The 486,973-nt window shown below is 37.6% G+C and overlaps 6 protein-coding genes and 2 long non-coding RNA genes across 19 annotated transcripts in view; 3 read left to right on the forward strand and 5 right to left on the reverse strand.

Moving 5' to 3' along the window:
• LOC127881865 (protein SCO2 homolog, mitochondrial-like) overlaps nt 1-35,885 on the forward strand; it is a 51,957-nt gene extending 16,072 nt beyond the window's left edge. Inside the window, exons 2-7 of one of the 3 annotated variants that reach the window (XM_052430036.1) lie at nt 274-420; nt 9,394-9,487; nt 32,877-33,074; nt 33,359-33,451; nt 34,058-34,173; nt 35,323-35,885. In XM_052430036.1, coding sequence (XP_052285996.1) covers nt 9,436-9,487; nt 32,877-33,074; nt 33,359-33,451; nt 34,058-34,173; nt 35,323-35,466 — 603 coding nt within the window. In that variant the 5' untranslated portion in view covers nt 274-420; nt 9,394-9,435 and the 3' untranslated portion in view covers nt 35,467-35,885. The remainder of the gene's footprint in view (nt 1-273; nt 421-9,393; nt 9,488-32,876; nt 33,075-33,358; nt 33,452-34,057; nt 34,174-35,322) is intronic. The other 2 variants (XM_052430038.1, XM_052430037.1) reach the window with 2 other exon arrangements.
• A 7,738-nt stretch (nt 35,886-43,623) lies between these two features.
• On the reverse strand, nt 43,624-74,067 carry LOC127881866 (hepatic lectin-like). The gene is made up of 5 exons (XM_052430039.1): nt 73,911-74,067; nt 46,282-46,481; nt 44,231-44,312; nt 43,876-44,037; nt 43,624-43,764 (listed from the first exon to the last, which is right to left on the reverse strand). The coding sequence occupies exons 1-5, from the start codon at nt 73,957-73,959 to the stop codon at nt 43,742-43,744; spliced, it is 516 nt and encodes a 171-aa protein (XP_052285999.1). The 5' UTR covers nt 73,960-74,067; the 3' UTR covers nt 43,624-43,741.
• A 1,102-nt stretch (nt 74,068-75,169) lies between these two features.
• LOC127881861 (uncharacterized) lies at nt 75,170-85,706 on the reverse strand. Its single transcript, XM_052430032.1, has 4 exons — nt 85,540-85,706; nt 82,242-82,789; nt 79,688-79,792; nt 75,170-76,430 (listed from the first exon to the last, which is right to left on the reverse strand). The coding sequence occupies exons 2-4, from the start codon at nt 82,776-82,778 to the stop codon at nt 75,804-75,806; spliced, it is 1,269 nt and encodes a 422-aa protein (XP_052285992.1). The 5' UTR covers nt 82,779-82,789; nt 85,540-85,706; the 3' UTR covers nt 75,170-75,803.
• Nucleotides 85,707-104,692: 18,986 nt separating this feature from the next.
• On the forward strand, nt 104,693-106,445 carry LOC127881867 (uncharacterized). The gene is made up of 3 exons (XR_008050319.1): nt 104,693-104,840; nt 105,551-105,666; nt 105,927-106,445. It is a non-coding gene; the product is annotated as an uncharacterized LOC127881867 (long non-coding RNA).
• Nucleotides 106,446-111,065: 4,620 nt separating this feature from the next.
• On the reverse strand, nt 111,066-309,272 carry LOC127881858 (basement membrane-specific heparan sulfate proteoglycan core protein-like). Of its 5 annotated transcripts, none has more exons than XM_052430023.1 (89): nt 308,702-309,272; nt 279,124-279,289; nt 275,837-276,014; nt 260,367-260,521; nt 259,654-260,163; nt 258,136-258,270; nt 251,687-251,824; nt 249,394-249,515; nt 248,501-248,711; nt 241,762-241,875; nt 241,089-241,175; nt 229,284-229,394; nt 228,974-229,090; nt 228,557-228,676; nt 227,127-227,234; nt 226,711-226,977; nt 226,252-226,359; nt 224,855-224,989; nt 224,543-224,656; nt 222,527-222,634; nt 222,267-222,374; nt 220,689-220,808; nt 212,323-212,439; nt 207,768-207,881; nt 207,528-207,658; nt 207,247-207,388; nt 206,189-206,335; nt 205,704-205,820; nt 205,399-205,530; nt 201,414-201,701; nt 192,943-193,067; nt 192,313-192,498; nt 192,082-192,177; nt 191,797-191,880; nt 191,438-191,589; nt 189,791-189,902; nt 188,401-188,514; nt 188,040-188,167; nt 187,654-187,802; nt 185,208-185,278; nt 184,830-184,970; nt 184,386-184,640; nt 184,020-184,103; nt 178,888-179,006; nt 178,373-178,598; nt 177,741-177,868; nt 176,811-176,915; nt 176,478-176,613; nt 176,186-176,326; nt 174,292-174,576; nt 174,005-174,094; nt 173,686-173,851; nt 173,307-173,491; nt 170,866-170,993; nt 170,625-170,711; nt 170,277-170,412; nt 168,733-168,934; nt 167,702-167,805; nt 167,103-167,277; nt 166,663-166,938; nt 165,367-165,654; nt 163,819-163,964; nt 160,620-160,737; nt 158,965-159,088; nt 158,043-158,197; nt 157,599-157,892; nt 157,377-157,469; nt 157,059-157,238; nt 155,282-155,542; nt 154,985-155,147; nt 154,614-154,711; nt 149,166-149,255; nt 148,877-149,056; nt 140,464-140,478; nt 138,237-138,369; nt 136,786-137,027; nt 136,400-136,582; nt 135,935-136,084; nt 134,401-134,619; nt 134,152-134,250; nt 133,660-133,881; nt 133,016-133,132; nt 127,945-127,959; nt 123,343-123,470; nt 121,803-121,948; nt 119,223-119,383; nt 118,194-118,419; nt 113,011-113,198; nt 111,066-112,818 (listed from the first exon to the last, which is right to left on the reverse strand). In XM_052430023.1, the coding sequence occupies exons 1-89, from the start codon at nt 308,774-308,776 to the stop codon at nt 112,670-112,672; spliced, it is 13,464 nt and encodes a 4,487-aa protein (XP_052285983.1). In that variant the 5' UTR covers nt 308,777-309,272; the 3' UTR covers nt 111,066-112,669. The 5 variants fall into 5 exon arrangements, with proteins under 5 accessions (XP_052285983.1, XP_052285981.1, XP_052285982.1 ...); XM_052430021.1 differs by lacking the exon at nt 127,945-127,959 and adding an exon at nt 132,443-132,553; XM_052430022.1 differs by lacking the exons at nt 127,945-127,959; nt 140,464-140,478 and adding an exon at nt 132,443-132,553.
• Nucleotides 309,273-313,433: 4,161 nt separating this feature from the next.
• Nucleotides 313,434-426,877, reverse strand: LOC127881860 (kinesin-like protein KIF20B). Of its 6 annotated transcripts, none has more exons than XM_052430029.1 (38): nt 426,747-426,877; nt 423,482-423,605; nt 417,036-417,148; nt 411,225-411,483; nt 409,248-409,435; nt 400,625-400,733; nt 398,426-398,659; nt 389,621-389,732; nt 389,124-389,195; nt 388,627-388,773; nt 381,449-381,614; nt 380,301-380,403; nt 379,281-379,390; nt 378,431-378,570; nt 377,635-377,803; nt 377,292-377,429; nt 376,927-377,019; nt 374,368-374,460; nt 369,800-369,892; nt 365,489-365,614; nt 364,998-365,127; nt 353,648-357,389; nt 352,080-352,206; nt 342,798-342,950; nt 339,366-339,546; nt 339,111-339,236; nt 333,308-333,430; nt 332,892-332,993; nt 331,120-331,206; nt 330,685-330,794; nt 327,319-327,423; nt 324,503-324,631; nt 323,286-323,399; nt 320,862-321,149; nt 318,465-318,632; nt 318,124-318,226; nt 315,684-315,913; nt 313,434-315,407 (listed from the first exon to the last, which is right to left on the reverse strand). In XM_052430029.1, exons 2-38 carry the CDS (start codon nt 423,597-423,599, stop codon nt 315,348-315,350), a joined length of 8,661 nt encoding a protein of 2,886 aa, XP_052285989.1. In that variant the 5' UTR covers nt 423,600-423,605; nt 426,747-426,877; the 3' UTR covers nt 313,434-315,347. The 6 variants fall into 6 exon arrangements, with proteins under 6 accessions (XP_052285989.1, XP_052285986.1, XP_052285987.1 ...); XM_052430026.1 differs by having other exon boundaries at nt 330,673-330,794; XM_052430027.1 differs by lacking the exon at nt 426,747-426,877 and adding an exon at nt 426,484-426,698 and having other exon boundaries at nt 330,673-330,794.
• A 4,269-nt stretch (nt 426,878-431,146) lies between these two features.
• Nucleotides 431,147-432,038, reverse strand: LOC127881868 (uncharacterized). The gene is made up of 3 exons (XR_008050321.1): nt 431,938-432,038; nt 431,710-431,809; nt 431,147-431,301 (listed from the first exon to the last, which is right to left on the reverse strand). It is a non-coding gene; the product is annotated as an uncharacterized LOC127881868 (long non-coding RNA).
• Nucleotides 432,039-435,718: 3,680 nt separating this feature from the next.
• On the forward strand, nt 435,719-452,767 carry LOC127881862 (zinc finger HIT domain-containing protein 2-like). Its single transcript, XM_052430033.1, has 3 exons — nt 435,719-435,969; nt 440,059-440,240; nt 451,807-452,767. The coding sequence occupies exons 1-3, from the start codon at nt 435,768-435,770 to the stop codon at nt 452,614-452,616; spliced, it is 1,194 nt and encodes a 397-aa protein (XP_052285993.1). The 5' UTR covers nt 435,719-435,767; the 3' UTR covers nt 452,617-452,767.
• The last annotated feature ends 34,206 nt before the right edge of the window (nt 452,768-486,973 follow it).

Consider the following 486,973-nt stretch of genomic DNA (forward strand, 5'->3'; position numbering starts at 1 on the left):
TAAGCCACATTCAGGTTTTCAGTGTCATTAACAAATAATGGTGACAAATCAACCTTGTTGAACTCAGGTCAGCAATAATTTATTGTTAATACACAAAATCTTAATTACAATTTATTTTTACTTGAAAATTTAAGTACATGTATTGTAGTTGTATGATGAGAGAAACTGATCAAAAAGTAATATACCATTGAGTATTTGATGCTTAGTGCTGCCGATAATAATGTTGGTGTTATGAAAGCCTTCTTGCCCGCTGAACAGATGCCTATGTTGCAGGATGGCTTAGATGGGGGAAAAGAGCCCCCATTTCTTATCAAACTACGAAAAGGGAATAATACTCCACCACAAACTGACAGCCAGTATCAGAAATATCAGACAGGGAAAAAGAAAAGAGGATTTAAAGTACCAAACATTATTCAACAGGTTAGTTATTAACCTTTAAGATTTGTGGTATTTAGATATGCATTGTTTTACACTTTTCTGTAGAATTATCAAACACACATGAAGTGAGATGGCTTTGAATTAGCATGACACAAAGTTGGAGGGCTTATTAGCCTATTGGCTGATAAAAAAAACGAATACACTTCTGCGATTTTCCTTGTCCAATTGGGAAAAGTACCCGTACCGGTCCAATTGGGAAAAATTGAGTCGTGAAAACCTCAAAATTGGGAAAAAATCGAGTCGTGAAATCCTTAAATTGGGAAAATCGCGTCGTGAAGTTTGGGTCTTATTGAATACATCATGCAGTTCATACTTAATTGAACATACCCATTAAAAGAATCATTTGCAGGCATGCCTTAATGACCATTAAGTAATTAAGTTGAAATAAATAACAAAATATTATAAAGAACACACAAAATCAATTACAAGTTGTTTTAATCCCTTGTTAAGCAATGTCTCTGTCTTTCATTTTTTTGAAAATTTCAACAATCTTTGATGTTTGATCATCTATCAGTTGCTGGCATACCTCTCTGCACAGCATCATTAGTGCTGTCAATGTGTCGTGTGATAGACGGTCCCGATTGTTTGTGCAAAGATTGTTCATTAGACTGAACACCCTTTCCACAGAGGCAAGGTTACAAACCGACATAAAACAGTACGCTGGCTGCCTGACAAAAGAACCGGAAACAGTAACGACACTATTGATTGCACGCGCTGAATAATAAAACCCCAAATTAATCGAGCGCGTGGTTACACACAACTATACGATTTTCTTTGTTCGCTCGCCGAAAGTTGGGTTTTTTTACGAAAAATTCGGTCGTTTTGAGAAAAAATTCGGACGTTGATTGGGATTTTTTCAGATGCCGATTTGGGAATTTGGGAATTTTTGCTTGATTGGGAAAGTACCGTTTACCGGTACTTTATAAAGAAGGAGGAAAATCGCTGCACTTCCACCACATCTATGAATTCCGAGTGGCTGGCGAAAAACGCTGGAGTATAGAGAATAACAAGTTACTGCCCATTTATTGTGTAATATATTAGGTGAGGCTTAGAATAAAAGAACGGCGAGGACTGCTGTTAATCATACCTATAAGGCCACAGCAAATTGAAGATTTGTTCTAATGGAGGGAGCGAGCGAAATAAAAATAAATAATTTTTATTCTACTTTTTAAAAAATCACAGGCGAGCAAAAGCGAAAAATACTAGAAATGGCGCAACAGAGGCCGACTCGTATCTCCCACGCCGCATGTTTGACCCAGGGGGCGCCCCAGGGTTGGTAATGAGGCCATGTATAGTTGAGATTTACCGTATTGTCATAAGAGATGTTCAGTATCAATTGGAAGTAAATCGGAGTAGAAATGAAGAAGTTAATGTAAAATAACATAAAACAAGAGATGTGTTTGTCAGAAACACAATGCCCCCTACTTGCCAACCTCAAAATATTAATTGATAAAACAACACCTGTTTTTAGCTCACCTGAGCGATGGCTCGGGGTGAGCTATTGTGATCACTCACCGTCCGTCGTCCGTTCGTCCGTCTTTCTGTCTGTCTGTAAATAATTTGTAAACATCTTCTTCTACTAAACCATTGAGCCAATTTCAACTAAATTTCATGTGGAGTATCCCCTAGGTCATGGGACAAAAGATTTTTTATTTTTTTTTTGATCACATGACCAAGATGGCCGCCATGACCATATATGGTAAAAACCTTAAAAAATCTTCTTGTCAGAAACCGCTCATCAGATTTTCAAAAAATTTCACAGGGATGACCTTTGAAGGCACCCCTGAAAAAGTTGTTCAAAGAAATTTGATTCGTAAAAAAACATGGCCGCAGGAGCTTGTTGAACTTTGCATGTTTATTCATTTTTGCCTATTTTGTGAAAACTTTCAAAAATCTTCCACATTTTTTGTCCGATCCTTTCCAAATTTGCACAGTGTCTTTATATCAATGAGGACACGAACCCTACAAAAAATGAGCATTATTGGTCCATGAAGTACAGAATTACCTCCCCTTGAATTGAGAAAATGGTGTTTATGCAATAAAGTCCAAATTTTTCATCCAATTCTTTCCAAACTTGTAAGGATTTAGCATGGTTCAAACAAGGGAACAACTACGGTTTATGCATGTTCTTTTTATTACAGATTTGCCTCCCTTTAATTCATTCAAAATCTCATTTTACAGCAGAGATTCCAAATCTGACCTGTAAATGAGCCCCATATTTACTGCCAGTGCTAGGTTACCTTTTCCCATTTGATCATTCTTAAGTATTGGTCTTGTAATGCTGCTACTGCTTCTGCTACTGCTACTGCTACTACTACTACTACTACTACTACTACTACTACTGCTACTACTACTACTACTACTACTACTACTACTACTACTACTGCTACTACTACTACTTCTTCTACTACTACTACTAGTACTACTACTACTAGTACCACTACTACCACCACCACCACCACCACCACCACCATTACTACTTCTACTACTACTGCCACTACTACTACTACTTTTACCACTACTACTACTACTACTACTACTACCACCACTACTACTACTACTACTACTACTACTACTAGTACTACTTCTACTACTACTACTACTACTACTACTACTTCTACTACTACTACTTCTACTACTACTACTACTACTACTTCTACTACTACTACTACTACTACTACTACTACTACTACTACTACAACTACTATTACTACTACTACTACTACTACTACTACTACTACTACTACTACTACTACTACTACTACTACTTCTACACCACCACCACCACCACCATTCACAGTGACAAAAAAAGTATTCACACAATGGCTGCTACTACAACTTATAGCCCATATAGGGGGGCATGCATGTTTTACAAACAGCCCTTGTTTCTATGGGATTTTAACCACAACTGTTCATGTTTATCTCCGACACATATTTTTAGGTCACCTGTCATGAAGTGACACGGTGAGCTTATGTGATCGTGTGATGTCCGGCGTCCGTTGTGCGTGCCTGCGTGTATCCGTGCGTCCGTCCGTCAACAATTTGTTTGTGTAGACAGTAGGGGTCACAGTTTGCATCCAATCTTGATGAAATTTGGTCAAAATGTTTATCTTGATGAAATCCGGTTTGGGATTGTATTTGGGTCATCTGGGGTCAAAAACAAGGTCACTAGGTCAAATAATAGAACAACCTTCTGTAGACAATAGAGGTCACAGTTTTCATCCAATCTTTATGAAATTTGGTCAGAATGTTTATCTTGATGAAATCTGGGTTGGAATTTTATTTGGGTCATCTGGGATCAAAAACTAGGTCACTAAGTCAAATAATAGAAAAACCTTGTGTAGACATTAGAGATCACAGTTTTCATCCAACCTTTATGAAATTTGGTCAGAATTCTTGATGAAATCTGGGTGGGATTGTATTTGGGTCATCTGGGGTAAAAATCTACATGTAGGTCAAATAAATAGAAAAACCTTGTGTTGACAATAGAGGTCACAGTTTTCATCCAATATTTATGAACTGTGGTCAGAATGTTTATCTTGATGAAATCTGGATTGGGATTGTATTTGGGTTATCTAGAGTCAGGAACTAGGTCACTAGGTCAAATCATAGAAAAACATTGTGTAGACAATAGAGGTCATAGTTTTCATCTGATCTTAATGAGTCAGGTGAGCGATTCAGGGCCATCATGGCCCTCTTGTAAAAAGTTAGCAGCCTGAGGTAGGTAGATATCAATGTATTGGCATGATCAATGATTGTTTGGTCTAATACAAATATAGTGATTATCAGAATATTGTGTCCAATACTGATTTTGAACCTTCATGGTTGATGATTATTAATTATTGAATCAAAATAATAAGAACATTAAATTGATTGGTTTTAATTCTAACAAAATTAATGTCTGAATTATCTGCATTTTCTCAAACACTATTTTAGAGTATTTAATTGGATGAGTGATTTGACTTTATTGCATTTTTGCTTAAATAGTATTCTTCTAGTATGCAGGGTTGTCATTATTAACCGATTGCCGATCAAATTCATCGGTTAAAATCTCCAGAAAATCGGTTCTTTTTCTCGAATCTTTAAATTGTGATCGGAAGTTTTGATCTCGAAAACCGACAATAATTGACGAGGAATAACCGTAGAGCAACACCGCGATAGCTTGCCGTGTTTTGTAAAACGGCTTTTGATTGGTTTATCGCGTCGGCCAATCATGTGGTGCGGTAGAAATTGGTCAACATTTCTCAAAATGGCTGAACCAAAGAATAAGAAAATTAAAAGTCTTAAAGACTTCGGTTTTATGCATTAACCAAAACCTGGGGAGATTGATTTGGATTTGCACAACCGTAAATTATTGTTCCCTTTTTGTTTAGATGCATGCATATACATACGGCACGATAATTCAGCCGCAGATCCAAAACTGCAAAAGTGTCGCGCCTCGTGGAATAATTGTGCATTCTCAACCGATATATGATGTTTCAGTGATAAACAAAATAAAACATGAAAAAATATCATGCGGTGTTAAGTTTATACTTGTTTCGAGAGTTTGGTTTGTTGAACAAAGTGTTTATTTCAAGTTGTGTTTTTGCATCGATTTTTGCTTCGTTCTGTTGTTACAATATTCAAGATAATACAAACAATTTGTGTTCTATTTCTATTTGATACTTTTGCAATTAAACAGTACTATTGATTCAATCAGCAGGGTTTTCCCTTGCGCACAAATTCAGTTAATTGTTTTGTTCGGAGCTAGATGCATATTGTTTCTATTATTCTGATGGAAAACCAACAAACTTTGTAATTTTGACTCCTTATCGTTACAGTTGACCCCCTAATGCAAATTTGTAGGGGACTTTTTGACTATTTTTCTCGTCCAAGGGAAAACCCTGAATTGGAGACAAAAGAGAAGAAGCTTTAAAATGCACATATTTACCCTTTCTGGCTTCAAGTAAAACTTTGTTTACACAATAATTATTTTGAGATTTGGTTTTATTTCTTGAAATTGAAATTTAAGCTGTGATGAAAACACTTCTTTTAGAGAAAGAGGCTGGGGTGTCTGAACCCCGGCCTAATCGGTTACTATTCCAAAATAACCCCTTGTTTGAAATCATAATGACAACCCTGAGTATTTCCATGTTTAATGTCTTTAGCATTTTAATTCTTGGAAAATTTCGACAACTGTTTATGAGCAATCAAAACTAGGTCAGTACTTTAAAGACCATAGTTTGTACTGCAAGATGGTCCTTAATCAATGTCTACAAGTTAAGATCACTAATGAGTTGCATGGTGTTCAAGTCAGCTCACTGTGGCAATATTCTTTTAACCTGGAAACCTGGTGAAGCTTGAATCAGTGATTTCAAAATCAGGTTTTATAAGTGGTCTTGTGTAGTTTAAATAATGTCAGATTTTGCAAATTCAGATAAAGGCTATTTACATATTTGATCAAAACCTTTCACATATGGGAAGTTGGTGTAGTTTGTAAATAAGCTAAAGTGGGCACAATATGCTCATGGCTAGCAATATTAACCTTCTGAACACTTTATATGCCTCATGCCATTTTACATAAAACTTGGTCAGAACGTTTTTCTCAATGATATGTTGATCTAGTTAAAAACTGTGTCACATGGTGTGGTCACTATGTCAACTTAAAAAACTCTGAAAAGTGACATGAATAAAATGATTTTTTTTTATCCCCCCAAAGAAGAGGGGGAATATTGTTTTGGTGGATGTCTGTCTGTCGCTCGGTCGGTCTGTCTGTAGACAAGTTCATTTCTGATCAATAACTTGTAAACAATTTGACTAATTGGCTTGATACTTCACATGTGCGTTGGCCTTGGACATTAGATGTGTAAGATGACCCCTATTGAAATTATGGTCACTAGGTCAAAGGTCAAGGTAACTGTCACAATAAGTGTGAACTAATTTTCCCATCAATAACTAGTCAATTAATTGATGAATTGGCTTGAAACTTCACATGTGCATTGGCCTTGGACAGTAGATGACCCCTAGATATAATACTATAATATTCTTAAACAGTTACTGTAATGATGATTTAACATTAGTGCAGAATTCTTTGTCAACTAAAAACTTGTATAAGTTGCCAAGTCACACAAATATGATAAGATTAACTCTTATGGTCAGTTTTGTTGCAAAAAATACTGTGTCAAAGCCCTGTTGGGGGGGGGGGGGGGGCACTTGTCTCTGACAGTGGAGCTCTTGTCCATCTTGTTTTCACAAGTGTTGTCTTGCACAAAGATTATTTATATTTTGCCAGGTAGACCAATGTGCAAAACACAGGGGTCCTATGGTTAATTATAAATTGTTTAAGCAAATGAGTATACATTCTTTTTGTCCCTCAACCCACATTAAAATTAATGCTCAGATGAGAAATGATGAGAAATATAGGACATTTTTCCTCTTTTTTATGAATAATTTTGCCTTTAAGATTAAGACACTTAAGTTGATGTGTTTCAATCCATTATGCATCTGAATTAAATTCACTGTAGGTCACAATATACTAAATAGTTTCCCTATATAATTCAATGTAAAAGCGACATCTTTAGGCGAAAATAAATGCAACATTTTGCACATAGAGACCCCCATACCCATACCTTTTCTTAAAGGCCATTCTAAGCAGAGTTGATTTGTGCAATAAAAAAGATATGTCATGTACAAACCAAGAAAGAACTTGTCAAAAGTCAAAATTGACTGTTTTTGCAACTTTTTTTCCGGCCGTTGTATAGTGGAATGTAGCCTTTTTTAATGCAATGTTTTACTTAATTCTCTAAGTTTATCACATTTCAGGGATATAGTAGTGAGCACATATTCATGCCCTACTACTTTCTCCAAAAGATAAAGCCAGAACAATAGTTTAAATTGTACAACATGCCTTCGAATCAACTATGATATTTTTTAGAGAGTACAGCACTACATGAAACGGTTATTTAGTACATTGTAACCTTAAAAAAACGTTTATTGTTAACATCGCCAAAAATTAGCACTTCTTGAGAATTATAAACCTATTTTTAATATGCGTGCCAAATTTCAGATCGATATTTCACGTAGAAATGCTTGAAAATGCATTTTATAATAACGCCTGGTAAGCCATCTGGCTTTCGCGGTCGGAGCTTTGATTTATAAAAGGCGATCAGGAGTAAAAAGACTGCCCTAAATAATAACACTCAGTAAAAATACTGGAATATTGTTACAAGCTACTCCATAAAGAGTAAACAACTATAAAAACGTGTTTTGAGGTGCTTTCAGCAAAAATTGTTGCGATTTGAGATGCTCAAGACGAGTTTTTGTACGATTTTTTATTATTTTCCTCTAAAAAGCATTTTTTTCGTAAAAACTCACAATGCTCCTTAAATTCATAAAACAAACGCATTTATTCCGTATAAATTGCCAAAACGCATAATACCCCACCAAAAAAATGGTTATTTTATGTAAATACAGCTCCTTCGTGACGGGGCCTGGTTTGCGTTTAGGTCACAATATACTAAATAGTTTCCCTATATAATTCAATGTAAAAGCGACATCTTTAGGCGAAAATAAATGCAACATTTTGCACATAGAGACCCCCATACCCATACCTTTTCTTAAAGGCCATTCTAAGCGGAGTCGATTTGTGCAATAAAAAAGATATGTCATGTACGAACCAAAAAAGAACTTGTCAAAAGTCAAAATCGACTGTTTTTGCAACTTTTTTTCCGGCCTTTGTATAGTGGAATGTAACCTTTTTTAATGCAATGTTTTACTTAAGTCTCTAAGTTTATCACATTTCAGGGATTTAGTAGTGAGAACATATTCATGCCCTACTACTTTCTCCAAAAGATAAAGCCAGAACAATAGTTTAAATTGTACAACATGCCTTCAAATCAACTATGATATTTTTTAGAGAGTACAGCACTACATGAATCGGTTATTTAGTACATTGTAACCTTAAAAAAACGTTTATTGTTAACATCGCCAAAAATTAGCACTTCTTGAGAATTATAAACCTATAATTTTCAATATGCGTGCCAAATTTCAGATCGATATTTCATGTAGAAATGCTTGAAAATGCATTTTATAATAACGCCTGGTAAGCCATCTGGCTTTCGCGGTCGGAGCTTTGATTTATAAAAGGCGATCAGGAGTAAAAAGACTGCCCTAAATAATCACACTCAGTCAAAATACTGGAATATTGTTACAAGCTACCTCCATAAAGAGTAAACAACTATAAAAACGTGTTTTGAGGTGCTTTCAGCAAAAATTGTTGCGATTTGAGATGCTCAAGACGAGTTTTTGTACGATTTTTTTATTATTTTCCTCTAAAAAGCATTTTTTTCGTAAAAACTCACAATGCTCCATAAATTCATAAAACAAACGCATTTATTCCGTAAAAATTGCCAAAACGCGTAATACCCAACCAAAAAAATGGTGATTTTATGAAAATACAGCTCCTTCGTGACGGGGCCTGGTTTGTGTTTAGGTCACAATATACTAAATAGTTTCCCTATATAATTTAATGTAAAAGCGACATCTTTAGGCGAAAATAAATGCAACATTTTGCACATAGAGACCCCCATACCCATACCTTTTCTTAAAGGCCATTCTAAGCGGAGTCGATTTGTGCAATAAAAAAGATATGTCATGTACGAACCAAGAAAGAACTTGTAAAAAGTCAAAATCGACTGTTTTTGCAACTTTTTTTCCGGCCATTGTATAGTGGAATGTAACCTTTTTTAATGCAATGTTTTACTTAAGTCTCTAAGTTTATCACATTTCAGGATTTAGTAGTGAGCACATATTCATGCCCTACTACTTTCTCAAAAAGATAAAGCCAGAACAATAGTTTAAATTGTACAACATGCCTTCAAATCAACTATGATATTTTTTTAAGAGAGTACAGCACTACATGAACCGGTTATTTAGTACATTGTAACCTGTAAGTGGAATGAATTGGTTTCATTTCAGAACCCAACTGCTGTGTTTGTTCTGGGTCTGGGCTCCCTTCTGATGGGCTACTCCTACTACTTCCTGCAGCAGCAACTTAGGGAACAGGAGTTAGGTAGTATATGTAGTACAGATGAGTTAGGTAGTATACATGTATGTAGTACACAGGAGTTAGGTAGTATATGTAGTACACAGGAGTTCGGTAGTATATGTAGTACGGATGAGTTAGGTAGTATATGTAGGTAGTCATAGGTAGTACTTAGGAGTTTAGGTAGTATTGTATACTCGAGGAGTTAGGTAGTATATGTATATCTCAGGAGGAAGGTCCAGTACAGGCTCACGCAAACCACAAAATCCGCGGCTACGCCGCGGACACACTCTTTTTTCGAATTACTCTGAATCTACAACAGTATCCTTCTCATCATGCGAGGCCCCGCTATGATTCGCGAGTTACGCTGCGTCTGTTCCTTGCCTCGCAGTCGATCCGCGGCATCACGCCGCGTCTTTAACAACGCTGCAGTTGTTCGCCGAAAAAAATACAAAGATTTATTATATACGATAACACATGTTAATTTTTTTTAAATAAACGATTATTAAAAACAGATACAAAATACGTGTGATTATGGTTTACTTCTGCGTGATTGTGTGAAAACTTGGGCAGCTGCTTCTGCATACGGAACGTCAGACAGAATGCGTTGGTATGTCCATCAGAACCATAAGCAATGAAGCCTTACACAGTGTAAGAATCCCGAACATGAATCTCGGAAACAAGATAGTTTGCTTTAAACATCGAAAATAACATATTGAGTATCATAAGAATTTGCGAAAAGACATATGAGAACCAACAACGCATACACATGAGAAACAAAATATAAATAATGTTGACAATTTTAATAAAACTTATATTCGTTTATATTTAAAAATGAGTAATTTCACTTCGTCCCGATTTGCAAAAATGGTCATGTACATGTTGCATCTAAATATCAATTTAATAAACGAAATTATCGGGCAATATATTGAAACATTAAACTCGGCATAAATGTGACTACCAAAATAATATTGCGACGCAAAACAGTATCATTATTGTGACAATTAAATACAATTGTAAATCTGCTGTTCTCTTAGAAATTGCTCGAAAATAAAGATGACTCAGTGTAATATCACGTTATCTGCCTGGAAAGCGTGAGCATTTTCGTTGTAATTTTAATAAATCTGTGCAAATAATACGAGGATATAACAAGTAATACAAGCGTATGCGAATGCAAAAGGATATGCAGTGAGAACCCCGCCTTAAAATATCGAATTTTATACTGAAACATTAGGCGGTTAATCTTTTGATTTGTCGGCATTTTGTTTCATTTCAGACTCCATGCAGTTTTCAGATCATAATCTCATTGCTTTATTTCCCGAACTCGTTAGTTTCTGGACACATGTGCTACTGAAAATAACCACCGGTTATGGCCCAAACAAGCACAAAGTGTCTAGTCTTCTGTGTGTTTTATCCCTAAATGTTAGATTAGCACGTGCACTATTTATTATTATTTTGGTCAGTACAAAAGGCCTTCCGTCTTTGTTTTATTGCTCAATCAAGCACCGATAATCCAATATCCCGTGTATTACAAAAACACACACTTTACATAAGCACATGTCGTCTGTCAAAACCATATTTTATCAGTAAACATATCGAAGTAAATCTTGTATATGATCTTGGAAACGGGACATTTACCATTACGATATTTTTTTCATAAGATTTGCTTCAAAAACAAATGAGAACCAATCAAACATACACAGACAAAACAAAATATAAATAATTATGACAAATTAAATGGAAAAAAACGTTGGTTTATTTTCGAAAAAATCGCTTTTCCTTTCTCCCAATTTTCAGAAAATGACTTATACATGTGGCATAAAATTTAAATATAGATGACGCTGTTTATTGGTGTTGTAAAAGAAAATTAACTTTACACGACACTTTGTGTGCAATCAGATACAATACAGTAATTGTTGCAATATTGAACGAACTAAAATATGAAAATGATACAGCGTTTTTTACTTTTATTTTATTCAGGAAAATGTCAAAATCATTTGCGAGATACCCCGGTACTCAAATGGAAATTCACTACGAAGTTTTACAATGTTGTCTGCGCTACATTGTTTTGTGTATCAATAAATTCACCCACGCCTATTTTCGTGCGCTTTTTGTTTTAGACAAACACTGGACATGAAAATATCATGGGCATATACATGTATTTATTTGTGTTACCCTTGTCCCGATTGGACACCTATTTCATCAAATCTTTATTAGAAACATATGCCGAAATTCATTTGATATGTTAGAAAAATGTTGGATGTCTGTGTTAATGAGTTTTCTTGAGCACTTTTCTCGTCATTATTAATCAGAATTTGCATTTGAAAATGGAATACACGGGATTAGCGTGTAATGGATAGAGACGGGAAAATTCACATGTATGTGGTAATCGATAATGACAGTCATAAACGCATGTATCGCGGAAACGATAGACTCGGGATTATACACATCTATCAGGGAAAGGGTTAAGAAACAGTTATATGATGCAAAACCTTATTGTCAATGTATTATGTAGTGAATTGTTTCGCAACGTAGTAACGCTCCATGTAATAAATTTTATGATGCGAAACTCGGAGTCCATTTCTATCCGAGGAACATGTACATTGTAAATTATAATTAATACGATTGTCCACCGAATGACTCGACATCTTCAATAAATTACTCGGCATCATGCCGAGGCGAGTCGCGGAGACGAGATGCGGAGTGCCTTGGCGGACAGACGCGGCTACTCGGCGACCAGATAGTCGATTCCGAGTCGACTCCGCAAACACAAGATGGCGTCTGACTCCGCGAATCGCGGAATATGTTTGTTTTGCGTGAGCTGTTCTGTTCGTACACAGGAGTTAGGTAGTATATGTAGTACACAGGAGTTAGGTAGTATATGTAGTACACAGGAGTTAGGTAGTATATGTAGTACACATGAGTTAGGTAGTATATGTAGTACACAGGAGTAAGGTAGTATATGTAGTACATAGGAGTTATGTAGTATATGTAGTACTCATGAGTTAGGTAGTATATGTAGTACACATGAGTTAGGTAGTGTATGTAGTACACAGGAGTTAGGTAGTATATGTAGTACAGATGAGTTAGGTAGTATTTGTAGTACACAGGAGTTAGGTAGTATATGTAGTACTCAGGAGTTAGGTAGTATATGTAGTACACAGGAGTTAGGTAGTATATGTACTACAGATGAGTTAGGTAGTATTTGTAGTACACAGGAGTTAGGTAGTATATGTAGTACACAGGAGTTATGTAGTATATGTAGTACACAGGAGTTAGGTAGTATATGTAGTACACAGGAGTTAGGTAGTATATGTAGTGCACAGGAGTTAGGTAGTTTATGTAGTACAGATGAGTTAGGTAGTATTTGTAGTACACAGGAGTTAGGTAGTATATGTAGTACACAGGAGTTAGGTAGTGTATGTAGTACAGATGAGTTAGGTAGTATTTGTAGTACACATGAGTTAGGTAGTATATGTAGTACAGATAAGTTAGGTAGTATTTGTAGTACACATGAGTTAGGTAGTATATGTAGTACACATGAGTTAGGTAGTATTTGTAGTACACAGGAGTTAGGTAGTATACGTAGTACACAGGAGTTAGGTAGTATATGTAGTACATAGGAGTAAGGTAGTATATGTAGTACACAGGAGTTAGGTAGTATATGTAGTACACAGGAGTTAGGTAGTATATGTAGTGCACAGGAGTTAGGTAGTATATGTAGTACAGATGAGTTAGGTAGTATGTGTAGTACACAGGTGTTAGGTAGTATATGAAGTACACATAAGATAGGATGTTTATGTAGTGCACATCAGATAGGTAGTATATGAAGTACACAGGAGTTAGGAAGTATATGTAGTACACAAGAGCTAGGTAGTATATGTAGTGCACTGGAGTTATGTAGTATATGAAGTTCACAAGAATTAGGTGGTATATATAGTGCACTGGAGTTACATAGTATATGTATTACACAGGAGTTAGGTAGTATATGTAGTGCACTGGAGTTATGTAGTGCTCTGGAGTTAGGTAGTATATGTAGTACACTGAAGTTAGGTAGTATATGTATTACACAGGAGTTAGGTAGTATGTGTAGTACACTGAAGTTAGGTAGTATATGTAGTACACAGGTGGTATGTTGTATCTGTAGTACACAGGAGTTAGGTTCTATATGTAGTACACAGGAGTTAGATTGTATATGTAGTACACAGGTGTTAGATTGTATATGTAGTACACAGGTGTTAGGTTGTATATGTAGTACACAGGAGTTAGGTAGTATATGCAGTACACAGGAGTAAGGAAGAATATGTAGTACTCAGGAGTTAGGTAGTATATGTAGTACACAGGAGTTAGGTAGTATATGTAGTACAGATGAGTTAGGTAGTATATGCAGTACATAGGAGTTAGGTAGTATATGTAGTACAGATGAGTAAGGTAGTTTGTGTAGTACACAGGTGTTAGGTAGTATATGTAGTACTCAGGAGTTAGGTAGTATATGTAGTACACAGGAGTTAGGTAGTGTATGTAGTACAGATGAGTTAGGTAGTATTTGTAGTACTCATGAGTTAGGTAGTATATGTAGTACAGATAAGTTAGGTAGTATTTGTAGTACACAGGAGTTAGGTAGTATATGTAGTACACATGAGTTAGGTAGTATTTGTAGTACACAGGAGTTAGGTAGTATACATAGTACACAGGAGTTAGGTAGTATATGTAGTACATAGGAGTAAGGTAGTATATGTAGTACACAGGAGTAAGGTAGTATATGTAGTACACAGGAGTTAGGTAGTATATGTAGTGCACAGGAGTTAGGTAGTATATGTAGTACAGATGAGTTAGGTAGTATGTGTAGTACACAGGTGTTAGGTAGTATATGAAGTACACATAAGATAGGAAGTTTATGTAGTGCACATCAGATAGGTAGTATATGTAGTACACAGGAGTTAGGAAGTATATGTAGTACACTGAAGTTAGGTAGTATATGTATTACACAGGAGTTAGGTAGTATGTGTAGTACACTGAAGTTAGGTAGTATATGTAGTACACAGGTGGTATGTAGTATTTGTAGTACACAGGAGTTAGGTTCTATATGTAGTACACAGGAGTTAGATTGTATATGTAGTACACAGGTGTTAGATTGTATATGTAGTACACAGGTGTTAGGTTGTATATGTAGTACACAGGAGTTAGGTAGTATATGCAGTACACAGGAGTAAGGAAGAAAATGTAGTACTCAGGAGTTAGGTAGTATATGTAGTACACAGGAGTTAGGTAGTATATGTAGTACAGATGAGTTAGGTAGTATATGCAGTACATAGGAGTTAGGTAGTATATGTAGTACAGATGAGTTAGGTAGTTTGTGTAGTACACAGGTGTTAGGTAGTATATGTAGTACTCAGGAGTTAGGTAGTATATGTAGTACACAGGAGTTATGTAGTATATGTAGTACAAAGGAGTTAGGTAGTATATGTAGTACAGATGAGTTAGGTAGTATATGTAGTACACAGGTGTTAGGTAGTATATGTAGTACACAGGTGTTAGGCAGTATACGTAGTACAGATGAGTTAGGTAGTATGTTTAGTTAACAGGTGTTTGGTAGTATAAGTAGTACACATAAGAAAGGAAGTTTATGTAGTGCACATCAGATAGGTAGTATATGTAGTACACAGGAGTAAGGTAGTTTAAATAGTACACAAGAGCTAGGTAGTATATGTAGTGCACTGGAGTTATGTAGTATATGAAGTTTACAAGAATAAGGTGGTATATCAGTGTTTTTTATGGCAATTTCGGGGCCGATATTCGGCCCCAATTCCCCTAAAAAAAGATTATATATTTTTCCCCAATTTTGTAGAAAAAATCCCCTCCAGAAGTAAAAAAAAAAAAAAAAATGTTTTTTTTTTTAGCAAGAACTGTCTACTGATAAAATTTATATATCTCAATTTATTTCATAAACAACCAACAAAGTATATAACTATAATTTATAATAATTTTTATTATTATAAAGAGTTAAATTAAATTAGTTTTTCCCAAATCAGTGGACTTTTCACATGAATTGCATTTTTTTCCCAAAATGGCCAGGAACAGGCCTGATGTATCTATATGGTGTCAATATTTGTTGATAAAAACATTCCAATTTGGTCCATTTTATTGATAAAAAAATGTTCAAATTTGCCATTTTATCTATTAAAAAAATCCCAATTATACTCAAATTTGCTAGGGAAAACTGAGACTGTGAATGACGGCTGAACTGTCTGAAACAAATGTTGAAAAAATCATTGATATATATTTAAGAAAAAGGACAGAAACATTCAGCTGTGAATATTACATTCATACATACACGTGTATACATATAATAAATATCATTACATATAAAAGAGTGAATTTTTAATTTTCCCCTTTTCCTAAAAAACGACGCATTTTTCCCCTTTGGACGGGCCCCGCCACCCTTCCCCTGTAGGTGAAAAAAAAACACTGTATATAATGTGCACTGGAGTTACATAGTATATGTATTACACAGGAGTTAGGTAGTATATGTAGTGTGCTGGAGTTATGTAGTATATGTAGTACACAGGAGTTAGGTAGTATATGTAGTATACAGGTGTTATGTTGTATTTGTAGTACACAGGAGTTAGGTTGTAAATATAGTACACAGGAGTAAAATTGTATATGTAGAACACAGGTGTAAGATTGTATATGTAGTACACAGGTGTTAGGTTGTATATGTAGAAACAGGAGTTAGGTACTATATGTAGTACACAGGTGTTAAATTGTATATATAGTACACAGGTGTTAGGTTGTATATGTATTGCACATGAGTAAGGTTGTTCATGTAGTTCACAGGAGTTTGGTAGTATATGTAGTAAACAGGCGTAAGGTAATATCAAGAAGCATTTCGAGAACATTTGTCTCTAAATATATCTTTGTTGAGTTCAGAACTGTTTCACATGGTATCAAAAACAAGGTCATTGGGTTCAATAAATTTAATGAATAAGAACACTCTTGAGGCCACAATGTCTCTGAATATTTGTTCTAATTCTAATGATATATTTTACGAGACCTTTAAAGGTGTTGTATTTTATGTCCCCCACCACTATAGTGGGGGACATATTATTTTTGCCCTGTCTGTTGGTTTGTTGCTTTGTTTCTTTGCGCCAACTTAAACATTTGCCATAACTTTTGGAATATTGAAGATAGCAACTTCATATTTGGCATGCATGTGTATCTCATGGAGCTGCACATTTTGAGTGGTGAAAGGTCAAGGTCATCCTTCAAGGTCAAAGGTCAAATATATGGGTCAAAATTGCTTATTTAATGTACAATTTTGCAATATTGAAGATAGCAATTTGATATTTGGCATTCACGTGTATCTCATGGAGCTGCACATTTTGAATGGTGAAAGGTCAAGGTCATCCTTCAAGGTCAAAGGTCAAATATATGGGGACATAGTGTTTCACAAACACATCTTGTTTAAGCTTAGATTCCAGGGCGTTTGGTCCACTTGTTATAATATTCAGTGGTTTTGTAGTCAAAAAGCACTACAGATGTAGCTGGTTTTGGTCCTCATGCAATCTCTGGCTGAATACAATATTAGCTTTTGTTCAGGTTGCTTCCATATCAGTGTTGACACGGAGCATAATTATCGTATCATGGTTATTCAGCGCTCGAAACTGTCATTTGCAAGGTATATGTTCAATCTTGGCATTTTGTTAAGGACCAATCAAAACATTAAGGTCGTAATCAGCTGTTTGCATGTAGACAGGCGCGCTCTTGTTTTGTGCCTGTTTGTATATCACATTGACGCTTATGTAGTGTGACAAATATTGCCCATGCAACCCATGAAAACATCCTCTCTCTGAATTTTACATGATTCTAGCTGTCAATCTATTCCATAATTGTATTCAAAATCATAATCAGTGCTCAGAAGACGAATACACACTTTCAACATGGAGTATTTAATAACTGTAATCTTGTTACAGATCTGATCAATACTAACCTATCTCAACAATTTTAGTGCAGTACATGTTAATACAAGGTAAACAATTTGTGTTAATTTAGAGAAAACATTTGCAATATTATGTAAAAATGCATTAGAAATTATTTAACAAATTGTCAAGTTCTCAATGTTTTCTGCTCTTCAAAGTTTTTATGCAACAAACATATACTTCAACATATTATATGATGTATAATTTTTGCACGCTTTTAATCAGGACAAAGGATTAACATGAAATACATGATAACTGTTTATTTGTAGGTAGAATTTGTTAACTTCATGTAAAAATTGCCCAGTAGGTTTCAAATACATGCAATAATGTTTCATTTCAATAATATCTAATATATGGATGTAAGACTTGATGCAACATAAAAATGGTAGATAAATAACAAGTTTGAATGATATCGCCAAGCTATGCTTATGCATATTTATCTAGATGAGTAACCAGACACATAATATTGTGATCGTGATCCATGGATCCCGCGAACAGCGACATAACGCATCTGTGGATATGAATTTTAGGAAATAAATATAAGAAATGAAGGTAAACAAAGAAAAGTAGTGCACACTTAGATTTAGAGCATGTAGAACGTTTCTTTTAAATCAACATGCAAAGTGGTGCATACCCCTTCTGCACCAACCCTTTCCGTTCTGCCTTGCCGCTGTGCCTGGAAATAATCTTGGGGAAAAACCTGAGTTATATAATTGCTTTTACGACTTATTCCTCTTCAAACTTATGAACTAGAGTGTTATATTGTGGTACTGGTTTAAATTGAACAGCCTTACACTTCAACAAACGATATGGAAGAAAATTATGTCACCTACTATATGCTCCTTTGTCTGTCGTCCATCTGTCAGTGCATGCATGCTATTGGGATACTGTCTGTTGTCCATAGTGTGTTTCCCAGGAGGGCAAAGGGGCATGGCGCATTACTTTCAAAAAGGGCATTTTAGCGCGCAGTTTAGGCAAAAAAAGGGCAAAAACGTTCCCTGAATACCTGAATTACGGGGAAACATGTAATCGCATCAGAAGCAGTTGTGGAAAAAAAAATTTAAACAAGCACATTTAATGGTAATAGATGTATTTAACTTACTATGATTTATATTAATATATTTACCTTGCAATGTACATTTAAGTTCCAGGCTGTTTCAATAAACTGTACAGCACGACAAACATAATAAAGCAATATATGCATATGAATCTGATTATACACAGATCCACTAACATATAAATGAAACCATGTTTGTCTTATCCCATTTTCTAACAATAATCTCGACATATGTTTAAAATAACATTGCGAGTAAATTAATCGCTAACAATATGCAAACACTCGTTTCTGTGACATGCATCCACGAGGTAGATTACAAATAAATAAATAATATTGTTGCTATCTAAAACATTTTTATGCATCGTTGATTATCACAGACATTTTATTAATTCCTTCTTAATGTATAATCTCCATCGTTAATTCGATCGTTTACGACGTTATTTGCCATTTTTGCCGAGTCACAATTTAATTCTGTATAGTCCGCCATGTTCTGTTCTGTTCTGTGTTCTTCTTGAACCCCCTTTGTAGAGGAACCAAACAATCGTTTGTAGACAGTGAATAATCCTCCACCAAATATAAACACTATATTACACGTTCACACTATTCACTCCTTAAATCACACACCTTTCACTAGAATATAAGTCTATCCACTAATCGCGAATATATGCGACTTAGAACTGTACGCGCGATTTTTCATTAGTTGTTAAAATATTAAATGAGATAAAAATAAAAATAAATCATTAAATGAATTTACGGAAGGCCGGAGAGTGCTTCTGTACATACATTAGAATTGTATTGCCTTGAATAAAAATACCCAATAAACACTATTGCCAGTTTAATTAAGAATTATGCCCTTCTTTAGTTTGTTTTTTGTGTGTGTTTGGTACGGGGTGGTCGCTGGCTTGCATTGGTCACCAAGAGCAACTGACGTGTCCTGTCCAGACCGTACAACAACCGTCCACAATGCTTCTCAAACTCGTGAAATTCTGAAGACAAATGGGTTTTCAGGAAAGTCTTTAAAGTTGGCCAACTGTTGATGAGTATGTAGAGCTGTTCGTCTACGGGTAAAGTATTAAATGAAGTCTCTGTTATCGCCCCCCACTGTCGTTCTATGTCTACCATAATTGACTGTCTAACACTATGTAGGGCACTACACTTGAGCACAAAATGTTCTGCGGTTTCGTTCTCTTCACCACACATCTGACATGTTGGGTTTATGTCATACTGGTTAAAGTTCTTACGTTTTGTTTGGAGCATGTAAGTCCCTGTGAGTAACCGTACCTTTGTTTTTAACCGTTCTGACTCTCTGGCCGTATATTCCAATGAGAGCAAAGGGAGAATCTTACCAGGCACATACTTATCTTGTCTCAGGAAAAACAATGTAGAATATAAGGGTGTTAAACTGTCTATTTGATCACTCCAGTAGCTATGAACCGCCTTGAGTACACGTGTCTTCCATTTTCCCTTCTTGGGTGTGTTGTCAGCTAAGTCAGCAACAGTCCCCAACTCGTACTTCCACATTATATGCTGAACTTGTATGAACCAGGATGAGCTGTCAACTGATTTAAAGCTAATCTGACGTTCGAGTAGCGCCCACTCAATACTGTTTCTATCTTGCGAGCATATAGTATGTAAGAAGGTCAGTGCCTGTATGTGAATTTGTGCTTCGATCGGTAAAAGTCCGGATAGAAGATATACTGCCGCATTGGCTGTGTTGTCTGGTAGTCTAAGAATTTCTTTAACAAACTTTCTTTGGAATGCTTCGAGACAGTTTATAATGCGTTCAGGAGGTAATAACAGTTCCAATCCGTATAAAAGCACGGGAAGAACATAAGATTTGTAAAGATGAATTATGGACAGTACATTTAGTCCCGCTTGCCCTTTGTAACCACTACCGAATATACTATATGCTTTCCTTCTTGCTTTTTTAAAATTTTCATCCACATTAACTTTTTGGTTGTTCAGCATAGAGTCAGTTCGTATAATACCGAGATGTATAGCTCTTTGCACAGATGGAATTTCGTCATTGTTCATGAAGAGGGGAGTAGACACGCCCTTTTTACGTTGGTGACTAACATGGATATGCACGCTCTTGGTAGGCTGTAACAGGTATCGCTCCATATTGGCGAATTCTGCTGAAATGTTTAACAGTTCCTGCGCTTCATTGGCCGTTTCGGCACATAAGCATATATCGTCCGCACAAGCACTGGCCGAACAGTTGACGTCACCAATAGTGGATCCCACCCTGGCTTCTTGTAGGCGATCAAGCAGCGGGTTAACGTAGACCTTGTATAGGTCGGTGCTCAGTACTCCACCCTGCCTAACGCCCTGCTGAACACTGAACTCAGCCGAGACACGCCCCTTCCACTTAACTGCACTAGTGGAGTCCCTATGGAAGCTATCGATTAGGCACCAATGTTTGTCGTATACTCCAATGTGACCCAGTCGTCGCATAAGGTGTTTGTGGTCTACTACATCAAACGCAGATCTCGCGTCCAGAAAGATCAAGTGCATTTCGGATCTATTGTCATGACATTCACGATACAGTTCTTCTACTATAAAAGCTGAATTTAGTGGTGAAGAGTTCTTAGTAAAGCCCCGTTGGAATATATTCTGGCTGCTCTTTATGTTTGGTGCTATCCTATCGCGCAGTATTGCTTCAATGACCTTGCCAATCACCGGTAGAATTGTTATGCCTCTATAGTTCCCTGAAACATTGGGTTCACCTTTGTTTTTGAAAATGGGAGTCACCACACCTCTCTTCAAAGCCGCAGGAAACAGTCCACTAGCAAATACATGGGATACAACCTTTAAAAGATACTCAAAGGTGCTGTCTTCACAGTTCAATAAATGTTCGACTGACATGTTGTAAACATCAGGCGCTTTACCAGTATTCAGACTTTTAACTGCTTTTTCAAGTTCAATTTTAGTTACAGGTTGGACGTATTGATTGCGGTTCATATTCACAGTCAGTTCGTATTCGATATTGACGATTTCATCATATACATTGTCGAAAAGTTCATTGGCAGCCTGTTGCCCAAGAGCTTCAAAATGATCATGAAAACCACATAAAATTTTATCTTCTTGGTACCGTTGGTTACCTACGTATAAATCAGTAATAAACCTGCCCTGCTTGTTACGTTGGCTATTCACTAGCTTATGAAATGTTCTAGAGTCATATTTCCTGCTTTCAATTATCTTCTGTTTTAGTTCATAGTCTTTTTTCGCAATTGCCTGCCTAACACTGGATCGTAGTGCCCTCTTAGCCAAGTTCTTTTCAGTTAATAAACTACTCTCTCCACGCGGTCTACCCGCCCGCTTCCAAGCTTTGTATGCATTTTTCATGTTCATGACATTGTCTCTAATTTCTGGGTTCCACACCTTTAACTTAGGTTTAGAATTAAACGGTTTCCTTCTACTGGCAAGATTTGACGCAGATTCACTCATAAGCTCACAGAAATCTTTAACAACCTCCTCGACATTATCATCATCAATTTCAGTTTCTAGGGTTGCGAGACCGTCCTTGACCCTAATGGAATATACGTGTTTATCAATAGTTCTCCAGTTCACCCTAGTGCTTATTACGCTCTCTTCTGGCTTTATATTTAAAGTAAAATTACACAAAAGTTCAACCTTTATAGGATAGTGATCCGATGTATTTGTCCGCAGGTCATTAAGTACGACCTTTCTTGAAGTGATTAGCACTGATGGCACGTTGTACAGAAAAAAGTCTATCTCGGTGCACTCATTGCCTCGAGGGTCAAGGTATGTTTCCCCAGAATTCTCAAATTTAAGATCAAAGTCATTTACCAGTTCTTTCAAGTAATTAAGTCTTCTAGATCCATGAGCCCCTCCAAGATTTTCGTTAAAGTCGCCGCCCAAAAGGATATAATTGTCAGTGTTATATTTTAAAATGATTTCCCTTAACTGGTCCACACAATCGCAAAACTCGGTCACATTACCGCTCAACCCTCGACAGGGCATGTATACAGACACTATGACTAATCCCTTATTGTCCTTGAAGTTAGAAAGTTGCAAACATTGAATTCTGTTTCCTCCGTCGTCAAGCACGGTCACTTTTGGATCAAGTTCTTTCTTCCATAAAACACCTACCCCGCCAAAACCTCGCGGAAGCTGTGTAGGCAATAATGGGTCATTGTAATCTGTACCTTTTCCAACAGAGTTTATGTTTTCGTGAACTTCACTTAAGAGATCAGTTTGAGACTGAAATAGCCAATGTTCTTGCACAAGTATAATATCGTTACACTTAAAAATGTCCGCTATGGCGAGTGTACTAGTCACAATGTTCTTACAATTAAAAGAAGCTATCCCTAACGTTTTTGGAGACTCGCTACTAGGTTCAAAACTAACACTCGATTCCGACTGTTGCGCTATCTGGGAATGTTCCGATGTTTGACGTGGTACAAAAAAGGATGCTGATCAGGAAAGCTCCTTACACTAGTGCCCGCCGGTAGATACATCAACGGTTGACCATGGACATGTCCAGGCACTACTGACACACGTTCGCTATCACTGTCTATACTGTTGCGGTTCGGTACACTCTCTACTCTGTCGCTGTAGTGCATTGCTGTAGAAACCACACTTGTCGTTGACAACGTAACAGGGGGACAGCTGTTAATGTTCGTAAGGACCGGCGCAGCGCAAACACTGGCGGCGGCTGTCGAAACCACCCTAGTCGTTGACCGTGTTACAGGGGGAACGCTGGTAATGTTCGTTATGTCTGGCATATCACAAACACTGGCGGCTGTCGAAACCACACTAGTCGTTGACCGAGTTACAGGGGGAACGCTGCTAATGATCATAAGGTCCGGCGTAGCACAAACACTGGCGGCGGCTGTCGAAACCACACTAGTCGATGACCTTGTTACAGGGGGAACGCTGTTAATGTTCGTTAGGTCCAGCATATCACAAACGCTGGCGGCTGTCGAAACCACACTAGTCGTTGACCGAGTTACAGGGGGAACGCTGCTAATGATCGTAAGGTCCGGCGTAGCACAAACTCTGGCGGCGGCTGTCGAGACCACACTAGTCGTTGACAGGGTTACAGGGGGAACGCTGTGAATGTTCGTAAGGACCGGCTTAGCACAAACACTGACGCCGGCTGTATGCACACCTATATCACTCGCGGCTTCTAGTACACGATTGCTTGAAACAATATGGCTCTTATTGTGCCGAACAGGGATATTCTCGCACTCAGTATCATGCAAAAAATTGTCTTTAAATATAAACTGCTCAAGTTCATTTTCTATTTTGTCAAAAACAAAGTTAGTTAGTCTGTCTTGTAATTTAGTCAATCTAGCCTGTATCGTGCTATTAAAGCCAGTCTGCACTTTTTCTCGCGAAGACTCGTTAGGAATTGGATCGGCATCATGCCGCTTATCATTAACACATTCTCCCGCCTCAAGACGTTCAAGTCTCTTAGCAACCGTTTGCAGTGTAATTTGTAATTCTTCATTACGGGCTTCTAAACGTTTACAATAGGATTCTAATTTATTAAGGTCTTTAAGTTTTTCTTGGTTTTTAAGCTGGAGTATCTTAACCTCTTCTTCCTTTTTCTTTACTTTCAATTCACGTTCTCGTATATCACTCAACTTAGTTAAACAAGAACATTCTGCGCTGCTAACTTCAACACTCTGCACTAGCTTCTGCCTGGAGGTATCGTTACTACTTTTGCGCGACTCGACACTTGCAGCACTAACAGTAGTGATTATCTCTGACTCTTGTAACTGACCACTGTCCATTTCATCGTGTAAGATATCGAGAGCCACCGTGCTCTCTGTTGCCTTGGTTACCTTTGGAATTTGTAAGCGCAAATTAGAGTCTGATTTAGATTTTGACATAAGTTTAGGTTGGTTCTTTTTGTCAATATGCGATGCAACACAGTATGTTTTTAAAGACGTTTGCTCATCAAGGCTAACACCAGTTTGTTCGCATTCATTTAACGTTTTAGACGGTGTACTTGTGTCAGAAGTTTTACAAAATCTACAGCAAAACGACTCGTCGTGAGACGAAGCCAATTGTTCAATTTCATCTTTTTTAAGCTTTTGGCAATGATAATGGATCCAATGAGAACCTTTGGTACACAGCACACTATTTGTTTTGCATGCACGGTTACAACCTGGGCATTTATCAGAGTCTTCTCTACAGTTATTGATGGTTATCGCTGCACCAGCTGCAGACAGAGCATTTGTACTTTGTTTTGAAAGAAATTCGGTCAACTTTTCAACCAGCAGGTCATTAAACACTTTCAAATCTATATTGTTGCTTACGCACAGAAAGTCTACAATAGCATTTATATTTGGCATATCTTCTTCCAGAAATTCCATACAGTTTTTACCATTAAGGAGAAATCTACTTGTGGTTACATAAATGTTGAGCGTATACCTGACACCATCGGCTTTAATGACTCTATAGACCCTTTTGGTTCGATTGACTCCAGTATTATCAAATGTGTCTGTGACTTTCACGTTACAATTTTGCTCAGACAGTTTATTAAAATACTGAGAGAGTGCAATATCAATTAATTCAAACAGCACTGCGTCGGTTGAGAAGACTATATTGCCTTCACTGAGTTCGTATGATACGACATGAGCTCTTTGAGCGGCCTCAAGTTTGTTCCTTAGCAATTTGTCGATGTTCAGGGCATAGTTTTCAAACTTCTGTGTTTCTGCTTTCGGCAGAGGTTTCCTATTTCGAACTTCCAAGGCCATGCTTACCATACGACCACCCCTCACGTACCAATAATATGAATTAATCAAAGGATAAACAGTGATATTTTCAAGCTGGCTCTCACGACCTGCTATCAAGTGCAACAATGTTGCAATTAGAAAAAGATACACAATCATTAAGATAGCTTAAGAAGGGACAACAACAGTTTGCCTACAATAACCCATAGGGACGACAGTAAAGCTACTTGAAAAATATAAAAGTGTCTAAATTTGAGGACACTAAACAGTGTTATTTCCACACCAGCACTCACGGCCTGTGACCACGTGCAATCGGTAAAAGTTACAAAATCATAAAAGCAGTTTAAAAAACAACAAATTGTCTACAATAAAACATTGGGGCAGCGATAAAGCATCTTAGAATGTCATAATAGGGTCTGATTTGAGAACCCTAGGCAGTTTTCTTTTTTACACTGGCACTCACAATGCTGCAATCAGTTAAAGTTACAAGACCATTAGGATAGCTTGAAAAAAGAAAACAACAACAATGAATTGCCTTCAATAAAACATAGGGATGATAATGAGGCTTCTAAAATGTCATAAAAGGACTAAATTTAGACCCCTAGAAAATTTTCTTTTCACACCGGCACTCGCTACCTGCACCACGTGCAACAAAGTTATTCACAATAAAAGTTTCAAAGACATAGAATAGCTTGGAAACTACGAACTATATACTAAAATGTCATAAGAGGGACTAGATTTAAGGACCATAGACAGTTTTCCTTTTCACAACGGCACTCGCGAACTGCACCACGTGCAACAAAGTTATTCACAATAAAAGTTGCAAAGTCATTAAAAGCTTAAAAACTACGAATTATCTACAATAAAACATAAGCACGGCACTAAGACTACTAAAATTGTCATAACAGTGTCTATATTTAGGGTAAAAACAGTTTTAGAATGTCCAAAATAAAAAAAAATCCAAGATGGCGGCCAATATCGATTTCCTTTGTCCACGTACACACGCAGTTATTTATCTACACCGAGCACACAAAAATTGGGAATTTGGGCAAATAACAAAAGTCCTGTCTTTCTCTTATAGCTGTTCCTAGTATTGCCGCATCTCCTCCACCCGAATAATAAGTTAAAAATCAGTTAAAAATTTAAAAATCTAAGAGCATAAAAAGTACGTCCTTCCACCACAACACCGCCACCGCTATTTTGTTGAAAAATGTCAAATGATGTAAGCGACAGGGGGCCGTTTCATCAAGAATTACGTATTTTTATACGATTGTAAATTATGTATCGAGATTAATGTAGTCGTTTACGATTTTACATAAACTCCGTTTCATCAACGAAATCGTAAATGCAACATACATAAAATACGACTACTTAAATATACGTATTTTGTAACCGAAAAAAATAGTGACACAGTCTGAAAAATTGCATGACGTAATTTTCGCGCGTTCTGTCAGCTAAGGAAAATATCGCACAAAACATTACTCCTATAAATATGAGGTCGATTAACGTCTAATTATTTGGACTAACAAAAACAATGCTAGTTGTGAATCGAAACAAAAACAAACACTGGAAAACAACGTGTAGACCGGTGTGGAAGGCTACCGATTGCTGTTTGGCCGACAGTATACTCTCCTTCCGTTACTAAACGCAAAAAGAAGTTATTTCGGATGGAGACGGTTGAAATGTGAGTTGAGAACAATTGCAACGAGAATAGCATCGAGTTTTTCATCAAAAGTCTCCGAAGTTATGATTTTATCGTAAAGGAGTACACATTGCCGAGCGAAAAGTGCGCTTGGTATAACATAGCCTCCGGCATTATTGATTAAAACTGACACGGGGTTATTCACGCATGACTAATTCACAGCGTTGGAGCAGTCAAAAAGACCTACCTATTAATTGAGAACTGTTATAGATTAAATCTGCTCAATTAATATAGTCGATTAGACGTGACGTCTCTCGAGTAAATCAAGCACAGTCGGAGCGTCACAGACAATCAAGGAAGCTGATTTTGCGGACCAAGTTAGATCGTAAGGCAATAAAGATGTTATCGATAAGGGCGCGTGGCGAAATTTGCCTTTGAAAAAAGGGCACGTGGCGAAATTTGCCTTTGAAAAGGGCAGCGTGGCGATCCGAGAGGGCGGCGTGGCTTTTCGCCACGCTAAAATGGCCTGGGAAAAACACTAGTCCATCCAACAGTGGATGCATGCTATTGATGAACTGTCTGTCATCCATCTGTCAGTGCATGCATGCAAATCGGATACTGTCTGTTGTCCATCCGTCAGTGCATGCATGCTATTGGTATGTTGTCCGTTGTCAATCCGTCAGTGCATGCATGCTATTGGAATACTATCTGTTGTCAATCTGTCAGTGCATGCATGCTATTGGGATAGTGTCAATTATCAATCCATCAGTGAATGCATGCTATTGGGAGTCTTTCTGTTGTGCATCAGCACATGCATGGATTGGGATACTGTCTGTCATCAATCCGTCAGTGTATGTATGCTATTGGGATTCTTTCTGTCATCAATCTGTCAGTGTATGTTTGCTATTTGGATGCTTTCTGTCTCTCATCAACAAATGTGTGCATGATTTCTGTGTCTGTCTGTGGTCAATGTGTCAATGCTTGCATATTATTGCGATAATGTCTGTCCTCAATCCGTCAGTGTATATATGTTATTAGGATTCTTTCTGTCGCCCAGCGGCAAATGCATGCATGCTATTGGGATACTGTCAGTTGTTAATCCATCATTGCATGTATGCTATTGGGATACTGTCTGTTGTCAATCCATCAATCTGTCCGTGAATGTATACTATTGGGATACTGTCCACAGTTATTTCATCAGCTCATGCATGCTTTTGGTGTACTGTCTGTGGTCAATCTGTCAGTGTGTGCATGCTATTGGGATTCTGTCTGTCATCCATCCATCAGTGTATGCATGCTATTGGTGTACTGTCTGTCATTCATCAATCAGTGTATGCATGCTTTTGGGATACTGTCTGTTATCCATCCATCAGTGTATGCATGCTATTGGTGTACTGTCTGTCATTCATCAATCAGTGTATGCATGCTTTTGGGATACTGTCTGTTATCTATCCATCAGTGTATGCATGCTATTGGGATACTGTCTTTCATCAATCTGTCAGTGTATATATGCTATATATATTTGGATTCTTTCTGTCACTCATCAACAAATATGTGCATGCTATTTGTGTACTGTCTGTGGTCAATCTGTCAGTGCTTGCATGCTATTGGGATAATGTCTGTCGTCAATCCATCAGTGTATATATGCTATTAGGATTCTTTCTGTCACCCATTAGCAAATGCATGCATGCTATTGGGATCCTATCAATTGTTAATCCGTCATTGCATGCATGCTATTGGGATACTGTCTGTTGTCAATCCATCAGTGCTTGCATTCCATTGGGACACTGTCTGTTGTCATTCTGTCAGTGCATGCATGCTTTTGGTGTACTGTCTGTCATTTATTCGTCAGTGCATGGATGCTATTGATGTACTGTCTGTCATCCATCCATCAGTGCATGCATGCTATCGGGATACTGTTCATTGTTAATCTGTAAGTGCATGCATGCTATTGGGATACTGTCCATTGTCAATCTTTCATTGCATGCATGCTATTAGGATACTGTCTGTTGTCCATCTGTCAGTGCATGCATGCTTTTGGGAAACTGTCTGTTGTCCATCAGTCAGTGCATTGGGATACTGTCCGTCATCCATCCGATACAGTCTGTTGTCAATCGGTTAGTGCATGCATACTATTGGAATACTGTCAATGTGTCATTGCATGCCTGCTATTGGTGTACTCTGTTGTCCATCCGTCAGTGCATTAGAGCTGCAACGATTCACCAACAGCTCGATTTGATTCGATTTCAATTTCAGACACTCGGATACCGATTTTTTCAATTGAATTCATCTTTAAACCTAGTTTTATTATAAATTCACTCTTCTGCCTCAAAATAAACATTGCTGTTCAAAAGTGTCGCATATCTTTGGCATTTGTCAAATTGTGTGTTTGTTTGATATAGTTTGGTTGGTTCAACATTGTTTTAAAAACTGTTGAAAGTGTGTTAAAATAAAAATTTGTAAGAAATATTTTGCAAGAAACTGTCAATTGTCTTTCAAACTATGTCAATATTTCAATGAAACACATAAAAAAGAAAAGCAAATTAGGACTCAATTTTATTATAAAAAACTTCTGACTAGAAGATTGTGTTGAATACACAATAATATATAATTAAATTAATAATAATAAGAACATCTAGAATCAGTGGAGTGATAGTATTATTACTATTATACTTATATCCAAATCCGCTGAAAGCACGTCTACTATTGTGCCGTGACAGCGTCACCTGTTACCTGTAGGACAAAGCACATTCTCTAATAAACTTAACAAATTCCCAACAGAAACAGAACTACTTTTCTGGCTGGCGACTTGAGTAGTTGCACTTGTGCTACCTCTTAGTCTTGCTAAATCAACGTTATGTTTGCATCCGTGAAGCACAGTTTACACTTTGCTTTATCGGGAGCGCTACCATCCTGAAACCCAAAATACTGCCACACTTTTGAGTTTAGCTTCTTAGGCGCATCTGATAATTTCAATTTGTCGGCCACAACTTGTTCAGCTATTTTGACGCTATTTCCGAAGGTAGACCGTAACGCGCTTATTGATTTGGTGACTAAAGTAATAAGCAGCCAATCGCGCGCATCGTAATTACAGGTAAAGATAAAACCTACACCTTCCCGTATCAAATAGTCAGAATACAGCGAGCTTTACGTATCTATGTATATATATGTCTATATGTTAAAGAATTGAATCGATTTTGGTAGGTTTGGTATCTTAATCGAATCGACGCATTTCGAACCGATTTTCGATGCATCGGATCGAATCGTTGCAGCTCTACAGTGCATACATGCTATTGAGATACTCTCTTTCGTCCATCTGTCAGTGCATGCATGCTATGGGGATGCTGTCTGTTGTCAATTCATCAGTGCATGCATGCTATGGGGATGCTGTCTGTTGTCAATTCATCAGTGCATGCATCCTATGGGGATGCTGTCTGTTGTCAATTCATCAGTGCATGTATGCTATGGAGATGCTGTCTGTTGTGAATTCATCAGTGCATGTATGCTATGGGGATGTTGTCTGTTGTCAATTCATCAGTGCATGGATGCTATGGGGATGCTGTCTGTTGTCAATTCATCAGTGCATGCATGCTATTGAGCTACTGTCTTTCGTCAATCCGTCAGTGAATGCATGCTATGGAGATGCTGCTGTTGTCAATCCGTCAGTGAATGCATGCTATGGAGATGCTGTCTGTTGTCAATTCATCAGTGCATGCATCCTATGGGGATGCTGTCTGTTTTCAATCCGTCAGTGAATGCATGCTATGGAGATGCTGTCTGTTGTCAATCTGTCAGTACATGCATGCTATGGGGATGCTGTCTGTTGTCAATTCATCAGTGCATGCATTCTATTGGTGTTCTGTATGTTGTCCATCCGTAAGCGCATGCATGCTATTGGGATACTGTCCGTTGTTCATCTTTCAGTGCATGCATTAGTGTCAATGTTGGTGTGTCTCTCTACTTATCCATCAAATGACATTTTATGCACCACAGGGTAGTTTTGTCAAAACATGAATATTCCTTAGGTGGAATTGTAAAAAAAGTGTTCCAATTAGGGCTGTCACGATACGCCGTGAGCGTACCGCGGTATATCGTGGTACGACAACACTGTATCGCGGTACGTACCGCGATATTTTACAGAATATGTATCTGTGAAGAAAACAGCAGAAGAACAAGTTTCACAAACTTTATTAAGCTCAATAATCAGAAAATACTGGTATCATAGTATGACTAGAAACTGTAAAAGAAACTGTAATAAACTTGATAGAAGTAGTCATTGTTATTGTTATTCGCGTCTTTTTCTAAAATGTCCGCCATGTTGTTTACAATAGCTGTGACTATAATCTGTGTAAATCGAACGCTTCAAGGGCATGTTTAAAATGCGGAGTCAGCAGGCCCAGTATTGAAAATCCGTAGCGTTCTGACTCTTCCTCAACTTATTCAGAATCTTAAGATAACATGATTCGGAAGTGCCATGCTTTGAACAATCGATATACTAAAGAAAGAAAATAAGAAATAGAATAAACATCTTTTGGATAATTATGAACTTATTTGCAAAGGAAATCTGTCCCTAATTCCAAAAAAGGTACGGACCCATACATCGCCGTATTTTAAACGTAAAAGTTAAGCATCTACCAGTGGAAGTGCTTGCTTGACCTGGATATTAACGGATTATTTATTTAGCCCTTTTGAATCGCTTCTACAGTTTTCAAAACGATATCTATATCAAAATAATTATGTTATGTATTTATATCTTTGCTAATAGAATAATATTAAAAAAACGGTGCGGCAACACCGTACCGCGGTGCGATTTTTTTCACGACATGCACCACGATATACCGATACACCGGTTAATCGTGACAGCCCTTGTTCCAATATTTGTCTGTCTGTTAATTGTTTATTGTCACTGTGATGGCTGAAGAAGGATTTTAATATTTAAACTTTATCTTCTCTTGTTATATTGTATTGTTTCCCCTAAAAAGTTTCTGCAAATTATGTTCTTGTGATCAGTATTTGCTTCAGCATGTGAAACATTGGCTTTCAATAAACTCATATAGGAAAATCTTGCACACTCTTCAAGAAACCATTTAATGCCCTCAAAGCACCCAGGGGTCATGATCACAACAATTTTTGTAGATGACCGCCTTGTAATGTGCTCTAACAAATATAACATCACTAGGCTTCATAAAAAATTAAGAATTTTATTTTGCTATACATGTTATTACTTCAACCCACCTTCTGTATAGGAGCCAGTATTAATCCCCAGGGGCATGATTTGAACAAACTTTATTACAGTAACTGTTGAACAATATGATGCTTCATACCAAATATTTAACCTGTAGCTAATGGTTTCAGAGGAAAAGATTGTTAAGGTGTTTTATAATATGTAAGTCAAAGTTATCAATTTGATCCACTGTACATGTACAGTTTTAAACTCAGGGTAATTAATAGAGTGCCACTATACAATGCTTCCCAACAGATATTACGCAGTTGGACAATTATTGCCATTGCAGGTATTTTTTTAAAGTCTATATTAAATATGTCACTCATGGATTTTTGCCAATGTTGATAAATATGGGCATAATTTAAGCACACTCACGAGAACTACTATGACATATGATGCTACATACAAAATATCAAACTGGATGTTTTGGTGCCATGTTGGGCTATTTGCTAAACAAAATGCTGTTTGATTAGCTACTAAAATACGAATCGCAAAACTAAAGCAGTTTTGTATAGAACTAATAAACATTTATATTATTTCACAGGAGATAATAACTTGTTATAGATAGTAATCAGATAAATGTCTGCATAAAAATTGATTTCCCGAGGGGTGACCAATTTGACAATCACAGCAATTTAACCTGGCATCGAAAAGCAAGCGTCTTTTTAAGTAAACCCCTGATTTCTCATACTGTTATCGTGCATCTGTTAAACACATTTCTAGTATGTAATATTTTATTAAGGAGCAGTAAGACATTTTGCAGCATGTCATCTAGAATTGTACATGTGATATTGTACTGTTGTTCAGAGTTGGTGAAGATGAGCACAGCCGAGCAGCAACAGGCCGCCATAGGTGGAGACTGGGAGCTGGTGAACACAGATGGCAAGACAGTCACCAATAAGGACTATGAGGGACACTGGTGTATTGTCTACTTTGGGTTTACCCACTGCCCTGACATCTGTCCTGATGAAATAGAAAAGATAGTTGAGGTCACAAATATATTAGGTACACACTTCATAAATATCAGTACTTATTTCATATATTTATGTGATACTGTATGTGTAAGTGTTATAATTCTTTATAACTTGCTTTTCGAAAGCAGTGTCTTATTCTAATTATATTGCATACCCGTAAGTTTATTCATGTATGATATTTCAATATCTCTTGAGTGTTTGTAATATTTTAAAAACTATTTTGGTGAAGATTTAATTATGTTTTTTCTAGCTGCTTATGCAATTATTTATATATATTGTGAATGTTTTAAAATCTCTACATCCTCATTTTTCCAGAGCGAGATAACAGTTTACCAAAAATTGTTCCAATTTTTGTCACAATCGATCCAGACCGAGACACACCAGCAATCATCAAAGACTATCTGGCAGGTACAGCTCGCTCTATGACGATCAATATTCACCACTAGCATTTAAGAACATATTTTCTTTACAATTTTTTAACCCAACTACAGGATGGTAAAGAGAGGTCTATATTTATGTAATTTTGTCCCTTCTGTCTGTCTGTCCTGAACTTGTTGGACTGTAATTTCTCCATGAATTGAAGGACTTGAAAAGAACTTGTAACAAATGTTTGTCTGCATGAGTCATTGTGTTGGACACAAAAGGGTACAAATGTTCACCAAAGTGATTATTCTCCCAAACTGATAGGTCTTACAGTTTGTTGCTTTTTAGACTGTTGTCCCAGACTCATGTGGTCCCAGACTCACAAGTCTGACTGTATGTTCTTGTTCTGGCAGACCTTTGTCTTACCTGATAAGTCGTTTTACTAAAAGGTAAGAATATTGTTTCAGAAACCTCATAAGTTTTATGGTATGTGTGTTGTTGTTTCAGACTTTTTTCTCAACCTGATAGGTCTGAAAGTATTTTTGCTGTTAAATACTTTGGGCCCCAATCATAATGGTCAGTTGCGTGTTGTTGTTTTACACTTTGGGTCCTATCCTCATAAGTCTGACATATTGATTGTTTTTGTTTCAGACTTTGGTCCCAATCTGGTAGGTCTTAGTGGCAGCTGGGAGCAACTGCGTGTGATTCTCAAGGAGTTTAAGGTGTACTACTCCAAGGGACCTGTAGACGAGGACGGGGACTATATTGTGAGTAGCCCAGTATAAATACTACTGTACTGCTTACAAATAAGGGCTCACATGCATACATTGTACAAATTAATACATATTTGGCCTTTATTCATAATCAGCTACACTAATGAAATAATGTTAGTTTTTCCCTTGATGCTACAACAGTGGCTTTTCTGGTAGTGAGATGTACACAGAAAAAATATTTAATTGTTGCCCTGTTGATATTTTCTTGGACTCGATAGTAGATGGTCTAACTAAGAAGATGTAATAAGTTAATAAAAATAAATGAAAGATAAGTGGATTAATAATAAGCTAAACTTTTAAGAATTTAATATTATTGGTTTAGGTTTAAATTAATATTTCCAATATCAAGATAAATGAACAGCAGAGTCAAACAAAGTCTGTAAAATTTAAGATTTCAAATAATTATCACAACCCAACAAAGTAGAGGACGTACCATATTAACTCAAATTTTTCAGACACTTACAAACAAAACAATTTTTCCAAACACTGTCTCTCTCACTTCTTTTCTGGAATATACATGGAACTCACAAAAGTTGTTTTTGCTCTTTGGTTTATTTTGTTGTGCAGAGAATAACTCTATTGGTATTGACTTGATCACAAATAAAACCGTTTATATTGGTACAGGATGTTGAGAAGAAATGTAGAGTAAAACAACCATGTTTCTCTTCAATACGCTTGGAGTTATTGTCCATGGATTATTTACTCTGCAGATCATAAATACCTAGTGAAATTTTCTTGCACATGCATGACTGGAAAAGCATTGACTAGATTCACATTTGACTGAACATCATAATAAAGGGCTTTAAGAGGAAGCACAGAGTACATTGACCATACTTCTGTATTTAATATTGACAATTCTTATTAACCTTTTGTTTCTTAAATGCCTTTTATGGGTATTATGTGTGCAGAGCATAAATCCATAAATATTGAAGTTCTTTGACATAAAATCAACAAATATTAATAGAGCATATTGAGAGATTTTTTGAAGGAATTCCTAAATTCCTCAAAGGCAGATATAGTCGGCAAAAGGGCATATGTTAGGTCAAAACACAACATCAACTTTCTGACAGCAGTTAACTTGGCATTTAGTTTTGCATTAGGATTGATAGTATTGATTGACAGTAACGTTTATTCCTGTTGCAGGTAGATCACTCAATCATCACATTTCTCATGAATCCAGAGGGCAAGATGGCGGCCTACTTCCCTCGCAGTAAAACCAACATTGAGATAGCCACACATATCAGAAAACTCATGAAATCATATAAACAGATTTACAAAACCTCCTAATGGGACACATTTTCAGACAGTGATAATGATTCCTGCTGTTTATAATGTTGATCTTCATTACATACACGGTGTTCAAGGACATGTCACCCTGCATACATTAGTGCTTGTAATGCGTCTGTTGACTGATCTTTATGTATGTATCATGTAAATTGCTTATCAAGCCACAATATGGGAACGCTTTTTTTACTATTTTGATTATTTTCTAAAATCATGCCTATTTCTCGTGTGCAAAGATGCCTGCCTTTTGCTCAGAAAAGGTACCTCAACAGAATATGATGTTCTGAAACTGGTAAAAAATGTTTTACTAAACTCTTTAAGTTAATAAGATTTGTGATGTGTGTTATAAATTGTTATTGTAACTCAATTTGTTAAACTATTGGGAAAAAAATATTTTTCAATTAAATTGTGTAGTATGTTCAGTATGTGTTGTGCGCATATTTGTTACAAAATGAGGTGTCCATTAAACCCACCAGTATAAGGAATCAGATATTCTGCTCACTGTGAGCTTTTTTGATTGCCTTTTGTCCATTACTCTAGAGGCTAAATTAGGTCCAATATTCATGAAACTTGGTAAGAACAGCTTTTGTAATTGCGTTTTGGGTCACGGGAGTTCAGATACAAGGTCACTAGATCAAATAAAAGAAAAAGCTTCTTAAGTCTCCAGAAATCACTTTAATATTCCATTCTTAATATAAAAAATCAAAGCGCCCATGGCGTTGAAAGTCTATTGGCAAGATACAGGGAAGTTTCTGCTGCCATGGCGTTGAAAGTCTATTGGCAAGATACAGGGAAGTTTCTGCTGAAGTAAATGTTAAAGGAACAGTTGGCTGAATGAAAATCCAAAACGCTACAATAAAAAAGAAAATATTTTTTAAGAATGAGTACAAATACATGAAACAGAACGTTACAGAAGTGATTAAATATTGCATGAATTCTATATCAATCAGAAAATCAGAAACACATATCAAGGGAGCTTTTTCTTATTTGCTGGACGTTTATTTATGCTCTTGTTTTAATTTGGAGCAAAATAGTTCCCTTCAGAACTGTCCGTTGTTTTTTATTGGAACAAATTTTCACATAACTATTACAGGCTCCTTTGACATATTTGTATTAGGGGATAATTAATGTTGTCATAACATCAATATTATTTGCGAGACTGAACGACTTTTTCATTCCGTAGCTACGGTCAAAGTCGACGAATATTTTCTTGTTTTGTTTGTTACTTCTCATTATACTGTTACAATCGCCTTATTTTGATTTAAGCAGAAAGGAACAATTCGCTGTTGGTATTGTGTTGATGTTGTTTTATTTACCGACCACATTACTAACTCAAAATATTGCTTGCACACTGTATATAGCAGCACACGTTCTTAAGTTTTTATCCTTATTTCACCGGAGGGGACTTATGGTTTGCGCTCTGCGTGTCCGTGAGTCCGTCAGTCTGTCACACTTTTCTGGATCCTGCAATAACTTTTAAAGTTCTTCATATTTTTTCATGAAACATGGACAGATGGCAATATGGATATTATGCACGTCATTTCATTTTCTTCCTACGTCGAGAATTCTGGTTGCTATGGCAACAAATATATATATATATATAAAATAGGACAATGGTGGAGCCGGTAGGGGGACATATATTGCTTGGCAATAGTCTTGTTAAAATTATTTAAAGATTTAAAATTTTATTTGAAACGTATTTTGCTGATTAACATCAAACTCGCCAATCTTCTGCAAGAAACAAGACAATTATTTATCCGTTAAAATTAGTTAAAGTTAGGTACCCCACTAATTAATTCATTGAAAAAAATATGTTATCGCAACATCAAATACGACGAGATTCAATATGTTAAAGAACATAACTAAACGTACAAAAAGTAAGCTAAAATGTTGGGAACAATATCGTACGGTTCGCTCATATCTAGCGTCTCCTGGTATTGATAATTTTGTTTATATTAAAAAGCTCTGGTGATTACGTCACATGCATGTGCTCCGAGTATTTTGTTTTACTTAAATTACTACGCTTGAAAAAAAATGCAAATACCGGTACAACCAAAATATGGAAAAGAACACAGATATAATTGCGTTTCAAAATCTTGTTTCAACTAAAATAATCAAAACGTATTTACACATTCTATTGTTTCTCTTCATTAAATTTCCACATCAATTGCAAAGTGAATCAGACGACTGCGATAGTGTAAACACAACAATTTAATGTAAAAAAACAAACTAACTTTCTCCCGATTCTCAGAAAATGTTGCATGAAAAATTCTACAGCTGTGCGGGCACATCGCTTCAGGTGATGTACACATTTTCATTGGACTTTTATTTCAGGAAATCTTCTAAAAGTAACAAATATGCCGACATTTATTTGAACAAATTTCGAACGATTGTGTTCAGAAATTCTTGAGCACTTTTATCTGCCCATATGTTGCTCGAAAGAAGAGTGACCAATAGAACAGACACTTGTTAAATTGTAAATAGAAGCTATAGAAAACTTAATACTTTTTAGTTGATATAAAATATGTTAAGTGAATTAAAACAGTTTAGTTGGCCTAATGCCTATTGCAGTCGAGTGCTCTCCGATATGACGTCTCCGGTCTCTAACCATGCGCGTAGTGAATGCTAATGCGGGTGTGTACGGAACTATCGGCTTTGCGTGGTTTAACACGCTGTAAATAAACAATTTTGACTTGGATTTAATGGGTTTTAAATTAATCTTTGAAGGTAAATCGTTTATTTGTATTGTTAATTTTGAAATTATGTTACTCGTTCCTTAACCGATCAATACGCGGTAACCGGAGGATATTTATTGGAATAATGGCATCTATAAAACGAGTTATTGTCTACCAGTGCACATTAGGGTCTCATTTGCCACCGTGCATCGGTCTATTTGGATCAAAATCATTTCTTTGGCGAATACCCGAGCAGCCGAGGTAGATTGGACCGTGTGTGTTGTTGTAGTTTATTTACAGGTCTTTTCCGCGTCTTCTCGACTACATTAGGTATCGACCTGCCCCTGTGATGTTTCAGGGGAGACAATCTCCAGATAAATTCTTGTCTGGACGCAGCTCCGCCGAGGGAGTGCAGCAAGCAGCTCTGCCTTTATGGCCACTCTCGTCACCGGCCGTCGTCTTCAACCCCGAGACGGTTTCCCCAATGCGTTGAGCGCACTGAGTACCGCCGCCCCGGGTCCAATCTCTAGGGCCACACCCTCGATGTTTCTGGTACCAACACCAGGTCCACCCCGTACGTCCTCCACACTGGTAAGCTCCCTGTCCCGCTCTCTCCAGTCCCTCTCTTGGAAAGTATAGTGTAAAAGCCACACTACCTCATTGACCCTTGCATACAGAGTGGCACGGGCCCCCGGTCTTCAAGATCCTGGAGACAGCGAACCCCGTCGATTAACCAGTCCCTCTCTTGGAAAGTATAGTGTGAAAGCCACACTACCTCCTTGACCCTTGCATACAGAGTGGCTCGGGCCCCCGGTCTTCAAGGTCCTGTATCAGCGGTTGACGAGACCGCTGTATCTTCGGGGAGACAGCGAACATAGCAGTGTAGAAGACGTCCGGCTCGAGGGTGGCGGACTCAGCTGGATTAGCAGAGCCGCCCGCAGAATTTCCCTCTATAAGGAAATATGTACATGTGAGAAGATCTTCTGCGGGTGACTCTCGCCTCGGTCGCGACGCGCACGCTCCAGCTGCTGACCGAGGTAGATTGGACCTACTTTGGTTCAAAATTAAATATTTTCGCCTATTTTCGGTCACAGGGGCAAGTCTGAACATTACGTAGTGATAAAGACTCATTGAGAACCTGTAAATAAACTCAAAGACCTATATATAGAGTATTATAGGTCTTTGATAAACTTCTGAGACCAGTTTAACAATTCCAACCCTTTTACTATTTTAAGATATCATGCGACGCTTCGATTCATAACGAGGCTGAACGTGATAAATTTCTTTTCCTATGTTATGCCAAAGATATATAAATAAAACAGTGTTTATTTATAGATCTTCGGTTATGCCAGGTTCCTGGTTATGCAAATGGTCAAAAATATTGATGATTGTAAAACAGTTGCATAATTGTTATTGTTTATATGAGGGACGATTGTTACATTATACAGAGACGTAGATAACATGTTATCTACGTCTCTGCATTATAAAATTATAAGTTTGAGTCCATAAATTGCTAAGTTATTCTAAAAAACAGTATAACACCTATATATTATAATAATTCAACGATATAATATTAGTGGATATTTATATATTTTATTTCATCTTTATAAAAAAAATGCGAAATAAAAAATAATATCAGCTTTAATGTGGTATGGAGACTAAACATCGATAATTGCTCAAAACTAAATTTAATTGGCCATCAAATAAAATTCATAGTATTATATAACTATAATTTTGAAAGGTATAGGTGTTTTGGTGTGTGGTATTTTGCACGAATTATCGAACGTGTAAGAGGTGCGTTGAATCAACCATGAAACAAAACACTTAAAAAAGTTAAGTTCATGACACTATTTAAATGATATGTTAATTTTATTTGTACGTAGATTTTTTTTACAATGAATGACAATATTAAAGAATTATTATATACATGTGCAAAAATGGACTATAAGTGATTACGATTGATAAATATGTAGCAATTTATGTTATATATCTTTTTTATTTGTATTTTCTTTAAACATTATTTAATCCCGCTTTGGTCAAATGGTCGTTGCCTACACTACCATATACTATTTATAGGACTACGTAATGACTGGGTTTTAGTTACCACCGTAAACGCCAAAATCCGTTAAATTTTTAGCATTAAATTTTCAAAATATTTAAAAAGTATAGGTATTAAGCACTTTATTATTATGGTTGAGCTGGCGAAACATCTATACAGTATTTAATTTCTGTCAATCTGTATGGACAGATGACTTTCAATTTTTTACAAAACTATATCTCTAATGTAAGCAACAGTTTAGTATTTGGCGTTAAATTACTCCAAAAAAGAGACTTCTACTACTACCACGAGAAGAACATTAATTTAAGGTAAAATAAATTGTGTTTGATGACCAGACATCTGCCACGTGTGGTTTATGTTACAATGTTGTTATTTAGCTTTTATCAGCACAGTATCTGATCATAACGAAATAAGTTTGTGCTGAACCACATGTCTATCAATAAACACGATTACTAATATATCTTTGATTACCGTAAACACCGCGATACAAATTCTCTCTAAAGCGAGACACTGTAAAAAAATCAAACAATTGAATAAAAACAAGACCTGTAATCAAGAACATGTATTCATCTATTGACCTTAACATGGGAAGCACATATTTACTACTTATTCTGACGATGACATCTTGTGTTTACAATATTGTTACGTCGCCGAATGTTCAAAAGCGTGAAGGGATGAAATCAGATGCGGCGTTGCGTGGCACTATTAGAAACGGCATCACGTTCAGCCTCGTTCTGGGATTGTGTGAGTCACGTGACTTCGCGCTCTTATCCGTGTTGGCTTAGGATTCCCTTTTGTGAAACACAATACACACACGCGCACGCACACACACACACGCGCGCGCGCACCCGCACACGCACGTACGCACACACTTTAAAGGAGCACTATGTACATTCGTCTACGTGTAATCGCCATGAACGCCATAAACGACCCATGGGATAATAGATAATCCACTTATGAGAGACAGCATGACTAGATCTACTTCTCGAATATTTAAGCCACATAACAGCCATGTGTGCTGACACAGATGCGTCACGAGAAATTCTCAGGTTACTGTGATTTTCGCCGTCCAATCGGTTACGAGAATGCTTACGAGGGCGGGGTTAACTGGCGCTCGATTGGTCATAATTGTTGGCTCGGGTACTACTTACATGTACCCCGGGTACTCTTAAGTATACTTACATGTACCCCGGGTACGGTAAATATACTTAAAACGTACCCGGTCGATATTAGACTGTACCCGAGACTGTACCCGGGATACATGTAAGTAGTACCCAAGTCGACAATGACCGATCGAGCTTAACTGGCGACTATTATTTTTATTGACTTCGGTCAATAAGGTAAGCGTTTACCGCAGAAAGATTAACAAATTATTACAGTTTTACAATTTACGTAATATAAACGGTAGTTAATACAGTACATCGAAGACAGTGTCAGGCATCTTCACCACACCTCAGGGTGCAGGATCAACAGAGTTCACAGAGGTTTGCAAACGGTATGGACAGAATGTAAATACACCGTTAAGAACAGTATTTTTGCCAATATATATTATTTTAAGTTATTAAAATACATTTGCAAAAATGTTAAGCGCATAAAAGACCGTTTTTCTTGTATTCTGTGCCGATATCTTAAGATTTAAGAATAAATCATTGAATACGTCTGAAATCTGTGCCAAATATTTCAAGTTTCGTGCAGCATGACCGAGAACATAGATGCGTTACACATCGAATTTTTGGCCACGGACACAGGCTTATAAAATAAAGTAATTCTGACGTATTTCACATTGTCATGAGCAGCATAAAATGTTTTAAAGTTATTTGAAGAAAATCACCACCTACCGATATGTTTACATCCATTAACGTTCAACTGTGAACCGCTCAAAGTCACGTGATCCTAAACACTGACATTTTTACTGTAAACAATAGTTACTTATGAAAGCAAATGGCGAGCAATTGAATCCTTATGGCGAGTAAGTTGTAAAAATGTGAAAACAATAACCTTTAAACAATTTAAATCCATAACATGTTTATTATGCTCGCCGCTTTGTCTGTCCGTGTGTGCGTCTGTCTGTCTGTCCGTCCGTGCACAATTTTTGTCCGGGCTATTTCTCAGCAACTAATTACCGGAATTCAATGAAACTTTATGGGAAGCTTCACTACCAAGAGGAGATGTGCATATTATCAGCGGGTTCTGGTCGGATGATTTTTCACAGAGTTATGGCCCTTTGAAATTTTCTATAAAAAAATCTTGTCCCCCAACTACTGTGCCCTCAAGACGTTTCATTTTATCTGAATATATAGTGCAATATTGTGACAAAAACAACTTTGGGGAAGCATCACCCGTCTCCGACGGTTTCTTGTTTCATTTTATTTTAAGTGTTAATATTTGCTGCCTGAAGTCCCTTCGTACACCATTCACTATACATGTACGCCATGTAAAACCCGTGTTTTAATAAGGGCGCGAAATTGTTGCTGTCGCCTGTCAAATTCCACGCATGAAAAGCGTGCCTAGGGCAAGGTGCTGTAACTCAATATAGACGCGCAACTCAGTAGATGTAGTATTTTATGCTATAAAATACATTGTATAAATCAATGCACACGATGAGAAAGTATTGACCAATTGAAACTAAAGGAAAAATATGTCGATGCACGACTTATACATTGCAGTAGAAATGGTACGTTCGTAAAACATATTCTTGACGGAGATATGGGGGGGGGGGGGGGTAGACTTACCCGTTACTGTCAGTACATGAAAATGGAAATGGAAATACATTAAATGAAGCATTTAATTTCAGCCGAAAATATTTAAAAAATGTTTAATGTGGTTTGCTTGATAATTTAATACAATGCTCGTTAATGTTATTACCAATACATTTATTAGTATAATTATGTTGTGATACATTCTTAGTTAGACTCACGCACAGCGAGAGGTACATTGTCTACTGCTTTTTCCTTAGCGCCACGTGTGTAATCATAAAAGGAGTTTGTGTGAATCCTGTATAAAATTATGAGAGATAGTTAATCAATATCATTTACCTCATTGATGTTTTTGCAAAATCTCACCACTGTAGACAAATTAAAAACTATTTACATTGGTGTTTGCATTATTCGTGGCTGTTCGATGGGCCTTCGTTAAAAAGCCTAGTGAGTGTAAGTAATATTAAATACATTCAAAGAGCGTACAACTGCTATGCCTTCAGCGCTTTGTAATTGAGCTAAGGTTACCATGTAAAAGTATGAGTAAGGAAACGGACTGACGAGTTACCGGTCAATCTCCACGCAGAGTTGTCGTTCCTTGCTCTCACATACACGTGAATGTAATGTAACCGTCGTGGTCGTGCAAGAGATTGGTTACCGGTATGTCTCAGATGCTTTTGCAAATGGTGACAAATCCAACACACAGACAAACAACTTTGTACCAGTGGTGTTAAATTGTCGAATACTAAATTTATTACCATATATGCACTGTTATTTAAAACTGTCCGCTGTATTTGAATATTGAACACGGACGAAAAGAACTTTTGCGATATGAGTTGGCCCAGTATCTACTTTCCAAGCGATGGTAATTCTGAAACAGATAACAATCAACATTTTTGTTGAAATGCCATGTAGCGCAAGTCTATATATACGACTCGAGATCCTATTATAAATTATAAATAGAAGGTGAGTTAGTATCTACCGTATTCGCATATCCAGCCGTGCTTCTGTGAGAAGAAAAAGAAGCCCTCGCACGGGTAGTCGTGCCACGTGCCGTCCTTGAACTCTAGCATGGCGCAGTCCTCATTGCTGGAAAGCATCCCCGGCTGACCTGGGGCCCAGTTCGTGAACACCGGCTTCGTGTCTATAACACACAAACACAATTTCACACAAATAAACCTTCTGTACATACAAGGGTCATGTTTAACACAAACAACAATATTGATTCAATTGTACAAAAAGTGACCCGCACTATCCAAGTTTGTCAACTAAATGAGCGTGTTATAGTGAAAGTCTAGTATATCATATATGGTATATTGTTGTCTAACTGAACGTACTGTCTGCCCAATGCCAATTGCCCTCGCCATCGTGGTCTGTCAGCCCGATCCACACGCCATGGTCGTCATGGTAACCAAGGATCTGCAATCAAACAGGCACTATTTATTACACAACCCCTACATAACATCCAATGTGTCACCTCTGTAACTAAGAAATTACAAGTAATCGACTCTAATAAATCAAAATTATAAGCTAATCAATGTAAGGGCATTAATTTCACACAATTTATGTGAAAAAGTATAGGTTATTTCCTCAAATGGAAATAATATTTAACCTATGAATTTCAACCTGTGCGGTGTTTGGATGGAATATTTAACATGTGAATGCTAGCCTGTGAGGTGTTTAGATGGAAGGTTTAACATGCGAATGTCAACCTGTGCGGTGTTTAGATCGAAGGGTTAACATGTGAATGATAAATAGCCTGTATGGTGTATGATAGAATATTAACATGTAAATGCAAACCTATACAGTGTTTAGATGGAAGGTTTAACATGTGAATGTTAGCCTGTGCGGTGTTTAAATCGAAAGTTTAACATGTGAATGTTAGTCTGTGCGATGTTAGATGGAATATTAACATGTGAATGTCAACCTGTGCGGTGTTTAGATACAAGGTTTAACATGCGAATGTTAGTCTGTGCGGTGTTTAGATGGAAGGTTTAACATGTGAATGTTAGCCTGTATGGTGTTTAGATGGAATATTAACATGTGAATGAATATCAACCTGTGCAGTGTTTTGATTGAATATTAACAGTGTGAATGTCAACCTGTGCGGTGTGTAGATGGAAGGTTTATCATGTGAATGTTAGCCTGTATAGTTTATGCTAGAATATTAACATGTGAATGTCAGCATGTGTGCTGGTTATACAGAAGGTTTAACCTGTGAATGTCAACCTGTGCGGTGTTTAGATGGAATATTAACATGTGAATATCAGCCTGTGTGCTGGTTATACAGAAGATTTAACCTGTGAATGTCAACCTGTGCGGTGTTTAGATGGAATATTAACATGTGAATATTAGCCTGTGTGGTTGTTAGATAGGTTTTGTAATTTGGCATTTTACAACCTAATTGCGGATTTATAATGCTATGTCTCTTGTGTGTTTGTAAAGATGAGATGTATTCGATGCTCATTTTGGTTTAATTTCGTCTTGCCGCAGAGAAGTTAAAGTTCTTTTGTTCTGGTCTGTATAGGAACATTGAGTAGTTAAATATCAAGTAAATTGACATGTATCCTATTGCATTGCTTTTTAAATTTGAATTATGATGGCATTGGATTAATTTCTATGTAATCTTCATGAACAAATCTGGACCAAGAGTGAGATTTGGCGCTCTTTAAAACCGCTTTAACCCCCAGGTTGTTGTTTTTTGCCTTGAGTTCAGCCCTGACCGTTCCAAGACCACCGCGCCAGATTTGTCACTGTATGAGCGTGTCTTACATACGAGTGTGTCTTTTCTATAGTAATGTTAACTTGCGAGTGCAACAGGTATTCACATTTGCTTTTTTGTAGATTACGTAGTCATTATGTTGAGTATGAAGTAATCTTCTTATATAGGTCATGTTAGCTGTGGGAAACGTATCCACATAAGGATAAGAATGCGATTTCAAAGTCCATTTGTGTTAAGTTCGCACAAAATGTACATCGTGTTGCTGTTTTTCTGAAAAAAAGGAAGCGAGAGAGCAAATAAAAGCTGTTGAAAAGTGGTTTTGTATTGTGGTCTTTATCGGTTCGAATGAACCCGATGCATCAGACTTTTGGTGTGGTCTCGGTTTGTATAGAATAACTAGATGTTTATCTTAGGAATACTCACCATTACGTTAACCGTAACAGTATAATGAATGAAAGCCCTGCTCCATAATGTTAGCATACAATTTAATCTGGGAAATCTTACCTGCATCTTGCTGTGTAGGTAGGTTTAACATGTCATTTTTTGCAAAGCGTTCACTTATGAAGGTTAGCCTGAGATATCCCTTTGTGTAGTTTTAATAAACGTTACACCTGAGAATCCCACATGCACATGTTAAGTTGTTAAGCTTAACCTGAGAATTCCAACCTGCATTGTGTTTAGTATGAAGGTTTGCTCAGGGAAGGAGTTCAGCGATACTAGGTGGCCACGCCTGGACTTGCAGTCGGCATCCGCCTTGTACCAGGATTCAAAGTGAGAAAGCACGAACTCGTAACAGCTACTGCCGTACTCTCGCAGGTTGTCATTCTTTACGAGATGTGGCGGGCAGTTAACGTTCACTCCTCCCACTGATTTGAAATGGTAAATTATATAGCACGCATTTATTTAATGGACGCACAATTAAACGAACAGTATACACACAGATATACTTCAAGATATAAACTTTGTGTACTCTACTGATATATTGTACTGGACTAAGGACAGTTTTCCATCAAGATATTCTGTAATCTGTTCAAAAAAGGTACGAATACACAAACAAGTGCAAAAGAGAATAACAATTATCCATAAGATATTTTTTTCTTGTAAACAATCGGTGATAACCGAACAGACGCGCGATGACTTATCATGTAACGTACAACAATGACAAAAATAACGGGGTTTGCACGATTACAAGAGTGCCTGAAAGTCGCTCACCTGAGATTCAAAGGAACTGTCTTGTTCTGTGCAGCCCAAGTGTCATTAGAACAAAATGTTCCTACCAACTTTCATGACTAGTGAAACACCCTGGCAGCCATGTTTTTTAACAGATCAGAACCATTTTCATACACATCCAATATACATGTATCATTTATAACAAATATTCTGACAAAGTTTCATGAAGATTCATGAAGCCATATAAGGAAAAATGCCCCGACCCCTGGTGACCATGTTTTTTCAAGCAACTGGAACCATTTTCGAACTTGTCCAAGATATCATTGGGACAAATCTTCTTACAAAGTTTCATGATGATTGGACAATAAATATGGCTTCTAGAGTTTGAACAAGGTTTTACTATAGCTATATATGGAAAAATGCCACGCCCCCTTGGCGGCCATGTTTTTCCACCAACCGGAACCATTTTCGAACTCATCCAAGATATCATTGGTACAAATCTTGTGACCAAATTTCATTATGATCGGACAATTAATGTGGCCTCTAGAGTGTTAATAAGGTTTTACTCAAGAAATATATAGCTATATTAGGAAAAATGCCCCGTCCCCTAGAGGCCATGTTTTTAAAGCCACCGAAACCATTTTCGAACTCATCCAAGATATCATTGGGACAAATCTTCTGACTACGTTTCATGAAGATCTGAAAATAAATGTGGCCTCTATAGTGTTAACAAGGTTTTACTATAGCAATATAAGGAAAAATACCCCGCCCCCTGGCGGCCATGTTTTTCAACCAACCGGCATCATTTTTGAACTCGTCCGAGATATTATTGAGATGAATCTTTTGACCAAGTTTCATGAAGATCGGACAATAGAGTGTTAACAAGATTTTACTAAAGCCATACAATTATGTAGCCATATAAGGAAAAATGCCCCGCCCCTTGGCAGCCATGTTTTTCAAGCAAACGTTACCATTTTCGAACTCATCGAAGATATCATAGAGACCAATCTTCTGATTAAATGTCATTAAGATTGGAAATAAATGTTGCCCTTAGAGTGTTAACAGGGCAAATGTTGACGCCGCATAACGCACGACGCACGACGCACGACGGACAAAAGGCGATCAAAAAAGCTCAACATGACGACGTTGTGCTCAGGTGAGCTAAAAATGGTATAAAATGTGAGTTCCTTTTTATAAAATACTTTAGTTTCATAACAGAGAAAAACAAAAGCCACGCGCGAATGGTAAGTTCCTCATATTTTAGTTATATCCTAAACATCAGTTTTTTAGACGAGAAACATGGTCGAGTTAATAAATGGTGTATCATTTTCTATTGGGAAGAAAAAAAAACACAGAAGGATAATAGATTTTTGCCCAAAACATAGAAAATTCGGTCGGAAAACAGCATGAACTGGATGAATAGTACACATTTCAACAAAATAAAACTACTTAGAAATATTGCAAGAAATTGTTTGATATTTCAGCATGTAGCATATTCACTGTGCTTCAAATACTGAAATTTTGATAGTATTCAATGAAATATAAACAAAGATCAAGCATGTTTTAATAGGTGGTATTCGTGAAGTTGCAGACTCTTAGATTCATAATAAAGGACAAAGAGACTTTCAACAATGTGGGCACTCTGATAACCGAGGTTTTTTTTCGGCATAGCTGTATACGTCAGCTTTTCACCTTAGCCTGACCTTTGTAAGCGACAAATCAATTTAAATAGAAAATTGCCCGCCGGTAGTTCTACAGTTCGTTTAGAAACGATGTTAACTGCGAATTCAGCATGAAACAATTGTATCTATAATGATAAGGTTTGAGAAATAGAGCAGTTTCACACTTATTCTCGAAATCAATACAGAGTGTTTGCCTCTTTTTATTTAGATGATTGTCAGCACCAGAGCGTTTGTACTTAAAGGCTGTGTTCTCGTATTTGGTAATTACTACGATATTGCATATTGTGCACTCATAAATTTAAATCATATACTTCTTTTTGTTCATTAACCTGAAACATATATACGCTTTGCCGAAAATAGTTCAAATTGTTTTCGAAATTGACAGTTAAACACGTAAATGTTTAAATCTTTAAACAAGCCGTCATTCCTGCGGTGGAATTGTTACATCACCTTAATGCATTGCATTCCAAACCGCAAGGTATCAAGGTCAGTTTGCGGTCAGTTACAGAAATCGTTATATAAACGTTATCGCGTTAACTATGTGCACTTGAAGTTTATTTTGACCAGAAAGATACTAAAAAAAGATATTCGGCGATATTATTATGGTTTGTCAATCATAGATTTTAATGTGTTTTCAACAATTGCATGATAAGAATTTTTTTTGATTAATTTACATAGAAATATTTATCCATTTAGACCAATTTATTAAGCATGAGCACGATGATTCGCGATACTATTAATAATGGAATCCAATAAGATTGGAGTGTTGACGGCTGACCTATATGTTTTTATTTATTTTCATGCTTCTTGTGTTTTTCTATTCTGTAAATATAGATATCTGAGTAATAATATCGAATACAGCGAAATTAGCCACGAAATCTGGCGCAACACCCCGTAATTGATTTGCGTGCGATGAAGCTTAGAACTGCGCAGAAAAAAAGGCATTCGCTATTGTTGATCTCATAGATATAACTTTTGATCGTTCATAAACACCGACCACAATCATCGCATAATCATTTTGAATTACGAATTAATGTGCATAGTCAAGCGCGAGACATTGGGAATCTATGCATAACTTAATTACAAACTCACGTGAAATATAACCAATGTCGTTGTTCGTTTTCAAAAATCACATTACTTTTAATTAATACTATATATATTATAACTGCAATTTTTTAAATAATATTAAAATGCTTATTTCTGAAGAAATATATTTCTAGTGATGAACGGAAATAATTATCTACATGATAAACTTGTTTTTAGAGGTTACATGAGATTCAAAGAGATACAAATACAACGAATAATGTGGATCAGCACGATCGTGATTAATTTTACTTAAAGCAGGGCTCTAAATAACGGGAGCGAAGGAGTCTTAAAGGGAACATACACCTTTGTTCTTCATAAAAGCCTATGTCGTTGGCGCTTGTTAGAATCGCATCATCAAGACGATACTAATGCGTAGCCACACAATTGATCTTGACGTGTGTAAAGTTAGCCTATTTAGCCTATTTAGTACATAGGTTGAAACATACATCCTATTTAGCCTATTTAACAGCCTTTTCAGCCTATTTAGCCTATTTAGTACATAGGTTGAAACATACATCCTATCTAGCCTATTTAACAGCCTTTTCAGTCTATTTAGCCTATTTAGAAAGTTTAGTACAAATTTAAATAACTACATAATATTTAGCCTATTTAACCTAATTAACATCTTATTTAGCCTATTTAGCAAGTGAAGTACATACGTAGAAAAATGCAACCTATTAAGCCTATTTAGCCTATTTAACATCCTAGTTAGCCTATTTAACAGTCTTTGCAGCCTATTTAGCCTATTTAGAAAGTTAAGTACAAATGTTAAAACATTCATCCTATTCATCCTATTTAACAGCCTATTTAGCAAGTTTAGTACATACGTAGACATATACATCCTATTTAGCCTATTTAACAGCATATTTAGCCTATTTAGCAAGTTTTGTACACGTTACATACATAAACACATACATGCTATTTAGCCTCTTTAACAGCCTATTTAGCAAGTGTAGTACATAGGTTCAAGCCTACATCATATTTAGCCTATTTAACAGCCTATTTAGCCTATTTAGCAAGTTTAGTACATACGTAAACACATACATCATATTTAGCCTTTTTAACAGCCTATTTAGCAAGATTAGTACATACGTAGACAAATACTCCCTATTAAGGCTATTTATCAGCCTATTCATCAAGTTTAGTACATATGTAGACCGTACATCCTATCTAGCATATTTAGCCTAGATAACAGCGTATTTTGCCTATTTAGCAAGTTTAGTACATTCGTAGACACATATATCCTATTAGGCCTATTTAGCCTAATTAACAGCCTATTCAGCAAGTTTAGTACATAAGTAGAAACATACATCCTTTTTAGCCTTTTTAACAGCCTATTAAGCCTATTCAGCAAATTTAGTACATACATATACATATTTATCCTATTCAGCATATTTAGCCTATTTAACATTCTATTTAGCTTCTTTAGCAAGTAAAGTACACATTTATAGTCACATGCATGCTTTTTAGCCTATTTAACAGCCTAGTTATCATATTTAGCAAAGTAAGTACACATGTACACACACATATCCTATTTAGCCTATTTTACAGCCTATTTAGCAAGTTAAGTACATATGTAGACACATACATCCTATTTAGCTTATTTAACAGCCAATTTAGCAAGTTTCGTACATGCGTAGACACATACATCCTATTAAGCCTATATAGCCTAATTAACAGCCTATTCAGCAAGTTTAGTACATACGTAGACAAATACATCCTATTTAGCATATTTAGCCTTTTTAACAGCCTATTTGGCAAGTTTAGTACAGACGTAGAAACATTCATCCTATTTGGCATATTTATCCAATTTAACAGCCTATTTAGCCTCTTTAGCAAGTTAAGTACATACGTAGACACATGCATCCTTTTAAGCCTTTTTACCAGCCTTTTTATTATATTTAACAAATTTAGTTCATACGTAGATATATACATCCTATTTAGCATATTTAACAGCCTGTTTAGCCTATTTAGCATGTTAAGTACAAACGTAGACTCATACATCCTATTAAGCATATTAAGCCTATTCAACAGCCTAGTTAGCAAGGTTCGTGCATACGTAAACACATACATCCTATTTAGCCAATTTAACAGCCATTTTAGCCTATTTAGCAAGTTTCGTACATACGAAGACACATACATCCTATTTAGCCTATTAAGGCTATTTAACAGCCTATTTAGCATATTTAGCAAGTTTAGTACATACGTAGAGACATACATACTTTTTAGCCTATTTAGCCTATTTCACAGCCTATATAGCTTACAGAGCAAGTTTAGTACATACGTAGACACATACATCCTATTTACCATATATAGCCTATATAACAGCCTATTTAGCAAGTTTAGTACATACGTAAACACATACATCCTATTTAGCCTATTTAACAGCCTATTTAGTCTATTTAGCAAGTTAAGTATATACGTAGACATATTTATCCTATTTAGCCTACTTAACAGCCTATTTAACAAGTTAAGTACATATGTAGACACATGCATTCTTTTTAGCCTATTAAGCCTATTTAACAGCATTTTTATCATATTTAGCAAAGTAAGTACATACGTAGACATATACATCCTATTTAGCCTATTTAACAGCCTATTTAGCAAGTTGAGTACATACGTAGACTCATACATTCTATTTAGCATATTCAGCCTATTTAACAGCCAATTTAGCATGTTTATTATACATGTAGACACATACATCCTGTTTGGCCCATTTAACAGCCTATTTAGCCTATTTAGCAAGTTTCGGACATACGTAGACATTTACATCCTATTTAGCCTATTTAATAGCGTATTTAGCAAGTTTAGTACATACATAGACACATTCATCCTATTTAGCCTATTTTGCCTATTTAACAGCCTATTTAGCGTCTTTAGCAAGTTTAGTACATATGTTAAAACATACATCCAATTGAGCCTATTTAGCTTATTTAACAGCCTTCTCAGCCTAATTATCCTATTCAGCAAGTTTAGTACATAGCTTTATACATACATCCGATTTAGGCTATTTATGACCCTTTTCAAGCCGTTTAGCCTATTTAGCAAGTTAAGTACAATGGTTAATGCGCAGCAGGCATCCTATTAAGTTTATTTAATGACCTTTTCAAGCTTTTTAGACTATGTAGCAAGTTAGGTAGATAGGTTTACTCATACAACATGAGTAGCCTATATATTAATCGATTTTAAGCATATTTAGTAGGTTTAGTAAATAGATTCAAACATACATCCCATCTGACTTATTTAACAGTCATTTCAGCCTATTTACTACGTTTAGTACATAGGTTGAAACATTCAACCTTTTAAGCCTATTAAACAGCCTTTTCAGCCTATTTATCATGTTTAGTACATAGGTTCAAACATATATCCTATTTAGCCTATTTAAATGCTTATTATCAGTCTTTTCAGCTTATTTAGAAAGCTTAGTACATATGTTTAAAAATACATCCTAATAAGTCTATTTAACAGCCTTTTCAGCCTATTTAGCAAGTGTAGTACATAAGTGCAAACATACAACTTCTTAAGCCTATTTACACGGCTTTTAAGCCTACATTGTATTTAACATTTAAATATCTTCAATTAAAGCTTAAGTACTTAGGAATTGACACTGTATTACAAAATTTGTCCAAACATTGGCAGTCTAGTAAGTTTATTATTTAGGAGTGCATGGACACAATCTTGGTACTCACATTATGCGACTGCAGGCCGGGAAAGTCTTTGAACACGCGCATGTGAATGAAACGAAGTCAATACAAAAGACCTTTAGTTTTGAAGTAACATTTTTTTAAATGTATTATTGATTGTTATTCACGTAAAATAATATGGTAGTTGCGGCTAGAATATCAGCAGAAGTTGGAGCAATAAATGCGATCATGGTGATAGTGTAATATTATAGTTGTTTGTGGTGGTCTTGGTGTTTATGCTGTTAAAGAGTTTTTTATTAAATTGTTTGATATTGCTTTTCGTGTGTTTGGGTATATAATAAAATTGTTGATGTTGATGTGTTTAAAAACAACATCAACCATTTGATGAAAACAATTAAAATACATGTATGTACGGGAAGGATACACAAACAACAAATCCCATATGCTTGACAATTGTATACACCTTTTAATTGAACTAAATTTAACTTCGATACTAATTAATAGTCATCATTATACATTTCACTTTCACAACATCACACATATATATTTAACAAAACAGCACATATATATTATACAACATCAAAGATCTATTTAAACGTTAAACTGACTAGATTTGTATGCCTTTTCAATAATTATCTATCTGAGTAGTATATGCACTTATTTGTTAAGTACCAAACATTATTTTTGAGCAAAAATTATTTTAAAAAATCCATTCAAATAGTAAACAAGAGCTGTGTTTGTCAAACACAATGCCCCCTACTGCGCAGCTTTGAAGCCATACATTTGACCCCTGACCTTGAAGGATGACCTTGATCTTTCACCACTCAAAATGCCAAATATCAAGTTGCTATCTTCAATATTGTAAAAGTTATGACGAAGGTTAAAGTTTTGGGACAGACACACACATACAATGATAGACAGACAGACAGGCCAAAAACAATATACCCCCGATCATTCGATCCGGGGGCATAAAAAATCTCCCTGTTGCGAACAATGTCTTTAAATGACTACCAAATAATAAAGGTCTCACAACAGAAGGTTGCATCACATGTCACTAGATGTTGTGGCATGCATAGTCTTTCTTATCCGTATTTTATGTCGGTCTTGTTTTTTGACGATGCTGGAACAGCATCGTCCAAGGTTTGATAACCATCTAAAAAAAATCACAATGGCGACCTATGTAAAAGACCGAGCCAGTCCGATTGAGATAACTCGATTGTTTAGGTTACTTCCCTTTTGCATTCGCCACTGCGTAGGAGATTGCTCGTCATTAATAACATTCTCCTAGCAGAGTTGTCGTTAGTGTTTCAACATTCAACAATGGCCGCCCCCATGAGAGTCTCGATTCAAAACTTTCTTACTGCATAAATTGGCTTGTTTCGCTATTTAGAAGCTGTCATTTAGGATATATGAATTATTTATTCACTAAATCTCCGCTTATGACAACAATAGTTGGAATTCGAAGGATATATACTTGATGTGAATGAAGGACTTTCTGGATCGTAACAGCTTGACACGGCAAAACTGGCATACTGGTATTTTTAGTTATCAATATAAGTCACATTGTGCTTTATAAATTGTATTCGAGCATTTTGCGACTTATTGAATGACTATGATACCCGATATCAACATTTCATCGGGGATTTGCAGATCACCAAGCTGTCCTGAAATTCAACATTGATTTCAAACTCTTTACTGGTTTGTATACTCTTTCTTAGTGTTACTACTTTTTATCATTTTAAAGTTAAATGAACTGTGTCACAGTAAAAGAGACATTAAGGCGATTGTGGCCAGTTTGGATCTAGATCAGCCTGCAGTCGCTTGAAAGCTGTTTGCTTAAAAGCGTTTTTCTGACAATAACAAATAATTTAATTGGATACTGATTTGACTGCGCTTTTCCTGTGACCTGGCTAAAATAATAGAATTGTCATTAATCAAATTATTTATTTCGAACATTAATCAATTGTTTTTCTTGTCCCTCGGGATCAATACGTACATGTACCCCGGATACTCTTTAGTATACTTACACGTATCCCGGGTACGGTAAATATACTAAAATGTACCCGGGAAATTTAACCCTAAATCAGTCGTTGTCGACTATTTTTTTGTAATAATTATGTATACACATCAGGGCTTAACACTATTTTTTTTTCAACTAGCCCGTTCGGGCTAGTAAATGCAGAACCTACTAGCCCTGACCAATCTTTCATGTGCCCTGACCCAAGTATTATAAAAACCTTTATATTTATCATTCAACTTGTATTTTCTTGTGCTTGGAGATGCGCAATTATGATTAAATCATTCTTATTAGCTTACCTTACTAATGCTGTACAATTCATTATTCATCTATTTAAGACAACTATTTGTAATCTTCACACCATTTCTGGAGAAATGTTCTTGTCTTTTTATTTCCTCATACTTTCTCTTACTTTCCTCCTTCCCTTTTCTTTTCGTATCCGAGGAACCCCCATGCCCACCCGTAAAGCCAAACTTAAACAACGACATGAACGTTAAAACCTGTTTTACATAGATTGCCGGGTTACCGTCTTACAAGAAATGGTAAGTGAATCTAAGCAAAATAACGTGTTACGGTACTTGTAACAATTGTACAGGGTTAACTCTCTACTAAAAGCCGGGATCGACCATTAATATTAGTTTTGCTAATTGAATTGCGTAAAAAATATTGTCAAAACACTTCTAATCTAAATAAAGTCTCTTTCTTCCTCTAAATGGATTTATTAATCGTCAAAGGATGGAATAACTTTTCCATAATGACAACAAATTAAAATTATTTAAAATTGATAAATAACTATTAATTTTATAGTTACTTTGTGTTAATGTCGAGTTTTATACCTTCATCATTCCGGACGATCCTGGGCTATCCCGGCTTTTAGTTTCCAACGTATTTTCATTGAGAAAACACGTCACTTCGAGGAAACCAATCAAAAACTGTGTCTAGCGGCATTCCGTTTAAAAATAGGTACTGACTTGTTTTACCAGGAAAACCGCCGGCGATTTTCTGAATTGTCGGCCTCATTTTGATTGCAATCAGGGGGGTCCGAATCTATTTCGAGATACGATCCGTTTGTTGTCTCCGAACTCACTCTGGGATTTAATTGCCATCTGATCGTACTGTATTAAGAATTTTGCATCTTTGAAAAGCTTATTTAAAACGCAGTTTATTGATATAGAACATATAATCCCGCCAAAAATACACACGACCGGTCGGGCATGTTCCTGGGACATTTGCTAGCCCAGGCCAAGGTACAGGCAGTGAATGTCGTTCGGCCGTGCCTTAGTGTTAAGCCCTGCACATTTATGTCAATTTTCTGTAGAATGGCCTCTATATTATCGGAACACATACTCAAAAAGCATGTTGATGCAGTGTTTTTTGAAGAGAAGTGTGTTTAAGATAATCGGTTGCGCGTTTTACGACATCGGATTTTGGGCGCGAATACAACTTGGGTACAGTCTAATAGGGACCGAGTACAATGACGTTTATTTACCGTACCTGGGGTACATGTAAGTATACTTAGAGTTCCCAGGGTACATGTAAGTATACTTAAGAGTACCCGGGGTACATGTAAGTAGTACCAGAGCCGACAATGACCAATCGAGCTCCATTATCCCTCTTGAACCGACTCAAAAAACCGAGTCGGCAATATTTGACTTAATTTTTGGTTTGGTTGCTCTAGAGAGATCGAAAATTTCAGAATCTTCCTAAAAGCCCTACGGGTTTGATCCCCAGAAGCAACATTGAAAACTAGCATACTTTGTTATCTAAAAGGCTGCTAAACCTGATATACAATGATAATGTGAATTTTCTCTCACATGATGTTCATCAGTCATATTATATAAAAACTTACAGCAGTAGTAAACAACTGGACAATAATTAATGAACGCATCTTTCATTTGTCTTTGACACTTTGATTTTGACATGGCCTAGATTTAAATATGTAACTGGACTTTACCAGCACTCTTGTAACAGAGCTAAAGTTTAAATGTACCATTGAAGATCACCTAAATCCAGATTTGCTATTATAGACGTGTGGAAAGTTTTTAAGTTTTATGGGTGTGACAAATAAGCAAAAATTGGTCATTACATAGAGGCTACAACTGATCTATGACTGTATTAAAACAAGAAAAATTAGTGCCTGATTTAGATTTCCTTAGATAGTTCAATAAAAAACTAATTTCATAAGCCTGGTAACAGTTTAACGGTAATGCTACCAATGTGTCACACCAGGGCCGTGAATTTGAAATCTAGGACATGCATGGTCATTTCTCCATGAAATCAGGACACAAAATTGTATTTTAAGTCCTTAATTGACCTGGCTATAGTTCTCAGATTATTATAAGCTCAATCAGTATATTTATATCATTATTTATGCTTTGTGTTTTGTTAACATATACACAATCATGCAGTTACATGATAGCAATAAATAATATCAAAGCTACCCATACTGTAAAGGTCATTGACAAAGCCTATGGTCAAAATGTGAACACATTGAGTGTAATCGCCCTCTCGTGCCAGCAAAAACAACACGTTGACAGGTTGTCATTTTTGACAGTTCTACTTTCACTTTCATTTTGTGATATCAAACTATTAACAATTATGTGGCTGAGAAAAATATCGCCATTGCTTTTTATGCCCCCAGTAGGATGGCCTATATCAGTTGAACTGTCAGTCAGTCAGTCAGTGTGTCAGTCTGTCCGTCCGTCCGAAAACTTTAATGGCCATAACTTTTTTAATATTGAACATAGCAACTTGATATTTGGCATACATGTGCATCTCGTGGAGCTGCACATTTTCAGTTGTGAAAGGTGAAGGTGAAGGTCATCCTTCAAGGTCAAATGTCAAATATAAAGCGTATGTCTGTCTGTCCGAAAACTTTAACATTGGCCATAACTTTTCCAATATTGGCGTGCATGCGTATCTCATAGAGCTGCACATATTGATTGGTGAAATGTCAAGGTCATCCTTCAAGGTCAAGGTCAAAGGTCAAATTTTGCAATATTGAAGATAGCAACTCCATATTCGGCATGCATGTGTATGTCATGGAGCTGCACATTTTTAGAGGTGAAAGGTCAAGGTCATCCTTCAAGGTCAAAGGTAAAATATATGGCTTCAAAGCTGCGCAGCAGGGGGCATTGTGTTTCACAAACACAGCTCTTGTTTAATATATTTTCTGCACATTTCTTCAAAAAACTTACATCAATACACGATTTTCTTCGTTAATTCAATCATTCCTGACAGATTTGTGTACATATTTCGCTTACATTTTGACGTGCGTAGGTAGGACCGCATTACCGCTTCCGAAATGTGTATTCATACTATTGCCTTCGAGGAACTTATCTGATGTTTGACGGAAAGGGCCGAAAATGTGCGAGTGTGGGTCAAGTTCCCCACAGGTACTACTTTCCCATTCCCCCAATTTTTTTTCCGTACCTAAAATTTTTGTACCCAATTTTTTGTTCGTACCCAATTTTTTTTTCATCCCCAATTTTTTGTTCGTACCCAAAAAAAATTCGGTCCCAATTTTTTTGTTATCAAATATTTTGTCGTACCCAAATTTGTTTTCATACCCAATTTTTTTTTCGCAAAATGTTTGTACCAAATTTTTTTTTCGTACCAACATACACAATTGTGGTGATTATGGTAATGTAGATAAACTTAACTTGATGCTTTTATATCCATCCTCTCAAAAGCATCGTCACACCAGTACTGTCAGTACTTTGATTTATGTAAATGTCACACTTGATTTAATGTTAAATACTAGATTTATGAAAACTATTATGCACACACATGGTTGTAATGTAAATAAATGTTAATCAGAACAAACAGTACTCAAAATAATAATAAGTAGGGATGGCAACGAATACCGATTTGGGTATTCGAATATTCGGTCATCCTTCCGAACGAATATTCGGATATTCGGTCAACATCTGTTGGAAAAAAAAACAACTTTGTTTACCGTACCATTACTACATGAATTCTACTTTCGTTTTTACCGGAAGTTCACCTGAAGTGAATAAATATTGACACAGCATTGCCGTCGCTTATTGTTAAAATTGAATGACGAAAACTGTTTTTAAACTGTTATATTTACATGACGACAAAACAATTACATGACAAAACAGTTAGATCTATAAATAATTTAAGCCGAACTTACACGTAGTATTTACATAGTGAACACTAGCTTTAATATGGTACATCAACAATAGAACGAAACATAATATTTACATGAGTACAAAACAGATCTATAAATAATTAAATCTGAACTTAAACGTATTATTTACATAGCGAACACGTGCAAACAAAACACCGTTGCCACATTTAAAAGTCACACGGATCGGCGTCACTGGGCACATGAACATTGTTCTTATTTAAAAACACGATTGCGTCGACAAAATCACTGGCGAGTCTATTTCTTAGTTTATTGATGAGCAATCCAGTGGTTGAGAATATGCGCTCAGATGGCACAGAAGTTGCAGGTACAGAAAGAACACTTCTTAAAACATAAGCGACTTTCGGAAATTCGCTCTCGTAACGTTTCCACCAGTCAAGAGGTTTAGCGTTTGGCTCCATTTTCATAAGCAAATGATATAAGGGCGAAATACCAAGCACATTTCTTTAAGTATAATACCTGATTGAATATTGAGTAATTAATTAAAGTTTGGACCATACGATACGCAAATACTCATAAGAGGTTGAGTAAATTATTTTCAAAAAGCGTTTTTTATTTTACAATGTGATTATAACCATACAATCTTTTTTTTTGTTTTTTACACCAGTCGGCACTTCCTTTACTCATTTAATATTTGATCATTTAAATGTAATTTGAGTCATTGGATCAAGTGCAGGTCGGTGTTTTGATTGCCGATGCGATTCGCACCTATCATAATTTTGACACAAAGTGACTGTCTTTGTTAGGCAATTAGCGGGATTTATGATGTATACTGTCATCACCATAGCGACGCATTATCGCGCCTACCGGACTAAACATTATGACACGAGGAACAACTTTTTTTACAATGTTTGAAGCAAATTTCACGAATACAAAGTCTTTGAAATTACTCGATTTTTTTCTTTTTTTCTTCCGAATATTCGACTCGGAAAATAGTATCCGAATATTCGGTCCGGGACCGAATATTCGGATATTCGTTGACATCCCTAATAATAAGTTAAAAAAACAACACAAAGGTTGATTATCGCAATGTTGAGAAAACATTTTACATGCATTAAGATATAACAATAAACATAAAACAAGTGTTGTCCAAAGGCAAAATTCGTTAACAATACTTTCGCTTTGATAGTATAATGTAGAGTTTCTCTCATTAAACTAAAATATCAACTGCAAAGACAAATGTGTTAATTTAATAAATAAATAAAAAAACAAACAAGACTATTGCCAAGCAATATATGTCCCCTACCGGCTCCACCATTGTCAGTTTTTTTGTTGCCATAGCAACCAGAATTTTTGACGTAGGAACAAAATGAAATGATGTGCATAATTTCCATCTATCCATGTTTCAAGTTTCATGAAAAAATATGAAGAACTTTACAAGTTATCGCAGGATCCAGAAAACCACCATTTTCAGCAGTATTTCTAGTCTATTTGTTGCCATAGCAACCAGAATTTTTAACGTAGGAACAAAATAAAATGACGTGCATAATGTCCATATTGCCATCTTTCCATGTTTCAAGTTTCATGAAAAATTTTCAAGAACTTTTAAAGTTATCGCAGGATCCAGAAAAGTGTGACAGACCGACAGTCAGACAGACTAACAGAGCGCAAACCATAAGTCCCCTCTGGTGAAACCGGTAGGGGACAAAAACAAGACTATTGCCAGGCAATATATGTTCCCTACCGGCTCCACCATTGTCAGATTTTTTATATTTGTTTCCATATCAACCAGAATTTTTGACGTAAAAATTTTTTAAATGACGTGCATAATGTCCATATTGCCATATATCCATGTTTCAAGTTTCATGAAAAAATCTGAAGAACTTTTTAAGTTATCGCAGGATCCAGAAAAGTGTGACAGACAGACAGACAGACGCACAAAGCGCAAACCATAATTCCCCTCCGGTGAAACCGGTAGGGGACAGTAATTCTACGATAATGTAAATACAAACTCCAAATGGTCTGTTTAGTTGTCTGTAACGTGATGCATTATGTTTTTGCAATAAATTATAGCCCGAGATTTAAATGAAAAGTAACTAGACTTTGTCGGATATAATATGTTTTGCAGGATGCGTGAAGAACTGATATTTTGCAAGTTAATTAATATTTCTCGAGGCTTTTTTTTTAAACAAGTCAAATCATAACATTTACAACTAAAATGCAGTACGTGTTTTTTGTTTCTTATAACAATACCATATTTATATGCTACTGTTAGCGCCTTATTAAAGACTTCCTATTTAAAACAAGAGGGCCACGATGGCCCTGAATCGCTCACCTTGCTACATCAACTTAAACTCTATCAGACCCATATACAATCCCAAGCCAAATTTCATTAATTAATAAATACTGACAAAACTTCATTAAGACGTGATGAAAAGTGTGACCTCTTTCATTTACACAATGTTTTACTAGAATTGGCCAGGTGACCTAATTTTTGACCCCAGATGACCCATATACGATAAAAAATCTGATATTATCAAGATAAACATTCTTACCATATTTCATTAAGATCAGATGAAAACTATGTCTACCTTATTGTCTACACAAGGTTTTTCTATTATTTGACCTAGTGACCTAGTTTTTGACCCCAGATGACCCAAATACAATCCCAACCCAGATTTTATCAAGATAAACATTCTGGCCAAATTTTATAAAGTTTGGATGAAAAATGTGACCTCTACTGTCTACAAAAGTTTTTTTTAAACTTTGACCTAGTGACCTTGTTTTTTACCCTAGATGACCCAAATTCAATCCCAACCCAGATTTTAACAAGACAAACATTCTGACCATATTTCATTAAGATCTGATGAAAACTGTGACCTCTATTATCTACACAAGGTTTTTCTAATATTTGACCTAGTGACCTAGTTTTTTACCCCAGATGACACAAATACAATCCCAACCTAGATTTCATCAAGATAAACATTCTGACCAAATTCATAAAGATTGGATGAAAACTGTGACCTCTATAGTCTACAAAAGGTTTTTTTATTATTTGACATTTGTGACCTAGTTTTTGACCCCTGATGACCCAAATACAATCCCAACCCAGATTTCATCAAGATAAACATTCTGACCAAATTTCATAAAGATTGGATGAAAACTGTGACCTCTACTGTCTACACAAACAAATTGTTGATGGACGCACACACACACGCACGACGGACGCCGGACATCACACGGTCACATAGGCTCACCATGTCACTTCGTGACAGGTGAGCTAACAAAAAAGTATTAAGGCAAAAACTTAAAATTATATACAACACAGAAATTTATATAAACCATTCAAAATATAGTTTATTAACCCCATGTTCTAAACTATCTATCCAAAACAAAAAATAGACTGTACGTGACGCCTACCCAAATTAAAGCCCCGGGCCAAAACTAGATCAGCCCGACAGGCAGCCGACGGGAGTTCAGCGTGCACTAGGTCGCTTCCGGGGGATAACTCTTGTTTGTCCGAAATGGGCCCTTAAAGGTGCATACCCACTCTATATGACAATAGAGCATAATGCGCTAAATAGGCTGTACGTGACGCCTACCCAAATTAAAACCCCGGACCGAAACTAGATCAGTCCGACAGGCAGCCGACGGGAGTTCAGCGTGCACTAGGTCGCTTCCGGGGGATAATTCTTGTTTGTCCGAAATGGACCCTTAAAGGTGCATACCCACTCTATATGACAATAGAGTATAATACGCTAAATAGGTTGTACGTGACGCCTACCCAAATTAAAACCCCGGGCCGAAACTAGATCAGCCCGACAAGCAGCCGACGGGAGTTCAGCGTGCACTAGGTCGCTTCCGGGGGATAACTCTTGTTTGTCCGAAATGGGCCCTTAAAGGTGCATACCCACTCGCCATGGGAATAATGCACAATCATATTCATTTTGTGTAATATATTCTGAAAGTATGTACCAAACCTGCTAAATAGGCTTAATAAACTTAATATTTCAGCTTAATAGGCTAAATTGTCCAAAAATGATGTATGTATCAACCTATGTACTTTACCGGCTAAATAGGCTAAAAAGGCTTAATTGGCTAACTTCACACGCGTTTAATCTTGAACTTTTGTTATAAGGAGCACTTACTTTTACACAATGATAACGAAAGCTCGAAGTGCGATTCACCTGACCCGAAATCACTTAAATTGGTTGAGTTAAAAGAATTTCGGACCTGCATCGCTGCTGATATTTATCTGTAAGGAGCAGTTTTAGCAGAGTGAAGTTTCATGACATGCTATCTTATATAAATCAATGGCCTTAGTACCTTTATAAGGACACATGCGAAGATCCGGCGATTGGATGACTCGAAAACTGGATAATATATGGTCATATAGACCGTACTCATCAGACTGCCGAATTAGTTTCACAATTATCTTTCACATTTATACAAAATCATAATCATATTCCAACGGGATAAGAAAATCTTTTATTTCGAAAAGTAAGTACGCTCTTGGTTTAATTCCAATGTTTTTTATTTTGTTGAAATATGTACGGATCATCAAATTTATGCTGATTAGCGATGGATTTTATCGTGAGTGTTTTATAAAATCCACCGTTTTTCCGTGAATTTCTTTCTTCGCAATACGAAAGGCTATACCATTAGTCAACCAACTAATGTCCCGTGTGTGAAAACCAAATGAACAGAACATAAATGCAAATCAAAGTACTGACAGTACTGGTGTGACGATGCTTTTGAGAGGATAGATATAAAAGCATCAAGTTAAGTTTATCTACATCACCACTATCACCACAATTCTGTATGTTGGTACGAAAAAAAAATTTGGTACAAACATTTTGCGAAAAACATTTGGGTATAAAAACAAATTAGGGTACGAAAAAATATTTGGGAACAAAAAAATTGGGACCGAAAAAATTTGGGTACGAACAAAAAATTAGGGATGAAAAAAAAATTGGGTTCGAAAAAAAAAATGGGTACGAAAAATTTTAGGTACGGAAAAAAATTGGGGGAACGTGAAAGTAGTACCTGTGGGGAACTTGACCCACACTCGCACATTTTCGGCCCTTTCCGTCAAACATCAGATAAGTTCCTCGAAGGCAATAGTATGAATACACATTTCGGAAGCGGTAATGCGGTCCTACCTACGCACGTCAAAATGTAAGCGAAATATGTACACAAATCTGTCAGGAATGATTGAATTAACGAAGAAAATCGTGTATTGATGTAAGTTGTTTGAAGAAATGTGCAGAAAATATATTAAACAAGAGCTGTGTTTGTGAAACACAATGCCCCCTGCTGCGCAGCTTTGAAGCCATATATTTTACCTTTGACCTTGAAGGATGACCTTGACCTTTCACCACTAAAAATGTGCAGCTCCATGACATACACATGCATGCCGAATATGGAGTTGCTATCTTCAATATAGCAAAATTTGACCTTTGACCTTGACCTTAAAGGATGACCTTGACCTTTCACCAATCAATATGTGCAGCTCTATGAGATACGCATGCACGCCAATATTGAAAAGGTTATGGCCAATGTTAAAGTTTTCGGACAGACAGACAGACGCTTTATATTTGACGTTTGACCTTGAAGGATGACCTTCACCTTCACCTTTCACAACTGAAAATGTGCAGCTCCATGAGATGCATATGTATGCCAAATATCAAGTTGCTATGTTGAATATTAAACAAGTTATGGCCATTAAAGTTTTCGGACGGACGGACAGACTGACACACTGACTGACTGACTGACTGACTGACAGTTCAACTGATATAGGCCATCCTACCGGGGGCATAAAAAGCAATGGCGATATTTTTCTCAGCCACATAATTGTTAATAGTTTGATATCACAAAATGAAAGTGAAAGTAGAACTGTCAAAAATGAGAACCTGTCAACGTGTTGTTTTTGCTAGCACGAGAGGGCGATTACACTCATCGTGTTCACATTTTGACCATAGGCTTTGTCAATGACCTTTATAGTAGCTTTGATATTATTTATTGATATAATGTAACTGCATGATTGTGTATATGTTTACAAAACACAAAGCATAAATAATGATATAAATATACTGATTGAGCTTATAATAATCTGAGAACTATAGCCAGGTCAATTAAGGACTTAAAATACAATTTTGTGGCCTGGTTTCATGAAGAAATGACCATGCGTGTCCTAGATTTGGTGTGACACATTGGTAGCATTACCGTTAAACTGTTACCAGGCTTATGAAATTAGTTTTTTATTGAACTATCTAAGGAAATCTAAATCAGGCACTGATTTTTCTTGTTTTAATACAGTCATAGATCAGTTGTGGCCTCTAAGTAATGACCAATTTTTGCTTACTTGTCACACCCTTAAAACTTTCCACACGTCTATTATAGCAAATCTGGATTTAGGTGATCTTCAATGGTACATTTAAACTTTAGCTCTGTTACAAGAGTGCTGGTTAAGTCCAGTCACATATTTAAATCTAGGCCATGTCAAAATCAAAGTGTCAAAGACAAATGAAAGATGCGTTCATTAATTATTGTCCAGTTGTTTACTACTGCTGTAAGTTTTAATATAATATGACTGATGAACATCATGTGAGAGAAAATTCACATTATCATTGTATATCAGGTTTAGCAGCCTTTTAGATAACAAAGTATGCTAGTTTTCAATGTCGCTTCTGGGGATCAAACCCGTAGGGCTATTAGGAAGATTCTGAAATTTTCGATCCCTCTAGAGCAACCAAACCAAAAATTAAGTCAAATATTGCCGACTCGGTTTTTTGAGTCGGTTCAAGAGGGATAATGGAGCTCGATTGGTCATTGTCGGCTCTGGTACTACTTACATGTACCCCGGGTACTCTTAAGTATACTTACATGTACCCTGGGTACTCTAAGTATACTTACATGTACCCCAGGTACGGTAAATAAACGTCATTGTACTCGGTCCATATTAGACTGTACCCGAGTTGTATTCGCGCCAAAAATCCGATGTCGTAAAACGCGCAACCGATTATCTTAAACACACTTCTCTTCAAAAAACACTGCATCAACATGCTTTTTGAGTATGTGTTCCGATAATATAGAGGCCATTCTACAGAAAATTGACATAAATGTGCAGGGCTTAACACTAAGGCACGGCCGAACGACATTCACTGCCTGTACCTTGGTCTGGGCTAGCCAATGTCCCAGGAACATGCCCGACCGGTCGTGTGTATTTTGGGCGGGATTATATGTTCTATATCAATAAACTGCGTTTTAAATAAGCTTTTCAAAGATGCAAAAATCTTAATACAGTACGATAAAATGACAATTAAATCCCAGAGTGAGTTCGGAGACTACAAACGGATCGTATCTCGAAATAGATTCGGAACCCCCTGATTGCAATCAAAATGAGGCCGACAATTCAGAAAATCGCCGGCGGTTTTCCTGGTAAAACAAGTCAGTACCTATTTTTAAACGGAATGCCGCTAGACACAGTTTTTGATTGGTTTCCTCGAAGTGACGTGTTTTCTCAATGAAAATACGTTGGAAACTAAAAGCCGGGATAGCCCATGATCGTCCGGAATGATGAAGGTATAAAACTCGACATTAACACAAAGTAACTATAAAATTTATAGTTATTTATCAATTTTAAATAATTTTAATTTGTTGTCATTATGGAAAAGTTATTCCATCCTTTAGACGATTAATAAATCCATTTAGAGGAAGATAGAAACTTTATTTAGATTAGAAGTGTTTTGACAATATTTTTTACGCAATTCAATTAGCAAAACTAATATTAATGGTCGATCCCGGCTTTTAGTAGAGAGTTAACCCTGTACAATTGTTACAACTGCCGTAACACGTTATTTTGCTAAGATTCACTTACCATTTCTTTTAAGACGGTAACCCGGCAATCTATGTAAAAAAGGTTTTAACGTTCATGTCGTTGTTTAAGTTTGGCTAAACGGATGGGCATGGGGGTTCCTCGGATACGAAAAGAAAAGGGAAGGAGGAAAGTAAGAGAAAGTATGAGGAAATAAAAAAAACAAGAACATTTCTCCAGAAATGGCGTGAACAGTTGTCTTAATTAGGTGAATATTGAATTCAATAGCATTAGTAAGGCAAGCTAATAAGAATGATTTAATCATAATTGCGCATCTCCAAGCACAAGAAAATACAAGGTGAATGATAAATATAAAGGTTTTTATAATACTTGGGTCAGGGCACATGAAAGATTGGTCAGGGCTAGTAGGTTCTGCATTTACTAGCCCGAACGGGCTAGTTGAAAAAAATAGTGTTAAGCCCTGATGTGTATATATAATTATTACAAAAAAATAGTCGACAACGACTGATTTAGGGTTAAATTTCCCGGTACGTTTTAGTATGTTTACCGTACCCGGGATACATGTAAGTATACTTAAGAGTATCCGGGGTACATGTACGTATTGATCCCGAGGGACAAGAAAAACAATTGATTAATGTTCGAAATAAATAATTTGATTAATGACAATTCTATTATTTGAGCCAGGTCACAGGAAAAGCGCAGTCAAATCAGTATCCAATTAAATTATTTGTTATTGTCAGAAAAACGCTTTTAAGCAAACAGCTTTCAAGCGACTGCAGGCTGATCTAGATCCAAACTGGCCACAATCGCCTAAATGACTCTTTTACTGTGACACAGTTCATTTAACTTTAAAATGATAAAAAGTAGTAACACTAAGAAAGAGTATACAAACCAGTAAAGAGTTTGAAATCAATGTTGAATTTCAGGACAGCTTGGTGATCTTCAAATCCCCGATGAAATGTTGATATCGATATCATAGTCATTCAATAAGTCGCAAAATGCTCGAATACAATTTATAAAGCACAATGTGACTTATATTGATAACTAAAAATACCAGTATGCCAGTTTTGCCTTGTCAAGCTGTTACGATCCAGAAAGTCCTTCATTCACATCGAGTATATATCCTTCGAATTCCAACTATTGTTGTCATAAGCGGAGATTTAGTGAATAAATAATTTATATATCCTAAATGACAGCTTCTAAATAGCGAAACAAGCCAATTTATGCAGTAAGAAAGTTTTGAATCGAGACTCTCATGGGGGCGGCCATTGTTGAATGTTGAAACACGAACGACAACTCTGCTAGGAGAATGTTATCAATGACGAGCAATCTCCTACGCAGTGGCGAATGCAAAAGGGAAGTAACCTAAAAAATCGAGTTATCTCAATCGGACTGGCGCGGTCTATTACATAGGTCGCCATCGTGAATTTTTTTTAGATGGTTATCAAACCTTGGACGATGCTGTTCCATCATCGTCAAAAAGCGGAAGAAATATTCTCTCGCGGGTTTGTTTTGTTGTTCTCTGTTATCGAAGTGCCATATGTAATCAAAGTATCCGCATACCCGGCGCGATGATACTAGAAGTTAAATGACGTGTCCCGCGTAATCAAAATGGTTCACTTCGCTTGATTATATTTACTAGGTTTCAATCCACGTACGAACAATCAATACCAAATAGCCGCGATATCAATTTGATATCGAGTTTTACTTGCATGTAATGTGTTGCTCATCCCAGTTATTTGATCTGGTTCCGCATGCCTAGTCGTATTATTGTAAAATATTCCCGTTTTCCTAATAACAGCACATAGACATGAACTACCAAACAAATGACAACACCATTTTATTTCGTTTGAATGCTCATTCCAGTTAACATTATAAAAAGTTGTGGAAAAATATAACGCGGTTTCACACGATCGAAATGCTAATTCATTTAATTTAATTTTGGTATGCGTATAGAAAGTGTTAAATACACCTTATTTGGTCAATCTCAAAAAAAGGCTTTCAGTGTTTCACTATATATGGTACTGGTCATCGAAAAATAATCAACAGATAAACGTCGGGAAGGTTGCTGATCCTCAGAAAGGAAGAAGAAAGCGCATGTATACACACCGGTACGCCGAAATAACACCGGAAAATGAGTTTTAACATTATGATAAATAAGAATATTGTTAAACAAGAGGACCCGAAATTCACAAAGTAGCTCACCTACACAGTACGCGGACATGTTCTGTGCAGCCCAATACTAGTATATCATTAAAACAAATGACATGACCATGTTTACAAAAGATTGTACTATATACACGCCGGGTTGCGAATACTTCGTTGACGGATGGCACTTCACTAACAGAGAACAACAAAAGCCACGCGCGAGAGTTGAGTTCTTCAGCTTTTTTGTATTTATGTTCTGTTTATTTGGTTTTTAGACACAGAACATTGTTTGTGTGATTAATGGTATAGCACTTTGTATTGCGAAGAAAGAAATTCGCGGAAAAACGGTGAATTATTAAAAAAAACACGATAAAATTCCATCGATAATCAGCATGAATTGAATTATCAGTACATATTTTAACAAAATAAACATACTTGGAAATAAATCAAGAACGTGCTTACTATTCGAAATAAAAGATCAATATATCCAGTAATGTTACAACATGTTACATTTTAGTTTACTAATGTATTTGAGAAAATTCAGATTTTTTAAGAGTCGCATGCACATTTTTCATCTGCACTTTGTTTACCGATCATCTAAAAAAACAATGGCACTTCGTTTCCCGACATCTAGACACTTTTTTCCAGATATAACACTCGTTTTTTGTGAATCAAAAATGCAGAATTCGCTGTGGAATACTGTTAAAGTAAGCAGGCAATAAATAAAAATGTATGTACTTAGTACGCAAATAAAAAACGAATTACCGAAGCATGTTCTTATCCCTTTGAAATATGATTATGGTTTGGTATAAATGAGAAAGAGAAATGTTAAACAAATTGGACATGTCTAATGAGTATAATCTATATGACCATATATTTTAAATTACGTTCTAAACGGTTGATCTAAAGCATTTATAGTTTAATAGCACCAATAGTTTTCCCCTCATTCTCCAATCTTATGGGAATTATCCCTTCGTGGGACTTCGACTGGTACTTAAACAATCCAGTTTCGCTTTGAAGAATAAGCTCTCTGTATTTTTAAGTCTGGCACTTGTGGCCTTTTACACAAAGCTCCACAATTTCCGAATATTCATCTGTTTTGTATGAAGGTGATGTACAATAGAAGCACCTATACTTCGAAAGAGTCTTCTTATCCATGGGCTCAGATCCTGTGAAAAGACAAAATAAGAATACATTTGAAAGAACAGACGTGACGAATACCCCCACATGCCGCATTGACACAGAATATTTTACGTGTTGTCTTCACACAAAAACAGCGGACACCATGATCAATGTTTAAAACGCACTAAGTGACCCGTGACTTAGTTTTGACCCCGCATGGCCCATGTTTGAACTTTGCCTATACATCATCAAGATACAACTTCTGACCAAGTTTGGAGAATATCTGATGAATACTACTTGAATTAGAGAGCGGACACCATGCTGAATGTTAAAAAACGTTCCAAGTGACCCCGTGACCTAGTTTTTGGCCCGACATGGCCCATGTTCAAACTTGGCCTAGACATCATATTAATACAACTTCTGACCAAATTTGGCAAATATTGGATGAACACTACTTGAATTAGAGAGCGGACACCATGCTGAATGTTTAAAACGCACTAAGTGACCCCGTGACCTAGTTTTTGACCCGTCATGACCAATATTCAAACTTGACATAGACATCATCTAGATACCACTTCTGACCAAGTTTGGTGAAGATCGAATGAAAACCGAGAGAGCGGACACTTAATACGGACCGACCGACCGACAGACCGACAGACAGACAAGTTCTATCCTATATAGCACCCTAAACTTCGTTTGTGGGGGTATACTAAGTACTGACTCCATAATATGACATTTGAACATTTTATGTACGCATTCCTTTTTTCCAGAATCAGTTGTTTTTACGATTTAACTTTACCCGTGTTTCTTTAAACTCAACCAATACAGTGATTTAGGGTCAGGTGACTTCGAGCAAACGTTAGCGTTGCGTAAAGGGAAGTGATCTTATTTGAAAAGTGCAATTATAATAAACATAGTATAAATTAATAGTAATGTGATTTTTGAAAAATATATTTTCAAAATGTTTCGTATTAATAGCCATAATATAAATAAATGCATTTAAGGTAGAAGATAAAACTCAGTTATTAGAGTGCCCGCTTTGTTGAAAGTCTTCGTAATCTGAAGTGCCCTTTATCTGTAAACAAAGTGCCTGCAACTTTATGTATGCCACCTATTACAACATGCACTATCTTTGTTTATATTTCATTGAATACTATCAAAATTTCAGTATTTGAAGCACAGTGATTACTCTACATGCTGGAATAGCAAACAATTTCTTGCAATAATTCTAAGTAGTTTTATTTTGTTAAAATGTTTACTGTTCATCCAGTTTATGCTGTTTTCCGATCGAATTTTCTATTTTTTGGGCAAAACTGTACCATTCTTCCGTGAAATAATGTATTCCCAATACAAAAGGATACACCATTTATCAACTCGACCATGTGTCTTGTCTTAAAAACTAATCTTTAGGATATAACTTTAAATAAAACAGAGGAACGTACCTCTCGCGCGTGGCGTTTGTTGTTCTCTGTTAGTGAAGTGCCATCCGTCAACGAAGTATTCGCATACCCGGCGTGATATATGTGACGCTTAGAGTGTGAACATGGTTTCCTACAGCCATAGGAGGAAAAATGCCCTGCACCTTCGCGGCCATGCTTTTAACCAGACCAGAAACATTTTCGAACTTATCCAAGATATCTTTACAAAAAAATATTCTGACCAAGTTCAATAAAGACTTGACAATAAATGTGACTTTTAGAGTTGACAATGAATGCAATTTCTATAGTGTTAGCAAGGTTTTACTATAGCCATATAAAGAAAAATGCCCCGCCCCCTGGCGGCCATGTTTTTCAACCAACCGAAACAATTTTAAATTCATCCGAGTTATCATTGAGACAAATATTCTGACACAAGTTTTATGAAGAACGGACAATACATGTGGTCTCTAGAGTGTTAACAAGGTTTCACAATAGCCATATGAGGCAAATACCCCGCCCTATGGCGGCCATGTTTTCCAACCAACGCGAGCCATTGTTGAACTCGTCAAAGATATCATTAGGACAAATCTTGTGACTAAGTTTCATGAATATCGGACAGTAAATGTTGCCTCTAGAGTGTTAACAAGATTTTAATATAGTTATACGAGGGAAAATGCCCCGCCCCTTACGGCCATGTTTTTCAACCAATCGGAACCATTGTCGAACTCGCCCAAGATATGATTGGGACAAATATTCAATTCAAGTTTCGTGAAGATCGGACAACAAGTGTGGCCGCTAGTGTGTTAACAATGTTTTACTAAAGCCACATAAGGAAATATGCCCCTGGCGGCCATGGTTTTTTTTCAAGTCAGACAAATCATCTGACCATTAAGTTTCATGAAGATCTGACAATATATGTGGCCTCTAGAGTGCTAACAACGCAAATGTTGACGCCGCACGACGTTTTGGCCATCATAATAGCTCATAATGAGCACATTGTGCTCAGCTAAGCGTAAACACCCGAGTAATAGGTTATGTCGCATAATTGATGTTTAGATCTTGTTCGCTATAATGCATGCCCTGTGTTTACGTCAGAGTGGCCGGAGACCAATAAGTTTGTTGACAGTAGATGCACGCTTTCAACTGGAGTCAGTCCGTTTTCATTATAGATCATGACAAGATTACATGGTTAATAGTTTGTTTTCGTGTCGGTGCAATTACCAGATAATACATACGCCCGTATATGCATTTCAACAAATTAGTTTGACCCATCAAGTTGACATGTTTATGTAACGATACATGTATATAAGCAATGCTTCTTTGGACACTAAGAAAGGAAGGATTTAACCCATATGAGAGGCGCTAGAGGTTATCTTTAGGGTCCCAGGTGGGGTGGGGTCATGTCTGGGTGATTTATACGGATTTTGTCATGTCTCGGAAACGTTATTAGTTACTTGGAGAATTACATTGACTTGGAAATAATGCATCAACAACTAATTTAAAGAATTATATGGACCTGGAAACATTATGTTAAAAACTGAATAAAAATGCAAAGAACCGTTCATCGAGTTTATATGTGTATGTGTTGTTATGGTACAGTTACTTAGTTGCATTACTTTATTATTCCATTTTATTGTAAAAAAACGTTTACATAATATTTTGTCATGTTACAACGTTTGTTATCGTTTGAGATTGTTTAAAACTGTACCGATGAAATACCGTGCAAATATTTATATCGGGTAATGTCATACTATGCATCACTTTTTTCACATTGCTTTACGTTGACGTCGCGAAACAAAAATTGACATGACCACCGTTCAACATCTGTTATATTCCAAACGATTCAACGGTATATACTTTATACTACAAAACACCAATGATTTATTTGTTTGTGTGTTTAATCTCTCTAAAAGAGTAAACTACAAATATACATGTATTAAATAATAAATATGTGTCAGGCTGATTTTCAGAATGTTTTCAAAAGGTTTCGTATCGTACGAAATAAGTTGTTTGAAATTCCTACAAACGTATCTGACCAAGCCCGCCCCAACTGGACCTACCTGCGACGTACGTCGTTAGAGCCAAAACAGAGAGCAAAAGAGTCGCCATGCTGATCTGTACTGGAGAACACTTGTCCACATACACGTCTTATCAGTGCAAGTGTCGGTAGGGAACAGCTGGCATACACATTTAGATTGGGTTATGACTTCACGTCATGCCCTTTATTCCAAATATAAAGGTGTATACCGGTAAACTAAAACCAAGTGTATTGAGAAAAACGAAACGATACACAGGGTCGTATAACCACGACCGTTACTGATGGCGAACGTGTTAAAGCCATCTTATGACGTGTTTGAAAACAATCACATTGAATTCCGTTCAGAAATACTTTTTGAAAGTTCACGTCATCCATATGATAGACATTCGACCAATTATTGCCGCAATCATCCTAAGACGCGTAGTGCTATGACATGCCAAGTCTAGGTTTTAAACAACAAAAACAAATGGTATTTTAATGTATGAACAATATTGACAAGTGTAAATAAAACCACAAAGTCTTAGCTACAATAACTTATTTTAATAGAAGTAAGTTTTAACGATGTGGAATTCATTTGTTAGTCAATAATTGTTAATGTATATATGTATGTAATTATATAGTCTCTTATAAATCATATTATGATTGGTCGCATACATGTAACTGTGCTTTTATATGTATTTTAATTGTATATGTATTGCGAATGAGACTCTAATAAAACATTGAATTGAAAACATTGAATTGAATTGAATTGAAAATTGCCAACTGACCATGCTGTTTTATATTACGACCAGGAGTGCCAGGTACTCAAGGACTTAACGGCGTTGAAAGCACAAACGTAACACGCGCTAACGTCTGATACAATAGGTATTATTACTTGCAACCTAAACAGCAAAGTTGGTATTGCAATAATATGCGTGACATCGATTGAAGAGAGTTCCTAATTGTAATGAGTATTTGGGTGTTTTGATATTACACGAACCACTCGATCCACATTTAGACCGCCTCTCCCCAGAGACCCACATTTTTGCTACACGTTTGTCTCTCTTTCTCTTTCTTGTCAAATTCATTTAAACAATAACGAAGAATATTGAGTACACTTATAATTGCTAACTACCCGGTAAGCGTACAGGTATGATCCAATATAAGAATTGAATTAATGTCAGACAAACAAAGATACCGTAGTCTTCATATAATTATACAGTATGTTATTTCAACGAGCGAAGTCCGGGTCATCTGATTCTCAGCAAGCTTAGGTCCAGAATTCAGAAATAACTAGCTGTCTTTCGTCCGCGAGGAGTTTTTATTTGTATTACACAATAAACAAGAGAAGTGTTTGTCAAAAACACAATGCCCCCTATTGCGCCGCTTTGAAATAAAATTTCAATATATCATTTGGTTTAGATATTATCTCCCTTTTAAAGCTTATTACTTCTCTTGGATTGTATTTTTTGACTTTTTACCTTGAAGGATGACCGTGGCATTGACCTTTCACCACTAAAATGTGCAGCTTCATGAGATACACATGTATGTCAAATATCAAGTTGCTATCTTCAATATTGCAAAAGTTATGGCAAAACTTTAACCAAGGTTAAAGTTTTGGGACAGAATGACAGACAGACAGGCCAAAAACAATATGCCCTGATCATTCCATCCGGGGGCATAAAAATGAGACCCAGAATAGACATAAATACAAATATTGGTAGTCACAAAATTTTAGTATGATTATTATGTATAATTATTGCTGAAAATTGAGCAAAATAAAAATATTAAATGAGATTTTTTTGCTTTAGATGAGTCAATATACTCTCCCTGGTTCAACATACAATATAAATATAGATATGAATATCACAAAATGACAAATGGACATAAATCACAACAGCAATTAACATGCACCAATGTCATTTCAGTGAGCAAGTTACCGCTTTCTGAAATTTGCTTTTGCTCTAGCTGTTTGCTTTCTTCGTCTGAACATGAACACAAGCCCTCCTAGACAGGTGAGTGGCAGGGCAGATAGCATGAACATCTCGGTGTAGGTCCAGGGCTGCTCAGGGAAGTACTGAAGGTACTGGTCCTGTGTCCGAGAGAGCCGCCCAACCACGTACTGGTCAGACTTGGAAGAGAACTGAAACATGCGCTCTAACACAATACTGAGGGCAGACTGGTCGTAACGGTGGCAGCCTGTGGTCCGAGGGGCCCGCAGCTCAAAGCAGCCGCTGTAGCGCGCTGTGGGAGGGGCTATGCAGGAGGCACTGAGCGCACACATCAGCCACGGTTTCAAGACGTCACCCCATGACGTGTTAGTCCTATAGAAGACCATGGTAGAGACATCCACAAGTCCAGAGTCGGAAAAACAGCAGCGGGACTCCTTCATGTACGTGAACATGGCTGGGTCTGTGTACGCCAGAGTATTCACATAGTCCGGCTGGGTCCACACGAAAAAGTCACGCTTTCCACGGTACTTCAGCTGGTTGAGGTCAGAGGCTCGAGTCAATAACATGTTCGGGTTCAGCCACAGAATAGACCCAAACTCCTCAATGATAGACTAAAATAGTACATAATACATTATCAAATTTTTTAGCAATAAGAGAATCACTTCAAAAGAAAATTGTGTCTTGCCTTTGTCGACTACATGGTGATGAAATTATTACATAATTCAAGTTGAATCGCTTATTAAGAAATGGGGAAGTACTTTGCTCCACACATTTTATGCTTTTGTCATAAACAAGAGGGCCTAAAAGGCCCAAAGTCGCTCACCTGAGATAACAAGATATTATTGGGACAAATCTTCTGACCAAGTTTCATTAAGATCGGAAAATAAATTGGCCTCTAGAGTGTTAACAAGGTTTTACTATAGCCATATGAGGAAAAATGCCCCGCCCCCTGGCAGCCATGTTTTTCAACCAACCGGCATCATTTTTGAACTCGTCCAATATATTATCAGGATGAATCTTCTGACCAAGTTTCATGAAGATCAGAAAGTAAATGTGGCCATGGAAGCCATGTTTTTCAAGCAAAAATAATAACTTTCGAACTCATCCAAGATATCATTGAGACCAATCTTCTGACCAAATTTCATGAAGATTGGGCAATAAATGTGGCCTCTAGAGTGTTTTACTATAGCCATATATAGCCATATAAGGAAAAATGCCCCGCCCCCGTGGTGGCCATGTTTTTCAACAAACCGGCATCATTTTTGAAATCGTCCAAGATATTGTAAGAATGAATTTTCTGACCAAGTTTCATGAAGATCAGACTATAAATGTGGCCTCTAGAGTGTTCACAAGATTTTACTATAGCCATATATAGCCATATAAGGAAAAATGTCCCGCCCCTTGGCAGCCATGTTTTTCAAGCAAACGTAACCATTTTCAAACTCATCCAAGATATCAATAAGACAAATCTTCTGACCATATTTCATGAAGATTGGACAATAAATGTGGCCTCTAGAGTGTTAACATGGTTATACAAAAGCCATATATAGCCTTATAAGGAAAAATGCCCCGCCCCCTGAAGGCCATGTTTTTAAAGAAACCAAAACCATTTTCAAACTCATCCATGATATAATTGGGACAAATCTTCTGATCAAGTTTCATGAAGATCGGAAAATAAATCTGGCCTCTAGAGTGTTAACAAGGTTTTACCATAGCCATATAAGGACAAATGACCCGCCCCCTGGCGGCCATGTTTTACAACCAAAAGGCATCATTTTTGAACTCGTCCAAGATATAATTGGGATGAATCTTCTAAGTTTCATGAAGATTGGACAATAAATGTGGCCTCTAGAGTGTTAACGAGATTTTACTTTAGCCAAATATAGCCATATAAGGAAAAATGCCCCGCCCCTTGGCAGCCATGTTTTTCAAGCAAAGTTTACCATTTTCAAACTCATCCAAGATATCATTGGGAAAAATCTTCAGACCAAGTTTCATGAAGATCGGAAAATAAATGTGGCCTCTAGAGTATTAACAAGGTTTTACTATAGCCATATAAGGAACAAGACTATTGTCAAACAATATGGTCCCCTTCCGGTGAAACTCCACCATTGTCAGATTTTTTTTTTATTTGTTGCCATAGGAACAAAATGAAATGACATGTATAATCTCCATATTGCCATCTATCCATGTTTCATGACAAAAATATTAAGAAATTTTAAAGTTATCGCAGGATCCAAAAAAGTGTGACAGACTGACTGACTGACTGACGGACACACAGAGCGCAAACCATAAGTCCCCTCCGGTTTCACTGGTAGGGGACAAAAATGCTCCTCCCCCTGGCGGCAATGTTTTTCAACCAACAGGCATCATTTTTCGAACTCGTCCAAGATATTATTGGGATGAATCTTCTGACCAAGTTTCATGAGAGTTAACAAGGCAAATGTTGACGCCGCACAACGGACGACGGACAAAAGGCGATCACAAAAGCTCACCATAAGCATGTTGTGCTCAGGTGAGCTAAAAAGGGATGAATTCAAATAAATCAATAATGAAAAGGTGTCTTGCACATAAACAATACACTGTGATGACGTATTTTATGTTTAAAATAAACAAGCAAAGTCGTTGAATTGATATCCCCCGCCGAATATGCTTCTGGACACAAAAGTGTTCTGGATGGAAGAACAGATAGACAACGCCAAAAAAACATTTTTTCAAGATACAAAGGGCCATAACTCCGTTATTAACAGATGGTGTACAATGCCATTTGGGGTGCATCATCCTCTTATCCATATATATACTCATGATACCAAGTTTCAATGAAATCCGCCAAAGCACTTCCAAGATACGCCTCCGGACACAAAAGTAGCATTTTTTCAAGATACAAGGGCCATAACTCCGTTATTAACAGATGGTGTACAATGCCATTTGGAGTGCATCATCCTCTTATCCATATATATACTCATACCAACCAAGTTTCAATGAAATCCGCCAAAGCACTTCCAAGATAATGAAATCAGTCAAAGCACTTCCAAGATACGCCTCCGGACACAAAAGTAGCATTTTTTCAAGATACAAAGGGCCATAACTCCGTTATTAACAGATGGTGTATAATGCCATTTGGCGTGCATCATCCTCTTATCTATATATATACTCATACCAAGTTTCAATGAAATCCGCCAAAGCACTTCCAAGATATGGCTCCGGACACAAAGGTGCCGGACGGACGGACGGAAAGACTGACTGACGGACGGACAACACCAAAACAATATCCCTCCACCTATGGCGGGGGAAAATAACCTAATAAAGGAGGAAGAAGTTTGCTCCAATAACATTTTATCACATGCCATACCCTGTTTCCCATGTAATATAACCATTAGGAATATTTTTATCTCACACGTGTGTAATATACTTTTTAAGCGTTTTCATTGGCTTAGTTTTCGTATTACCAATCGCATTTTGTTATTTTGCTGAAATGACGTTCCAACATCAAATGACGTCACGAAATGTAAACAACATTTAGGATTTATCATTATGTTTGCGTAAATATTTATTTAATTTGCTCATTTAAAAGTATGTGATAAAAAAGATCTGACACTCGTCGTTTCATACCATATTTTATTAAATCATTCCAGGAAATTTGTTACTAAGCTCCCCAAAGGCTCGCTTATTAACAAAATTCCTTAACTCGTTTAATAAAATATGGTTTGATATGACAACTCGTGCCAGATCCTATATGTATGTGACCTAACACAATTACTTCGCTTCGATTATGTCGGTAAAACTTGTGATGCTTTTGTGACAGTTTGGATTTTGTGTATATAATCCCAAATTTGAATAATCAAACCCTGATCTGGCTTGGACGAACCTGTATAATGATTGGACGGTATGCAAAGTTGCGGATGTCTGCCACATGGTTGGGGAAGATTTTTGCATCAAAATGTCGAACGTCACACTCACAATGGGCTTTGATCTACAAAAAGATGGATGTATTAAGTGCAGCATAAATGTTCAACAACTTTCTGTAATCAGTGCTGTCCAGATAGGCACATACATTACCCAAAACAGAAGAAACTCACTGAGTGCACTCAACATGTTACATTCCAGTCAAAGAGTTGCTTTTTTTCACCTCCTTAAAGCTATGTTGTGTAATATAGCAGGTACGTAGTTAAACATTAACCGAAAATGAGAAATTTAAACAAAAAATACTTATAACAAGGGCTGTTTGTAAAACATGCATGCCCCCCATATGGGCTGTCAGTTGTAGTGGCAGCCATTGTGTGAATACGTTTTTTGTCACTGTGACCTTGACCTTTGACCTAGTGACCTGAAAAATCAATAGGGTTCATCTGCCAGTCATGATCAATGTACCTATGAAGTTTCATGATCCTAGGCCTTATTATTCTTGAGTTATCATCAGGAAAACATTTTACTGTTTCAAGTCGCTGTGACCTTGACCTTTGACCTAGTGACCTGAAAATTAATAGGGGTCATCTGCCAGTCATGATCAATATTCCTATGAAGTTTTATGATCATAGGCCTAAGCATTCTTGAGTTATCATCCGGAAACCATTTTACTATTTCGAGCCACTGTGACCTTGACCTTTGACCTACTGACCTGAAAATCAATAGGGGTCATCTGACAGTCATGATCAATGTACCTATGAAATTTCATGATCCTAGGTGTAAGCGTTCTTGAGTCATCATTTGGAAACCATTTTACTATTTCGAGTCACTGTGACCTTGACCTTTGACCTAGTGACCTCAAAATCAATAGGGGTCATCTGCCAGTTATGATCAATGTACATATGAAGTTTCATGATCCTAGGCCAAAGTGTTCTTGAGTTATCATCCGGAAACCATCTGGTGGACGGACGGACGGACCGACTGACCTACCGACATGTGCAAAACAATATACCCCCTCTTCTGCCAGTCATGATCAATGTACCTATGAAGTTTGATGATCCTAGGCGTAAGCATTCTTGAGTTATCATCCGGAAACCATTTTACTGTTTCGAGTCACAGTGACCTTGACCTTTGACCTAGTGACCTGAAAATCAATAGGGGTCATTTGCCAGTCATGATCAATGTACCTATGAAGTTTCATGATCCTAGGCGTAAGCGTTCTTGAGATATCATCTGGAAACCATTTTTCTGTTTCGAGTCACCGTGACCTTGACCTTTGACCTAGTGACCTGAAAATCAATAGGGGTCATCTGCGAGTCATGATCAATGTACCTATGAAGTTTCATGATCCTAGGCTTAAGCGTTTTTGAGTTATCATCCGGAAACCATTTTACTATTTCGAGTCACTGTGACCTTGACCTTTGACCTAGTGACCTCAAAATCAATAGGGGTCATCTGCCAGTCATGATCAATGTACCTATGAAGTTCTTGAGTTATCATCCAGAAACCATCTGGTGGACGGACGGACGGACCGACCGACCTACCGACATGTGCAAAACAATATACCCCCTCTTCTTCCAAGGGGGGCATAAATATACTTATGTAGTCACGGCACAATATATAGCATTTGAATTTGCATTACACAACCCAACTAGAACTTGACAAGTGCTGTTTGTTATTGTAACGTTATGGTGGCCTGCGTTATTTGCCATGACTTTACAACAATACCCTCAGCATCACTCTCAGTATTGTTGCGCTGGGCTGAGAAATGTTAGTACAATGCAGCGTTCTAGTCAAGGAAATATTGCAACGAGGTGTTGAATTGCAATTACACAGTACATTGATGCGCAGAATTATAGAAAATGATGGCACAACATGAGTCAAAAACATAACCCGGTTATCATGGTATGTAAAACAAGCAAATTCGTTGAATTGATATCCCCCGCCAATATACTTCTGGACACAAAAAATTTCTGCCTTGACTGATGGACAACGCCAACGTGCATCATCCTCTGATCCATATACATACTCATACCAAGTTTCAATGAAATCCGTCAAAGCACTTCCAAGATATGGCTCCGGAAACAAAAAAAAAAACATTTTTCAAAGATACAAAGGGCCATAGCTCTGTTATTATGCAATGGTGTACAATGCCATTTGGCGTGCATCATCCTCTTATCCATATATATACTCCTACCAAGTTTCAATGAAATCCGCCAAAGCACTTTCAAGATATGGCTTCTGACACAAAAGTGCCGGAAGGACGGACAATGCCAAAACAATATCCCTCCGCCTATGGCGGGGGATAAAAACTGCAGTATTTACAATAATTGTAGATAAACCGACATACATTTATGAACGGCTATTGAAAAGCCTCAGTTCTCATAATTTAATTGAGATTTAATTTGTTAACATATTTACAGGTTTAGAGGGTGTATTTTTATTTTAGGTATATGTCTCATTGGTGTCATGTGTATTCTCTTTCAGACACTTTTGGACTACATTCACAAACTCACCAGATTTAGTTCGCTTTCATAAAGGCCAATATCATAGATTATAAACTTAGTTGTTGGATGTGACTTCTTTATTTCCTCCCTCCACTGTCGTATGAGTGATTGCACATGATAGAAGTCATCAGAAGACACTGCTGTGACTATTGGAGGTATCTCTGTAAGCTCTGTAGGAGATGGTGTTCCTTTAAAGTTTGATTTTAATGACTCTGGACCAAGCCTCATTAAATAGGGAACAGTTTCACCTTTTGGATAGGATTCAATGGTTTTTCTGTTGATTTCAATGTCTCCACCAAAGTTATTACAGCAAGCAATTTTGTCCAGGTCTGAATCGTCTATGGCCGAGTATAGGAGTGCGTACTGGGCCCCGCGGACTGCGAGGAGCAGCATGCACAGCCAAAACACACAGGACGCAACTACCATGTAGGGGGAAATTTGCATGTGTTTGCTCAGACCCAGTCCCAAGGTGCCTGCCTTGGGATTCCCTGCTGGTCCACTGGCCTGGTAAAGGGGAAGTGCCCCGCCTTTACCATAGCGATCCATGTCAGTTCAATCTTGAAAACAAACAATAGCATTGCGACAGTAATAATAGAGACAGACTGACAATATACCTAATACACTGCATGTACCTATATAGGTATGCATATCTATTTACCCAAATAAGGCAAATGGAAATACAGTCAGTCAACCAGTTTAGAATAACCTGGCAAAAAACGTTAATTCTTTTGACCACAATAATTTCTTTCAGGATTTAGTGTCAATGTGAGAAGATGTAAAAATAAAGGGTAAAATTTATTTTGTATGATAACAGGTTAGGCCAGACGGCATATGCATTTTTTTGTCAAAAAGTAGCCAAAAGTTCACTCTTCGGAAAATTATTAAAAATCATTCAACTTACAATATAAGTATTTCAAAACATTGTCATTGAATTTGTTTTCAATCAGCAAAAAGTTTATTTGAAAATAATAAAGCCTTCTATATCCATATGCACATTTCAAAACATAACTCATTTCAGGTTAACTTTTTGCTGCATTTATCTCCCCTGTAAGCATAATACAAAAGCTTTCTTGCTAAAACTTTGTTAATTTATTCCTTTACCTAATGCATACCCAGTGATAATTTTAGAAATCAAAAGTATGAGTCACAGGGACTCATAGGTTTTTAATCTATGGGTCCCAGAGAAAAAGTATGGGTCCCATCCATGAGCAGAAGAAAAACATAGTGGATCAGGGTATTTCAACATTTTAATGACATCACATGGCTATCTAGTCGCAATTAAACAGGAAACTTTAAAACAGATTTTAACAAAAAAATAAAATGTTTGAATAAAATATGCAAAACTGTCTCTGTCTTTGTTTGTGTTTGTGCACTTGTACATTGAAAGCTTACGTTGGGCTGTTGACAACATACAGATAGCTGGTAAAGGAAGGTGTCAACGAGGTTTTTCGCTGGTAACGGTAGGTGTGAACAGGGACTTCTGGTTGTTTTCCAGTTTGGTCTAGATTTTTAGCACCTCCATTATACATCACATTCACGCGTGTGTAGTGCGACAAACAATAACCCCACTTGACCATTATAATAGATGAGCAGATTTACGTCAATACTGACATAGCTCAACGACTGTAGCAATAAAGATGCAGCGTAATTAACATAAAAAGTTTCCACTTTAAAACAAAGCACTCGAGTTTTTATTCATCATTCAAATCAAAAGCCAAGGCTTTCCCCGAGGAAGAATTAGATGATTTCTTATTTTACATGAAATGCGCGAGGACTGTTAATTTGTTGCTAGATAATTAAAAATTTGTCAGAAAAATATAGCGCTAAGCAACCCATGCTCCGTATCATAATGACATTTCCTATTGTTGAATACAAAATTAAGCTTTCCAATGACCCGGTTTTTTGATTGCGCAATAGTAAAATGGCGGCCATTTTCGGTCGATTTGCAAGTTTTTAGGTCTTAAATTCTTTTTTTCTCTTTTCGCGAAATATTTTTCAGTATCATAATTTATACACTTTAAGGATTGTGCCTCCGTGGGACGCATATATAGCAAATGTTTGCGTCCCCTGCGATTTCTATGCGTCCAGGACGCAGGACGCAGACCTAAAATTATCCCTGCATACCTTAGACACTTATCATTTTGTTTTTATTGGCGGGACATTATGGAAAATTCAATACAAATTAATCGGAACTGCTGATTATCCGGAACTGGTTGACAAACTGTAGTACTTCTCACATTAATCTGCCAAGTTTTATTATCACATTAGTCATTACACAGTTGTACAAATAATAATCGGTAATTAAAGCGTGATTATACAATTTTGTATATGTGTTAAATAGTAATGTATTGATAAAATATGTTACAATAACACTCACAAAATAGGCAAGAAAAATTATACATTGAAGACGAATTTCATAAAATGCAGCAAAGACAAATTAGCACCCCAAGCCGACTGTGACGAAGATATTTCGTACATATTTTTCTACAATAACCAAAGCATTCGTCTTTTTAGTTAGTGTTCGTGTGTCGTATGAATAGATATCCTTGCAGGAATTTAAAATGAACCGTTAACGGGGCCGTCCAACAGATAAAGCGTCGTATCGACGCGAAACGATATTTTGGGAAACTACGAGGATTGCTTATATAGCTATAAAATACATCCGCTCAAAACATGAGCGTGGATGGTCGAGTGGTCTAGGCGGGAGGCTTTTTACTCCAGGAGTCAGTGGTTCGAGCCCTGTTCAGGTTTACTTTTTTTAATTGTATTCTTGTTGTTTTTTTACAGGAGATTTTAGTTCAAATGTTTAAATTTATCAATACACAAGCTTCAATACATGCCAAAATCTGTTGGACGGCCCCTTTAAACTAAATTTAGATTCACATCATACATGCATGATTTACATGCTGGCGAATTCGACTGTACAGCCTTTTTCGATTTCAGAATTATATATCTGGCTTATTTGGCTTATTTGGCATTTTTCGACACATGTTCTTCTTAACTTTTGATTTTAATAAGTTTTTTACACATTTTATATAAATTAATAAATATTTGAAAAAATCCTATTATCTCGCTTTAATTGGATTAACAAAAATATGTTTCTGATAAAAATGCAATTTAAATAGAGTAAATAATGAATGAGAAAAATCTGGATGTCCGAAAAATTGGAGTCGCAATAAATTATATTTTGCTTATAAAGAGTGTGTCCGAAAACTGAGTGTGTCCGAAAATTTACATTATCCACTAATACGGTGCATGTGCACAGTAAGACATGAACTTGCAACAAAGTATACATAAATGTACAAACCTGATTACAAGTTAAATGTCGTCCAAAACAACCGCTCGTGTCTATCTAAGCGCGTGTACCCAATTAAGAGAGTACATAAATCCGCATGTGTAAACATGATCTTTGTTAACCCATCCGTGAAACGCATGGACTAGCCGACACAGGATTGTTGTCATGGTGCTATAAACAAACGCGGATTAAATCAAAGCGCTGAAGGCACTGAAGTTGTTCGCTATTGCATAATTTAAGACGCAACTCATTTTTTCAAAATAAATCGCAAGTTTAAAGAACACACGCCATTCAAATGAATGAAGAGTGTGTCATAACGCACGGGAGAGATTTGTGTGCACTTGTAATCATCCTATTTATTTCATAGAGATAACTTAGTTAGACAAACTATAACAACAACATATGGCCATTTTTGGACGTTCTGAAAGCATATAAAGTATGATGAAAATGGTAATGAAAACTGAAAATGAAGACAATATGCAATCACCATCATATTAAATGAATAATGTTGGAATATCAAATACCTATCTCACTAAGAATATTAAGAGACGTAGATAACTACGTCTCTGGAATATTATTTCATGATGAAAATTCCCTGTTCAAAACTTCTGATTTTTGACACCATATACAAATTAAAAATGTAAAATAAGATAATTGATAAAAATAAATAAAAAATAAATCTGCGAGCAATGTTTTTACTCACGAATAAGGTAGTCATAAAGACAGCCCCAATAACTCTGACCTATGCATAAGTATAGAGCACTAAAGCTCTTTATCGGCAGAGCTGTTTTACCTAGCTTTTCACCTTAAATGACTTAAGCAGACATGCATGAATTTTTTCGAATATTTCATAGGCTGATTCGAGATAAACCTCTGAACTTTGGCTACATCACTGTTTCTGTGCTCAGCGCAAAGGATGTAGCACTGTTCAGTGTAAGGAATTCCGGACTACTCTCTGTATGTTCAAACGACACAAATTGTGGCCCAGTTACAAGTACGCGTTAAAATCCATCTCGCAGAATTTTAGGGTCAGTACTCGTTCACTAAATCGTCCGTTTTATTGACTATTGATAAACACAGTTTTGCTTCCAAGATGAGAAAACAAACATTACCGAAATAGCATAGTGTCACGACAAGAGGATAATCGTTTAATTATCCAACCACAAATGTTTTCCGTACTCTGTCAGCACGTCTGGAAATCGTTTCTGAACGCCTTGATATACTGCCCTTATTTACAAGTTTGCTATTTTGAATTCAATTTTTGTATCTAAACGCATTGTGCTAAAATGTGCCATTAACAATTCGCAATGACATTTTTAATGACCCTCGTCATGCGAAAATGGGTCTTATTCCATTTGCACCCATCATATATATAGCCCATTCAGCCTGCGCGTCAGTCTGGTCAGGAGATACATAATTAGACCATAACACATTGAGTGATTTTATAACGAACAGCATCGCCTCTGACCAAACTGCGCAAATGCACATGTTGGGTTTAAGATACGCTGGCCGAAACGCATAAGACCCATTTTCGCATGACGCGGCTATGAATGTATGATTTAAATGTTTCGAAAGAAAACTGCGTTTAAATCGAATGTAAACATATGATATATTTCGATAGTGAAGAAATATACTCATAATAAGGCATGTGAGGACACATATGATGTGCACTCCCTTAGTATAATTTTATCTACATGTATTTACACTAATGTGTGGTTTGACAATGATATCACACATTTCATGCGGTGAATATGCGACTTACAAGTGAAAAAACACAATAGTTAAACTTTTGTTTTCAGTTTATTTATTTAGAAACGTAAATTGCAAACTTTATTTCAAAGTCAGCATTTATGCCGACTACCTTTTTAAAAGATATCTATTGTTATATTTATGTGTTTTTTAATATCCGGTTTTAGCGATTATAAAGCATTTTTGAAGTTGTCTGTAGTATACCTGTAGTAATTGGTGAACTCATGTTCATCGTTATATAAATTGAGAACTGTGAATATAAACAAGCTTAACCTTCTACTATTGCGTTGTTAGCACCCGTAAATACTTACGATTGACGCTATCTGTTGAGAACAAAAGAACGTTTCCCAGAAATATCAGATTTAACCCCGCTGTAGAAGCATGAACGAGATTACGAAACAGATAATTCTTGTTATATACAATAGTTTTTTATATTTGGTTTTAGCGATTATGAAGCATTTTTGTTGTTGTCTATCGTGTCCCTGAAGTTATTGTTGAACTCAATGTTCAACGTTTTATAAATTGAGAATATAAACAATCGTAACCTTATACTATTGCGTTGTTTTCCCGAATCTATTAATAGCCTCGGATTATGAATGACGTCATTAAGACGCAGCAGATAGTGGACTATTTTAATCATTCAAAAATAATTTCTTCCTCGACACGTATAATACAAACATTGTTTATTGATTCTTTTCTATATAAGGTCCGTTCAAAACTATTCCATTTAACACGATATTCACATAATGTTTCCATTTGTGAATGAATATATTTGGAGAATTCAAACCTCTTGCATAAATTATACAACTCTTTCTCGCGCGGATACGGCCGTTGTGGCGGGTAGTAGGCTTTCCGTAGATAAGCCGAACTGACTTGAAAATTTTAGAACAACATTAGCTGTTCGCTACGCGAACAACTAAAAATAGAACGCAAAAAACTGTAGACTTCTTTTGTCGAAAATTTAAATCAATACTGTTTTAGTTGAAAGTAAGCAATGCTTTCTCGCATCATCTGTCAAAGTGAGATTTGTCTAATTAAGATTTTTATTACAAGTAAAGCAATTTTTTTTAAATAAATGCAGTTCTCATGGAAAGCCCGCTGCCGTGATTTTTTAGTTGTTTGTTAGACTCAAACTCAAACAATTTTATTTAAGTAAATACATTCCGCCGGCCTAAAAGACACAATATTCACAAATTATATACAATCAAATAGTTGTCTTGTAACTACTTCTATCATTATTTATTTTACATTTTGGTACATTCAAGTTGATGTTATTTTAGAGGTAGATATGTACATAGATCTATAAATACAATCAATGAATAACAGCCGATTCCAGACGGACAGGCAGACAGACAGACGGACGGACGGACAGGACGGACGGACGGACGGACGGACGGACAGACATACAGACAGACAGACAGACAGACAGACAGACAGACAGACAGACAGACAGACAGACAGACAGACAGACAGACAGACAGACAGTTTATTAAAGTCTTATTTCTGTACATACAATTGTATATATGATTAAAACATGTGTCATTTAATAAAATATAATAAAAAATAGTTTAGTTAAAATATACTTTAGTACATAAAATGTACAAAACCACTCAATTTGCATCGCTTTGAACAGCCATATCTTCATCAATTGTACATCGATTTTCACGATCTCGGTCTTATTCAACGCAGAAATGAATGTCCTTTCTTGAAATATTTTTACACATGCTGGGTCAACTTTAAAGAAATAACACGATACACAACTCGCATGACCCAGTTGACACTGATCAGGCAGTATTTATGAATGAAATCTCCAGTTGTAAAGACACACCTCCGCATTGGACCAATGAGATCACTCGTGTGTTTAAAATGTCAGTTAGTTGAAATGTATGTAAACAAAGGTTTCAAACGGCGCTGGACAGTTAGTTTTGATGCATAATTTAACGGCAAGCACGGTAATAATGTTTTTTCATACGTTTTATTGAATTATGGCATCGATGTTCGTGAACTTTACAGGGAAAATGCCCTTTACTCCGTGAAGATTTCAGTCTTAAATACTGCCTGATCAGTGTCAACTGGGTCATGCGAGTTGTGTATGGTTTTATTTTTTAAAAGTTGACCCAGCATTTGTAAAAATATTGCAAGACATATATATATCCAGAAAGGAAATTCATTTCTGCGTTGAATAAGACCAAGATCGTGAAAATCGCTGCACAATTGATGAAGATATGGCTGTTCAATGCGATTTTGAGTTGCATACCTTGTTATATATATATTTGATAGTGATTTTTTTTTCAGAAAAGATAATTTTTCGTTATAATATGATTATTTATCATTCAAAATGATGTTTTCACTATCATAGCTACACGCTAACCACCTGCGGTGTATTTAACAAGGACTCATTAAACATTAAGGTTCATGTAGAGGCTTCAATTTGAAAAACGTGGGACCCCTAGCATTGAACTTAAATTTGACTAAAGGAAGAGTGCCACATTGAAAATGTATACATATACGCTTTAAAGGATGTTTTTCCTTCAAACTGCTACCGATTTTTTACATCAACGTATCATAACATCCACAAAATCAATCAAAATACAAAGCGATTTTTACAATAAAATATACATTATTTTCAAAAATCTGAATCATGTTTATTCCACGTATTTCGGCGGAAAATTATATAACTAGTGATTAATATCGACATTGACGAGGGCAAGTTACGCTTAAATAGTAAAAAAAGTTTACATATCTAGAAATATCAAAACTCGAACACATGTCATTTCATCACCATGGGGGCAGCCATTTTAAATTAATAAAATAGAAAGAAACATGCTAAAAACTCACTCATCGCCTAATTGACATTCCAAACGGTTGACGATGACAAATGCATTGGATTGTAATCTTTCCGTTGATGTTTGCAAACTGCACGATCAGACCTTATAAACACTCAAAAAGAATAACTATGTAAGAAGCATTTCACCAATGTTTACAATCGTTGTCGAATCACATTACTCATATTATTGCGCATAAAATAGTACGCTTACAGACTGACAGAAAGATCGATACGTAACTCCGTTCAATTCATCACGGTATACTATTATAATGATCATATATAATAATGCATCGCTTAACAATCTAAAAGTAGAAATAATTCTTTTAAACGGAGTTTTTAATAACGGAAGTGAAAACAACGGAAGTTGGATGGATATTCTGTGAGATGCACTTCGACTCCAGAAAAACAATACAAATAAACTAAAAAAGACGTGTGGGGGACAATTTTCAGCTGGAAAATATTTGAAATATGGTAAGTGATGATATCTCTACGTGGTCATTTCTGTTATTTAGTGCGATCTCTTGCTGATTAATGTTAATAGTTGTTTTACTAGTTGCCACCCAACTGTACACATACCCGGTTTTCTCACCACTGCACGTGGTTTCGACCGATTTGTTTTGCACGTTTTTCTACGGAGCACAGCGATGCCACGCTTTCAAAATGGGTAGAAGGAATCGAACTATAAAATCAATCGGTTTGCCAATTTCTTTATATTCCTTTACAATTTTATATGTCGTCTGCAATCTATTTCAATTTGAGATGGTTTAAAATTTGCAATTTGGTTAAGGGTTAAATACTTATTACAATTGTAACTAGTAAAACAACTATTAACATTAACAAGTGTTCGTCTGCAATCTATTTCAATTTGAGATGGTTTAAAATTTGCAATTTGGTTGAGAGGTAAATAACAAAATTGTTAAGCCTTTGAAATAGAATTGTGACTCCACCATACCTGGATTTTTAAAAAGTAGTTACGTTTTAGTTATTTTTAGAACTTTGTGTAGGAAATTTATCCAAAAAAGGCAGTTGAATAAAAACTCATTTGTTGTGATATGACAATAATTTTCTGTGAAATGTTGCTAACTTGACCTTGTATATGTATATAGCTTTGTATTTATTCAACTGAAGGTAGTGCATATCCTTCCTAACTTTAGATTGAGATTTTGTAAATAAGTGTAAAAATGTATTGGTTTTAAACCAAAATATGAATAAAGCACACAAAAATTGAATGTCAAAAATGTGTTTATGTTATTCTATCCGTCTTAAGCTTAAAAATGATATATAGTTTGACCATATTGTACCACATTGAATGAAGAAAAACCAAAGCGAAGTTTTAATGAATTTTATCCCCCCCCCCCCCCCCCCATGAACCTTAACTGACAAAATTGTTCTTAAGTATCTAACGATATATCAGGCTCGATATTCATAACGTTTTTAAGCATATCTTGACGAATTCTGTCACACAAGTTGTTCTTAGCTTATTTCGTCCGCCTCTTGCTTTCTAGTTGTTTTTATAGTTTTCAAACATAATATTATATAGTCACTACTTAATCGGTTATCCGTTTGCATTACATAGAGGTTGGTATTACATGCATTGTTAGTATATATTCCCTTGATGTTGTTTGATGACAATGTATCACATATCATATCAACGGGAGAAAAACGGAAAACCCCAATAGGTCTAATATTTTACTAAGTGAGCAAAAGAACCATTATTTCATTATGTAAAGCAAATTAAAAGAAAACAGTTGAATAATAATGCACTCATAATTGCATATAAATCACATTTTATTATTGTTTCATAACAATAAGTTAAACGCCTTTAATTGAGAAAAATCGTGACAATCGAAAATAATTAATCAAAATTCGCTAAAACTCACAAGAAACAACAGCAAGGTTCGTTTTGATTATTTTCGATATTATTGTGTTTGATACATGTTGAAATAATACAAATAATCGCATGTCGATTCGGTAACATCCGGGAAGACATTTAGGACTATCGATAAACGTTGATAACACAGTATTGCTTTCAAGAGGAGGAAACAAACAAAGAAATAATATACAAATGTATGACAAAACGGAATTGGTTTCATTATCTATTTACAAATGTTTGCCTTACTCGTTCAGTCTATATGAAAATCGTTCTAATAAGACTGAATGGGCTACCGAAATTTGCCAGTTTGCTATAAACTAGAGCTTTGTCACTGACGTGACGAATACCCCCGCAAGAAGAGCGGATGAAAAGTACTTGAAATAGGGAACACCATGCTGAATGTGTAAAACGCATTAAGTGACCCCGTGACCTAGTTTTTGGCCCGGCATGACCCATGTTCGAGATCATCTGTATAAAACTTCTGACCAAGTTTGGTGAAGATTTTAGATTTTTATTAAAGTACCGCACCAACAATGCAAAGTACCCTATTTTATACATGGTTCAGCCCAGTAAAATCGGTCTGACTACATGTATGTGGCCGTATACGACCTTTTTACCGCAGAGTTTTTATGTTAAGCGCAGTGTGCTCGGGCAATGGTTTTAAACCGAAGTCGCGAGGGAAACAGCCCCATTAGTCGAGTCGGTGAAGATCGGAAGTAAACTACTTGAATTAGAGAGCGGACACCATGCTCAATGTTTAAAACGCACTTAGTGACCCCGTGACCTAGTTTTTGACCCGGCAAGGCCCAAGTTCGAACTTGGCCTTAAGATCATCTAGATAAAACTTCTGACCAAGTTTGGTGAAGATAGGATGAAAACTACTTGAATTAGAGAGCGGACACCATGCTGAATGTTAAAAAACGCATTAAGTGACCCCGTGACCTAGTTTTTGGCCCGGCATGGCCCATGTTCCAACTTAGCCTAGAGAGCATCTAGAAAAAACCTTTGATCAAATTGGTGAAGATTTTATGAAAACTACTTGAATTATAGAGCGGACAACATGCTGAATGTTTAAAACGCACTAAGTAACCCCATGACCTAGTTTTTGACCCGGCATGACCCATATTCAAACTTGATCTAGACATCATCTTGATGCAACTTCTGACCAAGTTTAATGAAGATCGAATGAAAACAACTTGAATTAGAGAGCGGACACTTAATACGGACCGACCGACAGACAGACCGACAGACAAGTTCACTCCTATATACCCCCCCCCCCCCCTAAACTTCGTTTGTGGGGGTATAATAACAAAAATTGACTTTTTTATCGATCAGTATTGTGCTAAGATGTCCCATTTATAAGAAACAAATATAATTTGAACGACCCGCGTCATGCGAAAATGGGTCTTATGTCACATGCGGCCAGTGTAGCTATGGTCCAGCCTGCACATCTTGCAATCTTGTCAGTGGATACATAAGGAGACCACGAAACCTTTCACGATTTATAGTGAACAGTGCAGCTCCTGGCCAGCCTGCGCAATTTCGTAGACAGGGCTTGAGCTACGCTAGCCGAAGCGCCATAAGACCCATTTTCGCATGATGCGGCTCTGAAAGTATGATTTGAATAAGTCGGAGGAAAACTGCGCCTTAATCAAATATTGAATAACCATGTATTTCTATGGTGAAAAAAATCAACTCATAATGAGTCTTTTGAGGACACACATGATGTGATCTTCCGTAGTATAATTTGTATTTCAGAACATTACGTGTAGTTTGAATATGCGTTCAATTTATAACACACATTTCATGCTGTGAATATGAGACTAACAAGGGACAATTTTAAAATTTGATTATCTAACACGTATTTTGCTCTTACTTTTTTTAAGGAAAGGAAAATTTCTTTTTGCTTTTTCGATAGTAAAAAAAAGTTTTCTCATTAAAGGCTTAAATGTATCTGTATTCCCTACTTTAAAAAAGCTCAGTCGATCAGCAGCTGGAGCGTGCACGTCGCGACCGGGTGAGAGTCACCCGTAGAAGATGTTAATGAACTTCTCCGGAGAATCGCCAAGCAAAATGGAAATTGTCCGTAGGTGGATAGTGGTTTCACTACATCGTCTGAGGAGGATCGGATATTAGGGGTATTCCACTACGACCCGATTCCCCACGATTTGTCCCGATTTCCAATATTTTGAGGTCGGGGACATTCGTAACTCAATCGGCGAAGGTCCTAACTCATTCGTAGCTAGTCGCGGGCGAGTCGTGAGCTCCCAAAAAATCGCGGCCAGTTTTTAAACGTGTTTAAAATTTGACCAAGACCTCCAAGACTAAATTTCATCGCAGATGACTCGTAACAGTGTCGTAGTGCGTTCTTGGGCGTCGTAATGGAATCTTAGGTAATTCGTGACTCAATCGGGGAATCGGTGATCACGTGATCTGTGTACGAATCATTTACGACTTTGTCAAGACTCTCAAGAGAGTTGCGAGCCCGCTAAGATTCTCGCGATTTAGTTACGAAACAGTTACGATTTTGCAAAGAATGATAAAGAAATAATATTTTTCCATCATGTTTTGTAGTCGAATAACCCACAGTAAGGAGTATAGATGCGTAGGAATTAAATCACGAATGCGGAGCACGAGTGCTTTGATAACACGAATCTATACTCCTTACTGTGGGTTATTCGACAACAAGCCATCATAGAAAAATATTATTTCTAGTCTTACACGATTCTGATTGATTTGCTTCAAGCTTTTGGACGTGAACTATATTTTTCAATACTCCGCCCTTCTTAGTACAAAGTTCACTATTTAGTGACGTCATTGAATTGTACAAACATTTGACGTCATTTTCATTCATAAATATTTTGCAAATTACGTCACTTTCATTGAGAACAACACTCATAGAAACTAAATGACGTCACATGTGTTAATTCTTCTGAAAAGCTGACATGCTATAAATGTTTTCTTAATTTCGTTTCTTAACAAACAAATTCTTAGCAGGCGTGGTCATGCCACTTATCACCAAATATACAATTTGTTGTTTCATTACATTTATATAGTCTACGTGCTACATTTTTTACATTTCTTTAAGAGCGGGATTTAAGCACGTGCATTTTACTGCAATATTTTCTTTATTTATTCGGAACTATTTTCGAAACATTAAGCTCCGCCCATAATTTATTGCAGAATAACCCACACTTTATTTCCTTCTTTGTCTATAGAAAACAAGTCGCGTGCCGTGTTAGAATCAATATCAGTAGATATTGGCGCCAAATGCATGGGTGCGTTCGGTGAGGTCCTAGCTTAGTCGTGACCGATCTGCATCGTTCGTAGTACAGTCGCAGTAGATTCTTACACATCGTAGTGAAGTCCCGACCCTATTCGCAAGACTTTAACCGAACCCCACGATTCGTCGTAACTCAATCGTACCACTGTCGTAACTGAATCGCAGACTGTCACGAGTCTTCCCGATTCAATAAATGTGAGAAATCGTAGCGAATCGTGGGCTTGTTTTCGTAGTGGAATAGGGCCATATGGGAACTTCTGCGGGCGGCTATGTTAATCAAGCGAGCACCGTCATCCCTCGAACCGGTCGCCCTCCCCTGCTTACTTCACTGACTGCTATGACTTGGAAGGATCACCAAGCGGAATGGAAATTGTCTGTAGGTGAATAGTGGTTTCACTATGTACATCGCCGGAAGAGGGACGGAAGCAGCGGATGTGGCAGCGTTGAGGACCGACGTGAAGATAATGAAAGTGTCCCAGGACGTCGGTACTCAGTACGCTCAACGTGCTAGGGAAGCCGTTCTGGGGTTCGGGTCGACGGTTTGTGAAGTCTAAAGGGGCCATAAAGGCCGCGCAGCGCGCGAGGAACGGAAAGTTTTTTTTTAATTGTTAACACTCCCTTGGCGCGAGGTTGGCGGAGTAACCTTGTCCTTTTAAGAGCAACCATAAATGAATAATCTTTAAATTGTCAACCAGTACACATTTAGTCTCATTGGCCACCGTGCACTCGTCTATTTAGATCATAGTTATTTCGTTGCAAATACCCGGAAAGCCGAGGTAAATTTGACATATTTTTCAAAATTAAATATTTTTCCCTGAAAGATCATCGGTCTGCACAAAATGTAGCCGTGAAGAGTAGCGATGACCTGTACAAAAAAACTTTTGAATTACAATTACACGGAGAACTATGTACATTCTTGTACGTGATATCGCCATAAACGCCAATGGAGTAACAGATAATGCAATGATAGAGATAGCATAACGTCCTAATCAAAATTTTAAGCCACATTACAGAGTCATGTGTGCTGACAAAGATGCGGCACGAGAAATTCTCAGGTAACTTTAAATTCTAGTCGCCAAACTATGATTTCCGCCGTCAGTTAATGAAAATAAATAAAAATGAAACGGAAATACATTAAATGTAGGATTCAATTTCAGGCGAAAAATATTTATCTATTGTTTAATATGGTATGAGTGAGAATGTAATACAATGCTCGTTGATACTCGTTAATAATTACATACGTACTGCTCCCAACGACCCGGAGGGTTGGAATCTGGGAGTTGGATAATTGTATTTAAAATCACATTTATAACTAAGTAAAATACACTGTAAGATTTGTCGGCGGAACATGTGCAGTTATCTAAATACATATACCAATAATCGTTCAGGCAAATATCTTTGTAAAGCAATTAAAAAGGATATGAGGCTACCACGCGTCTTGTCGGATACAGACCCAAACAAACGGACGAACCGGCACTTGACAAAACTAACCAATATTATAAAATAAGCTTATGAATAATTGTATCCGATAATTAACACCTCAGCAGGCTTATAGTAATATGCGCGTATATGCGCTATTAACGCTCGATTGGTCATTGTCGGCTCGGGTACAACTTAAATGTACCCCGTGTACTCTTAAGCATATTTTAATAATTCGAACGCTAAATTGGTCGTTGTCGGCTAATTTTTTCGAATTAATTATGTTCATAAGTATGTCAATATTTTGTTAAATGAACTATTTATTATCGAAAGCCCACTCAAAAAACATGGTGAGGCAGGTTTTGTTCAAAGAGAGTTTTGTTTCGTTTTCCGTAGCGCGTTTTACCACATCGGATTTTGGGCGGGAATAACCTCGGGTACAGTGTAAATTAGTAGGTTCGTGTTCGTATATATTCCCCCGCCGGGATACATTTAAGAATACTTAAGAGTACCCTGGGTACATTTAAGCAGTACCCGAACCGACAATGACCAATCGAGCGCTATTAATAACCGTTTGAAAATGTCACCTCTATTGCGTAGTGGTAAACATTATCGCCTGACACGGTGAGACCGCGGTTCGATTCCACATCTACGTGTGTGTTTCAATGCTCTGTACTTTTTGCACCATTGACATTTGTGTCGGGTTGCGTTATCGATATACTTCTATTTAAAAAAAAATGCAATACAGCGATTATCATTTTGATGTGTATTGGCTTTGATTAGTTGAACACGATCGTCACTAAAATTAATAAAATCAAAGAGTTATGGCTAATGTCGGGAATGTTTTTGTTCTGAACAATTCTTAGACGCACCGTTTCCAAATGCATTTAAAAGCCCATAAACTCTTAAAATCAACGAATATTTCGAACAATATTTCGAAATATAGAGTTAACACATGAAAAGTCAATGTTCCTTATAGCAATAGCCAAATTTACAACGCTAGATGTGGAGACATAGATTTAACAAGAAACGATTTTTAAAACACCGCTTTTAACCAGAATTTCCACTTGCGACCACGTCCACCAGATTTTTTAAACGTTGTGTACGTGATTAAGCCGTAATGCGCCGTGTGACTGGGCCTTTAGTCAAAAAGTTATATATTTTCTAAGTTTTTTTAACAAATATGAAAAATCCAGCTATTTAATTTAGCCTACTGGCGGGAAATGTCTACATCTTGTAAAGGTATATTAAGATGGTTAGAAAGTTACGCCGCAAAAATGCGTTTAAATCGTTTAGATCACGATAGACTCGATATTATGTTACCAGTATCGTTGTTTATTGGCCAATACTCCTTTTGTTCTGACTCTTGGCTTGTAATTCTGACTCATGGTCATACAATCACATGCGAACGATGATAAAACCATTTCTTTAATATCTTACACAATTGGTGTTTAATGTTTATCTGCAACTGTACTTAGGTTTCCTTCAATCAGCTGATAACCGACCTTTATAAAGTTGCGACCATATACAAGTTGTACATTTTTTATACGATTGCGAAATAAAATGTCGCATATGGGTCGATATACATATCACAGGTGGTTAGCGTGTGGCTATGATATTAATTAGTGAAAACATCATTTTGAATGATAAATAATCATATTATAACGAAAAATTAACTTTTCTGAAAAAAAATATTTCACTATCAAATATATATATAACAAGGTATGCAACTCAAAATCACCCCAAAACGGGGTGCATCGCTTTGAACAGCCATATCTTCATCAATTGTGCAGCGATTTTCACGATCTCGGTCTTATTCAACGCAGAAATGAATTTCCTTTCTGGAAATGTATATGTCTTGCAATATTTTTACAAATGCTGGGTCAACCTTTAAGAAATAACACAATACACAACACGCATGACCCAGTTGACAGTGATCATGCTGTCTTTAAGACTGAAATCTTCACGGAGTAAAGGGCAACTTCCCTACAAAGTTCATGTAGTTCGATACCATAATTCAATAAAACGTATGAAAAAACATTATTACCGTTCTTGTCGTTACATTCTGCATCAAGACTAACTGTCCAGCGCCGTTTGAAACCTTTGTTTACATACATTTCAACTAACTGACATTTTAAACATACGAGTGATTTCATTGGTCCAATGCGGAGGTGTGTCTTTACAACTGGAGATTTCATTCATAAAGAATACATGATCACTGTCAACTGGGTCATGCGTGTTGTGTATCGTGTTATTTCTTAAAATTTGACCCAGCATTTGTAAAAATATTGCAAGACATATACATTTCCAGAAAGGAAATTCATTTCTGCGTTGAATAAGACCGAGATCGTGAAAATCGCTGCACAATTGATGAAGATATGGCTGTTCAAAGCGATGCACCCCGTTTTGGGGTGATTTTGAGTTGCATACCTTGTTATATATATATTTGATAGTGAAATATTTTTTTTCAGAAAAGTTAATTTTTCGTTATAATATGATTATTTATCATTCAAAATGATGTTTTCACTAATTAATATCATAGCCACACGCTAACCACCTGTGATACATATATGTATATGATAACAAATGTGTCAACGTGATTACTGCCACGTAGTCCTTTCCACGTGTTACAGTTGGATGTGAGGCCTGACTATACCTATGCGGTTTCAGTATGGTCTGTTATTTGGATTAAAGTTCGCAAAAATACTATGTAATTGTTGGCATATAGTAGAAATAACTCGCTTCAACTGATCTCGATCTGCATAGAACTTCTTTTCGGAGCGCACTCTAGTAAGTTCTGGGTACGGCTGCTCACACGTATTGCAGTATAGCTGGAAAACATAAGTGTGATACACTGAAATCCTATGGAAGGGTATTTAGGTAAAAATTACATCATTCGTGGTGAATATTTACATTATGACTGATGCTTATTCTAATATGCTTTATGACAATTCGAACATGCGTGTTGTCTATTCGTTTATACTTGATGATTGCTGCAACATTACATCATTCATGATGAATATTTGCATTATGCGTGATGTTTATTCTAACATGCTTCATGACAGTTCCAACATGCTTGTTCTCTATCGGTTATACTTGATGATTGTTGCAACATGCTTGGTGACTATCCAATGTTTGTGTGTTCATTATTCCTGAAACCAGTCATAATCGGTTTTGCCACTAAGCGTCATAAACAACGGCAGTTAGCAACAGGCAGTAAGCAGAATGCAACTAAGCAGAATGCAAGTTACTAAATTATGACAGGTGGCGCGCGTTTATTTTCCGTATGTTGAATAAATTACTTTTCGGAAAAAAGCGAAAACATCCGAATCATTTTGACTAGTAAACTGAATAAGCTGAATTAGTTCCCTTTGTTAAATAATCTCCATTAAACTGAATACGTTTATATTGCCATGAAGACCAGTAGGCCTATACAATGAATTGACTGCCGTGAATGTTTTTGATATTTGTAAGATGCAATTGGCACTCAAGAAATTATACATGTATTTAATTCAAGACATATATTTGACTCTTATGAATCTTGGCAAATACCTAGTGTTTTATTTTGCTTAATCTAAATTGTGTCATGCATCTATATGTACTTAAAGCAGCATGACCAACAGCTCTTTCATATGTGAAAGAGATTGACACGAAATACCTACCCCTCTATAATAAAGTTTATATGTGCACTTCAATATTATAGTTTTATAGCATTTTATGTGGTAAAAATATAAAAGTACTCTAGTAAATTTGAAATTATGTAATGGATTTCCTCTCAACATACATGCAGAGTTCCAGATAACTTTTTCAGCAAAATCTTGGTTTACACTCTATAAAAAAATCCAGCGTTTAAGTCTATTATTTATTCCTTTTTTCAGGTAAATATAATTTTTGGCATATCCGCATTTAGTAGTTGCAATAATTCAACTCTCAGCTTTATAACCCAATGGTTAGCTGATAGTTGCAATGCGCCGGCTCTTGCCCATGGGTGCAAAATTTAATCAACAATGCAATGGTTAAGGAACACTGAAACTGAAAGATCTTATCAACGTTTACCTGTCTAAACCACAAACTCATACGAATGGTACCATTAAAACAATAAATAATTGCTTTTTATTGACTTAGTTTTGCTTTCGTACGCTGTATCCGCCATATTGGAAAATTGACCCAATATAGGTTAGGTCGCAGTACACCAATATTTTGCACGTCGGGTTATGTGTTGGAGCCTACAAAGTCGATAACGATGTGTTATTCGATACATAATACACTGTTTCAAATTTAAACATAAAACATGTCAGCGAGGAAAGTGTGTTGAAACATCGTCGTGTTTTTATAGGGTGCATGCAAAGGATAACATCCGTAGGTTGCCATCCAGGTAAATTTAACATGTTTATGAAGTTTATTCATTATTTTCCTCAATTTGTCTCGAACGACGTCTGTTTAGTGAAGCGCACGGATTCTCTGCGCTGAACTGCACCCATGTTTATGAAGGGGTGCATATGGACTGCCAGAGCCGCCATAGCAAAAATTATCAAAGGCTCTGGCAGTCCGTTTATATGGACTACCGCATTTAGGTTTATAGTCTAAGAAGAGCTCATGACAATTTCCGGGTTACAGCAGACTTTTTGCGATAAAAGGACCAGATAATGTAAAACGTTCGGCTTTTCGACTGTTTTAAAGATGTTCTGTTATTCATAATAACGTTAAAGTGCTGTTGATTTCATAATTGTAATGAGGGCCTAGACGAGTGGGAACTCGTTGATAAAATGTTTACAGTATATGCATTGATATTGAGTTTTACGCATGATCACACATTTTGAATTCTTATTTTATTTTTCCAATGTGTAACCGTACGCAAAGGATTTAAGTCTACTTTTTTACTAAATTGAAATAATTTTTTTACGACTTTAAGCGTCTTATCTGGAGCTCTGCATACATGCATTAGTAGCATATATTGAAATATATCCATAGAATTACTTTGGTTATTGAAGGTAAATTACTGTACAAAAATTATGGTTAGTCATTAACCAAATAAAAAGTTACGTCTACAAACACGCGCTTAATTTCGGTTCGGTAGCAAATATCTTACAAAGGGGCGCACTTTTCCTATAACATAACATTTCCGTTATACGCCGTACATTTCCGTAGTCGTCCGTAGCATTTCGGAACGACTGTCAATTGACATCATTGTATCATGCATGATTGTATGTTGCTTTGTGCTTGAGTGAAACTCACGTCTTGCCATCGCGTTAATTTATTCAATGCATCAATATTTGATTCCGGTATGCACTGCGCCTATTGTACAAGTCTCTCTGCACAAACCAACATACACATTTGCAGCATGCAATTAACGAACAAGATTGTTGCATCTACAGTACACATGCATGATACCATTAAGCAGAATGGAAATAGACATTGGCCATCAGGCAAGATGTAAGTGTCATCGAGCATGAAAAGGTGTCTACATACAAATTGAAAGTATCATCAAGAATCATGACACAGTCATGATGTAATTTTTACCTAAATACCCTTCCATAAAATCCACTAGCATCAATTATATGCTTGAATTGAGTCCTATAGTTACATTCGGTTGTCGTTATCAATGGTCACCGGAAACAATTTGGGAAATCGAATTTTCGCAAACTAAAGTACCCATTTTCTTTAAAAGTTGCCTCTTTGAGATCAAAGTATGCGATAAAAAAAATCTTCGATTAATAATCAATTATTTTTGCTTTAAAATGCGTTTATTTTTACAATGAAATTTGTGAGCGAAATTGGTCTTTCCATGTGATTTTTGCATTTTCCCATTGGATTTTTCATTTGCCAAGGGGATTGTTCATGTTTTCACATCGGATTTTTTTCACTTTTTCTGCATGGGATTTTCGAATTTTTTATACGATTGTTTATTCTAAGTTATCGATTTTAAGCATTCTACCAGTGTATGTGCAGATTTTCGTTCAATTTTCTTTGAAATAAAAACATTTCGATTTTTATGTTGGAAAAAATTCCACGGGAAAGGATATTTCAAACAAAAAAAGTTGGTAAAAGAAATTTAAATATTATATAAAGAAAACATCAATAAATGATCACATAGAAGCATTTTTGCAAACTTTAAAATATGAATACCGTAAAGGAAAAATGTACTTGAGATTGCGAAATTTCGGTTTTGCAAAGTTATTCGGTTACACAAGTTTAATGAAACAGTATACATGTACGCAGTTCGTCTGTTCGATTTGATTTAATTCCAGGACTAAAACTTTACACGTTAGTGATAATTTTTTCATGTATTAATGAGTCAGCGTCAGAAAATAATAATTATTCGCAGGGGGGGGGGGGGGGGGGGGGGGGCTCAGTAACTACCAACTTATAATAATTTCAGTTGGTCTTTTGGTTAAATATAGACATGACATTGAACATTGAGCTATCAATCATATTTAGACGTATCTGGTATTTAGTTGAGTATAAACATGGATTTTACACTCGATTCAATACTTCCTATCGGATAGGAAACCGTCAAGGTAGGCGCTTTTTCTTTATTTGTTTTTATACCATGGCTTGAACCTATCAATACCAAAACAGTATCCGATACTCTAAAACTTTAAGGAATTAACTGTCACGAGCTTACTTGTATTCACGATTGGTCAGTAATGTTTTTCATTCTTATCATCCGAATTCGACGATTTACAATCCATAATGATCAGGGATGCTAAATCGTCGAATTCGGATGATAAGAATACCGAATACTTAAGGAAAAAGGAACTAGGAAAAAGGAACCAACTTACTTCACAGGTCATTCGTTGCAACTCGCGTTCGCTAAGTTGTGGTTTTTGGTCGCCCGTGGATTGGCAATAAGCTATCAAACATCTTAGTCATAAAATATGTATGAGATAACTAATTGGTTCCGCGAGCACTTCTGTTCGGAAATTCAACCAATGGATTGACGTAATATTAAAGACTTGGTCGTAAAATGCAACGGTGGATAAAGAGTTGTCTCCTTTACAAGACCGCATACCATTTGAATTCAATATACACATTTGTCAAGGACATTGAAGAACTCGCTTCCGCCCTTGTTTTGCTCGCAGAATTGCCTTACGTCGTTGATGCATGTGGTCACACGTTGATTGGATATCATGTTCGTTCTTGCGTGTCAGCCACGTCGTCGTCGTTTTGACGACATTATAAAATTAACATGCTACGCGCAGACGACAAAGATGTAATTATCGGCTTTTGACCGGCCACGCGCAGACGACAAAGGTGTGAACTTACGCTCAGTGTTTCGCAGTTTTGACTTCGGATTAAAGATTGATAATTAGGTGCGAATTATAGTGTTGGGACCGACAGAATCACTTCGAATTAACGATTTCTTCGGTTTAACGAAGTTCGGATTAACAATGAAATTGTACATTAAACAAAGAAGAACCAATATCGGGACCCGAAAAATACTTCGAAATAACGGTGACTTCGGATTATCGGTGTTCGAAATAACGGTGTTGAAGTGTAGCGTGCGATTTCATAAGCGATAAAGGCTCTTAAATATTCATGATAACGAACTTTTGTTTTACAGCCGATTCTGCGAACCACTTTTTTTCGCTTCAAGCGTCTCATTTGACGCGAATTAAGTGAAATAAAAACTTAAATTATACTAATTAAAATACTTGGTTTCCAATTATTACTGATTATTAAGACCGATTGCCCCATTTAAAAATTAAACACTTATATTTTGTGTAATTTCACAACTTAATGCGCTATTTTTGTTCTTCAAATAAAATGGACAGACTAGGCCGTCTTCTCAATGTTGGCTTAAAAATCGAATGTATATGAATTTGCTGACTTGTCACGACTTACAGTCACTTAAAAACTTCGATTTGTTCAGGGACCTATACAAACAAATTTGTTTGTATAGGTCCCTGATTTGTTACATTCAAAAACATGAACTTTTACTGATAGCAAATTTGGGTTCACCATTAGGGCCTGATACCTTGTATATTCACATGTACACATATGTACTCTTGTGCCTCGCAGCACTTTGCTAGACTAATGGGTCATACAATATATAATCACACATTTATAATTGCAAGGTAAGCTTATAGACACGGTGCCTATACCACGTGACTTTTTAAGATCTGTGTGGGGAGTAAAATATCAACAAAAGCGCGACGAAGGTAAGATTTTTAAGGATAACTTTTTTAATATGTCACCATTTTTAATGGGATAAAGTGGAGAGCCCGCTCATTCATGAGAGTTTTCTATAGGCATCATGATTTTATAAAACAAATAAGTATTTGAACGGTAAGAAAAGGGTAGGATCAGTGTGGGGACATTATTTTTTGTTTACACAAAAACATCACCTCTGGTGCAATTAAGAAATAAATTTTATGGGCGGAGCTTACACTATATCATTTTGCATCCATTTTCAGGTTTCTGTTATTTATTTACGAAACACAATTCAAGAAAACTATTCTTACAGTAATATGATCTGTGTGGTATACGTTTTTCAACGGATCTGTGTGGTATACTGTTTTTAAGTTTTTCAGTTCTATTTAGTTGTTTAAAAAAATGCTTGTCAACAATGTATTTGAAACGGGATTTTTAAATGCGCTAGCATGTAAAACACATAATGGCTATACACTACGCTTGCACCGCTTGTTGAACTAATACATAATTATGATATACAGGCATGCTATACAATCCCCATTATAATATTAAAATCTTACGTTTGAGCATCTTAAATCGATGACAAGTCCATGCTTACCTTAAATAAGTGTACACTTTATGTTATTGTATCAAATTCCATTTTTATTTTGGCGCCAAACACTACTGTCAGGTGAAGTAATGTATCGTATATTATTTTTGATATTATATTTGCTTTAAGGTATGGCTCAATGCTCCGAATGCGGAAAAATGTCGAAGACCAGAGCTGGATTATTGCGCCACATTAGGGGACACGCTAACTCTGGAAACTATAACTGCTGTGGGAAAGCATTTCAGGTAAGATTAAATACCTTAAAAATAGTTACATTTTTATACAGTTATGCTAACAAACAGATGAACGAATTTTCTTGAAACAACACCAATATACAATATATCTCATCTCTCAGGTTATCATATATTTTGAAATAACTAAAAAATCGTCGAATCTTTTGTAATTTAAAACTAACGAGCGCGTGTCCTCAGATACTAACATTTTTGAAATAGCGTGTTTACGCATTGAAATGTCACGTGAATAAAATATGTTGTTTTTTTCTCAGGATGCCTACAATCTTAGAAGGCTTTAACGAACAAAGGACCCCAAAGTCACGTGTGTGTTCAGTGCGGCAGGAGCTTTGCGGACAAGTACCTACTCGTGGCTAGAGAGAAAAGTGCAAAAAAGAGGGATTGGTGAAATGTTACCAGTGTGGGTTGGCAGTTAGGAGTGAGAATGACCTCAGAGAGCACGTCAATACCCACATGCATGACAAGTGTTACAGTAGTGAGGAGTGTTTCAAAACGTACAAACGCAGAACAAACCTTTCTCGATACGATAGGACTTCACATAAATCCGTGAATACTGATTAAAAATAATTATGGTTTACTGTATGTCTGTGTAACTTCATTATCATTTTACGTTATTTTATTCGTTGTTTTACTTTTACTTTACTTTTCAAAATGATTCTAAAGTTATCCGAATTTGATTAATTTTTAGGTTTCGTTTAGTTCGTTTGTGTGTTTGAAATCATTCCCAAATAATTGTGCAATAATTTGGATTTACGTTATTCATTGGTATATCGCATCTGTGATTTGTATTATCGAATCTGTGATTCTTTTTTAATTATAACTTAATTAAAGTTTTGCGATGTTTTTTCGTTGGTTTCAATTTTAAATACCGCTTCACGAGCTAGTTCGATAATCATAAGCAGCCAGGGTTTCTAATACTAGGGATTTTCACGATTGCTTTACATAATTAACTGCCTGCTTATAATTACTCTAGGCCGTAGTAATTGACAGTAAACAATGTATGCAATGTGGTTGTGTATACATTACAATACTCCTTAATTCGAAATACGTCTTGACATTCTTCAGAGCTGCATCCATCCACAACACAAGAGGAGAATCGTACATATATAATCATATACTAGTAATATAATATTTATTCATTTACTTTTTATATTCTCTTCAAAATAATTAACGCTAAAGATAAGCATACACTTGTGACACTGAATACAACGACATAATTTATAACATGACATTATCACCAACACATGGCGAATGATTTTCAATATCTATACTTTGTAATTAACTAATGCAATAATATAAATTCCATATATGAAATAAAACACACAAACACACACATATATATATGTTTCTACTATGACCAGTATTTTGTTTTTAATAAACATACCGTTTACCTTAAACTTTAAATAACAACAAAATGACAAGCCAATATGTCTGGTGGATTCTGTTTTATCAGTTTGTATTCCAAATTTGATTTTAAAACATACGTATTACTCAGGAAAGAACATGCCTTTGCTTTTTTTCAACCTGTGTAATATTTGACACAATTTCTATTGCAGAATTTGTGTCAGAATTAAAATGTCCATTGTGTTCGTCTATCCGCATTCTTATTGTTGGCAACAGTTTGCTATCGTTTCGTCTCGCCCGCTCACACCTTACTCCTAGTGTCCCTTTCTGTATAGCATTCCTGTCTCGTGAAACTGTTTTCTCTATTTTTTCTTCCCTTAACCCTTGTCCGCTCACTAGTGCCAAATAGGTGATTACTGAAATGAATGAATTTTTAAATAATAATAATAGATATACTACTACTACTACTATTACTACTACTACTACTACTAGTAGTAGTAGTAGTAGTAGTAGTAGTAGTAGTAGTAGTAGTAGTAGTAGTAGTAGTAGTAGTAGCAGTATTAGTAGTAGTAGTAGAAGCAGAAGTAGTAGTATTAGTAGTAGTAGTAGTAGTAATTGTTGTATTGGAATAATTGAAATTAATTAAAAAATATATATATTGTCGTTATTATCTCAATTTATCCGTAAATTGTAGAAACACGTATACCACACAGATCCTTCATAACACGTATACCACACAGATCATATTACTGTTAGCATATTTTTCTTGATTTTGTTTTCATAAATATATGAAAGAAACCTGAAAAAAGAATGCAAAATGACATAGTGTAAGCTCCGCCCATAAAGTTTATTGCTTTATTTCACGAGAGGTGATGTTTCTGTGTCATAATAAAATAATATCCCCACACTGATCCTACCTTTTTCTAACCGTTCAAACGCGCGGTTGCACTTTACTGAATAAATATTCATTTGTTTTACAAAATCATGATACCTATAGAAAACTCTCATGAATGAGCGGGCTCTCCACTTTATCCCATTGAAAATGATGACATTTAAAAAAAGTTATCCTTAGAAATGTTACCTTTGTCGTGCTTTTGTTGACATTTAACTCCCCACACAGATCTTAAAAAGTCACGTGGTATAGGCACCGTGATAGAAGTGCGTACGGTTTCCTTCAGGCCGATGCTAAGCCCATTTTGATGAGCTGAGTAGGCAGGGGTTCACTGTGGTGGAGGATGTGCTCAATGCCGGGGAGTGCGATGCTGCGATTGGTCAGTACAGAGCCTGGCTGTCGCAGTTTCGGACGGGCGAATGGCCGCACAGCACACACTCGCTTATTCAGCGCTACAACACGGGGCATATGCAGCCAACATAGTACGTCCGAATAAAATCCAAGAAAATTTTTGCTCAGTTATGGAACACGGATAAATTACTGTCAAGTTTCGATGCGATCGCCATTGGACGTCCGCCAGAAGATGGCGTCGAAGAATTTCACGTGCCGGGGACTCACTGGCTGCACGTTGATCAGAGTTCAGCACGTGTCGGTCTCCATGCCTACCAGGGAGCCGTGTACCTTGAGGAGGCGGCGGAGGACGACTTGACACTCTTAGTGCTGCAGGGATCGCACCTGCTCCTAGAAGACTTCTACAATAACAACCCTCGCGCACGAATACGCTCGATAACTAACCATTTTTATTCGTTTCTAAAGGAGGAGATAGTTGCTATGAAACAAAAGGGATGTATTGAAAAACGCGTCCCAGTTCCAAAAGGCGGTATGGAATTCAAGACTTATACATGCAAACACTCGCCCAGTGCAGGGTCGCAAACACACAGGTAGGTGGCGTTTCTGTGTCTTTGTTTCCATGACGCCTGCTATATGGGCCACTAGAAACGATTTGCGAGATAAACAAGAAGCCTATGAAAGTATTTCAATGACCACGCATTGGTCTTCCCAAGGAATTCGCTTCTTCAACACACATATCCCTTCATACACCAAACAGGATGTAGAGTACCCTAAAGAACTGCCGGATATAGCAAAAACCAGAGAAGCTAAACTAATTTCTGGTGTAATTCGCTTTGACTTTACGGATGGGAAACCCAACGGCAATGAGTTCCGACCACAGTGGTTCAAGCCCCGTGCTCGGTTCACCTTTGATGGAGCAGCGAAGATTGTGGGCTGTACGGCAGCCGTTCTTGCATCGACACTCGTGGCTCTACTGGTTTACTGGGGCAGAAGACAATGAGCTCAGCGACTGGCGCCTCTCTCGCATAGCACACGCCACACGACGACGAAAGTGTTGTTTACATTATAGTTATGATTCACCTTCCTATAAAGTGAGCGCATCCGTATTGGTAACTTCGTTATGGTTGTGTGTGTCGTTAAGTTTCTTTTGTTGATGTGTTAATTTTAATACATGAATTCAATGTTATGTTGTGTGCTAACATAAAAATGTATATGCAGTGGATACTTATTTCATTAAGGGATCTATTAGAAGTACCGCTAGCGTATCAAGGCGACCCAACCCATTAGTTAACTTCTCCGAAATGGATACATGTGAACATTTGTGTTCGCATAATATCAATAGCATGTAGGTAAAAAAAACACCAAAACTAGATTGAAAAATATGCTTTTCCTACACTCGCTTCGTTCTCGAAGACACAATACAAGTAATAGGTTAAATGATATAGGTATTAAAGTCACCTGACCTTATCTAGCAAAGTCTCACCCCTACTATGTACGGTTTTACGAATTTGTGCATTTATAAAACCCGTCAGCAGGAATGCATACGCTTCTTATAAAAGCACATGTATTCAGTAAGACACATATATTTATTTTGTACTAACGGAGCAGACTCTTACGTATAAAAGGAATTCGCTTCTTCAACACACATATCCCTTCATACACCAAACAGGATGTAGAGTACCCTAAAGAACTGCCGGATATAGCAAAAACCAGAGAAGCTAAACTAATTTCTGGTGTAATTCGCTTTGACTTTACGGATGGGAAACCCAACGGCAATGAGTTCCGACCACAGTGGTTCAAGCCCCGTGCTCGGTTCACCTTTGATGGAGCAGCGAAGATTGTGGGCTGTACGGCAGCCGTTCTTGCATCGACACTCGTGGCTCTACTGGTTTACTGGGGCAGAAGACAATGAGCTCAGCGACTGGCGCCTCTCTCGCATAGCACACGCCACACGACGACGAAAGTGTTGTTTACATTATAGTTATGATTCACCTTCCTATAAAGTGAGCGCATCCGTATTGGTAACTTCGTTATGGTTGTGTGTGTCGTTAAGTTTCTTTTGTTGATGTGTTAATTTTAATACATGAATTCAATGTTATGTTGTGTGCTAACATAAAAATGTATATGCAGTGGATACTTATTTCATTAAGGGATCTATTAGAAGTACCGCTAGCGTATCAAGGCGACCCAACCCATTAGTTAACTTCTCCGAAATGGATACATGTGAACATTTGTGTTCGCATAATATCAATAGCATGTAGGTAAAAAAAACACCAAAACTAGATTGAAAAATATGCTTTTCCTACACTCGCTTCGTTCTCGAAGACACAATACAAGTAATAGGTTAAATGATATAGGTATTAAAGTCACCTGACCTTATCTAGCAAAGTCTCACCCCTACTATGTACGGTTTTACGAATTTGTGCATTTATAAAACTCGTCAGCAGGAATGCATACGCTTCTTATAAAAGCACATGTATTCAGTAAGACACATATATTTATTTTGTACTAACGGAGCAGACTCTTACGTATAAAAGGGTCTAAACTGGATGTACAGGTATATATACAGTTGTCCGCGCATTTGGGTATCACACATAAAGATAAATGTATCTTCAATCACCCCATCGAGTCCGTCCCTTTCTATTTATTGCATTTCCCACAGCAGCAATATAGAAAATTTATCCTTGATACAGATCTGTCGGTCCATAACTGATCACTGAAGAAAGGGGTTGTGAGGGATTGTTCCTTATACTGCTCTTTGTCAAAGCACAGTTGGATTGTTTGAAACAACAAACACACAAAGAAATTAATGTTATTACAAAATTGTATTCATGAGTAATAACATAAATCATTAAATTAAAAATACAAAACACTATAAGCAGTAAATAGAACGTTGCTTCTATTCAAATCTTTTTTGGTTATCATATATATTAAAACATTTGTAAGGCATAATGCTTTTGTTAAAATAAGCTGAGTGTACGGGTGTCATTGGTATGTATATTCACATCAATCTAGATATGTGCTTAACAATTTTCAACATAAAAGCTTGACAAATGTGCACAGTTATTTGCTTTTTTGATCCTATTATCTGATACATTCCGTAGACATTAAGCATCTTGAACTGGTAAAATGCAGAGATATGTGGAACATCTCAAGGACTGAACTAAATGATTAAACTGCACTGGCCAAATAGTTTCAATATAGGAGCAACAAGGTGACATTGGTAGGCAAAAAGCATAAGGTTTCATGCAGAAACTGTCTGTACATACTGGCCGTGAAGTGGAAGCATATATTCCCATTTAAACCACTGACATTGAAACACATCCAGTTTAAAACAGATGTATAAAATACTAATTAATTGATCATTTAAGTTTGATTAACTTATCTACCTCCATAACACAAGTAATGTTGAAAATATCTATCCGTAAAACAAACAGCATTGTTGGTTCTGTGTCGTTTCTTTTTAATTAACTTTCATATAATTCAATAATTCTTTGATTAGTTTTTGGCAAATACACAAAATGTAAGTAGGATTTCAATGTAGGATTGACACAACTAACAAAACATACATAATTATCATGACAGTCAGTTTGACAGTATAGTAAGCGATACACATTGGTATAGAAAGTATACATAGATAGCAAACATTAACACACACACTTCAATCTCAGAATAACTACCGGTACATTACATTTCATTGTTAATGGGTGTTCTTTGTTAGGACTGTACACATGAATAAATCACTTGCAACCTGTTTAACATTTTGTTAGTTTGTGCGTTGGGATTACTGTAAAAATGTATTGAATTTATTCAAAAGTGTACTATGATCTTAAATACATTAGTGAATGCTTAACATAACATAATATGACAATATTTATATAGAATAATTTGTACTTGCACACCTTGTTTCTTACATTAAATGATCTTCAGATCCAATACAGACACAATACAATCTAATATTTATAACATGTTAAGTTTTTACAGATTTAAAAAGACTATGTAAATAAGCAATACATCAGACTTCCACACCCACTGTCACGCAAGCTATGACAACATTGCTAGCTGTCTACCGAAGCACACCACCCACCCATGGTTACCACAGCAACATGCAGCACTGGTGCTGACAGCAAACATCTCTGAATACAATCTCAAATGGCCATATTAAAAGTTCAACAGTTTTACAATTTTCCAATTAAAACAAAAGCCAGACTTCTAACTATGTTTACGTTTTCTGCATGATATTTACTTCACTGTAGCTTTGTGACGACCCATTTCAGGTGGTCTTCACCGTCTTGAAGAGCAACCTAATTATGCATTAACAATCTTATTGAGTTCACTATTTCTATTTGCGCAAATGTACACAATGTAACTGTAAATTGTTGTACACTATGAACCTATGACTTGCATGTCCTACGGTGAACATGCCTCCAAATTATATGCTCCTACTGCGTCCTCTTTCAAGAGGATTCTCCTCCCAGTGATACTTATGTTCCCTATACAGCCCTCAAAGTTCTTACTGTGAGCATTGTCTGTCATAAAGGCCAGGTTTGAAAGTCCTCCTGAAAAAGTAAATTTGCGATGGAAAGTTTGTTTCGATGATCTAGGGTTTGTAAAAGTCAAATGAGTAAGCAGTTATTATATATATGTACTGATAAATAACACAAAAACCAACAAATAATTCATTTACAAAAGAAAAATATTTTCTTCACTAAAATACCACTGCTTTTTTTGTGGACTTTATAAGCACCTACCAAAGTAGATGTCTCCATTAACGTTGAGCATCTGCAAGGGTCCCTGTGATGTGCCATGCACAGTCTCGTCCCTATCCACGCTTATGGAGCCAGCCCGTCCCAGTCTGTCCACCACCACCCGGTGCTGAGAGCCATCATTGACCCGAGAACGGGACTTCAGTACAGCCGGACCGGTACCCATGTCAAACCTGAACCATACAAAACACAGCCATGTCAAACCTGAACCATACATAACACATCCATGTCCAACCTGAACCATACAAAACACACCCGTGTCAAACCTGAACCATACATAACACATCCTTGTCAAACCTGAACCATACATAACACATCCGTGTCAAGCCTGAACCATAAATAACACACCTATGTCAAACCTGAACCATACATTACACACCTGTGTCAAACCTGAAACATACATAACACACCAATGTCAAACCTGAACCATACATAATACATCCATGTCAAACCTGAACCATACATAACACATCACATTGTAGACTGGTAACCCTGTCCAACCTGAACCATACATAATGCAACACATTGTAGAGTACACTTAGCCAGTACAAATTTCAAACCTGAACCATAAATAACACACCACATTGTAGACTGGTACCCAGGTCAAACCTCAACTATACATAACACATGACATTGTAGACTGGTACCCATGTCAAACCTGAACGCACCACATTGTAGAGTCCACTTACTGACCAGTACAAATGTCAAATCTAAACCATACATAACGCACCACATTGTAGAGTACAGACCAGTACCAATGTCTAGCTAAACTATTAATTTCACACCATCTTGTAGAGGAAAGGCCTATTCTAATAGAATTTTGGTGCCAATTGTAACCAATTAGGCCAGGAGTTTGCATCCACAATGGATGTTAAGTCCATAATAGGAAGCACTCTAGACAGCATTCCTTTCAAATAATACACTGGCACATGGGTACTGATTATGCACTGATAACCATTCTTAAAACAGTTTGCTAATGAATTCAAAAGCTACCTAAATAACTGTTCTGTCAATTTAATCATGTTTCAAGACCAGAAAAAAATAATAACAAGAGGGCCAAGATGGCCCTAGTTCACTCACCTGTGAGGAGTCGGTTCATTCAATCTTAACCAAACGTCAAACTTGACCTAGATATTGTCCAGACAAACATACAGGTCAAGTTTCATCATTATTGAACCAAAACTTTGGCGTATGGAGTGTTTTTGTTTTTGTTAGATTTGACCTGGTGACCTATATTTTGAGTTGACCCCCTTACCAAACATCAAACTTTGCTTACAAAAATAAATATTATGACCAAGATTCATAAAATCTGAAACAAAATTGTGACCTTTAGAGTGTTTACAAGGATTTTGTATAATATAATGAAAATTTGGACAATCTAAGGCCAATAATTATGGCATTAATTATGTGATTTTGCTCATTATCAAACTTGACTGAGATCTTTCAGCAACTTTGATAAAGAATGCTTGAGAAATGTGAATGCTAGAGTGTTTACAAACCAAATGTGGACGGGCAGACGAGGGACAAAGACCAATCCTAAAACCTCACCTGAGCAAACAGGTGAGCTAACAAGTGTGTTTCACCGATCTGAGTCATTTTCCAACTTGTCCAAGAAATCAATAAAACCAATGTATTGACTATGTTTCACGATGATTAGGCAAAAAATGTGACTTCTATAGTGTTCGATCACAAGGTTTCTCTCTAGTCACATAAGGAAAACTGCCCCACCCCCCCTGGCAGCCATGTTTTTTGACTGATCTGACCAAATTTCATGTAAAAATTGGACCAAAAATGTGACTTCTAGAGTTCACATGTTTTCACTATATACATATAGAGAAAAATGCCCCGCCCACTGGCGGCCATGTTTTTTCACCGATCTGGACCATTTTCGAACTCGTCCGAGATATCAATAAAACCAATGTTTTAACCAACTTTCATGATGATTGGGCAAAAATTGTGACTTATAGAGTGTTTACAAGGTTTCTCTATAGCCAAATAAGGAAAACTGCCCCGCCCACTGGCGGCCATGTTTTTCAACGGACCGGAACCACTCTTGAACTCAACCAACATATCATTCAGACAAACATTTCGACAAAGTTACATGAAGATTGGGCATGAAATGTGACTTCTACAGTGTTTACAAGTTTCTTCTTTTTTATGACCTAGTGACCTAGTTTTTGACCCGGCACGACCCAGTTTCGAACTCGACCGAGATTTCATTGGGACAAAGTTTCTGACCAAGTTTCATGAAGATCGGACAATAAATGTGGCCTCTATAGTGTTTACGAACAAATGTGAACGGACGGACGGACGATGGACAAAGACCGGTCACAAAAGCTCATCTGAGCAATCAGGTGAGCTAAAAAGACAAGAGGGCCTAAAGGCCCAATGTTTCTTGCAATATGATAGTATTGTTGGACATACTAAACATTAAGTACTAACAAGAAGGCCCTGAAGCGCTGGTGTAGGTTCAAGGTCAACAGATTAAAGCTGTTAACCTAGTGTTAGACCCAACTTGACCAAGATTTAAACATGGGTTGATATTGTCAAGATATACATTCTGACCATTTTTATCAAGTTAATGTGGCTTATGGAGTGGAAATATTGTTTTTCTAAGATTTGAATTGGTAACCAAATATTTTGACACATGTGACCAAGATTCTGACCAAGTTCCATGAATGTGTGGCTTTTACAGTGGCAACAATCTAAAGTTGACAATGCATGTCATGCTCAAGTGAGCTCAACAGGAACATTTTAAATGAATTAAAAGTCATAACCTTGTAGTTTCTAGCCTTATGTCTACAAAAAATGCAAATGAGTGCCCATTTTTTGGTGACAATCCAATAAAAACTGTTGGGACATGGAGAGAGAAAAACAGCTGAAACAGCTAATGTTATATAATTTAAAGGTCGCAACTGAATTATGCCTCATGTGATAAGTCATATTTGGCTTATATTGCGTCCACAAACACCTTCATAAATTTTCAGTAAAAACTGTCGGATTAAGAAATGGAAATCTACTAAAAAGACCTATGTTAGATAATCAATTACCAAATCCAGATATGAAAGTGTATCTCTACTTTATTTACCTGTACTCAAGGTATATATCCTGAAGAGCTATGGACATGTGGTCTATCTACCTGTACTCAAGGTATCTGTCCTGAAGGGCTATGGACATGTAGTCTATCTACCTTTACTCAAGGTATCAGTCCTGAAGGGCTATGGACATTTAGGCTATCTACCTGTACTCAAGGTATCAGTCCTGAAGGGCTATGGACATGTAGTCTATCTACCTGTACTCCAGGTATCCTTCCAGGAAGGCTATGAACATGTAGTCTATCTACCTGTACTCAAGGTATCCATCCTGAAGGGCTATGGACATGTAGTCTATCTACCTGTACTCAAGGTATCAGTCCTGAAGAGCTATGGACATGTGGTCTATCTACCTGTACTCAAGGTATCTGTCCTGAAGGGCTATGGACATGTAGTCTATCTACCTGTATTCAAGGTATCAGTCCTGAAGAGCTATGGACATGTTGTCTATCTACCTGTACTCAAGGTATCTGTCCTGAAGGGCTATGGACATGTAGTCTATCTACCTGTACTCAAGGTATCAGTCCTGAATGGCTATGGACATGTGGTCTATCTACCTGTACTCAAGGTATCAGTCATGAATGGCTATGGACATGTAGTCTATCTACTTGTACTCAAGGTATCCATCCTGAAAGGCTATGGATATGTAGTCTATCTATAGTGGAACCCCTCTAAATTGGACACCCCCGGGACCGAGAGGAAATTCCGGTTTAGAGAGGATTCCGGTTTAGAGGGGACATTGACTTTTTTACTTTCAGAAGGTCAATTACATAGCCTAATGTGGAAAAAAACACTTTCAGCATATTTTCATAGTTTATTTATATCCAACATTCATTCATATTGTATCACATAAGAAAAAGATGTCGCTTAATCTGTTGATTCGAAAGCAATATCAGTCACAAAATAGATCAAACAGTGCACCCTGGAAAACCAAAAATTTTTATACATGCATGCATGTGTTAGGTGAATTTAGTTCCTTTTCACACTGAAAAACATGTACGCTGACTGTTTTTGCAAGATATCCCCGATCGTCGACTTTCCTACCCGATATTTCGCTGAAAGCATCTCGAGTGTAGGTTTTGGCAATATCTCTGACTCTTTAGTCAGTTTGATTTTGTATTATAGAGAAAATTCCATGCGCCATCGCTTAGAAGGATTTTTGGACATTTTTAGTCTTAGTTATCTGAATTACCAATTTGAAAGTCTAAATGAATATATAAATGCAACTGCTTAAAGAACTCTGCAAATCACCATTTTATATGACACTCAATTAGAAATTGTAATAAACAACACAAAATAAAATAGCATTAAGATTATTAAAATTTTGCACGGCGTCCTTTATCAAAAACAAAACACACTAAAGAACTCTATGTTTGTTATCAGTTATTATAATCAGTATTATCACATCTATTTAGCAATATGTACATCACAGGACAAGTATCTTTTATTGTTTTGCGATGTTTACAGTTTGCAAATTTTTCGACCACCTCTATTAATTTCACGCATCTTTAATCCGCTATTCACAACTTTTTGACACTAGGTCTGAGGTGCAATAAACAGGCCCTAAGCGGTTTAGAGAGGTACAATTACGTATGGAATTACCCAATTTTGATTCAAAGAATGACCGGTATTCGGAATTGAGGGGATTCTGGTCTTGAGGAGATATTTTACGGATGGTTTTATAGGGGAAAAAATGGGACCGGACAATTTGTCCGGTTTAGAGAGGATTCCGGTATAGAGAGGATCCGGTTTAGAGGGTTTCCACTGTACTTGTAGTCAAGGTATCTGTCCTGAATGGCTATGGACATGTAGTCTATCTACCTGTACTCAAGGTATCTGTCCTTAAGGGCTATGGACATGTAGTCTATCTACCTGTACTCAAGGTATCTGTCCTGAAGAGCTATGGACATGTAGTCTATCTACCCGTACTCAAGGTATCTATCCTGAAGAGCTATGGACATGTGGTCTATCTACCTGTACTCAAGGTATCAGTCCTGAAGGGCTATGGACATTTAGTCTATCTACCTGTACTCAAGGTATCAGTCCTGAAGGGCTATGGACATGTAGTCTATCTACCTGTACTCAAGGTATCCGTCCTGGAGGGCTACGGACATGTAGTCTTTTCCCATGAGCTTCTGGTCGAGTGCCCCGCCCTGCCAGAACACCAGGCCATCCCTCTGTGTAGTTGTCATGGTGAAGGAGATGTTCTGGCGTTCCTGTGTGCGTGAGTGGGCCAACAGGGACTTGGAGAGACCCAGATAGGATCTGCCTCCAAACATGTAATTGTCTAGCAACTTTATCTCTGTAACAAACATCATTATACATTTCACCCATTTCACACATTTGGTACTTAGTAACTATTTTTATATCAGTGTGAAGTCATAGTGAATCAGTCATCAGTGAAAAGTAGGAACAGCAATTAATATAAGAAGATATTTAAATACTTTTTATCTATTTCGATACCTGTTCGAAAATTTTATTTATTTAATATTAATAAGCATAATAATTAATACAGTTTGTGTCATTATTAACCCATAGATAACCACCATTCGCTGCCATATACAGTCGCAAATACACAGGCTAGGTGACTAATTCAACATCATATTATTGTGTTGACAGTTTGCTATTTTGTTTATTCCACATTGTAAACCACGGTCTATTATCAAGGGTATAATTCATTCTAGACTTGGGGTGAACTACACAACAGTATTTCATATGAAATGGTTGACAAAATTATATTCATGATTAACAATCCATTCTTGGGTCATGTGATAACAGTGATTTTAGTTCTATTAGTGTTGCACAATGGGTCTGTATGTATGTTAATTTTAGAACAAAAAATATGTCCATATATTTTATGTTTATTAACAAAATAAATGGTTTATACCTGGCGCATGTTTTTATCATATTGAATATTTTTGTATCAGCTATGTTCCATACATAAGGTATAATTTTAAAATTGATGTTTTGATCTTGTTTACATTTATTTCCCTCCCCACAATGGAATAAGCTAAAACTTTGATAACCAAATACTTGAATACCAGTTTTACCATACATGGTCATTTTAAGTGAAAAGTGGCACTTCTACAAGTAGCAATTGCCTACCAAACTGACAGTCCTTGCCAGAGTATCCCTGGGGGCAGTCACACTGGTAGGTGTCGTCACGGTAACTGCAGGGGGCACCATTCTGGCATGGAGAGTTGGTAAGGCACATGTTCAACTCAAATTCACAGTTTCTGCCAGTGTGGGTAGCAGGGCATAAGCACCTGAAAATGCATTATTAATTCATATCATTTGTTTATTTTGGGCCATGTATAACATAGATCAATTTGCCCAGATTTTGGTGAAGAAAAAATATGTTGTAATTTAACCTGATTGAATTATAATAACGACTGATTTATTTGTACTGCAGATAATAAAATTCCATATTGATTTATTTCTGCAGTTTAGGATCTTGATTTGTATTGCACACAAATTGCGTTGTATTGCAAACTTATTAATTGATTTGTTTGATGAAGTTGATTGATTTGTATTGGAGCCTGATTGATCTGTATTGGAGTCTGATTGATATGTATTCAAGACTGATCCGTTTATAAATCAAAACCAATTGCTGTGTATGTAGACTGATGGATGTGTATTGTAGACTCATTGTTGTGTATTGTAGACTGATTTGTATGTATTGCAAACTGACTGACATGTATTGTAGACTGATTTGTGTGTATGGCAGACTTACTCCTGTGTATTGTAGACTGACTTATGTGTATTGTTGACCGGCAACTGTGAATTGTAGTTTGATTGATATCTTCTGTTGACTTATTTCGGTGTAGTGTAAACTAATTGCTGTGTATTTGAGACTGACTGCTGCATATTGCAGACATACAGCTGTGTATTGTAGACTGACTGCTGAGTATTGTAGACTGACTTATGTGTATTGTAGACTGGCAACTGTGAATTGTAGTTTGATTGATATGTTCTGTTGACTTATTTCGGTGTAGTGTATACTAATTGCTTTGTATTTTAGACTGACTGCTGCATATTGCAGACTTACAGCTGTATATTGTAGACTGACAGCTGAGTATTGCAGACTTACAGCTGTGTATTGTAGACTGACTGCTGAGTATTGCAGACTTACAGCTGTGTATTGTAGACTGACTGCTGAGTATTGCAGACTTACAGCGGTGTATTGTAGACTGACTGCTGAGTATTGCAGACTTACAGCTGTGTATTGTATGCTGACTGCTAAGTATTGTAGACTGACAGCTGTGTATAATATGCTGACTGCTGAGTATTGTAGACTGACAGCTGAGTATTGTATGCTGACTGCTGAGTATTGTAGACTGACAGCTGAGTATTGTTTGCTGACTGCTGTGTATTGTACACTGGTGATGTGTATTGTGGCTAGCTGCTGTGTAATGCAGACTTACAGCTGTGTATAGTAGACTGACTGCTGTGTATTGTAGACTGCATACTGTGTTTTGCAATCTGACTGCTGTGCATTGCACACTGACAATGAATATTGTAAACTGACTTCTGTGTATTTTAAAATAACTGATGTGTAATTTACACTGACTGCTGTGTATTGTACACTGACTGCTGTGTATTGTTGACTGACTGCTGTTTATTGTAGACTAGCTGCTGTGTATTTAAGACTGCCTGCTGTGTATTGCGGACCGCCAGATGTGTATTGCAGACTGACTGTTGTGTTTTGCAGACTGAAAGATGTGTATTGCAAAGTGACTGCTGTGTATTGTTGACTGGTGCTGTTTATTGTAGACAAACTGCTCTTTATATTGTAGAATGATTGCTGTGTATTGTAGACTGATGTATGTGTATTGCAAACCAACTGTCATGTTTTACAGACTGCTGTGTATTGCAGACTGACTGCTGTGTATTGCAGCCTGACTATTGTGTATTGTAGACTGACGGCTGTATATTGTAGACTTATATTGTGTATTGAAGACTGACTGCTGTGTTTTGTAGAATGACTGTTGTTTATTGCAGACTGACTGCTGTGTATTGTAAATGGATTGCTCTTTATGTGGATTGACTACTGTGTATTGCATACTGATTGTTGTGTATTGCAGACTGACTGCTGTGTATTGAAATCTGATTGTTGTAAATTTTATACTGACTTGTGTGTATTGTAGACTGAGTGCTGTGCATTGTAAACTGACTGCTGAGTATTGTAGGCTGTATGTTATGTATTGCAGACTGCCTGCTGAGTATTGTAAACGGTTTGCTCTGCAATGTAGACTGACTGCTGTGTACTGTAGGCTAACTGCTGTGTATTGCAGCTTGACTGCTGAGTATGCTTGCTGTGTATTGTAGACAGATTTTTGTATTGTAGAATGATTGCTGCGTATTGTAGAATGCTGTGTATTGTACACTGACCACTGTGTATTGTAGCCTGAATTCTGTGTATTGGTATTGTAGACCGACTGCTGTGTATTGTAGAATGATTGCTGTGTATTGTATACTGACTGATGTGCATTGCAGACTTATAGCTGTGTATTGCAGACTGCTGGATGAGTATTTTAAACTTCCTGCTGTCTAATGCAGAATAAGTGTTTCGTTTTGCAGACTGATTATTTTTTTATTGAAGATTGATTGCTGTTTAATGCAGATTTACTGTTGTGTATTGCAGATTGACTTCCATATATTGGAGCCTCATAAGGTGTGACCTACTTGTAAGTTGGTCCAGGCAGGTCTTCACAGGTGGCACCGTTCTTGCAGGGCTTCCTCTCACACAGCCGTCTCTCTCCACAGTCCACTACATTAAGACTTTCAACTGCATTCCTGAGCAGGTCAATACGCTGGTCATTGATGGAGAGCTACAACAATGCAAATTTCACACTTAAAGAAACTTACACCAGACGATGGAAACCAAATAATACCTCTATTAAATGAGGGCAACATGAACATGTAAAGTATCAAAGCATTAGCCAAATACCACATTAATTTAAATATATAAAATGTCTCTTAATTGATAAATAAAAGAAAATAAGTCACAATACATGGTAAAACATGCAATAAAATATAAAGTCAAGGCTTATGTGTGTTTGTTTGCATCTTTTGTGGTATCATTTCTTTCAGGCTTTGAAAGATTGTGTACACCAAAGTACTGCTCAGGCATTGTAAAAAATATTGGGCATGTTTTTCATCAGAATAATAAGTAAAGTGAAACATATTTTGCATATTTTTGTTGGATTAATAGGTATTGTGAAACATATTCTGCGTGTTTTTGTTGGATAAATGGTATCAAAAACTAATTTTGTATGATTGTGTTGGATTTATAGGTCTTGAGAAACATATTTTGGATGTATTTGTTCGATTTATAGGTATACATGTAGTAGTAAAACCTATACAATCTATTTTGCATGTTTTTGTGAGATTGATAGAGTAAGTGTTAATCTAACATTTAAATAGGCTCGTTGATTATTAGCAATTTAAGATACTGTCAAACAAATAAGTCAGGGTTTTGTATGTTGTTTTTTTTTACCGTTTTCTACTGCATATCAGCCATATCACAGCAGTCATTTTACAAACCCATACTTTCCTGCAAATTAAAGCCCTTTATCCAGTACTAAATGCTATCACTTATTCCACTAATTGGACAATGCCATACTTATATCAGAGGTAGGGAGTGACAGGTTGAGAAAACATTTCATGACTTATGCTACAAAATTTATGTGGCTGGGTTTTGATTCTAACGCAAAATCCTCAGATTGTAGTCTCACAAAGCAAGAAAGGCAAGTTGAATTAGGTCACCTGTGAATATCTTCTAGAGAGGGTGTTAAAAGTCATGGCTACAAATTTAATCAATAATATCACAACAGATTTAAATTGTTTATTTAAAAAAGGGACCAAAACAATAAATTTCTGAAATGGCATTTTTGTTCTATCATGGTTTTATTTAATCCCGTCATTTTTAGTTAACTCTAATGGGAAATATGACGGGATTGGCGACCTTTTTGGTTGTTTCTCATGATTTTGGTTTATTGCAATTAGTTAAGCTGTGTGTTGAGAAACAAAAAGTGTGTGATATTGAACAAAAATACCTTTAAAGAAGTAACGTATGCACCAATACAGCCATACTAGCACTGTTTGCACTGGGGACACTGTGATGGTAGTGTCCACAGCAACCCACTTACCTTGACTGTAAATCCAAGAGAGAACAAGGCACAAGGGGACTATATTATGGTAGGGTCCAGACATACCCACTTACCTCTGCCACACATCCCACAAAGCCTCGTGTGACGCCAGCACTAGGGGACACTATGATGGTAGGGTCCACACCACCAAGGTAGAGGGGCAGCTTTAGGTTGAGCCCTATTGTGCTGCCGGGGGAGGTCCCTGCAAATGAAACATAAACACAGCTCATACAGGGATCTGGCAAAAGTTGGGCAGTCAAGCAATGAGGCTCATGAGGCAATGATAGTTAGTCCTGCATGAGATACCGCTAGTTATACTAAGGCAACTTAGAAAAGAACTCTATAATTGTAAACTTGTCAGCAAATTTTGATTGCTATAGTATTTAAAATACTACAGTGATAACAAATTACCCTTATATTGTGCAATTACATTTCTTTGTAGGCCCTATAAGTTACAAACAGTTTAAAATGTGACTTGACTATTCTGTTTGTTAAGTCATTAATAAATATGAGCTTTAAATATTTATGGAAACTCAACAAAAAATAGTAAGAGAAATTATAACAAGAGCTGTCTCCATCGGTGACATTTGCCCCCAAAAAACGTTTTTTCGAAACCTAAATGCAGATTTCGAAACCTAAACGCGGACCCTAAGTTCAAAGGTCAAAGGGGTCAAAATTTGTGTGCGTATGGAAAGGCCTTGTTCATATACACATGCATACCAAATATGTAGGTTACATCTGAAGCGACATAGAAGTTATGAGCATTTTTTAAAACCTAAACGCAAGCGTGCGACAGACAGACAGATGGATGGACAGACAGACAGACGGATGGACAGTGCGACTGCTATATGTCACCCTACCGGAGGCATAAAATAAGTAACATTTTGATATAGGACAATAACAATCCAACATGCACAACTTCGTAACATAAGGAATTTTTTTTCGATAATGCAAGGGCCGTAACTCAGGAGTGTCTCAGTCAATTTGGCTGATTATCAAACTTGACCTAGATCTTATGACATTACACATTTTCATGAAGTGTGGCGGTTCTCCTATGACATTTGCTCGAGTTATTGAGCTGAAACGAGCAAAAATGCAAATTTTGATGATTCAAAGCCCGTAACTCAGGAGTGTCTGGGTCAATTTGGCCGATTATCAAACTTGACCTAGGTGTTATTGCCTTACACATTTTTATGAAGTGTGGCGAAGATCCTATGACATTTGCTCGAGTTATTGAGCGGAAACGAGCAAAAATGCAAATGTTTGATGATTCAAGGGCCATAACTCGATGTGTCTGGGTCAATTTGGTCGATTATTGAACTTGACCTAGGTGTTATTGCCTTACACATTACACATTTTTATGAAGTGTGGCGAAGATCCTATGACATTTGCTCGAGTTATTGAGCGGAAACGAGAAAAAAAACAATTTTACGATGATTCAAGGGCCTTAACTCAGGAGTGTCTGGGTCAAATTGGCCGATTATCGAACTTGACCTAGATAATATTGCCTTACACATTTTCATGTAGTTTGGTGAAGATCTGGTGACAATTGCTTGAGTTATTGAGCGGAAACAAGAAAAAACACAATTTTTCAATGATTCAAGGGTTGTAACTCAGGAGTGTCTGTGTCAATTTGGCCAATTATCGAACTCGACCTAGATGTTATTGCCTTACACATTTTCATGAAGTTTGGTGAAGATCTGATGATAAATTGCTCGAGTTATTGAGCGGAAACAAGAAAAAAAAACAATTTTACGATGTTTCAAGGGCCGTAACTCAATAGTGTCTCGGTCAATTTGGCCAATTATCGAACTTGACTTAGATATTATTTCCTTACACATTCTCATAAAGTTTGGTGAAGATATGATGACAATTGCTTGACTTATTGAGCGGAAACTAATCCAGACAGACACACTTACTGACTAACGGACAGTGCGATTTTTATATGCCTCCAGAACCTATGTTCTGGAGGCATAAAAACAAGAGGGCCTGAGAGGCTTAAGTCGCGTACCTGAGATACACAGGAACTGACCTGTTCAATGCAGCCCAAGAACTAATTTTCTATGTTTCATGAAGATTGAAATGTAAATGTGACTTTTAGAGCGTTAACAAGGTTTTACTATACAGTTATATCAGGAAAAATGCCTTGCCCCCTGGCAGCCATGCTTTTAAACAGACTGAAACCATTTTCAAATTAATCCAAGATATAATTATACAAAATGTTCTGACCAAATTAAATAAATACTGGACTGTAAATGTTACTTTAAGAGTGTTAACAAGGTTTTACCATAGTCATATAAGGAAAAATGCTCCAGCCCCTAGCAGCTGGACCAATTTTCGAACTCGTCCAAAATATAATTGGGGAAAATCTTCTGACCAAGTTTAATGAAGATTGGACAATAAATGTGACCTCTAGAGTGTTAACAAAGTTTAACTATAGCCAAATTAGGAAAAATGCCCAACCCCCAGGCTGCCATGTTTTTTGACCAACTGGAACCATTTTCAAACTCATCTATGATATCAATGGGATAAATGTTCTAATCAAGTTCCATGAAGATGGGACAATAAATGTGGGCTCTAGAGTGTTAACAAGGTTTTACTATAGCCATATAAGGTAAAATGCCCCGCCCCCTGCGAGCCATGTTTTTCAACCAACCGGAGCCAATTAAGAAATCTATCAAAATATTATTGGGGAAAATCTTCTGACCAAGTTTCATGAAGATTGGACAATGAATGTGGCCTCTAGTGTGTTAACAAGACAGATGTTGACACTACACACCGCAAGATGCACGACGGACAAAAGGCGATCACAAAAGCTCACCATGAGCACATTGTTCTCAGGTGAGATAAAAACAATAGCTTTCCATAAAACACTAGCCTTGTTTCAAACAAAACAGCAGTCACCTACTGATTTAATATTGCCAGAGTAAAAACATGATCTTTATCAGTTTAAGTACTTTTTAGTTATGGCAGGATGCATTCTTTAAGATATAATGAATATTTGTACCAATTACTCTAATCCTACAAAGCAAGACGAAATTAACGGCAATATAAGTAATATGCACCAACTCCAAGTGGCCACTGTTACATTAACCTTAAAGCAAGATGGTTGCTGCACACAACTTGTCATGTTGATATGATGATCATTATTTCAACATGACATCATGCACAACAAAGTACTGGACACATACATTTAAATCCTACTCATGTATCAATAAAGATTAAAATATTAACGTTTAGTGCACTCAATTGCATGGGACATCAAGGTTAGCTAGCACACTCAAGCTGCAACCAAAGCCTGACATCTACTGCTTACTTACATTCATAACATACACAGTATCCACACACTTCAGTAGTATGTGCAACAAACTCTGCCTCGCAGGCACTAATGTAAGCAATGCAATAGCCAATTTTCTTAATAATACAACATATCAATACATGAACAAAAAGGCAAACAAACAGCATTGCCAAAGCCAATCTGTGATTATTTTTTTTCCAAGTGTCACTACAATCACATTTAATTTCCATAAGATCAGAGAATAGTCATGTCTAAAACAAAGACCCTCAGATATTCAAGAACTTATCAGTATTTATCTATAAAAATGGTCCCCCAATTGTTCATGTTAAATCAAGGTTTGCTTACATGACTATTCTCTAGTATTAAAGTATCAGGTGCATTTCCAGATATACTTCAAGTTGAATATCAATAGGATTTATATAGTATATGTAAAATTAAAGCTGACATTATATTTTTTTTAAAGACATGCTACCATGCCAAGAAACTAGATTTTCCAACTTTTAAACACATTGATTTAGTTGAATTTAATTAAATAGCAAGAATGGTCTGCATATAAGAAACAGCAACACAAAATAGCAGCACATGACCTCCAGCCAAAATAAAGTTATAGAACACACACAATAGTTATAGTTTTAGTAAATTTCATCTTACACGGACACCTTAATCGTACCTTTATAAGAACAAATGAGGGCATAGACCCATAGTTATTCTTAAAATCTGATAAGTTATAGGTCTTGGTCAATGACTGTTGAACACAAGTATCAAGTTTCAATAATTGATAGATATACAGATATGAAATTGTTCAATGCAAATATGCACAAAAACGGGCATAATTCTGCTTCATTGCAGGTCAGATCTCTGGAACTTTGTCAATTCCTCACACAATGATCCAAAACACATGTGAGAAGTTTCAAGTGAATACCTGTTGTAGAGACAGTGACAGTAAGGTGATGCCCTTTTACCTTAACCAGAGCATTACACAAACTCTGACACTGACTCCAACAAAGGCGAGTAGAACAGATGAAACTATTTGGTGAATAGTCAAGCTAAATATTACTTTTGCAACACATGCAAATAAACAGCAATTACACAAAGTCTTGGATATTTGGTATGTATTTTCTCTGAGGTAAGACAACTTCTTTTTCTAAAATAATTTATCAAATGTTATTGTCTAAAAGACAATGAAATGACAAAACTGTTATACTTGAGAGTTTCATTTAACAACAGGAATTACATGCATCTGTTTGGCAATAAAAGGACTAGTAACAAACTGCTTGTCCAAACACACCCATGCACAATGTGACCACATTGTCCAGGTTGCATATCAAGTCTATCGTGCAGCACAAGAGCAGCAAGAACTATAGTTAGCATTTCATACCTGACCAATCTAAGCCTTCATTGAAATAACAAATGAGAACAATTGTAAGGAATATGTATATATAATCAACAAAAATTTAAAAAAAATCATGTAACAATGAAAGGTTGCTAAGCTAATTACATATCCATTAATAAGGGTTCAAAATAGCCCCGTATGGTGTAGATGTGATAGAGCAGGTGCATTAAGTCAGTTCACATCACCAACAACTAAAAGATACCAGATACAGATATGTAGGAAGTACAACTCAAATACCAATACTACTGAATGACTACAAAAGAAACACTTTTGACTTGTCATACAGAGGAGATAAGAATTATGAATAATTATTATAGAATCATTGTGAACATGATGTTTTGTAATTTATTTTACGACTGCAACGATAACGATTAAACAACACATTAGTTCAGTTGACTAGTTTAATGACCTTATTGCAATATATTTTGCCTCCCAATAAACATCACACAAATGAAATCGAATGAACATGTATTAAGTATTCACTAACAGATCTAAATAATATATTATGCAAGTAAGAGAGTGGGATATAATGGCCGCAGCGTTATTCAGAAACAGCCGCTGGTAACCACGAGCCTCGAAAGATTGGATGATTCACTTGTGGAAGCAGGCTGCATGAAAAATTATGCCTACCGGAGGTGGAAGAGCACACGTTGATTTACCGTTGTGAAGTAACGACGCTATAGTAGCAACACCGCCTACCCAAATAAAAATGCTCTAGCTCATCAAGTGACCGGGCCAGGAAAAACCATTCACTTGATTGGGCTAGACCTAGCTCACCAGTCGCTTGACCTATTAATATCAATGATCGCTACACTTAAGATCATACTTTACTTGATCGCTACACTTGCGATCACACTTTACTATCACACTTTACTTGGTCACTACACTTGCGATCACACTTTACTTGATCGCTACACTTGCGATCATACTTTACTTGATCGCCACACTTGCGATCACACTTTACTTGATCGCTACACTTGCGATCACACTTTACTTCATCGCTATACTTGCAAAGCGATACCGCATTACACACTTTTTAACTCGGACATTTAATACCAATGGTCACTTGACCTTTATGCACTTTTAAACTCGGACATTTAATACCTATGGCCATTTGACCATTACACACTTTTTAACTCGGACATTTAATACCAATGGTCACTTGACCATTACACACTTTTTAGCTCGGACTTTTAATACCAATGGTCACTTGACCATTACACACTTTTTAACTCGGACATTTATTACGACACATACAAGTTTTTCCCAGTGGCATTGCTACTATTTTTAAAGCTTAACCTTTAAATTTGATTGATATACTACGCCTGAATCCCAGAGTCCATTCGAGCCAATGTGTTGAGTCATTGTTGCTAAGGTTAGCTTGTAGAGATAATTGTTGTAGAATCAGTACGCATGCCCCTCCAATCCCCCGGCAAACAGAATTTTCCGCCACAATAAATTTCACAAATTTATCCCCCACAAATTTTGGTGCAGTATTGTACGAAAACCACGAATTGACTGACAAACTATTGGTAACCTGTGACGTGGCTTATTAACTCGCTCAACCAGCGATGTCACACTTTTGAAACACGGCCATTTAAGCACCATAAACGCTCAACCGGCCATTACACACTATTGAACTCGGACCTTTAATACCAATAATCGTACAACCAGCGATTAGACACATACAAGTTTTTCTCTCAAGGTATCGCCTCTGCGTTTCAACATTGTATAACAGTTTTTGTGCGTTTCAACATAGTATAACAGTTTTGGGGAAATCTATGCAATGACATGTGAATTAGTTTACGCCCGTGTGAAAACAGACCCACACTTATCAACATTCACAACATAAACAGCCGAAAATGGCATCTTGCTAGCAACAGAGCACATTTAATCTTAAACCAACAAACTCTCTCGAACAATATCAGATATCAGATCCAGCATCCACACCCAAGGTATTATTAATCGCAGTTCGCGACAAGTGTGTATCATACTTGAAAAGGTATTCTACTCATAATTCTAATCTACCAACCTCCCCAAGCGCCATCATAAAGTTTAAAATACTCTTGAATGTCAAATATCCAGAAAAGCCTTGGTTACTTGTATAGCATTAAAAGATTTTTTCAGCTGGCATTGCCGACTTAGCTTTACTCTAGAACCAACTTAATTTAGGAATAAAAAGGAAATCCATTTATGTGTACTCTGACGTAACGTTTACACGAGTTCCCTTGTAGAAACCAACTTACATTTGACCGCAATAAATTGTCATGGAAAAATCTACACTCCATTGTCATAGCGTAAAAATGTTAACCACATTTCAAGGTCTCGCCCAACAGCTCGCGTTATATGAATGCGGTGAAGGGCATTTAGTGTGCCGCATGATGTGTTAATTAATAACCTACGAAAACGGGCGGCCGGCTGGAATCTCCCTGCAAACAAAGTAATGAACCCTATAAGCGATTGCCACTGTGTAATAAATGAATTTTCTGTTTGTTCACGATGCACTTTATAGTTTTCTTTATCTGCACAATTTTTAATTAGGGAGGCGTACCAGGAAATAGAATAACATAACCTGTCATAACACATTTTATACTTCTCTTTTCGTAAAATCATATTGAGAAATTTTTTTTACGTAAAACTGTGAGTTTAACTTGTTATTGAATATAGGAAATTCTATTTGACAAATATTAATTTAATCAATGCCGAATTTCTGTCAAATGAAATGGTGACATAGATAAAATCAAGGTAACAATTTTAACAACACGTAAGACAAAATCGTTCCCTCAAAATACATGTTCGCTTATTTTCCACAAAATTGTCGCTGTTATCTCCGGTTAAGGCTTTGTGTAGGACAAATGTTTTTCTAACAAATGCCAGATACACTAAACGTCGTGTATTAGCTAGGGAATGATAACAGACGGTGCTCACACTGAAAGCAAGTCATTAATAAGGTAGACACAATTAAGTATTGGATAACCGTGATAAGAGAATTTTAGAAACTATTGATGTGAGGAGAAAAAGAATTGTCTTAAGAATGAAATAAAAATGCAACAACAACATTAAACGATTAATTACTTTGGTAGAACATGATATATTGCCAAAAACAATGTTAAATATTATGATATATGAAATACATAATATTGACGAAGTAGAAAATAGACTTGCTACAATTCTATAATTAGAATAGCTTATTGTCACACACTTATTACATGATTTTGCGTGTTCAACTAAGATAATTTGTTGAAAATACTGAGTCCATTTGTAACAGGAATGATATGAATATTTATTTGAAAATTAAATGTGATGTACTAATCGCACTCGCATTATCAGCCCTCGCAATGAGTTGTTTCAGCGAAACTGGCGCGTGCGCGGCCAAGTCATTGCATGTGTGTTTAACGCCGTAATTCGCGTGACTGACCCGTATTCAGGGATCGCCCACGAATGATTGATTATTTGCTAAATCAAGACATAATGTATTAACAGATTCCCCACTAACGCCACACCCGCTTAGTTGTCTGTATAAAAGGAACATTTTATGATGCACGAAACATATACCCCAAAATCAAGAAAAAACACTACCTGGATCAGGTTCCAGTAATCGGGTTAAGTCGTACAAATGATTCCACTTGCTTCCGTTTTCTGCCTCGAGGAATTACCGCAGATTGCTCGAGATATAATTGTAAACGGTTTTGACGATTAAAAATACCAGCACAGGCCGTTAACAAAAAGGCGGAATGACGTCATATCACGTGGTACAGAAATCGCGTAATTCTATTGTACTAACGATCTCCACCAAGGAAATCCGTACATAACGAAACAGACAAAGTATTCCGTAATCGTATCTATAGAAACCAGTAAACAACAATCGTTTCCGCGAAAATAAATGTTATTAATTTATATTCAGAAATTAATAAGTCTTATTACATAGCTATGTGTTTAGATTCTAACCAAATAAAGCTTTATCAACCAGAGAAATACAAGTTGACAGACAAGAAGGCATTATTGCTTGCTGGTTTTCCCCTGATTTATAACCATACCAACTGTAGTACTTTTGGGAAAGGGGGGGGGCATATAATGTCAAAATTCTACAGCAAATAGGAAAGCTCATGGGATATCATTAGAATCAATACTGCAACACAATTCATAATTCTTAATATCAGATTGTCAGAATATACAAATGTGCTATATAATATCTAATATATATATATCGTGCACACTGAGTATGACACCATGAAGGAAACACATGTTCACATATTAGTATCATTGTAAGAGCACACTCTGGCTAAGATGCATTTTATTAAAATAAAATAAAATAAAAATGACATAATGACATTAATAGAAAAGAAATAAAGGAGTATTATTTGAATGAAGCAGTGAGACATGAAGAATAACACAATGTTTCTGTCTACAGTGCGTACGATTCTGCTATAGAGAGGCACAAGTCACAACTACAGACTGCCATCGCCCAGTTGGAAAATTTTACCTCGTCTTACTCGTCTAGACATATGTTTGTAGGAGTTGTAGTAACGAGAGATATAGTTGTCATAACGTGACAGAGAGGATTGGTCACTCTGGATGTCTGACCAACCTCTTACTGCATGCACAGAGGGAAAATGCAAACATTAACATCACATATTGCAGCACCCAAACGAAAAGAAAAAATGAGCATATATATTATGTATAAATATAAACCATTTATTTAGTAACAATACATTTACATAATGAATACTATTAACTTATTGCACATCAAACAATTATTTTCTTAAAACTAAAGAACAACTGCTTCTCACTGCTAAATTGTTTAGGCTATGCATTACGAAACAAACATTTGCAAACTTCTGTAAAAAGTAGAATACACTGTGTATATATAGAATGCAGGTTATGGTTATTGTATCAGTAATTATATATTAAGATAATATCATTCCAACTTAGAACATTAAAGTAACATACATATGCATTTAATTACACACCTCTAGAACTCTTAAAAATATGCTAAATGTGGATATTACTGTTTACTGCAGATGTGTAATTGGTAATGCATGGATGGACAGCGTACCTGTGACTGGTTGCTCATCATTGATGGTAAGACTGCCCTCCCGATGATTGCGACTGGCACGAACTCTCGTCCACTCATTCACACGCAGTGGATTGCGGCTACGCACCACAGCTGGACCTAGAAATGGAAAGTACCCTCAAATGTTTTAACACATGGTCTAAGAGATTGCCAAGCAATATGGTCCCCTACCGGTGAAACTCCACCATTGTCAGTAAAAAAAATAAAAATAAAAATTTAATATATATTTGTTGCCATAGCAACCAGAGTTTTTGACGTAGGAACAAAATGAAATGACGTGCATTATCTCCATATTGACATCTATCCATGTTTTAAGTTTCATGAAAAAATATGAAGAACTTTTAAAGTTATCGCAGGATCCAGAAAAGTGTGACGGACTGACAGAAAGACTGACGGACGGAGTGCAAACCATAAGTCCCCTCCGGTTTCACCGGTAGGGGACAATAAAGACTCTGAAAGATATCACACACAATTTGTTGCCTACTTCAATTTTCATAGCAGATGATCACAAAAACTGATGAATTACAACAAAGACTACTGAACTTAGTTAAATCCAAGTTTCAAAGAATGGTTTCTTGAGCAGAAATCGATAGAATGAATTTCCATGACAGAAGTGCTGGTTTAACCTGATCCGGTGTCAAATCTGAACTCGAGGTATCCGTCCTTCTGCACAAGTGCTAGTGAGTCTCCAGTGCCGTCCTCATTGTCCCCCTCGTACAGGATGATGCCGTCCTGCAGGGACTGGGGCTTGAACTCTACTCCAATATTGATGGCAAACGGAGCGTTGTTCATAGGGGGGTATGAGATGAACGAGGTGGAGTTGAAGAATGGATTGGTAACACTCACATCTGTATGTACAATCAGTTGACAGTATTTACAGCTTATCCACAACCACATCATATATATAAATACTACTTGAATTTCTTTACATTTTAAAATTTGGATTTATGCATATCATGTTGAATTTAAACATAAATCTATATATTTCCTACTATATAACTTTTTTACTGCTGAAAGAAGAAATTATTAAATCTGAAAATATTTCCTGAAAAACATTAATCCTATGTATGTGTATGGTGTAGAATTCAGTGTCCATGTTTGTAGCGCACACCCCATACCTGTGAGACACCCAGTGCCGGTCTTGCCGAGGGGACAGATGCACCTGAAGCCACCCCTTCCTGGCAGGTTGTAGCACCGCCCTTGTACCCCACAAACACCTGCATACACACAAGCAACTATATAGAACAAGTATCTAACAGAGCATATGGGCACCAAATTATATATGCATACAAAAGAGATGTTGCCATGAACCAAACACAAGGGAGTTTTATACTTGTCACATGTCAAGTTGTTCTGAGACTGGTTACCTGGGTAGCACTGTTCCCCGGTCTCTTCACACCTGGCCCCCGTGTATCCCTGGGCACACAGACACTTGAAGCCATACTGTAGATTGGCAGGCAGACAACGTCCCCCGTTGGCACAGGGGCTGTCCTTGCAGGCGCTGTACTGCCCCACCCCAACCAGCTCCACCGCCTCTCCCCCCAGGTCCAGAGACACCCCCTTGATCTTCACCTCACTGATGCTGCCTGAAACACAACAGTAAACATCACAGCTCTCATGTGTGCTTAAAGAGATTAAAAAAACAGAACATTATAACATATTTAACCCATGATTCGATAATCTACACCTAATATAATTGAAGTACAGGTCTCAGAGAATTTATTCTTTTCTTTATATGAAAAGGTTCACCTTTAACTTGATCATTTCAAACTTCAATGTTGTGTTTATATGACTTCAATATTGTGTTTGTGTGACTTCAATGTTGTGTTTGTGTGACTTCAATATTGTGTTTGTGTGACTTCAATGTTGTGTTTATGTGACTTCAATATTGTGTTTGTGTGACTTCAATGTTGTGTCTGTGTGACTTCAATGTTGTGTTTGTGTGAATTTAATGTTGTGTTTGTGTGACTTCAATGTTGTGTTTGTGTGACTTCAATGTTGTGTTTGTGTGACTTCAATGTTGTGTTTATGTGACTTCAATATTGTGTTTGTGTGACTTCAATGTTGTGTTTGTGTGACTTCAATGTTGTGTTTGTGTGACTTCAATGTTGTGTTTGTGTGACTTCAATGTTGTGTTTGTGTGACTGAAATGTTGTGTTTGTCTGACTGCAATGTTGTGTTTGTGTGTCTTCAATGTCGTGTTTGTGTTATTTCAATTTTGTGTTTGTGTGACTTCAATGTTGTGTTTGTGTGACTTCAATGTTGTGTTTGTGTGACTTCAATGTTGTGTTTGTGTGACTTCAATGTTGTGTCTGTGTGACTTCAATGTTGTGTTTATGTGACTTCAATGTTGTGTTTGTGTGACTTCAATGTTGTGTTTGTGTGACTTCAATGTTGTATTTGTGTGACTTCAATGTTGTGTTTGTGTGACTTCAATGTTGTGTTTGTGTGACTTCAATGTTGTGTTTGTGTGACTTCAATGTTGTGTTTGTGTGACTTCAATGTTGTGATTGTGTGACTTCAATGTTGTGTTTATGTGACTTCAATGTTGTGTTGTGTGACTTCAATGTTGTGTTTGTCTAACTTCAATGTTATGTTTGTGCGACTTCAATGTTGTGTTTATGTGAATTCAATGATGTGTTTATGTGACTTCAATGTTGTGTTTGTATGACTTCAATGTTGTGTTAATGTGACTTCAATGTTGTGTGACTTCAATGTTGTGTTTGTGTGACTTCAATGTTGTGTTTGTGTGACTTCAATGTTGTGTTTGTGTGACTTCAATGTTGTGTATGTCCGACTTCAATGTTGTGTTTGTCCGTCTTCCACAGAGTTGTGAGCTGAATCAGTTGTTGTTAGTTTAGTTGACAATGTACATGTAGCACTGTTTCTGGGTGCACCTACCCACAAATCCCTCCCTGTATCCTACGACCTTGGGTATGTTGTTGTAGTTAGGTACAGAGCCCAGGTACATGTTGCCTGCAAGGTCCAAGCCTGTGAAGTAGCCTGGGGACTCCCCTGTGTACGCAGGCTCACTGTCCACCACCATCGAACCTACAAAACAATTTAAGCACCCTTTTGTAAGCAAGTTCAACACACCAATTGCTTCTATTGTTTACATTTGATAATAATAAAACTATGGTATTTAAAAAAATATATTTTGTCTTATACAAACTGTGTAAGTAAAGTTAAGATTGAATTAATAAGATGGCAAGAAGGCCCTTAAGCACTCAAATATGACCCAAGAAACTAAACTGTTCTGTACTTGTAATTGTTCTCAAGGTTTTATATTCAAATGATTTAACTATAGCCACAAAAAAAGAAAACTGCCCTGACAAATGCCGGCCATGTTTTGCAATGGACTGATACCTTTCTTCCTGTTGCGGGTGAGTTTAATTGTGTGCCACTCATTGAGTCCCAGTGTGTTGTTGCCACGGATGATTGCTGGACCAGACCCCACGTCAAACTTGAACTCTGGGTAGCCTTCATTCAGTCCAAAGCACACAAAGTCTCCACCACCATCTTCAAACTGACCGTTGTACAACACCATACCTGCACAGTCGCAAAATCAAGACATATCAACAGCTCAAGGACAAGGCAAGCATGATTGATAAATAGAATAATATTTACGTTCATCAAGAATTATTACAGCAAATTATCAAACTGAATCAAAGTGATTATTATGAAGTATTTTTTTTTCTCCCAAGAAATATTTAGAAAACAAGACCACATATTGTAAAGTGCTGTGTTGTTACCTTCAGTTGACTCGGGCCTCAATGAGAGGAGGATATCGAAGTCTAGGTAGACATCGTTCAGTGGCTGGTAGGCGATGTAGGACTGTGGGTTCTGTGAGAAGTGGGGAACCAGTGCCCCAACATCCAGGCTCACAGGACGGTCTGACCCGCCGTGCTCATTCTCTGCGTGACACACATACGTACCAGCATCCTCTGGTCTCACACGATTGATACGTAAGTCTCCATCAACAATAGTGTAGTCTCTGAAGTAATCAAACCTATATTCATTTTCAAGAGTTCCATAGTAACAAACATACACTCTAGTCTTTTTGAGGAAACATCATAACTTATTTCTTATAATATAATTGATCTTTGAATTTTAACTTGACCTTTAACCTAGGGAATGGGTTTTGCACATGATACTACATCAAACAATCCTGGCAATTCCGCTTAGTTATTTGAAAACCTATCCATGTTATATATGCTGGACAAAATTATGCACTGTGCAATGTGTGATTTCTTGCACTTGACCTCGATCTTGAACTGTAACTGTAAGCCTAGTGACCTGATTTTTAATGTGACACTGAGACTCACTATATTTGACAATTCAATCATGCTTGTTAAAGTTATGCTCTGAACAAAGTGTTGATCTTTGATTTTGAACTGTTACCTTAACATCTGACTTAAGTATCTGAACCTGTAGTCACCAACCCACTCTTAGACTTAAGTAGAAAAAATGCTCTTAGAACCATGAAAAATACATCCTGTGTTTGACAAGATACAGGCTACCACTGGTAATTATGTTATTAAAAAAATAATCTACATGAAGGATGATGTTCATAGAGGACCTTAATGCCAAGTTGGAATCAAAAAGAAATTCTTGAAAACTCACATTAAAAGAACATTCTTTATTCTTAGACTTAAACCTAAGAACTGTTTGGTAAACATGAGCCCAGGTCCTTAATGTATGACATACCGTTAAATAAAAACGTCTAAACAATTGCTTTCTACACAATCATTTCATGTTGCAGAGCAGTAAGTTATAATAATGTAGCTGATGATGACAAGAGAGTTCCTTTTATCCGTCCATGTATACATTTCATAAGAATTTGGTCACATGAGAGCCCCTTAAGCATGTTTCCAATGTACTAACCAAACCCAAATAGTCGACATTGGACATTTTTGTACAGTTTACATATTTAATTCAGTTAAAATTCAAGTGTCTTACAGATTGTAAGATATTTTAATAACTGTGAGATTTTTTTGCAAAATTGAGCTATTGATGGACAACCTTAAAAAAACTATATGATAGTGTATCATAACTGACATAGAGAAATGCAAAATATATATAAATTAGTTAATAATTTGTATGCCTATGACCATAAAATATTGCACATTGTATCAAAGAATGATGAGCAGAAAATCTTCAGGTTCTAAGAGTGTAGCCTGTAGGGGATGAGGAGGGATCTTACGTTGGCATCTCTTTGCCATCCTTGCGGAACCAGGTGATGTCAGGTGAGGGGAAGCCCTGGGCATCACACACAAGTGACACGCTGTCGCCCAAGGCAGCCCGGGCACTGGCGGGCGCAGTCACTTCAGGGCGGGCTGTAATACATTGTAATCAAGCTTATAGTGAAACACACAGTCAGAAATATATACAGTATACACATGAAATATATTATTCTGGGTATAACGAAAATCTCGTTTTTTGGAGATGTAATAGTAAACAAGTGTAAATATACACACAGCTGGGTATTTAATTACTTGGCTATGTTTAAGTGGAACAGTCTCCAGTGTACACATTAAAAGTATATATCACTCATTTGTAAACCAATGTTCAAATGTTAATTGTGTAAATGTACCTGTAATTATGTTCATTATGTCAAAGCCATAACTTAAAGTCACCAGCAATATTCATCATTTAAGTAGAACAAACGTAAATACATGTATGTAAACTGAAACCTCTGTTTATTGGTACACAAGAAGTTGATAGCTCTTATATATAAGCTTAGGTAAAGTGAATATGAATATACATTTTTATCTGCATACAGATTAATATAACCAATAATAATAATAATACAACTCATAACTGTAACCAACTTGAAAAAATAATACAGTGGAAACCCTCTAAACCGGATCCTCTATATACCGGAATCCTCTCTAAACCGGACAATTTGTCCGGTCCCAATTTTTTCCCTATAAAACCATGCGTAAAATATCTCCGCAAGACCAGAATCCCCTCAATTATGAAAAACGGTCATTCTTTGGATCAAACTTGGGTCATTCCATACGTAATTGTACCTGTCTAAACCGGTCAGGATCGGTTTATTGCACCTCAGACCTAGAGTCAAAAACTGGTGAATAGCCGATTAAAGAGGCGTGAAATTAATAAAGGTGGTCGAAAATTTTGCAAACTGTAAAAATCGCAAAACAATTTAACGAGACTTGGCATGTGAAGTACATATCGGTCAATAGAAGTGATAAGACTGATTATAATTACTGATAACACAATAGGGTTCTTTAGTGTGTTTTGTTTTCGATGTAAGAAGCCATCCTAAATTTTTACAATTGCTAATTAAGTGTCATATAAAATGGTGATTTGCAGAGTTCTTGAAGCAGTTTCATTTAGATATTCATTTATATTTTCTACTTGGCAATTAATATAAGGAAGACTAAATATGTCCAAACCTCCTCCTAAGCAAAGGCGCGATAAAATGTCTCTAGAAGACAAAACCAAACTGATCAAAGAGTCAGAGATGTTGCCTAAACTACACTCAAGATGCTGCACAATTAATGCATGTTATATATAAATAAACTATTGAAATTAGCTGCAAGTATGTGTTTTTCCACATTAGCCTATGTAATTGACCCTCTGAAAGTAAAACAGTCAACTTCCCCTATAAACCGGAATCCTCTGAAAACCGGAATTTCCTCCCGGTCCCGGGGTCGTCCGGTTTAGAGGGGTTCCACTGTACACTGATTTGTTTCATTATAATTACAACTTGTTTACTTTTCATGTAAACACTGAATTTGGATTGGATTAAAGGTGTATATGTTACATGAACCCTGAATCTACAAAAATTAAAATGTGAATATTTAATATACTAATTTTTTATAAGCAAGTTACAAAGTGACTCGTTTAACGCGCATCTTAACAACCTTCAACAGCTTTTTATTAGTCAATAAACAAATGAGATTAAAGTTTGGTGCTAAAAAGACAGATGTGACCTAAATTAAAATGAGATTCATATGCAAGTGGTTAGAAGTCCATTGTGACTATTTAAGTGTTAAAGTTACAGCTAATATCACCATCGTGTTGTAATAATAAGAATCGAGAAGTCTTTCCTGCCATTTATCGATTAAGGAACTGTCTATGATACAACACTTAATTTATGCAAATGCGCCAGTGTGTGAGGGGACCCTTTCCACAGTCATGTGACTCTACAAACTACACAACACATCTCCTACTTACTAGCCTGCTTCCACCTGCCAGCGTGTCGTACAGCTACTTAGCCACATGGATAAACAAACCAGACTTGTTGGTCTGTATTAGTCATGAAGTTTATTTGTACTCTTACATATCATGTATATTGACATATAAAAGATGTAGGGCTCTGTTTCCGCTGGTAGGTGAAGACAGGATTGCCAGATCCCACCACCTCTATGTGGTCACCCAACTACACCTACAGATATACTTACAGAACTCGCCGGCCACTAGGGAAACCATACACAATACACATTCGAGTTTGTCAATATCAGTCATATACATGCAATTACATCCAATACTTTCAAAGCAAATGCTACATATAGCTAAGATAAGCATGCAACTTTGTATTGTTCATCATAATTTTATCTATTTTGATGAATGAAAGTCAACAATACATTAAGTATCATAAAAACAACAATTTTGAGTTTGCAATTACATGATTTCAACAATGAAGACATAAGCATCAGCTGAGAAATAGCAAAGCATCAGAAAGTAAAAGAGTTGTTTTTATTGACTGATAAAGGTAAATGTTAACTTAAGTTTTTAATGCTTTGCTTATGTAGGTTTGAGACTCAAAATAATAATATAAACATTCATGAAATTTAACATGCTAAGTACATGTACTACTATGATCTTCTCTACAGAATCATTAAACAAGAGGGCCTGAAAGGCCCAAAGTCGCTCACCTGAGATTCAAAGGAACTGACCTGTTCTGTGCTGCCCAAGATGTCATTAGAACAAAATGTTCTTACCAACTTTCATGACTAGTGAACACCCTGGCAGCCACATTTTTCAACAGACCAGAACCATTTTCATACACATCCAAGATATCATTTAAACAAATATACTGAAACGTTTTATGAAGATTCATAAGTCCATATAAGGAAAACTGCTCCACCCACTGGTTGCCATGTTTTTCAAGCAACTGAAACAATTTTCGAACTTGTCCAAGATATCATTATGACAAATCTTCTGACAAAGTTTCATGATGATCGTACAATAAATATGGCTTCTAGAGTGTTAACAGTGTTTTACTATAGCTATACATGTATAAGGAAAAATGCCACGCCCCCTTGGCGGCCATATTTTTCCACCAACTGAAACCATTTTCGAACTCATCCAAGAAATCATTGGGACAAATCGTCTGATCAAGTTGCATGATGATCGGACAATAAATGTGGCCTCTAGAGTGTTAATAAGGTTTTACTAAAGCAATATATAGCCATATTAGGAAAAATGCCCCGCCCCCCTGGTGGCCATGTTTTTAAAGCAACCGAAACCATTTTCGAACTCATCCAAGATATCATTGTGACAAATCTTCTGACCAAGTTTCATGAAGATCGGAAAATAAATGTGGCCTCTACAGTGTTAACAAGGTTTTACTATAGCCATATAAGGAAAAATGCCCCGCCCCCTGGCAGTCATGTTTTTCAAGCAACCGGCATCATTTTTGAGCTCGTCCAAGATATTATTGGGATGAATCTTCTGACCAAGTTTCATAAAGATCGGACAATAAATGTGGTCTCTAGAGTGTTAACAAGTTTTTACTATAGCCATATAAAGCCATATAAGAAAAAATGCCCCGCCCCTTGGCAGCCATGTTTTTCAAGCAAACGTAACCATTTTCGAACTCATCCAAGATATCATTGAGACCAATCTTCTGACCAAATTTCATGAAGATTGGACAATAAATGTGGCCACTAGAGTGTTAACAAGGTTTTACTATAGCCATATATAGCCATAAAAGGAAAAATGCCCCATCCCTTGGCAGCCATGTTATTCAAGCAAATGTAACCATTTTCAAACTTATCCAAGATATCATTGAGATCAATCTTCTGACAAAATTTCATGAAGATTGGACAATAAATGTGGCCTCTAGAGTGTTAACAAGGTTTTAACAAGGGAGTTAGAAAGAATTAGAAAGTACGTACAGGTTATCTTTCTTAAACATTAGACTGTTCACATGTTTTCACTATATACATATAGAGAAAACTTCCTCGCCCCCTTGGCAGCCATGTTTTTTCACCAATCTGGACCATTTTCAAACTTGTCCGAGATATCAATGAAACCAATGTTTTGACCAAGTTTCATTATGATAGGGCAAAAATTGTGACTTCTAGAGTGTTCACACGGTTTCTCTATAGCCATATAAGGAATACTGCCCCGCCCCCTGGCAGCCATGTATTTCAATGGGCCGGAACCATTTTTGAACTCAACCAACATATCATTTAGACAAATATTTTGACAAAGTTACATGAAGATTTGGCATCAAATGTGACTTCTACAGTGTTCACAAGGTTTTTCTTTTTTTTGACCTAGTGACCTAGTTTTTGACCCAGCATGACCCAGTTTCGAACTGAGTCGAGGTACAAATGTTCTGACCAAGTTTCATGAAGATCGGACAATAAATGTGGCCTCTGGAGTGTTCACAAGGCAAAATGTTGACGACGCACGACGGACGACGGACAAAAGGCGATCACAAAAGCTCACCATGAGCACGTTGTGCTCAGGTGAGCTAAAAAAACATGCTTGCTAGGGACAAATGAAAAGGTCTTGATGATAAGCGTACATATAAAATACACACTTGGTTATTAATTGAAAGTCTTCGTTATTTATTGACAGTCATTTTTGTGGTATGCCTGATGACAATATCATATTTGAAACAATCATTCTGAGTACAATAATAACTGACATATGATATAGTTTTATTTGAGTTTAATTCATCTTGGCCTTGTTATAGGGCTGAAGAAAGCAGTATAAGGCAGATTTACTACTGTCTGAAGTGCAATAATAAGGCCAATATAAATTTAACTAGTTACTGAGATTTTTATTAATGACTTACTAATATTATGTGGCTATTTCAGAGTACAACGTATGAAACAATTATTTATGTATGAATATAGACATTTTTTTCTATGGGGATAAGTCTGAACAGGGTGCAGCTAAAATAGTCAAGTAAGCTGCTGCATATCCCTACAGTGATTTTTTTTGCTCAAATTTACAGCCGAATTTCGGCTGCTTCCCAATCGCAAAAATACACGTTTTTTCCCAAAATTCTGACAAAAATTTCCCCAAAAAAGCCCAACTTCCAAAAAAAAAAAAAAAAATATATTTTTTTTTTTTTAGAAAGAAGTCTCATATAACTTAATTATGATTTCTTAAATCTAGGTCTCAACTTTATTTTTAGCTCACCTGAGCGATAGCTCGGGGTGAGCTATTGTGATCACTCAGCGTCCGTCCGTCCGTCTGTCTGTAAACAATTTGTAAACATCTTCTTCTACTAAACCATTGAGCCAATTTCAACTAAATTTCATGTGGAGCATCCCTAGGTCATGGGACAAAAGAATTGTTAAAAAAAAATTGATCACATAACCAAGATGGCTGCCATGACCATATATGGTAAAAACCTTAAAAAATCTTCTTGTCAGAAACCGCTCATTAGATTTTCAAAAAATTTCACAGGGATGACCTTTGACGGCTCCCCTGAAAAAGTTGTTCAAAGAAATTTGATTCGTCAAAAAACATGGCCACAGGAGCTCGTTGAACTTTGCATGTTTATTCGTTTTTGCCTATTTTGTGAAAACTTTCAAAAATCTTCCACATTTTTTGTCCGATCCTTTCCAAATTTGCACAGTGTCTTTATATCAATGAGGACACGAACCCACAAAAAAATGAGCATTATTGGTCCATGAAGTACAGAATTACCTCCCCTTGAATTGAGAAAATGGTGTTTATGCAATAAAGTCCAAATTTTTCATCCAATTCTTGCCAAACTTGTAAGGATTTAGCATGGTTCAAACAAGGGAAACAACTACGGTTTATGCATGTTCTTTTTATTACAGATTTGCCTCCCTTTAATTCATTCAAAATCTCATTTTACAGCAGAGATTCCAAATCTGACCTGTAAATGAGCCCCATATTTACTGCCAGTGCTAGGTTACATTTTCCCATTTGATCATTCTTAAGTATTGGTCTTGTAATGCTGCTACTGCTTCTGCTACTGCTACTACTACTACTACTACTACTACTACTACTACTACTACTACTACTACTACTTCTACTACTACTACCACTACTACTACCACTACTACTACTTAGTGCTGCAACAATACGCCAAAAACCGTATTGCAATATATTGTCAGTTCAAAAACCCGTATTGCAATATATCGCAATATATTGCTAACTTGTACAGGGGACAAAAATTCCACTCGTCCGCTCGTATTGACGAGTGAAATCTTGAAAGGACGAGTGAATTTCCCTAAAGCTCTCGTCCTACAGGACGAGTGAAAAAAAACTGATGTTAAAATATGTATTTTCTGACCAGTAAGACTCTTTTTCATTAAATAAAATCATTTCTTAAAGCATATCTATTCCGAAAGTAGAATGCGAATGAACCGGAAATCGTTATTGTAAATTTCATACAGCAGGTGCGCGTTGTTATGCGAGACTATGTCCCGAGTAAATATTGGCTTTTTGGTGTAAACTTTGCGCGTCCATGTTGACAGGGAACCATCTGACTTCATTCACTGTAAGTATAGATTTTTTTAAAGAATTATTTTACTGCGAAGTACGGTTTTAAACCAGTCTGAATTTCATCTGAAAAATGTCTGACATACGAGCGTTCTTTAAAGGAGGCAGGAGCGATGTTCAACCATCCGAAATGGAAAGCACGCAAGCATTAGAAAAAGGAAAAAACAAATTTGTCTTCATTTATTTATTTTGTGTTCCTCATAAATAAAGTAAGTTAACATTTCTTCTGACTGTGATCAGCTGGCATGAATAACTAAGTAAGCAGCATTTTAGCAGTGATATAGGAAACATTGTTAGTCATATCAGTCCTTTGCAATCTTTCTTTCACACATATTTGAACGACAAGTGCATGTGTTTGCAGGACGAGTGAAAATTTTAATGCACTTGTCCTGCAGGACGAGTGCAATTTATAAATATTTTTGTCCCCTGTTGTACCAAAATTATAACTTGCCAATTACCCGATAATCCCATAAATTCCAATTTTAAAGCAAATTCTGGTAAATATTTACTATAAATGTGCTCAAGAATAATAAGAAACACAAACATTCGCAAATTTTCTTAAGTATCAAATACATTTTTGAAATTGTTACTATTTAAAGATGTGATGAAATAACGTCCAACCGGGGCGTTTTTCCCACTGAACACACCTAATTCAGCTGATGTGATGTTCCCGTTTTTATACAACACAAAATACACCCATACTTTCCATGCGACGTTCTACATGTCTGTATAATGTTCGCGCGCTTTTTTTTGAGACAAAGGATAAAGCACTTTGTATTTGACGCTATAATTTTTTATTGTCGCGTTAGCATTCAAATTTGGAAGCGTGTTTCCGAAATTCGGATTACAAATAATGCTCAAATCAGAATAGAACGAAACATTTACAGCTGTGCGCAATTAATTCAACGATAATCTGTTCAAAAGCATCGAATGAATGCTCCCATGGATGTAACAAAGCTTCTCCGTATAATACACTTTTTAGAATGCTATTTTTACGTAAAAAATAATTTACACTGCTTTGTTTTGTTTACCTTTTTATCATTATTTCGGATGGCTTTTCTGGACGAAATGTGAGTGAATTTTTGTAAAATTTTCGTACCGGTATGATGAAAATCATATCGCAATACAATATGCGGATTGCGTATTGCGATATATACCGATATACCGGTATATTGTTGCAGCCCTACTACTACTACTACTACTACTACTACTACTACTACTACTACTACTACTACTACTACTACTACTACTTCTACTACTACTACTAGTACTACTACTACTAGTACCGCCACCATCACCACCACCACCACCAACAACACTACTTCTACTACTACTGCCACTACTACTACTACTTTTACCACTACTATTACTACTACTACTACTACTACTACTACTACTACTACTACTACTACTACTACTACTACTACTACTACTACTATTACTACACCACCACCACCACCACCACCATTCACAGTGACAAAAAACGTATTCACACAATGGCTGCTACTACAACTTATAGCCCATATAGGGGGGCATGCATGTTTTACAAACAGCCCTTGTTTCTATGGGATTTTAACCACAACTGTTCATGTTTATCTCCGACACATATTTTTAGGTCACCTGTCATGAAGTGACACGGTGAGCTTATGTGATCGTGTGATGTCCGGCGTCCGTTGTGCGTGCCTGCGTGTGTCCGTGCGTCCGTCCGTCAACAATTTGTTTGTGTAGACAGTAGAGGTCACAGTTTGCATCCAATCTCGATGAAATTTGGTCAAAATGTTTATCTTGATAAAATCCGGTTTGGGATTGTATTTGGGTCATCTGGGGTCAAAAACAAGGTCACTAGGTCAAATAATAGAACAACCTTCTGTAGACAATAGAGGTCACAGTTTTCATCCAATCTTTATGAAATTTGGTCAGAATGTTTATCTTGATAAAATCTGGGTTGGGATTTTATTTGGGTCATCTGGGGTCAAAAACTAGGTCACTAGGTCAAAAAATAGAAAAACCTTGTGTAGACATTAGAGATAACAGTTTTCATCCAACCTTTATGAAATTTGGTCAGAATTCTTGATGAAATCTGGTTGGGATTGTATTTGGGTCATCTGGGGTAAAAATCTAGGTCAAATAAATAGAAAAACCTTGTGTTGACAATAGAGGTCACAGTTTTCATCCAATATTTATGAACTGTGGTCAGAATGTTTATCTTGATGAAATCTGGATTGGGATTGTATTTGGGTCATGTAGAGTCAGGAACTAGGTCACTAGGTCAAATCATAGAAAAACATTGTGTAGACAATAGAGGTCATAGTTTTCATCTGATCTTAATGAGTCAGGTGAGCGATTCAGGGCCATCATGGCCCTCTTGTTTAAACATCTTACACAATATATAACTTGAATTTTGTCATTTTTGTCCATAAATCATTACTAAACTTGCCACTTTTATTGATTAAAAAAAACAACAATTTGACCAGACTCCTTTTCTAGAAAACTCACTGAACATGCACTTAAAAACAATATCACTTCTGTTACTTATAATCCTATTTATAATGCTTAATTTTTCCCAATTTCATGGTTTATCGCGCTATTTTTCCCAATTTCACGGTTTATCGCGCTAATTTTCCCAATTCAAATGGCACAGGCTGTAACAAATTAAAGCAAAAAAAATCACTGCCCTATAACATTCCTTGAAAGATGACAATGACTTACTAGAGTCACTTTCACTTAAAGTTTTCAACTAAACCCTGTCCTTGTCAATTTGACATGCAGACATGGTCTCAGCAAGTTGACTCATCTAACTTTCTGATTAATTTTGCTTTCTAAAGTGCATTCCAATCCAATCATAATTAATGTCAAAGAATAACTTTAATACATTAATGTATACAAGAGGGCCATTATGGCCTTAGTTCGCTCACCTTTTTTTACACGGCCTTTTTAATTGCTTACCGGTAGTTGAAAATTCAGTACTCTAGAGCATATTAGATTGGTTCTCTTCTGTTTACTTTTGCAGTGTGAGCATATGGTTAATTCTGATTGAGTACTGTCCATTTGCAATGCAAACATTTGCAAGTAATGCTAATTATACATGAGTTTACAATGTTTTTGTAAGATTTGGACCTAGAAATGTAGCCTCTAGAGTGTTTACAAGGTTTCACTATAGCAAAATAAGGAAAACTGCCCCGCCCACTGGCAGCCATGTTTTTCAATGGACTGAAACCACTTTTGAACTCAACGAACATATCATTAAGACAAACATTTTGACAAAGTTACATGAAGATTGGGCATGAAATGTGACTTCTACAGTGTTAGCAAGGTTTTCTTTTTTTTTACCTAGTGACCTAGTTTTTGACCCAGCATGACCCAGTTTCGAACTCAATCGAGATATCATTGGGACAAATCTCCTGACCAAGTTTTATGAAGATCTGACAAGAAATGTGGCCTCTAGAGTGTTTACAAACCAAATGTGGACAACGGACAGACGGACGGACAGACGACGTACAAAGACCGATCACAAAAGCTCACCTGAGCAATCAGGTGAGCTAAAAAGGCATAAACAGACTGCTATCTAAAGATAAATCATGTGGATCAAATCTGTCATTCTATATTAACTAGGTCTTATTGTCCGGACTTTGCAAGGCCTTTTCATTGCTGGAAGACTATCACCAAAATATGAAAACTTTATTTGTGTTGTTAAAGTGCAGCATTTTAATGAAAGTAACAAAGTATTGACATTTTTCAAATTGTCGCCTGAAAAAACTACACCCATTTTAGCCAAGCTAATCATGAATTTTGATTGGTTGATCCTTAAATTGACAAAACTTAATTTGAACTCTGATTGATAATATCTTGAAGAATTTTTCCCATATTGACAGTTTTTAGATGTATTTGAAGCTTCATGCTCTATTGGGTTAGCAAACCAAATAGATTCTCGCCAATATAAAGTCAATTAATAATTAGCCATCAAATCAGTTCTACAAGGGCTAAAGCATAATTGAATGCAAGCATAATCAAGTAAATATTTAGACAGTTCAGAATGTCATTTCTACAGTCTACCCATGCCCCTGTACATACACATATGTCATCATGGGTACATACCTCTGACATAGAGCACAACGTGTTGGGAGACTGAGCCTGCCTGGTTCTCGGCCTTACAGGTGTAAGTACCCGCGTCCTCGATACGTGCTGATGGGATGATCAGAATGCCGTCTCCCAGGATGGCGTCTGCTGGCAGGCGTCTGTCTGGCCGAGACCATGTTATCACTGGCAGGGGCGTACCTTGAACAACAGCAAACAACATTTACATAATATTGGCAAGGGACAAAAACACCTATTTAAACTTTGATTACAAGAACTGTATAATGAATGGATAGTTGCTCCTGCTTACCTGTTACAATGCACTCAAGGGAGACGCGGTCGCCCACATTCACCACCTGAACATTGGATTTATCCCTTCCATGGTCAATAGAGCTGCCCCCTGTGGACATAGCACATGTGGTATTAACTTATACATCTATTCAAAAACTCACATTATAATACCAATACAAGCACACATGTGAAATCCAATTACATGTAATTATGGCTGTAATATTGGTCAATAAAAAGACATACCATAGTTTGTTAGATTTTTTAAGCACATTTTAAAAGCATTTCAGTCACATTCTTAGGGTCAGCTTACCAACTAATCCTATTTTTGGGCAGCTTTAGGCGACCTTAGCATTTAACCTGCCCTTACAGCTCGTATTTTACTAGCTTCTGGTAACTGCCCTTATTGAATCAAAAGTAAGGTCAAATGGTAGGAGATATAACGTCTAAAGTAATACCAAAACAAAATGTGTTTTTGAAACACAATGTCCCCCTATATGACGTTTGACCTTGAAGGATGACCTTGACCTTGACCCTTCACCACTCAAAATGTGCAGCTCCATGAGATACACATGCATTTAAAATATAAAATTGCTAGCTTCAATATTGCAGAAGTGACATTACATGAGCAATTTTGACCCATATATTTGACCTTGAAGGATGACCTTGACCTTGACCTTTCACCACTCAAAATGTGCAGCTCCATGAGATACACATGCATTCCAAATATCAAGTTGCTATCTTCAATATTGCAAAAGTATTCATAAAATAAGCGATTTGGGCCACATATATTTGACCTCTGACCTTGAAGGATGACCTTGGCCTTGACCTTTCACCACTCAAAATGTGAAGCTCCATGAGATACACATGCATGCCAAATATCAAGTTGCTTCTTCAATATTGCATAAGTATTCATAAAATAAGCTATTTGGGCCACATATATTTGACCTCTGACCTTGAAGGATGACCTTGACCTTGACCTTTCACCACTCAAAATGTGCAGCTCCATGAGATACACATGCATGCCAAATATCAAGTTGCTATCTTCAATATTGCAAAAGTATTCATAAAATGAGCAATTTTGGCCACATATATTTGACCTCTGACCTTGAAGGATGACCTTGACCTTGACCTTTCACCACTCAAAATGTGCAGCTTCATGAGATACACATGCATGCCAAATATCAAGTTGCTATATTCAATATAGCAATAGTTATTGAAAAATGTTAAAGTTTGCGCAAACAGACCAACCAACCAACAGACCAACCAACCAACCAACAGACAGGGCAAAAACAATATGTCCCCCACTACTATAGTGGGGGACATAAAAAGTTGTGTGGCTGACATCATCAGACATGGGATTTAAACTTATAATCCCCAAACTGACAGTACAGGGCACCATAAAACTGATTAAATTAAACAACACCTAAATGCACAACTATTTGACTCATTTTAAAAAAACTTTATTCAGTGTTTACAGAGTGCCTGCTGGTTGCTACCAGAGACATGGCGACTATCTAGCCTTTACAAACTGCCTGCTGGGTGCTACCAGAGACATGGCGACTATCCAGCCTTTACAAACTGCCTGCTGGGTGCTACCTGAGACATGGCGACTATCTAGCCTTTACAAACTGCCTGCTGGGTGCTACCAGAGACATAGCGACTATCTAGCCTTTACAAACTGCCTGCTGGGTGCTACCAGAGACATTGGGACTATCTAGCCTTTACAAACTGCCTGCTGGGTGCTAGCAAAGACATGGCAACTATCTAGCCTTAACAAACTGCCTGCTGGGTGCTATCTGAGACATGGCAACTATCTAGCCTTTACAAACTGCCTGCTGGGTGCTACCAGAGACATGGGGACTATCTAGCCTTTCCAAACTGCCCGCTGGGTGCTATCTGAGACATGGGGACTATCTAGCCTTTACAAACTGCCTGCTGGGTGCTACCTGAGACATGGCGACTATCTAGCCTTTACAAACTGCCTGCTGGGTACTACCAGAGACAAGGCAACTATCTAGCATTTACAAACTGCCTGCTGGGTGCTACCTGAGACATGGCGACTATCTAGCCTTTACAAACTGCCTGCTGGGTGCTACCAGAGACATGGCTACTATCTAGCCTTTACAAACTGCCTTCTGGGTGCTACCAGAGACATGGCGACTATCTAGCCTTTACAAACTGCCTGCTGGGTGCTACCAAAGACATGGGGACTATCTAGCCTTTACAAACTGTCTGCTGGGTGCTACCAGAGACATGGGGACTATCTAGCCTTTACAAACTGCCTGCTGGGAGCTACCTGAGACATGGGGACTATCTAACCTTTACGAACTGCCTGCTGGGAGCTGCCTGTAACATAGGGACTATCAAGCCTTTAACAACTGTCTGCTGGGTTCTACCTGAGACATGGGGACTATCTAGCCTTTACAAACTGTCTGCTGGGAGCTACCTGGGACATGGGGACTATCTAGCCTTTACAAACTGCCTGCTGAGTGCTACCAGAGACATGGCAACTATCTAGCCTTTACAAACTGTCTGCTGGGTGCTACCAGAGACATGAAGACTATCTAGCCTTTACAAACTGTCTGCTGGGTTCTACCTGAGACATGGGGACTATCTAGCCTGTACAAACTGTCTGCTGGGTGCTTCCAGAGAGATGGCGACTATCTAGCCTTTACAAACTGCATGCTGGGTGCTACCAGAGACATGAAGACTATGTAGCCACTGTCTGCTGGGTTCTACCTGAGACATGGGGACTATCTAGCCTTTACACACTGTCTGCTGGGAGCTACCTGAGACATGGGGACTATCTAGCCTTTACAAACTGTCTGCTTGGAGCTACCTGAGACATGGGGACTATTTAGCCTTTAAAAACTGTCTGCTGGGTTCTACCTAAGACATGGGGACTATCTAGCCTTTACAAACTGTCTGCTGGGAGCTACCTGAGACATTGGGACTATCTAGCCTTTACAAACTGTCTGCTGGGTGCTACCTGAGACATAGGGACTATCTAGCCTTTACAAACTGTCTGCTGGGTTCTACCTGAGAAATGGGGACTATCTAGCCTTTACAAACTGCCTGCTGGGTGCTACCAGAGACATGGCGACTATCTAGCCTTTACAAACTGTCTGCTGGGTGCTACCAGAGACATAACGACTATCTAGCCTTTACAAACTGCCTGCTGGGTGCTACCAGAGACATGGCGACTATCTAGCCTTTACAAACTGCCTGCTGGGTGCTACCAGAAACATGGGGACTATCTAGCCTTTACAAACTGCCTGCTGGGAGCTACCTGAGACATGGTGACTATCTAGCCTTTACAAACTGCCTGCTGGGTGCTACCAGAGACATGGGGACTATCTAGCCTTTACAAACTGCCTGCTGGGTGCTACAAGAGACATGGTGATTATCTAGCCACTGTTTGCTGGGTTCTACCTGAGACATGGTCAACTATCTAGCCTTTACAAACTGTCTGCTGGGAGCTACCTGAGACATGGGGACTATCTAGCCTTTACAAACTGTCTGCTTGGAGCTACCTGAGACATGGGGACTATCTAGCCTTTAAAAACTGTCTGCTGGGTTCTACCTAAGACATGGGGACTATCTAGCCTTTACAAACTGTCTGCTGGGAGCTACCAGAGACATGGGGACTATCTAGCCTTTACAAACTGTCTGCTGGGTGCTACCAGAGACATGGGGACTATCTAGCCTTTACAAACTGCCTGCTGGGAGCTACCTGAGACATGAAGACTATCTAGCCTTTACGAACTGCCTGCTGGGAGCTACCTGTAACATAGGGACTATCAAGCCTTTACAAACTGTCTGCTGGGTTCTACCTGAGACATTGGGACTATCTAGCCTTTACAAACTGTCTGCTGGGAGCTACCTGGGACATGGGGACTATCTAGCCTTTACAAACTGCCTGCTGGGTGCTACCAGAGACATGGCAACTATCTAGCCTTTACAAACTGTCTGCTGGGTGCTACCAGAGACATGGGGACTATCTAGCCTTTACAAACTGTCTGCTTGGTTCTACCTGAGACATGGGGACTATCTAGCCGGTACAAACTGTCTGCTGGGTGCTACCAGAGACATGGGGACTATCTAGCCACTGTCTGCTGGGTTCTACCTGAGACATGGGGACTATCTAGCCTGTACACACTGTCTGCTGGGTGCTACCAGAGACATGGGGACTATCTAGCCTTTACAAACTGCCTGCTGGGTGCTACCAGAGACATGGGGACTATCTAGCCACTGTCTGCTGGGTTCTACCTGAGACATGGGGACTATCTAGCCTATACAAACTGTCTGCTGGGAGCTACCTGAGACATGGGGACTATCTAGCCTTTACAAACTGTCTGCTTGGAGCTACCTGAGACATGGGGACTATCTAGCCTTTAAAAACTGTCTGCTGGGTTCTACCTAAGACATGTGGACTATTTAGTCTTTACAAACTGTCTGCTGGGAGCTACCTGAGACATGGGGACTATCTAGCCTTTACAAACTGTCTGCTGGGTGCTACCAGAGACATGGGGACTCTAGCCTTTACAAACTGCCTGCTGGGTGCTACCTGAGACATGGGGACTATCTAGCCTTTACAAACTGCCTGCTGAGTGCTACCATAGACATTGGGACTATCTAGCCTTTACAAACTGCCTGCTGGGTGCTACCAGAGACATGGGGACTATCTAGCCTTGACAAACTGTCTGCTGGGAGCTACCTGGGGCATGGGGACTATCAAGCCTTTACAAACTGCCTGCTGGGTGCTACCAGAGACATGGGGACTATCTAGCCTTTACAAACTGCCTGCTGGGTGCTACCTGAGACATGGCGACTATCTAGCCTTTACAAAGTGCCTGCAGGGTGCTACCAGAGACATGGCGACTATCTAGCCTTTTCAAACTGCCTGCTGGGTGCTACCAGAGACATGGGGACTATCTAGCCTTTACAAACTGCCTGCTGGGAGCTACCTGAGACATGGGGACTATCTAGCCTTTACAAACTGCCTGCTGGGTGCTACCAGAGACATGGGGACTATCTAGCCTTTACAAACTGTCTGCTGGGAGCTACCTTAGACATGGCGACTATCTAGCCTTTACAAACTGTCTGCTGGGTGCTACCAGAAACATGGGGACTATCTAGCCTTTACAAACTGCCTGCTGGGAGCTACCTGAGACATGGCGACTATCTAGCCTTTACAAACTGCCTGCTGGGTGCTATCTGAGACATGGCAACTATCTAGCCTTTACAAACTGCCTGCTGGGTGATACCTGAGACATGGCGACTATCTAGCCATTACAAACTGCCTGCTGGGTGCTACAAGAGACATGGCGACTATCTAGCCTTTACAAACTGCCTGCTGGGTGCTACCTGAGACATGGGGACTATCTAGCCGTTACAACCTGCCTGCTGGGTGCTACCAGAGACATGGGGACTATCTAGCCTTTACAAACTGCCTGCTGGGAGCTACCTGAGACATGTAGGACAGCATAGTCCCTGGCAGTGCCAGCGGCGCTAGAGGCAGTACAGATGTACCGGCCAGCATCCTCATCCCTCACATTGTAGATCCTGAAAACAGACAAATACCATCAGATATCCACACTGTTCTGTCCCATCAGATATCCACACCGTTCTATCCCGGACATGTTTCTTACTGTAATTGGAGACCATAGTACCAAGTAACATACTTGATTCATACTGATGTATATACTGCTGTGATGTCATTAAAAGATCATTTTAAAAATTATTATTTTATTTAAACTGAACCCCTAAAATTGGCTTATTTTAGTGCACCATGTGATACATTCTCGAGGAGCTGTACAATTGAGTAGTGCAACTCACGTGAGTGTTCCATTCTGCACCCTGTGTTGTTCAGGCAGTTGGTCCCCCTCTTTCTCCCATCTCACACTTGGGACTGGGGAACCAGTGGCATCACAGCGCAGACTTGCCACGCGGTTGGACTCCATATAAACATCTCTCTGAGCTACCTTCACTGCAGGCGGCACTGAAACATCATCAGACAAATACTTGCATCTTGCACCTATGCCTTTCAAAAGAACTCAATTGAAAGTTTCACATGCCTTGGAGCATCATCAATACCATAGAAGCAAGGTAAGCTTAACGAGAGCTCAGCAGTACCTTCCACTGTGACAATAGCAAATCCTTCAGAAGATCCTGCGCTGCTCTCTACGACACACCTGTATCGGCCTGCATCTGCTGCAGACACTTGCCTGATCTCCAGGATACCGTCACGCTCCACCGCTGTCGGGTTCATCTGGGCGTCCACTCGAGACCACTCAATATTGAAGGGCCCGCTGCCTGATGCAGTACATCTCAGCTGCACAGCCTCCCCTGCCCTTGTTGTTATACGCTGTGGAGAAATTGTCAACCTGGGAGCAACTGAAAATTAGGGAAAACACATGCTGCAAAACAGTTGATAAAAACAATAGTTCAACTTCAACAGAAATGTGATTCTATACAGTTCAACATTTTTATTTTGAACACTCAACATAATAATTAATTGAATAAAAGTTTTCATTCTTTATTCATCTTTAATGTCCATCACTAATTCCAACTGCCTATCTTGAAATCCTTTCTATTTCAAACTAAAATTACTGTCTGTATAATATCCATTGGACATATGATTTTAATTATTTTGCAGAGCTAGTTCATAAAGTACCCAGTTATATAACTTAAGTTGAGCTATCATAAACTTGTCTTTAAAACATTGGATGAGAATCAAGTAAATTTACTTCCCTTATAAAATGGAAACCTCACCAATAAATTATAAAACTCTACCAATACGGGAAAGAATGGCCAATATGGTAAACCACACACAAAATCCTCGCAGGGTATTCACAATAGCTAACCTTGAGCAGGGTATTCACAATAGCTAACATTGAGCAGGGTATTCACAACAGCTAACCTTGAGCAGAGTATTCACAATAGCTAACCTTGAGCAGGGTATTCACAATAGCTAACCTTGAGCAGGGTATTCACAACAGCTAACCTTGAGCAGAGTATTCACAATAGCTAACCTTGAGCAGGGTATTCACAATAGCTAACCTTGAGCAGGGTATTCACAATAGCTAACCTTGAGCAGGGTATTCACAATAGCTAACCTTGAGCAGGGTATTCACAAAGCTAACCTTGAGCAGAGTATTCACAATAGCTAACCTTGAGCAGGGTATTCACAATAGCTAACCTTGAGCAGGGTATTCACAATAGCTAACATTGAGCAGGGTATTCACAATAGCTAACCTTGAGCAGGGTATTCACAATAGCTAACCTTGAGCAGAGTATTCACAATAGCTAACATTGAGCAGGGTATTCACAATAGCTAACCTTGAGCAGGGTATTCACAATAGCTAACCTTGAGCAGGGTATTCACAATAGCTAACCTTGAGAAGGGTATTCACAATAGCTAACCTTGAGCAGGGTATTCACAATAGCTAACATTGAGCAGGGTATTCACAATAGCTAACCTTGAGCAGGGTATTCACAATAGCTAACCTTGAGCAGGGTATTCACAATAGCTAACCTTGAGCAGGGTATTCACAATAGCTAACCTTGAGCAGGGTATTCACAATAGCTAATCTTGAGCAGGGTATTCACAATAGCTAACCTTGAGAAGGGTATTCACAATAGCTAACCTTGACGGGGTATTCACAATAGCTAACCTTGAGCACTTCTTGCTCAAGCGAAACTGAGCTTTAAACAAATTTTGCAGAATTATGTGGTTTATTTTATCATCTTGAAAGTGAGTTTTTTACCTTTGACCTTTCACTTAAAAAAAATACAGTAGTACCATAGAGAATTGCTATTTTGTGTTTTCAAACTTTGACCATTTTTGATGAACCAATGACTTTGAAATAGTATTCTTCACCCAAATTGAATACATATTGAGTTCCTTTACCAGTGACAATGATGAAAACTGAAGCCTCATATGTCTGTGTCTGTACTGCTGTGGTGCAGATGTATTCGCCTACATATTCCGCCCGGAAGCGTGGCAATGTAAGGACTCCATTCTGTACACTGTGACCGGGCGGCAGGGATCCCTCTCGCCGACTCCACCGTATCACCGGGTTCAAAATCTCTGAGCAAATATAGGCAAGCACTATAATAACATACAGAACAAGCATCTAAAACAGTACATTTTTATCAGCTAAGAATAAAAGCAGACTTCATGGTGAGGTATATTTTGTATATAATTATATAGTGGCTAGTAACTCACGGTTTGCAGTGCAGACAAGTTCCACCAGTTGTCCCTCAGTCACTGACAGGGTGCTGGGGCCTGATATGGACACACCAACGCTGCTCTGACCAACTGAAACCATAGGATTTATTCATGTTAATTGTGTACTTAAAAATGTATTACACTGTATAAATAAAAAAACAAATAGTAACAAAACCTTCTCATAAATCCTAAAATATTTCTAATATAAAATACCCTTACCAATCAGTTGAACGCGATCTTCTGTTCTGCCACCAGTGTTGACAGCTTCACAGATGTATGTGCCCTCGTCTGATTTCTGCAGGTTACGGATCTCCACGGTTGCTGAGCCTGGAGACGTCACTAGGGGGATGTCGTCTCCACCCTCCACCTCGACGTCACCCCGAGTAGAGCGGACTGGTTCAATCCAGCGCACAGACGGGATTGGGTCACCCACAGCTGTACACTCCAGGGTGACACGCTGACCGATAATACCATACACAGTTCTGCTCGGTTGAATGCTGATGGTTGGAGGCCCTAAAAAGCAAACAATCATGTCGTCAAAATATTTCATATTTGTTATACTTGCTAACATTACACGTTGGATTTTCTTTTGTATTACATAAAATGATCAATATGATGTCCCAGTAACTGTACGAGGTGAAATACACATGACTGGATGTTCACCTTCCACATGCAGTGTAGCCGTAATGGTGACTACGCCCATGTCGTTCTCTGCTGTGCACACATAACCTCCCTGGTCCTCTGAGGTCACCCCGGTGATCATCAGAACACCGTTGTCCATCACCTTGACACGCCCCGACATGGCCAGCCCGTCTGACCTGCAACACACACAAGACAACTTCATATACAATATTACATCTAACAAAGAGAACATACATCTACCAAAAAGAACAAAATCACCAGTTAATAGTTTTCACTTGAACAACCAGCAAATTCTACACTTGTATGCTTGAATGTTTCTGGGGAAAATATTGAGTAACATGGACATAAGTTATTTGTTCATATACAAAAATCTATTAAATCTTGCACATCAAAGCAATGCTTGAGTATCATTCAACACTTTTTTGTCTGTAAGTCTTCATAATTAGTTAATTATAAACTATTTTACAATAGTCATGCCAAATTTTGATGCCAAACAAGAGATGTGTTTGTCAGAAACACAATGCCCCCTAATGCGCCGCTTTGATTATTTTTTTTACCTTTGACCTTGAAGGATGACCTTGACCTTTCACCACTCAAAATGTGCAGCTCCATGAGATACACATGCATGCCAAATATCAAGTTGCTACTTACAATATTGCAAAAGTTATGAAGAAGGTTAAGTTTTGGGACACACACACGGACACATACAATGACAGACAGGCCAAAAACAATATACCCCCGATCTTTCGATCCGGGGGCCTAAAAATACAAAGAAACATTGTTTGAGTAATGTGCATGTTTTGTGCCCATGCATTATGGCTATGTGAGTTAGGTATTGAGTGTGTCCCGACCTTGTCCATGAGATGCGGGGGATGGGAGCCCCATCCAGCACACAGCACTGGAACTTCATGCTATATGAGGTAGGTATTCAATGTGTCCCTACCTTGCCCATGAGATGCGGGGGGTGGGGGCCCCATCCAGCACACGGCACTGGAACATCATGCTGCCCCCTACTGGCACTCGCATGGTCGTGCTAGGGTACACATCAAGCACCGGCCTGATACGTCCTGCAAGCATTACAGTATAGCATAGACATTACGTGTACAGACATTTATCATAGATCATGACAATATCACATTTGGGAGTTTACTAAAATTATACACTGTGTAGGATAGCCTCTTTTTTTTCTTATTCTCTTTTATGTTTTTTTCCATACAAAGACCAAACATAATATTCCAATGTCATGAGCAGCATCTTTTCAATTAGCCTGTAGGAGAAACCCAGACAAATATGAGACATTAATGTGAAATAACATAATAGACTATTATGTTACTAAACTTAAGTAGTGTTTTGAAAACTTGTATCAGCTGATCTGTTTGTTAGCCACCCAACCCCCAACCCATCCCCTATATGATGCTAAATGACACAAATAACGTACTGATTTCAATTCTCAACAAAACACATCACATGATTTTATTAAAATATGGAATATTACACTAACTTCAAATCCTCAGCTTGTGTCAAGAATGCATTTAATTATTCAACAATCTCATTTTCTACCAAGCATGCCTGATCCATCTTATCAGCCCTTTTATAACTGTCATAATGTTAAGGACTAGATAACACTACACCTAGAAACTCCAATATGAGGCAGGGTCACGTAAAATTCCCTGAAGAATCTTGAAGTAACAGTCCCTACAAGCTGTGTTATTCCATAAATAACTTTCAACCTGTAAGTGAAGTACCTCTACCCCTGGGACACAGATAAAAATACAGTCCCTACAAGAAATATGACATTTATTTTTAACTTAAATGCTCAATGTGACCTTAACCTTTGCGCCATAGACAAAGGTGTTTCAAAATCAGGCCCTCTGCACAATGTCATGGTGCTCATCTAAGCAAAGTTATTATGAGGATTATATTTGCCCTTTGACTTCTAAGCATACCCTTGACCTTTGAGTATTGGACTCCACATTGCAATAATTTGTGCAATAGTATTTGAAATGACTACATAATGATGAAGTAACATTACAGGAAAGCAATTTAACCTGCACATGTGATTTAACCTTTTAGCTGTGGACATGGGTGTTACATACAAAATGCTGCATTCATATGTGTACTTTTTGCGGTAAGTTATATTAAATTTGCTCGCTTATGATGAAATAAAAGTTGGGAGACCCTATTGACACCCACACGCACAGATGGACACACACAAATGGATGCTTTCTTTACAAATTATTATATATAACAAGACTATTGCCAAGCAATAATTGTCCTCTACCGATTCCACCATTGTCAGAAATTCCACAATGGTCAGAATTTTTTATATATATATTTGTTGCCATAGCAACCACAATTTTTGACGTAGGAACAAAATGAAATGACTTGCATAATGTCCATATTGCCATCTATCCATGTTTCAAGTTTCATGAAAAAATATGAAGAACTTTTAAAGCTATCGCAGGATCCAGAAAAGTGTGACGGACAGACAGACAGAGCGCAAACCATAAGTCCCCTTCGGTAAAACCGGTAAGGGACAAAAATGAACATGGCCTATGTAATGAAATATTACATTAATATACCAGTGGGCTTGCTTACTTTCCACTTCAACAGTCGTCCAGTCCTGAGCCACACCAGCGGAGTTCTCGGCACGACACACATAGATACCACGGTCAGCCATTGTGGCTTGAGTGATACGTAGAATGTTTCCAGTTACCTGATGAAACAAATAGTGTCATAAATGTTGTGTGCAGCAATTCACTTTAATTCATAGTATCTTAGGTGAAATGTATGTAAGGAATCAATACGTGACTTCATGTTGTGTTTTATCCAGGCCGTTTTAGCGTGGCGCGGCGCCACGCCGCTTTTTTGAAGCGCCTCGCTGCCCCTTTCAAAGCAAATCAGCGCCATGCTGCCCTTTTCAAAGGCCGCCGCCCTGTTTTCCGCTGTGCGCGACCTTATTGATAACATCTTAATTGCCTCTTAACCAAGCTTCTAAGCCGACTATTATCAGCGAAGATTCGCGCGGTTGTGAATTCGTCATGCTTGAATAACCATGTGTCAATATCAATTGATAATTTCAGTGGCTTTGTAACACTAATCGGTCCGGATACAATCGTGCACAGTTACTTAGGAGACTTGATGAAAACGTCGATGTTATTCACGTGGAAATTGTGCATTTCATGCATAATTCAGTTATATCAAAACATTTATTTTAACGCGAAATTAATTAAAAAAAAAAACAGTTGTATCTGTAAAATATTGATTTGATTTCAATTTAATGCAAAACAGTTTTAAGTTAAGAAAAATTAATTTACAGGGCTTGCACTAAACGGCGTACGGCCGTATATTACGCCCGATAATTGTTTCCACACGCCGATTACAAAACCCCATGACGTCCACTGTACTTCCTGAAAATTGGCCATACGCCGAAAATAGCTACCCGTGACATATTAAAGCTGTCGATTAAAATAACGCTCCGCCTCCTATCCAATACAATTGGCGCAGGCTTACAGTAGATGTGTGTTGATGAATTGTAGCAGACGACAATCTTAACACGTTTGCTGTTCACGGTTAGGCAGACCGCGCTTAATTGGAGCACATGCTTGTTTATTGTCACGATGTTGTGATTACAATAACGTGTGAATGTCGGCAAAGAAGTTGATACCCCGTCTTGGACCCTTCTTGGCCAAAAGTTGTTAATTGTTGTAACAGTAGTAGGCCTGCACCATTGGTTCAATTAAGAGCATTATGGCCCGTTTGTAGCTTGTCAAAATATGTTAATTGGCAAACACAGATATGAATTTTACAAAAAATATTGAACTTGTACCACTTATCATTCGTGTTTTGAATGTCGCAACGTACGCTTTCCGGTGTTGGCATTCCACTTTCGACGAAACGTAAATTAGAAATTGATGCAAATAGCTTTGTAAGCAAAACAAGTTTATATCGGAGACCAATTAACGTGTATTGAATTAATTGACAATGAACAAAAGACAGTACGGCGCCGTTCCTAGTTACACTTTTTGCGAAATAAAATGTACACAATACAACACGTGGTCATGAAAGTTCAAAGTGAAAACAATACCCGTTTACAATTTTATGCGGCAACACTTTAATTTTAGTACATGCATATTTCACTATGTCATTTATTAAACAAACAAATGAAAACAATGTCATTACGCAGAACTTTCTGACTATTCAACAAAGTGATAGTGTTTGTGAATCTCCATTTAAGATGCATATAAAGGACTTGTTTGTGCAATGTGTGTAACGTTTTAAATATAAATAATTGTTTAAGAGGGTAACTCATTTAACAGTATTCTAAGACTTCTTTGAAAAGCTATAGTTTGTATAAGATATATCCTATGGTGTTTAATCTTGTTTTTTGTTACTACATGAAAATATAAAACACATAATAAGATATACATTCGGGATTTTGTTGGTTTAATTATTCAACAATAAATCTCAAAACTATACATACAATGTTTGTGTGTAACAAAGCTTGTTATTAAGTCGCTATACAGATATATTTGTGCCCTTTTTATGGATGTCGCGCGCTAAAGTGCCCTTTTTTGAAATTTTGCACCACGCCCCTTTTCCTTCCTGTATAAAACACTATCATGCAGCACATCTATTTGATGGTAAGCTATGTAAATCAATAAGTGACTGCATGCGGCATATGTACATGATGGTTAGGTGAGAGCTGTTCTCGAGACTTGGACTAGGTGAGTGTTGGCTGTGGTATATGTACCTGATGGTTAGGTGAGAGCTGTTCTCGAGACTTGGACAAGGTGAGTGTGCATATGTACCTGATGTTTAGGTGAGAGATTTTCTCGAGACTTGGACAAGGTGAGTGTGCATATGTACCTGATGGTTAGGTGAGAGCTGTTCTCTAGACTTGGACCAGGTGAGTGTGCATATGTACCTGATGGTTAGGTGAGAGCTGTTCTCGAGACTTGGACCAGGTGAGTATGTATATGTACCTGATGGTTAGGTGAGAGCTGTTCTTGAGACTTGGACCAAGTGAGTGTGCATATGTACCTGATGGTTGGGTGAGAGCTGTTCTCGAGACTTGGACCAAGTGAGTGTGCATATGTACCTGATGATTAGGTGAGAGCTGTTCTCGATACTTGGACCAGGTGAGTGTGCATATGTACCTGATGGTTAGGTGAGAGCTGTTCTTGAGACTTGGACCAGGTGAGTGTGCATATGTACCTGATGGTTAGGTGAGAGCTGTTCTTGAGACTTGGACCAGGTGAGTGTGCATATGTACCTGATGGTTAGGTGAGAGCTGTTCTCGAGACTTGGACCAAGTGAGTGTGCATATGTACCTGATGATTAGGTGAGAGATTTTCTCGAGACTTGGACAAGGTGAGTGTGCATATGTACCTGATGATTAGGTGAGAGATTTTCTCGAGACTTGTACCAGGTGAGTGTGCATATGTACCTGATGGTTAGGTGAGAGCTGTTCTCGAGACTTGGACCAGGTGAGTGTGCAATGTACCTGATGGTTAGGTGAGAGCTGTTCTCGAGACTTGGACCAGGTGAGTGTGTATATGTACCTGATGGTTAGGTGAGAGCTGTTCTCGAGACTTGGACAAGGTGAGTGTGCATATGTACCTGATGGTTAGGTGAGAGCTGTTCTCGAGACTTGGACCAGGTGAGTGTGTATATGTACCTGATGGTTAGGTGAGAGCTGTTCTCGAGACTTGGACAAGGTGAGTGTGCATAAGTATCATGATGGTTAGGTGAGAGCTGTTCTCAAGACTTGGACCAGGTGAGTGTGTATATGTACCTGATGGTTAGGTGAGAGCTGTTCTCGAGACTTGGACCAGGTGAGTGTTGGCTGTGGTGTTCCTGTTGCGACACAGCGCAGCGTTCCGGTGGTTCCCATGGGGATGGTGATCTTCTCTGGCTCCATTGTCACTGTCGGTGCTACAGCTGCAGACATATAATAGGGAAATTTATCCTCACACCAGCAACCATATAACTAACTTCAATAATTGTATGTGATCTATGTTTATGCATATTGTATTACGAATCTTGATGATGCTTGAACTATAAAGACTATACATTGCATACCTTATCAAACATAACATGAGAGGCATTAAAACAGTGTGTACTTTTGAATACTAGCAAAAAATACCTTACTGTTTTTACAGGCTTCATCAATACATACATGTATGCAATAATACCCTTCAATCATTGATCTCACTCTCACACATTTTTTAGTTTTAAGGCTGTTGGTAGTAGTGAACACATATTGAGAGCGGAAAATCAGAAACACAAATCTGCGAGAAATAGTTTATTTTTAGCTCCAGAAATTGACAACTTGTCCAATGTTTGGTGCAGTTTTTTATTAATTTATTTTTCCTCATTTGTTAAAGGTCAAATTTTTTGCGAAAACAATTGTATACAAATACCCTGACCATATTAAAAACCAAACAAGAAAATCACTCTTTTTAAAAAAGTGGCAAATGAGAAATATTTTATTAAGAGCAAAATATTCTGGTGTATTACAATTTATCAGTGAAAATATTGTGTTATGATACATTTGTTATCCCATTTGTAAGTAAATTTTGATGTGGACAACTTTACAACAAATACAGGTGAATGCTTGCCATAATTTGTTAAAATCTGTGGATGAACACTTATTTTCGTCTTTTAATGGAATTTTTAGTAAACAAAAATTACAACCAAAATAAATTTCTTAATCAGAATGTATTTAGTCTTATTTAGATTTTGCTAACTACATATCACATATACTGAAATCATTGAAGAACAATTTATGCAAACTGAATATGTGAATTTTGGCCATAAGGCTCAATGCCCAACTACAATTATACATGTAGTGAGTTTTTGCATGAATTTTAAAGTTGCAAATACCATTCAAAGATACTATACTACCTCGTAAAACCTGCATAAAAAAATAATTGAAATAAATGTTTGCAGAGTGGTATAATGGTGGAACAAATATAGATTTATTAATTTCAGCAGAGGTAACAGTATGGTTCACATCAACTAAGCCAATGAAGCTACCATATGTAACAGATCATAGAAGCTCATAGTTATTTGATTGATTCATGAAACACCATGTAATTGTAGGATCAGTAAACATTTATCATACCGGTAGTCAAAAATTCACATTATAAAGTGAGAGCAAAACTCAGTTATTTGACAGTAATGGCTAGTGATGTACTTAGGCCATATCATGGTTCTAATGAGATCATTGGTAAAACAAAAACTGTGAAAATCAGGTCAGAATTGAAAGAAACCTGCTGATAATATTATTGGAAACGTGCCATTTCTGCATTTATCCTTGGGACAGTGGTCACTGACTCACTTGTTTGTTTGACGTTGACCTCAAGCAGTGCCTCTGCTGTGGAGATCTTTCCAGTGTCTGTGTCGGTTCCCGTGCAGATGTAGCGTCCGGCAGCGCTAGGCTGGGTGTTGGGGATGGTCAGCACACCGTTGGCCTGCTGGGTGCCCGGAGGCAGACCCGCCTGACGAGACCAGAACAGAGTCACACGCTCACCCCCTTCCTCTGTGTAACATTCGAGGCGAGCTGTCTCACCAGCTATCACCACATACTTGGTCTGACGTACGATAATGGTCACTTGTTTCAGGGAACCTGATCAATATGCCAAATATAATCACTAGATAGCCATGCTGGCTGTTTATATGATAAATGAATTCTAAACAAAGTAAAGATTCAAGCAGTAAAGTTTAAAGTGCTCACAAGGTTTTACAATACACTTGTAAAGAAAACAGCCCCAAAACATGGTAGGCATGTTTTTACAAACCATAATTATTTACAATGTCAAGGCCAATATAATAAAAATAAACAGCTCAATGTTAAAAGCAATTTTAATAATGAAAAATGTGACTTCTAGAGTGTAAAAATGGTTTTCAATAGCCACATGCACAAAACTGCAAGGTCTCATGGCAGCCATGTTTTTCAATCAACCAGAACCTTATTTCACTTATGGATAAATCATAATAGTTATAAATGTTTTGCACAGGTTTCATGAAGATTGGACAAACAAATATGACTTTGTGGTCACAAGCTTTTTCTTTTATTTGGCCTATTGACATAGTTTTTTTACCACACATGATCCAGTTTGAAATTCCTCTAAGATATTTTTAGGAAACAATTTCTATGTTCTGACCAAGCTTTTCGACAATTGGGCACTAAATAAGACCTCTTGATTGTTATCAAGCTTTTTCTTTAATTTCACCTAGCATCCTAGTTTTTTATCCCATGGGACTCAGTTTCTCACTGGTCTGAGATATCATCCGGACGAATGTTCTGACCATATTTCATGAGGATCGTGAAAAAAATGTGGCCTATAGTTCATTAGATTTTTCTTTCATTTGAACAATTCGTTGTTTTTGACCCAACATGGGCCAGTTCCAAACACAGCTAAGATACCATAAGGACATAATGTTCTATACAAGGTTTATGAAGCATTAAATGCAACCTCTAGAGAGTTAAAAAGGCTAATGTTGAAGACCCACAGTCAGTGACGTAAAAAGGCTATCACAAAAGCTCCAGATAAGCATGTTGTGCATAAGTGACTTAAAACAATGGAGTGACTTGATACAAAGGAAGAGCATGTTAACAGTCTCTACAAGTTACCTGGTTTCACATAAAGTATGGTCCTGATTTCTGTCTGTCCATTCTCATTGGTTGCCTTACAGTAGTAGTCAGACTCATCTGAGAGCTGTGCCCTGGGTATGGTGAGTACCCCCCCACTGACCCGGGCCTCGGGGTTGAGACTCCTCCCTCCCCCTCGGTACCACTCCACCTGTGGGGTGGGGCTGCCAGTCACAATACATTCAAACTTCACTGGGGCCCCTTCATCCACGTACTGGAACCGGGGCTCTATCCTAGCAACAGGACTCTGTCCTGTGTCTGCAATACACACAACACAATTTTGAAACCATCATTCTTGATGGCATTTAAATACAGACAAACATATTTGCACAACAAACTTAATTAACATTTTAATACAGAACGCATCATATACAGCAAAGAATATTCAAATTACGCAAATAAGTAAACAATTCAAACCCAACCTTCAGTGACAATGATGACAGCAGTGGCTTCATCCATGTCATTCATATTGGAGCCCATACACACGTAGTTGCCTGCATCAGACCTCTGCACATTGGGGATGACCAGCACTCCATTCTGGTCTATTGCTTTAGTGGGCATCAGGCCCCCCTGCTTGCTCCATGACAGGATATACATCTGTGGACACACATGGGTACAAACATTGACATGTATACCTGCCCATTAACATGCAAATACATCTACATCATTGGGGAAATGTCACAAATTTCAGCTTAGCACAGTAAATACAGATATATTACAAAGTATATAGCATGGGAATAAAGCACATTTCAGCTTAACACATTAAATACAGATATATTACGTGGTAAACTGCATGCAATCTATCATATTTTAGCTGGAAAAACATATAAATAATAAGTAACTGTACACTGTAGGGAAATTTTGCACTGTTCAATTTGAAATACATACACACACATATATATATAAGGTCCACTTATAAGGTAAGGATAACAAGGTTCACTGCAGGCAGGAAATTATATAACATTTCATCATTGTAAATAGTATGTGATTTAATATGACTGTTTGCATATTGAGACCGTACCTCTCCAGGTGGACTGCTGATCACCGTGCAGACTAGCCTGGCAGACTGGCCCTCCTCTACCTCTACACGGGTCTGGTCTATACGAACCTGCAGTGGTGTCTGACCTGCAACAGCACATGGACCGTCATCAGCAAGATGGATTGCAGAGCTATTACATGGACATGTTACTTAACAAGCTATCTTTTGTCTCCATTATATCATTAATGTGACACCTACTTGATACACTTAATATAATTGAATGTTTTTTATGTTTGGTTTTAATATGATTCAATCTCCTGTCATAATCATAATTGATACTATGATGTTGAATGTCATCATTTCTTATATTTGTGCCAATATGTAATATACTACAAAACAAAAGGGCTGTAATTTATTTTTTGGTTTTTGGTTTATCATAATTCCATGAACACATTTTTTAAGACATTCTAAAAAGATAATTGATTTTTGGCAGGAATGAATATATTGTATGAAGTTTGACGTGTCAGTCATGACACCATGAGAACTTGCACTTGATATTGTTTTCCAAAAGTTTCATGAACATTGGGCAATATATGTGCTTTCGCAGGGTTAATAAACTTTTCCTTTAATATTAAATACTGACTTTACTTTGACCCCACACAAGCTTGTTTCAAACTTGGTTGAGATATGATAAATACAAATGTTCTTGGCAAGTTTCAAGAAGATATGGCAATAAATGTGGCCTCAAGAGTGCTGACAAGTCATTTTTTAATTTAAGCAAGTGACGTTAATATTGATCCCACTAGTGTCAAAAAGGAAAATGATTACGACGGACCACTTAAACCACAAAACAGACAAAGAATGATAAGAAGGGATTTTAAAAGATTATTCAAAATATTTATGATCAGTACAATTATATACTTTTGCTCATGCATAGTTAGCAAACACAGATTATCTCGTCAAATATCATAGTATGTCAGTTGTGTACATATCCAAATTAATCACTGTATTATATGCCATGCTCTTAAGTAACCTTTTAAGATTGAGATCATGAAGAAGCAACACTGCTGTACCTCCAATAACTCTCAATTCCACCTCTCTCCTGGTGTTGCCATGACGATTGGTAGCGGTGCAGCGGTATCTGCCAGCGTCCTCCAGTTTCACATTGCGAATGGTCATGGAGTACCTGGGCCCTACAGTGGCCCTGTCAGGGAGCTGACGACTGTCCAGTCGACTCCAGACCACATTAAATGGACCTTCACCACTCACTTGGCACTGGAGGATATACAAGGGAGGGAATACATGGACTTTCTTAATAATATAGTCATGGTCAACCTAAATTGTGTGAACTTAAATTAATTCTCTATCCCTTCTAAAACCCATGGTAATATCCTACCGTCGCAGTAAAAAAACACCATACTTTTTTTCATACAGATATCATATAGTGTGTCACACAGTTCGGCATGACAATGTCCATCATTATTGTATATTAACAAAGGATGATGCCCAAACATGATGTATACCTCAGGGCAAAACCATGAATGTGGAATACTACAGCCAGCAACTTTAATTTCATCTTAAAACTTAACATAATGTCTATGTGTGACAGTGTTTATATTCAAAATAACCAAAGCATATTTTGATGAATGAAAATTGAATGAATATTGGTTATAATATTATTATATATTACAGCTTTGTACTGTATACACATTTTTTATGTATATATTCCGTGTTTTATGATACAAGTTTAATACATTTATTGCATTTTATGCATTTGTAAACTTTTGTTTATTATCATTTAAATTGTCTAAGCTTTGTTCTATGCAAAAGACATGAAAATATGACCATGTGTTTGTTTATAACAATAGTTGATGGTGTGTGCGTAGGCTCAATCCAATAAGCAACCTGGAGTTCTCATGCAGCACTTAATTGTTCACATGGACAATGTTCCATCCCACACTGCCATTACAAAACAAATTGAGATCACTGTGATGGGTTTTAAATGACAGCATATTCCCGTACTACCCTTATTTAGCACCGTCTGACTTTGCTATCTTACATGTTATTTAGCAACAACTCAAGGGGCGTAGATTCAGTTCTTTAATAGAACTTCAAGCAGTGACAAACAACATTTGTCAGTATGACGCTGCTTGGCATGCCAATATTTATCTGCAATTAATTCCTCTTCATCAGTGATGCATAAAGTGCGATGGAGATTAATCTGAAAAACGTTGAGGCATTACTTTCATTTGATGCCCTCAACGTTGTTCATTCCAGTTCCCAGGACAGTGTTGATGGCATTATGTTAAAAAGCATTAATATAACTATATGGGGATTGTTATTACGAGTAATATTTAGAAATGTAGAAAACATACTTTGCTTTCTATTCATGCAAATGTTATTTTATATAAAAGGTCTGCATTTTATAACATAAGTCTACTTCTTTCTGGATCATCCTTCCAAAAGGATTTTGAGTATCATATGTGAGTGACAAAAGAACACATAATATGCATGAAATACACGGATGCTAAGGTTCCATATAGAAACAATATGTTCCTGGGTCTCACTTGTACTATCCATGCCCATGGAAAGCCTGTATCTATTATACATGACTTACCTGGAAGATGACAGTGGACCCCTCTGGTTCATCAAGCCTGAGTGGGGTAACCACAACCTCAGGGCGCCTGTCCTGGTTCTGGGGGCGACATGACCCCCCGGGCTGGCTGGGCGTGCCCACGTAACCTTCAGCACACCTGGGACATAACCAACAAACTGCTGTAAACATTGGCATACTCACTCACTTTACGAGAGATCTTGAGATATAACTAATCCATTAATGGATCTAATAATATTACATGAAGGTTAATCTGTAAGTTAATTTTTGAATTTAATACTACCTATTGTACTTTCAGTATATAATATTATAAATGTGTGCTACTAACAATAGTTCAGACTGGAGACTTACTGTGCACACTGGCGGCCGGTGTACCCTACTGGACAGCGGTCACATGTCACCTGTCTGTCCTCAGCCAGGAAACATGTGGGGGAAAACCTGAAACAACAACACATAGGCTGCATCACTGCTCAGAACACATCAGTATAATGTTAACAATATTATCTTGAAACCCAATGTTATGATACCTATGTGCACATTCACAATAGAATGAGAGAGTATGTGTAAAGAAGGATCATGGAGGCAGACTCACTGGTTGGGTGCTGTCGCCAGTGGGCAGGGACAGGGGCGACAGTCTGTTGGTGTTCCTGATGTTGCGTCTCCATAGTAACCAGCTGCACAGCGGTCACATCTGTCACCTTCTGTGTTGTGTTGGCAATTCTGTGAACCAAACAACCATTGCGAAAGTGCGAAAGTAAATTGTCAGCAACACATATTATTACTAAACATATTGTAAAAATGATAATGCTTAATTTTTGCTGAAGTTTTTAACTGCATTTGTTTGCATTTATTCATTTTTTTTAATTGATTTAAAATGAAAATTGTTGACCAGTAAATATTTTTAAAAGATGACTGCTTCAAAATCATGAGTTTCTGTATATAACGCTTAGCAGTATTCTGTATATTCCAATCTCTAAATACCTATAAATAATCTGTCATTTACTGTTTTCCTTCTGTCCAATAGTTTTACACTTTTCTAGATTCCTAGATTCACAAACATGTTTTAGAATTAATAAAATATTTTGGAGAAACCTTGAGTTATTTGTCTTTATTAAAAAAAAATGTCACACAGATACTAAGTATTGTTTTTTTGGTTCAAAACACATGAATTTTAGATTTTGTTTGGAATAAATACATTTTGGAAAAAAATAGCCAAAATTGTTATTCATGTGCTGTGAATTTTAATAATGTTGACAATATTCATTTTAAACAGTCAGGCTTTTACCCAGGTGGTTTAAGCACAGGGGCACCGCGTGCCTGGACGTCAAAATCCATTTTGCATGTTTTTGCGATCATGTTGCAGAGACTCTTGAAATCCAAAAGTGCTTCCATGCTCTGATCCAAATATTATCGGGATTCGGCCAACAACCAATCAAAACATGCACGTGCTTATCAGCTGTGTGTGTATAAGGGGCTAAAATAAGATGTTTGATCGATGGACAAACGACATCCAGACAAACGGAACCCTGCTTTTTCTGGATTCTGGGACGATCGGCACCTCGTAAATTTGTCAACCTTGACAATGCCACCAGAGGATATTGTCCGCCAAGACAATTGGTACCTGATTAATTTGGTTGCTCAGAACTCCTCATAGTGCTGTTGCTGCTTACCGGGTTAGAGGACATGTGTAGCTGTAGCGTGTTGTTTTCACAGTGGTACTCGAATACAAAGCATTTCATCCATAAACTAGGTTTCTGCATCCCCAAAAACCTTAACCCAACCCAAAGCAAACAAAATTTTGTATTGTTACAGACTATGTATGGTGGACAATGTCCAATATAAGGAAGTTAATTGTCCCGAGCAGCAAATTGTCCGATTGCAACTTAAAGATAAGATGGGAGCCGATTTTTTAGGGGTAACAAATTAATCTGGTTCTAATTGTCCAGGTGAATAAATAAATTTGGTGTAGATTGTCCAGGTGGACAAATTTACAATTTCCCCTTGACGCAACACTTAACAAATGACAGGTTCAAGGATGCCTTTAGAGCACAGAAAAGAAGACTGATTAGGCAATGCATTGAGTAACCATCCATTTACGGAACAGCCTTAACCATCTCAACAACCTGGAATCTGTTGGCCTGCTCCTCCCTATATCCACAGCTGGTGGGTACTTGACTAGGGTGTCAAAACACAATAACAAACGAAAGATGCTTTTTTTTGCTTAAATTATAAATAACTCTTTTTATTTAAATCAAAGCGATTAAAAAGAACTCATTTCAGGGCTTTCAACACAATGAAAAGGTAAAAGACTGAAAATCGTCCTCGTCTGAAGTCGGCTGTCCTTAAAGCTCTGAAGATTGTCAGCATAAAAGGATGAGAAATTGAGGCAGTGGACTTAGGAAGAATGGTGGAATCCTGGCACAAGAAAAATCCATGGAGAACTGTTTTCTTTTTAACTTAACATTGTATATTTGTATACTTTTTGTAAAATATGTAATTGTATTGTTGTTGTTGTTTGCTCAATCATGTTTGCGTTCTAATTTCCTTATGTTGCTTGTTATTTAATATTATTATATATAAATTAAATAAATTGAGGATAAATACATTCAAATAAATAAATAATAAAAATGGTGATTTTTAAATAGCTCCAAAGTAGTCTTGATTTCAATTTAGAACATGTACACATTATTTAAAGAATCGACACACTTAAGGAGGCTCGCCCCCTTCCATACCAACCCTCATTCAACGCTGTCTTGCCGCTGTGCTGACCATTTCTTGGGAAAATGCCTGAACAGTATATGATGCTCATTTTATGATTTATATAAAAATATACACAAAAATCAGTGCTGCAAGGGTGCCATCATAGAATGGTCCAGTCAACAGCTCTAAACATAACTCTTCAATCTCGAGATAAAAGTTTTTACTGTTCCACAAATCCCATGACATAACTGTTTACTGGTAAATTTTGTGATCTAAGGCTTATATTCTGTTCTCCAGTACTTGACATGACAGTCAATATCTGAAGTTTCCTACCAGACATCTGCCTGAGACAGGGTCACAGGAGTTAGCATGTTTGTTGCAGTTGCATCTCACACAGCGGCCCAGGCCATCGCGCCCCTCAGAGACGCGGAGGTAGCCGTCTGCACATCGCTGACAGGAGAGTCCAGTGTAGCCCTCGGGACAGCGACAGTCCTCCACCATAGGGGCGCCACCAAGACCTGCAGTAGCAACATGACCCTCTATCTCACACAGGAACCATATACACACAAATGTCTATAATTAATATTTCATTAAATCACTATTTATAATTCACAATGTGGTAAGCTGTTAATTTTTGTATAATATAGCTGAAAATAAATAACTAAATAAATCATGTCTATAACTGTGATTGTACCATATACAGGTCACTAACCTGTTGGTGTTGGTATAGCTGTATCCATGCTGACATCTCTCAGTGTTACCGAGGCCATCTTCTGGTGGTATGTAGCCCTGATGAGTATCCCCTCCACATTGGAGAGCAATGTCATGAATGTCTCACGGGTTGGAGCTGTGTTTGTGCGTAGGTCATTGAAAGAGCTCTATAAACAAAACCAGACATTATTTATAGCTTCATTAAGGCAATATTCCTCACGTAAATGCTATCTGATTTGATTCTCACAGAAAATGTTATTCTAACTACTTCATTGGATGTTGGTATTAGACACCGTCAAGTGACCCAGCCTGCCCCATACCTCTCTGAGGAGTATTTCATAGGTCTGTGTTTTGCCTGCCACCAGTGCAGGCTCAAACAGGTAGTAGATACGCAGGGACTGGCCAGCACTCTGAAAATAGCAGAATAGAACAAAATCAGAGATAATGGCATTACTGGAATCAATTCAAACTCATATATTTGATAAAAATAATTCAAATAAACAAACATATATATTGACATCATATATTTTCTGATATTAGAGAGACCCATTGAATTTAAATGCTTGCATGCTTGCTTCACTATCTCAGTACATCAGTGCCAACTTACAATGATTTCCAGGTCCACATCACGGTACATGCTGCCATCAGGACGGGCAGAGAACTCAAGAGTGAAGCGCAGGTAGCCTCCATAGGAAGTGACACGGTCTCCCCGGAACTTGGCTGGCAGCTGGAAGAACAGGCTTTCCCGCTCCTGCTGCACTCCTTCAAATCGGTTGTATGTGACACTGTTGCGCTTGGAATCCACAATGAAACCATCACTGATCACATTGTTGAGTCGACGATTGGTGAGAACAAAGTTGTGGGTTCCATCCGCTCCTATCTGGGGTCGCAACTATTACAAAAAACATGAGCATTTATGCTAAAATTAGAGATGGAAACAAAATTAATATTCAAATATTTGAAAATCTGTGGAATATTTGCATCCAAAAGTTGCATTCCAGACAAGCTAAGATGACAACCTTTGTGACAAAAAAAGTTTTTAAATTATATTAAGTAACTTTAAAAATGAAAGAAAACACCCCAGGAAAATCCATACCCATCCCTGTAGTATTTCCCACATTGTCCAAGTTAGACTTCAAGTGCCCCGGGACTGGGCGCTTAAATGGGCTAGGGAAAGCCATGATATTCAATGAAAGACATTGATGTATGTAGAACAGAAAAATATATTATTATTAGCTCAATTTTTTAGTAAGGAGAGTTTATAAATACATTTTTACTAGTTCTGAAGTTGTATTACAATGGTTGTAATATGTTAGCATGATTTAAACTGTCATTAGGTTTTTATTGTATTTATTTGTTTTTGTTTTTTTTTAATTTAAGATGGTTATGTGGTAAAATTAATTGCTTTAATTTGCACAAAAGCTATAATTTTGCCTACCCCAACACCCCTCCCTGCATTATACTGTATGTACACATAACCCCTCCCTGTTGCATCCCCCCCCCCCCTGCAAAGGTCACCTACCCCTCCCTGTAGTAGTTAGAGCTGCTACACTGGTTGCCCCCCCCCAGGTCAGTGCACCTACCCCCTCCCTGTAGTAGTTAGAGCTGCTACACTGGTTGCCCCCCCCCCCCCAGGTCAGTACACCTACCCCCTCCCTGTAGTAGTTAGAGCTGCTTCACTGGTTGCGCCCCCCCCCCCAGGTCAGTGCACCTACCCCCTCCTTGTAGTAGTTAGAGCTGCTACACTGGTTGCGCCCCCCCCCCAGGTCAGTGCACCTACCCCCTCCCTGTAGTAGTTAGAGCTGCTACACTGGTTGCGCCCCCCCCCCCCCCAGGTCAGTGCACCTACCCCCTCCTTGTAGTAGTTAGAGCTGCTTCACTGGTTGCGCCCCCCCCCCAGGTCAGTACACCTACCCCCTCCTTGTAGTAGTTAGAGCTGCTTCACTGGTTGCGCCCCCCCCCAGGTCAGTGCACCTACCCCCTCCTTGTAGTAGTTAGAGCTGCTTCACTGGTTGCGCCCCCCCCCCCAGGTCAGTGCACCTACCCCCTCCTTGTAGAAGTTAGAGCTGCTTCACTGGTTGCGCCCCCCCCCCCCAGGTCAGTGCACCTACCCCCTCCTTGTAGTAGTTAGAGCTGCTACACTGGTTGCGCCCCCCCCCCAGGTCAGTGCACCTACCCCCTCCTTGTAGTAGTTAGAGCTGCTTCACTGGTTGCGCCCCCCCCCAGGTCAGTACACCTACCCCCTCCCTGTAGTAGTTAGAGCTGCTACACTGGTTGCGCCCCCCCCCCAGGTCAGTGCACCTACCCCCTCCTTGTAGTAGTTAGAGCTGCTTCACTGGTTGCGCCCCCCCCCCCCCCAGGTCAGTGCACCTACCCCCTCCTTGTAGTAGTTAGAGCTGCTACACTGGTTGCGCCCCCCCCCAGGTCAGTGCACCTACCCCCTCCCTGTAGTAGTTAGAGCTGCTACACTGGTTGCCCCCCCCCCAGGTCAGTGCACCTACCCCCTCTCTGTAGTAGTTAGAGCTGCTACACTGATTGGTGATTCCTGAGCAGAAGCAGGCCAGGCAGCCCTGTGGATTGTCCATCTCCAGGTAGAAGTGACCCTCTCTGCACCGGGCACAGTCACGGCCTTGCACAAACGGCTGTAAGAGGCATAAAGACATTGTTCATACTGGGAAGAGTTGAATGCATTATGGGTTACTATAAACACATAATCCATTGTTAAGTCTCCATTTCAATGAGCCAATTCCACTCCCCCTACTAGGTTGACATCAATGGAGTGTGAATGTTTACCTTGCACTGGCACTGCTTGGTGGCCTGGTCACATTCTGTGTTGGGCACAGTGCCCCTCTGATCACAGTCACACAGGATACCCTGCTTGCAGTAGTCTCCAACCTTCAGGGGATTGCCTGTGTACCCAGCAACACACCTGAACACAATCAACACATACATTAAAACAATCTGCACTGTCATCACACATTTAATAACAATTCAATATTTATCTACTGTGAACATTTTTAAGAAAACAACATTCATGTCTTCTTTTGCAGCCATTATACAATGATTGGTGCCTATTATCACTGTGTATGGTACAAATGTTTGTAGTATAGTGTGTGGAGGTGTTACGTTTCACAGTTGAGTCCAGTATGTCCTGCAGGGCAGGCTGTACATCTCACACCTCCTCGTTGGGCAGGCAGGTCTGGCCGGATCAGCTGGCATGTTGGACTGAATCTGCAATAAATTGTCAACTAGGTATACTGTTTAAAATGTATTAACAAACAGATAGCAACATTAAAAGATTGTTTGGAATATGTATCATCATTTAGAAAATGTAACATCATTCTTTGCTGCTATTCCAGAAAGTAAGGGTCCAACATCATCGACAGTGATGTTACTGTTATTGTCATGTGTTAAAAGTAAAAAACGAAGCAAATCATTCAAACGCCATGTACCATCTCTTAAAGCCTATACAGAATACTAGGTTAGCATTGCATACATCTAGTTTATTTAGGGGGGCTTAGAATAAAATCAAATATCTTTAAAAACGTTCATTCATGATATTTGAAAAATATAATATGCCCGCAATAGGAGATATTGAAAACATGAACCTGTTGGTTATTTTTACATCATTCCAAATTGCAGCTAGTTAGAACATTTTTGTGTGTGCAGATATTTTTTATTTGAGTTTCATAAAACACATCTTAGTAAGCCACACCCGTCTACACCCATCATCAACTACTTATACCATTGACTGGATCTCATTTAAATTCATAAAAACCTGTATAAACCTCATAACAACTTTTACACTACCAGATGTCAATTTCTGTTTCAACACATGAACCAACAATTATTGGTAACACAATTATTCATATGTGAATATCATAACGGCGCATTTGTGCACTTGGTGATTAATATGCTACAGACATCAGTTTGTCGATGTAATTGGTCATGTTTTATGCTTAAAGTTCTTAAAAGTGTGGTCACTACACTGTTTTATTCAGAAATATTATTACACTATTTTATTCACATTACAAAGAAAGATTTAACAGAGCTTACTGATTGGGAGCCTCTGTCAGTGGACATGGACATTTCTGACAGTCAGCACGTGTTCCTCGGGTGGCGTCACCATAGTAACCAACAGCACACAGCTCACAGTGGTCTCCCGCAGTATTGTGCTGACAGTTCTAAGGTACAGACACAAACAATATAAAGAAAGTAAAAAAGTCTGGGTGAACTCAGATACAGACACAAACAATATATAGAAAGTAAACAAGTCTGGGTAAACTTAGATACAGACACAAACAATATATTGAAAGTAAACAAGTCTGGGTGAACTTAGATACAGACACAAACAATATATAGAAAGTAAACAAGTCTGGGTGAACTTAGATACAGACACAAACAATATATTGAAAGTAAACAAGTCTGGGTGAACTTAGATACAGACACAAAAAATACATAGAAAGAAAACTCTGGGCGAAACATGGAGCTGTTATTAAATACCCATTTAATGTCCTGTTGACAACTTCTATTAACATAAATAGAAAGTTCCCTCATATACGCCTTGAAAGATTTTAACATGCACATTGCTTTGTTTTGTGCTTCAATGGTCTTACTACTTATTCAAATCAAAAACGCGCGTCTTTACAATATTCTGTACAAGGTATGTATTATGGCTGTGTGCTAACCCTGCAAGTGCCATCGTCTGGGTTGCAGTCTGTAGAGTGTCCGTTACAGGTGCAGGGCACACAGAGCCCCAGGTAGATACCGCCCCCTGACCGGGTGTAGCCCACATCACAGTCCTCGCAGGAAAGCCCCTTGTAGCCCACAGGGCAGCGGCACTGCTCCACAGAGAATGCCCGCTCCTGCTGGGTCACTCGGTCCTCTGCTATGTCCAGAGATACATCGCGTAACCTGCAAACACACACATTTGTTTCAGATCACAATGAAATAATAACATATTGGTGATAATGTATATCTGGTTATTGGCACATTTTTAATAAGTTTCTCTAGACCTGATGTTTGTGTTGGTTGATTGTTCTTGTGTTCCTTGTCATTCTGTCAATTACATAATAATTTTAATAAGCATCAATGAAATATGATATTTCGAAACTTGTTTTTCAAATTCTGCCTCATATGTACATAATATGCATATATGTAAGCCATGTATATGTTGACTACATGCCCATGCAGGGATGCATACCCTGCCGGCTCCTGGCCCCTGTTGTAGCGTGCCTGGATAAGGATATACTTGAGGTCAGCTAGAGCCATCAGTAGGTGCTCTCTGGTCGCAGGCTGACCGTCCACTCGGAACCAGTTTTGCTGCAAACAAACATTCACATGTACATATGAGTATCATTAATACTTACAGTGTAATGCCCAAGACAAGAAACAGACCATACAAAAATAAAAACGGAAAAAACGACAAAACTACGGAAACAGAGTTGACGTTCTTGTACTCTGCACTTCCCCTTCAAAATCTCTTGCTGTCTATTACATTTTATTTGAATTCCTTCAATACTATCTGAATTATGTGCTGCACTAGCAGTGGGATGAACTGACAGACAGATGGAATTATGATGTAATCAATATATGCCTCTCTTCAGGGGCATAAAAACAATGCTAAAATTTGTAATTTACCAAAAATGGGTTAGTGCCAAAACATTTTCCAGTCCAATCATCATACCATTCTTATTGAAATTTCAACATATATGGAAAACCCACATGAAACAGTGATTTTTCAACAGCTTTTCAATGAAGCCCTTACACTTCTAGTCAGTCAGGTACCTATTGGTTAGCTCCATGAACAAAGACTGCAGCTAAATTTTGATCTAAGAAATATTTAAATAATAAAGTCTGAGATTTGTGTTCGGTTTCTTTGTTTGTGATAACCATTAATCCCAGCAGATTGGGAAGGTTTAAGGTGAATAAGTGAAATAGTTATATGTTATTATCCTAACTTTAAAAAGATGGAACAGTACCAAACAATGCAGTGCTATTAACAAGTCAACTGTATTTTAAGCTTTTTTTCAAAAAAGGTTCGTAGTATGAATTTGAAAATAAAATGAAAATATCTTAAATACATTCTGATCGAAACCAAATAATTTAAAAATCATGTTTAAGATAGGCGGGTTTTACAATCAACTTCTTACTTTGTTTCATTAATCAAGATTTAAATCTGCATTCAAATAATATATTTCAATTACTGGTATTAACAGTTGGAACTCAATAAGGAACATTAATTGAACTGAAAACTAATTCTTTAAAATAAAACTGCATTTACGTGTGTTAAACAAACCTTGACGGAAAATATGCACACATTTCTTTGCAATTTCTTTCAAATTTATGTTTAGATTGAATGCAATACTTCTATTTATCATGACATAATTCATATTTGATTACACACAAACACAAAATGATCGCCACACAGAGTAATTCATGCTATGAGGTACAAAACCTGTTGTAACATAGCCATAGATTATTGTGTTGGAACATGACCAGAACTGACTGCTTCTATAGATGACCAGAACTGACTGCTTGTATTCAGTCCATCTGGTGTATGTCTATATGCTCACTGACCAGAACTGACTGCTTGTATTCAGTCCATCAGGTGTATGTCTACATGCTCAATGACCAGAACTGACTGCTTGTATTCAGTCCATCTGGTGTCTGTCTACATGCTCACTGACCAGAACTGACTGCTTGTATTCAGTCCATCTGGTGTCTGTCTATATGCTCACTGACCAGAACTGACTGCTTGTATTCAGTCCATCTGGTGACTGCTTGTTTTCAGTCCATCTGGTGTATGTCTACATGCTCACTGACCAGAACTGACTGCTTGTATTCAGTACATCTGGTGACTGCTTGTATTCAGTCCATCTGGTGTCTGTCTACATGCTCACTGACCAGATCTGACTGCTTGTATTCAGTCCATCTGGTGTATGCCTACATGCTCACTGACCAGGACTGACTGCTTGTATTCAGTCCATCTGGTGTCTGTCTACATGCTCACTTACCAGAACTGACTGCTTGTATTCAGTCCATCTAGTGTATGTCTACATGCTCACTTACCAGAACTGACTGCTTGTATTCAGTCCATCTGGTGTCAGTCTTCATGCTCACTGACCAGAACTGACTGCTTGTATTCAGTCCATCTGGTGTATGTCTACATGCTCACTTACCAGAACTGACTGCTTGTATTCAGTCCATCTGGTGTCTGTCTACACGCTCACTGACCAGAACTGACTTCTTGTATTCAGTCCATAGGGTGTCTGTCTACATGCTCACTGACCAGAACTGACTGCTTGTATTCAGTCCATCTGGTGTCTGTCTACACGCTCACTGACCAGAACTGACTTCTTGTATTCAGTCCATAGGGTGTCTGTCTACATGCTCACTGTCCAGAACTGACTGCTTGTATTCGGTCCATCGGGTGTCTGTCAACATGCTCACTGACCAGAACTGACTGCTTGTTTTCAGTCCATCTGGTGACTGCTTGTTTTCAGTCCATCTGGTGTCTGTCTACACGCTCACTGACCAGAACTGACTGCTTGTATTCAGTCCATCTGGTGTCTGTCTACACGCTCACTGACCAGAACTGACTGCTTGTATTCAGTCCATAGGGTGTCTGTCTTCATGCTCACTGACCAGAACTGACTGCTTTTATTCAGTCCACCGTGTGTCTGTCTTCATGCTCATTGACCAGAACTGACTGCTTGTATTCAGTCCATAGGGTGTCTGTCTACATGCTCACTGTCCAGAACTGACTGCTTGTATTCAGTCCATCTGGTGTCTGTCTACATGATCACTGACCAAAACTGACTGCTTGTTTTCAGTCCATCTGGTGACTGCTTGTTTTCAGTCCATCTGGTGTCTGTCTACACGCTCACTGACCAGAACTGACTGCTTGTATTCAGTCCATCTGGTGTCTGTCTACACGCTCACTGACCAGAACTGACTGCTTGTATTAAGTCCATAGGGTGTCTGTCTACATGCTCACTGACCAGAACTGACTGCTTGTATTCAGTCCATCTGGTGTATGTCTTCATGATCACTGACCAAAACTGACTGCTTGAATTCAGTCAATCAGGTGTCTGTCTACATGCTCACTGACCAGAACTGACTGCTTGTATTCAGTCCATCTGGTGTCTGTCTACACGCTCACTGACCAGAACTGACTTCTTGTATTCAGTCCATAGGGTGTCTGTCTACATGCTCACTGTCCAGAACTGACTGCTTGTATTCAGTCCATCTGGTGTCTGTCTACATGATCACTGACCAAAACTGACTGCTTGTTTTCAGTCCATCTGGTGACTGCTTGTTTTCAGTCCATCTGGTGTCTGTCTACACGCTCACTGACCAGAACTGACTGCTTGTATTCAGTCCATCTGGTGTCTGTCTACACGCTCACTGACCAGAACTGACTGCTTGTATTAAGTCCATAGGGTGTCTGTCTACATGCTCACTGACCAGAACTGACTGCTTGTATTCAGTCCATCAGGTGTTTGTCAACATGCTCACTGACCAGAACTGACTGCTTGAATTCAGTCAATCAGGTGTCTGTCTACATGCTCACTGACCAGAACTGACTGCTTGTATACAGTCCATCAGGTATTTGTCTACATGCTCACTGACCAGAACTGACTGCTTGAATTCAGTCCATCAGGTGTCTGTCTACATGCTCACTGACCAGAACTGACTGCTTGTATACAGTCCATAAGGTATTTGTCTACATGCTCACTGACCAGAACGGACTGCTTGAATTCAGTCCATCAGGTGTCTGTCTACATGCTCACTGACCAGAACTGACTGCTTGAATTCAGTCCATCAGGTGTCTGTCTACATGCTCACTGACCAGAACTGACTGCTTGAATTCAGTCCATCAGGTGTCTGTCTACATGCTCACTGACCAGAACTGACTGCTTGAATTCAGTCCATCAGGTGTCTGTCTATATGCTCACTGACCAGAACTGCCTGCTTGAATTCAGTCCATCAGGTGTCTGTCTACATGCTCACTGACCAGAACTGACTGCTTGAATTCAGTCCATCAGGTGTCTGTCTATATGCTCACTGACCAGAACTGACTGCTTGTATTCAGTCCATCAGGTGTCTGTCTACATGCTCACTGACCAGAACTGACTGCTTGAATTCAGTCCATCAGGTATTTGTCTACATGCTCACTGACCAGAACTGACTGCTTGTATTCAGTCCATCAGGTGTCTGTCTTCATGCTCACTGACCAGAACTGACTGCTTGAATTCAGTCCATCAGGTGTCTGTCTACATGCTCACTGACCAGAACTGACTGCTTGTATACAGTCCATCAGGTATTTGTCTACATGCTCACTGACCAGAACTGACTGCTTGTATACAGTCCATCAGGTATTTGTCTACATGCTCACTGACCAGAACTGACTGCTTGTATACAGTCCATCAGGTGTCTGTCTACATGCTCACTGACCAGAACTGACTGCTTGAATTCAGTCCATCTGGTGTCTGTCTACATGCTCACTGACCAGAACTGACTGCTTGAATTCAGTCCATCAGGTGTCTGTCTACATGCTCACTGACCAGAACTGACTGCTTGAATTCAGTCCATCAGGTGTCTGTCTACATGCTCACTGACCAGAACTGACTGCTTGAATTCAGTCCATCTGGTGTCTGTCTACATGCTCACTGACCAGAACTGACTGCTTGAATTCAGTCCATCAGGTGTCTGTCTACATGCTCACTGACCAGAACTGACTGCTTGAATTCAGTCCATCAGGTGTCTGTCTACACGCTCACTGTCCAGAACTGACTGCTTGAATTCAGTCCATCAGGTGTATGTCTACATGCTCACTGACCAGGACTGACTGCTTGAATTCAGTCCATCTGGTGTCTGTTTACATGCTCACTGACCAGAACTGACTGCTTGAATTCAGTCCATCAGGTGTATGTCTACATGCTCACTGACCAGGACTGACTGCTTGAATTCAGTCCATCTGGTGTCTGTCTACATGCTCACTGACCAGAACTGACTGCTTGAATTCAGTCCATCAGGTGTATGTCTACATGCTCACTGACCAGGACTGACTGCTTGAATTCAGTCCATCTGGTGTCTGTCTACATGCTCACTGACCAGAACTGACTGCTTGAATTCAGTCCATCAGGTGTATGTCTACATGCTCACTGACCAGGACTGACTGCTTGAATTCAGTCCATATGGTGTCTGTCTACATGCTCACTGACCAGAACTGACTGCTTGAATTCAGTCCATCAGGTGTATGTCTACATGCTCACTGACCAGAACTGACTGCTTGAATTCAGTCCATCAGGTGTCTGTCTACATGCTCACCTCATACATCATGATGGCCACAGACACGGGTCTGCCTGGCTGCACATTCACTTGCCCACGATGTAGAAGGTCAATGTCGTTACCCTGGAACACACATGTGTTTATATTTAATTACTATAATGTTTCAAAATTATCTGTCTTGGACAGAGAACTTCAAGAAAATCCACTAACAAATTGAATGGGTTTACTCCACATTGAAGTTTAAATTTAAAAAAAAGGGAGCATTTGTACCTTATCATCTTGACACAATTTGAACAGTTCTTTAATTAAACTGTTCTTTTTATTTATTTATTTATAATTTAGTTTCTGCAATTAAATTATCAGTCTTGGGATTACAATGAGCAGTATTCAGAATGCTACACTCACTGATATCTTCACAATGGGATCTGAGGATGTAGAGCGGAAATTGAGGGTGAATCTAAGAGCTCCTCCATATGAGTGCACTTTATCTCCCAGGAAGACAGGGGGAAGAGACCAGAACAGGGTCTCGTTGTCTGCCTGGCCCCTGTATGTGAGCTCTCTGGTGTTCCTGTCCACAGCCACCTGCTGGTTAGCCAGAGGTACAGCCAACATGTCAGCTATCTGCACCCCTGACGAGTCTCGGCTGAACGATACACTGACCTGGAAAATCAGCCATGCTCTATAAAACATCTGACAGTGATAAAAATTGTTCTCTATTTCCAACGACTTCTTTAAAGATTTTATTTAAACAACAAATATAATTTACTTCAATAGAATAGCACATCTATATTATATGTCTATTGAAATGTTATTTGTGAGTGGCACTACCAAATGTTCCATATGACTGACCTGTGCGCGGTTCCATGATGTGCTCTGACAGTCCTCTGACACACCCATACAGAAGCACTTGACACAGCCCAGCTCATAGCTGGAGCTCAGGTAGAACGAGTTTGGCTTACACCTGTCACACAGCACTCCATCTACATTTTTCTGAAGAAAAAACAACAATCATTGAGTCTATAATAATGTAAATCAAGGTATATCATTGGCAGAAATAATTGCTTGAAGCCTTTTTTTGCATAACTTTAAATTGTGTATTGTAATATCTTAATACCAGCTTTTTGACATTCACTTACAGAAAGAAAAAGATATATTTTAATGTTTACACATAGACTGAAAGTGCAGGTTGTGTTTTGATTGTTCTGCAGATGGCAGTTCCATTCATACCTTGCATATACAGTTGCCAGTGAGAGGGTTTGGTTGGCTGGATACACTGCCTCGAAGGTCACACACACCCTCTGTAACAATATACTTGAACATTAAAGTCAAACATAGTCACTTTCATACAACACTCAATATATTATTGAAGAAAAGAAAGCAATCAAATAGTGTCCATTATCTCAATTGCCAAAATGGGATGATCTATTGGGTCTACAGTACACTTGAGGGTAATTAAGTGTGTCTACTGTCCATATGAGGGCATGATATTGTGCATACAGCCCTTGTGAGAGTGAGTTATTTTGCCAACAGCCCATGTGAGAGTGAGTTATTGTGCCTATAGCCCACATCAGAGTGAGTTATTGTGCAAACAGCCCATGTGAGAGTGAGTTATTATGCCAACAGCCCAAGTGAGAGTGAGTTATTGTGCCAACAAGCTATGTGAGAGTGAGTTATTGTGCCAACAGCCCATGTGAGAGTGAGTTATTGTGCCAACAGCCCATGTGAGAGTGAGTTATTGTGCCAACAGCCCATGTGAGAGTGAGTTATTGTGCCAACAGCCCATGTGAGAGTGAGTTATTGTGCCAACAGCCCATGTGAGAGTGAGTTATTGTGCCTATAGCCCACATGAGAGTGAGTTATTGTGCCAACAGCCCATGTGAGAGTGCGTTATTATGCCAACAGCCCACATAAGAGTGAGCTATTGTGCCAACAGCCCATGTGAGAGTGAGTTATTGTGCCAAAAGCCCATGTGATAGTGAGTTATTGTGCCAACAGCCCATGTGAGAGTGAGTTACCGTATTGTGCCTATAGCCCACATGAGAGTGAGTTATTGTGCCAACAGCCCATGTGAGATTGCGTTATTATGCCAACAGCCCACATAAGAGTGAGCTATTGTGCCAACAGCCCATGTGATAGTGAGTTATTGTGCCAACAGCCCATGTGAGAGTGAGTTATTGTGCCTATAACCCACATGAGAGTGATTTATTGTGCCTATAGCCCACATGAGAGTGAGTTATTGTGCCAACAGCCCACATGAGAGTGAGTTATTGTGCCAACAGCCCATGTGAGAGTGAGTTATTGTGCCAACAGCCCACGCGTGAGTGAGTTATTGTGCCAACAGCCCATGTGAGAGTGCGTTATTATGCCAACAGCCCACATAAGAGTGAGCTATTGTGCCAACAGCCCATGTGATAGTGAGTTATTGTGCCAACAGCCCATGTGAGAGTGAGTTATTGTGCCTATAACCCACATGAGAGTGATTTATTGTGCCTATAGCCCACATGAGAGTGAGTTATTGTGCCAACAGCCCATGTGCGAGTGAGTTATTGTGCCAACAGCCCATGTGAGAGTGAGTTATTGTGCCAACAGCCCACGCGTGAGTGAGTTATTGTGCCAACAGCCCATGTGAGAGTGAGTTATTGTGCCAACAGCCCATGTGAGAGTGAGTTATTGTGCCTATAGCCCACATCAGAGTGAGTTATTGTGCCAACAGCCCACATGAGACAGAGAGTGAGTTATTGTGCATGTGAGAGTGAGTTATTGTGCCTATAGCCCACATGAGAGTGAGTTATTGTGCCAAAAGCCCATGTGAGAGTGAGTTATTGTGCCAACAGCCCATGTGAGAGTGAGTTATTGTGCCAACAGCCCATGTGAGAGTGAGGTATTGTGCCAACAGCTCATGTGATAGTGAGTTAGTGTGCCAACAGCCCATGTGCGAGTGAGTTATTGTGCCAACAGCCCACATGAGAGTGAGTTATTGTGCCAACAGCCCACATGAGAGTGAGTTATTGTGCCAACAACCCATGTGAGAGTGAGTTATTGTGCCAACAGCGCATGTGAGAGTGAGTTATTGTGCCAACAGCCCATGTGAGAGTGAGTTATTGTGCCTATAACCCACATGAGAGTGATTTATTGTGCCTATAGCCCACATGAGAGTGAGTTATTGTGCCAACAGCCCATGTGAGATTGAGTTATTGTGCCAACAACCCATGTGAGAGTGAGTTATTGTGCCTATAGCCCACATGAGAGTGATTTATTGTGCCTATAGCCCACATGAGAGTGAGTTATTGTGCCAACAGCCCATGTGAGGATGAGTTATTGTGCCTATAGCCCACATGAGAGTGAGTTATTGTATTAACAGCCCATGTGAGAGTGAGTTATTGTGCCTATAGCCCACATGAGAGTGAGTTATTGTGCCAACAGCCCATGTGAGGATGAGTTATTAAGCCAACAGCCCATGTGAGGGTAATTGTGTATACAGCCAATGTGTGGGTGAGTTATTGTGTATACAGCCCATGCAATAGTAAGTTATTGTGCTTAAATACCACATGAGAAAACATGTTGTTAATTGTTATAACAACAATTTGTTTTGATTAACAAGTCAAATTGGTCTGGTTCATGGTTTTTATGTGTCTATTTAATGGGAAGCCTATGTCTCTTAATATTACTATACCTTGCTTCTTCTTGCATGTGCTTCCAGGGGTCAGTGGGTTGCCAATATAGTCCCGGGAGCAGACCTCACAGCGCCGACCCTCGTAGCCAACAGGGCAGCCAGCACATGTCACCTGTCTGTCAGTGTCCAGGTAACACGTACGGCTGAACCTGCATAGCAATACAGCATTTAATAGAGAATGCAGACATGAAGGACATTGCAAATAAAAGGTTAGTGATGCAGACATAAAATAAAGATGTTTGAATATAATTATAATAATAGTATCAAACACATTGATGATACATATATACCAGTTGGCTATGTGAATTAGTGTGCAGACATTCTGATTGGGTGCCTCTGTTACATGATACCAGTTGACCAGTGATTTACAATGCAGACAGACATACTGATTGGGTGCCTCTGTAAGTGGACAAGGGCAAGGCTTGCAATCATCAGGGGTCCCAGTTCTGGCATCACCATAGTAACCATCCTGGCACAGCTGGCAGTTGGGACCCTGCGTGTTGTGTCTGCAGTTCTACAATACCATTGACCTGTATCACTATCCACAATATCAGGTATAATTGCATTTTTTGTATTATTTGCTTTACTTTTAATCGCAATACTTTAACTGCATTTACAAAGTATCTGAAGCAAAAATTCTACAGTAAAGCAAAATTAACATGTAATGTTTAACAATTCATGCAGCTCTACACATGCATGTTTGAAAGTCCAATGCCCACAACAAATTGGGTATGGTCAATGACTCACAAGGCATTGTCCAGTGTAGGGATCACAATCATTAGAGTGACCATTGCAGTTGCACGCCACGCATTGACCGAGGTAGGGGCCGCTCTTAACACGGGTGAACCCATCAGCACAGGTCTGAAAAATGCATGGGCACAGTTTAGATTATTATTAAGTTGCTGCTATTAACACACTGAATGTCAAATATGAATGAAATTAACAACTATATGGAAAATATATAATTAACAATATGCATAATTTGGTAAATAAGGCCACAAAAATAAAAAAAGGTAAGTGTTGAGTAAGGTGTGATTAGTACAGTACCTCACAGTAGAGGCCTGTGTACCCCTGAATGTTTATTTAAGGTCTGTACATACCATACAGGAGAGGCCTGTGTACCCCAATGTGGTTTGTTCAGACAGATGAGGCCTGTATAGCCTGTTGGATCCCGAGTACAGTACCTGACACGAGAGGCCTGTATACCCAATGGGACCCAGTGTACATACCATACAGGAGAGGCCAGTATACCCCTAGGTACCCTAATGGGGTTTTTCAGACAGATGAGGCCAGTACAGTACCTGACAGGAGTGGCCTGTGTACCCCGTGGGACACCCTGTACATACCATACAGGAGAGGCCAGTGTACCCTGTGGGAGCCTCTGTACATACCATACAGGAGAGGCCAGTGTACAAACCTGATAGGAGCAGCCTGTGTACCCTATGGGAACCTCTGTACATACCATACAGGAGCGGCCAGTGTACCCTGTGAGACCCTCTGTACATATTATACAGGAGCGGCCAGTGTACCTCATGGGAGCCACTGTACATACCTGACAGGAGAGGCCAGTGTTCCTCATGGGAGCAACTGTACATACCTGACAGGAGAGGCCAGTGTACCTCATGGGAGCCACTGTACATACCTGACAGTAGAGGTCAGTGTACCTCATGGGGGCCAGTGTACATACCTGACAGGAGAGGCCAGTGTACCTCATGGGAGCCAGTGTACATACCTGACAGGAGCGGCCAGTGAACCTCATGGGGGCCAGTGTACATACCATACAGGAGAGGCCAGTGTACCTCATGGGAGCCAGTGTACATACCTGACAGTAGAGGCCAGTGTACCTCATGGGAGCCAGTGTACATACCTGACAGGAGAGGCCAGTGTACCTCATGGGAGCCAGTGTACATACCTGACAGGAGATGCCAGTGTACCTCATGGGAGCCAGTGTACATACCTGACAGGAGAGGCCAGTGTACCTCATGGGGGCCAGTGTACATACCTGACAGGCCTGTGCACCCGTGGGACCCCCTGTACATACTGGACATGACAGTCCACTGTAGCCTGTGGGGCAGTATAAAATACCTGACAAGACAGTCCTGTGTAGCTGTGTAGCCCATGGGGCAGTGTACAATACCTGACAGGACAGTCCGGTGTATCCTGTGGGGCAGGTGCACTCTTCAACCAGGTAGGCCTGGCCCAGCTCCGTGGGATACTTCACTGCAGTCGTCAGGGAAACACCTCCAATCCTGAATAAAAAAAACACATGGCACATAGAAACCACATGGTTCATAGAAACCACATGGCACATAGAAACCACATGGCTCATAGAAACCACATGGCTCATAGAAACCACATGGCACATAGAAACCACATTGCTCATAGAAACCACATGGCTCATAGAAACCACATGGCTCATAGAAACCACATGGTTCATAGAAACCACATGGCACATAGAAACCACATGGCTCATAGAAACCACATGGTTCATAGAAACCACATGGCACATAGAAACCACATGGCACATAGAAACCACATGGCTCATAGAAACCACATGGCACATAGAAACCACATGGCACATAGAAACCACATGGCTCATAGAAACCACATGGCACATAGAAACCACATGGCTCATAGAAACCATATGACACATAGAAACCACATGACACATAGAAACCACATGGCACATAGAAACCACATGACACATAGAAACCACATGGCACATAGAAACCGCATGGCTCATAGAAACCACATGGCACATAGAAACCACATGGCTCATAGAAACCACATGGCACATAGAAACCATATGACACATAGAAACCGCATGGCTCAAAGAAACCACATGGCTAAAAAACATGCATGGCTCATTGAAACCACATGGCCCATAGAAACAACATGACTCATAGAAACCACATGACTCAAAGAATCCAAATGGTAAACAAAAACCACATGGCTCAAAGAAACCACATGACTCATTGAAACCACATGGCACCAGAAACCACATGGCTAAAAAAAAACACATGGCTCATAGAAACCACATGGCACCAGAAACCATATGGCTCATAGAAACTACATGGCTCATAGAAACCACATGGTACATAGAAACCACGTGGCTCATAGAATCCACATGGCACATAGAAATCACATGGCTCGTAGAAACCACATGGCACATAGTAACCACATGGTACATAGAAAAAACATGGCACATGGCACATAGAAACCACTTGGCACATAGAAACTGCATGGCAAATAGAAACCACATGGCACATAGAAACCACATGGCTCATATAACCACATGGCACATAGAAACCACATGGCACATAGAAACCACATGGCACATTGAAACCACTTGGCACATAGAAACTGCATGGCAAATAGAAACCACATGGCACATAGAAACCACATGGCTCATATAACCACATGGCACATAGAAACCACATGGCACATAAAAACCACATGGCACATAGAACACACATGGTTTAAAAAACAAATGGCTCATAAAAACCACATTGCACATAGAAACAACATGGCACATAGAACACACATGGCTAAAAAAACAAATGGCCCATAGAAACAACATGGCACATAGAAACCACATGACTCATAGAAACCACATGATTTTTCTGTGCATTAAGACTTTTGTAAAACTAGACTTTAATCAGCTCCAGTATACACAAATCATATAAACAGACTTAAGATTTGTGAATCTGTTTAAGTCAAGCTGCATAAGAAAACCATGGTCAATTGAACCCTATATTTCTGTAGGCAAGAGTGTTGTACGCACCTGCTAGTGGTCTGTTGCCTGTCATATTTGCCCCGTATGAGAATGTACTCAACATCTGCCAGCGCCATCATGAGGTCAGCGCGGTCAGCGTACTGGGAGTCTACAGGTGTGTCACCTCGCCGCTCTGTCTTGTCTGACCTCTCCCACACGCCCTGCAACACACAAAACAATACATACATGCAGCACACAAACAGATTATATAGATGTTTGCATATTCAAAATGTGGGTGTGTAAGTCTGTCTGTCTCTCTGTCTGTCTGTCTGTCTGTCTGTAAGTTTATTTGTTTGCATTTTTGTTTGTGCGTACGTACGTACGTACGTATGTATGTATGTATTTACGTAAGCTTCCAATGAACTCACCTCAATGAGTTGTACAGATATGGAAGTCTGAACACCTGGCTTTGGTACAGTCTTGGCTCTGTGGAACAGTGTGATTCCATTACCCTGGTAACAAAGAATGCAATCTGCAGTGCACATAATACACATATCTATGAAAACCAATAGTTATTCAATACAACCAAATAGATTCAAAATAATGTTCTTATGAACTTAAGGCTATAAGGTTACAATACACAGTCACAATGACCAGTCAGTCAGGTGACAGTAACAGTAGACTTCTGAAACATGTGTCCAGGAGGGCCCTACCTTGAGGACAACGTCCACATCACTGATTCTTAATTCCTCTCTGCCCCCGATCTCATAGAAGATTGTGTACTTCAACTCACCCCCATAGCTTGTCAACTGGAAAACATCAAAAGCAGTGCTAGAAAAAGTCTAAAATAAATAAGATTGATATGTAGGAAATACCGTAAATATTATCAATGAATAACAACAACTAGGATATAGAATCTGATCAATGTAAGAAGTGAACCTTACCCTGTCACCCAGGAACTCTCTGGGTAGTTTCCAGTAATACCTGCCAGCAGGCAGGTTGCGTGAGATGTCCAGTACCTCGTGTTCTCCAGTATTCACACGGTAGTTAACCAGCGTGGCGTCTATGGGGTCTGTCCTGCCACCAGCCACATCCTCCTTCACGAACTGCAGCCTGTTGACCAGGGAAATCTACAACATATACAATACATAACTGATGACTATCATTGAAACTGTTCACCTTCATTTTGGACATGTACTAATAAGTATGAACATAAAGATGTAAATTATTTTACTAGACTAGATTAGAGACTAGATTATAATGTACTGTAAGTAGTGTTGTTACCCTGGAGACTTGATTTTACTGTACTGTAAGTAGTGTGGTTACCCTGGAGACTAGATTCTAGAGTTATTTAATTAGTGTGTTACCCTGGAGACTAGACTCTACTGTTCTGTTAGTACCTTGGTTACCCTGGAGACTAGTTTCTACTGTTCTGTTAGTACCTTGGTTACCCTGGAGACTAGATTCTACTGTACTGTTAGTAGTGTGGTTACCCTGGAGTTGAGTCTAGAATAATGTTGTTAGTGTGTTACCCTGGAGACTAGACTCTACTGTACTTAAAGCAGAGTGGTTACCCTCGATACGTTGAGCTCACTACTGAAGCACTGGATGGTGTGTCCAAAGCAGAAACAGCGAAGACATTGCTCGGATCTATCGGCAATCGAGTTGAAAAATGGTGGACTGCAACTACCAGGTACACCTGCAAAATATCAACATACAAAATAACAATGTGTATAGAAAAAAGTCTTGGCAAGGATCTTACCTGCAACCTATATGGGCTAGTTAAACCAAGAGATTTCTGTCTTGCTTCCCTTCAAAATCGCGCTCAGTAAATATCTGCATTTCCTTATTAATTACAGCAACAGCAACATTGTTCTTCAGATACATACCTTTATTTGAAGAAAGACCAATTCCTACTTTCAAACCTTATATTTGTTCCTACCTGTACATAAAAAACCTGCTTAAATCTACCAATGCAATATAAAAGAACACTTGATCCTATCATTAGATTAGAACCATATGATTACCTACAACACCAGCATCCTCCCTTTTGTGTCTGGCAATAGTATGATGATCCATTCTGGAATACTGTCCTGAAAGGGCTACTGGTTTTCTGTACAATTTATATGGAGCTGAAAACTCATCACTGTTTTCAGCACCTTCCATGTACCTTTTCCTACTAGCAAAGAACACTTCTTGTACAGTCAAATCCTGGTTGTTTCCCATCCCAGGCAGAGTGACCTCAGTTCCAGTAATAATTCCATCAGCACCACTGTACAATAGCTCCCTGTATGCATCCTGTTCATCTTGCTGGAACCCTGACAATGTGTTAGCATTATTAGCTGTCAGCTCACTATGCACAGGTACCTTGATAATGAATGTATCTGAACCAACTGTTCCCTTTAGAACAACACTGCCATCTACTCGCATGGCTTCATATCTAATATTGCAGCTGCCTCCTATATCAATCTCCAGGTTCTCATTGAGTCCAAGATGAAATGTTCTGGAAGGGGAATGGACGTCAGTTGCATCAGAGTACTCCTTGTTCAAGTCCTGCTTGCTCAGGTCTCCCCTTCTCATTTCCAGAAGTGACTCTGTACTTTCAAGTGTAGTCTCAACTACATCATTGCTTTCTAAATATAACTTCTTATCAACATCATCTTTTGTTGATGTAGATGCTCTATAATTCTGCTTGTCAATTTTCGTCACAGCAGGTGTGGCACTATATACTTCATCCGGAAAAATATCAGCTCTGTGAGAACAATAGATGACAGTGCCTTCTTTATCCAAGTAAGATGATAAATGGCCTTTTTGACAGCTTTTCTCAAAATCCATTTCAATTACTCGCACACTTGGCTTAGTGCTGTTCATATTGATGTCATTAACAGCCACACTTGTTGGCTCCAGCTGGCCAAGTTTCAGAATATCAAAATCACTGTGGATGACTGAGTGTTCCAGACCTCCAAGATGAATGAAGACTCTGTCGTTAGCACCAGTCTCCTCATCATACTGCTCTTGTCTCATGGACTGTCTCACATACACCTGACTTGACTTTGTCTCTAGGACTTGGATATTTAAAACATTTATATTGTTATCAGGACATCTGAATTTCAACAGCCTATCTTCTGCCTTGATATCATAAATACTTTTACAGTTTTCCGGAAATCCTAACTCTACATCAGTCTTCGATGAATTTGTATTTACAAATTCAGCATTTCCAACCAAAAATAATCTTTCAATAATAATATCAGACCTATTAAGTTGCTTATGGAGTTTTGCAGTTGAAACATTATCTACTGGTAATTTAAACATATTGCTTTCTTCTGCTTCCTGTATGATACCAACATTTATCATTGTTGTAGACACACCATCCACAGGTTGTGTAGTGTATAAAGGCAGTTCAGTGGTTGTTGAAGACCTCTCATAGTCTGCATATTGGGTATCAACAACTATTTCAGCTGTTATTTGTTTATTGGAAAGAAAGTCTGACTTTTGTTTGGTCAAAACTAAATTTCTGTCTGATTGAAATTGTTCAAGAAAAGTTTGACTAGCTGCTGTTGTTGTTGCAATATCTGAGGAATTGTAATCTTTATTTAATTTATTGAAAATGGGTATTTCATGAATATTGTGTTCATCTGCTCTATGATTTTCTGTTGCAGGGGAATAACCATTTATTACTAGTTGTTCTTCATTCCCAATGTTAGGAAAATTGTTGTTTATTGTTGCCTTTTCACATTCAATACGTGATCCTTCAATGTTCATATTTAAGTTACTTTCACATTGCACTGTGAACCCTATTTCAACCACAGTTTTTCTTGTTTCATCTCCTGAACCACTTATTTGTATTGTCTTCTTGTCCTTTTTGTTAATTTGTTGACTGATATTTTTAACAATATCAACATGCTGTCTTCTGTTGAATGCCTCAGGTACATGGGAGCCAATGTGAAGAAGGATGTCCTCACTATGCTGTTCTGCAGATATCCGGTCATGTTGATATGTGCTTATATAGGCATCTGTGTCATCTGTCCCAATATAGCTGATTTGGACAGGTGTACCACTATTGCCACAGTATATTTCCATCATGTTTCCAATGATTGCAACATTCTGACTTTCATTAACATGACAATACTCATTAGCAAATCTTATATGCACATCATTTCTTTCATCAATATAAACATGACCTGCTTGTTTTATTAAAAACATATCATATTTATTATTATCTTGCCCATTTTTTGAGCTAGGAACATGAAAATCATTTGGTTCAACTTTGTCAAATTCTTCTTTCTGATCAACTGCAACAGCAGTTGTGTCCATAACAGTATGTGAACCTTCTGCTGATTGAGAAATTGGTCCTAGTTTCCATTTGATAGTAATGCTTGTTGTACTTTCAGCTTCTCTAAGCTGTTTCAATGTTTGAGTTTCTTCTACAGGTGGAATGGTTTGAACATGTGTTTCAACCATTCCACACTGAATCGTAATTTTTCCTGAAGATGTGGATGCGTGAAGCCTATGTTCACATTGTTGTCTTATACCAAACATAAAGCCCAGCTGTTCATCAGATGTTAAATGTACCGTTTCTAAAACAATAGGAACTTGCGTTGAAATTTCACTTTGGGAATAAAATGTGTAAATGTCTGTTTTGTTTTTATTGACATGTTGTGGTATTTCCCCAACATACAGGGTAATGTTCCTCTGTTTACCTGGAGACTTTAAAACAACTTCAATGTTATGGTCAGTCTGCACAGCCTCCAGATGTGTTGGGCTGCCACCAACAAATGAAATGTCAACTGTGGAATTTCCACACATACAAGATAGAGAAGAACCATTGAAAGTGATATCAACACTTTTATCATAACCTCTACACAATACTATATTTACAAATTGTTCACGTTCATTATGAACACTAACACTTTCTGACCCAACAACCTGAACAATATCTCCAAAGATTGGTACCAATGTTTCAATTTCATCATATTTCTTCAATACTGAAGCCATGTCATCTCTCTCAGGGTATTTAAGCAGCACAATATTATCAGTCAGAAGTGGAGCATGGACTTCTGCTATAATGTGAATACCATTGTTTTCATTACTGGACATTGAATTACCATGAATTACATTTTCTCTTTCTGTTTCATTCAAATAATTAAATGGTTTGTAATGCATGTCCAAGTTTCCACTTTTAGGATAGCCACAAACAATTGTAACTGCATTATCTTTTCTTATAGAATATATATTATCTGCACATTGCCTATTTATGCCTAAGATAAGAGAAAGATGTCTCAGTTGACGAGATCCTGAACTTTTAACAACCGTATCTTTTAGTGAGAGAGTGCTTCTGTCATTTAACCAAAAAGTTTTAATTGCAATTTTATTGATATTATCAGGTATTTTACCAACAAATATTGTCAAATAATTTTCTGGAAGACTGTTAGACAGTTCTGTTCCAGCTTCTAACCAAGTGTCAGTCTCAATAATCTGAAAGGCAGCTGGTCCATTCCCGATGTATGTAATGTTCACTGTCACAGTGTCACACTGTAGACTCAATGTGGGAGCCTTCACAATAACCTCCATACTTCTTTCACAGATGTCATCAAGTCCTACATGAATGATCTTCTCTTTATTGTTTGTTACATCAACTTTTGTTGATCCAAGGATTTCTATAATATTACCATCAATACTTTTTAAATCTGTATTAAGAATACTTTCCACCATTTCATTTTCTACTATTGGAATATTCTTTGATAAATCAAAGTCTGTTATTTTCATCTTGTTTAAAACGTTTTCCAAAACAATTTTTGGGCCATCAAATTTTTGTGGATAAACAAAATGATCCAAAATCCCCCACTGTTCATGGGCATGTTGTTCATGATGAGGAATCCATTCAGGTGGCATGTCACCCCTTGGTCTGCTTCCAATGTCTGAGTGTGCTTGAAGAGCTACCTGTACAGAAGAATGACCTTCATCTATTTTCTTATTATGTCCAAGATGACCAGGCAAATATTGTGCAGAAGCTGCATCAATATCAGAGTGAGCATTCAAAACATCATCATCTTTTATTGTACTACTGGACTTTTTGATAGTATTTGATAACTTATTTCTCTTCTTAATGGGGACTGAGCCCATCATAAAAACAGGTTCTGTTGCTTTTTTAATCTGGACAAAATTTCTAAAAATATCATTATCTCCAGTTTTCCACATATAATTATCTGACTCATTGTGATTTTCACATTTCAATAGCTTTTTCTCAAGCCTGTTTCCTAAAACTAAATGACCATCACACTGACGACTCAAACCAAGGTGTATGATTTGTTTCTCTGTTTCAAACTTGTTCCTCTGCCTGCCTCCTATTTCAATCTTTCTGCGCAGCATGTTTGACATCCCAGTTGTGACTCCATGTATGACCTGCCTGTGTCTGACCTCCTCCTCCCCCATATCTGGCAACCCTCCCACATGAACTACTATCATATCATGCTCAGGCTCTGGCAATGTATACCCACGTATGTCAACCAGAACTATGCGCCTAACTAACTCTATATCAATGTTCTCTTCTCCAGCATAAGATAGGTCAACAGTATTTCCTTGTGGACATTTGCTGTAGAGTGTTGATCCAACCATGGTAAGCTGGAGGTCAGTGCTGCACTGTGTTGCCATGCCAACAGTCAGAGTGTGGTACTTGTTATTGAGCTCCAGGTGGCTGCTTTCCCCTATCAGGAGGAGACTGGAGGTGTCAAGTACCTGCTGGGGGATGGCAGCTGTAAAGGCAAACACAGCACCATGCAGCTTTGGTACAATATGGATTCAGCTATAGTGTCACTACTATTATGATTAAAAAGGATCAGAAATTATGATCTTATAAGATTAAATGGTTGTATTAGCTAACTTGCTCCCTAATGATTTTTTTAAGTATCTAATTATACATTTTTCAATTTAAAATTCTAACAACTCCTCCAAATGATGTTAAATGTTACATGCAGCATTGTCACCACAGTCCACAGTTGAGTAATGGGTATTTGTGTATAATAAATCACAAGTATATATACATCACAGTTTCATAAATGTCTACATTTCAATACATTTGGATGAGAATTACCACACAAATATTTCAAGCTAAAAATCTGTGTATCCAACTATATGCTATTTTTTACATTACATTTAAATTTACTTTTTGTTGATATATAGTTGGATGTTAGCTTTTTACATTGTTTAAGTTCCTGTTATAGAAATTAAGATAACTTAGCACTGAACAACAGCAATTGATGCACTAAAATCTCTAAATAGCATGTTCAAATGTAAAAAAGCATGACAAAAAAGTTGAACATTCTTTAATATTAGAATTTAGGCAACATTTTTGTGTTTAATGTGAGTTTTTATTTTCTTTTACTGTACATCAGCAGATAGATACTATTATTTAATTGTGTTTTTCTTTTATTTTGTATGAAAAATTTAAGCTACTGAGCAATAATACTTGTCATGTCTTATTTGAGAATTAATAATAACTAAGAAATAATGCGCAGTCAACTCTTAAATAAGCTTGAGAAAATCGTTTGCCCAATCCATGGATAACAATACATCCGGATACTCTGAAATTTTGAAGAGTTAAAAATGAAATCTGCAGAGGTAATTTTTTAAAGCAGCTAAATGTGTAACTTGTTTTGATTCTTAAAAATAAAATGACACCTTACTTCAAGATTGTATTGCTCTACTAAATTATTTAAATTAAGACTATTGCCAAGCAATATATGTCCCCTACCGGCTCCACCATTGTCAGAAATTCCACCATTGTCACAATTTTTTATAAATATGTGTTGTCATAGCAACCAGAATTGTTGACGTAGGAACAAAATGAAATGACGTGCATAATGTCCATATTGCCATCTATCCATGTTTCAAGTTTCATGAAAAAATATTAAGAACTTTTAAAGTTATTGCAGGATCCAGAAAACCACCATTTTCAGCAGTATTTCTAGTCTATTTGTTTCCATAGCAACCAGAATTTTTGACGTAGGAACGAAATGAAATGACGTGCATAATGTCCATATTGCCATCTATCCATGTTTCAAGTTTCATGAACAAATATTAAGAACTTAAAAAGTTATCGCATAATTCAGAAAAGTGTGACAGACAGACAGACAGACAGACAGACAGACAGACAGACAGACAGACAGACAGACTGACAGACAGACACACAGACACACAGACAGACAGACACACAGACAGACAGACAGACAGACAGACAGAGCAAAAACCATAAGTCCCCTCCAGTGGGGTAGGGGACTAATAAACAACTACATCAAATTGAAACATAATGATAATTTATATTACATCAATGCCTGTCAATAGAAGATGTTTTAATACACAGGTGAGATCTCAATAAGCACATGTAGCATAACAGGGTCATTACGATGGAACTTCTGTGAGTGATTGTGACTCTCTGGTCAAGATTTTATTGTGTCCAAATGACGCAAGGCAGAACATTTGCTGGGGTAAAAAAGGAATCAATTTAAATTTGATTGAGTTAAAACACCAGAGTCTGCTCCTTTCAAAGCACTGAAATTTATGGAAACAAATCATTGAAAATTTGACTTTTCATAATCCAACCTTATGGAAACCAGACTTAATACATACCATATTTGTTGGATTTGGTGGAATATTGATTTGAATTCACAAGTGATCATAGCAAATAATATTTTCACTGGTGGCATAGCCACGAGTGAAACAATATTTTACCTATAATCACAAGAGAATTACAATCGATATTCAACCGAATCCAAAAACTAATCTTATTATTTTATGCTTACAAATGATTGTTTTTGTATTTTTGCAATAAAATAGTTCCGATAAAACAATTTAAATTATTGATAATTTTTCCTGTTAATTTTCGCTGTTTGAGACAGAGAATTATCAGTTTTAAATCAATGATATTTCACTATAAACCACTGGAAAGCAAAAAATAAAGTAAGTTATGACTTAAGGAAGACCACTCTGTGTTATACATTCTGTAATTTTGTTACCATTGGTACACAATAGACAATTGACAAAAAAAATATTAAAAAACGTTACTCGTTTTTTGTTACCTTTTCAAAAAATGTGTTCAATAATTTTGTTAACAAGGAAATTAAAAAGTTGTGGCCTTACAGTTTGACTGCGAAAAAATAAAATCAGAAAAACTGCAGTGTTAAACATTTATCACATCAATTTTTCAAAATGATTCATCTTAGTTTTGCTTCAAAAGAGCTCTGTTTTCTTGCTCTAATAAACACAGTAAAAACCATCTTTATCCAATCCATAAACCTTTACAACACAATTCAGAAGTGAAAGGCAAATTTAAACCTTTATGAAACACTTTCCTTACGTTTCATTCTTGTTCCTATTCATATTAACATTATCAAAACTCCCAAGTTATTTCATTCATGAAGTGTTCCCATTCTTGCTTCAAGTATGTTGTGTATTCTTGGATTAATACATAGAGTACATAGTTTACATTCCTTCCATTCCACTGTAAACAAGTCCACAATTAAGTCAGTGCACATTCCTCTCCCTCATTCCTCACACAAGTCTCCTGACTTGATAGAGAGCCATTGTACATAAGACATGCATCCATTCCATTGACTTCATGCTGTTTTTTTCACTTTGTATCATGGTTCAAATATATTCCTGGTTCCGTACATGCCTGCTCCAACATATGTTTGGAGTCCTGTTCTCCTTTCATACATGGTGTGTACAAGTTGGTCTATGAGTGAATGTACTGGCATATCAAAACATGGTGTGTACAAGTTGGTCTATGAGTGAATGTACTGGCATATCAAAACAAGATTGAGCACTTACCTTCTAAAGCAGGCACCACTGTTAATACAGGTGTCTTTACATAGTGTACATACATCAAGAAATACAGTAACAAATGTCTACATGTAAAAATGACATATTTGGTAAAAAACTTCTTTTATATTATTATTTTATTTCTTAAGGTCTTTAAATTACCTTAAAACATATTCCAATAAATTACATTTATCTTTAAGTGACTGTATACAAGTGATTCAATACATACGTGTAACGATGACCAGTGCGTCTGGAATTGCAAAGATGGAGCCCCGAGTGTTGATGGCCTCACAGGTGTATGCGCCTGCATCCTCATACCTGGCATCCTTCACCGTGAGCACGCCCCGGCCCGCCTCACTGACAACAGTAACACGGTCACCTGACGGGATGTTGCCCCAGTTAAGGCGCCACACTATCAGGGGGGTCGGAACACCCACGGCCTCACATACGATGGTGAACATGCCTCCCAGCTCCACTTCGATCTCAGCCACAGGAGGCACTGTGATGATCGGGGCAGCTGAAACATACGGCGTACACACACTGCTTAGTGGAGAATAACCTGGTTCAGACACTGACCAGTAAAGAATAACCTGTTTCAGACACTGACCAGTGAAGAATAACCTGGTTCACACACTGACCTGTGAAGAATAACCAGGTTCAGACACTGACCAGTGAAGAATAACCTGGTTTAGACACTGACTTGTGAAGAATAACCTGGTTCTGACATTGACCAGTGAAGAATAGCCTGGTTCAGACACTGACCTGTGAAGAATAACCTGGTTCAGACACTGACCAGCGAAGAATAACCTGGTTCAGACACTGACCAGTGAAGATTAACCTGGTTCTGACATTGACCAGTGAAGAATAATCTGGTTCAGACACTGACCAGTGAAGAATAACCTGGTTCAGACACTGACCTGTGAAGAATAACCTGGTTCAGACACTGACCAGTGAAAAATAACCTGGTTCAGACACTGACCAGTGAAAAATAATCTGGTTCAAACATTGACCTGTAAAGAATAATCTGGTTCAGACATTGACCAGTGAAGAATAATCTGGTTCAGACACTGACCTGGGATGAATAACCTGGTTCAGACACTGACCAGTGAAGAATAATCTGGTTCAGACATTGACCAGTGAAGAATAATCTGGTTCAGGCACTGACCAGTGAAAAATAACCTGGTTTAGACACTGACCTGTGACGAATAACCTGGTTCAGACACTGACCTGTGACAAATAACCTGGTTCAGACACTGACCTGTTAATAATAACCTGGTTCAGGCACTGACCTGTTAATAATAACCTGGTTCAGACACTGACCAGTGAAGAATAGCCTGGTTCAGACACTGACCTGTGAAGAATAACCTGGTTCAGACACTGACCTGTGAATAATAACCTGGTTCAGACACTGACCTGTGACGAATGACCTGGTTCAGACACTGACCAGTGAAGAATAATCTGGTTCAGACACTGACCAGTGAAGAATAGCCTGGTTCAGACACTGACCTGTGAAGAATAACCTGGTTCAGACACTGACCTGTGAATAATAACCTGGTTCAGACACTGACCTGTGAAGAATAACCTGGTTCAGACACTGAGCACTGAAGAATAATCTGGTTCAGACACTGACCAGTGAAGAATAGCCTGTTTCAGACACTGACCTGTGAAAAAATAACCTGGTTCAGACACTGACTTGTGACGAATAATCTGGTTCAGACACTGACCAGTGAAGAATAACCTGGTTCAGACATTGACCTGTGAAGACGAACCTGGTTCAGACACTGAGCACTGAAGAATAATCTGGTTCAGACACTGACCAGTGAAGAATAACCTGGTTCAGACACTGACCTGTGAAGAATAACCTGATTCAGACACTGAGCACTAAAGAATAATCTGGTTCAGAGACTGACCAGTGAAGAATAGCCTGGTTCAGACACTTATCAGTGAAGAATAACCTGGTTCAGACACTTACCAGTGAAGAATAACCTGGTTCAGACACTGACCATTGAATAATAACCTGGTTCACACACTGACCTGTGAAGAATAACCTGGTAAAGACATTGACCTGGGAAGAATAACCTGGTTCAGACACTGACCAGGGAAGAATAATCTGGTTCAGACATTGACCTGTGATGAATAACCTGGTTCAGACACTGACCAGTGAAGAATAATCTGGTTCAGACATTGACCAGTAAAGAATAATCTGGTTCAGGCACTGACCAGTGAAGAATAACCTGGTTCAGACACTGACCTGTGACGAATAACCTGGTTCAGACACTGACCTGTGACAAATAACCTGGTTCAGACACTGACCTGTGACGAATAACCTGGTTCAGACACTGACCTGTTAATAATAACCTGGTTCAGACACTGACCAGTGAAGAATAGCCTGGTTCAGACACTGACCTGTGAAGAATAACCTGGTTCAGACACTGACTTGTGAATAATAACCTGGTTCAGACACTGACCTGTGACGAATGACCTGGTTCAGACACTGACCTGTGAAGAATAATCTGGTTCAGACACTGACCAGTGAAGAATAGCCTGGTTCAGACACTGACCTGTGAAGAATAACCTGGTTTAGACACTGACCTGTGAATAATAACCTGGTTCAGACACTGACCTGTGAATAATAACCTGGTTCAGACACTGGGCACTGAAGAATAATCTGGTTCAGACACTGACCAGTGAAGAATAGCCTGGTTCAGACACTGACCTGTGAAGAATAACCTGGTTCAGACACTGACCTGTGAATAAAAACCTGGTTCAGACACTGACCTGTGAAGAATAACCTGGTTCAGACACTGAGCACTGAAGAATAATCTGGTTCAGACACTGACCAGTGAAGAATAGCCTGATTCAGACACTGACCTGTGAAGAATAACCTGGTTCAGACACTGACTTGTGATGAATAATCTGGTTCAGACACTGACCAGTGAAGAATAACCTGGTTCAGACATTGACCTGTGAAGAATAACCTGGTTCAGACACTGAGCACTGAAGAATAATCTGGTTCAGACACTGACCAGTGAAGAATAGCCTGGTTCAGACACTGACCTGTGAAGAATAACCTGGTTCAGACACTGACCCGTGAATAATAACCTGGTTCAGACACTGAGCACTGAAGAATAATCTGGTTCAGACACTGACCAGTGACGAATAACCTGGTTCAGACACTGACCTGTGAAAAATAGCCTGGTTCAGACACTGAGCACTGAAGAATAACCTGGTTCAGACACTGACCAGTGAAGAATAACCTGGTTCAGACACTGACCATTGAATAATAACCTGGTTCACACACTGACCTGTGAAGAATAACCTGGTAAAGACATTGACCTGGGAAGAATAACCTGGTTCAGACACTGACCAGGGAAGAATAAACTGGTTCAGACACTGACCAGTGAAGAATAACCTGGTTCACACACTGACCTGTGAGGAATAACCTGGTTAAGACACTGACCTGTGAAGAATATCCTGGTTCAGACACTGACCAAAGAAGAATAACTTGGTTCAGACACTGACATTTGAATAATAACGTCCTTCAGACACTGACCTGTGAAGATTAACCTGGTTCAGACACTGACCAGTGAAGAATAACCTGGTTCAGACACTGACCTGTGAGGAATAACCTGGTTAAGACACTGACCTGTGAAGAATATCCTGGTTCAGACACTGACCAAAGAAGAATAACTTGGTTCAGACACTGACATTTAAATAATAACGTCCTTCAGACACTGACCTGTGAAGAATAATCTGGTTCAGACACTGACCTGTGAAGAATAACCTCCCAGATAGATCCTTATGGCTCATAACATCCTGACATAGCATTAACAAACAAATTGCAGGAAACTATCTCATACTGTGGATACAGGTCTACATTATTTCACATTAATGCATTTCAGTCAGTGAACATTAATATTAATTTACTTCCATGGATCACACCATGTGGGGCAGTAAGAAGCCATGAAATAAAGTTATCATACCAAGTACAGTAAGAAGCCATGAAATAAAGTTATCATACCAAGTAATTCTTTTTCTTGCATCAAAGTAATAAGAAAAGTAAATTTAGGTACACTGTATCAAATGATGTAATCTTGTTTAATAACATGACCCTATTTAAAGCCACTGACCTATTATAGGAAAATACACGGTCAGCATATGACCTACTTTATTCTGTATGAGCTTAGATAGACAATACTCTGAGCTGTACATACTACATCCTATCTCATCAGAGCGGTCGAGGCAGTCTATCTCCTGGTCACACTGGTAGGCTAGTGGCAGACACTGGTCCCCGCTGACACACTGGAACTCGTCTGTGCCACATGGCTCATCGGGCTGCTTTGTCTCTGTAACACACAACACACATAGATAGTTGAAGTAACAAACAGCTAGTATCTCTTACATGTATCAATACAGTCATCAATGTGTGTAGGATAAATAGTAGCAGACTGGATTGTGTGTCATATCTATCATGTTTGCGTGAGAACAAGTATCTATGTAAGCTTAAAGGGAGGCCTACTGCAGTTTGCTTCATCAAATCCATCGTCACAGTCCGTCTCCCCGTCACACCTCCAGATCTTCATGACACACTGCCCTGAGGGACACTGGAACTCATTGGGCTCACACAAGTTGTTGTCTGCAAACATACAAACAACAGTAGAGACACATAGAGAAGCAACAGCAAAATATAGATTGTTCCTTCAGTTATGTATTACTATTAAAAATGTTTTTAAGAACGTAACTGTGTAGATGGGTACCTTTGTTTCCATTGTGAGCTCTATAGCTCATGTACATAATTATTTATGACACAGGTCAAAAGGTTTCTTCTATCAAGACACCAGATATTTATGACGTGCAAACTGCACATACAATATAATTTATTACATTATTTCTTTATTCACATTTCATGTGACATAAGAAGTGTTTCTGAACTAGGTTTTGAACATTCAATCACCAACTGAAGCAAATAGCAACTATTTAACTGCAGTATATGTTGTTACTTACAGCAGTCTGGTGGCTCATCCGAACCATCTGCACAGTCCCTCTCACCGTCACAGCGGTACTCCCGCCGGATACACTGACCGTTCTGACATACCGCCTCATCACGACCACACTTAGCTGTGTCTGGGTCTGGATTGGGAGGCGGACCCACTGAACACCAATCATGCAAAGTCAGATTATATACAATATAGACTGGGGTATGTTAATATTTCTTACCAAGACACTGGAATAATATATAATACTAAAATATGAACACAGATTTTTTTATGTAACAAGGGCTGTTTGTAAAACATGCATGCCCCCAATATGGGCTGTCAGTTGTAGTGGCAACCATTGTGTGAATACGTTTTTTGGCACTGAGACCTTGACCTTTGATCTAGTGACCTGAAAATCAATAGGGGTCATCTGCGAGTCATGATCAATGTACCTATGAAGTTTCATGAACCTAGGCGTAATCTTTCTTGAGTTATCATCCGGAAACCATTTTACTGTGTCAAGTCACCGAACCTTGACCTTTGACCTAGTGACCTGAAAGTCAATAGGGGTCATCTGCGAGTCATGATCAATGTACCTATGAAGTTTCATGATCCTAGGCGTAAGCGTTCTTGAGTTATCATCTGGAAACCATTTTTCTAAGTTGAGTCACCGTGACCTTGGACCTAGTGACCTGAAAATCAATAGGGGTCATCTGAGAGTCATGATGAATGTACATATGAAGTTTCATGATCCAAGGCATAAGTGTTCTTGAGTTATCATCCAGAAACCATTTTACTATTTCGGGTCACCGTGACCTTGACCTTTGACCTAGTGACCTGAAAATCAATAGGGGTCATCTGCGAGTCATGATCAATGTACCTATGAATTTTCAAGATCCTAGGCCCAAGCGTTCTTGAGTTATCATCCGGAAACCACCTGGTGGACGGACCGACCGACCGACAGACCGACATGAGCAAAGCAATATACCCCCTCTTCTTCGAAGGGGGGCATAATAATAATAATAATAAATTCAATTTTTCCTTTGAGAATAAGACGTTATTTATGAGATGAGATAATGCACATACCTGGTACAACCTCCAGCCTTGCAGTCTCAGAGTATTCCCCGGGAACCCCAACCACCCGACACACATAGTCGCCAGAGTCCATGGTCTTGGCAACAGGAATCATGAGCTTGCCGCCCTCTACTGCTGACTGCATTGGCAGACCCTGCAAACATCACAATCATGCACAATTATTCTTACCCAATGTCACTTCTATATAAAGTCAAGCAAACATGCCTACAAAGGTATATATATTTCTGAGACACACAGTTGTTATGTCTGTATGATGATACTCAGCCACATACCCCTGTACGGGACCACTCCACGCGGGCATTAGCGGGCAATCCCGTCGCCATACAGGAGATAAGAGCCTCAGCTCCAGCACGGATACGCAGCTGACGTGGACTTACAGAAATGGTGATTGGTGCACGCGTGGCTGAAATAGTAAACATCAGTAGGAATAAATAGAATGTCAATAATAAAATCAATATTGTTTAAATGACAAAACTGATGAGCATGTCAGTGTAGAGTCTGTGTACACTTACGGCATCCTCTCTCATCTGAGCCATCACTACAATCAGAGAGTCCATTACATCGACCATCGAGACTGATGCAGGCTCGGTTGGATTCACACTGGAACTCATTCTGTCGGCAGCGTGCTGTAACACATCAACATGTGAAAACATCAACATTTGAACACATCTACTCATGAACACATCAACACTTTATTACATCAACACTTGAACACATAATCATTTGAACACATCAACACTTGAACATATTATAACTTGAAAACTTCAACCATTGAACACATCAATATTTAATCATATCAATATTTAAACCCACCATTACTTAACTATTTCAAAAGACGGACATCTCAATACTTGGGCATAACTTAATCATGCCATTTTTTAAAGTGTCAATATTTGTACTTAAACATAATTATTTACATATAAAAACATCAATACATGGACACATCAACACCTGAACACACACTGACTGGCTGCCAGTCATAGTATTTACTACATGGACACATCAACACCCAAACACACACTTACTGGCTGCCAGTCATAGTATTTACTACTTGGACACATCAACACCCGAACACACACTTACTGGCTGCCAGTCATAGTATTTACTACATGGACACATCAACACCCAAACACACACTTACTGGCTGCCAGTCATAGTATTTACTACATGGACACATCAACACCCGAGCACACACTTACTGGCTGCCAGTCAAAGTATTAACTACTTGAACACCTCAACACCTGAACACACATTTACTGGCTGCCAGTCATAGTATTAACTACTTGAACACCTCAACAACTGAACACACACTTACTGGCTGCCAGTCATAGTATTAACTACTTGAACACATCAACACCTGAACATACACTGACTGGCTGCCAGTCATACCATTCACTACTTGAACACCTCAACACCTGAACACACACTTACTGGCTGCCAGTCATAGTATAAACTACTTGAACACCTGAACACCTGAACACACACTTGCTGGCTGCCAGTCATAGTATTAACTACTTGAACACATCAACACCCAAACATACGCTGACTGGCTGCCAGTCATAGCATTCACTACTTGAACACATCAACACCTGAACACACACTTACTGGCTGCCAGTTATAGTATCAACAACTTGAACACCTCAACACCTGAACACACACTTGCTGGCTGCCAGTCATAGTATTAACTACTTCAACACATCAACACCTGAACATACACTTACTGGCTGCCAGTCATAGTATTAACTATTTGAACACATCAACACATGAACATACACTGACTGGCTGCCAGTCATAGCATTCACTACTTGAACACCCCAACACCTGAACATACACTTACTGGCTGCCAGTCATAGTATTAAATACTTGAACACCTCAACACCTGAACACACACTTGCTGGCTGCCAGTCATAGTATTAACTACTTAAACACATCAACACCTGAACATACACTTACTGGCTGCCAGTCATAGCATTCACTACTTGAACACCTCAACACCTGAACACACACTTACTGCCAGTCATAGTATTAACTACTTGAACACATCAACACCTGAACATACACTTACTGGCTGCAAGTCATAGCATTCAAAACTTGAACACCTCAACACCTGAACACACACTTGCTGGCTGCCAGTTATAGCATTCACTCCTTGGACACATCAACACCTGAACATACACTGACTGGCTGCCAGTCATAGCATTCACTACTTGAACACCTCAACACCTGAACACACACTTGCTGGCTGCCAGTCATAGCATTCACTCCTTGGACACATCAACACCTGAACATACACTGACTGGCTGCCAGTCATAGCATTCACTCCTTGAACACATCAACACCTGAACATACACTTGCTGGCTGCCACAGTCATAGTATTAACAACTTGGACATGTGCACACCCGAACACACACTGACTTGCTGCCAGTCATAGCATTAACAACTAAAAAAGAAGGCTACCAGAATGCTTTATCCTTAAATTGGTATGTTCAAATAATTGAATTTCATTACCAATTGCGACAAATATTCAAATAATGAAAAATATTTGAATATTATTTTGCTATTCAAATACCTTCTACTTATTATATGTAAATAACAGTTCCACTTTGGTACAGTGTGTGTCACTATTATGTGCTAAATACAAACATTTCATGCAGCCTAGGACCCACAAGTACACACGATATGTATCAAAATCAATCACCCTATTATTGTGTTGGTGATAGATCACTTCTATAATATATTTCAAAGTTTTACAGCGGTCTCTTATCATGCATATAAAGGACATCAAAGTTGAATTGAAAAATGCCTATCACAAATTATCTTTATCTTTACTCCGTTTAGAAGCTTTAAAACTGCACCACAACATAAATATAAACCTAGGTTGGCGCTAAGGAAAAAAAGTTAGTCGCCAAATCTAGGGGGGGCCCCGTAAAATTTGTGGATCCTAGATCGTCTGTGGTGCGTTTTGGGGCTATTTCCAGAGCAAAATTAAGACTATTTTTGTCTGAAATTAGCCCATTCTTTGCTTGAAAATTTTTCTTCGCTGGTGAGCCACTTGCTGACATTTTGCAGCCGATTTTTTTTGGTAACATAGACACTGGTGACGTAGTGATAATGATACATTAACACGAAACCACTAAAACAGCCCGCCGTCTCGGTAGTGATTATACAACATTTTATGAAATCCAAACATTACTTTCTTTCTTTTGTTTTTGTTTTTGAAGAAATGCTTGAGAAATTACTTAGTAAGCATTAGACCGTCATTACATGTAAAAAACCATGAGACTACAGGTAGACGTTTCCTATTCTGCATTCACGTCTGCACTATTTTAGACGTCCTCCGATAGCGAACCTAACATTTGGTCATTTCCTGAGTTTACATTATTCTGTCCGCTTTCTTTTCTAAAGAATTGTGTTAATTTCTGTGACTTCGACTTTCCATTTTCGTTCGCAGCATCCATATTTCCCAGAATCTGCAACTCACTATCTAAATCGGTCTTTCAAGTCACATAGCGACCGTAAAGGGAAGTTACTCTTATCTACTTTTTTAGCCAATCAAAATCGTTGTTTGTTGGGAAATGCCATAACTCCGTCCATCTGATTAAATGACAATTCCGTACTGGTCGATTCGATAACGTTTAAATCGTAACATCTATAGCATAGGTAATAACACGGCACGCTTCAGTGATTCAGTTATCACGTAAATCGCCAAGTAACCCAAATGTTCGAAAAGTCTGGTCGCAATGTAAAGCGTGACCAATTAAGACATTAGCCATGTGGATTATATACCTAGGCAGTCGTCATTATCCCCATGGGGCCTTTCCGGTAAGGGTGTTATCTGTGTAATCTTAGCGATGTTTCTGGCGATTTATACGAATACCGATTTATACAGCCTGAAAACAGGCATGTAGAGTGTGCATTTGTAAAGCATAGGGTCTATTTTTTTCAATTGCCAATTTCATGAAAATCTTATTTTTAATCGCCAGCCAGGAATTGTAATCGCCAATGGCGATTTCGGCGATCGGTAACGCTAACGTAGTATAAACAGCATTTACACAATGAGGATCTTATGAGTATTAATAATATGCAATTTTAAAATTATTCCAGCCTTCTGTTTATTATCCACAATATCTCATTGTGATTCCTGATATATTTAAGAGTGTTATGTATTGCTGAGACATTAAATTGATGTAAAAAAAAAACGCCTCACACACCAAATTCAATCCATATGTACATAATTTATTATACTGTATATGATTGTATTTTGTTGCATGTATTTCTCATAATTGTATTTGTAGCATCTTTGTTAACAGTAACAAGTAAAATCTTTCAGATCTTTATTATACATACAAATTTAAAACAAGCTAATTCGTTGAATTGATATCCCCCGCCAAAATACTTCTGGACACAAATATTTCTAGACGGAGGAACAACGCTAACATCATCCTCATATCCATTTATATACTCATACCAAGTTTCAATGAAATCCGTCAAAGCACTCCCAAGATATGGCTCCAGACACACACAAAAAGCATTTTTTCAAGATACAAAGGGCCATAACTCCGTTATTAACAGATGGTGTACAATGCCATTTGGCGTGCATCATCCTCTTATCCATATATATACTCATACCAAGTGTCAATTAAATCCGCCAAAGCGCTTCCCAGATATGGTTCCGGACACAAAAAAGCATTTTATCAAGATACAAAGGGCCATAACTCCATTATTAACAGATGGTGTACAATGCCATTTAGCCTGCATCATCCTCTTATCCATATATATACTCATACCAAGTTTCAATGAAATCCGCCAAAGCACTTTCAAGATATGGCTCCGGACACAAAAGTGCCGGACGGACAGAAAGACGGACGGACGGAAGGACGGACAACACCAAAACAATATCCCTCCGCCTATGGCGGGGGATAACAAGAAGACAGATGATTCAAATACTTTAAGGACCATATGTTCTAATTCTTTTTTTGAAATATGTTGCAAGCTCATATTTTCATATATATATATATATATTTCCTCGACAACTAGTAAATCGTATAGATTTGATGTGAGACTCACAGCAGTTGAGTTCATCCCTGGTGTCGCTGCAGTCGTACACCCGGTTACAGATCTGCTCCCGAGGGATACACTTGTTGTCCACCACACACTCCATCTCCCCTGAGCGGCAACGGAGCGCTGAAATAGGGCACCCAGCATTACTTTTTGTAAACCCAGAACAACAGGAATAGGGCAGCCAGCATAACATTGGAACAATCATCTACACTAGAAAACCTACATGAGCTTCAGATGAAACAGATACATTGTATAGTGTATTAAAGAGCATAACAGATATAGTGTATTATAGAGCATAACATATATAGTGCATTTTAGAGCATAACCGATATAGTGTATTAAAGAGCATAACAGATATAGTGTATTATAGAGCATAACAGATATAGTGTAATATAGAGTATAACAGATATAGTGTATTATAGAGCATAACAGATATAGTGTATTATAGAGCATAACAGATATAGTGTATTATAGAGCATAACAGATATAGTGTTTTATAGAGCAAAACATACATGGTGTATTATAGAGCAAACAGACATAGTGTATTATAGAGCAAAGCAGATATAGTGTATTATAGAGCATAACAGATATAGTGTATTATAGAGCATAACAGATATAGTGTATTATAGAGCATAATAGATATAGTGTATTATAGAGCATAACATATATAGTGTATTATAGGGCATAACAGATATAGTGTATTATAGAGCATAACATATATAGTGTATTATAGAGCATAACAGATATAGTGTATTATAGAGCATAACAGATATAGTATATTATAGTGCATAACAAATATAGTGTAAATTAGAGTATAACAGATATTGTTTATTATTGAGCATAACAAATAAAGTTTATTATAGAGCATAACAGATATAGTGTATTATATATCATAACATATATAGTGTATTATAGAGCATTACAGGGATAAACTATGTTTATAGAAAAAGCAATATTTGCTTCATCATTCACTTGTCATATTGCCTTCACCAGCAACCTCATGTTGTTTCACCTTGCAACCTATTCACATATACAGAAATACATGTTGAAACAAGAGATGTGTTCGTTAGAAACACAATGCCCCCTACTGCGCCGCTTTGAAATAAAATTTCTATTTATCATTTGGCAGGTATAGAAATCATCTCCCTTTAAAGCTTATTACTTCCCTTGGATTTTGTCCAATCCAACCAGGGGGGTCTGTAGACAGTCAAAATGACCAAGTCACTGAAGTCAGACATCACTGACAACCAAGGCCTGTGGATTATCAAAGAGATCATAGCCAGAGTTCATCATGTACCTATAGACATAAGTCCAGAGGTATGTAATGAAGCCTACCATTCACAAATTAGTACAGTAAAGAAATGATAATTATATCATTTAAACAAAAACTTTGACAAATCATTCATTTGAGTTATAAATAATGAAAATAAAAATCTGTACAGTAACTGTGAAAAGAAGTTAAATTCTTGGTAAGGAAATATATAATATGAGATTTATAATTATATAAATTACTTCCCTTGAAAATAATTGTCTCCAACAAATCTCTATTTTTAGGAACAAATAATTAAAAGCCACTCTCTATTTTTAGAAGCAAATAATTAAAAGCCACTACCGTGACTGTAGATTCACCACTCAATGTGCAGCTCCATGAGATACACATGCATGCCAAATATAAAGTTGCTATGTTCAATATTTAACATATTTAATTATCTCCCTTTAAAGCTTATTACTTCCCTTTGATTTGTATTTTTGACCTTAGACCTTGAAGGATGACCTTGACCTTGACCTTTTACCACGATTTGGCAGGTCAGATATTTATGTCCAATTAAAGCTTATTACTTCCCTTGGATTCGTTTTTTTCGATCCCTAGACCTGGAAGGATGATATTCACCTTGAAATTTTACCACTCAAAATGTGCAGCTCCATGAGATACACATGCATGCCAAATATCAAGCTGCTATCTTCAATATTTAAAAAGTTATGGCCAATGTTAAAGTTTTTTTTCGGAAGGACGACAGACTGACATACTGACAGACAGTTCAACTGCTATATGCCACCCTACCGGGGGCATAAAACAAAACAAAAAAGAATGGACTAATTGCCATATTGTTATACTGCTTTTTAGTAAAAAGACTATGATATTAATAACAAGAAATGTGTTTGTCAGAAACACAATGCCCCCTATTGCGCCGCTTTGAATTAAAAATAAAATAAAAATTGACCTTTGACCTTGAAGGATGACCTTGACCTTGAACTTCCACCACTCAAAATGTGCAGCTTCATGAGAACACCGCTTTGAATTTTTAAAATATTTTTTTGACCTTTGACCTTGAAGGATGACCTTGAACTTGAAGGATGACCTTGACCTTGAACTTCCACCACTCAAAATGTGCAGCTTCATGATAACGCCGCTTTGAAATTTTTATTTTTTTTTGACCTTGAAGGATGACCTTGACCTTGAAGGATGACCTTGACCTTGAACTTCCACCACTCAAAATGTGCAGCTTCATGAGAACGCCGCTTTGAATGTTTAAAATATTTTTTTGACCTTTGACCTAGAAGGATGACCTTGAACTTGAAGGATGACCTTGACCTTGAACTTCCACCACTCAAAATGTGCAGCTTCATGATAACGCCGCTTTGAAATTTTTTTATTTTTATTTTTGACCTTGAAGGCTGACCTTGACCTTGAAGTATGACCTTGACCTTGAACTTCCACCACTCAAAATGTGCAGCTTCATGAGAACGCTGCTTTGAATTTTATTTTTTTTTACCTTTGACCTTGAAGGATGACCTTGACCTTGAACATCCACCACTCAAAATGTGCAGCTTCATGAAATACACATGCATGCAAAATATCAAGTTTCTATCTTCAATATTGAAAAAGTTATGGCCAATGTTAAAGTTTTCGGACGGACAGACGCCATATATTTGACATTTGACTTTGAAGGATGACCTTGACCTTCACCTTTCACCACTCAAAATGTTCAGCTCCATGAAATACACATGCATGCCAAATATCAAATTGCTATCTTCAATAATGCAAAAGTTATGGCCAACGTTAAAGTTTTTTTCGGACGGACGGACAGACTGACATACACACATACTGACATACTACAGTTCAACTGCTATATGCCACCCTACCGGGGGCATAAAAATACAAATACAACACAAAACTAATCAACAGTCAACTACTTAACTTATTACAAAATGGATCTGTTTCTTTTTTTATTAAAAATAAAATACTGAAAAAAAGTGTCAAGTTGTTATGCTATCAAACATAAATAGGAATACCCCAAGTGATATGATCCCCTTTCCTTATACCTTGAGATTTAATCTGTTTTCAAATGATTTTTTTTCATGCTGACAGAGCTCAAAAATTAACCACATGCTTATACATAACAAAACAATAATAATTATTAACAAAATAAAAATATAGAATTGTCTTACTGAATGTAAGAAAAATATATATCATTTACTGTAATAAATTAATGTTGAAGCACACAGTAACTTATAAGACACCTGAAAAATTTTGCCAGACATAGAAGAGTTTCACACATTGCAAATGAGATTATACTACAAAATGATGGTCATACAACCTGAAAGAGACAAGCCAGTGAACAAAAATGAACTATAAAGCAAAATAACATTCTTGTCATAACAAAATCCAACAAATGAACTGCTTTATTCTTTTCTATTAATAGAGCGGTTCAAAATGGCCTGAGTTTGACCATGCATGCCAGATCTGTAAATTATAACATGAGAACAAGGAAATGCCCAGCAAAATGAAACTGAGAATTGGTGCAGGGCTTGCAGTTGTGCTTATTAGCTCGGCTGTTTTCGGAGAAAACCCGAGGTATTGTCATAGCCAGCTCGTCGTGTCGTGTCCGTCGTCGTTCCGCTGTCAGCCTTGTGCTAAAACCTTAACATTTTGTCAAGGTTTTGAACATTGGCTCTAAAATCAAAGTGCTTCAACCTACAACTTTGAAACTTCATATATAGCTGCACCTTGATGAGTTCTACATGCCACACCCATTTTGGGGTCACTAGATCAAAGGTCAAGGTCACTGTGACCTCTAAAAAAAAAAAAAAAAAAAAATTCTGACAAGCTTTCATTTGCTAGCTTGGCTGTTTTCGGAGAAAACTCGAGGTACTGTCATAGCCAGCTCGTCGTGTCGTGTCCGTCGTTGTGTAATCCGCCGTCCGCGTCGTGCTAAAACCTTTAAATTTTGTCAAGGTTTTGAACATTGGCTCTAAATCAAAGTGCTTCAACCTACAACTTTGAAACTTCATAGGTAGCTGCACCTTGATGAGTTCTACATGCCACACCCATTTTTGGGTCACTAGGTCAAAGGTCAAGGTCACTGTGACCTTAAAAAAAAAAAAAATTCTGACAAGCTTTCATTTATTATAAACTGCATCCGCAGCCGAGCGTGGCACCTGTTATGCGGTGCTCTTGTTTTAATAATGAATTGCACAGAACTGTACAAACACACACTATTATTACCATATACCATTGTACAAGCACACACTATCATTACCATATACCATTGTACAAGCACACACTATCATTACCATATATCATTTAATAAGGATTGGTTTGCTCAGGACATATCCGAATGTCAACATGATATTGGCAGTGTGTCAATTTTTTTTCAAAATATTTTGTACATCACACTTGTTTCCCTAACAATCATTGAGAAATTACAGTTCATAATGGCACTCAGCCAATAATAAAACAAAAAGACTTTTCCGTACAAATAATTTCCTACAATTATTACACATTCACAGTTGTAATTAAATAAACACTTTTGTATGTAGCATATTCCATTGACTTTAACTTGAAGAGCTTACTTCCTGCAAACAAAACAGTCAGTCAGCAAAAGAAATATACACTTACATGAAAGGGCCATTCTGGAACAGGAGTTTTAATTCAGAAACATAAGACAGCAACTGACACACACACACACACAAGTAATAAACAATAATACAACATACAGAATCCCATCACAAAACAAACAATAATTTTTCAACATTTTATACAAAAAATGAAACAAGAATAAAGCTCTTCACTTATAATTAATACAACACAATATGTGTCATAGATTATAGCTCTTCACTTATAATTAATACAACACAATATGTGTCATAGAAATAGCTCTTCACTTATAATTAATACAACACAATATGTGTCATAGATATAGCTCTTCACTTATAATTAATACAACACAATATGTGTCATAGATATAGCTCTTCACTTATAATTAATACAACACAATATGTGTCATAGATATAGCTCTTCACTTATAATTAATACAACACAATATGTGTCGTAGATATAGCTCTTCACTTATAATTAATACAACACAATATGTGTCATAGATATAGCTCTTTACTTATAATTAATACAACACAATATGTGTCATAGAATATAGCTCTTCACTTATAATTAATACAAAACAATATGTGTCATAGATATAGCTCTTCAATTATAATTAATACAACACAATATGTGTCATAGATATAGCTCTTCACTTATAATTAATACAACACAATATGTGTCATAAATATAGCTCTTCACTTATAATTAATACAACACAATATGTGTCATAGATATAGCCCCTCACTTATAATGAATACAACACAATATGTGTCATAGATATAGCTCTTCACTTATAATGAATACAACACAATATGTGTCATAGATATAGCTCTTCACTTATAATTAATACAACACAATATGTGTCATAGAATATAGCTCTTCACTTAAAATTAATACAACACAATATGTGTCATAGATATAGCTCTTCACTTATAATTAATACAACACAATATGTGTCATAGAAATAGCTCTTCACTTATACTTAATACAACACAATATGTGTCATTGATATAGCTCTTCACTTATAATAAATACAACACATTATGTGTCATGGATATAGCTCTTCACTTATAATTAATACAACACAATATGTGTCATAGATATAGCTCTTCACTTATAATTAATACAACACAATATGTGGCATAGATATAGCTCTTCACTTATAATTAATACAACACAATATGTGTCATGGATATAGCTCTTCACTTATAATAAATACAACACAATATGTGTCATAGATATAGCTCTTCACTTATAATTAATACAACACAATATGTGTCATGGATATAGCTCTTCACTTATAATTAATACAGCACAATATGTGTCATGGATATAGCTCTTCACTTATAATAAATACAACACAATATGTGTCATGGATATAGCTCTTCACTTATAATTAATACAACACAATATGTGTCATGGATTTTTGAAGCTGCAGCTTGAAGGAAATTAACAAATTCACTCAGAATTGCTTTATATTGCTTTAAATGCTGATGGTCTCATATAGTGAACTTTACCAATAGAAAGCTGTTTACAATCACAATAAAAGAATACATGCATTTACAATTAGCTATTCTAGTTGTTCTATAAACTGGGCAAAGTTTTAGTGCAAATTAACTCTGGAGAGCTGGGTTGAAAGATATGATCAATTCTGAGGACTGCCTACAAAAACATTCTCAATTTTGGGGACATATGATCAATGACACTTTCAATTCTGAACGCATGAGTGCAATGAATGTTGAAAGCTTGGATTAAATTACATGGACAATTCTGGAGACAACGTTTAAATGATATGTTCAATTCTGGAGACATGGATTCAATGACATAGTAAAATCTGGAGACCTAGATTCAATGATATAGTAAAATCTGGAAACCTGGGTTCAATGATATAGTAAAATCTGGAGACCTGAGTTCAATGATATAGTAAAATCTGCAGACCTAGATTCAATGATATAGTAAAATCTGGAGACCTGGGTTCAATGATATAGTAAAATCTGGAGACCTGGGTTCAATGATATAGTAAAATCTGGAGACCTGGGTTCAATGATATAGTAAAATCTGGAGACCTAGGTTCAATGATATAGTAAAATCGGGAGACCTGGGTTCAATGATATAGTAAAATCTGGAGACCTGGGTTCAATGATATAGTGAAATTTGGAGACCTGGAGACCTGGGTTCAATGATGTAGTAAAATCTGGAGACCTGGATTCAATGATATAGTAAAATCTGGAGACCTGGGTTCAATGATATAGTAAAATCTGAAGACCTGGGATTGATGATATGGTCAATTCTGAATCAGCAAATCTGTCTTAATTCATTTGGAATTAAAAAAACAACACTTATCATCAAATAAATAATAAAACAACAAAACTTGGGTTGTAAATGTTGTCATTAAGAATACCAAATTGTATTATTGTATCTGCTTTTAATTGCTCATCAATATCATATCCAACTTGGTTACTTTGTTTTGTTTCACAGTCTGATCTTAATCTTTATTACTTGTTCCCATAAGAAACATTTTAAATTCAACATATCCTTAAAACGTGTAGTGACAATATTTCAAACATGTTTATAAAATTACAATACAAGATAATTAGGCTAGTTGTCCCCTACCGGTGAAACCGGAGGGGACTTATGGTTTGCACTCCGTCTGTCTGTCAGTCTGTCTGTCAGTCAGTCCGTCACACTTTTCTGGATCCTGCGATAACTTTAAAAGTTCTTCAGTTCTTTCATGAAACTTGAAACATGGATAGATGGCAATATGAAGATTATGCACGTCATTTCATTTTGTTCCTACATCAAAAAATTTGGTTGCTACGGCAACAAATATATAAATAAAAATATTTTTTTTACTGACAATGGTGGAGTTTCACCGGTAGGGGACCATATTGCTTGGCAATCTCTTGTTTTATATGCCAAACTAAACCTTTATTTTGGAAACAAAGAAAAATACCTGAGTTAGTGAATACATTCTCTGCAACATGGTTAACATTAAACAACATAACAAACATATGACAAGACTGAACAACATACAAGCACAAAGTCATGTAACCAGTCATGTGACCAACATCTGAGGTCAGCCTGATCCTTCCAATGACAAAACCTCAAACAATTTATGGTTTGATAGAGTATTAAGAGTAACATAAAGCTGGTATGCAACATTACTTACATTTGTCAATGCATAGACACATCATATTGTAAGAGCAAATGTAACAATGTTTATGTGATAACATTATAAGTTACCACATAAATCATTACAGGATTACAAAATTACAATGCTAATGTTTAATATAACACTACATATATATCTTAGATTTGCTACAACCTTTACTAGTACTGACGCCGTATCAAAGCAAAATTTGTGCCAATGACCAAACTTATGAGAGATTTGTAAAATAACTCTGTACAAGTTCTATGCTAAAAGCTACACCACAGCCTTCTGTAATATGTCATGCTACTCTCCATGTTGGCCCCCATGACAACAACTTACGACAGTGTTTCTCGTCTGACTGGTCTGGGCAGTCTGGCACGAAGTCACAGTGCCTGTTCACAGACAGACAGTGGCCCGTGCCACACTGAAAGTAGCCCTCAGGACAGAGCCTCCGTGGCGCTATAACAACATACAGCACATGACAAACAGCAACACATGTACCCCCAACCTGATTGTGAACAAACAATAAACATAGGGTTGCGGTCAAGTCTTCACAACATGGTCCTGTAGCTAATCTGTACATTGAGACCTGTCAAAACCGAATACCTGTCTAATTTAAAAGCATATAGATTTTTATATATGAAATAACCTAATATCCTTAGTGAACAGAACATAAATATATGAAATCGGATCTAATTGTTAAAAGAACAATAAATGGTAATATTGTCAATTAATAATTTGATTAGGAGAAAGAAATAGTATTAGAATGGCAATGGTTTGGCACACACTATAAGCTGAAATTCTAAGATTTTGGCACAGTTACAGAAACACTAAACATTTATAAGCAAAGCTAAAAGTGACACACAGAGATATATATTAATAGATAAAGTTAAAAGATATACAGTCAAAACTGAGAGCAGCAGTCAGTGAAGGGAAATGGCCTAAGTGACCGTTGTCGAAGAGTGACCGATATTCTTGGATCAACACTTTTTAGATGGTTGGTCAGTTTATAGTATTGACACGCAACCCAACTCAATCATTCACATACAGTGTAAAACAAAGGCTCATTGCTGATAACCAGGCCCTAAGCATATTAACATAAATAATTTCTATTCAATAATACAGAATAATTTCTTGTAAATTGATTTAATTTCATAACTTTTTTTAAACTGAATCTATGACTTTATCAACAATAGAATTATTGTTTACTCATGCACCTCCTTCATTCCGTATATCCGACAGTTTGTATTACATTCAATGAGATGTATTTTTAAATAAAGATTGTCACGTTTCATTGACGTCACATCGGAACAAATATCAAAGCGGATACGCTGTCATAAACCGAAAGTACGGTATAACTATACTTCTCTTTTGCAGAAAAAGACGTCAAAATCTTGTTACAAAATATTTGGTTTGTAATAAAAGTTGCAATTGAATGTTTAGTTTTCCTGAACAGACGATCACTAATCCTTTTATCGCCTTCTTATAATAACACTCGCCAGCTTATTGTTGTTTTTAACACATTCTCAGCGATAAAAATCTATTGACTTTGTCACGTGCTCATGCTTAGACGTTATGAATGCAGCCGATAATTGCTACTGATACACATTCTTATTAATAGGTGCACCAGTTTCATTTGTGTTCTTAATTTTCACGACTCAAAATGACTGACACGTGACTTTTGTTTTCAGTTCAAACATGACTTTCAAACTGAAATATATTGACTGTTGGCCGTGATGGACAATTGGCCATTATTCTAAAGTGTAATATAGAGTGAATTTTGTTGAGGGGAATCCAGACTGACCGTTGTCTTCAATTGCCTTTAAGGCAATAAGCATTTTGTGTCAAACTTTATCATTTTCTCATCTACCATTCGAATCTTAACACCACAACATGAGGTATGTATAGGACACTTACGACAGTTGTTTTCGTCTGAGCGGTCACGGCATTCATAGCGGCCATTACACTTGTCTGACTCTGGGACACAGTCGCCGTTCAAACATTGGAACTCCCCGGACCGGCACGCTGCGGAGACAGACAACAATATGTGTTAGGAAAAGACTTAAACATACAGCATACATAGTTAAAATATAAAAAAAGACATTTTGTTACAACAAGATTAGTATATTCTCCACTATGAGATTTCAGTATTACGATGTAAAAATAAGGGTGCTTACGGCAAGCTAACTCATCTGATCTATCATTGCAGTCAACACGTCGATCACACCTGCGACTGAGGGGGATACAGCTGCCATCACCACACCTGAACTGCTCACTCGTGCACACTGGAATTTACATGGTCGCAGGTCAAACAGAAGCTACAACTAGACGTGATCCTTCAAAAGACCCTGAGGTCCTTTAACACTAATTTGAAATACTATACCTAAGAGGTATAATACTAGAAACCTCTGGTTTGCAGCTACTTTTGTTACTATAGGGTTATAAATTGAACAAACTTAGTAGAGGAATACTATAGTATTATATATACTATTAACTTCAAGTATTAACACCTCTAGGCCTTGTCATTTTAGAGATGGTTTTTCTATTTAGATATATCAGTCTTTACAAATCACCCTACTCCTAGTGTGGCCAATGTTTTGGGAAAAAACAATGTAATACACTTAATTTTAAAGTTACAAGCCTTGTTGTTTCAGAGATTTTAAATATATTTTGTCATATATTCACATTATAAATGTGACCCCTAAACAGATATGCCATATTGCACAATTAACTGCTTCAGTTTGACTTTTAAGGTGAGACTTTGGCTTTGATGTTACCTCTTGCATGTGACATACTGTCTCATATAGGGTTACAATCATGTTTTGCCAGGTTAATTCCAAATTCTTAAAAACAACTGGAAATATTAGCGCATATAACCCATTCTCACACATAAGTACATATGTAAAAAGTACTATTTATACCAATAAATATGACTCTAACCTTACAGCTCGCATTATTGTGCAACACAACATAGCTTACATGCACTTCTCTGTTTCTAAATCCTCCATTGCATGAGCAAGTTAGACTTTAGACTTAATGAAGCACACAATAATCAACTTGAATTGGCCTGGATACAATTATTACTCAGCATTATTAGAAAGAACAGATTTACCCCCCCCCCCCCCCCCTCTTTCCATCAAAGAAATATCAGACATATTTTGTATACCACTTTATATGAATGTTATTGCCATTGGGAGATTCTTGATGGTGTTATTTCTCTTGATGGATTATCTTGCCACATCCCCAGTGGCTCGTACAATATGTTATAGCAATTTGGAGACAGACAATTATTTATAGAATCTGATCATTAGAATTAATGTTCTCTAATTAAGACACATTTCCCCATAGAACTTATGCATCAGAATATTGCAGTTGTTAATATCAATTTCATGTTTTGGAAAGCAAAGTTATTATTATAAAACATCTATTGTGCAATGTGAACATCTTTTGAGATCAAATTAAGTTATCTTCCAAAAAATAACTGTCATATTTTATTACACAATGTGCTTTGTTAATAATTCTATAAATACTAAAATAACAAGACTATTGCCAAGCAATATATGTTCCCTACCGGCTCCACCATTGTCAGAAATTACACCATTGTCAGAATTTGTATATTTTTTTTTTTCTATATTTGTTGCCATAGCAACCAAAATTTTTGACGTAGGAACAAAATGAAATGACGTGCATAATGTCCATATTGCCATTTATCCATGTTTCAAGTTTCATGAAAAAATATGAAGAACTTTTAAAGTTATCACAGGATCCAGAAAACCACCATTTTCAGCAGTATTTCTAGTCTATTTGTTGCCATAGCAACCATAATGTTTGAAGTAGGAACAAAATGAAATGATGTGCATATTGTTCATACTGCCATCTATCCATTTTTCAAGTTTCATGAAAAAATATTAAGAACAGGATCCAGATAAGTGTGACAGACAGACTGACAGACGCACAGAGCAAAAACCATAAGTCCTCTCCGGTGAAACCGGTAGGGGACTAATAATGTACTGCACGATATATAAATACAAAGCTATATCCTCGGAAATTGAATATAAAGACGTGAGTAAGTACTAAGGAATATTACTTTTCTCTTAAATGATTGAACTTCAATTTGAGTCTGATCAATGATTTAAGTAATGTTTCCAGAGGAGGTAAGATGGAGTAGTTATAGCATAAAGATGTGATCATACCGCATCCAAGTTCATCAGAGCGATCCTGGCAGTCTGGGTTACCATCACATCGGTTTATCTCAGGAATACATTGGCCATCACTCTCACACTCAAAGGAGTTCTTAGGGCATCCAGCTGACACCATGCAACCGACAGATAATTATTGAACATTTGAAATATAAACAAGTTTATAGGGTGGTTTGTCAAAACAAAAACAGGCTTTTTGTTCAAAAGATAAAAAAAAACATTTTAACTTTCAAACACACGTTGAGCCTTAAGATAGATGCAGAAATACATAAAGAACATGAAGTAGCTTTGCTGCTGGTCACTCACGACAATTTTCTTCATCAAAGCCATTGGTACAGTCAATGTTGCCATCACACTGCAGGGCCAGGTCGATACACTCCGGGATGCCTCGCACGGTTGTACACTGGAAGTCACTGGGCGGACACACTGGGGGCTCTGTAGCTGCAACAAGTGATACCAACCTGGCCATTTACATCATCACAATCAGGGGCTCAAAACATACATTTATTATTATAATTCCCAAATAATTCTAAAGTAAACAAGAGCTGTCAGAGGACAGTGCGCTCGACTATTTGAGTGCTTGACAGTATAACGTAAGCCATCATGGGGAAATTGTTCAAATTATTCAATAAGGTCAAGGTAATAGTTCAGGTATATTTTCCACAATCTATTGAAAATTTGTAAAGACATAAAACAAACTAATAAGATTTTATTTCAAGTTTGATAGCAATAGCTCGGGTGGGAAAATTGGACTGTCCTTCAAAAATAAAGTAAATAAATTAAGTTAAAGGGGGGGGGTTGAGAGGGGGGTTTAATGTGGGGTGTGGTAATTTATTAGATGATAATGCCAAAATTAAAAAAGAAACAAGTAAAAAAAAATTGGGGGGGGGAGGGGGGGCAGGGATTCTGGGTTGGGGCGTGGGGTATTGTTTTGGTGGAATCCATTGTGGTATTCAGGCAAGTGTTGTTTTGTCAAGTATTAATAAAATCTGATCATAAATAAAGAAGTTATGGCAATGTAACTAAAGTAATATGCATATTATAAGTGAAAAAAGGGCCATAATTCTTACAAAATGCTTGATACAGTTGTCTGCTCTTGTTTATAGAATGGGGTCATGTTGGTAAAGAAGTTTGCAAAATATGAAAGCAATATGTCAAGGGACAATGAAAATATTTGAGGTGGTACGCAAACTTTAACATAGATTTATCAATAATATGCATATTGTAAGTGAAAAAAGGGCCATAATTCTTACAAGATGCTTGATACAGTTATCTGCTCTTGTTTATAGGTTGGGGTCATGTTGGTAAAGAAGTATGCAAAATATTAAAGCAATATGTCAAGGGACAATGAAAATATTTGGGGTGGTACACAAACTTTAACATTTGCACGCTAACGCTAACGGGAACGCTAACGCCGATGCCGGGGTGAGTAGGATAGCTCCACTATATATATTTCATATATAATAGTCGAGCTAAAAACTACACAACTTATACTTGTACAGAGCTTGTACAGTGAGATGTTTAAATTAACCACCCACACATTTCCAATGTTGAGAAGGTTAGCACACTGGGTTGTCCAATAAGTGTAAGAAGAATACTTTACCTCATGTTACCATTACCTGATTTACAAACATGATGAATAAAATCAGTAACTGCTTTTACGACCTACACCACTGTAAGAAATGGTTGATATTTCAACTTACGACAGCCGACTTCATCTGAGCCATCTTCACACTGCGGTCTGCCATCACACCTCATCACTGCCTCCACACAGTTCCCATCAGCACATGTATACTGGTCCCCACGGCAACCTTAAGAGGTTACATGCTACCATAAACACCATAGTCGAACATTGCTACAACCATAACAACAGTGATCTGTTTGTATAATACAAAATGTTATTATTATTGTTTAAAGAACACTTTGGCTATATGGTGGGACAAAATGCATCTGTCAGTCAAAAATGTGTACATACATAAAACAATCACTGCTGCAAAATTGTCAATTAGTTGTTCAATAATCTTAAAAATATATAAATATAAAAGTGGTTATAGACCCAACACAATTTTATATTTATGTAATTTATTTAATTTAATTAGATAAATTATTTATAAAAAGCAATGACAAAAATCTGTAGTCATGAGTAGTCATCTCATACTGACCAACAATGTTGACCCTGACACGGTCAGTGTTGGTCTGCCCCCTGGCGTCCTGTACCAACAGAGAGAACTCGTACTGACCGACCCTCAGCCCACGCACACGAATCACTGGCCCTTCTTGCAGGGCCCCATCCGCTCCCAGCTGGCTCCACACATAGCGCACTATGGCCTTGTCATCGGTGGAAAGGGAGCCATTCAGTGTGATCTCCAGGTTAGGCCTGTACCTCTCAGTGATATCAACACCAGCATTAGCCACTGGGGGGTCATCTTCTGCAGAGAAATATACTTAGTGACATACCTTACCTCATATGCTTCAAAATTGTAACAAATAACCTAAAATTATTTAATACTTCTAGTTTTATGAATAACAAAACCCTGCAAGGTGCATGAGTATGCGACTCCATGATGTGAATACTCACTGCAGCCCTCCTCATCTGAGCGGTCCTCACACTGCGGTATACCGTCACAGCGCATACGGCCTTGCACACAGTTGCCGTCCCTGCATGTGAACTCATCTGACCTGCACGCTGAAATATGCAGGGGAGCTGGCATTGAAATTTACAGTAGAGCTGGCTTTGGTAGCATGAAATGTACAGTGGAACTGGCATTGGTAGCATGAAATATACAAGGGAGCTGGAATTGAAATAAACAGTGGAACTGAAATTGGTAGCATGACATGTACATGTTAGCTGACTTTGGCAGCATGAAATGTACAGCGGGACTGGAATTGGTAGCATGAAATATACAAGGGAGCTGGAATTGAATAAACAGTGGAACTGAAATTGGTAGCATGACATGTACATGTTAGCTGGCTTTGGTAGCATGAAATGTACAGTGGAGCTGGCATTGTTAAATGTGCAGTGGAGATTGCATTGTGAAATGAATAGCGGAATTGGCATCGTAAAAAACAGTGGAGCTGGCATTGTTAAATGTTCAGTGGAGCTGGTATTGTGAAATGTATAGTGAAGCTGGCATTGTAATAAACAGTGAAGCTGGCATTGTGAAATGTACAGTGGAGCTGCCATTGTAAAATAAGCAGTGACACTGCCATTGTGAAATGAACACTGGACCTGGTATTGAAATAAACCGTGAAGCTGCCATTGTGAAATATGCATTTGAGCATGCATTGAAATGTACAGGAGCACGCATTGAAATGTACAGGAGCACGCATTGAAATGTACAGGAGCACGCATTGATATGTACAGGAGCACGCATTGAAATGTACAGGAGCACGCATTGAAATGTACAGGAGCACGCATTGAAATGTACAGGAGCACGCATTGAAATGTTCAGGAGCATGCATTGAAATGTACAGGAGCACGCATTGAAATGTACAGGAGCACGCATTGAAATGTTCAGGAGCACGCATTGAAATGTACAGGAGCACGCATTGAAATGTACAGCGGAGCAGGCATAAGTAGCAATCTTCATTCACTACACTACTGAGCACTTCCAACCTGATCAAACTATTTACTTATAACTAATTTAACTCAAGCAAAGATCACTTTAAAACCCTCAGTAGCTTGAAGCACATAGTCCAAGCAAAATAATGATAAATTACAAGATGAACCTCTATTTACTCTTACTTCAATAGTTACTTTATTAGTAAAAACTTAAAAACTCAAGAACATGTTTGGTCCTAAATCATGTAAAATATTGCAATTTACCCTCCATAAAGACTATTGGGCCCATTTTACTACTTATCTAAGATGAACATGCAATATCCTTTTTGATAAATATTCTACATTGTTCATACAAAAATATCCAAGACAATATTGATATTATAATGAGCATTTCAGTTTTTGGGCTAGTTTTGACAAATTCATGATTGATGAGAGACTCCAGGTACCTTTCCTGCATTCGAGTTCATCAGAGCCATCCTCACACTGGGACAGCCCATCACAGCGCATGCTGGCAGGCACACAGGACTGGTCTCTACACTGCCACAGGTTGGGACCACAATCCTTAGCTGCAACAAACACAAACCACATATATACACTAAATATTATTATACTTTCATTTTGATCAGCTTTATAAAAAAAAACACAAAATAAGTATCAATTAACAACATGTTATAACAGAAGTGATGCTTATATATCAGTATACACAAGGGAGATTGATAATTTTAAAATAAAGGTCAACATTTAAGCTAAAATGCATGTTTAATATTATGTTTAAACCTGTGAATATCTTGCTTGAAAATTTGTGAAGCTATTCACTCATCTTCATCTAGTACGACTCAAAGTTAAACTGCTAGAGAACTTACGACAGCCGAGTTCATCAGAGCCATCGGTGCAGTCGTTGGATTTGTCACACTTGAGTCTCTCATCCACGCACTCCTGTCTGGCTGTGTTCACACATGTGAAGGTGCCCACGGGGCAAGCTGCAAGCAATGACAGCTATGTTAGTACACACACCTTCATCTTACATTAGCTATTACATTATCATATATCATACAATTGTTCACATAATGTATTCACATAATATACATCTTTAAGAAGTGACTGATGGTTAATTAAGGAATAAATGAAAAGGGTCAATATTTATCTAGTAAGATATAAGCAGCCTGAACTCACGACATTTGGCCTCATCAGAGCCATCAGGGCAGTCTCGTCGTGTGTCACATCGACGGGCCCCTGCAATGCACTTTCTGCTCGTCACACACTGGAACTCACCCTCCAGGCAATCTACAGAATGACACATACACTGGCACTGACAGTGCACAAACAAACCTAGTATTTTCAAGCACTTGACAGAATGACACATACACTGGCACTGACAGCACACAAACAAACCTAGTATTTTCAAGCACTCGACAGAATGACACATACACTGGCACTGACAGCACACAAACAAACCTAGTATTTTCAAGCACTTGACAGAATGACACATACACTGGCACTGACAGCGCACAAAAAAAACTAGTATTTTCAAGCACTCAACAGAATGAAACATTCACTGGCACTGACAGCACACAAACAAACCTAGTATTTTCAAGCACTCAACAGAATGACACATACACTGGCACTGACAGCACACAAACAAACCTAGTATTTGCAAGCAATCTACAGAATGAAACATACACTGGCACTGACAGAACACAAACAAACTTAGTATTTTCAAGCACTTGACAGAATGACCCTTACACTGGCACTGACAGCACACACACAAACCTAGTATTTTCAAGCACTTGACAGAATGACACATACACTGGCACTGACAGCACACAAACAAACCTAGTATTTTCAAGCACTTGACAGAATGAAACATACACTGGCACTGACAGCACACAAATAAACCTAGTATTTGCAAGCAATCTACAGAATGAAACATACACTGGCACTGACAGCACACAAATAAACCTAGTATTTGCAAGCAATCTACAGAATGACACATACACTGGCACTGACAGCACACAAATAAACCTAGTATTTTCAAGCACTTGACAGAATGACACATACACTGGCACTGACAGTGCACAAACAAACCTAGTATTTTCAAGCACTTGACAGAATGACACATACACTGGCACTGACAGCACACAAACAAACCTAGTATTTTCAAGCACTTGACAGAATGACACATACACTGGCACTGACAGCACACAAACAAACCTAGTATTTTCAAGCACTTGACAGAATGACACATACACTGGCACTGACAGCACACATACAAACCTAGTATTTTAAAGCACTTGACAGAATGACACATACACTGGCACTGACAGCACACATACAAACCTAGTATTTTCAAGCACTCTACAGAATGACACATACACTGGCACTGACAGCACACAAACAAACCTAGTATTTTCAAGCACTCGACAGAATGACACATACACTGGCACTGACAGCACACAAACAAACCTAGTATTTTCAAGCACTTGACAAAATGAAACATACACTGGCACTGACAGCACACAAACAAACCTAGTATTTTCAGGCACTTGACAGAATGACACATACACTGGCACTGACAGCACACAAACAAACCTAGTATTTTCAAGCACTGGACAGAATGAAACATACACTGGCACTGACAGCACACAAACCTAGTATTTTCAAGCACTTGACAGAATGACACATACACTGGCACTGACAGCACACAAACAAACCTAGTATTTTCAAGCACTTGACAGAATGAAACATACACTGGCACTGACAGCACACAAACAAACCTAGTATTTTAAAGCACTTGAAAGAATGACACATACACTGGCACTGACAGCACACAAACAAACCTAATATTTTCAAGCACTCTACAGAATGACACATACACTGGCACTGACAGCACACAAACAAACCTAGTATTTTCAAGCATTCTACAGAATGACACATACACTGGCACTGACAGCACACAAACAAACCTAGTATTTTCAAGCACTTAATGATTGACACATACACTGGCACTGACAGCACACAAACAAACCTAGTATTTTCAAGCACTTAATGATTGACACATACACTGGCACTGACAGCACACAAACAAACCTAGTATTTTCAAGCACTTGACAAAATGAAACATACACTGGCACTGACAGCACACAAACAAACCTAGTATTTTCAAGCACTTGACAGAATGACACATACACTGGCACTGACAGCACACCAACAAACCTAGTATTTTCAAGCACTCTACAGAATGACCCTTACACTGGCACTGACAGCACACAAACAAACCTAGTATTTTCAAGCAATCTACAGAATGACACATACACTGGCACTGACAGCACACAAACAAACCTAGTATTTTCAAGCACTCTACAGAATGACACATACACTGGCACTGACAGCACACAAACAAACCTAATATTTTCAAGCACTTAATGATTGACACATACACTGGCACTGACAGCACACAAACCTAGTATTTTCAAGCACTTGACAGAATGACACATACACTGGCACTGACAGCACCCAAACAAACCTAGTATTTTCAAGCACTTGACAGAATGAAACATACACTGGCACTGACAGCACACAAACCTAGTATTTTCAAGCACTTGACAGAATGACACATACACTGGCACTGACAGCACACAAACAAACCTAATATTTTCAAGCACTTGACAGAATGACACATACACTGGCACTGACAGCACACAAACAAACCTAGTATTTTCAAGCACTCTACAGAATGACACATACACTGGCACTGACAGCACACAAACAAACCTAGTATTTGCAAGCAATCTACAGAATGACACATACACTGGCACTGACAGCACACAAACAAACCTAATATTTTCAAGCACTCTACAGAATGACACATACACTGGCACTGACAGAACACAAACAAACCTAGTATTTTCAAGCACTCTACAGAATGACACATACACTGGCACTGACAGCACACAAACAAACCTAGTATTTTCAAGCACTTGACAGAATGAAACATTCACTGGCACTGACAGCACACAAACAAACCTAGTATTTTCAAGCACTTGACAGAATGACACATACACTGGCACTGACAGCACACAAACAAACCTAGTATTTTCAAGCACTCTACAGAATGACACATACACTGGCACTGACAGCACACAAACAAACCTAGTATTTTCAAGCACTTGACAGAATGAAACATACACTGGCACTGACAGCACACAAACAAACCTAGTATTTTCAAGCACTCTACAGAATGACACATACAATGGCACTGACAGCCTTCAAACAAACCTAGTATGTTCAAGCACTTGACAGAATGAAACATACACTGTCACTTACATCACATATAATCCACACTCTAGTATATATCCCTAACAAGAGGGTCAAAAGACACTAGGTTCTCACCTAAACTTAATTGTTCTGAGCATGTTTTGTTCACAAGCTTCCAGCCATATATGGCTGAAACCCTGGCAGCCATGTCTTTCAATTAATTGTTTCACTTTTTAACATGGTCAAGATTTCATTTAAACAAATGTTCTCAACAATTCTCATGCTGAGACTTTGAGAGTGTAATAGGTTTAACAATAACCTTATAAGGAAAACTGCCCCACCATCCCGACAGCCATTTTTTGAAAGACTTGAACCATTTTTTAACTAGGCTGAAATCTGATTAAAACTTACGTCCTTAGCAAGTATCATGTTTTTACCTTGGAACAATTTTGAAACTTGGTCAAGAAATCATAGTTTCATTTTGATAAACAAATAATTTGCTCTGTGGATACATTTTGTTTTACTCAATGTGACCTTGTGACCTAGTTTCTGAACCCACAGCTAGATACAATAAACCAATCGAAAACAAATAAAACTTGGACAAAAAATTAAGATGATGTTTTAGTACTAATTTTGGTATTATGTAGCCTAAGTTTTTTAAAGATGTCATGCCTTTAATTCATGGAAACCATCATCATTTATTATAAAAATGGTTCAGTGTGGCCCTGAACACAGCTTTCAATGAATTAAAAGCAAATCAAGTTCTTGACATTAATTACATGATGTTATACAAACATTCTATAAATATGTCAAACCTTATTGATGTTATAATCTTGAAACAATGATAACAAACACACCTACTGACTGACTATACAATCCCCACTTATTCTTTGTGTGTAAATAATGATGTTTTGTGTTGCGTACCCATCCTGTTATTACCACTCTGATTATATGTAGATACACTGGAATGTTGCTACTGATTAAGCTACAAGTGACTGTACAAACAGACATGAGTCATACAGGGCATGTACTGCATCTCTCTGCTATAAAACATCATATTGGAGTCAGTTTCAGTCTTAGCTTTCCCACCTGTTTTCTTGTGCTCACATCACATCCTTACTAAAATGGAGAATTAAATAACAGACTTCTGTATTTCCAAGCCATTTTCATTTATAACTAACTAAAAACAAGGTAGTTATCAACAACAATGTATTGTTATGGTTTTTCAAGTGGAACTATTTTCAAACTTTGTCCTGATATAATGAAAACAAATGTTGTAAACAAGTTTCATTTTGGCCAAACTGACATATATAGAGGTAACAAAGTTTCACTTAAGAAGACATTTATAAAAACTGGCCCATCTCACTGGCGGCCATGTTCTTCAGAATAATTTTAGATATTGCGAAGATATCATAAGAACAAATGGGACTTACCACATCCTATGGATCTCAGTTGACAGTCACTGGTGATGTTTGGTTGTGTACATGGGACTTACTCGATCCAATGGAACTCAGTTGACAGACACTGGTGATGTTTGGTTGTGTACATTGACTTACCACATCCAATGGAACTCAGTTGACAGACACTGGTGATGTTTGGTAGTGTACATGGGACTTACTAGATCCTATTGACCTAAGTTGACAGACAGTGGTGTTGTATGGTTGTGTACATGGGACTTACTACATCCAGTTGAATTCAGATGACAGACAGTGGTGTTGTTTGGAAGTGTAAATGGACTTACCACATCCAATGGAACTCAGTTGACAGACACTGGTGATGTTTGCTTGTGTTTATGGGACTTACTATATCCAATTGAGCTAAGTTGACAGCCAGTGGTGTTGTATGGTTGTGTACATGGGACTTACTATATCCAGTTAAATTCTGATGACAGACAGTGGTGGTGTTTGGTAGTGTAAATTGACTTACCACATCCAATTGAACTCAGTTGACAGACACTGGTGATGTTAGGTAGTGTACATTGACTTACCATATCCAATGGAACTCAGTTGACAGACAGTGGTGTTGTTTGGTTGTGTACATGGGACTTAGCACATCCAATTGAGCTAAATTGACAGACAGTGGTGTTGTTTGGTAGTGTACATTGACTAACCACATCCAATGGAACTAAATTGAAAGACACTGGTGATGTTTGGTTGTGTACTAGGGACTTACCACATTCAATTAAGCTAAGTTGACAGACACTGGTGATGTTAGGTAGTGTACATTGACCTACCACATCCAATGGAACTCAGTTGACAGACACTGGTGATGTTAGGTAGTGTACATTGACTTACCACATCCAATGGAACTCAGTTGACAGACAGTGGTGTTGTTTGGTTGTGTATATGGGACTTACCACATCTAATGAAACTCAGTTGACCGACAGTGCTGTTGTTTGGTAGTGTACATGGGACTAAGCACATCCAATGGAACTCAGTTGACAGACACTGGTGATGTTTGGTAGTGTAGATAGACATACTAGATCCAATTGAGCTAAGTTGACAGACAGTGGTGATGTTTGGAAGTGTACATTGACTTACCACATCCAATGGAACTTAGTTGACAGACAGTGGTGTTGTTTGGAAGTGGGCATGGACTTACCACATCCAATGGAACTCAGTTGACAGACAGTGGTGTTGTTGGGAAGTGTTCATTGACTTACCACATCTAATGGAACTCAGTTGACAGACAGTGGTGTTGTTAGGAAGTGGACATTGACTTACCACATCCAATGGAACTCAGTTGACATACAGTGGTGTTGTTTGGAAGTGGACATTGACTTACCACATCAAATGGAACTCAGTTGACATACAGTGGTGTTGTTAGGAAGTGGACATTGACTTACCACATCCAATGGAACTCAGTTGGCATACGGTGGTGTTGTTAGGAAGTGGACATTGACTTTCCACATCTAATGAAACTCAGTTGACAGACAGTGGTGTTGTATAGGAAGTGGACATTGACTTACCACATCCAATGGAACTCAGTTGACATACAGTGGTGTTGTTAGGAAGTGGACATTGACTTACCACATCCAATGGAACTAAGTTGACAGACAGTGGTGTTGTTTGGTTGTGTACATGGGACTTACTACATCCAGTTGAACTCAGATGACAGTGCTGTTGTTTGGTAGTGTACATTGACTAACCACATCCAATGGAACTCAGTTGACAGACAGTGGTGTTGTTAGGAAGTGGGCATGGACTAACCACATCCAATGGAACTCAATTGACAGACAGTGGTGTTGTTTGGAAGTGTACATTGACTTACCACATTCAATGGAACTTAGTTGACAGACAGTGATGTTGTTTGGTAGTGTACATTGACTTAACACATCCAATGGAACTCAGTTGACAGACAGTGGTGTTGTTTGGAAGTGGACATTGACTTACCACATCCAATGGAACTCAGTTGACATACAGTGGTGTTGTTTGAAAGTGGACATTGACTTACCACATCAAATGGAACTCAGTTGACATACAGTGGTGTTGTAAGGAAGTGGACATTGACTTACCACATCCAATGGAACTCAGTTGACATACAGTGGTGTTGTTAGGAAGTGGACATTGACTTACCACATCCAATGGAACTCAGTTGACAGACAGTGGTGTTGATAGGAAGTGGACATTGACTTACCGCATCCAATGGAACTCAGTTGACATACAGTGGTGTTGTTTGGAAGTGGACATTGACTTACCACATCCAATGGAACTCAGTTGACAGACAGTGGTGTTGTTTGGTTGTGTACATGGGACTTAGCACATCCAATTGAGCTAAATTGACAGACACTGGTGATGTTAGGTAGTGTACATTGACTTACCACATCCAATGGAACTCAGTTGACAAACACTGGTGTTGTTTGGTTGTGTACATGGGACTTACCACATCCAATTGAGCTAAGTTGAAAGACACTGGTGATGTTAGGTAGTGTACATTGACCTACCACATCCAATGGAACTCAGTTGACAGACACTGGTGATGTAAGGTAGTGTACATTGACTTACCACATCCAATGGAACTCAGTTGACAGACAGTGGTGTTGTTTGGTTGTGTACATGGGACTTACCACATCTAATGAAACTCAGTTAACAGACAGTGGTGTTGTTTGGTAGTGTACATGGGACTAAGCACATCCAATGGAACTCAGTTGACAGACACTGGTGATATTTGGTAGTGTAGATTGACATACTAGATCCAATTGAGCTAAGTTGACAGACAGTGGTGATGTTTGGAAGTGTACATTGACTTACCACATCCAATTCAGCTAAGTTGACAGACAGTGGTGATGTTTGGAAGTGTACATTGACTTACCACATCCAATGGAACTTAGTTGACAGACAGTGGTGTTGTTTGGTAGTGTACATGGGACCAAGCACATCCTATGGAACTCAGTTGACAGACACTGGTGATATTTGGTAGTGTAGATTGACATACTAGATCCAATTGAGCTCAGTTGACAGACAGTGGTGATGTTTGGAAGTGTACATTGACTTACCTACATCCAATGGAACTTAGTTGACAGACAGTGGTGTTGTTTGGTAGAGTACATTGTCTTACCACATCCAATGGAACTCAGTTGACAGACAGTGGTGTTGTTTGGTAGTGTACATTGACTTACACATCCAATGGAACTCAGTTGACAGACAGTGGTGTTGTTTGGTAGTGTACATTGACTAACCACATCCAATGGAACTAAATTGACAGACACTGGTGATGTTTGGTAGTGTACATTGACTTACTACATCCAATGGAACTTAGTCGACAGACAGTGGTGTTGTTAGGTAGTGTACATGGACTTACCACATCCAACGGAACTCAGTTGACAGACAGTGGTGTTGTTTGGTAGTGGGCATGGACTTACCACATCCAATGGAACTCAGTTGACAGACAGTGGTGTTGTTTGGTAGTGGGCATGGACTTACCACATCCAACGGAACTCAGTTGACAGACAGTGGTGTTGTTTAGAAGTGGGCATGGACTTACCACATCCAATGGAACTCAGTTGACAGACAGTGGTGTTGTTTGGAATTTAGCATGGACTTACCACATCCAATGGAACTCAGTTGACAGTCAGTGGTGTTGTTTGGTAGTGTACATTGACTTACCACATCCAATGGAACTCAGTTGACAGACAGTGGTGTTGTTTGGAAGTGGGCATGGACTTACCACATCCAATGGAACTCAGTTGACAGACAGTGGTGTTGTTGGGAAGTGTTCATTGACTTACCACATCTAATGGAACTCAGTTGACAGACAGTGGTGTTGTTAGGAAGTGGACATTGACTACCACATCCAATGGAACTCAGTTGACATACAGTGGTGTTGTTTGGAAGTGGACATTGACTTACCACATCCAATGGAACTCAGTTGACATACAGTGGTGTTATTAGGAAGTGGACATTGACTTACCACATCCAATGGAACTCAGTTGACATACAGTGGTGTTGTTAGGAAGTGGACATTGACTTACCACATCCAATGGAACTCAGTTGATAGACAGTGGTGTTGTTAGGAAGTGGACATTGACTTACCACATCCAATGGAACTCAGTTGACATACACTGGTGATGTTAGGTAGTGTACATTGACCTACCACATCCAATGGAACTCAGTTGACAGACACTGGTGATGTTAGGTAGTGTAGTGGTGTTGTTTGGTTGTGTACATGGGACTTACCACATCCAATGGAACTCAGTTGACAGACAGTGGTGTTGTTTGGTAGTGTACACTGACTTACACATCCAATGGAACTAAATTGACAAACACTGGTGATGTTTGGTAGTGTACATTGACTTACTACATCCAATGGAACTTAGTCGACAGACAGTGCTGTTGTTAGGTAGTGTACATGGACTTACCACATCCAATGGAACTAAGTTTACAGACAGTGGTGTTGTTTGGTTGTGTACATGGGACTTACTACATCCAGTTGAACTCAGATGCCAGTGCTGTTGTTTGGTAGTGTACATTGACTAACCACATCCAATGGAACTCAGTTGACAGACAGTGGTGTTGTTAGGAAGTGGGCATGGACTAACCACATCCAATGGAACTCAATTGACAGACAGTGGTGTTGTTTGGAAGTGTACATTGACTTACCACATCCAATGGAACTTAGTTGACAGACAGTGATGTTGTTTGGTAGTGTACATTGACTTAACACATCCAATGGAACTCAGTTGACAGACAGTGGTGTTGTTAGTAAGTGGACATTGACTTACCACATCCAATGGAACTCAGTTGACATACAGTGGTGTTGTTTGGAAGTGGACATTGACTAACCACATCAAATGGAACTCAGTTGACATACAGTGGTGTTATTAGGAAGTGGACATTGACTTACCACATCCAATGGAACTCAGTTGACATACAGTGGTGTTGTTAGGAAGTGGACATTGACTTACCACATCCAATGGAACTCAGTTGACATACAGTGGTGTTGTTAGGAAGTGGACATTGACTTACCACATCCAATGGAACTCAGTTGACATACAGTGGTGTTGTTAGGAAGTGGACATTGACTTACCACATCCAATGGAACTCAGTTAACAGACAGTGGTGTTGTTTGGTTGTGTACATGGGACTTAGCACATCCAATTGAGCTAAATTGACAGACACTGGTGATGTCAGGTAGTGTACATTGACTTACCACATCCAATGGAACTCAGTTGACAAACACTGGTGTTGTTTGGTTGTGTACATGGGACTTACCACATCCAATTGAGCTAAGTTGACAGACACTGGTGATGTTAGGTAGTGTACATTGACCTACCACATCCAATGGAACTCAGTTGACAGACACTGGTGATGTAAGGTAGTGTACATTGACTTACCACATCCAATGGAACTCAGTTGACAGACAGTGGTGTTGTTTGGTTGTGTACATGGGACTTACCACATCTAATGAAACTCTGTTAACAGACAGTGGTGTTGTTTGGTAGTGTACATGGGACTAAGCACATCCAATGGAACTCAGTTGACAGACACTGGTGATATTTGGTAGTGTAGATTGACATACTAGATCCCATTGAGCTAAGTTGACAGACAGTGGTGATGTTTGGAAGTGTACATTGACTTACCACATCCAATGGAACTTAGTTGACAGACAGTGGTGTTGTTTGGTAGAGTACATTGTCTTACCACATCCAATGGAACTCAGTTGACAGACAGTGGTGTTGTTTGGTAGTGTACATTGACTTACACATCCAATGGAACTCAGTTGACAGACAGTGGTGTTGTTTGGTAGTGTACATTGACTAACCACATCCAATGGAACTAAATTGACAGACACTGGTGATGTTTGGTAGTGTACATTGACTTACTACATCCAATGGAACTTAGTCGACAGACAGTGGTGTTGTTAGGTAGTGTACATGGACTTACCACATCCAACGGAACTTAGTTGACAGGCAGTGGTGTTGTTTGGTAGTGGGCATGGACTTACCACATCCAATGGAACTCAGTTGACAGACAGTGGTGTTGTTTGGTAGTGGGCATGGACTTACCACATCCAATGGAACTCAGTTGACAGACAGTGGTGTTGTTAAGAAGTGGGCATGGACTTACCACATCCAATGGAACTCAGTTGACAGACAGTGGTGTTGTTTGGAATTTAGCATGGACTTACCACATCCAATGGAACTCAGTTGACAGTCAGTGGTGTTGTTTGGTAGTGTACATTGACTTACCACATCCAATGGAACTCAGTTGACAGACAGTGGTGTTGTTTGGAAGTGGGCATGGACTTACCACATCCAATGGAACTCAGTTGACAGACAGTGGTGTTGTTGGGAAGTGTTCATTGACTTACCACATCCAATGGAACTCAGTTGACAGACAGTGGTGTTGTTAGGAAGTGGACATTGACTTACCACATCCAATGGAACTCAGTTGACATACAGTGGTGTTGTTTGGAATTGGACATTGACTTACCACATCCAATGGAACTCAGTTGACATACAGTGGTGTTATTAGAAAGTGGACATTGACTTACCACATCCAATGGAACTCAGTTGACATACAGTGGTGTTGTTAGGAAGTGGACATTGACTTACCACATCCAATGGAACTCAGTTGACAGACAGTGGTGTTGTTAGGAAGTGGACATTGACTTACCACATCCAATGGAACTCAGTTGACATACAGTGGTGTTGTTAGGAAGTGGACATTGACTTACCACATCCAATGGAACTCAGTTGACATACAGTGGTGTTGTTAGGAAGTGGACATTGACTTACTACATCCAATGGAACTCAGTTGACATACAGAGGTGTTGTTAGGAAGTGGACATTGACTTACCACATCCAATGGAACTCAGTTGACATACAGTGGTGTTGTTTGGAACTGGACATTGACTTACCACATCCAATGGAACTCAGTTGACATACAGTGGTGTTATTAGAAAGTGGACATTGACTTACCACATCCAATGGAACTCAGTTGACATACAGTGGTGTTGTTAGGAAGTGGACATTGACTTACCACATCCAATGGAACTCAGTTGACAGACAGTGGTGTTGTTAGGAAGTGGACATTGACTTACCACATCCAATGGAACTCAGTTGACATACAGTGGTGTTGTTAGGAAGTGGACATTGACTTACCACATCCAATGGAACTCAGTTGACATACAGTGGTGTTGTTAGGAAGTGGACATTGACTTACTACATCCAATGGAACTCAGTTGACATACAGAGGTGTTGTTAGGAAGTGGACATTGACTTACCACATCCAATGGAACTCAGTTGACATTTAGTGGTATTGTTAGGAAGTGCGCATGGGACAGTACCCTCTGGACACAGCACTGGAGTACCTGTTTACGAAATTCACACCTCAATCATTGAGTGCTTTAGGCACTGACACAACAACATTGGTAAGTTGTTTCATGCAAATTTTAATTAACATGAATAAATTTACAATCTGTATGAATAGTAAAGCTAAACATGGTTATTTAAAAAAAATTGTTTTCAGATGAACTTGTAAAAAATAATTAAACAAAAGCTGTGTTTGTGAAACACAATGCCCCCAACTGCCCCGCTTTGAAGCGGCATATCAGCTATTTTGGAAAAAAATGCACTTTGCCCTTGAAGGATGACCTTGACCTTTCACCACTCAAAATGTGCAGCTCCATGAGATACACATGCATGCCAAATATTGAGTTGCTATCTTCAATATTACAAAAGTTATGACCAAGGTTAATGTTTTGGGACAGAAACACACATACAATGACAGACACATACAATGACACACAGACAGACAGGCCAAAAAAATATACCCATGATCATTCGATCCAGGGGCATAAAAGTGCATGTTACTACTTCCTAACTATTTATGCTTCCAATGAGGTTTGTTGTACTAAGTACTAATATGCCATGTACTTGATGGCCAGTTGAGCTTACCACAGTCTGCTGTCTCATCAGAATCATCGGGGCAGTCTGGGTTGCTGTCACATAACAGGTCAATACTGATGCAGCCTCCACTGCTACACTGGAACTGGCCAGGCTCGCAACCAGCTACAACAGTGCAACACAGTCAGTGAAGAGAAGTAGGAGATAGTAGGAATGAAGAAACTTATACAGCAACAATGAATACAGAGATCAGCAAGTCGCTTATAAATCGGTTCCCCATCAAGTTCGTGTTCATTACATGTTTCATTGCAAAAAGATATGATTATAAGGCATTTTCAGGTATAGCTGAACTTTGTTATCTCAAACTGTGTAAAGTCTAATCTCCACTAAGTCATGTCTTCTCATTTTAAATAAAAAGTGTTCTTTATCTCGAAGTCTTTATTTCAAATTATCAGATTAATTAAATTGATTGTTCATTCTCTACTTTATTTTCACTCATATTATTGTTGGGTTATCTAAAAGTGTCAAAGCCTTCCGCAGCTAAAAACTGATAATGGTCAAATGGCTTGTCAAGGTTATCAAGACATTGCAAACATGCCAGCATGTGTTTGCCAGGTAAGTTCCTAATAAGGATGCATGAATTTCAATAAGTAATTACTTGTTATAGTGAAAGAAATCTATACAGATGAGGGATGTAAAAAGGAGAATAACTCTAGCTGTGTTTTATGGTCAATATTGAAACATTTCTGTCTTCAGTAAAAGGCTTTCTCCTTATAGTAGGACATTTTTTGCTTATAAAATACATGTTAGTTATACATGATATGTCTTTCGTGATACATTTGAAATTTTAAGGAGATACATGTTCCATGTTTATGTCAAACCAAAAATAGCTTTACAACATAACTTGCAGTGCATCTTTCGGTTATTCATAACACTTGCACTGAAATGCTTACAGAACACACAAAATTCTATTGCTAAGAAGCGCACACTCACCTTTATATGTCCTGAATATAAATGCTACTGGCACAGATGAGCCCACATCATTTACTGCTGCCACTCACCTGTGTCTGTCCTGAATATAAATGCTACTGGCACAGATGATCCCATACATTAACTGCTGCCACTCACCTGTGTCTGTCTTGAATATAAATGCTACTGGCACAGATGAGCCCAAATCATTAATTGCTGCCACTCACCTGTGTCTGTCCTGAATATAAATGCTACTGGCACAGATGAGCCCAAATCATTAATTGCTGCCACTCACCTGTGTCTGTCCTGAATATAAATGCTACTCGCACAGATGATCCCATACATTAACTGCTGCCACTCACCTGTGTCTGTCCTGAATATAAATGCTACTCGCACAGATGATCCCATACATTAACTGCTGCCACTCACCTGTGTCTGTCCTGAATATAAATGCTACTGGCAAAGATGATCCCATACATTAACTGCTGCCACTCACCTGTGTCTGTCCTGAATATAAATGCTACTGGCACAGATGATCCAAAATCATTAACTGCTGCCACTCACCTGTGTCTGTCCTGAATATAAATGCTGCTGGCACAGATGATCCCACAACATTAACTGCTGCCACTCACCTGTGTCTGACCTGAATATAAATGCTTCTGGCACAGATGATCCCATACATTAACTGCTGCCACTCACCTGTGTATGTCCTGAATATAAATGCTACTGGCACAGATGAGCCAACATCATTAATTGCTGCCACTTACCTGTGTCTGTCCTGAATATAAATGCTACTGGCAGAGATGAGCCCACATCATTAACTGCTGCCACTCACCTGTGTCTGTCCTGAATATAAATGCTACAGGCACAGATGATCCCATACATTAACTGCTGCCACTCACCTGTGTCTGTCCTCAATATACATGCTACTGGCACAGATGATCCCATACATTAACTGCTGCCACTCACCTGTGTCTGTCCTGAATATAAATGCTACTGGCAAAGATGATCCCATACATTAACTGCTGCCACTCACCTGTGTATGTCCTGAATATAAATGCTACTGGCACAGATGAGCCCACATCATTGACTGCTGTCACTCACATGTGTATGTCCTGAATATAAATGCTACTGGCAGAGATGAGCCCACATCATTAACTGCTGCCACTCACCTGTGTCTGTCCTGAATATAAATGCTACAGGCACAGATGATCCCATACATTAACTGCTGCCACTCACCTGTGTCTGTCCTCAATATAAATGCTACTGGCACAGATGATCCCATACATTAACTGCTGCCACTCACCTGTGTCTGTCCTGAATATAAATGCTACTGGCACAGATGATCCCATACATTAACTGCTGCCACTCACCTGTGTCTGTCCTGAATAATGCTACTGGCACAGATGATCCCATACATTAACTGCTGCCACTCACCTGTGTCTGTCCTGAATATAAATGCTACTGGCACAGATGAGCCCACATCAATAACTGCTGCCACTCACCTGTGTCTGTCCTGAAAATAAATGCTACTGGCACAGATGATCCCATACATTAACTGCTGCCACTCACCTTTGTCTGTCCTGAATATAAATGATACTGGCACAGATGAGCCCACATCATAAACTGCTGCCAGTCACATGTGTATGTCCTGAATATAAATGCTACTGGCAGAGATGAGCCCACATTATTAACTGCTGCCACTCACCTGTGTCTGTCCTGAATATAAATGCTATTGAGAGCCCACATCATTAATTGCTGCCACTCACCTGTGTCTGTCCTGAATATAAATGCTACTGGCACAGATGAGCCCAAATCATTAACTGCTGCCACTCACCTGTGTCTGTCCTCAATATAAATGCTACTGGCACAGATGAGCCCACATCATTAATTGCTGCCACTTACCTGTGTCTGTCCTGAATATAAATGCTACTGGCACAGATGATCCCACATCATTAACTGCTGCCACTCACCTGTGTCTGTCCTGAATATAAATGCTACTGGCACAGATGATCCCATACATTAACTGCTGCCACTCACCTGTGTCTGTCCTGAATATAAATGCTATTTAGAGCCCACATCATTAACTGCTGCCACTCACCTGTGTCTGTCCTAAATATAAATGCTACTGGCACAGATGAGCCCACATTATTTACTGCTGCCACTCACCTGTGTCTGTCCTGAATATAAATGCTACTGGCACAGATGATCCCATACATTAACTGCTGCCACTCACCTGTGTATGTCCTGAATATAAATGCTACTGGCACAGATGAGCCCACATCATTAACTGCTGCCACTCACCTGTGTCTGTCCTGAATATAAATGCTACTGGCAAAGATGATCCCATACATTAATTGCTGTCACTCACCTGTGTCTGTCCTGAATATAAATGCTACTGGCACAGATGAGCCTACATCATTAACTGCAGCCACTCACCTGTATTTGTCCTGAATATAAATGCTATTGGCACAGATGAGCCCAAATCATTAATTGCTGTCACTCACCTGTGTCTGTCCTGAATATAAATGCTACTGGCACAGATGAGCCCACATAATAAACTGCTGCCACTCACTTGTGTCTAGCCTTAATTTAAATGCTACTGGCATAGATGAGCCCACATCATTAATTGCTGTCACTAACCTGCGTCTGTCCTGAATATAAATGCTACTTGCACAGATGAGCCCACATCATAAACTGCTGCCACTCAATTGTGTCTGTCCTGAATATAAATGCTACTGGCACAGATGATCCCATACATTAACTGCTGCCAATCACCTGTATTTGTCCTTAATTTAAATGCTACTGGCACAGATGAGCCCACATCATTAACTGCAGCCAATCACCTGTATTTGTCCTGAATATAAATGCTATTGGCACAGATGAGCCCAAATCATTAATTGCTGTCACTCACCTGTGTCTGTCCTGAATATAAAATGCTATTGGCACAGATGAGCAAACATCATTAACTGCTGCCAAACACCTGTGTCTGACCTGAATATAAATGCTAGTGGCACAGATGAGCCCACATCAATAACTGCTGCCACTCACCTGTATATGTCCTGAATATAAATGCTACTGGCACAGATGAGCCCAAATGATTAACTGCTGCCACTCACCTGTGTCTGTCCTGAATATAAATGCTACTGGCACAGATGATCCCACATCCTTAACTGCTGCCACTCACCTGTGTCTGTCCTGAATATAAATGCTACTGGCAAAGATGATCCCATACATTAACTGCTTCCAGTCACCTATGTATGTCCTGAATATAAATGCTACTCGCACAGATGAGCCCAAATCATTGACTGCTGCCACTCACCTGTGTATGTCCTGAATATAAATGCTACTGGCACAGATGATCCCACATCATTAACTGCTGCGACTCACCTGTGTCTGTCCTGAATAAAAATGCTACTGGCACAGATGATCCCACATCATTAACTGCTGTCACTCACCTGTGTCTGTCCTGAATATAAATGCTACTCACACAGATGATCCCATACATTAACTGCTACCACTCACCTGTGTTTGTCCTGAATATAAATGCTACTGGCACAGATGATACCACATCATTAACTGCTGCCACTCACCTGTGTCTGTCCTGAATAGAAATGCTACTGGCACAGATGAGCCCAAATCATTAATTGCTGTCACTCACCTGTGTCTGTCCTGAATATAAATGCTACTGGCACAGATGAGCCAACATCATTAACTGCTGCCACTCACCTGTGTCTGTCCTGAATATAAATGCTACTGGCACAGATGAGCCCATATCATTAATTGCTGCCACTAACCTTTGCCTTCCTGAATATAAATGTTACTGGCACAGATGATCCCACATCATTAACTGCTGCCACTCACCTGTGTCTGTCCTGAATATAAATGCTACTGGCATAGATGAGCCCACATCATTAACTGCTGCCACTCACATGTGTATATCCTGAATATAAATTCTACTGGCACAGATGATCCCATACATTAACTGCTGCCACTCACCTGTGTCTGTCCTGAATATAAATGCTACTGGCACAGATGATCCCATACATTAACTGCTGCCACTCACCTGTGTCTGTCCTGAATATAAATGCTATTTAGAGCCCACATCATTAACTGCTGCCACTCACCTGTGTCTGTCCTAAATATAAATGCTACTGGCACAGATGAGCCCACATTATTTACTGTTGCCGCTCACCTGTGTCTGTCCTGAATATAAATGCTACTGGCACAGATGATCCCATACATTAACTGCTGCCACTCACCTGTGTATGTCCTGAATATAAATGCTACTGGCACAGATGAGCCCACATCATTAACTGCTGCCACTCACCTGTGTCTGTCCTGAATATAAATGCTACTGGCAAAGATGATCCCATACATTAATTGCTGTCACTCACCTGTGTCTGTCCTGAATATCAATGGTACTGGCACAGATGAGCCCACATCATTTACTGCTGCCACTCACCTGTGTCTGTCCTGAATATAAATGCTACTGGCACAGATGATCCCATACATTAACTGCTGCCACTCACCTGTGTCTGTCCTGAATATAAATGCTTCTGGCACAGATGAGCCCAAATCATTGACTGCTGCCACTCACCTGTGTATGTCCTGAATATAAATGCTACTGGCACAGATGATCCCATACATTAACTGCTGCCAATCACCTGTGTCTGTCCTGAATATAAATGCTTCTGGCACAGATGAGCCCACATCATTAACTGCTGTCACTCACCTGTGTCTGTCCTGAATATAAATGCTACTGGCACAGATGAGCCCAAATCATTAATTACTGTCACTCACCTGTGTCTGTCCTGAATATAAATGCTGCTGGCACAGATGAGCCCACATCATTAATTGCTGCCACTCACATGTGTCTGTCCTGAATATAAATGCTACTGGCACAGATGATCCCATACATTAACTGCTGCAACTCACCTGTGTCTGTCCTGAATATAAATGCTACTCGCACAGATGAGCCCACATCATTAACTGCTGTCACTCACCTGTGTCTGTCCTGAATATGAATGCTACTGGCACAGATGAGCCCAAATCATTAATTGCTGTCACTCACCCGTGTCTGTCCTGAATATAAATGCTACTGGCACAGATGAGCCTACATCATAAACTGCTGCCAGTCACATGTGTATGTCCTGAATATAAATTCTACTGGCACAGATGATCCCATACATTAACTGCTGCCACTCACCTTTGTCTGTCCTGAATATAAATGATACTGGCACAGATGAGCCCACATCATAAACTGCTGCCAGTCACATGTGTATGTCCTGAATATAAATGCTTCTGGCACAGATGAGCCCACATCATTAATTGCTGTCACTCACCTGTGTCTGTCCTGAATATAAATGCTACTGGCACAGATGAGCCCACATCATTAATTGCTGCCACTCACCTGTGTCTGTCCTGAATATAAATGCTACTGGCACAGATGAGCCCACATCATTAATTGCTGCCACTTACCTGTGTCTGTCCTGAATATAAATGCTACTGGCACAGATGAGCCCACAACATTAACTGCTGCCACTCACCTGTGTCTGTCCTTAATATAAATGCTACTGGCACAGATGAGCCCACATCATTTACTGCTGCCACTCACCTGTGTCTGTCCTTAATATAAATGCTACTGGCACAGACGAGCCCACATTATTTACTGCTGCCAGTCACATGTGTATGTCCTGAATATAAATGCTACTGGCAGAGATGAGCCAACATCATTTACTGCTGCCACTCACCTGTGTCTGTCCTGAATATAAATGCTACTGGCAGAGATGAGCCCACATCATTTACTGCTGCCACTCACCTGTGTCTGTCCTGAATATAAATGCTACTGGCACAGATGAGCCCACATCATTAACTGCAGCGATCTCCACCTGGTAGAATGAAGCCGGGTCAAGGGCTGTGATGCGGTAGTTCTCCTGTCCAGGGCTCACAATCACATCCCTGAACTGGGTGAGCACCCTGTCCAGAATGTAGCTGCCATCTTGGGTGAGTCGGCCATCCAAAACCAGCACCTACCAGTACCAATACAGAGGTTTCTTGCAGGAAAACATCTCTAGTATTCAGAAATATGCTGCACAAACATTGAGGAGATACAAGATATGTCATCTCACATATGAAAACATGCAGTAATGCCATTGCTAACATAGCTCAAATAATTGCACATGAAAATTAAAATAAATATATTTGTTGTTGTATTACAAATAAAAATAATCAAGCATTTGAAATGAGTATAAAACATGTATCCCCCCACAAATTGGGGCAAATTAAATTTGATTATTAGTTTTTAAAAAATAATCAAATATTGTATTTTCGTATAACCTTGACCTTTGACTAAAATAGAAATGGATTCTTAAAGCTCCATGTTACATAGAACTCTGAAGGGTTTGCATAATGAGTTAAAGTTTAAAAGCTCCTGTGCCCTTTGACATGTTAATCTGAAAATCAATAGGATTCATTTTTTCCTGCTGAATAAAAAGCTCCCAAATTTTAATGATATAAGGTCTTAAAAGTTATCTAACAATTTTTCTACACACAGAACAACCAACCAAATAACAGCAATATAATATACATGCACCCAATTCTTCAAAGGAAGAAGGCCTTATAAATTACTTAGAATTCATCAATTACCAGTTACCAAATTAACTAGGGACTATTCAGTGAGTACCAGCGACATGCCCCTTGCCATGTGCCTACCTTTCTCCACTTGAGGGTGTAGCTGTTGACAGTAGTGTTGCCCCGGGGACGAGTCCAGGACAGGGTATACGCCGTGGGGCTGCTGCTGTCCTTGTAGGATGTGATCAACACTGGACCCGGGCCTGAACAAACAACACACGCACAGCGACAGCCTTAATCTCAAGTACTCACATCAGACATACTGCTGACAATTTATTACTAAACAAAAATTGATCTAAGATGAGCTTTCCAAAAATTCACAACCAACATCAATTATGAATACAGTAGGCAGACATGGCGAAAGACAGTCACAATTTACAGGCCAGACTGGCCAACGAGGAGAAATAATTTACAGGCCAGTTGTAAATATCACAGGCCTCAATTTTAAGCATTTTATTCAGGAGGGACATTGCAAAGTAAACCCAAAATGGAATTTTAACATGTGGTTGATTTATGAAAGGGCAAAAATAGTGTGAACAGCCTAATTTCAAGAAATAAATAAAGTATTTTTCAGTTTTGAAAAAATATTTACACATGTAAACATACATAATTGAGTTTTATTGATGTATTTAACATAAATTTATTAATATATTGATTACGTTTACCTTTTATTTTCTTCCATTTCATTAACATGCCATAACAGTAAACTGTATAGAGTGACACACATAATAAAGCAGAATATGCAGATGAATCTGACTATACACAGATCCACGAACATATAAATCGAATCATGTTTGTCTGTTTCCATTATCGAATGATAATCTTGTTAGATTTCTTGTCGCAAACAGAATGAACTCCAAATTATTAACACTTATTCTGCGACATTCATAAATTTCTAATTACTTTTTTGTTAATTGTATCTAAAACATATTTTCCATCATTCAATGACAAATGCTTTTCATTAATCCATACTAATTATATGATGTCCATTGTTAATTTAATTTTAAATGGACATATTTACTGAGCAAAGTAATTTCTTTTTATTTTCTGCCATCTTGGAATATTTGCGACATGCGTGCAACAACGAAAAAATTTAAATGTCCGACAACTTTCACGACCATTCGAGATGCTCCATTCACGTTTTGAATAATTCTCAGAATTTATCGAAGCTACAATGTACTACTGACTTAAGAAATATGGCGAAAATGCACTTTTTATATTCGGAAATATCATCATCCGGTAACCACGAAATAATGTTGTTGTGAAAACTGCAAGTGGGTTATAATTGCATTTCACCGACAGGCCGATGAGCTTTTCGCCATGTCTGAGTAGGCCTAGGCAGTAAATCGAGTATAATGCGCTCCTTAAAATGCAATCCAATATCTACTTTTCTTGGATATTATGAAACCCTATTATCTGCATTAAGAATATTGTGCATAAAGAATATTTTAAGGTGAAATTAGGTCTTAATTGCATTACACAAGTAATGAAAACATATTACTCTGCAAGCAAACAATTGTTCACTTTTCACAGTTGATTTAAAGATAGTATATTAAGTTCATAAAGACTCACTACTCATCAGAGTCCAAAAAATCTTCACAGTGTGGTATACGGTTTTAGGGATTTAAACATGTAGTGCACTTTAAGTAACATCGCCTTAACATTGCCTAATGTTGTAAGTATCCCTCACTCTGAATATTTTCTAAATATCTGTAAAACTACGAACATTTTGTCAAAATTAATACAAGAAACTAGTCCCAATGTGCGATACAAAATCTATGTCTGATGACATAACACACAGTGGGTTATAGTATGCATTTTGCAACTAATAGTTTAATAATATTGGCAACATCTATTACTAATTTTTCTCAAACCTACAATTTCTGTCTTAAAATTAAATTAAAGAAAAGAAAATTATGAAAAAGAAAAAAATCAGGAACTTGCTCGATTTATTGCTCCATTATTATTCATAATAGGCTAACCATACCAAGAGCATTTGGCAGTAAAAGTGTAATAATCTATTGTTTGATGACTTATATATAAAAGATCAAAGATGCAAATAAATGTGTGTAAAATGTAATTGCTCTCTTAATGATATCATCTTTATGATATCAATCTTTTGAATCTTTGACATGTTTGGCAAGGTGCTTCGCTTTTCACCACAAGCAAAAAAACAACAACTTAATGCCAATTTTATAAAATGATGTCATCAATTCAGTACTGTACACAGACATTAATTCCAGAATTAAACATGCATTAATAATGCAAACAAATGCGAAAATGTATGTGGATTCACTTGAACATAATCAAAAAGTTTCTCCAAATTCATGATGATTGCCATGAATTATGGACAGACATTTGTTTTATACTGTACCACAATCTATAACTTCTTCATCTGAGTTATCTCCACAGTCGTCAACAGAGTCGCACACCAGATCCTGAGCGATACACTGGCCACTGTTTCTGCAGCGAAACTCCTTCTCCTTGCATTCCTGGCTTGAACCTGAATTCACTGAAACCAGCAGATCACTTGGTCAATCCCTTATCAATATCACACTACTATACAAGCTGGGAGATATCAACATCCAACTAATATACCAGCTAGGAGATATCAACATCCCACTAATATACCAGCTGGGAGATATCAACATCCCACTAATATACCAGCTGGGAGATATCAACATCCCACTTATACACCAGCTTGGAGGTATGAACATCCCACTAATATACCAGCTGAGAGATATCAACATCCCACTAATATACCACTAGCTGGGAGGTATTAACATCCCACTAATATACCAGCTGGGAGATATCAACATCCAACTAATATACCAGCTGGGAGATATCAACATCCAACTAATATACCAGCGGGGAGATATCAACATCCCACTAATATACCAGCTGGGAGATATCAACATCCCACTAATATACCAGCTGGGAGATATCAACATCCCACTCATATACCAGCTGGGAGATATCAACATCCCACTTATATACCAGCTTGGAGATATCAACATCCCGCTAATATACCAGCTGGGAGATATCAACATCCCACTAATATACCAGCTGGGAAATATCAACATCCAACTTATATTCCAGCTGGAAGGTATCAACATCCCATTAATATACCAGCTGGGAGATATCAACATCCCACTCATATACCAGCGGGAAGATATCAACATCCAACTAATATTCCAGCTGGGAGGTATCAACATCCCACTAATATACCACCTGGGAGGTATTTCCATCCCACTAATATACCAGCTGGGAGGTATCAACATCCCACTAATATACCAGCTGGGAGATATCAACATCCCACTAATATACCAGCTGGGAGATATCAACAGCCCACTAATTTACCACCTGGGAGGTATTAACATCCCACTAATATACCAGCTGGGAGATATCAACATCCCACTAATATACCAGCAAGAAGATATCAACATCCCACTAATATACCAGCTGGGAGATATCAACATCCCACTAATATACCAGCTGGGAGATATCAACATCCAACTAATGTTCCAGCTGGGAGGTATCAACATTCCACTAATATACCAGCTGGGAGATATCAACATCCCACTAATATACCTGCCGGGAAGTATAAACATTCCACTAATATACCAGCTGGGAGTTATAAACATCCCACTAATATACCAGCCGGGATATATCAACATCCAACTAATATACCAGCCGGGAGGTATCAACATCCCACTAATATACCAGCTGGAAGATATCAACATCCAGCTAATACTAGCTGGGAGGTATCAACATCCCACTAATATACCAGCTGGGAGATATCAACATCCCACTAATATACCACCTGGGAGGCATTAACATCCCACTAATATACCAGCTTGGAGATATTCAACATCCCACTAATATACCAGCTGGGAGGTATCAACATCCCTCTAATATACCAGCTGGGAGTTATCAACATCCCACTAATATACCAGCTGGGAGATATCAACATCCCACTAATATACCAGCTAGGAGGTATCAACATCCCACTAATATACCAGCTGGGAGGTTTCAACATTCAACTAATATACCAGCTGGGAGGTATCAACATCCCACTTATATACCAGCTGGGAGGTATCAACATTCAACTAATATACCAGCTGGGAGGTATCAACATCCCACTAATATACCAGCTGGGAGATATCAACATCCCACTTATATACCAGCTTGGAGATGTCATCCTTCCCACTAATATACCAGCTGGGAGATATCAACATCCCACTAATATACCAGCTAGGAGGTATCAACATCCAACTTATATACCAGCTGGGAGGTATCAACATCCCACTAATATACCAGCTGGGAGATATCAACATCCCACTAATATACCAGCTTGGAGATGTCATCCTTCCCACTAATATACCAGCTGGGAGATATCAACATCCCACTAATATACCAGCTGGGAGATGTCATCCTTCCCACTAATATACCAGCTGGGAGATATCAACATCCCACTAATATACCAGCTGGGAGGTATCAACATCCCACTAATATACCAGCTGGGAGGTATCAACATCCCACTAATATACCAGCTAGGAGGTATCAACATCCAACTTATATACCAGCTGGGAGATATCAACATCCCACTAATATACCAGCTGGGAGGTATCAACATCCCACTAATATACCAGCTAGGAGGTATCAACATCCAACTTATATACCAGCTGGGAGATATCAACATCCCACTAATATACCAGCTAGGAGGTATCAACATCCAACTTATATACCAGCTTGGAGGTATCAACATCCCACTAATATACCAGCTGGGAGGTATCAACATCCCACTAATATACCAGCAGTAGGTAAAATACAGAGGTACACGCCCTGAAGAAATTTAAAATAAGCTGTTTCCTTAACTACATTTTGCTACCATTAAATCATAATTTGGAACCTTCCAAACAGATTTTGATCTGTGATAAAAAGTTATGGCACGGTTGTCACTGTGATAGCTATATAAAGATAAAATCACCCAATGATTGCCTTTAATAATGTAATGCTCATATATTATCAATACGGTAAACTCACAAAGATTATCTACGAAATTTTTACATTTGTTTTAAGATACAAAAAAAACAACTGAATATTGTTTTCTTGTAGTATAACGTTGAAGTCTTTGGATCAATGTTGTTTTCTCAACTGCATGTCTTAATGCAGAACAAGGTGCATTGTGTTTTACTGTAAAATCATTCATGTCAATCAAAAGATCTTACATGCTATGGGTCATGTTATCCACAACAAGCAACTGTTATGGATGGCCTCACCAGTTGGTGAAAGCATTATCACAACATGTATGAATAAGAATGCAAAGCCCAACATCAGCCAGGCGTTTATGTGCAATATAACAGTCAGGATGTGCAATCTGACATTTGATATACTCCATTTAGGAGTGATCATGCTCAGCAGGTGCTGGGAGATAATGTTCACAATTACTGGTCACACAGCATGGCTGGCTTGGTCAAAGTGCTGACAACTTAGAATAGCTTGGCAAGATGACAGGGCATGAGTACACATTGAGATCATACAGATCTGCACAGACTTGACAATACCAGTGTATTATAGTGTCCAGCATTCAAACAGTATTTTTTTAGCAAATCATTTCTTTAATTCAAGAACAACTAAACAACTCAAACAAGAGACCAAAGGCCTAAGGCTAAACCCTTGAACGACCTGAAATATTCAGAGAAGCTTCAGTTATGCTTGTGAAATTAATCTTCACATCTGACCGTGTTTATGCCCAAAACCGTTATTAAACTAAGCTGAAGAAAAATTAGGTAAAAATATTCTGATAAAGTTTAATGGTGATTTAGCAAAACGTGTGAATCCTAGAGTGTTCACAAGGTTTACCAAAAGCATAGAAGGAAAACTACCCCACCCCTTGGTGGCCATGGTTTTCAATGTACAGCAGAAATATCATCAGAACGGATTGTTCTTAGCAAGTTTCTTGCAGAGTGGACAAACAAAATTTGACTTCTGGAGTCAAACAAGAGATGTGTTTGTCAGAAACGCAATGCCCCCTACTGCTACGCTTTGATTTATTAAAAAAAAAATCATTTGGCAGGTACAGATAATTATCTCCCTTTAAAGCTTATTACTTCCCTTGCATTTGTTTTTTGACCTTTGACCTTCAAGGATGACCTTGACCTTTCACCACTCAAAATGTGCAGCTCCATGAGGTACACATGCGTGTCAAATATCAAGTTGTTAGAATTAGAACATAGAATTTATGAGAATTTTTCGAAACCTAAACACAAAGTGTGACAGACAGACGGATGGACGGGCGGACGGACGGACGGATGGAATGACAGACAGTCTGATCACTATATGCCCTCCTTTGGAGGCATAAAAATAACCTGGGCGGTAATGTTTTTCAATGGACTGCAATCATTACCAAACTCAGCCGAAATATCATTGGAACACATTTTCAAAGCAAGATTAATGGGATTGGATAAAAAGTATTATCGTAAGTGTTCATAATTAAGAAAAAGGAAAACAGACCAGGCCTTTTTTTAAATTGGCTGAGATATCATAAGAACAACACTTATAATCTAAGTAAAGTTTATGAAGATTTGACAACAAAATTGACATTTGGATCGTTCAAAAGGTTTCACTATTATATATCTAAAAGAAAATATCCTGCCACCCTGGGGGCAATTTTTTTTTTTTATAGATGAGAAACATTTTCAAACGCAGTGAAGATGTCATAAAAACAAACATTCTGAGCTTTCAAGTATGTTCACAAGCCTTTTTTATCATTAATAGTGACCTTGTTTTTAACGCCATTTTCAAGTTTTATTTTTATTTTGCACTAAATGTGTTCACAAGGTAAAAATTATACGCTTGGGGTGTGCATCAGTATCTCTCGGTGTATATAAGAGTGCACTCACCACACCCGTCCTATATGAGAGTGCACTCACCACACCTGTCCTATATGAGAGTGCACTCACCACACCCGTCCTATATGAGAGTGCACTCATCACACCCGTCCTATATGAGAGTGCACTCATCACACCCGTCCTATATGAGAGTGCACTCACCACACCCGTCCTATATGAGAGTGCACTCACCACACCCGTCCTATATGAGAGTGCACTCACCACACCCGTCCTATATGAGAGTGCACTCACCACACCCGTCCTATATGAGAGTGCACTCACCACACCCGTCCTATATGAGAGTGCACTCACCACGCCCGTCCTATATGAGAGTGCACTTACCACACCCGTCCTATATGAGAGTGCACTCACCACGCCCGTCCTATATGAGAGTGCACTTACCACACCCGTCCTATATGAGAGTGCACTCACCACGCCCGTCCTATATGAGAGTGCACTTACCACACCCGTCCTATATGAGAGTGCACTCACCACACCCATCCTATATGAGAGTGCACTTACCACACCTGTCCTATATGAGAGTGCACTCACCACACCCGTCCTATATGAGAGTGCACTCACCACACCCGTCCTATATGAGAGTGCACTCACCACACCTGTTCTATATGAGAGTGCACTCACCACACCCGTCCTATATGAGAGTGCACTCACCACACCCGTCCTATATGAGAGTGCACTCACCACACCCGTCCTATATGAGAGTGCACTCACCACACCCGTCCTATATGAGAGTGCACTCACCACACCTGTCCTATATGAGAGTGCACTCACCACACCCGTCCTATATGAGAGTGCACTCACCACACCCGTCCTATATGAGAGTTCACTCACCACACCCATCCTATATGAGAGTGCACTCACCACACCCGTCCTATATGAGAGTGCACTCACCACACCCGTCCTATATGAGAGTGCACTCACCACGCCCGTCCTATATGAGAGTGCACTCACCATGCCCGTCCTATATGAGAGTGCACTCACCACGCCCGTCCAATATGAGAGTGCACTCACCACGCCCGTCCTATATGAGAGTGCACTCACCACGCCCGTCCTATATGAGAGTGCACTCACCACACCCGTCCTATATGAGAGTGCACTCACCACACCCGTCCTATATGAGAGTGCACTCACCACACCCGTCCTATATGAGAGTGCACTCACCACACCCGTCCTATATGAGAGTGCACTCACCACACCCGTCCTATATGAGAGTGCACTCACCACACCCGTCCTATATGAGAGTGCACTTACCACACCCGTCCTATATGAGAGTGCACTCACCACACCCGTCCTATATGAGAGTGCACTCACCACACCCGTCCTATATGAGAGTGCACTTACCACACCCGTCCTATATGAGAGTGCACTCACCACACCCGTCCTATATGAGAGTGCACTCACCACACCCGTCCTATATGAGAGTGCACTCACCACACCCGTCCTATATGAGTGTGCACTCACCACACCCGTCCTATATGAGAGTGCACTCACCACACCCGTCCTTTTTGAGAGTGCACTTACCACACCCGTCCTATATGAGAGTGCACTCACCACACCCGTCCTATATGAGAGTGCACTCACCACACCCGTCCTATATGAGAGTGCACTTACCACACCCGTCCTATATGAGAGTGCACTCATCACACCCGTCCTATATGAGAGTGCACTCACCACACCCGTCCTATATGAGAGTGCACTTACCACACCCGTCCTATATGAGAGTGCACTCACCACACCCGTCCTATATGAGAGTGCACTCACCGCACCAGTCCTATATGAGTGCACTTTCCACACCCGTTCTATATGAGAGTGCACTTACCACACCCGTCCTATATGAGAGTGCACTCACCACACCCGTCCTATATGAGAGTGCACTCACCACACCCGTCCTATATGAGAGTGCACTTACCACACCCGTCCTCCTCATCAGATCCATCAGCACAGTCAAACTGGTTGTCACAGCGAAATTCTCCAGGGATACACTCGCCACTACGACACCGATACTGTTGGGAGGTACACTCGGTCACTGCTGGGGTGGTAGGTTCTAAGCAAGATACATATACAAAACACAATCACAAGTGGTTAACACACATTTGTCATTGCTTCAGATAAGACACTTAATTTATAATTTGCCTTCATAATAATTTTATTCATTTAGGTGAGACAGTTATTGTATTTTATCCTGTCACATGCCTTTAAATCAGCCTGATAACCAGGTAACCTAATAACCCAAAAGATATTAGGCTAGTTGACCATGTGACCTCGAATATCTGTCAGTCGTTCTCCGGTGACGGACTACTTTTCAATAAATAAAATACCAAATACCCTATTGGGACGCATCATGAATGTTATCCTTATAGTATATATCATCCTTTTTTATCTTCTTTAAAATATATTACCGAACCAGCTTTCCATTATTATCATAATATTTATTCACTTGATTACGCAATTTATGACGTATCTAGTGTGACGTCATTTCTCAGACGAAACATACTATCTAGTTTCTCTCAGGATTTTAGGGACAACAATTTCGACGTGGTGGTTTTAAAAGTATTTATTTTCAAATATTTTTAAAGCATCGAACAAATCATAAAAGTATTTCTGATTGTGTGTTTTTCATTCATAATTGTTAACTTTGATACTGCAGGAATAAAATAATGCGCTACAACAGGATTACGATTTCGTAAATCGGGTTTTGGGCTAGAGTGGTTAGCATTCGATACAAACGCTATCAAAAACTAGTGTGGTTTAAAATACATTTCAATAAAAGGGATGGAAGAACAGAAAATGGATTTCGACAAAAGGAAGAACAGAAAATGGATGTGTATATCATTGAAACTTTACCGTTATAAGCAATGGACTAAAATTGTCATTAAGGTAAATAAAATTTAGTTTTTGTTTTGCTGCTGCATTTTTTTTCATTTTTGACCAAGAAAAAAATCACATTCTCTATTCGTTTTTTATTTCTTCTCATATTTTTAATAGGAAATTATTAAAAGGAATAGTTTAAAGTGGAACTATTTTTTACGTGACACAATCGGTAGTTATTGGGTCTTTAGGAATGTTGTGTACATTTAGGAGGCCCGACAAAATAATTATATTGTTATGTCAATTAATCATTTGTCTTTCATAAAATGAGTCAACGGCATGTGACAGGATAAATAGTATAAAAGGTTGGTGACGTGGATATAGAATGGTTATCTGGCTTGGCGGAGAATCTTATCAGGTGGGCCTTATATAAATTCCTCCCCCTTGCCAGATAACAATTCTCCATCCACGTCACCAACCTAGTATTCTCTATATATCATTTACATTACACCATAATATATGTAATGTGTTTTATTATAATATTTTATATTACATACTAAAGTAAATTAAGTGTATATCTATGGTTGCAAGGACTTGTCAAGTACTAATTTTTAAGTACCTGGAACATTGGCGTAACTCATCTCTGCTTGAACAGCAAATGCCGACAACATTTCTGTGGTTGAAATGTCAGCTACTCTGAATGTTCCATTTGTGAAATCAGAAGTTGATGCACTTAACTGATATGTTGAGTACAGGTCTGGTCGTGCATCAGGACTAACTCTGGTGTCTGAGTCAATCATTCCAATACTTCCCCTTGCCCCTACATCATAGAAGATGCCAATGAAGTCCCCATTCTCAACAAGGATAGGCTTGGTCAACACAACCCGCTGGGGGCCCACACTGCCAGGAGTCACTGCAGTATAGTCCACTAATGTAAACTCAGTCTCTGACATCTCACGAAAAATACCTATGTATCCTCTGCTGGTATCCACGCTAGAGTAGTTCCAAGAAATTACAAACCCACGGCATGGAAATGTGTTGGTCACCATCAGGTGTGCGTTAGTGTTGGCAGCTCTTCTGGGCTGGGCCACTGCCTGGCGCCCAACTGTGGCTGAACATTCTGCAGTCCCTGACAGACATTCACAACTTCCTGATGAGTTAAGGCTTATCCACATGTACATGCACAATGTTTAAAATGATCATATCATGTTTCTTTAATTCATTAAATTATTTCAAGGATATTCACAAAAACAGCTTAATTAACAATTCAAAATTCTAACAACTGTAATTTGGCGACCGTTTGATGAAGCTATTAACAATGCCCCTACTTACCTGTGCGTACACGGCTGAATTGGAAGCCCTCTGGGCTAACGCTGTACCCGTTGAGGAGGCCTGAGCGGAGAGAGCCCTTCAGTACAGCTGCAATCTCATCCTCACTCTGGGACCCATCTGTGTCAATGTCAAACACCGCAATCAGGGAACCAGGTCTGCAAAACAGAGCAATACATAAATGTCAAACACCGCAATCAGGGTACCGGGAATGCAAAACAGAGCAATACATAAATGTCGAACTCGGCAATCAGGGAACCAGGCCTGCAACACAGATAAATAGATCAATGACAAACACCACAATCAGGTAACAGGACTATTGAACACAAATAAATAGATCAATGACAAACTCCACAATCAGGTTACCAGGCCTATGGAACACAGAGCAAAACATAAATGACAAACACGGCAATCAGAGAATCAGGCCTGCAACACAGATCAATACATCTATGACAAACTCCACAATCAGGCAACCAGGCCTATTGAACACAGATAAATAGATCTATGACAAACTCCACAATCAGGCAACCAGGCCTATTGAACACAGATAAATAGAACAATGACAAAGTCCACAATCAGGTAACCAGGCCTATTGAACACAGAGCAATACATCAATGACAAACTCCACAATCATTGAACCTGGCTTGGAATACAGAGCAATACATTAATGACAAGAGATCGCCAAGCAATATGGTCCCCTACCGTTGAAACTTCACCATTGTCAGTAAAAAAAAATATTATTTTTTTGTTGCCATAGCAACCAGAATTCTTGAGGTAGGAACAAAATGAATTGAAGTGCATAATTTCCATATTACCATCTGTCCATGTTTCAAGTTTCATGAAAAAATATTTAGAACTTTTAAAGTTATCACAAGATCCAGAAAAGTGTGACGGACTGACAGACAGACTGACCGACAGACTTACGCACAGAGCGCAAACCACAAGTCCCCTTCACCGGTAGGGGACAAAAAAATCCAAAATCAGGTAAACAGGCCTCTTGAACACAGATAAATACATCAATAACAGACTCTTCAATCTGGTTACCAGGCCTATTGAACACAAATAAATAGATCAATAACAAAATCTACAATCAATTAACCAGAACACAGATAAATAGATCAATGAAAACTCCACAATCAAGTTACCAGGCCTGCAACACAGATAAATAGATCAATGACAAACTCCACAATCAGGTAAACAGGCCTCTTGAACACAGATAAATACATCAATGACAAACTCCACAATCAGGTTACCAGGCCTATTGAACACATATAAATGGATCAATCACAAACTCAACAATCAGGTAACCAGGCCTATTGAGCACAGATAAATAGATCAATGACAAACTCCACAATCAGGTAACCAAGCCTATTGAGCACAAAAAAATAGATCAATGACAAACTCCACAATCAGGTTACCAAGCCTACTGAACACAGATAAATGGATCAATGACAAACTCCACAATCAGGTAAACAGGCCTCTTCAACACAGATAAATACATCAATGACAAACTCCACAATCAGGTTACCAGGCCTATTGAACACATATAAATGGATCAATCACAAACTCCACAATCAGGTAACAAGGCCTATTGAACACAAATAAATAGATCTATGACAAACTCCACAATCAGGTAACCTGGCCTATTGAACACAGATAAATAGATCAATGACAAACTCCACAATCAGGTAAACAGGCCTATTGAACACACATAAATAAATCAATGACAAACTCCACAATCAGGTTACCAAGCCTATTGAACACAGATAAATAGATCAATGACAAACTCCACAATCAGGTAAAAAGGCATATTGAACACAGATAAATAAATCAATGAGAAACTCCACAATCAGGTTACCTGGCCTATTGAACACAGATAAACAGATCAATGGCAAACTCCACAATCAGGTAAACAGGCCTATTAAACACAGATAAATAAATCAATGACAAACTCCACAATCAGGTAAACAGGCCTCTTCAACACAGATAAATACATCAATGACAAACTCCACAATCAGGTTACCAGGCCTATTGAACACATATAAATGGATCAATCACAAACTCCACAATCAGGTAACAAGGCCTATTGAACACAAATAAATAGATCTATGACAAACTCCACAATCAGGTAACCTGGCCTATTGAACACAGATAAATAGATCAATGACAAACTCCACAATCAGGTAAACAGGCCTATTGAACACACATAAATAAATCAATGACAAACTCCACAATCAGGTTACCAAGCCTATTGAACACAGATAAATAGATCAATGACAAACTCCACAATCAGGTAAAAAGGCATATTGAACACAGATAAATAAATCAATGAGAAACTCCACAATCAGGTTACCTGGCCTATTGAACACAGATAAACAGATCAATGGCAAACTCCACAATCAGGTAAACAGGCCTATTAAACACAGATAAATAAATCAATGACAAACTCCACAATCAGGTTACCAAGCCTATTGAACACAGATAAATAGATCAATGACAAACTCCACAATTAGGTAAACAGGCCTATTGAACACAGATAAATAGATCAATGACAAACTCCACAATCAGGTTACCAAGCCTACTGAACACAGATAAACTGATCAATCACAAACTCCACAATCAGGTTACTAGGCCTATTGAACACAGATAAATAAATCAATGACAAACTCCACAATCAGGTTACCAAGCCTATTGAACACAGATAAATAGATCAATGACAAACTCCACAATCAGGTAAACAGGCCTATTGAACACAAATAAATAGATCAATGACAAACTCCACAATCAGGTTACCAAGCCTACTGAAAACAGATCAATAGATCAATGACAAACTCCACAATCCGGGAACCAGGCCTGCAACACAGAGAAATTTATCAATGATAAATACCATAAAACACAGATGCGCCTTTTCTATACAAATTTTGATGAAAAGTCTGGAGAAATCAAGAAGAAGTAATTATTTTTTAATCATAATATATATCTTCTTATTATTTGTATTATTTTACCATTTAGAAAAAAAGAATACCAATTTGAAACTATACACTTTGCACATTTGTGCACATTCAATTTTAAATATTAATTGTTAATAAAAATAATAATCATAAAGTAAACAAGGGCTGTTTGTAAAACGTGCATGCCCCCTATATGGGCTGTCAGTTGTAGTGGCAGCCATTGTGTGAATACGTTTTTTGGCACTGTGACCTTGACCTTTGACCTAGTGACCTGAAAATCAATAGGGGTCATCTGCGAGTCATGATCAATGTACCTATGAAGTTTCATGATCCTAGGCGTAAGCTTTCTTGTGTTATCATCCGGAAACCATTTTACTGTGTCAAGTCACCGTGACCTTGACCTTTGACCTAGTGACCTGAAAGTCAATAGGGGTCATCTGCGAGTCATGATCAATGTACCTATGAAGTTTCATGATCCTAGGCAAAAGCGTTCTTGAGTTATCATCCGGAAACCATTTTACTATTTCAGGTCACCAGAAACCATCTGGTGGACGGACGGACATACGGACTGACATGAGCAAAAAAATATACCCCCTCTTCTTCGAAGGAAGGACATAATAAAACAAAACAAACAACTATAAGCACTAATAGAATTTAAGTGTGCGTGAAAGCACATAATATATTTACATTCACACTCCAACCATCCTACACACAAAAAAGTCACATGAAGATTGGACAAAAATTGCAGCATTTTATTGACTCTTCACTTGTTGAATACATCTCATCACATCATACCCATCATTTTAAATAAAAAACAACTCACATTTGGCAGTTTAAGGGAAACATAAACACATATAAACAAACACATGTTAATGTTGTGCTTTTGGTGTATTTAACTGTGTTTTATTAATATATTTAACCCTCAACCTTCTATGTAAACTATGTAATAACTAATAAGCCTAATTACTGCTGGATTAATTACTATAAAAGAGGCTGAAATGGGTGGTCAGTATCAATAGGCTGCATTTCAATTATTATACGACGTAAGTAAATAAAACAAATATTTTTTCGTATTTGTCATTGATTGTAGATTATGATGGTACTTTTATCTACATAATTCTTTCGTGCGACACACCGTCCAATAATGGTGAACAAAAGTGCCAAATGATTTTAAAATCTCACAATGAACGACATAGTTATGGCCCTGACAAGCTCATATATGGCCATTTTTGACCGTTGAACTCAAAGTGTGACATTGACCTTGGAGATATCGACGTAATTCTTTCGTGCGACACACCGTCCAATTATGGTGAACAAATGTGCCAAAAGATTTTAAAATCTCACAATAAATGACAAAGTTATGGCCCAGACAAGCTCATTTATGGCCATTTTTGACCTTTGAACTCAATGTGTGACCTTGACCTTTGAGATATTGACGTAATTCTTTCGCGCGACACACCGTCCAATAATGGTGAACAAATGTGCCAAATGATTTTAAAATCTCACAATGAACAACATAGTTATGGCCTGGACAAGATTTCGGGACAGACCGACAGACAGACCGACAGACAAAGTGACTCCTATATAGCCCCCATTACCAATGGTAATGGGTGTATAACTATCAATTACACCTCTAACCCTACATAGAGAGTACATCAAACATTAAGTCCAAACTATCAATTATACCTCTAACCCTACATAGAGAGTACATCTAACATTAAGTCCAAACTATCAATTACACCTCTAACCCTACATAGAGAGAACATCAAACATAGAGTCAAAACTGTCAGTTACACCTCTAACCCTACATAGAAAGTACATCAAACATTTACTCAAAACTGTCAGTTACACCTCTAACCCTACATAGAGAGTACATCAAAAATTAAGTCAAAACTGTCAGTTACACCTCTAACCCTACACAGAGAGTACATCAAACATGAAGTCAAATCTGTAAGTTACACCTCTAACCATACATAGAGAGTACATCAAACATGAAGTCAAAACTGTAAGTTACAACTCTAACCCTACATAGAGAGTACATCAAACATAAAGTCAAAACTGTAAGTTACACCTCTAACCCTACATAGAGAGTACATCAAACATGAAGTCAAAACTGTCAGATACACCTCTAACCCTACATAGAGAGTACATCAAACATGAAGTAAAAACTCTCAGATACATCTCTAACCCTACATAGAGAGTACATCAAACATGAAGTCAAAAAGGTCAGTTTTATCCCAGACTGTACAAAGAGAGTACATCAAACATTAAGTCAAAACTGTTAGTTTTAACCCAGACTGTACATAGAGAGTACCTCAAACATTAAGTCCATGTTCAGTTATACCTCTGACTGTTAAAAAAGAGTACATCAAACATTAAGTCAACAATGTCAATTATATCTCTGGCTGTACATAGAGAATATGTCAAACATAATGTCAAAACTGTCAAATAGATCTCTGATTGTACATAGAGAGTACCTCAAACATAAAGTCAAAATTGTCTCTGGCTGTTTTTACATAATTCAGTAAGTCAAAATTGTAGGTTACACCTCTGACAATACATGGAGAAAACATCAAATATTAAGTCCACATTGTACAAGAGGCCCAGGTCACTGACTCCATGACTACTTCACATGTATTTCAAACATGTATAATTGTTATTCTATTTTCTGTCATAATATGAATTGAAATACATAGTTTGGGATGTGGTTAATATTTTATGATCTCCAAATAAATTCATACTGTTTATATGCCACTTCAGTGTAACACACCAACATGAACCTCTCCATTGTGAACCTGTTGTATTAATCATAAGCATAATTGCTTTCAAATGACGTAAGCACAGTTATCTGGGTAAATTATTTTAACAGCTTTCTCTTGGCAGAAAGATTATCATAAGATGCTGGTATCATACAATCATTTATTACCATGGTAACATGGTTATAAATATCGTAATCTTACTATGGTTACACTTTTTTTCTAATTGCATAACATAGAAACCAAAAATTTTGTTGTTTTACATCAAACTAAAAACTCTAGGTCCAATTTTAATATTTTGGAGGTAAGGTAGACAGCAGTTTCATCCATTATGGTGATCAGATAGCAATTCATCAAATCTACATATCATTATTCACTTGCTTATGGGCAATCACGAAACAGAAATTATTAATTAATTCAGATTAACACGTTCCAATTGAATAAAAATATAAATGATTTCCGCTTCAAAATCTTGGTTATAACCATCTTAAGTTTGATAACACAGAACTATGTAAATCATTACAAGCAATTTATAGAAAAAGATACAACTTAAGATACTGGGTTGATCATTTGCTAAATATTTACGCACCTGAAACGCTAATTGTTAATGTAATAAAGGAGATAAGTTTATTGCCTTTTAATGGTGGCTTAAAAAAGCAGGTTTATCATAATTCTCATCATTTACATGTGATGTGCAAATAATTGTGAAGGCCCCACCATTAAACATCCTAAGGTATGGTACAGACATTTTATCACATGGATCCTGTATTTGTACATAATGATTGGAGAGAACAAAAGATGAACTGTGTATGTTTATACAGAACTCCTAAGATGTAATGTTCTCTTCTTTCATCAGGTCTGTAAAGTACTTTCTAGAATCAAAGCACTAACCTTAAGAACCAATCCATTTGAGTGAAGCATTGAACAAATCTTAAAGGGCCCTAACTTCCTACCTAGAAACAATTCTACCACATGTACTCTGTATTTGTGTATATTTCATGCATAGACTTGACATTTCACTCTCATATTTCTATATTTGTAAAAGACTAAACAGTCTCAGGTTAGAATTATGTTTATAGCAGATATTTTAAGTTACTTATTTTCTTTATATAATTTTAGCAATTTATGAGTTTGAATTCTTCAATTTTAACAGGTAAGCTATAACAAGCAATTTTCAACAATATGTTGATGTGTAAACTTTTCTGTATCGGTACGTCCATTTTCATTGTTTGGTTTTCAGTCATTTTTTTAAGTACAAGAGGGCCTGAAAGGCTAAAAGTCGCTCACCTGAGATAAAAAGAAATGACCTGTTCTTTGCAGCCCAAGATATCATTGGAACAAATGTTCTAACCAAGTTTCATGAAGAATGAACAACAAATGGCCCCCTGGCGGCCATGTTTTTTTAACAGACCTGAACCATTTTTGAAACTCTTCCAAGATATGTCCAAATTTCATGAAGATTGGGCAAAAAATGTGTCTTCTAGACTGTTCACATGTTTTCACTATATGCATATAAAGAAAACTGCCCCACCCCCTGGCGGCCATGTTTTTTCACTGATCACGACCATTTTCAAACTCGGCCGAGACATCCACATAACTAATGTTTTGACAAAATTTCATGATGATTAGACAAAAAATGTGACTTCTAGAGTGTTCACAAGCTTTTTTACTATATAAATAAAAGGAAAAAGATCCCCCCCTGGCGGCCATGTTTTTTTACCGATCCAAACCATTTTTGAACTCAACTGTCGTATCCATGTGTGGTAGTGCGGTCTCGTTCACTTACGCAAGTGAACCTGTCACGGGACGGTTACGAGTTATGTAACTTTGTGAGCACTTATGTAATGCGGAAATATTTATTCGACGCTTATTTCCGGTCAGGATGACACCACTGACTGGTTGTAATTCAATTAACTAAAGGCGTCCAGTCAGATACGCCTGAATACACTCAAAGAATTAATCTATAAGTGAAAACCAAATCAGCTTTAACGAAAATAACTAACTTTTATTCCAAGAACTCGGAATATAAAGAACAATGACAGAGAATTAAGAACAGGTACAAGCCAAGTCTAAAGAATCGAAGTATCATTACAAAAATGAACAAAATACAGCAAATACCTTAATGAATGTAAAAAGCAGTTCAAAATCTGTCAAAACAAGGGACAAAATTGTCACAAAACCAGGTTTTCAATATGAAAAAAAAGTCTGATAAAGGGAGACAAGTAAAACTGAATTGATTGTTTATAATTAACCCCCTTGGTTTCCAAATAAATCTATTTTTAGTCGTGGCGACCTTGACCTTGGAGATATTTACGTAGTTCTTTTGTGCGCCACACTGTCCAATGATGGTGAACAAATGCGCCAAATGATTTTATCTTCTCACAATGAATGACATAGTTATGGCCCAGACAAGCTCTTTTATGGCCATTTTTGACCTTTGAACTCAAAGTGAGACCTTGACCTTGGAGAAATCGACGTAATTCTTTCGTGTGACACACCGTCCAATGATGGTTAACAAATGTGCCAAATGATTTTATCTTCTCACAATGAATGACATAGTTATGGCCTGGACAAGCTCATTTATGGCCATTTTTTACCTTTGAACTCAAAGTGTGACCTTGACCTTGGAGAGATTGACTTAATTTTTTCGCGCGACACACCGTCTAATGATGGAGAACAAATGTGCCACATGATTTTAAAATCTCACAATGAACGACAAAGTTATGTCCCGGACAAGCTTGTTCCGCCCGCCCGCCAGTCTGCCCGCCCGCCGACATTCGCCAATCTAATAACCAGTTTTTTCCTTCGGAAAACCTGTTTAAAAACTGATATAAATATTAGTTACTGTAAGTCTAGAAGTTGCTTAAAAAATCTAGCTTAGAAAATAGGTCTAACTTAATCTAAAGAACACAATTTATGGAGATTAGGAAACTTCAGTGAATCAAATGTAAAAACAAGAGATGTGTTCGTCAGAAACACAATGCCCCCTATTGCGCCGCTTTGAAATAAAAAATAATAATTTTTTTTTTACCTTTGACCTTGAAGGATGACCTTGACCTTGAACTTCCACCACACAAAATGTGCAGCTTCATGAGAACGCCGCTTTGAATTTTTTTTTTTATTTCTTTTTTACCTTTGACCTTGAAGGATGACCTTGACCTTGAACTTCCACCACTCAAAATGTGCAGCTTCATGAGAACGCCGCTTTGAATTAAAAAAAAATAAATACCTTTGACCTTGACCTTGAACTTCCACCACTCAAAATGTGCAGCTTCATGAGATACACATGCATGCCAAATATCAAGTTTCTATCTTCAATAATGCAAAAGTTATAGCCAACGTTAAAGTGTTTTTTTCGGACGGACGGACAGACTGACATACACACATACTGACATACTGACGGAAAGTTCAACTGCTATATGCCACCCTACCGGGGGCATAATAAGAAGAATTTACTAGTTATTGAAATAAAATAGAGTCTTTCTAATTTAGAAAATACCAAATAAAAATAATCTAAATAATAAGAATAATTTAGAAAATAATGCCAAAATGTCTTGATGCTGGTGTTACAACAATTTAGAGTTTAATTATTTCAATATTCCAACCTTTTTCAAAAGCTGTTACCTTTTCAAGAAAGCATAAAGAGGTGATTAAATCAGCCAAAACAGCTTATTTTATACAGTTCTGAGAGCACTGGCAGTCTATTTTCCCTCAGAACAGTCCTTTATCAATGATCAATATCTTCCCGAATTCCAGAGCAGAAATAACAAGAGGGCCTGAAAGGCCCAAAGTCGCTCACCTGAGATAAAAAGAAATGACCTGTTCTTTGCAGCCCAAGATATCAATGAAACAAATGTTCTAACCAAGTTTCATGAAGAATGAACAACAAATGGCCCCCTGGCGGCCATGTTTTTTTTTAACAGAGCTGAACCATTTTTGAACTCTTCCAAGATATGTCCAAATTTCATGAAGATAATGTCTTCTAGACTGTTCACATGTTTTCACTATATACATATAAAGAAAACTGCCCCACTGCCTGGTGCCCATGTTTTTCCACTTATCACGACCATTTTCAAACTCGTCCGAGACATCCACATAACTAATGTTTTGACAAACTTTTATGATGATTAAGCAAAAAATGTGACTTCTAGAGTGTTCACAAGCTTTTTTACTATATAAATATAAGGTAAAAGACCCCCCCCTGGCGGCCATATTTTTTTTATAGATCCAAACCATTTTCAAACTCAACTGTGGTATCCAGGTGTGGTAGTGCGGTCTCGTTTACTTACGCAAGTGTACTGGTCACGGGATGGTTACGAGTTATGTAACTTTGTGAGCACTTATGTAATGTGGAAATATTTATTCCACAATCGCTTATTTCCGGTCAGGATGACACTGCTGACTGGTTGTAATTCAATTAAGTAAAGGTATTGCCGTTTACTTGAATCATTTTATAAACATATTATTTAACAGTAGGCTGTTTTACACTAAACAATTTAGAAATATGAAAATGTATCAATTTTATATTTCATTTCATTAATATTGAGTATCATTCATTACCGTTTTATTTTCAATTTTCTGACATCGTTTAAATACATAAAGCCTGAAAATGATTAATCTTGATAAATGAACTCGGCAAATAAGAAAGCTAAATCTTGATTTTGAAGGTTATTCTGATTGTTTTTTATCTCTTGAAACTTATAATTGAAATTATTTCTTTATTGTTTTCATAGAGTATCCATTTGATATTTGTTAACATATCTTAAATACGATTATATAGAGTGAATCATTATGGAATCTTGTTTTGATATGAAGTTCCCATTTAAATTACATATTTTTTTGTTAATTGTTAAAAACATGCATTAAATACTCCCACTGTGAAATAAAATATATCAAACAGTTCAACCAGCTTTTATTACTGACCACTGATATTAACATCAGCACAGTGAGAGGGTCAGTAAGCTGAGTGGTAACAAGAAATATCTTTAAAAAAGATATACGGCGTTGATTGTGGTCGATGTTTATGAACGATCAAAAGTTATCTCTATGAGATAAAAAGTAGCGGATGCCTTTTTTCTGCGCAGTTGTTAGCTACATCATAAGCAAATCAATTACGGGGTGTTGCGCCAGATTTCGTGGCTTATTTTGCTTTATGTGATATTATTACTCAGATATCTATATTTACAGAATAGAAAAACACAAGAAACATGAAAATAAACGAGTGCATATAGGTCAGCCGGCAATACTCGAATCTTATTTAATTGCATAATTATAGTATAGCGAATTATTGTGGTCATGCTTAATAAACTGGTCTAAATGGATAAATATTTCTAATTAATTTTATCAAAATTGGTCCTTATCATGCAAATTTTGAAACCATATTAAAAATCGATGATTGACATACCACAATAATATCGCCGAATATCTTTATTTAGTATCTTTCTGATCAAAACAGACTTCAAGTGCACAAAGTTTACGAGACGGCGTTTATATAAAGATTTCTGCAACTGACCGCAAACTGACCTTGATACCTTGCGGATTGGAATGCAATGCATTACAGTCACTACGTTATTGTCAGTAAGACACAATGATCGCAACCCCTTTTGCGAACTCCGGTGATGAACTGTATATAAACTCTGACTTTCACAAAATGACCGCGTTTTGACCCGAAATCTCGCGGGTTGAAATGCAATGCAAGTAAGTACTAAATATGACAACATAGCCTTTAGTTAAACGCTTTTGCGCTGGTATTTCTCTGAAAATAAAAGGTGAACGCACAAACTGTATTTATGTCGAAAATTGATTGTAAAACTGTTCTATCTATTAAGCCTTTTCATTAGAGATAAAATTGTTTCATGCAGTAAAACAGTGTTACAAAGACGCGGATATGTTTCCAATGTTCTGGTGTTATACTCAAATCAGCCAATGGAATAAATGAAGTGCATTCATTCGTAGCTAGCCGCGGGAAATTTTATTTGAGTATTATTGGAAACTTACAAAGGTCAAGTCAGGGTGAAAAGCTGGCTTATTCAGCTTACGCCGAAAAAGTTACACACTGCAATAATCAATATCTGGGGTCTAACAAATTCTAGAGCATAACTAAAAATTGATTGGGGAATATGACTCAGCAGGTTAAACAAGGGAGATAGATACTGCAATTGTGTACATGTTGTCTTTCTTTCAGCTATCTCTTAGTTGATAGGCTTACCATAAGAAATAATGACTAAAACAGTTGTAAATTATGAAAATTCTGTGTTTTGAAAAAGTAAATAAAACAGTTAATGGTACATAATAATGACATAATAAAACCAAACTTTACTACACAGGAAACAAATGTTCTGACCAAATTTCATGAAGATTGGGCAACTGAATTAAATAAAAAAAATAAAGACGTTATGAATAAATGGTGATATTTTATTTTAAGAATCTATACATTATTGCAAGTTTAATATGCAAAATAGGAAGGATATTAACTTAACATTGTCTTCATTGTAAGAATACATTAAAGCAGCACTTTATAACATAACTAGAGTGTTGACAAGGTTTTACTATAGTCATATAAGAAAAAATGCCCCGCCCCCTGGCGGCCATGTTTTTCAACCAACCGGCATCATTTTCCAACTCGTCCAAGATATTAATGGGATGAATCTTCTGACCAAGTTTCATAAAGATCGGACAATAAATGTGGCCTCTAGAGTGTTAACAAGATTTTACTATAGCAATATATAGCCATATAAGTAAAAATGCCCCACCCCTTGGCAGCCATGTTTTTCAAGCCAAGGTTACCATTTTTGAACTCATCCAAGATATTATTGGGACAAATCTTCTGTGCAAGTTTCATGATGATCAGAAAATAAATGTGACCTCTAGAGTGTTAACAAGGTTTTACTATAGCCATATAAGGAAAAATGCCCCGCCCCCTGGCGGCCATGTTTTTCAACCAACCAGCATCATTTTTTAAGTCGTCCACAATATTATTGGGATGAATCTTCTGACCAAGTTTCATGAAGATCGGACAATAAATGTGGCCTCTAGAGTGTTAACAAGATTTTACTATAGCCATATATAGCCATATAAGGAAAAATGCCCCGGCCCTTGGCAGCCATGTTTTTCAAGCAAACGTAACCATTTTCGAGCTCATCCAAGATATCATTGAGACCAATCTTCTGACCAAATTTCATGAAGATTGGACAATAAATGTGGCCTCTAGAGTGTTCACAAGGTTTTACTATAGCCATATATAGCCATATAAGGAAAAATGCCCCGCCCCTTGGCAGCCATGATTTTCAAGCAAACGTAACCATTTTCGAACTCATCCAAAAAATCATACAGACCAATCTTCTGACCAAATATCATGAAGATTGGACAATAAATGTGGCCTCTAGAGTGTTAACAAGGTTTTACTATAGCCATATAAGGAAAACTGCCCCGCCCCCTGGCGGCCATGTTTTTTCACTGATCTGGACCATTTTCGAACTCGTCCGAGATATCAATGAAACCAATGTTTTGACCAAGTTTCATGATGATTGGGCAAAAATTGTGACTTCTAGAGTGTTCACAAAGTTTCTCTATAGCCATATAAGGAATACTGCCCCGCCCCCTGGCGGCCATGTTTTTCAACGGACCGGAACCATTTTTGAACTCAACCAACATATCATTTAGACAAACATTTTGACAAAGTTATATGAAGATTGGGCATCAAATGTAGCTTCTACAGTGTTCACAAGGTTTTTCTTTTTTTTGACCTAGTGACCTACTTTTTGACCCAGCATGACCCAGTTTCGAACTAAGTCGAGGTATCAATGGGACAAATGTTCTGACCTTATTTCATGAAGATCAGACAATAAATGTGGCCTCTAGAGTGTTCACAAGGCAAATATTGACGGCGCACGACGGACGACGCACGACGGACGACGGACAAAAGGCGATCACAAAAACTCACCATGAGCACAAAGCTAAAAATAGATTGCTGAACCAGGTTAAACAAGGGAGATAAATACTGCAAAATTATGTACATGTTGTCTTCCTTTCAGCTATCTCTAAGTTGATAGGCTTATCATAAGTGCTAATGACTAAAACAGGTATGTTAATTATGAAAATTCTGTGTTATGAAAAATTACATAATACAGTTAATGTTATATAATAATGACATAATAAAACCAAACTTTACTACACAGAAAACAAATGTTCTGACCAAATTTCATGAAGATTGGGCAAAAAATGTGTCTTATAGACTGTTCACATGCTTTCACTATATACATGTAGAGAAAACTGCCCCACCCCCTGGTGGCCATGTTTTTCCACCCATCATGACCATTTTCGAACTCGTCTGACATATCTATAAAATCGATGTTTAGAATTTTTTTATGATGATTAGGCAAATAATGTGACTTCTAGAGTGTTCACAAGCTTTTTTTACTATATAAATATAAGGAAAATGACCCCCCCTCTGGCGGCCATGTTTTTTTACCGATCCAAACCATTATCGAACTAAACTGTCATATCCAGAAAACACATGTTCTGACCAAATTTCATGAAGATTGGACCAAAAATGTGACTTAGAGAGTGTTGACATGTTTTCACTATATCCATATAGAGAAAACTGCCCCGCCCCCTGGCGGCCATGTTTTTTCACCGATCTGGACCATTTTCGAACTCGTCCGAGACATCAATGAAACCAATGTTTTGAGAAAGTTTCATGATGATTGGGCAATAATTGTGACTTCTAGAGTGTTCACAAGGTTTCACTATAGCCATATATGGAATACTGCCCCGCCCCCTGGCGGCCATGTTTTTCAATGGACCGGAACCATTTTTTATCTCAACCAACATATCATTTAGACAAACATTTCGACAAAGATACATGAAGATTTGACATCAAATGTGACTTCTACAGTGTTCACAAGGTTTTTCTTTTTTTTGACCTAGTGACCTAGTTATTGACCCAGCATGACCCAGTTTCGAACTCAGTCGAGGTATCAATAGGACAAATGTTCTGACCAAGTTTCATGAAGATCAGACAATAAAAGTGGCCTCTGGAGTGTTCACAAGGCAAAATGTTGACAACTGACGACGCACGACGGACGACGGATAAAAGGCGATCACAAAAGCTCACCATGAGCACGTTGTGCTCAGGTGAGCTAAAAAAGAGAGAAGACTTCATATTTCATCCTTAAAGACTTGAAAATTGTATGTTTCTGCACCTTTAAGTAAAACTATGACCAGTCTATGTTAGAAGTGAGATGTCTTCATACTCTACCAGTCTATGTAAGAAGTAGGATATGTTTATAGTAAATAAGTCAATGTAAAAAGTGAAACCTACTCATAGTTCACCAGTCAATGTAAGAAGTAAGACATTCTCATAGTTCATCAGTCAATGTAAGAAGTGAGACATTCTCATAGTTCATCAGTCAGTGTAAGATGTGAGACATTCTCATGGTCTACCAGTCTAGGTAAGAACTGAGACATACTCATAGTTGACCAGTCTATGTAAGAAGTGAGACATACTCATAGTCTACCAGTCTATGTAAGAACTGAGACATTCTCATGGTCTACCAGTCTATGTAAGAACTGAGACATACTCATAGTTGACCAGTCTATGTAAGAAGTGAGACATACTCATAGTCTACCAGTCTAGGTAAGAAGTGAGACATTCTCATAGTCTACCAGTCTAGGTAAGAACTGAGACATACTCGTAGTCTACCAGTCTAGGTAAGAAGTGAGACATACTCATAGTCTACCAGTCTATGTAAGAAGTGAGACATACTCATAGTCAACTATCCTGCAGCGGATCTGTCCCCGGAGCCTTGACGCCAGCAAGGTGTTGATTGCGTTCTCTAGCTGCAGTGTGATGGCCAGACTGGACAGCCTGCGCTCAGCTCGCGCTGACTGGATCTCTACGGTGAATGACAGACTGGTCACATTCACCTTGGCCCGGTATAGTGCTGCAATGCAACAGAACGGTATCCAAAAGTCGTGTGAATTTCAACATAGAAAAAAAGATTTTTTCATAACTAAGTCCAATGAAAGTCTTTTTAAAAAATGGGACCTCTGTGGTAAGGCAATGCCACATGTCAAATAGGAAAGCTATTACTGCTTACAATATACTGCAAACATATAGAAATTCGTCAGTATTAAATTTCGTGGTTTAATAAAAAACAACAAATTTGTTGACACGTAATTTTGTGGATTTCAAATTTTTGGGGAAGACTGACTGTCATAATAATTAAATTTTAATTAAAACAACCATAGTAATAACGAAGCATAATCTGATCCTCTGTGTTAAAAGCAAGACTTAAGGTTAATGTGCACTGAAGCATGAAAGTGTTGCGGATAATTGTCGATAAGAGCTATAAAGCAGCGCACTTGTGGGTCCCCGCTCACTAATTGCCATCAATTTTGTTTTGACAATATTTGCAATTCTCAGCACAATCGGTCCCCTAGTAGAAACAATTGAGTAATAAGGTCCCCAAAATACACATGTGAAAAACGTTAACTTTAATTGGCACTAATTGACATATGTGATAAATCTGCAAACTGTTAATTTGACGACCTTCGGATATGACCGATTTTGGATAAAAAATGAATAAATAATCGTTGGTACTTGAATTCATGGTTCAGTGGACCAACAAAATCTACGAAAATTCGTACCACACAAAATTGAATGGTTTGACAGTAGTTTTTAGCGCTTGTTATTTATACAAATTAGCCAAAATGAAAAAAAATATTGACAGAGGATAATTGGTTTTCATTCCTCTGAAGTTTTGTGAACATGTGCTAGGCAGCTTATGATCAGATAACGTTTGATAAACAAACAACTTGTAAGCACAAGTGCTCATGGGTGCTTACAGTTAGTGCCTTAATATGCCCTACATCAACAGAACCATCAAGTATATTCTTTCTGAATACTTGGTAAGAAAATAACATGGTTACCCCATTCAATATAATGTTGAGTTGGCCTCAAATAAATTATTCTCCATTACAAATTTAATAGGCTCTTGTAACAACATATTAAATAACACTCGAAGGCAAACCGTATTAGGTAAACTGATGCTCGATAGTTTAAAGCTACAGTCCTAGAATAGCTTAAGAGATATTAATCAACTGCTGCAATTTGAAGATTAAATTTGAGATTTCAAAGGTAAGGACATTTCAAATAGCTGGATAACTGAAAAGAAGTATATTTTCTCAACACTTGCTTGTAATTTAACCCAATATTCAAAGACCATATTTACTGAAAGGCACGCCAACAAAGAAAAGTTTACTTCTATAGCTGCAACCCAATCATATAAAAATTAAATACCATGCCATTAAGGAATACATCATCATTTTCAATCAATACCACATAAAACTAGTGTTAATAATGAATTGGAAAAAAAAAACTAGAACAAAAGGTTTCAAACCATTTACTATTAATCAATATGCTAATTCAGATGATCAAGTATTGTACAGCTTAAAAGCACTTAATTGTATCAGCAATCAACAAAGTACTGCTTCCATGTAGAAGACCAAACAGTGGGCTGTTGTACCTTGGAACCATCTGTGCGCAAAACTGTGATTGTGTTTATGAAGGAGTGCATATGTTCTCCCAGAGCGGCCATAGACAAAATTATCAAAGGCTCTGTGAGTACGTTTATATGGACTACCACAGACTCATGCTGCAGTCACCAGTATAAACATGCAGGGCTTCCACAGACTCATACTGCAGTCTCCAGTATAAACATGCAGGGCTTCCACAGACTCGTGCTGCAGTCACCAGTATAAACATGCAGGGCTTCCACAGACTCATGCTGCAGTCACCAGTATAAACATGAAGGGCTTCCACAGACTCATGCTGCAGTCACCAGTATAAACATGCAGGGCTTCCACAGACTCATGCTGCAGTCACCAGTATAAACATGCAGGGCTTCCACAGACTCATGCTGCAGTCACCAGTATAAACATGCAGGGCTTCCACAGACTCATGCTGCAGTCACCAGTATAAACATGCAGGGCTTCCACAGACTCATGCTGCAGTCACCAGTATAAACATGCAGGGCTTCCACAGACTCATGCTGCAGTCACCAGTATAAACATGCAGGGCTTCCACAGACTTATGCTGCAGTCACCAGTATAAACATACAGGGCTTCCACAGACTCATACTGCAGTCACCAGTATAAACATGCAGGGCTTCTACAGACTCATGCTGCAGTCACCAGTATAAACATGCAGGGCTTCCACAGACTCATGCTGCAGTCACCAGCATAAACATGCAGGGCTTCCACAGACTCATGCTGCAGTCATCAGTATAAACATGCAGGGCTTCCACAGACTCATGCTGCAGTCACCAGTATAAACATGCGGGGCTTCCACAGACTCATACTGCCATATAAACATGTACTGCAGTCACCAGTATAAACATGTACTGCAGTCACCAGTATAAACATGTACTGCAGTCACCAGTATAAACATGTACTGCAGTCACCAGTATAAACATTTACTGCAGTCACCAGTATAAACATGCAGGGCTTCCACAGACTCATACTGCAGTCACCAGTATAAACATGCAGGGCTTCCACAGACTCATAATTTTCTAAAAACAAATTTGCCTATTCACTTAGTCTTTTCTATGAGTTTTTATAAAGAGCAAATTTAAGCCAATTAGGATTTTCTTTTCCCAAATAGGTCAGTGAGAAGTCATTAGATAATTTGGCGAATTGCAGAGTAAGCTCTTGCATGAAGTTATCAATTAGAAACAGTATTGTCTTAATCAATGAAGCTTCATTATTTGTGAGTTCTCTAGACCTCCATTGACATATAGCTGTACATGACAAGTGACATCACTAAACTGCCCCCATTAGGAACCATAACACAATCTCTGCACAGAGATTTTACTGGTTTCCAGCTTCTCTCAAGATCAATGGGTATTTTCTTGTATTTCTTTAAATAAGTGTGCTGGACTGCTTTTGTGTGTTGGGTGTTTGACTACAACTGTGGATTGGGCATTGGACTAATACAGTGTGTGTGGGGGGGAGGTATTGACTATTACTGTGGATGAAGTGTATCATACTTACTGGGTACGCCCAGGGGTTTTCCACTAAGTACGGGGGTAACCGTCTCACGGGATATGGGCGCCTCCCCACTGCCCTCTGTGTCTCCAGAGCCCTCCTGGTCTGCCAGCAGATCCTCATCATCTGACAACTGGGCTGCCTTCTCACCCGCAAACTCAAAGTCTTTCTCCTGAAAGTATGCAGGTATATAACTGAACCATCATGTGTGTGTGTGTGTGCAGATGAACACCTGCTGACATGTAATTATGTCAGAAACTTATTGAGATGATCCATGATATGGTCATGGAATGGTGCTGATATTATCACATCATAACAGTCTTGGGTCTCTTTAACAACAATCTCTCTCCAGATTAAAAAAAAAGATAATATATGCAGAAAACAACTGAATTTGAAGCTAGAAATGGTCACATTCAAAAAACTTGTTTATCTTGTGCCAAGTTATCAAGTTTATTTCACGTATAAAGCATTTATTGTTAATCTTAAGATTTATAAAAAAAAGTATAAAAAAAATCTATTTATTATAATTGTTACTCAAAAATCATCTGAGTCATCTTAGATTTCCAAAATAAACAAACAAGACAATCTAAAGTCATATGTTGTACAAATACATCATGCTACATCTACTAGGCTTCATGACCTGTGATTCGTAACAATACTTATGGAAAAATGAAAAAAAAAATTTCGGCGTAAGCTGCATAAGCCAGCTTTTCACCTTAGCCTGACCTTTGTAAGTGTCCAATAAAATTTCCCGCGGCTAGGTACGAATGAATACACTTCATTTATTCCATTGGCTGATTTGAGTTTACCACCAGAACATTGGAAACATATCCGCGTCTTTGTAACACTGTTTTACTGTATGAAACAATTTTATCTCGAATGAAAAGGCTTAATAGATAGAACAGTTTTACACTCAATTCTCGACATCAATACAGTTTGTGCGTACACCTTTTATTTTCAGAGTATTACCAGCGCAAGAGCGTTTATACTTAAAAGGCTATGTTCTCATATTTAGTTCTTACTTCCTTATTCCTCTCAACATGTTAACATGTAAAAGTATAAAGAGCAATGGAAGCGAGGCCTCACTTTAAAGCATTGCATTTCAACCCGCGAGTTCAGAGTTTATATACAGGTCATCACCGGAGTTGGCGGCCAGTAAAATAATCGTTATATAATAAAGACGCTATCCGTGAACTAGGTGACCTGGAATTTTCTTTAGACCAGAAATATGTTAAATGAAGATATTCAGCAATATAATTATGGTATGTAAATAATAGATTCTTAATGTGTTTTCAACAATACAATGATAAATATTATTGTTGATAAATTTAACAATAATTATTCGTCCATATTGCCTAATGTACTAAAGTGATATTATGAGCATGTAACAGTTTATAGGTGTCTATCGCAACCGTTGATTATTTTTGATGTTTCTACTTCATATACACTTATATTAATTAATGCAGCATCATCATACTAAAACAATATACCAGAAAGAGAAAAATAATGCATTTGAATATCAACCGTACTTTCGTTTGACAACTGATCATGCGTTTACGAGTTGAACCTAAATTTAGTTTTAGTGCAGATTTGTTCATACGACACAAAGACACGAAATTGTTTTACGGATCATTTCAGCTTACAGGACTAGGTGGGTCACGTAAGAATATCGAATATAAAATATATTTTAATAAACAACTGGTAGCAAGGTGAGTTGCAGATAATTAATCAGTAACCACATTTTAACTAACTATTTTGACCTGTTAATTCTTTACAGCTCAATTCAACAGTGCAAAATGCCCATAATATCACTTTAAGCATTAGCACGATGATAATTGATACTGTTAATAATCGAATCAAATAGCAATGCCCGACAAACCACTAAAACAGGTTTGTTCGAAGAACGCGCCTATAAATACGGATACTTCTCGTGTGGCCGGTTGACTCATATGTTTAAATTTTACTTCCATTCTTCTTGTGGTTTTCTGTTTTGTATCTATAGGTTTATGACCAGCAATATGTTATAATGTAAAATAAGCCGCGAAAACTCACCGTAACATCCCGTACTGCGTGTGATGCAGCTAAGAACTGCACAGAAAAAGACATTCGCTATCCTTGATCTCATTCATTAAACTATTTACGCCGTATATCTTTTTTAAAGATATTTCTTGTTTTATTAATTTAATAACATTTGACTACAACTATAAGTGTTTAAACTGTTGGAAAAGTAACACCTAATTTACATTAATGTCAACAACCTTGAAATTAGCTGTACAAATGTTAAATGCACTTGATAGAACAAGTCAATTTTTTATCAAATCAATCTTAATTATATATATTAATATTATATTAATATTGTTCTGATTTAATTTTACTTAGATTGTGTGCTTCACCATCAAATACAGGTGAACTTTAACCACTTAAATACAAGTATATGGGTAGTTAATCACCAAGAACTTGAACGACATTTGACATGAATATAAATTAGGCAAGTTGGTACTTGGGGTTACAGATTTTGTATTCTTTTATCACATTCTCTTATGCCAATCTAAACAGCTTTGCACTAAATGAATGTTTTTACAAGCAAGCTCTGACAAATAATCAAATGCAGTAGCTTAACACATCATCAATTAAAGACTTAAGACACATTAATTATTGAAATATTGGCCTTTTTTAATGCCAAACTTGTGAATGTCATTAAACACAGCTTTGCTAAATCAGTGAAATTTTTATCTCATGCCCAGTGAGTCACAGACCCAATAACCCAGATAACAGATTGTAGACAGTAGTTACTTGTATTTGGGACAACCTTAGGTATAAAAAACTTCAGTGTCACAGTTTATCTTGTGTTATACTGATTCAAATGAAGTTTACATTTTTCCAATTAAGTTAAGCTTTTATAGAGTAGAAATTTCAATCAAACATATGTTAAACACAAGCATTAAATCATATACTGTCTTTATCCTAATAAACGCTCCTGCCTTAATTAACGCACCCCTATCATATAATAAAATGAAGGAGTGATCAAAATAATAGCGCCCCCATTTCTCGGCTGCTAAGGGGTAAAGTAATTGCATTTTATTGACGGAAAAATCTTTTTTTTATCAACAAGGTAATTTGCAAGAACCTTATAGAAATAAAACTTTAATAATAACAAGGGCTGTTTGTAAAACATGCATGCCCCCCATATGGGCTGTCAGTTGTAGTGGCAGCCATTGTGTGAGTAGGTTTTTTGTCACTGTGACCTTAACCTTTGACCTAGTGACCTTAAAATCAATTGAGGTCATCTGCCAGTCATGATCAATGTACCTATGAAGTTTCATGATCCTAGGCCTAATTATTCTTGAGTTATCATCAGGACACAATTTTACTGTTTCGAGTCACTGTGACCTTGACCTTTGACCTAGTGACCTGAAAATTAATAGGGGTCATCTGCCAGTCATGATCAAAGTACCTATGAAGTTTCATGATCCTAGGCATAAGCATTCTTGAGTTATCATCCGGAAACCATTTTACTATTTCGAGTCACTGTGACCTTGACCTTTGACCTAGTGACCTGAAAATCAATCGGGGTCATCTGCGAGTCATGATCAATGTTTCTATGAAGTTTCATGATCCTAGGCCCAAGCGTTCTTGAGTTATCATCCGGAAACCACCTGGTGGACCGACCGACAGACCGACATACCGACAGACCGACCAACATGAGCAAAGCATTATACCCCCTCTTCTTCGAAGGGGGGCATAATAAGAAACAAATATATACTTTATATTTTCATTAACCAATATGTTAAAACAGTTACACATTTAATCAAACAAATATCACATAGTTAATAATGTCAGCATGTTTTTACGTAGCACATATACAGGTTCATGGAACAGCGCTTTTAGAAACAAAACATGCATTCCTTATTTATCGCTTTTTTGCAACTTTCTACTGCAAAAGTGGCTTCATATGTTTCCCTGTAACGTTTTACGTTTAACTTTCTCTTGTTTCCTTTACTTCCAACAGCTGACCCCTTCTGTATTGCTTATCTAGATACCCACCCGGGTCAGGAAGTGATTTAGCCGTTTCAGCCTTAATATCATGCGTCCATTGTGTACACACCGGTCTTAGTGACAATAACGTAGTGACGTCACCATCTATGTATAGAATGATCATGCGTCTATAAAAAAAACACCAGATTTTATGCAGAATGTCATCTTTTACTCAAATCAAATAACGATTGAGTCGATGGCATGCTTGCAACCAGTGTGACCTCAATTATTGCGTGCCTTTAATCAAAACGGCTAATCAGTTAACAGCCATTTATGCTATCCAAAGCGAGTTCGAGCCAACCGAACAAAAGAACGTGTGAAAACTGTAGCCAGGACTGTGAAAACAGTTCGAGCCATCCGATAATTCGAGCCAAGGGAGTTTGAGCCATCCGACAAAAATTCATATGAATATATAGCAACAAAAAATCGGTGCTTCGAGGCGAGTTCGAGCCAACCGAAAATTCGAGCCAAGCGAGTTCGAGCCATCGGGTTTCAACTGTAATTGTGATATGTTTACGATTGCTCAATGAACTTGGAACTTTTCGCAAATACCGATAAACACATTATAGGTGTTGGCTCATATTATACCTAAAGGGGGGTGAAAAATACGCGCCCCCTTTGTGATTTGCATCGCGCCCAGGTGCGTTTATTAGGATAAAGACGGTATTTAAATTATGACATGGTGTAGAACTGCATGTGGTAATATGTTGCATGATGTTATAAAATATGAACGTTAAAATAGGGAACAACTCCATATCATAAGAAGCAATGTCTAAAAGTTGTAAAGATGTATGTTGACAAGAGTAAGAAAATGCCTGTGGACAAGTGACAAGTGTATGTTTCCATAGATACTGTAGTGACTTCTTCATTACTAATCCACATGTCGTTTAAGCTTTTTTTCTTACAAATTCATACCTTTGTGATGTTTTAATAAACCTAAGTATCTATTTGTTTGTTTGGACAGACAGACAGACTGACAGAGAGTACCATTTCATTTTTTAAATAGATATGAGATCAAATTAAAATCCCTTAATGCTTTCTCCTCATGTTCATAACATTAAAGTACATGGCAGTGGCCCCCAGTAGATGGTTGATGGCTTGTCAGCCAGGACAATGCCCCTAGTATCCAGTGGGGAGAGTGGGCTGGTCTGATCAGCGTCACTCAGGTTACACTCCACTAAGAGAGGTTACACACCACACTGTGAAAGACAGGCTGACTGTCCAGCCCTGCACAGTTACTAACCATACACAGGCAATCATATCTAGTTTTCTAGAAACTTTGACATATTTAAGCAAGTTGGCTGTCAATTTAATGAACACAAACTTGAAATTAGAAAATGTTGGAAGGCTATGCCAGAAAAGCTTATAAATCAAATTCTTTCTAAAAAACTCGTCTGAAACTGTACATCAAAAAGAAAACAAAAAAAATACTGTCCAAAAAACAAATACTGATAGAAAATGTTCCTTTGCCTTAGGCATTGTAATTAATACAGGTGACTGTAGGCTTGTTAAGACAAAGAAGTAAATGCAGCATTAATACTACTGCATTATTACAATAAAAAAAAAAAACAATCTCACCTCCAGAATAGTTCAGCAGTATTGTATAAAAGAATGTGGTGATTATTGAAAATCTTGTTTAAATTTATAAGAACATAAGCTGTCCCACTGTCAGTCATATGATACAATGACGCCAAAAAAAATAGTTGAAGTTAAATTTATGTTTTTGTTATAGAGTATGCTATAACTTGAACAAATCAAAGCGCTGAAGGCACTGAAGTTGTTCGCTACAGTCTAATCTTCGACGCAACTCAGTTTTCAAAATTATGTTATAGCTTTTTATATAGCAAGTTTGAAATGAACACAACCCATTCAAATTGATAAAGAGTGTGTCTTAAAGCACTGGTCGAGATGTGTTTTTTTTCAAATCATTAATAAAAAAGATAATTTAAGCTCCATTTTTCGAAAACAGGGCTTAATGCATATGCATTAATTGTCATCCCAGTACCAGAGACTCTCTTTAAACGAAAAACACCATAAAATCAGAAAGTGTCGTCCTTGATTAGCTTGTGAGCATTGCACAGGCTAATCAGTGTGCACAGGCTAATCTTATTTGACATGCATTAAGCCCCGTTTTCCATAAAAGCAGCCAATATGTACAGATTTCAATGATAAACTGGCCAATGTCGTCGCACAAGCTGTTAAATTCTAGACTGGCCAATGTCGTCTTACAGGCTGTTAAACACTATTGATTACATACACACACTCGATGTTTGCAGTGTACCAGTGGTGAACTATAAACAGACAGATTCGGTGGTTATCGCTCCTAGCGTAGTAGAGCAGAAGCTTCTAGCATTGGACATCTGCATAATTTTACTGCAGGTAGTGCAGGCCTACAAGTGCTGTCGCTCCTGCAAAGCGTGCACTCTCATTGGCCAATATCGATTGTCCAATACAACGACGCTCTGCCTAGCGTAGTTAACAGCAGACTGACTTGCAAAACTCGCTCTACATTAGTTGCTTGCTAGCGCGACCAACTAAAAATCATTGTCCATGCTAAAAAACTAGACTTTCAAATTTGTACACAATTATTTACTTAAGTGTAGTAACTTTGCAAGCATAGTCTGCATATTAGCAATCTACACGCACAATAATAGCTTGAAACCTTCTTCCAAATTAATGTTATTGTGCTGAACCATTTTTATATTATTAGTAACAGAGACCTTCATCAAGCTGGTCCTAAATGTATTCATACCTTCTATCTGTATGTAAGCTACCTTTACACTAAAGCTATTCAGTGCACACTGTTTTTCTATTTATAGTTAAAGTGACCTTGACCCACTGGCCCTAAAATAATGCAATACTACGCTTCATCAGCAAGTAACATACCTAAACACACAATTTCAGCACAATATCTCAATCCAAACTCAAGTAATTGAGAGGGAACTATTTTCCTATTTTAAGTGAAATATACCCACTAGTTCTGAATGCAATCCTATGCTGGATCACTAAGTAACCTACCTACATACACAAGTTTAGTACAATGTCTCCACCCCCGGAAACCCGATATGCTGTGAAAAGTTGGATGTGCTTGGAAAAGTTGCCGATACATTTTCCTGAATTTCGATAGGGTAAGTAAATCCAGTTCTATAATTGTTTAAAGGCATTTTTGAATTAAAATATCTTTTGGTTTATGCAAAGGAGGTATTATCATGTATGTTAGAAAAATCCTGGTTATTATTTATTGAAATATGGCTATTTGAAGTCAACGATGCAGGGATTTGTCCCCTATTTAGCACTTTATTTACAAATTTCTTTAAAGGTATGCCACTGAAAAAGTTTTTGCACAGAAAATTATATCAACCAATGTCCCAGAGTAACATATCCGCCAAAAATTCGTATTGGTGGTGAAATTCGACTTAACATTCAACATGTTGATGAAAAAATGATATGACCCGGTGCAGTGCCAAAGATGTCAAGATATGACAGGAGTCCAAGCACATCCACCTTTTCACAGCATATCGGGTTTCCGGGGTAGGTCTCCATCCTAACTAAAGTTATTGAGTGCAAACATTTATCTATTTATAGCAACAGTGACCATGATCTTGACCCAACTGGCCCAGAATGTAATCCTTGCTGGGTCTGAATGGCAGCTAGAGAAGGGGTTGTTGTCTTGACCCAACTAGCCCAAAATGTAATCCTTGCTGGGTCTGAATGGCAGCTAGAGAAGGGGTTGTTGTCTTGACCCAACTGGCCCAAAATGTAATCCTTGCTGGGTCTGAATTGCAGCTAGAGAAGGGGTTGTTGTCTTGACCCAACTGGCCCAAAATGTAATCCTTGCTGGGTCTGAATGGCAGCTAGAGAAGGGGTTCTTGCATGCACATATTTACCTTGGTACAAAAAGGGGCATACTTCTGTTAAAATTGGTGGTCAAAGTTCAAAGCCTTGGTCAGTGACCTCACACAATGACCCCAAACACATGTGTGAAGTTTCAATGCACAATACCTATAGTAGAGACACTGACACTGACATGGTGACGTTGCATGTTCACTTGAACCAAAGTATTATGCCAACCACACAAAGAATATGAACAGTCAGTCAAAAAATGACAGGTCTGTAGTTTTTGTAATTTATCTAACAAAAAGATTATTTTTTAATTTTAGTATCTGAAAAATTCAAATAAAAAAATATTAATAAAGAATTTTAAGAAGAGACATGAAAAACAACAAGTAAATCTATTTTAAACATTAATATCAATTTGTTCCTTATTCTAATAAAGTATACACTCATACACAAAATACAAAAGTTCCTTTTATTCAAGGAAACGCCATAAATATAGGACGATGATACTGCAGGAAGAATTTTTTGAAAAGACACTGAGATATCTAACACAAACAGGATTCTTCTATGCATATTTAAGATATAGAAGGTCTTAAACCTTCCGCCTTCTACAGATTTTTCACTTTTGTAATTAAGGACAGGTCATCAGTTAAGCCATAAACCCTCTCTAAAACAGCCATACTACCATATTAAAACTTGACTGTAAATAATCTAATCAAGATCAAACATTTTTAGATGGGCGCTTCAAACTTGCGATTGATTTTCAAAAATGAATTGCGTGTTGAATTATGCAATAGCGAACATCTTCAGTGCCTTCAGCGCTTTGATTTCTGAACACATTCATTTTGTGTTATGGAGTTTACCAGCATGAATTTCTAGTGCCTGTTCTAATGCCTAATCACTTGTTAGGCATCGACCTCAATTTACGGTGTTCATATTCTTTCTAATAAATGAGTCAGAGTGATTACAGACTGAAATCCTGTATCAACCAAGGCTTGCATACAAACTGACAAGTCTGTCAATCTTATCCTATCTGTTGACCAAATCTAGTCAATGAATGGCCTTTCTGTCTGACATGATCTTATTCTTCAATCTATTAAAAAGAACACCTGTTTCACAGTTTATAATGTAATTAATACCTTTAAAAGGTCTGCGTTCTGCGCTGTCAACAATCATTACTTGATTGCACTATGTCAAGGTACACCACACAAAACATAATCTTGACACAATCACTCAACTGCATAGCTAACAATAATGACTGGCAATAATAAACTATAAGCAATACGCCATTAATGGAATACCAGTCTACAGTTTAAAGTCCTAACAAAATAACAAGAGTTTGCTCAGATGTGATTACAAAAATGCAGCTTGTAAAATCAAAATGTAATATGCTCCAACAAGTTTTAATTGCCATGTTATATAGTATGGCTCCCTAAATACCCCAAGATTTAACACAAGACTGGATTAATTTCTTAGTGCTTTTTGCTAGACAAAATCCATACAAAAGCTCTCTGGTTAGCACATGCACCTGGTGTAATGTATACAGTGTAAGTGCAGGATGAAGCTGCACGCACTTGCTTGCCTGCCAAAATGTCTTGCTGGTATAAATATTCCCTTCAGTATGCGATTAATTAGTACTACTTTTCAAGTTTTATGCTATGTTTTTATGTTGTACAGGTCACTGCAGGAAGTTGATATGGTGACCGCCTAGCAACCAGGAGGGCAGGCATTTGATCCTAACTGTTGGAACTATTATTAATTCTCCACCAAAGACACCAAGTATTGTTTCTATCCAGGAAACAGACTTGAGACCACTTCAATAAGCATAAGACTGTCAATGGAATCAAGCTAAATTAAATAGGTTTAAACTTTAAACTTTTTTATGTAGCATGATCTGTACTCACACTATTAGAAGAAGTATGCTCTGTACTCACAAACTTTAAGTAGTATTATTTCAACAAGAAGAGCAGTTTCCTTCATTGACTCAATCTATAATATACCACCTTACTACATTATTATTGTCATTTTGTATGTAAACATTTACAAATATTATAGCCAGCTACATATTTGCCTTGTGAGCCTGCACATGACTGTTGGGGGGTGAGACATACAGTAGTACCTGTCTGCCCAGCATCAGGTAGATATTGCTTGTTAGAGACAGAGAGACTAGCTGTGAAGTACCCGCTGTATACCAACTGATAATATATTGATAATTGTCTTTGATACTATGCAATAAACAACGTTCTTTTACCATACTTTTTACTCTTGATAATTATATATTATTACAGTGGATTCTTATCCTCTATTTTCTCAACTTCAACTCAAACAACGTAATATTCATAATTTAAAAAAAACAACTTATTTAGGCCATTTTTAAACAAAAACGAGCCAACATTATGTAAAATGAACATCAAGGCAATAACATTATTATCAATGGAACCTTAAACAACAATACAATAAATAATATATTTATCAATGTCTCCATAAATTATTTTTATTTTGAGGTTGGAATAAAAAAAATCTAAGATTTACTGGTAACAGCTTAACCCGTTCTTATAGCATATTATGTAAAAGTTTGAGATGTAAAGTAGTGAATACATGAAGCTTTATGGAATGTTATCTTACTTAACTGAGCTCCCAATCATTAACATATAAATTACCAGGTCAGTACATGGTAGTTGATGAACTATGGTACATTGATTGAAATTGTTCATGTAAGAACCGCTATGAACTGTGTAAGCATACATTACACACTTTCCATTCATTCAGAAGTTGCAATATATGGTTACAAGGTTAGAAAATTACCATGTTATTATCCCCACACTTTTTGGAGAAAAAGTGGGGATATTGTGGTTATCTCCGTCTTCCGTCTGTCCGTCCGTCCTGGCCACTATCTCCTCCTACACTATAAGCACTTGAACCTTGAAACTTACACACATGGTAGCTATGAGCATATGTGCGACCCTGCACTATTTGGAATTTTGATCTGACCCCTGGGTCAAAAGTTATGTGGGTTGGGGTGGGGCCGGGTCAGAGATTTTTACTCATTTTTTTAGGTTATTTTACTATAATTTCTTCATTTCTACACCGATTGTCTTCAAATTGATACTGAACATCTCTTATCACAATACGGTCAATCTCAACTATGCATGGCCCCATTACCAACCCTGGGGCGCCCCGCCCACATAGGCCACGCCCACCCAAAATTGCCTTTTACTATAATTTCTTCATTTCTACACCGATTCACTTCAAATTGGTACTGAACCTCTCTTATGACAATACGGTCAATCTCAGCTATGCATGGCCCCATTACCAACCCTGGGGCGCCCCGCCCACATAGGCCACGCCCACCCAAAATTGCCTTTTACTATAATTTCTTCATTTCTACACCGATTCACTTCAAATTGATACTGAACCACTTTTATGACAATACAGTCAATCTCAACTATGCATGGCCCCATTACCAACCCTGGGGCGCCCTGACCACATAGGCCACGCCCACCCAAAATTGACTTTTACTATAATTTCTTCATTTATACACCGATTCACTTCAATTGATACTGAACTTCTCTTATGACAATACGGTCAATCTCAACTATGCATTGCCCCATTACCAACCCTGGGGCGCCCCTGGGTCAAACATGTGGCGTGGGGATACGCGTCGGCCTCTGCCGCACCATTTCTAGTTTATTAACTTGATATATAATATATATATATATATATATATATATATATATATATATATATACAAAACATATACAAAACATATGATACAGATCTCATTTGGTCTGAGACATTATTTGTACGTATATTTAAAAAAAAATCAACATATATTAAACAAGAGACATTAAACTGTCACAAGATACGCCCGTTCGAAGGTTTTTGACACCATGCTCAATGCTTGAAATGCACTAAGTGACCTCGAGACCTAGTTATTGGCCCGGCATGACCCATATTTGAACTTGACCTAGATATCATTTAGATGTAACATCTGACTAAATTTGGTGAAGATCAGATGAAAACTACTTCAATTAGAGAGCGGACACCATGCTAAATGCTTGAAATGCACTATGTGACCTCGTTTTTGACCCAGCATGACCCATATTCGAACTTGACTTACATATCATCTGGACACAACTTCTGACCAAATTAGGTGAAGATCAGATGAAAACTACTTCAATTAGAGAGCGAACACCATGCTAAATGCTTGAAATGCACTAAGTAACCTTGTGACCTAGTTTTGACCCAGCATGACCCATATTTGAACTTGACCTACATATCATCTAGACACAACTTCTGACCAAATTTGGTGAAGATCGGGTGAAAACTACTTCAATTAGAGAGCGGACACCATGCTTAATCCTTGAAATGCACTAAGTGACCCCGTGACCTAGTTTTTGACCCTGCATGACCCATATTCGGACTTGACCTAGATATTGTCTTGACACAACTTCTGGCCAAGTTTGGTGAAGATCGGATGAAAACTATTCGAATTAAAGAGCGGACACTGCTGTGGACGCCGCCCACCGCCCACCCGCCAAGGGTGAAACTATAATACGTCCTGTTTTTAAAAACAGGCGTATAAAAAGCTAGAAATGCCTAGGGTGTGTACATTTTTTTTTAAAGTTATCTATGATATATGTCTATTTAAATAATTTGAACCCTGGGGCATGCCAAGTTTTGACGCTAGGGCAATGATTTGAACTTACTTAACAGAGGACCACTTAAAAATGTTACATGCCAGGTAATTAACCCCTGACCATTGCAGTTTCTGAGATATTTTAAGTTATTGTCCCGTACCGGTGAAACCGGAGGGGACTTATGGTTTGCGCTCTGTGTGTCTGTCTGTGAGTCTGTCTGTCACATTTTTCTGGATCCTGCGATAACTTTAAAAGTTCTTCATATTTTTTCATAAAACTTGAAACATGGACAGATGGCAATATGGAAATTATGCATGTCATTTCATTTTGTTCCTACATCAAGAATTCTGGTTGATATGTCAACAAATAAACTATAAATATTGCTGAAATGGTGGATCCTGCGATAACTTAAAAAGTTCTAAATATTTTTTCATGAAACTTGACACATGGATAGATGGCAATATGGAGATTATGCATGTCATTTCATTTTGTTCCTACGTCAAGTATTCTGGTTGCTATGGCAACAAATAGACTAGAAATATTTCTGAAAATGGTGGAGTTTCACCGGTAGGGGATCATATTGCTTGACAATAGTCTTGTTTAATATAGGTATTTAATAAGTCAACACAAAACGCAACACTTACAGCAAAAAAAAATGTTTAACTAATATTAAGGGCAAGTGCTCATGAATCATTAATAACATGTCAAACTACAAAAATCATATGCTTTCCCCCTAATTATGCAGCTTTTTAGGGATTTTTTTCATTATTTCATTAAAATCGGGAACGTAGAGGTAACTTTGATAAAAAGAAAAATAGGTTACTGCCTGATCTTTTTGTAATATATCAGGCTCGGCACGAATAAAATAACGGCTCGGCTGCTGACTTGCCTTGCCGTTATATTATTCTAAGCCTTGAATTTCTATCTCCTGGAGGTGAACGAACCAGAAAACAGTATGCACGTGGTATACACATTAAACATATAATATCGTAGTGCACCAGTATATGAGGGAATGAGTGAATATGCTTAACTCACATGTATTCTCAAACCAATGCTGATCAAAACGCAAAAACAGTCTGGCATTCTAGGTATGAAAACAAAATTCAAGAATACATTAATTTTGGTTAACTGTTCATGTACATACAGCGTAATGCTGCAAGGTTGGTCTTGTTTATGCTCTGGTGACCTTAATATCTAATGGACCAGATTAACTTTAAACAAGCGTGCCAAACTGTCACAAAGTACGCCCGTTTGAAGGTTTTGGACAACTTGATAACTTTACCATGACCCATATTTGAACTTGACCTACATATAATCTAGACACAACTTCTGACCAAATTTGGTGAAGATCGGATGAAAACTACTTCAATTAGAGAGCGGACACCATGCTTAATGCTTGAAATGCACTAACTGACCTCATGACCTAGTTTTTGACCCGGCATGACCCATAATTGAACTTGACCTAGATATCATTTAGACACAACTTCTGAACAAATTTGGTGAAGATCGGATGAAAACTATTTTAATTTGAGAGCGGACACCATGCTAAATCCTTAAAATGCACTAAGTGACCCAGTGACCTAGTTTTTGACCCAGCATGACCCATATTCGAACTTGACCTAGACATTGTCTAGATACAACTTCTGACCAAGTTTGGTGAAGATCAGATGAAAACTACTTCAATTAGAGAGCGGACACCATGCTAAATCCTTGCAATGCACTAAGTGACCCTGTGACCTAGTTTTTGACCCGGCATGACCCATATTCGAACTTGACCTAGATATTGTGTAGATACAACTTCTGACCAAGTTTGGTGAAGATCGGATGAAAACTACTACAATTAGAGAGCGGACACCTGGCTAAATCCTTGAAATGCGCTAAGTGACCCCATGACCTAGTTTTTGACCAAGCATGACCCATATTCGAACTTGACCTAGACATTGTCTAGATACAACTTCTGACCAAGTTTGGTGAAGATCGGATGAAAACTACTTCAATTAGAGAGCGGACACCATGCTAAATCATTGAAATGCACTAAGTGAACCTGTGACCTAGTTTTTGACCTGGCATGACCCATATGCGAACTTGACTTAGATATTGTCTAGATACAACTTCTGACAAAGTTTGGTGAAGATCGGATGAAAACTATTTGAATTAGAGAGCGGACACTGCTGTGGACGCCGCCCGCCACGGGTGAAACTATAATACGTCCCGTTTTTAAAAACGGGCGTATAAAAAAAGGGTCACCCAAAAATTAATCCTGTAAAGATTTAGTAATATCTATGAAAGGGAAGTCATAAGCAGAAAAGTTAACAGGAGCACCATCTCAGTATCCTTAAAACTCCCCATGAGCATTTATGCTCAGGTGCGCTTAAAATCTTTAACATCCAGTTTACCCACATAAAGTTAATTTACACTCAGAGAAATGGATAAGTTCTTCAAAATGTGTAATATTGTGTTTTAAATCATTTTGATTATTAATCTATGCCACAGCCAGCGCTGACTTGGTACGCCAGAATCCAATGAAAGGTGCCAAAAAAAGGGCTATGAATTCTGCGTCATCATACCTTTGAAAGACAGCTTAGGCTAAGGCATGACTTGGAAATAAACACTGATGATTGTGGTGAGTTGGGACCACTGATGTGATGAGTTTGATCTAAAGATGAAACTTAAGATTGCTGAGCATTCCAGTACATGTGAATTGAATGATGTTGTGGTGAGTTGGGACCACTGATGTGATTAGTTTGATCTAAAGATGAAACTTAAGATTGCTGAGCATTCCAGTACATGTGAATTGAATGATGTTGTGGTCCATCTGTTGATTCTTTAACTGTGCAAGGTCTTCACAAGGGATACACAGTATTATATAACTCCCCACATTGTTATGCCCGTTCTTGTCATATATTCTCAGAGGTCACTTATTTAGGTAGATGCACACTTTAATTTTGAGGGCCTACACAATTGTATATTGAAATGTTTATGCTTTTCATAATGTATCACTTCATCTTCATTAAACCTAGTATGGGAGGCGGCCCTCAGTGGTTGGTGTATTTCTAAATTGTTCTAAAGAGTTAGCATATGCCCTGAGATTTAAGTTATTCACAATAGATTGTGTGGGAAGACATTAACCTTTTTTATTGCCTTCTATTCACCACACTCAAAAACGCACATTTGGATTAACTGACATTTTTGTCCATGGTCTGTCAAGGATTAGCTGCATCACCTCAATAAAACCAGGAATCCATTCTATTTCTGCATTATCACGATAATGACTTTGGCGATTGTAAAATTGTGTAAATGAAAATTAACATCAATCAATCAATCAACTTTGCATAAAAAATATGAAAGGCAAACGATCAATTTTGTGAAACAAAGTGCTTTTAATATTTGTCTTAAATTATGTGGGCTTTCTTTTCTAGCTTAATAAAGTATTTGCCTGTTTTGCAATCTGACACTAAATCAACTTGTCTGTTTTTCAGATTTTGTGAAAGCATCCTGACATTTTTTTCTCTTTGGATATGAATCATGTTAAAATTGTTTAGTAAAACAAAAGCAAAAAAACATACAAGTTTTGCTTTATTTACCTAAGGTTTTGCAATTAAAGGGGAAATAGTTTTATCTTCTTGAAGACCAGAAGGTTTCAGTCTTGACCTGGTGGTTGAACTCCAAGGCGTCCTAGTTTTAGGTAAAACAGAATTTCGATCACATGCATTAAGTTTACATTGAGCAATAACCTTATTTTGGTAAATGAAATTGTTCAATTTTGTGGTTCATGTGTAAAAATATATTATTAAACATTTATTAAAATAATGAACGACCTGAGAAAAAAAAGTTATTTTTAACATAAAATATGTTTTTTTTATTTCAAAAATCCTAATTATAAGGTGTTCACTGCCACTGTCTTAATTCTGCCACAAGAGCCCAATAAGCCCTTTAAATGTATGGTGATACTTTCTTCGCTGGTATTATTGCTACAAACATATGATTTACACACAGGTCACACATGAGTGTTCTAACTGCATTTGTATGGTTACCCAAGACAGGCAAGATTGCCAAGGATGCCATGAGGTCTCCGTGACAAACCATAAAGATAGTGTCCAAACACTAAGAATTGGCTTTACAGTAATATTTTATATAAGACCAATCAGCTGTTACTTGTTAACGTTTAAATGTATACTAGTTGAGCTTTTGTTATTTTTAAAGTTTGATTCTTTATCAAATGAAGTGTCAAAGTCATCACTGTACTACAGTCCTCCAAAGATCTGAGTTGAATTGCCTTTACACCCAGATAGTATTTATTCACTAACAAGTTACCTGTTTTCACATATTGTTTTGTACTTGAAAAAAGTGAACAAACAAGCAAGGTGCATGCAGAGAAACTGAGTATATTGTACCAATACCGAGTCTTAAAAGAATTACGAAGTAAATCCATTTGAGAATGTTACCCACTTACAAAACTATTAGTCATTAAAACTAGGAAATGCTGAATTATTACACTGGAAATAACATGGGTAGCAATCTGTATTACTATCTGACATGGTAATTACACCCAAGCATAAAGAGCAAAGCTAAGTGTAGAACCTGTTCTGAAGAGCTGTGCCACAGGAATAATTGTCATAATCTGGGAAAGACCAACTGCCTCTCGATTTAATGGAAATAATGGATACAACTATATGTTGGATGAGTACAAATCCAGAATGCATTATTTATATTTTATGTTAAGTAAGTCATTTTATACTGAATGAAACCAATCCCTAAAGAAAAGGTAAAAAAGGACTTCTGAGAACAAAAGCAATATATATATATAAGAAAAACTGCCTATCCCCATTGCCAGCCATGTTTTTCAACTATCCTTCCTCATTTCTAACCTGGCTTGGTTATCTTCAAAACAAATCTTCTTAGCAAGTTTCGTGATGATATGGCAAAAAATGTTACTTATATATTAGTTAATTGTTTCAAATTTGTTTAAAATTCACCATCAAGAGTACCCATTACATGTAGTACAGTTGAATATACTGATCATAGATCCTTTATGAATGTACTAATATTACCAAGGTAGAACATAATAATTTACCACGAGGGAAATTACGGTTCTCATTCCCTAACCTGAACTCACATTGTGATCTTAGCTGGGAGATTTTTGAAAAGTTTGCACAATAAGAGAAATAATTTACCCATAGGCCTGGGCCAATTTTGACCACTTTGTTAAACATGAATAGATTTGATAAAAGACTTCTATGATACATACAAAATACCAAACCTCTGGGCCCTCAGTGTTTTCAGTACCAAACCTCTGGGCCCTCAGTGTTTTCAGAACCAAACCTCTGCGCCCTCAGTGTTTTCAGTACCAAACCTCTGCGCCCTCAGTGTTTTCAGTACCAAACCTCTGGGCCCTCAGTGTTTTCAGTACCAAACCTCTGCGCCCTCAGTGTTTTCAGTACCAAACCTCTGGGCCCTCAGTGTTTTCAGTACCAAACCTCTGGGCCCTCAGTGTTTTCAGTACCAAACCTCTGGGCCCTCAGTGTTTTCAGTACCAAACCTCTGGGCCCTCAGTGTTTTCAGTACCAAACCTCTGCGCCCTCAGTGTTTTCAGTACCAAACCTCTGCGCCCTCAGTGTTTTCAGTACCAAACCTCTGCGCCCTCAGTGTTTTCAGTACCAAACCTCTGGGCCCTCAGTGTTTTCAGTACCAAACCTCTGCGCCCTCAGTGTTTTCAGTACCAAACCTCTGGGCCCTCAGTGTTTTCAGTACCAAACCTCTGCGCCCTCAGTGTTTTCAGTACCAAACCTCTGCGCCCTCAGTGTTTTCAGTACCAAACCTCTGGGCCCTCAGTGTTTTCATTACCAAACCTCTGGGCCCTCAGTGTTTTCAGTACCAAACCTCTGGGCCCTCAGTGTTTTCAGTACCAAACCTCTGGGCCCTCAGTGTTTTCAGTACCAAACCTCTGCGCCCTCAGTGTTTTCAGTACCAAACCTCTGGGCCCTCAGTGTTTTCAGTACCAAACCTCTGGGCCCTCAGTGTTTTCAGTACCAAACCTCTGGGCCCTCAGTGTTTTCAGTACCAAACCTCTGGGCCCTCAGTGTTTTCAGTACCAAACCTCTGGGCCCTCAGTGTTTTCAGTACCAAACCTCTGGGACCCTCAGTGTTTTCAGTACCAAACCTCTGGGCCCTCAGTGTTTTCAGTACCAAACCTCTGGGCCCTCAGTGTTTTCAGTACCAAACCTCTGGGCCCTCAGTGTTTTCAGTACCAAACCTCTGGGCCCTCAGTGTTTTCAGTACCAAACCTCTGGGCCCTCAGTGTTTTCAGAACCAAACCTCTGGGCCCTCAGTGTTTTCAGTACCAAACCTCTGGGCCCTCAGTGTTTTCAGTACCAAACCTCTGGGCCCTCAGTGTTTTCAGTACCAAACCTCTGGGCCCTCAGTGTTTTCAGTACCAAACCTCTGCGCCCTCAGTGTTTTCAGTACCAAACCTCTGGGCCCTCAGTGTTTTCAGTACCAAACCTCTGGGCCCTCAGTGTTTTCAGTACCAAACCTCTGGGCCCTCAGTGTTTTCAGTACCAAACCTCTGCGCCCTCAGTGTTTTCAGTACCAAACCTCTGGGCCCTCAGTGTTTTCAGTACCAAACCTCTGCGCCCTCAGTGTTTTCAGTACCAAACCTCTGCGCCCTCAGTGTTTTCAGTACCAAACCTCTGGGCCCTCAGTGTTTTCAGTACCAAACCTCTGGGCCCTCAGTGTTTTCAGTACCAAACCTCTGGGCCCTCAGTGTTTTCAGTACCAAACCTCTGGGCCCTCAGTGTTTTCAGTACCAAACCTCTGCGCCCTCAGTGTTTTCAGTACCAAACCTCTGGGCCCTCAGTGTTTTCAGTACCAAACCTCTGCGCCCTCAGTGTTTTCAGTACCAAACCTCTGCGCCCTCAGTGTTTTCAGTACCAAACCTCTGGGCCCTCAGTGTTTTCAGTACCAAACCTCTGCGCCCTCAGTGTTTTCAGTACCAAACCTCTGGGCCCTCAGTGTTTTCAGTACCAAACCTCTGGGCCCTCAGTGTTTTCAGTACCAAACCTCTGGGCCCTCAGTGTTTTCAGTACCAAACCTCTGGGCCCTCAGTGTTTTCAGTACCAAACCTCTGCGCCCTCAGTGTTTTCAGTACCAAACCTCTGGGCCCTCAGTGTTTTCAGTACCAAACCTCTGCGCCCTCAGTGTTTTCAGTACCAAACCTCTGGGCCCTCAGTGTTTTCAGTACCAAACCTCTGGGCCCTCAGTGTTTTCAGTACCAAACCTCTGGGCCCTCAGTGTTTTCAGTACCAAACCTCTGGGCCCTCAGTGTTTTCAGTACCAAACCTCTGCGCCCTCAGTGTTTTCAGTACCAAACCTCTGGGCCCTCAGTGTTTTCAGTACCAAACCTCTGCGCCCTCAGTGTTTTCAGTACCAAACCTCTGCGCCCTCAGTGTTTTCAGTACCAAACCTCTGGGCCCTCAGTGTTTTCAGTACCAAACCTCTGCGCCCTCAGTGTTTTCAGTACCAAACCTCTGGGCCCTCAGTGTTTTCAGTACCAAACCTCTGCGCCCTCAGTGTTTTCAGTACCAAACCTCTGGGCCCTCAGTGTTTTCAGTACCAAACCTCTGGGCCCTCAGTGTTTTCAGTACCAAACCTCTGCGCCCTCAGTGTTTTCAGTACCAAACCTCTGGGCCCTCAGTGTTTTCAGTACCAAACCTCTGCGCCCTCAGTGTTTTCAGTACCAAACCTCTGGGCCCTCAGTGTTTTCAGTACCAAACCTCTGGGCCCTCAGTGTTTTCAGTACCAAACCTCTGGGCCCTCAGTGTTTTCAGTACCAAACCTCTGCGCCCTCAGTGTTTTCAGTACCAAACCTCTGGGCCCTCAGTGTTTTCAGTACCAAACCTCTGGGCCCTCAGTGTTTTCAGTACCAAACCTCTGGGCCCTCAGTGTTTTCAGTACCAAACCTCTGGGCCCTCAGTGTTTTCAGTACCAAACCTCTGGGCCCTCAGTGTTTTCAGTACCAAACCTCTGCGCCCTCAGTGTTTTCAGTACCAAACCTCTGCGCCCTCAGTGTTTTCAGTACCAAACCTCTGCGCCCTCAGTGTTTTCAGTACCAAACCTCTGCGCCCTCAGTGTTTTCAGTACCAAACCTCTGGGCCCTCAGTGTTTTCAGTACCAAACCTCTGCGCCCTCAGTGTTTTCAGTACCAAACCTCTGCGCCCTCAGTGTTTTCAGTACCAAACCTCTGCGCCCTCAGTGTTTTCAGTACCAAACCTCTGGGCCCTCAGTGTTTTCAGTACCAAACCTCTGCGCCCTCAGTGTTTTCAGTACCAAATCTCTGCGCCCTCAGTGTTTTCAGTACCAAACCTCTGCGCCCTCAGTGTTTTCAGTACCAAACCTCTGCGCCCTCAGTGTTTTCAGTACCAAACCTCTGGGCCCTCAGTGTTTTCAGTACCAAACCTCTGCGCCCTCAGTGTTTTCAGTACCAAACCTCTGCGCCCTCAGTGTTTTCAGTACCAAACCTCTGCGCCCTCAGTGTTTTCAGTACCAAACCTCTGGGCCCTCAGTGTTTTCAGTACCAAACCTCTGCGCCCTCAGTGTTTTCAGTACCAAACCTCTGCGCCCTCAGTGTTTTCAGTACCAAACCTCTGCGCCCTCAGTGTTTTCAGTACCAAACCTCTGCGCCCTCAGTGTTTTCAGTACCAAACCTCTGCGCCCTCAGTGTTTTCAGAAAAGATTTTCTATTGATCTATAAATACCATTTGACCTCTTGCGGGTAGTCAGCTTTGACCCAAGTGGCATAATTTAAAGAAAAAGTGTAAAGTAACATGGCATGTTACATAAGAATGGGACCACCAAATGATGTTATATGCTAAATATGTACACTTCTTGGCCTTGTCCTTTAAGAGAACATTTTCCCAAACATGTACCTTACAGTTTCATATAGGACTTTTAAAGTTTCCACTTAAAATAAATAAGTAAAACAAAGTATCCATATTTTGACAATTAAACTTGCATTACTATGAAAATATTAATACAATATCTATTTAGTGTAATGTGGTAAAATAATTACCAAAATAGTTGTCATTAAAGGGGCCTTTTCACAGATTTTGGCATGTATTGAAGTTTGTCATTAAATGCTTTATATTGATAAATGGAAACATTGGATCTAAAATGATCCAGTAAAAAAAAAAAGAATACAATTACAGAAAGAGAAAAAGTAACCCGCAATCGGACTCGAACAACTGACCCCTGGAGTAAAAGTCTATCGCTTAGACCACTTGGCCATCCGTGCTCATAGACTGAGTGATGTATTTTATGCTTTATATAAGCAATCCTCATAGTATCACAAAATATAACGACAACAACAGAACTCTCCAAATTATTCAATTGTTTCGCGTTGCAAGGCTTTATAATTTTCAGGTTTTTAAATCTTCAAAAGATGCATATAATGGATTATATTTTAGAGCATAGTTAATGTTCAGTATAACTGTTTCCTCACAAATACCATGACTACAACAAAAATTTACGAATCTGAAACCATTTTTTTTCAATTTTGCCAATTTACCAAAACGTGAAAAGGCCCCTTTAATGTTTTAACAGGATTATTGTGTGATTATCCAAAATGGCCCATGGTATATAGCATGTTGACTAAGTTACATCAGATCTTTTCTCCCTGCTTTTGCAAGGGCCATATTTAGGCCACTTTCCTCTAAGAGAATTTATTTAAAATGATGCAATTTTCCCCAAATTTCAAGCTTACCTTAGGAAATTTCTTCCTCTTTTTCAGTTTTGTCGATAATTGTTTACCCAAAATGGCAGGAAAGACCCTTTCCCCAAATCAAGAAAATAAGCCCTGATGCAGTAGAGGACTGCAAAGTTCACAACATTTGTAACACCCTGTGTTAAACATTTTGTTGTGAACAGTGTGTTGGCAGATTACTAGGTTCCTAATTCGACTAATGGCCCCCTCCCACATCCACTCTGGTCATCTCCAGTCAGTAGACTTCGCCCCAAGCAACACTGGCATGATGCCCACAAATGGAGATGAGTTAATATAGTTTCTTAAGGACATACAATACATGAATGAAAAATGTTTTGACAAAATGTTTTGCAATTTTCTACTGTGAGGTGAAGTAGAGAATTTAAGTTAGTGTTTTTTTTTTTATACTTTAATTAATTTGACAAGTTGAAGAAAGGTTAAGACAGCGAGGCTTAAAGAAATCTCAAATACAGTCTACCGTAATTACTCATAAGTGTTTTCGGACACTCTAAGCTCTGGGACAACCCCTTTTTGAGCCAAAATATTTTTTCATGACTCTTAATTTTCCGACATGCACGTTTTCATCCATCATTAATGACTATAAACTTTCGGACAAACATTTTACAAGGCTATTTTACCAGATTTCGGCCCTGTATTTGCTTATCTTGTGACACTTCGATCATTGATTTTTACAAGCGGATTAAGGTCATAAAACCTGGCAGATGCATGCCTGAGGACAATGGACCATAACATTTGCGTAATTGGGTAAATGACTATGTATACCAAAAGAAAACAATCGCTTCACCCAACAGCATTCTAAATGATATCTTCCTATTAAAGAAGCAGTATGTTTAATGTTTTTACTTTTTTATTCTGTATCATTTCAGGCAAGAGTTAGCAAAGCTGTGAAGTTGTATTTACATTTGAAATCCAAAGCGAAAACACTATTGTGCATTGATTTATCGCTTTTATTTTAATATTATTATAATTTTCTGACATTTAATTTTTGTCTCTAATTTTTAAATATTTTCCGTATCTAAATTTTCTGACATGAAAACAAATAATTATTTTTAAGTGTCCAAAAACTTAGTCATTACAGTAATCCGTTTCAGTTGAGCAATATATTCCAATAATTGTAATTCACATTGAATTATAAAAATCTTTCCTAAACACAAAAGTACGCTATAAGTTGTTTTTTTTAAATAGAAATACTGTATTGGATTGATAACTTAGGCTATGATTCTTATACGATATTATTAATTTGAAATGTAAACACTAAAGGGACTGTCCAACAGATTAAAGCGTCGTTCGACGCGAATCGATATTTTGGGAAACTACAAGGATTGCTTATATAGCTAAAAAATACCTCTGCATTTGACGTGAGCGTGGATGATCGAGTGGTAAAGTCGGGAGACATTTTACTCCAAGCTTCCATGACTCTAGGGGTCAGTGGTTCAAGCCCTGTGGAGGTTAACGTTTTTTCTTCTTTTTTTTAAATTGTTTTCTTATTTTTTACTGGAGATTTTTAGTTCAAATGTTTAAATTTATCAATATAAAGCATTAAAAGCAGTTAACGACAAGCTTTAATACATGCCAAAATCTGTTGGACGGCCCCTTTAATTTCATGTATATATTCAAATTTAAGAACAAATGAATGAGGATGTTTATATATTATGACAAGTTGAAATGTCTTCAAGTCAAAAACAGCATTAAATTTTGACCTTAAACAGGAAATGAAAGGCCCAACAAATGTGTCTGCTATGTTCATTCTAGAGCAGGATCAAGGCTTGAAGGTATGAAAAACACAAGTTTATCTGACACCCACAGTTTGACCTTCTAAAAAATCATTTAGCTGTAGGATAAAGTGGATAATGACACATCCAGTACATTGAAGTGTCCTTTGTGACTGACAATGAGTGGTGTACTGTATGTGTACCTTAAGGCTCAAGCTTACAAAACAATTATGAATGATCGTCTTGCTTCTGTAAGTATTCTTTTAACTGCTTGATCTTATCATAGCCAGCACAATACCAGGGTTATAATGGTATGACAGTCATTTATAGTAGAACCCTAATGGTTTTAACTTCTAAATGTGATTTCTTAACCATGCTATGTTCAGGATTGGTATCCTCATATAACAATGTGGCTAATAAAGCCACTCTGTAGACCTGCCTTACCAGGCCAACATCTCGGTCCACTAGGCCAGGACCATCAAGCATGCATGACCAAGGGATACAGATAATGAGAAGCTATGCTGTCCTGGGGTTGACAATCAGTTGATTTTTCAGACCAAAAGGGCAGAAAAAGTAAGTACGAAATATCTAACACCTCAATCTAGTTCACAGGAAAACTGTCACACAATTTATATGCCTTATCTACATTTGAAACTTAACATACTTTTTTATTTATAAATTCAACCTAAACAAAATGGGTTAAAGTTCAATTTGCCATTCTGTGAACAGGTCCATTGAAATGATGTTTATTTCACAAGGCTAGTTGCAAACTTACAAAATTGTGTGATAAAGTGCCTTTCATTTCAGATTAAGCCTTATGGTGACCTTTTCAAACTTCCACACTCCTTTACTGGGTCAGGGATATTGGAAAACTAATAATGACTGAATCTGTTGTTAATATGCCTTGGAAAGATAACCATGCCAACAACAGAGGATGGTGGCTAATACTATGCTGTTAATTTTGAAAAGACAAACACAACAATTACAGTACAAATTTAGGGTTGAACAAGAAAGCCAAAGCCCCTAAGGCGCCCGCCTGAGAACCCTAAAAACATTACTGTTTTGAGCAGGTAGTGTAGATTCCTAATAACATTACTGTTCTGAGCAGGTAGTGTAGATCCCTAATAATGTTACTGTTCTGAGCAGGTAGTGTAGATCCCTAATAATGTTACTGTTCTGAACAGGTAGTGTAAATCCCTAATAACGTTACTGTTCTGAGCAGGTAGTGTAGATCCCTAATAACATTAATGTTCTGAGCAGGTAGTGTAGATCCCTAATAACGTTAATGTTCTGAGCAGGTAGTGTAGATCCCTAATAATGTTACTGTTCTGAACAGGTAGTGTAGATCCCTAATAACGTTAATGTTCTGAGCAGGTAGTGTAGATCCCTAATAATGTTACTGTTCTGAACCGGTAGTGTAGATCCCTAATAACGTTAATGTTCTGAGCAGGTAGTGTAGATCCCTAATAATGTTACTGTTCTGAGCAGGTAGTGTAGATCCCTAATAACATTAATGTTCTGAGCAGGTAGTGTAGATCCCTTATAACATTAATGTTCTGAGCAGGTAGTGTAGATCCCTAATAACATTAATGTTCTGAGCAGGTAGTGTAGATCCCTAATAATGTTAATGTTCTGAGCAGGTAGTGTAGATCCCTAATAACATTAATGTTCTGAGCAGGTAGTGTAGATTCCTAATAACGTTAATGTTCTGAGCAGGTAGTGTAGATCCCTTATAACGTTACTGTTCTGAGCAGGTAGTGTAGATCCCTAATAACGTTAATGTTTTGAGCAGGTAGTGTAGATCCCTAAGATTTCAAATGCTTTGATTTAAGCCAGATGAGGAAAACAAGCGCGACTAATTGCAGTCGTGTTTTTCAATGAAATGGAATCATATTTCACTTTGTGGAGAAATACTTAGACCAAATGTTACCGAAGTTTCATAAAGATTGGGCAGAAAATAAGGCCTAAAGAGTTATTATAGCCCTGAAAAGTTTGTGACAGACGGACGGACCGAGGAACTGACAGGCAGAAATCGGCCTTTGGCAGTGGATAATAATAATAACAATAAAAATTGGAATCAAATTTAACACACTGTCCAAATTAAGAGTTGTCTTGCAAAGAAGAATTCTTTATTGCATAATCTCTTTATTAGAATTAAGTGATTGACTAAAGCTGATTGACATCAACTGATACAAGGTTAATCTTCGAGTGTTAATCTCAGTGTTTATTCAATGCGTTGTCAAGATGTAGAGGAATTAAATTGCACAGATATATAACGATCAAGATACCAAGGATGTGACTAATGAATGAACCCGTTATGGAACACTGGTTAGCTATATCATTGCACTTGTGTAAGAGCCCATTTGGCCATGTCATTGGCATTCCATGCATGCACTTGAGTAGGAAGTTAATACCACATATAATGATACAAGACTATGTATTAAACAAGGGACTGCATCCTATGATACAAGACTATGTAACTAGAGACCACATCCTATGATACAAGACTATGTAACTAGGGACCACATCCTATGATACAAGACCATGTATAAACTAGGGACCACATCCTATGATACAAGACTATGTAACTAGGGACTGCATCCTATGATACAAGACTATGTAACTAGGGACCACATCCAATGATACAAGACTATGTAACTAGGGACCACATCCTATGATACAAGACTATGTAACTAGGGACCGCATCCTATGATACAAGACTATGTAACAAGGGAAAGGATCACACAAGGCTGCTAAAAAGGGGCAGGGTGGAAAGTATGACAAGTCTTGTGACATTTTTTTACAATTTAATAAATAAGGGACTTTCTTTGAACAACCCTGGTAAATAAGTTTTTTAAGCATAGTTTCTTCATTGGCGATTGAATATTTGCTAACATTTCCGAAATTTCAACAGATTTTCACATTTGTGTGTTCGACCATTCTAGAGAGGCAAACCGCAAAAGAGCAGAGCGCAACACCCACCTATTGAATTCTTGATCTTTCCACTTCCTGTGAAAACCCCATTTTATTCTGTTCCAAATATGGACTTAATTTTAATAAAGCAATTTACTTTGTATTGGTGCTCTTTTAACATATTTTGTACTGCTTTGCTGAGGAATAACTTTTACCATGTTTTATGCATCTGAAATTATCTGGCTTGAGGTTTTGTTTGAAAATCAACATAACTGTTTTTATAATGTGCAAATACCAGACAGTCATAATTTATAAAATTCTGAATTGTATTGACATATATTAAAGACTATCATATAACCATAAATCATTGAATGTTTAAAATGACCCCATTTCAGTGAGAGGAGATAGGATAGTATTTCTTCAAGCCAGGTTTCTATTTGCTTGGGTATACCCCTATGCAATATGTGTAGCATGTACATTAAAATACATCTACTTAACCTGTCTCACACAGTCGTTCAGGTCACATACCACACCTGTCTTTTGCCGCACTTAGCAATGACTGTGGACCTTTCATAGACGCAAATTGAATAATTTTAACAAACTTTGTTGAGAATCACTATTATGATTTGAACACCATAATTATTTTCAACATATATTAGATTTAAAAGTTTTAATTTTAAAAATCAAGTTTTTGCTGTATTGACTTATTGAAGCTGCAGACGGAAATGATTTCGATAACTTTAAGAGTTAGCCGAGGATTTTTTCTGTGAAGTTTTGTTAAAAGCTGCTTAGAAGTTTAGGAAGAAATTTAGTTTGAATGAAAGATATACCCGAGACGCATGACCGCCACAGGGCAGTCCCAAAAGCTAAAAATAAAAATATACATTAGTTCTTTTTTTTTGCTCCAGTTCTTACTGTCAATATGCTTAATGAGGCATGAATTTCTTGTACAGTGGACTCAAATTAACTGTGGCCTCTATTATTGAAAGTTGGAATGTCTTGCTGACAAATGTTAACAATTAACCAACGAACATTTAGATTGAATAAAAATTGACAGCCTTTTAATGAAGTGACTTGAACCATTCAATATTCCAACGAAAGAATTGAAGAGACTTTTGCAAAAAATATAATGTTTTCTTATCAATCTACAGTAGATCTTGACAGAAACAAATTCAGATTCAGATATTCAGCTCAGAAATTGTTGGGGACATTTTAATTATTTATGCAATGCTGCCTTGCTGAGATAACATAGCTTTCCAGACTGTGGAGATGGCCATCTGTAGATTTTCACAGAAGAAATGCAACCTGCATCCGACTGTTTAAATCTGTCAGAGATCTGTATGCCTGCCAGTAGACCCTGTACAGCGGGATTGAGACTGCATCCTGCTACAGCTGCTCTATACATTCCAAGTCTAATGAAAACAGCCGGAGAATAGTTGTCACACTAGTCAGGGAATTAGTTATTATATAAACATGTAGTGAATATTTTATTAAAGTTAGTAGTTATTATTCAATTTAAGTATCAACATTTTCAGTTGGTTATATTCCAGTTATTTGTAGTAAATAATGGTAGCAATTATAAAGTTAAGAGATAAATAAAATATTAACTTGTAAACCAGCATATGAAAGTACGTATTGAATATGATATGACACAATGGGAACCATACATATATCATGTAAACAAAAAATAACAACAAATGACCCTGTGATTGTACATACAATGTTCTTAGCATAATGAGAACCAATTTATACCAATACAACATAAGTTTGTTATAAGCACAATTATGCACAGGTCACTGGCCACCATATGGGCTGGGTGTGAATGCATATACATTAAGATCAGGGCACAGTAGGCCCCGACACAGGTGGAAGTAACGTACCCAGGATAGTATTTTTCATATACATATTTTTTAGGAGCCCAATATATTCAAATAAATATATAAAATCATGTTTAATGAGAAAAAAAATGACAAAGAGCCCTTTGTCAATTTTTTTCTCATTAAACATGATTTTATATATTTATTTGAATATATTGGGTTTAATGAGAAAAAAAATGACAAAGAGCCCTTTGTCAATTTTTTTCTCATTAAACAAGATTTTATATATTTATTTGAATATATTGGGCTCCTAAAAAAATAAAAAAATAAAAATACTATCCAGGGTACGTTACTGCCACCTGTGGGCCCCGATTGTCATAATAATGTTGTATCTTTAACTCATAAACGAATATACATGAACACGATATACACGTGTATATCGATGAATTTCAAAGGAATTATTGTTAAAAACTTTATGACTCAAATGTTTGTTTTTTACTTAACAGAAACAATAAATGGATTAAGTGAACGACTTTTGACTCAAATGATAATGGAATAGTCTCTACCTAGCGGGACTTTAAGCCTCTTATCGCTCGCCACTGCTAAACCGAAGAAGGGTCCCCATTCGAGTTACAACTGCCCATCACGTAATTAAAATTGAACGTGAAAAGCAATCAATGAGAATCGCGTCCTGTTAACAAATCTCTATGCACATCTACATCGTATGCGCGTTTATACTTACTTCAAATTTTGCCGTAGACTTAAATAAACGAGAAACAAAAGCAAGAGTAATGAGAATGATTTAAAAAAAAATAACGCTAGTCTATGAAATATTTTAACTGATGTACTTACCAATTCTAAAGAAAGTGAACCGATAACACATAACGCGAACAAAAGGGTCCAAAGACCCGAACGGGGTCCTGTCATAGTTAGAAATCCAGTATTCTGTATCCCGAGAAAGGGTACACTAGGACAATGCCCTTATATCCCAAACTGATAACTATTTCAATTATCGCAAGCACTTCATTTGAGGCGAGTGCAGAATGTCAGCTATTTCCTATGGAGGGTGTACTCCCGTATGCAAGTCCTAATCGTTCTCACTCCGTGCTGACTAATGAGAAAATTCAGCAGCGAAACTCCGGTCTCACTTTCCACCAGTACTGCAGCGTCTCCAGCCAGCAAAGAGACGAGACTGGGTTCACTTTTACCTACATGTTAATTTGAAACTTTCCCGTCTCTCTCAAATAGCAAGATCAGCTAAAGGTTTCACGCGCGACTGATCAACGGGTAAACAGCACAATGTTCTCTTCAGTTACAACCCTGTTGATCTTCGGCAGAACGAGAGGAAAATGAAACCGACTAGTGTTCAAATTAATGCACTTTTGGTCAATTTAAGTGTTTGGAGACTAACGTGCAAGATAATAAACCTAGACAGAGTTAGTGTGACATTTATTTGAAGAACGCAGTCTGTTTACTTACGTAATCTCAATACTACCCTGTTGATTTGGGGCCAGTGTTATCTTGTCCGTCTAATCAATAAATTTTAGGATATCTAAAAGCAGCTTAACGTGAAACATGTAAGATTCCGCAATCAAATCTTATCGGATTTATGACTGTCGGAACTTACGCAAGATGTCGTTGCCCCATCCCCCTCACGATATCATTGATTGCTTAACTATCAATGTTGTACGGTCCCTACTTGTCCACATAGGACAGTATTGTTTAAAATAAACAAACCTATTGTAATTTAATTGGTATAGTGTAATATTGTATATAACTATTCGGACACTACATTTTGGGCGTATTTTCCCCGAAAAATGGTTTCGAGTGTCGGTACTGCAGTAGGCGTTTTTTAACTAGGCGTATTCATATATATGTTGCATTAAAAGTCCCAAGCAAATATTGCGTACCAAGATCAGATATGTGTGTGTAACTTTCGAAACAACCGTACACAGATTGCAACACATACTGCTATATTGTGCCGGAAGTATCTGACATGGGAATGTTAAAAGCAAAATTAATCGAATGAATGCAGGGTTTTCTTTTCCTTCTTTAGCACGGGTCCATTCCACGGAAATTGTTTAAAATGATGCATTTCCGCAAATTTTCACGTGTACATGGGACAACCGTCCACCTTGTTTTATTGCCCCCACACTTTTCTTTGTTTTGTCAATATTCCTCACACCGAAAAGCTATCCAGTTTCCCTTAAAGGGGCCTTTTCACAGATTTTGGCATTTTTTTAACTTATTCATTAAATGCTTTATATCGATAAATGTAAACATTGGATCGTAAAAGCTCCAGTAAAAAATCAAGAATAAAATTAAAAAAAGGAAAAGAACATTGCCCGGACCAGGTTTCGAACCAGTGACCCCTGGAGTCCTGCCAGAGTCCTGAAGTAAAAACGCTCTAGCCTACTGAGCTATTCCGCCGAGTATACATCAATGACGTATTTTATACATTATATAAGCAATCTTCGTAGTTTCACAAAATTTAACGACAAAAACAGAACTCTCCAAATTATTCAATCGTTTCGCGTTGCAACGCTTTATAATTTTTTGGTTTTAAAATCGTAAAAAGATGCATATAATGGCTATATTAGAGCATGGTTAATGTTCAGTATAAAGGGATCTTTTCACGCTTTGGTAAATTGACAAAATTGAAAAAAGTTGTTTCAGATTCGTAAGTTTTCGTTTTAGTTATGATATTTGTGAGGAAACAGTAATACTGAACATTTACCATGGTCTAATATAGCCATTATATGCATCTTTTGAAGATTTTAAAGCCTAAAAATTATAAAGCGTTGCAACGCGAAACAATTGAATAATTTGGAGAGTTCTGTTTTTGTCGTTAAATTTTGTGAAACTACGAAGATTGCTTATATAAGGTATAAAATACGTCAAGTAAGTGTACTCGGCGGAATAGCTCAGTAGGCTAAAGCGTTTTTACTTCAGAACTCCAGGGGTCACTGGTTCGAAACCTGGTCCGGGCAATGTTCTTTTCCTTTTTTAAATTTTATTCTTGATTTTTTACTGGAGCTTTTACGATCCAATCTTTACATTTATCGATATAAAGCATTTAATGAATAAGTAAAAAAATGCCAAAATCTGTGAAAAGGCACCTTTAAAGGAGCCTTTGCACGTTTTGGTAAATTGACAAAATAAAAAAACATGTTTCAGATTCGCACATGTTCGTTGTAGTTATGATATTTGTAAGAAAACAGTAATGCTGAACATTTACCATTCTCTAAAATATCCATTCTATGCATCTTTTAACGATTTAAAAGGACGAAAATTATAAAGCGTTGCAACACGAAACAATTGAATAATTTGGAGAGTTCTGTTGTTGCCGTTATATGCTTTGATACTACAAGGATTGCTTATATAAAGTATAAAATTCCTCACTTATTGCGTGAGCATGGATGGCCGAGTGGTCTAAGCGATAGACTTTTACTCCAAGGGTCAGTGGTTCGAGCTCAGTTGAGGGTTACTTTTTTACATTTCTTGAAATTATTATTGCTTTATACTGGATCTTTTTATATCAAATGTTTACATTTGTCAATACAAAGCATTTAACGACAAACTTCAATACATGCCAAAATCTGTGAAAAGGCTCCTTTAATCAAGAAAACATGCGCTGTTATAAAGATTAACTGCCAAAAGCGACGAACGTTGTGTATGACATTCTAAAGGAACACGGCCCTCAGGCATGTGTGTGCACGTGATGAACTCGATCCTACCTATATATTTAACTTACTAGACTCACGAAAGTTGGGATGAACATTTCCAGCTATTTTAGTTGTTTTTGAACGATTTTCAATTGCGGTGTGATCTTGTGTTTTTATGGGAAGCCGAAGTGCCTAGATGAAACCCCACATACCCGTTAAGTCGACTTCAACACAAATGCACATGCTTCAGGGAACGAGGATTGAATCTTGGTCGCCTAGGTGAGAAGCGTTTGTACTCACCAGAATGCCGGCAAATAGAATATATGTGGGCAAACTAAAAATACAACAAATGTCCACTCGCCAAATCACCGATCGCTCCCTCCACCTAGCCACATGACCTAGACATAAGAAATCCTAAATACGGTAGCAAACGACCGCATTTTAGGAATTATCTTTGGTGGTATGTATTGGTTATGGTATTTTCTTTAGCCCGTCATTTGCCTGGCACTCTTGATATCCATTAGCAAAAATTTACGCATGGATTTTTTCTGATATTTGCATGAGGTTTCGTTCGTGCACTTTTTGCACGAGTTTAATGACACAATTTACGTACATTTAGTGAGTACGAACGAATCAATTAACATCGCTTCTAGTTCGGAGACTAATGTATTCTTCGAACTGTACTTAAATATATTCATGTAAAACGCCAGTGCCAGTTTAAAATAGTCGAACTATACCATGTAAGCTAAAGCACAGCGATGTCGAACAACGAATGGAGGCCGCTTCTTTTACGATTCTTTAATTAACGAGCCAATCATACTTGAGAATCTGTTGGCAAGTGGTCAGCTGTAGAGGCAATAAAACACCATTTATAGACGTAAATGTAAGACTTTCAGTAATCGGGTGCATGGACTGTACATGTTTTGAAGAGTATTATTGTTAGACTTACCTCGCGGAGGACCATATTGTCGTGTGTGTTTTCAAAACAAGACGCTCATGATGACCCTTAGGTGCTCAGCCGAGTTCATGACACAAATTCTTGAAGACATGGCCTGGTGACTTTTTGCCCGCACTTGACCCAGAAGCAAACATGGCCTTAATATTACCAAGACAAACATTATGCAGGAGTTTCATCAAGATGGAGTCATAAATGTGACCTCTAAGACACAAGATTTTTCTAAGACATGGTCTGCTGACCTGCTTTGTAGACACACATTACCGTGCCTCGAGTTGAAACTCTGCCTAGTTACTGTCCTAACATTATGACAATGTTTCGTCAAGCTTGTGTCACAAATATGGCCTCTAGAGTGGTAACATGGTTTTTCTTAGAACTGATCTGGGGACCTTGTTGAAGGAAGCACTTTACCGATATTCGAACTAGACATAGTCCAGAAAAACAATCTGACAAATTTTCATCACAACCGAGTCATAAATGCAGCCTTTAAGTTGTAACAAGTTTTTCTAAGATTTTACCTGGTGACCTAGTTTTAATGTATGTGACCAAACTCAACCTCGGCCTAGATATTATGCATTCCGAACAAGTTTCATCAAGAAAGTCATAATTTGGCCTTTTGAGTGGTAACAATATTTTCTTAGATTTGATCTGGTGATCTAGTTTTTGGACACATGGGGCACAGAATCGAACTTGGCCAAAATGTTGTTTAAACATTCCGATAGTTTCATCACTTTATCACAATACGATGAACAACCGTAGCCTATAGAATGGCAACAAGCTAGAGGTTGATGACACTGCAAGACAAAGTGTGATCACAATAGTTCACTTTGCACACTAGCTTTATGCTCAGATGGGCTAAAGCAGTGGTCAACGTGTCGTCATTTAAAGACTCTTTTATTAATCACATTAAGTACAACTTTTTGAAACACATAATTTACAACAGGCATAATAGACAACACCAACAATATATATATATGTTTATTGAATATAATTACCGGTATACACAACTGGTGACTAAGAATTGAAATGTTACAGAAAGTGCTAATCATACAGGGGAAACAGTGTTAGAATGAGACCAGAAGCGTCTGACAGAAGGCAAAGTCTAACAGTTAAGTGTAGATGTATAAGCAATACTGGGTATATAGATGACAAGTTGCACAGTCATGTACAAGCAATCACTGGTAGACCACAGTCCAGTTAGACAGTCAGTAACAAGCAATCAAGTACACGGAGATTTGAGTTGACCGATGTCAAGTTTTACAAATATTTCAAATGCATTTTTCACTAAACAAAATATACATGATATTTGTACTGATATGATGAAACAGGAACAGTTTCAATAAAACTATTTGTTGTAATAGGTTTGTCATTATAAATACTGAAATTTATTGCTTAGTGAACCACACCTATGATAACAGCTACCATTAAGTTTGAAAAGAAATTAAGTAGGTAAGGAGAAAACATGTAATATAGGCTCCAGGTACAAAGAGACTACAGTACAACAGCTGCACAATTTGGGCACCTGTTGCATGCACACCAGACGTACACATTAAACCAGTAATTAAAATGATTCAGGCTGAGTTGAAAAGTATATGATTGTGAACATGTCCAACATGTGCATGGTATAGGTATGTTAAGATTATTAATTTAACAGCAAAACATTGTTTAGCTACATTTTACTTAAAAAATCTACATGATCATTATGCCTTACTGGTAAATTACTGATTAATTATTTACCAACTAACTGGTTTCTAAAAAAACAAAAACATTTAAATAAATATGACCAAAAAGAAGTATATTTACAAAGAAACTATTAATGGCTATACACACTGATGAACGATACAGCTTGTAAAATGAAGTGAGATATCAATGCATATGTAGTCAAGTATTGTTTCACCAAACTAGTTCCATGAATCAATCTATACAAATCTTACTTATCACAATAATTTCACAAACCTGTGAAACAACCTTACGTATTTGATATCAATTTTATATGTTATTAAGATGTAAGCATAATTTCAATAGTAAATCAAATTATGCTTTGAACACACATAGTAAAGTGATTGAGATTTGTCAAATTAAACCAGTAACTGGTTTATCAGTCAACTGCTTGTGCTTTAAGACATCACTGCAGATAGAACAAGAAACCGTCGGAGACGGGTGATGCTCCCCAAAGTTTTCTTTTCTCACAATATTGCACTATATATTCAGATAAAAGGAAACGTCTTGAGGGCACAGTAGTTGGGGGGACAAGAATTTTTTTATTGAAAATTTAAAAGGGCCATAACTCTGTGAAAAATCATCCGACCAGAACCCGCTGATAATATGCACATCTCCTCTTGGTAGTGAAGCTTCCCATAAAGTGTCATTGAATTCCGGTCATTAGTTGCTGAGAAATAGCCCGGACAAGAATTGCACTATATGAACAGTTAATGGAAAATTTCAAAGGGCCATAACTCTGTGAAAAATCATCTGACCAGAACCCGCTGATAATATGCACATCTCCTCTTGGTAGTGAAGCTTCCCATAAAGTTTCATTGAATTCCGGTCATTAGTTGCTGAGAAATAGCCCGGACAAAAATTGTGCACGGACGGACACACGGATGGACAGACGAAGCGGCGACTATATGCTCCCCCCAAAATAAATTTTGGGGGAGCATAATAAACCATTAGCAAGCTACAATAAATTATACTGACTCATCAGGATAAGGAAAAGGCAAACAAAAATTAAATGAAGAACATATGGGAAATGTACAATGATAACAAACGTTTGTTCACAATGGTTGTATTTGTACAAGTTTATATTACACCCAGTCTGGGACAGATATTTCCATACTTTACAGCGTGTACAGTGACAGCGTGTACAGTGATATCATTTTCAATGTCGTCGACTTCTGAGACTTCTTGTAACTGACTTGTGGACATCAGGTGGAGATTGCTGAAATAATAATCACTTATAACATTAGAACCATTCCACCACACAAAGATAGAGGTCTATATGCAGATTTATCCTTGAAAAGCACAATTAAATACTTAAATGTCTTAATATAACAACTTTAATTCTTTTTCAAGTCTAAATGTTTACATTTTGATCTTACCATTACTTGAAAGGATTGGTTATGTATAAGTTGTTATAAGTATTTTATATATATATTTAACAATAAATTAAAGTTTGCATCTGCACAGAAAACAGGATATTAATAATAGTACTGACCACAAACTCCCTGGTGTTGTTCAAGGGTTCAGAGATGTATGTTTCCTCCCTGTAGAGCTTGTGCTTGCCACGCCCCCTACTGGCCTTCTTGTCACCATGGTTACTGGTGTCCTCTGCGACTGATCTGGACCTTTCAGAGTTGTCCTGCCTGAGAGGGGACTTGAGGGGCGAGTTCTGGGGGGACTTTTGGGGACTGAATGTCTCAGCTATACTGTCTAGAATACGCTTGCCTGAAGGGGACATCAATTCACAGATTGCATCTCAGGATATAGTACATTCGATAAAGTCCATGTAACATGGGAAATTATTATCCAAATTATTGCTAAAACATTTGCAGGAAATAAAATACACATACAAATGTCAAAACATTAATCATTATTTTGTATCTGGACATTGTTATCTGGAAGATTACTGGAAGATTAATGGGATTACAAAAGTGAACATGGAAACATCCGTAATTTGCCTTTAAATAAAAAAAAAATTACATAGTTAAAATACAGTAAAATATCATTGATCATGCTAATGATAGTTACATATTTGTTCATACAGTAAGTATTTTATTTGCCAGAGTATCTGCCTTATTAGTTTAATAAATGGATAGTTTTAATGTGCAACTTAAATTTAAGCACAAAATATAATGATCAATATGTACATGGAATTTAAATCAAAAGCATGAATAAACAAGCAAATTCGTTGAATTGATAACCCCCGCCATTATACTTCTTGACACAAAAGTTTTCTGGACAGATGGACAACCCCAACGTGCATCATCCTCTTATCCATATATATACTCATACAAAGTTTCCATGAAATCCGTCAATGCACTTCCAAGATATGGCTCCGGACACACAAAAAGCATTTTTTCAAAGTACAAAGGGCCATAACTCTGTTATTATCTCATGGTGTACAATGCCATTTGGCGTGCATCATCCTCTTATCCATATATATACTCATACCAAGTTTCAATGAAATCCGCAAAAGCACTTCCAAGATATGGCTCCGGACACACAAAAAAAGCAATTTTTCAAAGTACAAAGGGTCATAACGCTGTTATTATCCGATGGTGTACAATGCCATTTAGCATGCATCATCCTCTTATCCATATATATACTCATACCAAGTTTCAATGAAATCCGCCAAAGCACTTCCAAGATATGGCTCCGGACACAAAAGTGCCGGACGGACGGATGGACAACGCCAAAACAATATCCCTCCGCCTATGGCGTGGAGATAAAAAAAGCAAATTAATTTTTGCATGATGTATTCACAAAATAATGCCTTATCATGTTTTAACGAAGCCATCTATTCCTATCCGCCTGGAATCTTTAGGAATGTAGGCGTCCATCTTTTGGACATTGGTCTGGAAATTAACTTAGGTTGCCTAGGCGACATTATGTTGAAATTTTCATCAGGGCCATTCCAGAATTTGTGGTGCACAAAATTTATTAACTTTATGGAAGCAGATAGTTCTGGAAAAAAGGGAAGTGCGTATGAGTTAAAGGAATTCGGTTTACCCAAGTTCAGATTATGGTTATTTCAAGTTAGTTCTTTTAATGCGCAAAAGCATTTTAAATTGGACTGGTGGTGCTGTTTACCGGTAACGTTCGTTTTTTAGATACAGAGATAAAAAACTTTTAACTCTATTGAAAAAGTGAGTTTAAGTGCTTATTGCCCATTATAAGTTTAAACAAGAAACCGTCGGAGACGGGTGATGCTCCCCAAAGTTTTTTTTGGTCACAATATTGCACTATATATTCAGATAAAAGGAAACGTCATGAGAGGCATTACTTTAGACAAAATAATACGATGGATGGTTTAGCAACTTAAAAATTTCAAAGGGCCTTAACTCTCTAAAGAAATCATCTAACCAGAACCCACAAATAACATGCGCATCTCCTCAAGGTAGTTAAGCTTCCCATAAAGCTTCTTGAATTCCAGTCAGTTAGTTGGGGGGACAAGAATTGCACTATATGTACAGTTAATGGAAAATTTCAAAGGGCCATAACTCTGTGAAAAATCATCCGACCAGAACCGGCTGATAATATACACATCTCCTCTTGGTAGTGAAGCTTCCCATAAAGTTTAATTGAATTCCGGTCATTATTTGCTGAAAAATAGCCCGGACAAAAATTGTGCACGGACGGACACACGCACGGACAGACGAAGCGGCGACTATATGCTCCCCCCAAAAATTTTGGGGGAGCTTAAAAAAACTTAATCCAAATATCATCAGTACTATCTAATGAAGCACAGTGGCCAGTTTTGTGGAGAGACACAACAACCGACAGACAGAGGAGAACTCTGAAGTCCTTACTGGTGAAACCAATAGTGGGACTAGTAAGAAGTCTTGCAATTAGGGCTTTATAACAACTCCAGCTGGATGGCAAATCTTCCTAATTTGAGATAAGAGGTTAAGCTGGTTATGTATTTGAACACTTACTGGTTTTACCCATTGGCGATTCTCTGAAGGACTGCAGAAGTCTGTTTTTCATTCGTTTTTGAGACCGCTGCCCAGACATTGCAGGATCTTTGTTCTCCTCATTCTAAAACACAAAATTTTTTGGTCTCAGTCTAAACATCTTTTATATCATAAAGAGAGCATTAAACACATAATTATGACTTAATAAAGTATTTGTAACTTAAAACTTATTTTTTACACAATTTACTCATTCTTACAATGACAAAGTCTCAATTCTCAGTAACACTTTATATATTGAACAGAGGTTAATGTGCACACTGCATAGATAAAGAGGCTATATAATGTTAAGTAAAGATCAGAACCTTTGATAAGTCAACAATGGAGCCATTTTTCTTGCGAGTTCTACGGAGTGTTTTAGCTGCCACAGGGGGTGTGGCGTCCACTTGTAGATGTGACGAGTAGTCTTCACTCTCTGACACAGCTGATGTCTCTGCAACATCATCCCTGCTCTGACGCTTGGGCTCCGGGATCTATGTAGAGTGCATTCACAGATTAGTGGTTAAGGGAATTTTAGTACACAATTTACCAGTATTGACTTTTATAGTGAACAACTTCCAATAACTTTTATTGTACCAACAAAATTGTGAATTAAGCGAGACTTTAAATCAAACAGCTAACATATACTCCTTTATCTATTGTTTAACAAGAGATGTGTTTGTCAGAAACACAATGCCCCCTATTGCGCCGCTTTGAAGCCATAAATTTGACCTTTGACCTTTACGGATGACCTTGACCTTTCACCACTCAAAATGTGCAGCTCCATGAGATACACATGCATGCCAAATATCAAGTTGCTATCTTCAATATTGCAAAAGTTATGACCAAGGTTAAAGTTTTGGGACACACAATGAATGAATGACTTACTGACTAACAGGCCAAAAACAATATACCCCCAATCTTTCGATCCGGGGGCATAAAAAGCCAAAACAGCAACTGTTAGCTTATCAAAGTTGATAAAAGAGAATGCAACATATGCATCTACAAGTTCCAAGCACTGCCATCAACAAGATGTCCCTATGTTGCTCACTTCAGATCAGAAGGAACTTAATTATATAAAATAAATTAATCATGTAACAAGAAACATGGCAACGCCACGAAATCAGGTTTTCAATCTTTTAATTATTACTTAAAATTATTCAGCCATCCCAAGCTTTCTCTACGTGTAAGCTACAAACACACACAAATAATAGCACAAACCTCCAAACTTAACTTATTTAGCAGTAAGCAGTTAATATATTTTAAGTCACAGTGACCTTGGCCTTGATCCAACTAATCACAAACAATAATTGCAAGCTAGATCTGCACGTAAGCTACCAATAAAAAAAACTTTGAAACAATGCCTGAATAAAAACTTGTAGCTTTTGCAATGGAAGTTTTTCTATTTTGAGAAATATTGACTTGGATCTTGACTTTAATGATCCCATATGGATTTCAAAGCTAGGTATACTTGTTAGCTGCATATACACACATTTCAGCAAAATATTTGTGTCCAATTTAAACGTATTGAGCAGAAAACACTGTTTTTTTTTCTATTTTTAGAAACAGAGGCATTGACCTTTAACCAACGGACCCAACATCAAGTCCTATGCTAGGTCTGCATATGAACTACACACACAGTTTCAGTCAATACCTCCATCCTAACTCAAGTTATTCAGCGGAAATAATCCTCATTTTTTTACTTACAGTAACATTTACCTTGACCTGACTAGACCCAAATGCAATCCTAAACTAGGTCTGCATGCAAGCTACTTATACAAAACAATCAGTGATGCTGCCCTCACACCCATCTTCCTGACAAAGTCAAAGTACAGTCAAGCTGTTTTATGGGGTAATTCAAAGTTTTACCTTTAAGTGTGACCTTTACCTTTTAAATAGGAAACCAGATTTTGCACGTGACATATCCTCTTATGATTGTTTATGTTTGTGAGGAGTTATTTTAAATGGGTAGTTATGGCTGAGACAGGAATTTAAATCTGTATTACAGACAAATGTGAACTTTGAACTCTAAGTGTAACCTTAGTTTAAACCTATTTATTATAGCTTGATTGCATAACAAGCCTATGGCTTATTTGAAACGCTCACTAGTCCGTTTCCTTGTCCTAGAACCAGTACTTGGTGTCTTAAGAACGCTCCCACAGTGGGGATTGAACCTGCGACCTCCCGGTCGCTAGGCCGACACCATATCCTCTACTCCACGGCGACCTTAACGTAAGGTGTAACCTTGATGTTCAGGTAAGAAGATGATTGTTAAAGCAACTCGCGGTTTAGATTTGTGACAAAATGACAAGGTTTCATGATAGGAAATAAAATGGACTAATACAGTGTTCAAAAGGTTTTATTATTGCCATATACGGGAAGCTCCTTCCAGCCATAACGAGCAATGAACCTGAACTATTCTTGAACTCAGCCAATAGCAAGCTAGCTTCATGATGATTGAGAATAACATGTCACTTCTAGAGAGATCACAAGATTTCAAAATAGCCATACAATGAACTGATCCGTCCTTGCAGCCATGTTTATCAATGGGGTGAAACCATTTTGAACTTAGTCAAAAGATCATTATAACAAAAATACTCTGAGGGAATTTTATGATTCGGCAAAACAAAACGACTTTAACATCTAAAAGTAATAGAGTTATGGTCTTGTTCTATTCTCAGGCAAGAAAATATTTAAAATAACACAAACAAATAGCAAAGTACCACATTGTCAAGGCCTTCTGAACTTGGTCTTTTCTTGCCCCTGCGTGATGCTCGTGGTGGTCTTCCAGTGGAACCAGCTGAACCCTCCATCTGGGCCTGTGATCCTGGACGGGCACTGCTCGGTGAACGCTCCAGGGTTTGGATCTCAGTAATTGCATCCTCTTGGACCCTTGTCACTTGCAACTCCTCTTGGACCTTTGTCTCCTGCTGTCTAGGGGGGTAGGAACAGGCCTGTCGGCTACGTGATCGCTGTCTGCGCTGGGTTTCTGAGGAATCTCCAGCATCATTCTTAAAGTCAACAAGTTATATAAATAAAGATTTACAAATTGTGTACTCAGAAAATCAATGATTAGTAATGTACACTCATCATAAATGTCCTCTTGACATAGATAATAAAGATCTTTGATATGAGCACCATGCAAGAAATGAGAATTCAAGAAAAACGGATAAACTAACATCTTAAGGTTTCTAAATATCAATCAAAAGCATATGGAATGATGAGAAGAGTGTGGCACAGATGTACCTGTGTGAATGAGCACAGGAGTTGTAAGATATATAGCTGTGTGTGATAGGGTGAGGAGAGGGTGGGAGGGACAATCTGTGTGTGAGAAGGTGAGAAGAAGGTGGGAGTGGTGTATTTGTTTGAGATGGTAGGGAACGGGTGGTGGGAGCATAATACCTGTGTGTGAGAGGGTCGGAGGGACAAGCTGTGGCGGGGACATACGTGTGTGTGAGAGGGTAAGGAGGTAAGGATGATCCGTGTGTGAGAAAACAGTGGTGGGGACATACTTGTGTGGAAGAGCAGGTAAGGATGATTTGTGTGAGGGTGAGGAAAGAGTGGCAGGGACATACCTGTGTAGGAGAGGGTGAGGAGGTAAGGATGATCTGTGTGAGGGTGAGGAAACAGTGGCAGGGACATACCTGTGTAGGAGAGGGTGAGGAGGTCAGGATGATCTGTGTGAGGGTGAGGAAAGAGTAGCGGGGACATACCTGTGTAGCAGAGGGTAAGGAGGGAAGGATGATCTGTGCGAGCATGAGGAAAGAGTGGCAGGGACATACCTGTGTGTGAGAGGGTAAGGAGGGAAGGATGATCTGTGTGAGGGTGAGGAAATAGTGGCGGGGACATACCTGTGTGTGAGAGAGTGAGGAGGGAAGGATCATCTGTGTGAGGGTGAGAAAGGAGTGGTGGGGACATACTTGTGTGGGAGAGCAGGTAAGGATGATATTTGTGAGGGTGAGGAAAGAGTGGTAGGGGCATATCTGTGTGTGAGAGGGTGAGGATGGAAGGATGATCTGTGTGAGAGTGAGGAAAGAGAGGCGGGGACATACCTGTGTAGGAGAAGGTGAGGAGGTAAGGATGATCTGTGTGATGGTGAGAAAAGAGTGGCAGGGACGTACCTGTGTAGGAGAGGGTGGGGAGGTAAGGATGATCTGTGTGAGAATGATAACAGTGACAGGGACATACCTGTGTGTGAGAGGGTGGGGAGGTAAGGATGATCTGTGTGAGGGTGGTGAAACAGTGGCAGGGACATACCTGTGTGGGAGAGGGTGAAGAGGGAAGGATGATCTGTGTGAGGGTGATAAAGTGGCGGGGACATACCTTGGTGGGAGTGGGTGGGGAGGTAAGGATGATCTGTGTGAGGGTGAGGAAAGAGTGGCAGGGACATACCTTAGTGGAAGAGGGTGGGGAGGTAAGGATGATCTGTGTGAGGTTGATGAAACAGTGGCGGGGGCATACTTGTGTGTGAGAGGGTGAGGAGGTAATGATGATCTGTGTGATGGTGAGAAAAGAGTGGTGGGGACATACCTGTGTGTGAGAGGTTGAGGAGGGAAGGATTATAAAAGTGAGGGTGAGGAAACAGTGTGGGGGGACATACCTGTGTGAGAGGGTGAGGAGGTAAGGATGATCTGTGTGAGGGTGATAACAATGGCCGGTGACATACCTGTGTGTGAGAGGGTGAGGAGGTTAGGATGATCTGTGCAAGGATGATCTGTGTGAGGGTGAGGAAACAGTGGTAGGGACATACCTGTGTGTGAGAGGGTGAGGAGGTAATGATGATCTGTGTGAGGGTAAGAAAAGAGTGGGAGGACATACCTTTGGGTGAGAGGATGAGGAGGGAAGGATTATCTAAGTGAGGGTGAGGAAACAGTGGCGGGGACATACCTGTGTGATAGGGTCAGGAGGTAAGGATGATCTGTGTGAGGGTGATAACAGTGGAGGGGATATACCTGTGTGGGAGAGGGTGAGGAGGTAAGGATGATCTGTGATAGGAAAGAGTGGGGGACATACCTGTGTGGGAAATAGTGAGGAGGGAAGGATGATCTGTGTGAGGGTGAGGAAAGAGCTGCGTGGACATACCTGTATGGGAGATAGTGAGAAGGTAAAGATTATCTGTGCAAGGGAGAGGAAAGAGTGGGACATACCTGTGTGTGAGAGGGTGAGAGAAGGGTTGGAGGCTCCTCCTTTACTTTCACACTATCAGCCTTGTTTATTTCTTCCAAACCAGAAGCTATCTTTTCGCGTTCATCTTCCCAGCTCTTCTCATGAAAAACATACCAACCATTATAGACTTGCATATTGCGAGTGACATATGACAAAAGACTTAAAGTCTTAGAAAGATGCTTGAAGATACAAAGGTTTGTTCAATATAACATCCTTTAAATAAAATATGTTCTTTTATAACATTATAATTTCAAGGGTGTGATTAAGGTGAAGTCCGAGGCGAGGAAAATTCTGTTGACTGATTTTAACTACACGAATCGCCTTCAGAACGCAAATAGAAAAAGTAAACCAGACTTTTAAATAAGCACCTTCTGAAACTTCATAACTAGATTTATTTATGGAAACCTTTTCAACTTCACATTTAGCATATTACATATAGATAAGCAAAGTAAGCATAATTGTGATAAAAAAAATATGTGCTCCGATCCCTGTTAACCATGAGAGTAAGCTTTTGGTTGAGCTCAATGTCTTTACCGTGGAAATATGGTAAACACTGTTACACTGTTCAACTTACAATACTTTGCTATAGGCTACGTGGTTTAAGAATTATTTACATGGAATACACAGCCTTACCAGGACAGTCAATCTTCTGTTACCATTCAGACATTGCTATAGCATTCTGCGTTATCTCCACTGTTGTTTCTATTCCAATTGGGAGTTGTTTTTCAATAATTTGTCAAGCTTCGAGATTTTGTGAGATTTGTTCGTTCAATACTCTTCATTTTCGCTTCACAATGTTGCCATTTGCACACATATCACCAAAGAATTACCAAATACATTTTAAAAGACGGAATTTTATTGGAAGATTGGGAAACGACAGACAATGATATCACTCGTTTAAAAGATGCTTGGTAGAATCTACCAGTATTATATGAGGAGAGATTTCACAGTCCGCGGATATTTGGGGCTGTTTATGAAATACGCCTTGGGATCGGTCATACCCCTCCCCCCATTTTTTTTAACGAATTTCCACGATTCTCAGAAATGACCCCGGGGACAAACCAATTTTCCGATCCGCTGAAAAATCACATCCCTTATTATTGCAATTGAATATTATTACTTCATTGACTTTAAATAGACATATTTAATGATTCAAGACTTTCCACAAGTGTCATTGGTTGAGTACTGTAGGTGGTACCTGTGTGATGTGTATCTCCTTCTCTTTCAGGGTGCGGATGACTTCCTTGAGCTGCTTGATCTCAGAGTCCTTCTTCTTCAGTACAGTCTCTAGACCAGACACCAGCTTGTCACGCTCCTCACGAAACTCCTACAACACATTTGGTCTCAACATATTACAAAGGATCCATTTCGCAAATTTTAGAAACAATGACCTTGACCCACACCTATCAAATACAAAATACCAAGGGGGATCTTGATGCAAAGCATCTACATATAAAGTTTGATTTAATATCAAAGTTAGAACAGACTGTCTATAGCTGATATGCCAACTTTATAAGTGTACAAAAGCATAATTTTGAAAAAAATAATATAAGAGTTATCATATGGTATAATTTAAATAAAAAGAAATGCTTTAAAATTCAAATTTCAATAAAATTGCATATGCCTTCTTGTGAAAATATCTGAAAAAAATCTGTAACCTGCTCATCTATTGTACAGTGACCCCACATTTATCCGGACACGTCCGTTCCGGCAGAAATTTCTGGATTAACGAATCTTCCGTATTATCGAACCAGTGCCGTTTTAAGTGTTAAATATTTACTTTACCTTAAGTTTATGTACATTTACATACTTATTTCACATCAAGAATGATATTTTCTTGTTACGCAGACATTTATTTAGTTTAAAAAATCAATGTAAATACAAAAACGCGTAACCGAGTTTTAGTACATGTACACACATGACGTAAAGCTTTGTGAATGTTACGATCACACAGTTAAGCGTTGATAGCTAAGTGTTGAATCGATATTTCGTTGCTATATACACTTTCCACGAGGACTGCGTGTATCTCGTGTGATATTGCCGCAGTGGAAAGACGCTGCCATGGGTGGCACGCGATCTGTAAGCTGGTGACGTCACAGAGTTACAAATCAAGGGTGTTGAAGGCAAATGAAAATAAAACATAAAACTGCAATACTTTTTTAATATCTTTATTTAAAACCCCTCTCATATAACAGCATGTTGAAATGATTAAAATAATGACACGTAACGTTCTATGCGTTTTAAACGAATTGCTTAAATAATCCTAGCACAACTTTTCATGCATAACAAGTTCGTTTCGTTAAAAAGTCCGTCACTTTTGTTTGGCGACACTCCTTGATGGTTCGGTCTTGAAGAACACTCATTATTCTCCAAAGCTAGTCCAGTGCCAGTGAACGCTGGCTGTTTTGATGGTTGTTGTGCTTGCAGGCGTTGACATGACGTTTCTTGATTCGTAGCTTCAGCGAAATATCGAATGGCGTGCATAGTATGACAGTATAAGTTGGAATTATTTTTCAAAGCAAAACATCATCTTTTTATTTTGGTCAACATGCAAAACCGTGAAAGCAAACTGTTACATATTCTTAACTAGCATGTAATTTTAAGTGATTAACAGTTTTGTGATGACGGTCCGATTGTAATCAGCGTCTTAATTGGTCGCATGTTCAGCTCATTAAAGACATTAAAGAAAATCAAACATCGAACCCAGTGTGTCATTTAAGATGCATTACGTAATGCCGACATCAATTTAAGTTTAAAGTCGGAGTCAAATCATGTTTAGTCACGCCTATTAGCTATCACGCCTAAACACAATAATATTTCACGCCTCGGTGATCGCGCTTTTGTATAAACGACGGGTTAGCGATTAAGCCTAAAACAACAATACTTCATGCCTCGGTGATTGCACTTTTGTTTATACGGCGGGTGGGCGATTAAGCCCCCATGTTGGGAAGCATCCGGATTAACGGATCGGTGGCAAAATCTACATTTGGATCCAGAACGCGAGATTCCGGACTTAACGGGGCAAAATACTGCATAATAAATCCGTTCCCCTTGACTTTTGTCCGGATCGCGAGATTTCCGGACTATGGAGATCCGGATAAACGCGGGGTCACTGTATATGTTAATTTCTAAGTGTACAATGACACATTATTTTGACACATGAAGAGTTACACATGTACCAGAATTGGACTATGGCGTCAATAAAATATGGGAAAAACATGTTAAAAATTTGAATGAATTTAGGAATTCCTTAAGATCTAACTTAACAAAAAAAAATTAACGTAGCTCAGCCGCCGATGCCAGGGCAAGTAGAATAGATCTTGTTTTGTTAGCAAGTAAAGATAAAAACACATGATTTATGATAAAAAAGTCCACACAAGCTGTATTATGCCCAAATTTGACCTTGGACCTATATGTGTGACATTTATCTATGGCATTTATCATGTTTTACTATTAACAAGCTATCTCAAAATGGTAAACATTTGCAGTAAGTTATTTTCAAATTGCAAGATGAATTACATTAAATGAATTACATTAACAGCCTGAACAAGAGATGTGTTAGTCAGAAACACAATGCCCCCTATTGAGCCGCTTTGAAGCTATATATTTGACCTTTGACCTTGAAGGATGACCTTGACCTTTCACCACTCAAAATCTGCAGCTCCATGAGATACATATGCATGCCAAATATCAAGTTGCTATCTTCAATATTGCAAAAAAAATGGGCAATGTTAAAGTTTTCGGACTGACAGACAGACTGACTGAGGGACGGACGGACATTTCAACTGCTATATGCCACCCTACCGGGAGCATAAAAAGCTCAGAAAGATTTACACAAGCATTCATTTACACTAAATTATTTTACTGATGTATTAGGCTTACCATAATAGGGCTCAAAACTGGCATTTGCTTCATTATAACAAGCACTTTGGGCGACTAAAAACCTTAATCTGAATTATATAATTTCCAGGACTTCTCTGCGTACCAATAAAGGGGCCCAATCAGCAAACCTACTTTTAGCCTTTTTTCCAATGTTGCCTTTTCTTCCATCATGGCTGCCAGTTTTTCTCCACTAGCCCTCAGCTGGAAGTCCAGCTCCTTGTTGTGACACTGTAAGCCCTGAGAACAGAGAAGTACAGGGTGAGCAAGCACTCAAAATCTCACACACAGCTGAGAACAGAGAGGTACAGGGTAAGCAAGCACTCAACATCTCACACATAGCTGAGAACAGAGAGGTACAGGGTGAGCAAGCACTCAACATCTCACACACAGCTGAGAACAGAGATGTACAGGGTCAGCAAGCACTCAACATCTCACATAAAGCTGAGAACAGAGATGTACAGGGTAAGCAAGCACTCAACATCTCACATACAGCTGAGAACAGAGATGTACAGGGTGAGCAAGCACTCAACATCTCACATACAGCTGAGAACAGAGAGGTACAGGGTAAGCAAGCACTCAACATCTCACACACAGCTGAGAACAGAGAGGTACAGGGTCAGCAAGCACTCAACATCTCACATACAGCTGAGAACAGAGATGTACAGGGTGAGCAAGCACTCAACATCTCACACATAGCTGAGAACAGAGAGGTACAGGGTAAGCAAGCACTCAACATCTCACACACAGCTGAGAACAGAGAGATACAGGGTCAGCAAGCACTCAACATCTCACACACAGCTGAGAACAGAGATGTACAGGATTAGCAAGCACTCAACATCTCACATAGAGCTGAGAACAGAGATGTACAGGGTGAGCAAGCACTCAACATCTCACACATAGCTGAGAACAGATATGTACAGGATAAGCAAGCACTCAACATCTCACATACAGCTGAGAACAGAGATGTACAGGGTAAGCAAGCACTCAACATCTCACATATAGCTGAGAACAGAGATGTACAGGGTGAGCAAGCACTCAACATCTCACATACAGCTTAGAACAGAGATGTACAGGGTAAGCAAGCACTCAACATCTCACATACAGCTTAGAACAGAGATGTACAGGATAAGCAAGCACTCAACATCTCACACACAGCTGAGAACAGAGATGTACAGGGTAAGCAAGCACTCAACATCTCACATACAGCTTAGAACAGAGATGTACAGGATAAGCAAGCACTCAACATCTCACACACAGCTGAGAACAGAGATGTACAGGGTAAGCAATCACTCAACATCTCACATACAGCTGAGGACAGAGAGGTACAGGGTAAGCAAGCACTCAACATCTCACACACAGCTGAGAACAGAGATGTACAGGATATGCAAGCACTCAACATCTCACATACAGCTGAGAACAGAGATGTGCAGGGTAAGCAAGCACTCAAAATCTCACATACAGCTGAGAACAGAGAGGTACAGGGTGAGCAAGCACTCAACATCTCACATACAGCTGAGAACACAGAGGAACAGGGTAAGCAAGCACTCGACATCTCACATACAGCTGAGAACACAGAGGTACAGGGTAAGCAAGCACTCAACATCTCACACACAGCTGAGAACAGAGATGTACAGGGTAAGCAAGCACTCAACATCTCACATACAGCTGAGAACAGAGATGTACAGGGTGAGCAAGCACTCAACATCTCACACACAGCCGAGAACAGAGATGTACAGGATACGCAAGCACTCAACATCTCACACACAGCTGAGAACAGAGATGTACAGGGTAAGCAAGCACTCAACATCTCACACACAGCTGAGAACACAGAGGTACGGGGTGAGCAAGCACTCAACATCTCACATACAGCTGAGAACACAGAGGAACAGGGTGAGCAAGCACTCAACATCTCACACACAGCTGAAAACAGAGATGTACAGGGTGAGCAAGCACTCAAAATCTCACACACAGCTGAGAACAGAGATGTACAGGGTAAGCAAGCACTAAACATCTCACACACAGCTGAGAACAGAGATGTACAGGATAAGCAAGCACTCAACATCTCACATACAGCTGAGAACACAGAGGTACAGGGTGAGCAAGCACTCAACATCTCACACACAGCTGAGAACAGAGATGTACAGGATAAGCAAGCACTCAACATCTCACATACAGCTGAGAACAGAGATGTAAAGGGTAAGCAAGCACTCAAAATCTCACATACAGCTGAGAACAGAGAGGTACAGGATGAGCAAGCACTCAACATCTCACACACAGCTGAGAACAGAGATGTACAGGGTAAGCAAGCACTCAACATCTCACACATAGCTGAGAACAGAGAGGTACAGGGTAAGCAAGCACTCAACATCTCACACACAGCTGAGAACAGAGATGTACAGGGTCAGCAAGCACTCAACATCTCACATACAGCTGAGGACAGAGATGTACAGGGTAAGCAATCACTCAACATCTCACATACAGCTGAGAACAGAGAGGTACAGGGTAAGCAATCACTCAACATCTCACATACAGCTGAGAACAGAGAGGTACAGGGTAAGCAAGCACTCAACATCTCACATACAGCTGAGAACAGAGATGTACAGGGTAAGCAATCACTCAACATCTCACATACAGCTGAGAACAGAGATGTACAGGGTAAGCAAGCACTCAACATCTCACATACAGCTGAGAACAGAGGGGTACAGGATAAGCAAGCACTCAACATCTTTCACACAGCCGAGAACAGAGATGTACAGGGTAAGCAAGCACTCAACATCTCACACACAGCTGAGAACACAGAGGTACAGGGTGAGCAAGCACTCAACATCTCACATACAGCTGAGAACAGAGAGGTACAGGGTAAGCAAGCACTCAACATCTCACACACAGCTGAGAACAGAGATGTACAGGATAAGCAAGCACTCAACATCTCACATACAGCTGAGAGCAGAGATGTACAGGGTGAGCAAGCACTCAACATCTCACACATAGCTGAGAACAGAGATGTACAGGGTAAGCAAGCACTCAACATCTCACACACAGCTGAGAACAGAGATGTACAGGGTCAGCAAGCACTCAACATCTCACATAAAGCTGAGAACAGAGATGTACAGGGTAAGCAAGCACTCAACATCTCACATACAGCTGAGAACAGAGAGGTACAGGGTAACCAAGCACTCAACATCTCACACACATATTGACACTGTTAGGTTTAGTGAAGACAACTTTACTCGATACTGCTATAATCTGAAGCAGTGGCTTTGTAAATAATAGTTGAATAAAGTTGTACATATGTATTGAATACCTATTTAATTTAAGAAACAAAATGCTAGGTGAATCAGATAAAACTTTTTTCTTTCTTGAATAACATAGGTTTTCAATACAAATGTACAACTTTATTCAACTATTATTTACAAAGTCACTGCTTCAGATTATTGATTATAATGTAAGGGTTGAAGATAAACAATAATACGTTAAGAGTGATACCCGTATTCTTGCCTGGAGGTCATGTGAGTGTTTGTCTGCCTCATTTTTGACTTCTTGCAGGCAAGCAGCTGTAAGCTTGCTGTGGCTCTGACCTCGCAACTCCTCCAGCTCCTTCCTCGACTCTGGGCAACATAAACATGGCAAAGGCTACACATCACTCCAGTAGGACATTCAAAAATGCATACCAAAACCAACACAGACGTATAAGGCTGTGGGGAGGTGTATACCAAGTACAGGAGAGACATTCAACTATGAGGGATGGACATATGCACCTGTGTTGGAGAGACAAACAACTGAGGGACAGACATACAATTCAGTGTGAGGAATGTACACCTGATGAGATTGACATAAACCTGTGAGAATGACAAACACCTTGAGTGACAAACACCTTTAATACAAGGGCATACACATGTGACAGGGACAAGTACATGATAGGTAATGACATACCTGTGAGTGCACACTCCATGGCTTTCAACTCTGCATTGTTCTCTCTCAAGACAGCAGTCAACTGGTCCCTCTCTTCTGTCATCTTGCCTACACAAATGTACACATGTTAATGCAACACAGTACAGCTTTGTCAGCTATCATCAAGGGTAAATAAGTCTGGAATGTGTGGATCATTGAGGAGACAGAGTGTTTGATTACAACATACCCTCCCTCCTCACTGTGAGGGTAGAATAATCCCTTTTTTGTGGTTTATATTGAAATATAAGTGTTTGAAAAAAACTGTGGTATGACCTTGTTTTCTTTATGTCAGAACGTAATAACCTCAAATGTCTAGTTTGAAACATTTTTATATGTTTAAAATGGTGAAAAAGCATGAAGTACAAAAATGATTTTTGTGTTTGTTTCTGTGGATTATAGATTTCTAACCCTGTGTGATCATAAAAAATAAATATTGTAACTAGTGGCTGGGTCATTCTTGAAAATATTATTTTCTCTAATAACTAAAAAATTAGAATCCATATCTACATAAACAAACAAATCTCCTCTATATCTAAACATGAAAGAACAAGATGCTAAACTCAGATGCCTCCAGTGGAAGCCATGTCAGGATTAATTCATAGGCCCTTTTGAATAAGTCTTAGTTCAAAGGTAGTCAGAATCAAGGTCAAAATGAGGTCAAATGATGCGAGTTTCACAGGTGTTCACTGGAAGTATCAAAGCTTTTATTATGTAGAATTGATATTGAGTAAACAGTCAATTTGGGTTAACTGGGAAATTTGACCTTAAAAATTCGCCAAAAGTAGGTCAATATACAGATAAAAATAAGGTCACATGATGAGTGCTCCTAGCTAATATTCACATAAGTCTCAATGCTTTGTATCAAGCTCTATTGAGTTTATGGAACTTGTCATTTTGAATTAACCAAGAATTAAGACCATCTGAATTATTCTAAGTAAAAAAGTCGGTAAATGTAAAGGTAACAAGAAATGTGTTTGTCAGAAACACTATGTCCCCTTCTGCGCCGCTTTGATTTAGTTTTTTTGACCTTTGACCTTGAAGGATGACCTTGACCTTTCACCATTCATAATGTGCAGCTCCATGAGATACACATGCATGCCAAATATGAAGTTGCTATCTTCAATATAGCAAAAGTTATTGCAAATGTTAAAGTTGGCGCAAACAAACCAACAGACAGACCAACAGACAGGGCAAAAACAATATGTCCCCTACTATAGTGGTGGGGGACATAAAAATATGATAAAAGTTATCGATAAACAACATCAATGCAAGCATAAAGCTTTGTAGGAAGCATTCTTGATTTCATAGGAACTGGGTAATTTTCGAGTCAAACAGGAATCAACAGACAGACTAAAAGTCTGTTGATGTGGGTGTGTTGAGTGTTCTAGGACTACATTCATGAAAGTATTAAACATTTCATGATTTGTAGGAAGCATTATTCACTAAATATTATTTTGGGATGAATTTGAACGGCCGGACAGTTGGACAAACGAGCAGTACTTACAATCATGCACACACTCAATATTGTTTGTTGGTTTTCAAAATATTGAAGTAACAATTCATGGTGTTTATAAATTCATAATATATCATAAAAGAAACTTTTAAGTTTATGTCAACGGATAAAATATTTCTGTAAATGAATGAATGAATGAATAGCAATATGCTTTCAAATTGTTTAAATGTAAGAGTAAACAAAGTTCCTCAGCAGAAATGTAGGTCGAAGTCTAGGTTTGGAAGTGCCCCATGTCTAGTACCGAGCAGTTTCTCAGTGTCCTTGACTTGTCTCCGTGCCTCCGTCAGGTTTGCTGTCAGGCTAGCCTGTGTCTCCATGGATAGAGACACCTTAGTCTCCAGGTCTGAAACAATCCACAGGAGCTACACATGATTTCTTAACGGATTAAAGCACTGCAATTCATACAGGAGCAATCAAGTACACCAATAACAGCAATAAAAGTAGTTTAAATATTTTGTAGTATTTTGAAAACACTAAATAAGCTTAAAATCGAAAAAATGTGTTTGTAAATTTCTTTCACTTTGCCTAACTTAAAAAATTACAGGATGAGTTCTGGCAGAAAATTGATACCTTATAAAAATATGCTGGGACAATTATAACATAATATTAGAAGCACATGTACAAGTACAGGTCTCCAGATGTGCATGTAGCCTGTACCTGTGAGCTGCTGTCTCAACATGCTGCTGTCAGCCTGCGCTCGTACAGAAGCCTTGCAGTCCCCTTTTGGAGCCTCACCAACACCAGCCTGGCTGGCACACTTCCTCTGAAGCTCATCACACTCTACAATATTGAAAACGGACACTTGGAAATTGCTTAATAGTTTTATTACATAACACTCACAAACTTAAGTGAGGTTAAAAACTTAATTAAAAGTTTTTAGGGGTGTTGGAGCAGTTATTATGATTTTTTTCTCAATAACATATATATAGTATATATATTTATATTATATATTTAATTTTATTTTTAATTTGTCTGCAAATAAACAAACAAGAGATGTGTTTGTCAGAAACACAAAGCCCCCTATTGCGCCGCTTTGAAGCCATATATTTGACCTTTGACCTTGAAGGATGACCTTGTCCTTTCACCACTCAAAATGTGCAGCTCCATGCAGATACACATGCATGCCAAATATCAAGTTGCTATCTTCAATAATGCAAACGTTATTCCAAAACTTCAACCAAGGTTAAAGTTTTGAGGCACAGACAATGAATGAATGAATTACAGACAGACAGGCCAAAAACAATATACCCCCGATCTTTCTATCCGGGGGCATAAAAATACTATGTAAACAATGAAATAAAAACAAAGGGTCATATGAAAAATGATTATGATTTTGATTATGTTTTTGCCATTATGCCACAAACTTGTGTTAAAAGTTTTATTATTGACTGATCAAAGTTGAATGGCAAATTTTTGGTAGTTTGTAAGCTTTGATACACTAATTTATATCAAATGAAAACAATAATTTACACATAACATGCGTGACATTGCATAAATGTCGAGAAATATTTATTCTTGATAAATTTGATAGGCCCCAAAAAACACTAAACAAATCATACAGGCACAAATTTGAGATTGAAATAACTTTTAAATATAATATTTTTTTCAGAATACCTCAATTAACCTCTTATCATGTTTTCATAATAAAACCATGATACATATTATAAGTCACTACTATACTTTTGAAATAAAAATTAGCACTACTGACATGTCATATTGTGGAAAATACTACAATTTATCCACATAAAATGCAAATTGTAGGAATTCATTCACACAGTTTGAATAAATATCATTGTTTTTGGCGGTATAGCATGCTACAAAAAGACAAGAGGTCCATGATGGCCCTGAATCGCTCACCTGACTCATTAAGATCAGATGAAAACTATGACCTCTATTGTCTACACAATGTTTTTCTATGATTTGACCTAGTGACCTAGTTCCTGACTCTAGATGACCCAAATACAATCCCAATCCAGATTTCATCAAGATAAACATTCTGACCACAGTTCATAAATATTGGATAAAAACTGTGACCTCTATTGTCAACACAAGGTTTTTCTATTTATTTGACCTAGATTTTTACCCCAGATGACCCAAATACAATCCCACCCAGATTTCATCAAGAATTCTGACCAAATTTCATAAAGGTTGGATGAAAACTGTGATCTCTAATGTCTACACAAGGTTTTTCTATTATTTGACCTAGTGACCTAGTTTTTGACCCCAGATGACCCAAATAAAATCCCAACCCAGATTTCATCAAGATAAACATTCTGACCAAATTTCATAAAGATTGGATGAAAACTGTGACCTCTATTGTCTACAGAAGGTTGTTCTATTATTTGACCTAGTGACCTTGTTTTTGACCCCAGATGACCCAAATACAATCCCAAACCGGATTTCATCAAGATAAACATTTTGACCAAATTTCATCAAGATTGGATGCAAACTGTGACCTCTACTGTCTACACAAACAAATTGTTGACGGACGGACGCACGGACACACGCAGGCACGCACAACGGACGCTGGACATCACACGATCACATAAGCCAACCGTGTCACTTCATGACAGGTGACCTAAAAATATGTGTCGGAGATAAACATGAACAGTTGTGGTTAAAATCCCATAGAAACAAGGGCTGTTTGTAAAACATGCATGCCCCCCTATATGGGCTATAAGTTGTAGTAGCAGCCATTGTGTGAATACGTTTTTTGTCACTAGGAATGGTGGTGGTGGTGGTGGTGGTGGTGTGTAGTAGTAGTAGTAGTAGTAGTAGTAGTAGTAGTAGTAGTAGTAGTAGTAGTAGTAGTAGTAGTAGTAGTAGTAGTAGTAGTAGTAGTAGTAGTAGTAGTAGTAGTAGAAGTAGTAGTAGTAGTAGTAGTAGTAGTAGTAGTAGAAGTAGTAGTAGTAGTAGTAGTAGTAGTGGTAGTAGTAGTAGTAGTAGTAGTAGTGGTAAAAGTAGTAGTAGTAGTGGCAGTAGTAGTAGAAGTAGTAATGGTGGTGGTGGTGGTGGCGGTGGTGGTGGTACTAGTAGTAGTAGTACTTGTAGTAGTAGTAGAAGTAGTAGTAGTAGTAGTAGTAGTAGAAGTAGTAGTAGTAGTAGTAGTAGTAGTAGTAGTAGTGGTAGTAGTAGTAGAAGTAGTAGTAGTAGTAGTAGTAGTAGAAGTAGTAGTAGAAGTTGTAGTAGTAGTAGTAGTAGTAGTAGTAGTAGTAGTAGTAGTAGTAGTAGTAGTAGTAGTAGTAGTAGCAGTAGCAGTAGCAGAAGCAGTAGCAGCATTACAAGACCAATACTTAAGAATGATCAAATGGGAAAAGGTAACCTAGCACTGGCAGTAAATATGGGGCTCATTTACAGGTCAGATTTGGAATCTCTGCTGTAAAATGAGATTTTGAATGAATTAAAGGGAGGCAAATCTGTAATAAAAAGAACATGCATAAACCATAGTTGTTTCCCTTGTTTGAACCATGCTAAATCCTTACAAGTTTGGAAAGAATTGGATGAAAAATTTGGACTTTATTGCATAAACACCATTTTCTCAAATCAAGGGGAGGTAATTCTGTACTTCATGGACCAATAATGCTCATTTTTTGTAGGGTTCGTGTCCTCATTGATATAAAGACACTGTGCAAATTTGGAAAGGATCGGACAAAAAATGTGGAAGATTTTTGAAAGTTTTTACAAAATAGGCAAAAACGAATAAACATGCAAAGTTAAACGAGCTCCTGCGGCCATGTTTTTTGACGAATCAAATTTCTTTGAACAACTTTTTCAGGAGAGCCTTCAAAGGTCATCCCTGTGAAATTTTTTGAAAATCTGATGAGCGGTTTCTGACAAGAAGATTTTTTAAGGTTTTTACCATATATGGTCATGGCGGCCATCTTGGTCATGTGATCAAATTTTTTTTACAATTCTTTTGTCCCATGACCTAGGGATGCTCCACATGAAATTTAGTTGAAATTGGCTCAATGGTTTAGTAGAAGAAGATGTTTACAAATTTTTTACGGACGGACGGACGCTGAGTGATCACAATAGCTCACCCCGAGCTATCGCTCAGGTGAGCTAAAAACCAAAACTAAAATAAAATAGCAACAAGATTTACAACTATTATTCCGACATTCTTACAAAAAAAATTCACTAACAAATATATATATAACAAGGTATCCAACTCAAAATCACCCGAAAACAGGGTGCATCCCTTTGAACAGCCATAACTTCAACAATTGTGCAGTGATTTTCACAATCTCGGTCTTATTCAACGCAGAAATGAATTTCCTTTCTGGAAATGTACAAGTCTTGCAATATTTTTACAAATGCTGGGTCAACTTTTAAGAAATAACATGATACATATATTGTTATATATATATATTTGATAGTGAAATTTTTTTGTTCAGAAAAGTTGATTGTTCGTTATAATATGATTATTTATCATTAAAAATGATGTTTTCACTAATTAATATCATAGCCACAAGCTAACCACCTGTGTTTATGGATGGGTGCAAATCACTTGATATACATTATAACCCTAACAAGAGTTTGCTGTCGGAGACATATGCCCCCCAAACAGAGCTTTGAACTAGTGACCCAAATTTCGATAGGGGTCATCTAATGTCCAAGGCCAATGCACATGTGAAGTATCAAGCCAATTGGTCAATTCATTGACGAGTTATTGATCAGAAACAATTTTAACACCTATAAGGCTATTGTGACAGTCTTAACCTTTGACATAGTGACCCCAATTTCAATAGGGTCATCTACTGTCCAAGGCCAATGCACATGGGAAGTATCAAGCCAATTGGTTAATTCGTTGACGAGTTATTGATCAGAAACAATTTTCACACCTATTGTGACAGCGACCTTAACCTTTGACATAGTGACCCATATTTCAATAGGGTCATCTACTGTCCAAGGCCAATGCACATGGGAAGTATCAAGCCAATCAGTCAATTCCTTGACAAGTTATTGATCAGAAACAATTTTCCCACTTATTTTGACAGTGAGCATGACGGTTGACAGAGTGACCCCAATTTCAATTGGGGTCATCTACTGTCCAAGTCCAATGCACATAAAAAGTATTATAAAGCCAAGCGGTCAATTTGTTGACGAGTTATTGATTGGAAACAATATTCACACTTATTGAGACAGTGACCATGACCTTTGACCTAGTGACCCAAATTTCAATAGGGGCAATCTACTGTCCAAGGCCAATGAACATGGAAAGTATCAAGCAGATCGGTCAATTTGTTGATGAGTTATTGATCAGAAACGATTTTTACACTTATTGCGACAGTGACCTTTCACCAAATTATCCCAATTTCAATAGGGGTCATCTACTGTCCAAGACCAATGAACATGGAAACTATCAAGCCAATCGGTCAATTCGTTGATGAGTTATTGATAGGAAACAATTTTCACACTTATTCTATTAGTGACCTTGACCTTTGACCAAGTGACCCCAATTTCAATAGAGGTTATCTACTGTCCAAGGCCAATGCACATGTGAAGTATCAAGCACATCAGTCAATTGACGAGTTATTGATCGGAAACAAACTGGTCTACCGACAAACAGACAGACCGACATCCAGCATAACAATATATCCCCTCTTCTTCGAAGGGGGGCATAAAAACAATAATTCAGTGTAGGGTTTTTGTTTTATGCATTTCAATTCTCCTGATTATATACACCCATAAAGTTTCATGATGACATCATACAAGAACAACCATGGGCAATTTCTCTTTTTTAGGAAATGGTAAGTTTTTGTTATTGTGCATGGCAATTTTCCTCAGTTGTACCTCTCATTAATATCAATACAACATTTAAGTTTCATGTTGAAATCTTGTATGGTATCTGTGATACGGTTAGAAAAAATACATCATACAAAAACAAATGGCAATTACTCCTAATTCAGAAAGAATAGGGTAATTATTCTTATGGATTGCTATTCTGCTCATTGATATCTATACACCCATGAAGTTTCATGTTGATGTCTGATATAGTTTCTGAGATATAGCCCTGAAAAGTTTGTGACAGATGAATGGACCGACAACACAAACGCCTTTGGTGGGGGATAAAATGTGTCCTAAATAGTGTGTTCCTCTTTAAATACAACATCGGATGTTTTTCTAAGTTGTTTTGTGTTTCAATGTACTAATTTCAGCTAAAAAGATGAGACAGACATTATACAAAATATTTCATTTGAATCATCTTTCCTTTAAAATAAATCGGCAAACACAAAATATATCAGGAGTGTACCTGAAAACAAGAACTTGTAGTTAAACATCACAATATTGGACTAATAGCCAATTGCCAGTGAAGGGATGGAATATCCTTGATATATACAACTGGCACAGCACCCCATTATACCCTGCTGTAACTTATACATGTTGCAAATTACTACACAACCACTAGTCCATTCTAAAGCAGTCAGATTGGATCCTGTGTAGTTGCTAGGTTACGTACCAGCCTGAAGCTGCTGGATCTGTGTCTCCTTGGTAACGATGAAGTCCCCCTGCTCCTCCAACATGGCCTCCTGGTCCTGCAGCGTCTCCTTCAACAGCTCTATCATCTCACACTGCTCCTGCTTCTCTGCAAACACACACACAACTACAGTCATCCCAGACACGTTACAAAGCCTTAATGAAATCAAGTACATGGTTGTTTATCTGTGAAATTAGCATGACAGCTCTGGTTGTTGCTACTGCCTGTGGTGATTACCTCTCTGGTAGGACTTTAAGATGCCCATCTCTGAGTCCAGCTGGCCGTGCAGGTTCTTGATGAGGATGTTCTTGGTCTCCAGGTCACCCTCTTTGCGCAGGATCTGCAGCTTGAGCTCATTGTTCTGCTCCAGGCACTCACGGAGCTGCTTGTCTACCTCATGCTCTTCACTGCTATGGGTCTGCAGTGGAGACTCTTCAATCACCATCAAGGAAGTTACATTCACAAAATTACATTACATACCTAACTGTCATACATAGACAACAAATTGTGCTAAAAATGATGCCTCTTGTGCTCTAGCTTTCTTTACTCTACCTCTCGGCTGCATTTGAATAACAGATGAGCAAAACTTTTTTAAAAAGTGCCATTATGGACGCTTAAGCCCTCATCTGAAGTCAAAAGGAACAATATTATCAAAGATGTGACCTTGTTAACTTGTTATTAACATCATGTGACTTGACTTTTAAATTGGGCATATGTATGTATCTTCAAGACAAACAATAAAATAAGTTTCTTTGTAATTAGGGTCACACACGAACGACTCTTTTTGAGTGTTTTTTTTACTTAAGTTTTAATCTCATTGTCTTGATTTTGACCCAATTGACAAAAATTTGAATCATATTTATTTAAAACAAATTGTACCAAGTTTTATTGAGAATTACTTGTTAATATTGCTTGTAATGGTAATTCAAGGATTTTCAAAGATATTACCTGCCAATCTTGTTTTTAATCCCACTTGACACAGATCTTAACTAAAAGGTGAAACACTATGCTTTTTAAAACCCTTTATTTATCGAATTTGGTGCATATGAAAATGTTTTCACACCTTGCTTCAATTTAATGACGGTGTTATTAGTGAGAACGAAACGACAAAGTTGCGAATTTTCACACATTCCAATCTACTTGCCATTTTCATTCAAACTGGTAGTGATTTAGGTTGGACCTGTGTTCATTTATCGGCAATAACGAACTGGCATGATAGGGCTTTGGATGTGAAAATTATCGCAACTTTTGTAAGAAAAATCAATGAATCTGGAATTTGATACTGATTATGCAGAATTTTCTTTTGACCCGTATGTGTTACTATTTTATGAGACAGAATTTAGTGATAGTTAGTCAGATTTTTCTGAATCTGACTCAGACAGAGAGGAATCTAATACAGCTTCTCAAAATGACAAACGTGTAGGTAAAACAGATTGGTAAAAATATCATTGTCTTTTTTGTTTTATTCATATGCCGGCAACAAAACACAATTTATTTTTGATTTTGTTGATTGTAATTCTACAGTATGATCACTTGAATATGACTACGTTGTACGGTTCATAATTATCGACACTGAACGGATACTTGCTAGAATTCTGAATGGATTTATTGAAACTTCAAATACAACTTTGTTATGATGTGATGAAATCAAAATAGGCATGTGTAGATAAAAGAAGGCAGGGTGGAACCTTGGTTGAAAGGGTGCTGCACCCTTGTGTTAGGCCCTATTCTGATAGCGATCAATGTTTATAATACAAAGTTGATTTGATTGGGGGAGGTCTAATATCTTATCCAATCCACACTGTGATTGCCATAATCAACTTGAGATATATCCACTGATAAGACACATTTCAATTACCAAATAACAATAAACTGCATGACAACTTACGTACTGAATAATACGCAGCGCTGATAACTTGTGTCAATTTGAGATTCGCCATAGATGGATATTTGCAAACTTTAAGTAAAACAATACTATTCCCTACCGGCTCCACCATTGTCAGATTTTTAAAAATATTTGTTGCCACAGCAACCAGAATTTTTGACGTAGGAACAAAATGAAATGACGTGCATAATGTCCATATTGCCATCTATCCATGTTAAAGTTTCATGAAAAAATATTAAGAACTTTTAAAGTTATCGCAGGATCCAGAAAACCACCATTTTCAGCAGTATTTCTAGTCTATTTGTTGCCATAGCAACCAGAATTTTTGACGTAGGAACAATATGAAATGACGTGCATAATGTCCATATTGCCATCTATCCATGTTAAAGTTTCATGAAAAAATATTAAGAACTTTTAAAGTTATCGCAGGATCCAGAAAAGTGTGACTGACAGACTGACAGACAGACAGAGCGCAAACCATAAGTTCCCTCCGGTGAAACCGATAGGGGACAATGAGAAAGAATTCATTCTCTTTGTGACCTTAAATTTAATCCAGGTATTTATTATTACTGAGAAATGCATAGGTGTTAAGTGTTTATAAAATCAATACTAATAGTTATGATCCATGCAAAAAAACATTAGCATATTATATTTTATTGTAAATATTTCAATATAACATAATAATAATGTTAGCAAACAATATTAATTTAATTTAAGCCTGGTTTGTGTATTTGGAAGTTTTGTCCTGACGCTCTATGCAACCGAAAGCAACACACTGAACCATGTCGAATAACATTTGTCATGCAACTAATTTCAACACACCTTGAAATAAAACTTAACGAAAAACTAACAAAATAACATGATTATGACTGTTAAAGTTGACTTTAATCGCGAACTGTTCAAATCCGTAATAACAATGGACGAGTTTCCGTGTCATGCCTGTTACGTCAAGTCGACGTCACAACCAAAATAGGTGTAGGACATACCTGAGCGGTTTACGAAAAAAATAATAATCTTATTTTAAGTATCAAAATGTATTATGCCATTTTTCATGATGATACCAATCGTTTTACAATATAATTATTTATAAAAAAGCATTTTTCGTTATAAAACCGGCAGTTCTCCTTTCATCTAATTATTGTCAAGCTACATATTCTGCCCAAGGTCCTAAACAATAAGTCATTCATATGGCCCATAGAATGGTATCACAGTTTATCAAAGAACTTACCTGATGACCTTGTCTTGAACCTTCTTGACCCAGATTGGAACTCAGCCTTAATTAATACAAGAAACTCGGACACGGTTGATGCTCCCCAAAGTTGTTTTTTTTCACAATATTGCACTATATATTCAGATAAAAGGAAACGTCTAGTAGTTGGGGGGACAAGAATTGCACTATATGAACAGTTTATAAAAAAATTCAAAGGGCCATAACTCTGTGAAAAATCATCCGACCAGAACCCGCTGATAATATGCACATCTCCTGTTGGTAGTGAAGCTTCACATAAAGTTTCATTGAATTTCGGTCATTAGTTGCTGAGAAATAGCCCGGACAAGAATTGTGCACGGACGGACACACGCACGGACAGACGAAGCGGCGACTATATGCTCCCCCCCAAAAAAAAATTATGGGGGAGCATAATAAACATTATGACCAAGGTTAAGTTGGTTCTTCAAGAAGAATCTTGGTGGCAGAAGTTGTTTTTTCTATTATTTGACCTAATGACCAAGTTTTTGACCCCACTTGACCCAGCCTACGTTGATCACTAGATACTCCCCCATACCTGCAGCCTGTCAATGGTGTCTCTGGCATGTGCAAGCTCCTGACATCTCAGCTGCAGTTTGGTCTCTGTTTCAGCCATCTTGTCTAGCCACTCCTTGGTCTTACCAGTCATCTCTGACAGCTGATCCTTCAAACGCTGCTCCCTCTCACGAGCCTGCAAAAAAAGTACCCAACACTGAGTAGTCTGCACAACAAATACCCAGCACTGAGTAGTCTGCACAACAAGTACCCAACACTGAGTAGTCTGCACAACAAGTACCTAACACTGAGTAGTCTGCACAATAAGTACCCAACACTGAGTAGTCTGTATAACAAGTAGCCAACACTGAGTAGTCTGCACAACAAGTACCCAGCACTGAGTAGTCTGTATAACAAGTACCCAACACTAAGTAGTCTGTATAACAAGTAGCCAACACTGAGTAGTCTGCACAACAAGTACCCAACACTGAGTAGTCTGTATAACAAGTAGCCAACACTGAGTAGTCTGCACAACAAGTACCCAGCACTGAGTAGTCTGCACAACAAGTGCCTAACACTGAGTAGTCTGTATAACAAGTAGCCAACACTGAGTAGTCTGCACAAAAAGTACCCAGCAATAAGTAGTCTGCACAACAAGTACCTAACACTGAGTAGTCTACACAACAAGTACCCAACACTGAGTAGTCTGCACAACAAGTACCTAACACTGAGTATTCTGCATAACAAGTACCCAACACTGAGTAGTCTGCACTACAAGTACCCAACACTGAGTAGTCTGCACAATAAGTACCCAACACTGAGTAGTCTGCACAATAAGTACCCAACACTGAGTAGTCTGCACAACAAGTACCCAGCACTGAGTAGTCTGCACAACAAGTACCCAACACTGAGTAGTCTGCACAACAAGTACCCAGCACTGAGTAGTCTGTATAACAAGTACCCAACACTGAGTAGTCTGCACAACAAGTACCCAGCACTGAGTAGTCTGTATAACAAGTAGCCAACACTGAGTAGTCTGCACAACAAGTACCCAGCACTGAGTAGTCTGTATAACAAGTACCCAACACTGAGTAGTCTGTATAACAAGTAGCCAACACTGAGTAGTCTGCACAACAAGTACCCAGCACTGAGTAGTCTGTATAACAGGTACCTAACACTGAGTAGTCTCCACAACAAGTACCCAGCACTGAGTAGTCTGCACATCAATTACCCAGCACTGAGTAGTCTGCATAACAAGTACCCAACACTGAGTAGTCTGCATAACAAATAACCAGCACTGAGTAGTCTGCACAACAAGTACCTAACACTGAGTAGTCTGCACAACAGGTACCTAACACTGAGTAGTCTGCACAACAAGTACCCAACACTGAGTAGTCTGCACAACAAGTACCCAGCAATAAGTAGTCTGCACAACAAGTACCCAGCACTGAGTAGTCTGCACAACAAAAACCCAGCAATGAGTAGTCTGCACAACAAGTACCCAGCAATAAGTAGTCTGCACAACAAGTACCCAGCAATGAGTAGTCTGCACAACAAATACCCAGCAATGGGTAGTCTGCACAACAAGTACCCAGCACTGAGTAGTCTGCACTACAAGTACCTAACACTGAGTAGTCTGCACAACAAGTACCCAACACTGAGTAGTCTGCACAACAAGTACCCAGCAATAAGTAGTCTGCACAACAAGTACCCAGCAATGAGTAGTCTGCACAACAAGTACCCAACACTGAGTAGTCTGCACAACAAGTACCCAGCACTGAGTAGTCTGCACAACAAGTACCCAACACTGAGTAGTCTGCACAACAAGTACCCAACACTGAGTAGTCTGCACAACAAGTACCCAGCAATAAGTAGTCTGCACAACAAGTACCCAGCAATGAGTAGTCTGCACAACAAATACCCAGCAATGAGTAGTCTGCACAACAAGTACCCAGCACTGAGTAGTCTGCACAACAAGTACCCAACACTGAGAAGTCTGTACAACAAGTACCCAACACTGAGTAGTCTCCACAACAAGTATCTAACACTGAGTAGTCTGCACAACAAGTACCCAACACTGAGTAGTCTGCACAACAAGTACCTAACACTGAGTAGTCTCCACAACAAGTACCCAACACTGAGTAGTCTGCACAACAAGTACCCAACACTGAGTAGTCTCCACAACAAGTACCCAACATTGAGCAGTCTGCACAACAAGTACCTAACACTGAATAGTCTGCACAAGTACTCAACACTGAGTAGTCTGCACAACAAGAACCAAACACTAAGTAGCCTGCACAACAAGTACCCAACACTCAGTAGTCTCCACAACAAGTACCCAACACTGAGTAGTCTTCACAACAAGTATCTAACTTTGAGTAGTCTGCACAAGTACCCAACACTGAGAAGTCTGCACAACAAGTACCCAACACTGAGTAGCCTGCACAACAAGTACCCAACACTCAGAAGTCTCCACAACAAGTACCCAACACTGAGTAGTCTGCACAAGAAGTATTTAACACTGAGTAGTCTGCACAACAAGTACCCAACACTGAGTAGTCTGCACAACAAGTACCCAACACTGAGTAGTCTGCACAACAAGTACCCAACACTGAGTAGTCTGCACAACAAGTACCCAGCAATAAGTAGTCTGCACAACAAGTACCCAGCAATGAGTAGTCTGCACAACATATACCCAGCAATGAGTAGTCTGCACAACAAGTACCCAGCACTGAGTAGTCTGCACAACAAGTACCCAACACTGAGTAGTCTGCACAACAAGTACCCAATGCTAAGTAGTCTGCACAACAAGTACCCAACACTGAGGATACTCCACAACAAGTACCCAATGCTAAGTAGTCTGCACAACAAGTACCCAACACTGACAAGTCTGCACAAGTACCTAACATTGGGTAGTCTGCACAACAAGTACCCAACACTGAGTAGTCTGCACAACAAGTACTAGTACCTTACACTGAGTAGTCTCAACAACAAGTACCCAATGCTAAGTAGTCTGCACAACAAGTACCCAACACTGAGTAGTCTCCACAACAAGTACCAGGGGTGGCGAAATCAAATGTCCGAGTTGCCCGAGTCGTACATTTGCTTGTCTGGGCAACTGATTTTTTTCAATTGAGTTGTCCGTGGACAACAAGTTTTTTAAAAGTCGGGTCCAGGTATACAAAAAAATACATTAAGTTTTACAAAACCGGATGTTGACATGCGATTACATTGTCAGTGCTATTTGATGAGCAATCAAGCTAAAATACGGGCACTCTCATGCGCAGTGATCTCCCTTATTCTATAAGAGACCAGGAGCATGCCGCATGTTAAACAGTGTACAGACTGGTTTCTTTATTTTTTCAATCAGACGGAAAAAAAATTATCAAAGTAAGATAATCAAAACACGGTCTACATTGTTATTTAAGACGACTTTAATGGTAAAAATGGAACATATTTTATTTTTTTATCTTCAACAACGGAGCAGAAACCCTAAGCTTTGAGCAGTCCACCTCCCAAAAAAACTAAGAAAGATTATGATAAAAAATATGATGTAAGTAAACGCACCAGAACTTTTCAAGAAACTTGGTTAACAGATTTTCAATGGTTACCAGTTGATGATAATCGAATTGCTACCAGTAGCGGCGCAGAGCCTCAGTCTGATGAGGTCGACATATTGGACTAGCTTAATTTGTTAAGATTACGATGTACTTATGTTCAACACATGTTTTAATAACACTAGCTTTGCAAGATTAAAAGTTTGAGAAAGTCTTTATATTGTTTATAAAATACTGCTATAATGAATGTACCATTGAAATACAACTATAAACAAAACTAGCAAATCATACTCATTTTGGTATATTCCACATTGTTTTACATTAATCAATAAATGCGATTATAATTTATATAAACATTAACAGACAAGTGTAGTTCAGCAACGGACAAGTTAATTTCCTAAATGGTTGTCCGTGGACAAGAATAGTTTTTTGAGATTTCGCCACCCCTGAGTACCCAACACTGAGTACAGGGGTTTTTCTGCCTATTTTGGGAAAAGGAGTCTGACCAAATTAGGAATTTTTATCGACAAAATTGTCCATTTTGGGAATTTTCGAGTCGATGAAACGGTCAATTTGGGAATTTTATCATGCTTAAATAAGTAAATGGTTTTACAAAAAAAACAACATATTTTTATTTGTTATTTTGTCTTCAAAAACAAACACTGGTAACAGGTAAGTAAGTCACACAAGTCACAGCATGATTTTTCTTTGCTTTCTGTCTTTTGCATTTGATGAACTTGAACTTGGAGACTGAACAACAACTTTCTTACTAGGCTCCGAAGAAGAATTATCGACCGAGTCGGACAATGGAACAGCCATGGGTATTTCACTTGCTTGCACTGCTTGTTCGGGGTTACTAGAGGGAGTAGAAGATTCAGCGATTTTCGCAAACATCGACGTTATCGTCGAACATCCTTTTGCATCTCTTTTTCTTGTTTGTTTTGCTGTAGTACTTATCGTTATGGGAAGCCATGCTTGAAAATAAGCGTCTACAGATTTGGACTAGAATGTGTATTGTGCGGCTCTATATACTTCGGAACAGTTTAAACCTTTTCGCTGTCAATGTTGGCAGATGCATCCGGCAAATACACCTGCTAAAATCTGAGTCGCTAAAGGCTTAATTACGTCGCGGATGAAGGGAAGTCACTCTTTCGATATAAATTATGTTTACTTTTTACGATTTTGAATGTTTTTTTATTTTTTTTTGGAATTGGGTAATATGTAATCAAAATTCGATTGGGAACGGGTCCGTTTGCTTTGGGAATGCCTTCGTTGTCCGGAGGCACAGACAGTGCAGAAAAACCCCTGGAGTAGTCTGCACAACAAGTACACAACACTGAGTAGTCTGCACAACAAGTACCCACCACTGAGTAGTCTGCACAAGAAGGATTTAACACTGAGTAATCTCCACAACAAGTACCCAGCACTGAGTAGTCTCCACAACAAGTACCCAACACTGAGTAGTCTGCATAACAAGTACCTAACACTGAGTAGTCTGCACAATAAGTACCCAACACTGAGTAGTCTCCACAACAAGTACCCAATGCTAAGTAGTCTGCAAAACAAGTACCCAACACTGAGTAGTCTGCACAACAAGTACCCAACAGTGAGTAGTCTGCACAACAAGTACCCAACACTGAGTAGTCTGCACATCAAGTACCCAGCAATGAGTAGTCTGCACAACAAGTACCCAGCACTGAATAGTCTGCACAACAAGTACCTAACACTGAGTAGTCTCCACAACAAGTACCCAACAGTGAGTAGTCTGCACAACAAGTACCCAACACTGAGTAGTCTGCACAACAAGTACCCAGCACTGAGTAGTCTGCACATCAAGTACCCAGCACTGAGTAGTCTGCATAACAAATACCCAGCAATGAGTAGTCTGCACAACAAGTACCCAGCACTGAATAGTCTGCACAACAAGTACCTAACACTGAGTAGTCTCCACAACAAGTACCCAATGCTAAGTAGTCTGCACAACAAGTACCCAACACTGACTAGTCTGCACAACAAGTACCTAACATTGGGTAGTCTGCACAACAAGTACCCAACACTGAGTAGTCTGCACAACAAGTACCCAACACTGACTAGTCTGCACAACAAGTACCCAACACTGAGTAGTCTGCACAACAAAAACTAGTACCCAACACTGAGTAGTCTGCACAACAAGTACCCAGCACTGAGTAGTCTGCACAACAAGTACCCAGCACTGAGTAGTCTGCACATCAAGTACCCAGCACTGAGTAGTCTGCATAACAAATACCCAGCAATGAGTAGTCTGCACAACAAGTACCCAATGCTAAGTAGTCTGCACAACAAGTACCCAACACTTAGTAGTCTCTACAACAAGTACCGAATGCTAAGTAGTCTGCACAACAAGTACCCAACACTGACTAGTCTGCACAACAAGTACCTAACATTGGGTAGTCTGCACAACAAGTACCCAACACTGAGTAGTCTGCACAACAAAAACTAGTACCCAACACTGAGTAGTCTGCACAACAAGTACCCAGCACTGAGTAGTCTGCACATCAAGTACCCAGCACTGAGTAGTCTGCATAACAAATACCCAGCAATGAGTAGTCTGCACAACAAGTACCCAATCCTAAGTAGCCTTCACAACAAGTACCCAACACTGAGTAGTCTTCACAACAAGTACCCAACACTGAGTAGTCTGCACAACAAGTACCCAACACTGAGTAGTCTGCACAACAAGTACCCAACACTGAGTAGTCTGCACAACAAGTACCCAACACTGAGTAGTCTGCACAACAAGTACCCAACACTGAGTAGTCTGCAAAACAAAGTACCCAACACTGAGTAGTCTGCACAACAAGTACCCAACCTGAGTAGTCTCACAACAAGTACCCAACACTGAGTAGTCTGCACAACAAGTACCCAACACTGAGTAGTCTGCACAACAAGTACCCAACACTGAGTAGTCTGCACAACAAGTACCCAACACTGAGCAGTCTGCACAACAAGTACCTAACACTGAGTAGTCTGCACAACAAGTACCCAACACTGAGTAGTCTGCAAAACAAAAACTAGTACCTAACACTGAGTAGTCTGCACAACAAGTACCCAATGCTAAGTAGTCTGCACAACAAGTACCCAACACTGAGAAGTCTGCACAACAAGTACCCAACACTGAGTAGTCTGCACAACAAGTACCCAACACTGAGTAGTCTGCACAACAAGTACCCAACACTGAGTAGTCTGCACAACAAGTACCTAACACTGAGTAGTCTGCACAACAAGTACCCAACACTGAGTAGTCTGCACAACAAGTACCCAACACTGAGTAGTCTGCACAACAAGTATCTAACACTGAGTAGTCTGCACAACAAGTACCCAGCACTGAGTAGTCTGCACAACAAGTACCCAGCACTGAGTAGTCTGCACAACAAGTACCCAACACTGAGTAGTCTGCACAACAAGTACCCAACACTGAGTAGTCTGCACAACAAGTACCCAACACTGAGTAGTCTGCACAACAAGTACCCAACACTGAGTAGTCTGCACAACAAGTACTAGTACCACATGAGTAGTCTACAAACAAGTACCCAGCACTGAGTAGTCTGCACAACAAGTACCCAACACTGAGTAGTCTGCACAACAAGTACCCAACAATGAATAGTCTGCACAACAAATACCCAACACTGAGTAGTCTGCACAACAAGTACCCAACACTGAGTAGTCTGCACAACAAGTACCCAACACTGAGTAGTCTGCACAACAAGTACCCAACACTGAGTAGTCTGCACATCAAGTACCCAACACTGAGTAGTCTGCACATCAAGTACCCAACATTGAGCAGTCTGCACAACAAGTACCTAACACTGACTCTTTGCAATGCCATGCATGATAAGTAAATACTTAACAATTAGGCTGATCAATACTACAAGTCTCTATTTTCTGTTTAAAATATGAAAAATGGTTGAGATGTTAACTTTCTCACATGGCATAATAAACCAATAAAGGGGATACAGCACACAAAATGACTTCCTCAATTTTATTGTCATAATAATTATGGTAATCATACTTGTGAGACAAAACACTGATAACACCAATTAACTAGAGCTTTGTCACAGATGCGACGTATACCCCCCGAGCCGCATTGACACGGACTATTTTGCATGCTGTCTTCACAAAACAAGAGAATCCAATTTATGGTGATTTTTAAGAATCATAATGCCATTATCATTTATGGCCATTTCGACCTTTGAACTCTTGAATTCTTTCGCATGACATGCCGTCCAAAATTATGGCCATTTTTTTACTTTTGAACTCCGAGTGTGACCTAGAAATTGGAGTTATCGACATAATTTTTTCGCATGACACATCGTCCAATGATTGTGAACAAATGTACCAGGTATTTTTAAAATCTCACAATTATTGACATAGTTTTGGCCCTGACAAGATCATTTATGGCCATTTTTGACCTTTGAACTCACAGTGTGACCTTGATGTTGCAGATATAAACGTAATTCTTTCGCGCGACACACCGTCCAATAATGGTGAACAAATGTGCCAAATGATTTTAAAATCTCACAATTGACCTTTGAACTCACAGTGTGACCTTGACGTTGCAGATATAAATGTAATTCATTCGCGCGACACACCGTCCAATAATGGTGAACAAATACGCCAAATGATTTAAAAATCTCGCAATGAACAACATAGTTATGGCCTGGACAAGCTCATTTATGGCAATTTTTGACCTTTGAACTCAAAGTGTGACCTTGACCTTGGAGATATCGACGTAATTCTTTCGCGCGACACACCGTCCAATGATGGTGAACAAATATGCCAAATGATTTTAAAATCTCACAATGAATGACATAGTTATGGCCCGGACAAGCTCATTTATGGCCATTTTTGACCTTTGAACTTAAAGTGTGACCTTGACCTTGGAGATATCGACGTAATTCTTTCGCGTAACACACCGTCCAATGATGGTGAACAAATGTGCCAAATGATTTTAAAATCTCACAATGAACGACATAGTTATTGCCCAGACAAGCCCATTTATGGCCATTTTTAATCTTTGAACTCAAAGTGTGACCTTGACCTTCGAGATATTGACGTAATTGTTTCGTGCGACACACCAAACAATGATGGTGAACAAATTTGCCAAATGATTTTAAAATTTAACGATAAATGACATAGTTATGGTCTGGACAAGCATTTTGACCTTTGAACTTTAGTGTGACCTTGACCTTGGAGATATAGACGTACTTCTTTCGTGCGACACACCGTCCCATGATGACGAACAAATGTACCAAGTCATTTTAAAATTTAACGATAAATGACATAGTTATGGTCCGGACAAGCTTTCGGTTTAAAACGCACTAAGCAACCCTGTGACCTCGTTTTTGACCCGACATGACCCATATTTAAACTTGACATCATCTAGATACAACTTCTGACCAAGTTTGGTGAAGATCGGATGAAATTTTCGGGACAGACAGACCGACAAACAGTCCGACAAAGTGACTCCTATATAGACCCCATTACCAGTAATGGGGGTATAAATACTCAAATTTAGTTGAAAACACTAAAACATCATTAGATACCTTCTGACAACATGAATATTAGTAATAAAATAAAAATATGCTCACTAATGTACTACCGATTCTATTACTAGAATGATTTGGGCTACCACAGCAGAAATATGAACATTTCTACAATAAATTCTAATGAATGAATGAGTGACACATGATAAGATGATAATACTTCCCCACATCCATTACAGTGCGTACCCTGGTGAGCTCCAGCTTGCTAACGGGAGAGCTGACAGACAGTCGGGAACCTGCGCTGATGAAGGAGGCTCTTGATCTCCGGGGAGTTTCCATCTCGCTCTCTACAGCACTCCGTGCCTGCCCATCCCTGCAACAACATCAAACCTTTAACAGGCGGCAGTTCTTAAAAATGTTCAAATAAGATCTGTTATAAGGCTTACAAACATATATTACAGCCCTGATGCAGACACTGCACTGAAAATTAGGTATTCAGCTGGATGAATTTGTAAAATTATAAATTGTGCTGCAATAACAACGAATAATTACAGTTAAACGTTGGGTACTGCATAAGGCAAACTATGTCATGGTCTAAACAGAGGGGGTAATCACGTGATAGTCAAGATGGCGACATTCATGCCGAGCCATATATTTTTCGCCGTTTTATACCCTTTACTTCTTGTATTTATTGTTTAAATGCCACTCACTTTCGAGCCAGATCAGCAAGAAAGTTACTAGCGTTTATTTCGTGTTGATATTCGCTCTTTATCTCGACTTTACTCGCTGCAAAATTTCTTAGCGGGATGACCTGATTAAAGTTCCACTAAGAAAATTTGTGGGGAGTAAAGTCGAGATATAAAGCGAATTTTAATACGAAATAAACGCTAATCACATGTTTACTGATATGGCTGGAAAGTGAGCGTCATTTGAAAACAAGAAGCCGTCGGAGATGGGTGATGCTCCCCAAAGGTTTTTTTTTGTCACAATATTGCACAATATATTCAGATAAAAGGAAACGTCTTGAGGGGCATAACTTTGGACAAAATAATACGATGGATGGTTTAGCAACTTAAAAATTTCAAAGGGCCATAACTCTCTAAATAAATCATCTAACCAGAACCCACAAATAACATGCGCATCTCCTCAAGGTAGTTAAGCTTCCCATAAAGCTTCATTGAATTCCAGTCATTAGTTGCTGAGAAATAGCCCGGACAAGATTTACACTCTATGTACAGTTAATGGAAAATTTCAAAGGGTCATAACTCTGTGAAAAATCATCTGACCAGAACCCGCTGATAATATGCACATGTCCTCTTGGTAGTGAAGCTTCCCATAAAGTTTCATTGAATTCCGGTCATTAGTTGCTGAGAAATAGCCTGGACAAGAATTGCACTATATGTACAGTTAATGGAAAATTTCAAAGGGCCATAACTCTGTGAAAAATCATCCGACCAGAACCGGCTGATAATATGCACATCTCCTCTTGGTAGTGAAGGTTTCGCATAAAGTTTAATTTAATTCCGGTCATTAATTGCTGAGAAAAAGTCCGGACAAAAATTGTGCACGGACGGACAGACACACGCACGGACAGACGAAGTGGCGACTATATGCTCCTCCCAAAAATTTTGGGGGAGCATAATTAAACAAAAGTAATAAAGGGTATATAGCATGGAAATATAACTGTCTCGGCATGGACATCGCTATCTTGACTATCACATGATTACCCCCTCTGCTAAATAAAGGTTTTAATACATCTGAATATGAAGCCTGATATATCGCAACACAGACATCATTTACAGAACTTGTTTTACCTGAGCTCCTGTTCCAATTGAGCAACATCACCCTGAAGCTGAGTGACCCTCTTCATGAGCTCTTTATTTTCCTCTTCAGTTTCTTCAAGCTTACTAGTTACACTTTTCAGCTTTCTCTCCTGAATGGGATCTGCAGCAACGAGGTCTCTATGCTCTATGCTTTTATTCTTCAGTTTTGTTTCCAGTTCAACAACTTTCTTTTCTAGACATGTTACTTTAAATTTTGCTTCCACAAGGGCATTTTCTGTTTCAATTTTCTGTATTCTCAGTTTTCTTATCCCAGTGTGGGGACTTGAAATATTTGCTTCACTAGTTTCTGCTAAAACCCGTTTATACTCTTCATTTTTGCATTTCTCAGACTCATACAGTCTGTTTAATTCCGCTATCTTTTCATTCATAAATTTATCACAGACCTTATCACTGTTGTCAGAAATACAGACTTTATTCATGCTAATGTCATTAACTGTTTCTTTGTTATTTAATACAATTTCTCCCTTGAGTTTCTCAGTTGTAAATTCTTCTTTTATCATTTTAAGCTCAAGACTGAGCGTTTCACACTCTACTTCTTTCAAAGACAGCTGACTTTTAAATTCATTTTCTATTTTTTCATTATTCTTTGCTTTCTTATTCTCCTCTTGTAATTTAATGATTTCTGTTTCCAAATTACTCAATTCTGTTCTTAACGTTTTTATTTCTTTTTGCCTATCTTCTTCATTTACATTCTTTTCTAATTTCACAGTCTCAATTTGCATGTTCAAAGCTTTAAGTTTTTCCTCGCAAGACTTCTTTTCTTTTCTTAGTTGTTCAATATATTCACAGATTTCATCAATACACGCATCAAGACAATCAAATGAGTTTTCAGCATACTCGGAGTGTCCTATCTGAACCCAGATCTTTCTAAACTGTGTGCAAACAGTAGCAAATTTCTCACCTTGACAAGTAATCTCAGTGCTCTGAGTGTCAAATTTCGTTTGCAACTCTAACAACTTACCTCCCAGGTCATTTGTTGTCTGTTTATAGTCAATAAAACTTTCCAATTCTTTCCTCAGTTCACTTATTTCCTCATCTTTTGTTCTTAATTTGATTTCTAAAGAAATGGTCTTCTCTTTTTCTACAACATTCAATGCATTTTGCTCTTGTAATTTGAATTCTATATATCGTAGCTTTTCTTCAAGCTCGTTAACTTTTGTCTTCGCTTCAAACAGTTTTGCTTGAGCTTTTCCTAACTTAACTTCAGTTTCATCCAATTTTTCTTCCATTTTTGTTAGATTAATTTCAAACATAACAGAATCCTCATTTTGTTCTCTTGCCTTAGCTAACAAATCTTCTAACTTCTTTACCATTTCTCTGTTTTTATCGAGTAGTTCTTCTTGCATCAAAAGTTTGTCCTTTTGATCATTTACTTCAAATGCAAACCTGATATTTTGTTGTTTGATGTTATCAAACTCACAAAGTTTTTGTTCAAGATCATTTATTTTTTGCAGCTTCTCATTATAAAGCATTCGAGCCTTTTCTAAATCACAACCTGTTTTGGAGTCAGCTTCATGTATTTGATGTTTTAAATTTGAGATCTCCAATTCTTTAGACTCATTATCACATTTAACTTTATCAAAATTCTGTTTCATTTGCTCATATTGTTGTTTTGTAGCATTCAGCTCAATATTAATTTTGTTTGCAGCATCATCTTTGCCTAGTAAGTCCTGTTCCAATTCAATTACAGCTTTCTTCATATGCTCAATTTGTTCGGTTTCACCATGGGTGGTAAATGAACCTTTCAATTGTGCAGTCTCTTTCTTAAAGCATGCAAGCTCATGTCGGTTATTTTCAATTGTGAGCAATGCTTCCTCCAATTCTCCCTTAACCTTGTGATGTAAGCTTTTGTAGTTATTAACAGAGCTTTTCAAATCGGTAATTTCAAGTAAAGCATCATGCAACTTTACAGACACTAATTCATTCTGTGTATTTAATTCTTTTAAGCTATTGAAACTATTCAACAATGAACTGTGCTCAATATCTTTATTTTCAAGTTCCAGTTCAATATTAGCCATATGTGTATTCAGCTCATTCAATTTTGTTCTTAGTATTTTAACTTCATTTTCAGCTGCACTTTTTGCAATATCTTTTTCAATAAGAAGTTTCTCTTTATCTGCATGCTCATACTTCGCTTTAATCAGTTCTTTCTCAACACTGGAGTAGTAGCTTGAAGAATCTTGCATCTTTTCATTAAGTGAATTAACTGTCTCTTGCAATCTGTTTAACTCATTCCTAACTTTCTCAGGTTCATCAAAACTAGCTTGAGACTCAGTAACTTTCTTAAGTTTGGTTTGCAATTCATTTATTGTTAGATCTTTGTCGGCAAGCCGATTATCCTGACTTATTAGTTCTTGTTCTTTCAAAACAATAGCATTTTGAAGATCTGTTATTGTAGCCTTCAACTCATCATTTTGCCTCTTGGCCTTCCCATATTCAAGTTCCAGCACTGCTAGTTCTTCACCTGTCTCTTGAAGCAATGTTATTTTTCCAAGTCTTGAACTATCAAGATCAATAATTTTCTTCTCTTTTTCTTCAAGCTTTTCTTCCAAATCGGTATATTCAATTTCTTTTTCATTGCTCTTAAATTCTAACTCCATACACCGTTCAGCAGTTTCCTTCAAAGCGATTTCTTTGCTGTAAATTTTTGCCTTCAACAGAATTAACTGCTCATTTAAGTGCTCTAGTTCTTTTGATTTAATTGCAAGCTCATCTTGAACACTTTCTGATGTAATTACATGTGTTATTGTCACTGATTCAATTGGAGATGTATTTCCATTATTTGGCTTTTCCGTTTGTGTAGAATGTTTGCCATCAATCCCATTTTTGTCACTGAGTAACATATGGACATCTGTTTGTTTTTCCTGTGAAAATTTCACAATTGACAATTCTTTTTTAAGCAGACAAACTTCATTTTCTAGTATCAAAATGTTCTCTTCATGTTTGTTAATTTGCTCAACCTTTTTCTCAAGCTGCTCATGGAGGCTTTTCACTTCATGTTCTGACTCAGTTAATCTCTTTGAAGAACTAAAATAGTCCTTCATCAAAGGCTCAAGCTCTTCAATTTTTGTTTTGAGAGCATTGATCTCAGCATCCTTTTCAGCAACAGAGTATTTTTCATTCAAATTGTTCATTTTACTTTCAATATTTGAATAGCATGTATCTTGTTCCAATTTCTTCTCAAGATCATTGAGATTGTTCATTTTACTTTCAATATTTGAATAGCATGTGGCTTGTTCCAATTTCTTCTCAAGATCATTGATTGTCAATCTTGAAGATTTTAATGCAGCCTCCAATTCCAGTATCATTTTACAGTTCTGGTTCAACTCTTTCTGTACAGCATCTACATGCTCATTGAGATTGTGACTTTTATTTAAATCGTTCACAGTTTCAATAACCTGATTTTTGGCCCTTGTAGATGGACTGAATGGTGACTTTGGAAACAGTTTCATCTTTAAATCTGGAGATTTAATTGGTCCACATGGCGATTTCGATGGTGATTTACACCCATAAAGCTGAGCCTTAAAATGGAATATCTGTGACTTCAAATTTGCGATTTCTGCATTAAACCCATGAATAAGAGCATCTTGGCTTCTTGTGTGTTCTTCAACATCATGCTCATACTTAGTTCTCCAATAATCTGCCTGTTGTTCCTTTTCAACGAGTTGATCTTCAAAAAACCTTGCTTTGTTTCGGTATTTTGTTACATCACCTGGAATGATTTTATTCTTTTCTATTTTCAAACATATTAAATAGTGTTAATTGTCTTAGTTTGATAAAGCCAATAAACTTTAATGTATGTAAAACTGGCAGGTTAGATTTAATTTCCTGTGAAACCACATATTTTCCTCAGCATTAAATTTCATAGTTTTTCATAAAAAGACTATTCTGTCAACAGATTAATTTGCCAAATGCTGATTTTGAAAAAAGAAAGATTTTTTTCTGTTCATTTTCAGTTTGTGTGTTATACTTGTCCCCGATAGATAACAGAACAGAGAGGGTGTAACTTAAGAGTCAAATGCAGGCGGTGGGCCCTGTTTATAAATTAATGAGTCTTTTATTATGAGGTGATAGTAACTGGCCCTTCTTATTGCATGCCTATTAGTTTGTACATTGTTATGATTAGCAGTTTAGTGGGATTTGATGACTGTTCTAGTTTTTGAAGCATCAAAGCCAATATCAACTTTGCCTTATTAAACTAGAGCTTTGTCACAGACGTGACAAATACCCCACATGCCGCATTGACACAGAATATTTTGCATGTTGTCTTCACAAAAAACAGCGGACATTTTACTGTCCATGCTAAATGTTTAAAACGCACTAAGTGACCCGTGACCTGGTTTTTGACCCAACATGGCCCATGTTCACACTTGACCAACACATCATCTAGATACAACTTCTGACCAAGTGTGGTGAAGATCAAATGAAAACAACTTGAATTAGAGAGCGGACACCATGCTCAATGTTTAAAACACACTAAGTGACCCCGTGACCTAGTTTTTGACCCAGCATGACCCATATTCGAACTTGACCTGGACATCATCTAGATATAACATCTGACCAAGTTTGGTGAAGATTGGATGAAAAAAACTTGAATTAAAGAGCAGACACTTAATACGGAGGGTCAGAGTTAAGGAGCTTTGTAAGCGACCAAAAACAATGTAAAGCTTCAACAGAATACCTGTAGTTGAATCAGTGACATCATTTATCAGATTTATGTGCATTGACGGTATAACACCACATGGAACAAGAAACCGTCGGAGACGGGTGATTCTCCCCAAAGTTTTTTTTGTCACAATATTTATACTATATATTCAGATAAAAGGAAACGTCTTGAGGGCACAGTAGTTGGGGGGACAAGAATTTTTTTAAGAAAATTTCAAAGGGCCATAACTCTGTGAAAAATCATCCGACCAGAACCCATTGATAATATGCACATCTCCTCTTGGTAGTGAAGCTTCCCATAAAGTTTCATTGAATTCCGGTCATTAGTTGCTGAGAAATAGCCCCGACAAGAATTGCACTATATGTACAGCTAATGGAAAATTTCAAAGGGCCATAACTCTGTGAAAAATCATCCGACCAGAACCCACTGATTATATGCACATCTCCTCTTGGTAGTGAAGCTTCCCATAAAGTTTCATTGAATTCCTGTCATTAGTTGCTGAGAAATAGCCCGGATAAAAATTGTGCACGGACGGACAGACAGACAGACAGAAGCACACACGGACAGACGAAGCGGCGACTATATGCTCCACCCAAAATAAATTTTGGGGGAGCATAATAAACTAGCCTATATACCACCTTGTTGAATATACCTGTCGCGTGCACGGACTACTTTTTATTCTACCACTGAATGATTTAGATCTACATGTGGATCTAGCTTATTCGTGTTATTGATTTTCAGAATGTGCATGCCTATTTGGATGTGAAATTGTGTGTGTAGAACAAACTGATGGGTGTGTATTTTGGTTCAGTAGTCTATTCGAATTGTTTAGCTTTTGGATGTAAGTAAACGTAAGTGTATTTTCTTTGTTGAATAAACTTTGTCTTTGTTATTTTATCAAAGAAAGTCCATTCAGTAAGAATAACCTGTTTGCAACAAGTGTTTCAAAGCTTAATAGAATTATTATCTTGTGTTTGGGTCTCAAACTACAGGATGTGAAGGATAGATCTAGATGCCATCAAAATCTGCAGCGTCCATGACAAAATAAGGCGAGTATAGCTTTTTGATAATTTATGTTTAGAACGACTCTGTGTGTAAATCTACATGTACATGTATGTTGCCATTGACATCATTTTGTCAGGAGCAATCGCCGCCATATTGGATTTTGATCATTTTCTTTCGAAAATAAAATGAATTATATTAAAGTAAAATCTTTTTGCGGTCGTAATGTGTTACAATTTGCATGCTGCATAAAATTGAATCGAGGCAAATGGTGATATTTTTTCTCGTTTTACAGTTTTTGTGTGAAATTTGTTAAGACTATTTTGCGTGCCAGAACAAAACATTCTATATCACTACGCATGGTTACATTCGTTAGATATAAATTTAAGCGCTTTTTAGAATAAATTAAAATTATTGTTAAAGTTATAAGATCTATTTATGTTAAATGTCACGTTGAAAAAATAAATAAAAGGGATAAATAGAATACTAGGATTAGCGTTGAATAGAGAGAAGTTTACGTTGCTCGGCCCAAACATCAAAAGTGCTCACCAAGGCTCGCGCTCCTGGTGTTCTAAGCCTTGCAACATAAACTTCTCTCTATTCAACCCCAACCTAGTATTTTCTATATCTACTTGAACCAATATACTAAGAACAAAAAGGGGCATAAATCAAATAAACTTAAGGTCAGAGTTACGTAACTTGCTCAGTGAATTCACACAATGTCATCCGTTCAAATGAGTGAAGTTTCACTCAAATAATTGTGGAAGAAACAAAAGCGATATGGAGGTGTTTCATGCTTATCTTTACAAAGCATAACCCTGATGCTGACATTTGGGCAAATAGCGTAGCTTGGACTATTCAGTAAATAGAAGAGCTAATGACTGATGTGGTAATCACTTACAACAGGCTTACAGCGAGACTCTTCCAACAATTGTTGAGCAAAAAGTTTCAATGATGAATCTCGATAAAAATACCATATCTATTCTGGCTTTTTGTTAGCGTCCCAAGGTTTACAATCGTCACTATTTGTTTAGAACGATGCAAAGGCTGTAGAACTGATTTATATTGCTTTTGATGTGTAAGAAGTAGGTCTGATTCTGAATCAAGATATAAATATCTGTATAATTACTATTTCAGTTCCTTTATTACCTACTCAAAATGAAACCTAAATATAAATATATTATAGATCTTTAAAAAAATCCCCACATGTGACATTTGCTCAACATAAACAGAATATCAGGCATCATGTTCTCCACAAATAAGTCACTCTTTAACTGACAAATAAAATACTAAGTCAATAAACTTTTCAATTACTTAAGTAGTAAAACATTTTTTTTAAGAAGACATACTGATGTTCCCAAATGTAAAGTGAAATACATAACTTTTTTCTCAGCATATTTGATTGTGTGTGTGTGTAAATGTGTGTGTAACTTATTCAGATTGTCCAGTGATTGTACATATCTACATCTTTGTGGAAGGAGAGTGCCTGGTTGAGCCTTCAACCCCAGCTTGCCACTCACCTGAAACGAGAAATCAGGTGTCTGCTAAGTTAGATGTTATGTAAACATCCCTAAAAATAATCATTAATAGGTAACGTGCAATTAGAAATGGCAAGCTGAAGTTAAATGACAACAACCATTAGTTTTGATTCATATACCAGTAATTACTAAATACATTTTTGTAGAATATAAATTGGGATTCGTTAAAGAAAATAGCTTGGATCCCCACAAAAAATTTATCTCCAAAATTTTATAATTTGAAACTCTTCATGTGTAAAATTTCATTTTGTCATTTTCTATATAAACCTGCACAAACTACCTTAGTATGCATTCATACATATATATATCCCCCTTTACAACTAATCAGCTGAATGAAAGATAAAGGCAGTGACTTTCTGTGTGTGCACAATAAATCTGAGTTTGCTTGAAACGACTAACTTGAACACTTAAAGGGGCCTTTTCTTAGATTTTGGCATGTATTGAAGTTTGTCATTAAATGCTTTATATTGATAAATGTTAACATGGAGTCTAAAAATCTCCAGTTAAGAAAAACAAGAATATAATTAAAGAATAAAAAAAAAAAGTAATCCTCAATGGGGCTCGAACCACTAACCCCTGGAGCCATCGAGCAAAAGTCTACCGCTCTATCCACTAGACCATCCGCTCTCATACCATTTCGAATGTATTTTTTATTTTATATATGCAATCCTCTTAGTATAAAAAAATACAAAAACAGAATTCTCCAAATTATTCAATCGTTTCCCGTTGCAACGCTTTATAATTTTCAGGTTTTTAAATCGTCAAAAGATGCACATAATGGATATTTTAGAGCATGGTAAATGTTCAGTATTACTGTTTCCTCACATATATCATAACTTCAAGGAAAATTTGCGAATCTGAAACATTTTTTTTCAATTTTGTAAATTTACCAAAGTGTGAAAAGGCCCCTTTAACTGTTTAAGTGTAGTTTAATTCAGTGTGAGTTTTCACAAGGCCAACACTAAAATAAATAGCTCTCTATAACATTTATTGCAATAAATATGCAGTACAGTAGAACAAAAGAATATAAAACAACAAAAGGATTAAAAGTGCAATATAAACATGGTAGCTTACATAAACATAAAGACAAGACAAAGCCAGACAAGAGAATCAAAGCCTTCAGAAAAATACTTTATTTACTATCAAACAAGGTTGTTCTTTTTAATTAAAATACCAGTGACCTTTAAAAACTTGAATTTTAGCACATAATTATTCCTTAAAATTTTTGTAAGATTTTTGTATAGTGAAGACATGTAGTTCTCAGAGAGAATAAAGACTAAAGCAAGACATAAAACAAATAAATTTCAAACTATATATAAAATACACCTCAGGGCTTTCCTTTGACCCGAGCTCCCAGGTTTTGAAGCTTGAAAATTACAGAAGAACCCTTTTTGACTCTTGAGAAAATTACGTCATGCGTCACATTTGACCCGGGGCAATATACCGACTTGCGTCAACGAGATCAAAAGTTGTTAAGACTAAGTGATAATTGGCTCGGGCGGAGTATCTCATTTAGTACACGCAAATCGTTAACGCCCGTTTCCAATCATCGAAGCACATATCCACCCAGTAGGCGGAGTATGGTTTATTAAGAAATCTAGTATTGACCAATTAAAACACTGCTGGTTCGATGACGCGTGTATTAACTTTCCACTATTTATTATAGCGTTTGTTATCAGCTGTTTGCGGAAAAGACATGTATTAAACCCACCTAGTTGCAATAATCCAACTCCCAGCTATTGACCCTCTGAGCTGTACGTATGTACTCATAAAAGCTCAGAGCATTTAAGAAGAACTATAAACCCACCAAAACAGAATGGACTCATCCGCGTCAGTTTTAATAATATTCAATATAGAATAACATCCATATCCACAGAACACCGTAAAGCATATTTTGAGATATTTCCAGAGTATGTCAGAATGTATTTCCAAAGCTGAATGCACCCATCACTGTTTTACTTCATGATTGCTCAGTTCAAAGACGCGCGAAAGTTATGCTGGAATATGTATACTGTCTACAACGTCAAATTACACGCTTTGCATCAAAGTTGCTAAAAATAACTATAGAACCGCTATAACTGACCTTGTGGCAAAGTGAAAATTTTTGCATGAGCTAATTGATTACAAAATACACGTAGGCGTAATAATTGACCGTTTGAGAAGGCATAGAAAACAGCGTGTTTGTCGCACGTCTTCAGTGAAGATGGCACATGAAATAATTAAAGGGCGTCGGAATTTTTTATGGGATTAAATACGGAGGCACCTTTATCGGCGAGTAGAAATAATTTCCTTTTATAGTTTACCGATTTATATAGGCTATTGTGTTTAGGTACAACACATATGTTGTTGTTTTTTTTGTGATAGCCAGCGGAAATGTGTTTTTTTCACATTTTGTATTTCATTCTTAATTTAATAGCCATGCGAAACGGTCAAACAAAGTTATTGGATAAAGTGTAATTGTGCCAAGTGTAATTGTGCTTGTGCATTCGGAAAATGTCGCAGAGAAACCATGCAGTAAATGTTGTATGAGAATACATATTTTGTATTTAAACTTTGAGATGTTGTGTAGGACATATGACATATTGCTCTCTGAGATGTTGTGTAAGACATGATATGACATATTACTCTTTGAGATGTTGTTTAGAACATATTTCATATTACTCTGCTGTATACATGAAGTTAATGTTGTATTAGAATACATGTTTTGTATTTATTAATCATTGAAATATTGTGTTTAAATGCATAGTGTTGTAGTGACAGTAAAATGTAAGAAATAAATGTTAACATACATGTATCTTTTAATTTGTTGCTTTTTATATATTATATCTCAGTAATTTGCTTAAATTGCAAAAAATCATTTACTCTCCTGCGTTATTATTAGGACTCTTAGAAGTTTGATTTTGACTCTTGAAAATATGGTCCCAAGAGTCCTTGACTCTTGAGATTTGAGGTCTAAGGAAAGCCCTGCACCTAATGAAACAAGCTTACAAATAGTTACATACATGTAATCTAATTGTCATACTTATTGCATGAAGACAAACCTGCTTGAAATTGTGTTGAAATAAAATATTTTATAAAATAATATCTGTCCCATTTTGTAAAAAAATAATATTACTGTACACTTTACACATTTGCTTATGATCAATCATTCTATTTACACACAGTCCATAGACTCCATACAAGTGGGTTTGCTAGATCATTACTAGTTGGACAATGCACGGATGCTTTCAATCAACATGCCCATATCATCATTGTCACTTGTATGTTTATCTCCTTGTTCTTAAATTGTATTTCTGACCAGATTTGTTGGTAGTGATTGGTTTAGTTTTACTTTCACCTTTATTTTTCGATGGCACAACCTTTCTGCGCTTGCTTGTGTTCAAATCCTCAACAAGCTGTTCCGGTGAAGTATCACATTTGCGTTTGCAGGCTGCTTTGTTCTCTTTATCGAGTGTGGCCCTTCTGACCAATGGAGAATTCTTCAGGCATTCTCTTCCCCTAGTAGGATCTTTTACTGGGGAATTCTTCAGGCGAAGCATGCTCGACTTCGTTTGCTTGATAATATGTTTGTTATTAATAGGAGTGAGAACAACCTGCAACACACGACTGTCATTCAAAGGCTTATAGAAATGACAGTAATTGGCGTTCTTCTTATTCTCAACAGCTTCTTTGAAATTGAAGCCTTTGGTTTCATGGTGGACATTATCTTTAAGATCACTTGCACAGTCAGAAACTATATTTTCAATATTCAGACACACTGGAAAATAAGCTGAAGGCTTGACTTGGTTGACTTTTGTTTGTGTTGATACAATATTGAACTTGTCACTAGGTGGAACAGTCTGGTCCTTGAACACCTCGCTGTCTGAGAAGTCCTCACTCTCACAGTCTGCCACAACACCAGAGCTGTCCAGGCGTTGTCCCCTTACATGACTCACACTAGACGGCCTGCATGAGCTCGATACAGCTGCTCTACCATCCTTTGTGTAGGAGAAGTCAATGGAGGAGATAGACTCTCGGAACTTCTGCAATTGCTTGCTTAAACCAACACTAGAGATGGGAGTATGGTTTGATGATTTTGATGGTGTTTCTGGTACAATATCTCCAGAATTCATACCTTCAAGACCACGAATCTCTGCTTGTAAGGTAGAGACACACTCTTCCCTCTTGCTCAGTGACTGATCAGCCAACTCCATTGCAGTTTTACCGTCAGAAGCTGCTCTCTCCAGGACTTTGATTGCCTCACGCTGCAAACAACCACAAAACTATTACAAAAAGTTATATATCTAAAACTTGTTCAATAACTATGGTACATTGTTGATTGCATTGAGTTGATAACTTAATGAATGTAATGCAACATTGAAATACTAGGCACGTGCATCATCAATAGTGTCATAAACATTAAATCTTGTACAAGTAAAAAACAACAACACGTATCAACAATGCAAGTATTGATAAATACAACAAAATTTCATATAAAAACCATGGGGCTAATAATCCTGGGGTTACATCACACAAATAAGGGTTTCAGGGAGTAATAGATTTATATTGATAATTACTGGATAAATCACCAAAATAATTGGGTATGCTGCTGAGTATGTTACTTGCCTGATCCTCAAGCTGTTGTTCGTATTGTGCAGTGAGCTGCTTGAGTCGCTCTATCTCTGCCTCCTTGAGTGTGAATGTCTCCCCTGCCTCTCGCAGCATGTCATTCAGCTCTACCATCTCATCCTCCTGTACACAACATGGAGTATTTCATGCTATAGATGCAGTATTAGTTTGTAAGGTGCTACAACACTTATTTATAAAACAAAAAATACCTCAAAGATACGCCAAAAAGTTTTAAGTCACAAATCAAAATGCCAAAGCTCTCCATGCTTTTTGGCAGATGGCATGACATAATACATTTGTTTGCATACAATTTGTGCGCTATTTCGGAGAACAATTTAAACATAGTTGAAATGCAGTTCAATTCAAGCAAGAACCTACTGGTTAGTTTATTCATGTGTATGAATGACAACCATGTAGGTAGCCTCGCACACCAAAATTAAGGGCAGTATCTAATAGTCGGGAAAACTTTTATTATAGAGAAAATTTTAGGACCAGTTACATAGCCTAAATCAATTGACCGGTAGGAAACTCAAACTTGATCTGTAATATCTTAAGTATTTAGAAAAACAAGATGTGTTTGTGAAACACAATGTCCCCCTATATGATGTTTGACCTTGTAGGATGACCTTGACCCTTCACCACTCGAAATGTGCAGCTCCTTGAGATACACAAGCATTTCAAATATAAAATTGCTAGCTTCAATATTGCAGAAGTGACATTACATGCGCAATTTTGACCCATATATTTGACCTTGAAGGATGACCCTGACCTTGACCTTTCACCACTCAAAATGTGCAGCTCCATGAGATACACATGCATGCCAAATATCAAGATGCTATCTTCAATATCGCAAAAGTATTCTAAAAATAAGCGATTTGGGCCACATATATTTGACCTCTGACCTTGAAGAATGACCTTGACCTTTCACCACACAAAATGTGCAGCTCCATGAGATACACATGCATGCCAAATATCAAGTTGCTATCTTCAATATTGCAAAAGTATTCATAAATAAAGCGATTTGGGCCACATATATTTGACCTCTGACCTTGAAGGATGACCTTGACCTTTCACCACTCAAAATGTGCAGCTCCATGAGATACACATGCATGCCAAATATCAAGTTGCTATCTTCAATATTGCAAAAGTATTCATAAAATGAGCGATTTTGGCCACATATATTTGACCTCTGACCTTGAAGGATGACCTTGACCTTTCACCACTCAAAATGTGCAGCTTCATGAGATACACATGCATGCCAAATATGAAGTTGCTATCTTCAATATAGCAAAAGTTATTGCAAAATGTTAAAGTTGGCGCAAACAGACAGACAGACAGACAGACCAACCAACCAACCAACCAACCAACAGACAGGGCAAAAACAATATGTCCCCCACTACTATAGTGGGGGACATAAAAACGCCAAAAAAGAAATTCTGTACAGACAGTGTAACTGCTAAATGATACTGTACTGGGGCATAAAAAGTTTTGATTATAATTTCAGGATACATTCTCATCCCTAATCCATATTAAAACTAGAGCTTTGTCACTTACTTGACGTATACCCCACATGCTGCATTGACACAGAATATTTTGCATGCTGCCTTCACAAAACAAGAAAAGCTAATTTATGGCGATTTTTAAGAATTTTATGCCATTATCATTTTTGGCCATTTTGACCTTTGAACTCTTGAATTCTTTTTTTTGCATGACACGCGGTCCAATGACTGTGAACAAAATTAATCTACAGTCATTTTAAAATGTCACGATGAAGGACATAGTTAAGGTAGCACACCCGTAATGATTTCCAGCGATTTTTTTCCAGGATCGAAGAGCCATTTTACCTGTTTACTTATGGATATCTAATTTAAGCAGCCACTAATGTGAAGTTGCCGTGGCCGAGTGGTTAAGGCGATGGACTTGAAATCTTTTGGGATCTTCCAGTGCAGGTTCCAATCCTACCGACAACGCATACTTTTTGCGACGCATTTTATTTCCTTTCTAACGTAACTTTATTTAATATAGCATATAAGCTATTTTTATTGTTAAATATGTTGCAAGTTTTATGCAAATTCTTCAATTTTTAAAATTAAAACAAAGTTATGACTAAATTGGGTGATTTACTGCTGAAAATACGAATCATGCATGTTGCATTTTTATTTAAAAAAGTAAACAATAAATCTGTCTATTTCTGGGTATTTTTGCTTGATATAGTGTATCTACAAAAACCAAGGTCAAAATATTACTTAAATGATATTATTTTGAATTTTATGACACTTTGTTTTTAACAAACCCAATTTCTACTTGGCTGAAACCACTTACATTTCATGGCGCTCTTCCATAGAAAACAAGTTATAAGAAGTAAATGTCTGTAAAAGAATACTTATTTCATCTTGTTTAAATTTTAAACACCTTTACTGCATCTGTACACACCAACTGCATGCCCATATTTGGAAATCTGGATGAATTATGGAACTTTTATATACCCCAGGGGTGAAAATAAACTGGACAAAAGCCAAGCGTGGGGGTGGTTTTGAAAAAATCAGTATTTTTTTAAAATAAAGCATGGAAAGACTTCCTAAAAATGTGCATGAAGTTCAGTGAAATGATGCTGATTAAAAAATAATACATAACATTATTTTTGGAAAGGTGCCCATTATAGGTGCGTTACCTTAAGGCACGGACAAACTCATTTATGGCCATTTTTGACTTTTGAATTCCAAGTGTGACCTTGACCTTTGAGATATTAACGTAATTCTTTCGCATGACACACCATCCAATTATTGTGAAAAAATGTACAGAGTAATTTCCAAAATCCCACAATGAATGACATAGTTATGGCCCTGACAAGATCATTTTGTCAATTTTTGACCTTTGAACTCGAAGTGTGACCTTGACGTTGAAGATATCGACGTAATTCTTTCACGTGACACACCGTCCAATGATGGTAAACAAATGTGCCAAATGATTTTTAAATCTCAACATGAACGACATAGTAATGGCCCAGACAAGCTCATTTATGGCCATTTTTGACCTTTGAACTCAAAGTGTGACCTTGACCTTGGATATATCGACGTAATTCTTTTGCATGACATGTCCAATGATGGTGAACAAATGTGCCAAATGATTTTAAAATCTCACAATGAACGACATAGTTATGGCCCGGACAAGCTTATTTTTGGCCATTTTTGACCTTTGAACTCAAAGTGTGACATTGACCTTGGAGATATCGATGCAATTCTATCGAATGACACATAGTTATGGTCTGGACAAACTTTCGGTTTAAAACACACTAATATAGGGGTATAATAATAGGGGTATAATTTATACAATGGAAACAATATAATGCTAGCTCAGGGGTGTGATTGAGGTGAAGTCTGAGGGGAGGAAATTTTTTGTTATACTGATTTTGACCGTGAATTGCCTGCATAACACAATGACAAACCTTAAAACAGACATTTAAATAAACACCATCTTAAATTGTTTAACTAGATTTATTTATGAAAACCTTTTTAAATTCACATTTAACATATTATGCAAAGTCAGTATTAATGGTGATCAAAATGAATATATGTTCTGATCCCTGTGAACCATCATGGCAATCTTTCGTTTGCGCTCAATGTCTTTAAATCTGAAATAAGGTCAGCAATGTTAGTGTTTAAATAACGACAGTTTACCACGGGATCCGTAGTTTCCATTTAAAAAATTTTTTTATGCGGATCGCGGAAATGACCCCCCGACAACCAGATCCGCAGAAATCAACGGAAAAATCACACCCCTGTAGCTTAAACAGCTGGTTACTGAAAAGTGTAACTGTGTGCAAGGTACTACAAATACTACATACTTCTACAAAGAGAATACTAAATGACACTTCATAATTCTCTTCAAAATAGCTTTTCCACACAAAAGTTAAATATCCATAAACAAGATATGTGTTTGTCAGAAACACTATGTCCTCTACTGCGCTGCTTTGTTTTTTTTTGATTTTTAAAAAAAATCATTTGGCAGGTTCAGATAATTATCTCCCTTTAAAGCTTATTTCTTCCCTTGGATTTGTTTTCTTTACCTTTGACAATGAAGGATGACCTTGACCTTTCACCACTCAAAATGTGCAGCTCCATGAGATACACATGCATGCCAAATATGAAGTTGCTATCTTGAATATTGCAAAAGTTATGGCAAAATGTTAACGTTAGAGCAAACAAACCTACCAACAGACAGGGCAAAAACAATATGTCCCCCACTGTAGTGGTTGGGGACATAAAAACCTTGAGGATGTAAATGTCCCTTTGCACAGAGGTAACTCACTTGTTCCTTGACCTTATCCCTGGCCTGCTGTAGTTGATGAGTGAGATTGTCCATAAGGTGATCATCGCCAGACCCTGCATCTTTTACTGCCTTCTAAAAATCACAAATAACAATACAATAAGATATAATGTCACATGATAAAATTACAATATATTAATACAATCACATTGGTTGAATTGATATCCCTGCCAAATAAAGTTTGTTTATTGATGGGTGCAAATCCCTTGGTATATGGTATAATCCTAAAACAAGAGTACCAAACTGTCACAAGATATGCCTGTTTTAAGGCTTTGGACAACTTGATAACTTTACCATGACCCATATTTGAACTTGACCTACATATCATCTAGACACAACTTCTGACCAAAGTTGGTGAAGATCTGATGAAAACTACTTCAATTAGAGAGCGGACACCATGCTAAATGCTTGAAATGCACTAAGTGACCTCGTGACCTAGTTTTTAACCTGGCATGACCCATATCTGAACTTGACCTACATGTAGATATTGTCTAGACACAACTTCTGAACAAATTTGGTGAAGATCGGATGAAAACTACTTCAAATTAGAGAGCGGACACCATGCTAAATGCTTGAAATGGTTTAAGTGACCCTGTGACCTAGTTTTTGACCCGGCATGACCCATATTCGAACTTGACCTAAATATAGTCTAAATACAACTTCTGACCAAGTTTGGTGAAGATCGGATGAAAACTACTTCAATTAGAGATCGGAAACTGCTGTGGACGCCGCCCGCCCACCCGCCGCCAAGGTGAAACTATAATACGTCCATTTTTTTAAAAACGGGCGTATAAAAACATTTAAGTGTATGGTAATTTTTGTATGAATTTCAATTCTCCTCATTATTATCTATACACCCATGCAGTTTTAATAGTGAAATTTTGTAGCATATCTCAGATATAGATATAACTCTTACTTAAGAAAGTGTTTGTTATTGGTTCTTGTGCATGGCACAAGAACTCACTGATATCAATACACTAATGAAGTTTCATGTTGAAGTCTTGTACGGTATCTAAGATATAGACCTGAAAAGTTACATCATACAAAACAGCAAAGGGCAATAACTCTTATTTAAGAAAGTGTAGGGTTATGGTGCATGGCACTTCTCCTAATTGATATCATATATACCCATGAAGTTTCATGTTGATATCTTATATAGTTTCTGAGATAAAGCCATGCAAAATTTGTAACAGACAGATGGACGAAATGACAGACAGACGGACGAAATGACAGAAAGACAGACGGAATAAAGTATCACTAAATTATAAACAATTTGTTAAGTAAATGCCATCCAAATCAGAGCTGTCCCAAGTTAGAACAGTAGAATATTCTACCACATGCAGTGTAATGTACCTTTATTATCAGTCAACTTACATAATGATTGCAATGACATATTTTAAGTTATCATTGAATATCTGCCATAGTAATATAACATGTGAACTTGAGCACTCTTTTATTTTAAAATTGCACTATTCTTCTGAAAAGATTGTCAGGAGTTTAAGGCCTCAGTCTGTTAATCATAATGACAGTGGCAGTGATATTTTAACAATATTTTCTCCTGGGACTTGATAACTTGCAAATCTATGAGTCCCCTAATTGAAAGAATTAGTCCAAATAATAAACATCATTATTTTTTTTGAGAAATTTCAATGCATTTTTGGGACTAACATTATTCGAAACGTTGCATCCCCAAAGGTTTTTGTGAGTCCAGGACGTAGGACTTGCAGGTAAAACAAGAATATAAGTGAAACTGATGGATGCTCCCCGATGAAAGCGATTGGTTAAGTATTGAAGGCGCTATGAGAAACGGTAGCAAAAGTGTGACAGAAGGAAGTCTATTATTAGCCTCGGTGACCTTGACCCCAGTGACCTCAAACCTCATCAAAAGGTAGAGGTCCATGCAAGGTACCTACATGCCAAATATGAAAGCGATTGGTAAAGTATTGAAGGCGCTATGTGAAACGGTAGCAAAAGTGTGACGGAAGGAAGGAAGTACGGAACTACAAACTGGCAACTATATGCTCCACCGAAAATATTTTCGGGGAGCATAAAAATCACTGCAGTGGTTGGCCTAAAGTCAAATTTCAGGGAAAAGTCAACTCTCTCTTGACTGAGATTTAGGAGAAGTCAAAAGAAACTAAGGAGAAGTGATTTTATTTGGTTTATATGAGTTTTTACTAATTGGTAAAAGTATCGGTACCAGTCCAATTCTGAAAAAAATAGCGCGACCCCCCACCCCCGAAACCACAGCAGGGGTATTTAATGACAGTGTGTGATAACGTTCTGCAAGCTGTTATGTACATGTATCGATGGTGTTGGTCTGAACATCAAAATGTTTTGATGTGAATGCAGACTTTGGGCCTATTTCTAGGGAGTTAAACTTGTAAGCCAGTAACATGATTATCACGTGGCCATTTCAAAAGACATACATCAATACTTATGTACTGGAAGAATGCATATACTGTCTGACAAGTAATGTATAAGCTTACGATGTGTCTGAGACATTTTACTGCACTGGATTAATCAAATGTTAAAGGGTGTGAAACAAGAGCTGTCAGAGGACAGAGCGCTCGACTATTCGAGTGCTTGACAGTATAACGTAAGCCATCATGATGGGATGGTTTGAGTGGAGTGCATTGTGGTATGTCAGGTAAAGTTGTTTTGTCAAACTTTAACATAGATTTATCAATAATATGCATATTCTAAGTATAAAAGGGGCAGTAATTATGTCAAAATGCTTGATACAGTTGTCTGCTCTTGTTTATAGGTTGGGGTCATGATGGTAAACAAGTATGCAAAATATCAAAGCAATATGTCAAGGGACATTGAAAATATTTGGGGTAGTACGCAAACTTTAACATTTGCTGCATATTCTAAGTGGAAAAGGGGCCATAATTATGAAAAAAATGCTTGATAGAGTTGTCTGCTCTTGTTTATAGGTTGGGGACATGTTGGTAAACAAGTATGCAAAATATGAAAGCAATATGTCAAGGGACAATGAAAATAATTGGGGTAGTACGAAAACTTTAACATCTGCACGCTAACGGAAACGCCGGGGTGAGTAGGATAGCTCCACTATATATATTTCATATATAATAGTTGAGCTAAAAATAACGCAAGTTTGCTGGAATTTACATGGAAGGTTGCTTTTCAGGTATTGTTTGGTAATAAATTGACTTAAGATTTGGGAAAAAAAGAATTTCTCCAAGCTCTTTGAACAAAGTGAAGTAATATAACTTTTACTTAGTTTCAGCGAAAAATATCGCCCAAGACGCCCTCTCGGTCGACTTCTGAATAAGCTCAAAGGAATGTGAAGTTTTAATTTTATATCTGCAGTAGATAGACATAGAACTTGTTGGACATAAACATTAAACTGCATTCCTTAAATAAAGGCCATTAAGACATGTGTGAAACTTTAAAGGAATATTTTTCGTGCAATTTGTGTTTAATTGCTGATTCAAATTCTCATTTACAATAATGAGGTGATACATTTTGATTCAAACTATTTTGTGTATCTTTTCTCTACATATATCTTTGTTTACCACGCTAAATATGGGCAAAACATTCCAGACTGGTTAAGATAAATTTGAATCTATACATGACCCTTATGCTAAATAATAACATCAAGCAAAAATCCAGTTTCCTTGATTTTTAAGTAAAACTTGGCAACAATTTCTCATTGTTAAAATTGGCTGGACATTGTGGAGCATGTTATGCGCAACTCGGAAAAAAAATAGTGCCCTCCCTACCCTTTCCACAAATTTACTAAAATGACCATGTGAGCTTCAAAAGTAGGGAAATGTGCGAATTTTAAGAAAATTCCCTTCCCTGAATCATGTGGAGTCAAAACAGGACTAACAAGCAAATTCGTTGAATTGATATCCCCCGCCAATATGCTTCTGGACACAAAAGTGTTATATTTGACACTAAAAAAAGCATTTATTCAAGATACAAAGGGCCATAACTCTGTTATTAACAGATGGTGTACTATGCCATTTGGCGTGCATCATCCTCTTATTGATATACATACCCATACCAAGTTGAAATGAAATCCGCCAAAGCACTTCCAAGATATGGCTCTGGACACACAAAAAAAGCATTTTTTCAAGATACAAAGGGCCATAACTACGTTATTAACATATGGTGTACAATGCCATTTGGCGTGCATCATTCTCTTATCCATATATATACTCATACCAAGTTTCAATGAAATCCGCCACAGCACTTCCAAGATATGGCTCCGGACGGCAAACAGAATGAAGGAAGGACAACGCCAAAACAATATCCATCCGCCTATGGCGGGGGATAATTAAAGCCATTTTTAAGGAAGAATAGTTAAAAGTTCATATTTAAAACTTAATGTCATGGAGAACATAGCATGCAAGTCCAAATGTTATACACTGAAAATTGTAAAAGTATATATTGGAAAAAAGACAGACATACATAGGTCTATGGCTAATCAAGTATTCCTCCCGATTATGGTTAACTTATGTTATAATATTGATCACATAAATTATTTCAAAATCTAAATTGCAGCAAAAAGAACAAACTTGTGCCATTTCACACTGCAGAGCCTTGATAGTTGCCTCATATTCTGCCAGTTTCTCTTCAAGTTCGCTCATAGAAGCTTTAGCTGAAGTGGCCTGAAAATGGAAGAATATAAAGTAGTACCTCAAAACAGCTCTCAAAATTGCTGCTCTAAAATTATTTTAAAAATTCCAATGGTCAGTTTAACCAGATGAAAAATCATATCAAATATGATGAGATTTGAGTTACTATAAATGATTTTGGACTTTACAAGACACACAAAAACACGGCGACCATGTTTAAAATATTTAAAAAATTAATAAAAAAAAAAAAGAAACTGTCGGAGACAGGTGATGCTCCCAAAAGGTTTTTTCTGTCACAATATTGCACTATATATTCAGATAAAAGGAAACGTCTTGAAGGCACAGTAGTTGGGGGGTCAAGAATTTTTTTATATAAAATTTCAAAGGGCCATAACTCTGTGAAAAATCATCCGACCAGAACCCGCTGATAATATGCACATCTCCTCTTGGTAGTGAAGCTTCCCATAAAGTTTCATTAAATTCCAGTCATTAGTTGCTGAGAAATAGCCCGGACAAGAATTGCACTATGTGTACAGTTAATGGAACATTTCAAAGGGCCATAACTCTGTGAAAAATCATCCGACCAGAACCGGCTGATAATATGCACATCTCCTCTTGGTAGTGAAGCTTCCCATAAAGTTTCATCTAATTCCGGTCATTAATTGCTGAGAAATAGCCCAGACAAAAATTGTGCACGGACAGACAGTCACACGAATGAAAAATCATCCGACCAGAACCGGCTGATAATATGCACATCTCCTCTTGGTAGTGAAGCTTCCCATAAAGTTTCATCGAATTCCGGTCATTAATTGCTGAGAAATAGCCCAGACAAAAATTGTGCACGGACAGACAGTCACACGAAGTGGCGACTATATGCTCCCCCCAAAATTTTTGGGGGAGCATAACAGGGGTGCGATACAGGTGAAATCTGAGGGGAGGATTTTTTTCCGTAGATTTTTACTATGTACACCATTTGCGTGCATAATTCAATGACAAACCTTAAAACAGACATTTAAACAAGGCTATTGTCAAGCAATATGGTCCCCTACCGGCTCCACCATTGTCAGAAATTCCACCATTTTCAGATAATTTTTTTTGGTTGCCATAGCAACCACAATTTTTGATGTAGGAACAAAATGAAATGACGTGCTTAATGTCCATATTGCTATCTATCCATGTTGCAAGTTTCATGAAAAAATATTAAGAACTTTTAAAGTTATCGCAGGATCCAGAAAAGTGTGACAGACAGACTCACAGACAGACGCACAGAGCGCAAACCATAAGTCCCCTCTGGTGAAACCGGTAGGGGACAATAAACACATGCTAACTTCATAACAAGATTAATTTGTGAAAACCTTTTTAACTTCACAACGAACATAATTTTATTAATTATTATGAAAGGTAAACAGTGATCAACAACAATATGTGATCCAATCCCTGGGAACGATGACGGCGATCTTTCGTTTGAGCTCAATGGGTTTACCTTTAAAATATGGTTTACACTGACAGTGTTCAACTAATGACACTACTACAAGATCCTTAGTTCAAGATTTGTTCACATGGATGATGGAATACACTTTGCCTAACCAGGACAGTCAATCTTCCATACTCATTCAGAAAGTGGTATTGCTTTCTGATTTATATCCACTGTTGTTTCTAACCATTCCCATATGAATTTGCTTTTCATGTGGGAATATCCGAGAATTTCGGAGATTTGTTCTTTCGGTTATTTTTATTTTCGCTCTACAAAGGCGCCATTTGCAAGAAAATCAATAAAGAAATACCAAAAACATTTTCAAGATTTATTTTAATTGAAAGATTGGGAAATGAAAGCCAATGACAGCGCTCATTACAAAAATGCTTAGGCAAAATCTACCTATTGTAATACGTGGAGTGCTTTCATATGCAGCGAATATTTCAGGCATCTTATGAAATATCTTTCACCCTACCCATTTTTAAAAGAATTTACGCGAATCTAAGCAATGACTCCAAGGAAAACCTGATCCGTGGAAATCCACGGAAAAATCACACCCCTGAAAAAAGTGGCAATCACAACCTGGGTCTGCATGTAAGCTACCTACATTCATAATTGAAATGCAATAAATCCATCCAACCTAAGGTAATTATAAACTGAATGATATATATTAATATGTTTAACTATCTACTTAATTGTCTGCTGGTAAAAAAAAGTATCTTAACAAAAATTATATAATTTTGAAATGTTTAAGCACTGACATTTGAATTGAAAATAAGATGAAACTGTTCATTTGTCATGGCAGCAATATGCTTTTTTCCTATACAAATCGGCCCATACAACTCCAATGAGTACCTGAATACTGTATACAAACTTGCATCACCATAAAGTACAGAAACATTTACTAATTCAATTGGGATTTTGTCCTTTAAAAGTATTTTTTAACTCTGAATACAATACTGCCATCAGGAAGTACTGTATGGCCTCTACACAGTAGTTTGCTGTTCCACCATGTTATTGCCTACCTGTGCTAGTTTCTGCTCCAGTTTAGTGATATGGTCCGTGTATTCCTGCAGCTGCCTACGCAGACTTTCTGCAGCCTGCCTTTCCTCCTCAATCTGTCCATGGAGACAATAGAGGTGAAATGAACACAGAAACATACTGTTTTAAGACTTCAGAAACTGGTCAATTGAAATTGTTGATAAATCAACTTCTTTAAAGGCCGTCCATTTAACATTTTAAAACATTTAACAGTTTCTTAACACTTTTGGAGTTCACCACTATAACACTTAGTTACAAGCTTAAATCAACCAGAATAATACTGATCAGTATTACATTACCCACATGAATTTTGTGAGAAGCGTGAAAAGGGACCCCTGCGAGTACAGACCTTTGCCAGTTGCTCCTTTAGTTGAGTGTCCAGCTCTAACCCTTTTGGCTTCTCACTCCCTTCTGTTACAGCTCCAACACTCTGGGACGTTAGCCTCTCTATCTCCTGACGCAGTTCTCGTATGGTACTGTCTTTTTGCTGCAAACACACAAATCATCTTTGTACTTGTGTTAGAAAAATCTTTAGCAAACAAGAGCTGTGTTTTTCAAACACAATACCATGGAAAGTGTATTTGCATGCGTTTGGAAACATAATGCAAACAGATGGACAGAGAAACTGATATAGCCACCCTACTGGAGGCATAAAACAACAAAGCATGGTTGCGGTATTTTTGTGTCTGTACCTCATTCTTGAGTCTCTCCTGGTGCAGGTAGACACTGGAGACCCACTCCTCCTCCCCATCATTGGTGGCCTCCAGGGCCTGCCTCCTCGACCGCTCAGCATTCAGGATGATCTGGATACGCTTCTCATTGAGCTCCTCGGCACGCACCTCACGCTGACGAATACGCTCACTGAAATGGCAATATACCAGCATTGGACTTTCAATTTGGTCACTTCAAAAGGATCTTTAGATCAGAGGCATACTGGTGTGAATACTCAAATAAAATCGCAAACAAAGGCATTCATTTTATTAACAATAAGTATCAAATACACAGTGTTAAAGAGGATTGTGCACAATATTAAGTCCGTGTTCCAATTTTCCAATGAGTTACTGGGTAATTGGTGAAAGAAAACTGCACCTCAAACAATTCATTTACATGGTTAAATTACTTAAGCAAACGCAGAAATTATTTATTAATGTTGACAGGAATTCATTTTAATCACATACCTTCTGAAAAATCTTGTTTTTGCCAAAAATTATGGGAGTTTAAAGAATGCTCAAGCCACTTTTCTGCACGGTCTGGGATATTTGTATGTGCCAAGGGGTGGTGTGATTTTATGGGGGTGATTTAAGAACCGCCTCAGGGGTTGAAAGTGCCCTATCCCCTTGACAGTGTTAAAGTAAACTTTTTATATGTATGTAGATCCAACAAATTTCATAACTATTTGTAAAATTCATTTGACATTCACCAGGTTATCAGCTGAAATGGAGAAACAAACACTCCATGCAACAGTGTGGTTTACTGTGAGAGCAGTACCTGTGCTCCTCCTCTATCTGACTGAACTGCCTCATCATCTCAGCGCACACCTCAGTGCGTATCTGCTTCTCCAGCTTCCAGCGTGTGTGCACCTCACTCTGCAGGTCACCCTGTAGCTGCTCTATGATCTCCAGCAGCTCCTGTACACACAACAAACATAGACATACAGTCAGCTATAGAGGAGAACACAATGCAATAAAGTCAGCACTAGGCAAGCACACTGACACTCTTGCTCTGGGCTTACATTAGATCTGAAATAGTGCTAAACATGCATGGATGGTATGTTGAATGAAAGTTAGCCTATAAAGCAAACAGAATCACTCCTCAGTCCCAGGATGAGACCACGTGTCCCTTGTACCCCTGGGAGCCAGTGTCACTTCAACAGCCCAGGATGGTCACCTGGATTGGCCTCGGAGAGCAAGGATGGACATCATCATCGGAGTAATTGCATGAAAATTAGCTTGCAATAACGCTTTTCAAATAATAGTGGTTACAACACATACAATTCAAAGCTGCTTTTTGCAAAGTTCAGGACTTTTCTTAGCTAGAGAGCCTGTGGCATGGTATGAAATGAATGTAAGTGTGAGATCTCTTTTATCACATTTTAAATCACCAAATACAACTAATATATACCTACACATCATAATAAAACAAAAAGGTTGTTTATATTGCGCGATGTCACTTATATTAGAATTGTCATTTCAGCAAAATATCTTTTGCTATTGGTCAATCAGGCAAACAAACAGTAGCCAATGAAACTGCTCAGAAAGCTATATTAAAAATGTTCAAGTTTTATAAATAGTTATATTACATAGAAAAAGGCATAACATGTGAATGTAAACCAACATACATCAATATTTTCCTGTGTGTAAGTTTTTTCCTCCTCCTCTTCCTCTTCTAAGTCACTGTCATCTGGCAATGGAACATTTTCTGCCTCATGCTGCTTCAGACCATGGTTTCCTTAAGACAGAAAACAAATAAGATCCTTCATTATAGATGTGTTCAAATAATTAATACGAACAAGAAACAAGAGCTGTCTTTGTAAAACATAATGCCCCCTACTGCACTTAGAAGCCATACTGTATTATATATTTTAGAGAACATGGTCAAGTCTGTAACACAGCCTGTAACTATAAAATGGAATGGACTGAAACTCGAACTGGATCTGTAAACTATGAAGGTAGGCTCACACACCAAAAATTAGGTCAGTTCCAGAAAGCATTAAGGACAAAATCATTAAAAAGTGTTATCTTAAAGAAGGTCCATAACTTTGTCAAGAATCATTGAAACTCAATCTTCACCTGTGAGTCATGTTGGTAGACACACACACAAAAAACAGGTCATTATCTGCAAGCTATTAGAAAATAAGTCTGGAAAACTTGCTATTATTTTTACCCTCCAACAGATTCTGGCATGACACAATCATTGAGAGTAAACATGCTAGTTCTCGTATTTTTCCTACCCGCATGTAAACTGCAGTTAAAGAAAGTTTTGTTTATTTTATGCTTTTTCGGTGGTTTAAAGAGAAATATCAGTGAATTTAATTCACTATTTCAAACAGTGACAATTAACAATAATTTTCACTGTTATACTGAGAAATTGTATGACATTATTCAGCAAAAATACAAAAAAAATCATCTGTAAGCATAAAATAAACAGAAAATTTGTTGGCTTTGGTAAAACATTGATTTTAATTCACTCATGATCATATAAACAATCTATAACTATTTTCTATGATCACTCACGAGTAAAAATCAATTTTCTACCAAATCCTCTATTTAATCAGTTCATATTTTATGACAACATAGTGAAAAACAGGTATAAAATGGCAGAAAGTCACTTGACTTATTTCTGCACATGTAGCACTTACTTGCTGGTGTTGCCCAACTGATAGAGGTGCGAGGTATTAAGGACGGGGCAGCAGCAATAGGCATTTTGGGCTTGATAAACACTGGCTTCTGTTGCACTTCAACCTACACACAACAGTACAGATGGAAGGAAATACCAATACATACATTTTAAGAAACAGGTTATTTAAACTTAATATATTATTTACCACAACTAGCAAAAGGTCATGCACAGAAATATACACATGTTCATTGTTGTAAACAATTAATCCAATGGAATGCCATATTTTTCTGGCTTATATGGGAACAAACACATTCAATGATGATTCTGTAAAAAGTGAATGAGGAAAGGGAGCTCAAACAGGAACATTTGCATTATAAGTTCAAACAAAGGACAATAACCAAAGAGCCAGGCAAAGTTTTGCAGGTTCTTGAAACAAACTCCTTCAACAAATATTTCCAAAATGTTTTGTGAAGATTAAATTATAAGCTAGAGGGCAAAAACATAGAATTTCCCTATTTTAATAAATAAAGGGCAACTTTTCTGAAGTGCCTCGTATAAAATGGCTTGTTATCAAACTTGGCCCCCATTCCATCAAAACAAATATTTCCAGAAAAATAAGTCAAAGAAGCCATGAAAACTGAATAAGATGGGGCATGGAAACAAAAAATTTTCAAGTTTTTTTTCATTGCAAAACTCTGAGATGCCAGGTGGAAATTCAGGGCCCTCTCTTGCCGCCAGGGGAAGCCACCCACATCCCTCATGAGGGGGAATTTCGCGTCGTTTTGGACCAAAAGGGGAATCTTTCCACCAACCATTCAACACCTAAAATTGCTATATTTTAATGTGATTTACATAAATATACATTTAATCAAAGGTTAGTAGCACAATACCAGCTGGCAACATAGGTATAAAAGTAAAAAAAAAAAAAATTGTTTTTTTTGAAGGGGGAATTTTTAGCTGAAAAGGGGGAAAAAAGAATACTTTTTTCATGGGGGAAGCCGCCGATTTTCGGCGGTAAAAAGTGCAAAATGAGAGGCCCTGAAATTGGATGGTTATTGAAATAGACCTCCACTTTATGACAGCTAAATGACCCAGCCCCCCCTCCCCCTTCAACAATTATAAATAAAAAATTGCTTTTACTATAGATTTGACATTATTAAATCTTACCTTGCTAGCAATAGCTGAAAATTTGAAAACATGCATGGTTTCGTCAAACATGGTTGACAGCTGGTTTACATTCACAATCATGGCAGCTTTCCCCCGACCCGAGAAGTTGTTCTGAAATAACCTCGTCAACTTTGACTCTCTGAACGGTATGATTCGCTGTTGATCCCTGTGATGAGACCAAAATTAGAATTAAATCTTTAAAAAAAGATTTTAGCTCTGTAAATCTTGACTCATACCATCCCACATTTTTTATCAAGGGCTAATAACTAAGGAATCCATGTATCACTGGGGATTATAGAATTGTCATGCACAATACCACTTATTGGTTTTTAAAAACTTAAGGTTTTGATTTAATTCCTTGAGAAATGTTAAAGTAGTCTGCTTGATTTTATTAGGCAAAATGACCAACAGACAAACTGACAATGGTGACTCCAATATCGCCCTTCTGGCATATGGGTTATAAAAATAAACTTCACAGTAGCAGCGCGGTAAACTGATCAAGCATATTCATTTCAGATACTTCTTCCCCTATTACAGTAAAGCACTGTCCTTACTTGTGAGCCTGGTTATATCTGAGTGTCTCGATACATCTGCCCAGTGTGAGCAGTGTCCTTACTTGTGAGCCTGGTTATATCTGAGTGTCTAGATACATCTGCCCAGTGTAAGCAGTGTCCTTACTTGTGAGCCTGGTTATATCTGAGTGTCTCGCTGCATCTGCCCAGTGTGAGCAGGGACTTACTTGTGAGCCTGGTTATATCTGAGTGTCTCGATAAATCTGCCCAGTGTGAGCAGGGACTTACTTGTGAGCCTGGTTATATCCGAGTGTCTCGATACATCTGCCCAGTGTGAGCAGGGACTTACTTGTGAGCCTGGTTATATCTGAGTGTCTCGATACATCTGCCCAGTGTGAGCAGGGACTTACTTGTGAGCCTGGTTATATCTGAGTGTCTCGATACATCTGCCCAGTGTGAGTAGGGACTTACTTGTGAGCCTGGTTATATCTGAGTGTCTCGATACATCTGCCCAGTGTGAGCAGGGACTTACTTGTGAGCCTGGTTATATCTGAGTGTCTCGATACATCTGCCCAGTGTGAGTAGGGACTTACTTGTGAGCCTGGTTATATCTGAGTGTCTCGATACATCTGCCCAGTGTGAGCAGGGACTTACTTGTGAGCCTGGTTATATCTGAGTGTCTCGATACATCTGCCCAGTGTAGTGTTTTATACAGGAAGGAAAAGGGGCGTGGTGCAAAATTTCAAAAAAGGGCACTTTAGCGCGCGACATCCATAAAAAGGGCACAAATATATCTGTAAAGTGACTTAATAACAAGCTTTGTTACACACAAACATTGTATGTATAGTTTTGAGATTTATTGTTGAATAATTAAACCAACAAAGTCCAGAATGTATATATTATGTGTTTTATATTTTCATGTAGTAACAAAAAACAAGTTTAAACACCATAGGATATATATCTTATATAAACTATAGCTTTTCAAAGAAGTCTTAGAATACTGTTAAATGAGTTACCCTCTTAAACAATTATTTATATTTAAAGCGTTAAATGACATGGTGAAATATGCATGTACTAAAATTAAAGTGTTGCCGCATAAAATTGTAAACGGGTATTGTTTTCACTTTGAACTTTCATGACCACGTGTTGTATTATGTACATTTTATTTCGCAAAAAGTGTAACTAGGAACGGCGCCGTTCTGTCTTTTGTTCATTGTCAATTAATTCAATACACGTTAATTGGTCTCCGATATAAACTTGTTTTGCTTACGAAGCAATTTGCATCAATTTCTAATTTACGTTTGGTCGAAAGTGGAATGCCAAAATCGGAAAGCGTACGTTGCGACATTCTAAACACGAATGATAATTGGTACAAGTTCAATATTTTTGTAAAATTCATATCTTTGTTTGCCAATTAACATATTTTGACAAGTTACAAACGGGTCATAATGTTCTTAATTGAACCAATGGTGCAGGCCTTCTACTGTTACAACAATTAACAACTTTTGGCCAAACAGGGTCCAAGACGGGGTATCAACTTCTTTGCCGACATTCACACGTTATTGTAATCAAAACATCGTGACAATAAACAAGCACGTGCTCCAATTAAGAGCGGTCTGCCTAACCGTGAACAGCAAACGTGTTAAGATTGTCGTCTGCTACAATTCATCAACACACATCTACTGTGAGCCTGTGCCAATTGTATTGGATAGGAGGCGGAGCGTTATTTTAATCGACAGCTTTAATATGTCACGGGTTGCAATTTTCAGGAAGAACAGTGGACGTCATGGGGTTTTGTAATCGGCGTATGGAAACAATTATCGGGCGTAATATACGGCCGTACGCCGCTTAGTGCAAGCCCTGTTTAAAATTAATTTTTATTAACTTAAAACTGTTTTGCATTAAATTGAAATCAAATCAATATTTTACAGATACAACTTGTGTTTTTTTTATATTAATTACGCGTAAAAATAAATGTTTTGATATAACTGAATTATGCATGAAATGCACAATTTCCACGTGAATAACATCGAGGTTTTCATCAAGTCTCCTAAGTAACTGTGCACGATTGTATCCGGACCGATTAGTGTTACAAAGCCACTGAAATTATCGATTGATATTGACACATGGTTATTCACGCGTGACGAATTCACAACCGCGCGAATCTTCGCTGATAATAGTCGGCTTAGAAGCTTGGTTAAGAGGCAATTAAGATGTTATCAATAAGGTCGCGCACGGCGGAAAACAGGGCGGCGGCCTTTGAAAAGGGCAGCGTGGTGCTGATTTGCTTTGAAAGGGGCAGCGAGGCGCTTCAAAAAAGCGGCGTGGCGCCGCGCCACGCTAAAACCGCCTGGATAAAACACTACAGTGTGAGCAGGGACTTACTTGTGAGCCTGGTTATATCTGAGTGTCTCGATACATCTGCCCAGTGTGAGCAGGGACTTACTTGTGAGCCTGGTTATATCCGAGTATCTCGATACATCTGCCCAGTGTGAGCAGGGACTTACTTGTGAGCCTGGTTATATCTGAGTGTCTCGATACATCTGCCCAGAGTGAGCAGGGACTTACTTCTGAGCCTGTTTATATCCGAGTGTCTCGATACATCTGCCCAGTGTGAGCAGGGACTTACTTGTGAGCCTGGTTATATCTGAGTGTCTCGATACATCTGCCCAGAATGAGCAGGGACTTACTTGTGAGCCTGGTTATATCTGAGTGTCTCGATACATCTGCCCAGTGTGAGCAGGGACTTACTTGTGAGCCTGGTTATATCTGAGTGTCTCAATACATCTGCCCAGTGAGAGCAGGGACTTACTTGAGAGCTTGGTTGTATCTGAGTGTCTCGATACATCTGCCCAGTGTGAGCAGTGTCCTTACTTGTGAGCCTGGTTATATCTGAGTGTCTCGATACATCTGCCCAGTGTGAGTAGGGACTTACTTGTGAGCCTGGTTATATCTGAGTGTCTCGATACATCTGCCCAGTGTGAGCAGTGACTTACTTGTGAGCCTGGTTATATCTGAGTGTCTCGATACATCTGCCCAGTGTGAGCAGGGACTTACTGGTGAGCCTGGTTATATCTGAGTGTCTCGATACATCTGCCCAGTGTGAGTAGGGACTTACTTGTGAGCCTGGTTATATCTGAGTGTCTCGATACATCTGCCCAGTGTGAGCAGGGACTTACTTGTGGGCCTGGTTATATCTGAGTGTCTCGATACATCTGCCCAGTGTGAGCAAGGACTTACTTGTGAGCCTGGTTATATCTGAGTGTCTCGATACATCTGCCCAGTGTGAGCAGGGACTTACTTGTGAGCCTGGTTATATCTGAGTGTCTCGCTGCATCTGCCCAGTGTGAGCAGTGTCCTTACTTGTGAGCCTGGTTATATCCGAGTGTCTCGATACATCTGCCCAGTGTGAGCAGTGTCCTTACTTGTGAGCCTGGTTATATCTGAGTGTCTCGATACATCTGCCCAGTGTGAGCAGTGTCCTTACTTGTGAGCCTGGTTATATCTGAGTGTCTCGATACATCTGCCCAGTGTGAGTAGTGTCCTTACTTGTGAGTCTGGTTATATCTGAGTGTCTCGATACATCTGCCCAGTGTGAGCAGGGACTTACTTGTGAGCCTGGTTATATCTGAGTGTCTCGATACATCTGCCCAGTGTGAGCAGGGACTTACTTGTGAGCCTGGTTATATCCGAGTGTCTCGATACATCTGCCCAGTGTGAGCAGGGACTTACTTGTGAGCCTGGTTATATCTGAGTGTCTCGATACATCTGCCCAGAGTGAGCAGGGACTAACTTGTGAGCCTGGTTATATCCGGGTGTCTCCATACATCAGCCCAGTGTGAGCAGGGACTTACTTGTGAGCCTGGTTATATCCGAGTGTCTCGATACATCTGCCCAGTGTGAGCAGGGACTTACTTGTGAGCCTGGTTATATCTGAGTGTCTAGATACATCTGCCCAGTGTGAGCAGTGTCCTTAATTGTGAGCCTGGTTATATCTGAGTGTCTCGATACATCTGCCCAGTGTGAGTAGGGACTTACTTGTGAGCCTGGTTATATCTGAGTGTCTCGATACATCTGCCCAGTGTGAGCAGGGACTTACTTGTGGGCCTGGTTATATCTGAGTGTCTCGATACATCTGCCCAGTGTGAGCAAGGACTTACTTGTGAGCCTGGTTATATCTGAGTGTCTCGATACATCTGCCCAGTGTGAGCAGGGACTTACTTATGAGCCTGGTTATATCTGAGTGTCTAGATACATCTGCCCAGTGTGAGCAGTGTCCTTACTTGTGAGCCTGGTTATATCTGAGTGTCTCGATACATCTGCCCAGTGTGAGCAGTGTCCTTAATTGTGAGCCTGGTTATATCTGAGTGTCTCGATACATCTGCCCAGTGTGAGTAGGGACTTACTTGTGAGCCTGGTTATATCTGAGTGTCTCGATACATCTGGCCAGTGTGAGCAGGGACTTACTTGTGAGCCTGGTTATATCTGAGTGTCTCGATACATCTGCCCAGTGTGAGCAGGGACTTACTTATGAGCCTGGTTATATCTGAGTGACTCGATACATCTGCCCAGTGTGAGCAGTGACTTACTTGTGAGCCTGGTTATATCTGAGTGTCTCGATACATCTGCCCAGTGTGAGCAGGGACTTACTTATGAGCCTGGTTATATCTGAGTGTCTCGATACATCTGCCCAGTGTGAGCAGTGACTTACTTGTGAGCCTTGTTATATCTGAGTGTCTCGATACATCTGCCCAGAGTGAGCAGGGACTTACTTGTGAGCCTGGTTATATCTGAGTGTCTCGATACATCTGCCCAGTGTGAGCAGGGACTTACTTGTGAGCCTGGTTATATCCGAGTGTCTCGATACATCTGCCCAGTGTGAGCAGGGACTTACTTGTGAGCCTGGTTATATCTGAGTGTCTCGATACATCTGCCCAGAGTGAGCAGGGACTTACTTGTGAGCCTGGTTATATCAGAGTGTCTCGATACATCTGCCCAGTAAGAGCAGGGACTTACTTGTGAGCCTGGTTATATCTGAGTGTCTCGATACATCTGCCCAGTGTGAGCAGTGTCCTTACTTGTGAGCCTGGTTATATCCGAGTGTCTCGATACATCTGCCCAGTGTGAGCAGTGTCCTTACTTGTGAGCCTGGTTATATCTGAGTGTCTCGCTGCATCTGCCCAGTGTGTGTAGGGACTTACTTGTGAGCCTGGTTATATCTGAGTGTCTCGATACATCTGCCCAGTGAGAGCAGGGACTTACTTGTGAACCTGGTTATATCTGAGTGTCTCGATACATCTGCCCAGTGTGAGTAGGGACTTACTTGTGAGCCTGGTTATATCTGAGTGTCTCGATACATCTGCCCAGTGTGAGCAGGGACTTACTTGTGAGCCTGTTTATATCTGAGTGTCTCGATACATCTGCCCAGTGTGAGCAGGGACTTACTTGTGAACCTGGTTATATCTGAGTGTCTCGATACATCTGCCCAGTGTGAGCAGGGACTTACTTGTGAGCCTGGTTATATCTGAGTGTCTCGATACATCTGCCCAGTGTGAGCAGGGACTTACTTGTGAGCCTGGTTATATCTGAGTGTCTCGATACATCTGCCCAGTGTGAGCAGGGACTTACTTGTGAGCCTGTTTATATCTGAGTGTCTCGATACATCTGCCCAGTGTGAGTAGGGACTTACTTGTGAGCCTGGTTATATCTGAGTGTCTCGATACATCTTCCCAGTGTGAGCAGGGACTTACTTGTGGGCCTGGTTATATCTGAGTGTCTCGATACATCTGCCCAGTGTGAGCAGGGACTTACTTGTGAGCCTGGTTATATCTGAGTGTCTCGATACATCTGCCCAGTGTGAGCAGGGACTTACTTATGAGCCTTGTTATATCTGAGTGTCTAGATACATCTGCCCAGTGTGAGCAGTGTCCTTACTTGTGAGCCTGGTTATATCTGAGTGTCTCAATACATCTGCCCAGTGTGAGCAGGGACTTACTTGTGAGCCTGGTTATATCCGAGTGTCTCGATACATCAGCCCAGTGTGAGCAGGGACTTACTTGTGAGCCTGGTTATATCTGAGTGTCTTGATACATCTGCCCAGTGTGAGCAGGGACTTACTTGTGAGCCTGGTTATATCTGAGTGTCTCGATACATCTGCCCAGAGTGAGCAGGGACTTACTTGTGAGCCTGGTTATATCTGAGTGTCTCGATACATCTGCCCAGAGTGAGCAGGGACTTACTAGTGAGCCTGGTTATATCTGAGTGTCTCGATACATCTGCCCAGTGTGAGCAGGGACTTACTTGTGAGCCTGGTTATATCCGAGTGTCTCGATACATCTGCCCAGTGTGAGCAGGGACTTACTTGTGAGCCTGGTTATATCTGAGTGTCTTGATACATCTGCCCAGTGTGAGCAGGGACTTACTTGTGAGCCTGGTTATATCTGAGTGTCTCGATACATCTGCCCAGTGTGAGCAGGGACTTACTTGTGAGCCTGGTTATATCTGAGTGTCTTGATACATCTGCCCAGTGTGAGCAGGGACTTACTTGTGAGCCTGGTTATATCTGAGTGTCTCGATACATCTGCCCAGAGTGAGCAGGGACTTACTAGTGAGCCTGGTTATATCTGAGTGTCTCGATACATCTGCCGAGTGTGAGCAGAGACTTACTTGTGAGCCTGGTTATATCTGAGTGTCTCGATACATCTGCCCAGAGTGAGCAGGGATGTGTTGATGTTGCCGGCCTCCTTCAATCGGTCCCCAGTGTTCTGGGTCTTACTGTAGCGTTCAGACCCCGCCAGATCACACAGCGTCAACCTGAAACACCAACATAGGGCAGGTCACAGAATCATTTACAGAATACCACCAATAAATAGCAGTAGCATTCTATCTAAAAGAAAGCTTAAAAAACAAACAAAACTATAAAATAATCTACTGCGCTTTGAAGCCACACAGTTATTTTAGAGAAAATTTCTAAGTGTAAGGCCCATAACTTCTCCAATAATCAATGTACTCAAACGACCACGCATTTTATACGTAGGCCATGTTTGCAGACTAGCATATAAAAAATCATATCTATATCTGAAAGTGTTGCATAAAAACCTCATGAAAACAGTGCCATATGCCACCCAAGCGGGGCCTCAACAACACTAGGTTATGATACTCACATGCTCACTCTCGCAACATGAGGATTGTCCTTGTCAATAACCCGTAGGATTTTGATGTTGAAAATGCAGTGACTGAAATACAAGATAAATAGTAATTTTTCACAAGACACAGGAATAGCAGCCATGCAAATCATTAATGGAAATTTCTAGCAGGCATCATTGTTAACAATAGACAAATTTGTAAGAACTCTGGCATTTTCACATTACAAAACAAATCTTTTCTATAGATAAGAAAATCAATGAGATGTTATCCACTTAAAAATACTGTCGCAAATACAAATGTTTTTATTGTTTTCTACTTATATTGAATAATTATGTTAAGAAATGTTCTGCCATTTCATAATCCATTAATTCTGGCCATATTATTTCATTCTTTAGGGTTCAATCATAATATAATTTTTTGTTTGCCTGATTAAATTTGTACTTGCATGGGAAAACAGACAAGTGTGAATTCCAGACTGTAATTACAAGTGATGTTCAGGTTGAATGCTTCCTACCTCCTGGAGGAGTTTTGGTTCATTTTTGTGCATGCTTTCTGCAGGTTTCTCTGGCCAATAGTCAACAACTTGTATGCCTCATCAGCACTTCCAACATGGATGTACTTCAAATCTGAAAGAAATGATAATGACCCTGTTTATGATGAAAGTGATGATAACCCAATCTAACAAGAGATGTGTTTCTCAGAAACACAATGCCCCCTAATGCGCTGCTTTGATTTATTTGTTTACCTTTGACCTTGAAGGATGACCTTGACCTTTAGTTTAAACCTATTTATTTTAGCTCGATTGCATCGAAAGCCTAAGGCTCATATAAACGCTCTCGAGTCCGTTTCCTTGGCCTAGAACCAGTACTTGGTGTCTTTGGGTGAGCTCTAAAGAACACTCCAACGGTGGGGATCGAACCCGTGACCTCCCGGTCGCTAGGCGGACACCATATCCTTTACGTCACGGCGACTTTGACCATTCACCACTCAAAATGTGCAGCTCCATGAGATACACATGCATGCCAAATATCAAGTTGCTACATTCAATATTGCAAAAGTTATGAAGAAGGTTAAAGTTTTGGGACACAAACATGGACACATACAATGACAGACAGGCCAAAAACAATATACCCCCGATCTTTCGATCCGGGGGCATATTAACTTTTTTGAAAACCAGGTCTAGAATTGTTCATTTTCCATTTAACAAGGCATTAGGATTACACAATTTTTGACAAAGCATCAATTTTGCATGTTGTCTTCACAAAAAAACATCAGAAACCATGCTCAATGTGACCCCTCTGACCTAGTTTTTGACCCAGCATGGCCCATAGGCAAGGTGCTGAACATGCCAAATAGACAGAATGTCAAAAATTCAACAAAAGTGCAAATTACAAAGTCATTATCATTTAAAATTAATAAACCTATATATACTATTGTAGCTACAGTACAGGCAACGTGTACTTTGACAAACGCCACTGGTTGCGGTGTTCATTTTACAGTGTTCGCTTACAAAACGACCCCCGCGATGGGTGTTCAGATCAAATATTCGCGGGGGCCGTTTTCCATGAGGTGGACACCGCGAATCACCGCGGACCCATAATATCTAACGCAGTGTTCATCGTGTTCGCTAGAAATAAAATAATTGAACATAAACATAGGTCGGTACCAATTTGCAGAAAGAATCTACCGTGCGTTTGAATGTTATAGGTGTCATTTGGTGACTAAAAAATTAACAACGATTACGAACAATCACAATCGATTACCGCATACATGCAAAAATTCATGTCTCTGTCCATTACCCGATAATCCCGAGATTTCCGATTTCATGCAAGTGTGATAGAAATGCAAAAATCACAAATGTTCGCCATATCTCTAAACTATGAAATGAATTTCTGCATATGTTTCTATTTAAAGATTTGAAGAAATAAGCACCCAATCAGAACAGGTGTATTCGAACATTCGTAAATCACCTGACGCCTAGTGTGCACGTTGTGTAGAGTTCATGTTCTGTTACAAATTGTAGCCACAAATAAATACATGTATATATGCCCATGATATTTTCATTTTCTTTGTTCTGAACCATAAAAAGCGCGCGAAAATTGGCGTGAGTGTATTTATTTTTGACACAAAATCTTCGTAGCGCAGACAACATTGGGATCTTTTAATTTCAATTTAAAGTTTCGTAGTGAATTTCTTCTCAAGTACCAGGGTAGCTCGCGAATGATTTGGAATTGACATTTCATCTGAATAAAATAAAAATCAAACATGCTGTAACACGCTATAGTTAGATTTCATGCAACATGTACAAGTCATTTTCTGGAAAAGGGGAAAAATGAAACCCAATTTTGTGAAAACAAAAAGGGCATTTGCATTGATTAACACCATCAAAGTTAATCGTATTGATCATCTAAACGCTTAAGTTTTAGTTTCCGACTTAATGTACTGCCCGAGTTTAAGTACACATAAAAAATGTGCACATAATATCTACATGTACATGAAGTATATGATTTTATTTTGTACATGTACATTTAAAAAGTGTGAATGACCCTCGCAGACAGGTGTTTACGGTGGCTGCGCAGCATCGCGGTGATCACGGGTGTTCCCATTAACGATAGCGTGCAATCGCGGCAATTTCGGCCGAACACCGCGGTCAGTAGCGTGTCCCCCCCCCCCACACCCGCGCGAAATGTCACCCATCGGGAAAATTAAACACCGCGGACACGCGTTTTTGTAAAAGTACACATTGCCTGTACTGTAAATATCATCTGCAAATGTTGGCAAAAAAAAAATTGGTCCATTTCAACCGTACAAAAATAACAAACTGACAAAATAGACGAAATCAACAGTTTTTGCTAGGTAGGACAAAAACCCGCACTCCAATCTAACCATAACCATCCGTGTAAATGCGTGCTTACAAACAAACAATCACAATTTGTCGCTTAACATTCATGAAAAATAGTTAAATAAACAACTTACCCCTTAAAACTAATTCCAAAAGTTTATATTTTCTTTGCAACAACTGTTTAAACCCTATTTTATTTACTTGAAAACGATAGTCGCCATTCATGCTCTTGAGCCCAGCTTAGCAGTGAATTACACTGACAGAGCCAGGAACAATCAACAACAACGACGCTTTGACAAATGGCGACCGCTGATTACTTTCACGGAATGGATGTAACTAAATGAAAAATACTTCCTCATTCTGATTGTATTGGAATAAGTTTTCAGGGGCAAGTTGTTTATTTAACTCTTTTTCATCAATGTAAACCGATAAACTGAGAAAGTATTGTTTGTAAGCACGCATTTAGACAAAGGGTTATGGTTAGATCGGAGTGCTGGTTTTTGTCTTACCTAGCGAAAACTGTCGATTTTGACCCGATGTTTCACTTTGTTATTCTTAAACGGCTGAAATGAGGCAATTTTTTTTTTGCCAACGTTTGCAGATGATGTTTAGCTACAATTTTATATATAGGTTTATAAATTTTAAACGATAATGACTTTGTAATTTGAACTTTTGTTGAATGTGTGACATTCTGCCTATTTGGCATGTTCAACCCCTTGTCTATATATTATATTTCACAATTATACGATTTTTTTTGGTGCCGGATCCCTATGGAATGGCCCATGTTCGAGCTTGACCTACACATCATCTAGATACAACTTCTGACCAAGTTTGGTGAAGCTCTGATGAAAACTTCTTGAATTTGAGAGCGGACACCATGCTCAATGTTTAAAACGCACAAAGTGACCAAGTGACCTAGTTTTTGACCCGGCATGACCCATATTCAAACTTGACCAGTGCTTTCCACAGGATTTTTGTCGGGCGCCCCGGGGTTGATAGGGGTGGTTTGGGAATTTAACGTGTCAATTGACGTTCAGTGGTGTGTTATAACTCAAATAAAAACAGCGTCAAAAGCAGTCATTTGGTGCGCTATGACTCTTCAAGAAAATCCCCCAGTCATTTAAAAATATATAATATATTGTTTAATTGTTTTCAAACTTTTCTGCAGAGATAGTAAAATCCCGACTCGAACGAGTCCCAAAGACATCCGTTTCAACCGGACTCTATTACTGTATACTTACTACTTTTCAAGTTTCTATTTATTACCCAATAATCCCGTTTATTCCGATTTTATAAATCACTTTCTGGTTAATACTGACGATAAAAGCTCTCAATTGATTCTTTAACACAAACCTTGCCGTTTTTCTATTGTATCAAATAAATTTTAAGTGACTATTTATATTTTACCCTTTCCCGCATAGATACGCATAATCCCGTCTCGATCAATTCCTTTATATAGACCGTTCCATAATCGATAAATTGACCGCCGCCATATTGTCAGTCACGTGACTGTCCGCCATTACACTGCTGCTAACTGGTGCGAGACTGCGATTCCAAAAGCCAAAAACGTAGAGAATACCCGCTTAACCGTTGTCGGATAAATAAATTACTTAATGAATTAATGTGAGGCGATTATCACATTTTTGTTGTTTAAATGATTGTTTGAAGTTGAGATTGATTGTTACAAATAAAATGTTTAAAATGCTTTCGTGTATTTGTTTTTTTTATATCTGTAATCAAGTGGTAATCATCGGCGAAAATTTGCCGGTTCAGTGGCTCATACTATGTCTTTGATAAGACTTGTTACTTTTAACGTTTCACAAACAATTCACGCATGTATTGTTGTGTTGATTTTAATAGCCGCAACATCAAGCAATTTATATTTTAATTAATACTTATTAAAGATTCTCGCGAAATTAATTACCGCTAATTGTTTGTAATTGGTCTCATGTGGTAAAAATCTACATTCCAAAATCATAACATATTATATTAAGTATGATATTTTTGATACGCCTTCCTTTATTTTTCTTGTTCTAACTGATATCAAAGATAAAAAATTGTGGTTTGGATTTATATTTAATTATGGAATTTTGTCACGTTAAAAAACGAGCTTTTTATTATGAGAGAGTGATATTGATCTTGACGATTATTCGGAAGATGAAGAGAATGTGATCTATGTGATATATCTATATTTTCATCTGTGAATAATTAACAGCTATAAAGCTAAAAAATACTAAAAAATGTATTTTATAGGTCTTTGAAGTAACGCAAAAAATATGGATAACGACACCAAATGTTAAGTCAATTAATCCACACAAAAAAACTCTGAAAAAAACACCTAAATAATATTTCAAAAATATATTATTAAGCGCCAAACGAATTTATTAATACATTTATTTGCAACTTTAAAAAACGCGGCATAAGCATCAAATTAAAGATTATCTGAAGACTGAAAGGCCGACAATTTGACACAACAAAGAGCTCTATGCATAAGCCGTAATATTTTTTGCAGAAAAGCTTCAATAAATTACAATAGTAATACATCTGATTATAAAAATATAATTATGAATGGCATGAGTACGTTAGTGTGATAAACACGGGAGTAATAGAAAGTATAAGGGGTGCATTGAAAATAAACGTACTACAAAGCCCTATTAAAAGCGAAGTGCATGACAGTATTAACATGTAATTTTAATTTGATGGGTTTTGTACAGAGAATGACGCTATTGAGGAATATAAAACAACTGAAAAACACAACTTTACATGATGCAATTTGAACTGTGTATTCATGTATATTGAAAACTCGTTACTAGTGAGTATGAGTGGCAAATATCTAACATTTTAACACACATATATCTATATTAATATTTTTTTAAACAATATTTACCCCCGTTGGTGTCAAATGTAATTTCTTGTTTTATGATGTCGTTCGTGCATTGCCGTAACATTAAATCTTCATACGAAATGACGTAGTTTTAATTAACCGATACCCGCTAAATACGTTAAAGGGGCCTTTTCACAGATTTTGGCATTTTTTTAACTTATTCATTAAATGCTTTATATTGATAAATGTAAACTTTTGATAGTAAAAGCTCCAGTAAAAAATCAAGAATAAAATTAAAAAAGGAAAAGAACATTGCCCGGACCAGGTTTCGAACCAGTGACCCCTGGAGTCCTGCCAGAGTCCTGAAGTAAAAACGCTTTAGCCTACTGAGCTATTCCGCTGAGTATACATGCTAGACGTATTTTATACCTTATATTAGCAATCTTCGTAGTTTCACAAAATTTAACGGCAAAAACAGAACTCTCCAAATTATTCAATCGTTTCGCGTTGCAACGCTTTATAATTTTTAGGTTTTAAAATCGTCAAAAGATGCATATAATGGCTATATTAAACCATGGTAAATGTTCAGTATTACTGTTTCCTCACAAATATCATAACTAAAACGAAAATGTGCGAATCTGAAACAACTTTTTTCAATTTTGTCAATTTACCAAAGCGTGAAAAGATCCCTTTAAATGTTATGTTTTTAGGTAAATTTTATAATTATCAAATACTTTTTATTCATAAATTAAACCAGGGATTAAACGGGCTAGTATCTTTACGGTGTACAATTTCTGATATTCTATATTGGACATAACTTTTAATTTGTACTATATGTAACATATCTAATGAACGCAACTGTTAAGTATGTCGGAGGTAAAATATTAAACCAAATGACTGCTTAATACTACCAGAAAGAGAAGACATGGTGGCATCATCAATTGTGTTTAATGACCAGACTGTCATCTGCCACCCAGTGTGGTTTATGACACCCCGGGATGACGCCATGTTGTTAGTTAAGTCTGGATAATATCGGATCAAAACGAGATAATCAGATTATGCAGAACAAACGGGCAATTCAACACTGGAATGCAAAGGAATACGCGATTTTAAGATTGATGCATATCATCAAATGATAAATATTGCATTTTGTTTAATTAAATGTTTTTTTTAATGTGTTAACGTGTTTATTTTCCTAGACAAATACCTAAAAAATGCACGTTTTTCAAACATTTTTCTGTTATAACACTAACTTAACATCTCCTCTAGCAGAAAAACTTTATTTCATACAATTTGCATGACAAACAAACAAGTTTTACAAAAAGAAAGAAATTCACCCGTTGAATAATCGGTGCTCTCTTATATATGTTACCGGTTGTTTGGCAGTAGTGTAATGGCGGACGCGGAGAGTATTCAGGGGAGATAATTGGGTAATTACTAAATTATGGAACGGTCTATATCCGTATCAACCATACCTTCTATCTATTACTTCATACTTACTACTTTTCCAGTCGCTACTCATTACCCGATAATCCCGTATATTCCAGTTTTAAAGCAAATTCTCGTAAATATTTATGATAAAAGTGCTCAAGAATTAAAAAAAAAAAAAATCGCCATATTTTCTTAAGTATCAAATAAATTTTGGCATGTGTTACTATTTAAAGATGTGATGAAATATCGTCCAATCAGGGCGTTTTTTTTTTCCCACAGAACACGCGTAAATCGCCTGACATGATGTTCATGTTTTTATACAGCCCAAAATACATCCACAATTTCCATGCGACGTTCTACATGTCTGCATATTTTTCGCGCGCTTTTTATTGAGACAAAGGATAATACACTGTTTATTTGACGCTACAATTTGTTAATGTCGCGTAAGCATTAAAATTCGGAAGCGTGTTTCGGATTACAAATTGATAATGCTCATTTGAAAATCGAACGAAACATTTACAGTTGTGCGTAATTAATTCAACGATTATTTGTTAAAGCGCATTACGTGTCTAATAAATGTCAGAAAAACAAGGTTAATCAGTTCTATAAATGGACATGATGAAATAAACATGTACTGGAATTAAACTGTTATCGCATTATTGTTACCAGGAGTTATTTGCACAACTTACTCGCTACAAGTAAGTAATTGCTTACCACTTGCAATTAATTTCTCGTATTAATTATGGGTCATGAGCAACACTTGTTTACAGTTAAAAGGTGTGATGATGATGCCTGAAACCGTCTTTAATGTACTGTTCTAGTTACCGGTTTTATATTACGTGAATCGTACAACTCCTTGCTAATCAAGCTGCGATAAACTCTTACTTCGTGCCCGACGTCAATCAAAAATAATTGCCGATAGTTAATCCCGCCCTCATAAGCATTTGCGTTACTGATTGGACGATGAACATCACAGTTTGATGACTGGAAAGTTACCTGAGAGTTTCCTGTGATACATCCGTGCCAGCATAAATGACTGTGTAATGTGGCTAGAATAATTGATACGCGCGTCATGCTATCACCTATCAGTGGGTTATCTATGACCCCATGTGGTTTTTATGGCGATTACATGCGAAAGTAGGTACCAAGTGCTCTTTACAAACGGAATATTGATACACTGATATAGAAACCTTGATTTTCTTGACATTCTCCATTTTCTTTTACTGTAAAAATACACTGATCGGAAAATTTCAAGCGCCCCAGCGAGGGACCGTTAAATGGCCTGTGGAAAACCCTGTTGACCTAGACATCATCTAGATACAACATCTGACCAAGTTTGGTGAAGACAACTTGAAATAGAGAGCGGACACTTAATACGGACTGACAGACAGACAGACAAGCTCACTCCTATATACCCCCCCTAAACTTTGTTTGTGGGGGTATAATAAAACAGATTTGTCATTCAAGGACTTAATTTTTTAAGTCAAAATTATTTGAGGTCATGACATCATTATTCTGGAAAAACTGTCTCTTTCAGTTTTAAACACAGTCACAAAACCTAAATAAAAAGAAAATACATTGTGTTTCGTTGATTTTACATCCACTTCTGATTATAGAAATAATTTATTTGTAAACAAGGGACAAAATTGTCACAAAACCAGGTTTTCATTGTGAAAAAAAATCTGACAAAGGGAGACAACTCAAACTGAACTTTTGAAATGAACAAACAAAATAAACCCCCTTTGTAAGTTTGTTTTAAAATAAATCTATTTTTAGTCGTGGCGACCTTGACATTGGAGATATTGACATGATTCTTTCGTGCGACACACCGTCCCATGATGGTGAACAAATGTGCCAAATGATTTTAAAATCTCATAATGAATGACATAGTTATAGCCCAGACAAGCTCATTTATGGCTATTTTTTACCTTTGAACTCAAAGTGTGACCTTGACCTTGGAGATATTGAAGTAATTTTTTCGCGCGACACACCGTCTAATGATGGTTAACAAATGTGCCAAATGATTTTAAAATCTCACAATGAACGACAAAGTTATGGCCCGGACAAGCTTGTTCCGCCCGCCCGCCAACCAGCCAGCCAGTCCGCCCGCATTCGCCAATCTAATAACCAGTTTTTTCCTTCGGAAAACCTGGTTAAAAATTGATAATGTAGACCAAAATAAAGAGACAGTGTCTATGCACAAAGAGTCCTTAGAGTTGCACCTTTAATATATGGAGACCCATGTTTGTCTTCACTGAGTTTCAGACAAGGTCTGCGTGCATTCTTCTTCTTGGCTATGGGCACCAGGAGGTCGTAGATCTGCTCATTATAGATCTCAGCAAAGCTGACCCATACCGAGAACTTGACCTGCCCCTGCTCGTCTACGCTGACCTTGCCCTCCTCACGCACACGCTGCTCAAGGTCCAGAAACAGCTGCTGGCTACAGTCCATAAACTCTGAATAACAGTCGATATTAACTGTAACAAGCAAATTCATTGAATTGATATCCCCCGCCAATATGCTTCTGGACACAAAAGTGTAAAATTTGACACTAAAAAAGCATTTTTTAAAGATACAAAGGGTCATAACTCCGTTATTAACAGATGGTGTACAATGCCATTTGGCGTGCATCATCCTCTTATCCATATATATACTCATACCAAGTTTGAATGAAATCCGCCAAAGCACTTCTAAGATATGGCTCCGAACACAAAAGTGCCGGACAGACGGAAGGACGGACAACGCCAAAACAATATCCCTCCGCCTATGGCGGGGGATACCAACATAGGGTCCTCCCAAAAATATGAAATTTCAATATATTCAATGCAGATTGTATTTAAAACTTAAAAAGAGTTAATCAAGTCCTACATGTTTTATTTTTTTGCATAATTTTGTTTACAGAGTTAATCAAGTCCTACATGTTTTATTTTTTTTGCATAAGTTTGTTTACAGCTTCTCTCTTACTAGCATCATGTTATGGAGGGATGAAGAACAATGTACTTTCATATTTTTTAGGGATGGCAAAATTATTCGAATATTCGAATATTCGATTGAATGGTCAGCATTCGAATAATAAAAATGATATTCGCATATTCGCATTTTTATACAACCGTAATTTCACCAATATTTAATGACCTGCGATCCGCTTACTAAAAGCAACCGAAATCATCTGGGAGTAACATGTTTGACGTGACGTTCTTCGTGTCAAACTGATAACCCGGCCCGTATCAGTGTTGATTGCGCAATGCAATATACACGCTCTAAGAAAGGCCCCGACTGCTTTCGCCAATGGGGTGCCAATTAACGGTTTCAATTGACTGGCGAATAATAATTAAGTTTTGTGATCACAGTATGTACAGCCATTAAAATGTGTGAATAACTCAAATCGTGCAATGCAATATACTTAATATAAGAAAGGGCCCGAACTGTTGTTTGTCAATTAGGTACCAATTAAGGGCTTCAATTTACTTGCGAATAATAATTTAGTTTTTGTGATCACAGTTTGGACAGACATTTAAATATGTGAATTACTCAAAAGGAACAGATGATATAAACTAAACAATCATCAAGGAATCATAATTCAAATCTGAAAATGCCACCAGCCCCTTCTGCAGTATGGAATACTATACACGGTCTGAGGATAAGAAGACCGCAACGTGTAATGTGTGTAAACTTAGTTTTACATAGGCGCGGTCTGCTACAAATCTGTGGAATCAATAAAAAATAAAATTCTATGACACGATGTTTTTCATTCTATTTGTGCCCGATCACAGTATCGGTCATAGTATTAGTCGACAGCGTACATTTTTTTTTAGATAGCAACGTTAATAAACAGCCTCGTATATAGTAAACGGATATAACTTACAAACCAATGGAAATTAACACATAACATGGTAAAATCAATCCAGCCGTTTTATGCGAATATTCGAATATTCGATTGAATGAATTTGCGAACATTCGAATACCGATATTGGTATTCGATGCCATCCCTAATATTTTTGGGAGCACCCTAATCAACACGTTTGAGAGATGCCAAAACACCAAAAAGGCATATATATGCACTGATGCAAAATCTAAGTTTTGAAACTAACTCATAACTTGGCATTTCAGCATTTCAACGAACGCGAAAGCCAATCTCACGTTCGCTCATAAATGTTGAAATATTGTCGCGGGAGATTCACATGGAATATATTGTCATACAAAAAATACAAACTAGCATTTTTTGTTTCTCGTTAAATTTAAGTAACCAGACCACATTTAGCACTGAAAATTTAGCAATTGCTATAAGGAACAAGGCTTTTTAATTGGTTGACTTCATTTTACAAAATATTCCTTGATTTTGAGTGTTTATGGGGCTTTTATACAAATAACATGTTTACAAAACTGATGGAATGATTGAGTTAATAACACAAAGCACACACCTTTGCCTGCCAATGAGGACATGTTTGATCCCTCTGAGCATGCTGTGCTGTTTGTGGCTGATGAGATATCAGAGGCATCGTCTCCAAGCAGGCTCATCACATCCATATCCTGTGATAAACATGCAGCCATGCAGAACATAAACACATTCAAATCATGCAATTTTCAAATGGAATAGAAAAGACTGAAAAACATTCAAGCTAGTTTCAAATGCCCGTCTTTAGTAGAAATAGGGATTTGAGGTTGTTGCACCAAAGCTTTAACCTAATATTTACAAAAAACAACAACATATTTCTGCACAAATGCAAGTTAATGTTCTGGGCCTTATCCAGAAAGCTTTTAATATAAAAAAGGAAATTTAGGAAAGCTTTAATTGAATATGGTCTCATATGAAAAAGTCTTCATGGAAGTGTGACATTAAAGATTTCAGTGTTCAATTTTCAGAAGATGTTTTATCACCATCAATGCGGGGAATCACGTGGTCAGATTTGAGAAAAAATGGCCGCCGATGCCTCGATTCGATGGAGAAATTGAGTCTTCAAACAGGTACATCTACCTTATTACTTACTTGTTTTTCATCGGATAACGCCTATCATAGGACCAACCGGAAGCGGTTTCAGCGAGTATCAACCGTTTTCCGCTGGTTGGTATGAGTGTGGAGATAACTCATGGAATATTTTGCGATTTCCTGAACCGCTTCTGGCTGGCCCTATGATAGGCGTTATCCGATGAAAAACAAGAGGGCCATGATGGCCCTGAATCGCTCACCTGACTCATTAAGATCAGATGAAAACTATGACCTCTATTGTCTACACAATGTTTTTCTATGATTTGACCTAGTGACCTAGTTCCTGACTCTAGATGACCCAAATACAATCCCAATCCAGATTTCATCAAGATAAACATTCTGACCACAGTTCATAAATATTGGATGAAAACTGTGACCTCTATTGTCAACACAAGGTTTTTCTATTTATTTGACCTAGATTTTTACCCCAGATGACCCAAATACAATCCCACCCAGATTTCATCAAGAATTCTGACCAAATTTCATAAAGGTTGGATGAAAACTGTGATCTCTAATGTCTACTCAAGGTTTATCTATTATTTGACCTAGTGACCTAGTTTTTGACCCCAGATGACCCAAATAAAATCCCAACCCAGATTTCATCAAGATAAACATTCTGACCAAATTTCATAAAGATTGGATGAAAACTGTGACCTCTATTGTCTACAGAAGGTTGTTCTATTATTTGACCTAGTGACCTTGTTTTTGACCCCAGATGACCCAAATACAATCCCAAACCGGATTTCATCAAGATAAACATTTTGACCAAATTTCATCAAGATTGGATGCAAACTGTGACCTCTACTATCTACACAAACAAATTGTTGACGGACGGACGCACGGACACACGCAGGCACGCACAACGGACGCCGGACATCACACGATCACATAAGCTCACTGTGTCACTTCATGACAGGTGACCTAAAAATATGTGTCGGAGATAAACATGAACAGTTGTGGTTAAAATCCCATAGAAACAAGGGCTGTTTGTAAAACATGCATGCCCCCCTATATGGGCTATAAGTTGTAGTAGCAGCCATTGTGTGAATACGTTTTTTGTCACTGTGAATGGTGGTGGTGGTGGTGGTGGTGGTGTAGTAGTAGTAGTAGTAGTAGTAATAGTAGTTGTAGTAGTAGTAGTAGTAGTAGTAGTAGTAGTAGTAGTAGTAGTAGTAGTAGTAGTAGAAGTAGTAGTAGAAGTAGTAGTAGAAGTAGTAGTAGAAGTAGTAGTAGTATTAGGTAGTAGTAGTAGTAGTGGCAGTAGTAGTAGTAGTAGTAGTGGTAAAAGTAGTAGTAGTAGTGGCAGTAGTAGTAGAAGTAGTAATAGTAGACGTGGTGGTGGTGGTAGTTGTACTAGTAGTACTAGTAGTAGTAGTAGTAGTAGTAGTAGTAGTTGTAGTAGTAGTGGTAGTAGTAGTAGAAGTAGTAGTAGTAGAAGTAGTAGTAGAAGTAGTAGTAGTAGTAGTAGTAGTAGTAGTAGTAGTAGAAGTAGCAGTAGCAGTAGCAGCATTACAAGACCAATACTTAAGAATTATCAAATGGGAAAAGGTAACATAGCACCAGCAGTAAATATGGGGCTCATTTACAGGTCAGATTTGGAATCTCTGCTGTAAAATGAGATTTTGAATGAATTAAAGGGAGGCAAATCTGTAATAAAAAGAACATGCATAAACCGTAGTTGTTTCCCTTGTTTGAACCATGCTAAATCCTTACAAGTTTGGAAAGAATTGGATGAAAAATTTGGACTTTATTGCATAAACACCATTTTCTCAATTCAAGGGGAGGTAATTATGTACTTCATGGACCAATAATGCTCATTTTTTGTAGGGTTTGTGTCCTCATTGATATAAAGACACTGTGCAAATTTGGAAAGGATCGGACAAAAAATGTGGAAGATTTTTGAAAGTTTTCACAAAATAGGCAAAAACGAATAAACATGCAAAGTTCAACGAGCTCCTGCGGCCATGTTTTTTGACGAATCAAATTTCTTTGAACAACTTTTTCAGGGGAGCCCTCAAAGGTCATCCCTGTGAAATTTTTTGAAAATCTGATGAGCGGTTTCTGACAAGAAGATTTTTTAAGGTTTTTACCATATATGGTCATGGCGGCCATCTTGGTTATGTGATCAAACTTTTTTTAACAATTCTTTTGTCCCATGACCTAGGGATGCTCCACATGAAATTAAGTTGAAATTGGCTCAATGGTTTAGTAGAAGAAGATGTTTACAAATTTGTATACGGACGGACGGACGCCGGACGCTGAGTGATCACAATAGCTCACCTCGAGCTATCGCTCAGGTGAGCTAACAAGTAAGTAATAAGGTAGATGTACCTGTATGAAGACTCAATTTCTCCATCGAATCGAGGCATCGGCGGCCATTTTTTCTCAAATCTGACCACCAGATTCCCCGCATTGACCATTGAAAGTCACTTAAGCGATGCTACCATGTGTATTTAAGGTACTTACACTGACTAATGTACCTATTTTATTGAAGGGATGGCTACATCGAGTATTAACCACATTTCAACTGATATTTCACCTATATAATTTCATGTTACATGCTACGTTGGCGCCAAGGAAAAAAAGTAGTAGCCAAATTTCAGCGTTATGATGATAACCTTCATCCATAAGCAAATAAATATTGTTTATGGATGGGTGCTTATCCCTTGATTTATGGTAGAATACTAAAAAATCATAGGGCAATCACTTCTTATAAGATTATATCAATACACCCATGAAGTTTCATGTTGGAAGCTTGTTTTGTATCTGAGATATAGCCCTGAAAATTTACAATCATGCAAAAACATTCAGGGCTCAACATTAACCTAAAAACCAACTTGCCCTGCCGGGCAAGTACTTCGAAAATCTACTTGCCCTCAACATAAAGCCACATGCCCAAACATGAAATATCACATTAACTGTTAACCTCATATTTGTTTAATAAAATGCAAAATGATACACCACAAAACCTGTTTTATTTGTGCACATTTAACAAAATGATTACATCAATTAAAGTCTAATTATAGTATAAATGTCTATTTGTGCCAATGTTTGATTATTAATGAAATAATTAGTCATTCTCCTCCGTCTTTTTCTAACTTTTCCATTTTGGTAAAAAGTTGCGTTTTCGCTTCTATAGCCGAGGTAAATTTGTGCATTTGGAAAATCGTTCGTGATTATTTGTACTATTTTATCACAGAAACACACGTTTTTCTTTGTGTTGTTTTTTCACTTGCCCGGACGGACAACTGGATTATAAAATAGCTTGCCCGGACCCAACTTTTACTTGCCAGTGGCAATCGGACAACCGTTAATGTTGAGCCCTGACATTGTCGTCAAATGACAAACGCTTAATCAATGCTTATTATATGATGTCCATTGATAATTTGATTTTTAATTGTCATTTTTGCTGAGCATTGTAATTCCTTTTCATTGTCCGCCATCTAAGAATATTAGCGACATGCGTGCAACGAAAAAAAAAATCTTTTTGAATTTTGAATATGTTTAGACTTAGGGCCATAACTCTGTGAAAAATCATCCGACCAGAACCCTTTGATAATATGCACATCTCCTCTTGGTAGTGAAGCTTCCCATAAAGTTTCATTGAATTCCGGTCATTAGTTGCTGAGAAATAGCCCGGACAAGAATTGCATTATATGTACAGTAAATGGAAAATTTCAAAGGGCCATAACTCTGTGAAAAATCATCCGACCAGAACCCGCTGAAAATATGCACATCTCCTCTTGGCAGTGAAGCTTCCCATAAAGTTTCATTGAATTCCCGTCATTAGTTGCTGAGAAATAGCCCGGACCAGAATTGCACTATATGTACAGTTAATGGAAAATTTCAAAGGGCCGTAACTCTGTAAAACAAGAGCACCGCCTTGCGGGTGCAGACCGCTCATCTATTTTCTTTTTAAAGGTGAAGGGACTCTCATTCTCAATCACAAAGGAGGGAGGGGTGGAGTGAAGAGGGGTGCATTGTGTGGGGGTGTGGACATTTATTACATTATCTTCCAAAAATGCGAAAAAAAGGAAAAAACAAGATGCGTTTGTGAAACACAATCTCCCCCTATATGACGTTTGACCTTGAAGGATGGCCTTGTCCTTGTGAAGGATGACCTTGACCTGTCACCACTCAAAATGTGCAGCTCCATGAGATACACATGCATGCCAAATATCAAGTTGCTATCTTCAATATTGCAAAAGTATTCATAAAATGAGCGATTTTGGCCACATATATTTGACCTCTGACCTTGAAGGATGACCTTGACCTTTCACCACTCAAAATGTGCAGCTCCATGAGCAGGGCTTCCCCTGGCTCAAAAATTTCTTTAGCCAACATTTTAGCCAATTGGATTTTTTTGTAGCCAAATTTTAGAAACTGTAGCCAAAGTTTTAGCCAAGCATTTGGGACCGCCTCGTGAAAGTCTAGGGGTGTAAGAACACAAATAACTACAATATGAAGCTTAAATATATTTATTACTATAATCATCCTTGTAAAATATTGTACATAACAGAATATCAGTTTATAACAAAAAACATTTATAGATATGCATACATCTAGATATACATACATCAATGTAATAATCATACTTTTATTCTACATAACAGAATATCAGTTTATACATACATCTAACACATGTTCAGTTCACATTGTTTACAAAATAAGCACATTTTCATTATATTAAAGATATTCATTCTTGAGCACATATTTCAATCTTTGCAAAACATAACAGTTGATCAAGACTAAAGATGCTTTATTTTCAAAGCCTCTCACTTCATATTGTTAAACAGTTATATTTGGTCATTTGGATATGATATACATCAGCTTTGACAGCTTCTGTTGTTAGAACATTTTCTGTAAGTGGTGGATGATTTCTAGGCTCAAATAAATATATGTTTTTCACGCATATTTCTTGACAGAAAGGCCCAGATAATTGCCACCATCCATTCTAGTTGCCTGAAATATGATAAACATAGTTTTACAAACTATCAACAACAAACCAACACATAAATGTCCGTATCTTTAAATGTCCGAATTTTAAACATATCCGAAGTATATTACAACGAGTGAATGGTATACTTTTTATTTCCGAAATTGTTGGTTTCTTAATCAAACTTTACCTTTCCCAAAATATTATAATAATGAAACTATTAAACAGAAATGCTCTGAAATTACTGTTGAAACAAGATTTCATGTGTTTTTGTGAAGAAATAGTTTTTTGTTAAATGCTTTTGCCAGGCCCATGGTATTGACATAATGTTCGATAACACCTTTTGTTTTCACACCAGCAAGCGTTCTATACATAGATGGTGACGTCACTGCCAGTACACAATGCACCAGCAAGTTTCCTTTGTTTCGATGACCGGTTCTGACCGGTGTTGCTGCAGACTGCGTATCAAATTTTTTGGTTAATAACACGATGATGTTTTGACGCACAGTCGACGGTTTAAAGAGTTTTCTATCTGGGATGGTACTTGACAGGCAAAAAACGTTTCGCCGAGCATTTTCGCCAACCAAGAATTTTATTCGCCAAATTTTAAAAACGTTTCGCCGAGCATTTTCGCCAACTGAGAATTTTATTCGCCGAATTTGCGAAATTTTCGCCAACGGCGAATTTGGCGAACGACAGCGGAAGCCCTGCATGAGATGCACATGCATGCCAAATATCAAGTTGCTTCAATATTGCAAAAGTATTTATAAAATAAGTGATTTGGGCCACATATATTTGACCTCTGACCTTGAAGGATGACCTTGACCTTTCACCACTCAAAATGTGCAGCTCCATGAGATACACATACATGCCAAATATCAAGTTGCTATATTCAATATAGCAAAAGTTATTGCAAAATGTTAAAGTTGGCGCAAACAGACCAACCAACAGACGAACAGACTAACCAACAGACAGGGCAAATACAATATGTCCCCCACTACTATAGTGGGGGACATAAAAAATGGGGGGGGGGGGGGTGGGGATTCTTGGGTGCGATGGTTGGACGGTATTTCAAACATAAAATAATAAAAATAAATATTTGTGTTTTTTAACCGTTTCAAAAAAAAAAAATGGGGGGGTGAGGTGGGGGGTATAGTGTGAGGGTGTGGTGGTAATTTGTGAGATGATCTTAAAAAAAAAAAAAATTAGGGGGGGGGGGGGGGGGGGGGGGGATTCGGGTGGGGGGAGGGGGGTTGGGGATTCTTGGGTGCGATGGTTGGACGATATTTCAAACATAAAATAATCCAAATAAATAGTTTTGTTTTTTAACCGTTCAAAAAAAAATAATTTGGGGAGGGGGTGGGGTGGGGGGTATAGTGTGAGGGTGTGGTGGTCATTTGTGAGATGATCTTAAAAAAAAAAAAAAAAAAAAAAAAAAAAATAAATAGGGGGGGGGGGGGGGGGGGGGGTAGGGGGGGTGTCACGGGCGATGGTTTGGGTGGAGTCTATTGTGGTATGTCAGGTAAGAGTAGTTTTGTCAAAGTATCAATCAATTCTAATCATAAATAAAGAAGTTATGGCAATTTTAGCAAAATTTAATAATTTGACCTTGAGAGTCAAGGTCATTCAAAGGTCAAGGTAAAATTCAACTTGCCAGGTACAGTAACCTCATGATAGCATGAAAGTATTTGAAGTTTGAAAGCAATAGCCTTGATACTTAAGAAGTAAAGTGGATCGAAATACAAAATTTAACCATATATTCAAAGTTACTAAGTCAAAAAAGGGCCATAATTCCGTAAAAATGACATCCAGAGTTATGCAACTTGTCTTTTCACTGTACCCTTATGATAGTTTGCGAGTGTTCCAAGTATGAAAGCAATATCTATGATACTTTAGGGGTAAAGTGGACCAAAACACAAAACTTAACCAAACTTTCAATTGTCTAAGTATAAAGGGCCCATAATTCCGTCCAAATGCCAGTCAGAGTTACATAACTTTGCCTGCACAGTCCCCTTACGATAGTTAATAAGTGTTGCAAGTATGAAAGCAATAGCATTGATACTTTCTGAAAAAAGTGGACCTAAACGCAAAACTTAACCAAAATTTTCAATTTTCTAAGTATAAAAAGGGCACATAATTCAGTCAAAATGCACACCAGAGTTATCTAACTTTGCCTGCCCAGTTCCCTCATGATAGTAAGTAAGTGTACCAAGTTTGAATGCAAAAGCATTGATACTTTCTGAGAAAAGTGGACCTAAACGCAAAACTTAACCGGACGCCAACGCCGACGCCAAGGTGATGACAATAGCTCATAATTTTTTTTCAAAAAATAGATGAGCTAAAAATCATCCGACCAGAACCTGCTGATAACATGCACATCTCCTCTTGGTAGTGAAGCTTCCCATAAAGTTTCATTGAATTCCGTTCATTAGTTGCTGAGAAATAGCTCGGACAAAAAATGTGCACGGACGGACACACGGAAGGACGGACGGACAGACGAAGCGGCGACTATATGCTCCCCCCAAAATTTTTTGGGGGAGCATAAAAAATGCAGAAACATATTGCAGGGGGTGAGAATGCAAATGTAAATAAAACAAGAGCACCGCATAACGAGTGCCAACGCTCGGATGCGGGTGCAGTTTTTAAATTAATGAAAGCTTGTCAGAATTTATTTTTTTAGAGGTCACAGTGACCTTGACCTTTGACCTAGCGACCCAAAAATGGGTGTGGCATGTAGAACTCATCAAGGTGCATCTACATATGAAGTTTCAAATTTGTAGATGGAAGCACTTTGATTTTAGAGCAAATGAAAAGGTTTTAGCACGACGCCGGCTGACTGCGGACGACACGACGAGCTGGCTATGAGACTTCTCAGTGAAAAACGCTATACCCTGCTTCATTGAAAGTGGGCATAATTACCCCTAGATAAGTTCACTATTAGATACTTCTTCCATAATGGGAATGGGGTTGGGTCCCTTTGGATTGGGAAAAATGGCGTCATTTTGACTAACATTGGGAAGTAAGTGTTGTTTTTTTTGCGCAAAATACCATTTGGGGAATTTATATTTTGTCCATTGGGAATGGAAATTTGAACGAAAAAAAAACATGCTAAAGTACATACATCATCTAGACTGAGTTTGAGTGTGGCCTCCTTCATCCTCTTTTCATGCTGCTCCTGTTCTGGTGAGAGGCGCACGACTTCAGTAAACATTTGGGGTTTCAGATCCATGCCATTCCATTGCTTACCATGGATACTGTTGAACAGCACATCTAGTGCTCTTGGCAATATGCCTGCATCCTTGGGATTGCCTACACAAAACACATTGTATTTATTTGTAGCTAGTACACTATAGATTATCTGATTGTTCACATAATTATAATGCTGGTTTTTTAATTGAACAAGAGCCATCCCAATACTATTTTTGTGTTTAAAATTGTTTACCTGGCATGGCTTTGCCACATCAGTGCTTTGTGATTGCATTCAATCTTTTACAATTTGTTACATGTTTATAACTTATAGAGCATTTTTTCCCCTTCTTTATAAAGTACCCTTATAAGGTACTTTTCAAAAGGAGGAAAAACTACAAAATTCCAAGCTGTCTGATAAATTCCTCAAAAGAAGGGAAATGTCGTCAATTTAATTCCAAAAGTGCATTATCGGCAAGTGAACAACTAAAATGGGCACTGAAACTGAACAGTTCAAGCCAAAATGCATGTAAATGAATAATCAAATTGGTTTGTGCAAAAATACATAAGCAATAAAAAAAAAAACATACTTTCCAATCTGAATATTTCATGACGCAAATTTTCCCAATTTCAGGTTTTTTAAAGCTTATTTTTCCCAATTGGTAATGAACCTGTACTTTTCTCAATTTGTGAAAAAATATTCATACAGTGTATTTTTTAAGCATCAATTTATACAAGGGCTGTTTGTAAAACATGCATGCCCCCCATATGAGCTGTCCGTTGTAGTGGTAGCCATTGTGTGAATACATTTTTTTTCACCGTGACCTTGACCTTTGACCTAGTGACCTGAAAATCAATAGGGGTCATCTGTGAGTCACTATCAATGTACCTATGAAGTTTCATGATCCTAGGCAAAAGTGTTCTTGAGTTATCATCCGAAAATCATTTTACTATTTCGGGTCACTTTGACCTTGACCTTGTGACCTCAAAATCAATAGGGGTCATGTGCGAGTCATGATCAATCTACCCATGAAGTTTCATGATCCTTGGCATATGCGTTCTTGAGTTATCATCCGAAAACCATTTTACTATTTCGGGTCACCGTGACCTTGACCTTTGACCTAGTGACCTCAAAATCAATAGGGGTCATCTGGGAGTCATGATCAATCTACCCATGAAGTTTCATGATCCTAGGCGTATGCATTCTTGAGTTATCATCCGGAAACCATTTTACTATTTCGGGTCACCGTGACCTTGACCTTTGACCTAGTGACCTCAAAATCAATAGGGGTCATCTGCGAGTCACGATCAATCTACCCATGAAGTTTCATGATCCTAGGCGTATGAGTTCTTGAGTTATCATTCAAAAACAATTTTACTATTTCGGGTCACCGTGACCTAGACCTTTGACCTAGTGACCTCAAAATCAATAGGGGTCATCTGGGAGTCATGATCAATGTACCTATGAAGCTTCATGATCCTAGGCCCAAGCGTTCTTGAGTTATCGTCTGACAACCACCTGGTGGACGGACGGACCGACCGACATGAGCAAAGCAATATACCCCCTATTCTTCGAAGGGGGGCATAAATATCTTGATTGGCACTCTTGATAAGGGGCATATTGACATGAATACGCAAATAAAATCATAAGGGGTGTGATTGAAGAGAAGTCAGGGGTTGAAAATTATGTGCAAAGATTTTAAACAAATAATGCTTAAACTCATTTAACATTCCTCTTTTATAACTTGAATGGTAGTTGAAAATCTACATGAAATTATCTTCAGATTCAATGAAGCAGAATTTTATAAAATATATATCTTCTCCAGGAGTACGAGTTTGGGTGGAAAAAAAGAATGGATTGGCAAATAATTACAGGAATGCTCAACACTTAAGAAATGAATTTTAGATTTACCTTGAATTGTGTACGTTTTACCAGAACTTGTGACACCATAAGAGAAAACCAAACAATTTTGTCCATCGATGAAGTCCTTGACATAGTTTAGCATTGTTGAGTTGAAGAAGTCCTTTTGAGAAGTGTTCTCATTGAAGATTTGTGAGAAGGTGTACTTTGTGGTTGATTTACACAGTCCTCGTGTCATATTCTTGAAGAAATGAGAGTCCTTTGGTGGATGGGTTACAACCGTCTTGTCTGATTCCACAATGTAACATCCCTAAACACAACATATCTTTCTACAAATTCCACAAGCTAACATAACAATTTCATTTGTGTAGCCACCTACCAGTAAATTTCTCAAATATTAGGAAAACTCCATGACATGAAATTCAAATTTGACTTCAGACATGATTATTATATTGAAAACGTTACCATATTGTGTTATTATATAATTTGCTATTTTCACCATTTTGGTCGTTTTCATAATTTTCACAGTAAAATATGTATGAAATTAAATAAGCTCATAAGACAAACACATTTTGCCCTAATATGGTCAATATGAGTTTACATACAGGAAGACTCATACAGATGGGGATGAACTGTTTATGCATTCCTAACAAGTTATGCATTCCAATTAATTTGACTCAATCTATACAGCTGGGGATGGACTATTCATGCATTCCAATTAATTTAGTCAAATCTATACAGCTGGGGATGGACTATTCATGCATTCCAATTAATTTAGCCCAATCTATACAGCTGGGGATGGACTATTCATGCATTCCAATTAATTTAGCCCAATCTATACAGCTGGGGATGGACTATTCATGCATTCCAATTAATTTAGCCCAATCTATACAGCTGGGGATGGACTATTTATGAATTCCAATTCATTTGACCCAATCTATACAGCTGGGGATGGACTATTTATGAATTCCAATTCATTTGACCCAATCTATAATCACTTAGCTCTCACACAACACCATGCACATTATGTTTCCTCTGTTTGTATTTTTCTGTATTTTCCAATTTCACCAGGTTTTTCTGACAATTTGGGGAAAATGCAAGGTTCTTACTTGGAATTTTTTGCTCAAAAAGTATTCTTATAAGAGAAAGGCTTTCCACAGGCCATTTAAAGATCCCTCGCCGGGGCGCTTGAATTTCGAAATCAGAGTCGCCGGGGCGCTTGAAATTTTCCGATCAGTGTATTTTTCAGTAAAAGAAAGTGGAGATTGTAAAAAAAAAATCAAGATTTCTCTATCAGTGTATCAATATTTCCTGTTTTAAAAGAGCACTCGGTACCTACTTTCACAAGTAATTGCCATAAACACCACATGGGGTAATGGATAATCCACTGATAAGACGCGTGTATCGATTATTCTAGCCACATTACATGGTCATTTAAATGCTGACAAGGATCTATCAGGTATCTTTCCAGTCGTCAAACTGTGATGTTCATCGTCCAATCCGTTACGCGAATGCTTATGAGGGCGTTTTTTTTTATATTGACGTCGGGCATGAAAAACAGTTTATCGCAGCTTGATTAGCAAGAAGTTGTACCATTTACGTAATATAAAACCGGTAACTAGTACAGTACAGTACATTAAAGAAGGTTTCGGGTATCATCATCACACCTTTTTACTGGAAACAAGTGTTACCTATGACTCATAATTAACACGAGAAATTAATTGCAAGGGATAAACAATAAATTACTTAAATATAGCGAGTATGTTGTGCCAGCGATTTTCCTTGCCCAATTGGGAAAAGTACCCGTACCGGTCCAATTGAGAAAAATTGAGTCGTGAAAACCTCAAAATTGGGAAAAATCGAGTCGTGAAATCCTTAAATTGGGAAAATCGCGTCGTGAAGTTTGGGTCTTATTGAATACATCATACAGTTTATACTTCATTGAACATACCCATTAAAATAATCATTTGCGGGCATGCCTTAATGACCATTAAGTAATTAAGTTGAAATAATTAACAAAATATTATAAAGAACACACACAATCAATTACAAATTGTTTTAATCTCTCGAAAGCAATGTCTCTGTCTTTCATTTTTTTGAAAATTTCAACAATCTTTGATGTTTGATCATCTATCAGTTGCTGGCATCCCTCTCTGCACAGCATCATTAGTGCTGTCAATGTGTCGTGTGATAGACAGTTCCGATTGTTTGTGCAAAGATTGTTCATTAGACTGAACACCCTTCCCACAGAGGCAAGGTAACAAACCGACATAAAACAGTACGCTGGCTGCCTGACAAAAGAACCGAAAACAGTAACGACTCTATTGATTGCATACGCTGAATAATAAAACACGAAATTAATCGAGCGCGTGGTTACACACAACTATACGATTTTCTTTGTTCGCTCGCCGAAAGTTGGGTTTTGTTACGAAACTTTCAGTCGTTTTGAGAAAAAATTCAGACGCCTATTGGGATTTTTTCAGATGCCGATTGGGAATTTGGAAATTTTCGCTCCATTGGGAAAGTACCGTTTACCGGTACTTTATAAAGAAGGAGGAAAATCGCTGGTTGTGCAAATAACTCCCGGTTACATAACAATTTAATTCCAGTACATGTATATTGTCCATTTATAGAACTGATTCACCTCGTTTTTCTGACATTTATTCGACACGTAATGCGCTTTAACAAATTTTTGTTGAATTAATTACGCACACTTCTAAATGTTTTGTTCGATAATCGATACTTAGAAGACTGATGACGGCAACCGTCCGTAATCCTTGTGGACAACGTGAATTTCATGCATAATTCCGTCAAAACATTTATTCGACTCGTAAACTGTTTAAACAAATTATCGTTAAATTCATAACGCAAATGTTAACATTTGTTGAAATCTAAAATAGGAATAATTAAATGTGTAATCCGAAACCCATTCCTGTAAGTCGATGTTAACGCGTTTTTAATCCGAAACACACTTCCAAATGTAAATGTTACCGCAACGTTAAAATATTCTTGCTTCAAATTAGCAGTGCAAATTTATTTTGTGTCGAATCTTTTTCTCAATTAAAAAGAGCGCGAAAATTATGCAGCATGTACAACGTCGCATCATTTGCATAGTCTTAGAAAGCGTGCGTGTATTGAGCGTTTTAACAAGCACACAACACATCAGGGGATAGACGCATGTTCAGAGGCAATATTTCATGAAATCTATAAATAGTCAATATAAATTTATTTGATACTATCGAAAGATGGCAAGGTTTGTGTTAAAGAAATAATTGAGAGCTTTTATCGTAAATATTTACCAGAAAGAGATTTATAAAAACGGAATAAACGGAATTATCGGGTAATAAATAGAAACTTGAAAAGAAGTAAGTATACAGTAATAGAGTCGGGTTGAAACGGATGTATTGGGGAATCATTTGAGTCGGGATTTTACTATCAGTGCGGGAAAGTTTTAAAACAATAAAACAATATAAAACAAGGGACAAAATTGTCACAAAACCAGGTTTTCATTGTGAAAAAAAATTGATAAAGGGAGACAACTCAAACTGAACTTTTGAAATGAACAAACAAAATTAACCCCCTTTGTAAGTTTGTTTCAAAATAAATCTATTTTTAGTCGTGGCGACCTTGACATTGGAGATATTGATGTGATTCTTTCGTGAGACACACCGTCCCATGATGGTGAACAAATGTGCCAAATGATTTTAAAATCTCACAATGAATGACATGGTTATGGCCTGGACAAGCTCATTTATGGCCATTTTTGACCTTTGAACTCAAAGTGTGACCTTGACCTTGGAGATATCGACGTAATTATTTCGCGCGACACACCGTCCAATGGTGGTGAACACATGTGCCAAATGATTTTAAAATCTGACAATGAACTACATCAGGGGTGTGATTGAGGCAAAGTCAGAGGGGAGGAAAATTCTGTTGACTGATTATGACTACGCGAATGGCGCACATAACGCAATGACAAACATAAAAACAGACATTAAAATAAACAACTTTTTGAACTTCATAACAATATTTCTTTATAAAAACCTGTTAAACTTCACATTAATCATACTGGGGATGCAAAGTAAACAGTTAAGTAAGTATTTATTGTGATCAATAGCAGCAGTTTTTCAATGTATTGAATGACAGTTAATAGACTAAATATAAACAAACACACTTGAGTGTTCTTCTGGTGTTAATGATGTATTAACTGAGTTAAATTAATATATTTAATTTGTTTACCTTTCAATATCTTGCATTTCACATCTTCACTCAGTTCAAAGCTATTTCAGTTAACTGAACAGCGTGACAAACATAATAAAGCAGAATATGCATATGAATCTGATTATACACAGACCCACAGACATATAAAAATCAAATCATGTTTGTCTATTTCCATGTTTGAACCATACTCTCTAAATTGTTTTACTTCGCGAGTAGACTACACTCCAATTTGCAAACACTGGTTTCCGTGACACAAATTCAATGGGCACATTTCTTAACAAAATATGTGTTGCTTGTATCTAAAACGTAGTCTTTTTTTTGACAAACAAATTTCATTATTCCTATCAGACTAGGTAATGTCAGTCGTTTATTCGATTGCTATTTGTTATTTCAATAATCTTAATTTTCTCTTCACAATGGCGCCATTTGCAAACAAATCACAGAGCGCATTTTAAGAACATGATTTTAATTGGAAGATTGGGAAACGACAGCCAATTATATGGCTCGTTTTAAAAATGCTTAGGCAGAATCTACCAGTGTAAAATGCGGAGAGATTTCGCGGGCCGCGGATATTTCGGGCCGCTTATGAAATACTTCCGGGGAATCGGTGGTAGCCCCTCTCCCCCACATTTTTTAAAACGAATTTACACAAATCTCAGAAGTGACATCCGGGGCAACCTGATCCGCGGAAATCCGCGGAAAAATCACACCCCTGGACCTAAACCTAGTAATGGCCCGGACAAGATTGTTCCGCCCGCCCGCCAGCCAGCCCGCCCGCATTCGCCAATCTAATAACCAGTTTTTTCCTTCGGAAAACCTGGATAAAAATATATATATTTTTAAATGACTGGGGGATTTTCTTGAAGAGTCATAGCGCACCAAATGACGTCTTTTGACTCTGTTTTTCTTTGAGTTATAACACACCACAGAACGTGAATTGACACGTTAAATTTAAAAAAATCAAAGTCGCGAGGGGACACCCCTCCCGAACCACCCCTATCAGCCCCGTGGCGCCTGACAAAAATCCTGTGGAAAGCACTGAAAGACTAATTCAATAGAGCTCTTTATAATATTTAAAAATTCACATAATTATCAAACTTTACCAAGACATTAAGTACACAAACATTAAAATCAAGATGCATAATTATCCAATTTAAACTTTTAAAGGGGCCTTTTAATGTTGGTTCACAAAATAAATAAAAAATAGTTCAAAATTTTCACATTTTGGTTGTAGTTATGATATTTGTGAGGCAACAGTAATACTGAACATTTACTATGCTCTAAAATATCCATTATATGCATATTTTGACGATTTAAAAACCTGACAAATATAAAGTGTTGCAAAGCGAAACGATTTAATAGTTTGAAGAGTTTTGTTGTTGTTGTTATAGTTTGTGATACTATAAGGATTTCTTACATAAAATACCTTTTAGAATTTAGATCCAATGTTTACATTTATCAATATAAAGCATTTAATGACAAACTTTAATACATGCAAGAAGTCTGTGAAAAGGCCCCTTTAAAATATTGAGGAAAAATCATTTTCAAGGATACTTTCCACCACAGGCGTTTGGTTTCCGATATAACTCACCATATTTAAACAGGCATGACAGAAAGAATCTTTGCGTTTCAAAATTTTACCTGGTCCTCATTTCGTTCTGTTTCATCTTTGGAAAATGGTCTGATTCGCAAATACACAGGCATATGTTCACTCGGAACAGGCGGTTCTAACACACTAGGACGTCCAAAGTCAGCTGCAAATTAATGAATAAATGATACTCAGAAGTAACAGGAACTAAATACTATACATACAAATATAGCAGAAGTTGTACAACTGATTGGCCAGCAAAATCATATTACTGATTTGTCGGTCAAGAGTCTCTGCAATTTTTTTTAAACCTTCAATTTGAAATTTTTAGGTCCCTGTTGGGAAAGATATATACATTTTCCACTGGGAATGGGGCCCGATACTCGCCACCATTTTGAACACAAAAAAACACTGCCGTAGTTCTTTTTTCTTTTCCACATGGAATACGATTTTAGCATTACCAAGACAGTTGATCTTCCACAGGGCTCAACATTAACAGTTGTCCTATTGCCCCTGGCAAGTAAAAGTTGGGTCCAGGCAAGTTATTTTATAATGTAGTTGTCCGCCCAGGCAAGTGCAAAAAAGAACAAAGATCATTTAATTTAGACTTTAATTAGACTGTAATTGCTGAAATCATTTTGTTAAATGTGCAAAAATAAAAAAGGTTTTGTGGTGTATCATTTTTATCTTTTTTTAAATAAAAGAGGTTTACAGTTAATGTGATATTTCATGTTTTAGCAAGTGGCATTACGTTCAGGGCAAGTGGATTTTCTAAGTACTTGCCCAGCAGGGCAAGTTGGTTTTTAAGTTAATGTTGAGCCCTGTTCTATACCATTTCAGACAGTGGTATCACTTTCTGATTTATATCCATTGCTGTTTGTAACCGTTCAAATTTAAATTTGTTTTTCAATCTCCGAGATTTTGTGAGACTCGTTCCTTCGTTCAATAATCTTCATGTTATGCTTCACGAAGGCATCATTTGCACACGAAGCACCAGAAGAATTTTAATTGGAAGATTGGAAAACCAAAGCCAATGACATCGCTTGTTTAAAACAAGAGCACCGCCTTGCGGGTGCAGACCGCTCATCTATTTTCTTTTTAAAGGTGAAGGGACTCTCATTTTCAATCACAAAGGAGGGAGGAGTGGAGTGAAGAGGGGTGTATAGTGTGGGGTTGTGGACATTTATTACATTATCTTCCAAAAAAGCGAAAAAAAAAAAAAAAAAAAAAAAAATCCGGGGGGGGGGGGGGGGGGGGGGGGTTGGGGGGGGGGCGATGGGGGGGGGGGTTTGGGTGCGATGGTTGGACGGTATTTCAAACATAACCATTTTTAAAAAAAAAATGGGGGGGGGTATAGTGTGAGGGTGTGGTGGTAATTTGTGAGATGATCTTAAAAAAAAAAAAAAAAAAAAAAAAAAAAAAAAAAATTAGGGGGGGGGGGGTGGGGTGGGGGGGGGGGGGGGGGGTATAGTGTGAGGGTGTGGTGGTCATTTGTGAGATGATCTTAAAAAAAAAAAAAAAAAAAAAAAAAAAAAAATAGGGGGGGGGAGGGGGGGAGGGGGGAGGGGGGGGAGGGGACGGCACGGGGGATGGTTTGGGTGGAGTCTATTGTGGTATGTCAGGTAAGAGTAGTTTCATCAAAGTATCAATCAAATCTAATCATAAATAAAGAAGTTATGGCAATTTTAGCAAAATTTAATAATTTGACCTTGAGAGTCAAGGTCATTCAAAGGTCAAAGTAAAATTAAAGTTGCCAGGTACAGTAACCTCATGATAGCATGTAAGTATTTGAAGTTTGAAAGCAATAGCCTTGATACTTAAGAAGTAAAGTGGATCGAAACACAAAATTTAACCATATATTAAAAGTTACTAAGTCAAAAAAGGGCCATAATTCCGTAACAATGACAACCAGAGTTATGCAACTTGTCCTTTTACTGTACCCTTATGATAGTTTGTGAGTGTTCCAAGTATGAAAGCAATATCTATGATACTTTAGGGGTAAAGTGGACCAAAACATAAATCTTAACCAAATTTTCAATTTTCTAAGTATAAAGGGCCCATAATTCCGTTCAAATGCCAGTCAGAGTTACATAACTTTGCCTGCACGGTCCCCTTATGATAGTTCATAAATCTTGCAAGTATGAAAGCAATAGCTTTGATACTGTAGGAATAAAGTGGACCTAAACACAAAACTTAATCAAATTTTCAATTTTCTAAGTATAAAAAGGGCACATAATTCTGTCAAAATGCCAGTCAGAGTTACATTACTTTGCCTGCACAGTCCCCTTATGATAGTTAGTAAGTGTTGCAAGTATGAAAGCAATAGCTTTAATGCTTAAGGAATAAAATGGACCTAAACACAAAACTTAACCAAAATTGTCAATTTTCTAAGTATAAAAAGGGCACATAATTCTGTCAAAATGCATGCCAGAGTTATCTAAATTTGCCTGCCCAGTCCCCTCATGATAGTAAGTAAGTGTACCAAGTTTGAATGCAATAGCATTGATACTTACTGAGAAAAGTGGAACTAAACGCAAAACTTAACCAAAATTTTCAATTTTTTAAGTATAAAAAGGGCACATAATTCTGTCAAAATGCACGCCAGAGTTATCTAACTTTGCCTGCCCAGTCCCCTCATGATAGTAAGTAAGTGTACCAAGTTTGAATGCAATAGCATTGATACTTTCTGAGAAAAGTGGACCTAAACGCAAAACTTAACCGGACGCCGACGCCAACGCCAACGCCAACGCCAACGCCAACGCCAACGCCGACGCCGAGGTGATGACAATAGCTCATAATTTTTTTTCAAAAAATAGATGAGCTAAAAATGCTTCGGTAAAATCTACCAGTGTAATATTGGGACAGGTTTCGTGGGCTGGGGATTTTTGGGCCGCTTACAGGGTTCCCAGCTTTTTGTATTAACACTAGCAACCCCAGCAGATCTTATCAGTGGAAGATCTAAGAAAATCAGCTAATCTGCATAGTGGTTCCATTACAAGTTATTTTTATAAAGTATCTTAAATAAAATCAAAATAATATAAATGCAGATTGAAAGAAAAAAAAATCTCTTTAATATGATATAAATTTTAATAATATTGAGTTTATATTCGCTGCTTAACAATCTATATTGTATTCAAGTACAACGTCTGTGTCCCATTTCCTTTGTTTACTGCATTTTCGAGTACCTGAGCTGACAACCGGTTGTTTACAACACATTTGCGACCTGACAAGGTCATTTGAATATTAATGATGTTGATATAATTATGTTCACCAATGAAAAACGTTTCCGATGATATTCGCGAAATTATGCTATGTTAGTTCTACGCGACGAAAAGTAGTCCAAAAGTCTACGAAAGTTTCTTCAAAATATAATTTTTTTGTGTTTTTTTTCGCATAGAAAATCACAAAATATAAGCTCTGATCTTTCATTTGGTACCAGAATTATAATTCGGAAACGATATTTAGTACGTCACATTTATCATTAAAAAGCACATGTTTGGGAATTTTCAACTAGGCCAGAGGTCGAAATAGCGGCGCCATATTGGAAAATTTGATTAAGCTGGTAGCGTGATCGATAACCGTGATTTCTTCAACAATTACTTTATATAAACCTAGAAAAATGATAGCAATCAAATGGTAAGTTATTTTTTATTTTAATTATGTTATTTTGTATGTTGATTTCCCATTATTCATTACAAGACAGATGATCAAATTTCATTCAGATTGGTCGTGTGGAAATTCGTACCGAGTTTCAACAGTCTGCTGTCAAAATGCCTCAAAATGCAACATACGTAAAACCAAATGCAAATAAACACAACCGAAGTACTTTAATGTGTTTCTAAGTATATATTAAATGTCAAATGACCAATAATTGTAATGTTAAATGCATATGAAATGCTTCATTTATTTTGTTCATATCGAACTCAGTACGTTTGTACCATTGACTGGCATTGTGTTTTTGATCTCATTTATTTGTTTTTAGTTTAATTTGTTGTAGAAAATATTAAAAACCAACAACGTTAATTGTTATTTTAAATAATGAATAATGTCTTGTTACAGTTGAATTTAATTGTGTTTTTTTTTAAACATTCAGAATCAGTAATGATTCCAGTGTCTTTTATGTTGTAGTATTTGTAACTGATAATTTGTGGTTTAGGATTGAGACAAATTATGGTTAACATTAGTGCTGAAACAATATACCAGTTTATCGGTATATATCGCAATACGCAATCCGCATATTGTATTGAGATACGATTTTCATCGTACCGGTACGAACATTTTAGAAAAATTCATTCACATTTCGTCCAGAAAAGCTATTCGAAATAATGATAACAAGGTAAACAAAACAAAGCAGTGTACATTTTTTTTCCATAAAAATAGCATTCTGATAGTGTATTATACGGAGTAGCGTTGTTACATCGGAGCTTTCGTTTGATGCTTTTGAACAGATTATCGTTGAATTAATTCCGCACAGCTGTAAATGTTTTGTTCGATTCTGAATTGAGCATTATTAAATTTGTATATCGAATTTCGGAATTACGCTGCCAAATTTAAATGCTACTGCGACAATAAAAAATTCTAGCGTCAAATAAAAAGTGCTTTATCCTTTGTCTCAATAAAAAGCGCTCGATAATTATACAGACATGTAGAACGTGGCATAGAAAGTATGGGTGTATTTTGTGTCTAAAAACGGGAACATCACATCAGGTGAATTACGAGTGTACAGTGGAAAAAAACGCCCCGGTTTGACGTTATTTCATCACATCTTTAAATAGTAACGAATGCCAAAATGTATTTGATACTTAAGAAAATTTGCCAATGTTTGTGTTTCTTGTTATTCTTGAGCACATTTATAGTAAATATATACCAGAATTTGCTTTAAAACTGGAATATACGGGATTATCGGGTAATTGGCAAGTTATAATTTTGGTACAAGTTAGCAATATATTGCGATATATTGCAATACGGGTTTTTGAACTGACAATATATTGCAATACAGTTTTTGGCATATTGTTGCAGCACTAGTTAACATTGAAGGATTTTATTTTTAACAAATCGTTCTATTTTATATTTATATGACATTAAACATTGAAAAACTAAAACTTTATTTATTTTAGCACAATTTCATTGTTCTTTTCAGGATCAGCTGAGGATATTACTCAATTGCCGAGTTCCCCGGACCATTCTGTGAACAGCAGAACATAACCAAGTGTGATCTGCAGAATGAGAACATAAGCAAATTAAAACCTGATTTTGCACTATCAAATGGACTTGTAACAACTACAGTGAATGTTTAGTTTTTATATTATTGACATGTTGTGTTGTTTTGTTATATTTTGTGATGTCTTTATTTGAGAAAAAAAAGTGGAAAATAAAAATATATTTGTTGTGATATTATATTATATACTATAATGTGTCATTATTTTCATTATAGTTCATACTATGCAAAAACTAAGTAAAGAAATGAAAAAAGCATGAAAAAATACATAAACCTGCCAAATTTGAACTCTCTTCTTTAGAACAAAAGTTATGACAATTTCTCTGTAATAAAATAAGGCGACAGTGCCGCAATTTAATGAATTAACTATGTAGTAATAAGTAGCAATATTTTCCAATATATCGACAAAATTTCCATGACAAAAATTGTCATAACTTCTCTCCCCGTGAGGATATTTTAACAATTTAAACTGTTTTGGAAAGCTTTTTATAATATCTATCTAGCTAAATTAATAAAACTAATGTATGGCAAATTTTAAAATTTAACTGGGGTTGCTATTAACACAATTCCCTGATTTTCCCCGATGAAAAAATAAAAATTCCAGGATCATAGTTTCGACCTATTTCTTGTTTTAGACACCCTCAATAAATAGCAGTTGGCCAGTTGCAGACAATAACATGTATTATATTTATGTAATTTTAAATATATGGCTTCCCATTTCCCCTCACAGCCATCCTTTCCTCGCCTTTTCATTTATTTTCATTTAATGTTTGTTTTGCAACAATAATTGGAACATATTATTAAGTAATTTAACATAGCCATGCAGAGGAATCAATTTGCTGTTTTAATTGTATGGACTTTTCGACACAAGTCGGGAAAGTCTGACCAAACAAAATTTCCTGATTTTTCCCGGATTTCAGGAACTTGTCCCAAATTCCCTGACTTTTCCCTGACTGGAAAAAGTGAGTCTTTTTCCAGGTTTTCCCTAATTTACAGGTTGGATAGGAACCCTGGCTTATGAAATAAGCTAGCGGAATAGGTCGTACCCCCCTCCTCAATTTTTTTACGCATTTTCCATTAGGAATGGGAATGAATACAGGCCCCAAATTTGAACCAAAAACACACTGAATGGCCTGTATAAAGCACTGAGATTCACTTTTGCAAAGAACACCCATCACTGGACAGAAAAACATTTTCAGAAAACATGCAGGTACGAATTTGCAATTCTGTATGAGCTCATTGGCATTTGGATTACAAAGTGACCAAATATCACATTCATACATATTAAATTGCGTTTCAGCATCATCAGTGGCTGTATGGTACTGTCAGGTTCATCTTCATCTGTTTCCTCCATTGGCACAATGTCAGCAGTAACACGTTGATTATGTCTCAGAGCCATCTTTGACTAAAGAAAAACAGTATCATTTATCAAATCAATTTATGTTCGTGTAATCAATAAAACTTGCAAAGCAAAAACCTATCTGAGCAACCCCAAGAAGCTGTTTCTTTACCATGCATAATCCCAACATTTTTTTCCTAATTTGCTTAGTACGTCTTGAATGCTCTGTCTTGTATTAATGTACCTTAAAAAATAAAAGACGTTATTTATTTTAGAACTTGCAAATCTTTAATTGTCACTTTAAAAAAAACAACAATGCTCAATTAATCCAGAAAAGTATAATAACATCACTTTACTATCAGTGATTTTTTTTTGCCAGAAATTACAGCCGATATTCGGCTGCTTCCCAATTGCAAAAAATTACGTTTTTTCCCAAAAATTTGATTAAAATTTCCCAAAAAAGACAAAATTTTCCCAATGAAGCCAATAAGATTACAATGTAATTTAGCAATAATTTCGAACGAGTGCCGAGTCGTCGCCGAACAACAACTGACTAACGTATTTTTCGCGAATTTAGCCGAATACGATTTTACGTTGCTATCCACATCTCTCTCTATATTGCGGAGGATACCGACGATAGTCGATGTATCCCGATTGTAAACGCCTGTTTTTACACACGCCCAAGATGGCGGCAAGCAGACGAGAAATTTACGATGAGCGTCGAAAATGATAAATAACATTCAAATTAACAACGGATATCATATGGTTATTACGGAATAATTTAATGCGTGTGTCAATTAACGCAAAATACGTTTGAGATAAAAACAACAAATATTTATAACAAATCTTCACAGTGAATGTGCATCACGGAAATCAGTGTTGGGAAATTGGAGTTAGTCTACCGTTACTCACAAAGTTAATGCATTTAACTATTTTAAGATGAGTATCGTTCGAAAATGGAAAGAGACAAACATGATATGATTTATATGTTAGTGGATCTGTGTAAAATCAGATTCATATGCATATTCTGCTTTATTATGTTTGTCACGCTTTACAGTTTACTGAAATAGCATTGAAGTGCAAGATCATGAAGATGTTGAAAGGTAAAGAAATGAAATAAATTATTTTAACTCTATTTAATACATCATTGACATAGCAAGACCACTAAAGCGTTTTTTTATATAAATATTTGTTAATGTTTTCACCATATGATATTTAATTTAAAAGAATACTGAATTAAATTCTTACTGTTAAAGAGGTTATGATTAAATGGTATATTTAAGAATCTATATAGATTATTGCAAGTTCAATATGAATGTGGAAGGATATTAACTTAACATTGTCTTCATTGTAAGAACACATTAAATTAGCACTTTATAATATAAAAATGCTGTCAAACATACTTTAATAATTTTAATTCTGTTCTTATAATCATATTTATAATGTTTCCCAATTTCATATATATAACGCGCTTCGCCACAACAGATGAACGCAAAGTCGCAAACTGTGTTTTCCGCCGTTTATTCTTCACATTTAAACCACATGGTTTACATCGAGGCTGCGTTATTAACAAATATCAACACTGACACAGCGAGCGAATCGAGAGATATTTAAATTGCTTAGGTGTGCATAATTCAAAGTGTCATTACATAATTCTTGCGGAACATTTCGAGAAATGAATTATCCACACAGGTATGTAAATATTATTGAAATCCGTTGATATTTACTGTCTGATATCGGGCTTGAATGTTGCGTACAAAATACTTGCGCAACAATATAGACAAAGGAGGAAAACTTTCCACCATTGTTTTGCTGCCCTTGTTTTGGTATTTCGCCCGTTGTACGTTCCACATATTACAAATATATCCTCTATTCCTATAACTTCGTGCAACCCTATAAGATCGTGTTCTTTTTTATGACGTAAACTTCTAAGCAACATTCGAACGCGTGTGCCCGAAAACAGTTCACTTTTGTACCGCGACAATTTCCAGAGCCGATAAGACAACAATTATGAGGAAAAAACAATAAATATGATATAAATTGTCCGTTTTTCTGACCCCGTTCCAAAGAAATAGCTTGAGCAATGTTTAAAATCTGCACATTTCCTCCACCAGACGTCTATGTTTTGATCGTAAAATGTTGTTAGAGTAGTTTCCCTTGGAAGCCCGTCTCGAAAATGTATTGTGCTCTCTGTACTTTGCATTACAATACCATTAAAGAATGATGTGTATGCGGCAAATTTTAACCCCAAATGACGACACTAGAACATATGTTAAGATCGTGACCTGCCTACTGCGATAAAGGTTCTCACTGCGTCAATTTGGGATTTTGTCACAAAACAACTGTCATTAGAAGGGGTGACAGCCTTTTATGCCCCCATTTGAAATATAATTTTATTTAGCTATTTTCCGTGAGTAAATACACTTTATGTAGACCTCTGAATACAGTTATCACAGTTCATATTTCGTTTTTATGAATACTAGTTTCGTTTAAACCATTCTTTTCAATACAGTTTATTCACGAAATTCATCTAAAACAACACATATTTAATACAAATAAACACATTTTCACAAACAAATATACCGGTTATTATAAACACATCTTAAGGCCTCGCTGTGACGTCATCAAAATCGGTGCACGATCTTATAGGGTAATTCTGTGTGACGCAGACTACGATGTACATGAATGTTGAAAGGAACGTAACTCCATTAATATTATCTGTCAACCAACATATTTCACTTGTTATTTGTTAAACAAAAGATAAATCATAAAGTATATATCAAGTTTAGTCATTGTTTAATGATTTTTCATGAAAGATATGCCTTTGAAGTTTAAGGTGCACGAACTTATAGGTTCAGAGGCTAATGAGTAGCTTAATATTAGAGAGCATCAACAAGTTGGACTAGCGTGTGTAGATACCTTAGTTTTACGTTTATATACGTACCTAAAAACATGCATGATCACCGTTGCAGTTAATTTATGTCTGTGAAATTTATTAGAAAAAAAAACTCTTTAATTTCAACGTAATTTTTCAGATTCAGAAAACACAAAATTTCGGAACCTCAAATTCTTGCAAATGCCTTTTAGAACTGTCATATTAAACACAGCAATTGTTAGAGTTCAAGTCAGGTGCAGGTAAAATATTACACATGGATCCAATAACAAAATACTTATTGATCAATAATACAAAAGTTTCCTTCCATTTACCTCTTTTGTTTTTCCCCGCCGTCGTCTTTCAAATATGGATCTATCCAATCAAAACTAAGTTTTCATAATAACCCAAAGCAAAAATAGCCGAAAGAATGTCGCATTAAACGAACCGATAATTGACTGGTTCCGCGCATAGGCGATGGCAAATCATTTCCGTCAGCTGACGCGGTTACAGTAATTTTGTCAGAGGGGCGGAATATTTTATTGTTACCATTCATAAGCATTGGAAATGCGAAAAATGCAATTGCATGTTTATTGTTATACGTATATCCTCACATTAAAACAGAGCGCTTGAAAAAACTTCATGTACACTGACTTAATACCAACGTGAAAATGTTCACATGTTGTCGAATGTGTTTTAAATGGTCGCATCACTCTGGCTGTTGCTGTGCACACTTTTTTGAATAGCACTTGAGATAAAAAGATAGACCGAGGGTATTGGGCCAATAACACTTTTTATTTTATGCTTTCCGGTGGTTTATAGAGAAATATCAGTGAAATAAAACTGGTATTCCACTGTTTTAAACAGTGAAAAATAACAGTGAAAAATATCGATATTTGTCACTGTTTTACTGTGAAATGACGTCATTTTTTCAACGGAATGACGTCATGAATCCAGCGAAAGTATCCAGTTTAACTCATTTACAATGTAAATAAACGATGAAAAAAGCATAAAATAAAAAGAAAATTTGTTGGATTCGATGGAATATCGATTTTGTTTCACTCGAGATCATAGAAAATATATATTTTCACTCGTGGCTGCGCCACTCGTGAAAATATTGTTTTCTATGATCACTCGTGAAATAAAATCGATATTCCACCGAATCCAACAAATATCCTCTCTATACTGATAAAAAAAGAGTGAAGATATATAAAATATCATCCACTTGCCTTCTGGTTTGACATTGGTTCAAGATCGGATCATGTGAATCGATGTCGACCCAATATAACCATAATGCTGTCATTGAAGCATATATTAACCCGATTAAAAATCTTCTAGTGCTTCCACAATACTAGTTTTCACAGTTAAACGCTTAAATTTTGTTGAAAGACATTAGTTGCCAGAATTCGTAATTATCATAGAAACAGTTGTTAATGCAATTTTTAATTATACGTTATTTAATTTTTCTATTATCAAGAAAAGCAAATCGGTGCACTTCACCTCATTATCACAACATGCACCAGCACTCTCAGGCAATGTAACAGAAAACATCCCTACAATTGTGATCGGTCAAGAAGGCGTACTCAAACTCCTAAAGAACCTTAAAGGGGCCTTTTCACAGATTTTGAAGTTTGTCATTAAATGCTTTATATTGATAAATGTAAACATTGGATCTTAAAAGCTCCAGAAAAAATCAAGAATAAATTAAAACAAGGAAAAAAAAGTAGCCGGTACCAGGGCTCGAACCAGTGACCCCCGGAGTCCTGGAGTTAGTCTGAAGTAAAAACGCATTAGCACTCTCGGCTATTCCGCCTAGCATACACAGCGTTGGTATTTTATACCTTATATAAGCAATCTTCGTAGTTTCGTAAATTTAAACGACAAAAACAGAACTCTCCAAATTATTCAATCGTTTCGCGTTGCAACGCTTTATAATTTTTAGGTTTTCAAATCGTCAAAAGATACATATAATGGCTATATTGGACTATGGTAAATGTTCAGTTATACGGTTTCCTCACAAATAGCATAACTAAAACGAAAATTTGCGAATCTGAAACAACTTTTTTTCAATTTTGTCAATTTACCAAACCGTGAAAAGATCCCTTTAAGGTCTACAAAGTTGTAGGTCATGACGAAGAACCCAACAAGTCCCCCAGACCTGTGCTACGGAGCTAGCCCGAGCTATTACCGCTATCATCCAGCAAACAATCAACTCTGGAGAACTGTCGAAAGATTGAAGGGATGTCATCATAGCACGTGTTTACAGTAAGGGAGACCGTCACACAAAGAAAAATTACCGTCCTGTATCCCTTACCATTTTCACCTCCAAACTTATGGAGCATATCATCTGCCACTACATTTTAAACCATCTTGAAAAAGACAGAGTTCTCACCTCCCTTAATCACGACTTACGCTCTGGATATTCCCGTGAAACAAAACTAGTTGTAACAACCCATGATGTTCTTAACTTTTATGACCAGAACAAACAAGTCATCCTGGACTTCAGTAAGGCCTTCGACACGATCCCACACCGACGCCTGCTCATGAAACTTGAGGTAACCTCCTCTCCTGGATCTCGAACTTTCTCAGCCGCTGAGAAATGTGTGTTGTTGTTGACGGGGAGAAACCACATCACAAGTGGTCTCCAGAGTTCCTCAAGGGACAGTGCTAGGAGCTTTGTTATTCTTATGCCACATAAACGACCTTCCAGAGAGGGTGAAGTCACAGATCCGACTTTTTGCAGATGACTGTTTTCTTTACAGACCTATAAACTCACGCAATTCTACAAAATGACCAAGATAACCTTAAGAAATGGGCCAACGAAGGGGGATGGAATTCAACGCAAAGAAATGTTATCTTCTAAGTTCCAGACACAAATCAAGCTTCTTCTGTAATATTAACAAAGATATCCTCAAAAGAGTACAAGAAAACCACTACCTTGGAATTACGGTACTTTATCATAAGACATGGAATTGAAAACCTCTATCACCAATATAACAAAGCGAAATAACCCAAGAAACCTCAGTCACTGCCCTTTAGACTATCGAAAAAATGCCTACCTAACGCTAGTCCATTCTAAACTAGAATACGTCAGTGTGGTATGGGACCATTTCCACCAAAAGGACATTGACCGCCAAGAGGGTGTTCAACATTCTGCCGCAAGGTTCACAACCAGAGACCACCGCTTCAGACAGCCGGGTTGTGTTACAGAAATGCTACACAAGTTGGAACTCCCACCACTCCAAGACAGATCTCGACGACGTGCCAACAGGTTGACGCTCTTGAACAAAGTGGTGAAAGGGCACATACCGTCCATTTCCATAGAGTACTGCTACTTAAAGCCACTAAGGCCTAAACGTTCCATAAGGGCTAAGAAACACGATGACTTTATCCATCAAAACATAGTGTGTAATCTAGTGAACAATAACTCTTATTGCTTTCAAACAATTCCAGCAAAAACTGTCAACTTAAAAAAATCATTCTTTGTTAAAACTGTGATTGATTGGAACACACTAAGCGACGACATTGTGAACTCCTCCGCCATATACATCTACAAAGACAGTGTATCTAAATATCAATAGTGTTAAATCGCGCACTCTGCTCCGTCGAATAAAAACCAGAAGTGTTTTTTTTTCGACGTATTCATCCAGATCCAAATTTTAAAAAGTTGAAACAGATACTAAATTTCTAAATTATGGACTCATTTGCGTCAAGAAACGTATTTCTGCTGATATCCATCTTTAGTGCAGTATATTTAGTGTTGATATTGCGTGTGAGGCAGTTTAGACACCATACTGTTCACTCTTTCGGTGTGTTACGCCAAATTGGTATTCTCGCGGTAAGTAGGTCAACCGGCTGATGGAAATACGCAATCTACACGCAGATTTGTCGTTCCTTGCTCTCACAAACAACCTCTGCTATCACAAGAAAATGCTACCACATTTGGTAGGATTTTATTTTTTTATTTAATTTTTAATATATTATGAAAAGTTGGATAATTTTTCTGTTATATTTTGACAAAAGTGTATAAATTTAGGTTCATACTAAAAATAAATTACCTTAAAATTATTGTACCACGTGGCTAGGCTATCATCACGTGGTTTGTTATGAAAGCAGGGATTTGACATTGTGTCACACCGGTCTTTACTGATAATAACGTAGTGACGTCACCATCTATGTATAGAATGGGGATTTGATCCAGCTATGCTGGTTCCAGTCAAAGCTCTGCATGAGGTTGGAAAATACGATGCAAACGTTCCAATTTTCCCCTGGAATATTTTGCTCTGCGTTCTTAATATCCGTCGTTCATTGCCTTCGCAAAACGTTTACTCCCTTTATGTACAATAAACAGACGTATTGGATACTGAAATGTTACATAGGGGTCCCATATAAATATCATATTATTCTTGCTGACTGGATGTCTGGTAAATGATGGATACATCGGCATCGAGGCAGAATACCTGCCTATTTTTCAAATTAAAAATGGGATTAATTAGAAACTTAAACTACCGGTCTAACTGATGCTCACCTTGACTGTTTTCTGAACGTCATAACGAAAATGCTGAAATTGAAATTTAATTGAAATATATATATATATATATATATATATATATATATATATATATCGCATTCTCCTAGCAGAGTTGTCGTTCGTGCCTCAACATACATGAATGTAATGAACCGCAGTGTAAGAGAGTGTATATATCGTTGTACTAAACTTGATGACTTTCGAACGCAGCATTTTTCAAACTTTAATATCTCAGTTATGAGTAAATATTTTGATGTAAAATTGTACATGTGATCATTTGACTCCTGTATGTGTATCCGTGACGATCGGGTGCTTCAAGTGTTGAAGGTAGCCTGCAAGATGCCGATTGAGCTGTTGCGCTCCTGAAATTTTAAACGGGACAAATTGATTTTTAAATTAATTTTATGTATTTCTGGTGCATCAACCCACCTAAAATGAAGAAATTAAAATAAATTTAGAATCATATCGCGTTTCACAATTTTCACGTGAAAATAGATGAAACCACACCTACCATGCACACATGCAAAAGCGCCCGATTGTAACGTATGAATGATTTTATCGTTATCTTGCACAGAATATAGTCAAATAATTACATTTATAATTATAAATCAAAATCTTAACTTATAACTGAGATATTCTAGTTTGAAAAGTGTTGCGTAAGAAAAGTCTCCAAGTGTATATGACTTCAAAGTTTGGAATTTCAAATAATCCTGTGACAAGTGGGAAGAAAATGATTTCAAAGAATATAATTTATAAAAATGATAACCTACGTCTTATGCTGTCGACTGGTGTACAGAGTAACACAGTCTCGGCATATAAATTGCAAAGGCTCTCCCTTGCATGCTCGTTTGTAATAGCCAAGGGACACACCTGTAATAAATTCGTACATATCGTCGATTTTTGTATTAAGTTTGAACATAAAGAATACAAATATGTATAGCTATACTTAAAATTATTAGAAATATAAATATCAAATGATATAATGGATACTCGCTTACCTGAATTGCATGCTCGGTGTTGCCATATGTCTCATGAGTCACAAGAAATTCCTAATTGTCGCGGTCGAACTGTTAACGCACTCTCGATACACTTATCTTCCATTGCACAAGTATAAACTCAAATATATTTAATAAATCAATATAGTAACAAATGGATCATAAAAATCGACTAGATGGTCTATGGCCGATATTTATATGCTCGGGAAATAATTTTGTTAATGCATATTATAAACAGTTATGCAGATAACAGTTTGCTTTAAACAATACATCTTAAGCTAGTTTAATTCCTTTAAAGTAAACTTCATCAACGACTTCAAAGGTGATCATAAGTAATCAAATAACGTTTGATTGTGATATAATTGTGATGTAAGTATAATATAATACAATTAATCTAATTTCCTAAAGAGGTGTAATTATCATAATTAACTTACGCTCATTCATACAATCTCGCACGCAATCAAATTATTTTCTAGCAAAAATTAAGTACCGGCGCAATCAGTTATTTGTGAGATGGTTAAAAGATTAAGAATTATTATAGAAAACGACGCAATCAATGTTTGTATGTGTGTAAAATAAACTAAATCCTTTAAAGTTGTAATTACAGATTTAACTATCGAAATAACAAATTTATTAGAAAACATACTACGAAATATCTTTCTTAGATACAGACAATAAGAGAAGCACATTTATATATAAAAAAATTCTTCCCCCCCCCCTTTCTGATTTTCGATTGGGGTCGTTTTGACCAACTTAAAAACCGACTTTGGGGCATTGTGTACACACTGTCAGTAACGTAGTGACGTCACCATCTATGTATAGAATGGACTTTGGGGCCGTTTTGATCAATTATGGGTCCGTTTTGACCAACTTTTGGCTCGTTTTGACCTGGGATTGTTTTTAGTTGTGAGCGTTAGTTGTGAAAATGTTAATAATGAAAGAAAAATCGTTTTTTTTACTGTGTGTTTAAAACGGAATGTTGTTTAAAAAATGTTATTTAATTATGTTTAAATGTGATTTTGAATCTCTATTAAGACTGATAGCGATTATCAGAAGCACGATTACCTGACCTGCTTTCGCTTTCACTTTTCACTCGTAAAAGAAGTGCTACCCACAATTCCTTTCGCGTTAGTACACATGTCAGTAAGACAGCATTGAAATGCAGCTTTAAGCCATGATTTCCCTGAAAGCAGCCAATATGTACATATTTCAATTATAAACTGGCCAATGTCGTCGCACAAGCTGTTATAAACACTAGACTTGCCAATATCGTCGCACAAGCTCTTAAACCTATTGTTAACATACTTTACATACAGGCTGTCTACTGCAGTGTACCAATGAAGTATAAACAGGCAGTGTGTACCGTTCCTAGCGTAGCTAAAGCAGACTGACTTGCAAAACTGCCTCCATACATCATTGTGCGACGACATTGGCCAGTTTATAATTGAAATATGTACATATTGGCTGCTTTCAGGGGAAACATGGCTTAAAGCTGCATTACAATTCTGTCGTGTGGGCAAAATTGTTGCTCAATAATTTAAAGAAAAAATATATAGTACTTGATACACATAACACAACATGTACATGATTATAGGCTTGTTATTCTTGGAAGCGAGACAATTCACCCCTAGACAATTCACCCCTTCTCCCTGGACAATTAACCCCCAGGTATTGTTTTTGTTTTCTTTTGCTGTTTGTTTAGGATTTTGTGATTACGAATATCTGTTTTCTAAGGATTGTTATTTGTATTCTATTTAATTTTTATAAAGTTCTAATAAAAGCAGTAAGATGTTCTCAGAATTTCTTTCTTTTTTTTTCATAAAATTACTTGCAATTGAAACATAACTGTGCTTTTTATCTATTGATGTTTGTTTTTATTATTAACAATATCTTATTATTGTTTTTAAGTCATTAAATAATTAAGTGTTTTTGTTTTATTTAATATTGTTTTTATTCATTAAAACAGTTTATATAAATTTTGTAAAAAGTGTATAAATAAATAATAATGGTATTGGAATCATTATTTGGAAATAATCCAATGGTTTTTTTTATGATAAGATATGCAAGATTTCGACATTTTCATAATATTACTATTTTTATTTTTAAATGGGAAATATAATAATAAAATATTTGTCACATAATCAGTCAACAAAGTAACAACACCTAAAAACAACCTTTTTCACACCACTAAACGTTACAATAAACAGATAATCTGTCAGGCATTCAGAGCTGATGAGGGTACTGATTATCTAGTGGTAGATAAGGCTATTACCGATAGGGGTTTCTTCGAGATACGGCTGTAGTATTGAATGAGTTCACATACTGTATGATTGAAGTTGACTTGAATTGAGTACATTTTTGTAAACAATACATTACATTTCAAAACATTTTTAGTAGGACCATACTAGCAGTATTTTAGTGGATTTAATAAATCATGAAGTACTCGTTTATAAGTAGCATTTTAAAAATTATAACAGAAAATGGTGTGAATTACTCGATTTCAAATTATTACTGATATTTGCAGACTTAAAGCGAGATTATACGATTTTCTATATGTGTTAAATTGTAATATATTGATAAAATATATAACAATAACACAAAATAGGCAAGACAAATTATACATTAAATACGAATTTTATAAAATGCAGCAAAGGCAAATTAGCGCCCCGAGCCGATTGTGACGAACATATTTCCTACAATGAATATTTATCCTTGCAGGAATTTAAAATGAACCGTCAAACTAAGTTTAGATTCACATCGTACAAACTACATGCATGATATACATGCTGGCGAATTCGACTGTACAGCCGTTTTCAATTACAGAATTAAATATCTGGCTTATTTCGCATATTTCGACACATGTTCTTCTAAACTTTTATTTGATTTTATATTGATATATATATTCAATACGTTTGTACACATTTTATATAAATTCATTAATATTTGACAAAATCGTATAATCTCGCTTTAAATATGTTTCAATACACAACATAACAAAACACAACTTCTATCACTAATCCTTCAATGAGAGAAAATCCAACAACTTAATGGTTAATAAGAATAAAAAATTAATCATATTTTCTTTAATGAAGCACTTATGTTTGCAGGCAGTTTAATACAAATAATAATCAAAATATCAGGTGAACAAAATGGAATTTTTTAATACAGGTATTACCAGGTATTAGAATTGCCCAGCCCAACATAATTATTTGTCAATGTGTGTAACTGAAGTCTTTGTTTATCTGTTTTGACACTTTGATGAATCTGTTTTAACACTTTAATAATGCCTCGTCAGGGGTGTGAATGTTTGATTGTAACACCCATTAATGGCACGCTCCCAACCAGATTACATTTCCTTTCTTTAATTAAGGTTTTCTTATCAATTAAACCATTGTATTTTAGTAAATTAATTATCCTATCTAACATGAAGAAATAAGTATTGAAATGTAAATTTCTAAGAATTCAATGAAACTAATTAATCGCCAGTGCAACAACCAATTGTGAAAAAAAGAGACATATTGTTGTTATTTATCTAAATTATCTCTATGACATAAAAATGATGATACACAGTGCACACACATATCGACCTGTGTTTTAAGACACACTCTTTATAAAGTTGAATGGGTTGTGTTCATTTCAAACTCGAAATATAAAAACCTAAAAAATAATTTTGAAAACTGAGTTGCGTTTAAGATTATGCAAAAGCGAACCACTTCAGCGTCTCCAGCGCTTTGATTACTGTAAGCCACCAGTGCTGTAAGATTACCGCCCTTAGTTTAAATTTTGCCATGAAAAACGAATAAAGTACAATCAATTATTTTAATGTTATAAAAATGGCTGGAATAAATATATTAATTGAAAATAAAAATGACTGCCATGATGGGAAAGATAAGAGAGTGTGTATGTTGTGTTTAAAGGAAAGGACTAAGTACACCTGCCCCCGTTGTAACACGCAATACTGCTCCGTTGAATGCTACAGATCGGAGAAACACATGACTTGTTCAGAGAATTTCTACAAAGAATGCTTTATGGAAGGTATGGATTTAGCTTAATCAGAATGACAGGGTCATTCATTTTGTTTAATGCTCCAACCTTTTTGAATATATTACCCTCTTCTTCCCTCATCACAGCATTTTTAAAGGGACTTGTTTCACTGGTTACCCATGTACCTATAGGGTAGGCAGACGTTTCCCCCCAAACGGCCAAAGACGTTTTCTCCCCAGACATTTCCTCCCTAGACGTTTGACCCCCATTTTGGGGACGAAACGTCCACATAATATGAAAATGTATACTAATAATACTGGGATATGTGAAAAAAATAACTTTTATCAGAGCTCCAGATAAGGTTTTGTGAAATTCTTAAATTACTATAAGATTTTCAAAAAGAATTCTTAACTCTGAAATTTTATTCTTAACTACTAAGTTTTGGAAAATAATTCTTATTTTTTCTAAATGACCTAAAAATAAATAATACTGGTGATTTTCATGCCAAAAAAATCAAAATAAACATACTAGCAACTTTATTTATATGAGTTCAACAGTGTCTTTTTAGTATTATACAAGTTTATATTTCCAAAACCTTCATATGCCCAAACTGTGCTTAGATTGCATGCCTTCGATGAATTTTTTACATATTTCACATATTTCCCCTTCAATCTTTTCAACGATTAGCCACGGGACTTGTCCCTTCCACTCTTTCAATGTATTTTTGTGTGTTTAAGTTTGGACCCGTTGTGTCGCGTTTTTGTTTAGCTTTTCTGACTGTGTCGGCAACTGAACATACAACATCGTATAAGATCTTTTCTATAATGTCTTTCTAAACATTTGACTTCGGCTTACTTTGTGTACAATATGTTAAAAGCGTGTTTTTGGACGCTTTGCAGTATTTTAGGACGCTCTCTGGGCGCCGCCATTGTTTTTTGGCAGACAGACTGTATACGCTGCTTTTATTGGAAAAATGCGCTTTGTTAAACAAACCCGATAACCATTCTATATAAGCACCGCAAAAATCTTTAATACGCGAAAAGAACTCAATACAAATCGATACGAACCGATGTAAAAATAATATTGGTAACTTGATTTTGTAATTCTTAATGGTACGACAAGATTTTAAAATAAATGCGTAACAGACTTGGAAATAATTCGTAATTACGAAAATATGACCCTTATCTGGAGCTCTGCTTTTATCGATTAGTATTAAAATTCAGTGCATTTTATGTGTCTTAATAATTAATTAAAAAAAAAATATGTAAGTTGAGTCCTGAGTGAGTAAAAGCAAAGACCTATAGAATACATTTCATAGGTCTTTGGTAAAAGTGACTGGGTGATTTTTTATGGTTGTTTTTAGGGAAGCCTCAAACAAATTTTACCAATTAAATAGATCTAATTATAAATGATTTATAAGTGCCTGAAATTTTTCTTTCATTAATTGAGATCCTTGAAAAATTGAGTAAAAGCACAGCTTTGATGTTCTTTGATGGTCATTTTAAGTGGAATAGTATGTTACTTAAACAATTATAACTATTGTATTAATAAATTGAGTAAAAGGATTACCGGAATAAACCCCCTTCAGAAGAAACCCCCTTCCCTAAAAACGGCATAGCGGAAGAAACCCCCTTTCACATTTTGCATACGCGGAAGAAACCCCCTCGCTAGTTTTGCATAGGCGGAACAAACCCTCTTTGAGTTTTCAGACAGGCGGAATAAACCCCCTCGGAAGGGGGTTAATTCCGCTATGGAAGGGGGTTTCTTCCTCCTATGCAAAACTAGCGAGGGGGTTTCTTCCGCCTATGAAAAACTAGCTAGGGGGTTTCTTCCGCGTATGGAAACTATGAAAGGGTGTTTCTTCCGCCCTGCCGTTTTTAGCGAAGGGGGTTTCTTCCGGAGGTGGTTTCTTCCGTACACCGAGTAAAAGCACACCTTTGATGTTCTTTGATGATCATTTTAAGTTGAATAGTATGTTACAAATAATAGTTATGTAATGAAGATAAGCCATAAGTTGTGAATTTTAATGAAGAATAATAACTATATTCAAATTTTAACTGAAACACAAATTGTTTTTACTAAATAAATATCATATTGGGATATTTATTTTGAGTAAATAAATTTTTTATGTAACATTTATATTATAATGGCTCAATACAGCTAGTATGAACATTTTACATTGATTTGTAGTACTCAGGTGTTACCTCTCAAAAATATTCTTTAAAAATTAAAGGAAACTCAAGGATGAAAATATTTTCAAAACCAGGCAAATAATTGGAAAGTTATGTTTTCGCTAATATTAAGTAACAACACACACCTACTATTAAACAATATATCAGGCACTTATGGTGCAATATACAAGCGTTAATTGGATAAGCAAGTGTATATTACAAGATAACAGCTATGGTATAAAGGGGTACTTATGGTGCAATATACCCATTAATCAGCAATATATCAGGCACTTATGGTGCAATTTACAAGCGTTAATTGGATAAGCAAGTGTATATTACAAGATAACAGCTATTGTATAAAGGGGTACTTATGGTGCAATATACCCATTAATCAGCATTGATGAGATTAGGTGACATCTTTGAAGGGGGATAGTCATTCATAAGATGACATTAGCACATTATCATACAAAAACATTTTTAAATAGTTTATCACTGTATTATTAAATTATTATTAATGAATTGCTTTGAATTTACTTTTTTTTTAATTCATAAAGTTATTAATTTTTCCTTAAATTCCACAAATTCATTTCATAAAAAAGTTTATTTGTTTTTTTGCTTTTAAATATTATTAATATCATTGAGTTAAATTATTTAAATATCAATAAGTTTTTATTACATTTTTAGTGTTCGTGTGACGTATGAATAGATATTTCGCAGGAAATTAAAATGGAATTAATTGTGTCACAAATAAATAAAAACGAGTATTTTATATCTACAAAAATCTATGTAATCATACCACATCCAGCGTTGAAATTGTAGCTTTTGCTATAAGTAACACTGATTGTTTAGATGTTAACTTTATTTTACGAAATACTTTACGAAATTTTTGTTAATTTTGAGCATTAAAGAGGCTTTAAGAGGGCCAATACTACTAATAGAAATGCTATTTATTTTTCCAAATGTTTGAACATTTTCCTATATGAAAAGTGTTATTTGGCTTGAATGCACAGTTTTTATGTCCCCCACTATAGTAGTGGGGGACATATTTTTTTTGCTCTGTCTGTTGGTCTGTTGGTCTGTACGTTGGTCTGTACGTTGGTCTGTTTGCGCCAACTTTAACATTTTGCAATAGCTTTTGCTATATTGAAGATAGCAACTTCATATTTGGCATGCATGTGTATCTTATGAAGCTGCACATTTTGAGTGGTGAAAGGTCAAGGTCAAGGTCATCCTTCAAGGTCAGAGGTCAAACATATGTGGCCAAAATCGCTCATTTTATGAATACTTTTGCAATATTGAAGATAGCAACTTTATATTAGGCATGCATGTGTATCTCATGGAGCTGCACATTTTGAGTGGTGAAAGGTCAAGGTCAAGGTCATCCTTCAAGGTCAGAGGTCAAATATATGTTGCCCAAATCGCTTATTTTATAAATACTTTTGCAATATTGAAGATAGCAACTTGATATTTGGCATGCATGTGCATCTCATGGAGCTGCACGTTTTGAGTGGTGAAAGGTCAAGGTCAAGGTCATCCTTCAAGGTCTGAGGTCAAATATATGTGACCCAAATCGCTTATTTTATGAATACTTTTGCAATATTGAAGATAGCAACTTGATATTTGGCATGCATGTGTATCTCATGGAGCTGCACATTTTGAGTGGTGAAAGGTCAAGGTCATCCTTCACAAGGTCAAGGTCATCCTTCAAGGTCAAACATCATATAGGGGAACATTGTGTTTCACAAACACATCTTGTTTTAGTTTAAATTTGTGTTTGTTGGCCAAAAAATAATTAATTAATTTCCCAATTTTAATCAAAACTTGTTTTTTTCCCAATCTAAAGGGACCGGGCCCCAGTCTCAGGTAAGCTTCTCAGGGCTCATGGTTCTCTTGTCTTATAAAAATTACTGCCACATGACACTATGTTTCCCCCAAATGACCCCTTGTATAACTTTTTTCTTTATTTAAGGCTTGAAAGAAAGTGATATTGAACCATCTGATAAACAGAAAATGGTTGATATGCTGAAAAGGACAGAGTGTGACCCTGACCTTATTGACCTTGACCAGAGTGATGATGACCTTGAAGGGCGCTTGGCTGGCGTAGATCTAGATGGAGAAGCTGATAAGATATGGAGCAGGCTTACAGACAAGGTATATACGCAGTAGTGGTGAGTGCCATGAAAAGATATGGGGCAGGCTTACAGACAAGGTATATACAAAGTAATAGTGTGTGTCATGTGTACATATGGAGCAGGCTTACAGGCAAGGTATATACACAGTAGTAGTGTGTGCCATGAATAGATATGGAGCAGGCTGACAGACAACAGACATAGTAGACATAGTAGTGGTGTGTGCCATGAATACATATGGAGCAGGCTGACAGACAAGGTATATACACAGTAATGGTGTGTGCCATGAATAGATATGGAGCAGGCTTACAGGCAAGGTATATACACAGTAGTGGTGTGTGCCATCAATAGATATGGGGCAGGCTTACAGACAAGGCATATACACAGTAGTGGTGTGTGCTATGAATAAATAGGGAGCAGGTTTACAGACAAGGTATATACACAGTAGTGGTGTGTGCCATGAATAAATAGTGAGCAGGTTTACAGACAAGGTATATACACAGTAGTGGTGTGTGCCATTAATAGATATGGGGCAGGCTTACAGACAAGGTATATACACAGTAGTGGTGTGTGCCATGAATAGATATGGAGCAGGCTAACCGACAAGGTATATACGCAGTAGTGGTGTGTGCCATGAATAGAAATGGAGCAGGCTTACCGACAAGGTATATACGAAGTAATAGTGTGTGCCATGAATACATATGGAGCAGGCTTACCGACAAGGTATATACAAAGTAATAGTGTAGGCCATGAATACATATGGGGCAGGCTTACCGACAAGGTATATACGCAGTAGTGGTGAGTGCCATGAATAGAAATGGGGCAGGCTTACAGACAAGGTATATACACAGTAGTGGTGTGTGCCATTAATAGATATGGGGCAGGCTAACAGTCAAGGTATATACGCAGTAGTGGTGTGTGCCATTAATAGATATGGAGCAGGCTGACAGACAAGGTATATACACAGTAGTGGTGTGTGCCATGAATAGATATGGAGCAGGCTAACAGTTAAGGTATATACACAGTAGTGGTGTGTGCCATTAATAGATATGGGGCAGGCTTACCGACAAGGTAATTGTATATACGCAGTAGTGGTGAGTGCCATTAATATATATGGGGCAGGCTTACCGAAAAGGTATATACACAGTAGTGGTGTGTGCCATGAAAAGATATGAAGCAGGCTTACAGACAAGGTATATACACAGTAGTGGTGTGTGCCATGAATATATATGGATCAGGCTTACAGACAAGGTATCCACACAGTAGTGGTGTGTTCCGTGTGCTCTCAAAATTATTTCAATTTTTTGTTAAAATATATTGCATTTTTACATTAATATTGCATTTTAATTAGCTCACCTGAGCACAACGTGCTCATGGTGAGCTTTTGTGATCGCCTTTTGTCCGTCGTGCATCATGCATTGTGCGGCGTCAACATTTTGCTTGTTAACACTTTAGAGGCCACATTTAGTGTCCAATCTTCATGAAAATCGGTCAGAAGATTTGTCTCAATTATATCTTGGATGAGTTCGAAAATGGTTACGTTTGCTTGAAAAACATGGCTGCCAAGGGGCGGGTCATTTTTAGCTCATCTATTTTTTGAAAAAAAATTATGAGCTATTGTCATCACCTTGGCGTCGGCGTCGGTGTCCGGTTAAGTTTTGCGTTTAGGTCCACTTTTCTGAGAAAGTATCAATGCTATTGCATTCAAACTTGGTACACTTACTTACTATCATGAGGGGACTGGGCAGGCAAAGTAAGATAACTCTGGCGTGCATTTTGACTGAATTTTGTGCCCTTTTTATACTTAGAAAATTGAAAATTTTGGTTAAGTTTTGCGTTTAGGTCCACTTTTTTCAGAAAGTATCAATGCTATTGCATTCAAACTTGGTACACTTACTTACTATCATGAGGGGACTGGGCAGGCAAAGTTAGATAACTCTGGCGTGAATTTTGACAGAATTATGTGCCCTTTTTATACTTAGAAAATTGAAAATTTTGGTTAAGTTTTGTGTTTAGGTCCATTTTAATGTCATAAATACTGACCTGTTATCGTATGCTTATACTTTCCAAGGGGAAATAACTCATCCGGAATTTTAACTGGGAATCCGCCACCTCAATACCGTAATACAGGTGTATACGTGTCAACCAGGTGTATACGTGTCTTTTACGGCTCTGAATTAAAATATTGTTTTTCACTTGGTTGATTGGGGTTTTGAATAGATAAATTGTGTTATTTATCTTTTTATTTCTCATTCGGATTAATTTGTGTGGATTTAATGGAATTTGTTTCATTTGTAAAAGGTAAGCCATGCTTGTTTTTATCGAACAATGGTTTATTTCTTCCATGCTGGGTGTTTTCAGGCGCGAACGACCACGTGCAAAACGTGCAAAACGTGCTCTTCTAATACATTGCTAGAACGTGCAAAGCATGTTCTTCTAATGTGTTACGAGATCGTGCAAAGCGTGTTCTTCTATTGACAGATTGTTTATCATTTGCCATTGTGTGCAATAATGATTTTAACGTTCCGTATGACAATCTAATTGATCGTCATTTTATTTTTCATCTGTTTTGAATTAAACTTTTGTTTAATTTATGATCTACGACAGTATTATTATAATTTTCATTTTGGTCAAATAATGATTTTATGTGCCGTATGATAATCTGGTCTGTGACCAGTTTATGGTTGAATATGCTTTGCTCTTGTTTTTCATATATTCGACTACATGATGGTCGCAGAAACAAGAGTGGATAAATACCCGGTGACTTCGCAGATCATGGATGATAGTTGCAGTATCAGTCACCGGGTATCGGGCACGATCGCGACCGTACTATGCTAAGTCTCTTAGACAGTCGGTCAACATCAGACCATATGGCGACACCCGTCAGCCGGTCTTTGCCCGATGGCATTGGTCAAGGACATCGACCAATGCCGGACCATTTGGCATCCGCCATACGGTTATTATCCGGTGACAACACTGGTCATGATATGACCGGTACGTCACCGGGGACGTTGATCACGGACCATTGATCGACGTCTGACCGGCCGGTCCGGTCACCGGTCATGTCACCGGTCCGGCCGGTCATTGATCACCGGTCCGGTCACCGGTCATGTCACCGGTCCGGTCCGGTCACCGGTCATGTCACCGGTCCGGTCACTGGTCCGGTCCGGTCACCGGTCATGTCACCGGTCCGGTCACCGGTCCGGTCCGGTCACCGGTCCGGTCATTGATCACCGGTCCGGTCCGGTCACCGGTCATGTCACCGGTCCGGTCCGGTCACCGGTCTGGTCCGGTCACCGGTCCGGTCATTGATCACCGGTCCGGTCACCGGTCCGGTCACCGGTCATGTCACCGGTCCGGTCACCGGTCATGTCACCGGTCCGGTCATGTCACCGGTCCGGTCATGTCAACGGTCCGGTCCGGTCACCGGTCCGGTCATTGATTACCGCTCCGGTCACCGGTCAACAGTCATCAGTTAGGCCTGCCACCGACAACACCAGTCACCGGTCAAGAAGAAGAACTCGGTCTTCTTCATTGAATTATTCTCCTATTCTTTGTTGAATACCTCGTCTTCATCAAGGATTAGACATCGGACACGCTCGTCTTCGTCGAGCAGTTCTCATCGTCGCGGCTCTCATAAGCGATCACGTTGTCACTCACGGAGACGTTATTCTAGAAGATCTCGGTCTCATCGCAGCCGATCCACATCTCGGCCGATCCAGATCTCGACATCGCAGGAAACGAGGACGTCGTCAACCTTCACGTAGACATCAGCGGACTGCATTGAGCACCACTGGATATTTATCGAACATACCTCTCCTTCATTGAGCAGTTCTCGGCGTTGATACGCTCGTAAGCGATCATGTCAATGCTCACGGAGACATTATTGTAGAAGACAATATTTCCAGCGTAGCCGAACAATATTTCGGCATCGAAGTTATATGGATGTCGCCACTTCTCACGTAGGCGTTAATGAACCTACTGGTCATATCGACGTTCTCCATTTTATTCCTTTTGGAATATCATGTCTCCATTCCACGTGTGATGGTTCTTCTTATGGCATCCACACATGTTGCAGTCACCGAGCCGTAGTTGTATACGAACACTAGTTCGTTTAACATTCAGGCTTCGGGATAAGCTGTTCTTTTCTCCACTACGACTACAAGGACACTTATGCCTATTAATACTGATAATCTACCGTTGTTTTCCGGTTAACATTATCAGATGACTTCGTGGATGGTCATTCTTCTGCACCAGATATTTCCATTCTGACGCAGTTATATTATACCGGTCCCGATCACCGGACATCGGTCACCATTCATCGGTCATATCACCGATCACTGATCACCGGTCAGAATAAGTGATGTCTCATCGCCATCGGATTGGATTTTTTTGGCATGATCTTCTTTTCCGAGCAGTGCTTGACATTGATAACAGACCATATGGATTCCACCATTTTTCGGTCTTTAACTGGTAACGTCACCGGTCATATTATGACTGGTCCGTTCACCGGACTACAGTTACCGGTCATTGACCGGTCCGGTTCGGTCACCACTTACCAATTACCGGTATTCCACTGTGTTTTCATCGGTCAATTTTTAGTATCACGGGTATCGTCTACATTACATAGTTGTATACCCCTGGCTATGATTGTATTGAATACTATATTTTATGGATTCAACAATCTACATGACTTTTTGTGTTTTTCAATACTGATGTTCTACTGGCGACGGTTACCAAATCATACTATATCTGTTATTTGTACTTCTATCTCAACCGGCTACATGCAGACTACTGGTCTTGCAGATAGATCGGCTGAAGTGGGCTCGGAGACTAGCATTGAGGTCGAACATTACTATTTGACCTCTATTAATTTATGTTCGAGACCCGAAGGATGAATTGTTTTAACCGCCTTTACCTGTCGGCTACAGACTTTGCAGTCAGTGTCACGGAACAGTTGGGACACATTAATGACGCTAGCAGGATTAGCAAGACGACATTTGTATCGACTTCTGCTTTTCTATTGCTCCTACGGCAGTGCATATTTTCAAGCTACTGGAATCAACAAGAGTTCTGATACATAGGATTGCCTATCAGATTGACCGCATAGCGGCTACAGTCTTGTAGATGGCTTAGGACCTATTGAACTCAGATCTTAGATCCTAGGATCTGGAGGGACCTCATCTTAAAGTTATTCTTCTATTACACTTCTGGCCATAACAGGCCGTCTTCCTATAACTGGTCGTATTCCTTTCGGAATTCGTCCAGGTTAGAAGTCTTGAAGTAAATGGATTAATCAAGTCAGAATTTAAGACTTCCATGCATTCTACCGGCAAGCGTGGACCCGCTTAAGGTTACCCCTAGGGTTTTCACCTTTTTCTGCCATCACACCTCTGATTCCGGAGGTACCACTATCAATCATATTTCCGTACTTCGCAAATCGATGACTTCGCGACCTGTATTATCCAGGATTTTAAAGGCGCCTGTTATTGGTTCAAGAAGAGGCTATATTCTGTAGATAGGTCATAGACTTATAAGTGTTAAACACTGTCCTATTCTACCAATTTTCAAGTGTGTTTGGAGTGGAAAAGTTCGGCTTGCCGTGGTTTCTTTGCCCACCCATCCTTGACAAATGGTTCCGGTCACCGGTCGGTATTTACCGGTCCTTCTGCTGAGACGTCTTTTCTTACGTCCGTTTCAGCTTTATTTTTAAGATAATTGTATTAATCTCGGGATTATTTAATGACACAGATTTCCATCTTTTTGTCATTATTTACCACTATTCAGTGGTGTCTAGACTAGAAGATTATCTTGGCAAGAATAGTTTATTCTACCACAACCTTCCTTACATCTTATACAGATGTGAGCAGATAAGGTTATGGACGATCACATAGAACAACGTATCTTGAGTTTCTCAATTATGTGGTATCCTAACGAATATCACCTGCACATCTACATCTTGAAAAGCGAAAATTCTTTTTAGCTGTTTTTCATTTACAACACATTTTCACGATTCCTTTGTGATGGTTTCAACTATCACACATCGGTCGTGGTTTACTTACAGACACGGAGGTGATCATATTATCACTCCTTGTAACTGGAAATCAGGAACTTATTCGTTCTTTGCAAGAACAACAAATTTTCTCTATCGTCTTTCTCATACCAGTTCGTCTCAACGCCCTGTTGGACCTTTTGTCCTGCAGTTCTTTCTTTCGAATTATTTTTCCGTTGGGTTCAATAATGTAATTGCGCATGCGCGGCAGTGAAGTTGCAGACGAGTTGCATGGTGTACATAGTATATCAAAGAATGTTGTTTATCATCAAACGCTAGTTATTAGCGTTATGCGATCGTATATCGCAGTGTATACCGGTATGCTGAACAACGTCAACAATGCAGTTCACAGAAATCGATCCAGCAGGGTGTGCGATTGTTATACATTCGTCCATTGACATAAACTGGAATATCTTGCCTTCTTGGTGAGTTTTTGCAATAATTGAGTTTTTGCCATAATTTCATGAAATATACTTAATGAACCATGGGATTATGGTTCTACGACCTTTTAAGTCTCCTGTACAATTATTTTCAGGAAACTTCTTCACAGGTCAAATATCATATCTCACTGAGACATATTTTTACTGATCCAAACATGTGCCACTTCATGTCTGGCCATTAATAACTTTTAGTTATCTCTACAGAAGAACGTTTTTCTGTTAGAGTTTCAATCCTTGTTACTTGTGCAAGGATAATTCCATCAGAACTGTATAAAGGTTCTATGGAAATTCATTTTTTACTGGGTAATTGAGAGCATAGTTATTACCTTAATCACTCTGCTAGATACATAGAGGTTTTTCTCATCTTTTTCTTGATGATAAGAAATTTGTTTTTTTCTTCATCAAAGGATAGAGATTATGCTTTCGTATACCTTGTTTTGTGTAAGTCATCGCAACTCTGTGCTGTCTTACCTATTTTGGAACTGATCCAAACTATAGAACGTCAACACTATGTTTTTCGTTCCTTTACCTTCTTAAGCGGTTTTGACTTGTGTAACATGTTGGGATGCTTAATGAGCTCCCTATGAACCTTTTTCATCAGGCTTATTAACAGTTCCAATATAATTTTAAGACGGTTTTCCTTCTTATTATGGCTTTTACCATACGGAGAAGTGAAATTCATGCTTTTTCTGTTGAATACGACCAATTCCAGTTGGATCTATTGTCGTTTTCACTTTGTTGTGTCAGCCAGGATTCCTTGCTTAATATCAAGTCCTCTATATGGCTTCTACCTTCAAGTTTCCAAGTTTTCTTAAACTGGTAGTCATGAAGATGAGGATAAACTTCTTTGGGCAATCAGGGCTTTGAAGTTCTATCTCAGCAGTGTTAGTCAGAAGTCCATTCGAGGTTCTCAAAGACACTCTTCATTTCCCCTAAAAAGGGGGGGAGATGTGTCTGCGGCTTCTATTTCTCGGGGTTAGACCTCGACTAAGGAAAGTTAATCTTATCCTATCTAAGGATTCATTCCTTTTTAGGATCTGACCGCATGAATTAAGAGCTCTGTCTGTTTTGTGGGCATATATTAATCACACCCCACTTTTTGACGTGCTCTAAGCTGTTTACTGGAGGAATCCGACCACCTTGTCATCTTTTTATCTTCGTTTTCTGAAGTGCCAACAATACAATTTGTATACGTTTGGGCTTGTTGTGGTTTCACTAACGGTAGTGTCTTCTTTACGACATAGACATATTACTCTGTCCGAGAAGTCATAATTAATACCGTTTTAACGAAGATTACTTGATATCATTAGCTGATAACCCTGTTTATGGGTTCTACTGTGTTGGGAAAATATATACGAACCTTCCCACCGCAGCTGCAAAATCAGCATACGATTACAGGTCAGTATTTATGACATTAAAACAAATTTTTAAATAAAATTCATTTTAATTATTAAATACTTACCTGTTATCGGTAAGTCCCACCTCCCACCCCGCTATTCGATTAATATTTTTGTATATATATTGAAAGAATATTGAGGGTTGGTTACCGATTTTTGGCTAGGTTGCATTGCACTATGTTTAACCTGGCCTGTATTACGGTATTGAGGTGGCGGATTCCCAGTTAAAATTCCGGATGAGTTATTTCCCCTTGGAAAGTATAAGCATACGATAACAGGTAAGTATTTAATAATTAAAATGAATTTTATTTAAAAATTTGTTTTATTCCTTAAGTATCAAAGCTATTGCTTTCATACTTGCAACACTTACTAACTATCATAAGGGGACTGTGCAGGCAAAGTAATGTAACTCTGACTGGCATTTTGACAGAATTATGTGCCCTTTTTATACTTAGAAAATTGAAAATTTGGTTATGTTTTGTGTTTAGGTCCACTTTATTCATACAGTATCAAAGCTATTGCTTTCATACTTGCAACACTTATTGACTATCGTAAGGGGACTGTGCAGGCAAAGTTATGTAACTCTGACTGGCATTTGGACGGAATTATGGGCCCTTTATACTTAGAAAATTGAAAGTTTGGTTAAGTTTTGTGTTTTGGTCCACTTTACCCCTAAAGTATCATAGATATTGCTTTCATACTTGGAACACTCACAAACTATCATAAGGGTACAGTAAAAGGACAAGTTGCATAACTCTGGATGTCATTTTTACGGAATTATGGCCCTTTTTTGACTAAGTAACTTGGAATATATGGTTAAATTTTGTGTTTTGATCCACTTTACTTCTTAAGTATCAAGGCTTTTGCTTTCAAACTTCAAAGACTTTCATGCTATCATGAGGTTACTGTACCTGGCAAGTTGAATTTTACCTTGACCTTTGAATGACCTTGACTCTCAAGTTCAAATTATTAAATTTTTGCTAAAATTGCCATAACTTCTTTATTTATGATTAGATTTGATTGATACTTTGACAAAACTACTCTTACCTTACATACCACAATAGACCCCACCCAACCATCGCCCCGTGCCCCCCCCCCCCCCCACCCCCCCCCCCCCCGAATCCCCCTCCCCTTTTTTTTTTTTTTTTTTTTTTTTAAGATCATCTCACAAATGACCACCACACCCTCACACTATACCCCCCCCCCCACCCCACCCCCTCCCCAATTTTTTTTTAAACGGTTAAAAAACAAAACTATTTATTTTGATTATGTTATTTTTGAAATATTGAAATACCGTCTAACCATCGCACCCTAGAATCCCCCCCACCCCCCCTCCCCCCACCGGAATCCCCCCCCCTAATTTTTTTTTTTTTTTTTTTTAAGATCATCTCACAAATTACCACCACACCCTCACACTATACCCCCCCCCTCACCCCCCCCATTTTTTTTTTTAAACGGTTAAAAAACACAAATATTTATTTTTATTATTTTATGTTTGAAATACCTTCCAACCATCGCACCCAAGAATCCCCACCCCCAACCCCCCCACCCCCCCGATTTTGTTTTTCCTTTTTTTTTGCATTTTTGGAAGTTAATATAATAAATGTCCACACCCCCACACAATGCACCCCTCTTCACTCCACCCCTCCCTCTTTTGTGATTGAAAATGAGAGTCCCTTCACCTTTAAAAAGATAATAGATGAGCGGTTTGCACCCGCAAGGCGGTGCTCTTGTTCCTTATATGGCTATAGTAAAACCTTGTTAACACTCTAGAGGCCACATTTATTGTCCAATCTTCATGAAACTTGGTAAGAAGATTCATCCCAATAATATCTTGGACGAGTTTAAAAATGATGCCAGTTGGTTGAAAAACATGGCCACCAGGGGGCGGGGCATTTTTCCTTATATGGCTATAGTAAAACCTTGTTAACACTCTAGAGGCCACATTTATTTTCCGATCTTCATGAAACTTGGTCAGAAGATTTTTCCCAATGATATCTTGGATGAGTTGGAAAAAGGTTTTGGTTGCTTAAAAAACATGGCCACCATGGGGCGGGGCATTATTCCTAATATGGCTATAAATGGCTATAGTAAAATCTTGATTCTTGTTTGATATATATTTAATTATTTTTCACTTTATTATTTTTTTTATATTAAAATTATTAATCAATGTTAAAACTCTCTTATTATAAAATCTAGCTTTTCCCCTCTCCTTTTCACTCTTTAGAAAATAACATAGCATCGTCTCAACAATATTTTTCTGGTAACAATGTTAAGCAATACCATGTTCATACCTAAACAAATAAAGTGTGTGTTTTTTTCTCTTAGTATATACATATAACACGTATAAGTGCAGACATAGTCAATGCATATGATACTTTAGTATATGTAAGAGACCAAAATGTTGTGTTGCTTCATATGTGTATTCATGTTGTAATAGAGATGTTTGTTGAAAATTAATAAAAAAAAAAAATAAAAAAAAAAAAAAAAAAAAAAAAAAAATCTTGTTAACACTCTATAGGCCACATTTATTGTCTGATCTTCATGAAACTTGGTCAGAAGATTCATCCCAATAATATCTTGGACAGTTGAAAATTGATGCTGGTTGGTTGAAAAGCATGGCCGCCAGGGGGCGGGGCATTTTTCCTTATATGGCTATAGTAAAACCTTGTTAACACTCTAGAGGCCACATTTATTGTCCAATCGTCATGAAATTTGGTCAGAAGATTGGTCCCAATGATATCTTGGATGAGTTAGAAAATGGTTACGTTTGCTAAAAAAACATGGCCACCACGGGGCGGGGCATTTTTCCTAAAATGGATATATATTTGCTTTAGTAAAACCTTATTAACACTCTAGGGGCCACATTTATTGTCCGATCATCATGAAACTTGGCCAGACAATTAGTCCTAATGATATCTTGAATGAGTTCGAAAATGGTTCCGGTTGGTGGAAAAACATGGCCACCAAGGGGTCGCAACATTTTTCCTTATACAGCTATAGTAAAACCTTGTTAACAATCTAAAAGCCACATTTATTGTCCGATCATCATGACACGTGGTCACTAGTTGAAAAATGATATCAATGTTTAAAATTATTTACAACTCTCTGATTCTTGGAAGTAAAGCCAAAACAGAAAAAAAATCTATGCCAGGGGCAGCAAAACTGATTATTATATTATGCTTCACTTTTCAAAGCACTTAAATTTGAACTTTAAACCATTATTCCCCATATTAATATTTTCTTCAGCCAAGTTTCTAAGCTTATGTTTATATTTTCTTAAAATTATGGGCCTTTAATAAATCACTTATTTGCATAAAATATACTTATACTTTATTACTCCGTATGTTAAAATGAACCTGTAGGCCAGGTTTGGTAAGTGTAGTTTAAAATGTAAATAGTGTTGGATTAATGGGTATATTTTGCTTTATGACAAGGAGGGAGCATATTTATAGTCTTTGCTTTATTTTGCTCCAATCCAATTTAATTAAACTATTATGCAGCATGCATAAAGATTTGGCATATGCATACTGTCAGGTTGTTCATCTCCAGTATTTGTTTTTGGGGGAAGAGAAGCTGTTGACCTTTGATTATAATATATCTGTTTGCAAAGATTTTTTCATTTGCACGATAATACAAGAACTTATGCTATGAAATTAAAGTTACATGATAAGTCTAGTTCCTAGTCCTTGTCTTCAGGAGAAGAAGGAGTTCCAGTCAATGAGCCTGGATGGGCGCCTGGGCATTCTGGTGGAGGTGTGGACGCCCTGGTGGGACATGGGCCAGGCCTCGTTAGTGGCAGATATTGGCACACAGCCACATCATACACACCCTGAGATCTGCACAAACATACAAAATATAGAACAGCTTCTCAAGACTAAGCCATCCAAAGACATAAAATACAATATCATTCATTTGCTGTACTGTTATACATTTGTGAGTAAACTTCATAATGGGGATCACATCCCTTTGGCAATTGAGAGTTCTGGAGATATGCTCACATTGTCTGATGTACTGTCTCATGGTTACAGTTGTGGATCTGTTGAAGAGGCTGTACAGGTGTGCCTGAGGAAGCTGTACACTGGCAACGGTGGCTTTGAGACGACACCAGAGTCAAACCTGGCTCTCCTGCAGGATGTCCAGACAATCATACAGCATGGCTCTATGGGCTCCATCACTGGCCCCTTGGCAGCCCTCTCTGAGATACATACCATGCTTAACGTGGCATATAAACATCTGCAGAAAACATTGAAGCTGGCCAAGGAAGATGACGAAGACATGAAAACAAAGAAGAAGACACTGTTTGGGTCTGTGAAGAAATTAGAGTTTTTGTTGAGTTGGTGCCAAACCTACGGCCATTCCTTGAGTTTACTTATTCCAGAGTTACAGTTAGTACACAAGTTGTTAATAAGTGAATGTGAAGCAATGAAAAAGTCTAGACAATCCATAGAATCCATATGGGCAGGTCCAGTTGGAATTAAAAAAAAGACATTAATAGAAGAAATTTGAGTGCTTTTATATCAAGATCAATTACTTTAAATTTAATCATGGATATTAATGTCAAATCTTAAATATTAAGTCATGTCAATACAAATCTGTTCAGTTCTCTGTACATTGTTTGCAATATTGTAGGAAAATATAATAAACATTTACATACAGACTTTGTCTATTAAAATGTCATTTATTTAAGCTTGTAGAAAGTGTTGCATTAAAACATAGTAAAGATCACATAAAAATCATTTGTCCAATTAACATTCCTTGTTTACAGTTCGGGAAAATGACAGATTTTTTTAATTGTGAAAGATTTGAAAAAATGTAAAGATTATCATCAAAAAAGCTTATGAATACTTCTGACCTAGAAAAATGTTGGTTATTGATGATCATCAATCAAAATTGGAACAATTATCAAAGTGATAGTTAAGCAAAAATGTGTATTAAACTGATAACATTCCAAATTGAAAAGCCTGCAAGGTGTAGTGGAAGTGAATTAGCTTTTGCTTCTAGAGATCTTGAGTTCAAACCCCAGGGCAGGCACAATATTTCTCCTCTTGTAATTACCATTATAATAAGTGTTCAAATAATTAAAGTTTTGTTATTGAATTAATTTAATGAAATTTTCTATAAAAAAAAATCCTTGAAAGGTCTCTATACAAGGACGTGTGTTTGTTTCATGTAAATACAAAGGATTGCATAAGTTATACACAAAGTCGGTTTCCCCAAGAAAGCTATTTTAATGCTTACTTATGTTTATGGTTAACTTCAAATTTGAAAGGCAACTTTTAATGGAAATTATTCTGAGAAAACAGAGAAATATCTGATTAAAAACATGAACTTTAAATTGCGTATACATGTAGTCCTATTATTTTTCCACCATTTCCAATAATGAAGTGTTTGAAAAGAAATAATATTTTTATACAGAAATCGGGAAGATAATTGTAGGCTTTTATATTGATGTGAGTGTATATTGACATGTCTTGAGGTCAAGTTACGGCCGCATCCTTGCAAGCTTCTTATTTTATGAAATACACGAATTCAAAAGTACACTTATAATTCAAAATCTGTTCTAAAATTACAAGTGCTTGGTGCAAACATGTACGCTGCCTTACATTTGTTCAGCATATTTTATTTATTGTTTTGCTTGAAAATGTAAAAGATTTTCACTGTTTTATTTCAATAAATATTTCAAAGATTATTATCTGCCTTAAGCAATATCGTCATAATTGAAATTACCAGAATTGTTGATTAGCATTGGTAGTTTGTGTCTTTGGAAGTTTTATGACCCTTAACTTTACAGGTTATCAATTATCTGTTATATTTACATACATTTTTGTTTCATAGCTTTGTAAACTATCACATGTTTATCACAGACTAAATATCTATGATTTTTATTATTAATATTATTAGTTCATATTTTATAACATATACTAGTATATACACTATGTTTAGCTCACCAAAGCTATCGACATCATTCATCGTGTGGGGCACAGTGTGCAGTGTGTGTCAACAATATTCAGCTTATAACCACGCTCTAGGGCACATTTTTCTTCCAATCTCATTGAAACTTTGCCGGAGTGTTTATCATGACAACATCTTTGCTGACTTCGAATCTTGGTAATTTGCGTCCAAAAACTAGGTTACAAGGTCAAATCTTACAGAAACTGTCCAGTTTAGAGGAAACATTTTTCAATCAATCTTTTTCTAACTTTGTTAGAATGTTTATCTTGACATCTTATTGGTCGAGTTTAAAAGCCCATAAACACTCAAAATGAACGAATATTTTGTACAATATTTCGAAATTCAATTTCAATTTTATATGTGGTCCGATAACGTAGATTTAAAAAGATACAAAGTGCTCTTTTTTGTTTTGTTTTGCACAATATATTCAACACATGTTCATGTACCATTTTAGTGTTCATGTGTCGTATGAATAGTTATCGTTGCAGGAAATTAAAATGGAATATTATGTACCTACTCAAAAAGTAAAAATTAGCGTTTTGTATCTCGTTAAATCTATGTTAGTATACCATATCTAGCATTGAAATTTTGGCAATTGCTATAAGGAATTTAAGTATTTATGATACTTTAAAGTCTTCTTGACTCTCTAGACGCCACATTTATGGCTCATTCTTCATGAAACTTGGTCAGAATGTTAATCTCTATAATATCTAGGTTGAGTCTTAATCTTCTTTTACATGCATTCACAAACTAGATCAACAGGTCAAATCTTAGAAAAGCCTTGTTTACACTCTATAAGAAAAAGTTTTAACTCAATTTTGATAAAACTTGGTCAGAACGTTAGTCTATAAAATATATCAAATGAGTTCAAATCTGGGTCACATGCATCAAAGATAAAATCCTAGAAAAACCTTCAACCACTCTGAAGGTCACATTTATGAATCATCTGGATGAAACTTACTGCAGTAGTCAGAATTGTTATTGAGAAATGTCTTGGTAAACTTCAAATCTGTGTTTTTCTAATAACTTGATGGGCACTAGGGCAATTTTTCTTTTTTTAAACTGAACATTCTATGGTGAATAATTTATGACTCAATATTGATTATTATTGGTTAAAATCTTTATATCTAGGCCAAGTTTGAATCTGGGACAGGTGCGTCCTAAAACTAGGTAACTAGATCATATCTTAAAAGTTCAAGTCTTCAACAATATGTGTCCATGAACTCAGGTGAGCCCCAGAAGACTATCACGGCTCGCTTGTGATACATTTTTATCTGAAATTGTGAACTTTGGTAATGACTTAATCGCAATGAAGGGAGGTAAATTACAAGGCAGGTACCCCCCCCCCCCTTCTGTAAACAAAAACACAAGTTTTAAGCAAGCAAAGCTAAGCTGTGAAGAACGTCGTAAAACGCGGTATTTGATGAAGCCAGTAATTTGCAATGCACTTCTTGCTATATTCACTTAAACCCACTTGTAACGCAACACTTTTTATTCCAACTTAACAGACACAGCTGAACTTATGAACTTGAAAATTCAAATGTTGTTGTTTGAAAACATACTGAACATTAATGCATTCACCATTGCCACTCTGAAACTGTTTGAATAATCCCTTGTAAAATGTTACAACTGGTATACAAGTTGCACATAATGCTACTAAGCATTTTGCATTTTAATAAACTTTGGTAACTTCATAAAACTCATAGAATGGATGTGTAAGTTGACAAGATGTAAAAAGCACTCATACCGACTTCACAAACAAAATGGACAGCTCATATGTTGTGTAGCGTTATCATATTAATATTGAAACTTGTTGACAACATTTTGGCTTGCAGGAACGTCAAAGTCTTATTATTGTTGAACTCGTTTTTATTTTCACGTTAGAACGTCATTCGGGACTTTCCCCTTACACACCCACATAAATTAAACTCGCAATTAACAAACATTGTGTATTTCTTGTTAATGACCATTTGGATTAATTAAACTCGCAATTAACAAACATTGTGTATTTCTTGTTAATGACCATTTGGATCCAAAGATTGTAGTTGTCATAAGGATAAAATCTTGCTTAAATGGCCATATTATGCATGTGGACATCCGTGCTCTTATTTAGAAATATGTTAAATGACAGAATGCAATTATCGATGCAGGCTAACTCCTATCTAGTGTAATTAAACACTAATTAATGTTAACAAGAGTGATCTAAAATCGTTCAGATATTGTATATATGCAGGGCTAAAATCACACAGAGTGAGTGTAGCTCAGAGAACAGGACACATCTAATGAGTTATTTTCTTAAAAGTACGGGCCCCAGTCTTGGGTCCGTTCCAAATGTGTATTTTTAGCTCACCTGAGCACAACGTGCTCATGGTGAGCTTTTGGGATCGCCTTTTGTCCGTCGTCCGACCGTCGTGCGTCGTCAACATTTTACCTTGTGAACACTCTAGAGGCCACATTTCTTATCCGATCTTCATGAAACTTGGTCAGAACATTTGTCCCGATGATACCGCGACTGAGTTCGAAACTGGGTCATGCTGGGTCAAAAACTAGGTCACTAGGTAAAAAAATATAAAAACCTTGTGAACACTGTAGAAGTCACATTTGATGCCCAATCTTCATGTAAATTTTGCCAAAATGTTTGTCTTAATTATATGTTGGTTGAGTTTAAAAATTGTTCCGGTTCGTTGAAAAACATGGCCACCAGGGGGCGGGGCAGCATTCCTTATATGGCTATATAGGAACCTTGTGAACACTCTAGAAGTCACAATTTTTGCCCAATCATCATGAAACTTGGTCAAAACATTGGTTTTATTGATATCTCGGATGAGTTCGAAAATGGTCCAGATCGGTGAAAAAACATGGCCGCCAGGGGGCGGGGCAGTTTTCTCTATATGTTTATAGTGAAAACATTTGAACACTCTATAAGTCACATTTTTGGTCCAATCTTCATGAAATTTGGTCAGAACATTTGTTTCGTGGATACGACGGTTGAGTTTAAAAATGGTTCAGATCGGTAAAAAAACATGGCTGCCAGGGGGGGGGGGGGGTCTTTTTCCTTATATTTATATAGTAAAAAAGCTTGTGAACACTCTAGAAGTCACATTTTTTGCCTAATCATCATGAAATTTGGTAAAAACATTGGTTATGTGGATACCTCGGACGAGTTTGAAAATAGTCTTGAACATTTGGAAAGCATGGCCATAATAACAGAGGATTATTATGTTGATGATTGGTTGGGGATGAAGTGCAACAAACGTATTTTTGCCATCTGAAAACCCTTTATTAAATAATCTCAAAATGTTAAGTAGTAATATTGATTTCACAGAAAATTACTAAGGGGAGAAACAACTGTATATAACAGTTTAGAGTCAGGCCCCAAATTCCTGTGCTGGCCACTTTTCACACATTTTGTTGCATGTAATTTCATGACCGCAGACCAATGAAATAACCATTAGCCACAGCAGGTACCTCATTATCTCTGACAGTTGCTTGATGCCTAACCCCTTGTTTACAGCCCTTTGCAGTGAACAGCATGGAACAGCAATTGCTTTACAGTGGTATCAATATAGAGATAAACACATAAATACATCTGTCTGGCAGTTATTTTCGTATAAAAATCAGCATGCTGACTGAATGAAAAGAACAGATTACAACATTAAAGCAAGCTCTTGAAATAGCAAAATTATGTTCTTATATATTTCCAAGAAAGGTTTATACAATATATATATAAATTTAATGGTCGTGATATTTCATATTTCTTAGCTTTAAGTACAGTGATGCCTGATTGAACTCACTTAATATGGCTATTATTTTACTTATAACTATCACAAAGTCCCAGTGTATATTATGAATATCAAAAAGAAAAAGTAAAGATATGTACGTAAAAATATCCTTTACAGCTTAGGCAACAACTGTTGTCAAAATTCAATTATATTGATCAATAAAAAATAGATTGAAATATTCTCCAACTTTACTGTTGAACATTTATTGACAAAAAACTATCGTGTCTACATGTACACATATCATATCACAGATATACTTTGTTCAAGAATGAAAGAGATAGAGAAAATGTACTTAAAACCAACTATTTGCGATACTTATGATATTAAAAGCAGCTTGTATTTGAGAATAAATTTCACAATTAAAATGCATTTTAGTTTTGCATTGGTTGTAAATAAAGAGTAAAAGCGTAGAGCAATTGTTTACAAACAACACTTACAAATGTGAATAATTAACAAAAATTAACTCTTAAATGAAGTATGAAATTTCATGTTAAATCATAAATACAGATTGATATACAAAAGTCATGTAGGCCTACATGGATGATATGTGAAATACAGTATTATGTGAAAGTCAGAAATACCATTATTCTAATTAATTTTATATACAGACGTCATGTATGATATGTGAAATGCAGTATTACTTGAAAATCAGAGTATCATTGTTCTAAATAACTTTGAATAGAAAAACAGTGAAAACGTATTTTAATAATAGAGCACACTAAGTCTGTACTACCGCCGGTCTGCTCAGCACTCGTCCTCTTTTGAAGATTTTACACTAAATAATCGAACTATAAAGCGCAAGTTAAGTATGTACGCCCGTCTGTATGAAGTACTTTTAATATTTTGAACTCCACCTTCCCAAAATAGTTTAGTTCCGTTGGGTCTCAGGTGAGCGCCTTAGGGCCCTTGGCCCTCTTGATTGGTATCTTTTTTATCAGAATATTTGTTGACTTGGAAAGCGTCGTGTTTAATAGCAGGATGCATTTCAATCAACAGTTCTTGGAGTTGTGTGCGTTTTTATTGCAACGAACTACGCATCATTTATGCATAGACATCGAGTTAGACTCTTTTTGCCCAATGTTTTGCTTGATGATATCACACATGGTAACAGGATATTTTCATAAAATAGTGTTTACGATTAGTAAGCATGGTTAGAAAGGACAGAGGCTTACAGTCAGATAACTGTTTAACCAAAAAAAAAACGTAAATACATTCATGGGTCAACACTTTTATAAATGCATTTTTTTCTGCATGCTTTTTAGCTCACCTTAGTATAAAGCACGGTGTTGAACTTTTGTGATCGCCTTAAGTCCATCGTGAGTTGGTCAGAACATTTGTCCTATTAAAATCTCTGCGCGTTCAAAAATTGTTTGTTGAAAAACATGGCCGGCAGGGGGCGGGCAGTTTTCATTAATTTTCTATACTGAAATATATAGTAAAATCTAATTGCCACATTCATAGCCAATCTCCATGACACTTTGTCAGAACATGTGTCCCATTATAATCTCGGCTGAGTTCGAAACTTGGTCATTTGAGGTCAAAAACTAGGTCCCTACGTCAAATAAAAAACTTGTCAACTCTGCATGAAGATCTCGCATTTGTTTTGTACAATCATTCTAAAACTCAGTCAAAACATTTTTGCCAATGATATCTAAGCAGAGTTGGAAAGTGGTTACGTCCAGTTACAATATATGGCCTCCAGTAGGAATTTTTCCTTGTATGGATATATTGAGGCCTTTTGAACATATGTCCTAATGATATATGGGCCCAGTTTGAAACTGCGTGATATGAGGTTGAAGTCTATGTTCACCATCTTACAATATAAAGAAGTGAAACTCCAGCTGCTGGAGCAGTATTGAATTTTTATTAAAAACAATTAGTTGGTCCTTTATTTATGGCAAGTGACCGATTGCCCAAACAGTACAAAACAGCACAATACAGCACAATACAAACCAACATAAACACAAAATATGAATAAAGCTAGGGTCACCGCCTTGGAACGGTCAATGCAAAGCATTGGGGGTTTAAACCTGGTTATATAGCGCTCAACCTCACACTTGGCCCAGCAATATTCATATACATTTAAGTGTAAATAAAATTTAACGTCATAGCATTGTAACTCAAATTAAACAATAATAAAAGGGAATTAAAACGCATTCAATTTAATTACTATTTAATTACTCAATTGCATTGAAGATACAAGAGTAACAGAATTACAACTTTTTGACGAACGATCAAATAAAACAATTGTCAACTACATTCCTTCTTTATAGAAAAGATTTGAGAATGTAGAATCATAGAGTTAATATCTCAGATAATCATCGCGCAAATACAGGAAGAAGCAGCAATAATGGGTGTAAAAATTCCATATTACATAGCTTGGCTGTTTATGTGACTGCTAAACAAATTAAAAATAATTAAATCAAACAAGAAACGCCTATCAGAGAGAAAATATAAATAAAATGGAACGTTATAAACCCAATGACCTATGCATGTAGATTACAACTGGGAAAGTCGGTCGTATGACGTCACAAAAATCCATAATGACATAATGACGTGAACAAATTACAAGGGCAGTACTAAATAAAAATATTAATGGGGCTGTGCTACTAATAAAACAAGTTTAGGTGATTTAATATTAAGAAGCAAATGAATACAAATGGTAATTCCATTAAAGCGACATTATTGGAATCAAACAGTATATAGGTTTTGACAACTGAAGACAGAAATGATTTGATGTACGATTTGAGTCCAAATGTAGTTTACATGCAGATTTGTTCATACGACACAATGACACAATTTTATTCAACAGTGAAAAATGCCTATAATGTAGTATTCATGCAGATTTGTTCATACGACACAATGACACAATTTTATTCAACAGTGAAAAATGCCTATAATATCACTAATGATTCCAAATTTTAAGGGAAGAAAGATATAGTGAATCGAAAACCATCAAACACGTGTATCGTTTTGATAAAAACAAGTTAATTAAATTGAAAAGTTTAATATGAACATTTGGTTTAACATATTTTAATTTGCGGACACGCTTCAAAACATCTCCGTAAAATGATGGATGGGAGATTCCATTATTTAAATGCCATTTTAAAGAAACATTATATTTTGAAATTAAATCACCATACTTAGAGTAAAATCTAGCAAATTTATTTCTTAGGTTATGATACAAAAAGCCTTGTTTTAGCAATTTTTTAGTTAATATTAGATTACGATCATTAAAATCTTTAATGCACGAACATGCTCTGGCATAACGTACCAACTGCGAAATGTAAATACCATAGGAAGGTCCTTTAGGGATATTGCCATCTAGAAACGGAAAATTCACAATTTCAAAGTTAAAATCGTCCCGTTTGTCGTATAAACTAGTTTTAATCAAATTATTATTAATAGTTAAATGTAAGTCTAAATACGCAGCGTCTGTATTGGATATACACGATCTATTTAAGACTAGTTCTTTTGGGTAGATTTTGTGAATATATTGTTCAAATAATGGATTATCTAAATTAAGTATGTCATCAATGTACCTACTAGTAAGGTTAAAACAATTAATCAAATCTACTTGCTTAGTTTTAGATAATTCTAACATAAATTCGCTTTCATAACAATATAAAAAAAGGTCAGCTATAAGTGGCGCACAATTAGTACCCATAGGAACGCCAATAATTTGTTTAAATATTTTACCATTAAATTCAACAAACAAGTTATCCAAAAGAAAAGTAAGTGCTGCACAAAAGTCAAGACCAGTCCAAATGATGTAATTATCTAATATCTGATTAGTAAAAAAAGCTGTTTTAGTGTTTAAAGCTAGATACAAACATTTCTCTCTAGCAAAAGTTTTTTCAATCAAAGAAACAAGTTTGGATTTTATTAAAGCGTGAGGAAGCGTTGTATATAGTGTCGAAAAATCATAAGTACTTACCTGTGACACCTTATATTTTTTATTTTCAATTTTATCAATAACTTCTAAGGTGTCTTTTATTGACCAAAATAGGTTAATATTACTATTTTCATAAACTTTATTACAAAATTTAGCTATATGATATCTAATAGCACTCAATGCAGATGTAAGATACACTGATAATTGTTTGGTGGTACAAGACACTGAATTAGCGATAAAACGACTTTTATATGGCGTCTTATGTAATTTAGGTATCCAGTAAAGTGATGGCAATTTCTTGTCAGTAATATTGACTATTACATTTAACTTTATGCATTGGGCAATATGGTCGGTAATAATTTCATTAGGTTGCTTATTGTACTCACAATATGATGTAGTTTGTGAAAGTTCTTGTGAAATAGTTTGAACATAAAACACTCGTCATATTATGATAATATTATTAGCAGCCTTATCAGCAGGAACTAAGACGAATTTAGATTTTAAGTCTTCAAGCAATTTACAGAGATTTTGTTTATTAAATTTATGTGAATGTGGTAGGGCCAAAGGATGTGTATCATAAAAACATATTTTATTCATGGCCATACTAAATATTTTTGTTTTCCAATCATTGAGTGCAGTAATTTCAGCATTTTCCTTCCTGCACCATTTAGTGCAATAATCATGTAAGGATGTTACGATATTCTTAATGCAGTCATCAAAATCAACAGTCTGTACTTAGGGCCTCTGCGTAGCAAATTTCTAAGGTTTTTATTTTGAATGAAATTAAGGTCCCCAGTAATAACATGTCCAACTGGACCATATATATATTTAGAACTAGTACAGTCACATAATGTAGGACAATTTCTTATTACATTTATATCTGTGGAAATAGAATTATAATTAAAAACGATACTTCTTACAGATTTACTATATTTGTAGCAAATAAGTGGTGATTCAGTATTGCGGAAATAAGGGGGAATCAACCGACGTACATTTTTATCATTGAATATTTTAGGAAGGTCAATTAAATCAAGACCTTTGTTACAAAACTCAATTTTGATACGATTTCTAGTTTTGTTAAGTACATTTTCAATAAAAGGTTTAAGATAGTAGTCAGTGAAAGATTCAATAATACAAGCACATTCATATAGAGGGTCAGATTGAAGTAAAATAAGTTTACATTCCTTATCAATATGCGCCAACGAAGAAACAGAAAGAGAGCAAAGTGCACTTAGTAATTTATGTTTACCCCCATTTTGTAATACTGTGTAGCAATCATTTAAAGAAAGCAGACGTTTAAATTTACGCCTTAAGTTACCATTTTTCCTAATGCCACGTGAACGTTTATTTCTTAGACGTTTACTAAACAGAGAAAATGAATTAATCGATTTATTTTTAGAAATTGTTCCAACATTTAGAATATTATCATTTAATCCAAGTGGGTAAGCTGATTGCAAACGTTTAATCCATTCAAATTCTGACATGTACCTTGCTTTTAATTGGCACTGACTTGAAGTACTATTTTTAAAAATAAGTTGCTCCACAGGTTGAATTGAAATATTTGTTACGCTATGACCTGTTTTATTAAAGTGCTGGTAAATGAAGTTATAAAATTTATTGTTATTTTTAATTATAAAAAAATGTTCCCTAAAACGTGTTTTAAGTGATCTACCCGTCTGCCCAACGTATTGCGCACCACAACAGGGTACATTTCAAGTAATAACATAAACCACATGCATAGAATTTCATGAGACATCGGATTTAATATTAACTGAAAATTTGCGGTTATTAACCGATGAAAGAATAAAAGAGGACATATTTAAAAACTTGCAACATAAACACTTCCTGGAGTTGCACTTATTTATTGTAGGATACCGATTACACGGAGCTAAATTACGCTGCGAACTAGAACCCAGCCGCATTGCACCTCCAATGAAAGATGTTCGAAGTAAACTTAATTTGACTGTAGGTTTAGAAAAAAGTAATTGTCTATAATTTAACGGCAAATGAATACTACGTGTAATCGGAATTCTCAATGGTGAGAGAACAACTTTCGGGTTTTTTGTAATCAATCTGTCCATAGGTTATTTATTTGGCGAAACCACCAATCTTATAATCACATTAATACACATTGCCCAAGTCAACATACATAAAAGAGTAAGAGGCAGCTTGTCAGATAATGGTCTGTAAAAATTCAGTATAACCTGCAGAACTCTCAATTGATGAACATACACGTTTACTTTATAAGCACAGAGAATGTCTAAGAATCTAAGTATAAGAAAGGTCTTAAACAAGGTTTCTTAAAAAAATAATAAAAACACAATACCGCTACCAGCCTCTGAAGGCTTAAAATATAACAACATCGAAGATATGTACGGGTATACACGCTACTGCATCCACGCAGCACACATCAAAGACATACCAAAGAAGAGCATCATGGAGACTTCAATGCCAAGATTGGCAGTATCACCGAGGATATGGGGAGAACGGAAAAGCATGGCAACTTGAATAACAACTGTGGCAGATTAACCCACCACTGCACTACAAGTTATCTGGTCATCGCAGGAAGTGTTTTCACCAACAAGAGGATAGACAAGGCAACTTTGGTGACACCAGACCTGTCAATAGAGTACGTGATCGACTGCCTGTGAATCGCGAGTACTTTTTTTTGGTCTTTTCTGGATGTACACGTCAAGCGAGGAGCAAACGCTGCTATGGACAATCATCTCTTCGTCGACGGATTGAAACTGAAGCTGAAGAAGAGTTAATTAGACCTAGTGTCCAGCAAACGCCAGACTTACAACAACACTAAAAGACACCCGGATGCAAGAAGAGTTTATTACCAAAGCATCCAATTGCAAACCCATCATGGTCCAAGGCGATGTCATGGAAGAGGTGAATAGCTTCACCTTTCTCGATAGCATCCTGGACAACTGTGGAGGAACAGAAGCAGACGTAAGAACCGGCATCAGTAAAGCACTGGCAGCCTTAGATCAGCTGAAGAACATGTGGGGATCCAGCGCGATAGGCATCAACACAAAGATCAGGGTCTTCAATAACATCATGAAACCAATAATTCTCTATGTATCTCGAGAACCATCCTCTCCTTTATGAAGATGAAGGTCTTCATCGACACCTGCCTCTGGAATATTCTTTGAAACTGATGGCCAGACAAGATGACAAACATACACTTATGGAGGAAAACAAATCAGCAGCTAGTTGAGGAAGCCATACTTCAGAGGCATAGCCTATTTATAGGCCACACCCTTCACAAGCCTGCATCCAATACGACATGACCATATCTCACGTGGAACCCCCACGGGAAGAGGGAGAGAAGGCACAGTAGACACAACTGGCGCCGATACCTGGAAAAGATAATGACGTCACATTAAAGAAAAGGCTTGTTAACACCCTAGAAGACACAATCTTCATGAAACTTGGTCAGACACGTTCTTATAATCTAATGATATATCAGCCGAGTTAATAAAACAATATGTTAAATACTATAACGAAAGGATTCGTAGTCGACATAGATGCTTAGCGTATTTTCACTGCAACAGTATAATTACCTCCCTTAGTTTTTAATTTGCCAGGTAAACAATATGAAATTAATAATAAGTACAGTAACGTAACAAAACATAGTAATCTAATACTAAAAAACAACTTCAAGTTCTTTTGGATTAACTCATTCTTGTTCTTTCATTTATATTTTTGCATATAAACCATCATTGTTTACTATTTCTTAAAAGTACAAAGTCAGCCGTGGGAAAATCTATTTTAAAAACGGATTGACCTACTGGCAATCCTTAATAAGAAATTTCGGCCAATCAGCGCCATCGTTATATAAGCGCATCAACCAATTAAAACGCCGCTTTTTAACCGCGTTAGGCCTATTCACTGTATAGCACTGCGTCTTTTTAACGCTTCATATAAAGGTTATATATTTTTAAACCAATAGATTTTTATTAAGCACCGCACCAACACTGCAAAGTTTTATATTTATACCAATGGTACAGCCCAGTAAAATCGGGCTGTCCATTTTATGGCCGTTTTCGGCTTTTTATGCAGAGTTCTATGTTAAGCAGTGTGCTCGGGCAATGGTTTTTAACCGAAGTCCCGAGGGTAAATAACCCCAATAGTCAGTCCCCCTCGGGGTGTAGCGGATCCGTGGTCTAGTGGTAACACACTGGCTTCACAATCCAGAGATCGCTGGTTCGATCCCCCGCTGCACCTAACCTTCTAACTCGTCTTTCGCATGAGACGTTAAACCGAGGTGCAGTGTACTAGGTGCTATACACCGGGCACTAAAAGACCCAGGGTCACCTCTGGAACGGGGTGTCTCCTTTATCTTGCACTATCCCCCGTAACCAACTAACACGGCTTTCTGGGGGCGATGGCCATATGGGAGACAATCCCGGTGCACTCGATAAAATACAAAAACAACATCCCCCTCGGGGTTCCAGCAGGGGTGTTTTAGATTGAAATCGCCAACAATAATATTATTCTTTCTATGTTCAACTGAATGGAAAATTTTTGCATAATTTTTACACGTATTATCTTTAGTTTGAGCATATACGCATTGAATGCGGAATGATTGGTGCTTAGTCAAGTACAGTGTGAGGGCACACGATTCAATAGGGCAATCTTGATCAATGTTTATTTTAGTAAATGAAATGCCCGATTTTACATATATTGCTACCCCAGTGCCTATAAGTTTTTCTCTTTGTTCACCTCTCACAGGTTCTTGATATCCTTTTAAATGAACTTGTCTGTGATTACTTTTGTAGTTCGTGTGGTTTGGGGTTTTGTGTGTTAAATTGACCTAACGTACGGGCTTAAGGCTACTGGATTAACTTAATATATTCCGTACGCGTGGCGAAAGAAGACCGGAAACGGCGGTGCAATCGCGTGTCCTTTGCGGAGGCTATGGCGCATGATCGGGGTCGAGCTGTTACGGGCCATGCGTAGCCGGTTTCTATGTATATTGAAGGGAGAATACGTGGGGTGGTCGTATATCCTGTGTCGTTGCTGATGATGGCGTTGTTGCCTAGGTTGTTGTTGTTGCCTTGTTTGTTGCGGTGATGGTATAGGATTGAGCATTTTTTTAGGGTGATCTGAAGTTTGTGAGCTGGAGGGTAGCTTATGCTGTTGTTGTTGCTGATGGCGGAATGTATGTTCAACATTGTTTGTGGCTACATTATTTGTGGTTGATGTTGATGCCGCTTGTTCGGGCGGAGTATGAGTGGTGTGCTCAATATTATATTGCGCCTCATTTTCGGGGAATTTGTTTTTGAGTATGGACAAAATTTCTGTTTCAGATTTACCAACTAACTGTTTAGCTATTTGGGCAAGATTGGGTCGCTTATTTATAGCTTGAAGGTTATTGATGTATTGATTGGTAACCTTTAAGTTTTTGCTGTTGATAGTAGATTGGTATTTGAGATAGATCGGACACCCCTTATACGCCGCGCTGTGCCCGCCGCCACTGTTTGCGCATTTCCTAGCGTGCCTGGTATTGCACGACGCGTGCGAATGATTCCCCGCGCAATGTGGGCACTTCGCTTGTTACAATCATTGGACGCATGGCCGAACATCTGGCATTTAAAGCATCGAAGAGTTGCTAGGAGCGCGGGCTTAACATTGTGGCCTAGTATATTTGTTGGGGCGTTTTCCGTCTTGAATGTGACCGTAATGACATTGTTTTTAAGACCACTATGGACTGCTTCTACATTGGATTTGTTTTTTAGATCGTTTTTTAATTTGTCTATATCCGCGTTTTGGGGAACCTGGATGACACCCCTTGCAAGTTTAGTTTGAGCAATTAGCTTGAAGTCAAATCTATCAAAGGAGAAATGTTTAGCTTGGTTGAGTGCGTCGTCCCTAATTTTGAAGAGGAGACCAGCTTTGGACTCTTTTAGGGGTCTTACTCTCTCAGAGCCTAGCAGTGTGATCCACGATGCGACGATAACTCTGAAAATCTCCTAAAATTAATTAACAATAACAGCATAAACTTCCTTAACGACGGTCAAATAACGAGATTGTCTGATCGCGAAGATCAACCCGACAGCGCCATCGATCTAGCTCTTACCTCAGCCCATCTTCAAGCTATAAGCGATTTCAATGTCATTGACGACTCGTTTGAAAGTGACCATCTTCCAATCTTAATAAACATTAAGACAAGAATTGAGAATACTCTTCCGTCCACACAACACAAATGGAAAATACACAAAGCCACACCTGAACAATGGAACAACTTTAAAACTCAGTGTAATAATGAGTTCCTTCCTAATGAAGATAATACTGACACCAACTCTAACTTTAAATCCTATATAACAAAACTTAAAACTGCGCTTGATAACTCAATCCCTGTAAGCAAAACACCTAAAAAACTCAAACGGTCTGTACCATGGTGGAATCAAGAATGCACAGACGCCATTAAATATCGTGAAAAATGTAGGAGAAAATGTATCCGAATCAGAACCGGACCTAAGTATGACAAATATAGGGAAGCCCGCAAAAGTGCTAAACAAGTATTAAAAAAGGCAAAATTAGAAAGCTGGAACGAATTCTGTAATAATCTCTCACATAAAACAACTAGCAAAGAACTATGGGATCAAGTTAAGCGCATGCAAGGCAGACCCCCTACTAATACACCTATCTTTCGGGTTAACAACGAAGTTCTTGTATCTAACGCTGATAAAGTTTCTGCCCTGGTACAACATTATCAAAAAGTAAGCAGTGACGAAGGATACTCTGAAACGTTTATTGCAAAGAAAATAAAAACAAAAAATGAATTTCCTGTCTGGTTACAATCTCTTACCGAGGAAAAAACTCACAAGTACAATGCTCCTTTTAGCCTGTTCGAGCTCGAATCAGCTCTCCTTACATGCAAAAACAGCGCGCCGGGCGACGATTACATCCATTATAAGATACTTAAACAACTTCCACTCTCGGGGAAACAAGAATTACTTGCCCTTTATAATAATTCATGGTCTGAAGGTACTCTTCCTGATGAATGGCACGAGGCCACAATAATTCCGATCCTTAAAATCAATAAGCCTAAAGACTCTCCAGCCTCATATCGGCCGATCTCTTTAACATCTACGTTCACCAAACTAATGCAGAAAATGATAAAACCGAGACTCTGCGCGTATCTAGAAAAACATAACAAAATCTCAGAAGTCCAATCTACAAGGCTGTAGATCTAACCACTCTTGCGAAGATCATTTAATACGCCTTGAAGCTGATATTAAAAGAGCCCAAAATCTCGGTCAAACCGTAGCAGCCGTATTTTTAGACCTCACAGCCGCATTCGATAAACTATGGAACGAAAACGCCATTAAAACACTTAATACGTTAGGAATAGAGGGTAAAATGCTCAACTGGCTTGCAGCTTTTCTTACAACGCGTAAAATAAAAGTGAGACTGCATGACGCGACATCAGAATCAGTTGAGACTATAAACGGCTGTCCCCAAGGTAATGTCCTATCTCCAATATTATTTTCCGTGACTATGAACACCCTAGACAGAGAAATTAAGGCACATAATTCACAAAATAACACTGATCTAATCAATTTATCACTTTTTGTAGACGATAGTGCAATATGGACCACATCAAAATCACCGAATCTAGCAGTTACTAAAATCCAAAAAGCCCTAACTGCAATAGAAAACTGGAGCGCATCGTATGGCTTCCAAATAAATCCCACAAAAACCCAAGCAATCTTATTCCCTGCCAGTGCACAAAAAGTAGCGGCCAATGCACGTAAAGCAACTCGATCTAAGAAAACCCCTAACCCCCCACAACTTACTCTATGTGGTGCTCCTCTTCCGCTTCTTGACAACATTACTTTTTTGGGTATGACATTTGACAAATATTTAACATGGAAAGACCACATCCTTAAACTAGTTGTGCGCTGCCAAAAGGACCTCAACTTTCTAAAATGCATCCAAAGAAACAACTGGAGTACGGATAAAAAAGCCCTTATGCGTATCTATAAAGCCACTATCTGGGCAAAAATAAACTACGGAAGCATTGCGTACAATTCAGCCAGTGAAACATTACTCAATAAATTACAAGTAATCCAAAATACGGCACTTAAAATTATAACTGGTACACGTAAATCTACAAGCACCGTTCTGCTGCACGCTGAATGTGGAATGATAGAACTGGGTCAACAAAGGCAAATTAACCAACTAAAATACCGCGCGCGCACGCTATCTATGGGACCACACCTCCCAATTAACCTTAGTGTTACTGAAGACCCGGCCTACCAAAAAAGGAAAAAGAAGAGTGGTCTCCCGTACGCGCAGAACGTGCTCGAGCTAGGCAATTATTATGAGACTATTGACATTAAAACTCAGGAACCTACATACTTTAGCTTAAGAAATCTATCAAAACCAAATATTGACTTACATCTAACAACATTAATTAAAAAATCCGACAACGACCCAAACAGTGGCTCTATTGCTCAAAACTATGTAACAGATAAATATGGGGATTACACCCAGATTTTCACGGACGGTAGCAAAAATGAGGAACTTGAAATAGCAGGCGCGGCTTTTGTAGTGTATCAACTGAAAAATGTCATTATACATCAGTGCAAGGAAAATATAATAAAGAACTGTCTATATTTGCTTGCGAACTAGCTATAATAAACAGCGCCATAAAGTGGCTTAATGAACTTGAAACCCACGAACGCTCAAAATACGCGATATTAACCGATTCTCTCAGCGCCTTACAAGCACTTAATGCAGGATCATCGAAAACGCGTCCCGACCTTATATGTGCAACATTAAAGGGAATCACAAAACTAGCAAACAACAATATCACTCTCCAATTCGTATGGATCCCGAGTCACGTAGGCATTCCGGGTAACGAACACGCTGACCAACTTGCCAGAATAGGTTCCCATGAAGGTCTACCCTCTGATTTAAAGCCTAGCGCGCGCGAACTAATTGCAATCATTAACCAAAAAGGGTATAATGAACAGGATCACAAATGGTCAATTTACTGCGCCGATCATAGTTAACCGATAATAACCAACCCTAGCCATAAGATTAATCTATAGTCCCATTAAAAGGGAGGACAGGGCTTACTCGCGCATGCGCCTAAGGGTGACTAGATTGCACGGCGAGTATTACAAAACTGTCCTCTGCCCCCAGTGCAACATTCATAACACGTTTGAACATCTTTTCTTTATATGCCCTAAACACGCTGAACAGAGATTAGAACTAAGTGCAGGGGTAATAGCGGCCTACAAAAACCCACTTATCATTAATCGCGACTCACTGTTGATGCCTCCAAGCGGAATCGCTCCTGTTGTGCGACTGCACGTGTTTAAATTTTTGCGCGACACGGGCTACTTAGATAAGATATAATATTCCGATGGACTATTAGCGGTAGATAGAAATAACAACACATACCGTCAGTTATATACTGCTTCATTTATTCAAATTAATAATAGCAATCTTATGTACTAATGACGGGCGGGACTCGGACGATGGTCACTTCGGTGTGCACCATATGGCCACTCGTCTGGGCCCGAACTGAACCTAACCATATTATCCCGGCCCTATAGGAAAATTAAAATAAATAAATAAATAAATAAATAAAAACTCAGATCAATAATGGCAACTTTATGTACTAATGACGGGTGGGTCTCGGACGATGGTCACTCCGGTGTTGTCCATATGGCCACTCTTCTGGGCCCTGCTCGAACTTATATACTATTATTAATTAATTTGGTTCTAAAACTGTACCGTAAAACAATCCATGATATATGTATTTTTAAAGATTCCAATTAATAACGACTATCTTATGTACTTATGACAAGAGGAAAATTGCATCAACAAATAAATAGATATAGAAACACTGCATGTAATGTGCACGCCGATAACCTATATTTGTATTTGGGGTCCAAATGTACTTTGGATTGGTAGTACATTACAATGCAGTGTCCAATAACACCTTGTTGACGTCAATACATAAATTAACACTACTATAAACAAGGCAAAGATGAGGGAGCTGTCTATAACGAACGTTCGCGGTTTCCTCGTCTGCGCTTTGTGATATATAGGAAAATTACACCAATAAATAAATAGATAAAGACTAATAATACTAAAACGACGGAAGAGTACGTCCCCCCCCCCCCCCCCCCAATACATAAGTCACTTGGCCCCTTTCGACCACTATGGATAAGCTCTAAGCCTTCTTTTACAACCAAATAGCGCTCTAGGTAACAAAACCCAGGGTTCCGCGAGACCCTCGCTTTCCTTCTCTTAAGCTGTAATCAGCAACAACGACGAAGGTAGGGGAAAAGCACACAGACAACATACTTCCACGCAGGATCGGAAGACGCAGTAAGTGCGCACGTGGGCAAATTTACCCACAGTGCAACCCCTATAGGTGTAAATATTGTTGTAATTAAATGTGATTAGTTAACATTTTTCCAATATGTACAAGACTTAAACATGTTGAGTAGAGCGTGTCGGCTGGGCCAGAGGGCGCGCCGGAAGAGATATCTCTCGCCCGTGAACTCTGGCTCCGTTGACATGACATCCGTGCACTCTGGCCCCGTTGACATGACATACCCAACGTGACAAAAATAAAAAGAGAATGGTGACGGTATTTGTTGTTGTTGTTTCCCCTACTGAAGCGTAGGTGATGTTTTCTTGTAGAGTAGTGTAAGTTTTTTCCTTGCATGCCTGTGCCTTGTTACGTTTGACGTTGAATTGTAAACCTTGTATTGCTAACCTGCACGTATTACCCTTGTCACTATGAGGGTCAGATCGAATTAGAGGGATGGTCAGCATTAACATCCCAGATCTATTCCCTCCTGAACAAAATGCACTAATACATATAATTACCATCTGTGTAACCACTAGCAATATAAACAGGAAGAAGAACGTGCGCGCTCTCTCTCTCTCTCTCTCTCTCTCTCTCTCTCTCTCTCTCTCTCTCTCTCTCTCTCTCTCTCTCTCTCTCTCTCTCTCTCTCTCTCTCTCTCTCTCTCTCTCTCTCTCTCTCTCTCTCTCGAAAACAAATAAAGGCGCGTGAAAATTGTCTCCCAAAGAAAGAAAGTGTAGAACCAGATATTGTCCTCCCTGTACCACCAACAACCAACCAGTCATCTCGGTCCAATACACAAACGCAGCCCCTTTTCTACTATATTAAACTTCAAAACTATTCTGACCCTTGCAACACCATTAAACACCTGACAATATCCAACAGCACAACAGAGAGAGCCCATGTGAATTTACACCAAGACACAGGGCAATAGAGTAATATCTGTACTAATCTATGTTTATGTACTAACAAGTCCTCCGCGAGGGACGTTAAACGGGGGTGCAGTGTATCGGTGCTGTACACCGGGCACTTAAAAGAACCAGGGGCGCCTCTGGAATCGGGGCGCCCTTTGTATCCCGCTCGAGCCCCCACTAACACCTCTTGGGGCGGAGAGCACAAAAACCACACACAAACTATAAGGAATTAACATTAATGCCAATAAGGATAATGATAATCTAGAGATAATAGGAATACTGCAAAAACCATTTTGATAAAAGGCAAACCACTACATAATCCATTATAAAAAAAAAAAGCATCTAGTCACATTAAGGTCTCATTGGCCATCGTGCTATGATGTATAATATGACCTTATTTTCTCCCCTGAAGGGTCACAGGGGCAGGTCGATACATCTGTAGTCGAGAAGACGCTGGACGACCTGTAAATAAATCTCAAATACACACACCTGAGTAGGCAGTCCTCCGGTGTATGCGAGCGGATCAACATCTGAAGAAAAGGGACGTTACTCTAAAAGAACAGTATTCTGGAGCAGTTGGGTATTTACGTTGGCTGCAAGCTTTAAACGGTGCTGCCCGGGCTGCAGAGTTCCTGTTTCTTGGAGAGGGTTTTCAGAGTGTTGGATACTACGGACGTCGTACAAGGCAGTGACGGAAGCTTCACCTAAGGCCTTGGGGTGACGTGAGCCAGTGTCTTCGCGGAAGCCAGTAGCCTCACGGAGGCGGTAACCAGTAGCTTCACGGAAGCCGGAGGATTCGTTGAAGGCATCAGTCCCCTCTTTGGTCGCATTGTATATATCTGAAGCGACTCGATTATTTTAAGTTCATAATCAGAAGGCATGTAGCCTAAGGAGAATTATAATTACATTGTTATTTTGTAATTGGTCTTCCGAGGGTTTCTGAAGGAACATCGGCATTGTGAGGCCGCGCACATAGCGCTCGGTGGCGGTCTCAGGTAGTCGGCGGCCCGCGCGCTACACTACTTACGTTTCACAAAGTACTTTTATGATTCTGAACTCCACCTGAATGCGTTTTATTGGCTGCTGATAAATTGTCAATAAAGGTCAAAACCTTGGATAGAAAGCTAAGCTGAACATTACACTATCAAGTCGTTCGTACAACGTACCCACCGAAACACCACATGCAATATTTCTTAATGACAAATCAAACGGTAACGGTTATTGTGACGTGACAAAATTAAAGTTAAGGTTATTCCAAGCACATTTTCAAGAAAATAAAGGAAATTAGTTGTAAAAAAATGCGTATATGTTATGCCTTATGTTATTGCGTATAATTATAATATCGAGAATACATAAAAACAACTGGATTTGAATACATTACCCTATTTGTTAATATCGTGAAGCACCTAATACACTACACGTTATCAACCTCGCAGTAATACTAGAAAAGGCAAGATAAAGAATTCAAGCAAGGCGGCCTTTGAATGTTAGTGCCCATCGTGAAGCATGCGTATATATATATATACATTGCTCCTTGGTGTAGCCAGTCAATGATCAGCCGATGCAAAATCTATCGGAAAGGCATGTGTCCAGAAAGGCCGACATTCTTTGCATGCTTCATTCAAAAGATTTGTGAAAATATCTTTTGGCATACCGGGTAAATTGATCATCGCCAAATTTAAAAAAGTCAACTTCTGATTTGTAGTGTATATAACCTTTACCGCGCGAGGGCCTTTCTACGGAATCCGGATAGTGTGATCTATAATCTCGCCCTTTTTTCGCGACAGTCGCGGCGACGCACGATCTAGTTTGCGCGACAGTCGCGGCGACGCACGATATTTTGCGCGGCAGTCGCGGCGACGCACGATATATTTAACATTATATATCGCCTTTTGGGCTACCTACACAAGGGCGATAAATCATGTTAAATATATCGTGCGTCGCCGCGACTGCCGCGCAAAATATCGTGCGTCGCCGAGACTGTCGCGCAAAACATCGTGCGTCGACGCGACTGTCGCGCAAAATATCGTGTATCGCTTCGTGTGTCTAGTGTCGCCCTTGATGAAAGAAGGGCTAGCTTATAGATGGCACTATATATCTGGATTCCGTACTTTTCCGACTATACTATTGGGAAGGTGAGTGTCATGATGGGCATTTGCCCGGGAGCCCATATGTCCGTCTATGCTTAATTACACATTATTAGATCCATAGTGTTTGGATTGTGTATTATTAATTTATTATATAAATATGCTGTTGTTGTTTGTTTTTTGCTTTGTGATTATTAATATATTTCTGATATGTTATTGTCATGCATGTTTTATGATGAAATTGTAAACATGATGAACGGTAATATACGCGAAGAATAATATTTGTAATGTTCTGCTAAAATATATTGAGAGCAAATGTGTGTGAGGGCCAGTGTTCACACAAAGAAGTGTGAACATATCTTGGATACTCATATAAGCGCATCTTTTTCACTCATTATTAATTGGTTCCATACCGTGATGTTTTTTCTCATAATTTCATATTCTTTTTTAAATTGCATGATGAAGGCAAAATGAAAGGACCGCAGCTTTTGTTCGTATATAGAGATTTCACTCTGGACAAGCAGGTACTACAGCTCATGCACCTTTACATCCCTGGCCTGCTTTTCCCTAATGTATAAACTTTGTATTACATGTGAAATTCGATCACTATGTTTGTATTAATTACTCTAAGCTCATTCCGGTCGCAATTATTTCCAATAGCTAAATTAATACTCGATAAACATGCGGGTACCAAACGCTTCTCATACTTTGGAGACTTTTAATGAACTTGGAAAGTGTGCGGCAAATCAAAACATGGAAAATGATGCAATTCGTAATAAGTGCCCGCGTTGCCTGGTTTCCTTGACGATTCAGGGTATGAGTTATTTGCCTGAGATATGGATTTTCAGTTTGCGATATGGCACTATAGGCCACGCATTGTAAAAAGGCATGTGTAATGGTCAGCGATGCCTGATAAGCCCCGCCTACTGCGAATAGAATCTGTTGGTAATTTATACGTTTGTATAATTGTTTGTTAGTTGCTCTTTGATAGCGGTAGTGAATGAACTCATGAAAAATCAATCCCTGATGGCTCTTGTTTTAACAATCCCTTTAAATAAGTGTCTATACATTAATAATAATAAATAAAGCAACATTAGATTGGCGACGAAGATAAATTCTATAAATTTGCAACATATCGGATAAACGTGTATAATTTAAACAAATAACTGGATAAACTCCGTTTGAAACATTTGACATGTACGGGGAGGAAAGTTCCATTGGTGTACGATGGACAAGATACTTATCTAAACTTGAAAATGCATTCGTTGGATTAAGTATCGACAGCAAAAAATAAACAAAGTAACGCCATTCTTCTACATTACACTGGCGACGACGTATTCGACATGTATCAAACGTTGGAATTTTCAGATGATGAATAAAAGTAAGAAGACGCCAATTGACGAAATATTTTAATCCATAGAAAAACAAAGAATTTGAACGATGCAAATTTAGAAATATTCGTCAGTCACATAATGAATCCATCGATCACTTGGTAACAAGATTTATGCGAAAAGTAGAAAATTGCGAATTGGGTGATAAGGGATGGTGAAATAAAAAAATCCACTAATACAAGCAAAGCAATCACAGAGGACCAAAGTCAGCCGCCAAAAAAATATCCTTATTGTGGAACAAATTGCATGCCAAACAAGTGCCCGGCCTTTGGAGTAAAGTGCCGAAAAGGTGGAAAGCTTAATCATTGTGCGTCAGAATGTCGCTCAGCCAGAAAATCAAATCACATAAGCCATGTGAAACAATGTTACCTTTCAGATGATGGGAATTGCGTTGACATATTAACACTAAACGCAGGAAGGTGTTTTCAGAACAAAATGTATGCAAACATATTATTAGCGAAACTCGGGTAAACAATTAAATTCTAACTAGATTAGGGCTCGACAACAAATATCATTCCACGGTCACTAATCACAGGAGTTGAAATTCAATGCACTGACTGACTCAAAATTGAGAATGTATGACAAATCAGTGATCAAAGCTGAAGGGAAATGCAAATTAATGATAAAAAATCCAAAGACACATGCTAGGTACAATGTTGAATTTTGTGTGATTGATAAAGATGTGACCACGCTACTGGGCGCAGAAGCAATCCAAGAAATGCACTTGGTAAAAATTCACTATCAAAACATATATGCTCTGTGGACGACTCTGATTGGTTGTCAATGCATGATATTGAACAGAAATTTTCAACAGTTTTCATCGGTGAAGATGAATTTTCTAAGCCACTTCATTTGAACGTTGATGATACTGTTCAACCAGTGAAAATGTCTGTACGACGCGTGCCGTTATTATTGAAACTTGAGCTCAAAAAGCAGCTAGATAAACTTGAGAATAATGGGACAATTGCGAAAGTTGACACCCCCACTGACTGGTTATCTAGTTTGGTAATTGTGAAACGTGCTTCTGGAAAGATTCGTCAATGCATCGATCCTAAATCCCTTAACAAAGCGTTGAAGCGTAGCCACTACTTGATCTTGATGCCAGTGGTTGAAGATTTATTACCAGAGCTTTCACAAGCAAAAGTATTCAGTAAATGCGATGTCAAAAATGCTTTTTGGCATGTCAAGTTAGATGAGGAGTCTAGCTATTTAACATCATCTGAAACTGTCCGAACGGATTAATCCAATTATCAGCTATTTATGGTGTACTTAATAAACTACACGTAAGGTTTATAAGTTTATTATACATCCATAATAAATATATTATCAGGCAACTTGATAGTGCGCGTGCATGTGGTGAGCGCTAGCAATAGACTAAGTAAACTGCGGAGGCATATACTAGTATGCAAATACTAACAGAGTGGCACTGGGTATGACTCATGCATTCAATTTAAGGCCTATACATTGTATTTTATAGGTCTTTGGTCAATATGCTCACAAATCTATGTCCTGCTAAAGGAAAGGAATGGAGATATTGTCATAAATTGAACATTTTAAAGTTGTGTACAGGTTCGCGAGTTGACTTCAAAAAGTGCGAGTTGACAAAAAAAACACGTGCGAGTTGACCACAAAACATGCGAGTTGACTACCGTGCGAGTTGACTTAGGTACGAGTTGACCGACACCCGCATCAGCACCCATGTGCATCTAGGCTCAAGCATACTTAATGATATTTGGATCGGGTGATTTTGGTGGCGTGGCAAGCATTCGTTATCTGTGGTGTAAACTGTGTGATAAATGTGTTGCCCGTATGGTACAAGCTGGGGTTACATAAGTGGTGCCTGTAACGATCTACCAACCTTCCATCGCCTTATTAAAAACACACACATACTTTTAGACTGTGGCGATAGCCAGTCTTTCGAAGGTCACAATATAATACTTCCAATCCTACTGTAAATTTATTTAAAACCGTCAAATTTTGTATAAAAAAGAGAGTAAATTTTACATGTAGCACGTCATTACTATTCATTTTCTTAAAAAAAGCATCCTCAGCAGAAAGCATTTAAGAACAAAGTACTTTCATGTTAATGTCAGAAAGAATCTGACACGCATCAAATATCAATGTTTGTTCAACGTTTTTTTTTCTACTTTATAGTTAATTGTAACCTGCATTTGCGCAAGTTTCCTGCACAGGTATTGGGCGCGTGGCCAAGTCACTTTAACACTATCAATATGTCATAAAACAACTTTTTTCATCCAAAAAAAACTAAACATTCTGATATAATGAATATAATATGAGAATTTTTTTAATTTATTTTTTGGATTCATCTCGGTTCATCTCGGAGGTATTAAACATTTTAATATTTTACCGGTGGAGCCTCGGTTGTCCCCGGTCGTCTACGGTTCATCCCGGTGGAGCACCGGTTCATCCCGGTATGGCCCCGGTTCATCCCGGTAGATGCCTGATCACGCACCGGGGCTCCGCCGGCATCATAGTGAGACCGGACCTTAACCACATTGTAACACGAGGTAAATTTACCGGCCGTCATGTACACAGTAAACAATAACCTGTGACAGAAACCCACTGTCAAGCCTTAACAACAATACATTGATTAGGAAATTGCGGATTTGTGCCATTGGGTACCTACTTTCCACACCTTACGGCTGTTACAGGTGTTGATTTTACCGGTAAAATCATGTATACGAACATGAAATTCATCTAAAAATTAGTTGGCGGTAACCGATTTTCAAGAAAATCGCTTTGACAGATAAAATGTAAAAATCCGTATGAGATAAAGAAGGATCGAAGTTGGGACATGGGATATACTTTGACATAAGCAGAGTTTCGAGATAACATAACGAGCATCGAATGTTATTTGATAAAGAATACCGTATGCTAAAAACCTATCGTCGGTCTCTGTCCAAAAGAACGTATAAGGGATTGTCACAAGGTGAAGATGCGTAAATTTTATTGAGACCGACGACAATAGGTTCTCGACTCTCAACTGTCGTCTTATATATGGATTTTCGATTTTGATCGTTTCCTTTGGCCTAGTCGTGAATTTATTTATATCATAATAATGTGCATTACCATGTCGACTGTGCGCTTCGGATCATGTTGTGTCGTTGTTACTATCTCTTTCTCAAAGGAAACATCCAGCCACTCCATGACTCTGTATTTTAAAAAACATGTTCTTTATTTCGCCTTTGAGAGATAACCAATACGTCCTCTGTGAGAAACGCATACACTCTAAAGCGTTGTCGTAGCGAGGCATATACGTATGCTGTCAGAGACACGATCATACATAATAATACTATTTAGCCTTTATTTCTGACAACTGGGTCACCCTATACATTTCTGAACACACCAGTGGCTTAACGATACATACATCAATATGGAAATTGTAAAATTGTGTCAATTAAACATAGTTGTAAACCTTAATTGCATTTTTGTAAAATAAAACTTGACTTCGGTTTGATAATCAGCGGTAAATTTAATGTTTAACGCATAAACCAGACACATGTTGAATCATAATTTGATGTAACAGACCTATGAAATGTCATTGTGCTTAAATTCAGAGTTTTGTTATTACAAAAGCATAATCTTACCTGTTTTAAACACAAATTTCCACTAATCCGTTCTTCGATGTCATGTGTATGTACACAATGTTTTCGTAGAAAAACATATACCCGACTTCGTAGCGAAACGGACTACGCTTATACCTCGTCAGCCCCCAGTGGTTAAAGCGACTTGGCCACGCGCCCAATACCTGTGGTTTCCTGTTGTAGTCTTCAATTTCAAAACATAATATTGATGTCTTTATAAACATCAATGCTTTCCACGAACATAGGTCGATTCGAGAATAACAATGCAAATGTCCTTAATTGAAAGCATGCCTTCCAATAAATCAAAACGATATTGTTTAAAGAGTATGGTTGGCAAATCGCAACTACAAATATATAGTATAATGTAACCTTTATACTGGGTACCAGACTGTTTGTAAACACTCTCGGCACACAAGGTTGTACCTACTTAAGGTAGAAATTATGTATATTTTAATATTTGTACGTAGTTACGAGCTTACAACATTAAACGGCTCTTATTTTTATCTTTTATTTTATGGTTATTTTTTAATATAATAAATACATACCACTGGCACTGATAGTGTTAGCAGGTCTTTTTTCCTTGTTTACTTTTGAAAGGGCCCTTCCCCCAAGATTAAGGCCCCTACCCCAAAGAAACTTTCTTTAAAATTATGCAATTTTCCCTCAATTTCAAGCTAACTTTGGGATTGTTTTCCCCTTTCTCAGATTTGTCCATTAGTTATTCCCCGAAATGGAAGGCCGTGCACTTTTTTCAACCAAGAAAAAGCCTTGAATGCATCTGAGATTATCACAACGATCTTGTGTACCCAACATATTTCGGAGCAATTTTTGGAATGCATTTTTACTTGGGCATTATAAGCCAATGTTAATTGGTTCAAACTATTGTACATTACAGGTATGCATGGTAATTTACCCAATAACTCAAATGTAATGGTCATTGCTCTCGGGCATTCATCTGCCAGGTTTATACAGTAAAATACCGTAGAATTGTTGTTAGGCTCGTAAGTAATGATCAGGATCCTTTTAAGCCTACGTCTTTGTTATCTAATGATGACTGGACTTCTTTAGTACTTACAGTTTTTAAAACATTCTTCATATACAAAAAAATCTAGTGATATTTGGTAAATCCAATATCTCAATTGAGATAACACTGGTTAGACCATGTACACAGCATCAATATCCCACAGTTGGTCAAGTCTGTTTTTGAAAATATTTAATGACTAAGCACTAAGCAGAGACTACTTCGTAAGGTAAGGTAAATTATTCCATTCAGAAATGATTCTTCATGAGGAACTTTTCAGCTAAAAAATTTGTCTCACATCTTGGTTTGGCAAGTTTGAAACAGTGTCCTCAAGTTTTCGATGTGTTGAAGGACAAAAAAACGCTCACATGGTATATCATCTTGATTTATGATTTTATAACACTGAATAATACCTCCTCTTCTACATCTATGGGAAAGGCTGGGAAGTTTTAATATCTTCAATTGAGCGTTGTAGTTCATGTTTTGAAGGCCTGGAACTAATCTTGTAAAACGCCTCTGAACATCCTCAATACTGTCAATTTCTTTCTGTAGGTAAGGATACCAAACTGTTTTCCGATATTCAAGATGTGGGCGCACAAGAGCTTTGTATAATTTGGCATTAGCAAATATCAACATACACTCTTGAGTATTAATGTTGTGTTATTGATGTATTGAAACAAGTTTAATTATTATATTGAAGCCTTAATCTGTTTTGTGTGTTCCGGTATTATTACTGATAAGCCTCACTACTATTTAAAAGATATTTGATTTGCATTTGATTTATTATGAAGACAATAGGGTATGAATGAACAATATTTTTAAAAATTAATTTGTCATGGATTCAAAATTATGATGGTATTTTTAAAATGCTGATTTTTTTTAACATTTACAGGTGTATTAAGTTTTTCAAACTTAATGGTAACAAAACCAGTTATGTTCATTATCTTTTTACTCCCTTGTACATTTTTATCAATATTTTGTTCACAAATATTTGTTTGAAATAAAAAATTAATTTAAATTATTATTGAACGGCAGAGATTCCATATCTGACCTATAAACGAGCCCCATATTTATTGCAAGTGCTAGAAAAACTTCTATTTCAGCAGAGGTTACATCTTCCCATTTCCTTATTCTTGAGTGTTGTTAAGATGGGCCATTTAACCTTGCTGAGGCATCGTTAAATAGCACAAAGCAATTAATTAAGGCATCATCTTTGAACAATTTCAAGAAGTCTAATGGATCCTGACTGTCCATTTCAATCATCAACTTTGCACAACCTGTAAATGGGGCAACTAATTGCATGGACTCCTTTGTCCAGCTATTCTCATTTCAAATCATTTAAAGTAGTAGAAGTGATATCTTCCTTATGTACATGTGTACTGGAAATTTAAGGGCAGTATTAATTCATCTTGGGTGAATTGTTAAATCTTCATGAAACTTGGTGAGAACGATTGTCATCATGATATTTTTATGCCCCCCTTCGAAGAAGAGGGGGTATATTGCTTTGCTCATGTCGGTCTGTCGGTCGGTCTGTCGGTCGGTCGGTCCGTCCACCAGGTGGTTGTCAGACGATAACTCAAGAACGCATACGCCTAGGATCATAAAACTTCATAGGTACATTGATCATGACTCGCAGATGACCCCTATTGATTTTGAGGTCACTAGGTCAAAGGTCAAGGTCACGGTGACCAGAAATAGTAAAATGGTTTTTGAATGATAACTCAAGAACACATACGCCTAGGATCATGAAACTTCATGGGTAGATTGATCATGACTTGCAGATGACCCCTATTGATTTTGAGGTCACTAGGTCAAAGGTCAAGGTCACGGTGACCCGAAATAGTAAAATGGTTTCCGGATGATAACTCAAGAACGCATACCCCTAGGATCATGAAACTTCATGGGTAGATTGATCATGACTTGCAGATGACCCCTATTGATTTTGAGGTCACTAGGTCAAAGGTCAAGGTCACCATGACCCGAAATAATAAAATGGTTTTCGGATGATAACTCAAGAACGCATACGCCTAGGATCATGAAACTTCATAGGTAGATTGATCATGACTTGCAGATGACCCCTATTGATTTTGAGGTCACAAGGTCAAAGGTCAAGGTCAAAGTGACCCGAAATAGTAAAATGATTTTCGGATGATAACTCAAGAACACTTTTGCCTAGGATCATGACACTTCATAGGTACATTGATCGTGACCCGCAGATGACCCCTATTGATTTTCAGGTCACTAGGTCAAAGGTCAAGGTCACAGTGACAAAAATCGTATTCACACAAAGGCTGCCACTACAACGGACAGCCCATATGGGGGGCATGCATGTTTTACAAACAGCCCTTGTTAGGATGTTATTATCCCCCGCCATAGGCGGAGGGATATTGCTTTGGCATTGTCCGTCCGTCTGTCTTTCCGTCCGTACGGAGCCTTATCTTGGAAGTGCTTTGGCGGATTTCATTGAAACTTGGTATGAGTATATATATATATATATGGATCAGAGGATGATGCACGCAAAATGGAATTGTACACCATCGGATAAAAACTGAGTTATGGCCCTTTGTATCTTGAAAAAATGCTTTTTTGAGTGTCAAATATAAAACTTTTGTGTCCAGAAGCATATTGGCGGGGGATATCGATTCAACGAATTTGCTTGTTTTCCTTCAAATCTTCAGATTTCCGTGGATCAGAATGTCCCAGGGCTCATTACTAGATTCACTTAATTCGAACAATTTGTGGATTTAAATCAGAAGGCCAGTTTCTGAATGGTTAAGGAAGATCAAGTTTCCTGGCAAATTACTTGTAAAAATAAATCGTGACCTAAAGTGTTGTTTATTGAAGTTCATTCAAAGACACTGTAAAAGTGCTGACCAAATTGCAAAAGTCAAAAGATTGCACAAACACACACACACACACACACACACAATTGCCAGCATTTTACACAGGAATCAGGAAACAAAATGAAGAGCATCACGGAAATGAAACTAATTAATACTGTTATTGTTGAATATGCATCATTTAACAGCTGCTATGTTAAGTTGAATAACATTTTTAGAAATTTTGTTGTGTTCAATTTAACATTTATTTCTATGGCTGTTTGTCATCCTGCTATGTTAATCTGATAGAAATCATTACACAGAATTTTCATTCCCTTTGACTTCACCTCAATCTCCTTATTAAATAATATTTAAACTTATAATGTAAAAATCTTAGGAGTCAGTTGAGCAGACAAGGGTCATCTTTGCTCGCTTGATGCAAAATACATGTAATTGTCGACCATTCATAAAAAGTCAGCGTTTCAACTCTGTAACTTTTTGAAGTCTGGGAACATTTAATTATAATTTTGGGATTTTTTTCTGCTAGACCAGATCATGTGTGAAACATTACTTCCATGCTCCTTGTTGAAAAGACAGTCTCACACTTGTTGACTTCTTGTTGGTCTGTAACTTTGTAATGCTTTGATGTGTTGTATAGTACTTCTAAAGGATTATTATTATGCCCCCCTTCGAAGAAGAGGGGGTATATTGTTTTGCTCATGTCAGTCGGTCGGTCCGTCCACCAGATGGTTTCCGGATGATAACTCAAGAACGCCTAGGATCATGAAACTTCATAGGTACATTGGTCATGACTGGCAGATGACCCCTATTAATTTTCAGGTCACTAGGTCAAAGGTCAAGGTCACAGTGACTCAAAACACTAAAATGGTTTCCGGATGATAACTCAAGAATGCTTACGCCTAGGATCATGAAACTTCATAGGTACATTGATCATGACTGGCAGATGACCCCTATTTATTTTCAGGTCACTAGGTCAAAGGTCAAGGTCACAGTGACTCGAAACAGTAAAATGGTTTCCGGATGATAACTCAAGAATGCTTACGCCTAGGATCATGAAACTTCATAGGTACATTGATCATGACTGGCAGATGACCCCTATTGATTTTCAGGTCACTAGGTCAAAGGTCAAGGTCACAGTGACTGGAAACAGTGAAATGGTTTCCTGATGATAACTCAAGAATAATTAGGCCTAGGATCATGAAACTTCATAGGTACATTGATTATAACTGGCAGATGACCCTATTGATTTTCAGGTCACTAGGTCAAAGGTCAAGGTCACAGTGACTGGAAACAGTGAAATGGTTTCCTGATGATAACTCAAGAATAATTAGGCCTAGGATCATGAAACTTCATAGGTACATTGATTATAACTGGCAGATGACCCTATTGATTTTCAGGTCACTAAGTCAAAGGTCAAGGTCACAGTCACAGTGACAAAAGACGTATTCACACAATGGCTGCCACTACAACTGACAGCCTATATGGGGGGCATGCGTGTTTTACAAACAGCCCTTGTTTACTACGTGCCATAAGTGTGTCATATACTCCTTGGTTAAAGGCTAAAGAAAAAAATAAAAGTCACGGGTCTTGGATTATCATTTCTTCTCTTTTAATAACTTTAATAAATGTGAGAATGCTGATGTTATCAGAATGAATTATTCACCATAACCAGTTGATGTGTCATATACAATTTGTATCGCTCCTCACTGAAAGCTGAAGATCACAATTCAAGGTCATATGTCATGAACTAATATTTCCAATCTGTGAATGTTTATGCCTAGGATAATTAAAATGTTAGTTTTGGTCTTCATGATTAATATGTTCAGTTCCTTATATTCAGTCAATTATGTACAGCATATTATATGCCTTGTATTATCTATCAGTATTGAAATGTACCTACTCTCCTTTGTTAAATGCAAGTTTTCAAGTATTTATCCTACTATGCTATTGGGGTTTATTAAATACTAATGTAAACATTGATATTGTTTATTTAAACTATGTTAGTATGAAGGTATTCAGTAATTCTTAAACCTTCAAAATGTGGTCACAACTCCAATACAAACAAAGTTTGCAGGTTTATATGATTATTTATTTCAAGAAAAGTTCTTTAAATGCCCAATTACTACATCATATTATTGACAAATCAACTTCTTTCACTGTCACTTTTTAAATTGAAAAACAAACTCTTGCAATGTCTTAAGTGAACTGAACTTTTTCATCATGTGAAACATTGTTCGAGCAACAGTGGTCACTGTGAAACACAATCCCAAAGTGTTGTGTTCATTTGTCAACAGTATTTGTCATAACTTCCTTCAACAGCTCACAGTTCATTTTACTCTGGTTTGAACTGGATTCCTCTTGTCATTGTCACATTGATATGAGCACACACAGCTTAACCCTTTAAAGGGACTGTCAACCACGACGATGAAGAAAATAAAAGTTGTAAAATACCGTATTTTTTGACAATTATTAGTTTATATTGATTTAAATATCACGACTGGTATATTACATTACTTGAAACAAGTTGTTAAGTTTTAAGTTTTTAAGTATATTCGGTAATAAATTTTACTGGGTAAATGTATGTCAACCAGGTAACTACTAGTTAACTATAAATAACGCCTGTAGATTGATCATCATCGGCACGTGGTAAACCCAGGAATGCAAATTGTGCATTATTGCGTAGTGAATTGTTTATATTTTATATATAAAATGATCAATCTACCTGCGTTATTTATAGTGTGTATATCGTTATGTCACCTATTTTCGCGATGTACTTTCGATTTCACATCGCGAAATTTTATTACCGAATATACTGAAAATATGAACTTTTTTCAAGTAATGTAATATACCAGTCGTGAAATTTTAATCCAAATAAACTAATTATTGTAAAAGAATACGGTATTTTAGAACTTTTCTTGTTTGTCATTCGTGGTTGACAGTCCCTTTAACACTTTAATAGATACTATTGGCATGCATTTTTAGTCCCTCAGAAAGTTAAATTAAATTTTATTAAAGGCCTTTCTTACTA

Source organism: Dreissena polymorpha, chromosome 5 (genome assembly GCF_020536995.1).
Source record: "Dreissena polymorpha isolate Duluth1 chromosome 5, UMN_Dpol_1.0, whole genome shotgun sequence".
Classification (NCBI taxonomy): Eukaryota; Metazoa; Mollusca; class Bivalvia; order Myida; family Dreissenidae; genus Dreissena; species Dreissena polymorpha.

What these genes read in the sequence shown, in the direction of transcription:
- LOC127881861 (XM_052430032.1), bottom strand. Translation starts at nt 82,778, where the DNA reads ATGGATCGCTATGGTAAAGGCGGGGCACTTCCCCTTTACCAGGCCAGT. An exon ending in ATGAAAGCGAACTAAATCTG is followed by an intron (nt 79,793 to 82,241) that starts GTGAGTTTGTGA and finishes ATCTTTTTGTAG; the next exon opens with ATCAAAGCCCATTGTGAGTG. An exon ending in ACCGTCCAATCATTATACAG is followed by an intron (nt 76,431 to 79,687) that starts GTTCGTCCAAGC and finishes GTACTATTTTAG; the next exon opens with TCTATCATTGAGGAGTTTGG.
- LOC127881858 (XM_052430021.1), bottom strand. Translation starts at nt 308,776, where the DNA reads ATGACAGGACCCCGTTCGGGTCTTTGGACCCTTTTGTTCGCGTTATGT. An exon ending in ATGAAATACTCCTCAGAGAG is followed by an intron (nt 173,852 to 174,004) that starts GTATGGGGCAGG and finishes TTTTGTTTATAG; the next exon opens with AGCTCTTTCAATGACCTACG. An exon ending in TTGTGGGATGTGTGGCAGAG is followed by an intron (nt 121,949 to 123,342) that starts GTAAGTGGGTAT and finishes GCATTGTTGTAG; the next exon opens with CTCTCCATCAATGACCAGCG.
- LOC127881862 (XM_052430033.1), top strand. Translation starts at nt 435,768, where the DNA reads ATGGCTGGAATAAATATATTAATTGAAAATAAAAATGACTGCCATGAT. An exon ending in CAAAGAATGCTTTATGGAAG is followed by an intron (nt 435,970 to 440,058) that starts GTATGGATTTAG and finishes TCTTTATTTAAG; the next exon opens with GCTTGAAAGAAAGTGATATT. An exon ending in GGAGCAGGCTTACAGACAAG is followed by an intron (nt 440,241 to 451,806) that starts GTATATACGCAG and finishes CCTTGTCTTCAG; the next exon opens with GAGAAGAAGGAGTTCCAGTC.
- LOC127881860 (XM_052430026.1), bottom strand. Translation starts at nt 423,599, where the DNA reads ATGGCTCTGAGACATAATCAACGTGTTACTGCTGACATTGTGCCAATG. An exon ending in TAAAACGTACACAATTCAAG is followed by an intron (nt 409,436 to 411,224) that starts GTAAATCTAAAA and finishes TGTTTTGTGTAG; the next exon opens with GCAATCCCAAGGATGCAGGC. An exon ending in CAGTTGGGCAACACCAGCAA is followed by an intron (nt 379,391 to 380,300) that starts GTAAGTGCTACA and finishes TTCTGTCTTAAG; the next exon opens with GAAACCATGGTCTGAAGCAG.
- LOC127881866 (XM_052430039.1), bottom strand. Translation starts at nt 73,959, where the DNA reads ATGGCGACTCTTTTGCTCTCTGTTTTGGCTCTAACGACGTACGTCGCA. An exon ending in CAATTGGCATTGGGCAGACA is followed by an intron (nt 44,038 to 44,230) that starts GTACGTTCAGTT and finishes TGTGTGTTATAG; the next exon opens with ACACGAAGCCGGTGTTCACG. An exon ending in CGGCTGGATATGCGAATACG is followed by an intron (nt 43,765 to 43,875) that starts GTAGATACTAAC and finishes TATCTGTTTCAG; the next exon opens with AATTACCATCGCTTGGAAAG.